This window comes from Leptinotarsa decemlineata, unplaced genomic scaffold (genome assembly GCF_025532065.1).
Source record: "Leptinotarsa decemlineata unplaced genomic scaffold, Ldec_3_MD MMD2_tig00000133_RagTag_RagTag, whole genome shotgun sequence".
NCBI classification, from domain to species: Eukaryota; Metazoa; Arthropoda; class Insecta; order Coleoptera; family Chrysomelidae; genus Leptinotarsa; species Leptinotarsa decemlineata.
In genome coordinates, this window is record NW_027412542.1 from 54,758 (window position 1) to 518,865 (window position 464,108).

Below are 464,108 nucleotides of genomic sequence, written 5' to 3' on the forward strand. Positions count from 1 at the left end.
AAATTCAACAAACGTTTCAATTCCGCATATAATTTTGACATTTGAATAAAATGTTAGTTATTTATATGACTGTTGAATTATAATGAAACTTCAAATTCACTTTCTGAAAGTAAGTTTGGGAATAAAATTTCAATGAATGAATTTGAATGACTGTGAAAGTTTTCCCATGAAACATTGTTGGTAATAAAAATAGACTTTCGTTTGTCTGAAAATATAGCAAATCAACTTTCCATACTAAATATTTTTCTATGAATAATAAAGATTGTTATATTTCAATTCCATTGGAAATATTGAATATTTCCAACATTCACTTTAATGCATTCAATTTGAAATTTGGTTACAACTTTTGTGCAAAACATTCTCAAGCAAGTATCAATTCATTTTAAAAAGCTAATTTCTGACGAAGAATCAAATTTTTTGATGATTTAAAAAGTTTGTTGTATTTGAAAGATACATTTAAAACGATTGTTGATGATTTTAATTCGGCGCTGGTATCGAGGGGATTTATCAAGAACTTCAAGTGTTACATATGGCAACATGCTAGTTCATTTATAGTACGACAAAACGCCGTTCAACCGTGGCGCCGAATAAAAATTATTAACAATCAATTTAATTAATGGATCACCAAATGCAACAATCAAAACATTTCATTTTTACAAAACACTAATAGAAAGTAAATCGGCGTTCCACGCCGTTTTACTTTTTATTAATATTCCTTTGAATTGAATTATTGTGTTTGTTGAATTTCAGTGATACATGAATTAAATTGTTTTACGGAACTTCTTCTTTGGTGTGAAAATTCAATTGTGTGCGCCCTACGACTTTGGTATATTTATAACTCGGTGCCAACAAGTCAGGAAGCTTCATATTCAATGTCTAGTTGCCATTTTGGAATGACTGACCCGATAGCATGCTCGTTTTTCTGCGACATTTTGTTGAATAGAGATGGAGATGATAAAGTTATACCGAGGTAAATGAACTCTGAGACGATGTCAGCATGTTTAGTTTTATACAAGAATTTGGTCTTTGTCGTTTTAGACACTGTATTCTCCAAGCATTTTTGTGTTTTTCCCGGTATCATTTACATTTAAAGAGATCTCAATGATGAGCTTAGAAAAAGAGCCCTCCTTGTATTCTCTGATATTCCTGAAATGAAATGGGTCATATTTCGAAATAATCTGCAAATTTCACGAGAAACACGGCTGTTAACGCGTCCTTCCGGGCCCATGTCGACTTAATAATTCACGAAACACCCTCGCCGAGAAGGAGAAGAAAACGAATTCGAATAGACAGTGTTTTTCCATCATCCCTGGCGAGCCGTAGCAACTTTTCGACAAATGTTACGTTCCCATCTGATACATGCGATTTTCGGATGTTGCCTCAGCAGAAAATCGGCTTTCACTGCCGGCCGTATTACCATACTCAATTTGAGCGAAAATAACCTGAAGGTGCACAAAACGAACATAAAGGTAGCCGGATGGTCGGCCATAAATTAGACTCCAGTCTGTTATTACGACTTTTTCAGCAAATTCAAAGCCACCGGTTCTGTACCCTCGTCAGGGGCGGACTGGGTTGGTTTGTGTTGGGCGGAGCCGTTGACAAATTGACCGAAAATTTGGTAGTTAATGTTTCGTGAATTTTCTGCGCTATTTTCTATTATTGTTGTTCAACACCAGGTGCGTGATTTCTGGATTTTACCCAGTACCTAGTACCATGAAAGTACTTTCAGATACTTTCTTGGTTTTGGAGGTCGCGTTTGATAGTTCTCCTAGTGAAAAATCATTCAAGTTTCATTCGTGAGAAGAGGGATCAATAATACAACCTGCACGTAGAAGTAATCATAGTTTTTCATAGCTTTTTTCGCCTTTCACAACTAACAGCATCAAAATTGTTAGTGTTAGTTAGCAAAGTAAAACAGTTATTCTCAACATATGGTCTAAATCAAGTTGTGTTTCTGAATACTAGATTTCAAAATAATAGAGGTAAATGTCTTGACAATATCTTTGCTAACTTCAATTATTCTGACGTCAATTTAATCGATATTGGCTTGTCGGATCACTACGGTCAGCAAATGAATTATGTGTGTGATTATGATAAATCCCTAACACAATATATTGAAAGTAAAAACTATAGCAAAGGCAACATTGAAATGCTAATAAATTACCTGAAAGCTGAAAAGTGGCGGGACTCCTATAATGCTGTCTCGAGCGAGAATAAATATAATGCGTTTTATGAAACATTTTTATATTACTATAATATTTGCTTCATTGGTCCAAATAAAAAACGTAAAAATATTTTTTTAAAATGGGTTACAGCTGAAGTGACTGCTGCAAAAAACGGATTGCTCTTTCTGCACTCTTACTGTAAAAAATATCCATCTGATAATAATAAACAAGCTTACAATGAGTACAAAAGACAATCTTCTATTAATATCAGCTAAACAAGCTCATAATCAAAAATTCTTGGATGAATCAAATAATTATAACAAAGCTGTATGGCAAGTTATAAATCGTGAAGCTGGCAGAACCTAAAATAAGGTTTATCCCAAGGACATATCTGTAGACAGGTTAAACTCTTTTTTTGTAGAAAATGCTGACAGAATGATACAGAAAATACCTAAATCCCCGATTGACTTTGAAACTTTACTCCCTAATATGAAACTTAATTCTGCACAGTCTCTATTCATTAAACCAGTCACTCCAGATGATGTGAGAGTAATAATAAACGGTCTGAAAAATAAAAAAACTGAAGATCTTGATGGTATAAATATTTTTATTATAAAAAAATGTGTATTATGGATTATTGGTCCCCTGGCTGATATAATAAACTGCTGTATATCACAAGGTCACTTTACTACTAAACTAAAAAAAGCGAAAATCATCCCTATTTATAAGGAAGGAGATCCATCTCAACCAATAAATTTCAAACAAATATCAATACTACCTTCGTTTTCCAAGATCTTTGAAATAGCAATCTATAGTAACCTAAACAATTATGTTAATATGTTCAATATAATAATACCTCAACAGTTTGGATTCAGAAAAGGTTTTCCAACTTCTGATGCTATTCTTTCTTTAACCAAATTTATTGAATATTGCTTTGAAAAGAATCAACATTGTATAGGATTATTCACTGACTTATCAGCAGCATTTGATTGTGTTGATCACTCAACTTTATTAAGTAAACTCAATTATTATGGTGTTCGGGGAAACACGCTTGACCTATTCTCCTCTTACTTATGCAACAGAACTCAGACTGTTGAATGTAAGAAGTAATCCCCTTGAAATAATGAGGGGTGTGCCTAAAGGGTCAGTTTTGGGACCATTACTCTTCCTAATTTATATCAACGATATGACGTCTTCTATTACCTACCATAATACAGCAACAGTTCTCTTTGCTGACGATACTAACAATCAGTGCCAGTATTGATAGACGGGAGGATCCCGAAATTGCCCTTGAGGCAATTATGAATCAAGCCAAAACATGGTTCTCTGCAAATGATCTCTTACTGAATGAAACAAAAACTGTAACTCTTAATTTTGATTCGAGAGCCTTAAATAACAGCTGTAATTATACTTCCACCAAATTTCTTGGTATTCTAATCGATAGTCACTTAAACTGGTCTGAACACATAAGTACTCTCTCTAACAACAAACTTGCTGAATGTGTATTTGCAATAAAAAAAATTCGAGAAGTAGTCAATCAAGATGCTGGTCTTACCACCTACTGTTTCATTCTCTTCTTCGCTATGGTATATTTGCCTGGGGAAACTCAGCTCAATCACATTTAATGAAAGTATTTATCTTACAAAAATCTGCTGTACGAAAAATTGTCAAAGCAAATTGGGACTCGAGCTGTGAATTAATATTCCCAGCTCTGAAGATCATGACTTTATATGCCGTCATTGTATATGAAAAATTACTATATGTCAGGAAACATATTAATGAGTATTCAGCTCATTCTGATGTTCACGCTCATGACACCAAGTCAAAGAACAATCTGATAAAACCACAATTGAGGTTGAAAAAGACGCAAAAAGTGGACACTCACCTTTTCAATGCCCTACCCATCCATTTTCGCAACTTATCGTTTAAAATATTTAAGTACAAATTGAAAAACATACTGACTGAGCATTGTCTTTATAGTATTGACGATTTTACTAAAATAGCAACTAATAAATGTATTTTCTTGTAACTTGAAATCGTTATATTTAATTGTAGTTTGTATTATTGTATGTAGTTTGTATTTTATTAACTGACTGGTCCATAAAATGTAAATTTTCTTAGCGACTCAAAATAAATATTATCATTATTATTATTAAATTTTGAAATTAGACGATGACCATCGAGTTGGATAGAATAAGATGTGAATGACTGCCGAAGAATCCCGGATAATATCAGGAAAAGACAATCACCAGATCAAAATTGTCAGAACACATTTTGAAATCAGATGGTAAATATCGATATCAATGGAACAAGACGTAAATGATTTTCAATGAGCGTTATGTCATAGAATCAGGTTTTTTCTCATATCTGAAGAAGAGTTCATTGCAAACAGCTCCTTAGAAATGGATCTTACTTGGCTACTTGTCTTGAAGAAAGATATGGATAGTAGCGAAATTGCAAAAGATTTATATCAGAGAACATCGATTGACATATTTCACATTTCAAAACTCCGTTGACAAATATATAGGATGTTTGAAAATAAAACGAAGCAGAGGAAAAGCTGCGAAATTGAATATTTTTTTTCAAATTCTGAAGATGGAAGATTTCAACTTCCGAAACGTTGAGATAAGTAATCATAACAAGTCTGGAGACCGTATCGAGGGGAGATACATATGTATAAAAAAAATATTGTTTCAAAATAAAATCCCCAAATATCCATCTCTCCCTACTCACCTACACCGTAGGTGCTGGTAAATGTCTACCGGAAAAAACTACTTTCCCGGCTAATACCACCTTGGCCATTTCATTATATCCGACAGATATTTATGCAAAATACCTAGTCAACAATCTTTTTTTTAGACGAAGGTTTCATACATGCAGTCGAGCCGTGTTGAAGTCAGTCGAGCCCAGGGACACTGCTGTCACACGGATTTTTCCTGCACTAATGAGAGTTAATACCTTGAAACCGGTCTGTAGGTTATACTGTCGAATATGGAAAATAATCATGAAATAATTCAAATTAATTTAAGTAAATACATGAATTGAAAGATGTTCCAACCTCAACTTCAATATTCTAAAACAAAAACACTCAGTTTTCAGAATTTCATCTTTCAATATTCCAAGTTCATAGACATCCAAATTGATACGATCAGAGTATATAGAAATATAAAACAATCTCCAAATACGCAAACTTTGCACATATTGTATGCTGAGAATTTTACCTCAGTACAGTGACCGGATCAAAGTTGCAATGTCAGCGTATGAATTTTTATAAATATTGAGGAAGGTCAAGATCAGAAAGAGTCAGTATTGGGAAATACATTCAGTATCTGAATGATCTTCAGATTATTATTATTATTGAATATGAATATTACTTGAATTTTATCCCAACATCAAACCGTTATTTCAACACCTCGACATGTGTTTGGATCACCAAATGTTCATCTTCAAGAGGAAGATCAAATTGTTTAATATTCCTCTTGAAGATGATCATTTCGTGATAGAAACACGTGTAGAGGTGTTGAAATAATGGTTTGTTGTTGGGATGGAACCGCAGTGTTATTCATTACTACACCAAAGGTTCCAAACAGTGCATCACAATTATTGAATATGTTCATGGACCTCATGATGTCCGTGACTCCCGACATAACACCAACTCCATAGTTGGAATCGAAACAAAATTAGTTCATCAAAATTATTATAGAAAGACAGGCTGATGCAGTTGGAATTGATAAATCGAAAAGTGAAATCGAGACTTGCCTGGTAATGCCACAAAAAACTTGAAACTGATAGATATATTGATCCTTCAGTGGATATCAGGACACTCAGGAGTCATTGGCAACGAAAAAGGGGATGAAGAATCATCAGAGTATAATTACCCTTAACTGGCTCCAAGGGTACCAAAATCTATGCTACGGAACATATCAGTGAATAAATCCATGACGAATAAGGAATATCTCATCTTGTATACGGGTACGAGACAAGATCAGAAATTGGAGCAATGACAAACATAACGAGTACTGGGAACAAACACAGGAAAATCTCCGTAAAAGAACCGTCTGTGAAAAGAACTAAAGCACTGCAAATTCTCCGGCAGAGCAGGGATCGGCTCACTGTACATTAGAGAATAACTGAACAAAAAAGAACTGTTGTTACCTGAGCTATGCTAGGAAGTGTAACAAACGGGCAGAAACAGCTCGTTTTATGCTAATTTTAGGGCTAGATCCAACAGTGGATCTGCAGAAATACTGGAAAAAGGATTGTGGAAATGGTGTCATAAAAAGGGGAGAATAAACGCAATGAGTCTTTGAGGCCCTAGTACTATTCGAAAACTTACACCAAACACCAAAAATTTTATATAACGTAATGGAAATATTTGAAAATCTTCAACATTCATTATAAATCAGCCTCGTCTTCGAATCAAATATCATCTACACAAAATCTTGATAAATCGTCCACTTGTCACTCGATATCGCTTATCATCTCGTTGTCCATGTTTATTGAAAGTAATTGTCAGAAGTAATTAAAATGATTTCTTGATATTACACAATGTAGAAATTTGTTTGGACTTTTTCAACAATTTCACTCGTGAGATCTCTATTTTAGGCTATGGATTTTATTGTACCTGTCCAGTTCCATCACATACCTCCAGTTTAGATAAATTTTATAATGACAAATTGACACTTTTTAAGCATTCTCTTTTCATTCTTTTTCATAAAGTATATATTTCTGCGGCAATATATTTAGTATTTCTATGCTCATCGAATTTATTCACCGAGACATTTAATATACTTGTTATAAATTCTTTCTGCTACATTTTCTCAGACCTGCCCTGGCACTCAGCATTTTGCGAACAAGCACCAAATCCGATTCAACTCGGACAGGATGTCACACAATAGGATTACTACACTATATCGCCAGAATGTTGTTATACAGTCCGCATTAAGGATTTAAAAGGTTACATGGAAAACCTACTTCAATCTGAGATATATGTTATTTCATAATTCATTGAGATGCACGAAAATTAAGCACGACAATTATGAATAGGTGCATTATCAAACTAGTAGAAAAAATTGTATCTTTTCTGTTAGGAATCACACGTTGGAAGATAAGACCTCGTCGATTTCGGCTCGCACAAGGTTGAATTTCAGAATGCTGTCAGTTACAAGTTTTAATAAATTATTTGTTTTTGAAAACTGAGGAATGAAATTCTTGAGACTGTATTTTTCCAAACGAATATAATACATAGCAAAAATGTTTTTCATTTTGAGGCGTAATTTTTGTTCTTTCGTATCTAAAAGGCTGAAAAACAAAATTACCGTTAAAAAATGAACAAGTTGAGTTAGATTTCATTAGTAGGTCCAAAGTGAGTGGGTCTATTCGACCATCCACCACAATCCGCAAGGGTTTATTCTGGCTCACACCTATTCACACTCGCCCAAATTAACGAAGCCGATTAGTTTGTATGGTGAGTAGTCTCTCAGGTCAGATGGTAAGAGTACGGATCTGCCGAACTCTAAAAACCTGATTCGGTCCCCAGCGGGGCGGCCACAAAGTATGTGCTCTGCTGTTTCATCTTTTTCCAAACAGAGGCGACACACTGTCTTTCGACAGTCCGAGTCTCTGCATATGATGATTCAAATGACAGTGACCTGTTAGACATTGTTGTTAATCCCTACTGTAGTCCAACAACTGTTTGGTATCAACCTTTGAAGGGTGAATAAACGCCTTGGAGTAAGTCAATCCTGGAAGATTCTGCCAGAAGTCCATAAATCTTTTCAATCATTGTTTGGCAAAACATAAGATTCCATCTAGCCCCTCTCCAGATAAATGTGAAGAAGAGGTAGATCTAGAAGGATCTCAATGGCCGCTGACGGTGTGGTACAAATGGCACCACTGATGGCCAGACAAGCCTGTCTTTGTAAGCCAGAGAGCTTCGCCTGGACAGTTTTCTGTAAAGCCTTCTGCCACGAGGCAATTCTACCATAGATAATCATCATATGAATCCAATGGATTTGTTTGGGATCAAAACCCCAAGTTCAACCACAAATCCTTCGACATGTCCATAGAGACAGTCTGGTTTTGTGTGAAACTTTTTCCAAGTGAGCGTTTCAGGTAAGTTTTTTTATCAAGGACAATGCCAAGATAGTTTACCTACGTTACAAATGGAATGACCTCACCATTGAGGGAAAGTGGCGTTAGATCGTCCAATATACTCCTCCTGGTGAAGGGAATTATCACAGTTTTGCTAAGGTTGATAGACATCTGCTCCATCAGGCACCAACTGTGAACAATGTACGTCGTGCTTTGAAAGACCTTTCCCGACGTGTGCCTTGCCAAGATGACAAAGTCTTTTGCATAAGCTTGTAGATCTACTTTTCTTCTGTCAAAAGCATCAAGCAGACTATCCAGCAGGATCGACCACAGAAGAGGAGATAGTACCCCATCTTGAGGGCAGTTTCTGGTGACTCTGAACGTAATGGCATCGCCTTGAAGAGTCGCAGTTGCAGTTCTGTTTACCAGCATGGCATAAATCCACCCAGTTATGGTCGATTCTATACCTTTCCTAGCCGGAGATGACCCTATAGATTTTGTAGTGCATTGTCATATGCTCCTTCAATATCGAGAAATGCACATCAACCACATAAAAATATTATGAGCGATTAGAAATAATTCTCAAACAATCAATTATAATGTCAGTAAGAAAGCATTCTGAGAAAGATTCTGCAACTGCTAATAATAATTATTATTATTCAACTAAATCTCTTACCTTGTAGATAGAAAACAAGTACAACTGTCAAACTTCAACCAAACACTACTACAAAGCAAATGCGATGTTTTAAAAACGCTTAATAGAGAAAATCGATGAACTCTATCAAAAAATCGGATTGAAACCAAAACAATTTCTTATTTTATTCAAATAGAAAATGGTTCAGCGAGAAAACTCAATCAAAATTTGAATATTTTTCTATTGAATCAGATTTTCAGATAATTTTAGTTTTAGTTGCTATCAAGGCGTGTTTTTATAGTTTTTCAAACTAATATTTATTTTCTACTTTTCAGTTTGGTTTGCTATTTCAAGCCATTTGTTAATATATACGCATGCGCAGACACTGTGGTTGTTTCACTTGCTCTCACACAGAGAATTTGTGAGAAAATTGTTCAATTCTGGCGATCCTGATCAGGATGATGAGATAAACTTATGGAATTATTGTGTTGTCACCGATTATTCATGAGTCTACAAATTTTAAAATAAATCTGTAAGTTTGAAGTTAGTCAAAATCGAGTCCAAAGTAGTCGGTTACATCAACAAGTAGAGCTAATAAATGCGTGTTAATGAACGTAGCATTTTCAATTAGTTCACTATGTATGTTTCCCAGTACTTTTAAGAAATAATATATATACAACGATTTTACAGATTAAAATGTCACATCGATAGAACCATAGTTGTTGATTCCCTTCGAACTTCTTCAACGTTCTCGTTGTACATCGTACAACCATCATGTGACGAACTCGGCGGGAAACATAAATTTATCAGTCATCTCAGTAAAAATTCAACCAATTGAAATTCAACTCGAATTCATCGCCTCTTTGAAGAAACAGTAGCAAAAACTGGGAAAAGAAAAACCCGATTCATCTTTTATAGCCTTATACTCTACCCAGCCTCCTGTTCTTCACCTGATTAAAAGTTCAGATGAGCTTATGCCATTTTTTTATGTTCGACCGAAGAAGTCGAACAAAGCATCATTTCAAGTTCGTTTCAGTACTACCAAATACGGAGGGCCATAAAGCAGTACCAGTCGTATATCTTGAAGACCAGTTCGAGTCTAATTATTATACAATTAGGATTAGAATCATTTACACCATTTTTTCCATTGCGTCACCTCGGAAGGGTATTCGATTAATGAGACTCCGAAGCTTTTTTTTGGAGCGGTTGAACAGCTGATGATACCCATTATTTGATATAACGAGGTACGTTGCTGTGTTTGGACAACAATGGTTGCATTTTTGGAATTGTATTCCAATTTATGCCAATCGTATGTGAGATCTGAAATCAGTAAATCGGAAGTTTCGAAATGAGTTTGTTGGTAATAGTCGTTGTTATTGTAATATAATGTTGTATTGTAATATGGATGAAAAAATGGTGATTGATGAATGATTCATAGATCGCCTACTTTGGAAAATATTGATGACGTAATTTCATATACCGTTGCGTTTTCAGTCTCACAGTACGAAGAAGACGAATCAAAATATCGGGAATAGATGCAAATCGTTCTTAATAGATTGTAACAATAACGTTAAAATAAATGTAATGTTCGAAAACATCCAATGAAAATATTAAAGTTATTAAAAAACATAATGGAAATAAACAGCACAATAGGACAAGTATTAGGACAAGGACAATAGAACAAGTTTTGTTAGTTTCACTATCATGCGTCTTTGTAGCTTTATATCTCAAAAAATATTTATTATACTGTGTCGTGGTAACACATGGGCAGAAAAGTCACAGCCGTAAGAAATAAAACACGTTTTTTTTGTTCGAAATTGGCTTTATTCATCAACGTAATCTCTATCAAAATAGGCCTCACCTTCAGCAATAGGCTCCCCATTCGAGCGAAATTTCTTCTTACCGGTGAGCATTTTTTGAGGTATGCGAAAAGACAGATGACGATCGTTTTGATTCAGGAGTGAAACGCTAGATCCACGTTTCATCCATTGTCACATGTCGACGAAAAAATTTTGGTTTGTTCTGATGAAACATTAACAAACACTGCTCAGAATCATCAAGAAGTTTTGGTTTTTTGGTCAACAGTGAACTACCGCGGCACCCACTCTGAACGAAGCTTTCTTATAGTGAAATGCTCATGTAATATGAAGCCAACACGTCTTTTTGATACCTCAACGATGTCAGCTAACCCATGCAACTTCAAATTCGATCATTCCGAACGAATTTTTTATGTTTTCTGGTGTTACTGCCTCATTTGGACGTCCACTGCTTTCATCGGTGTCACTACGACCACGTTTAAAGTCAGCAAAGCAACAGCTTTCTTTTGAAGGTTAGTACTAACTGAAAAAGCGGTTATTGCAAGACTAGCTCCATCTACGTCTTAGGTCCGAGTCTTGTCAATGCAAGTAGTATATACTGAATAATAGAGAATTTTGTACATTGATGCTATTCGGTTTTTCCTAATTTCAATTTTCTGCCTTCAGCCTATTCACTGTATGATATGGTTGAGCGATTTCCAGCCAGTTTTTCTCTACGAATTCAAATTGAACCAAAGCGCTGCCAAAATAGACATTTGGCAAAGATAGTGTTAATGAACGCACTATTCAACGTTGGTTTGGGAATTTTCAAAGATTTTAGTTTCGAAGATGAGTCCCAGGGTGATGGACCTACAGTAATTCAGTAATCCAGGAACCATGTGAAGACTGACCGATCATAAATGATGCGTTGCAAAGGTCAAAAAACTCTAGAAATGGGTGAACTATGATTTGAACCACCAACAGAAATTATCATGTTTCAAAGTCTGTTCTTCTTTGCTTTTGTGCAAACAATGATCTTTTATCGGATCGTCACATGTGGTGAAAAGTAAAACCTCTGCAACAGTATACGTCAAGTCACTGGTTGGGATCTATGAACCACCCAATTACTTGATAAAGGCGAAAACCCACCAAAAAAGACCATGGTTACTGTATCGTGGTCATCTGCTGGTGTGATTTACTATAACTTTCTGCAACCGGGCCAAACCATCACAACATAGTCCTGTTGTGAGGAAGCCACTAAATGTACTGGTCAACAAAAGAGGTCCGATCCTGCTCAACGACAGCGCCCGTTCACACGTTTCACAAATCACCACCTGAAAATCAAACGAATTGGGCGTCAAAGTTTTCCCTCACCCACCATATTGCTCAGACCACACGCCAATCGACTACCATCTCTTCAAGCACTTCGTTAACGTTCTCACCAGTAGAACCTTCGCCATTCAGGACCTGGCAGGAACGGCTTTCATCGACTTTGTCGAATCCGGAGCGCCCCATGTTTATGCTTACGGAATCAGTCGTGGCTGAATTTTCATCGAGTAGAAATAAGAGTACTTTCTTGCTACTATAATTTCATCTGGTTGACAAGTGTTTTCGATCAATCTGGAACTAGAAGATATCCTCAGTATAAATGGTCTATGGAGTAACATCATGAATTTCTATCGATTTATGAGCTTTATACAAGTTGATGAATCGACCATGGGAATGCATCAATATTTCCGAAATTTTCAATTCTGTTTATTAGCATTGTATTCCTAAATTTCTTGTCAGCACATGGTATCAAATTATTGAATATTTATTGTTTTGAGGAAATTAAACGGTTCGATCAGTTCAACAATCTATCAGTCATGAATTCTTGAAATTATTCCTGGAACCAACACGCGATCCCTTCGTTCATAACATTTCTTCGACAATGGCGACCGACTTAATTAAATGATTAACTAGAATCGTTGCAATTCCGACTCGGATTGTATAATTACTTACTTGAAGTAAAACAAGAGGTACTGAATACGATATTACAATAGGAGTAAAATGCTATTCGAATATCTTAATTAGAATCTCGCTTTTCTGAATAGTGTTTTACGGCCTCTGGCCTATACGTTGGATGTTGATGGTATCTAACAAATACTATTTATTGTATAGACATAAGAAGGGATTACTTTCGGGTTTTTTACAATATTGAAAAAAAAGTGATTGAGCTCACGTTCAGAAGATGAACATTGAAGCTGGAGTCGGGCGTGGAACAATTGAGTGAATTATGAGGCTAACCACAAAATTTTCATTTTGACGTATTTTCTTCAGCTTTTGCTTGTGAAATTGGTAGTGACACATCATAAAATGTTTTTTGCTGTTTTTATGTATCATCATTCGAATCTCGCATACTTGATGTAACAAATAATGCATCAAAGCTATATGGGGTATCGGTCAGGAGCTCTAGACAATGCAAGGCCGTTTTTTGTTTTTTTGGCATTCATATAGAACAATAATTCCCACAACTCGTGTAATTTTTTGCCAATTTATTCCACACTTTAAGTCATTTGCCAATAATTTGAGGGGTATTTGACCCGCAAACCCTGCCGACGCGACGGCCCTAGAATCAGTGTCACAAAAATCCAGAATAAGTTTCTTAGGTATTTGCATACCAAGTAAATAGGAATAACTATATCTTCGATATCTCACAATAATTCAACTGGGAATATAGTTCCTGACTACAGACGAAAATATTTTATATTTCTGATCAAAATTCTGCATACTGATATAGATGATATATGCCTTCTTTTGCAAATATATTGTAATACTCCTGCATATTCAACAAGATGTTAGTACTCATAGTGCAACCATACATTAGTAAAGCTATATCTTTGATGTTCCACAGTAATTCTACTACAAAAATACGAGATTCCTACTACAGATAAAAATATTCAAAATTCTTATTATATTAGAAAATGCTGCACATTGATATAAATAACACCTTTCGCAAATCAATTTTAATGTTCCTTCATATAAAACAAGATGATTGAACAAAGTGTAAATAGCCAAAACTACATCTCTGATGTCCCACAGTAATTCATCTAAGAAAATACGAGTTTCCTACTACAGATGAAAATATTCATTATTACCACACAATGCTGTGTAGAAAATGCTGCACTCTGGTATAGATAGCACCTGTCCCCTTTTGCAAATCAATTCCCCAATGTTCCTGCATACGAAACAAGATGGTTGCACAACGTGTAAATATCTAAAACTACATCTTTGATTTCTCACAGTAATTCTAGAAAAATACTAATTTTCTACTACAGAAGAACATATTCAGTATTCCTACACAATGATGTATAGAAAATCCTGCACTCTGATATAGATAGCACCTGCCCCCTTCTGCAAATTAATATCTCAATGTTCCTGCATATGAAACAAGATGGTTGCACAACGTGTAAATATCTAAAACTACATCTTTGATGTCCCACAGTAATTCAACTAGGAAAATACGACTTTTCTACTACAAAAGAACATATTCATTATTTCTACACAATGCTGTGTAGAAAATGCTGCACTCTGATATAGATAGCACCTGTCCCCTTTTGCAAATCAATTTCTCAATGTTTCTGCATATGAAATAAGATGGTTGCACAACGTGTAAATATCTAAAACTACATCTTTGATTTCTCACAGTAATTCTACTAGAAAAATACTAATTTTCTACTACAGAAGAACATATTCAGTATTCCTACACAATGATGTATAGAAAATCCTGCACTCTGATATAGATAGCACCTGCCCCCTTCTGCAAATCAATATCTCAATGTTCCTGCATATGAAACAAGATGGTTACACAACGTGTAATTATCTAAAACTACATCTTTGATGTCCCACAGTAATTCAACTAGAAAAATACGACTTTTTTACTACAAAAGAACATATTCATTATTTCTACACAATGATGTATAGAAAATCCTGCACTCTGATATAGATAGCACCTGCCCCCTTCTGCAAATTAATATCTCAATGTTCCTGCATATGAAACAAGATGGTTACACAACGTGTAATTATCTAAAACTACATCTTTGATGTCCCACAGTAATTCAACTAGAAAAATACGACTTTTTTACTACAAAAGAACATATTCATTATTTCTACACAATGCTGTGTAGAAAATCCTGCACTCTGATATAGATAGCACCTGCCCCCTTCTGCAAATTAATATCTCAATGTTCCTGCATATGAAACAAGATGGTTACACAACGTGTAATTATCTAAAACTATATCTTTGATGTCCCACAGTAATTCAACTAGAAAAATACGACTTTTTTACTACAAAAGAACATATTCATTATTTCTACACAATGCTGTGTAGAAAATCCTGCACTCTGATATAGATAGCACCTGCCCCCTTCTGCAAATTAATATCTCAATGTTCCTGCATATGAAACAAGATGGTTACACAACGTGTAATTATCTAAAACTACATCTTTGATGTCCCACAGTAATTCAACTAGAAAAATACGACTTTTTTACTACAAAAGAACATATTCATTATTTCTACACAATGCTGTGTAGAAAATCCTGCACTCTGATATAGATAGCACCTGCCCCCTTCTGCAAATTATTATCTCAATGTTCCTGCATATGAAACAAGATGGTTACACAACGTGTAATTATCTAAAACTACATCTTTGATGTCCCACAGTAATTCAACTAGAAAAATACGACTTTTTTACTACAAAAGAACATATTCATTATTTCTACACAATGCTGTGTAGAAAATCCTGCACTCTGATATAGATAGCACCTGCCCCCTTCTGCAAATTAATATCTCAATGTTCCTGCATATGAAACAAGATGGTTACACAACGTGTAATTATCTAAAACTATATCTTTGATGTCCCACAGTAATTCAACTAGAAAAATACGACTTTTTTACTACAAAAGAACATATTCATTATTTCTACACAATGCTGTGTAGAAAATCCTGCACTCTGATATAGATAGCACCTGCCCCCTTCTGCAAATTAATATCTCAATGTTCCTGCATATGAAATAAGATGGTTGCACAACGTGTAAATATCTAAAACTACATCTTTGATGTGCCACAGTAATTTAACTAGTAAAATACGACTTCTCTTCAACAGATGAAAATATTAATTATTCCTACACAGTGCTGTGTTGAAAGTGCTGCACACTGATATAAATAACACCTGAATCATGAAAAAAAAATTATCAATAATTTTTAGATATTTCATTTTGCGATAGTTATAAAAAATCATAATTAACAAATTAATAAATTTTTATGAACTTTTATCGCAGGATCGTATGAAGTATATATATCGAAAGGGCTCCACGAAGTTCAGAATTTATTGGCCAATCATTTATACCTTTTTTCCCATCATTTATGCCAACGGAGATTGGGAAAAAATTTGTTAGTTAACAATTGAATAACTTTTTGAAAAATGGTGATAGAACTTTTTTTTCTACGGGACTCGATTCATATAGCATAAAATGACATTTTATGCTATGAAGAAAATTATTTCTTTTGATAAACTCTCTTTAGCGGCAGTGCGCGCATGCCGTAACAGCCGCGCGGAACCCTATTTTCAACGTCAAATTAAAATTATAAATAATGGAGATAGAGTTTCGGGAGTCAGAACTTTTTGTCGAAAATTTCCTTCTCTTTAACGAGTTTTTTTCAAAATTGCTTAAATATTAATATTTTTTGAGTTATTAACGAAAAACTAAATACCATTTTTTTAAATCTTATTCTATTGATAACAATAGCAATTTTTACCTGCACCAAAATCCTTCAGAAACATTTTTCTAGAGGTGATTCCGATTCGAATGAGCTATCGCTAATATTTTTAGGATCTTGATCTCTATTTTTCATGTTTTTGAACTTGTTGATTAGACTACTTATACCTCTGAGGTTAGTAATACTTTAGAAAATGATCTATTCAAAAATAATTAAAAAAAATCAATTTTCATGGGAACTTTTTTTCCACTTTTTGATTGATAGATAGGATTCAAAACTATCCAAGAAAACCATGGAAAAAATCACCAAATGAATATGTAGATCTTTGGGGGCTTTTACCAAAATAGAATGTACAAATCTCTTTTTCACGGAATAACCCTAAACAACCCAATGAATATTCATCTCCGAACATCCCACCCCGGAATCATAACGAAAACGAAGAACACTAGACGACGTAATGGAGATGTAAAATATAACAAATTACAGAGTCATCCAGTAACTCTTAAAAAAAGGGTGTGCAACGACCCTATTAACTCCGCTCCACGGCGTCATACAGATTCTTATCAAAATATAACGAATGAATGTCGGCCTCAATTAATTATCCGTCGTGCCTTTTCGGTAATCGCTTACATGAGTCGAAAAACCGCGCAGGGAACTATAACACGAAGATTACAAAATGCGGTTTTGATTTTTTTTGCAGACGCAATCCCCCAAATACCGAATTGTATTTAAATTCCACGGTAATCTTAACTGCGTTAAGCTAACTTGATATAATATATGCACCCCGCGTTCCTTTTTAAATTATTCAAAATGGCTACGGATATACAAGTAACCAGGTATATTATATACTTCGTCATCAGCACCGGACTTGCATTGAAACACTATTTGAATTGGTGTCATTGTAACAATTTGGAATATTTGTGTACTAATTTTTGAAGACGTAACACATATTTTATCAAAAAATACATTGCGTTTTATCACTCGAACCATTCAGTAGATATTGGTTCACACAACCGTTTTTTTTTTTCATTCTCATCTCCATTTCATTCTTTTTCAATTATGATGTACTCTTGCTATTTTTTTATTTTAGCGAAAGAAATTGTAGTATTGCCCTGGTGGAAATGACTAGTTCTTGAGTTTGCTGAGGAAACTGGTCTCGTTTGGTCGCCATCTACAATAAATAACAAAAAAAATTGTATTACCTTTTCAATATTCGTTTTTATAGATTACCTAATTTGCACTTACACAGGAAGTACCCAACATAATAATGAAATGTAGCAATGAATGAGGTTTACCTGGTTCACCTAATATAATAAAACAATATTATAGAGTCAATAATTGAAAAAAATTACTGAAGGTTCTACACTTCTCATCCGTTATTCGATAGGAATATTCATCACTTTGATATGAAATTTAGGATGTGTTGGCGGACAAAATTCAAATGAAAGGAATATAATGAATTAATATATCATTTCATTCGTTCAATTATACAGTATATAATATACGATTCATATCGTATATAATATACTGCAAAGTTGAACTCCTTACAAACTGCTATTTGATTGCAGATCAAACACAGTGGTGCACCTTTTCATTCTATGAGAAAATATGTAATTTTCCATTCAGACTGGAAAACTCCGGACCCACTATCAACTTTACGTTTTCGTGACGTTATATCAAAATCGTAACAATTATGGAATTCGACGCAACAATTATGAATATCGCACGCGCACGACCAAACAAATATCCTATACCTTCACAATCAGTATACTTTACAATCACTACTTCACAGTAAAACTAGAATCCTTCTCCGACCGTATCGCTTCGATTACTCGACTCAACAGACTCACGTCGCGCCGACACACTCCTTTTATATAAGGAAGATTCTAGTCTAGACTCGAAGCATGTGAAAAATTATATTAATCAAGAGATGACGTCTATGACTGAGTTGTTTACTGGAACTGGTACCTAACTAACAGTCTCTTGCTTGTCTGCCTTTGAAATTACTTACAAAAATAGTGTGCGCATTTTGAAACATTCCAAGAGGAATCGAGTGAAGTCTAAAAGCCCTAAAAAACAAGATTATATTTTCTGTGAAACATTGTGCCACATCCGGCCCCCGGGCGGATGAAGCCCCTCAACCTAGAGATTCATTAATGCAAAATAAAGTATTCTTGGAAGGGACAGAGTCAATAGTTTGCTCATATATCTGAATCTCCCTAGTAAAGTTCTCAGAGTATTAGTGGCATTATCTATCTATATGACAATCCGAACGTATATGACTGTCAATTTTTATCCTTAAATATTCAATATCGTTAGTAGACTTAATTAACTGTCAAACTATTGCAATGATTCTAGATATTTATAGTTGGGTAAATAATATAACTTGTGATAGGCAGAACCACAGTTTTAACAAAAGTGGCAGTTAACAATTTATGGTTGAACCAGTCGATGATGCTATTTAGATCTTGTTCAATTTCAAATTTGAGGTCATTCCATGTCTCACCGATATAAAAAATGACAGCATACACACTATTTCATCTGATGTTTAGAATTCAATAAGTTACTGATGTAAATAATGAATAGTACCAGTCCCAAAATCATACCTTGTGAAATTCCACACTATAATAGACATTCCCACGAACTTCCACAGCTTGTAAGGCCTCCAACTGCCGAGTTTCATCCACAGTGTCGAAGGCAAGATGAAGGAAGATGGAGGAATACCCGTTGAATTTCAAAGTACAGTCAAATACTGACAACAGCATCGTAAAGTGTGTTTGTGGTTGCTACTCCATTCGACATAGTCATCTTACAAAATATATAAATCTTAGATTTCATATTTATCCCAAGAGTTAGTGATAATCCTGCAACCGAATTTTGCGTGAAAGTAGATTTCTCAGATGAATATAACTGATTACTTTCCGAGAAGATAATAGCATATTCAAAGATTAATCATATTTTTTATTTTCATCCACCTTTCTACGTGCTCACTTCTTGAACGTATCTACCACCAAGGCTTTCATTATACAGTGTGTCCAAGATAAGGATCCTAAGCATGGGAATCTCAGTACCTGTTGGAGATACAGCTTAGGTTAAATTAGGAAAAAGTTGTGTTCTTTAAAGCTTATTTACATGCCGTTTAGAAACTTGAAGAATTTTCATGGCCTGCTGAGATATTTGGGAAAAACGAGAATTTGACAATATCAATTTTATTTTTTTCTGACTTTATTTGAAAAGATATCAAAAAACGAATAACACTTTTTCATTGGCACTTTCAAGGTACTACATGATGGTATTTTTAGTTTTTATATCCGACGTTTCGTTTTCATAAAACCATCATCAACTTTATTTTTTTAAATAGCCCGAAAAAAAAGTACACCCTATATCTGATTCCATTTTTATTACGAATTCAACGATGTAACACATGCCATTGTTTTCTTTTTAGTTTAAGGGAAAATTGCATTTTTTCTATTTTTAAAATGTATTTTCAAGTAGGTTAATAATGATTTTTTTAAAGTAATGAAAACAACAAAGAAATTAACGCATTTTTTATTTAATTCAAAGGAGGTGTTCAAACAGGTTTCCGTTATTTTCCAAACATAAGTATGATCTTCTAACTGTAGAACTTAAAACATCACGTAACATCTCTGGTGTAATACTGTCAAATGCGACAGTTACACATTCTCGTAACTGCTGTTCAGTTTCAAAAGAATGTTGGTAAACCCGGTTTTTAACAAAACCCCATTTGAAGAAGTCCAGAGGAGTTAAGTCAGAGGATCACGCTGGCCAAGACACTTCACTAAAGGTTCCAATCCACCTTCCAGGAAATCGCTGCGAAAGATAATCTCGAACTTGTCTAGAATTATGTGCAGGAGCACCGTCTTGTTGAAACCAACAGTTATTGACCTGTGCCAGAGGTAAATTATCTAAACAGTCTTCTACAGAAGACTAAATTATCTAAACAGTTTTGCAATAAATGATGGTATCGTTCGGCGGTCAAAGAATTATAGTAAAAAAACGGACCTAGTATTTTAGTTCCTAAAATTGCACACCACATATTAAACCCAAAACGTTCTTGATGTCTTGATATTTTCTTAACACGCGGATTTTGCTGAGCCCAGTAATGCGTATTGCGGCGGTTGAAGATACCATTATTAGTGACCATACTTTCGTCGGACCATATTATTTTTGAAGGGAAATTATAATCTTCTTCACACGCGCGTGTATACCATTCGCAAAAATTTCGGCGCCGTTCGAAATCCCCTGGTTTAAGTCTTTGGCAAATCCTAAATTTATAGGGGTGATATCTATTTTTACGCAAAATAAATTGAGCTGTGGATTTGGCTACTCCTACATTATTTTTTATTTGCCTAGTTGATATTTCAGGGTTCTCAACAACTGCTTGTTAAACATTATTTTGGGCTTCTTCTGAAGATTCCTTTTTTCGAGATAAAACAGGCTTTTTAAATGAAATATTCTTTTAAGAAAATGGCTCTAAGAAAATGGACTTACATGGCTGCTTTCTTTCTGGATATGTATTAAGATACATTGCTGCTGTATTTACAGTATTTTTGTGGCACAAAATGTAGCACGTTAGCATGTCAAACTTTTCTTCATGGCTATAATGCTCACCCGGCATATTCGACGATAATAACACAATATTATCTATTCAACAATAAACAATAATAACGACAACAGTAACAATAACTCTAAAAACAACAACTCGACAAACAGGCTAACAACAACGACAATTACTATTTTATCGTGTAATTAAATAATATTTGACAGGCTCGGTGACAGGTATTTACGTCAAAGCATTTGTTTGCAACGCCTACTTAAAGATTTTTTTTTAAATAGAAAAAATGTAATTTTCCTTTAAACTAAAAACAAAACAGTGGCATGTGATACATCGTTGAATTCGTAATAAAAAATGGAATCAGATAAAGGGTGTACTTTTGTTTCGGTTCATATAAAAAAATAAAGTTGATGATGGTTTCTTGAAAACGAAACGTCGGATATAAAATCAAAAAATACCTTCGTGTAGTACCTTAAAAGTGCCAATGAAAAAGTGTTATTCGTTTTTTGATATCTCTTCAAATAAAGTCAGAAAAAAATAAAATTGATATTGTCAAATTCTCATTTTTCCCAAATATCTCAGCAGGCCATGAAAATTCTTCAAGTTTCTAAACGGCATGTAAATAAGCTTTAAAGAACACAACTTTTTCCTAATTTAACCTAAGCTGTATATCCAACAGGTACTGAGATTCCCATGCTTAGGATCCTTATCTTGGACACACTGTATATTAAAAAAGCAATTAAACTATTGACTTGATTACTGCACAGACGAATAACTTAACATGAATCGTTCGTGAGAAGTCCAGATTTTGTCGAAAATATATTTGAAGAATATTGCGGAAAATTTGAAGATGAATCAAAGCTATTAATTGAACATTGTCGCGTTCACCAAAAGTCAAGGTTATTTTAGAGAAAAAACAAAAATTCAACACTGAAGTGTGGCCAATTGAATGGAATATTGAAGTATCAAGTAATTATAGTTGATGAGTTGCATTTGTGTTCATTCGATGAGCATATTTTTCTATACAGAACCTCCAGATTCAGTAATTCGTCTTCCTACTGGTCAGTTCGACTCTGTATTGTAGAATCGATAAAATAATCGCCGTACAATCACTCCTGATCATTCTCAACAATGAAATATCAGGTTTTGTCTCAGTTAACAAGTTAATTAGTATTGTGTTATCTATATTTTGCATTACAAACATACGCCATCGGTTGTTTATAGTTTGGCAATTATTTATTAAGTAGATGGGGAAATTGCATCTGTAATGGGCATCTATTATGCACTCTGATAATAGGTAACGCATCTGGTCGTCAAAAATGGTAGTTACTCCATATGAATTTTAATCAAATAGGTGTGTATAAATGAATGTTGTTACTGTATCCACAATGCGTACTTCAGTAATTGAATTGGCATGGATAGTATGATCGATACTAGTTCGATTATGTTGCAGAACGAATATATTAAACTCAAATTGATCTATCTGTTTGTTGGAAACATTAATCAAAACTGCAGAGGATATGCTGTTTACGTCTTTGGGCGGTTATTGCATGGAAGTGGATGAAGGAAGCATTTCTATCGAGAGTATTGTGATGTATGGTAAGCGTGAAGTTATCAGATGAGAATAAATTACATAATAATATTGTTACGAATCTGGATACATATCTGAGAGTAGTGAGAAGGAAATAACTGATATGAATATGGGTGCAACACTTATAATTTTTCTTCCATCAGCAGGACGACGCTGAAATCAATCTTATAGATCACGTGCAGACCGGTTCCGAGGTGTTATCTCTTATCAGTGCAGGACACATTGGCTCTTGTAGGCAATGGCTAAAATATTTGTAGAATTCTTATGTTTATATCGATATCCGCCTCATCTCCCCTCTTTATTTAAATAAAATGTTGTTCCTGCTATCACAATAACAATTACAATTCATGTTTTTTTTTTATTTTTTATCTTTTTCAACTTTTGTTTTGTTTGTTTTTTGTAAGATGGAAGAGAAAGAATGAACTCTGTTCAATCTTGTATCCTATTGAAAAATTTGTATTTTTTCTCTGGATCGAATGCATTTTATTTCTGCTGTCAATGAATTGAATTTATTATTATTTATTATTATTTTCAACCGTAGTATGCGCTGGTCAAGGCCCTATCCCCCGAAGCCCCGATACATTCCGGAGGGCGCGCCAACCAACGATCACTCCCCATACCGTGGGGTAAGTGATCATTGGGTCCGAGAATTATATGCCCTGAGCAAGCACAGTGAACCATGAATTACGGCCTTCTGCAACTGTCCGGCTGAGATTTTCGCCTTAGCGCGGCAAGCCGGTATGATTTTAAGATTCGAGAGTAGAGAGGGCATCATTCCACCAAAGACTCCAATAATCAGAACAACCATTTTGACAGAGTGGTCTGGATAGAGTCTGTGGAGTTCGAGGAGAAAATCTCGATATCTCATCCGTTTTTCCTCCTCTTTTCGGACGATACTCGTCTCGCCAGGAGCTGAAAACTTTTCGACAAATATCGTCTTACTCTGGTGGTTGAGAAGGACTACGTCAGGCTTATTAGCTTGTATGAGCCTGAGGGTGGGGAACGAATAGTTCCAATAAAATCGACACTTCTCGTTCCCCACAACGGATTCAATATCCCCCAATATTATTATTATTATTTTTTTCCACCGAAGTATGCGCTGGTCAGGCCCTATCCCCTGAAGCCCCAATACATTCGGGGGCCCTATTATTGTTATTATTATTATTATTATAATTCAATGTTCACATGAAAGTACTCATTTTTGGAGGGCTTTTCCTCCAGAGTGATTTACACATATTTGCAAATGGTTTATTTTGAATTTGATTGTTTTCTTTCTTCCTTCGGAGGTTTCCCAAATTTTTTATATGAAGAAGGAGAAGTTGAAAGCCAAAATCCTTCAATTTGAACCATCAAAATTTTCCTGAATTGCTACCTTAATGTCAAAAATATTTACTAGGCTTTCTACTGTGCCAAATCAAAAGAGAGTATGCTGAAGTGTAATAAAGGGCAAACTGAAAAGTTCACCCCAAAAAGTTTCTTTTTCGTTTTCTAAACCTGGAATTTACTATAAAACGCTCGCCCCAAACATTGATAGCTCTAATTCTTTTGACACACGTCACATTGATGAAATATCTAGAGGTCACAGGCGACAGACTACATGAACAAACATACTGAGTATTTTTTGAGAATTCAGTTCAGTTAAGGTTCATATTTCCGCTTTCAACATCTCTTCTATGTAATGGTAACCAGGCACCATCTACAGATCTATTCGAATAACACTTACCTGCTAAAAGAATATGTGCGGATTCTTTAATTTTTCTCATTCCTTCATGTTTCACTCCATTCTATAGGTTTATCACCAGTTGATTTAGAATATGCTCCGCCATCCCCGATTCTGCCATATTACTACTAACTTGGCTATTTTTACGGGCTGACAAATTGGTTATCTACTAAGCAGACAGTTGAAAAAAAGAATTAATTTTTAGTTCAATCGAGATAGCGACGGTAGCACATGTTGTCAACATTATTCTGCAAAGTTCTGAAAATCATTATAATAATGATCGTTACCAGTGATATTTTCATAAGCAATTTTTTCTACAATGATCAAATTCCTGTGCTCTGAAGAAAACTAGTTGGGAAAATGATTCATATTGTTGATTAACTGAAGAGTGCAACGTAATAAAGAATAATTGAAATACTTGATTCATAAAAAAAATAAATTAATAAAATCAAAAATGTGCTTTTTTATTGCCTCTAAGGCGGAACGAAGTTCGCAGGGTCAACTAGTTTATTATAAAGAGGATATTTTCATGATAGTTTTATCTTTTATAAATAAACTATTTTTGGTTCCCAGCTTCTTCATCATTATCTCGAATTGACGTCAGCTTTTGTCTAACTTGTGATTCACAGCTTCTCACAGAAAACTTTTCCACTTTTTCGAGTGGATTCTATTCAATAATCGAATTAAAGATATCCATCAAGTCAAGTAAGTACACTTGAGGGTCTTTGACCAAAGCAACAAAAGTGATGTATCGGCGAAGACCGGAAATGAAAAGAAAAAAATCAATTCACTCGGCATTAGCTAAAGCACTTACTGGAACCCGAATCGTTCAGGCCTTCCAGCATTGACAATCCCCATTTATATATCCACTTTGGAATTGTTTTCCGAGCCATAAATGAAATGGCGGTCATCAGAGCCAACTACAAAAAGGTTGATCCTATTTATTAGCAGTTCAAGCGATTTCGAATACAGGGAACAGTGGCGGACCAAACTGGATACTTAGGTAGAATGACCCGTCGTAATGTGCGAGTACTTAGTTGGGATAAAATTTATAGTTGCACTAATGAAACGAGTAATATTAGTAGGATCGGTGTAAGTTGATAATAAGCATATATAAGGAGAGGGTTGCCTTAATTATATTTATTGAATCAGTAGAAGTTGGAAAATTTGATGTCCTCAGACATCAGTACCGCCCTTCACGGTGTACCCCTACCTGGCTCGGATGGGTTGGATGAAAAATTGTTTCTCCATTAACGGGGGACATGAGGGCTTCATTCGACAGAGTGTTGGGGCCTTCTATATCGGGAGGGGTCGTCTACAGTGTAATCAATAGCTTTCCTAACTAAAGGGTTTTCGTGAGTTTCAGCACAATCAAAAACTCGCCGATTCATCGACTGAATGAACTGCTTGATGGAAGGCAGCTGCAAATCTCTGCGGATGGCTTCATTCCGCATGAACCACGGAGCATTCACAATTATTCGTATTAGCTTAATTTGTAATCTCTCCAGAATGGAGATGTTAGACGGAGCCGCTTGTCCCCAGACGCCTGAAGCATACATGATGACAGCCTTGAATTTCGTTTTATAGATCGCAATTTTGTTCTTTAGGCTCAGTTTGGATCGTATATTGATCAAAGAGTACAGACTTTTGTGCCGACCCTCGATCTTTGGCTTAACGGTTGTGATGTGCGGGTTCCAGGTGAGCTTACGGTCTATTAGCAGACCGAGGTACTTTACCCAAGTTTGCCAGTCGATCTCCCTTCCAAAGATCCTCCCTTTGCTGGCCGAAGAAGATATCGTTCTTCCCATGGTTATCGCCTGAGTCTGTGGCACTCCAGCGAGGATCTCTTTGTTTCAGACAGGGTTCCTCTACTCTTACCTGAAATGTTCTGTCTTTCAGGAATCCACCGAATCAGGCCCCGAGGCAGGTCGAACGCGACTAGCTTATGCAGAAGACCTTTGTGCCATACACGGTCGAAGACCTTCGATATGTCTAAAAGGACGACATGAACTTTTCTATTATCATTTAGCTCTGCGATGGTGTTTTCGACCAGTCCCAGTGCCTGTAGCTCAGTATAGTATTCTCTCCTGAACCAAATTGTTCGTCAGGCAGAACATTTCCGTCTTCAACTTCTTCGTTGAGTCTTTGCAGAACGACTATTTCAGCCAGCTTAACCGTCGACGAGAGCAGACTGATGGGGCGATAGTTCTGTGGGAACAGCAGGTTCTGACTCTGTTTTGGTATCATGACAACGATCGCATGCTTCCACCTTCTGGGGAAGTATCTAAGGGCCAACGAGCTGTTTATAATCTGAATTAGACTTTCGACGCAGTTGTAATTCCATACTAATGGAAATTATCAAGAAACATTACCTCCAATTTTTCAGTTATCCTTTTTCTCTGATACATACCACACTGTATGGAGTTGTTAGTACCTAGATAGTACCGAAAATATAGCTCTGTAACACACCTATCTGCATAAAGTCGTATTGAAAACTCATATTAACAGAGTTTAAGAAGATATTATTGATACCTCTCAGCGCATAGCAAACTTGTCACATTTGAAAGCACCGTATTTTGAACACGAAGATACAAATGATACTGAAATATTGTTTCAACGAGAGGTGATTTAAACATGAAGATATCTGAAAGCAATCAAGAAATTTTTCAGTGTACCAAATCATTTTGAAATCGGGTATGTACATAATGAAAATGTGTATGAGAAAATTCAGATAATTTATTGTTTTTGTTGTTACTTTAACTTATTCTCCTGAATACATTATTTTTGAGGTCTCAGAAATGAATTTTATTTCACATGATTTGACAACTCAAAAACAATAATTTTTGTTTATGTTGATGTCAACATGCATGAGTCATTTATAATAAAAATGGAAAGGGTTCCAAGTCTGAAATTTGAAGCACCCCGCATTTTATCATTCATAGTTAATAATATGATCTGACATACCTTTTAATTCAAACGAAAGTAATGTCAATACCTAACATATTTTATTTGACAAGTGTTTCATGGTGAATGTTACTAGTTTGAACTTCCATTGTCCAATATGATTCTAGTATGATTTGAAAGAATAAATGAAATCAGAATGAAAAGCTAAAATTATCAGTTATATTGGGAAATAAAACGTGAAATGAAATTACAACTAAGAAAATTGAGGGAAAAAGTCGAAATTGAACAATTAAAAATGCAATTGAAAAATCAAAAAAGATCAAACCACGACTTACGACGTTTCGATTGTTAGTATCCATAATCGTCTTCGGGTGATGACTGGACTATTCCTTCAAGTGATGACTATTTATAGGAACGCTTTCACCTATAACCTCTCCCCTCTCTCCGCTTCACTGGTTTAGCGATAGATGACCGTTTTTTCGCTTGATAACCGGTTTCCATGTGTATTGTATCTCTACGCTAGCTTGGCTGAATGCGTCGTTGGACAACACATATACATCTTCTTTGAATTTCCTATTGAACCAGTGAGCATCCCTGTAGATGATCTCAGCTTGGGACCACTTGCTGATGTTGATGAGTCCAAACATGCTCTGCTATTCTCAATTTGTTTGTTTCTCTGCGCTGTGTGTGTTTATTGTGCTCTGCAATGTGGACTTTCAATGACCTCTTAGTTTCACCGACATATGATTTGCCGTACTCACAGAGTATCAGATAAATGCAATTCTTCTAATCGCAGTCCGCATTTGGTGGCTTGGTTTTCGTGAGACTTCGCTTTGGATGGTGTTTCCAGATTGAAGCAGATTCTGATGTTATACTTGGACCCAATTGTCCTTATCATTTCAGAAAATCCTCTGACGTAGGGAGATCAAGCACTGGTTATCACGGCTTATCTTCCTCTTGCTATCTTCTAGCTAAAATCTGTTCCACCATCATCTTGGAGTAACCATTGCATTGAAGATAATTTCTGATGATACCTAATTTTCTCTTGATACCTCTCTTTGTCTTACAGAGACCGAAAGCACGGTCTACTAGACTAGAGTCTTGATGATCCCTCTTTTGGTAGATTGATGGTAGTTGGAAACGTAATTCAGAAACTATCATATATGAGTTGATTTTCCATATGCGGATGTTTCCTACTTCGTGGCGGGCATCTTCACCAATACGTCTAAAAATGGAAATTCGTTGTGAAGTTGATGGATACTTCAACATAATTGCTTCTTCTAATGACTGGGATATCGGAATATCAGTACATAATTGTACTTGTTTTTTCACTCTCCTTTCCGTTTTATGTTCCAACACTGGACAGTTTCAGTTGCAATATACGTAGATGCGTTGCATAATAAAACTAACTTATGGTTGAAACTGGATCCGACACCGATAGAAACGTTACTCTATTACCAACACTATGCATTTAAATTGGATCAATTTTTCTGGAAAGAATTTAATGACATTTGAATAGGACACGACCAACACATTTTCCACTAGTCGGTTTTATCGTTGATGTACCTGGGTCGATGCATATATGAATACACAAGCGCCTATTCAATAAACGTTTTTTCGATAATGTCATACGAATGTTCACTCTGTTGAGATATTTTCTGCCAAGCGGTTGAATGCGATTTCGCACTGAATTATAAACGTTGCATTGGAACGTAAACATTCTGCAAAAATTCATTAAAAACTCATTCAGACTTCTTTCAGATGTGTAATTGAACAGTATGAGTCAATAGGTAGAATAACACAGAATCATATGATATCACTCAGTTGTTCACCTAAAAGAACCTTCTATTTGAATATTACTGGATTTGTATTCCAACACCAAACCGTTATTTTCAACACCTTGATACGTGTTTTAATCACCAAGTGATCATCTTCAAGGGAAAGATTAAACTGTCTCTTTAGAAACCAAATATTTGTTTTTATTAACCTAATTTTTGTTAAGTACTTACGATACAGATTCGATACAACCGTTGACCTGGTTGTCATTATGTACTTGTAATGCATGTTTGGAATCTTTGGTGTAGTAATCAATATTACTGGAATTTTATCCCAACACCATACCGTTATTTTAACATGTTGACACGTGTTTAGATCACCAAGTGATCATCTCCAAGAGGAAGATTAAACTGGCCTTTGAGAAACCAAATATCTGTTTGTGTTAGCCTAATTTTTGTTAAGTACTTACGATACAGATTCAGTTCCGTTGACCTGGTTGTCATTATGTACTTGTTATGCATGTTTGGAATCTTTGGTGTAGAAATGAATATAACTGGAATTTTATCCCAACACCATACCGTTGTTTTAACATGTCGACACGTGTTTAGATCACCAAGTGATCATCTCCAAGAGGAAGATTAAACTGGCCTTTGAGAAACCAAATATCTGTTTGTGTTAGCCTAATTTTTGTTAAGTACTTACGATACAGATTCAGTTCCGTTGACCTGGTTGTCATTATGTACTTGTTATGCATGTTTGGAATCTTTGGTGTAGAAATGAATATAACTGGAATTTTATCCCAACACCATACCGTTGTTTTAACATGTCGACACGTGTTTAGATCACCAAGTGATCATCTCCAAGAGGAAGATTAAACTGGCCTTTGAGAAACCAAATATCTGTTTGTGTTAGCCTAATTTTTGTTAAGTACTTACGATACAGATTCAGTTCCGTTGACCTGGTTGTCATTATGTACTTGTTATGCATGTTTGGAATCTTTGGTGTAGAAATGAATATAACTGGAATTTTATCCCAACACCATACCGTTGTTTTAACATGTCGACACGTGTTTAGATCACCAAGTGATCATCTCCAAGAGGAAGATTAAACTGGCCTTTGAGAAACCAAATATCTGTTTGTGTTAGCCTAATTTTTGTTAAGTACTTACGATACAGATTCAGTTCCGTTGACCTGGTTGTCATTATGTACTTGTTATGCATGTTTGGAATCTTTGGTGTAGAAATGAATATAACTGGAATTTTATCCCAACACCATACCGTTGTTTTAACATGTCGACACGTGTTTAGATCACCAAGTGATCATCTCCAAGAGGAAGATTAAACTGGCCTTTGAGAAACCAAATATCTGTTTGTGTTAGCCTAATTTTTGTTAAGTACTTACGATACAGATTCAGTTCCGTTGACCTGGTTGTCATTATGTACTTGTTATGCATGTTTGGAATCTTTGGTGTAGAAATGAATATAACTGGAATTTTATCCCAACACCATACCGTTGTTTTAACATGTCGACACGTGTTTAGATCACCAAGTGAACATCTCCAAGAGGAAGATTAAATAGTTTAATTTTCCTCTCGAAGATGATCACTTGGTGATTGAAACACATGACGAGGTGTTGGTTGAAAATAACGGCGTGGTGTTTGGAAAATTCAACAGTTCAACTGTCAAAAATGACAGTTTGGAATTTGGAAGATTAACCAGTTCGAAGTCAGATTCGTACCACATTATCACAGATAAACAAAATTCAGGCACTCAGTTGAGTTGAGGACCGTCTGTTATCACCTAATCTATATTCATGTAGCAAACAAAACAACCCAAACAATGATATATGCGTGATCAAAGCATGATCACCACGCACATTTGCATCTATTGGGTAGAATGTTTATTCTACCCAATAGATGGAAAGCTTGTTTAAGCTTTCCTACGCTGGTCAATCAGATTCAAGTGCAACCGGGAGGAATACCGTGTTACAGTGTCGTGTCGGAGTGGTCAGTTACGTTTTAACGCTTGTGGTGTGTACATGTAGCCACAATTTGTAAATGTCAAGTACTGATACGGCTGGAGAAACTGCTAATTTGTGTTCCTACACTCCACCTAAAAAAAATTCTTATACCCAGCCGCAAATATTAAAAAAAAATAGATTGTTCCTCAGTGCGACTGTGTACAAACAGCTTTGTTTAAGAGATCACGTGCTCTATGCATGATAATGTTTGGGAGTACTCTGTTGCTTGGATGGACAGAGTTTATACAGTGGTGTATAGATATATAAGGGTAAGCATTGTTGAATATTTCAGTTTAGTCGTTTCAAAATGTTATCATTGGACGCAACTGCAATAACGTTAGTTACAAATACACCATCTCGATACAAAAAAATGTGGGAATCTTCCAAAGAAAGAAAGGAAGTAATCAATTTGAAAATAAGTAACTCTATACATGGATGTGTAGATCATGCAAAGAAGTAACTTTCAGACACAAACTGGAAGAAAGCCCCTCTGAAACAGTTACTTTCATATAAACATTGAATTACACGAAAGAAAAAAATCTTTCGTTTGTATTCCAAACATTCGTTATGGAATAAAATCAGATATCATTCACAGGAGTTCTACTTTAAATGAATGGTAACAAATTGCACTTACATGGAACACTGCCATCCTCACTGGTAGACATCGATGTTTCGCCGTAAGACTCTTCAGTACCAAATTGAATAACATTATAGAAAATACACACAATTCATTCATGAATTATTCCATAACAAATGTTTGGAATACGAACTGAGTAGAGAAAAGTATCTTCTGTTTAATGCATTTGTTTCGAAAGATTTTTTTTCTTTCGTATAATTCAATGTTAATATGAAAGTAGCTGTTTCAGGAGGGCTTTCTTCCAGTTTGTGTCTAAAAATTACTTCTTTGCATGATCTACACATCCATGTATAGAGTTACTTATTTTCAAATTGATTACTTCCTTCCTTTCTTTGAAAGATTCCCACATTTTTTGTATCAAGATGGAGTAGTAAAACGCCAAAAATTTCCTTTCACAAAAATTAATCACTCCTAAAAAATATAACCGCTTCAATTCAAATAGGAAGTTTTGTTTTTCATTTCACATCAAATTCAATTAAACTGCAAGAACTGTGTTCATTGAATATTATCACAAATATAACTATCAGAACTGATTCTGGATTATATTCAAGGATTCAAAAAACGTTTTCATTTGGTAGTAATTTCTCACTATGTTTTGAGACAGGATCTTTTACTAAATATAACTGGAAATATTGACTTCTTTTCTTCATTTTTTGGAAACATTTCTTTTGCAACAGATTTTTTAGAGTCTTCATTATGTTGAAAAACTATTCGAATGTGTTCTAATGCTCTTCGTTATTGCAGAAGCTGAATGTGAAATTGACTGATGTTCCATTTGTTAAACAGATTTCAAATTTGTGGATAATGTAAGATTTCTATTGGTTTTCTTTACTGCCACCTCTAGGAACAACAGTTTATCTTGGATTTGTGTTGTAAATTTAATGGACTGTTGACTTTACTAGGAAGTTGAGAGAGACCTGAAAAACACCTAGAGTCACAGCGTCTTACCAACGTTTTGTTATTTAGAATCGGGACCTATGGTAGTGAGGTTCTTTAGCATCCAACAGAAATTCTTTTTGAGAAAATGTGATAATGAATGACTAATAACGGTGTTAGGAATTCTTCAATGAACATCAGTGAGCTGTCAGCTATGGTAATAAAAAACATGAAGAAAGATTTAAGTAATTATACGTTCTTTGTAAGTAGTAACATCCTTTTATTCGTTCACCTCAATATCTATGTGAGCTTTCACATGAATATTTTTATGAATCTAGGAAACAAATGACGTATACAGTCATTGAAACAACTGAAAGCTCACGGCCAAATGTTCAACGACTATAAATTTTCGACATGAAAGCTCAAAAAGCAAACTACTCGGATCCATCCACCTGTGTATTTGCTCTAAAATAAATCCATGTCAGTATATGCGGAATAAAACGGTTTGTTCAATTCATTTAATGGAAACGTCGAATATTTTTAACTATCATCCCGCTAGATTGAACGTACAAAGCTCGCAGCCTCATTGTGTAGCAATTCATGACGAATTAATCAAGTTTGTTTCATTTTGTTTGAAGCTCGGCTTTGCTGCTGGAAATGAGAACTCTGCGCAGTGAACAATGGATTCGCCGGAGAAGATTAAAACTAAATTAAAATCTTCTGCTCGTTTCATATCTTTCTGAAATATACGAGTATGGATACAGAGGCTTGGATGTGCATGAGAAGGATAATTGATTTTTCAGGAAGGGTTAAATTGTTTGGCATGCGAAAGTCAAATATGAATTCGATTGGTTCAATATTTTGCAGATCTGCTATTATGCATATTTTTTTCGAATGAATTATGGTAACTCTTATGCTTATTTTGGAACTATTATGACGTTTAAATAGATGTGATAATATCTCTCCTCACGAAGATGTCATCTATGAAATAGACAGAAGGCTCAAAGCAATCATTTGCAAAGCCATGTTTTGGTATCGCCTGCCGAACGAAATTCGCCCCTCTGTCCTTTTCTGTAGCTCTGACGAGAGGACAACTAGGTGAAACCAGAGCCCAAAAACAAAGCATATATGATCCAACATGAGACAGTGCCGCGTTTTGACCCACCATAGCTCATCAGTGGGGTTAAGCTGAATTACAAATGCGTTGTTACTAAAAGTAATCGAAAGACAACCTAAGAAAGTAGACACAATGACATATTTCCTCAAGAAGACATCATCTATCGACTTACGAAACATTAGATTCATCTATGCAGGACCCTTTCACCTCTGGTTTGGGTATATCATCGTTTGAGCGTAGGCCTGCTTAGGGGTTTTAGTTTTTTCTCCTCTTTCAGATTTTGCTTCTTCTGTTCAAGAATTGATGCTTGGCAAATTCATAGCTACTTTTGAGAAGGTGATACGTTGCTTTCTGGAAACACCACTTGCAAACTGCAAAGTTCTTGCTCTTGATCCAAAGTTACCGGAGGAACAATGAGAATCATAACGTCTACGCCAATGTTCTACGTAGACTCATGTGTGGATATTTTGCGTTCCTCGTGATTTATGAAAGATCCCACAGCTAAGGAAAGAAGGTCCATCACGAGAGAGACAAGGCCTTAGGTATTTGATGAGAGGGCGCCTGATATCTCGAAGGTCCACTGAGTGGGTCCAGAGTAATGAATTCTTCCGGTATGGAAACACACACTTTGGAATGAGGCGTCATTCAGTAGTGACACCTCACTCGGCAAGGGTATTCTTTGCCTCCCATCGGAGAGCAGCTGGTCAAGTGTACGTCAAGTGTTGACAACTACCAGTGGGAAATGGAAACCCCAATGCTCCCTTTTGTGCAGGTGGAAGATAAGCTGCTGCAGCTGGAAGATAATGAGTGATATATAATTGCAATTGATAGATACGTACATTTTCATTAGAAATAAATGAATTGAAAGGAAATGAATAACCTTACAACTGATAATTGAATGCATAGTTACTAGAATTGATTATACAACGAAGCTTGCACTGCTTGCAATATTGTTAATAACATACTAGTATATACATAGATACAATTCATATAATATAGGACAACATTATTCTTTGAAGATCCGCATTTTCTTCAAGAATTCTATCATAAGTATTGTGCTGTTATTTTTCACCTTTATACATCGCAATCCTGGTTTATGATTTTTTTTCCGCACAGACTCTCTACTACCCTGATAGTCAATATCTCCTCAAGTGTAGGCACTTTTTTCTCTTTGATATGGAAATTGATTATGTATCTGCGTAAAATTGCCAAATGATCCATCACAATTTCGAAAATTGTAATAAATCTCTTCTCATTTGAAGTTGAACAGGTTTTTCTCTACCGGTTTCAATTATTTTCATCTTTGATTTGATTTCAACCTTCAAAGTATAAAATATTGGTCAAAATTTCACTCATTGTTACTAATACGTCTTACCTTCGCAAGAGGATTCATTATTTCATCTGCCGTTACTTCTGCTTTTATAAATCTTGATTAGATCAGATCAGATTGTCGGGGAGCTAGCCCATGGCCTGATTCACTGCGACTTTTTCAGATCTATTGTGATGCTCCTTAGTTGTTAGAGCTCATTGTCTAGCTTGATTCCTTTGATGAGACTCTATAGCCTTATCACTGACCCCTTCATATAACTGGCAGCCTCTGGTTTCTCTTTCCCGCATCTTGCGTGTCTCAGCCTTGCAGTACGGTTTTTTCCTCTTCTTGACAGAACCTGCATTGCGTTTCTTCTGTCGGACCCATGTTGCAACCATGTTTCCTCAGTCGGCTATACCCAGTAAGTAGACCCACCACTACCCTTACAACCTTTCGGTTGTGGTTTAGCAGGTCTGGGCGACGGTTTCTTCATGAACTCTTTCGGCTGCCTCATTGCTGGGAGCTCATTCCACCAATATATCGATTCGGCCTGGCTGTCGAAGAAAATGGCAACGGTTCCATTTGTGACCTTCTGTCTGTTTATTTTCCTTATACAGTGTTTGAAGGCCTCTAATTCTGCGTGGAACACAGTTGCATTATGTCCGAGGCTGAGTGCGATTCTTGTCTTTGCTCTTCCTCCGTTAAAACCAACTCCCACTTCTTCTTGGGCCGTTTGATACATTGTTGACAATTTTTTTGCTTTGTCCACTAATAACCCTGTTTTTCAGTTTACTGTCAAGTCATTTTCAATGACAATAAATAGCTACAGTTCACCCCACAGACTTATTTCTCCACTTACTGTACTATGTTCACTACTCGAGTTCCTCGATGTTAATGAGCTCTCGCTTCACTCCACTAGCTGATCTATTCTGCTTCCAATATTCAAAGAAATGCCAAGCTGTAGAGTCAATTCACTGGGAGTTCTCCTTGAAGAACTAGACTGGACTGAACAACTATGTAACAATGACGTAATAAATGAAATGAACATACTACGAAACATGTCCAACGATAACTAAAAAATTAAAATAGAATCTGTCTGTTTAAAATCTGTTTTTCCGTTAATCAGCTGTCGCTCTCATACGAACGACAACTGTCAGAATTTGAGAAACTTGTGCGAGCTAAGGACTAACGAGGTCTTGCCTTTTAACGTGTGCTTCCTAACACTTGAAATTAAATTGAACCTATCAATTTATGACATTACATAATTTATATGATATATCTTGTCACGAAATTTACCTCAGTAGATCAACAACTTGGAAAAAATACATATTTTCTTATAAAATAAATAAATCTTGCGGCAAGCTGTCATGGCATATAATTCAAATTCAAATTTTATTGAGTCTTTTTCCTGTGCTATCATCTTCATGGCTCTACTCAAACCGAACGTTTTATCTTCTCGTTTGTTCTTTTATATGCTTAGAACGTCTTAGTGCAAGTATTTGTCCTCTCCTTTCATTCGGATGTCTCTTTAAATTCGCCTGTACTTGGGTTACATCAGGTAATATCCTGTGTTGGTGGTTCTCTAGGTTCATTGTGCATTTTGATTTGTTTAATATACTGAATGTAAGGTCTTGTTGTGTTTTGATTTGTATTTGTTCCTCGATAAGTGAATTATGACTTAAATTTACGGATGTTTATGTTTTCCAGGTGTCCATACGGTTTCCTTTATTGACTTGTTTTATGAGTTTTATGTTCTCTAGTGTGGGAAAGTTACGTTGTTTTGTATGGCGTGTGTTGCGAGGTTTGATTTATATGTTATTGAGTTTATGTAGGCTTTTTTGTGCTCCTGGTACCTATGGATCAGTTTTTTCTTGATTTTGCCAATATAGAATTTGTTGCATGAACATGAAAACAACTTAGAAACCGATTGTATAGAAAAATAACCAGCTCATTCACTCTTGGAAATAACCTACGAATTCATTCAAATCAAAGAAGCATTCTTTCATCAGAAGCTTCCTCAGCTTGTGTTTGAAAATCCTCTGGAATTTTATTTCCTTCAGTAACTTGGGTAATTTACTGTAGAAACAGCTTCCTGTCCCAATTGGTGATTTTTCATAAAATGAATGTTTAGATTTACTCATCCATAAATTATCTTCATTTCTGGTGTTACAATCATGCTTGTCGCTATGTTTGTTGAGGATTTCCCTGTTTGTGAAAGTATATGTAACACGTAGCCGTCAAAATATTTCCTTTTAAAGGTGTGTATTGTGATGAACTGATGGGTTTGATTTTATTCACAGTCTATTTTCTGTTTATAAAAGCTTGTAATTAAATTAAAAATGCTTTCTACTATCAATGTATTCGTATTATAATTGGAATTCATTAAATTCATGAACCAATTCGCTCTGTTTTTGTTCGGACCGACCGATTCGAATTTTCATTTCGTTTCCGCTTAATTGTCAACTAATTGGCTACCCATCAAAACGAGCCAAATTAGCATAAAGTCAACATGCATAGCGAGGGTAGAGCACGTCCGCGTTTATGTCCATACCGTGCAATTATGACATTACAAGATAGTACGTGATCTGCCTATCGCCGGGATGTTCATTTGCGGGGGTGTGAGTACGAGAGTGCGTGTGGAGATCCTGACTGAACTCACGAGATACGGGAGATGCAAAACAATTGAAGCGGTTTGAGAAAACAGAGATTCGCTTCATCTGAGATGCCGGACGTGAGTCGCATTTCCATCCTCGTTATATGGAGTGAGGGAGTTCCCCGGGGTGCAGATACTTCATAGTCCAAATGTGTGTTCTTTGCAGTGTTTGTGATTCGCATAAACTCTTAGTATACATCAAAATAATATTTCGTTTGTGAAACGAACACGATGAGAAAAATTACGATGTTCAGTAGAAGTTAAAAGAACGATATATGTATCAGCAATGAGTAATGACAACAATTGGAAAGAAACAAAAACCTTAGAAAATGTTCAACTAACCACTGTAATTCCTAATTCGAACATGAATATTAAACCTACCGACAATATCATCTCTATGGTCTAATATAAATAATGAAAAAATCTATATTGACTCCGCTGATTTAGTAAACGATCGAACAACACTTCGCCGCTGTCTGTGAAAATGTGCAGAATAATGCGAGGCAGTCGATTTCGCATCGCTCACAAGAACTCGGCCTGAACTGAAGGTAAACGACCATAGACAACGACGTGTTTTCACTGACTGACTGACTAATACTAATTTCCATCGAAAAATCATTTTCAGCAATGAGGCCCATTTGGAACGATAGCAATCTACATGAGATCCAAAAGCATCCAATGCATTTCGAAAAATTCACTGTTTGGTGAGGATTTTGGGTTGAAAGCGGTCCATATGTCTTCGAGAACGACGTTGGCTAAACCATCACTGCCAATGTCGAGCACTATAGGTCGATGATTACCAACTTTTTTTGACATGAATGGGGAATGAATATTACTGGAGTTTTTTCCCAACACCAAATCGTTATTTTTACACCTCGACACGTGTTTCGATCACCAAGTGATCATCTTCAACCTGAAAGTTTTATCTTCCTCTTGAAGATGATCACTTGGTGATCGAAACACGTGTCGAGGTGTAAAAATAACGATTTGGTGTTGGGAAAAAACTCCAGTAATATTCATTACTACACCAAAGGTTCCAAACAGTATATCACATGAATGGGGAATGTTCCTCAGATTGGGTTATTACAGCAAATGCAAGTTTGAACAAAATAAAGTTGAGTTTAATTCATGAGTTTTTCAAATTCACTTCGAAAAGTATTCAAATTGATGTTTCAAATGTTGGGTTTCAATTTTTAAAGGGATTTGTTTCTAATTCACATATTGGCAACAGCGCCTATATCAAGTTGAAATAATTTATACGTACCTAGATATTCTACTTTAAAAAAGGAAAAAGTATCTTTATAAATCAACAATCAAGGCAAAATATAAATTATAATTCAATACCACCTCCACAAGCCACATAAACAACAGTTGGTTTGTTATTTATATATATAGAGGAAGTTACTTATGATGTACTGTTTGGAACCTTTGGTGTAGTAATGAATATTACTGGAATTTTTTCCCAACACCAAATCGTTATTTGTATACCCTAATTTAGGGTGGTACACTTGTATGGGTGGTATTACTGATTACCTACCTGTATGATGTACCTGAATAGCATAAATAGCTTTAGTTTTGAGTAGTTTCTAATTTTATCGTCCTCTTGAAGATGATCACTTGGTGATCGAAACACGTGTGGAGGTATAAAAATAACGATTTGGTGTTGGGAAAAAACTCCAGTAATATTTATTTAGAGGAAGATAGATGAAAATGAATCAGCCACACTTTTGAATGAAATCGTCTAAAGTATAAAATGCTCCTTGGATTAAGAACTTTTCCATTGTATGTTAAAAGTTTTTATTTTTGTTGAATAAATATGCTCCTACATACAGAGGTAATTTTTTGTGATGTGCCATTTTTCTTTCTTGTATCGTATCTGTGGTACTCACTGTTTTTGTTTAGTTTTCCTGTATTTAAAAAGGTATACGTCAGTAATTTATACAAATAAATAGATGTGAATGTTAAAATATTGTTATTTGTGAAGGTGTTCCTACACGATTCTCTGTAGTCTAAATCATATATCATTCTGATGAACTTTTTTGTATTCCAAAGACTCTGGATGTTTCTGTGGACCTTCCCCATACTATGATGTTGCAGCTGATGGTGCTATATACCAGTGCATAATATAAATTAATTAAGTAAGGTCTATGAAAATTTGACTTGAGTGTATAGAAAGCATAATATAGTTTATTTAGTTTTTGCAAATATAATCTATTTGGTTGTTAAATGAGAACGTATAGTCTAGTTCCATACCTAAGTATCGTGCTGACTCTGATGTGTTTATTTCAATATCATCAATATTTATTGTAAGATTGTGTGTTCGCCTGAGGGGACTTGTAAACTCTATGAACACCATTTTGTCTGTATTGTTAATTAGATGATTCACCTCACACCTCTGTGACCAATTTAATTTTCTTTTGGAATTTAGTAGCGGTGTCAGCCACAACAATAACTGTGGTATCATCCGCATAGATAAAGGTTTGTCCATGCTCAATGTGAGTGGGTAAATCATTCACATAAAGCAAAAATAGCAAGGGGCCTAAGACACCACCTTGGGGAGTTCCAATTGTAATGTCAAAGTTATCAGAGAACTCGTCCTCAATCTGCACCATAAGCGTCCTCCCAGATATATATGATAGGATCCACTGCTGAACTGGGCCTCGTATACCTATTGCTTCTAATTTGATTGGTAAATACTCGTGCTTTATGGTGTCGAATGCACGCGACAGGTCAAAGAAAAGTCCTCCTACAACTTGGTTTCCGTTGATATTATCATATATATATTGTGTCAAATCAACAGATGCTGTCTCCACTGAGTGGTTAGGTCGAAATCCATGCTGAGATGAAGTAATAATATTATATTTGTTTAAATAGTTGATTATTTGGTTGTACACTGCTGTTTCCATTATTTTGGAAAAACAGCTGAGGAGGCAAATCATCCTATAATTTTCAACATACTGTATATCCCCTTTGTTGAATATAGGAATCGACTTTGTAATTTTCAGTGCAGTTGGGAATGTTCCACTCACTACAGAGTTGTTTACTATTAACGTTAAAGTGCTAGATATAATATCAACTGATTCTTTTAGGATTGTGATAAGTTTAAAATGCGTTGTTTCAGAGCTCTTTTATGAAAACTATTTGATTTTCGTCAAGAGGAACATTCCCCATTGCATGGGACACACAGCTGATGCCACATTGGATATTCTGCACGAGCAATTTGAAGGCATGGTAATCTCACGTGGATATGAACTGGCCACCGAGATCATGCGTATTTGATCCCATTAGACTTTTCTCTTGTGAGGTTTTCTTAAATCGCAGGTATATGTGTATAAGCCTCAAACCATAGCGGTCCTCAAAGCCAAAATAACCCATGCCATCTGTTAAATTCCGCCTGATTTATGCGCCAGAATCACGGAAAATGGAACTTTTCGGATGCGTGACGGATATTTGTACAATTTTTTATTTCACACATAATGGCATCAATGTCGATGATATCTCATACACACTTCGTTTTATTAAAATTATTTGAAAGCGTTTAACGAAAGCAAAATAATATGGACATAATAATAATTGATTATAAAGGATATTTTCATCGTAAGGTTTTTTTTATGAGAACATTGTTCTTCAGATAAATCATACCTTGATTGAAGATGATAAAAAAAATGTATTGATGCCATTAAAATGAATACGGCTTCTGTACTCGATGAAATGCTGCCTGGGAAGTGCCTGGATAGCTCATTGGTGTCTAATTACTGTTCTGAACGTCTACTCTTCTCATCACACGTGACATTCTGATACAAACACGGATAGTCTTGGTTGTGCCAATGCAATGAAGAAGAAATCTCAACAAACAATCAAAACCCGCATGGAAGTTTTATCGTCATACCACGCATCGTCTTCAAAACCTCGTCGCACACTTCTGTGCTCATCTTCGAGGCTCAAAATCTCCGGAACGAAATTCTACAAACCAACGTCGAACAATGCGTTCATTAACACTATCTTTACCAAATGCATGGTTGATTTTTCGGGCTGTTTCAGTAAAGTTTGATTCAATTAGAATTCTTAGAAAAAAATTGATCAAAAATCGCTTAACGACATTATGTGGTAAACTGAAAAAAGGCTAAAACTTGAAATTTGTAAAAAATGAATTGATGGATGTTCAGGTTTTCCATAATCCATTATCGTATTGCATTCATCATAAATGATTATTAAATTCAGGAAATCTTCATTGGAACACCCCAAACGAGACATTTTGCACACAAATTGAAAACTACGAAATACACGTCAATTATATTGCATCAAATTTTGACATATTTGTTGTAACTTGATTAGTTTTCAAAGCTTTTTGGTTTGGTATTGCTTCGAATGATTTACATTTCAATTATTTCCCAAAATCGGATTAATCTTGCCAGGGGTATATTTTAGGTATAGGACATTCTGCATGACTTTGTTATTTCCTTTTTCATAGTATCCAAAAATAATAGAATAGTGTACGGTTTCCATTTGAAAAAATCGTGTTTCATCAGTGTTCTCGATGTTATGTTTTAGGTGGAAATTTCGACCACACTGTAAATTATTTTAAAAAATTCGATGGACCTGTTCATGACTTGATGCTAAAAGTGTAATTTTGTGAAACTTCACATTTTCAACTGTTACTGTTACTGAGTTATGATTTTTTGAAGTGGTGCTGTAAATGTAAAATTTTTCATAAAAAAATTATTATTTCGAAAATTAACAAATTTGGGTATAGGCATTATTATACAAAGTGGGCCTAAAATGTGCTGAAAAATTCAAAAATGTAAATACAGGGTGTTCTATTTGAAATAAAGAAGTAGCCCCCAACTCCCGGTATAACGGAAAGAGACCGGAAGTTGAAAGTATTTTAGTTGAGAAAGCCATTTTGTAAAACCCACTACCGCAAAATTTCAAGTTTTTGGATACGTTGTCTAGTGACATACTAGACATTTCGAAAAAAACAACTTCGTCAATTAATGAAGTTTCATTTCTACATTTCAGTGCCAGTTTATACCCAATACCATAAAGAATTGGTGGCGCACTTGTGAATATTTTCAAAAATCATCCTTTCATTATATTATTTTCCAAAATTTTCACAATGTTCTTGAGAATTTGCCCAAAAAATTGAAGAAATAAATCCGTATGTAACAGAATATTCAGAAAATTCCTTTAAACTACTGTGAGAACTGTCTTGATGGTTATTATTAAAAAACATCTTGTCTTCTACGAGTATACAAAAATCGTGGTATTGAAAGGTGTTTGTCACTAAAGGAAAACACATGTATGGCATCTTGTATTTTTAAATTAAACTAACCACAAATCATAAATACTTAGAGCGGATGTTTAGTGACTATAACTAACGATCATTAGTTCTTTTTTGTCATACATAATTTAATTTGTGTCCTCCCAGACGATATGAAACATTATTTCTTTCGAAACGAGTACTCTGCTTTGGAAAAGCTCAAATTTGTTTAACTTTAGGTGGATTTATGAATTTCCGGTTATGAACAAGTAGTGCTTGTTTATATTTGCTAGCAATTTTTCGGTGAAGGTTCTCATAGCGATATATATATTGAATCACACCCTATTAACAATGGAAAATTGAATATTATACTGAGCTAGGGTAATAACCACATTTAATATAGAAAAGTTGTTCTGGATTATAGTAATGAGAGTATCATATAGTAATAAAATAATAATGAAACATCTTTCACATAATGTAACATGCATAAAGAGACAATATAGAAAAATATTGAGGTGAATGGGCAGAGTATCAACCAAAGCTGTTTTAAACTGAACCCTGGCTTTGTATTTAGGTTAGGTTCGGTTAGGTCCAACGAATACAAAAATGTATTCATTGCATATTTTGTGAATCACAATGTATGTTCATCCATTATTTTCAACAAGCAAACTTGCAATGGATGTGGATTTTTAAATTCTTGTGAAAATATTTTCATCTCATCATTTTCAGAAAATATTATTATTATTTCTGTAAATGATCCGGAGTAGGAAAACTAATTCATGCATATTGTATTTTCGTTTCTCCTCACGTTCAAAGTTATATCATCCATACCTCCGGTACCTCGCATTTTCTTGTGTTCTGGAGAATAATTCTATTTGACTTTCTTTCAAATTAAAATAAGTTTTCAAATCTAACTTTCCGTTACATATTATGAATGTATGTTAGCGATGAGACAGAGATATGCTTTCAACATAACCATGTGAATAATCAGACATAGGAGAATTAATTTTAATGAGTGCCATAGATAATCATTTTCATATTTTTTGAATTTTCTGCTTTTTATGCGAGAAACAATTCGAAACAATTTCAAATGAACATCGAATTGCCCGAAATTCATTTTTCAAAAGAGATAGGGAAGAAAATTGAAAATTAAATATAAATTATTTATGTTGAGCATTTAGTTTTCATTTTATATTTACAGCTGTAGTAATGATAAACTACTTATTACTGGATTAGTTTTTGGAAAATGAAAGAATAATTTCCAACTCTACCGTGTCTTAGTCTTTCATACTAATGTACAGCGAATTTATGATGCTGAAACACAGTACAGAATGACTGAAAAAATCAGACAAAGTTCAGTAATATGGAAAAATATTCGTTCTTGAATCATAATTTACTGCGAAATAAAAAATTCCAATATAATAATCACATAGTAATTATGTTCTTATGAAAAGTGGACTGTAGTAAAAGTAACTAATTTCTATACTTCTAATTCAGTTACCGAGTTGTGTTAGGTTGGGTTGCAAATATGACGTCATATACTCTGGTAATGAAAAACGGATATTGTTGATTGTTTTCACAGAATACATAATATTTGGGTTATCTATTCGAGACTACTATGTTGAGGTTGTCGCCATATAGGTACTCCGAACGTTAATAAAAATTTTAAAAAGTAGAGATATTCTTCAAAGTACTTTATTCCAGGAGATAATAACGGTTACAAGGTTACAGTGGTTGTATTAGTGATAACAGTTACAAACTACTTGATTATTTTTTGTGAAAATGTCACTAGAGAAAAACTAGTAGGGTGAAGTGCAAAAGTTCCATGAAACATGCCAATTTAACGAATGCTTTTCATTAAATTATATAATTTAATATATCAAAATGGCTGGAAGTGAAGAAATCAACATGAAATTCTAAAACCACAACTCATCTTATCAAAGGTAAAACAGGAACATCTGGCGTAGAATAAATCCATCATGAAGATGCGTTTTCTTCATCTCCTGAAGACAAAAAGTATTGCAGTTCTAGTGACTAGTTCTACTGCATACACTCTCCAAATTTGGAATCTTCACACTCTCAAATAATGGAAGCTGAAAGAACAAAATATCTTAGAATTTTGGTCGAAAAGGCATATGCAAACAAAACAAATAGTAAGAAAGATTAAGGATTTGTATCAAATCTCGGATATTTTAAAAATTTCCTGAATTTGAACCAATTGAAGGCTAATAAATTGATGAATGTAGCTACGTGCTATGTGGTAGCAGATCATCATGAAAAATGAGAATTAAAACTTTCTAGTAGTATAAAAGTGGTATATAACATAGGTAGTTTTATCTCTCATTTTTCACAATTTTTTTTTCGTTAGAAACTTCATTATCATACGGAATCCCAGTCTGGGAGAGGCAGGCAAGTACGTGTTCTTTAAGAATTTTTAGGAAAGATAGTTTTTGGCTTTCTACTACTCCATCTTGATTCAAAAAAAGTGGTAATTTCTCAAAGAAAGGAAGGAAGAAATCAGTTCCAAAAGAAGTAACTCTATACATAGATGTGCAGATCATACAAAGAAGTAACTATCAGGCACAAACCTTCATTTAGTATATTGTGTAGGAATCCTGTGAATGATATCTGATTCAATTCCATAACGAATGTTTGGAATACATACTGTGTAGAGAAAAGTGTTTTTGTATAAATCATTGTTCATATAAAAGTATATGTTTGGAAAGAAATTTTCTTTCGTGTAATTCAATGTTTATGTGAAAGTAGCTGTTTCGGAAGGACTTTTTCTTCCAGATTGTGTCTGAAAGTACTTCTTTGTATTCTCTAAACATCTATGTATAAAGTTACTTCTTTTGAAATTGATTGCGTTCTTTCTTTCTTTGAATGGTTCCCACATTTTTTTGTATCAAGATGGAGTAGTAGAAAGCCACAAACTTTTTTCCCAAAAATTAATCACTCCTAAAAATATAAATATATTGCCAAGATGATTCTTGAATGAATTTAACAAGCCTTGTCATCTCTCGCTTTCTTATTAAAGTGGCTAATTCGGACATTATGTACCTTGTAAATTTTTAAAAATACGCTAGAGGCAATTTTATGGATAATCCTGGTAATTCCCAATTTGTCCTTCCTAGAAGAAGCGTTTACGGGTCATCTTTAAGGGTGAACGATTGCCCGGCTTCAAGGCAGGTAGGGCTGGAGGTACACAAATATTGGCCGTAATGACTTCGAATGCGCGGAGTTGCTATTCTTGTAGTTGGATTTCCTGAATATCCGGCTCGAAGGACCATGTTTATCTTTGTTGTGTTATATGAGTGGTATAGGTGGACTGTATAAGTTTAACAGATTTAATTACAATAAAATACTATTAATACATATATTGATATTGAATGAGTTGAATGCCGTTGACCGATGGTCCTTATAGTTCGACACTCAATGCTAGACACTGCTTATGGACTAGTGAAACTCTTATTTTCGCTCCAGACACGGCGATCGGGGGGTAGATTCGTACCGGCGCAGACTGTAGGGTGGCGGGTACACTTCCAATTCTTTAAAAATATTGTATCACAAAAGAACTGACATTTTCCACTAATACACTTTACAAAATTGGAGATGTTACACAAATATAATGTTCATGAAGTCCTACTTTGTGTGAAAACCGGAAAGATCTAATAAAAGATTGAACTGGAACCCTCTGGCGTTGACTAGATCCAAAACCAAGCACTTTTCCAATCACTAGAACTGCAATATTCTTCTAGACGCGCGTTTCACCGACAAGGTAAACCAAGGAATGTAATTTTGTACTTCATTGACCGATAGATTTGTCATTTTTAAATATGTGAATATGTTTATGAACATATTCACAACACACGAACATATTCACAAAACAAAGATGCAATTTTCTTCCTAAAAATGACAAATATATCGGTCAACAAAGTACAATGTTACATTCCTCCTAGAATATAAGCTGTATTACCGAATGAGCTCCAAAATATATCATATTATAATAAGTTCAGACAAAGCATTAGTCAGAAAATAATGTGAAAAATATACCTTGTTTCGAGATTGAACCAGAATGCTCAGCCAATATTGATTGTATATTGATTAAACAAAATAATCTCAACTGTGACTTTCACACACTTTCATTTTGAGAAATGATTATCCTCAGTTTTGTACCTTATGCTACCGAAATTGTTGTCGAACACTTATTGATAAGCTGTTGCTGTTACCCTATTTATCTTAGTGATATTAGGTTATTTCAAAAGTTTTGTCCGTTTTTATAAGTCTTCTCTAAACTGTTATATTTCAGCGAATATTGATTCAATTCAATCGAAAAAAGCGCCATTTGAATCAGTGCACTTTTATCAACGTAACACAGGTCGATTAATTCTGTCAGCATGAAAATTGAATGCTCGGGATTCGATGAAGACGTCGATTGGCGAAGTTTCTACCGGTGAGAAAGTTATCGACGTGCTTGAAAAGATGGTAGTTGGTTGGCGAGAGGCCCAGCGCCGACCGCTGCTGATGCAATTTCTGGTAGATTTCGTCGATTCCTTCATAATAGGACTCTGCTGTGATGTTCTCGCCTTTGGGAAGTGCCTGGGTCGTTCATCGGTGCCCATTCTCTGTCCTGTCTCATCACATGTGATGATCCGATCCAGAAAAAGGAACGTTTTGGTTGCGCAAACAGACCTTGAAATACAATATTGAAATGGGCAGAACTTTTGCAATAACCCAATGTATATTTATACCTATAGCAATTATCTCATCTGAACATGCATGTCTTTTTCATGAGGTCTATCTATTTATTCTAACATATATTTATTTTTTCATTCATAGCTTCGTATACTGCTCATGAAACCATTATTCAATACGTTATTCACTTCCATTAATTTTTTGGAAGTGAGTGCACTTCGTAGTGATATTTCATATAAATGTAATTGTCCAATATATTCATAGTAGATGATCTTTTGTATTATCATCATCAATAATTAGCAAGGAAGGCGCCTTACAAATCAAATCAAATCAAATCAAATCAAACTTTATTCATCCATTCCATAATTGTCATTTTTTACAGATTGTTACAGATAATATAATAATATAATATAACATAACATTCACAATGGTGTCATTTTCTTTATGTGAACCACTGCAACTATTCGTGCATTTTTCCAATATTTGTGACTTGTTTCCAATGTCGAAATGACTATTTTTCCATATTTTTGAATAATGTCGGAGCCGATGACATTATGCGTCAACAAGTCTATCTGAGTTTAATGCTCAATATCCTATACTTCCCCACCATTTATCAAAAAGTGATAATTTTCAATAACTCGGGCTTCAATAAAATCTCGATAACAAACGTCAGCAAAAATTTGCCATCCTTTCCCGTCACTTTCCATAATTTATGGACGTTCATTCATCGAATTCTCGCCGATGAATCACTCCATAACTTCGAACACCCCATTCAAATGTTTCGAAACTTTTTTTTTTATTTTTCGACGTGAGTTATTAGCCTTCTGCTGCCCTGGAAAATCATTAACGTAACGTTTTTCTCCGTCAATAAATAAAATGCTCATGGTCGCAGCGAGCGAAGTCTAAACAAAAGAAAGAAATGCTATTTTTAAACATTTGACGACTGAAGTGTTGTATTACAAACAAAATGCATTTCTCAGATGTACGCGTAGGTCATAAAGTGCCAACTGCTTCTCGACCCTCATCAGTGAGCGACTATTAGCGGCATCGGTAGAAAAGGATTAATTTGAGCAGGGTCTGTCATTAGTTCCGAAAATTGATTATTTGGTTTTATTATGCCCAGACACTTTGGTCGTTGGTGTTCTTGTTGTCGGGAATTGGCAGGAAGATTTGAAGAATATTGCATAAAAAGAACGGGATAAACTCAGTATTAATTAATTTTCATTTAATCATCAGTTGAACTAAAAATTGTATTTAGAAGAATAACGCTGTAATGTATTGGGACTTGATACCAATGATTAAAATCACTCGTGGTTTTATTATAGGTGTTTATTGTTGAACGACTACACACATACTGCCCTGATACCTACTGTTTTTTTCCTCTAAAAAACTGACGTCATCAAATATAAACTGAAGTACCGAGTGGTCCACTAAATCAATATACTACAATACTTCCTCCCTAAAATTAAAAAAAAAACTAGACAAAAATCTCGACAAAAAAAATTACAATTTTCGATATTCTAACCGATCTATGGGTTTTTTTTCACGTCTTGGTCTTACATTGACCATTGTACTCTGAGGTGAATGGACCTCCCATTCACTTCCTCGTAACTACTCTTACTGCCTAAATTCTCTCTTGTTTCTTGTCTAAGTTGCATGGAAACGGCATTTGAATCACTTGTCTCATTATATACTTGCGTTGGTAGAGAAGCTTCCTTGAAAGTATATTTTTTTATTTGACTCAAATGTCTCTTCCACACATATCCAAGTTCTGGAATTTTCACTAAATACACTAATTTTCCTAATCTCTCTATCATGTCCCCTTTTATCCAAGTAGGATTCCTTACATTTTGATAGTTTTTCACAATAACTAAATCTCCTTCCTTGAGATCTATAAATCTTTTACCTTTATGATAATGTTTTTGTTTCTTAAACTCTCTAGCAACATGATTTCTCAAATCTTCCTTTTCATTACATTTTTTTTCTGGTAAAATGATATCGAATCGTGTACGTAATTTACGGCCAAACATTAAATCCGCTGGACTGTATCCAGTAGTACAGTGGACCGCGTTACGGTAATCGAAAAGAAAATTATTCAACACTTTGTTCAAATCTATTGATCTATTTTTTCCAAGAGAATTTGTTAAGGCGTTTTTAATGGTTCTTACCGAGTTTTCAGCCGCACCGTTCGACGAAGGTTTTACAACTAGTGCGTTATTACTTAGGAAATGGGTGAAAATAGATATCAATGTGTGAATCTAACAAAAGTAAGATCAGATTTGGGATGTATAATCCTTGATATTCCTCGACGTTCTGTCGGACAATTATTATTTATATAGATGACTAGTTGTTGCCTGCGGCTTCGCCCGTGTAGAATTTGGTTTGTCACATTCAGTTGCATAACTATTTTAAAAAAAATTGTTACAAAATTTTTTTATCAACCCAAATCTTCAAGTTTCCAACATCAAATCTGATGAAATTCAATACAATCTTAGAATTTCCATTCCCCTTGTGGGTGGACATTCCAGATTTCCTCTCTTGATGCTTATTTACGCTATACAAAGAACCTACCTGCATATTTCACGATTCAAGGTTCAGTGGCTTCGGCTGTACGTTAATATAAGAGCGGGCAACAGCTAGTAATTTATATTTCCACTTGAAAATACAATACAATACAATACTTTATTTTTCCTGAGACTTTTTTATAATCATGGAAATCGTCACATACACAGTAAAGATTGGAGTTGAAAAATGTCAAGTGATAAAATATGGAATATACATAAAAAAAAATAAATCAATAGCAGATGTAGGAGATAATTATATAAAACAATAAAAAAAACATAGTGTAAACAGTGGAATACTAAACACGAAAACAATCGTGATGTCAAGCAGCCAGATCACAGACGAATGTAGTTTTTCTCGGGATTAGATTATTAATTTTCATAATTACCACATATGGGCTGATGAAAACCCTCACGCTATTGCCGAAAGTAACCATCAAGAACAGTTTTCTCTTAACGTGTGGCTCGGAGTTATTGGGGATGATTTGATTGGGCCTCATTTCCTACCTCCTCGATTAAATGGTGCGGCATACGTTCAATTTTTAAGAGAAGTGCATCCAGTACTGCTGGAGGAAGTTCCTTTGGGAGTCAGAAGAGATATGTTTTTATACATGATGGGGCTGCCGCCCATTTTAGTCAAGTAGCACGTCAGCATTTAACTGAAACATATGCAAATCAGTGGATAGGTCGAGGAGGACCACAGAACTGGCCCGCTCGATCCTCGGATCTCAATCTACTCGATTTCTCTATTTGGGTTCATTTACAGCATTTGGTTTATCGTACTCCTGCGTCATCGATGCGTGCAGGGTAATCAGAGAGACTCCAGGAATATTTGAACGAATACGTGGCTCAATGCGCCGACGTCTAGACGCATGCGTCTAGACGTATGCATGCATGTCTGAAGGTAGACATATTGAACATTTACTATGATTTCTACATGTTGTGTGTTTTGTTATTAATGAATTAGTGTTGTTTATTACCCTTTAATCGTTTAATGCAGGTACTAACTACAAAATAACAATAAATCCAGTTCGCATTTATGACGATGTATCTCTGTAGTTGTTCGTAAAATTATTTTTTGCTGCGAACTGGTTTATTTTGGGCAAAAAACCAAAGAAACATTTTTTTTTAGAATGAAACAGGCTATCGGAAATAGATTTTCAAATGATAAACAAATAATAAGGCAAAAAGTTACATTGGAAATAAATTTTAGGGGTTGCGTTTTCCACCCCTTACAACCATGGGTTAAACCAAATAAATTACTGGTTAAGTGTCTTTTTGGTAGTACAAAACGTCAGGTTAATTTCAATATTGTAACTTTTTTAGTGCTTGTGAAAAAAATTGTTATACAAATTTTATGTACCCCCTTCAAGGAGCTGTATCTTAACAAGGGATGCTTCAATAAAGTTTCTTTATATGAAAGATCCTTTTTTTTTCGATGAGGAATCACCTCCTTAAATTTTTTACACTTATTCAGTTACACCCTGTACACCCTGTTTTCTCAAGTACTCACTACTCAACCAAAAGGTTCAAATCTGTGTCCTATCTATTGAATTTCTATATGAATAAGCCGTCGTCACTCATAATTTATCCTAAATATTATCTTTTTGAAGACGATTCGAAAATATTCTAACGAATACATACGATTCGTGATTGCATTTTTATGTGTCATTGGAAAGTTGGAAATAACAGAAATATTTTCGAGAATATGAGAACATAGGGTTTTACGCCCGGAGTCATGATCAAAGAAAACAAAATCCGGGCGACTAGGCCGTGATCGAATGGAACCTGAACTAACAAACGTTCTGTCTATTACTGCGGAAGGCAACAGAACTTCAGTCGTTTCTGAAAATAGCTTTTTTATAAATCAAAGGTAGTACTTTCCACTAATCTCGGAATTAGAGATGTTTTCAATTAAGTACCTGGTATAATAAAGATAACGATATGCAATCATTTGACAAAAAATGTGGTCGACTTGATGAAAATGCACTTTCTCAATACTTTATCATATTACATCTTTCAGGTTTGCTTTGATAACTGTAATGCGATTGTATTTTTTATTCCCTAATACCTAGAACTGAACATTTTTTCAATACGAACTTTTTGTATTCTCACAATCATCTCGAGTTTAGTAAAACGTGAGAAATGAATTTCTCTGTTTCTTCTTCCATTATAATTGTTGATGGTTTCATAATTCTTGTTGTTTAGGTGAGAAACCAAATGTGCCTCGTATATCAAACTCATTATTCCAACATGAAGATTAATTGTTCTTCATATACGGGATACTGTTAACGTACCATTATTCTTTTCCTTTCATTAACACTGACAGCCATAAAAACTAATAAAACAATAATTTATTCATTTAATAATTTCAAAGGAGTTCCCCACATCCGGAGTGTACGAGTATACAGAATGCTTCACGAATGTGATACGTGAGTTTGCCCAATTCCATGTTGACATGAAATTTGATGGAGACACAGGCAATATTATATATCGGAGTTTGAAAAATATGAATCGACGACTATTTGACCTATTTCAAAAGATTATTAATTGAACTTTATACTAGAGAGGTCGGTACATGTGAGACAAATTGTTATCAAAGCGAATAGTAGTGAAGGTGATAACATATACCCCCACGAAGATCTATGGGATCGACAGAAGACTCAATACTTGAATATCAAATATAAACGAGGTTTCCAAAGCTAGTTAGTTGCAAAGCTGAGCTTTGAGATCGACGCCGAACGAAACTCATCTACTGTCTATCACTGCAGCTTTCACTGCAAGGCAACTATATTAACGTGCAGGAATTTTCTTTGACTTTTCTAAAGCTTTCGACTGTATTGATAAAGTGTTTATGGCTTCCAAACTGGATAATATTGGCATTAGAGGAAATATTCTTGACTGGATCATTTCATTCCTATCAAATAGACAATTCTTTGTAGAAATAGATAGTGTTGAGTCAGAAAGATATTCAGTTGATGTTGGAGTAGCGCAAGGTTCAATTCTGGGACCATTGCTTTTCTTACTATTTCTCAATGACATCCCAATTAATGTCGATTGGCGCTTTTATCTAATCAATTTCGCTGATGACACAACATTTGGATTAGCTGAGTCATCTATGGAGGATATGATTTTATCGATCGAACTCTGTATTAGTGAACTGACAAAATATTGTCATTCCAATAAACTGATGCTAAATGCACAGAAAACAAAAATTATATATTTCAATAAGAACAATTTGATCGATAGTGAAGTCCTACAGACACATAAATATCATCAGAAAATAACATTTCGCACTGATGTTCATATTGTCAATATTAGACATCGAGGAATTTTGTCCCCGCCCCCATTCAGAACTGAACTCTTCACGAGATCGTTCAGTTACCAGATTTGCAAGATATATAGTCTCATCTCACCAAATTTCAAAACAGGAAGTATCCAAACTTTCAAAACCCAACTTAAAAATCTTTTGTTCAGGACTTATCAGTAGGTTTTATTTATTATTTTCACATAACAAGATTGAAAACTGCCGCTTTCACTAAAAACTGTATAGACATTTTTTAATATTTTTTTATACATTGTTCTTTTGTATCATTCAATAGGTACGCATAGATATTTTTCAGGGTTAAGTGGAAGAACAACAGAGTAGCACTCTCCGCTGTCGAGTTGAACTTCGCCCTTTATTTTCTTAAATATATTATGAAGGATTTTTTTTTATGTATTAAAAGAGGAAATAATAAAGACGTTATTATTTTTTTTTTTTTTTTTCACCGTAGTGTGCGCTGGTCAGGCCCTATCCCCCGAAGCCCCGATACATTCGGGAGGGCGCGCCAGCATAACCAATGACCACTCCCCACACCGTGGGGTAAGTGATCATTGGGTCCGAGAATCATGTGCCCTGAGCAAACGCAGTGAGCCAAGAATGACAGCCTTCTGCATCTGTGCGGCTAAGATTTCTGCCTTAGTGCGGCAAGCCGGTATGATTTTGAGATTCGAGAGTAGAGAAGACATCATTCCACCAAGGACTCCAATAATCAGAACGACCATCTTGACAGAGTGATCTGGATAGAGTCTGCGGAGTTCGAAGAGAAAATCTCGATATTTTATCCGTTTTTCCTTCTCTTTTCTGACGATATTCGTCTCGCCAGGAGCTGAAAACTCCACGACAAATATCGTTTTGGTCTGGTGGTCGAGAAGGACTACATCAGGCTTATTAGCTTGTATGAGCCTGAGGGTGGGGAACGAATAGTTCCAATAAATTCGGCACTTCTCGTTCCCCACAACGGATTCAATATCCCCCGGAGCGTAGGGCAACATCGGTGTCTCGTCAATACCGTAAGAGTGCCGTAGATGGTAATATAGCACTCTTAGGGCCGCGTTATGTCGATGGATATAGGCCGAGACCGCATATGCTGGACATGCTGATAGCAAGTGCATTAGGGTCTCGGGCGCCTCGCGGCAGGCCCTGCATCTTGTGTCAGGAACGTTATTATTATTATTATTATTATTATTATTATTATTATTATTATTATAACTCCACTAAGTTTCTGGGTGTAATGATTGATAAATCACTCTCATGGTCTGAGCATATTGAAAGTTTTTCTAAAAAACTCTAAAAATCATACTTCGCAATTCTGCAATTGAGGTATGAACTTCATGAGAATATACTTATCCAAGTTTATTATGCATTAGTATATTCTGCACTAACTTTTCACATCACGTTATGGGGAAATGCTACAGAAATAAACAGGATATTTGTTACACAAAAACGAATTGTTAGAATGATGTTCAACATGAAGACACGTGATTCTTGCAGGAAAATTTTTAAGAGTAAAAAGATTATGACAGTTTGCTGCATTTATATTTATAAAAGTTGCTTACACATTAAAAAGCATGGAAATGAGCTAATAAAAAACAATTACCACCATCAATATTGCACTAGAAATGCTTCAAATTTAATAACAATGACTCACAGAACATCCGCATTTGAAAAATCGCCAACTTATGTTGGGGTAAAAATATATAATAAACTCCCTAATCTAATGAAGGCCTGTAATACTATCGAATTAAAAAAATCGCTGAAAGATTTCTTATTGGCTAAATCTTATTATACGTTACAAGAATATTTCGCTGATTGAGTTTTTTGTGGATATCTGTGTGTAAATAATCTTTTTATTTCAATTTTACATTTTTACTCTTGTACATCTATACGTTTCTACATTTTTATTTATACATATATGTATATAAATCTGTATTTTACGGTCCTATGTTTATATGTATTGAATGTATATTCACATGTTTCTTTGTTTACATATTTATATAAGTTGACATGTTCGATACCATGTAGTTGGTCCATGAATGAATAAATTTCTTTCTTTCTTCTTTCTAACTTGTGATCCAACACCAGCCAGTACTGTTTCGACCCGTCACGGTCTCATCAGTGGAGCAGGCTGAACCACTAAACCGTCCTGAAAAGTGAAAGACAGAGGCTAATTCTTTTTCAGGTTCAGGGGAAAATGTCATCACATTTACTCTCAGGCTTGTTCTATTTTGTGTTCAGTTGAGTAGTTTAACCTAACAACACTGATGAGACTTCGGCGGGTCGAAACATGGAGGTTTTGAATTAGAAGTTCAAACTTCACAGCAAACAATACCCAAAAATGCTCATTTCTCTAGATAATCTGTCACAGATGTTCAATTTCTTCAATTAATTTCTGCTTTTTATTTGAAAATAGATATGAATGATCTACATATTTTCCTAAAGAGTTTTTACTGACCATCCTATTCGTTTTTTTTTTATATCATGCATCCTCCCGGTATTAATTAAAGTAGATAAACAACAAGGGCTTTTTTCCAAATGTTATTCTCTTCGGTTCCTTCACAAACTTTTTTCAGTGCTACAGTTAAACTTCAATTACTTGATGAATAACTTATAATCTCCTTCAACAAGTTCAACCTGTACTGTGTGTATAAAGTCACTCCACAATAATAAAAACCGACTGGATCCCTCGCTATAATTTTTTTCTAACACCTTGTACATTATCAGCTCCATCGCCCTTATCGAACGATCTAGAAAATATTGAATCCTGTAAGTGTACCCCGTCCAAAGAAACATAAATTTGTTTATCTATCGTTGTTCAGTAATTATAATCGACTAATTATGAATGAGTAATGACTTGTTTCAATGACAGCAACAACATAATCTTTAATATCATCTGCAGACGCTGTAGGTGCCAGACCGGGGTCTTTCTTCATTCTTGACAGGCAAAATGAGATCAAGAGTGGGTGTTTACAAGGCTTCTCTCCTTTATCCTGCATATTACTGAGAATTTCTCACGACAGGCGCGATGGGACAAGAAATATTACTACTCCATTTGGAAAAGTTGGTAACAATATTCATTATCTTATGTATATTTTGAATATTGTTGAGTGGTACAGACGTTGTGCTGTCTAAAAATTATTGGACTACATGAAGGAAATGTGTTGTCTGTTTGTATCCATGTTTTCCAGCTCAAATGGAAAACTTTGCTCAGTGAATAGGGTGTTGTCAACAAATGGTGTCGCATTTACAAATATGTACTTACATACCTACCGGAAATATAATTTGTGAATCTATATTAAAAAAAAAATTAAAACAGAAATGTCAGTTAGCTAAGAAATGTCTTTTGATTTGTATAATCTGGCAGTTGAATATATCTAGGACATGACTTACAGAATTAGAGGTATCGCACATTGTATAGATTGGAGATTTTTTCATTAGGTATATTATATAATTATATTTGTACGCGGAGTGTTGAGATAAAATGTGACACTATTCCTAGATGATATTGTTTATGACCTTGAATAAAAAAAGAAATGAATAATATTTACGCCCTACCTTGAGACTACAAAAATTGTGAGTTTCAAGCAATTTATAATAGGGTAATCCTGCAGTAAAATACGTGCCTTCAAGTTTAAAAGACATATATTTTAGGAAGCGCCTCTGTAGGGGTTCTAGTTAATTTATATGAACCTGATAGTAGGGACTCCACACGACAGATGCATATTCGAGCCTAGATCGAACAAAAGTGAAATAAAGTAATTTCAGGGAAAGAAAGTTTTTGGCTTTCTACTTTCAGGAGGACTTTCTTTCAGTTTGTGTCTGGAAGTTACTTCTTTACATGATCCACACATCCATGTATAGAGTTTCTTTTTTCCTTTCTTTGGAAGACTCCCTCATCCTTCTTTTTTTTTGCATCAAGATGGAGTAGTAGAAAGCCAAAAACTTTCTTTCCCAAAAATGAATCACTCCTAAAAAATATAACCCCTTCAATTCAAAGTAATTTCAATGTTAAAGCTTTTCCGAAGTATTTTGTATTTGTAACTAATAATCCATACATGCGATGAATAGCTGTTAGAGTAGTGTCAATATGTTTGTAGAAAGAGAGGGATGAATCAAAAATAACACCTAGATCAGTGAGTGTGTCAGGACGCTCCATAACATGATTGTTTATGACATAGTTGTGTAAATTCAAAATCGTTTTCAGTAAAACATTACATTACATTTGGATATGTTGAGAGATAGATTATTCTTTCGACACCATGTAGCAATGCGATTCAAATTCAGGGCGAGACGTTTGCAATCATTAGAACATGTTATATTGTGATAGAGTTTCAAGTCATCTGCGTATAAAAGGAAATTGACATCAATCTCAGCTCCGATATCATTAATGAACATATTGAACATATTGATATGGACCGAAGAGCTGGTGATAGAGCTAAATGATATGTTCAGAGCTGCTCCCACATTGTAAGACATTAAAATTTAGGAATGAGCAATCATCGTTCAGAAGTAAATACACCATTGAAGTGTTGCCATAGCTTGTCCCATTTGTTGAAATATGTCTCTTCCACCATCTTCAGTAGCAGCACTAGTCCAGCAGTATACAATTCCATTTTCACTTTGAAATTGAGTTTGGTTTAGACAAGCGAGTGGTTTTGGTTGCTGTTTTCAACAAATATTTTGTCGTGTTGGCCGGTCTGTATTTACCTCAACGCACACGAACTTACATCATGGATACATTTTTGAACGCATTTTCTAGAAACGACTTCAGTACTCGCTGTAAATTATCTATCGACTGAAAACGGGTGTTTCGAAGTGTTAATTTAAATTTTGTGAAAAACCGGCCGTAGCCATATCAGGTGAATATGATGGCGGATCGATAGGATTTATTGGTTTTTTGGCCAGAAATACGTTCACAATGATTGCCTTCTGAGTCAGGTGCATATTTATGGTTCAAAATAATGAGTTTTTTTTTCACATATCTGGTCTTTTTCTAAGAATTTGCTCTCTCAAACGCCGCATAACGCTCAGACAAAATTTTTTATTGACTATCTCCCTTCTGGCAAGAATTTCTAGGACAACACCGCGGTCATTGAGAATGTTAACTTTAAGTTGACTTTGTCGAGATTTTTTCGGTTTCGGCGGAGTTCAAGGCGCTAATCAAAAGCTTATTGACTAATCTGCATATTAAATTCGTAAACTCATTTCTCATCACCAATTACAATATAGGATCGGAATTGACTCGTTCTAACATGCTTTCAGCGACCTCTACGCGATTGAATTTTTGCAAAACACTTTTAGGTTGAAGAAAAGAGAAATGAGACTTTCTATGTTTTTGCCACTTTTATTTGTATCTAACGTTACTACAGTTTCGTCCTATATGGACATTTTCAAACTTTTACAAATAAAAGTGGTAAAAAACATAGAAAGTTTCATTTCTCTTTTCTTCATTAAGATTTTCTATCACGTAGTAATGGCTACATCCATCAATTCACTTTTAGGTTCATCAACAAATTCACTACTGTACGAATGACTGTTAAATAAAGCATGGCACTAAACTCCGCGTGAGTATAGAGGGCAGTAGTGCTAACCTAGCTACAAAAAAAAATTCGACGGTCTATTCACGCGCGCTTTTTAAATGATAGATTTTCGATTATTTGTTGATAGAATGTATTTCTGTTCAAAAACTACACTTCTGACCAATACGTTAGTATGTCCTGATGAATGTTCGAGTTTTTATGTTGCATGAATACATATAGTGCTGTGATCACATTTTTTCCATTTGTATCTTTTGTTGTCTTTTTCGTTTTCGATGATTGTAACTTCGACGTATTTAATTGACGTGCTACCAAAAGCCAGAAGTTTATCGAAAATAAAGTGAAACCTGAATCCAGTACTTCAACGTCTGCCTCTGGTGACATTGTTATTTTGTGTCTAGTTATGTAGACTTTATGTTATGTAACTTTGCTGTTACATTTTCTAGCAAAAGGCGAACACTTAATAAAATATCATCATGATACAAATATTCGTAGAACCTTTAATGGCTTGCTAAAATGAAAACCCCTTGTTTAATATGGAATTTAATTAATTTTGCTGAAGTAAGAACAGGTGTTTCACCTCTGGCATTTCACTGAGTTTCTAATTCCGCAAATTGCGAAATACTTCCGAAACTCATGCTTGAGGTTTGCTAATTGAGGTCTGTCAAATATCAAACAATAGTTTCAGGCTGTTTGTCAGGGGAAAATTGACAAATAATAACACATATTTTAATTGTGTATACGTCAAATTAAAATTTGCATATATTTCTTGATTTTTGGAAAAGAAAGTTTCTGGCTTTTTACTTCTTCATTTTTAAACAAAACAATGTGGGGAGCTTCCAAAGAAAGAAGAAAGCAATTGATTCTGGAATGAAACCTTAACGAATATGTGTAAATCATACATATGAAAGATGTAAAATTCCACTTCACGACTGGAATATTTTCTTCGAAAGATGACTATTTATAGGCATTCGAGTGCTTCCACCTGTCCCTTATTCCATCTCTCCGCTTCACAGTTCAACTGTACATAACCGTTTGGCGGGAGTTGGCCGTTTTCCGCTTGATTACGGGTTTCCATATGTTGCGTATCTCTACGCTACCTTGGCTGAATACGTTGTTGGCCAAGAATTTCCTTCTGAACCAGTGTTCCTCCTTGTGGATGATCTTAGCTTGGGACCACGTGATGTTATATTGATGAGTCCAAACATGCTGTGCTATTCTCGATTTGCTGGTTCCTCTACGCTGTGTGTGTGCTCCGCAATTCGAACTTTCAATGACTTCTTAGTTTCACCGATATAGAATTCTTCGTATTCACAGGATATCCGGTAAGGATAGTGTTACCAAATCTGAATCAGGTTCTGATATTGTACTTGGACTCATTATTTCCTATGCAAGCACTGGTTGTGATGGCTTCTCTTCCTTGTGAGGCTCTTGCTAACTTGAAGCCAAATTCTGTTCCACCATCTCTTTGGAGTAACCATTCCGTTGAAGATCACTTTTTGATAGTGCTTAGTTCCTGTTCGAGATCTTTTTTTGTATCACAGAGCTCGAAAGCATGGTCCACTAGAGTTTCGATGATTCCTCTTCTAGTCGATTGATATTCCCATGGTTTCATATTATGAAGGTATCGTCAACGTATCTAGACCAGATTCTGACCTTCTTGTGGGCCAGAGTTTCAAACCACTCCATATATATGTTGGCTATAACTGGTGAATGTGGCGATCCCATTGGTGGCCCCTCATCTTGCGAAAATAATTCGTGCATCAGTTGGAAATAGCAGTTTCGTACACAGCAGGTGTACAGCAGGAATTACTTGGTACTTTTTTGGGTATTTCCACCTTCCACTATCTAAAAAATATGAAAATTATAATGGAGAACTCCATACAAAATCCATACCTTCATTTGTGAACTCTCCTTTTCTTGTCAACTATAAAATTTACGATGTTTAGAGGTATTTTGGACGAAGAGACATATTTTTGTTCACGTTGGTCGTGAATACGTTTTACATAATTGTGAAAACATCGCACCATACTTGAGTGAAGAAAGGCATTAATTGGAATTGGAATATTGTAACTTGAAAATTCGTTTGCTGACGAAGTATTCCCGATCATTTCAATGGTTTGGTTTGAAGCTAGAAATTAACTTCAAGAGAGTTTTGAATTCATCAAAGATTGATCTAGTTGTCCAAAAATTCCCTATCACATTTTCAGTAGTTTTTAGTGAATACAGAAATACTATTCAAACTTACTTCCCGTACATCGTCGCTAGAGAAACACCTCGACAATATACGAGTACAATCAAAGTATCTACGCCTACATTAGTCACCCACAATTGGACGTAATTGCACAAAGAACCGCCGCGGATGCAGCTTTCAGAGATTGATCTCTTCAGAGAATTAGTAAAAGTACGTGCCGTATAAAACGAATTTCTGCAGTTGAATTATAGAGTGCATTTCCATTCCCCTTTCTGATGGGAACAATTTATTCTATTCGGTTTTCATCTACGATTTATAGCGGCACTCACTCAGCTGACCCAATTTCAGGATATTGGGAAAGTTTCCTGAGAGACTGAAAACGGTCCTGATGTATACCGGCCGTTTGGAATGTCAAATCGGGAATCATCGTTCATCATTTCTAGAGCTGAAGCTCTACATTTCTTCATTCATATTGGGTACAAGACTGTCAAATGCTAGATGACCCAATCTGGTGCTACGATGAATGTCTTCTGATTGATTTTCTACTGGTCATTTATTTCACCATTATGAACACGTTCTAAAATGTTGAAATAATTCCGAACAATTTATTTTCATGAAAGTCTGACTTTAAAAAACTCTTTTAATATTAGTAAAAATATGTTACATTTGTTTTCACCGTTTTCAAAATAGTCGACTTCAAGTCATATTAATTAGGCTGTGACAATTAGAAATAACTCATTAAGCATCAAAGCTGCTACAAAATAAGCTATAAGTAATTTTTTTGTTCAAAAAAGATTTTTTTTCCATGAGGTATCAGTTTAATTCATGATATACGTGAAGTGCTTTTCAGTTTGATTGATTCTTTTTCATCACCACTGGTCATATAATTATTCTACAGTGTATCCCGGTTATCATGAATCCACACCTTCATATTTTTGTTGTTTAGAATTCCGAACAAACTGAGAACGTTGTTATATATGCAAAATATATTCAAATTGATCGACGGAAAACTTCATTATACTCTTTATTTTTAAAGTCGTCCTGTTACTCTAGGGGTAATATAATATTCTGTGTCATAGATCAGTATATGAATTAGTTGTGGTCCTTGCAAAAAAAACTGTGTATTGGTCAAACGACAAGAAACTTCTTCCAAAGAATGAAAGAGATTAGGACATCTTACAATGAAGGAGAAATATTTGAAACTCAATACTCTGGAATGTTAGGGAATGCGTAGATTTAAGAATTAGATACATTTAACGAATAACCAAATAGAATTGAAGAATTCCCCTTCATTGAATATGTTTTCTAATGTTAAAACTTGTAGTTGATTCCAAAGCTAACCTAACCTAACCTAACCTCGGATAATTTCATTTTATTATATATCCATTCATATGAGCTTGTTCATAAATTGTCTTTCTTAATGTTAACATTGGTAATTACTTTATACGTAAACTCAGGTAAAATCATCAGTCATTAGGTTAGTAAAAAAGTCCTATAATGTGTCTGGAGTCATACTGTTGCCAGGAAAATCAATTCTGTGTTTTCAAAAATCATAATCAGTTTCCTGTTTTTTAAATCCATGTCATTTACGGAAATGAAAACTTGGCGGTGCCATAGTATATTTTTTGAGGTGAGAGTGTACAGACTTTTTTAAGGCCAGAACACAAGTAAATCAGTAAACACAGTAAAATCCTTAAGGCCGTGTGAGAGCAGTGCCTGTGCGAAAGTAGCGATAAACGTTGGATTTGAATCGCCGGTGATTAAAATAATTTGGAAAAACGTTCTCAAAAAGTTAATTCCACATAAGCGCAGTTCCCCAAAGGAAAGGGTTCTTGAGTTCGAGGTGTAGGTAGGTAGGTCTAAAGTGAGTGGGTCTATTCGACCCTCCACCGCAACCCACAAGGGTTTATTGTGGCTCACACCTATTCATACTCGGCCAAATAAACACAGCTTCTTAACGAAGCCGATTAGTTTGTATGGTGAGTGGTCTTTCAGGTCAAATGGTGAGAGTACGGATCTGCCGAACTCAAAGAACCGGATTCAGTCCCCAGCGGGGCAGGCACAAAGTATATGCTCTGCAGTTTCATCATTTTCCAGACAGAGGCGACACACACTGTCTTCCGACAGTCCAAGTCTCTGCATGTGATGATTCACATGACATTGACCTGTAAGAAAGCCTTTTACACATTGTAGTTCATTCCTACTGTAGTCGAACAACTGTTTGGAATCAAGCTTCCAAGGGTGGATAAACGCCTTGGAGTGAGCCAATCCTGGAAAATTCTGTTAGAAGTCCATGCCATCCAGGTGTTCAGTGTTTGTTTGGCAAAGCTCAAAGCGATGCCAATGACAGGTTCTGGTCCAATGAAGCCGCTTGCAACACCCTCCTTTGCAAGAGAGTCGCAGCTTCATTGCCTTCCAGGCCAGTATGGCCAGGAATCCAAACCAGAGACAATCTGATTAGTGTCCCTATCGAGTAGAGTCTTTTTTGGCAGTTTGCTATCAATTTAAACGTTGCTCGGTAGGAGCCAAGAGCTTCCAACGCCGCTTGACTGTCCGAGAATATTTTTATTGACTTGTGAGTGAAGTTGGATATGTCCAATCTCTTCGCCCACAATTCAATAGCGTAAATTTCTGCTTGAAATATAGTCGCATAAGTTCCTAGGCAAATAGATAACTCTGTCCTGCACCAGAAATACCTGCACCAGAACCGGAAGTTGTTTTTGATCAATCTGTGAAACAACAACTATCTGCTCTTAATATTTCCTTCTCCCGCAGGATCCAGTCCTTAATAATTGGGAATAGTACTTCATAAGGCAGTTCGTAGTTGACAATTGGAGGCATAAAGTCAGAGGTCATTTCCAGAATGCTGTGACTTCCAATGTCAACCAACAGTCTGTTGCACTCTGCATTGAATTGATTTGTGCAATTTGTAATGTGCACAAGTCTGTATGCAGTTCGAGGTGTACTGAGTTGAACCTCAAAACGATGAGCAGCCACAGTCCGTCGCATATTTCTGATATGTACCTATCAAATATGCTAATTCACTTGAACACCCCCGTGAAAGTATCTCTGAAAGAGGAAGAAATCTCCAACATTTCTTCGATGCTCCAGACTATCAAGGTTGCAAGTCATGTTCGTGTCTCCAATCATGTGGATGGCTTTTTTCTGGATGGAATCCAGCAGCTTCAGGATATACTTGAGGGCGAATCTCCGTACATGTGAACAATACTCTGAAGAAGGTCTGATCTGAGATTTATGAATCATCAAAATTTGCTGGAGTTTGTGCAGTTTTCTGGTTCGAAACAGTGTTACAATCTTTCGAGAAATAGTTTTTGCAATTTCAGCGACCGGTGAAGATATGCATCTGTAGCCGATGTCCTGGAATCCAAATGGAATGACGAGACGAGTGTGCTGTCACCAAATCAGTAAAGGTAGCTGAAGAGCCATACACAAAAATGATCCGACAAGCCATAGCATCGAAGTTTGGCCAGCAAACCACACATGATCAAGGATGTTAGAAATACCAAGCGCGACAGCACTTGACTCTTCATGTTTCTCCATTGCGTTATTCCAAATATGGGTGACATACAATAGAAGGTCATCTGTTGATTTTTGTTTTCTGAATCCATATTGCTTATTGCTCAAAATGCTAAATCCTACAAATATTGAAGGATATGGTAGTTTTCTCCATGATTTTTGATATCACTGATAGCAAAGCAACTGGTCTATATATTGGCAGTTACCATCATTATAGGCCATCGCTTTAATGAAATTATTAGAATTATTAGAGATAGAAGGGTTTTGAATAGAGGAACGTTTAATTCAAATAAGACTCCTCTTGGCTGGGATTGAATCAAATGGGTGAATTAATGTCATTACGATGTCATCGATGACATAAGCAGATCAACTTTTTTCGTGACATTAGAAATCGTAATTCATGAATGAATTGTGTGTATTATCTATAATGTTTTCCAATTTGGTACTGAACAGCCTTGGGGCAAGTGTCTTAAGACGAAACATTGATGTATACCAGTGAGGATGACAATGTTCCATGTAAGTGCAATTTGTTACCATTCATTTAAAGTAGAACTCATGTGAATGATATCTGATTTTTATTCCACAACGAACGTTTGAAATACAAACTGAGTAGAGAAAAGTATCTTCTGTATAATTCAGTGTTCATATAGAAGTATTTGTTTCGAAAGATTTTTTTTTCTTTCGTGTAATTCAATGTTCATATGAGAGTAGCTGTTTCAGGAGCACTTTCTTTCAGTTTGTGTCTGAAAGTTACTTCTTTGCATGATCTATACATATATGTATAGAGTTACTCATTTTCAAATTGATTACTTCCTTCCTTTCTTTGGAAGATTCCCTAATCTTTTTTTTGTATCAAGATGGAGTAGTAGAAAGCCAAAAACTTTCTTTCCCAAAAATATTTATTTATCTTTCGTGCTGTGATTACATAAGGATGTAGAAAGACTTTAATTTCACTGTTCTCTAACCAATTTTAAAACAACATTTCCAATTTATGCCCTCGACATGTGTGTTCCAATTGTTATCATTTTATCCACATTGGTGAATATGAAAAACACAAGTGTTCCAAACTAGTCAGTCTGTTCACATTAAAATCCGACATTGAAATTTAAAAAACCCTGACATAAATGGGTTCATGTCAATTAAACACAAGAGCCAATTGTATCAATTACTGAAATCCTTCCGCCCACTTGGTTGATTTCATTTGCAATTCGCGCATATGGGGGTTACTTAATTGTTTTATGCCAGTGGCTTCTTTGAAATAATCCTCGTTGTAGCTGGATTACGAGAAACGATTTGCCGAACCGAGCAAGTTTTACCAACCACATACTATTAATAAATGATTCCACATCCCCCTGAATATTTTAGTACCTCTGAGCTGCAGCGCGGTTTCGTAGGGATCAAGTTGTGATTGAATTAGTGTCAGATTGGAATAATTGTAATTTATTGCCACTCGAGTTACTTCATACGAACAATGTCACCGAGGGTATATAAGTATATGAGGCCTGGTAGAGTAACTTTATACTAGGGATTGCGGTACTGAAATAATTGGTTTGTTATTTTTGATGAATCAGTTGGCGCAGCGTTCAATTGAATGGCTATCAATGCTGATAGTCCATCCAAGGATTTGGTGAAAAATTAGAGAAGTTAAGACATATGTTTCTTGTCGATAACTTATGTTTTTGGGGTGCTGAGTCCAAATTTCAACTTTGTACCCTAGCCAAATGTCTACTTCGCAGCGATAATTGTAGAAAGCATTAAAACTGTTTGCATTATTCTCAATTTTGCAACTATAATCCAAAAACTGAACGCTTTTCGAAGAAACCCATTTTATACCAGATCAAACAAGATACATTTTTCTATAAAATGCATATTTGTCGCGAATGAAGGTCACTTTATATTGCTTAGCAAAAACAATGGAAAAACTGCCATCTGTTTGTGGTGGTGTTTCAATATCAATTTCATATACTTGAAATAACACTTTTCTGGATCACCTTTCTACTTGGAGTGTCATGGTCGATATACCCTCTAGTTTGAAAGAAATCTCCCAATTTATACCCTTGTTTCAACTGATACTCACTCTTTTTAGGTAAAATGACGATTTACAACAATAATCAAACTTATCTATAGACCATCAATGAGTTACCATGTCTGAAGGTGATTGCACTATTACTTATCAATTACTCATGCATCATTCATTGGTTAGTGGTAAAGGAAAGTTCTCTGGAATAATATTTCATTTACAAACTTCAACCATTTGGTGCAATACTGTTTGCCTCGACACCAATGCATTGGCAACATCCAAAATTTTTTTCAAGAAATAAAAACAGTAAGTTGAGGGCATTCAAGTCTCTTGAAATGGAAAGTATGTTGAAAAAGAAGGCGAGAAATGGTTTGTGCAAACAACCGGCACGATACTTAAAGATCGCCAGGATGAGCCAGGCAGAGGATTCTGACTTTCTTTTTGACTTCTTCTTTCTCCATCTTCCGCAGACCCCGTACTACTTACTTCGGGTGAAGTTGCTCTGGTTATTGGTTTCAGCGTAGCATGATAAATTGTAACTAAAACTCAACTGCATAAATTGTCATGGTTTTCCAGACCCATTTTCTAGGTTGCATGGCATTTTCAAGCCATTGTTGCACTTGGCGGAATACCTATAACTAAGTTGCTGCGCTAATATGGTGGGAGGAAGAGATGTGAAGTTCCCAGAAACCTTTAATGGTGACGTGAGATACACTATATCACCATGACAGAACGTACCAATGTAGTTTTTGAGGTCTCGAAATTTATAATGGGTTTTTTAGAAATTCAAAGTTTTACTCTTCACCGAAGTGGAATAACATCCAATTATTGCAAGAGAAGAGGATATATTCTACCACCTTACTTTCGAAGAGTCTGAGAGGTGATGAAATGCTGGAAGAACTACACTTCTTCTTGGTTTTAGGTCATATATAATAGAAGTCTGCAGGAATTCAATTATAATAACCACTAGATTCACCAAAGCAATGCAGATAGGTACTATTTATTTATATGTTAGATAAAGAGAAATTGAATGTATAAGAAAAGTATGCTTTACAAAAGGAAGTACATAAGAAGAGTGACATAACAGTCGATTTCATCTAGTTCCTTGGATTTGAAGACCTAGACGAACTCAAACCAGCACTATCAAATTCAAAGATGCATCCAACTTCAGTAAACCAATATACCACAACCAAAAATGTCCGATGACTATAATAACCACCCAAGAGCTTCTCTTCCTTGTAGTCATCGAGTTATTGACGAAGGAAGCCGAATTCTAAAGAGGCACGACATGAAAACTGTTTTCACAGCCAACAATCATTTTTTCACAAGAAATACCATTTCCCACCCGCTGCACCTGCTCCACAAAACAGTTGTTGAACTATAATATGGATGAAATACTATGTCTAACAGGCCTTCTCACAGGTCACTGTCATTTAAATAATTATATGCAGATACTCGGAGTATCAGAAGACACTGTGTGTCGCCTCTGTTTGTAAAATGATGAAACAGCAGAGCACATACTTTGTACATGCCCCGCTGGGGACCGAATCAGGTATTCAGAGTTTGGCAGAGCCATCTGAACTTAGAGACCACTCACCATACAAACCAATCGGCTTCGTTGAGAAGCTGGGTTTATTTGGTCGCGTGTGAATAGGTGTGAGCCACAATAAACCCTTGTGGGTTGCGGTGGAGGGTCGAATACGCCCACCCACTTTTGACCTAACCTCACCTAACCACCTGCCCTAAAACTTCTGATTTTGAAATTTGTTATTTTCCGGAGCAAATATTTCGAATTTCCTTCCTAGCATTTATACTGATTGACTAACAGTTTTTTTTATCAATGATACCGCATTTTGTCGAATCACTTTGGTGTTAAAATATTACTCAATTCAATACTCGTTAACAAATATCATCAGAAGAAAATCAAATTCACAACAATCGCATTCAAATAAACCTTATTTGAGCAACTTACTCGAAGTCCAAATTCTTGTTTTGAAACTCCAATAATGACTGGAGTTATCAAATCCAAATGATTTCGAGGGAATGGGATCTTAACTTCCATAACTCAATTCCAAAGTTTATTAAATTACACCAGGGAAGAGAGATATAACTCACTGAAATGTTTACAAGTTGCTTAAAACAACATCAAAATTACATGATATTAATTAATGTACTTCAGAAAGATTGAAAGTAATCGGATTAGTTACCTCGACTTCCATGACTGCAAATAAAGGAATCTACTTTTTCATGATTACGAATGAAACGACTTTTATAATCACATTTTGTGCTTTTGTTGTGATATACGTTTACATTCTTTATGTTCAGTAATAGAGAAACGTGTATCGAGACACCCTTACTATAAAATTACCAACTTGGTATAAGAATATCACTGAATCAATTCACAGAGTTAGACTCAGTTACTCAACAGATATTCGATATAGTGTATAAAAATAGTGAATTATAGTTTCAGTTGGAAATCAACTCACACGATCTGTCAAACATGATTTCAGAAACAAAAACGATTATAATAGGGCAATAATATGGTATTATTTATTCGTACATCAGAAGAATTCGATAGCAGAAAATCAGTTGAGATTATATTTCACTGTTAGAAAACAGAAAAGGAGAGTTTTGAATGAATTGAAGAATTTTTGTATAGAAGTGTATGTTTCATCAGTTCGGGCTTCCATTGTCTAATATAATATAAATTGATTTGAAATCCCTGAAAAAAGTTAAAATGATTAACAGAAAATAACAATTTTATTAAACAAAAAACTGAAATTACTCAGAAATAACATACAAGCAACAACCAAAAAAATAAAAAATTGAAATAATAATAAAAGCTGAAAAAAAAAAATAAAAAAAATATTAACAAATAATGAAAATTAAAATTAAAAGATTCCAAACCAAGTTATGTCACGACGTTTCGATTGTTAGTATCCACAATCGTCTTCGGGTGATAACTCTCCATTGTCTAATACAATATAAATTGATTTGAAATCCCTGAAAAAAATTAAAAAGGTTAACAGAAAATAACAATTTTATTCAACAAAAACTCAAATTACAAAGAAATAACATATAAGCAACAAGCAACGATTGTGGATACTAACAATCGGAACGTGCGTCGTTACATAACTTGGCTTGGAATCTTTTGATTTTCATTTTTCGTTAATATATTTTTTTTATTTTTTAAAATTTTCAGCTTTTATCAGTGTTTCAATTTTTTATTTTCGGTTAATCTTTTTAATTTTTTTCAGGAATTTCAAATCAATTTATATTATATTAGACCATGGAAGTCCGAACTGATGAAATACACCACGAAACATTGTCAATCACCTTGAAACAAATATAGAAGTGTATATTGTAAAATTTCATTGCAAAGTGTTTTCGACATCATCAGTATACTCACTCGCCAGGCAACAGGAAGTATGAATACCTATAGTACATTTGTAAAATTTGATTTGTATAATACTAATTTGCCCAATAACCAACAAAATACATGTTGGAAATTGAGGCCAGGTGGCCTATGATATGTGACGTATGAAGGACACAAGTTAGTTATTAGGCTAATTAGTTTTACTTGAATTAATTAGGAAGATTAAAACTTTTAAGTTTTAATCTTTCTCTTTGAAGATGATCACGTGGTGATTGAAACACGTGTCAAAGTGTTAAAAATAACGATTTGGTGTTGGGGAAAAAACTCCAGTAATATTTATTAATTAGTTTTATACAAATCAAATTTCACAAATGCACAATGTATAACGTCATAATAAGCTGACCTGTTCAATCATCTTCATTTTCAATGAAAACTTATGAGAAGTGTCCTTTCACTCTTCACTCTCCACTGGATTACAATGACGTTTTATGGCGTGTCTTCGAGGAAACACTGTATCAAATGCAATCTTTCTCATGTATACATATATTATAATTTATGAGCAACTCCCAGTAGTTTACCATTTACCTGAACACAAATAATCCTCTAGATTACACGCATTGTCTGAGTGGCTTTTCCAAGCAAACCCTCCACAGAAATTCCTTTCATGTTTCCTGTCCTTTGATTGTCACAAGATTTGTTTTATAACAGTCTAAGCAGCTCTGAAATAAACCGAGTGCCAGATATACTGCCAGAGCACGAGAGGATATAAGCAGAATAAATAAAGATTTATGCAAATGATCTGGTTTAAATATACTTTGTTCTGCATCGTTGAAGAGCGACAAATTCCCGCGTCAAATGGAACGCCAAATGTACGCGGTAGAATGTGTGGAGTTTTCGAGTCATAATTCTTCCAGTTATTTGTTCGGTACGACTTCGTTACGGAAAAAGAAACTTTTTAGTCTCTTTAGTGGTAGATATTTGTTTTCAACGGTCTGCGACCATAAAAATAAATTGGGAAATTCGCTGAGGTGGATTGTTTTGTTTGCAGTCGGTGAGATATTTACTCTTATGAAGATACTTGAAATAATGATAATTTCACTTCATGAATAAATAATAAATTGCCATCGGTGGTGCTAGGCCGAAGCACAAATGCATAGCTTGAGTGTCCTTAGAGGACAAGCCTGAGAATGTTGATGCACAATCATGTCGCTGGAATTGCAAAGGCTGCTTCTTAAAAGCTTGGAACACTGTTCCGAACCAGAAAACTGTACACACCTCAGCAACTTTTGATGCTTTATAAAGCTCAAATCAGACCTTCTTTGAAGTATTGTTAGCATGTATGGAGCTCTGCTCCCAAACATACCCTGAAGTTTCTGGATTCCATCCAGGAAAGAGCCATCCGCCTGATTGGAGACGCGAACATCACATGCCTTGATAGCCTGTAACATTGAAGAAAGGTTTGAGATACGTCTGTCTCTCTTCTTTAGATACTTTCACGAGAAGTGTTCGAGTGACTTGGCATATTTGAATCCACCAAGAGCGGTACATATAAGAAATACGCGACGGACTGTGGCTGCTCATCACCACGAACTTCACTGTTTGAGAACTCGTTCATCTAGAGCACTGCGTTTATTGTGAATGAAATTTGTGACAACGTTTTTCCAAATGGAGTTGATCTCCAGCTATTCAAATCCAATGTGATTCCCTTTTTTTGCACAGGAACCGCTCTGAGAGTGTTTTAAGAATTTTTCTGTAGTGCTTATATATCTCTCTTTACGAAGACGTGATTGATGAGATCAACAAAAGGCTCTAACCACGAAACTCAAAGATCAACGAAGTTTTTCAAGGAGATTCGCTGCAAAATCAAACTCCGCCATCGACTGCCGACCAGGCTAGTATTCTGCCTTTCAATGCAGAGGTCACTGCAAGTTGAAACCAGCACTCAGAAACAAAGCTTTCGTGTGGTACAACACTATAGAATGCAGTTTTGACCCGCCACAGGTCTCATTAGAGGGGCTTGGCTGAACCACGTTTATCTTTACCATTCTGTCGCTCCCACGGATGGCGTCTTAGTAGAGGAAGGTGTAACCGCTTTCACTTTTTCAGGCTTATTCTTCAAGACAGTTAAGTTCAGCAATACATTCGATGATAAGTTACAACAGGTCTGTCTAGTATTGGATAAAGAATTATTTTTTATGGGCTCTGTTTTGTCAAATCACCATCTAACAACACGTGTCATTTAGAGTAGGGTATTGTGCGCTTCGTCCATTTTACGGTCGCCATAACCGTTCCACCGAGAGGACCATTCGCAATGTGGTGGATAAATTTGAGTCCAATGGTTTGGTAAACGATCGACCACCACCCTTACGTTGACGAATCGGTGATCTGCCGAAAACATCGCCGTTGTTTGTGAGAGTGTGCAGGCGAATCCGAGGCAATCGATTTCGCGTCTCTCACAAAAACTCGGCCTATCGCAGACTACTACTAAGCGAATTTTGCATTTTGACTTGGGCCTGTACCCGTACAAAATCAATTTCACCCAGGAAATTAAGGTAAACGACCATAGATACCGATGTGGGTTTGCTGAATGAGCTTTGGATCAGTTGGCAACCGGCCCCAATTTCCATTGAAAAATCATCTTCAGCGATGAAGCCCATTTCAGGATGAATGGCTACGTGAACAAACTAAATTGTCGAATTTGGGACGACATCGATCCACCAATGAGATCTAAGAGCATCCGGTGCATCCCGAGTCATTGTTTGGTGTGAATTTTGGGCTGGCGGCGTTGTCGGTCCATATTTCTTTGAGAACGATGGGTTTTCTCAAGTTGGGTTTTCTCAAGGTGTTCTCGAATTAGATTGCTTCAACCAATAGAAACGCAATAACGTTTTCAGTAGACCAACAGATGAATTCATCGGATCAATTAATGGACTCATATGTGAGTTTAAGAACTCATCTTAGTAGCAAAATGCTAATATCACCAAAAACATTTCTTATTTTTGAAGAATCCTCAAATAACTTTCGTAAAAGTACAAAAAACAGTGAAACTGAAATTTCAGTAAATAAATCAGCTTAAAAAATTCAATGAATGAAAGTAAAGGAAGAACCATGTGATCTCCCGCAAAATAAGAGGAGGTAAACTCAGATCCCAGAAGTTTGAGTTGAACAATCGGATAAATCAGGTTATTTGAGGTTTTTCTGAAGTACGATTCATTGTTTATTTTTTATTTTTCTATAAAGTTTCAATTTTCTCTGAGATCTGAATTATTTTGATACACGAAATCGTATTATTCGTAAATTCATACAGAGAGTTTTCATTTTGTTACAATTTGGCATCAAAAACTATAATTTTGCTAATGATGCCCTTGTTTGTAAATGACCGCAAAAGTTAATCAAATAATATTTCAAGATTATATATTATTGAAATTGGAAATAACGATTTCTGACGGAATATGAGAAGGTTCCATAACATAAAAGCGATCAGTTGACGCCTACAAGCTGAAGGAAAATAAATTGGATTTCCCATGTTCCACAATTTTATTACGATAACAAACTAACACATAAATTTTAAGTGATATTTGTAGTTAATATTTCCTTGTGAATTCTGATCTGGATTCCGTATGCATTATAATTGAACTTGAATTGTTTTATCATTCATTCAATAAAAATCTCGTCTGCAGTAATGTTCATATTATATTTTTCAACATTCGAGTTCATTTTATTCGCTCCTTTTCAATTCTTATCTACAGCAATGAATTGGAAAAATTATAAGAATGGTGCATGGTTTAATAGTTCGAAACAAAAAACAGTCAGTTCAATTCAAAATAGCACTTCATTACAAACAATTCAAGAAGGCCTTCGATATAAACTTCAGATGGAAGTTAACTCGAGTAAGAAAGAAATTCCTCAATAGGCTAGAACTATTGTCTGATATAATTTTTTCAATTCACTTTTGGACCTTTCACAAGTAAGAGATCTCATTTCATCTGGCAGGTCATTGAAATGCTAGACATCGGCCGAGATATTGACTGTTTCATCCAAACAACGTTTATAATTTTTCCTGCTATTATATTTGCGAAACTATGAATTGGTGAAGTTTTTTTGTTTTCATGAATATGTGAACTATGAGTTATTGGCACTATACCATATCAGTGTGTACGTGGACAGTTCTACATGAATATATTCCAACCATATATTCGTTACACTAAGCTATTTCCTTACCTAACTAGTCGCCACGTTTTTTTCTTGTCACTTGCTTCTTTGTCAACTTGGTATCTTGATTTTGGCTACTTTCATTTCGATTCACAATAACTTTCACGTGCATCGGGTATCACTAGTTTCAATTTTTCAGACTGAAACAATGGTCTGTAGTCTAGGCTTTCAACTCCATCCTGCAGGAATATAGTTAAAAAAAAATTCACATCAGCATCAGAAAAAACAGCATTATTTCTGATGACTAGATTCTATACGTGTCAAGTTTTAACAAGTTATCACGAAGTTGCAAACGACGCAAATATTTTTTCAGCTGAACTTGTCCACACTTGTTGAAAAGTGTGTTACATTTCTGCATTACATTTCTGCTTGAACAAATTGTTTCGTAGAGAATTTAGCCTATTTTGTCATAATTACTTAGGCATTCAGTTTAGATATTAAACTTTTACACCTTTTGAGAAACAATTGCTCCAACTGCCTTTTATTATCCAGCAGCTACCTCTAATTAACGCTCAATTGTTGGACTTTACTCCTTAACGAGCTGCAAAAAGAATGGTAATTTAAAAATGCATTAATTGAATTCGTGAAGCAATTTCAACCGACTCCGAAATATGGAAAGGATGACAAACGACTGCCGTAACCATTAGCTACGTCTGCTACGCCTGCCGAGTCTGCCAGATTTCGAATAATTTTATTTTGTCTCTCCGCATAATTCGAATTAATAAACGTCAGCCATGTTCACACGTTCCACTGTGTATCTATGTTAGTGCGGAAAAATTCATCAAAATCATAAAAGAACCCCCAGCAATTAAAAACTTAAATAAACTCGTACATTCAATTTTGCCAGCGTTTCAATATTTTTGTACGAAATACATTCATTTTAGATAACAAATACTATCTATAGAATATCAGAAATGAATGTAGAATCCACAGAAAAAATTAATCATGAATTATAAAGGTGAAGGTATGAAGGAGTAAAAAAAATTATCTCATCTCAAAAACATACAGTGATAAAAAACAGAGAAAACTAAATTAAGAAAACTCAAAATATTGTGGAATATTCTCAGAGAAGTCAATACTACAAATAGATGTATAGTATCGAAGAAATACTAGAAATTACTAAAAAAATTCATGAACCTAATACTCCTACGCAAAAAAATAAGGCGTCTCCCGAACTCCTTTTTCCTGGCACCTGTGGGTGAAAAAGAAATTACTGATATCAAAATACATAAAAAAGTCACCAAGAATAGACGGTATTGAAGCGGAGATACTTACAGCAATAGAAAATAAGTTAAGTTCTCTTCTTGCTAGTCTCCCAACTCTGGTTAGGTTTTTCCTAACCGAACCTAATCCAAATCTGGTTGGGTTTCCCAGATTCTTTTGATTCTTTTGGTTTAATTTTGTGGAAAAACATACATACTCAGACCCATGTAACTAATTTCATCATTACTTTAATTTATCTGTTGTTGAAAACAATAAATATTATTATAAATATTATATTATGTGGATTTATTGTTTTCTAAACTGCATTTGTATTGTAGATCAATAAATATTTGTTGAGATTGTGTATGCTCGTATTTATTAACTTTAAGCAGCCAAACAATTTTATTAAATATAGGAAAAACTCTGAAGAACTGTGAAGGAGGGTCAACATTTTTTAATTTCCATCAAACCATAAGCTAATACCTATTCTCAGTTTTCTCAAAATTCAGTTTTACTAACAATTTGAGAAAGGTGAGATAATTTTCAATGCAATAGGTATGATTTTGGTTTGAGGTAGTAGACTGTGGGGAAATTGTTTTTGTTAGAAAGCCCAAGTAATATATGCAGTCGGCTTGCAAATATCAGAGAAATTGCCTTTGCAACTGGGCAGAAAGTATATTTTTGGCCATTCTTAGCCTTAGTCTGTTGTTATACAGCATACATATAGGCAGTTTGGCAACCATTACGTTTTTGTAAATCCAGACTTTGGGAAGCCGTTATTTGGCCTGCATTGCAATTGAAGGTATAGCAAATGAATATTTTTACCATTTCAGTTCGATAGATTTCTCATTTGATTTTAGAATATCGATGGGTCTAATTTGAACATAAAACAATTTTGAGGAGGCGAGCATACTCTATTGAAAACTCTGCTGGAGAATTAAGCGTTCACATTAACCCGTAATAGCAAAAAATGAGTAGGTGAGTATTTTTAATAAAATAAAGGTTAAAGGACGGGAAACAATGAGTTCAGTAAATTACAATGAGTAGGATTGGTTTAGGTTAGATCCTTATGACACATACAAAATGTATAGCTTACTTATAATCATTACATTATTGTAATGATATGAAAACATTGTTCTGAAATCGACGCCATTCAAAATATTTCCATATTTTTCAATACATTCAATAGCTTTTTCACAACATTTCTGAGAAAATAGATATTTCGATCATAAATATTATCATTCACTTTTCCCAACGTCACCACACAGAAGAATACGGCAAATACCTGCCTGAAAACAACTATTTTTCCTGGCTAATACCACGATGGATATTCAATTATATTCGACAGACATTTGTGCAAATTTCATCACAGAGGAAATCATTGTAGATGTTTTACTTTCGTCCACAAGCAGGACCTTGTTGAAATCAATTTAGTAATCAGTCACAGACAGGTTTCGAAATATCCCTTCTCAGCACTCACGTGTTTATTATATACTCTTTCAATTTTCATCTTGATTTCTTTCGAAACTTCGATTCCTGTTTTAACTTTTTTTGAAGCTATACACCTAGGTGTGGCTATGTAAAACAGAACAATCACTAATTATGTTCCATCCTGATAATCTTCTCAATATTCCTGTACTATAACTTGGTATACCTAATTTACAGCTTTCGCGTATCTGCATATGGCATTTTCGTGGTGTTCATAAAATCTGTCGTTGTGTGTGTGGAGAATGTGCGATAAGATGTCACTGAAACGTTATTTTACGATACAACAGGCGTCTGTCGTAAGTGGTTATAAGACCGTGAAAACATATGTTCTTATTAGTATTAATTAAAAGAGTTCATAAAGGATAACAAATCGGCTAGATTAAAGTTTTTATGGCTTCATCAAACCTGTTGGGGTTATTGAAGAAATTTTACGTTCACCGAGAAATTGAGTTCGTTGGTTTATTCTGGTGGATGAGCATAAAAATGAACTTGGGCGTTAATTGCCGAACTATTTTTTGTTGGAGATTTACTGTATTCTTTTATGGTTTGCCAAAGAGTTCTTTCGTAGACCACCAAGAATAATCAACAACTCTTTCAAAAACTCTTCAAAAATAGTCGAATATTGGAGTTTATTTAACGTGAGTTGTCCCTCAACATCCTCCAAAATATAGTATCAATGATAAAATAGATAATGTAATATTCATAATGAGAAGGCAAACTATTGGGTTTTGAATTGGTTTGATTTTCGAACAAGAGTCCTTTCGGAACATGATATTCCGTTGCATTCGTGTATTTATTAATTATCAGGCTATATTATCTTCAACAACCTGATGAATTTCAACGAAATATCTTGCATAATGTTCTACATAAATATTGCGAAAAGTAATCTATGCGAAATTCAACTCAAACATAATTTTTTCATACATAATCTCCAAACATCTAATACAGAGCCAAAAGTCAATAGCCATCTTCAAATCATTCAGTATTATTCTATATAATATGTCAATAAACCGTATTTTCTTTCACAAAAAAATTGAATCAATTGAAAAAATCAATATCAATAATCATCAAACGATATACCGTCCATTAGTTCTTTCAGTGCTTTCAAATATATTGAAAGGAGAAATTAGAACCTCTGGTATAGAATAAATCCAAGAACAGGCACTTTTCTCAATCCCCAGATCTTCAATACTTTTCTTGACGCGCGTTGATTGCATCAACTTGGTTGGTGAAACGCTCATCGAGAAGAGTGTTGATTGGAAAAAGTGTCTGTTTTTGAACTTTCACATATAATTACACACAGAGTGACATTTTAAAAACTATCTGTAGTTTATAAATGTCAAACAAAATTACAACGATTCAAATCGTGAATCATTATTCTGCAGTGATAAAAGTTATCACCCGAAGGCGATTGTGGATACTAACAATCGAAACGTCGTGACGTAACTTGGTTTGGAATCTTTTAATTTTTATTTTTCATTTTTGTTAATAATATTTTTTATTTTCAGCTTTTATCAATATTTCAATTTTTTATTTTCTGGTTGTAGCTTGTATGTTATTTCCTTGTAATTTCAGTTTTTTGTTTTTAAAGAAATTGTTATTTTCGGTTAATCTTTTCATTTTTTTCACAATTATCACTGATGAATTTCCTTTGGTTTACGAAACTGAGCGATATGACTAGGTCTTTTTCACGTAGCAAAGAGCAAAGAAAGATCATTTAATTCCTGAGGCAACATAAAGATAAACCAATGTATGGGGTTCCTCAATAAGTACTTGCCGGGAATGTCATTCTTGGTTTTCAGGAAGTAGAAATGTCAAGAGAAAGTAACAGAAATTGGAAGTGATTTCGCGAAGCCGTATTCTTGAATGATTTCTATCAGAAACTGCGAGAACTGAACTCTTTCATTAATTCTACTGGTCGTAAGTGAGAAAAAGTAAAAAAATCATAACCTAAAAATTGAAGTTTTGAACTCTCAAGACCGTAAATCAAATGCGAACTTTGTTTATCCAGGCTAGGTAGCCATGGTTCAATTTTGTATCTCTTGCGACTATTATGAAAAGCAACTGTTTTTTGTTGAGTTCGGCATCACTAACACTTGAGAATGATTTTTCATTCTAAAATGCTGAATTCTTTTGTTAGTTCACTCCACAAAGTTTTTGCATGACGACGAGTAAAACGTTATTTGCTAGTATATAATCCGTAAAGTCTAGTGACATTTTCTATTTCTATTGCATTATTCAATGCTTCATATTTATTTTGAATGAATGATGAACCGAAATTTCTCTTTCACCAAATAACCGAACGCCACTTATGTCAAGTACCTACTCCTTACAAGAAAGTAATGCTATCTATCAAATTTCAGAATAGCGGTCCTTGATGTTATCGTCAACAACCTAGTCTATAGTAATATGGACTGCAAACTTATGTGTGAAGCTTGCTTGAAAACGGCAGAGAAATTGCTTTATAAGGAGTATTCATTGTTCGAAGCATTCTGGCATGTTCACAAAATGTATCAGAGTTTTTGGGCAAAAAAAATGCCAATTTTTACTAATATCACATATCTGAGTGACGAACCTGAACACTGAATGTTCTTCAGTAGGATAGTAATAGTTTTTATTGGCTTATAAATGTGATTATCTAAAAAATCAAAGCTCAATTTTACAATTTGTCGAACCTACTATCATATGTTGCCGTATAACCAACCTGAATTGAGAGCAAACTATAAAACGTTTGTTGTATGTAATTACATTTTGCCATTTTACTTGTCTTAACATTGTTCACGTCTGCTCGATAAAATTAAATATTGATTTATGGCTTCGTTAAAATTGTAGAAATTATCGGTCGTGAAATACGAGTGTAGGGTTTCGTTTATATAACAAGCTTTGTCAGATTTGAACGATTCATTTCGCCAGTTTCTCTCCACCTACAATAGCTTCATAGCCTAGTGAAAAGGGGCTCATTTTGATTTCTTGTGAAAATGTTCGCTCAATTAGTTTCTACAGACAGATTATGATGGTTTTATAGTATCAATGTTCAAAATGTTCACTATTCACTCCCTGATAATAATGAAGTCTGTTTTCAATGCTGGTGTTTACGAGGGATCCATATTGTCTCCAACTCTTTATATTGTATATCAACGACTTAATGGAACAAAACCAAAAATCTAATATATTGCTTTGCTGACGACAACACATTGTCACGTCATTCCATTTGGATTTCAGGACATCGGCTGCGGATGCATATCTTCACCGGCAGCAGGAGGTTGCATATCATAATAAGGATCTATTGGTGATTTCGAATTGGGATAAAAGTAACCAGGTTCAGTTCAATGCCACGTAAACCCAGGCATCGGTTTTCTCCAAAAAGATGTATGTCTCCGAACCGGATATAATGTCAGGGCAGACAATTCTACTTCGATAAGTTTGTTGGGAGTTAAAATAGAAACCAATATGTCTTGGCACAATAATGTCGCTGTAATCACCAAGGCTGTTTCTCAAAAGCTTGGAACACTGTACCGAACCAAGAACTGTACACACCTCAGCAACTTTTAATGCTTCATAAAGCTCAGATTAGACTTTCTCATGTATAGAGCTCCACCCCTAAGCATACCCTGGAGCTGCTGGATTCCATTCAGAAAAGAACCATCCGCCTGATTGAAGACAAGAACGTCACTTGCAACCTTGATAGTCTGTAACATCGAGGAAGGTTGGAGATTTGTTTCTCTGTTAGAGATACTTTCACGTAAGGTGTTTAAATGACTTGGCACATTTGATTCTTCCACCAAGAGCGGTACATGTCAGAAATACGCGAAGAACTGTGACGTTAAGAGGTTCAGCTCAGTACACCTCAAACTTCACTGTTCAAGAACTCTTTCATTTTGAGAACTGCGTTTATGTGGAATAAACTTCCTCAGAACGTTTTACCAAACGAATTCAATCACCAGCGATTCAAATCCATCGTGAATCGCTACTTCCGCACAGGCACTGCTCTTAAGAGCGCCTTAAAGTGTTTTCTGTAGTGCTTGTGTTTTCTAAAGAAAAATAGTTTTGAAATGAACAGCAGTTGTGTATCATGCACTTCATCTATCATATTCTCTTAAAAACATTCAGAGGTGTCTTCCAATGGACTACAACTGTCTCACAACTGATTTAGATTATTGACAAATTGAAGTGGTTAGATGACAATCATTCAAACCCGTAGATAAACAGACATGGTTCCTCAGAATGAGCCGCTAGATTACCTGAAATGACGCACTTGTATTTTTTGCGGAGATTTGCGAAATTTAAATTATACGTTACATAGCTACAGTCCATTAGAGAATACGGGGTTAGAATAGTTGATGCTCCTAATGAAATTAATAATTGAATTAAATTAATAAAAATTACAAATTAATTTGTTAATAAACTTTATTATTGTCATAACGGTGAACATTCTAAACATTTATTGGGATGCATTGGAGTGAGTTTTGGATACATTATTCTTGAAATGATGATATTTATCGTTTGTTTTCGGATTCTTGGAATGAATAAAAGACTACTGATTATTCAGGAAGAGTTTATCCGATTTTCAAAGATGGAAAAATTGTTAATTTCACTTGGGAATAAAAATTGGTAGGACTCTCTCGGCGGGATTCTGGTGAAACTTGGGGTTAAGGTCCCAAACAAATCAATTAGATTTATGTGATGATTGTCGGGCCAATGATCACTCATGGAGCAATTGCCTGGTGGCCGAACGCTTTACAGAAAACGGCTCAAGCGAAGCTCTCTGGCTTACAGACAGAGGCTTGTCTGGCTATCAGTGGTACCATCAGTACCACACCGTCATCAGCCATGGACATCCTTCTAGATATAACTCCTCTCTGCAGTCTTCTGGAGATAGGCTAGATGTACTGCATACAGACTTGTGCACATTGCCAATTGCACAAATCAATTTAATGCAGAGGGCAACAGACTGTTGGTTGACACTGGAAGTCACAGCATTCCGGAACTGATCTCGGACTTTATGCCTCCAACTATCAACTACGAACTGCCTCATAAAGTACTATTTTCGAGTAGAGAGGACTGAATCCTCCGGGAGAAGAAAATATCAAGAGCAGATAGTTGTTGGTTCACAGATGGATCAAAAACACCTTCCGGTTCTGGTACAGGTGTTTTTAGTCGCAGACCCAGGACAGAGATATCTACCTGTCTAGGAACACATGCGAATGTATTTCAAGTGGACATTTACGCTATTGAATTGTATGCGGAGAGATTGGAAGAAGCCTATCTCATACACAAGTCAATAAAAAAATTCTCGGACAATCAAGCGGCGTTGGAAGCTCTTGACTCATACCGAACAACGTCGAAATTGGTAGCAAATTGACAAAAACGACTCTCCTCGATAGGAAGACTCAACAGATTCTGGTCATTATGGCCAGGTCAGTATGGCCAGGAATCCAGACCAGAGACATACTGGCCAGGAATCCAGACCAGAGACAATGAAACTGCTCACTTCCTTGTGAAGGAGATTTCTTCAGTGAGTCACGGCGCAGATTTCTTCAGTGAGTCACGGCGTGTCAAGTGAAATGGAGGAAAAATTAATAGAGGCAGTTAGAAATCGTCGCGTTTTGTACGACACTAGCCACGAGGACTATTTGCGAACAAAATTCAAAAGTTCAATATGGAAGGAATTGGCAAAGGAAAGCGATAAGTTAGCAGAAATGATCTATTCAACCTCCATTTTCTGACTCAGATTCGGAGCTGATATTAATTGAAAGTTCATAAACCAAATCCATTTGAAAATTGAAAGGCAAGATACACGTCACCTAAGAATTGTAGGCTCAAACTGCGTTTTAACTTGCGGGGGTCCACCCACCCGCAGTTTTTTCTCACCGTGACTCACCTTGCGTCACCTCACGACCTGCGTCTCAACTTGCGGCCGGCTTTACAGGTCACTGTCTCTTGAATCATCATATGCTGAGACTCGGACTGTCGGAAGACAGTGTGTGTCGCCTCTGTTTTGAAAATGGTGAAACAGCAGAGCATATACTTTGTGCCTGCCCCGCTGGAGACCGAATCAGGTTTTTAGATTCTGGTAAAGCCGTACTCTTACCTTCGTTACAAAGCTGGAGTGTGCATAGGTGTGAGGCACAATAAACCTTTGCGGGTTGCAGTGGAGGGTCGAATAGATCCACTCACTTTAGACATAACCTAACCTAATCCTCTCGGCGAGTGATGCAACACTATTATCTATCTTATCAAAAATTAGTAAGTTTTCTTTAGATTTCAGAGCGAAAAAGTACGTGAGTTTTACTAAAAAAATTTATTTTCACTATCCCGAGAAACAGAATTTCACCAAAAATATATATGGTCGTATTCGTTTTGTTCTTCGTATCAATCCCAATTTCCAGAAATAATATCCACAGACAGTAAGTATTCAACGCCACATTACAATATTCTCATTTAAAAAACTGGAAGGTCTGTTAACCTCACTTTTTACACATCGTAACGCGCCACCTGATATCGAGCACATTTCCGAGAAAATTTCTTTGATGATTCGGATGCGCCGTATTTCCAAATCGACTGTGTTATACGAGAACAGCGAGTCGTTTTTACCAAGATTTATTGGATTCGCCGGCTGCGTACCAACTAATAAAACCTTGGAGGACTACGAATATCTGCCGCCTGATTGTAGGAGCCCATTTCGAATGCACATTGCGTTATTGCCGGGGACCTCACAACTCGAATGCGACTCGTATCACTTGGTTTACTTCGTTATTTATGAACTATCTTGAAATAATAAAATGCTGATGGCGGAGGTGTAGTTGAGTCATATGGTTTTGCTACCGTTTGGTGAGATAGAAAAGTTAGTGAACAGCGGATGAGATAAAAGTCGTAGTCAGCACTATCACTGGTGCAGCGAGGCTACGCGACGATGTATCTTCTATGAAGGAGGATGAATACCACTTTGTTTTGAGAAAGTCCAAAAATTTTTTAAAATTTCTATACTTCAAGGTTGATGGAGTTTATCCGTCAAGAGGATCTGATTATATGAATGTACTACGCAGATTCGATTTCGTATTTTAAGAAAACGTGCAGAAATCAAGCATTCATGATAATTCTACATAAGCTATTGAATGATGAAGTTGGCTCCCCTGTACTACTATAGGTTTGTTCTGGTTCTACGAAATTCAGGTTCTAGGACGTCAGGATCATGCGCAGTTGATATAGAGCGTTTTGGTTTATTGAGGATAATTTCGGATTGATAAATCCTCTGTTCTGGTTTCGACTGCGAAATGATCCTAAACTGTCCTTGAACCGTCCCGAATCATTCTTGCTCTCGAGGAGAACTGTTGAGAACTGTTCCCGTTGCTCATGCGCATTCATATGGAAATTTGTTGAGGCTATTTGCTAGGATGTTTTTTTATTTATTTAATTTGCATAATTGATGATTGAGGGTAGATAACATTTAAACTGACTATAAGGATACGCTACATAACAAAATGGACATGATCAATAGTATTTTCTCATCTTCATCTCTCCATATATACTATAGGTGGTACAGTGGTCTCCTCAAAAGCGTTACGCTGTACGTAACCTCCTTGATATAATTCGAACTCACTTTACATGTACTTCTTCATTTGAAAAAAGTATTTTTTTTCTCATCAACACGCCTTTATTGTTTATTAAGCTTATTTAAAAAAAATATGTTCAATTCTTCAGTTCGATGTTCTTTAAAAGCGTGTTTTTTAGTTCTTTCAAACTATATTTATTGTCCTCATTCTGTGGTGTTCATGATTCGATGTTTGATTACGTTGTATACGAAAGAAAATGATTTATAAATCATCATAGAGAGGAGATATGGTTTTGATTAGTTAACGAAACGTTTTATTATGTTTGACCATATTTCTGTGAATTTTACACGTTTGAACTTCTGATGGGTGAAATGTGTTAACCGATTTGAAGAACTGGCTGGTGTCTCAATCGCCACAAAAGAAATAACCAAGAAAAGAATTTCTGGCAAAAACATAACAATCTGCACTGATAGCAGACAAGCACTATTAGCCTTGAACAGACACCGTGTTACTTCAGGGCTAGCACTAGAGTGCCACCAAGATTTAGCCAAAGCCTCGGTAGATAATAACATTATCCTGAGGTGGGTTAAAGGGCACGACAGGAGTAAAGGTAATCGCATTGCCGACTCTTTAGCCAAGGAAGCGGCTGGACTAAGAATTTTAGGACCAAGTGGCACCCACGGCCTGATGACTTCGACAATTGCGGAACTAGTCAAATGTTACACCCATGCTCAATCTTTAAAGAGATGGGATGAAATCAAAGGATGTAATCTTGCCAGGATCACCTTGGGCGACCCTGGGAAGCTGGCACCGAAGAAATATCTGGCGATGACCAGGAAAAATCTACGCCTCACAGTAGGATTTCTGACTGGCCACTGTCAGCTAAGGAAACACCTACATAATATGGGGCTAGTGGACACACCTCTATGCAGGATGTGTGAACAGGAAGATGAGACTGTCAGGCATGTCCCGTGCGAGTGCACGGAGTTATCGTCAATAAGAGAGTGTGTGTTCGGCGAGTCTTGGCCTACACCTGCCGATATAAAGGAGATGTCTCACAGCGACCTGTCCACCTTCCTGGAAAAGACAGGACGGACGACGACCTAGGAGGACACCTCCTCGGGAGGATGTACAATGGGTCACATGTGGCCTAAGTGCGTGGGCTTACACTCACCCTCCCTACTCTACAGATACAGATACAGATAACCGATTTGAAATATATGGAAGAATAAATATAGTTCATAAAACTATGTTTAAAGAACATCGAACTAGAAAGTTGAAAAGGATTTTTTTCAAAATAAGCTTGAAACAATAACGAACGGAAAATACTAGTATTATTTTGAAAAAAGTTATTGTTTTAAGCTTATTTGAAAAAAATATTTAGTTCTACGTGTTTTTTAGTAACTGTATTTATTTGTTAACGTTTTTTGAATGGCCCAATATTCAAACTATCACTCAGAGACAAGTAGCCCTTAGTTGACAGTGGCCAGTCAGAAATCGTACTGTTAAGCGTCCTGGTCATCGCCAGATATTTCTTAGGCGCCAGCTTCCCAGGTTCGCCCAAGATGATCCTGGCAAGATTGCATCCTTTGATTCCATCCCATCTTTTTAAGGAAATGGGTGTAATATTTGGCTAGTTCCCATATTGTCGAAGTCGTCAGGCCGTAAGTGCCATGTGGTCCTTAAATTCTTAGTCCTGCCGCTTCCTTGATTAAAGAGTTGGCAATGCGATTACCTTTACTCCCACCTCAGGATAATGTTATTATCTACCGAGGCTTTGGCTAAATCTTGGTGACACTCTAGTACTAGCCCTGATCAGGGCTAGTACTAGAGTACAACGTGTAACCTCGAGGTTACACGTTACCTGTTCAAGGCTAATAGTTACAAAGTCACGAGCCCCACAATGAAGACCTAATAACCATTAGAGTACAACTATACCATTAACAGCATAAATTTGGAACGCAACAATCAGACAAGAGTTTTTGGTATAGAATTTTACTGCAAACTAAACTTTGGTCTACACAACAATAACGGGTTACTCGCTGCCAAAAAAAAGTATCGGACTGAGGACCTCAATTGCAAAATGCGAAGAACGAAAGATGCCTTGAGTTCTATTCAGAACGATTTTATCAACGCGGCGAGTGATACTGACGTGATCGACGTGATCGAACCTCACTTGAAATTCGGTGAAAGTATGCCAAGTATATGTGTATAGTTGTTGATCGTTATTTAACAGTAGGAATAGATTATTTTTAAACAATCGTACATGGCGGCTCAATGGTCTAGGGGTATGATTCTCGCTTTGGGTGCGAGAGGTCCCGGGTTCAAATCCCGGTTGAGCCCAAATTTTTTGTCTTATCCACCATTACGAATATTCTGAATTTCTCATTACAACTTTCTTTGTTCTACTTATTTTCTGCAAATGAAATATTTTTTCAAGAAATACCAAAAGAAATATTTCGAAAAATATATACAGTATCCTAAACAAAAATTACTACATTTTTGCTCTTTTCATTCATCTATTATAAACATGATACAATTGACCTTTACTAGACTTCATTAAAGACAGAGAATCTATTGCATTGCATTTCTCTAATATACCTTTAGGATATTGAATCTATTGGAGCCTTTGGAGACACCCTACATTTTATTTTATGAGAGAGAGGACATTGGCAGATCAAGATCTTCAGACGATGTGGTGCTGCAGGTTTTTCCGGGTTTTTCTGCAGCTGAAAAAGCAAATGCACCACTGGAATCAATGAAGTCGCCCCGGAGCGCCAATTAATTTTTATTGTTGTTTTTATTTTTATAGTTGTTTTACAATAAAATTCATGTTTCATAAATAAAAAAAAACCTATGTTATCCAAAATATTTTTGAGTCTGCCGGTTCTGATTAAAATTAGCTGGACCTAGCTAACACTGAATTTGCAATCATTTTAAACTGAACAACATTGTGAATAAATAACTATAATATATAATGAAGACAGTTCAGGATGTTTGCTCTCAGATGGTTTAAAATATTTGTACGTTAAGCTCATGTGATTAAGTTTTTTGTAACTGTTTCAAAATTGTAACTCAAATCTTTAATTATGGATATCCTGGTTTGGTTTTGAGGTATTACCAATAGTATTGTGGTAATAAAAATATTTTATATTCATCGTGAATGAATATGTCATTCTTTGAATGACATTTTTTTGTGAATGTCATATATCACTGAATATTATTATTCATAGATATGCTCAAACACAAAGAAACTTTCTTTAAATGTTGCTCAGTTTCTACACAAAGCCATTGTGTTGCTTGACTTTGCATCAAAAAGAGCCGATAGGTCGTCTTTTTGTTTTTGTTGAATTTTCCACTTTTTCACTTTTGTTAATGAACAATTCCTTTCAATTATTGACATCGTTTTCTTCATTATTATCTCTCAAACTTGTGTTCCTGATCTCGTCTTTAATTCATTTGATACCTAACTCAGCTCATTATATTCGATATAACAAGTTGGCGCATTTTGAATTCAGCGATAGAGCTGAAAATTGAAAATCTACCTCAGCTATCGAACCCAAACGGTATGCTCTGATAGTCAATAGTCAAATACATTGCTGGTAACTCATGGAGTTCCTCAAGACTCCATATTTGGGCCTCTATCATTCTCACTATACATTTCAGACGTTCATCAAGTAATAAGTACAGCCCCTTGAAGGGGGTACATAAAATTTGTATAACAATTTTTTTCACTAGCACTAAAAAAGTTGCAATATTGAAATTAACTTGAAGTTTTGTACTACCTAAAAGACACTTAGCCAGAAATTTATTTGGTTTACCCCATGGTTTTAAGAGGTGGAAAACGCAACCCCTAAAATTTATTTCCAATGTAATTTTTTGTCTTATTATTTGTTTACCATTTAAACATTTATTTCCGATAGCGTGTTTCATTCTAAACAAAAAATGTCGCAGCAAAAAATTATTTTAGCAATAACTACAGAGATACATCGTCATAAATGCGAAAATACGAAACTAATCTATCGCTATTAGCGATAGTGACAATCAAATTGTTATGACGCTGTCAGTTTGTGAATTTTCGAAATTGAAATAATACTAATTGTGTGTTGTTCTGTTCTTAATTTGTTACTTCAATAATGCACTTGTTATTAAAATGGCATACACAAATGAGGAAATGGCTGATATGCATTACGTTTACGGTCTGTCGCAGGGAAATGGGTTAGAAGCTTCTAGAAGATATGCTGAAATGTATCCTCAACGGCAGCATTCTTGACATAGAATATTTGCTCGACTTCATCAACGATTACGAGAATATGGTTCATTCGACAAAAGAACGCAGGATTGTGGTCGCCATCGAGAAGTACGAACACCACAGCTTGAGGAAGCAGTACTTAATTTCATTGAAGAACAACCTATTACCAGTACTAGAAAGATTGATTTCCAGCTAAATGTTGATCATAAGACGGTATTCCGAATTTTAAAGGAACAACTCTTATACCCTTACCATCTGCAACGAGTACAGGCAATGTTACCGCGAGACTTTCCGAACCGTCTTGAATTTTGCAATTGGATGCTGGAAATGATTAGAAGAAATTGTGACTTTCTGAAGACGATAGAATTCACAGACGAATGTAGTTTATCTCGGGATTAGATTATTAATTTTCATAATTACCACATATGGGTTGATGAAAACCCTCACGCTATTGTCGAAACTAACCATCAAGAACAGTTTTCTCTTAACGTGTGGCTCGGAGTTATTGGGGATGATTTAATTGGGCCTCATTTTCTACCTCCTGGATTAAATGGTGAGGCATACGGTCAATTTTTAAGAGAAGTGCATCCAGTACTGCTGGAGGAAGTTTCTTTGGGCATCAGAAGGGATATGTTTTTATACATGATGGGGCTCCCGCCCATTTTAGTCAAGTAGCACGTCAGCATTTAACTAAAACATACGCAAATCAGTGGATAGGTCGAGGAGGACCACTGAACTGGCCCGCTCGATCCCCAGATCTCAATCCTCTCGATTTCTCTATTTGGGTCCATTTACAGCATTTGGTTTATCGTACTCCTGTTCGCGATGTAGAGGACTTAAGAAACCGCATCATCGATGCATGCACGGTAATCAGAGAGTCTCCAGGAATATTTGAGCGAATACGTGGCTCAATGCGCCGACGTCTAGACGCATGCGTAATGTCTGAAGGTAGACATATTGAACATTTACTATGATTTCTACATGTTGTGTGTTTTGTTATCAATAAATTAGTTTTGTTTATTACCCTTTAATCGTTCAATGCAGGTACTAACTACAAAATAACAATAAATCCAGTTCGCATTTATGATGATGTATCTCTGTAGTTGTTCGTAAAATAATTTTTTGCTGCGAACTGGTTCATTTTGGGGAAAAAACCCAAAAGACATTTTTTGGCTATCGGAAATGAAATAAATTTTCAAATGGTAAACAAATAATAAGACAAAAAGTTACATTGGAAATAAATTTTAGGGGTTGCGTTTTCCACCCCTCACAACCATGGGGTAAACCAAATAAATTACTGGCTAAGTGTCTTTTTGGTAGTACAAAACGTCAGGTTAATTTCAATATTGTAACTTTTTGTTACAAAAAGTTACAATAAAAAAAAAATTGAAAAAAATTGTTATACAAATTTTATGTACCCCCTTTAAGGGGCTGTATTTTAACAAGGGATGCTCCAATGACGTTTCTTTATATGTGTGTGTACATATATCTTCAGATATATGTACACACACAATTTCGAATTAAATATAAATAAATCTCAATCGATTTCTTTCGTTTCTAAAAGAAAACGACATGAAATCGAAGAGTCCTCAGTTATAAAATTAGTCGAAAATAAATTATCTGTAGTTTCAGAAAGCAAGAATCTGAGAATTTGGTCAAGCCAAAAAATATATCAAGTGAGTTTGAGCTCTATTTTTTATAGTAAGAATGAAGTGAAACAAAATTTTAGGTCTGTTAGGTGGGTTATTATTATCAATTGTGCCTTTTCGATAAACTAGTATTCATTAATATATTACACGATTTGAGAAATTTTAATTAATAATTATCTTTTTCCTAGCACTCCTAGATTCTATCTCAGTATATTCAATCGATAGCTGCATACTTTGAACTTATCTCATATTTTCCCATCGGTCATTCGCTATCGGAACAGACACAACCATATCAAAAGCAACAAATTCATTAAATCCCACCTTCATCTCAGCCGATCCATTACATGAGCTACTTTGCAACTCCTACTTCAATTCCACTAGCGATCAATTGAGCGTATCGGTATGAAATTAATTAATTTGTAAGGTGTAAGGAATACCGCATTCCATTACCGCGATCCATTGGCACTTACACAAAAACTGAAATACTCTTTGTTTTATTGCAGGTGAGTAGAGGATGCCTGGAAATGCTTTCTTGGACGTGTTCTGAACGGCTTTCAATTGTAGCGGTGAGTATTGGACGCTGGGGAGTAGTTACGACATTGGCGGAGGAAAAGTGGTGGAAAGGGAGTGATTGTGAATTCAGGACACCTGTAGGTTTTTGGTTCACATGATATATCGTGTTGATGGATGATAATTGCTTCCGAGTTTGAGATAGAAAAAATGTCTTGAATACAAGTTGTAGAGGTTAATGGAAGCTTTATTTTATAAATGATCACCAATATAAAAAATATTCTGTACAAAGTGACGATCTGACTATTGACCAGCTCTGAATGTAGTAATTTTTATGATGTTTTCTTCAAACATCTTCCTTTAAGAGTACTGCCCAGATAGCTCCCGAATGAAAGTATAAAATATAATGAGCTGTGTCTCTATGTTGTAGTCTACAGCTAAGGTTTCCAATGTTTTCTGTGTGTGTTCTCTGGTGTTCCGAATAGACCCACTTTCCAATCTGGCTCCGTATCAAAGATTTTGGTAACCACACATCTTATTAAGCACATATAAGTAGTTGATGATATGTGTTTGGCACTCTTATCAGCTCTTTCGTTGCCTATGATACTTGATTGTCCTGGCACTTAGTATAGAAAAACTATTTTCTTGTTTGCCAGATTCCTCAGTTCTATACGGAACCAGACCAGTCTAAATGCCATTTTTGGGTCCATCAGTGCACTAATTCCAGTCTGTCTGTCTGTGAAATTATTGATCCGTTGATTTTGTTGAGGCTTGTTATTAGTATTCCTTACACATTGCAAGATTACATGCACTACAGTCTGGAAGACTGCTGTTCCTCCACATATTCCAGAATTTTTGTTTTGCCTGATTCCATGTAACTCGATGAGTTTTCCACCGTGAGAGTTGTCTCACCTTTACTTTCTTCATTATTACATGATATAAAGGAGAAATATTCAAGTGTGTCTCCATTATAGCTGTTGGGGTGATTTTCATTCCTTCTGTTATTCACAAACATGCAAATATTTGCACCCTGATCGGTTTATTGATTACAAACAGTCGCTTCGTATTTGATCATCAGACCATAAATGCATATCTCAATTGGGTTCAACCACCAAAATATAGAGTCAATACATCATGTCCGGTTTCAAACCCGTCTTTCCATAGGCCTATTCCATAGGCAGCATTAGTGCCTTTTTTTTCACTCTTTCCAGATATTAGTTTCGGGCCACCCTGAAAGGTTGTATTACTCTTAGATATTTGACATCCCCCGATTGATGAACCTCAACACCCTAGACTTTAAGAGGTATCAGCTCTCAGTTTTGATCATTTTGGTGAACGCCACTATGGTCGATCTTTTTGGGCTTACGTTCAGCGATGCTTCATCAATCTATTCAGTTATAATAATGTAGTAGCTTGTATGTTACAAGATTTCATAACAGTGGGGACAAAATCGCCCCGAGATCAGCCCCTTGTTACCCGTGCCACTACTGTTTCATGCAAACAAATCTTCTTTTAGGCATGTAGATTATAAATCTGCAGCTTGTGTCGTCGATCTCTCTTCCTCTTGACGCCTGGATGATTGATTTTAGGGCCCTCTATATTCAAGAGAACAGCTGAAAGCACTTTCTTGTTTTTGGAAACATATTTTAATTTTTTCTGTCGGCATACCTGGTCTGTACGTTTATTGGTCCTGATGCAGTTGTCTAATAACCAGTGATATGTCCGTATTATGCATGTTAACTAGTTTTTCTAATATCTTCAATGTAAATGGCATGGTACTTATTTCCCAGGTTTCCTAACGAAGGTGGCCCTAATCAGTCTTAATGTTTTTGGTATTTTGCTATATATCCGAGAGCTGCAGCATTACCGGTTGAATGGTCCTTATAAAGTAGGTATGAGCCCATTTGATCTACCCAATTTTTTTCCCGCAGTCAGTCCTCCCTGGATGCTCTTCTAGGGGCCTTTAGTTTGGAGTTCGTCTGGGACTTCGGTGTTGTATTTGAATTTTTTGATCCAGAGAAGTGCACCTGAAGAAGCTTGCTTGTAGTCTCGCCTCCTGTTTTTTGTACTCCTCGTTATTTAGAATTCAGATCATTTATTGAGACCTGACGCCATTCGAGTATCTTATAGAGTATCTTATAGAGTCTTGCGCATACTTGGATTTGTTCGACCTGCTCGCATTGCCTTTTCAATGAATCTTTCTTACATTTCCTCAAGTCTCCGTTGTATTCAGCTAGGAATATTTTAAACTGAATTGAGATACCAGACTTTCTTGCCATTTAGAAGTTTTTCTAGTTTACTGTCTGATCCGTGTCAGATCTTCATTCCACCAGGAATTCCAACAAAACCCATCCAGTTTGAGCAAATTTTCAGAAGTTTTGATAATATATTATCGAAATATGAGACCATTCGACTTGAAAGTTGATATGCCTATGATCTAAACAACTTTCTTCAACAAATGCATTCCATTTATCAATATACTCATTCATGAATGTAGTACCTGAAGTTAGGTCTATCACCTCATTACTTATTGTGTTAACGTAGATAAAATTTCTTAAATGTTTAAAATTGTTTGCCATAATGAAATTTCGTAAACGCTTAACTTTTTTATTGGTGTCCGTGCTTCCCCACTTCATGTAGTGAGCATTGTCATCACAGCCAATTATTATCTGTGATATGTTTGCACAATAGGGACGTACTAGCTCGTCCACATCCACTGACGATTTCCTCGCGTACTCTCTCACCAACCGTCTTTAGTTTGATCGCCCGCCATCAAGTCTCTGCTACAAAAGCTAGTCAACAGCAGTATGTATAGGCAACAATTTTCGAATAACTATGTATGTTTTTGGTATTCCAAATAAACATAAACCTCCCCGCAGCTCTCCCAATCCCAAGTCCTTTCCTTTGTGGACCCAGGGAGCAACATCAAATGGAATAGCTTTCTATTGATGGAATACAAACAATTTGTTTTTAAAATATTAGTTCATATTAGAGCAGAGGTCGGGAAGTAGTTTTGGGTGGGGTCCGGATACTTTGGGAAAATTTTTTACGACGTCCAGAAAAAACAACGGATAATAATTAGGTGCTACCTATGTATTCTTTTGGTTTCAAATCAAATTCTGAATTATAAAATACAAGACCTAAATTAAAGTGATAAATTACACTAACAGTTTCGAGACAGTTTTTTATATTTTGGTTCTCGATAGGAACAGCAAATTTAAGTGTGTTTTCTATGTGTGCGTCCGTTAATCTCGAACGATATATGTTTTTCAAAAAATTCAATTTTGAGAAAGATATTTCACATACATATGTTGAGCCAAACATAGTGGCCAATTGTATAGCTAGTTTCATGCAATTTTCATGTTTGACCCGAAGTTCTTCGGTGAATACCGTTTTATACATTTGCAAAGACACATCTTGCAAATCAATTATCTCTATTTGAAGTGATGGCTTTGACAGATTCAACAATTTGGCACCACATCTGTCTATTCTGCCGCAACATCAACTAATTCGCACAATCACACACACAAGCTAGATAGGAAACTAATCAAACCATATTAGTTGTAGGTACTTGTAAAACAGGTCAAATAGGCAACTTTTTGAAGTAAAATAAGTACTGAGTTGAATTATATGTGACTCAAAAATATTATTTTAATTAGTAAAGGTTATAATTCCTTATCTGCGTATTAATTTACACTTGCTATACAACACATTACAATATTTGGCAGTATGAGGTTCGACCTTCCGTGGTCCGTTTGCGGACCGCTGTCCGCCTGTTGCTGACCGTTGTATTAGAGTATTGCGTTGAATGCAAGATTTTTGGTGTTTCGATCTTTGCCTGTACTCCATCGGAAAGCATTGGAAGTGAAGTAAGTTTTTTTTTCTATTTAGCTTCACGAAAGAACAACTCCGCCGACACTGTCCCACAGAGTGCACGTACTTCTTGTATTTCATGCCCCACCGACGACAGACGTGCTTGTTAATGGCGGTGGCTATTTTCGCCGAACGAACGAGAAGACGGCCGTCCACGTCGCATCTTTGAGTATTTGCTCTTACGACGAACATCAAGCTTAAACGCACTTCACTCGGCGTGATTCAGTGCACTTCATGTTTCTTTGTCATGTTTATACTTTTCCAAGCCGAGTCGGACTTATTTTGTCAAAATGAAAAATGCCCCGACAACAATAGAAGACGGGCGCGTTGCTTGCGATGAAAGGAGCCAGGAGGAGACAGCGGACAACAATCCGGTTGAAGGATTCTGTCGTCTTGGTTTTTGCGATTTCATTACATTTCGTGATTATTTATCACAAACTGTGCATGTGGTACTGCATCACGAGTCGTAAGTCGTCAAGGTTCGAAAATATTTTTTTCAGTGTTAGCTATCTTCCCCAATGATCTTACAGAATCGCTTTTCTTGATGCCGATATCTATCAGAATACTTTCTTTCTCTCGCTACTCCCTGTTTTACCTTCAAAAACCATTTTTTACGAGAGAGTAGGTAGGACATATTAATCAAATCGAATTTTGTTGTTTCCTGAGCTACTAGGACTATCTATGCAATCCAGAACCACTGTCAATTAAAGAAACACCTCCATAATATGGGGCTAGTGAACACACATTTATGCAGGATGTGTGAACAGGAAGATGAGACTGTCAGGCATGTCCTATGCGAGTGTCCGGAGTTATCGTCAATAAGAGAGTGTGTGTTCGGCGAGTCTTGGCCTACACCTGCCGATATAAAGGAGATGTCTCCCAGTGACCTGTCCACCTTCCTGGAAACGACATGATGGACGATAACCTCCTCGGAACTCCTCGGAAAGATGTACAATTTGTCACATATGGCCTAAGTGCTGTTGGCTTACACTTACACTACACTCTACAGGTACAGGAACCCACAATCGAATCATATTAGATGACAAGTGACAAGAAGCTCCAGAGCCCAGTCAGCGAACATACGTCGTTGTCCATGGCCGTTTACCTTCAGTTCCTGGGTCAGTTGTTCCGGAGCAGGCTCAATAGTAGGGGAGTCCACGATGCAAAATGGGGATTTACACCAGCGTCATAGAGACATATTAGGTTGCAAAGCTTAGATGATACGAAGAAAATAATGTTATATAATATATAACTTTTCATTGGGGGGGGGGGCGGCTATAGATTTTTAAATATGTAAAAAATACTGTTGCAAGGACATACTTGATCGCGTCAGATATTGATAGTATTTTTTCATATTTATTTTTAATAATGTTCGTATGTTAAAAGAAAAAAATTTAATCGAGCGCGTCAGATTTTTTAACGGGGTGTTAAATGCAACAAAAAAAAGCACTCATTCAACAGTCTGACGATTTCGATCTGACGCAAACTCGCGGCCATTATTATAATGTGCAAAAAAAATTTGCCATTTCGAAATACTCAAGCCCGTCAGATTAAGATATATATATATATATATATATATATATATATATATATATATATATATATATATATATATATATATATATATATATATATATAGTTCATCTTTATGTTCTAGACGTGCTGTCTTATAATCTGACAATTATCTAGAGGAATTCGCTAATTTGACAAAAAAAATTTTTTTTGAATTGTTTTTAAACCATTGAACTCAAATAATTGAGAAGCTCAGAAAATAGAATTCAAATAAATAAGTGTATGTTTTTTGAGTATAATACTTGTATTTATAAGAAAATATTTTTTTTAAATGCTCAAAAAAATTTAGTTTTTCATAATCAATTGATTAATTAATCTCCATCTTCATCACAAACGAGTCTCTGTGATCAGCTGTGATGGCGTCATGGCAACAGAATTCAGAGTGGGGACGGAGTGAGAGATTGATAGATAGAGAAAAAGTGAAAGGTAAATATAGGTATCACAGTTGCACGCATTAAATTTTATTGACGAATTTTTATTATTTCGGCTTGCGGAAATCGTCAGATTATATATTTTTCGTTATCCTTGCAATATTTCCTTCAAAATGAAAAAAAATTTGCTGCGCTCAAGAATGTCGAAATGACGTTATTTTTTTACAACTTTGCTGCCCTCCCCTTTCTTTACGTCACTCTCAAATTGTCAGATTACTGGAATATACACTTTTCAGCATGTAATTAACTCACACTACCTTAATCTGAAGCGCTCGATAATTTCTGATGATCAATTTTTTTTACTAATCTGATCCTTTATCCTTCACGGGCGGCCTTATATATGGGGCTCATATTTGATGGAGGTACTTAACCGAGTACAAGGTATCCCCCTGTATATTAATCTGCCGCGCTTTAGTGAATCCCGAAGTTCCCGCTTCGGCTCCCCTATCACAAGTCACGACGCAAAATTCGCTAATTAGGTGATTTGTGAAAGGCCGAGATCATGTGAGCGACGCGAAATCAACTGCCTCGGATTCTCCTGCATACTCTCACAGACAGCGGCAATATTTTCAACAGAGCTTGTGTTTCGTCGTTAATGAAATTATTGATTTCAAATATTAAACAGTTTGAGAACAATTCTCAACGACTTATTGATCATTTCAATATATCTTGGTGATTAATCAAGATATGCTTTTTAGATTATCGTGATGGATTTTTCCAATCTCTCCCCCTCCATATTGAAATTCCATTACTCAGTTCGGATGAAGGTTACGTTACTTCATCTCCTAATGAAAAATAGAAAATATTCAGATGTTTTATATTGAAATATTAATTCTTCAGTGAGTGTTCTGATCTTAAACGAGTTTCAATTATGATTCCAAATATTTTATGCAAATAGTTTCTATATAGTTTTAATTTTGAGAGTTTCAAAATATAGAACAGAAGAAAGAAAAGAAAAACCATATGTAATATAATAATGCAGTATATAAATGAAGGCTAGTTAAACTAAATATATAACAAAAGATTGACATATTAAGGATTTGACAAAATAAGAAATGAATTCAAATATATGATCAAATCAACAAAAAAAAGACAATCAGCTAGATTATGGTTAGTTCAATTTTGGATAATATGGTCTTCAGTGGATCAAAATTAATATCGCATTGACTGCAGTGGGTATTATAATTTTCACACATCAAATTTATAGGAAATAGGAGGCACTTTTCCAAGGTTAAATCTAGTAAAAGAGGTTTAGAAAGTGGTCTGTCTACGTGCATGAGTAGTAGCTTGAGGTACGTTGAAGTTAATTTGTTCTAGTAATGAGGGTACATCAACGGAACAATGCAAAATTTTGTATAACATAACAATACCTGATGAAATTCTACGTTGCTCCAAGGAAGGCAGACCAAAGATTTGAAGTAGTGTGGATTGTTCAGTTCCTTTAGCAGGTTATGCACCATCAGTTCTAAATGCAAGAAAGTTTACAAAACGCATTTGCGTTAATGTTAATGAATTTAAATGCAAGCTAAACGGATAGTATATATTTGTTTATTTTTCAATAATTATCATGTTTAACTCTTTCTCCAAAATTTTTCAATACAACCCATTTCATGATGTATCTGAATTATCGGCAAATCACAGTGTAAATCAGAGAAATCGTTTGAGACAAATATTGAACAAAATATGATATAAAACGGTGTTCAGAGGTACGTCATAAATAACTACTCTATATTTCATATATTTATTTCACTACTTTACATAAAAATGTTTTCAGCAAGTCAATAAAATCAACCTTATGAACCTGAAAAAAAATGACACTTTCAAATCCAACGCCATTTCAGAATCCCTTTCAAGCGGAACGTATATTCAAATATTCTGAATGGTAGAAACAGCTATCACTGCTACTGCATTCATCGCGAATATCAAAACCTCACAGATCCATAATGGTTTAATTTATTTTACAAGGGTTTCGCTATCTGCCCCTATAAATTATTCAGGATTTTTCCATTTAGCTTGGTTTTACACTTGGCAACACTCGTGCTTTCCATTATGAATGATACGGGTGGTATTGATTTTGATGTCAAATGAGACACGATATTTATTTTTAGAGAATCCGCGGGACTGTGAAAGCTTTTCATTTTCGAATAATGCTTCACACGAGAAGTTATATCATTTTAATGGATTCCGTGATATAAACACGTCTGGTTGTATCTTCGATTGTAACGTGAATTATTGAAATAGGGGAAATTTAATTTATTTATGAAGATACTGCTGTAAGACGAGACGTCCCTAAGAGCAGTTATCTGGGTATATTATGCAACCTTCGTCATAGATCGCCTCTTCCATCTCTCAGATAATCGATCAAGTATGATATGTGATGGAATCGGCCGTTACTTGATGAAAATCCATAACGTATTTAAGTACCATTTATTGCGAGATTTTCACTGAACAGTTTCACAAAAACGCAACACGTATTTTGCAATGCAATAGCTTCTTAGGGCCGGTATTTTACCGGCGACGAACACCGGTCGGCGTGTGTGCAAGGTCCCGTTCCCGCATGTGGTTCACTATTGGAATTTGGACGACCAGTACAAAGTCGGCCGTCCAAAATCGGTGTGTATGCAACTAGCGTAAGGCTCGTTGCACACACCCCAATTGTGGACGGCCGATTTTATACCGGTCGTCCAAATTCCAATAGTGAACCACATGTGGGAACGGCACACATGCCTACCGGTAATCGGCGTCGATTATGCTAGTTGCACACACACCGTTTTTGGACGGCCAGTATAAAATCGGCCAAACAATCAGTTGCTTTGTTGTCGTAATTAGCACACACTAGTGTGCAAGAGTTGGTTGTCCTGAAAATCTAGAGAAGAAAATTGAATTGGATAATTTAGGAAATACTTGCTACATGAATAGCATTTTACAAGTGTTGTTCGTGACGAAGAATTTCAAGAACGAGGTTTTAACGATGAACGAGAACGAGAATGTTTCCTACTTATTGCTTGCTTCTTGCTTCGTGCTAGATCGCTGCGTCCCCGCCGAAGCTCCTGTCAACCAACAGAAGGAGCATTGGTCATATGCACCTGAAGGTAGGAAGCAACGACCATCCAAAATAGAGAGAGAGTGAGACTTTCCTTTTTGCATGTTACAGTGATGCCATTGTACTGATTGTCTTCAGTTACAGTCAATTTGTGAACCTCGATTCGAACGATACACGAATCCTTCACTTTTTACCGTTCCTTTCATGATTTCCACAACAATGAAACATATAATCAACCAACTTATGCATGTCGAGAAAGTTCCAAGCCGGGAAAAAATTCTGGCACCGAATACGTCAGTAATATTATTACCGTCGTTATCATCCAGATCTAGGAATATAAACTTTATTGGCGTGTTTTCATGGCGACAATAACATGAAATTATCCACAAGCAATAACTAACTTTGTACAATATTAAAAAGTTGTTAGTCGCCACATATATCCGTCGATCGTAGTCCACGATAACCGCCATTAGAATATAATGGCCATTCATTAGAGATAATTCGAATTTGCATGCCTGCGGCGATATCTGAAACATTCTTTGTATTGTCTCCGCGCTGACATTCTCGAACTAAAAAGATAATGAATATATTAACACAACCTGCCTTTTAACGAGTCATGATTAAGAATTGGCAACACCGCACGGTATCTTCGACGGAAAACTTCAATATTCTGAGAGAATTTTTAGATTTTTCCAAGTGTTTTGTGATCCGGATCAACTCAATGTACAGTTTACGTTTCGTTCGTCAGATGCCACCATTAATTCTGCTATTACGATGCTGCATAATTTCAGTGGTTTGTCATGACAAACACAATCATGTTCAAAAAATAAAATGAATGTTCAATTTTTGCGGGCTACCTACAATCGATTAGCAGTTTACGAGATGCTCGAAATGACTGCCTTGAACTTCTTGACATATGAACAGCCTATCCAATATTTCACGCCGAACATTTTCGAACACAGTAACATAAATATCTCTTCAAATATTTATTATTCCCTGCCGTATATCCAATATTGAAGCAGGTTTAGTTTCGTACATCTTTCGCTGCAAATAGCCTTATAAAAAAGTCCAAAGTTGTCAAATCTGGCGAGCGAGCTGGCCATAGTTTCTCACTTGTCTGGAGTAATGTGGTGGTGCTACATCTTGTTGGAATACAATATCCATATCGAATGCATTAGGATTCGCTTCGACGATTTCAGTGATGAGAGGGTCAACAGTAGTTTTCAGCAAATGCAAATACAGTTCCCCTGTTAAATTTTGATCAATAAATAGAGGTCCTACAATATGGTTCCCAATATTCCTGCCCAAACGTAAATTTTTTCTGGATATTAGGTATGTGTTTCTTGGAAAACGTGAAGGTTAGTGTCTCTCCAATGGCGGTAATTTTGTCTGTGGACATTTCCGTTTAAAAAAATGTACATTCGTCACTAAAACAAATATTGTGGAGATAGGTAGGATGCCTTGCAATAGTTTCCGTCATGATTTGGCAGAATTCTGTTCTTCGATCAGAGTCAACTTCAGTTAATTCGTGTACCATTTTAATTTTATATGGATGATACATATTCCTCTTCAAAAGTCTCCACACAGTAGAAGGAGACACCTTTCAAACATTCGCGACGGAATAAGTAGAATGTTCAGGATTTACTACCATCTCACCAATTATTTGCACTTGCTGTTCTTCCGGAATGGAAGGATGATCTGGGGGCTTTTTGTTATGTACACTATCGGTAGCTTGGATATAAGTTCCCTCAAATATTTTCTACAGATAGGACGATTCGGAAAACGTTAATTGAAAATCCTTTCGGTCTCGTGAAAGTTACGCGTCGCACCGTAAATAAAAATCGCCTCAATTTTTTCTTCCAATGGACGAGAATTGACCATTTTAGAGATTGTTGACGTGGTACCTTTCTACGAGTGAAACCGAAAACTAAATGAGAATATTCTGACTGAATAATGATGTTCAGTTCATTGTCGTACTGCCATTTTTTGTCCTTATCATAATCAAAAAATAACTTAACAAACCTCATCGGGTTGTTGGAATTGCCATATGGCAGATAAAAAGGAATATTTCTGAAAATATCGATATTAATGTGTTTGTCTTCAGGAAATTATTGAATGTTCCACCATTTTGTAGTGGGTGAAGATATTCACTTCAAATTCTGGGGCTGTGAAGTATTCGTCAGTAGCTTCAAAATGATGTCACATTTAATTTTTTCCCAGATTGCGCCCAGTCGCCATCTTGAAAGTTTCATCTGTCAATTTCACTTTATCCCAAATTTCAATTTTTTTGAGGAGGTAATTTTTAAGAAATGCACTTTATATTCAGTTTCAGATATTTAACATGTTATTTATATATTTAACATGTTTGTTGGTGAGAGACATAAATGTTAAAAGGCTATTGCTATTGAAAAAAAAGTAATTAGAGAATTTGCATCAAAATTTTTGTTAAATTGAAATGAGTTCTCAAAAACATTCGAAATGTTGACAGTAACATACAGTGATTGTACTTTGAGTCAGAAAAATGTTTACATGTGGGTGTTTTGGAACAAACTGGAGATTATTTTGGAGAATTATTTTGAAAAAGAAAATCTCCAGAAAATCAATTTGTTTGTTCCGAAATATCAATTTTATTTTGATGTTTTGTGATTTGATATTTTAGTGTATCAAATTATTGTTACAATACAGTATAATTTTGAGTAATTTTCGGTGTTAGCAAAAAATAAAAATAACTTTGCACCAACAACTTATTTTACTCTTCAAAAAAATTGACCGTGGTTAACAGCATAGTTGTGTAATTCGTGATATAACAGACTTTCAAAATAAATGTTTTTTTCGTAGTCCCCGTTTAAAAAAATTGAGGACAAAAATAAAACTTTGCTTAGATGGCCATGACTTCAAATCTAGATGTATTTTCAATGCAGAACAACTTTTTTGAATGACATTTCCCAAAATTTTTTCAAAATAAGGGTACTTTACTCTTGTCTCAAAATCAAATATTTGAAGACTCCTCCTATATTACGTGTGTTTTACGGTATTTTGTTGGGGCATATTTAGTTTTAGGGGATGCACAAACTTTTACCAAGAATAACATTTCGTCGAAAAACCCTTAAATGAGTTTTCCATATGGTGCATACTTTGGGGATGACATTATATATCACATCATATTTCTATTCTCGATAATTCGTGTTTTTCGAAAATTCTATCCAAACCCAAATTCTATTTTTTTAGTAGAAAAAGAAAATTGGCATGATGTCCAACACAAGTTATATCTTCTTGTTCCTTTCAGTGATAACTCATTTTTCCCAAGCTTAGCTTTGTCACTTCGAGACGTAAGGACTTGTCGTTGAGCTTGTCCTGTTAAGGACATGACTCATGTCCCGTGGAGTATTTATATCAACTTGTCTTTCCAAATAAGTAAGTAGGCTAGCCCGTCGCGAATCGCGCTGGTCCGCGACTTCTAATTATACCATCAGAGGAGAGAAATTCATTAGACTTGCAAATCGAGAATTAAATACAATTAAAGGTGTATAAGGAAATGTAATTTAGAATAGGTATTCGAGCCGAACGAGAAACAAAACGCTCGATTCGACCATTATTTCCAACTTTACATGGATTGTTTGTGGTTCGAGTGGGAGGACTGAGTTAGGTGATACAGTAATTAGAATAGAGAGACTGGGAGATCAGAGTTAAATGGTGCATAAATAAACGGCGTCGATACAGGACCACATACCGTACCCAGCCTCTATTGTAGGACGATAAATATTTACATGAATGACAAGTTGGGGCATTCGAGAGCTTTAGAAGTGGGCTTATGGTATTTTATAGACGTTAAGGTACGTACACAGTTCAACTGGAATGGGCGCATCCCGGCATGCAGACTTAGATACTAGATTAGCGCTTAGCCTAAATGAGGAGGCACATGTCTTGTTGAAGTTACGAGCTTGGTCGCACGTTGTTCTAGGACTTGAAGAAGATGTAAAAAACCCAGGTATTTAAACAAATTCGCTTTAGTTTTGTCAGGCGAACAATCACATAGACCTAACAGGTGTTGATTAATGGAGCAAAAATCGAAATCTGAACCTCATATTTTATTCAGATCTTTGATTTATGAACCATAATATGAAAGTCTTTCAGAGGAAATTCATTTCTTCTCAAATGTAAACGACAGTGAAACCAATTTGTCACTTCAAAGTGTACTGAGCACCTCTAAGAATGGATGGCTGAAACTCATAGGATCTCTTTAGTGTCGTAGGTCGACAGTTTTTGATAAAATATTTCATATGGGGATGTTTTATGGAACTTTGGCCAGAGGAAGCGGTGTTACTTGGCAAAGTAGTTTTTGTTGTTTATCCATATCTGCCAAGATATTGGTTTGGTTCCATAGCAGTGCATTATTATTGAACACCTCCTTAGTAAGTCTTTTGTATACATTGATTCCATTTCGACAGAAAAATTGTTAACTGAGTGTGTACACAAGATATGTAGCACAAAAATTATAAATATCAACATATGAGAAAACACAGAGCTCAGGTTAGGTTAAGTCCGAAGTTCAACCCGCAAGGGTTTATTGTGGCTCACACCTATTCGCACTCGATCAAATAAACCCAGCTTCTTAACGAAGCCGATTAGTTTGTATAGTGAGTGGTCTTTCAGGTAGGATGGTAAGAGAACAGCTCTGCCGAACTCTAAAATCCTGATTCGGTTCCCAGCGGGGCAGGCACAAAGTACATGCTCTGCTGTATCATCGTTAATGAGGTAGTCGGATAGTCAAGGTGCAAGATTTCCACCTTGATACCCGCCCCAACCTTCCCATATGAGGGTTTTTGCACGTCAGCTACACCTGACGATGCCTTCGATTCAACCGTGCAGGGCTTTTTCGCCTCTGGTTTTGATGAATCATCACTTGCGTGCAAACGTTTGCTAAGTTGCTCATGGGGGGTTGTTCCTCCACCTGGGACAGTTCTGCGTACGTCGCTCAAGAATTTGATGCAAGCCGGTTTCATAAGGTACCCCGCTCTTGAGTCGTTTCCTGGCTGCACCACCAAACCGTTTTTATCAGGTTCAATTATTGGATCAGGAGTTGGAGAGTTGAGAAGCTCTCGCTCCTGATCTAAATTTACAGGGAGGTCAGTTGGAGTCGTAGGCTCGTCATCCATCTCCTCTGTAGACTCAGCGTCAGAAAGAATTTTTAAGTTTACTCTGTTCATAAAAGTCCCACAAGTAGCTAGGGAAGGAAGATCAATCACGGCAGAGCTCCGCATTACCGTGACAAGGCGATGCTACGACGAGAGGGCGCCCAGTATCCGAAGAGACAGCTGATAGGCTCAGGCCATTCATTATCTCGCCTCGGATACACACACTTTAGGATTAAGACATCGTTGGGATGCCATTCAGAACCCCGTATCCAGCGGGGCTACGTGGAAGCAGGCATCCGATGGCCGGTTTGCTTAACCCCCACATCCCAAGCTAATGCACTAGCCAAAAACAGCATGCAGTGAAAGATAAACAAGGGCAGCCAACCCGCCAAAAAAACACAGAGCTTACCTCGACAGTGAGTTGTGGCAGACAGTGATAGACGTAGTGGTGGATGCAAAATGCGCTTCCACGAGGTATTCCATCTAAATAAGAGCTATGTAATGAATCAGGATAGTATTTCTTTCAATTCACCTGTAGGCTCACAGTGCTCATATAAGTTACCTGCTAGGCTCTACTTTTACTGTATGTTATCAGTAAAGTGATTATGATAATTGTGCCTTGAATATTCATCAACAAATGAAATCACCATAGGAACACTGAATCGGAAGCAGAAACTTAACAAGTGAAACTTAACAGCAAATGGAGGTTAGGACTTCTTTATTCCTTTCGACAAGCTTGTTGTTACAGAAAAGTAAAAAATCGCCGAAAGCCTAGTTTTTCCGTTCTATACCAGACGGCACTAGTATCGTTAGTTTAATATGATTTCGAAACCTGGATGGCGCCACCATCGATAAGCCGTTATTTTGACTAAACTTTTCTATTTTTCGAAAACGTTAATCCATTTTTCATGTATTTCATCTACCTGGCACCTTTTTTTCCTTCCGGAAATGAAATTCCTAGAAAGTTTCGTTGCACATCTTCAAGCCATTATGTTTAAAATGATGTGGGAGTATGCGTTTGCAAAATAAACATTCAGCAAACCAAAAATATCCAAATGATCTTTCATTGAATAATTGACCAAATTAAATTTACTCTACACTTATTGTTAATTTGATGTCATACAAAGTGGATAAATCATATCTAGAACCCCTTTCAACAAATGACTTCATATTCGTACCTATGTGGGAGGATTGTTATGAGGCAAACGGGTAAGCAAACATCCAGGCTGGCAGCATCCATTCTGGATCCTTTGTCTACCAGCATATTTAAAACCTTTTTTTTTGTCCATTGAATTTCCTTCAGCATCCAACGTTTCCTTCCATACATCATGGTTAAACATAATATGGTTATATATAACATAGTTATACTGGCTCTAGTTTCGAATTTTGCCTAGTCGAATGACTTGACAATGTTAGACACACAGTGGACCTACACATTGTTCTAAACCGCGGAATTGTCTATAGTTCTAAAAAGACAAATTTTTTGACAACCATGTAACCCTGAAGACATGTAGTCTCTTATCATCTTCACAATATACACTTCTATGTGAATAATGGTAAAAACGCGTTTTTATCGGTTTTTGATCCTGGCACATTCACTACGAAAACTCGATATTCTATCTGCTCCGCGGATAAATAGAATGTTCACAATTTCTTGTCATTATCATATACCAAATACACCAAAGCGCCTTACCTTCGCTTTCCTCAGATCAAGTGAGCTGAAGTCGAAAACTGAGGGGTTCATCATGGCCTGCCAGGTTGGTGCCTTCAATACCTCAGTCTACCGCAGTCACGTGATGGGTATAGAGATTCCTGACACAAAGTGCAGGGCCTGCCTCGAGGTGCCTGAAACCCTAATACACTTGCTGTCAGCATGTTTAACATTAGCGGTCTCAGCCTATGTCCACCCACAAAACGCAGACCTAAGGGTGCTTCATTACCACCTATGGCACTGTTACGATATTGACGGGACACAGGTGTTCCCTACGCTCCGGGGGATATTGAATCCGTTGTGGGGAACGAAAAGTGCCGAATTCATTGGAATTATTCGTATCCCACCCTCTGGCTTATACAAGCTAATAAACTTAATGTAGTTTTTCCCGACCATCAGAGCAAGACAATATTTTTCGTGTAGTTTTCAGCTCCTCGCGAGACGAATATCATCTGTAAAGACTCTTTCCACAGACTCCATCCAGATCACTCTGTCACTCTTGGCCTCACGAATGCACAAGATTGTCATTCTTGCCTCACTGCGCTGGCTTTGTGCACATGATTCCCGGACCCAATGATCACTTACCCCATGGTGTGGAAAATGGTCATTACTTGGTAACGCTATCGGTAACGCTATCGGGGCTTCTGGGGATTGGGCTTTGATATTTCGGCGTAAGTTAGCTCAAGAGTTTCACTCATACAACTATAGTTATATAATTTTATAATAAACTATCATGATATTTGTAATAACCAATTTCTTATTCAAAAATGTTCCTACGAACTATTAGTGTTCAAGATTTTACAGTATTTCTTGTATGATTAAGTAGCTAGACAAATGAATAATTCAACAAAAAACAACGCCAGTAGCAAGTTGCTACATCCGAAGATATAATTCTTCAATTCTTCTTTCGACACCATAATAAAAAGACAATAAATTATATTCGTTCCAAATATTCCGATGACATTCATGTTCAGTCGCTTCCTGCTTCTTACGGTTTGTTAGATGACAAAGCGCGATTGTCATGCATGGCCGACGAAACCATGCCATCGATCAATCACTCATTGGGATCATATGGACATTTCGAACAAATGCTCGTATTAGGCCAGCTGTGGACGGTATAAGATTCTCAATGGATGAAAAGATCGATATGAAAGGAGGTAATGACAAGGGTGAGGCAATGTTTTTTTTACAAAAATAATTTTTGCTAATATTTTTAGGGGTTCTTGCCCTCAAATGGAATATATGGATAGTCTCAAAATGATTGGTTTCAGTGGAACCATAAAACCGTATCAGAAACTTGTCGCAAACTCAATAATATAATATTCGACTACAGTGAAAAAAAGTTAAGTTGAAATATTCATATTGGTCATCTTCCTCGATTATTCAAGAGAAGGCTGAAAGTGGTGAAATAAAAAAAATTCGTCTGGCAACTGTTCAAAAATTACAAAAATGTGGAATCTGAATACATCTCTCTGTTTGAAAGTGGTTGATAATGTTTTGTAATGCATTTCATTAGTTCGGATAAGCTTAAAAATAACAATTATATTGAGCAAAATAAAAGTGAAATTACAATGAAAAAAATACAATCAACAATTAAAAATTGAACTATCAACAAGAAATCAATATTAAAATTTATAAACAAAAAATTAAAATTAAAAGATTCCAAGCCACGTTACTTCATGATGTATCCGACGTATTCCCAATCGTCTTCGGGTGATGATTGGACTCATTCCTCGGATTGGACTCATTTATAGATCATTCGAGTGCTTTCACCTCTCCATCCTCTCTTCCCTCTTTCTGCTTCATCGGTTTTAGCAGGAGTTGACCGTTTGGCGGGAGTTGGTTGCGTTCCGCTTGATTATAGGTTTCCATATGTTGCGTATCTCTACGATAGCTTGGCATTATTGCAATGCGGTAAATGCAATTCTTGGAATATCCGTTCACGTTTGGTGGCCGTTTCGTGAGGCTGCTACGGATAGTATTGGACCTTATTCTTCTCATCCTTACCGACAATCCTCTGATATAGGGAAATACAAGTACTGGTTTTGGCTTGTAAAGCTCAGAAAGTTACTTCAAAGTGATGGTGGAACAGAGTCTGGCTAGAAGACAGCAAGAGCCTCACAAGAAAGAGAATCCGTCACAGTCAGTGCTTGTCCTTTCCTACGCCAGAGGATTATCGGAAAGGATGAGAAGAATTGGGTCCAAGTACAACATTAGAACCTGCTTCAGATTCGGAAACAACATCACGAAAGCCATGCCACCAAACGCGGACTGTGATTCCAAGAATTGCATTTACCTGATACCCTGCGAACGCGGAGGATCATACATCGGTGGAACTGAGAGGCCATTAAAAGTTTGCATTGCCGAGCTCAAGAAACACACACAGCGAGAAGAAACCAGCAAATCAGGAATAGCAGAGCATGTTTGGACTCATCAAACCGTGTTAGGAATCACACGTTAAAGGGTAAGACCTCGTTAGTCCTTAGCTCGCATAAGTTTCTCAACTTCTGAGAGTTGTCGTTCGTATGGGGCGACAGCTGATTAACGGAAAAACAGATTTTGAACAGATCAATCATAAGAGGTTTCAAGCTGAAATCATCCACAAGGAGAAACACTGGTTCAGGAGAAAATTCAAAGAAGCCGCATATATGTTGTCCGACAACGCATTTAGTCAACCTAGCATAGCGATACGCTTGGAATCTTTCTATTTTTATTCTTTGTTAAAAAAGTTTAATTTTCATTTCATGTTAATAGTGCAATTTTCAATTGTTGCTTGTATTTTATTTTATTGTAAGCTCAGTTTTTTTTGCTTGATATAATTGTTATTTTTCAGCTGAGCTTTCCAAATTTTTTATAGATTATTCCAGGGATTTCGAATCAATTTATATCATATTAGGTAATGGAAGTCCGAACTTATGGAATACATTTTTCTGAATAAACAGATTTCATTTGTGAATATCCTATTAAGGATAAATATACCTGGGATGCAGCTTTTCTAAGCTTCACCTAAACTGAAAGAGAAGTTAAATTTGGTAATTTGCTCACATTTCAAGCTTGAAACTTTTTTTTTTTATAAAATTCCTAGATTTTGAATGTATACATAAACCGTAAATGAGATGTGAATCATTAACAAGAAATACTATCCGACAAATATAATTGAGACAACATTGAAAATAATTTCTAAAAAAAGTGTTTATTGCAATAGACGAATCATTAGTGAAGGTATTCAAACCACAAGAACTCAATGTCAAAAAACTTCAAGATGGATCCCCTGCACAAAAATTTTTCTAACCCTGCTAATATAACTATTGTCTATGAACGCTAGACCGGCTAGACATTCTTTATAAGAAGAAAAGCGCATACACTGGAAAGCGTGAACGTTAATGGACCGTTTGAGATAGTTAGGAACAGTCATAAATATGAAACCAAGACACTAAACCCAGTCCGAGAAAAATGAAAACAGTTATAAACAGTGGCACTTTCATCTGACCACTCAGAGCAATACATTTCCGAAACAGTATAACCTGATAGGTAACCTCGTAGGTAACCAATGTAACGAATTATGAAACTCTGACAAAATTTACATAAAAGTGCATAATTTTCAGAAGGTACTGATGAGAAAGACGATGATGTTGCATTACTCGTCACTGAGAGGGTGCTGCTTACCACGGCTTATGTTATACTTCGTTCGATAAGCATTTCAATTCTTTATCTAACACCGATTTATTTTTCTTGAAAGAGAGAATAGGTCTTCGTTGCGAGTATCGCTGAAAAGTTTGTAGCGTTTAGTTTGTCTTACTTTAATGTTCTATAATTTTTGAAATAAATCCAAGAGAAGTCAGCTCATATATGTGTATGGTTAGTTGCTAGCTACCAATTAATACGGAATTTTAAATATCTCACCTTCCATTTGTCTGATAACTGAGGTGTATTCAATTCAATTTGTGAAACCAAGTACGATTATTTTCAAGGATAAGGCTTCAGTTCGATATTTTTTTCCTGTGAACGCAGATGTGCCAAGGTGGTTGTGAAGGGACACACTGTTTGGATTTGAATTCTTCTTCCTGTTGAAGTTGATAATTGCTTTTCCTGAATTGAGTAGAATGATATTCTGGCTATTTTGTAAACTAGCCCTGGAAATTCCAGTTTTTTGCTGAATCAAACCACGAGGCTTCCGGTTTTTGATAGATACACCATTGCCTACCCTCTTTAAAGGTAAGTCTTTGAGAAGTCCCAGAAATGGGAAAATACTCTGTATACCTTTTGTGTTAGGTTTGCTTTAACTAAAATTTAGGCGATTAAGTAGTTTATGTTGAAAAGAGTGAATCTAATCAATATGCTGTTGCATATGCTATTACGTCCAACTCGGCTAGAGGCTAGAAGTACAGGTCTTTCTGATCTTTTCCTTTCCTTCAATTGTGGGGGAAACGTCCTTGGTGGTGTCCAGCTAGATAGTGTACTACCTCCATTTTACTGTTATGTGAAGAGGACCAATAAGGCCAGAACTTACAATTTATTCCAACTTATAATGTTAGTCTGGACCTATTTTAAATTTTTATAAAAAAAACTATAGGGGAAGTGCTACATATAAATCTCTATAAAAATCATGATTATGGTGCTATAATGTTGTGAGCTGATGCATAGTACTATGGGAAGCATTTCTCAATTATGATGTGATATAATCTTGCAAAATTGATTTCTCAGTTTTCCCCAAAAATATCTTTGATCTCCATATCACAGAAACCTTTGGTTTCATTTAATATACTTGTATTTATTTCAGTTGTTTACTATTTATGCTATTACTTAACAACCAAACTCCACAAAAATAAGTTTCCATCAATTATCACCATTTAATTTCCCAGCTTTATAAATGGTTGCTACCTGTGATTTAACAAAGTTGGGTGGCGCCCACTTCAATGTTAATTTGAATTTGATGAAAATAATCTTTTAACGAACCCATAATGGTCTCCGGCCAAAAGCTGCCGTTCGCAAATAAATGAACAGCGGATTATTGACTTATCAATAATTTGCTGTTACAAGTTCACATTGACTCATTGTTGAAAAGACTACCATTTTTCCGATGATCGATTTATACACGATCCAAAAAGAAAAAACCTGTGGTCCAACTGAGCAAGCTAGTGTCGTACAACCAGCTGGAATTTAGAGGGTAACTCGTTTATTTGGCATTTGAGCTTGAAGCTCGCACCATTTTTCTCACAGAAAATCAATCCCGATATTTTTCAGTCGTACTTCAATTAAGAAAAGCTTAGGAAGCTTACAAATTTTCCAAGAAAATCCTAGGGTCAATATAAATAAAATATTGGTTGGGAACAGTAAAAGAGAGCTGACGGTGCTATAGAGCTGATCATATTTCCGGTGAAGACCAGCCTATTACGGAATTCCCAGAACTTTTCGAACAAATGTAAATATTCACTGGAGTCAGCGAAGCTAGATCGATGGGCAGTCAAACATAAAGCTCGCCACAATCATATTAGCCGGCTATCGTGTGTTATATATGTTTGCTATTACTACGTAGTGTGGTCGTATAGGTGGGTCTTCCCTTTTGCCGTTAGTGCATTTCGATGCCGTAAAGTTATTGGGGTTGGACAAACTCAATGAACCTAATCAATAATTCATCGAAATTAGCTATATTCTAGTTGATTTACTGCACTCAATAATGAATCATGTATAGCGTGTTCAGGCTGTTAATGCCAACACCCTTTCGTTTCAATAGCAACATATATTGTCCCAATCGTATATAAATCGTTGATTCACAAAAGGATAGCTTCACCCCACTATATTTCTATAAGTTAAGTCACTATACTTCATTAGTTATATTAGATTCCAATAAGGTAATAAGTTACGTGTGACTTTATTCAGTTCAATGTAATTGAAAAGTTTTCTTGTGTGCCTATTGAGAACAGTTTTCCCACACCAGAACAAAAATACTGTCTCTCGACGCGCGTTAAGTAAGCATCATCAAGAGATACCAAAACTGTAATCTTCAGATCGTCTCAGGTATTCTGCAAGCATCAATGCAACTCTGGAATCATATCTATGACCATATTCTAAAAAATCCTCTTATAATGAGTATAAGTGGTCGGTGATTATCCTCTTGTGATGGTTGGTTCAAATCCAATCTAGATTCTAGATTATTGGATTTTCACTGCGTACCGCCTGATCCCTGCTAAGAATCGCACGTTAAAAGATACTACCCCGTTAATCCCTAGCCAGTGCAAGTTTCGACTTCTGAGCTGGTCAGCAAAAACAATGGATATCAACAGGTAGCCGTTCTCAAAGTTTCTGAAATATAAAAGCTGCCACAATTTTGGATATTAACCTGAAACAGTTTTGGTAAGGATCAACGATATTACCGTAGGTAATCTCTATCCTGAAGACAATAAATAATACGTACAGGCGATGATTTTTCCATAAGATAATTTCGAAAGTAACCTCAGTACAAGGCATTTTGATATAAAGACAGGTACTTTCAATTCATCATTCTACAAGGTAAGTTCATTACATAAATGTGATTTCAAAAGCCACTTAGGGATTGAGGGTAATGATACAGATATCAATCTCTAGATTCTGCAAAAACCCCTTCCTATATCTTATATTCAACAGTTACAAATGAAGTTCTAGAATGCTAAAAATTCTTGGAGCCAATTTGTTGCTGAGAGAGACTTTCCATATTGAAAAATCATGTCACTGAATCATTTTGCTGACAAGAACTTGGTATCCACAAAACAAGTAATTTGCAGTTTCATCGGCAGATTCACAGCAGTAATAACTGACCAATCTGATACACGTTTTCATTATCCAACTTTGCAAGTTATAGCTGTTTTCGCTTGTTTTTGCCTATGACATCATTCCAACATCTTATTCAGTCAAATAAATTCCTATTGTTACAATCAGTCATTCTTACATTTTTTTTAAAGATTCACAGCCTAGAAAAGGGAAATGGATACTGACTTCTCAGCAAAAGCGTAGACTTTCTATTTTCCTTTGATTGCCTTCTTTGCTAGTTGCCTCACGAAGGCTTCCAACTCTTCTCTATTGGTGTTTCTTGTGTCACAGGTGTTTCTTTTGAAGCATCGTTTTGGGGCTGATTCCGCGCCTTCTTCCATCCATTTTGATATCAGATCAGACCTTCTTTGAAGTATTGTTCTCATGTATGGAGTTCCGCCCCCCATACATACCCTGAAGCTACTGGATTCAATCCAGAAAAGAGCAATCTGCCCGTTTGGAGATGCCAACATCACTTGCAACCTTGATAGTCTGGAACATCGAAGAATGGTCGGACATTTTTCTCTCTTCTATATATACTTTCACGGGAAGTGTTCAAGTGACTTGGCACATTTGATTCCACCAAGAGCGGTACATATCAGAAATACACGAGGGACTGTGGCTGCTTATCGTTTTGAGGTTCAACCTCGAACTTCACTGTTCATAAACTCTTTCATTTGTGAACTGCGTTTATGTGGAATACACTTCCTAAGAACGTTTTGAACTCCAGCAGTTCAAATCCAATTTGAATGACTACTTTCACACAAGCACCGCTCCAAGAACGCCTTGAAGATATTTCTATAGTACTTGTGTTTTGTCCTTAAAAAAACACAATATCATTGTATTACCTCTTCATGGCATAACTCTCGTAGTTTTGTGTTGATGTTTGTTCAAACAAAATAGCAACCACGATTCTTCAAGATGGGGTCATTAGGTTTGAGGTCAACAGATGTGACTTTGTGAAATCAGAAGGGGTCTTATGCCACTATATCTCAGGCGGAAATCTACGTCACTGATTCATGTGTGCCGTTTTGAAAGCACATGGTTCTTACCGAGCAAAGTACAACTTGGTGATGTAATTGGCATTGCTTTAAATTCTGAATACCAGGAATACTGCATTCTGAATACCAGGAATGCAAGAAGATGTTTAGTGGAACATAGACCAGACCCACTTATATTGAGCCAAAACTTATCTAACCACAACCTGAGGTAATATGTTCGGTTTGTCTGTTCTACATGGATAAGCAAGGTTTGAGTTCTCAAGAGTGGATACCATAGATGTCTTCTTCGAAAGAGGGTATGTTCATGCTTACTCATACTCAAGACTTTCATGAACCAATGAGTGCATCACTGCAAAGGATGCAATCTTGCCAGGATCACCTTGGGCGACCCTGAGAAGCTGGCGCCGAAGAAATATCTGGCGATGACCAGGAAAAATCTACGCCTTACAGTAGGATTTCTGACTAGCCACTGTCAACTAAGGAAACACCTCTATAATATGGGACTAGTGGACACACCTCTATGCAGGATGTGTGAACAGGAAGATGAGATTGTCGGGCATGTCCTATGCGAGTGCCCGGAGTTATCGTCAATAAGAGAGTGTGTGTTCGTCGAGTCTTGGTCTACACCTGCCGATATGAAGGAGATGTTTCCCAGTGACTTGTTCACCTTCCTGGAAAGGACAAGATGGACGATGACCTAGGAGGACAACTCCCCGGGAGAAGATGTACAATGGGTCACATGTGGCCCATTGGTGTGGTGTGGGCTTACACTCACCCTCCCTACTCTACAGATACAGAGATTGCATGAATTTTAAGGCAGGTCAAACCAGCACAGTATGGTGACGAATCACGAAACTTTTCTTTCTGGGCTCGGCTTCATCTAAGTACGAGCTGAGCAAGAGAACATACTCAAATTCTATTCAATAGGTATTTTTTTAAACTACTTGGTGTTCACTTTTATTGTTCTATGAAACAAATTTACCATTTTCATTTCAACCAGAGATACTGTTCAGTAAATATGTGTACGTTCTTGGATGCAGTTTTTCATTGTCTCTACCGGCTTATTTTTCTCTAACCCACCGAGTCATCACGATCTTAATACACGGTCACAGTACGGCAACTTAATCGTCGAAAATGATCCTATAATCCCGCAGTGATATTCGAAGGCGGGTTATTTGACACGAGCGAAGTCTGCACGAAATTGCTTCTGTTACAAATTTATTTCATTAAAAGACCACGTCCCGCATCCCTTTCCACCCTCTTCACCTTTGTATTAATTAATGGGGGAGGGGCGCGAGGATGTGCACCTTCTCCGTAATGACCGAACTTGTGACAACAGGATATTAATTCGATGAGGAATATCGGGCAAGGGTGGGAGGGAAATTGGATCGGATTAGTTTGGGTTTTGGGGTAGTAGAACAAAGTTGTGGGTGGGAGAGGATTAGAAACCCATATTCCGAGTGAATCCGGTCCTTCGAGCCGGATACATAAAAAGTAAATGGGCCAAATGCATATATTTTTTGTGAGTGAATATATGCAATTTTAGGAAGTAATAAAAACGATAGAATTTCACAGTGAATCGCATGCGCCAAAAACATATTCGACGTCATATTAGTTGATGACATCAACGTATTGCCAAGTGTGATTACTGTGTAAACATTCAAGTACCACTTCATTGTGAGATTTTCAATAAACAGGAACCGAAACACCTGTTTCGCTTTACAATAGTTTCTTCAGGCGTGTTCATACAGTATGAAGAAGCTTTTGTATAGTAAAACAAGTGTTGTGGTTTTGTGAATTGTTCAGTGAAAATGGCATCGTGAAGTGTTATTTAAATCCGTTATCGTGGATTTCATTCAAGTATCGGTCAGTTACATCATATTGCTTGTGTGTAGTTTTGAAGTGTTAACGAAGAGTGAGTTATATTATCTAGTAGTTTGGTAACCTGGGATTCTTGTCTAGGGTTATGTTCTTGAGTGTTGTTATTCTGCTTGTTTTGGAGAGCGTTTCAGTTTCAAGTTATTGATTATTGAATGAAATTAAAGTTGTTTATTTCTGTTTCTTTTGTGGAGAGATTTATTAAAGAAATATTGGTTTACAAAACTATTGTATGATGTCGTTTTGTAAAAGTAGTTTCGTCACTATGTGTATATGGAAAAACGCAACTGAGAAATTTATACTATGCACTTTTTTGTTCAGGAGATACAAAAAACATGTGTTTTAAGCTTCGTTTATATTTAATGAATTCTATGAATTATTCCTCTTAGTTACTATAAAGTGAACACTATTTGAAATTATTTGTCTTGTATTGAAAGCTACAGAGAGATACAGAGTTTTAGTCACCTACCAGCTGATGTTCAAGTTTTGTTTTGCAACAGGGGGTCATTGATCACTTCGATTATTGCGTTTATTGCATATGCGTTCAAAGAAGATAAAGACGTTTTTAAAATTTTCCATATTTTCGAATTAAATATTGTCTTACACAACCGTAGATTTGAATACGTTCATTTCAAAACCTTTCAATATTACTGAAAAGAAAAATAGTGTTGCAAATCATGCTCTAAAGAAAATAACGCCGGCCGCCACTGGTAGCCATTAAGCAATTGTGACGTAGCTAAGAGCGCGTGAGTGTATGATGTTCGATGCCGCTCTAGATGTAGTGAGAATAATGTTCCCGACTTCGAAGGAATTCCGGCTAATTTTTTACCGCATTGTATTACGATTATAAACGCTAGCCATGAGCTTATCGAGTCAAGTGGAAGTCACATTGCGGTACGCGAAGCGATCTAGTAAAGCGATAGACATTCAAATAATAGTTGAAGTTTAGTTGAAGTGTTCGTTGTATTCAAAGTGAAATAAAGTTGTGTTGGATTATTGTTCAGTGTAGTCTATTATTGGTCGGCCCATGGGAAAAAACGTAACATTGAAGAAATGAAATAACAAGATGCTTTCTTGATAACAAAATCCAAAAAGCTTTGATACAATTATTTATTTATCTTTTCACACACTTGTGCTGGAAAAGTGAATACATGAGGATCTTCCAATAGGGACCTCCGAACTTTGACAATCGATAACGGCCATCTTGTTGAAGCTACATCTGTCAAATTAAATGTCATTCATTAGTTTTTTATGCCAAATCACTATGGACGGATAAATCAACAACTAATGCAGTTAATATATTTGTTTTATCGAAATGGGTGTTCTGTTAGGGCAACGTACCGCGCGCTTCGCCCATTTTACGGTTGCCATAATCCTCCTACCGACAGGGCTATTCGTAGTGAGGGCAAAATTTGAGTCCGCTGGTTCAGTAAACGATTGGCCAACCCCCGTGCTTTGACGAAACGCAAGATTTGCCGAAAACATCGACGCTGTATGTGAGAGTGTGCGGGAGAATTCGAGATTTTGGACGTCATCGGTCCATTTTTCTTCGAGAACGACGTTGGCCAGCACTGAAGGTCGATGATTACCAACTTCTTCTGGCCTGAATTGGATGATCTTGACACCGACGACATGCGGTTTCAACAGGACGGTGCTACGTGCCACACAGCTCATGTCACTTTGGATATTCTGCACCAGCGATATGAGGGCATGGTCATCTCAGGTGGGGTTGATGTGAACTGGCCACCGGATCGTGCGATTTGACCCCGTTAGACTTTTTCTTGTAGGGTTTTCTCAATTCAGAGGTGTATGCGAATAAGCCACCCAGAGAAGCCATGGCGGACACTTGAACGATATTATTATAGTCTACGTCTAGCAATGACAGCAATAGGTCTTTCAAACGAATAACACTTTTCGATTATATCTCACATACACTTTGTTTTATTTGAATTTAAAGATAGAAAGCGCTTAATGAAAGACGCATGTGTACCTCCCAGTGAAAATATTGCTGATAACTTTTCTGTTCAACCACATAACTTCAACTTTTCTATCTCAAGCATGTTCACAAGACTTTATTGCCTTGGCCGAAACCGTAAAATCACTCATACATATTTACGATTAGGAGGAAATCCAGAAATAACGTCTGCGCCATATATTATGTAGCACGCTTTATGGGTACGAGCTAACTTTTCAAACTTATCACCAATATCAAAAAAGTTTACATTCATTTCTGGAGTATCTGCGAACATCTCTGAAGTATCTTTTCTGGAAGTTGAACTCAAATATTAAAGTTACACTTGGAGTAACAAATCATTACACATGTGTTATCGTTAAAATACGCGATAAATCCCATACGTTTATACACTATCATCCTTTGGCATCCAAGGTTAGGAAAACGAGTAAGAAATATAGATGAAAAAGTTAGTCTAGGAGGAATTAAAAATATTCCTTCAAACAAATAAGACATTTATCAACTGAAAATTTTACACCGATTTTACTTGGTGCTTTGTAGGTAACATTGATTTTGGATTTAGGTTAACGTGAATCTTTGTTACGATGGAAAATCGATGTGGAAAGTTTCATTTTTCATCAATGAAGATCTCAATATATAAGCCTAGGAATGTACTTATTGAATGGCTAATTCAGTATCTTTCGAGAAGATATTCATTTTCTCTAGTTTCATGTGAGCCAAGTTGAATATTTCGATGTTAGTTTTATCTGCATAAAAGTAGAGGTCAATATTCTTGAACCAACGAATTTATGAGTATATCTTCACATTTTACTTTCAGGCCAATTTATTATTTACTATAAACCAGAAATGAGTTATCATTTGCATACATGGTTAATTTGATTTTAGAAAAAATGTTATGTCTGTGGAAAGAATAAAAAGGAGCGGCCCCAAGACAGAGACCTGAGGAACTCTCATCTTTATTTTCAATCTACACGATTTCTTTTCTGGTATTTCATGGTGTTTTGTGACATATTGAAAGAGTATTTTGCGAAACGGTCCAATCCAATCTGAACCAATATCTTCGATTCCATAGTAGTATTATAGTGTTGATACTTTATTAAATTTTGTGACCACTGATGACGTTCCACTATCATGTTGTTGATTGAAAACTTTTTACGATTCCAATAATTCAATAATGCATAAATAGTTGTAGACAATGGAACTTTCATGTCTCACGGTAGAGTATATAAAGTGTTATGTACTTGCTAATTACACAATCTGTAATTTTTGCATAAAATTGACAAATGACATTTGGTCTCCTAGATAACAAATAGATTTCTGACGTTTATTGACGTATCATTGCCCAATCCATCAGATGGCTGTACAGTCCTCGATAACGAACCATTTGGCAACATTTCATTACCATTCAATTTGTCAATGAATAGATTATTTTTGATTGCATGATGTGCAATTAAAATGGCGTCATTTACGATGAATTTTTCCTCAACTAGTGTTTTTCTTTCTTCGGGTATAGGCATTTATAAACATATAATGAACGAACGAATGAATGAACCTATTATTTCACTTTGACGCTATTCCTATCAACACCTGTACCAAACTCATCAGCTACTTTTTCCAAGTACTGTTATTATTGGCATACAAACGTAGCCTATGTCATTGGTTCACCAACGAAATCACGAGTGGTTTTTCCAACTGTATACTACCCCATCATTTTACGCGACACTATCTTGTGTGTTTTCACTGGATAGCACACACAAGTTTTTCAAAATATCGTCTTCAATAATTGCTTCTTGCAAAAAGAGATGACAAAATCTCTCATGATATGTTGTGGGCCGAGTTCAAATAGTTTGATATTATGCTGAATTTGACGTTCAGAGGGATTACGAAATTGAAAGTGTGAGCACTGTAACATCCTTTTTCACCAAGCAGAACCCAGTTCCCACAATACCAAAATAAAATTTGAAAAATATTCAGCCCATGGCACCTTTGGTAACATCAATCCTGATACCCATTGTATGTCATGCGCTTTGTCAAATGAATCGACAGGTCCAAACAATTATTGGTCCTTCAGCAAATGTTGACGAACACTCAAACTTTTTGCAATTCAGTACTGACAAAAATATGCCAAACGATTGGCATCTATTTGAGAGTGTCACAGATTTTCTAATCATAAGTTTTGCCAATTTTGTAACAGACCACTGACGTCAAAATAACGTCAGAGTAACCATAAATTATAACCCCAAATTGGAAATGGCTCTCTCTAATTTTCCGCATACTGAAATATTAAAATTAATTCAAATCAACAAATAACAGATTTATAAAATAATTAGTAAAGGCAATTCTTTATTATTAGGATGCCAAATCGTTTTGTTTTAATTTTAATAGCCTTTTATCAGATACACAAATTGGTGATGCATCTGTGAAGATCTTTTGAACGTACTGTAACCAATTTGGATGTTCCTGTACTTTTCTAGAGAGAGTGAACGATTTCAAATCCGTGCAGTAAGGCGCACATACAAATCTGATATTTGACGTCGGTTTACATTCAACTAACGTCTAGCAGGGTTTCTTGAGAGACCGTAAGCGTTGTTTGTAAACTCTGTGAACTCGAATATGATTGGCATTGATTGGTTGGTGGTTTCTAAATTCCCTCGCAATCGCTGGATTTCCGTTTAAAATGCTCTAATCGACACATTTTGTATTCTTCGCCTGAAGACTGTACGAGAGGAAATCGACTGCGATTATATTCCTCTTCTTTGATGAAAAAATAATTTGAATACAGTCTCTGGCAGATTTTTGGATACGTATTAGAATAGTTTTAATTTGTATTTTCGATTGAATGTCAGTGAAAGTGTAGTTGGTATGTTTGCAAAACCACATTTAATGGGCATGTTTAACACTAATTAACAATTTTCACATAAGAGAAAAGAGGGAAATAATTCAATTCTATTTGGTCATCCGGTAAATTTTCGGATTCTCAAATCTCTTCCGAGTATTTCAAAATATTTTTCAAATGTAGTCCGTCATAGTGGCTGTTGAACACATCCAAGCAATGGGGAATGTTCTCCTGACGAAAATCAAGTAGTTTTCATAAAAAAGCTATAAAACAACGCATTTTAAACTTATCATTTCAACCTTTTTCTTTAAAAAATTATTTAAATACTTAAAAAAGAGGAATAAAATAATGCGTTCAACATTTAAAGGGATTCGTTTCTATTTCAGCATTTGGCAACATCGGTTATAGCTAATAAAGGACAATGAATCTGTTACCTGTATGAGACAATCAAAGATGACATATTTCAGAGGCGTGCTGTTCTGTTTACTTATGTTCCGAGTTCCGAGACAATCTGTGACATATGACATTTTGTGCTCCTAACCTATCTTCCTCCATATAAATAAATAACAAAACAACTGTTATTCATGTAGCTTGTGGAGGTGGTATTGAACTATAACTTTTATATTTTGCCTTAATTGTTGATTTATAAAGATAATTTTCCTTTTTAAAGTAGAATATCTAGGTACATATAAATTATTTCAACTTGATATAGGCGCTGTTGCCAATATGTGAATTAGAAACAAATCCCTTTATAAATTGAAACCCAACATTTGAAATATCAATTTGAATACTTTTCGAAGTGAATTTGAAAAACTCATGAATTAAACTCAACTTTATTTTGTTCAAACTTGCATTTGCTGTAATAACCCATACTTCTATGTTCCTTTATTTTTTGGGAAAAGGTTGTCCCTGTTTCCGAAAAATCAATATCTCCAAAAAACGTATCCCTTTCAATTTAAACATAATGATAGATCGATACTGCGCTAAACAAATTTGCATTTTTTTCTTCAACTATTGATATGTCTGAAATATTTTATGCAAAGGATTGTGAAATATCTTTCCCAATTCCCACCTTGGACAGTATAGGGTTGGAAGTTTTAACAATTGAAGACCACCAAAATGTAAATGAAAGAAAAAAAAACATTTTTATCGTATTTTCAACTTTGTATCAGATTACAAAGTGAATTGCAGAATACTATAATACTGTTTCAAAATTGAAACCAAAGGCATGCTATTTTCGCTCAAATGCCAATAAAACCCCCAAGACATTACTTTGTACATATTTACTAGTTCCTTGAAAAAAATGTATATGCTGTAAGAACTTGTAGTTCTGTCTAATTACTATAAATGAGATGATCTACAAATGTTTATAAATATGTGGATGAATAAAACACTTAAAACAAGTTGAAGCTATCCCGAATACTATTTCGAGGTCTCTGGATCAGACGAAGGAATACAATTGAGAGGCCTCTTTGGCTACCCGACTTGAGACCTTGAGTTTTTTCTGTGGGTATACAAAAATGTATCGCAATTCTCCTGAATTAATGGAAGACCTACGAATACGAATCATTAGTACAATGATTATGACATCGTATAGTGCTTCAAAATGTACGGTCAACGGTTTGGAGCATGGCCATGCTACTGAAGATGACTGCCGCAGTTTCAGTTGAAACGTTTGGAAATTATAACCAAAGAAGACCACGGCAAAACCCGGAAACCAACCAAAAAATCCTCTTCATTTTATGAGTTTAAGTGAACAGTTGTTTCCTTGGAAATTTTGCCTTACACTACTTTTTCATTTGTCCATTCTATATAAAAATTTGTCGAAATTATTAATTCCATTGACCCATCAAGGAAATTATCCACTGAAACTAGTGGAACTTTGTATTGGACAAACGCAGAGAGCCTTGTCTCAAAGAATAACAGAACATAGAAGTAGTTTCCACATTCGCGAACCATCTTTTGAAAAAGAGTTCAACGACGACTATGAAGTATTATATCTGAAAGAGGAATGTACATTTACATTTGATGAGTCGGTAAAATTTTCTCCTATATATTATATATATAAAAAATAATATCAAAACTAAACTCAGGTAAAATTAGAAACTGTCAAGTATCGGCCAATTTCAACATATTCTATAAAGAATATTACTAGAGTAGAATATACAAATCGTTATTTTTAACACTTCGACACGTGTTTCGATCACTGAGTGATCATCTTCGAGAGGAAAATTTAACTGGAAACCTTCCTAAGCTAACGCTATTTATGCTACACAGGTATACCATACAGGTAAACCATACAGGTATACCACACCAAAATTAATTTTACAATTTGCCTTATCTAGGAAATAACAGCCACTAACGGTTTCTCGAGGGGTATTGTAGATGACATAATAAGGAAGAAGAAGTTTAGGTTGAGAATGAACGGAATCTCGATTTTCAGAAAGGACAAAAACCAAGATAAATACATCTCAGATCCATACCACCAATATACGAAGAACTTTGGAAAGATTTTCAAGGAACTAGGTATGAAGGTGGTTTTTAAAACAAGTCATACACTACAGAGCCTTTTGGGAAGTCAAAAAGACAAAGTCGCGAATTCGGAAAAGTCTGAAGCTTACGAAATTGAATGTAAGGACTGCGATGCAAAATATTATGGACAGACAAAAATATCTATCAAAGTAAGATACAAGGAACACATAACACACTTAAAATATGGAAGACCTGATAAATCAGCAGTCGATGAATAACGATGACGGACCAATAACAAATAGCGTACTATATAGCTTGATGAACTAATATTATTAGATTTACTGATTACCACATAAGGACACATTGTAAAAATAAATTTATATAGGCAATATGTTGAATTAATTTTTATAAAGCTGAAAATTGTTTTATATAAAGCTATAACATTTAAACATTACCTAAGGACATATTGTAAAATAATAGATAAGGCAAATTGTATGTAGGTGTGGTATACCTGTATGGGTGGTATACCTGTATGGTATATCTGTGTAGCATAAATAGCGTTAGCTTAGGAGAGTTTCCAGTTGAATCTTCCTCTTGAAGATGATCACTTGGTGATCGAAACACGTGTCGAGGTGTTAAAAATAACGATTTGGTGTTGGGGAAAGAAACTCCAGTAATATTCATACTACACCAAAGGTTTCAAACAGTGCATCATAAGTATATTCTGTGAAAGTTATCGTTGAGAACTTACTTCAAAAAATAATAGACACGATAGACATTCAAGCAGACACCTGCTTGCATCGAGAATATAATTCTAAATTTTATGACGTCAGAAGTCTCTATGAGCCGTTTGTTGATACATTTGTGCCTTTTTGAATACATTTAAACTGAGTGGCTACCTGGCACGTAGTTGTTCAAAGAACATTTCCCGGCTCGACAAGCTCAACTTCGGGAAGCCACGTATTTTAAATCATATGGCAATATGGATTTAGAACTAGTCAAGTTAAGGTGGCAATTTCGCAGAAATGGCTAAACTTTCAAGATCGGCTTCGGTGCTACAAGAAGTTCAATTTGTGAAACGGTTTCTCGGCATCGGGTTAATGTCGGAAATAAGATAAGAATAGACACAGACGGCAATAAAACTGAAATGAAAAAAGTTTTACAAATTTTTCTTTTCACGGCGGATTGCGTCGAGAGGAGATAAGCATCGGCAGGAAATATATTGCGTTTTATAAATTATTGAGGAATTGTTAACATCTTGGCCTTTTCTTTTTTTTCTTTAGATGGAGAATGATAGTAAGCCCTATTCATAACGCCATACTTTTTCTTCTTGTCCAGTTTTTGTTTTATGAATAATTGAGAGACTGCGAATGCATGTTATTTAGTATTTGTAATAAACTAGTGCAATCAAAGTACTACAAAGGTACTACTTGTGGATCATTAGCTATCACTGAACGGCATGTAAAACTTAATTGATGAATTAACATGAATCGTTGAAATTCCGTTAACAATTTTTTGCTCTCCATGCAGCAACTTCAAAAATATTTTCTGAAGAAGAGACAAAAGAGGGGTTTGAAAAAAAATGCTTCATAAAAATACGTCTTTATTCGCGTATTTTATTGATTAGGCATGTGTATTCTTTCCATGACCCGACTGTATCATCCTAATTTCACTATAACAATACTTTTCGATGTACTTTTTTCTCATTCTCATTTTGAAAATGATATCCATCCTACAGAGATATGAAATAGCTTTGTCAATCTTAGAAGATTTCCGTTGCTCCTTTCTTGAAAATTTTTCATCACAGGATGGAAACGAATATATAATTGGAAAAGACTTTTTGATCATACCCGACTGCTGCTATCTGAATACAACTCATTTTGTTTCATTGTGAGGACTCTTTGAGTAAAAATGAAGTGGAATTGAAGTAGGGGCAGAATGGGAGGATGATTAAACGGCAAAAATGGGACTGGAAATGTCAGAAGAGATTTCAAACTTTCGGAAATGATGAATTAAAATTCTGAAATCAAGGAATAACATGAACTTCCTTGGAATTGCAGAATCTCTCTCTCTCTCTCGATAAAATGAAATGTTCTTTGTATGAGAGAAATATTTGAGAGAACAAGAACGAATTATTATGAGCTATTCAATATCATTCAGAGCGAGTAATGAAGACCATTTTGTCTAACTGCCATGAAAAATATAATAAACTGACTTCTTGTATGACAAGTAACAGTTCCTTGATATGAAGTATACACAAATTATTCGATGTCTATAGCGATAATTTATATCTAAGATATACTAAATGACAAAGATAAGATACTAATGACTTGACAGATCATAGCAAACAAACAAGTGAGTTTTCAGAGAAATTAGATGATCAAGAAACCAGTGAAGTTCAGTAGTGTGTTGCAGATCTTTCGTTGCCTTATACACTCGTATATACGTCTGGGCATTGTCGTGATAAGGTGGTCTATATTCTGTTGGGAAACATTCCACCCTACTTCTAACTCAAGTCTTAGTGCTGCCAAAATCTGTGGGGACTATTGTAAATTCAGCAATCTGCGACCAAGAATATCCCACACATGTTCGATTGGTGGAAGATCGGGCGTTCTAGGTGGCCATGGTAAGCGGTTAGTGTCATGCTGATCCATGAATTCTAGAGTTACTTTAGCCACATGCGGTCTAGCGTTCTCGGTGGTCTTGAGATATGGAATCTCGTCTTTCACCACGACGCCTTCTTGCTCTTTCTCGTCCATCGTGCATACCCAAATAAAAGCGACATTCATCTCTGAAGACTATGCGGTTGCAATGTTGATCCCAATTTATTCTGTCTCTGCACCAGTGCAATCGGTTGCATCTACGAAATGATAACATCCAATGGGAATGATAAGAAAAAAGTCCGAAACTTCTTATTCGCCTATATACTGTGTGCATTTCAACAACCCTTCCGTGTTCTTCAAACCACTGATTCGGAAAATTACCCTAGTAGAAATGAACCGATCTCTCTAAGAACCAAAAGTCTTCATCAGCGGTCTATTCACACTGTTGTTCCCCTGCGACGATCGGAGCCCCTAACTCTGTGTTCTTGGCCTTCTTGAGTCCATGCCTGATGACATTTTAGAATAGTATGCAATGAAACACTGTGGAGAGACGGTAAATGCTCATACAAAAAAACAGTTAAAAAACTGGTCAGAATAGCTTCCGATACGGCATAAATACACTTGTCAAACATTATTGAAATATTTTCAATAGAAACGGTGTTTACCTTTCTTTGTATATTTATTGTATATGGTTGTCAGACATCTCATACCTATTTATAGTCTAATCAATAAGTTCAAAAACATGAAAAAAAGAGATAAAGGTCCTAAAAATATGAGCTATAGCTCATTCGATTCGGAATCACCTCTAGAAAAATGTTTTTGAAGAATTCTGGTACAGGTAAAAAATTGCAATTGTTATTAATGAAATAAGATTTAAAAAAATTTAGTTTTTCGTTAATGACTCAAAAAATATTATTACTTAAGCAATTTTGAAAAAAGTTCGTTGAAGAGGAGGAAATTTCCGATAAAAAAATCCCGACTCCCGAAACTCTATCTCCATTATTTATAATTTTAATTTGACGTTAAAAATAGGATTCCGCGCGACTGTTACGACATAAGCGTGCTGCCGCTAAAGAGAGTTTATCAAAAGAAATAATTTTTTATAAAATAAAATGTCATTTTGAAAATTTGAAAAAAATCTAGTATCTTCTTAACACTTGAATGAATCGAGTCCCGTAGAAAAAAAAGTTTTATCACCATTTTTCAAAAAGTTATTCAATTGTTAACTGACAAATTTTTTTCCAATCTCCGTTGGCATAAATAATAGGATAAAAGATATGAATAATTGGCCTATACATTTTTAACTTCGTAGAGCCTTTTGATATATATATACTCCATACGATCCTGCGATGAAAGTTCATAAAAATTCATTTATTTGGTAATTATGAGTTTTTATAAATATTGCAAAATATTTAAAAAATTTTGATCAATTTTTTTTTCAATTGATATTTAGCTATGTCTGTTTTCACATTGAACAATGGCAGTTATTTCCATAAGATATGAATTTTTTAAGTAATTTGTTTATTGAATTGATTTAAACAAATGGAGAAATTCAATATTTTTGAAATTTTTTTCTGCTATTTTGTTTTCTAGAGATGATTAAAAAAATTTTATTTTTCCTAATTTTAATTTTTAATTGTTTAAAATCGATTTTTTTATATTTCGATTATTTAAATAATTAGTTAAGAAATAATTTTGCTTTTTAAAATCGTAATTCACACTTCTAAATAATTTTTGGTGAAAAAATATTTTTTATTCATTATTTAATTGTGTATGAGTTAACAATAAAAAAAATATATAAAAACAACTATATATTATGTATATATATATAGATATATATATATATATATATATATATATATATATATATATATATATATATATATATATATATATATTATAAGTTTTATAATAAATTAAAAAAAAATTATGGCACTTTTTTATATATATAGCTGTTTTTATGATTTTTTTCTGCTTGAGTTATAAAAAAATTATTTCTTTTGATAAACTCTCCTTAGCGGCAGCGCGCTTATGCTTTAACAGCCGCTCGGACCCCTATTTTCAACGTCAAATTAAAATTATAAATAATGGAGATAGAGTTTCGGGAGTCAGGATTTTTTCATCGTAAATTTCCTCCTCTTTAACGAGCTTTTTTCATAATTGCTTGAATATTAATATTTTTCGAGTTATTAACGAAAACCTAACTACCATTTTTTTAATCATATTTTGTTAATAACAATTGCAATTGCTTACCTGCACCAAAATCCTTTAAAAATCGCTCATATTTTTAGCACCTTCATCTCTATTTTTCATGTTTTTCAACTTGTTCATTAAACTATTAGCAGGACAATTATATCGAACAATTTGGAAATAATATTCGTCAAGAAACATTGTTAATCACATTATACAATTATACATTATTGAATTCACCACTTGTTGTCAATATCTAATGGACTACAAATGCCTCGTCGAATTTTGATCTTACAGATCTCGCGAATTCGAATTCTTATATCATTGAAGGTATAATTTGATATTCGAAATATGAATGCATCCTCATCCTCCACAGTATCATTATTTTTTCATGCAAATGTTCAGTAAAACGTATGAATAAGAGAATAACGCAAGACAGTTATTGGTACTTGAAAACATTTTTGAAGCACCATTGCATTACAGAGTATTTATTCAGTAGCAGTCATTTATTTTCTTCTTCTTTTTGTTTGTTTCTTCTTGCTGGTCATGAAGTGAGTTTATTGGTCATTTGAAGGTTTTCAATTTATTCTGAGACTGATATAATCGCCTTTTCTTTTAATTTTCAACTTGTTCATTGAAAACATATTTTATAAAAGCATTATTAATAAGGTGATGGTAATAATATTTACCAGAAAAAGCTTCAAACCGTATCTTGGCTTCATTGACTAGATCATTATTCAAAATTATTTTGAATTTTTGAAAAGGAATACTACATACATCATACATTGATTTCAAAATATTTAGAAAATATAGAGGGTGTACTTAGTCCCTGATTGTCAAATTCAGACAATATTTTCATCACTTTGTTAGTTTCATCTAATGAAAAATATAATTGGTGAAAATCTGTTTTCTATATTTCCCTTAATAGAATTTCTTGTCTGGTAGACATTAAAAATTTGGTAAAATTCGACCCAAAGCTTCCAAATTGTACATATTTCGCTTTGAAGTTATTCGATGATTATATGTAAAATTGGACTTTTTTCATTTATTTCTATCTCTTAAGCAACAAAGTTTGCAGTATCTCCCGTGCTAAGAGATGAAAAACCTGATTGCAGGGGAATTAACTGAACAGCTGGTACCGTTGTTGGGGATATCAAAAACGCTTTGGTTAACTTGATAAATCACACAGACAGAAACGTTGGTGTCCCTGTTCGATGAGTTCGATGTCCCTGTTCGATGAGGCCAGAAGTTGTCACGCCGTGAGGCCCTTCTTGGTCAGGAGTTCCTGGACCGTCTCCCCTACAGACATTTGGAAAATTGTTACCACAAGGCATTCCTTCTGATTGCTGGTTTTCTTGTCCTTCAATCCGCGGTGTCATTTGTTGAGAATTTAGATGATTCCAATCCAACTCGTCCTCCAGATTCCATTCACTTGATCTCAAATTGTAAGGTTGAGGGATATTTTCAATCACCATATTTTCAAACCAGCCCCACGTTGGGTGCCAGAAGTGGCCAAACGAAGAATCTCGAACTGATGCAGGAATTGTTTCTTTATTATTTATAACAGCTGTTGAAACAGCTCCATACTAAAAGAAGATCAGCAAAGGGAAAAAATACTAGAAACAATAGCCATAAGGCTCAACTTTTTTATGAAACTGGAATATGCTTTCTCCCTAACAAATTTTATTTTATAATTTTGTTTGTAATTCATCATTGTCCATCAATCAGTTTTCTCTAGAAACGGTTATTTGTACTCCGCAATTTACCAAGGAAATTCAATTTATATTCCACCCAGAGGTTTCATTATGATTATTATAGCAACCGATAAAATCGCGAAAAACCTGCCATCAAAAATAACGTCGCCGTTTAGCGGAAAATAAATTTCCATTCTGGTCGAACTCAAACTCCATTGTTTCAAACGAGTGGCGTCGTATAAGCGTCGGCGTCTCGAGCGTCGCGTGTGAAGCCTTTGCTTGTCCCCGGGAATAACATAAATCAGACTCTATCTGGCCATTATCTTTATACAAATAATAAACAGGTCTACAGTTATGCGCTATGAATTTTCTGCGAAAAATAGCTGATGTAGGAAAAAGGGAATAATAGGGTTATATCGTGTTTTGAATTGTATAATTATATTAAACATGGTTACTTAAGATATGAATTCCGTGACTTTCGGAACAATGAGATTATGATATCAAAGTAAATATTACCGGTTCGAGTTATGATATCGAAGAAGTTGAAATGCGGTTCTTTAAGATTAGAAGCAATTTGTTGGATTGATTGTTAATGGTGTAACAGCTCTTTATATTATGAAATATGAAGTGGTTGGCTTCTTTTTATTTTTGGAGTTGCACTACTTCAAGATCAAAATCGCTATAAGTTTGAGTACTGAAGTTATGATGATTGGGAAGTGTGCTTGTTTCTTGGATTCATTCTACGCCACAGGTTTCAGTTTTATAATAATAATAATAATAATGAGAGTGCTATATTACCATCTACGGCACTCTTACGGTATTGACGAGACACCAGTGTTGCCCTACGCTCCGGGGGATATTGAATCCGTTGTGGGGAACGAGAAGTGCCGAATTTATTGGAAGTATTCGTTCCCCACCCTCAGGCTCATACAAGCTAATAAGCCTGATGTAGTCCTTCTCGACCACCAGACCAAAACGATATTTGTCGTGGAGTTTTCAGTTTCTGGCGAGATGAATATCGTCAGAAAAGAAGAGGAAAAACGGATAAAATATCGAGATTTTCTCTTCGAACTCTGCAGACTATCCAGATCACTTTGTCAAGATGGTTGTTCTGAGTATTGGAGTCCTTGGTGGAATGATGTCCTCTCGAATCTTAAAATCATACTGGCTTGCCGTACTAAGGCAGAAATCTTAGCCGCACAGATGCAGCAGGCTGTCATTCTTGGCTCACTGCGCTTGCTCAGGGCACATGATTCTCGGACCCAATGATCACTTACCCCACGGTGTGGGGAGTGGTCACTGGTTGATAATGCTGGCGCGCCCTCCCGAATGTATCGGGGCTTCGGGGGATAGGGCCTGACCAGCGCACACTACGGTGAAAAAAAAAATTAATACGTCTTCATTATTTTCCACGTACAGTACATCTATACCAAAAAAATCTTTGTAGGAGAGTTGGAAACTGAAAAGCGAAGTTCATTTTCTCCAATATATATATATATATATATATATATATATATATATATGCCACTTTCATGAGTGCTATGTCCGATATTAACTTCTGTTTCTATATCAAGACACTCAATAACTTTCATATTTGTTTATATATATATATATATATATATATATATATATATATATATATATATATATATATATATATATATATATATATTGGAGTTCAATTCGTGAGGTTGCAGTCAATAGCTGGGTTGTTACAAAGAAAACTCTTTGTTATATGTCAAGCTTTCGGTTAAAATTCTGAGTCCTACCTAATACTGAGATTTTGCAAGGATTCAGGAACGGATTTTCGCAACTTATAAATTTGATATGTATGGGAACGTCTGAATGTTTCCGTTTTAAATGCCGGTGGAGATAACAAACCTTCGAATGTCAAATTTAAGTTGTGCACATCCGTTCTGAATGTTATTTTTCTATTGAGATATATAGGAATTTCATCCGATTTCAAGCAATTTGTGTGTGTGTCTTAAACAAGAGTTTTGTACTTTCTGGATTTTTTTACTGTAAACAGTTGGTCAGATTTGGACCATATAACAAATCCGCAAAATGAAAATTTGACAAAACTAATGTTTCACATAATATTATTTCAACACTTCTTGAAAAAATTTGCCGGTTCTCATGAATCAATTTTATTGTGCTATATGCACGTTGAATTAACATATTGATATTTTTTTCGAAGTTTATCGAGGAAGAACTTCAAGAAATTTCAAAATGAAAATCCCTGAACGTAAAAGAAATTTTGAGCTAGTAAAAACTAATTCTTCCTATGCTTGCCAAGTCTCCAACATACTCAGACGTCAGGTTAATCTTTTTCGGAAAGAATGAGCAGCCTCAGAATGTACTTAGAGACGTAGTTCTATATGAGAAATATTCTAAACTGACTAATACACAATGTTAGTTACAAGACTCGAAAATCGGTTATAATACAATTCTGGTTGGTCATCAATTTTTAGAAAAACCTACCTATTGAGAAATGGAACTTATAATAATGAATATTGCTGGGGTCTGTAAGACTCCCTATTGATAACATATTTTTGAACCTCAAAGATCTGGTAAAGAAAACATAACAAATTGATCAGTACTAACAGAAGTGTATAACTAGACCTTCTTCATTTGGGAAATTATTCAAGATCTTGTACTTGCTCAAATGATACAAATTGCCCGACGATGTTTAGTTGTGATAATGAGGAACTGAAAATATTGAATACATTCTTTTTTGGTCATAATTATCATCAGTGATAGTGCAACATTTCCAACTAAAGTATCCCAAATTTTATAAAAAGCTTGGTTCATTATCATGGCAGTGCTTCCAAGTACCAGGTCAGAAAAAAGACAGTGAAGACGATAAAGTTGTCATCATGTTTTGAATTTTGGGGTCAAAATCTTCCAGGAGTTCTATGAACTTCCTAAATAAGTCTTTCTATCGATTAGATGTCTTATGAGGTAGTTTCCCTAGGCAATACTATATAATTAACTATGATTCATTATACATCCAAGCCTTCACTGTAATATAAATGATATCATCAAGTTTCTCCTCTCTAATATAATTCGTAACTATTGCTGAATTCCTTCCACACTAGGAGCTCTTGTGATAAGTTATATCAATAATCCTTCAAATTTTTGAGACTAATTTCATAAACGAGAAAATCAAAACCTTTGAAAACAAAACCTTTGAAACTCTCAGATACCGTTAATTATATGATTCAACTATTTTCAGAAATTCGTGAGAATTTCAAAATAAATATATATGATCGTAATACATATGATGTAGTACATACATGTAGTATAGTATATGTAGTATATTTAAGTTTCCCAAATTTTTTGTTTGATGATAGAGTAGTAGAGAACCAAACGCTTTTTCTCTGAAATTTGATTTTTATTCCAAACAAAATAAAAATAATAGTTTATCATCTTTCCCTCCGTTCCATTTTCCCTCCGTTCCACTAGATACTCGTTAAGACAACAAGAGGATTGTTCTGAATTCTTAGGGTTCTTGTTGAATACTCTTCGTGAGCAAAAAAATAGCAGAATCAATGCTCCTGACCGCTCTGGATTAAGTGATTCCGTACAGTGTGTCTCGTCTTGTGCTGCTGGAAAAATCCTCACTTGTTTGCTTTGTAAATGTTCAAGAGGTAGCAAAAACGTATGTGAATTTCTAGAACTTCAACTAGCGTTTCCTAATATAACTAATAACCAGTCCATGCAAAGCTTATTATTAAATCATCTGAAAAGGGACCTTTTAACAGGTGATGATCGACTGTATTGCCAAACAAGCGCCAAACTAACTGACAGTTATAAGAAAACAAGTGTACCTGAGGCACCAGTCAATCTAATAATGACACTGACGATCTTCAAACATGACTCAACCTCTGACGGAAGCACCAAACTCTTGGGAAAGTTCCAAATAGATGAACACTATTTTAATCTTCATGCATTCATTATTCACTGTGGTTCTGGCATTGAAGCTGGTCATTATTTGAATAAATTGGAGCCTCTGGAGACACCCTACACTTTGTTTAATGAGAGAGAGGAGATTGGCAGATCAAGATCTTCAGATGATGTGGTACTGCAGATTTTTCCGGATTTTCCTGCAGCTGAAAAAGCAAATGCGCCACAGCGATCATTGAAGTCGCCCCGGTGCGCCAATTAATTTCTGTTATTGTTTTATAATTTCATGATTTGTATTTTGGAAGTGTTTTTCAAACAACTAGCTTTCTTTTCCGAAATTTAAATCGATCGATTTAATCGATGAAGTTAACTAACATTTATCAAAATGTTTCTATGAAAATTTCACATGGTGATTGGTAATGTTATTATTGGTTGCATTTTCTCATGAATTTCTGTGAATGAATGAAAATAATTTGCATTTTCTCTTCATTTGATCGACAGGCAACAATCTTATTTATGTATGTGAATCTGAGATCCCGCTCAGCTTTTCGCAATTACCATTACTGTTACTCATTCCATTGCAATTAATTTTTTTCAGACTAAATCAAAAGCCAGTTGTAGCGGAACTACACATATTAAATAATTCCTTATTAACAGTAGTGTCACTTGAGAACCCGTAAATCAATTGAATTCGTACAGAGGCGTAAAATTTATTGAATAATAACTATTAATGGGACAAACTATCTGATAAATAATCTAATTGAAACATTTATCATTGTAGAGGAATTTTTTTCGCGTAGGACTCATATTTTCTAGTGAACGAATGTCAACATAGATTATCTTGAGTACTTGAAGCTCTTGTTGATTATGACGTTACTTAATTTGTTAGAATTTCCCAATGAGAAATCGAAATAATTTTTTGAGAAAGAAGTCGAGGTATTTCACCACATTTTTTGGGGAATTTTACCTCTGACACTATGAAAAAAATATATAACATGGAACTTTACGTTAGTACGAATATACAAAATCGCAAGGGACAGTGTGAATTGTATACAGTTTCTCAAACATCTTTTGTTAATCAGTAACCTGATTCGGTAATTCGGGTGCGATGTTATCACTACGTCGAATTCTCACTACGTCGAAATCTCACTGCGTCGAATTCTCACTACGTCGGAAGTTGTTGAAATTCAAATTGATTTTACATGGCGGAAATTCGACGTGATGAGAATTCGACGTAGTGAGAATTCGACGTGAAAAAAATAATTCGTCTAGGAACTAAGACTATCACTACGTTGAATTCGCATTACGTCCAATTATTTTTGTATTCGACAACTATCGTATGTTTGTGACGTCAGTGGAAGGGACGTAGTGAGATTTCGACGTAGTAGTCTTTCGACGTAGTGAGAATTGGATAATTTGAGACGTTCCTCATCAATTTGCATCAAAAGCTGGAAATATATTAAATTCAAATAATGAAATAGTTTTTTTTTTCATTTCATTTTATTTTATTTTCAAACTTCCTCGACAGATGTCAAAGAAGTTTTGAATTATGAAATATATCGATGAACCACTTGAATTCTAGTTATTGATTGACTTTTAAAACATTCAATGTAGTACACGGTATTCTGTACCATTATTTCATTGTACTTTTTCCACTTTTCATATTTTTCTTCAAAACAGGTAGTCAGGTACGATCCATTTTCTGTAGAACTGTTAAAATGTATTTTTCCCTATACACAAGAAGGTTTAGTTTTTGAGTTTTGGCCTCCTAGCATGTGGTTCCTTGGCGATCATTCTCATCTCATTCAATTCCTCTCGATGATCGTCGTCGGTTTTTAACACATGTTTTGACAATTTCGTACCTATTAATTGTTTTTTCCTGGTGTCCTTTCTTATGCAATGTTAATGACCTTGAAGTTATAACAGACATTCAATTGGAATGAGACGAGAACCCAACCTAACATAACCTAACGTAACATAACATAACCTAACCCAACTCAACCTAATCCAACCATATCCTAAGAGTATTACTGGAGTTTATTTCCCAACACCAAATCGTTATTTTTAATACCTCGACACGTGTTTCGATCACCAAGTGATTATCTTCAAAAGAAAGATAAAACTGGAAATTTCGCGAAACTAAAGCTATTCATGCTATACAGATATATCATACAGGTAAACTATACAGATATACCACCCTAAATTAATGTTACAATTAGCCTTATCTATTATATTTATATAGGCAGTATTGTGAATTTAATTTTTATATAGCTGAAAATTGTTTTATATATAGCTATATCATTCAAATATTACATAAGGACATATTGTAAAATAATAGATAAGGCTAATTGTAAAATTAATTCAGGGTGGTATACCTGTATGGTTTACCTGTATGATATATCTGTGTAGCATAAATAGCTTTAGTTTCGCGAAGTTTCCAGTTTTATCTTCCTCTTGAAGAAGATCACTTGGTGATCGAAACACGTGTCGAGGTGTTAAAAATAACGATTTGGTGTTGGGAAAAAACTCCAGTAATATTCATTACTACACTAAAGATTTTAAACAGTACATCATAAGTATATTCTAAGAGGACTAAACTCAGAATCAGCCTACATTTATATCCGGACAACAACTTTGAAATATTTTATAATTAAACTTTGTTTGGTACCTGACGAGCAATTTTGAAAATTAAACGAATTAAAATATTTCTTCTTCTTTTCTATTTTTATGGCCTTTGCTTCCCTTCGGCGCATTAGACTATAATTGAAACATTTGAATATTCAAGACCATGGCAGAATTTTTGCCTTCAAATCGTTAACTATATTCATTCATAGTTCTTTTTGACAAAATATTTTTCTTTGGTGGACAAAATATTTAATTTACGCAGTAACTTATCCAGATAAATTTGTTTTTTCTATATACATCAATACAGAGTTAGAATTTTTTTCGGATTGTTCCAAACGAAATTCCTGAAAAGTTCAGTAAGAAACCAGTTATATCATAATGTGAACATGAATGAAAACGAATCTGTATATTTAATGTTTTCTAGTGAAAAATTTCTAATAGCATTGAGTCAACCCGCACATGAATTTTTTTAAACCTATTACCAGTTTATTAACTTAACAGTTTCGTGGTGAATTATAATAATGTTGTTCACATATGTGTCAACATATAAATCCCATTACACACGGTTTTGCTTCATTAATCCCAGAAACCATTCTCGCACGATGCCGCAATCTCACCATTTCATCAATTACACCAGAACGAAAGCAGCGAAAAATATATAGAAGTAAACTGTTCCAAAAAAGTTAGTTCTTTCTATATGATTTCAATGAAGGAACAAGCAAAAAGTTATTTCACACTCATTTTGATGATCAGCATATTTCGGACTGAGAGCCCAATATATTGTTTTATACGGCAACATGGAAATTTGCGGACATAAAGATTAAAATATAACATTTCAAAAATTAATTCAAAGAATCAGCATTTTTAGATAAAATTAGATAAAAATAGATATTGAATTACTGGAAACCTCAAAAAACTTTTGAGTTTTTTGCATAGCATTCATAAACTTTTTCAATTGTTTTAATTTAAAGTATTCATTACTATACTATACCCCCGTTTTTCGTCCACCAATCTAACTAAGTATGTGAAAACTTGTCTGCGAATGGAGGGATCAAACATGAGATTGTTTGAATAAATTAATTCATGAATCAAATTTGCCAAGTTAAAATTGTGCCTGTATCAAACTATAAATCTAAATACATGAGAAGATTTATTCATCATCTATACTGTCTAAAAAATACCTAACGTTTTGACTACAACTCACCACTTGAATACAAGTGGTAAATTTATTTTTTATTTTGTAATTATATTTAAAACTTGTGACCTATTGTAATATTAAATGGCAGATTATAGCTAATAAAAATCACCACCCACAGAGCAAATGAACTATAATTATTCGTTGTTGTCGTCCACCATTTATTGATTTCTAACAAATAACCATTGAAACGGGTTTTTTTTATTGTATCAAAATTTGGAATTCATACTGGAATACTATATCTTATCATTGTTTGTTCTATTTTCAGTATTCATTATGTTCTAGACTCTAGACCATAAAAAATGCGGAAGGTTTGACATTTGCTATTACCTGATTTTAAAATTTTTTCAAATTCGGTTTTTCCTCAATAAAAGGCTAAATTTCAAGATAGTATGAATATAGAATGAAGTTAAGCAAAGGTCAATAACTAACACATTATTAGGTAAATTGTATTTTACTCGTATTTCCATTTCATGGTATATATCATTCCTTAAGTTTTACTTCGATGTTATAACTCAAAATCCATTTTTTTTATAAATAATTATTAGGTTTGGTGGTATAGACTTTCGATTTCAGATGTCTCCACAGAAAAAAATCTAGAGATGTCGTATAGGGTGATTAGTTGACCACTATCCTGGACCCGCTTGTTGCAACGCAATGGAAAACGTTTGCCAAAGAGCTGCCTCACATGAACATAGAAATGTGATTTCGTTTTCTAATGATTGGTTATCAATTTCCAAAATACACATTCTTGCAATCGATTCAATTATGTGTCTCTAGTGAACTTACTTCAATGAAGAATGTTCCTAAATATGACATCCAAGAATTCCAATTCAAACTTCAATTCTTGTGGAGTTTGCGAGTGGAGTTGGAGTTATGTTGATACACAGTTGTATCAATGAAAAGTCACTCAATGAGTCATGATCCGCCCCATTTATGGGGTTCAATTACCAAATTCAGACCTTCATCTCAGATTCTGATGAAAGGTTACATGCTTCTAAAACTAGTATTTTAGTATGTTTTCTCCCTTAACTAGCTATCGCACCCCTACGAACGATAACCCTCAGAAGTCAAAACTTGTGCGAGCTAAGGACTAACGAGGTCTTACCTTTCAGCGTGTGATTCCTAACAACACGAGTTGGACGATAGCAAGTGAAAATCGATCGTTCAGCCTGCGACTTGAACCACCGACTCGCACAGCGGTCGATTGAATGAGTGAACATAGCACCCACGTCGAACCGACCGTCTATCAGAACTCTTGAATTCGTGCTAAAGACTTGTCACAGGCTCATGGAGACGTGAGCATGTATCTCAACTTGGAACAACTTGGGTGGCTGAACATAGATGCTAGGCGGACATTGCATTCTGCATTCCATTAGGTCATCTTTACTGACTTTACTGAAAAACATGCTTACTTACCTATTCACTAAATTATCCTTTAGAATTGCTATACAAAATCTTAATTTCAGATTCAAACATTTTTTGATTGCATCTGAACATAAAACCTCTCTTTCTCCAGGCTCTTTATCTTATAACGTTGCACGCTTATATGATCCGCTACCCGTTGTTAAAATCTGCCATTTATTAAGTTAGTGTCACCTTCCAAAATAATGTTTCATTATTATTATTTATATTATCATTATTATCATCATCATCATGATCATCATTATTATTCCGTGTTAGGAATCACACGTTGAAAGGTAAGACCTCGTTAATCCTTAGCTCCTGAGGGTTGTCGTTCGTAGTGGTGCGACAACTAGTTGATGGAAAAACAGATTTTAAACAGATTATTATTAAATGAGGTATCAATGAGTGGTAGCTGATATATGGGCTGTAGCTGTTGCTTGCAAAGTAGTAAAGTCTCAAATATAAAATTCATATCAAATTTGGATCCTTTAGAAACAAAAATGACGGTTTTTTTTAAACCTTTTCAACACATGTTCAGTGGCTTTTTGTTGGATCGTCCTCCAAAAAGGTTTATCAAATTTCATCCTCAATAAACATTTCATAATTCATTCGAGTAGTTGCTACTGATCCTAAAGTCTCCAATAAACACTGTTTACAAAAAATCTCTGACTTGTTGACTAGAGTTTATCATATTCACGCGGTAAAAAACGGCTGTTGACGATTCCAAACAGTGTATTTCCGTATTCACCAGAGGAGCCACATGTTTGCAATTCAATTAATTTGACTCGTCACGATCAAAGTTATGTTGAAACTAAACATTCTGTCTCACTTGGACCTACACACTAATTAGTGAGAGTTACAGTATGGTTGAGGTCGTTGAGGATATTATACGGGCCTAATTTTATGGGCCGCGCACAATTATATAAGATGTCTACAACATAGTTTGGGCTTACTGCATTGTGCACTAAAATGTGGACATACGAGTACAAGGAAGTAACTTTACGTTGTGTTTAGTTTTGTGTTCGCTATTTCAATTAATTTCATGTTTCTCATGTCTTGTTACAAAAAGAGAAACAATTGGCTGAAACTGTGAAATATTCAAATTTTCTCTTGGATGTGAATTATTCACAATACGAACAGATGGATCAAAAATAGTATGTTGCACTAATTGTCAGTCTGAGTGAAATTGACTAGGATGAACTCCAGATCCATTTAAAACCAGATGATCCGATTCTTCCTAATAAATAACATCTTTAATATATTGTCAAGTATGGAAAATGATCATGAAATAATTCAAATTTATTCAAGCGAATACATGAATTGAAAGATGTCCAACCTCAACTTCAATATTCTAAAACAAAAACACTCAGTATTCAGAATTCCATCTTTTAATATTCCAAGTTCATAGATATCGAAATTGATATGATCACAGGATATAGAAATATAAAACAACCTCCAAATACGCAAACTTTGCACGGATTCCATACGGAGCATTTTACCTTAGTACAGTGACTGGATCAAAGTTGCAATGTCAGCGTATAAATCTCCATAAATATTGAAGGAGGTCAAGATCAAAAAGAGACAGTATTGAGAAATTCATTCAGTACCTATTGATCTTCAGAAAAGGTTCCAGCAATGCAGCACATCTCCTTTTCTTCGATCCGGCTAGGTGGCAGTATAATGTAAGTTTTTGGTGATTTATTGTATTTTTGATTAACATTTTAGTGTAAGTTTATTCCCGAAGTATTTTTCCTATTTCATTACAATAAATATTTGATTAAATTTTTAAATGCGTTCTTTAATCATTTGGATGAATGATGAATGGGTTAAACAGCAAATAAAATCCTCTCGTTAATAAGCCAAGCGAGTAGTGAGTTGCGACAATATTTGGTTCATTTCATAGGAACTTATTGCTTTATGAAATTCAATCAAATTTCAAACAATGACATAGAGGTTCATCATCAACACTTAAGCGCTTTCTGTCTTTGAATTCAAGTGAAACAAGGTGTGTGTGTGTGATATCTTCGACATTTTCTTTCGTTTGGAAGACCTATTGATGCCATCTGTGGATTATAACATCGTTCAAATTTCCATGACTGGTGCATAAATCAGGCTGAAATTGACCGATGGCATAGGTTGTGTTGGCTTCGAGGACCGCTGTGGTTTGTGGCTCATTCGCATAGAGAGAGAAAACCGCACAAGGAAAAGCCATGCAATCAAATCGCTCGTGAAAAATATCCAGTGTGGCACGAGCTGTGTGGCGTAGCGACCTCATGCCGTTGTTATCAGATCATTCAATTCATGCCAAAACAAGTTGGTAATTATCGATCTATAGTACTCGCCGTTGACTGCGATGGCCTGGCCAACGGCAACGTGGATCTCAAAGAAATATGGATCGTTGAAGCCGCCAGCCCAAAATCCAAACCAGTGACTTTTTCTAGATGCATTGGACGCCCTTGAATCTCATTTGTATTTGTATCGTCCCAAATTCGACAATCTTGTTTGTTCACATACCCATTCTTCCAGAAATGGGCCTCATCGCTAAAGATTATTCTTCCATGGAAATTCTGCTCCATAGCCCATTCAGTAAACACAAGTCGTTGCATATGATCGTTTACTTTTAGTTTCTGGATCAGTTAAATTTTGTAAGGGTGCAAGTCACGACGCGAAATTCGCCAATTTGTGGTCTGGGAAAGGATGTGTTTTTGTTAGCGACGCGAAATCGACCGCCTCGGATTATCCTGCACACTCTAACAGACAGCGGCGATGTTTTCGACAGATCTTGCATTTCGTCGACATACGGGTGTTGGTCGATCGTTTATTGAACTAGTGAGCTGAAATTTTTCCACCATATTGCGAATAGTCACCGCGGAAGGACAATTATGGCGATCGTAAATGGGCGGTATGTTGCCCGAACAGAACACCCATTTCGATAAAACAACTTTATTATTTGCACGTGTTCTTGAATGCCATATCTGGTATTTTGGCAAAGCGTACCGAATAAATCACGGGGTGGATCACAATGGAAAATAGACGGGTATTAAATGCTGCTAATTTATATAACGGAGACGACGCCTTATATGTACAGGAAAATCACTTTTCGTACTGATGTTCACAATCTGAACATCAGGTTCACGGGTACTCTTACCCCACCTAGTTTTAAAACTGAATTTTTCAAGCGATCTTTCAGCTATAATATATGCCAAGTGATCAACCTGTCACGAAAAGAAATAAAAAATTCAGAACTTTCTGTTTTACGAAAAATATTCAAACTCCTGTTCGAACGCCAACTTCAAGTATAAACTGCTCAACTCTATACATTTTTTATCATCATGAGACCAGAATAAGTCTCAGTAATGGACGTCTTCTCCAGCATCTCAATAGATATTTGAACAATCTCCATTTTTTTTCATGTATTACTTTATTTTTGACTTAGCTTGGGTAAAAAAACTTTTTTGAGGTTAAGTGGAAGAACAACTCAGTAGCACTTGTGCTAATAGAGGCGATACTTCGCTACGCTCTGCCTGAACCTGTTTCTACATTCCATATAAATGCGGAATGTAGTATACATGTAAAGGCAAGCCTTTACATGTATACTAAAATGTTTCAGCTACGCCTTGCATAAAGCTGTTTCTGTTTTCCATCTAACTCCTCTCTTCACAAAAATATGGAGAGGAAGTTGGTCTAGGATAATTTTGATGGTCGCTGACGGCGTGGTGTTTCAGAAGATAACCAAGCAAGCTAAAGAGTTTCAACCAAGCTATTTTCTGTTAAGCTACCGACGCGACGACAAAACAATTGCTTCGCCCGTAATAATAATTAGCCAAAGGGTCTATTCGGGCCCTGAGATTATCCACAGTTCTTCGACATGTCCATAGAGATAGTTTGGCTTTGCTAGAATATTTCGCAAGTGAGCATTCAATTAAATTTTTTTGAGGTTTCATGGAGTTTAACCATCTAGGTTTTTTCGCCTGGTGAAGGGGACCATCACAGTTTTGCTGATATTTACCACCATCTGCTGCGTTTCCGACGTGGTCTTTGCCAATTTTATATCTGATAGTGAAAAATGTATAGAACTCATAAATATGTATCTGTAAAGACAAAAGAACCATCTATCTATTTACATTATTATAATCGATGTGCAGTGTTGAATTACTTCAGCATCAATTTCTACATCATGGAAACGTTCACCTGTATGTACTATTTAATACCCTGTAAATTCAAACTCGTACTAACACGAAGTTACAATACTGCATGGAGCAGGGCATTAACGGTAACGACTTGAATAACGAAGTTATCTGATGTCGGATAATCGAACACACGACGCAACAGAACACTTCGATGGTATGTGAGATTTCCTCGTTATATTGCTCGTTGGAGATTGCCCCAATAAAACGTTTCAGAAAGGATGGGCGTCGACGCCTTTGGGAATGCCATTCGAATGGCTGGAATAAAAAAGACTCTCGCGAAATATTGAGAGAAATGTTTCCAACTTTGGAGGTGCTCATTGAATATATACTTTTTGTATGAACCTAATACGCTGATACAAGTATTTCGATATAGAAAGATCCATTTTTCTTTTCTTTTATCCCATCTAAAGCAACTATACATACAATTTAAGGTAAACTTGCGGCTTTCTACGCCGAGGATTCAATTGAAACAACTGAAAAAGAATATTAGGATATGGTTAATTGAAAGTTGTTATAGTTCGATTAAGATTAAAAGAACTATTCAATTGAAGTGGCCGATACTTGATATTACTAAATGATAACCTATTCAATCAACACTCTATTGTTAGATTCCTTACTGAACATTCCACAAACTAGACAATAGTTTCTCCAGACTTGTTTATACTACATGAATCATATTATGATTTTTCTGTATATTGACCGACTAATGAAATCACCTAAGTTTACGTATCAAATAATAACAAAATTCAACATCGCAAAACAAATTCGATACATGGGAATTACTCAATTCTATCTGGTCATACAGTAAATGTTTCGAATTCTTGAGTGAATTGATTTCCAAGCATTCCAAAATATTCAGTTTCAAACCTTCCATTTTCAAAGTAACACGCCATAGCGTTTGACCCCATTCCCCTCTGTTAAAATCTAGTTTGCGAATATGCAATTGGTCTTCACATGCAAGAAACTACTCCTATGCTCTTTTATTCTTCAGAAAAGGTTTTGCTCGTTTGGCCGATATGAGGTTCAGAGCAATAATCACGAATCAACTCATATATTTTCGTGAAAGAAAGGTTTTGGCTTCCTACTTGTCCGTCTTGTTACAAAAATATTGTGGAAATCTTCTGATCTATCGGACATTGAAGTTCAGTTTATTGTGTTGTTTGTTTGTTCTGAATTGACTTGTACAAAGTTATTTCCAATTTAATGGCAGGTCTTATCCATGCAATGAAGTTCTAATTATAACATATTTAGACGATGGATAAATCATCATAATAACCGTTGGTACAATATACAAATGCAAACAAATTTACATTGACAAATGTATCTAATGTTGAATTGATAATGTACTTGTGAATGTCTTGATTCGACGAAAGAATATATCACAATCGCGGCACATACCGTTGTAATTTTGACACATAATTTGAATTGGCGATTTTCTCAACAAGTTTGTTCTACAACTATTGCGATAAAATGTTGATTTGGCACAACCAATCCTCACCATCGATACTACCATTCATTGGAAGAAACAATCTATTAAAATTAAATGAGAAAAATATAATAATCGGTTCCTCTTTCCGGATAATTTTCTGTCGTTTCGAAAGTAAGGTATTTCAAAATTGTTTTCTGAATGCGTTTGATATTGGCAATATGCTTACTTATTTGTGGCATGGCAGTAGAAGAGTAAAATCATTCTTTCAACTTGATGAAAATCTCTGTGTTACCAAAAAACCATACATCCTGTAGGCCGACGAGATAATTCTGTTCAAATGGTGTAAAGTAATGATCGAATGTAATGCTATGATATTTTCGTTCTAGATGGATTCTTTGAATGGTGTAAGCATATTCGGTGGTATTAGCCTGTTCTTTGGAGAAAGAAATCACGAAAATTTCAGTGATATTAAGTTGAAGATGATTAGCAAAACACTGGTTAACAGCTTCTGTGATATCATTCTGCAATTTTAAACAATCTTCTTTTCATTCAATAACATTATGAATCTTCAGGTCGTCAACACATAATAATTTCGGAGACTTTATGAGCCGTGGAACATCATTAAGAAACATCAGGAATAAAATTTGATCAAAATACAAAAAGCTGAAGCAAACTGTAATAAAAACCATATTCATCATATTACTGACGAGTATTTGCAAATCAATTTAATCAAATGCTTTCTGCTTATCAAAGTATATTACATGTACCTGGGAATATCTACCAATAGCATCAGAAATGAATCGTAAAATGCAGAAAAGGTTGATAACACGTGATTTTTTTCGATAAAGCCCTGTTGATCAGCCTATATGACGTTTGAAATTGAGCCATATACGAACTCATACAATATCATTTCGAACAGCTTTAAGAAATTGCACAAAATTGATATATGTTGATAATTCGATAGCAGCGCTAGGACCTCTTCTAGCTGTGTTTCAACGGTTAGGAAATATATTTGTTGATTGAGTGATATTTGTGAGATTGACTCTTCTGCTAGCTCACATTTTTATGAATAACCTAGTGAACAAAATTTGTAATAATCGATTTAATAACAGTTTCCTATACTGGTTCAGTAACGTTAATGATATCTGTTGTAAAACAGATAGTAGTAGTAGTAGTAATACTACAGATAGGAAGTGGGTCAAGTTTGTCCAGTTTGTCGATTCCATTTACCCGCCAATTGAATTTACCAATAAAATGGAGCGGTATATCTCAATAGAATTTCTAGACTTCATCTAGAAAATCACTAGAATTGATAATATCAGCATAAAGTACTATCATACTTTATACTTTATGCTCGTACTATCGAATATTCCATACACGGAAAGTAATTTTCAGAGAGTTTCAAATAAATTGCTGTCAACAACGGTTACAAAGTTGATGTTATCGAGTTCATTTTTCCAAAAATCTACAATAACAAGCCATAAAACCAGTCTATCCAACTTGAAAAAAATGGTAAACGGCGTAGGACATTAACATACTTTGGTAAGCATCAATAATATCGCTCGTTTTTTAAAAAAGAATGGCATTGACCTGGCTAACAGAACAAATAATGAATGAAAAAAAAAATTAAAACAATGAAGTCAAATTTACATAACTTGACAAGTGGTTTTTGCCCAAAACTCCACATTTGCAAAATATTTTACTAGAGAGGTACAAGTTTAATTTTAATTGCGACGTACTGCAATCTGAAGAAACATTTACACTATTTACCGAATGACCAAATATAATTGAATAGCTCTCCTCAATTAAATCTGTTTTCTAATCTGCACCTTACAATTACGTTTTTAATCCCTAATAATACCCAATATCATAACAACTTGCAAATGAATGAATTTTTATTTTTTTATACGAAAACCATATGTACGTCAGAACAAATCAGGAAGCTCCCTAAAAGGAATGAAGGACTCAAAAATAATTTAGAAAAAAGAGTGGGGTACAACTTTTCTCTTTGAAATGGTATAGTGCAATTCTGGCAAAAATAAAAATGTATGTTTCACAGCAAAAAATGATGTGTATTACTTAGAAACTCAGTGATACGTTACTTAAAACAACTAAGATTATAAAAAAGATCATATTTCTTTCCTCAAGTTTTAACACCATCCATTCAAAAGTTATTATGATCTCTAGTTGGATGCAAGAGCAATACCTTTCTTGATTTATCATGTGCTGATGTTGAATTCTGCCATCTGTTATGTTAGTATTTCTTGTACTGAGTAACCTTTCAATAAAAGCATTTATTATTATTATTATATATTGTTCTGAAGTTTTTTCTTCATAATGGATCTAATCCATCCTCAAATATTGTAAAATAATTATATCAAAATAATGTTAGAAATATCCAAAAGTACTTTCTACAAGTTGTTTCCTATTGACGTATTGATTGACATTTCCAACTCCAAATTAAACAAAGTCTATAACAAATGGTGCATTTCCATAAAAAGATTTTCTCCATTCATCACCAGTTGAAACGCAATCAGTCTTTTTGGGGGAAATTAAAGAAAATTTCAGGCGAACAGAAAGAACGTTCAGCGAAACAAAAAACGTATTTTAAGAGGTGCCAGCAGCATTAGGGAAGATAAATAATAGGTCGGGCTAATCTACTTTGTACGTGTTACAGAAGAGACTAGTGATTCACGAGACAGGGAATGTTATTTTTTCCAGGCGCTTTATTACGTTTGCGAGGAGTCTTCACTCCGATGGGATTATGATGACGTTTATTGTCACTTAGTTGGAACGCAATTTTCTGGAAATGTGACGGCAGTAATGGGTATTTTTCTCCAGTTCAGTTTTTCCACATTTTGAATTGAATTTTATTCACTTGCGGTCTATTGTTGATAGAGTGAAAATAAAAACAGAACTAGAAACCTATTTTGAAGTTATATTAAACTGGGTTCTTCAATTAGTGGCAGACCTAACAAATTAACGATAATTTACTGACTCTTATACGGTATAAGCTGGTATAAACTGGTTGAGCTGGTCGGACGCAGCGATCAGACTATTTATCACGTCATATCGTCATCATTTCAACGTATACCAAATTCTCTAATGGAAGAAGCTAGTTATTCTTATCTCAGAATTATCAGTATACTTCCAACCATGAGTAAAATTTTTGAAAGAGTTTTTTATTTACAAATTAAAGAATATTTCAATATCAATAATCTATTATCACCATCGCAATGTGGTTTTGGACAGGGTTTTAGCACGGCTACAGCTCTTGCTACTGTCACACAAGACATTGTTGAGGGATTTGATAAGGAAATGATTAGCACTTTGGTACTACTAGATTTTTCGAAAGCATTTGATACCATCAATCATGAGCTGATTTGCATGAAACTCAAATATTATGGTTTTGATAGTGCTGCCTTATTTCTCATCTGGTCTTATTTACTTGGTCGATCTCAAAAAGTTGTTGATGGTCATCACTCCTTACCTCTTGATATTCTATCAGGAGCACCACAGGGTTTCATTTTGGGACCTTTATTGTTCATCATTTATACTACTGACATTATCTCGTCCATCAAGAAATGTAAAATACAGGCGTATGCTGATGACATACAATTATACATGCACTTCAAAATCGATGAGTGTGCTGAGGCACAAAATCTCTTCAACACTGATCTTGATTTGATTAATGGGCTATCAAGTGAACATGATTTGAAAATTAATCCTAATAAAACAATGGTGATGCACTTTGGATCGCAGAAGAATCGTAAATTTGCAGAAAACAATTTCCGTTTAGAACTAGGTCATACTATCTTGACTCCTGTCAATACAGCTGAAGACTTAGGGGTCATGCTTGACACTGATCTTAGATTTACTAGTCATGTTAAAAATTTAATGAAAAAAAGCTTATATGTCATTGAAACTGTTATACTGTAATCGTTTTATTTTGAGCCAACCTCTAAAAATAATGCTCTGTGATAGTTTGGTGCTAAGCCATTTCAACTACTGTGACTTCATATATGGGCCATACTTATACGAATTCACATAAAAAAGAATACAAAAAGTGCAAAATTCTTGTTGCCGCCTAATTTATTGACTTCGTAAGAATGATTCAATTTCTGAAGCCTTTAGAAACTCCCGCTGGCTCAATATGAAAAACCGTATGATTCATCATTTGGGTTGTTTTGTCCATAAATTGATCACCCTTCCCCATTCTCCTCTTTTAATACAAAAACTAATTCTGCGTGAAAATATTCACTGAAGAAACATTAGACATAAAAACAAATTAACTATGCCACAACATCGCACTGCACAGTTTCAGAGATCATTTCTTTTTGGTGCTGTAACTCTATAATTCATTGCCTGAGCAATTGAAGAGATTCAATATCAGGAAATTCAAATACAAATATAAAAATTATATCTATGATAGTCAGTAATGTCAACTTTTGCTTTTTAGACAACAGATCAATTAAATTAAATTATTTATCAACTATCTTTAGAAGGTAATCACAAATTATTATTTCATTTACGGTTCTCATTTCGTGGTACCATCACTGTTAATTGCTTTTATTTTTGTATGTTTGCGTGCATTATGGAGTGGTGCTTGTTGGTTGAGTTAGAGTAGCTTTGAGCTAGACTTCGCCAAGGAGTACCAGAATCTCCTGTAAACTATTTTCATTTCCAAATATATCTTTGTATTGTTTTTTTTTGTATTATCAATGAAGCCGATTTATTATTATTATTATTAAGAGAAGGGTTCAAGAACTTTCCTGTAGCATTCAATTCGGGTATATGCAGGGGCATCTAGAGATATTGATCTGAAGACAGATGAGTTCCGAGATTAGTTCAAAGACTGATTTCGAGAGCAAAACCCGCTACTGGCTTTGAAGCGATAGAAACATATGAAGTAATGAAATAATCGCAAAGTCCAATTGATAAAAAATGATTACGCACATCTATTGTAGTAGAGTTGAAATCGAACCAATGTTACCACAAGTAGAACAAACCACCAGGTACCATCTAAAATATGAAGTGTTGAGTTATATTGTGAGTTATGGCATTAAATTTTTTGAACGTGAATGATTTAGCAGCGGGAAAGAAAGTGGTACCGAAGAAAAAGGTTGAGGAGGAGGCAGATGAATGGTGTGTGAACGACGTACTTGTTATAATAAAATGAATCAGAATGGAGACATTCATGTAGTAACTCTGTCGAAAATGAATGAAAAAATGAACAGAAAATATATGAGATGCAGCATGTCCTGAGATTCGGTCGACACTTGACGATAGATGTGTTTTCATAGCTACACTAGAGTTCAAGGTTATGTAAACAGATATTTGTGTTATTGAAATGCAGTTGAAGAGAGTAAGCTTGTCTGGAGATGGAACGTTGAATACAAATCGCGGATCAACTGAAAGAGTCTTACAGGAGAACAAAATTGTGCAAGAAGAGGTATTGCCTTAACTGAGGAAAACTAAGGCAAATGAGATATTGGAAACGGATAGGGTCTCACGTCATACGGAAAATGAGATATACAAATTGAAAAAGATGACCAGGATTCACCTGAAAAATGGCTGTGCAGCACGTTGAGTTGAGAGGAACGCGTTTTGAGGATAGACGCACATATCACTCTGGGCATAGGTCGTCAACATCATTGTAGTATTAGTAGCCACAGGTCAACACCAAAGCGATGTTAGCAGGTCAACTATCAACGAAGTTCAAAATGGATTATTGTCAGTGGGTCGTTGATTATTATGTAGGTTTCAAGGCGTATTGAACTTTGTTGAGGCCAGCAGAAGAACACTTCAGTGAGATCCTGGCGTTTGCTCGAAGAAGATACCATTGGGTCAACTGTCACCCCAACTTGGAAGAATCATGCAAATTATGCTACCTGATGGAGAAATCTGCTATAATGAGATTGTAAAAGAAACAGGTGAACTCTACGGATTCGAGGCAACCAGGCAAACCAACGATTAGACAGGAAAGCTACGGACATACAGGTCGAACGAGGATATGATATGTGGTTGTACTGACCCCAGAAAAAGGAAACAAAATAAAGAGTCACAACTTGGTCTATCACAACTAGCAACTACATGAAATGATATAGACATAAGAGAGCAAAAATAACTGTTGTATCATAAGTTGATAAATTAATGACCTGGTACTAACAAACTAGTCAAGGTGGAAATACTAGTGTGGGAATAACTGGAGCAAAAATGCAAATAATCCCAATAGCGGCACCCCTCGACTCTCTTGTGGGGAGTAAAAGTCATTTCAAACTACAAAATTCATATAGACACAAGGAATTGAGCATAATAGAATACGTGGAGGAACGAAAATCGAATCTATCACGTGATACCGAAATTATTTGAAACACACTTCCAATTTTCAATGACAAAATGAGTGGATGATCAACAGTAATTCCAAAAACATGCTTAGCAGTAGCACCTACTATACAGACAAGTCAAAAACTGAAGAAAGGATGGTAACTGAAGTATACTGTGCAGGATAGCTACATTCTCGATATAATAATGATAATGATGATAATGATTTGGAGCCTGAATGGAATGGGCGGATCAGTATGATATGCTCGTAGCATTCAAGAACCCAATAGAAATTTTGATATGGGTCTGCGAAAGCCGTGAGAATGAGTATAGATAAAACAATCATGTACTGACTACCGGGACACTCAGGAATTGCAGATAACAAAAAAACTGATGAGTGTGCTAGACATAAACCAGCTATAGAAGTACGAAAGTTTTTTATACAAGAGTAGATCAGGAAATGGTAAATAAGAAACAAAGTGTACTGTAAAAAGTACCTGGGGACTCATAACAGAACAGGAATCAGTACAGAATATTACATCGCTACTCATACTCCTTATTGTCTATCTATCTGTTTGTGGATACCTGAATTGAAACTGTATAACTTCAGTTACAACTGAAGTATATATACTAAGGTATTGCTGCAACTAAATGGACACTCGTTGATTGTAAGGCTTTAGCAATTAATGGACATTCAAATTATGTTCAGAAGAATATAGCAAACAACCAGCAGAAGACCTGTACAAACTAGTATAGGGATAGGGAACAAGATTATCGAAACAGTTCTCATGATTAACATATAGGAGGCTTTTTCCGGAGACTTGAAAGGAATGGACAAGTCATATTGTTTTAAAGCAATAAAAAAATTACGGTTTCTATCTTTGGAACAATGTACAAAGAACAAACAATACTAAGAAACTCAAACGTTCTTAGACTTTAGACTCGAATTATCCAGATCATCAGAGTAGCTTAAATCAAATTCTATACTAAAATGTTGTTTCTCATTCGTTAATATATTTATTTATTCGTTATTATATTCATTTCATCATTCACTGTACTCAATTCAATTCATTTGGAAGAAAATTTGATATGCATCTTCGAGTTCTGCACACATTTTTTGCATCTGGAAACAATTTTGAAGACTATGTTCGATAGGGTTTTCTAGAGAATGGAAAGTCTTCAAGATGAATCCAGTATATATCCATAATATAAAGAATAAAAGAAATATCAATTATTCGCTTTTCTGTTTCAGGACCTCGACTTTTGCATTGCAATGTAATTCAGTGAAATCACTGAAAGCATTTCTCTTCCCTCCAACGCAGTCCAACCTTTCAATTTCGAGTACATTTCGACTTTTCAAATAAATGAAGCTTTCAAACGAATCCAAGCGTAGAGCATTTTTATTAGTAAATGAAAATGAAGTACGGCGATATTAAATTAAAATGGCGCATTTCCGTCATATCATCACTCATTAAAACAAATTGAAAAGTTTTGCAGGCCATATTATTCTGGAAGCCAAATTACTTTCCGTCATTAGAGCTTAAAATATCAGTCAGCTTTTTTGAGTCGGTCCTAGTTAATTGTAATTAGTTTATCTCGAAAGGGCGGGGCTAGAAGGATGGTCCTCGTGATTCAGTTTGCTGTTCGGAATTTTCAGTCTTTGCTTAGTGTCAGTCATTATTACTCCTGGAAAACTAGTCTATTCGATGAAAATTACAAAAAGTGTAGTTAGAAAATCTTCCAGTCAATAATTCACTTTTTTCATTGAAAAATTTTGAATAATTGTGATACATTTTTTTACTAAGGTAGAGTTCTGTGATATTCGAAATGGACCAAATTTTTTTAACGATCTAGGCCTACGGTTACTTTGAAGGTAATGTCAAAAATCGAAGAACACCATCTTCTGAAGGAAACAAAACAACAATTTAAAATTTGAGAAGGAAGTAAAATTCAGTAGAAATTCTTCGTGTTGTAATGCAAAAAACTCCTGACAAGTTGCAACTTTACGTAAACATTTTTTGCATACGTGGAAAAAACTACTATCAAACGTTTGTTTGAAGGTGTTTGACAAATCAGGAATAGCAGAGCACGTTCGGATTCATCAACATAACATCAAGTGGGCTCAAGCTGAAATCATCCACAAGGAGGAACACTGGTTTAGGAGAAAATTAAAGTAGCCGCATATATGTTGTCCAACAACGCATTTAGCCAAGCTAGCGTAGAGATACGCAACCAATGGAAACCTCAAATCAAGCTTTATATAATTGTTACTTTTCATATTACGTGTTAGGAATCACACGTTAAAAGGTAAGACCTCGTTAGTCCTTAGCTCGCACAAGTTTCTCAACTTCTGAGAGTTGTCGTTCGTATGGAGGCGGCAGCTGATTAACGGAAAAACAGATTTTTTTAAACATATATAACCTTTTTTAATTCTTTACAGATTCGTTCAGGAATTTCAAATCATTTTATATCATATTAGACAATGGAAGTCCGAACTAATGAAATTCTGCTATTAGTTTCGAAAATGATGGGCATAATCTTACTAACGGTTCCATGGCAGACTTCTTTTGTGGCGATAATTCCCAATTTCCGGCGTTGTATAAACATTACATAACATGAATCCATATTTACGTTTCGAAACAGTTCTGGTATGCATTTTTTGGTATATCCTTGAGGTCTCTCAGTGATTCGATTTGTATCTCCTCAATCGTCGCAAAACGCCGTCCATTCATCGAGCTCTTTCATCTTAGGAATAGGAAAAAGTCGCAGGAAGCCAAATATGGCTGAGGTATAATTGCGGTAGTGTTTTCGTTGTATACCAAAAAAATTTTTAAAAAACACTAATCGAATGTATACAGCTCGTGAAATTTGAAAATTCAACCCATTTTTTGAACAGATCATTACTAATGAAATGTGATCACTATATACATGTTACATGTCATTATAAATCATTTCATCATTGCTAAGATCGTCTTCTTACAATCACCGATAATTTGCAAATAGAGTGTTGACAGGTTAGTTGCTTTGGATGGAATATTCAGCTTCAAAAGTTATTTTTTTAATACTTATTGTCTATCTATCTGTTTGTGCGCCTTGAGGCATATATACTTGAAATGTCAACCTTCAACAGACCTAGAAATAGCAGGTCGGAAAAAGTAAAGCTGTTTTCTCGGTGATTTCCCAATTTCTCTTTTGAATTCCGAGTGAATTTCCTGTAGCAAAATATACAAAAAAAATCTGCAGAAACAATTTCGTCTTTTTTTTTCCTTCTTTTCATGACACTAATTCTAACAACGTTGTTTCCTGTCTAGTTTGTTTGTCCATAAATGCTTCTTCTGATCCAATGTCTTACATTCGCGTTAGACATAAGAAATTATTTCTCAACTGTTTTTATTGAAAATCAAGAAATAGACAGAAATATTGAATTCTCCACAAAAATGTATTTCAAAGAATAAACTGGTTCAGTTCTCTCCTTATCTGCAGGGTAGGTCTTTTTTTTTCAAAACATAAGCACAATAGGAAAATTCTTAAGATGCTTTATGAGCGGTGCCTGTGCGAAAATAGTGATTTATGATAGGTTGGAATTGTTGGAGATTTAATGTTAGGTTAGGTTAGAGTTAGAAATCACACGTTAAAAGGTAAGACCTCATTAATCCTTAGCTCGCACAAGTTTCAACTTCTGAGGGTTGTCGTTCGTAGGGGTGCGACACCTGAATAACGGAAAAACAGATTTTAAACAGATAAACAGAATTCATTCGAAAACACGTTCTCAGGAAGTTTATTCCACATAAGCGCAGTTCTCCAAATGAAAGAGTTCTCAGACAGGGAAGATCGAGGTGTACTGAGATGAACCTCAAAACGACGAGCAGCCACGGTCCGTCGCGTATTTCTGATATGTACCGCTCTTGGTGGAATCAAATGTGAGAAGTCACTGGAACACCTACCGTGACAGTATCTAAAAAAGAGATAAATCTCCAACAGCTTCGATGTTCCAGACTATCAAGGTTGCAAGTGATGTTCGTGTTTCCAATCAGGTGGATGGCTTTTTTCTGGATGCTATCCAGCGGCTTTAGGGTATGCTCAGGGGCGGATCTCCATACACGTGAACAATTCTCCAAAGAAGGTCTGCTCTGAGCGTTATAAAGCATCAAAAGTTGCAGAGATGTGTACAGTATTCTGGTTCAGAACAGTGTTCTGAGCTTTTGTGGAGCAGCCTTTGCAATTCCAGGGTCATGATCGTCCCAAGACATATTGTGTCTCTAACAAACATTTTTCTTTTTGGAGAAAACCGATGCTTGGATTTTCGTGGCATTGAAATGAACCTGGTTACTTTCACCCCAAATCGAAATCACCTCTAGATTTCTATTAAGATATACAACCTCCTGCTGCCAGTGAAGATGTGCATCCGCAGCCGATGTCCTGGACTCCAAATGGAATCTCGAGACAAGGGTGTTGTCTTGGTTTTTTCCAATGAATCGTTGATTCACAATAAAAAAAAGGGTTGGAGACAATATGGATCCCTGGGGAACACCAAAGTTGATGGTAAAAGTATTCGAGAGATATCCATCGACGGGTACGGTCTCCGTTTTGTAAGCGTTTTTGTCCAGGTATCCTCCAGCTCAGAAACAGAAAAAATCAATTTGGGTCTTTGTTAATATTTGCAATAAACTCATCCGCTGTTATTTTTTATCCACTTTGTCAAAAAAAAAGTTATCATCCGCTTCAATGAATCAAAGAATGAAACAATTTCAGGAAACTAATTTCCCCGGAGTATAATCTGCAAGACCTAAATCCCTGCAACACTCATTACCACTCGTTTGTTGGAATCTTATCCTCTATTCGGAATCATAAATATTAATTAGCAATATTATTTGCATGGATTTTGGTAAATGAAGCGGAATTTGGATAAAAAGGAGACTTTTATGCTGATTTATGAATCGCAAATTACTGTTCAGATTGGTAGTACAAGATGAGACTAATGGAGGATTGAAATTTAGATAAAATTCCCTCGCAATAGCTCTATAGAATTATTCCCCGGAGAAGGCCGATGTCTTGAATGGGCTGATTACAATATATCGATTAATTTCAGAGACGTATTGTCAAATTTCGGTCCATAATTAAAATATCACCTCAAGAACTAGATTCAGACAATGATTCAATCGAATCTCTAATATATGTAATATTGAGGAAATGTTTTCTAGGAGAAAAGCAGTTTCATGTTTCATTATACCATAGTTTCCTCAAGCATATTCAGACTCAGTATATAGATGATTATGAACACGACTGAGGAAGCTATTGTGTAGTTAAACACATGTGGCGGGTTTTTAATAAAAATTCCATAATGATGTGTTACTTGCTTCTGATTTATTAGAAGGTTTCTAGGTATAGTTAGTGAAAATACATAATATTGTGAATATATATTCTGAAACTTTAAATAGATCAAATATGAGAAATAATAAAATCTGAATAAAAATGTTGAAATAACTGATACAGTGGTATTATCGAATGTTGGTGACGAAAATAATCATATTATTGAAAATAGATGGGAATATTAACATACATTTTTCTCAGAACATAATCAATTTCAATTTCATCTTTTATAACATTTGTATTATCATTATATTATATTATATTATATTATATTATATTATATTATATTATATTATATTATATTATATTATATTATATTATATTATATTATATTATATTATATTATATTATATTATATTATATTATATTATATTATATTATATTATATTATATTATATTATATTATATTATATTATATTATATTATATTATTTTATATTATATTATATTATATTATATTATATTATATTATATTATATTATATTATATTATATTATATTATATTATATTATATTATATTATATTATATTATAGCAAAGTTGGAATAATTAATTGAAAGGTAACTGAAATACCCAAGGATCATTCACTCACTATCAATCCTATCAAATCAACATCCATAATTGTTGGGAGTAATAAAGATCGTTAGAAGCCCATAGATAATATATAATAATAATGATAATAATAATGAACTTTATTTTCATCTTGGCGGAGATTAGCTTACGCTATTCTACCACTTTACAAGGTGGTGATCGAATTGTAATATATAGTAATTATAAAATGTTTGGGTTCGATAATTGGTCACAATTTGAAATTTATAAAACATATAATATTATCGAACGGTATCATGTAATACTAATGAAAGTATATTCCAGTAGGCATCACCTTACTAAAAAAAATTAAATCGAAGTATGCGAATCATTAATATTATTAATATTCAATTATTGCGATATTGTTTACGGCCTTTGTCTTGATTATCTAGCCCACTCTTGGATACAGAAAGTCCAAAATGCGTGAACTCGTTATATCTGTAGTATCAAACATTGGGAGAATGTGACACCTCATACTATTGACATCAGATGGTTGAAAATGCATAATAGGCGAGACATGCATCAAGATTTTTTTTTCAAACTATTTGGTGATGAAATAACAAAAGATTTTGCGAGAAAGCTCACTTCACGTCATCAAGTTCGTAACAGTTATGTGTGTAGATGTGTAGATTATGCTAACAAGTAACTTTCAGACACAATCTGAAAGAAAATGTCCTCCTGAAACAACTGCTTTCATACAAACATTGGATTACACGAAAGAAAAATTCTTCCGAAACAAACTTTTTTATATGAACACTGAATTATATAAAAAACACTTTCATTTCCTCAGTTTGTATTCCAAACATGCATGAAAGAATTGAATCAGATATCATTCACATGATTCCTACACAATATGTTTGATGAAAGGTAAAAATTTGACCTATATGGAACACTTTCATATTCACTGGTAGACATCGATGTTTCGCCGTAAGACCCTTTCAGAACTCTTCAGCACCCCTAAAAATATAAGCCTTTCAACGTTAACTTATCTATTATTAACTTTCTTTTATTTTTGTTTTATAAGAATACATATCACCATTTTTCGGGTTTGAAGGTCATCGATTTTTGCAATTTCTTTCTGACTCTCGCTGGTGCGAGTGGTTAGCTTTCTCAGAGGTTTATACATCTAGAGTTTATCTCCGATGACTGTATTACGATTTCGTGAAGCGTATTTATTTTGACTCAGGTAGTTCGGTGTGCTAATACCTGCACCTGGATTAGGTACCTTGTCAATAACATTCGTTGACTCTTTTCTACCTGTCGTCGTGATAATATTTTTGAACTTCTTGGAATGGTATTCCATATTCGGTTGAGGTTCACAGCCTCTTGTTTTCTGTTTAAACCGGCCTTATGGCTACATTACGTAAATGACACATTCGTCGTCTGGAAACATGAAACGGACGCTCTTAACCTCTTCCCAGATCACTTTAATGCTCAACACTCCAGCATCATTTTCACCATGGAGACTGAACAGGACCAACCGATAGAAGACCTAGATGTACTGATCGAACAAACTCATCGAACGAATGTGGTACTAGACTAATCCACGCACGCGCATAGATGATTGCATGCAGTATCAAACCACCATCCTAGTCAAAAAAAGAAGAGTACTCTCTACTCTAACTGAACAGTCTCGAATAATATGTGAACCAAAGCATCTAGAGGAAGAACTGGATCATTTTCAAGTGACCTTGAGATCGAATAGATACAGAGTACCCGGAGTTAACAATGCCATGAAACTGAAGAGATCCACGGTTCATACCATATATCCCTAAGGTCACAGACAAAATTGAAAAGCTCTTGAGGAAAAACAATATTGAAGCGTTTTTCAAACCCACCATGAAGATACAACAAAGTCTCAGGTCGGCTAAAGACAAAAAACCCACTATCAGCAGCAGGAGTATATCGCATACCGTGCACTGGCGGTAAGGTAGATATAGAAACACCAAATTATCCATGGGAAGCAGCAACTGCAGATTAGGCCAAACGGACAAGTCGGCTGTGGAACACGTACTCAGTAAAGGAAACCACAGGATTCTGTTTGAAAACGCGAAACTCATCGCCTCCAACTAGGGATACCAAAGCCGACTAGTACGGGAGGCAAAAGGTATCCACAAACACACCGATAATTTCAACAGAAAAGAAGAAGTTGTGAACCTCAACCGAATATGGAGTTCCATTCTGAGAAGTTCAAGAACATCAAACACCAAACTACCTGAGTCAACATGAATACGCTTTATGCAGTCGTAATACCCAGGTATCGGAGATAAACTCATGATAATTAGCCCCTGAAGAAGCTAGCGTCAAAAATCGACGGCCTTCAAACCCGAAAAATAGTGACAATGGAAACCTCGGCCTCAAAGGCCTTAACCATTTTGTCAAAGACATATATCTCATACCAATTGTAGAATGAACATAATACTGTAGAAAGAACACAAAACTGGTTGAGTGAGAAGTAGCATTAGCTTAACTCCGCCAGTATGAATAGAAACAACATCGTTTTATTATTATGAAATTGTTATATTATATAAAGCACAATTTATGTAGACTTCAATCAGTGTGAACACACCTTAGCGAAACACGTGTTGCGGTTTTGTAAACTGCTCTCACAATAAAGTGATAGGTACTTGAATACTGTATGGATTTTCATGAGCCAATTACACCAAATAATCAACTATCAGTTTACATTACTCTCCCATCCCGTAGCGGGAGCATTAGTATACCCCAGTAACAAATGTTGAGTATCAACAAACTCCTCTTTAATAATTCATCTCAATTATAGAAGTTACGGCAACGTATAAGATCCTCGGAAGTGAATTTCACTCGCTCTGTTTTTTGCAAGACTCTCATAGTATTACTCGTGTGAATCTGCGCAGTGTTTTTTACTCGAATGAAGTATAATAAATATCACGAGAGCCAAAATACCATTTTGGTGGTGTTTCATATTCTTCCCTTCCACAGCGACACTCATCCAATTCGTACCCAGCTACAGCGGAAATAAAATTGGAACAAGATCTGGAAAATATATCATTCCTAACGTGGCATTGTAACCATTTATTTCCTGTGGTGGAAAAGGAGAAAGAAGGTAGCGTTGAAAATATTATGAATCATGATGATATGCTGAAATTTGAATGTAAGACGGTTCACCTGTGAATGATATTCATTCTGTTTCTGTGAGGAAAGTTGTATATCATCTCGTATTGGGGGTTATATTTCAAATCGGTCGTTGCTGATATTTTTGTATAAGCCATCAGAATTCAGACGAATGTTCAAGGTGAATGTTTCCGATTTGCGAGTATTTTGAAAGTGAAAGAAATTTTATGTAAGCCTACACTCGCTGAAATTCATGAGGATAATCTCGTCGTTGAATTTTTACAAAGAAAGCTTTTTTCAACTAAAGCTTTTTGCAAAAGTAATCAAGGAATTGTGGTCAGAAGGTTCTTCTGATAGAGCAGTGAACACAGTCTTTTTAAAAAGTCAGATTCAGAGTTTTGTCCCTCGATTCATGGGTCATGCGCATCAAGACGCCCAGGAGTTCCTTCGTTATCTTTTAGAAGGTTTATATGATGACGTTAATAAAATTATTGAGAAACCTTATCATGGAGAATTATTGACAGATCTTAACGGAAATTAACGAAAAATTGAGCGACAGCGGAAAAACACAAGAGTAATGATGATTTAATTGAGTACATATAACTCTTAAGATTGTAGATAATTTCGTTGGTCAATTAAAATCCACGATGAAATGCACACATTGTGGACACTCATCTGTAACCTGCGATCCTTTCTGGGATTTGTCACTCCCCATACCACAAAGAACTAGTCAATTGAGCTTATCACAAGATTTCACAAGAGGAAACTTTGGATGGACATGAAAAACCGACGTATTCAAGTTACAAGGAAAGACAAAATGCAGAAAGTCTCTATCGATCCATAAGTTTCCCTGTATTTTAGTCATTCATTTTAAAATATTTTCTCTAACAGAAAGATTTAGAGGCAAGTTAAATGTTGCCATCGAATCTCCTGTAGATGGATTAGATATGAACAATTATGCAGCAGATAATGTGACTCATTGTCGCTATAATCTATATGCACTTTCGAATCACAGTTGGTCTACCTACAGCGGTCATTATACAGCATTCTGCAGACATTCTTATACTGGAACGTGACACGAATACAATGATTCACAACAGTCACCAATTTCATCAAAATCGCTTATGAGCGGAGATGCATACATCCTCTTTTATGAAAAGGAGGAGATGGGTTCGCACCTTTGAGCGTTTTGAAAAGTTATTTTCGAACTGTTGATTTTAATGTTACAATGAATTATATGTTATTGTACTGTCATCAGCTGAGAATATATCAGGTTCAATTTCTGATGTTTTAGATACGGCTACCTGAAACCATATTCAATAATTTCAGAGGTCAACATTGAAAAAAAAGGCTGAAATCGAAGTTTTCCTTATTGAATGTCCCATAAACTGGTGACAAACTGATGAGAATAGTGAATTTTAAAAATATTCAGATTGTTATCAAAATAAACTGGTACACTTGTATGTCAAAGATATCTCAGGTTTCAGATACACGGTACATGCCCTATTTCCATCAGGTTCATAGGTTTTTCTTTGTCCTTTTAGTTATTCTCAGTATATTTTCTACTCTGCCATACTATCCTGGCCTATTTCCATGGGTTTCGAAGTCATAACCATTTACCCTTTTGAGCAAATCTGGATCGCCGTTAACGTCATTCAATAATTTATGAGCGATGCTCATGGGACGGTATATTTTTGGTCAAAATTTAGCAATTCTGGAATAATGACAAAGGTGTTCCCCAAGGATCAGTTTTGGAACCAATCCTTTTTATCCTCTTTATCAATGAGTTGCCATCTGTTTTGCAAAAGTCACTCACTTATTTGTAAGCTGATGATTCTACCCTACTATTCAAAGGAAAAGATTTGCTTGAATTACAACAAAATATAAATTCTGATCTTGATGACTTGCAAAATTGAATCATTGAAAATTCATTATTTTTGAATGCCTTCAAAATAAAAGTAGTAGCTTTTCATACTGCCCAAAATATTAACACGGTAGACAATAATATTGGAATATCCAGTGTTGAAATAGAAAGGGATGACAGTATAAATTTTTTAGGGCTTTTTTTAGACAGCAATCTCAATTTCCATCAGCACTGCTATAATCTCCCTAAAATACTCAGTAAGCAGTGTTATGTGCTAAGAAACCTGATAAGAATTATACAACACTCTGGTTTACTTTTATATTACCATGGACAGATACAATCAAGAATTAACTATGGGATTATTGTTTGGGGAAATTCTCCACCTGCACACAATGTTTTTGTAACGCAAAAGAGAATTATTAAAACCATTGCTAATGCATCACGAACATCATCGTGTAGAACATCATATAAAAATTGAAAATTTTGCCTCTACCTGTTCTCTACATTCTGGAAGTTTTGTTGTACATCCATAAAAATAAAGAATATTTCAAACAAAACCAATCTTTCCATGAATGTAATACCCGCATCAAAACATATTTTCACATACCCAAAACACGTTTATATCTACGTCTCAACGCGTTTGAGATTTTAGGGCTGAGATTATATGATGCACTTCCGTAGTTTTTCAAAACTATAACCAAGGAACAATTATTCAAACATAAAATAAAATAACTACTTTTTGAAATGAGCCCCTATACAATCGATGAGTTTTTTCTTATCTACAATAGTGAAAAATGTTTTGTATTATTTTTCATTTCTGCTGCTTTATTCACTTGTTTCAATAACTCTTGTTATATGAATGTGTCTTTTTCATATTTGTATTTTATATATGTATTTGATATGTACTGACTTGTCCAATTGCTTCTTTTAGGCTCATTCTAATGGATCAATGAAATATTATTATTATTATATTATTATTATTATATTATTGTAATATTATCATTATTATGTTATTAACGGATATGCCGACATCCGTGTCTGATAGTGATTCGATGATTCTTCTTAACAATTTTCTTCACTTTCTCAACTTTTTCGTCGGTTTTCGATGTGCATCTTCACTAACATCTTTTCAATGTAAATATTTTTTTGACTCAGAGTACAATCAGCGTATGCCTCTGTCAACACTTCGAGTGTTTTTTGGGTACTTAATTCAATTTTTTTGCACAAAATTTTATGCAAATTTTTGGATTCATTATTTCAGATACCAAAAAATCGCCGAACACGTCATTTTAACTTTTATGTCTCTCACCAACAGACTAAACATTCTAAACAACTGAAACTGTAAACAATGAAAAAGTCGATAACCGAATATACGTAGCCCACAAAATTTGAACACTCAAGACATTTTTTGACGAATACAAGTAGTAGTAGTAACACGACTCCGTTTGCGTGTTTCAGGGGACTTTTGCTCAGTACTGATATGAATGCTATTAGTATATTCATTCTTCATTCATAATTCATTTATCACATCATATGGTATATCGTTGTTATCCAAGTTTCTGATTCGACTGAAAAAATAGAAGCTATTTTCCGATATACTCGTTAAATTTTAATATTTTCATTGCTTTCGAAATGTTTCTTTCCAACTGCGTCCCTGTTGATTGACATACATGAAAACAGTATTGATATTTTAATGGAGAATCGCTGCGTTGGTTGTTACATTCGCTAATTGCAAACGTGAAAATGCACAGCATGCTGAATTATTTTCTGTATGCTAGCTGACCCCGATAACAATTGTTTTGTTCTATCAATGTGTGCTAAAACATACCGATATTCATTATAGAAAGAGGACTGTTGAATGTTATCAGAACAATTGGTTGACTGGATTACTATTTTGTTCTGGTTCGGGTCGATTTGACGGTTTTCTGTAGATGTTTGTGTTTTGGTCATGTAGGGAATTATAGGGAACACCTATGATTATACTGATCATGAAAATGCTATGTCATGATTTGAAGTCAGAGTAAAATTTCATTTTGCTTGAAAGATTTTAGAAAATCTGTGTCGAAAAATCCTATCCGTATTTGTAGAGTAGGGAGGGTGAGTGTAGGCCCACAGCACTTAGGCCACATGTGAACCCATTGTACATTCTCCTGAGACGTTGTCCTCCTAGGTCATCGGTACATCCTTTCCAGGAAGATGGACAAGTCACTGGGAGACATCTTTATATCGGCAGGTGTAGGCCAAGTCTCGCCGAACACACACTCTCTTATTGACGATAACTCCGGACACTCGCATAGGACATGCCTGACAGTTTCATCTTCCTGTTCACACATCCTGCACAGAGGTGTGTCCACTAGCCCTATATCATCGAGGTGTTTCCTTAGTTGACAGTGGCCAGTTAGAAATCCTACTGTTAAACGTAGATTTTTCCTGGTCATCGCCAGATATTTCTTCGGCGCCAGCTTCTCAGAGTCTTCCCAGGGTGATCCCGGCAAGATTGCATCTTTTGATCCCATCTCTTTAGGGATGGATAGGTGTAACATTTGGCTAATTCCGCAATTGTCGAAGTCATCAGGCCATAGGTGCCACTGGATCGTAAAATTCTTAGTCCAGCCGCTTCCTTGGCTTAAGAATCGGCAATGCGATAACCTTTACTACTGTCGTGCCCTTCAATCCACATCAGGATAATATTATTATCTGCCGAGGTTCTGGTTAAATCTTGGTGGCACTCTAGTACTAGCCCGGAGGTAACCCGGTTGTCTGTTCAAGGCTAATAGGGCTTGTCTGCTATCAGTGCAGATTGTTCTGTTTTTGCCAAAAATTTATTTCCTGGTTATTTCTGGAGTACACTCCACATCCCGAGCCTTCTTTGGTTTTTGAGCCGTCTGTATATATGCATATTGCGCATCTGACTCTGCGTTCTGTTTTATTTGTATTTTGTAGGGTTTATCAAACACAGATCTGGGTTCAATTTAACTGGGTTCAACTGGTTGCCTGTAGCAGAACTTGAGAAGTGAGCGCTTCTCGCCATAGGCTCAGCCTCAATTGGCCTTTTCCTACTTCATGGTTTACACCAGCCGTGCGCCATGGCCATTAACGCAAACTCCTTAGTACTGATCCAGAGGGGTCAGACCAGTAATTAATTCCATTGCCGCGGTTGCTGTTGTTCTCATGGCTCCTGTAGTGTTTAAACAAACCAATCCCTGTATTTGATATAATTTTTGGATGGCCGTTTCTTGTAGAACTTTCGGTCCCCATGCAATAGCTCCGTACGTTAACATAGGTCTTATTATTGCACTGTAGATCCAGGTGACCACACGGGGTGAAAGACCCCATGCGCGTCCTACTGTCCTCCGAAATTGATCATAAACCACATATGCTCTTTGCTCTACTTTGTAGGTGAGAGTTCCATGTTAGCTTCCTGTTGAAAGCGGATATTGGCTCCAGAAAATACGCATACACGTTAGACTGTGGACTTGAGGTAACTTGTTGAGTTCGATTTTCGTGGACTCTGTCTGTTTTCTGTTTTCTCAGCCTATCTGAAGAAGTGATCGTGAAACACGTTGTAATCGAAGTTAAGTTCAATATTTTGTGGAAAAAACAAGGCTGGGAAATAATAACTTGATATTCCAATATAGTTACACCTCCACTGTTACACTCCACCTTACACTTTGATACGTATCAACTTCAGGGAATGAAAACCTCAGTTATTTATGTAACTTTAGTTATTTATGTAACTTGGGATGTATTAGTTGATTAAAACAACTGAAATGATCGGTTTTTCTGAAGTTTGACACATGTACTATTAAAGGTAATTCTTTAATTCACTTTTGTTGACAAAAGGTTTCAGAGACGATTACTGCTTGCATTTCTTTTCCAATAAACCACTTGTGATGCACTGTTTGGAACCTTTGGTGTGGAAAGATCAAACAGTTTGATCTTCCTCTTGAAGATGATCCCTTGGTGATCGAAACGCATGTCGAGGTGTTGAAACAACGGTTTGGTGTTGGGGAAAAACTCCAGTAATATTTAATGAACCACTTCTGAAAAATTCTCTACAACCTTATCCATATGCTATTAATATTGTCGGGTACAGAAATGAATTATCAAATCAATCAAATCACTATCATATTTGTTTTTATGTAATATTTTATCAGGTTGTCCATTTCAATGAATCTATTTCAAGTAAGAGAAAAATTGAAAATATGTTATGCTTTTTGTGCAAAACAGTGTTCGAAAATCAGAAGATTTTTTCTTTACTTCAAGAAAGTGCATAATCTTGCTTCTGATGGTGTAATGAAAAGTTGCAATAAAGCTTCTCAAAATTTATGGAGTTTCATTCAATGACAATATTTTAGTGATATTATCGAACTGAGAAAGAGGAAAAACGTTATTAGTGTGGAAACTGTTTTATCATCATGGATAATATTTGGACATATGAAATTTCAAAATTGATGTACCACAAGTGGTGCTATATGTTCTTTCCGTTAACCAGCTATCGCACCCATCGATCAACAACCCTCAGAAGTCGAAACTTGACGTCAGTGATGAGTTGGCCTATCTTTCGCAGTATAAAATTAATATAGGATTAATTTGATATTGAGTAGAAGTGTGGCATACGTATCCAACACCTCTTTATTCGGGAAAGGGATCCTCACATCGTCAAAATTAATAATCAAATGAAGTAAATAACACTTTGAATAACCCTGTAGCACAAACGTAATAATTTCTGCCTTGCGTCGAATTTTCCGATAAATATGCAGATACCACCTCTCCGATTTCCATTAAACATTATCGGATACTGTTCAATCATGGAAAATCCGATTATTTCCCACCCTGTCTGCAGATTCGAAATACACTATGCATGAAATTCGAATAAATGATATTTCGTTGCTGACTTCACATAAAATCTTATAAATAAAAAATTCATTTTCCATGTCGCCTCTCACATATATTCGCGCGGATATACATAATGCGATAGCCCTAAGACCCTGGAACGACTTAGGAAGCGGGAAAAAATATTGACACTTTATTGAATTTATGGAAAAGAAAAGTTATAATGGTGAGGGATACGAAATACCCGCTCATATCATTTATTTGATGGGAACTTCCATTTGGTTTCCTTATGTCGATGTCGATAGAAAACTTTTCAAGAAAAATGACCTTTCGGGAAGATTATTTTCCAGTAGGATTCGAAAGGGCAATCCATTTATTTGTGAATTCGAGTTTTTCTTGATTCGCATTTAGGGGGTGCACAAATGCGGATGTGAGGGGGTTTTAGAACCTATTTTCAATTGAAATAATGTGATGGGAAAAATCTCAGTCGGAAAAAAGGGAATATATTCAGATGGGAATAAATGCAGTTGATACAATCGATTATGAATTTTATTATCAATGCTGATACAACTAGGAATGAGTTAAAATGTAGTATCATTATTTAGAGTATACTTAACAGCAGCAATTGATACGTATTAATCAGAACTACTTTAACCACCTCTTTGAAATCAGGTTCTATATTTGGACCAGTTCTCTTCACTTTATATACAAGCCGAATTGTTAAATATATCAAGTTCTGTCGAATTCACCTATATACAGATGATGCTAAATTATACTACATATATTCATACATTCCGATGATATTGTAGGTGCATGTGAATGCGTCATTAATGATATCAATACATCTGTAGTATTTTCTTCGAACCACTTTTTTTTAAGGAAGAAACACAAGCACTAGTGGAAAATCCTTGGGGCGCTCTTAGAACGCTGAAGATTGAATCCATTTGGAAAAACGTTCTCAAGAAGTTTATTCCACATAAACGCAGTTCTCCAGATGAAAGAGTTGTTGAACAGTGAAGTTCGAGGTGTACTGAGGTGAAGCTCAAAACGATTAGCAACCACAGTCCGTTGCGTATTTCTGATATGTACCGCTCTTGGTGGAATCAAATGTGCCAAGTCACTTGAACACTTCCCGTGAAAGTATATATAAAAAAGAGACAAATATCCAACCTTTCTTCGATGTCCCAGACCATCAAGGTTGCAAGTGATGTTCGCGTCTGCAATCAGGTGGATGACTCTGTTCTGGGTGGAATCCAGCATCTTCAGGGTATGTTTGGGGGCAGAGCTCCATACATGAGAACAATACTCCAAAGAAAGTCTGATCTGAGCTTTATAAAGCATCAAAAGTTGCTGAGGTGTGTACAGTTTCCTAGTTCGGAACAGTATTTCAAGTTTTTGAGAAGCAGCCCTTGCAATTCCAGCGACATGATTGCACCAAGACGTATTGGTGTCCATTTTAACCCCCAACAAACTTATCGAAGCAGACTGCGGCATTGTCTAACCTAACATTATTATATCCGGTTCGGATATATTTATTTTCTTGGCATTTAATTGAACGCCATTAAGATATGCAACCTCCTGCTGCAATATATTGGATTCTCGTTTTTTTCCAATGAGTTGTTGATATACAATAAAAAGAGGGTTGGAGACAATATGGATCCTTGGGAAATACCAGCGTCGATGGTGAAAGTATTCGAGATATATCCATCGAGGCCTACAAATTAGTGCCAGTAAGTCTAATTTTATGATTTTTGGCCCTAAACATGATAGGAGCTTGGTCAAAAGTCTGACGGAAATCAAAATTTAACAAAGTAGTCAAAATAAATGATTTCCAAAAATCTAAGAATGTTTATCGATGAGAATCTTCGTTTTGATAATATTTGAATATTTTGTTTTGTAGAGCATACAAGTATGATTCTTTGAAACTAATTTATGTCGATAGACAAAGTTTATCTCTCAAAATTAAATCAGTGCTGTGTGAGACTCTTGTTTTGTCTAGTTTTGATTTCGCAGATTGTCTATATGGTTCCAATCCAAAGATTTCTTTCAAGGAAAAGATACAAAAATTGCATTATTCTTGTCTGAGGTTAATCATGATATTCTAAAATACGAAGGAATCACCATCTCCTGTAAGTTATCAGCTAGTTAAATATGGATAACCGGAGGTTGCTCCAGTCTGCAGGCTTATATTAGAATTTTTTTTTTCAAATCAAATCAAATCAAACTTTATTCATCCATTCCATATTTGTCATTTTTTACAGATTGTTACAGATAATATAGTAATATAATATAATATAATCCTGTACAGAGGTTACCTAAGCATAAATGCTTGTAGTGCATATCTCTGTACAAGGAAAACAAAAAAAAAAAAATTTATTGTATTTAATGTTGGGAGAGGTGCAAATTGATATATTAGGTTATTTGAGATATTTTGTCCATTTCAATGAGACTACTTTAAATTGTATTATCTCAGTGAATACTCATTCAATTCAATCGAAATAGGCGTCATTTGAATCAGTTCACTTTTGCCAACGTAACACAAGTCGAATAATTTCGCCACCATAAAAATAGGGTCCTCGGGATTCGATATTGTCGACGAATGCCGTTTTTGCATGGCCCTGATTGGCGAAGGTTCTGCCGGTGAGGAAGATATCGAAGTTCTTGAGAATATGGTAGTCGATTGGCGAAAGGTCTGGGAAATATGGTGGGTGAGGCATATCTTCGACGATCAATTCGTTTTTATTTTCGAAAGGTGATTTGTGAAACGTGCGGACGTGCATTATCATGGAGCAAGTTCGGACCTCTTCTGTTGACCAGTGCGAGCTGCTGCTGACGCAATTTTTGTTACATTTTGTCGCTTCCCTCACAATAGGACTCTACTGTGATGGTTTGGCTCGGTTCCAGAAAGTTAAAGTGAATCATACCAGTGATTAAAGTGAATCACACCACCATGCAGTAACCATGGTCTCTTTTTGGTGGATGTTCACCCTTAGATTCACCTGAACGTCCCCTGGTGTCGTTGATGATCCACTTTTCATTACACGTGACGATATGATCCAAAAAAGGGTCGTTTTGATTGAGCAAAAGCAACATACCTCGAAACGAGACCAGTTCTGTCGATCGGATCGTTCAAATCATGGGTCACCCACGTTTTGAGCTTTTTGAGATTTCCAATACGTTTCAAACAATCAAAAGCCGCATACGAGCTGACGCCCAATTCTCCGCCATCCCACGCACCATTTGTAGTGGGTCAGTATTCACCAGGGTCCCCAATTCCTTGCCCTGGATTGCTGAAGGTCGAGTACTTTGGGGCTCAACTTCGAGGCTAAAATCCCCGGAACGAAATTTCTCAAACCACCATCAAGCAGGGCGTTCATGAACACTATCATTACTTAATACCTGGTTGATTTTTTGGACTGCTTTAGCTGCGCTTTGGTTCAATTTGTAGTCGTAGAAAAAAATTTACCGAAAATCGCTTAACGACATCATATATAGTAGATAATAAGCTGAAAAGAGGTGAAAAATTAAAACGCATGACTATAAAATGGATAAAACTTTTGGAATAAGCTAATAATCAAAACTAAAACGCTAGAAATTCTTTACAATAAACTGAATAAACGTTCATACATTGAACTTGAGGTGAAGGGCTTCCAATGCCTCCTCTGCATAAAACTTACAATACGAAAGGTCTCACAGTTATCAGTTATATAATAAAATTATAAACAGTTTGAAGAGATAACTGTAGATACTTCTCTCTCTCTTTTCTTGTCTTCTTGGCCTTTCCATTTAGTCAAACTGTAGATACTTCAAAACTTCTTTAACTTATCTGATCTACTTTTGCTGACAGAACAGAAGCCCTCTCAATGATTGTATAGAGAACCCCTTGTTATAATTATATTTCTCACTTTTTCCATTATATTCCGCGTTATGAGGTAGGTGGAAGAGCAGCTTCATTAAATATATGTGTTTATAACTTGACAGTATTTCTTTAAAAGCTGAGTTAAGGCTGTCAAGCAAACAAATGCATATTCAATTTCTGTATCTAAACGATAAAATTGTACTATTACTCGAAATGTAAAATAAATACGCTACCATTATTATTATCATTGAAATGTTCAGTAACATGTGAAATACCATAAATAATTTTCAATTGAATAGAACTGGCCGATACTTGATGAAAATTTATATCAGAACTAATTAATACAGTTTATTGTAAGATTTTCACTATAAAGGGTTTTACAAAAACCGCGACACGTGTTTCGCTATCCTACAATAGCTTCCTCAAGCGCTTGAGGTTTCAAAGTTTTGAATAATAAATTAAAATTAAAAGTGACTTGTTCAATTGTTACCAGTTCACAAAAAATTAAAAATGTTATATAACTAATGAATTATTATTGGACCTTTTATGGATATGCATCGGATATCTGTATTTACTACGCTCTCAAAACGAAATGTAGAAGTTAAGAAGCAGTTTTGGCATTACGCTGGAAGCAAACCTAAACAAAGTTTCGCATTTCTCTTCATTCAATGTTCAATTATGAGTATTTGCGAAAATTGATCATTTTTCCAAATTTTATCAATGATATATAGCTTTATGACAGTTTATTTACAAACGCTCCCAAATATCAAGACATAACATCTGCCCTTTATCGCAATGTTGATTCAGGCCAAGTAGTAAAAATAATCTTGTTCCCGTCTCATTTTCTCCTAATAGCCCTATTCAATATTGACCGTATTCATGAAAGCAAAGACAGCCCGTGTATAATTTATTATCTATCAAAATAGGGGTCGAAGCTTGTTTCGGTCGCAACGCCCACTAACAAAATTGTCATTGTCAAAATAATTTGAGTGATTAATATTCCTCCAACACATATTTCTCTATGAGACTAGTTAATAAGGTAAAAAAGTAATGATTATTTCCACTGGTAAGTGAAATACATGCGAGATTCAATTGGATTGCAGAAAAATTTACAAAAATTACAAATTTCAAGTGACAAATCCTTAGATTTCTACATTTTCATTTTCATTGGTTAAAACATTGATAAAAAACTGGCGATCCGGCTCGTCTTCAAACAGGGCTTGAGCATAAATACTCTCATTAATGAATACATGATTTTTGTCTCATAGTTTCTAACTAATAATGAACTTTGTTAAAAAATATCACATCACGCGTGGTCACATTGGTTTGTGAGGTCTCTAGAATTCATGTTATCGCGCGATAGTTGTAATTTTACGATAACTCCTAAGGTATTAATTTAAATCACTTTGCGGACGTAAATAGTACTTTTTGATACACTTACTAATACATCTTGTATTAGTTTCTGCCACTTCGGTTGCGAAACTGAAAAAAAGTCCTTTTGAATCCTATAATCATAATTAGCCTTTGATGCCCTGTATGGAACCTTTGGTGTAGTAATGAATGTTACTGGAGTTTCAATCCCAACACCAAATCGTTATTTTTTAACACCTCGACACGTGTTTCAATCACCAAGTGATCATCTTCAATAGGAAGATCAAACTGGAAGATGATTGCTGTGTGAATGAAACACGTGTCGAGGTGTTAAAAATAATGGTTTGGTGCTGGAATTGAAACTCCAGTAACGTTTAAAATTGGTGAAGTAATGGATGAATCCGTTGTTACTACGTAGTAGAAAATCATTATGATGAAAAGGGAATTGAAACTTTCTATGTTTTTCACCACTTTCATTTGTAACTAACATAGTTATTCATTCATTATTTATAATTGGCCTATAGTTGGCCGACAGATTTGTGATAAGTTAGCAATAAGTCCCACAACATTAAACAACCACTATTGTTCATTTACCGCAAAATATGCAGTTGATACAGTCTCGAGCAACGACCCAATTAAACATTTGATTTAATCCCCATGGACCTAGATGAATTAAAAGAGGTTATTCGAGAAATTAGAAATGAAAGAACATCAGGTATTGATGAAATGTCTGTCAAAATCTTTGAGACACTGCCAGATTGTGTTTTGAACGTTCTTGTCACATTAATAAATGATTCCTTTGTGAGTGGCTCATTTCCTGAATTTTTAAAAACTTTTGTAGTGATTCCGCTCTCCAAAGGTGGTGCCAGGGATGATCCAATAAACTACAGACTTATATCACTTGTTTCGACCTTATCCAAAATTATTGAAAAAATTATAAAAAGGCGGCTAATTCACCTACTCTATAATAATAACATATTGAGTCCACAGCAGTATGGGTTTCAAAACAACAAAAATACAAGTGATGCAATTTTCAACTTTCTGCATAAGATTTATAGTGACATGAATTCTGGTGCCTATTCAGCAGCTGTATTCTGTGACTTTTCCAAGGCATTTGACCTCGTTCATCACGGAATCTTACTGCGGAAGCTGAAACATTATGGTTTTGAGCACAGAAGCATTAGATGGTTTGAATCGTACTTATTGCATCGAAAGCAAATTGTAAGACTATCAACCGACTCAAAGCAGGTGTCCCTCAAGGTTCCATCCTAGGACCCATCTTGTTTCTATTGTATATTGATGATATAACACAACTGGATCTAACTGCTAGCATCACACTATTTGCAGACGACACAATGTTGCTGTGGCAGGGAAAATATTCTACAAAACTAGCTCAAGATGCCACTGTAGACATGGAAAAAATTAAGAGCTGGTGCGACTCAAATAAGCTTTCTTTTAACTTTGATAAAACCCATCTCCTCATCTTCAAATGTGAACTCCCACCTCTTAGTTTGAATAACAACATTCTCGAGATGAAATTGTCCTCCAAATTCTTAGGACTTCACATTGATAATAAGCTTAAATTTAAGGATCATATTATCAAGTTGAATGAAAAACTTAACATCTGGCTGCTTTGTAGTGGAGTCAGTTTCGAAGGAACTGGGTAAAACCTTTGCAAGATCTCCGTACTTTTCCTTTGTAGATGCACATATAAGATATGGTATTGCCTTCTGGGGAGTATGCAGCAAAAACATGCTGCAGACTGTTTTCGTTTCACAGAAGCGAGCTGTCCGGTATGTGTGCGGGGCAAAGTTCCAAGATCACTGCAAATCATTATTCATTGAACAACGAATTCTAACAATAATATCTCTATTCATTCTTAAAACAGTAAGTCTGATTCATGAAAAAGTTTCTGCTCGTGATGATATAAACGAGCCACAGTATAATACACGTCAAGCTAACTGCCCACAACAACAATGGTGAAGGACTCATTGATATACAATGGAATAAAGATGTACACCAAAATTCCCATATATCTGAAGAGTTAGTCTTTGAATATTTTCAGGAAAAAATTAAACGACATTCTGATTGATGCAGCTTATTATAGTTTAGATGAATTTTACAATGACAATGCTTTTTATGAATTATAGTTTACTACTGTATGTCACTAAAGTAGGTATAGCATATTTTCTTTAAGGAAATTTTTTGAATTTTAAATTGTATAGCATTTATTTTGTTTCGTAAAAATGTGTTTGACACCCTATTTTATATGAATGGGCTTTTAGGAATTACTTTTATACTATTTTGACATAGTTCGTAATCATTTGTCAACAAGAATTCTTTCTTAGGACAATAAACGTATTTTTCTCTCTCTCTCTCTCATTGACTATGAAATAAATTTATTTCTGAACTGAAAATATCCAAATTAGCATTGATAGAATTTTTATTGAATAAAGTTTTTAATTCTGTAGTTAAATAAAGTTTTTAATTCTGTATTTTTGGATTGATTTCAGACTTTACAGATATATCTATGTTCCTTCTTTGTGATTATTTTGCCTTAAAGGAAATAAAGTCTTACTTACTCACTTACTTATAACCAGGGATGGCCAACTTCTTTTGCCCAAAGGGCCACTTCAATTCTTTTACTAAAAGCGGGGGCCGCACAAAAAATTCAAGGCTAATTCAAGCTATATAAATATATAAACATATTCTATGGAACACTCTTGAATTTTATTATAGCATTTTATAAAAAAAATTAGCAGAACAAAATCGAAATGACATATAAGTTATATTGAATAGCTACTCAGTTCTGGTTGAAATGAACATGGTATTGCGCCAAACATTCTTAAACGTCTTGACTTGAGTATGAATTTCTTTAAAGTTCTCCACAATTCAACTGCAAAAACTCCTTAATGAGAACACTGAGGGCGGGCACAATCGTTCACCAGTTCATGATGATCAATTCGTATTCAGGTGGTGGCCACCTTTAGCAGACCTTGAAGGTGGTTGTCTGTCAGTCTGTTTCGGTGAGTTGACTTTATAAATGTCATTGTGGAATAGTGCTCTCACAAATATATGTGCTTCCAAACATTGAAACAATTTTTCTACTGAAGTGACGTAGTTTGGGATACTTTTCCTCAGGCACCCTACTCCAGAATTCAACACCAGTTTCCGGTCTTTTCTGGGAAAGTGGGTCACTTTGCAAATCACAGAGCTCCAACTGTATGTCGTCATCTTGCTAGACCTATTTGAGAGCCAACCATAGCTTTGGCGCCATCTGTTTGCCTCATGCCCAAAATATGCTTCCTACTGATTCTCTTATACTCAGCATTAAACCTTAACTTTACTAGTTAAAACATTAAATTAGGTCGTAATAATGTACAATTTGTAAATGAAAATTGTATTTTTATGTTTTTGTTAAAAAATATCTAATACTTTTCAAAGTCGTTCAGGGGCCGCAAAGAACAAGGCCACGGGCCGCCAGTTGGCCATCCCTGCTTATAACGTAAAAGTGTTCGGAATTTGATGAGTCGACGAAGACTGTTTTTGCCTGGTCCTGAATGGCGATAGTTCTACCGGTGAGAAAAATATCAAAGTGCTTGAGAAGATGGTAGTCAGTTGGTGAGAGGTTTGGAGAGTATGAGGCAGAACTCAGTTTGTTTAATTTTTGGACAGTGATTTGTGAAACGTGCAGGCAGGCGTTGTCGTGAAGCAGGACAGGACCATTTCTGTTGACCAGTACCGGCTGCTGCTGACGCAATTCACGGTACATTTCCTCGATTTCCTGCTGTGATGGTTTGGCCCGGTTGCAGAAAGTTATAGTGAATCATACCAGCCGCTGACCACTATACAGTAACCATGGTTTCTTTTGGTGCATTTTCGCCTTCGAGAATTGCCTGGGTGCCTCATCGGTGTCTAACCACTGTCCTGAAGGTCTCCTTTTGTCGTAGAGGATAGGTAGGTATACTTTCTATCACACGTGACGATCCGATTGAAAAAAAAGATTTTTGCTTGCGCAAAAGCAAAGAACTACAGACTTTGAAACGTGACAATTTCTGTCGATAGTTCAAATCGTGGGGTACCCACTTTTCGAACATTCGGACCATTCAAATATGTTTTAAAGCATCAAAAACCGCATGGGAGGTGACTCTCATTCAGTCAGTCTCCACCAGGGTTTTAAAATATTCGTCCTGAATTACCTTAGGTCGACTTCTTCGGGGCTTATCTTCGAGGTTAAAATCCCCGGTACGAAATTTTACAAACCAACGTCGAACAGTGAGTTCATTAACATTATCATTGTCAAATGTCTGGTTGATGTTTTGAGCTGTTTAGACTAAAAATCTCTTAATGACATCACATAGTAATAAGCTGAAAATAGGCAAAAAATCAAAATTTGGAATGAAATGAACAGCATCAATGTATCTTCTTTTCCATCAATTCTTTATCTATCAGTATACAACCACGGCACAATAGAATAAACATTTATTGAGATATGATGCTACAAAAATATATGACATTGAAACGAGCAATACTTTTAGAACGACCTAATAATATACAGAACATTTTTTGATAACTTCGCTCTGTCTTGTCAAACTTTCAATGGAAGCTCGATGTTAGATTTCAATTTGTCAAAGTACAACATCATTTTCATCAACTTGTGTGAACTATGTTTCGATTAATTTGCTAATTTGCTAAAGTTTTCTAGCCCATTTTGTCCCCATACAAAGGAACGATAAATATGAATAATTACACCTTGACGTGTGTCTTAGCGGCAACATGCAATCCCAAGCATCGTTTAATGTGTTCCGTGTCAATCATCCTAATGATATTTCGGAGAACCCTTTTCATTTCGCAGCTCGTCTGGCTTTCGATGGCGCCGGCTGTTCCCATTCATACACGAAAACTTCCCCCGTTCTTTTTTTTTTTTTCGTCACAATGAAAACTCTGCTATGGAAAAACGTCGCGCTGGTAACACACTTTCGGTCTAGGCCGGGCGACAGGAATTGGCACGTTTTTTTTTGTCGCCTAATGGAAAAATTATATTGTGGAAGAGTTACGAGACTCAAATGTCGGAGGAATATTTCGAGTTTTCTTGTAGATGAGATCAGATACTCTGTTGTTTTTATAATCTGTGTCGAGATGGCAGCGAATTGAAGTGGAATGAAATCTTGTTAAAAATACATACATTTTCTTTCTATTGTTTGGAAAAATATGGTGTGAAACAACCAGAAGAAATAAGTTAATTATATCAGTCGATAGATAGATAGATAGATATATTTTATTTAACTACTTTACAATATGTTTGTTTGTAGCACGTCAAAAAAGAAAGTCCAATAAAAAAATTTACATAAAATTTGACAGCAAATACAGTAAAAACAGGAATTTTAGAATTGAGTCAAAATATGTTATTAAACTATCACAGCAGAGATGCGGCAATGCGGTTGGCTCGGCAATGCGCAATGTAATCCTCAACAGTGTAAAAACAGTATTCAAAGAGATACTTTCTTAAATATTTTTTAAAGACATTGAAATATTTTGTCGAAAACGGCTGCTTCGGATAAGGGGAGCATTGCGAGTGTTGTAGTGACTGTTGACAGTGATCTCTTAAACCAACTTGGGCAAGTACCCTTATTGCCTTCTTCTGCATTTTGAAAATTGTTATCACATGGGAGGAATTACCCCAGAGAGTAATGGCGTAGCTAATGTGAGAGTGAAACAGTGAAAAATACGTGGTTTTAAGAGTTGTAAAATTAGTTATTGTTTTCAATTGTCGTAAAATAAATAAGGAACTAGATAGTTTTTTGACTAATTGATCAATATGTGTCTGCCAGTTTAGTCTGTGGTCCAGCACTAATCTAAGCAGTTCAACGCTTTTTGTTTCTTGATTAACAGTTGATTGGTTATTTGCTGATATTTGCATCATTTGTGTTTAACAACTATTTAATTTTAATTTGTTTGCTGCAAACCATTCATTTGCCTTGTTAGTACCGCAATCCAGTGAAGCATCCAAGTTTACGTTGTCTTTCTCAGAAATAATAAACGTTGAGGCGTCTGCGAAGAGAACTGACTTATAAGGTGACATGAAGCAGCTGAGGTCATTAATATAAATGATAAAAAGGAGGGGGCCCAAAACCGAATCTTGGGGTACTTCATGACTAACAATCTGAAAGTCTGATGTTTTACCGTTCACTGAATCGCATTGTTTTCTATTGGTAAGATGAGAACTAATAAGTTTCAAGGGAATTCCTCTAACACCTTAATAGTTCAGTTATTCCAAGAGAATGTCATGTGACACTCAGTCAAAAGCTTTCGAAAGATCGCGCAGCATTATAGCTGTACGATTGCCTTGTTCAAGTGATTCTACAACGTCACCGACAACATTAAGAACTGCCTGTATTGTTGAGCGGGAGTTTCTGAAGCCAAATTGAGAGTTATTGAAGGATCCGTTTGAATCAAAATATTCATACAATTATTGTTTTTTGATTAATTTTTCAATGACTTTACTGAATATCGAAATAATACTGATGGGGCGATAATTGTCGATAACCGAGGTATCACCTTTTTTTAAAAGAGGTAATACTTTGGATAATTTAAAAATGTTAGGGTATATACCAGTTTAAACATAATATTTATGAGCTCAGTGAAAGCTTTTACAGCAATTAAATTGGTTTCGACTATTTAGTTCGTGAATATCAAGACAATTAGAATTTTTCAAAGACTTGTTGAAGAGACATCAAAATGAGTAACAGGGTTCAAATAGAAAGAACTGCACGGTGCAGAAAATTCTTGAAACTAAGGAGCTCGTCATTGGATATGTTCGGAAGAGGTTTAATAATATTAACAACTATTTCACAAAAAAAGTAATTTATCTCATGTGGTGAATTGTCGACTTCATCGAATCTCTCTGGATTTTATTTTTTATCTTTTTACTTTTCCAGTGAAATATAAGTATGTAGTGTGTAGTGTCACTATTTTTCGGGTTTGAAGACCGTGGATTTTTGGAATTTCTTCCTGATGTTTCGCTGGTTAGCAACTCGCGCCAGCGAAACGTCAGGAAAACATTTCAAAAATCGACGGCCTTCAAACCCTAAAAATAGTGACACTGAAAACCTCGGCTTTGGAAATTTTAACCATTTTGATGAGTATCTACGTAGTTTTAGGTGTGTGCAAATAAGGTCATTCACTTCAATGAGGCACTAAATATTATTTACAATATAAACTCACGAGGTTATACTAAGAGTTTACAATGAATACTATTAGTATTTAAATTTTATTTACACTTGAAAGGAAGCAGTTAAATGGAAGAACAATTCAGCAGTTATTTGCATAGCTGCGAAAATTGATCTTCGCCTTTTGCTATAACTTTTTATATGTAGTTAGTACTTAATACTGTGATTTTTTTTGTGGATGCATTAATGAAGACGTTTATTATTATTAGTTTTTCCCTGTAGTACGTGCTGGTCAGGCCCTATCCCACGAAGCCTCGATACATTCGGCAGGGTGCGCCAGCATTATCAACCAACGACGACTCCCCACACCGTGGGGTAAGTGATCATTGGATCCGAGAATCATGTACCCTGAGCAAGCGCAGTCAGCCAAGAATGACATACTTCTGCATCTGTCCGGCGAAGATTTCTGCCATAGTGCGACAAGCCGGTATGTTTTAAGATGTGAGAGTAGAGAGGACATCATTCCACCAAGTAATCAAATAGTAAGAACAACCATCTTGACAGAGTGGCCTGGATAGAATCTGCGGAGTTTGAAGAGAAAACCTCAATATTTTATCCATTTTTTCTTCTCTTTTTGAACAATATTCGTCTCGCCCGGAGTTGAAAACTCCACGACAAATAACGTCTTGCTCTGGTGTTCGAGAAGGACTACATCAGACTTATTCGCTTATATGAGCCTTAGGGTGGGGAACGAATAGTTCCAATAAATTCGGCACTTCTCTTTCCCCACAACGGATTCAATATCCCCTGGAGCGTAGGGCAACACCGGTGTCTCGTCAATACCGTAAGAGTGCCGTAGATGGTAATATAGCACTCTTAGGGCCGCGTTATATCGACGGATATGGGCCGAGACCGCATATGCTTGACATGCTGATAGCAAGTGCATTAGGGTCTCGGGTTTCGGGTCTCAGTTTCCGACTTCAGTCCACTCGACCTGAGGAAAGCGAAATTCAGGCACTTTCATAAGCCAAGGTCTTAAATGTTATTGAGAAAGACCCCAATCATGGCTTATCCTTGGGTTTCCGCAGAAGTAAGGTGACCTCTGCGGTTTTTATATGAGCTTTTTGCTAAACAGGTTCCAACTCGGTGACAGAGTTGTGGTCATCTCGTTCAGTGTCGAAAACTAAACCGAGTTCATCAGCTGCTCTGGCAGCTGCCCTAAAAAGAAATGCTTCAATTCCTACTCTCTCATAGATCCAAACTCCTAATGACTTATATAGTATCATTCTGTCATGTTGTTGGGGGAAGTACAACCGAGGAACGGACGATTTGGGATGCAAACTCCTATAGAGATGCATCATTTTTCGTGTTTTTACATCGAGTTGATACAGCTCCTCCCTCCTCACGTCACTATTATTATTATTATTATCATTATTACTTTCCATCATTTGAACCTCTTAATTGAGTTTAAGAAAAAGTTAACTGAAAAGATAAATCCAGTTCAGAACTGTTTCATGAACTACCATGTAGGTACTCTATCTAGTTTTTTTTATCATTATATCAGAGTAGTCAAGCGAGCATTGGATCAGGAATGACAATGTTATTCACAAGATTTGGCAGAAAGGCTATGCTCATAAGAACTAGGTACTAAATACTAAATCATTACCTGTCATTTTTGAATGAACGTGAATTCACACATTCAATGTTCAGATCCACAAATCAAAGTTGGGTCGTCGGTTTCACATCATTTATTTCATTCAATAAACTTTGAACTAAGCACATCTGTTTGGTGGGTTTGGTTGAAGAATTTATACTACCTAGTTGATGTCCACGAGGGATGTGTTGGATATCTTGAAACTCTAGAACTATCTTTAATTGTAATAAATATGAAAGTTAGTGAACTCGTTTGTTAAAATTATCACTTCATGAAAGAAATGAACTAGTCTCAATGATACGGAAAAAAATGGTCTGAGGAATGAATCGTATATAGTATTTTTGAAACAAAAAAATTGAAAAATAATTGGATAATTCAATTGAATTAGATTGTTTTCAATTTTATTTATTTAGATTTTCTCATGTCTCTCTTCTATAGATACTTTCACGGAAAATAGCTTGAGCTACCCTAGAACATTGAGTCGTAACTGAGTGTTGATTAAACCAATCCATATGATGCTAGTTTCAGGGTTTCAATTGATACAGTATTTTTCAATTGTCTTATTACAAAACATGTTTACTCATCTTGGTGGTTGTTTCGTTTATATGATTTTTTCATGTGATTTCATTATCCAATATAACTCTCAAAAAGCGAGCACCATCAATCTGCTCGATGCTTTTATGATTTACTCTTATTATCAAACTAGAAGAACTCTTATTCAAATTTTTCGTTAGAAACTGCATAAGACATGTTTTTTTTACAAATTCACCAATAGCCCATTGTTAAGTACACCAGTCATAGAATTCATTTGCTCTGTATTGGCTCTGAGTATCATATCACATATATTTTTTCTGAGATCAAAAATTTGATATCGTCGACACACATAATTACATTTTGCCCACTTGCACACGAATTAATCATATCATTCATAGAGATGATATGAGTACTGGGTCATATATATTATGAGTTACCCATTTTTTTTATCTATTATTATCCAATATATCTATCTGTTTTCTATCTTTTAAATATGCTGTAATTAAATCATTCCCAACACCTCAAACCCATATTCGATATCATTTTTTTATCAAAGTATATCATGATTCACAGTATCAAATTCTCTGCTGAAGTCGAAGTATGAAGCCATTGTATTTTGTTTGTTACAAATGTTATAAATAGTTATAAATATGTTAACGGAGTTCTTCTACTGCTGTTGATGTAGATTTATTTTGTCTAAGTCCGTGTTAATAGTTCAACAATAGATTATGGTGTTCTAGAAGTTTGTTGAGGAGGCAATTGAAAGAAAAGTCGAGAATTTTTAAAAGCTAACTTTCATTTTTTGTTAAATTGTTTTATTTTTCACTTGAATTTTATTCCACTGTAATTTCTTTTCAGGGTTTTTTTTGTTTCGTTTCTCAATATAATTGTTATATTGTAGTAACTTGGCTAAGAATCTCCTAATTTTCAATTTTTATTTTTAATTTTTGTTAAATTTTTCTATTTTTCACTTGTATTTTATTTCACTGTAATTTCTTTTCAGGGTTTTTTATTTTTGTGCTTGATATAATTTCAGCTATTCTTTTTAATTTTTATTTGTTTTGATTCTTTCAGGGATTTCAAAACATTTTATATAATAGTATACAATGGAAGTCCAAACTAATGAAATTCAAGTAATTAAGAAACATGCGATAGGTATCTCTTGAAAGATATACCACTTTTTAAATCAATTATTCTTCTGAATGATTTCAGTACTCTTATTAAATATAATATAATTCCTGAGAGACTAAGACAACAGAAAAGGTCCTCAGTTTTATTTGAAAACTTACAAGCAAATCTCTTAAAGATGACTATTCTCAAAACCACAATTTTTCACGAATATTTATATTTTTACAGATTATTAAAAATTTTTGTAAAATCGCCTTATCCAAGTGTGTACCTTTGCTTCTGCGCATTCCATAATAATCGTTCTCCCCCCTCTCTGACTTAGACGGCTGTTGGCCAGAATCGCCAGTTCGCTTTAAGCTTTTGTAGGGGACACATGTTATAAGGAGTGCGTGAGTGCGTGTGTGTGCGTGAATTATTATTGGATTATGGTGGTGAAACAATTCATTGTGAGTAAAAGAGTTCGTTTGTATGAGTTGATCATTATATGGAATCGATTAAAAACACTCCTAGAATAATTGTTTAGTTGATAAACGCAACTTTTAGCAGATCGTTGACCTATCCAAGTGCACAAATGCATGCATTAGATATTGTAATAAATAGAATCAGCCGAAAATATACATAAGAGAAGTTTATATAAGGTGAATATTAGCAAATATGTCATTAATATGTCTGGATAGGCTCAACTCCTAGAAAAAATACGGTGGATTCAAGAAAGTAACATTTATATGATTGCAAATACTTATTACTTTTTATTTGTTGTTTTGTTTTATAATTGGTTAGATAAAATTATTTCAGAATCTGAAAACAACTCTTTCAGCTTCAAATTTGTATCCCTTTTATGAAAGTTTGATAAATTTGAAACTGAAGATAAGCCATAACGAATTAGCAGCAGTTCTTGAGAGAAATACCACTTCATATGATCCAACTTCTCTTCAAGGTATAAAATTCATACCGATAATTTTCAATAATTACTGTCTAGTGTTATAAAAGAATCATGGCCCTGAATTTGCAAAATTTGGTTGTGGATTTTGTGAAAACATAGTAGGGCAATAATAGTATTCAACAAAAGCATTGATTAGACAAAACATAATTCGTGGTCGAATGCAAAAGTTTCGTCCGCTAGATACTGTGTCAGACATCTTTAGTGGTATATGCGTTGACTGCGAAGTCTCAGCAACGTCTGATTGGAGACTTGGAGAGAGGTGTTTGAGGTATCAGTTGCTATTCTGTATGTCATTCATTGATTAGATTCACTCTTGAGATATAGAATTTCCTTCTTGAATGCACATACTTTTGTGCTCATACTTTTCTAGATTCTGTTTTTGTTCTACAAAAAAGATTGAGATTCCTTTAAAAGGTCAGGTCCCAGTATTATTAAAACGCCTGTTTGTGACAAATAAAAGTTTATCGTTTTTAGCTTTTATCATATAAGAGACAATTTGTCTGAGTACCTAATAAACATACAAACAAGTGGGATTTTGTTAATTGCATCCGACATACTCGTCGATGATAACTTCAAATTAGGTCTTCTTACATATGTAAGTAGTTCTGTGAATACATGAACGAAGCATGCATGTACGAATATGTTTATTACATTCATTACATTGTTTGAAAATATATGATAAAAATTGCAGAAATTATAAAGAACATTTTAGTTTTCAATTATATATAAAGATATTTTATATCAACTATTTATTAATGTTTTTTGTGTGTAAAGGTTTGTATTTAGCTGATTTTTGTTTTCTTCTGCAAATTTGCTTTGTCAGTTAGTAAGTGCTCATCAAACTCATTCGATCATGGCCGAGGGTACCAGAGAAAATTATAAGCAAACCGCTAATACTTTATCTATCCCTAGAAAACACAACTTCAAAAGTATATATGGTTCTCCCCATGTGTGTTCCATCATTGGAAAAACCCGCGGAAAAATCATATAATGGTACCCAACTTTAACGGTGTTATTCAGTCAGTCATTTTGATGTTCTTATACTTGTATTTTCTTATATTCTTTGTTGTTGGATGTTCAACCGCAGTTTACAAACGACTTAAAAGAATCTAGACGGGTTGAATCTGGAGATCTTGCTGGCTGCTCGGCAGTTCTTTCCTGTCAAACTATTGCTATGAAACTATCATCTCAGTGGCTTGTATAAATGTATATTTCTATAGTATAAAACCCAGTTGTTGTATGGATCGAGTGGATTTTTAGGAAATCTTCAATTGAGGATTCCATTATAGTTACTAAATTCCACACTATTTGTTGAGAAAGTAAAGTATGAATTTGCCTTACAAAAGACAAAACTCTGTAAAGGGAATAAACTCAAAACAAAACTGTACTCTTTGAAAGTAAGTTGTGTGAGTATAATTTTTAATAAGATTTTATTGTTTTCTCTTCTTAGGCGGACTAGTGACGTAAAAAAATTCAAAATTAGCTCTGTTTTCTGTTGAGTGCCGTTGCTTCAGCTCATTGCAGTTTTTGGTGTCCATTACTCTACTTCTCCAAACTTGAACAAAAAATGTAGAAAACTTAAGAAGAAAGGCAGAATGAAACTAACTACAGATATGGTACTAATCCACAGATATGTAGATTTTTTGCATACAAACTGTGGGAAAAAACCCTTTTACAGTGAATAACACAACAGAACACTGAACCACACGAAAATCAGGTTTTCCATTATCTTCTCTAGTTTGTTTCCTGAATGAAAAATTATCTATATATTTGTAATACGATAATTGTTTTACAACTCAGTTTCTGAATTATGGTAATTTAGATTATATTTTTCATTTCAACAATACATTACATATTTCCTACAACTTTATGTTACTGAAAATGATTTCATAAAGTTTTTAATGATAAATCGTGAAATCATTTACCATAACAGGATTCTCTTGATGAGTGAATTCTGTGTGATAGAAAATTAAAACTCAAATGACATTTCGCCTTCCCGGACTATCAACAATATCAATTCATAATCTGTAGCACCATATGAGATATCAGTGCAATATTATTGTGAAAATAATATACGAGTATTCCCAGCTTGATAATACGAATTAATAATAGAATTGAATTACAATAAGTTACATTGACGGGTTCAGCTCACAGTAAAACTTGGATTATTTTATTATCATTTTTCTTATCATCAGAATGTTGTCATTGATTTTTTTTATTGTTTCAGGTATGGATTCTCATATTTTCTCTGAACTGGAGCGATAGCGGTGAGTGCTTTTTGTTTCCCATACTATCAATATCTTCGTTTTCTAATCAAATTTCCGATCCTCATAGTTATTTGTTCTCTCTTTTCGTCTCCCAACCACTCGGTTAGTGGCTGCAATATTTCTCTCTTGGTAATCCGAAACTGTCAGTATCAGTGTCCTGCAAAAGCACTTAAGATCCTACATAACTATACATTAAATGTGGTGTCTTATATGTTCTGACTTTATAGCTTTCTTCTAGGGCCCTTATAATGCTATTAATGGTTGTAAAAAATAACAAAATCCCGTTTATTGCCGTTTGAATAACGGTCGTTATTTTTATATTCAACAGCAAAATCAATTTTCCTTTGGAAATTATCAGTGCTAATGACGATTATAATAATAATGTTCATTCATATATCTGAACATCAATCAGGAGGAGTTATTCATAAGGAAATTTGTATAAACTAAACATCTGCCTATTCCAAGGAAATTAATCTGTCTTGGTTATCAGCAAGTTTCTACTACCAAATATCTCACATTGACTTTAATGTTCAATAATAGTTATAACAATTCACTAACCATAACATCATACTAGATTTCATATACATATTATATTACTTAAACAATTCATAATAAATATAATGGCAAAAATCGACGCATTCTATATTTTGGCGAATGACCTGTTACTGAAGTTCTGGCGAAGGTTACGAATGGAATCTATGCATGTAGTCTTCCTTCAAGTCTATAATGAAGAAAATGTAAGTAAAGTGAATTATACGAGTATTCAGTCGTTTTGTACGACTCAGTATTATGAGTTGATGAATAAAGTGTTCACTTCAAAAGGCCCTAATGGACATCACAGCACGAATAATGACTTTTAATGTTGATTGATTAACATTTATTAATGAATAATAATGACTTTTTCAGAATATTGCAATCCAACTCACACGTGTTATCGATCAAACAAGTGTTGGGTGAAAAAAGTCTCTATAATGAAAGTGAATAGCGATAGAAAAGAACCCCATAAAATAGCAAAGGGTAATTAGGGTAATCAGATTCCTTTTCGTTATTATACTTGTTTCATCTTGGGGTTATTTTATATACAGCAAAGTTGATTATACATCTTTAGGGTTCGATATTTGTGTGTGTAACGTATTGTTACGTTTTCCCCGAGGGTTTGACAATAATTGACTACATTGTACTATCAAACTCAACTTAACTTGACTGCTACACTGACAATCCAACACAAACACTTTAACTGAAACTTCAGACCAATACTCAAATGTCTATCGCCTTATTAGCTCACTTCGTACCACACTTTTCAACTAGACTTCCCCGAACTGCCTGTCGGTAGTGTTTATATATCGTGATGGGGAAGTCTCTGGAAGCTGATAGGGAAGTTTCTGGAAGCCTCCCAAAGCGACGCGACTCCTAGATCGATAGAGAAACGCAAGTCGAGTTGAGCGCGACCTTGGCCAAGACAAAATCGATTGACGAGAACCAGCGGCGGCCAGCGTTATTTTTTTTCAGGGGATTAATTCACAACAGTGTGAACCCATCTAGATAGTATTTGAATATCACCCTCTTGAATCATGAACACAGAGCTCGTCAGTCATTTGTTGCTGAGACTTCGAGATATGACCTTCGTCCGAGCAGTCGACGCACATGCCACTAATGATGCCATAGAAGCAGACGAAACATTGGGTACTTCAGGTTCCATTGGACCACGGCCTATCAGCCCGTATTTTGTTCTCGTTAATCCCTGTTATGTCCTTGTTTCCTGTCAGTCCGTTTGACTTTCAAATGTCTATCATATTAATGTCATCCATGACCTGATTTTCATATCTGAATTTTGTCTTTCTTCTGGCCTCTTATTCGTAGGTTTGGGTGAGGTTATTTTTCTCCTTTGGTTTTGGGAGTGGTTTAATGGTCGCCTGAATTCTGGCTCTTACATTTTCTTCCATCCCACTGTTCGTCTGAGAATCTTTTATCTAGAATCTTCAATGCATCTTTGTCTCAGGTGTTTCTACTGATGTTTCCGTTTTTTGGTATATTCTGATATATCCAGTACGTTCTTGCCTGCACTTATTGTGTCACATATTTCTGTTTATTTATTTAACTATACGGGTAAGGGGTTGTCCATTGATGACATGAGGCTTGAAAGGGGGGAAGGAGGTTTAGCAAAAATCACGAAATATCACAAGGGTGAAATGGGTTGTAGTAAGATATCACGTGTATTTATTTTTTCGTGAAACGCACCGAATACATGCATACATCGTCTAAACTAGGTGATCTGTATGAGAGACCTTTTTGCAGAGTATAAGAAAGAAAGGTACTAAAAATACATGTGATTTTGGGTGTGCAAGGGGGATTAGTCCCAAACCTCTCTGCGCATCACCAAGGGGAAGAAGGGGGTTAATAAATGCTAAAAAACATCACGTGATTATTGGACGGTCCCTAATTCTCATGAGGAAAAAAATACAAATACCTTTAAACTAACTCAACCTTATTGTACGTATAAATATAGAGATATATCAATGAAAATATATACAATTTAACTAATATAAACTTAAATTCAACATCCTAGTGTTTTTATTTCTTGGGTAACTTCACGTTATAGGTTATTAGAAATAATGTCACCTGATATAATTTTGAATAAGATAATGATATTGTTGTTTGTACGTCAAGAAAATGTGTAGAGATTCGTAATATCAAGTATATCCAAATAATCATATTCTCCAACTCTGAGGCCAGATTTGAAGGCAACAGATCTGAGGAATCTATTTTGCAGTTCTTCAATACTATTCATATATACTGATGATACTCCATACTCCAAAACTGATCTTCTATATGCTTGGCAAACAATTCTGGTGGCATCCACCGTTGAATCCTTACCATTTTGTGGGTCGATAGCCTGGTGTGTTGACGTTGGTGGTTTGCTCCACTCACTCAATCGACCGCTGTGTGAACCGGTAGTTCAAGCCGGAAGGCTGAACGATCTATTTTCACTTCCTATCGTCCAACCCGTGTTAAGAATCACACGTTAAGAGGTAAGACCTCGTTAGTCCTTAGCTCGCATAGGTTTCGACTTTTGACAGGTGTCGTTCATAGAGGGGCGACAGCTGCTTTAAAACAGACAAAACCAAGAAGTTTAAGAGCTTTATCGATGGTGGTATTGATGTGGTGGTGCATGAAAGGTTCACATCAAAGATTATACACAAATCTTTTGTTTCATTGAGCAGTTTTAGATTGACATCGTTAAAAACATAGTTGAAGGGGATTTTGTTATTTATTCTAGCAAACGTAATACACTGTTTTTAGGCCAAACATATAGAGAATTGATATTATCGTGTATCTTATGATAATCTTCAATACTTTCGATAGGCAAATATATCTTCAGGTTATCAGCAAACAGCAAGAATTTAAAATGAGGAAGTGAATTGCCAACATCATTTATATATAGGGTAAACAGCAGGGGTCCCAAATGAGAACCTCGAGGCACTCCAGAAGTTACCAAGATTCGTTATGATTCAAATCGCTTATCCTGTGAGTAATAAAACAATAAATTATGATTAACATGATCAAACGGTAGTATCAGGCCTGATTCTGAACTTTTGATTAGTTTATTTTGATATACTACATAGAAAGTTGGTAACTGAAGATCTCCTATCTGTGAAACTTTGTTGCTGATCAATGACTAAATCCTCACAATGCCAAGTAAGTATGAGTGTAAGTGACAATTCAAAAAGTTTGGTAATCACTGAGAGCATAGTCTTTGGTCTGTAATTTTGAATGTTTTCTTTTGCGCCAGTTCTGAACATAAGTACTACATAGCTGCTTTTCCAAATTTCAGGAAATTGCTCTGTTCTCAACGACAAGTTGAATAAAAGTTGTATAAGTGAGCTTAAAGTAAATTTACATCTTTTTCAAGAAGCATGATAGATTACCGTCAGGACCATGGCTCAACTTGTCCCTTATTTCAGATATTTTTTCGGAAACTTGATCAATAGAGAGAAGGTAATTGGGAAAATGTTCACTTCATCACCAGTGGGAGACAAATGGTCGTAAAACCTAATTGTGTGTAATTATGAGTGTTGGCAAAATGATCGGCTAAAATATTAGCAATAGATTCCCCTGACTCACCGGTTCTGTCTTCCAAGAACATAGAGTTGCCCTGAAGAGATTCAAGAGTAGCTGAAGTCTTAATATATGGAATTCTCTACATGAATCAAGTATAGAGTGTAGTAAGGAATATGTAGTGTTGTCTCAAGTCAAAAAAATTTGCATCATCAATAGGGTTTCTAATCAGTTCGTATTTATCGTGAGCTTTCTGCGTATTTATGATTGGGCTTATAAGTTATGGGAAGCGTAACTGTCTCACCTTCTCGATTGGAACAAAGCAACTGAGTGAATTAATTTCGGATGATTTCTCAAAATAAGCTGATTGCTTGGTCAACATCATGAGATTTGGATAATTTTATCCAATCGATAGCAGCAAAATTATTATTCAAGCTAGGATAGTCAGCATTTTTGAAGTCTAAGAGTCGTCATAAGTGAGAGGCTGTGTAGTTCGATAGTGAATGTGGTTGCGATACGGTGATGTTTGTTACTTAACAGCAGGTCGTCTGCTTCATTGGTAACTATAAATTCCCAATGTTCTGTGAAAATCAGATCTGAATGAATATTATTTTCATTCGGAATAAAGTTTTACTGTTCGAGATTGAGAAATACAAATGAATTTGAAATGATTCTAGCAGGGTTGCCTTCTGGGCAACGCAGTTGTCTTCCAAAATTTTCAGAATCTCTGTATCTGTAGAGTAGGGAGGGTGAGTGTAGGCCCACAGCATCAAGGCCACGTGTGACCCATTGTACATCCTCCCGAGGAGTTGTCCTCCTAGGGCATCGTCCTGTCCTTTCCAGGAAGGTGAACAGGTCACTGGGAGACATATCCTTTATATCGGCAGGAGTAGGCCAAGACGCGCCAAACACACACTCTCTTTGGTAACCTTGAGGTGTCTCACGGTGGTCTTCGCGAAGGTTTTGGACGGTGCAGCGACATTACTGTCGCTGTGCGGCTTCTTCTACCTTCTTGGGGTTCCCTCCGTGGACGTGCACCAGTGAGGGAGCTTTCCTGCAGGGGCAGCTGGTTCCTTGCCTTTATTCAAGACGGAGCACTTAGCGTCCGCCGCAGGACGTGTCCTTGCTGTTGAAGGTGGAGTGGGGGAGGAGGAGGGGGCATTTATAGTTGCTGCCACTTCTGCCTCCTTTGCTCTCTTTCTCCTTTTGGCCTCGGGGCCGCAAATGCGCTTACATCTCAGCCTTTGTATTACATCACGGGGTGATCTGCTACGTCCAGCCTTATTCCAAGCTGTAGATTGGGGTGGACATTTCTGATCATCCTCAGCCACCGCCTTAGATTGAGGTGAGCACTTCTGTCCAGCCTCGGGATTGGCTTTTGTTTTTGTTGTTTCTGTTTTTGTGTTCGTTTCATTCACCTGTGTTCCCACGAGTAGCTAGGCAGAGCTTTGGCAGAGTTTTGCATTACCAGAGGTAGGCTGATTACAATGAGGTTTCGCCCAGTTCCTCAAGGGGATCGTTCGTAACCCAATATGACCCTCCTGCCATTCAGCTGTCGGCACGATTCCAGATCTAAATGAATAATATTTTCATTGGGGATAGAGTTTTACTGTTCGAGATTAAGAAATACAAATGCATCTCAAATGATTCTAGCAGGATTGCCTTTTGGGCAACGCAGTAGTGTTCCAAAATTTTAAGAATCTCTATCAAAGTTCCTTTTGGCCAGTGTTAAGATGTAATCACGAAAAAAAAAGAGCAGGCATCTATTACAATGTCTCTTTCTGGAATGTGTAGTTTCGCAGGTTGTGGTTAATTTGATAATTAATTTGTGAATTACGTGAAGTATTCGTTACGTGATACATGCCTGATTTCTCACCCGAAATATTGATCACTTCCCTACACGCCCATCCCGCTTCCTACCCCGGCGAATTTTAATATCCCTGCGAACAATTCACTCCCGTCTAATTAGTCCCATCAATAACGCACGTCAGCCGGAATTGAATGGAATCGGTACGTATCAACGAGGTACATCGAGAGTTGCTAATGATAATACACGGGGTGTATGTTGGCGACACGTGCGCAGTTACCCACGACACATTCGACCCAATGAATATTTACAATCGTCGGACTCGAGGAATTCCACATTCGGCTTCATCGCCGGCACCGAAAATACAGGAAGCTCCGACGAGGAAACGGTCGTTTCTTCAATTGTTTCCGCCCCTTGCGTAATTACAATTTGCTCGTTAACGGGTACGAGTATTAGCCCGATACAGTGTGTAATATCTAACGTAAATAGTATTGGAAAAACTACCAAAGATAGTATTCAAACTACCATCTATGAAATTTTCAAAAATATTAAGTTCCCTACTGTAAAACTGAATCCAAAATAAGCACTTCAATCTCAATCGACACACATTTCATCAACCAAGTTGGCATCGTCAAGAAAAGGCAGTTTTCTTCCCAAAAAGGATTTTAGGCTTCAATAACTCCTAATTATTATATGCAAGCGCTTTCGATAGCATGCTCAAACTGAACATTTTATCTTCTTGTTTGTTCCTTTATACGGTTAGAACGCCTTAGTGCAGATATTTGTCCTCTCCTTTTATCCCGATGTCTCTTTAAATTTGCCTGTACTTGGCTTACATCAGGTAATGTCCTTTGTGTTGGCGATTCATTGTTTCTAGGAATGTGTTATTTTTTGTGAACTATATAGCATGTTGGGCCTTGTTGTGTTTTGATTTGTATTTGTTTCTCGATTATGGCTGTTTAGGTTTTCCCAGATGTTCATACGGTTTCCTTTATTGATTTATTTTATGAGCTTGTTGTTTTCTGGTGGGGAAACGTTATGTTTGTTTTCCATGGCGTGTGTTGCGAAGTTTGATTTATATGTTATTAGGTTTATGTATGCTTTTTTGTGCTCGTTGTACCTTTGAATCAGTTTTTTCTTGGTTTGGCCGATATAGTACTTGACATTTCTAAAATTTTAAACTTCAAAATACCGTATATGTACACAACACCGGCGTTAAAATGGAACTCACCACTCCAACTCTGTAGCAATACACCTGAATGAATTCACCAGCCGAATGCAGTTGAATCTAATTGGCCAACGTGAGGAGGCTTGCGTGGTGTGCATGCTTTAATCACGCATCTATCATTGTTTGGGTTACTTTGTTGGAAGGACAGAGCTCAGTTCAGTTGCTTCTATTTTTTGCTATTAGTAGAGATTTGTCTGTAGCTTTAATTTATGAGTAAATATGAAATATTTCCATTGAAGCCCTCTATTGCTATTATCTGTGAATACATTAGATTTTTCCACATAAGTTGTGCAGAGCCATATAATGATAATAATAATAAGACCTTGGCTTATCAAAGCGTCTGACGTTCCCTTTTCTCTGGTCGAGTGGGCTGTAGTCGGAAACTGAGGGGATGCCGGGATGGTGTCTTCAACACCTTAGTCTACCGCAGTCGCGTGATGGGTGTAGAGGCGCCCGAGTCCCTAATGCACTTGCCATCAGCATGTCCAGCATATGCAGTCTTGGCCTATATCCATCGATATAACACGGCCCTAAGACTACTATATTACCATATACGACACTCTTACGGTATTGACGAGACACCGGTGTTGCCCTACGCTCCGGAGAATATTGAATCCGTTGGGGAACGAGAAGTAAAGAATTTATTGGAACTATTCGTTCCTCACCCTCAGGCTCATATAAACTAATAAACCTGATGTGAGGAAAAACGGATAAAATATCGAGATTTTCTCTTCGAACTCCGCAGACTTTATCCAGATCAGTCTGTTAAGATGATTGTTCTGATTATTGGAGTCCTTGGTGAAATGACGCCTTCTCTACTCTCGAATCGTGAAATCATACCGGCTTGGCGCACTAAGGCAGAAATCTTAGCAGGACAGATGCAGAAGGCTGTCATTCTTGGCTCACTGCGCTTGCTCAGGGCACATTATTCTCGGACCCAATAATCACATACCCCACGGTGTGAGGAGTGGTCGTTGGTTGACAATGCTGGCGCGCCCTGCCGAATGTATCGGGGCTTCGGGGGATAGGGCCTGACCAGCGCATACTTCGGTAAAAAAAATATAATCGTCTTTATTGTTTCCCAGCTGTACTTACATACAATTACATAAATTACAGTTGCTGATATAACAAAAGGCCGAATCAACTCTGCACAAGTGCTGAGTTGTTCTTCCATATAACTTTTTAACTTTTGATGAATAATTTTTCACAAATTAATTCTCTCGTAAATTTCTAGTCCAGTCTAATAATTCCTATTTAAGTATCGTCTGCATATTTTTCTTAGTGTTCTTCCACTTTTTTCTGAAAGTACATCTTTTTTTGTCTCGTCTTATGTGAGGCGTTTGGCAGCAATGAAAATACATAATTTGCGTTCTAATATCATCTTATATGACCACAAGAGACTGGACTATTTGTATTTCAGAGTATAATGACACTCGACCCAACAACTAAATAGGACTTCTCTCTTAATTATTCGGAATGAAACCCATTGTTATATCCACCACATGATCATAATATAGGGATATCCTTTAATGAAAATTTCTCTCTCGTTTGATACGTGCTCCGTCAGAATGACCTCACTTGGCTCATTTGAAGCTTGAGGAATTTGAGTGTATAAACACAAGTATTTCTTACATTTGAATTTTTGTCTCTTTGTTCCGGCTGACAACGAAGTCATTGCATAAGCGGAATTTAGTTGTTTATGAGAAAAAAATTGAAATTTGATACAAAAGTATGGGTCATTGAAGCTGAAATTTCTGACAATAAAAAAATCGAAGAAGAATAGAGATCAAAATTTTTTCCTTGATAAACAATTTAGTTTTTGCCAACGTTTCGGAATTTATTGAATCCATTGTCAGTGCTCTATAATAGGTAAAATAATTTCATAAGGAAACAGTATACATGCCAATACCTACATATTGCTATTTAATAAAGTTTTTACCAATCTCGTATTTTGTAAAAACAAAACAAACAGGTGGACATACCAAACATTAATTTAAACATGTTTAAAAAAAATGTTTTAAATATATATCTAACAGACAACATAGGTACGATAACAAATGAAAATGAGGACTTACTACATGGAACCCATACAACTACATACACATTAAAAATTAATACGCTATCAAGGATGACACCTGATTAGAATTGGACGTTTTTGTTTATATTTTTTTTTTATTGTAAATGATAGAAAGTTGTCGGAGTACAAAGGATTTTGGAAACTTCTTTGTACTAAACTGTTAAGGAGTCCGATTTAACCAATTGAAAAAGCACTGTTCAGTCCTTTTATGTCTGTTCTAGTGTTAACACTTTTATATGTGGATCATCTCAATAAACAATCATTTATCTAAAAAAGGTTGAACATCTAAAATATTAGGTTCGCAAATTCAAAAGTGTGGTCGTTTTCTCTTGTATTTTCAACGAGGGCTGTTGGATTGGCAATATTTAACTTTTTTGTGTCTCTCTCATGTTCAGACAACCTGTTTTACAGATAACGTCCCGTTTACCCTACATAACATTTCGAACAATTCTTGCAATTGATATTATAAAAGAAGTTTGAATGCATATTTGTCGAAGTTCTTGTTTTTTGTGTCGAAAAAAATGCATAATTTCGAGTTCAAAGTCAAAACTTCGAAGTTGATGTCGGAACGGCTGTTGAAATAAAATCAATTCTTCTCTATGCAGATTTCTGTTGATTGTATGTAGTCTTCGATTACTGCTCCACTGAGATAGTTGTATATCAAGATCCCTTAAATATTCAATAATTTTAGATAAAGGGACACTGGGAAACACCGAGGATACATCAGATTTACTGAAATTTCTTCATCTCGCAACTTCACTTCCTTAACCTTCTTTATTGTATCATGTGAATTAACAACACTTCAGCGTATGAGCTATTTGGTTAGCCATTTTTTGCTTTTTATTGAGTTATCGTCAATTTGGTAAATTTTCGGAAACATGAGAGTCTTTCAATCTTTTTCTTTTTTATCACCTATTGCTGCCATTACGTGTGGAATATAACATCGTTCAAATGTACGCCATGTTTTCTCTAGGTGGAGCGCATCGAAAATGTCCGATTTTCCATGACTTTGGCGCATAAATCAGGCTGAATTTGACCGATGGCATAGGTTATGTTCGCTTTGAGAACCGCTGTGGTTTTTGGCTTATTCGCATATACCTGCGACTTGAGAAAAAACCCACAAGAAAAATTCTAACGGGGTCAAATGGCACGATCTTGGTGGCCAGTTCACATCACCTCTACGTGAGATGATCATGTCCTCAAACCGCTCGTGAAGAATATCAAATGTGGCATGAGCTGTGTGGCACGTTGAAACCATATGTCGTTGGTGTCCAATTCAGACCAAAAGATGGTGGTAATCATTGACCTATAGTGCTCGCTGGTGACAGTGATGGTCTGGCCAACGTTATTCTCAAAGAAAAGTAGACCAATCACGCCCTCAGCCCAAAATCCACACCAAGACAGCAACCAGGTTCAATTCAATGTCACAAACACTCAGACATCGGTTTTCTCCAAGAAGATAAATGTCTCCGTACCGAATATAATAATGTCTGACAATTCCGCTTTCTGCTACAATAAGTTTGTTGGGGGCTTAAATGGACACCAATATGTTTTGGCACATTCATGTCGCTGAAATTGCAAAGGCTACTTCTCAAAAGTTTGGAACACTGTTCCGAATCAGAAAACTGTACACACCACAACAACTTTTGATGCTTTATAAAGCTCAGATCAGACCTTCTTTGGAGTATTGTTCTCATGAATGGAGCTCCGCCACCAAACTTACCCTGGAACTGCTGGATTCAATTCAGAAAAGAGCCATGAGTCTGATTGCAGACGCGAACATCACTTGCAACCTTGATAGTCTGGGACATCGAAGAAAGGTTGGAGATTTGTCTCTTTTCTATAGATACTTTCACGGGAAGTGTTCAAGTGACTTGGTACATTTGATTCCACCAAGAGTGGTTCATATCAGATATACGCAACGGACTGTGGCTGCTCAACTTAGTACACCTCGAACTTTACTGTTTAAGAACTTTTTTATTTGGAGAACGTCGTTTATGTGGAGTAAGATGACATCAGGATAATGATAGAATTTTCAGCGATATCTATCTATCCATCCAAAATACTTGGGCTACTACTTCACTCTATTTTACGCATGCATACTGTTTTGTGGTGTGTATGAGCACTGCAGGAAAATCCTCAATGCGCTCTGGAAACAGTGCTTATGCGGAAGTGACGATTAATATAAACTTGAATTCGTTGTAGATTATATTGTTGTGAATTATCACCTGAAAAAAGAATAATGTCAGTCGTCGCTGGGCTTCTCCGATCAACTGCCCGCTATGTCTTTCTTGAAATTTTCATAAAGCTGCATCTGTTTGAGAATTGTTCCGCCAGCTTCCAACTATTTCTTCGGGTTTTCTAATACAAGCATTACCCCGACGTAGAAGAAACAGTCTAGTCCGGAAAGTGGAGTGCGAATTGACCCTATAACGTGATAGACATTTGAGCATTAGTCTGGAGTTCAGTTAGAGTTGTATTGTGATGAAATCAAATTTAGTTGAATGGTAGAGTCTATGATTGAAGAACCTACCAGGAAGATTGTAACAATATTAATTTATTAATTTGTAAAACCGTCTCAAAAATATCATCGTCTCCAAACGAAAGTGTTCTTGAAACGTATCTGACACATACTGCCCTATATAGGTGGAAATAAGTGAGATAAGTCAATCAAGTATAAAGAGGCGCAATCATGTCGCTGGAATTGCAAAGGCTGCTTCTCAAAAGCTTGGAACACTGTGCCGAGCCAGAAAACTGTACACACCACAGCAAATTTTGATGCTTTATGAAGCTCAGATCAGATCTTCTTTGGAGTAGTGTTCACGTGTATGGAGTTCTGCTCCCAAAAATACACTGATGTTGCTGGATTCCATCCAACAAAAAGCAATCCGCTTGGAGACGCGCAACACGTGCAACCTTGATAGCTTGGAACATGGAAGAGAGGTTGGAGATTTGTCTCTATTCTATGGATACTTTCATGGGAAGTGTTCTACACCACGAACTTCACTGTTTCAAGAACTGTTTCACCTGGAGAACTGCGTTTATATGGAATAAACTTCCTGAGAAAGTTTTTGCAAATGGATTTAATCTCCAGCGATTCAAATCCAATGTGAATCGCTACTTTCCCACGGGCACCGCACTGAGAGCGCCTTAAGGATTTTCCTGTAGCGCTTGTGTTTTTTCCTTGAAAAAAACAGTGACTTTTTCGGGATGCATTGGATGCTTTCGAATCTTATGTTGATTGGAATCGTTCCAAATTTGACCATTTTGCTTGTTCACGTACCCATTCATTCACAAACGGCGCTCATGAGCCACAGATGATTTTTCGATGAAAATTAGTGTCAGTTGCCAACTGCTTCAGAGCGAACACACGTCGTTGTTTATTATCATTTACTTTCAGTTCCTGTGTTAGCTTAACTTTGAACGTGGGCAAGTTGTGGTGAGTTAATTCTTGTGAGTGACGCGAAAACGAGTACCACGGATTCTCCTGCATACTCTCACAGACAGTGACGAAGTTTCCGACAGGTTCTGCGTTTCGTCGTTATATATGTGTTGGTCGATCATTTACTGAACCAGGGGAGCCAAATTCATTCACCACATTGCGTATACTCCTCTCAGTAGGACGATTATAGCGACCACAAAATGTGCGACGCGCGCAGTACGTTGCCCGAACAGAACGTCCATTTTCACAAAACAATTTCATTATTTGCACGTGTTGATTAATGCCATATCCGTTCAAGGTGATTTGGTAAACAGACTAAATAAATTACAAGTAATTTGACAGATGTAGCTTCAACAAGATGGACGTTATCAATTGTCAAAGTTCGGGAATCTCTATTGGAAGAGCCTATACTTGAATCATTCATTCATTGGTCACACCAATAAGTTGCAATATCTACCTGTAATACGCCAGAAATATATGCATTAGTAACCACCTAATCGAACTAACTTCGGCACTTACCGGACTTCCACTAATTGATTAATAGTTCTGATATTTAAACGATACTTCAACAAGAGATTATCTGTCATTACTATTGTATGGAGTTTATTGAACGTGCTACTTGGTAATTAATTTATGATCTAATGGCTTAATTAGTGCCGTGCAGGTCCACTGCTGTGTGCAGCTGCTAAATTTACATTATGAGATGTTAATATTCCGTTAACGGCTTCGAAGCATGCAAGTGTGAAATTAATTTTCGATTTTTCTGAAAATGTAGTTTCAGCGAAATGTAGTCTGCGAACGAAGGGTATTTCTTGTCCTTGTTCGAGTTCTGGTTAAACTCAGTGGTACTAAATTATTTGTGTTAACGTGTGGATTTGATATTTGCTTCAATGATTTATATAATAAACATAAAAGAAAACTTCAGTTATTCGAAGAGAATATTGAATATTTATAACATAAAATCAAAATTACAAGTATTGTGGATAATAAAACGTATTTTCAAACATTGACTTTATTGGCTCACGTCTTGTCATCAACAAAAGATAAACCATTATATGCAGTGTTTGCGCTTTTTTACAAGCTTTTATCAAATTTGGCCTGTATGTTAGTGTGGAACAAATCTCGTAACTTATTTTTCACTAGTTAACTTCGGCCGATTCAGACCCCTGTAAACTAGCAGAACCAATTTGAATTTTTCAATTTATGCCTGGACCATAATTTTAGTCTGATCTTGTTGTCTATTTCCAATTGTTTTTTTTCCTTATTTATCGGACATATCGTGGGTTCTGCTAGCAGAATCCAACCTCTCAAAATTAAACTCAAAATTGTTTTTTGTTCCAAAATCTTAAGAACATTTTGTTACGTGAACAATTATCCGTATTATATCATGCACAAGTAGCCTCCCGATTACGATATGGCATATGTTTCTGGGGTGTTAATTGCACAAAAACGCATTTTAAAGATTATTTGCGATGCAAAACATCCTGTAGACCGATTTTTAAAGAATCAGAAATTTTAACAATGACAAGTATTTTAGTATTAGAAATGTGTGTATACGTATACACAAATAAAAATAAGAATCCAACAATACGAGGTTATAATACGAGGAATTGCGTTGATTTTCACATTCCCTACTGTAAATATGTTGTATCTTCGAAGTCTTCTTAATATTTGAGTGTTAGGATTTTTAATAAACTGCCTAAAGAAATAATTAGTTCCGCCAATATTTCTATTTTTAAAACTCGCTTGAGAAAATATTTACTCGACAATGCTTTTTATACATTTGATGAATTTTCAATTCTTTACATCTTCAGATTATATGTGACTATTCCTATATATTTCATCATCTTTGGGAAAATAAATGTATTATTATCATTATCATTAACCACAGAAATGAAAAAAATTCACCACTCTGAAATTCAGTGCTATTTTTTCTATTAATGCCGAGCTAACATGTATTGGACATTTTCAAAAAATGCAAAAATTATTTTAAAAATTGTTTGAAAAAAAATAAAAATTATGTAATACCCTGTTTCTCATACACGAAGGCCTTACGGATCTATAAATATACCAATTTCTTGAACGAAAGTCATTTTACTTGTGAATGAGATCAGAGTTTTTTTATCGACATCTATAAAAGTTTTCTATGAATATTTTGATTTTTTCTGATAGTGGAATGGGAGAAAATCAAATAAAAATGTCGATCAATTCTTCATCTGAAAAAAACCTGAAAAAGGATGAAATATCAAAAATTTATTAACCCACATTCACCTCAATAAATTGGATTACAATGACGTTCATTAACTAACCTATCAATACTAATTCCAATTATTTCAGAAATAATGTAGAAATAATGGTAGATAATATTAATGACAATAATATAACATTTTTTATTCCTTGTTAACGAGTTAAAGTTAGCATTAGGATATTTTTATATGTACAGTAATAAGTAAAAAGTCTTGGGGTAGAAATAGTGATGAAATAAAATAATTGTTAGATAGATCGCAAAATTATTCAGCGAAAATTGACTTTGGCCTCAGTCTCCTGGGAATTTCATTTGAAAGACGAGTCCCGAATCATCAAAAATAATTTAATTACTTGACCACGCTAATCAGTTGCCAGAAATTATGATTTTGACTCCATATAACTTCAATTTTCTATTATAACAATATCTTTGTTTGTTTGAAGGTGGTTGACAATGTTTCAATAGTGAATTTCATCAGTTCAGACAAAACACAAGCACTACATGAAAATCCTCAAGGCGCTCTAAGAGCGGTGCCTGTGCGAAAGTAGTGAATGAGCACCGAGGACGATGCATGCAGTGGATGAGCCAAAGAGGCTGTTACCAACGAAAACCTCAAATAAGTCAACGCAAAAAGATTTTGGATGATCAGAAAGTGAAGTTAATCGAGATAGCTAAGATATCAAAAAATATTACTCGTTGGACATATCGTGCATGCACAGTAAAAATAAAAATCTCAAAGTGAAGAACATTATCTCGATTTAAAGAAATCTTGCTCTCCTATATTCATGAAGAAATATTTTTTTAAACCGAGATACATATTCTCTCAAGTTGAATTTGAATCATTATTTCAAATGGACTGAATAAACGATTCTTTTAAGTAATAAAAAATATTCCACCCAGAGTGTGCATACATTTCAATAAAAATAATCACATTAGCTCAAGAGAAGCAAGTGTGCATTATTTAGTCTGAGCAAAATTAATCTCGAAGCAAAACTGTTTTGGGTTTTGAAAGAATGTTTGTTTTTCTTTGAAGAGAAGCATTTTTCACTGGAACGCTTCTATTTGTATAAATCAAATAAACTCATTTACTTCATCAAAGATAAACTTATGATTCTGTTTATAAACTGTCTATCATTTGGATGTATTTAGTTACTTCAATCCAAAGTATCTTGTCTGTAATAACAATTGTTTATCCACAATTGCCGGAACATCACTTGGATTCTGAAACTAAAGAAGAAATCAGCACATCATCCTTAGCCACTATTTCAAATATATAGAAAGGTAAAAATATGAAAACAACAGCCGCTCAATCAAAAAAATATTTTTTTTTCAATAAAACACTGTTTTAGTGGGTTTATTCCGTTAACCAACCCAATTGTTGTTCGCATGCGAATGGGTCTTATTATTTAACATACGATTCCTAGCAAGTTAAAAGGTGCTTAAACATTATTTGATCAGAAATAAATAAGCAATTCAAAAGACGTACCTCAAATCCTTTTGAAGTGGACAGAAGTCAAAAATGGCCTTTCAAAATAATAATTTTGGAACCGTTAAAGGAATTCAAAGTGTCGTGTGAGTATTATTAGAGGATCAATGAAAAACATAAAATATTTCATTTAAAAAATGTAACTCATGATCATACAAACATACTTAAAGGAATATGATTCGCTATTTGAATAACAGCATTCACTGTTTTCACGTTTTTGGAAATTTATATTCCATCTCTAGTGAGTTTGGTAATATTTCTACCTATTTCTTACATTCCCAAAGGAAATCTATCAACTAATTTCATGCTGAGTAGGGTATATTCAATTTGTTCCCAATGAATAACATAAAAACATTTCTGAAGTGATTACAGAAAGCAAAGACGTTTCGGAATTCAACAAATATTTACATGTTGTAATCAGAAAGTGGCTGTCACATATAGAAGCTTTTTATACCTACTGGTGCCTATTTTGGTATTTTTTGTATTATAATTCATTGTAGAAACTATCTATCAATAAAAAATGCATTCGATCTAAGAGAAAATCAAATTTTATTCAGGGAAAAAGCTCTTATTTGAAACTAGATAAAATGTATGTTCAAAACAAGAGATTGGTAAATTTGAATCAACGTGGAGAATTTTTCAGTTTACATTAATATACACTTGCAGAGCTCGGCAAATGTAATAATTCATGTGTGAAAAATTACGAAGATTCGTTATAATTTTCGTAAAATGAAGGCACTCTTCAGCACTCTTCAGTGCTACGTGTACAACGCGGTACTTACTGATATAGCAGAGTTTTATCCAATTATAATTCTTACCCATGAAAATATCTTTCAACTGTGCCAGACCCCAGTCTTGTAAAATCTGTTCCATTATGGTTTTATGTGCCTACAGACACATAAAACACTTCCTCCTCAAAATCGCAACACACTAACATCACTTTCCAACACATACTGGCGCGTACGCGATGCTTACAACGGAATTCCCCGCTCCCCTCTCACTTGAGAGGGTCATAGAAAGACCAGAGCACCACAGGTTTTTTCAAACTGAAATGAATGAAATACTTCTTTAAAAGAAACCCTGTTCATTCTATACAAAATTTCTGTTATTTTCAGTCGATCAAAATATAGTTCCGTATATGTAGATTCACAAAACTCTTGTTACAAACGAATTAAGTTATTGCTCTCCATTTGAAATAGTTTATTTTTCCATTCAAATAGGTGGTGGATTTTGAGATGATATTATATTTTCCTGATTAAAAAAGTTCATCTTTGCAATGATATAATCAAACGAATGATGTCGTTGAAAGGCCAAGAAATTTGATTTCTTTGTTGAAAAAAGTATGATTTTCTGGGGGAACATGACGATGTTGGCATAAAGTAATAGTTTTTCCAATAGAGATAAAAATTTCAAAGCAACCTATGACCTTCTTTTAAAGAAATTCTTTTTACTGTGTGAATATTTGGATATGCGAAAGCTCTGTTCCAAGTGCGTAAGTGTATGACCGCTATAATCGTTGCATTGCCCTCGAAGGATTGTCGGTCTCATCAGTAGATATTCGATTCAGCATTTGACAAACCTTTATGTTGTTTTGTACTAAATATCTAGAGATTATCTGCACATCCGAAATTATGCAGGTGGTCATTCCATCGTAAAATATCACCAAAAATCATACAATTATAATAAAAAAATTCGTTTCGAGATGCTTTACAACAAGTTGAAGAAGAAGTAGGTCCCTGTTAGATCAAAAGTTGGAGAAAATTTGAAATGATCTCTAGATAGTATCAAACCTATTACTGGTTAAGGTTAAGTGGTAGAACAAACCTGTAGTGTTCTACACTGCAGTTTTGAACTTCGCCTTTTGGATGTTATATTGTATTGCACCCAATAAAGACCATTATTATTATTACTGAGCAGTGGCGATTCTATAAATTAAGGGCGGGGGGGCACATCATAACTAGGCGCAGTCACATGTAGTTGATGGAATTCTCTGTATTTTCCATCAAGAAAAGAAATAATATCACAAAACTATAATAAAAGAAATATTTCAATAATAAACAATTATTACCTCTTGGAGAGTAAACTAACCATTCGCGTACGATGCGCTATCCAAAAGTCGTTTTTTTAAGTTTGCACCAAAAAACGTAAAATTTTCTGTAATTGGAAATTGGAAAGTCTTGAAAGTCATCTAATTACCCAAGTTGGCAAGGTCCTTTTAGAATTAGTTAACGCACTATTTCTGAGATCAAAATAGTATTTTTGAATAAAAATGGGTCGACGGGATAAGCATCTACATCGACAGGAAAGTGAATACCTACAAAATTGAAATATCAATTCTCAGAAGACATCTTATCAGAATCGTCTTATTCTTGAGTACTATCACTATACAAATCCGAATTATAATATATTTCCGTAAATGTTAAATCAGCAAAATCTAATGAAAAATCGGATTTTGTTCTTACTATATCGGTTGATGTAGATGGAACATCAAGAAATGTTGACTCCATACTGACCATACTCTCCGTAGTGTCAGGTTTATTTGGAACCGATTCCTCTACACAACTTTAAGTTTGAATCAATTGTTCTTTTGTTTCTCTGTAAATGTATAAGTTTCCATTATGAATACGATATCGGATCTTCAACTGCAAATTAAGAACTTACGAATTGAAAATTTCACAAACATTTTATTTTGTTTGAGAATGTGATGTAGCTGCATATTTTAACTTCTTCTTTTCGCGTAACTTTCAATAATCCGCTCTGGACAATTTTATCTTTTTTTCCATAATCAATAAAATCGACAAACTGTTTATTCGTCAAAGTAACAATAACAAACCAGACTACGACTACTGCCACGAGTGTCACGCTGAGATACAATTAATTTCCAATCTCTCAGAAAATGATCACATTCGCATTGGATAGCGAGCGATATGGGATTCACAACTCATCGAGGTCGATGTATTGAAAGCAAATGTTGCCACGTTTATTGGTATTCCGTGTTATGTACCTAACAATATGTTTGTGAAATGTTTAAAATCGAAAAGGCACTAAAACAACATTTTGCAAAGGTCGGGGGGATACTGCTCCCCTTGCCCTCGTGGCGCCGTCACTGGTTGTGAGATAATCGCATCACCAGTGTCACTATGCCCCAGCCTTCTCAGACCTGTGTGATATATGTTTTTTGAATATTGAAGTGGATATTAAAAATGTATTTATAACCTTTTTCTCATTATAAATCAAATACTAAAATGAATGAAAGTATTATTATGAACATTTGGTATTTTAGCAATATTTTTATTGCAATAACATTCAATATGAAACTGTTCGATTTCGAGTCCTTATCAACGTCAATATTATCAATTAACAATCATTAGGTTCAGATGCAATCAACTCCTCTGACAATATACATGAACCTTTACCAAATATAACAAATATGTCTGTTTAAAATCTGTTTTTCGGTTAACCTGCTGTCGCGGAAAAACAGATTTTAAACAGAAAGATTCGATAGTAATCCATCCTTTTAAGTACGCCCCTGCAAATCTACCTTACTCCCATTCGCAGAATCAATATATTCATCTTCGGCTCAATATTTCTGCACCTATTTTTTGTATCCGTATCACTTTACATATGCGTGTGGTCGTACGATATGTTTTATTCAAAAGGAAATCCAAGTCGCATACCTAACCAAAAAAAAATATCCTCCAGATGTGTATAATGGAGGATTGAGCATGTCGCCGTTTGTTTAGGCTACAAAACGAACATGTGTTCAAGAAATAAGGCGGTAATATTTCTCAAAACGACGACTAAAAGCCCTTTTCCTTTAGATTCGGTTTACAAATATACAATCGCAGACACCGTATACAATGCGGTCAGATTTAACGATTGAAAGGAACCACATCAAAAGGCCTAATTTGCTACTCGTTTCTTTCTTTTGAGTGAATGATATACACATTAAATTTGGTACAGAATTATGATAAATATGGGTCTTTTTTATGTTGATTGTGATGAACAGAAATAGTAATGAAACAGAACTGAAACAGAAAAATGTTCCCAATGGAAGATAAACAATTATCAATACTTTGCTTTTCAAGAAAGGTTTTGGCTTTCTACTTCTCCATATTCATACAAAAAACGATTGTGAATCTTGCAATGAAAGGAAGAACGCAATTAATTTCGAAATAAACTATTACAAAAGAGAGCAAAATCAAAATTAGTATTGAAAAAAAGTAAAAAAGATCCCTGGAAACAATACGTATCTGAAATCAAGTCATCAACACCAATGGGAGATGTAGGTATGGAAAAAGTTAAGAAAGAAAACGGAAAAGGATCTCATATTGACATTACTTCACTTATTCATGAGGAAAATTTACTAGAGAATAATAATGATATAGCCGAAACACCAGCAAATAACTCCAAGAGTCATTCAAGCAGAATGAACTGTGATCCAGATTTCAACACGAAGAAAAAACAACCCCATTATTACAGATCAACATCATACATCATCTAATACGAATATCTTGATCTTTGATTATTGAATAGACACTGCACTATCATTTAATAGGCATATTGATGATGTCGTAACATCCTCCTGTCGTTTATATGGATTAATTGCACGTAACAGTAGTGATTTCAAAGAAACTTCGACTTTAAAAACTTTATTCTATGCTTTCATACAATCAAAGTTAATACGCGTCAGTTGTGTGGAGTCCTTTTTATCAATATCACATTGATAGAATAGAAGCAATTCAACGACGATTTTTTAAACTGCTAAGCCTAAAAACCGAGGGCGTTTATCCTCCAATTGAAACAACCCACTTTGAATTGCTACAAAAGCATAACTTTTGCAGTCTCGAAAAAAGGCGTGAATATTATAGTGTTGCACTAACCTATAAAATTATCAAAAGCATCGTTGACTGCCCAACATTACTGGAAAAGTTTAATATTTGCATTCCTAGAATCTGTTCCAGACACCCGAGTACTTTCTATATGAAAACATCTCGCACAAATGTTCCTGGAGAATTGTCCGATCCATACCATGTGTAAAGTGACAAATTCTGTTAGCGATAATTTAGATATATTCAGTTGAAAATTGTCAAATATAAAATCCCACTTCCTAAAATAATTGTTTTGTCACCTATATATGATAAACATAAAATGTGTAGTCTTTATAGTCACTTGTTTGTATTGCTTGCAGTGTTTGTAGACTTTACAGTCACTTGTTTGTGATGTATTTATAATACTCTGTTATTTCCTGCTCTGTAATTGGGCTATGTCCTGTAGAGTATTGTATTACAAATAAATAAATAAATAAACTTCAAAATATCAAACATCAATCTGAAAACGCATACAAAACTTACCTTAAACTTCTGAAGCATCTCTCCTCGAATTCATAAATGACTTATGGAGACAACAGAAATGTACCCACCAGTGGCAAGAGGCTACTGTAATACCAATCTCAAAACCAAATGAAACTAAACACAATCCTGAATCATACAGAACTACATCTCTAACTAATAGCATTTGTAAGTTAATGGAAACAATCATGAATTGTAGACTGGTATGGCACATAGAATCTCATCATCTACTTCGTCAGGAACAAAACGGCTTCAAAAAGCACAGATCTACCATAGACAATATTATAGACCTAGAGTCAGAAATACATGAGGCATTCTCAAACAAAAAAAGTATAGCATTATTTTTCGACCTAGAGAAAGCTTTTGACAAAGCTTGGACGTATTATATTTTAAAAAGCACAGATCTACCATAGACAATATTATAGACCTGGAGTCAGAAATACATGAGGCATTCTCAAACAAAAAAAGTATAGCATTATTTTTCGGCCTAGAGAAAGCTTTTGACAAAGCTTGGACGTATTATATTTTGAAAAGCACAGATCTACCATAGACAATATTATAGACCTGGAGTCAGAAATACATGAGGCATTCTCAAACAAAAAAAGTATAGCATTATTTTTCGACCTAGAGAAAGCTTTTGACAAAGCTTGGACGTATTATATTTTAAAAAGCACAGATCTACCATAGACAATATTATAGACCTGGAGTCAGAAATACATGAGGCATTCTCAAACAAAAAAAGTATAGCATTATTTTTCGGCCTAGAGAAAGCTTTTGACAAAGCTTGGACGTATTATATTTTGAAAAGCACAGATCTACCATAGACAATATTATAGACCTGGAGTCAGAAATACATGAGGCATTCTCAAACAAACAAAAATGTATAGCAATATTTTTCGACGTAGAGAAAGCTTTTGACAAAGCTTGGACGTATTATATTTTGAAAACTTCACAATTTAACAACCAAGGCAATATGTTAGCATTCGTCAAACATTTTTTTGAAAATAAGTTATTTCGAGTTAGAGTCAATAAAGATATATCGAATCTGAAAACTCAAGAAAATTGTACACCACACGGTTCCATTATTAGTCTAACATTTCTTACGGCAATCAACCAGTGAAAGCACGACTTTACGCTGATGATCTACTTCCATTCATCAAAGGCAATAATATTGAAACGATGAGATCAATATTCCAGCATCACCTACAACAATTAGAGCTGTGGTCTAAATTAACAGGTCTCACTTTCTCTTGAGAAAAAAACAATATTGATACTCTTTTCGAAAACACACATCAAAGACTGACCAACGCTGCAACTCTACGGCAAAAATCTGGACTATGTTGACGAAATAAAATTTCTTGGAATATTGAATTGAAAATCTCACATACACCATCTCATTAGAAAGTGCCAGGGAGGTTTAAATTTGCTGCATTGAAGAGAATGAAGACGAAACTTCAGTGTAGGATATACCATGGTTATGAGTTGTTCTCCTAAATTTTATGTTGGCCAAACGGAAGAACATTCCGTAAAAGTATGAAAGAGGAAAGAAATAGAGTTGGCATAGGAGTGTGTTAAGTCATAACTTTGATATTTGAAACGGTTCAACGACCAGTTTTTTTTTATTTGTTTTCTAACAATGCAATTGATAATTATACCGGGTGTCCCACATTTTATGTGACAGGCAATATCTGGTTTGTTGAAGGAGATACACAAAAATGTTTCATACAAAAGTTTTAGGAGTTCATGAGAGCTATATTTTGATATAATTTTTAAATATACAGGGTGTTTGGTGTAGGTGCTACAGACCAAAATTCCATTTTTTAAAATAGAACGCCCTGTATATCATTACATATTCAGATGCTACGTTAAATTCTGATATCATTTCATGTTTGGTTTTTGAAATTCGGTTACGGCATTGTTGAGTTATTGCTTAAAATGTAAAGTCTTGAGAACGACTATTATTTTTAAAAATATCTCATACAATTATTCACTCTGCATCAGATCACATGAAAATTAGTCAAAATTTTGGGTGTTCGAAGTAATGATTTCAATTTTGAGTTGTGGAATTCAGTCAGGAATCATTTTGAATATGAAACAATTGCGAAATTGAAAGAGGTGTATTCGAAAACAAATCTTTAATTAATAACAATGTAAATAATTTAACTTGATAAATCATTTCATAAGAATGGTAGGTACCTAGAAATAAGTCATAAAAATTGTTCAAAGTGATGCCCATTAGATATTATACAGGCTTCGAAACGTCGAATCACTTCTCTCGTACAAGTCGCTCTTATAATATCAGGCGTAATATCACTGCACGCTAGTCGAATTTTCATTTTCAGATCATCCACATTCAAAGGGGGAGTAGTGAAAACAATATCTTTTAAATAACCCCATAGGAAAAAATCAAGCGGTGATAAATCTGGGGAACGAGCCGGCCACCGAATTGGACCCTTATTACCAATCCATCTTTTTGGGTACGTTCTATCCAGATATTCAGTAACAACCTGTGAATTGTGAGGAGGAGCACCATCTTGTTGCCACCAAATTCCTTGTCGTTCTGCTATGGGAATATCTTCCATCAACTGGATCAAATCATTTTCTAGAAAATGTAAATATCGCAATCCATTGAGATTTTCTTTGTAAAAGTAAGGTCCTATGATGCGGCCATTGAATAATCCACACCATACATTAATACCCCAAGTAGTTTGAAAATTACTTTCGCGGACCCAGTGGGGATTTTCTTGAGACCAATAGTGACTGTTATGTCGATTCAGAACTCCATTATTGTGGAATCGCGATTCATCGCTCCACAAAATTTGACTGAATATGTTAGGACTTTCATGTAATATTACCTGAATACAAGCAATGAATTCAAGTCGTCGTTCGAAGTCCGTGGGTTTCAAACCTTGTACCAACTGAATTTTGAATGGGTGGTATTTATTTTCTTTCAGAATTCTTTGTACATTAGATTTACTCACACCGACTTCTTCTGCAAGAGTACGGATAGAAACATGTGGATGAATAATAATATAAGCCAACACATTGATCTCTAAATCTTCAGTTCTAACAGATCTCGTATGATGACGATGCTTTATAGTAGAAGGAAATGACCCAGTTCGCAATTTTTCTACAACTCTCGAAAAAGTCATTCTTGACGGAATGGGTCTGTCTGGAAAACGTTCTTGGTATAGACGTTGTGCTTGACGGAAGTTTTTCTGACATTCCCCAAAAATTAATAACATATCAATGCAATCACTTGGACTAAACGCGAAAGGCATACTGGAGTTTTCGCACAAAGAACACAGTTACTGTTTTGCAAAGAATCACTGAATCGAACTGACAAGTAGATACAATTCAACAACTTTTGTTACTATGGCATCAGCAAGCATAAGCTACTTGATGAAATTGTGCAATATAAAGCAATTCACCCTCAAGTTAGTCACATTCTCAAGAATTTCAATATTATATTCAACTGATATCGATATCGTATCGTAGAGGTGAGAATAATGGTTTGTATTCAGTAGTAGTCTAGTTCAATTTAATAAAAGATATAGACTGGATTCGTGTACGAGTAAATAAGTTTTTTTGAATTTTTATATTTAAGGAAAAGTGCAATAACTCAACAACGCCGTAACCGAATTTCAAAAACCAAACATGAAATGATATCAGAATTTAACGTAGCACCTGAATATGTAATGATATACAAGGCGTTCTATTTTAAAAAATGGAATTTTGGTCTGTAGCACCTACACCAAACACCCTGTATATTTAAAAATTATATCAAAATATAGCTCTCATGAACTCCTAATACTTTTGTATGAAATATTTTTGTGTATCTCCTTCAACAAACCAGATATTGCCTGTCACATAAAATGTGGGACACCCAGTATAGTGATAGATTTTCACTATGTGATTTATGTAAGTGAGTAAAACCTGAAGACGCTTTTAGTTTTGTTTCTGAAAATCTCACTGTAAAGTGATATTAAAAAATTAATTAGGGACTTTCATCAAATGACGGCTATATCTCATTTCAACTGTTATATAAATAACTGCTTTATACTATATGAATACAATAAGGCCAAGAGAGATCCTTTATTTCCTTATTGTTCATTTTCTTTGGACTCGAATAACTGTCAGAAAATTTATTACCGTGTTTTTCCAGCCTTGGAAAAAAGGCCAAGAATATTATCTTCTGCTTGATGAACTCTCCACCATATTTATCACACCACTTTCCATGAATCAAACGGGTATAATACAGCGGAACTTCCTATCTGAAAAACAATAAATCCTTGGCTGCCACCGATAAACTAATAAAAAAACGCTGTTAATCAATAAACCATAAGGCATAAATCGTGCTGAACAACAAAGTGATGGCTTGTTTACCAGTAAAAAATCAAAATGATTATGAACACATAAGAGAAACGAATGTAACAATAAGAAAAATGGACCACAATTAATTTAACGCAGCTGTCGTATCGCTGTATTCAGTGAATTTAATCTTTCGTGTTTTGATAAATGTAATTCAGAACATCAGCTCACATTTAGTTCATTAATTGTGTTACAAAAGGTTATTCGTTATCGACACTTTGTTTTATTTTAGATCGAATACAATATTTTCATAGCAAATGATTAAATAATTACATTCTTTTACAGGTTGGTCGCCCAGATATACAGTGTGTCCAAGATAAGGATCCTAAGCATGGGAATCTCAGTACATGTTGGAGATAAAGCTTAGGTTAAATCAGGAAAAAGTTGTGTTCTTTAAAGCTTATTTATATGCCGTTTAGAAACTTGAAGAATTTTCATGGCCTGCTGAGATATTTGGGAAAAACGAGAATTTGACAATATCAATTTTATTTTTTTCTGACTTTATTTGAAAAGATATCAAAAAACGAATAACACTTTTTCTTTGGCACTTTCAAGGTACTACACGATGGTATTTTTAGTTTTTATATCCGACGTTTCGTTTTCAAAAAACCATCACCAACTTTATTTTTTTAAATAGCCCGAAAAAAGTACACCTTGTATCTGATTCCATTTTTTATTACGAATTCAACGATTTAACACATGCCATTGTTTTCGTTTTAGTTTAAGGGAAAATTGCATTTTTTCTATTTTTAAAATATATTTTTATGTAGGTTAATAATGATTTTTTTAAAGTAATGAAACAACAAATTCAAAGGAGGTGTTCAAACAGGTTTCCGTTATTTTCCAAACATAAGTATGATCTTCTAACTGTAGAACTTAAAACATCACGTAACATCTCTGGTGTAATACTGTTAAATGCGACAGTTACACATTCTCGTAACTGCTGTTCAGTTTCAAAAGAATGTTGGTAAACCCGGTTTTTAACAAAACCCCATATGAAGAAGTCCAGAGGAGTTAAGTCAGGGGATCGCGCTGGCCAAGACACTTCACTAAAGGTTCCAATCCACCTTCCAGGAAATCGCTGCGAGAGATACTCTCGAACTTGTCTAGAATTATGTGCAGGAGCACCGTCTTGTTGAAACCAACAGTTATTGACCTGTGCCAGAGGTAAATCATCTAAACAGTCTTCTACATAGTTTTGCAATAAATGATGGTATCGTTCGGCGGTCAAAGAATTATAGTAAAAAAACGGACCTAGTATTTTAGTTCCTAAAATTGCACACCACATATTAAACCCAAAACGTTCTTGATGTCTTGATATTTTCTTAACACGCGGATTTTGCTGATCCCAGTAATGCGTATTGCGGCGGTTGAAGATACCATTATTAGTGACCATACTTTCGTCGGACCATATTATTTTTGAAGGGAAATTATAATCTTCTTCACACGCGCGTGTATACCATTCGCAAAAATTTCGGCGCCGTTCGAAATCCCCTGGTTTAAGTCCTTGGCAAATCCTAAATTTATAGGGGTGATATCTATTTTTACGCAAAATAAATTGAGCTGTGGATTTGGCTACTCCTACATTATTTTCGATTTGCCTAGTTGATATTTCAGGGTTCTCAACAACTGCTTGTAAAACATTATTTTGGGCTTCTTCTGAAGATTCCTTTTTTCGAGATAAAACAGGCTTTTTAAATGAACCATATTCTTTTAAATTTCGAGCCAGCTCTAAGAAAATGGACTTACATGGCTGGTTTCTTTCTGGATATGTATTAAGATACATTGCTGCTGTATTTACAGTATTTTTGTGGCACAAAATGTAGCACGTTAGCATGTCAAACTTTTCTTCATGGCTATAATGCTCACCCGGCATATTCGACGATAATAACACAATATTATCTATTCAACAATAAACAATAATAACGACAACAGTAACAATAACTCTAAAAACAACAACTCGACAAACAGGGTAACAACAACGACAATTACTATTTTATCGTGTAATTAAATAATATTTGACAGGCTCGGTGACAGGTATTTACGTCAAAGCATTTGTTTGCAACGCCTACTTAAAGATTTTTTTTTAAAATAGAAAAAATGTAATTTTCCTTTAAACTAAAAAGAAAACAATGGCATGTGATACATCGTTGAATTCGTAATAAAAAATGGAATCAGATACAGGGTGTACTTTTGTTTCGGGTCATATAAAAAAATAAAGTTGATGATGGTTTCTTGAAAACGAAACGTCGGATATAAAATCTAAAAATACCATCGTGTAGTACCTTAAAAGTGCCAATGAAAAAGTGTTATTCGTTTTTTGATATCTTTTCAAATGAAGTCAGAAAAAAATAAAATTGATATTGTCAAATTCTCGTTTTTCCCAAATATCTCAACAGGCCATGAAAATTCTTCAAGTTTCTAAACGGCATATAAATAAGCTTTAAAGAACACAACTTTTTCCTAATTTAACCTAAGCTGTAAGTAGGGTGCTAATGCCGACTGAACGCCTCCCCCCACCCCTTTTGACCTTGAGACGTCACACGACCTTGAATGACGTCGCCTAACCTTGAACGTCGTACACGTAGTATGAGCTTGAATGCGGTGTTTGACCTTGAGTGTGGGGGGTGACCTTGACGTTCGACACTTCGACTACCTCGAGCTTGCTCCATGGCATTGAATGTTGACCTTGAATGAAATCGTGACGTGCACAGAATATAACCTTGAACAGTGGGGTTCGGCGTTGCCCCCTCCCTTGTTGGTAATTCCTATATAAGTTCAGAATATCATGCTTCCACATTCAGTTAAGACACTCTAAAATACCCAAATAGGTAAACAGAAGTACTTGTCGAATTCCAAAGTGAAGACAACGAGTATCAACCCATCCGAGAGGGCGTTTTCGTCAGTGAGGTGAATATATATTTTATTTTAATTAACCGTAATTTCACTATATTTATGAATATGGATAATTTGAAATTTGACATTGAAAAAATTAATTTTTCTATAATTCAACAAAGTGAAGCTTTAGAGCAGAAACCTATAAACGCTCTGGTTATTGATAAAGAATATAAAATTGAAAAAATGTCAATGTATTCCACACGATATGGTAAATCAATTCAAGTAGTTTTATTGGATGAGGAAAGTGATACTCCTTTTAAAGCATGGCTTCCAAAACGTGTCACAGAGCAATTACCAGAAGACTTCATTCGTGAAGTGAATTCATCCAAAGCCAAATTCACACTTACTTATATGGGTCAAAGTTCGCAGGATTATCCTGGTGCTAAAACCCGATCATTGATGAAATTCAATGTTTTAGATTGAACATTTTGAAATTATGATTTTTTTTTGTAAATAGTGAAAATATGGTAGATTAATATAAAATATGTATCAACTTGGTCACTTCATAGACATAGTCAGATTTCAAGTGAGTATTTTTTTTATATTATTTGCAAACTAATGAATGCCATTTATGAATTTCCAGAACTCACCATTCTATAAATATGTGGATGCAATATTCAGCCCAAGAGTGGCCGGAAGCAGTGGATTTGGATTCCGCCATAAGAAAAATGGCTTGGGAGATGGCTGATCTGAGTTTTGATGCTCTACATTCATCAAATTATGATTTGAGTGTATGTTACGATGCTGAAGAGGTGCGAAAACTTTTGGAGCTTAGTGAGAAGTATGAACTCGGTGTGGCATTGTGTCATAAATATTCATATGGGAGTAGAAATTTGGATGAGTTCTGTGAGTTAATAATTGAAGCAGACTTGAAACATTTTCTTCAAGACATATGCACCTACCTACCGCAAAATATCATAGAGAAATATCAATTGGAACCACAGAGTCCCAACCCGCAACTGGAAGAAGCGATAAATGATGGTGTTGTAAATATTTGAAATCTGTTGTATATGTTTGTGAATAAAATAATGTTTCAATCCATATTTGTTTGTATCTAATTGTTTGGTGAATAAAAGATATAACATAATTATTGAGTGTTTTATTATTCATCAATATCGAATATTTCATAGCATATTACATGTCAATCTTATTACAATCCAGTTTGAACAGAGCCATTAAGAGCATTATATGATAGAACAGCATCGTGGAGGATGAGTGCATATACTTTGGTGTTTGCTGGAAACTTCACCTTGCGTGTTTCGAATTCTATTTTGATGTCGACAGTGGATGACTTCATAGCTTCGGGTTGATGGGAGCAGTCGATAATGAATAGTGGGTTGTTGCGAAAGCTACCAATATCCATCATCGGTTCACTCATAGTTTTATAATAGTAGCTACGTTGGAAGTTTTCATATGCATAGTAAGCTGATGAGTCTAACTTCTTGTCGAAATCCAAATTCCAACGCTCATATGGGTATACTTCAGAGTTCAGAGATAGTCGAATATTATTAATATTCACATGTGTGAATTTCGTTACATCTTTTGACATATTTTCGGATTGGTCGGTGTTTTGAAAGCCGATGATGATATATCGTGGTCTTTCGAGGCTGCTGGTTGTCTTCACCGCCCATATATCCGAGGATGTATCACGAAGTGTGGGTAATTCATAAAGGTCCCACATACGATAAGCCACCTTCACTTTAGCATTATTACCATTTTTATTTATGCGATTCAATAGTTTCAGTTTCTGTCGATCTTCCGGCACAATGTGCCTGATTCTCCATTCTATTTTATTGATTTCCAAATCTGCATCGACTTCCCCAATGAATGAATTTTTGAATGAGCGAGCTATAATCAAAATGAGCTCCTGCTTCACATTCATTATCCCCTTATTGTAATCTTCAGCAAAACCCATGAGATACTTCAAGGGTAATTTACCACTAAATACATTGCTAACGGGATCGAATATATCTTGTTTATTCACATCGAGTCCCCATCCTATCGGTAGTAGCGAATTTGCATGCGTTTTTCCGAATGATATCATCGTTTTCATTGTGGTAGTTATGCCGGGTTTTCGAACAACAACCACTTGCTCACCACCCATTTCATAGCGAATTTCGTCGAAGAGAAAGGCGAGAGCATTATTGGATAGGTAGCACCGCTTTGTGGCATCAGATGGTGTGAACTTCCCCTCGATATAAATGTAACTATCTGCAATATCGAGTATGAGATCTTGATAATTGATTGGAATTCGTATTTCATCTGAATTTTTGTAATATGGTGAACCATACGGCTTATATGTATGCTCATGAAGGCTGATGAGGGAATGGTCGAACATGGGCTCCTCGAACACTTCCAATTTATCACTTGTGGTGATTGTCGCCATGTTATTACTATTTTTTATATCGCACCTTCAAGCCAATAGATTTGAGAAAGTTCAGGCTACTAGCACTTATTCTATATCTTGACCGTTTGGCAGATATACGTGGAATGAATCGACTGCTGGATTTTCGCTTCTTTAAATGCACATGATCATAGCCTCCACCAAATACATTATGCTGACTCAACTGCTGCCGCTGCGGCAATCGCTGACTATTGAAGCACAACCCCATTTTTAGAAACGATAATCGCAGAATTTATAGTTCCATCAATGAATATCACCTGCTCAGCGTTAGGAAGTAACAAATACTGAGTAACAATTTGATCAACTTCAGCTTTATATTGACTTTTTTCACAGATGATCATCGCTCACCATCGTTTTTGCTCGATCGTTTGAATGCTTATCGAGGGTTGTTTTTTCAAATCAGATTGCAGCGATTTGATATCCTTATCCATATGCTCATACTTTTTTACAAATTCTACTAATTTCAGTCCAAGCGTAATGAGATCTTCCCTCACTGATACGGAATATTTTTCTACTCCATCTAATTTCAAATTAATTTTGTCAATATCAGTATCTAATTCTCCTCTCATCTTTGAGATGTAAAAACCGACATATCCTCGATTAACACAATCCGTACTCTCTTCAGGCTCTGCTATATTTTTCAAACGTTTATTTTCCATATCAAAGTTTCCATCGGTTGTTAATTTGAAACCAACTCCAGGCTGCCCACGCAAAACAGTATTTGAAACTGCCTTACTTCTGCGACCAAACTTATCGATGCTTCCTTTACTCATTTTCTTTATGATACACTAATGACAGTCATCGATGTTCTGAATCAACGTATGAGGAACGATGATTGTTACTAATGACTGTTGTCGATGTTGTGAATAAATATATGAGAAATGATGATTATTATAGCTTTATCAATTCCAATTTGACTATTATTTTTTCACCATTGAAATTGATCAGATTACCATTATCATCCAATATGCGAAGAGTGATATTGTCGAGGTACTGACGACCACCAGGTCGGATTGGCATATAAATAATATTTTGTGGCTCCTTGGTGAGTTTGTAACCGGGCTCTACATCAATATCAAATTCAAAGATGCTATGGATTTCATCGCCATTCGAATATGCTCCAGCTGTGACATTACAATCCACACGAATAATCCTCACCTTATTGATATTCACGGGCAATGTTGATTCATGTATTTCACCACAATTGAAAACATTGTCATCGAACCCTAGAAGTTCAGCAATGCTGTTTTCATGTTTGAGATGAATGTAATATTTCGATCGCATTTCACATTTCAGAGTGTTGTTGTTTGCACGTAGGAGAAATACTTCGTCGATATTTTCTTCAATTCCATTTTCTAGTTGCACTTCTTTGGATTTCATGAATCTTTGAATCACCTTATTAATTTCATCAATTTCATATGCCCCAGGTGGAATTTTTATAATAGTGGGGGGTGAGATAATTGTCTTCGAATAGCCGATAACATTATTCTTAGCATCTACATTGAATATGGAATTGTAGGAGTAGAAACCATGTAATCCCAGACCATAATTACTATTGGTATCCAATTCGATGGGTGGGTAGAAGTTGGCACTCAACTCGCTAGAGAATCCCGACAATGAAAACGTGCGTGACATGACTGACGAATTTTCGATGATTCATGTCTTTTTATTGCTGACAGCAGAAATTGTGGACCAATCGTCGCTTTTTCGGTGGTCTATCCATATCATTATGTGTGACTACATTCACATCATTCACTTTACAATAACAACAAAAAATTTTTCTTGTAGGTGGACCATCATTCATATCGGAATTACTACTGCTACCGCTGGAATCATTGTAATGCTCTTGACAGTACTGATACTTCAAGACATCAATATCATTTTGTAGGTTTTGTGGTAACTTATCCCATACAGATGCAATTTCATGTGATGCACACCCAATCAACACCTCTTTCGGCATATCAGCGAGTTGTTCTTTACTCATTTTTTGTAAAGTGCGTACTCTGGAATATGCGATCAATGAATGACTCATCCTCTTGATACTCTCCCTATCCTGTACTGGTGTTAACTCCATGTCTTGTTCTGAAGAAACTTCAAACACAAATGGCCACACCATACTGTGTTGAATCGTTGTTCACGCTTATAGTTATATGTGATAGTATTGATAGGATTCGAACCCATATAAAAATAGTGAATCAGTTCTTTGGGAGGGGGTAAATCGCCAAAACTATCAAAATATTTTATCGAAGTTCCCCTTTTTCTATATGCTACCCAATGTGTCCCTTGACCATGTCGACTATCCAAATTTACTATGGCAGATTCATATCGGAGTGGTCCTGATTTTGGTAAATCGTCACGCATATATACCCCCCGAAAATATGGAATCGTCATTTTCTTAGCGTAATAGTTGAGGTCGATATTGGAGAGAGCTCTTTCAGGTAGCAAATTTATGAGTTTTTTGAATTTTGAGGTTTCAAATAGACTCCTAATCCTTTGCGGTAAGGCTTCAAGTAGATACCACTTCCTTGTTTACCTATAGCAATTGCCTCCATGTGTTTATTATGGCGATTTGTCTCACTCAACTGCTCCCTACTCGCTTTTGCTGCTTGAACTGCTTTCGTTATACCAGCAGTAGCACCGGCTAAACTACCTAGTGCTGATAAACCAGCAAAAATTGGAATGAGTGGTAGTATTCCACCAATTTTAGGAATCGGTATGATTCGCGGTGTGCGAATTTTCTTTTTCCCACCTGCAGCCCTCATATATTTGCGTGCTGCTTTGAGTGCAATTTCAGCTGCTCTTTTAGAATTTTTGACAACAAATTCACTTCCACCCGCTTTGTGTAGAACATCACGCACTTTCTGAACAATCCCAGAACCAAAAGCTATCACCTTAGAAGCTTTCAATATTTTTTTAACTTTTTTTTTCTTAATAGAACGCTTTTTCTTCGGAATGTGTGACTGCTTGGGAGATGAGTCACAACCCATACCAAATCGGCGTTTCCCTTTCATTATATTCGTAACTAGCCAAGCAGCTCCTTTTTCTCCAATAGTAGCGTCTTTTGCTTTGACACGATTCCAAGCACTTTCTGCAAGCTCCTTATCCGCTATGTGTCTAGCTGCAAGATTATCAGGGTTCTGTGAATATGCAATATCGTGTTTTTTGCATGCAAAATCCAGCTGATTGACACCCGAATCACCTCTCAACAATCTTTTCTGCAATTTGGTGCCCGGACCGCAATACTGATAGCCAGGTAAGTGTAATTCAAATGGTAGATTATTGATGAGGGAATTGATCAATCCTCTACCAGTTTTATTTGAATGCAATTCAGTAGATCTGCATCGACTCATAACCCCTATTTAAATAAAGGAATCGATGTGGAACCCTGCTTATATAGTCTCCAACTGTCATACAATGCGCATATTGAAGCAGAAGCAGCAATTTTCCATCGATAATTTCGATGAAAAAGTGGGTGGTGGATCGGGAAGCGGTGTCAAACAACGTCACGGATCTTTACTTCCACTTTCTATTCGCGGCCTGATTATTGGACCTTCTAACTGTGGCAAGACAAATGTTATGATTTCTTTGCTAACGCATCCTCTAGGATTACGATTCGCAAATGTTTATCTTTATTCAAAGTCTCTTTATCAACCTAAATACGAGTATTTACGTGAAGTATTATCTCCAATCGAAGGGTTGGGTTTTTACACTTTTGCCAATAATGCAGGTGAAATAGTAGAGCCTTCAGACGCCAAACCTGATTCGATATTCATTTTTGATGATGTTATGTGCGAGAAACAGGATGTTATACGATCATATTTCAGTATGGGTCGTCATAAAAATGTGGATTGTTTCTATTTAGCCCAAACATATTCACGAGTTCCGAAACAATTGATACGAGATAATGCAAATTTTATCGTAATGTTCAAACAAGATGATATGAATCTCAATCATATTTTTTCCGACCATGTATCACCAGATGTAACATATAAGCAATTTCAAGATATGTGTGCGAGATGTTGGGAAGATAAATATGGATTTTTAGTAATTGATAAGGATCGAGAAGTGGTAAATGGACGTTATCGAAAAGGATTCGACGCTTTCATATATCCTTGACGTTCTTGAAGAATTGAATCACTTGAGTGCTAGATAGTGGAGATAACACTTCATTATACAAATTCTTGGAGTGAATTATGGAGGGAAAAAATGATGATGAAATATGTTTAAAAAGAAAGTTAATTGATGCAACGGATGCCGTTCGGAAGAAATTCAATTATATCAAAAGTAGTCGTCTAGGTGATCAATCAGCACTCGAGAGGATCTATGAGCCAATAATAACACCTTTGAAAGTAATATCTGCCAATACTGAAGGAGCATCTCAAATGAATCAAGTGATGCAGAAAACAAAGCCTGCTACACCATTAACAGCCAAAACTATAATTGAAAGTGAGTGGAAACCGAAATTTGAAGGGGCTTCCTCGAAGGATCTTCAAACCTCTCAATTGACAACTTTAGATTCACAATCACCTAATGTATTCGATGATGGTGATGAAGTACAAAAGCATATAAAAAAGTTACTATCAGGAAATCCCTCTTACGATACAGTCTTTGGAGTACACATGAACACTGAAACGGGAAATTTACAAATGGGAGTAGCTGATGTGGAATTTATCGATGAGAAAATTGTGTTTATGAAAAATGGTAAAACTATTGGCTCTTATCAGGGCACTCCAAAACTATATAACTTGATATTCATGAAAGTACCATCGAGAAATATCCCCTCTTCCGATATGACCACATATGGTGATATACTCAAATTAACAAAGGCTGCATATAAATACAATGAGAGAAAACAAGGTCTTCTATCGAATAATTGGAAGAAATATAGAGAAATAATCCTACCATTATTATCCAATGGAAACCCTAGTAGAGAAGGTGCTGGCATGATCAAAATACCCACCCAGAAAAAATATATCAGAAATAAGCATACAGATTATGTTTATTGGAATGAACTCGAAGAATTGATTGATCGCCTTCGACTACTTTGGAGTTCACGACTGGCTGGACATACCGGACATGATAATGAAATATTAGCCATAATTGAGGAATTACGTGAAGAAGGATTAGTCTATTGACCGCAATATCATGAACATGATGTGTGAAACTGGCTCAGTCGATCACAAACGATCTAACTATGCATACCACAATTGATAAATTTGGTCGTAGAAGAGGTGGTGTTAGTAAACCAATAGTTGGAAGATCTGGTGTTGGATTCATTCTCACACCAAATGGTGATTATGATATTCAGAATAAGCGGTTTCAAAATGTTGGTGAACCTGTAGACAGTAAAGATTCTGTTACTAAAGGATATGTTGACGATCACATTAGAAAAGTCAATGAGACAACTCTGAAGTATTTCCAAGAATTCATTGCATCAACGCTACGTAACATCGGAAAACATATTGATTCAAAACATAATGAGGTGCAAATAATCATTGACAAAAATGCACTCATCACTTCTGCATTAGCTGATCAATTGAGTAATGTGGAAAAGCGAACTGACGTAATAGCTAAGTTGGTTGATACTTTTACTGAGCGAGTCATTGAAGTTTAATAGTCAATCTTTACACTTGCACCTGAACAGTAGAAAAGTGATTCCTCAATTTTATCATCTTGAAGAAGTCTTAGAGCAGTAATATGAGTAATGCAAAATGGCAGGTTGTGAAAGAAATACACAAGCCGGCGCGTCGAAATTTCCCCCGTCGGAAGACAATAATAAAGGGTTTTTCTGACTTGTGGCAGATGGATTTGATGGAAATGCAACCATATTCTAAAGAAAATGAGGGATGTAGGTACATCCTTATAGTTATCAACTGTTATTCAAAGTTTGTATGGTCAAGGCCGTTGAAGAATAAAACTGGTGATTCAGTTACTGCAGCTATGGCAAGCGTGTTGAAAGATGCTAAATATACTCCAAAAAATTTACAATCTGATCATGGTACTGAGTTCTATAATTCGAAATTCTCATCGTTAATGAAGAAACACAGCATCAATCATTACTCAACATTCAGCACAAAAAAAGCTGCAATTGCAGAACGAGTAATCAGAACATTGAAGAGTTGGCTTTATAAGGAGTTTTCACTTCAAGGTCATTACAAGTGGTTGAACATTCTTCCTAGAATTACTCGTCAGTATAACAACAAAGTTCATCGTACGATTGGTATGAAACCTGCAGATGTGAAACAGTCTACTAAATTGTCAATGTATGCCGAATCTAAGAGTCCACATGTGAAACGTAAAAAAAATACGTTTAAGATTGGGGATAGTGTTCGAATCAGCAAATATAAAAATGCATTCGATAAAGGTTATACAGCAAATTTTACAGCTGAAATATTCAAAGTTGTGAAAGTTAATAATACAGAACCTATAACTTATGCATTAGAAGATGTGAATGGGCAACCAATCAAAGGCTGTTTTTATGGGCTGGAGTTGAATAAAACGAAAGATCCCAATACGTATTTGGTGGAGCGAGTTTTAAAAAGAAAAGGACATCGCCTCTATGTAAAGTGGCTGGGGTTCTCTGAAGATCACAACTCATGGATCGATGAAAATTCTTTAGTGTAATGACATTATCATGATTGTACTCAATATTAGATAAAAAATAAAAAATAGTGTATTAAAATTGTTTTATTTATTAAAAACTAAATAGAATAATAACCTTAGAAATGATGCAAGTAATATGTAAACTATTGGTTTTATTTTTCATAAATTCAACATATTGAAATCACTTCAAGATGTGTATGTTAGCATAAGATTTCCATGAATCCTCCGTCTCTCTATCCGCTCTTCATGGGTTAGACACCAGCACTCTCGAAAGTGGACATCTCTGTTGGGGTGAAATTGGCCGACATTCTCACACAATTGCCAATCATTTCTACAAGCACTGCATAAATTGTTCCAACAATCCACACTATATTCACCACATTGTAGACATCGCTGGACTAATGTATCGCAAGTCGCTACACAATTTATGCATATATTCCTTGAAATGCCCATATTATTACACATAATCTCTTTCGAACATTCTCTGCACTGCTGGCGGTAGTCACTTACTTCTAGAGTTGAACCATTTATCCTCTTCCGAAGTGGGTCTGGATTCCTTGCCACAACACATCTACGACACAGGCCGGTACATGGGTTGATATATGTTTCAGGCCAATACCCATGGCAGTTGTAACACACTATATGTTTGCCAATTTTGATTGGAAAGCCGCGTATTGTCGGTTTTGTATCCCACTCTTTAGGGAAAGACATATTCACTGATAGATGTACAAATATTCAATCGATGAATTTAACTACACTCTCACGCTCCCATGTTTCCCTCTTATAAACAGGTACCGTGAAGAGTGGGGTAGAGTGGAGGGAGCTACCACCACCACTGTCAAAAATCATATAAAAATCGGTGAGTGATTGTAAACTTCAGTCAGTATTCAAGTATCACCACAAGAATACATTAATATGTCTGCCCAGAGAGCTGCTGTGTTAGCATTATTATCTCAGAGAGATATTAATAATCATGAGCTGGTGGAAGAGTTTGAAGACGTTGGACAGATAGTGGGTGTTGACGAAGAAAATGATGGTGGAGATATGCAGTATGAGGTGAATGAGCAAGGTGCAGAAGGTGGCTTAAATATCGAAGACGATGAGGAAATTGAGCAAGGTGTTGGAGATTTAGACATTGATGATGATGAAGAAGGTCTTGTTGAAGAAGAAGATGAAGGTATCGCAACAGATTCGACTCACGAGACTGACGACAGCGGAGTAGTTATTGGCAATGTTGAGTGGTTGAATATCACTGAGACATTGGATGATCCGTTAGATTTGTATTGTGTAACGGATAGCCATGTCAGGATCAAAACGATTGACGGTGAAATAGAGAAGTTGTGTTGGTGTTGCTTCCGCTTTTATTCTGTGCGGAATAACAATGGAGGGTATTATGAGCACGTCGACATTCATTACACCGCCCGCTTCATGGAGATGGGGCAAACATGGTGTAAAGCATGTGATAGGCCTTTGACCAACTTTAGGAGAATAGCCGTCTGTATCATATGTAACAACACCCCACCTCTGGAGATGTAACCGTGGACCTTCGGGTCAACAAAAAAAAACAGCCCTTTTCAGGGCTACATTATTTAAACAAAGAGTAGATATCTCATAATGAGATTGCAACAACACCCCATCTACGGAGCAGTTACCGTGGACTTTCGGGTCAACAAAAATACAGCTCTTTTCAGAGCTACAAACAAAGTGTAGATATCTAATAATAAGATTGATCACTCAGTCAAAGAAATAGAATATTTTGAGTGTCACATAATCATACGAAGAGTAGTTTGTAATATATGGATATACCTCTAAAATGTACATCCATATACATATGAGGTATGCACAAATGTGTTATAGAATATGTAAGTTCTCTGAATATCTTATCTTTGTAAAATAAATCACATTGAAAAATGATTGTTTAAGCGTCCGAGTGGATTTGAATCTGTTTGATAACATACTAGCTCTCTCTTATCTGAACAATTGCAGAATTCATGTCAAGATTTGGAAATATAATTTTCATAAGACAATATTTCAAATTCGAGGGGTGTTTATTCAGAGTAGTCAATAAGAGTAATTGGTATTGTAATTCAGAATATTTATTTCAAAGGTGGAAAGGAGAGAGGGAGGTAGACACTGCCCCAACCACGCAGTGTCTCGTGTACACCAACCAAACAAAATGTGTACTCCGAGGAAGGATAAAGGATGGGTGAAATAGGGAAAAAAATAGGGAAAAAAAAGGAAAGGATTACAAGTCGTCGTCGTCGTCGCTGTCATCGGGTCGGGGGAAGTACTGCCACATCACCGAACCCTCAGAAAACGCCATTTCCTCCGCAAATGCGTCGTCGTCCCAGAGATCGTCATCATCATCATCCGAGCTGCAAGAGTCTTCGGAGTGGTCTTCGGTACTGGTCACATGCAGTACCTGGACCGAAGATGTGGAAGGGTGATGAGGCGTGGTGGTTGAATCGGCCTCCATATCTGGATTCTCCATATCGGAATCCTCCAACTGAAGATCCGGGAGTGGCGCTGTAGGTTCTTCCGCCTGGGGTCCGGTCGTGGAATCGGCTTCCTGGTATGTTGACATGCTGACGATAGCTACTCAACTGAAGATTACATTGAGGAACTCCTACATTTATACTCTTGCACAGGAGGGGGTATAGTGGGAGGCGGAGTGGGGGGGAGGTGGGGGTCGCAAAAAACGCGCCCCGGATGCAAGTGGTGGATGTTGAGCGCCCCAGGCCGCGAAGCGGCCTGCTGAGCGATCGCTTCACGATCGCGAAGCGATCGCTTCGCGATCGCCTATACAACCTTTCCCTTCGTTACTTATCCGAATATACATTGCTTGAAATTTCTTTATGATACGAATTTTTATCAACATTATTGAAATAATGTTCCAAAGATATTCAAAGATAATGATTAACTGTTTCCATTTTCTAATTAGTTCATTTTATAGCGAAACAACTAACGTTTCACCGCAAGGGTGTACCGATATAGCCCTATTTTTTTCACTACTACCAAATAGAGTGGTTAGGTTGAATGCTGCCCCATCCACGCAGCATTCCGTGTGCACCAACCAGGTACTATGTGCACTCCGAGGAAAACCTAACCTAACCTACCTGATCATCATCATCATCATCTATAATGATGATGTCAGGTTCGGGAGAATCAACCACCACGATGATATTTGGTGGAGCGATTTGATGATCTTCGAGCCACAGTTGATCCACAAGTTCTGGGCTGGCAAATTCATCATGTTCAAATTCATCTTCGTCTGAGGTTACATCTTGTTCTTCATTCAGCTCTATTGTTGTATCTGAATACCCATCGAATTCATCATCGGGAGATGTTGAATCAACTACAGCAACTTGAATGTCACCATAGGACCAATTCTCTGGTGGGGCAAAATGAGGTTCACTGGTGGAATCAGCTTCCCGAATAATTGGTGTTGCTTGATTCATGATGAACGAACAAGTTGAAGAATATTGAGAATACAATCTTATTTATATGATTTGAAGAAAGTGGGGTAGAGTAAGGGAGGGGGAATATGTGAAAAATAAAGACCCACTAGGTTATTTATTCAAGTATTGATGTGAGAATTGGGGAATAAATCCAATATAATATTCATTAGATTCATGATTTCATTTTTACACATTCACATAAATGAAATTTGTTTGAATAATGTTGAGAGAAGTAATGATGAGAGAAGTGTCAAAAGTTTTGGAATTATACTCAGAGCATTACTAGAATCACTTTTATTTATTCTCTAGAAAAAATAACTATTTTACAATTCACACACTTTCAAATGATTGAAATTCTATACAATTATTCTATTTAACTAATTTTATTCTATATACTACATGTGACTAGAAAATGACTAGAATGAAGGAATAAATACTGCCCCAACCACGCAGTATTTTGTGTGCAACAACCAAAATAGATATGCACTCCAATATTCCTTATTTTATTTTTTCATTCATAACATTCATAACCTTAAAATTAACATGCAAGTTTTCATTATATTCCTAAAATTACAATTTTTTTATTCTAAACATACATCTAACTTAAACTAAACAAAAATATATTTACAAAAGGGGTTAGGTATTAAGGAACCCCTGGCACATGGCATCCCATTCCTGAACAAGAGGTCCATATTTTTGGATGTAAGCCAAACTCTTTCCTTGTTGCGAATCTTCTTCTTGAAGTTTCGCCCTAAGCATAGAGAGTCGCTTCTCTAATTCCAGTTTCTGGGCCTCGATGGTGGAAATATCCGCCATCAAGGCCCTTTTTCTGGAATCAGAACCATCCACAACCTTCTTTTCCCTCAAATATCTCTTTTTCACAGACTGTGCATAGGTAATAGACTCTTTGAGTTTATTACCCTCTACCACAGTCTGTGAAAGGACATTTTCCGGGCCAACCTCTTGTTCGGAATGCTCAACACGTACCTGGGGGGTGACTGGAGGGGGTGACGCATTCCGATGGACCTGGGGGGTGACTGGAGGGGGTGACGCATCCCGATGGACCTGGGCGACGACTTCCACCAAGTTCTGCACCTCCATCACTGGAAGGGGTGCTGTAGGCCAACCACCGTAAGGTGAGTTCTTTTCACACTTTTTGCGAAAAGCACTCAACTTACCACCCCTCCCACCTTTGGCTTTGGATACCTTCACAGGTGCGGACTTCTTCACAGGTGCGGACTTCTTCACAGGTGCGGACTTCTTCATCTTCTTGGCCCTCTTCACCGGTTTCTCGAACTCATCCCCTGAATCGATGGGGGATAATGGTTCGATGGGCGATAAGAAGCTTTGAAGATGCGATAAATCCGCCAGAGACTCGTCCAGGTCCGGGTTGTAGACATTCAGTAAATCTTCAATTTGGGGTGCTGACGAAGAAGTTGGTCCACTGAATGTCGACAAAGTTGGTGGGGGGTCAATCTCCTCCTCCTCGGGGGTTGGTTTGAAGTCCTCGAAAAAGAACTTCAAGTCAGGAGCCGCCACTTCCTGGGTGGAAGTCATCCCCGGTGGTGGAATGGGAGCCGCCACTTCCTGGGTGGAAGTCATCCCCGGTGGTGGAATGGGAGCTGCAGCTGGTGTTGCAGCTGGTGGTTGTACCATGATGTCCTGTAGGACAACCACCCTCCTCCGCTCTACATCCTCCAACTGTCTCTCACTGAGAGTGGTAATCGGGGTCATCAGAGCATTCCTCAGAAAAGACATGATTCTAGAAAGAGAAAATGAAAATATTAGACAATATAATATAAATAGTATGGAAGTGTGTACTTACATCAAGCTGCTTGGAATTTTCAACTAAGTTGGCTGGCAGGTATCTCAGGTTGGCTGCTTCTTTCGAAGGAAGACTGCAATCGAATGATGAACTGTGGCCTCCTCCTCATGTTTTATAGCCGTATGCTCCCTACCACTTCGGGTGGGAATGGGAGTGGGGGTGGAAGTGGGGTAGGATAATTCGTTTGAAATATTCGACAAGTATGAATTTTACAATTTGTTGAACAAACCAGGTAATGAGTGAAAAAATTCAATTACTCGATTGCTCTTCCAATAAGGCAATGAGTAAATTTAATTTCTTGTCACTTATACTGTTTTCATCTTTCAGTACATTCAAAAGAATTCTTAAATTTTGTTCGGAACTTGTCTGATAGAATTCAATATCGTTGTGGCCCCAAGGTAATGTCTTGGTGGTATTAGGAATGATGAATCGCTTATCATCATTATGTGATAGCGCGACTTTATTGCACATCAACGTGTAAATATCATGTAAATCACTCCTGAATACATTCATCTTTCTAAATATTATACCGCCTGTTTCAACAATCCTAATGTAATCTTCAATTGAAATTTGATTTTTTATAACGGATTTTTTAATACCTTTTGCTTTCTTTATTTCATCAGACACACTTTGTACATGATATGCTTTCGCACCGGTGCCATGGAAACTGATGATGGGATCACTCGGAAGTTCATCCTTCATATTTCCAATCACCGATTTGCTAACTGGCACATTGAATTTATTACCCAACCTATAGTTAGAAGTGTCAAATTTGTCAACATTTGCAATCATAAAATTATAAAAATTATCCGTCATTATTTTCAGTATCAAAGAATCCGTATCGGTATAGAGAAGAGAAGCTTGTGGTCCGTAATGTTTTTTGATGACATCATAGAAAAAATCATAAATGACTGTTTTCGACATATCCAATATACTGAACCCCAAATACAATGGTTTATTATAACAAACCTTAACTTTATCCATATGTATGACGACAAAGTCTTCCGAAAATATGGATAATGTTTTGAAATTGGGACGAGCTATCAAAGCATTGGCACCCATACCTCTTCTTATGGATTCCCAATGTGTGACAATTCGAATGTCTCTTCTATTGTTTACATTTTCCATCGTTTTGCCAAATATGGAATTTATATTCAATTTGAAGTAACCCTTCTCAAACTTATTGGTAGCCTTATTTCTCAAATTTGTATTTAAATCGATATATTTTTTCAGCCACGGTGACTGATTGAATCTGAGAATTCTATGAGTTTTCATCACCATCAAACCATTACGGACCGCTTGTTTCAAATTCCTATAATGAACGATATATTTCTTTTTATCATTCAAATTAGGAATAAGTTTGGGTATTTTGGACTTTGAACCAGGTGGTATAATACTTTCAACCAAAAATGGTAAATCCGAATGTAGATCGTGTAACTCGACAGGATAATGCACATCTACTTCAAGTATGTATCCTTGGGGGCTATCATCTGGAATACTATTGATATCCAACTGACATATTTCACTGGCGGTCAACCAAGTGAACCCACCAAAAGGTAATGATTGAGACATGCTATGACCATACAGATTTGTTGCATCCAAATACATTATGAAAGATGAAGGTTCTTCGGGATTATAATTTGGAAGAAACTGATTGTTTGCAATATGCTTTCTCTCCGAACACTGGCTTACACCACCACGTATACCGTTTTGGAGAAAATGCACCATATCGATATCAGTTAATAATTCCAAGTTGACACCCGTATACTTCAACATAGCATCCCAAGAAAGACCTGGAGAAGTGAAATAGTGAGCAGGATCCAATTTATATGTATCTAAACTCATATTTCTAAAATTTTCAAAAATATCGCACAACAGTAGAACATCAGATTTTAGGTATATGTCAGAATATTCACCCAAATCTTGACAATTGAATGTGTTCCATACCTGCTTTACTCTATCATAATCCTCATCAGAAACATGTTTTTCATTTAATTTATCATAAAAGTCCACCTTTGATGGTATACTAGAATAATTTAATTTATTTAAAGAATCGATAAAACTGTACGGAAAAACACCTTTCTGCCTCATAAGTTTGAATTTATCCTGTTCCGGAAAATATTTTCTTGTTTCCACAAAATGTTTTTCATCTAAATTGTCACCTAACTCTTGAAGGGAAGCAGCCATAAATTTAAAACTATCGATGAACCTTAATTTCAAAAACTTATTTTTCGTCACTCCATTGTGATCTACTATTCTCTCCATAATTATATGTTTCGTGAAGGAAACATACTTTTCTTTAGTTTGAGCAATGACATCAACTTTTGTTTTGTTTGTGCATAACTCTTTTATGAACAAATGACAGTCATACCCACTGAGATTATGAAAAATTATGGGTATAAAGTTGGGCAATTTGAAATTGAGGTTACAAATACTATGTGCAGCTCCGTTTCTTTTTTTCCCCGTTAGATGGCAGTGGTCACGCACCTTAATATCACCATCACCCAATGGTTCTCCACATATACCACATGTGGCGGCAATATTGAAATCATGCTCTTCCTCATCAGTCAATGGACTCATTGGAATGACTTTCTTCAAATATTTGTGATAAATATTGGTGACATCAGCCTCCAAGTTTGACACAAACACTTTAGCTGCATCAGCACCTCTATATAGTACAAATTTAGATATAGAATCATCAAAAGAGCACTTTATGAGGTAAGAAAAAGCATATGGTTCATGAAGATATGTTCGATTTGTATAAGAGTTAGCAGGATTTGGCTCATTAGTATGCACTGGTTTCAGAATAGATTCGAAATCAGCATATACAACGAATGGAACCCTCAACTGTTTCTCGATATTTTCAAATTTCAAAATATTCTCAGGTACCCTTTTACCAAATTTATCAACCCTGAAATTTGTGGATGGTGTCGTTGTCGATATGTGATTACAATCATTCAACTGATGTCGCAATAAAGTTCGTTCATTATCAAAGTACAATAAACAACCATCACAAAAATACTTTTTATGACCACGGGCAGATATTTGTGATGATACTAGTCTCGATAAATCCTTAATCCAACAATAATGACTATTACCAGAATCATCTGTAATAATCAACAGATTAACATGACTATTTAATCTACGTTTAGAATAGTGTAACGGACCCACAACTTCATATTCAATTCTACCATTTTTAAAAACATTTTCCAACCCATAAACATTGATAGAGCAATCGTTCATAACCTCAAACTTAGGAATATCTTTCAACTTAACTGGAAATTCCATACCTGCTACATTCAAGACGGTTGAGAAGTGGGGATATGATGAAATTTCATTAAGTTTCTGACTGGCAGGGTATAAAGCTGAAGTCACAGCCCACGCAAAGCAGCACTGATCTTGATTAAGAACATTCACCACACTTTTCTTCAATTCGATGAACCTTGGCAATTTGATGTATGAAGACCCTCCGAAGGGGCTATACTTGTTGATATTCACCTCCAAGTACAAAATTTTCTCAATGGTCCAACCTGAAAATATAGGTTTTCTCTATAAGTCCATCATCATCAACATTTTGACTAGATCACATACCTGAATCCCGATCTTGAAATTCCGCTGCTTTAACAGTTAAACTATCTGCAAAACTGCTATAAACCACATCCAAATCATTCGATTGATCAATTACTTCATTGGGACTATTAAATGATTTGATGTCTGAAAGATCCTTAGTTTGCAGACTGTACCGCCCAAACACTTCCATGTTCACTTTCATGCATTTATGGATATCCAACACTTCTTCGAGTAGTTTCACTACTTTCTGCTTAATTTCATTGAAGAATGTTGGGTAATCCATGTGGTGGTTTTCACTGTCCACTCGGTAGCTCACAATTCGACACTTGAAAGCTGTATTGACAATTTTCACACCTTCCCCATATTGAACACATGCATTTGTTCTGTGCTGCAACGTCCTCCGATGTACATTCATCTGATCGCTTGCAATAGTCAAATTGCAGCAAACGCATGTTTGCAGTGTTGGAAGTGCTGGGGGTGTCAACCGTTGCCTCTTCGATGTTGGAGGTCCATCACCATTTGCGGGTGTGCAGGAATCCCGCTGATGACGACGTAGGTTGTCACTACGAGTGAAACTTTTTTTACAATCAACGCACGAATACATCTTGTATATAGAAATATATACCGTACGATAAGGAGAATTTGAAATGAGTGAAACGTTCACACCACACTCCTTATAAAAGCCCAACTCCTCCCCCCCCACCATAACCCAAATGAGAGCTACAAGGTCAACATTCAATGCCACAGAGCAAGCTCAAGGTAGTCGAAGTGACGAACGTCAATGTCAAACCCCACACTCAAGGTCAAACACCGCAACGCCTAATCCCACTGTATATAATGTACACGTCACGATTTCATTCAAGGTCAACATTCAATGCCATGGAGCAAGCTCAAGGTAGTCGAAGTGTCGAACGTCAAGGTCAAACCCCACACTCAAGGTCAAACACCGCATTCAATCTCATACTATGTGTACGACGTTCAAGGTTAGGTGACGTCATACGATATTCTGAACTTATATAGGAATTACCAACAAGGGAGTGGACAACGCCGAACGCCCACTGTTCAAGGTTATATTCTGTACACGTCACGATTTCATTCAAGGTCAACATTCAATGCCATGGAGCAAGCTCAAGGTAGTCGAAGTGTCGAACGTCAAGGTCAAACCCCACACTCAAGGTCAAACACCGCATTCAAGCTCATACTACGTGTACGACGTTCAAGGTTAGGTGACGTCATTCAAGGTCGTGTGACGTCTCAAGGTCAAAAGGGGTGGGGGGAGGCGTTCAGTCGGCATTAGCACCCTACTGCTGTATCTCCAACAGGTACTGAGATTCCCATGCTTAGGATCCTTATCTTGGACACACTGTATTTCCTTAGTTCAAGATAAATATATATCATATCAAAACAGTATGCACAGAAAAATATTCATCCAGTATCAGCTCTGTTTTATATATATTTTTCAATTTTGTTCTGTCTGAAATATATATTTTTAAATACTATAATCTTTCTTTTCGTCTAACTTGTGAGGTTTTGCTTCTCAAGATGATCATTTCTTCTGCTGTACATATTTTTTCCATGAGTGTTTCTCAAAAATGGTTTAAAAATTACGGAAAAATAAGTAAAAGAGTATAAATATGAGGAAGCACCTGTTCTCAGTTACTCATTAGTAGAGAGCTAATTTTCTTGTTGTGAAACATAGTATCTTTATTTCTCTTACCAGTCATATATCTGTTAAAAAAATCCGTTAAAAAAATCTGTTGAAATATGTATTCCCCTTAACCAGCTGTTGCCCCCTACGAACGACATCTCTCAAAAGTCGAAACCTGAGTGAGCTAAGGACTGACGAGGTCTTACCTTTTAACGTGTGATTCTTAACACGGGTTGGACAATAAGAAGTGAAAATCGATCGTCCGGCCTTGCGGTTCGAACCACCGGTGCACACAGTGGTCCATTGAGTGAGTGGAGCAAAACACCCACGTCAACCCATCAGGCTACCGTCCCACATATGGCTATGCAAGACACCTTCGTCCGATGAAGACAGGGGAAGAGATTGATACCTAAAAATCACGTAAGAGTGTGAACAACCCTATAACAGCCTCTCGTTGACGCTGTTACGTAAGTACAGGTAGAACATATGTCCTATGTTTTTAGACGAACTGATTTTTTTCAACATTCAGTTGCTATTCATTTGAATTAGTTTATTACCAGAAAAAACAAAAGAGGGTGAGACGTTCCCTAGAAAAGCACAATTATGTTGAGAAATCTGATAATAAAGAAATAGATCTGGAAAGTAGTTGATCAGAGAAAAGTATTCAGAAATCAAGATGGTTATTCTGAAAACAAACGCGCATACTGAGATTAGAATATGAAAATGGGCAAAATTTAGCTAAGGTGAAGTGGGGTAAGTGCGTAAATGGGACAAGTGAATTTATCGACTATATTTTTTATTATATAAATCAAATTACAGTTATTTGTATGTAGAAAGAGAGAAACGGTTGCTGTTACCTCTTTAATATAGATAACGTATTGAAATGTGAAGAACCCGCCTGGTAAACCAACCGACAGAAACAGGTGTCAGTTTATGGTAAACAATCAAGTTGTGCGTGGAATCTTAGGAACAGAAAAAAATCGCAAGGGGTTGAATCTGGTGGCTGAGGTATGAGTAAGGTATTGTTTTTGGTCACAAGCAGCGATAGCGTCATGACAGTACTCCTTATTGACCATACGACTATGTGGCAACAACTCTGATGCACTACGCCACGATAATCGAACAAACAGTGATCAAAACCTTGACATTCGATCGAACTTGGCGTGCATTTTTGGTACTGGCTCTCCTGGACTCTTTCATTGGGACGATTGAACTTTGGTTTCGATATTATAAGCATATACCCCTGATTTATCATCAGTTATGACTCTTTTGAGCAAATGTAGATTGTCGTTGAAGTCATTCAATAATCATGAAAAATGTGAATTGAAACTTTCTATGTTTAATCACTCTTATGTGTAACTGTCATTACTGCAGTGATCTTTCACCACGTAGTAACAGCTACATCAAACAATTTATTCATTCAAATATCCCTGAGCGATGGTCATGCGACGGTTTTTTTGGTAAAAATTCAGCAATTTTGGAACGAACTTCTTGGTCACACGAATCATGCCCAAAATTTTCGAAAAAATTACATGGCATGAGCCAACCGATATGCCAATATTTTCAGCAACTTCTCTAATAGTGATTCGGTGATTCTACATAAAACTTTTTCCAATTTCTCAATGTTTTAATCGATTTTTGATGTACTGGGGCTTCCGGGGCGAGCGGCGTCATTCACATCTTCTCGAGTTTCTGTGAAAAGAATGTGCCACTTGTAAGCATTTTTAGGCTCAGAGTACAATCATAGTATGCCACTGTCAACATTTCAAATATTTTTTGAGCAGTCAATTCCATATTTTACACAGGCACCAGTCAATCTAATAATAACACTGATGATCTTGAAATAAGACTCAACCTCTGACGGAAGCAAGAAACTCTTTTGAAGGTTCGAAATAGATGAACATTTCAATCTAGAAGACCACTGTTATAATATTCATGTAGTCATGTTCACTGTGGTTCTGGCATTGAATTTGGTCATTATTACGCCTTGGTCAAAGACGAAACGGACTGGTTTAAGTTTGACGATAGTCGTGTCACAAAGTGTTCTGACGATGTATTGAATCTATTGGAGCTTCTGGAGACACCCTAGATTTTAATTATGAGAGAGGACACTGGCAGATCAAGATCTTCAGATGATGTGGTGCTGCAGGTTTTTCCGGGTTTTCATGCAGCTGAAAAAGCAAATGCGCCAATGGAATCAAAGAAGACGCCCTGAAGCGCAAATTAATTTTCATTGTTGTTTTTAATTTTTATCGTTGTTTTATAATTTCATTAATGACACATTTTTTTAAGAAATGATTTTGTTTTTGAAAATCCCTAAAAAATTTCAAATATCTTATAAACGATACATTTGTTTATAACAATTTTTGAAACCAATAGAGCTTAAAATTATGAAACTTCAAATAATAAGAATAGGAATAAATTTGAATATTATTTTTTTTCTCATTGCTTCAATTGAATTTTTCACTTTTTAGCGTCTTTGATTATCAATAACAGAGTGAAAAATCAAATTTTTTTAATTTTTATAACGGGAATCTTTTTTGAAGGCTTTAAAAAATAGCCCCAAGAAGTGAAATTTTTTTTAGAATTTTAGTTTAAAAATTATCAGAGTTTTTATGTAAATTTAAAACTTGTAAAAATTAGTTAATTGACTAAAGTATATCTAACAAAATAATCATGGGATTTTTTTTTTCTAATAATTATATTTTACGGGTTTAAATAAATTTTATTGTTCAAAGGTACCTATCGATCAGGGTGTGCAGGACGCGCATTGCTCGCTTTTAGCGCTATTTTCGCCTCTTTATTAAAATTATAAATATTGGTGATAGAATTCCAGGAGGTAGGACTTTTTTCAGTAAATTTTCTCGTCTTCAAGGATCTTTTTTCAAATTTCGGATACCTTTAATATTTTCCGAGATATTTGTTAAAATCCAAACATCCCTTTTTTTACAAAATCGTTTATAACTTTAGCAATTTTTCAAAGCCCCTCTTGAAATTTTTCAAAAAGTTGCCAGTAGTCATTCTGAATCAAATGAGCCCTGGATCATAATTTTCGGTACCCTTGGACAGAAGTTCCAAAAAAAAAAATTCTTGTGACTAGGAAGATTATTTCAAATATCAAAAAAATTGCATACATTCTTTCTGGGGTTTATAGAGCCGAACATTTCACATTGCATACCATGTTCCACTATACACCACTTTTTTTCACCTTATCAGTCTCTCAATCCAAATATTTCTCCCGAATCAAACCGAATCTCGAGAGAAAAATTAACCTTTTTCGTTCCAATACCTCTTTAATCCCTTCTCTGTATGTAAGACGGAACCGTTCCTTTCCTTATCTCAGTCGTCCCAATTCCCGATAACATAAACTTCTTCACTGCTCCCTCGAATTCATATATAGAACAAAGGGGGAAAAAGACTTATAAGTGTCCCCTGAGCCCTATAAGGCCCTGTGTGTGTACCTGCGCGCGGGCGTCACCATTTCGATGAAAATAAATTAAAAGTCACCCCTGCCGCCGAGGCCCATTCTTCCTGCGAACGAGAAAGAAGGCTCATTTTAAATACGCCCCTGGATACGATATTTCTTGCACTTAATACCGCTTTCATGGAGATGAAGTGCAAAAGCAAAAACGAATGTTGCAATCTACGACGACGGTGGGTGTACGTAATATTTTATGCACACTCGTAACGTAGATCATTTCTGAGGAAACTGAGCGGTTGTATATTTAGCTCAGGAGACGGGAAAATTTATTCGTTTTGCGGCGAGATTATAGTGTGTAACTGTATAATTGTTGGAACTCGGTTTCAAACTGCAAATTGAGAGACGAATTTTCATTGGCTCTGTTTAGAACTTTCCATAATCAGATATAATTTTGGATTATTTTTTTATTGTAATAACATAGCATGCCCCAGAGGCACTTTTATGTATTGGTATTAGAAATGACATCATTTGACAATAATGTTTTTGTTCACTGATGTCGTATTGAAATCAGAATGAGCAGTCTTCAACCCGACAAGTCTAAGTACATGGCCAACGGCTTCAGCAGCTTAGGTCATTTTTACCTCCTATGACAGTTGTGGCAGTGTTCGTTGTACAAGATATTTAGCAGAAATCCGTCACAGCATTGACAGAGATACTAATTGATACACTGAGGAAAATAGCACAAGTAGTGCAAATTTGTACACTACGCACTACACTAAAAAAAAATTACATTGTTGATTAACATCCGTTTTTGTTATGATACTTAATATATTTTTGATGGACTGAATTGTTGACAAACTTTGACTATTCAATTTTGTAGGTGTAATTTTTATTCAAATTCACTAATATTTCATCAGGAAACTTTCACTTTGATACAAAATCTTGATGTTTCTATTTAAAGGATTCAAGTCTCTTAATTAAAACACGAAGAAAGTAGATTCAGACAAAACTATTCTTTTAATATTATTAATTAATTGTTTTGATCAGTTTTCCTGAAATTACATCAGAAATGATATGAAGTTGGTTAAAAGGGTTACAATTAATTGGTTAACAAAATATCAAACAACTAATGAAATTGAATTGAATTGAACCAGTATTATATGAAGTTTGATGAAATTTAATATCTTTAATTTTGATTAGTGATACTATAGCCATTCGTCTAGTGTATTCATTGCCAAGTAGTCTAGCCCCATTGTTGATAGGCTGAAAAACACCTAAATGAAGCTTCACCATTTCATTAGTTACGATTAATAAAGTAGCTTATTATTTATAATATACTTATAAGGTGATTGTCGACCAACACTAAAGAATGAAGCTGAACTTCATTAAAAGTCGGCCGATGGTCTAGCGGTCTACGGCGTTGTCATATATCCGATTGCTGGTTCGTACCGCGAAACGAAATGAATTAAGTGAATATAAATGTATTATTATAGTAAGAGTGCAGAAAAAAATATTAAAAACCTGTAAATTCGTTGAATGATTGAAAAAAGGCAACATATTTCTTGTATGATTTGTTTATTCATTAATTTGTAACAAGGCCATCCAACAGATAGGAATCCAACGGCAAGACGGCAATTTCTGAGATCACGTTGACAATATTATTTTGGCATGAACCTGTTGCATATACAATTTTTATTTCAAAAATTCTGGCTCAGATAATATCCAGTAGTATGATCAATTCACGGTAAATGTCAGAAATCAATCAAGAATTAGAATTGGCAACCCTGCTATACATTCTTAAAACAGAAGTATAGATTGACATTAACAGAAGTACTAAATGTTTCGCGCATACGCGTTGAAAATTTATATTCCGAAAAATGCTCTTTTTCGCATCTTGGTAGTTGTGTACTCTTTGATCATGACAACGAATTCAAGAGGATTACTATCACAAGCTGGCGGACACAAATTCCAATAACAGCAAAGAAGTGTTGAAGTGACAATTTGGATGGATACCTGATCAAAATATCAAATTTAATAATTTTACAAAATTCCTTTCAAAATGTCTGTAGTGAAATACGGTTGTGAAATGAACTCTATAGTTAAGTACTGATCGAAATTATTCAAGATAGATGTCCTACAAACTTTTTCTTTGAAATCCACTCCTCAGGAGTTAGTCTGTTGAGATAAAGCTGTGAGGAGCTGGATAAGCATTTCGTTGCAAGTTTCGATTCTTAGAAGAAGCTGTGCGTGTTCATATTTTCAGATACACAGTTATCTCAGTAGCTTACTAAACAATGTATTCTGGATTGAATAGTCATAATGAAGTGGTTTCTTTTCATTTATATGACAAAATATTACAATAATTATAACAGATATACAACGAATAATTGAATGTTTGTGACTACGGTACTTTATGGTTAACGTTTTTCTTACGTGTAACGTTCGAATTACAGATCTAGATGTCGCCTACTCCACGGTCCTCACCAATGATGAGGTCACTTTCCTGTCAGCTCACATTTAACTATATCCTTCAAATTGTAAGCGTTGTATTAATGAAAGTAAGCAAAATAAGTCCTAAAATATATTTCTCTGGAAATTAAAACCTTCTGTTTTACATCACAACACAATACATATTGTTGTAAATCATGACCGAAAGGAAATAACGCTGGCCGCCACTGGTAACCATGAACCAAATGTGACGTAGCTGAGAGCGTGGGACTATCTAATGTTACCTGCCGCTCGAGAAAGAGAAAGAAACATGCTACCGATTTCCATAGAACTTCGGCAAAATTCTACGCCGTTCCATTGCGATATTTAAACGCTGGCTGCAAGCGTATTCGGACAGTCAAGTACACAGTGAAGTGGACGTAACAGTGCGCAAGTAATCTAGTAAGGCGATAGACAATAAAATAATAGTTGAAATTTTATATGTTTGTTGTTTTTAAAGTGAAATAAAGTCAAGTTTGATTATTCAGTATAGTCAATTATTGGTGAACGCACGGGGAGAAAAAGTAACAATCTATTTGATTCCTTCATCAGTTTTCACAAAAAATTATGAATGAAGAATCGGTTTGTGGTGCTTGGAAAATCCATCTTGGGGAAAACAATTCTTTTCACCTAATAAAGTAATGATATTATACTCCTGTTGAATGTTTTTCAAATTCTCGACAAATCAGAGCCATCATCGGTGAAACTGTTAGAGGGCGCTGGAGGGCGGAAGATCAAAACGACAGTTAAATATTTAAACATCTACATAAGTGCATGGAAGATAGATGTTTGATCATGGTTTGTTTTAGGAATTATAAGTTAGTTTCGTGTGGTTTTGGCATACGGTATGACCAGAGAATCTAAAAGAAAAACAATTCAATAAAAAAATAATTAACGAAATATAAAAATATTATGAGGTGGAAAAAGACTTGATATTTTGAAATCTTGACAAAAAATGTACAATTGGTATGTTCATGCTGTCAATACAGTCAAATGTTTGAGGAAGCTATTATATAGCGAAACATATGTTGTAATTTTGTAAACTAACAAGTGAAAATCTTGTCACTTGAATAAATTACGGATTTTCATCAAGTATCGAGCAATTCCATCACATATCTATTCTTTGAAAGATTTCTCAAATCCTCGTAGGATAATACAATAAAATTCATTTTATCCATATGTGAATAACGGAAGAACCGCGCCCTCACGCGGTACGAATTTTCGTGGTTGCCCTCATTGTCGTATTTCGTATTTGTTTAGATTATCGTTTATGAATGAAAATCAACTGCCAGCTTTTAGTTTTTGAATCGATATTTCGAAATAAAATTTCAAAATATTTCCCTCTCCGAAATACCTACACCGTAGGTTTCGGTAAATGCCTGCCTGAAGACAATTATTTCTCTGGCTGATGCCACGCTGGATATTGAATTATATCCGACAGATATTCACCTCACAGAGGTTAGCCTCGCAGACGTTTCTCGTTCATCCAGCAGCAGGACTATGCTGAAATAATTCGATAAGATCACCTACACATCGGTTCCGAAGTATTGCCCCTCATCAGTGCAGAAAAGAATCTACCCAAGCCTAAAAGTGTCTGAGACTAGATTAATTTCAACGCGGCTCGATTGCATGTATGAAACCTTCGTCTAAGAGAAAGATTGTTAACTAGTAACAGCTCCATCTCCTCAACAAAGCCCCAAGCCCCAGCGTGGCATTAGCCGGGGAAATAGTTTTCCGGCAGACATTTACAAGAACCAATGACATAAAGAGTTGAGAGTCTTGAATATTTCGAGATTTTATTTCGAAATATTTATTTTCTTTTATGTATGTATCTCTCGATACACTATTGAAACTTATTTTTATCAAAGTTTTTATATAAAGGGCTCAAACTGAGAAACTAGGAAATTGAACCTAATTCGATAAATATATATTACCATTATGACTATTATTTTACCCTCTTAGAATCCGAAGGAAAAAAAAACAAACTCAACAACTTTCCAAGGTTTTTCCTGAAATATCGTCTTCCCAACCACGAATTCAGCTATATTTCACAAAGGCATATCCTATGCAACTTTAGAGGTGCAGCAAGAAGCAGAAACGGCATTACTTTTCACCAAAGTAATGATACCTTGAAACAAACAAAAAGTATTTGGACAAGAAGGAGAAAACTCACCGTGGAATGCTTTTAAGAACAAACATAAAGCAACGTGCGATCCCGCTGAAAGCCATTCCAGCAGGAAAAATGTGGAATTACTTTTATTTATTGTTGTTTAGATGTATCATTAAAGTTGCTCAACACTCATATGACATAAATTTATCCCGTGTTTAAAAATAAAGTGGAGAAAGGCCGTGCATCTTTTATTTGTGGAGGAATCCGAATTCGTGAAAAAGACGAAAGTGAAATACCAGCCTATAGATTTATGTGGTAATAATAAAGACAAAACGACTGCAAGGAAAGACAAACTTGTGGAACTATTAGGCTGAAATGTAACGACTCAGCTGTGTTTATGTCGAGTATTGTTGACACAGACTAATAGAAAGCTAGGAGACGTGACGTTTTGTATTTATGTTAAGAGGGGAGTTCAGCTGGTCAAACAGGCTGGAATTGCTTGCGTATTTTCCGAATAAATTTGATTACTGCCCTTATAATTCCTTCTAATCTTGGAGAATAATTAATATTTTCTTCAACTGCCTACAGACGTGTGGATTTTCTGTTTGTCGAACATATAGGTGCACTATAATATTCAAAAATTACTTTGAATTCCACTTTTTTCCTTTCAGTGGCATCGACTGATGAGGCCATTAGCCATAATTATAAACTATAATAACTTGTAGCTTGTGATGGTACAGTACAGCTGACTTAACTGTGGTTTGTTTCAAATTCCAATTTCTATGAATTGTTTCAAATTCCAATTTTTTGGCAAAACTCTGCTCTTAGGTTTTTCCTTTTAGTAACCTGAGCACCTTGCTCTTTCTGTCTGTTTCTAACCTAAGAATATTCGGGAAAATCAGTTAGAATATGATTCATAGTTAACACGCTCGTGTTCGTTCATTTCGCCTCATTTTGGAAAGACAGATTTCTCAAATACATTTCAATGTCCTGACAAGAATATTGTCAAGTTTAAATTACAATCAAACATGTTGGTTTGAAAGTACTCCCAATTCCTGCATTGGTTTTGAATCCCCCTGTATATTAAATATAGTTACCAGAGTATTCAGAAAAAAGTCGATAATAATTCGAGAAACGATACCTAAGTATCTGACTTTCGTTTCAGGATCAGTTACTCATCGCTACATAAACTCAAAAGTTCTTTTTGACTATAATTTTTTTCAACAATAATACATTATTCAGATTGAAATATCTTCTCTTGAAGAACAAATCGCTGAACTCTAATTTTTTCTTCGATTTATTGAATCATTCTTCTACATGTCTGTTGAATTATATTTCATATTTCACAATACTCATTATTACATAAAAACTGAATCTCGCCACAACTGCATGAATGAAAGGTGATTTATTTTTTATTGATTGGTAATAAAGACATTCATTATTATTATTGTATGTTGGCCAACATTCATTTTCAAGAATGATGGTTTCAATCAATCAATCAATATATGCTTTAATATCAAAGAATAACATCTTGTTGACAAAGTGTGTATATATAAATGTACATGTAATTAAATTAATAACATTTGATAAATGTATAAAAGTAGTCACTACTATATGAAAATGAATCAAATAAAAACAATCAGTCACCTATTTGAAATTCAAAATATAACTAACAATAGAAGGTATATAGTGTATAAAACATGGATATAAGTGTATAGAAAGTGTATAGTTTTGGTCTACTTATCATTCTATTCTATCCAAATAATATTCTTCCAAACTATAATGGTTCTATCGGAAAGAACTCTTTGGCGTTGGACGGTATTATTTTCAATACTATTTGGAAGGTGATTGTTCATTTTGCAGCCGTTAAATATAATTGGATCCTTAACGAGAGTGGAAGATGGTAATGGTAGTTTGAGATGGTTACTTTCACGGGTGCAATGAAATTCTGTTTCTGCTTATTTATGAGACACACTGTTTCAAGTATAAATATAGACACTACCGTGAGTATTGTGTTACTTGAAGTGAAATCTGCACGAATCGTGAAATTTCATTCACAGAGGTACCTCAGGGCCCTTTTTTGCAAGACAAAAACACTTTGAAGAACATTACCACTGCACACTCCACAGAATGGAATACCATATCGCAAATGTGACTTTATCAAGGAGTAGTATACTGTCTTTGAGGTTGGGTATCCTAGTTCGTTTGCAGCAATTTTTACAGCATAACAACCAGAGGACAATTTTTTATTCAAGTTTTTGACATGTTCATTGAATTTGACACCGTTGTCGATGTGTCCTAGAAATTTAGAAAAAGCACTGTTTTCAATAATCTGGTGGTTTAAAGAAATATCAGCAACTGCACATTAGAAGTACACTAGGTATTCAATATGTCAAAGGTTGAAAAGAAAAGAAAAGGTTGAACCATGAATGTTCTTTATTTCGAAATCCGTAACGGTGAAGCTTCCGCAGCAGTATCTCATGATTCATACAGTCAAAATCATGCGATAAATCACAAAATACAGCCGCGGCAACTCCTTCATCGTTGATCCCAGTATATACTTCATGTAACAGTGAAATTATTGCATCATTTGTGTTCTTATTGCACTGAAATTCAAATTGTTTGATGCTCAAAATATCACACGCCTGTAAAAAGTCAAAGATTCTTGACGAGTGTCGATGATTTTTACTAACATTGGAATGAGGGGAATGGCCCTAAAATTCATGGGAGAGCTCACTTCACCACCTTCATAGATCGGTATGACAATTGATGTTTTGAGAAAAGGTGGAAATATGCCTGCTTTGAAGGATTCATTTATCAGAGATACTAGTTGGTTCAGGGCATCTGGAAGATTTTCAATAATTCTAACAGAAATGTCATCAAATCCAGTTGCCGTTTTTATTTTTAATATCATGTAACATTTCTTTCAATTCATCAATATCAGTGTCATACAAGATCAAGTTTGCTCTCTCGTTTGCTAGATTTTTTAGTGGATCGTAGGCTACGGTTATAGTTTTTGTCAATTCATCTGCAAGTATTGCGATCTCTTTCGAATAAATGACAAGCCATGTTTTTTCCACGTTTATTACCTTGTACTCGTATCAATTTCTAATTGATTGAATATCATTTTCAACCATTTTCTTGAGTTCTGACCAGTTGCTGGCTTTATAAAAAATAAATGTGCTATTTGCGAACATTCAAGTACTTTCCAGTGAAAAAATTCCATTAAGTAACATAAATATTGAACAAAATTGGTCCCAAAACTGTACATTGTGGAACAACACTGTTCTCAATATTTTGTAGGTTACTTGGAACGTCATCAAAAGAAAGGAAGGAAGAAATCGAATTCTAAAAGGTTACTCTATACAGTCAATACAAAGATGTATAGATTATGCACAGAAGTAACTTTCTGACACAGACTGGAAGGAAAGCCCTTTCGAAACAACTATTTTCATATAAACCTTGAATTACACAAATGAAAAATAGTGTCAAGCCAACTACTTTTATACGAACATTGACTTATACAAAAAACACTTTTTCTTATACAGTTTGTATTCCAAACATTCAGATATCATTCACAGCATTTCTACACCTGTGAGTGAAATTTTCCTTTTTTTTTTATTGATTATATTGTGTAGGAATCCTGTAAATGATATCTGTTTCGATTCCATTACGAATGTTTGGCATATAAACGGAATGGAAAAGAGTGTTTTACGTATATTCAGAGTTCATATAAAAGTTTATATGAAAATGACTGTTTCAAAAGGTCTTTTTTCTTCCAGTGTGTCTGAAAGTTACATGATCTACATATCTTTGTATAGAATTATTTTTTTGAAGTTGATTGTTTTCTTTCTTTCTTTGAAAGTAGAGAGGCAAAACCTTTCTTTCCCAAAAATCAATCTCACCTTTTCAGGCTTTTTGAATTATAACATACATTTATTCTCTTGAGGTTTGGCTAAGTCATACAAATATGTAGTGATAGGAACTTATCCAGTGAAATAAATCAACTGCTTATAAGGCTCATTGAACAAGTTATTATCTTCATGTGAGACATCAATTAATATTGTTTCTCTGCATTAAAGAACCACTAGATAAGATTCCGCAGAAAATGTATATGCACGTTATTGAAATAAATATGGGTAATAACATTATTCCAATAAAACGACCAACAGCTGATACAAAATATATATTAACGTATCATTTCAGGACGCAAAACAAAAGAGTTATGAGCGATTGCAAGCGACTGTATTTCGAGCAAGAACGATATAGAATTGCAAATGACATTAACAACAGTTACAATTCTCGTTTAATTAATGGGAATACACATTTTTCATTACGGTTGTCATAATCAATCACTTCTACAATCGGTTATTAACGATTTCTGAACGTCTTGGAGAGCGGAATATAAAAAGTTGGAGAGTTGTTTCGAGAACTGCAGCTGACAGCGGTTGGAGAAGATTCGTGTTCAGGGTCTTCTGAGTGGAAATGGGCAACAGTATGAGAATGTTGGTGACATTATGGTTATAAGTGAAAGATTGATGGCGGGTATAAATGAATAGATAGTCGACATTGTTGGTAAAAGTCGCCTCTCATAAATTCTTGAGAGATACAAAGACAAGGCAAAAATCGATTGCTAACTATGTTTGCAGATGTTTGAAGATGCGTTATAGCTTTTTTTCAGTGTACGAAAATATATATTGAATTTTTTGTGAAATGTTTTAAATCTCTACATGCTGAAGGCATGAGCAACGGAGTAATGAATCATTTTCTGGTCGCTGTTTCATAGGTGTACATAATTGAGTCCGTTAAAGTGTGAAAAATATAGTATTTATTTCAACCATTCAAAGCTCTTTTATGATTTGATATAGAAATATAATTCTGAAAGACTTTTTGTAGTTCTATATTTACGGTGAGTAACAAAATTAAAAAATATTCTCATTAATAATTGGTAGATTTTTCTAAATTGAACACCTAAATTTGTTTTCACTTTTGAATTTTGATTGAAGTATTCAATACTTTCTTGTAAAGCACTTTTCAATATATCACATACCTGCACATCAGTTATATCCGAGATATTCTCAATTTTCGCTGGAATAGAGAATGCCGTCATGAGTCAATCCGATCTAAAAGAGCTTTAATATTTTATTACCTTAAGAATATTAATAAATGATACAACCCTTGCGTCTTAATCACTGTTAATTGAAATGGTTATTTCAGTTTTCTCTAGAGTGAATTTAAAAGATCATTAGGTATTCCTAATATAAATAATGCTCACATATACACCAAAATCCCTTGTATACCGTTGATACTTTGGCAAAATGGCAAAATTGTGTTCGCGAATGACAGGAGTTTTGAAAATCATCGATATATAAATCCGAAAGTTATAGAAAAAATGGGTTAGTGAAATCACCAAAACCATCTTTAGGAATAAAAACTGTGTCTGTTGATAGAAACGAGAAACTTGCAATCAGAAGACCTGTATATTCATTTTATTTTGAGAAACAAATACTGACTTTCGACAAAATGACCACAAACCATAGAATAAGTAGTTTGTGCTCACCATTCATTTTGAAATTATATTAACAAAAAAGTGAAGTTTGTGGAAACCATTGATATTAGAAAGAGCACATTGTTGTACTACAGAAGGCGCTGGCTGATTGGATGACAATATGGCTAATATATCAGTAACGTTGAATTTCTTATTTTTGGTGGGTAGCATGAATGGATAATTGATTTATTTTATTAGGGTTCATGAGCATTCGAAAACCATTTGAAAATACAGCTCGTTTAATTCTATTTAGAACCATATTTAGATATAATTTGTATTATATCAGTTATCAAGGCAAATATTACTGTCCATTTTTATGCCTAATTCGTGGATTTGAGCGATTTTATTATTGTATATTTATTTGTTTGCTGGCTTCATTCTTAAAAAAAATTAAAAAAATTAATGAGTAATTACAGAAAATTTTAATTGATCGTTCATTTACTCAGGAAAATGGAGTACCTATATCACAATTTATTGGTTTATTCGGATCCATTCTGCTTATTTTTGCAACATTGAGTTTCAACTTTTTCTTAGCTTACAGCTCGCGTAGGAAAAATTGTTTTTTTTCGTCGAGTTCAGTTTGTGTGTGTTTTAAAAGTGTTTTAGAGATATATTTTATAATTAATATGGTACATTCTTGTGCTGATTTCAATTGTGCGGAAAGGCACAAGAAATCAGAAAGCGCTTTGGTTTATAGATAAGTTATTTCATGTAATGAGTTTAGGTTCCCAAAAGATAAAATGATGAGAAAAAAAATAAGTGAAAGTATTGAAAATAAAGAACTACACTCCTTCTACTCTTCCAAGACTTTATAGAAATTATTTAAAAAGTAATTACAAATGAAAGGGAGACGAAAATATTGAATTTGATGACAACATTTTTCATTTCAACTTCAAGTATTCTCCACAGAAAGTATTATCCGGAGTTAATACTGTCGCTGAAAGTATGATACACTTTACTTCATTAAGTTTTATCATATGGTATTACCTCAGAAGCTTTTGTTGGATCAGTTCGGGTACAATCAATTCTGTCTATACTTAACCTCATTCAACCCTCCTCTCAAGTTTTGGAAGATTCAACAGATTACCCAAGCGAGCCTATAACGCTTGAATTCAGTAGCTATATTAGAAAGAGGTATGTATGTATGAAACGTTTTTTTTTTGTAATAAATTGCAGTTGTACAGATTGAGGATTGTAGAATGAATTGAATATTTGAAATGATTCTTCAATCCAGTTTGCTATATTTTTTGATTTTCATAACTGTATATTATTAAATAACGCATAAAATCATAGTTTAGATATGAAACTTATTTCCAAACATGATTTATCGTGTACATTTTATTTCATGTTAAGAATTTTTCATTAATTGAAACGTTAACGGGTTCATATACACTTCCATAATTAAATTGATAATTATAGTCTCCGTAAATTTTACGATTTGGCAATGTTGATTATTTCTATTGTTTCCATTGGTCAATCGAACAAGAAGCGGTAATAGGGTCGTGACGTCAACACCCCATCACAATCGATTTTTAATAATCAATTACGAAAAAACTACGGTATTTAGAGAGATGAAACAAAGTGCACCGTTTTTCAATTTAAAATTTCTAGCAAGTAAACTATAAACCAAAAATCATGAAACAAGCCCATTCCTCTTTTTGCTTAGATAAAGCTTGGAATACTGTTCCAAACCAGAAAAGTGTACACACCTCAGCTTATCATTGATGTTTTGTAAGTTCAGATCAGACCATCTTTGGAGTATTGTTCTCATGTATGGAGCTCCGCTTCTGAGCATACCCTGAAGCTACTGGATTCCATCCAGAAGAGCCATTCGTCTGATAGGAGACACGAATATCACTTGCAATCTTGATAGTCTGGAACATCGAAGAATGCTTGAAGATTTGTCTCTCTTCTATACATACTTTCACGGGAGGTGTTTAAGTGACTTGACACATTCGATTCCACCAAGAGCGGTACATATCAGAGTTACGCGACAGACTGTGGCTGATCATCGTTTTGAGATTCAACTCAGTACACCTCGAACTTCACTGTTTAAGAACTCTCTCATCTGGGGAACTGCGTTTATGTGGAATAAACTTCCTGATAACGTTTTTCCGAATGAATTTATTCTCCACAGATTCAGATCCAACGTAAATCGCTACTTTGGCATAGGCACCGATCTTAAAGCGCCTGAAGGACTTCCCTGTACTGCTTGTGTTTTGTCCTCAAAATGAAATCTTCTGGAGGTTTATTAAAACGAACCTTTTCACAAATCTTTGAGGTAGCGATTTTGAGACCGTAACATATGTCTCCAATGAAGGGTAGACAAAAATGTGGAAGACTCCAATGAAATTCAATTTCAGCTGGGAAGAACAAAACCGGATATATCTCATACTCGAAAATGATGAAATTATGGAGGAGACATTACCTAAGGCGGTATCGACGTGAAAATAGAAAGAATGTGGAAGTGAAATTGGTAGTGTTGGTGGTTTTGATGATGGTGGATTATTGATGTTTGAGTCAAAGCATTCTGGCGATAAATGTTAGATCACAATTCACCTAACTCTGTGGTTGTGATAGATAAAGCAAGTCATTATTCCTGAAAAGCGGAAAGACTATCAACTAGTGCATGAAAAAAAGCGAATATCATTGAGTAGCTTCGACGAAAAAACATACCATTGAATGAAACTGGTTTAACAAAACTATTGTCCATGGCATGTTCAAATGAAGCATATTTTGATAGTCGACAATATGGCACTGAAACGAAATATTATTATTCTGCATCTGCCTCTTGTCCTTGCGAACTTTATGTAATGTAACTCGTTTGGGCTCAAATGAAGGATTTCTTTGCAAGAAGAAACACAGGACATTTGAAACAAACGATGTCAGAATAATCTTTGGGGAGTCCTCAAAAAATGTCGATTCTGAAAAATGGCGAAAATATATTAAATTTTATAAAACAAGAGGACGACAACATGTCATAATGAGCATTTATCACTTTTTACTATTAACAAACAGATTATAGCGACTCTCCCAGGCTTTGCACAGCCATGGATGCCTAAATCTTCACCTGCCATATATTGTGTCGCATCAGCCCGTAACTAGTAACAATAACCTTGAATAAAATCACTCAAACCAAATAATGGTAACCATTATCAAAAAGACAACACAAAACAAATTTGGGACCTTACGTCAAGTGATTTCCTACATAAAACGAAACCAACGCAATTGAAATCTTTCTTCATCACTCGTGATACATCGAGATGTATGCACCATACTTTCAGTTTTGCGATAAATTTTAACATATTGATTTATAAGTGCAAGAAATTCTTCAGGTAAATGCTTATGTATTTGATTTGAAAATTTTTTGCCAAAAAAATTATCCTATCAAATTTGTCTATTTCTAGTCGTGTGTGTCGAAATAACCAATGAAACCATCATTACACTGATAACTACCCATGGATAGTTTTCACGGGTAGTTATCACTTATGTCATGACATTGCTAAGCAACCAACACAATAAAGTTGTTTGACATTTCAGTAATTCAATTTATTTCGAAAATGTCACTTCCTCGCTTTGGTGTTCATATTTGAATATTGATCAGGAACATTATAACCAAATAATCAATAGTATGCGTGGAAACACCTATGCAGTAACCGAGGCAAATACAGCAAGATCAACGGAATATCATCATACGAATTGTTCTTTTAATAACTGTGTGTTCAATAAATAATTTTGTTCGAATTGCAAAAAATTTTCTCACCGAATATCCCTCGAACATTGATAAATAACTCACAATTTTATCACAACTTCCTCAAGCACGTTATTTTAGGTAACATCCCTCCGCCTTCGGCGTCGGGATGTTACCAAATAACGTGCTTTCGAAAACTGTGATAAAATTATTTCGTTAGTTATCAATGTCCTTGGGATATTATAGCTGATAAGAATCCGTATCAAATCCGTGTATATCGCTTTCCAATTATTACATAATGTGACCATTTTTTCAAACATCAAAATGGTTATTGTGAGCATCCTTGAAAAGTAGTCATATGCTATCGCCAACTTTTTTGTAGACCTATAGAAGAAGAACAATATGTAGTAAATTGCTTTATAGGAATTTGGTAGCGTTTCTATTGAAAGCTCCACAGTATCGCATAAATAGCATGGATATCATCATCATATTTCAACCAATTTACATAAAATTCATTGATCAATGAGTCATAGACCTAAACCTTCCTTTTGAATCTCTTCGTCAATTGGTGAAAACTGTATGATAATCCGGTCGGTAGTTTTCTTAAGTTTATCGCATTTTGACAGACAGACAGATACAATGGAGTTTTATAATATTATGATTGTCATTGAATGGAGAAAAACATTTTAGTCGTTGTTGGGAATCGGCGAAAATAGAGAGATATTTCTTGCAATATTTTATAGACGTTGTGCTTCGTCTCGAGTCGCCTAAATGTAATAGTTCAGTTTTGTATATCTCGCTTTTCACGAATTTTCGTAAGGATAAATTCAATTTCAATTCATTATCAAATGAAATTTTGAGGTAGTCAGTGAAGATATTTGAAATGATGTCACATCATTTCAAATATCATCACAAATCTCTACTTTCTTTCAAAGTCAGGAGGTTCAATCCCGATTCCAAGACTTTCATTGATGAATTTTTCATACAAAACAATGAATTTTTATGATCTAGAATAATCGAAGTTTCGGGAAATTTTTAGGAATATGCTCTAAAATTGAAATAATGAAATTACTCAATTTGACTCATCCACTGCGTAGTCTAATCAACAAGTTCAAAAACATGAAAAATAGAGATAAAGGTCCTAAAAATATGAGCGATAGCTCATTGGATTCGGAATCACCACTAGAAAAATGTTTTTGAAGGATTTTGGTGCAGGTAAAAAATTGCAATTGTTATTAAGAAAATAAGATTTTAAAAAAATGGTATTTAGTTTTCTGTTAATAAGTCAAAAAAATTTTTTTTTAGGCAATTTTGAAAAAAACTTTTTAAAGAGGAGGAAATTTCCGATAAAAAAGTCCCGACTCCCGAAACTCCATCTCCATTATTTATAATTTGAATTTGACGTTGAAAATAGGGTTCCGCGCGGCTGATTGATTAGACTACTGCATATTTATAGGAATAGGTACATCTGATTCAGAGATTTTTCCACTTGAATCGAATCGTCTGTATTGAGGAGAGAATTTAATGACATACAACTACTTATAGAACATTTTCTTCTCGAGAATCATCGTCTACCAATATAATTCACTTGCTGCAAGGATCAGTTAGTTGTCAAATTCCTATAATTTCTTCCAACAACGAATACATACCTCCGTTTATAAATAGATGTTGGCTAGATCATTTACAGAAAGCATATTCCCATAATGACAAGCACGAGGCGAAGAACTGTCATAAAAAGTGGTGGTTTTCAGGGACGGACTTGGATGAGAAACACGATACTGTCTACATTTTAAACTCATTTCATAGTTTGTTCTACAAACTGAAGTGGTGAAATCAGAACGACAATATAAATTTACCTGAATTGAAAGGGGGGTAATTTCAGAAAAAATTAGTGTCTTATTCGGAAACTTCGAATTCCGCCATTGCGGATGATGGTTCTCCATGTAAACAAATAAAGTATATTGTGCAACGTTCTTATGAATGAATGAAAGCTTCTTGCCCAGAAATCCTGCAAATTACCCAAAAGAAATATCTTCGAATTAATCAGGCGAAAAAAAAATGCACATTGAGAATAACAAAGATGAAAGTTTAGTTTCAGAAAAATCGGGAGTGTATAAATTATCCGATATAATTATGTCCGATGTTGTATATAGGTCAAACTGGAAGAACAGTCAAAGCCCGCATAAAGGATCACAAAAAATAGTTCCCAGAATGGAAAAATAAATTCCACAGAAGTTCAACCATGAATTGAAACCCCTCCACTTCCAGAAGAAAGGTTTGAAACTTAACCTACTGGAGAGTATGGAAATAAACGAATTCAAAAACTCTCAATATCTCATGAACGATCAAACTGAACTGAATAATTCGCCATTATGTAATCTGTTTATTTCCAGGTAAGAATAATTAGGTATATTTACAGTGCTTTCGAAAAATTTATTCATATTGTTAATGAATTCATACCTGAGCTTCACAGGTAGATTCATTCATTTAGAAAGTAAGCATACAAATATGTAATATGTTAAGAGTATGAAATAGTTGTAACTCAGAAGTAACTTTTAATTTACGCTTGAGACGCATAACACGTCTAATTTATATGCCTCTCACCAACGAACTAAACTAAACATTCTAAACAGCTGAAACTGTGAACATATGTTCGAGACGAGTGTACCAACATGAAAATTTAAAACAATTGCCAATCGAACTTACGTAGCCCGCGAAATTTGCACATTCACCTCATTTTTTAACAATCCACGTATTTTTCAGGACATTTATTTATTTATAATTTTCAAAATTCTATCACCGAATTCACTGTTTTATTTTACACCTCAAATTCAATTAGGTTGATATGGCAATAACAAATACGGTAAATTCGTGCATTAAAAAAAAGAGTATAAACTTTCTCAAGTCCGTCTCTGGCAATTTCACTGTCTTTGACGATGCATTCTCCAGACACTTTTTAGGAATCGTGAGACTTACTCTTGACGTTTTCGACACTCCCACAAGCGCTGCGGTTTTTACACTCCGGAAACTTGTTTCGGAAATGGGTCTTTAACAACTAATGATATTTCTTTGAAGGTATTTTTACATTTCATTTTGTACAAGGTGCGAGTCTAAATATACAATGGATGATCGGTAGGGTGTGTTTTTCTTATTGAAGATGGGGCATTGTTGGATTAGTCCCCACGATAGGGGTTCATGACTATGTGACAAGACTTATGTATACTCGCAGGGGTAGGTATAAGAGAAGGGATTTATTTTGGAACTTATATCATGGAAAGAAATGTTTATACATTGAAAACCTGAAAAATAGTTACATGAAAGAAATGAACGAAGAAGAATGTTGGACATTTTTGAGCTATACTTACTCAGAACGTTTTGACATACGCGCGCTATTTGTGTTGTTTACAATAACTTTAAAGATTCATCTCGACTCAAAAATGGAATTAAATCGTGAACATTGTCGTGCGATTATTTTTTACAACTTTCGACGTAGTTTAACTCAACAACAGTGCATGGATGAAGTTAATTCAATTTTTGTCGATGATGCTTCATTAAGGACCAGTGTTTATCGATGGTATGGTGAATTCAATCGTGGTCGTAGTTCAGTCCAAGACGACATTCGTGAAGGTTGTCCAAAATCAGTTGTTGTTCCGAAAACCATTGATGCTGTGCGCGAACTGATATTGTAAGATGGTCATGTTACCTATCGTGAGATTGAGACAACCTTAAGGCCGCCATACACTGCAATGTTGCCCGACAATTTTAACCTTGGCGAGTAAAATTGTGGACAGCGACACAATGAAACGAGCACATAAACTGGCAGTGGCAGCGGCATTAGTGATAAACAGGCAAAATGAAAAAAAAAGGTCGCAGATGGTCCAAAGATAGACTGCTAAAAAGACAGCAATTTTCACACATTAATTTGTTAACTGAATTGAAGTTACAAAAAGATGTACTTTAGTTATTCTATTTTCAACATATTGTTTAATCATTTCAGCAGTTTTCATTTTCAGCATTTCATAATTTCACAGTAATTTAATTTTATCTGTTCTAGCATAGAATTCATGCCAGTAGGGTGCTAATGCCGACTGAACGCCTCCCCCCACTCCTTTTGACCTTGAGACGTCACACGACCTTGAATGACGTCACCTAACCTTGAACGTCGTACACGTAGTATGAGCTTGAATGCGGTGTTTGACCTTGAGTGTGGGGTTTGACCTTGACGTTCGACACTTCGACTACCTTGAGCTTGCTCCATGGCATTGAATGTTGACCTTGAATGAAATCGTGACGTGTACAGAATATAACCTTGAACAGTGGGCGTTCGGCGTTGTCCCCTCCCTTGTTGGTAATTCCTATATAAGCTCAGAATATCGTATGACGTCACCTAACCTTGAACGTCGTACACATAGTATGAGATTGAATGCGGTGTTTTACCTTGAGTGTGGGGTTTGACCTTGACGTTCGACACTTCGACTACCTTGAGCTTGCTCTGTGGCATTGCATGTTGACCTTGAATGAAATCGTGACGTGCACAGAATATAACCTTGAACAGTGGGGTTCGGCGTTGCCCCCTCCCTTGTTGGTAATTCCTATATAAGTTCAGAATATCATGCTTCCACATTCAGTTTAGACACTCTAAAATACCCAAATAGGTAAACAGAAGTATTTGTCGAATTCCAAAGTTAAGACAACGAGTATCAACCCATTCGAGAGGGCGTTTTCGTCAGTGAGGTGAATATATATTTTATTTTAATTAACCGTAATTTCACTATATTTATGAATATGGATAATTTGAAATTTGACATTGAAAAAATTAATTTTTCTATAATTCAACAAAGTGAAGCTTTAGAGCAGAAACCTATAAACGCTCTGGTTATTGATAAAGAATATAAAATTGAAAAAATGTCAATGTATTCCACACGATATGGTAAATCAATTCAAGTAGTTTTATTGGATGAGGAAAGTGATACTCCTTTTAAAGCATGGCTTCCAAAACGTGTCACAGAGCAATTACCAGAAGACTTCATTCGTGAAGTGAATTCATCCAAAGCCAAATTCACACTTACTTATATGGGTCAAAGTTCGCAGGATTATCCTGGTGCTAAAACCCGATCATTGATGAAATTCAATGTTTTAGATTGAACATTTTGAAATTATGATTTTTTTTTTGTAAATAGTGAAAATATGGTAGATTAATATAAAATATGTATCAACTTGGTCACTTCATAGACATAGTCAGATTTCAAGTGAGTATTTTTTTTATATTATTTGCAAACTAATGAATGCCATTTATGAATTTTCAGAACTCACCATTCTATAAATATGTGGATGCAATATTCAGCCCAAGAGTGGCCGGAAGCAGTGGATTTGGATTCCGCCATAAGAAAAATGGCTTGGGAGATGGCTGATCTGAGTTTTGATGCTCTACATTCATCAAATTATGATTTGAGTGTATGTTACGATGCTGAAGAGGTGCGAAAACTTTTGGAGCTTAGTGAGAAGTATGAACTCGGTGTGGCATTGTGTCATAAATATTCATATGGGAGTAGAAATTTGGATGAGTTCTGTGAGTTAATAATTGAAGCAGACTTGAAACATTTTCTTCAAGACATATGCACCTACCTACCGCAAAATATCATAGAGAAATATCAATTGGAACCACAGAGTCCCAACCCGCAACTGGAAGAAGTGATAAATGATGGTGTTGTAAATATTTGAAATCTGTTGTATATGTTTGTGAATAAAATAATGTTTCAATCCATATTTGTTTGTATCTAATTGTTTGGTGAATAAAAGATATAACATAATTATTGAGTGTTTTATTATTCATCAATATCGAATATTTCATAGCATATTACATGTCAATCTTATTACAATCCAGTTTGAACAGAGCCATTAAGAGCATTATATGATAGAACAGCATCGTGGAGGATGAGTGCATATACTTTGGTGTTTGCTGGAAACTTCACCTTGCGTGTTTCGAATTCTATTTTGATGTCGACAGTGGATGACTTCATAGCTTCGGGTTGATGGGAGCAGTCGATAATGAATAGTGGGTTGTTGCGAAAGCTACCAATATCCATCATCGGTTCACTCATAGTTTTATAATAGTAGCTACGTTGGAAGTTTTCATATGCATAGTAAGCTGATGAGTCTAACTTCTTGTCGAAATCCAGATTCCAACGCTCATATGGGTATACTTCAGAGTTCAGAGATAGTCGAATATTATTAATATTCACATGTGTGAATTTCGTTACATCTTTTGACATATTTTCGGATTGGTCGGTGTTTTGAAAGCCGATGATGATATATCGTGGTCTTTCGAGGCTGCTGGTTGTCTTCACCGCCCATATATCCGAGGATGTATCACGAAGTGTGGGTAATTCATAAAGGTCCCACATACGATAAGCCACCTTCACTTTAGCATTATTACCATTTTTATTTATGCGATTCAATAGTTTCAGTTTCTGTCGATCTTCCGGCACAATGTGCCTGATTCTCCATTCTATTTTATTGATTTCCAAATCTGCATCGACTTCCCCAATGAATGAATTTTTGAATGAGCGAGCTATAATCAAAATGAGCTCCTGCTTCACATTCATTATCCCCTTATTGTAATCTTCAGCAAAACCCATGAGATACTTCAAGGGTAATTTACCACTAAATACATTGCTAACGGGATCGAATATATCTTGTTTATTCACATCGAGTCCCCATCCTATCGGTAGTAGCGAATTTGTATGCGTTTTTCCGAATGATATCATCGTTTTCATTGTGGTAGTTATGCCGGGTTTTCGAACAACAACCACTTGCTCACCACCCATTTCATAGCGAATTTCGTCGAAGAGAAAGGCGAGAGCATTATTGGATAGGTAGCACCGCTTTGTGGCATCAGATGGTGTGAACTTCCCCTCGATATAAATGTAACTATCTGCAATATCGAGTATGAGATCTTGATAATTGATTGGAATTCGTATTTCATCTGAATTTTTGTAATATGGTGAACCATACGGCTTATATGTATGCTCATGAAGGCTGATGAGGGAATGGTCGAACATGGGCTCCTCGAACACTTCCAATTTATCACTTGTGGTGATTGTCGCCATGTTATTACTATTTTTTATATCGCACCTTCAAGCCAATAGATTTGAGAAAGTTCAGGCTACTAGCACTTATTCTATATCTTGACCGTTTGGCAGATATACGTGGAATGAATCGACTGCTGGATTTTCGCTTCTTTAAATGCACATGATCATAGCCTCCACCAAATACATTATGCTGACTCAACTGCTGCCGCTGCGGCAATCGCTGACTATTGAAGCACAACCCCATTTTTAGAAACGATAATCGCAGAATTTATAGTTCCATCAATGAATATCACCTGCTCAGCGTTAGGAAGTAACAAATACTGAGTAACAATTTGATCAACTTCAGCTTTATATTGACTTTTTTCACAGATGATCATCGCTCACCATCGTTTTTGCTCGATCGTTTGAATGCTTATCGAGGGTTGTTTTTTCAAATCAGATTGCAGCGATTTGATATCCTTATCCATATGCTCATACTTTTTTACAAATTCTACTAATTTCAGTCCAAGCGTAATGAGATCTTCCCTCACTGATACGGAATATTTTCCTACTCCATCTAATTTCAAATTAATTTTGTCAATATCAGTATCTAATTCTCCTCTCATCTTTGAGATGTAAAAACCGACATATCCTCGATTAACACAATCCGTACTCTCTTCAGGCTCTGCTATATTTTTCAAACGTTTATTTTCCATATCAAAGTTTCCATCGGTTGTTAATTTGAAACCAACTCCAGGCTGCCCACGCAAAACAGTATTTGAAACTGCCTTACTTCTGCGACCAAACTTATCGATGCTTCCTTTACTCATTTTCTTTATGATACACTAATGACAGTCATCGATGTTCTGAATCAACGTATGAGAAACGATGATTGTTACTAATGACTGTCGTCGATGTTGTGAATAAATATATGAGAAATGATGATTATTATAGCTTTATCAATTCCAATTTGACTATTATTTTTTCACCATTGAAATTGATCAGATTACCATTATCATCCAATATGCGAAGAGTGATATTGTCGAGGTACTGACGACCACCAGGTCGGATTGGCATATAAATAATATTTTGTGGCTCCTTGGTGAGTTTGTAACCGGGCTCTACATCAATATCAAATTCAAAGATGCTATGGATTTCATCGCCATTCGAATATGCTCCAGCTGTGACATTACAATCCACACGAATAATCCTCACCTTATTGATATTCACGGGCAATGTTGATTCATGTATTTCACCACAATTGAAAACATTGTCATCGAACCCTAGAAGTTCAGCAATGCTGTTTTCATGTTTGAGATGAATGTAATATTTCGATCGCATTTCACATTTCAGAGTGTTGTTGTTTGCACGTAGGAGAAATACTTCGTCGATATTTTCTTCAATTCCATTTTCTAGTTGCACTTCTTTGGATTTCATGAATCTTTGAATCACCTTATTAATTTCATCAATTTCATATGCCCCAGGTGGAATTTTTATAATAGTGGGGGGTGAGATAATTGTCTTCGAATAGCCGATAACATTATTCTTAGCATCTACATTGAATATGGAATTGTAGGAGTAGAAACCATGTAATCCCAGACCATAATTACTATTGGTATCCAATTCGATGGGTGGGTAGAAGTTGGCACTCAACTCGCTAGAGAATCCCGACAATGAAAACGTGCGTGACATGACTGACGAATTTTCGATGATTCATGTCTTTTTATTGCTGACAGCAGAAATTGTGGACCAATCGTCGCTTTTTCGGTGGTCTATCCATATCATTATGTGTGACTACATTCACATCATTCACTTTACAATAACAACAAAAAATTTTTCTTGTAGGTGGACCATCATTCATATCGGAATTACTACTGCTACCGCTGGAATCATTGTAATGCTCTTGACAGTACTGATACTTCAAGACATCAATATCATTTTGTAGGTTTTGTGGTAACTTATCCCATACAGATGCAATTTCATGTGATGCACACCCAATCAACACCTCTTTCGGCATATCAGCGAGTTGTTCTTTACTCATTTTTTGTAAAGTGCGTACTCTGGAATATGCGATCAATGAATGACTCATCCTCTTGATACTCTCCCTATCCTGTACTGGTGTTAACTCCATGTCTTGTTCTGAAGAAACTTCAAACACAAATGGCCACACCATACTGTGTTGAATCGTTGTTCACGCTTATAGTTATATGTGATAGTATTGATAGGATTCGAACCCATATAAAAATAGTGAATCAGTTCTTTGGGAGGGGGTAAATCGCCAAAACTATCAAAATATTTTATCGAAGTTCCCCTTTTTCTATATGCTACCCAATGTGTCCCTTGACCATGTCGACTATCCAAATTTACTATGGCAGATTCATATCGGAGTGGTCCTGATTTTGGTAAATCGTCACGCATATATACCCCCCGAAAATATGGAATCGTCATTTTCTTAGCGTAATAGTTGAGGTCGATATTGGAGAGAGCTCTTTTAGGTAGCAAATTTATGAGTTTTTTGAATTTTGAGGTTTCAAATAGACTCCTAATCCTTTGCGGTAAGGCTTCAAGTAGATACCACTTCCTTGTTTACCTATAGCAATTGCCTCCATGTGTTTATTATGGCGATTTGTCTCACTCAACTGCTCCCTACTCGCTTTTGCTGCTTGAACTGCTTTCGTTATACCAGCAGTAGCACCGGCTAAACTACCTAGTGCTGATAAACCAGCAAAAATTGGAATGAGTGGTAGTATTCCACCAATTTTAGGAATCGGTATGATTCGCGGTGTGCGAATTTTCTTTTTCCCACCTGCAGCCCTCATATATTTGCGTGCTGCTTTGAGTGCAATTTCAGCTGCTCTTTTAGAATTTTTGACAACAAATTCACTTCCACCCGCTTTGTGTAGAACATCACGCACTTTCTGAACGATCCCAGAACCAAAAGCTATCACCTTAGAAGCTTTCAATATTTTTTTAACTTTTTTTTTCTTAATAGAACGCTTTTTCTTCGGAATGTGTGACTGCTTGGGAGATGAGTCACAACCCATACCAAATCGGCGTTTCCCTTTCATTATATTCGTAACTAGCCAAGCAGCTCCTTTTTCTCCAATAGTAGCGTCTTTTGCTTTGACACGATTCCAAGCACTTTCTGCAAGCTCCTTATCCGCTATGTGTCTAGCTGCAAGATTATCGGGGTTCTGTGAATATGCAATATCGTGTTTTTTGCATGCAAAATCCAGCTGATTGACACCCGAATCACCTCTCAACAATCTTTTCTGCAATTTGGTGCCCGGACCGCAATACTGATAGCCAGGTAAGTGTAATTCAAATGGTAGATTATTGATGAGGGAATTGATCAATCCTCTACCAGTTTTATTTGAATGCAATTCAGTAGATCTGCATCGACTCATAACCCCTATTTAAATAAAGGAATCGATGTGGAACCCTGCTTATATAGTCTCCAACTGTCATACAATGCGCATATTGAAGCAGAAGCAGCAATTTTCCATCGATAATTTCGATGAAAAAGTGGGTGGTGGATCGGGAAGCGGTGTCAAACAACGTCACGGATCTTTACTTCCACTTTCTATTCGCGGCCTGATTATTGGACCTTCTAACTGTGGCAAGACAAATGTTATGATTTCTTTGCTAACGCATCCTCTAGGATTACGATTCGCAAATGTTTATCTTTATTCAAAGTCTCTTTATCAACCTAAATACGAGTATTTACGTGAAGTATTATCTCCAATCGAAGGGTTGGGTTTTTACACTTTTGCCAATAATGCAGGTGAAATAGTAGAGCCTTCAGACGCCAAACCTGATTCGATATTCATTTTTGATGATGTTATGTGCGAGAAACAGGATGTTATACGATCATATTTCAGTATGGGTCGTCATAAAAATGTGGATTGTTTCTATTTAGCCCAAACATATTCACGAGTTCCGAAACAATTGATACGAGATAATGCAAATTTTATCGTAATGTTCAAACAAGATGATATGAATCTTAATCATATTTTTTCCGACCATGTATCACCAGATGTAACATATAAGCAATTTCAAGATATGTGTGCGAGATGTTGGGAAGATAAATATGGATTTTTAGTAATTGATAAGGATCGAGAAGTGGTAAATGGACGTTATCGAAAAGGATTCGACGCTTTCATATATCCTTGACGTTCTTGAAGAATTGAATCACTTGAGTGCTAGATAGTGGAGATAACACTTCATTATACAAATTCTTGGAGTGAATTATGGAGGGAAAAAATGATGATGAAATATGTTTAAAAAGAAAGTTAATTGAAGCAACGGATGCCGTTCGGAAGAAATTCAATTATATCAAAAGTAGTCGTCTAGGTGATCAATCAGCACTCGAGAGGATCTATGAGCCAATAATAACACCTTTGAAAGTAATATCTGCCAATACTGAAGGAGCATCTCAAATGAATCAAGTGATGCAGAAAACAAAGCCTGCTACACCATTAACAGCCAAAACTATAATTGAAAGTGAGTGGAAACCGAAATTTGAAGGGGCTTCCTCGAAGGATCTTCAAACCTCTCAATTGACAACTTTAGATTCACAATCACCTAATGTATTCGATGATGGTGATGAAGTACAAAAGCATATAAAAAAGTTACTCTCAGGAAATCCCTCTTACGATACAGTCTTTGGAGTACACATGAACACTGAAACGGAAAATTTACAAATGGGAGTAGCTGATGTGGAATTTATCGATGAGAAAATTGTGTTTATGAAAAATGGTAAAACTATTGGCTCTTATCAGGGCACTCCAAAACTATATAACTTGATATTCATGAAAGTACCATCGAGAAATATCCCCTCTTCCGATATGACCACATATGGTGATATACTCAAATTAACAAAGGCTGCATATAAATACAATGAGAGAAAACAAGGTCTTCTATCGAATAATTGGAAGAAATATAGAGAAATAATCCTACCATTATTATCCAATGGAAACCCTAGTAGAGAAGGTGCTGGCATGATCAAAATACCCACCCAGAAAAAATATATCAGAAATAAGCATACAGATTATGTTTATTGGAATGAACTCGAAGAATTGATTGATCGCCTTCGACTACTTTGGAGTTCACGACTGGCTGGACATACCGGACATGATAATGAAATATTAGCCATAATTGAGGAATTACGTGAAGAAGGATTAGTCTATTGACCGCAATATCATGAACATGATGTGTGAAACTGGCTCAGTCGATCACAAACGATCTAACTATGCATACCACAATTGATAAATTTGGTCGTAGAAGAGGTGGTGTTAGTAAACCAATAGTTGGAAGATCTGGTGTTGGATTCATTCTCACACCAAATGGTGATTATGATATTCAGAATAAGCGGTTTCAAAATGTTGGTGAACCTGTAGACAGTAAAGATTCTGTTACTAAAGGATATGTTGACGATCACATTAGAAAAGTCAATGAGACAACTCTGAAGTATTTCCAAGAATTCATTGCATCAACGCTACGTAACATCGGAAAACATATTGATTCAAAACATAATGAGGTGCAAATAATCATTGACAAAAATGCACTCATCACTTCTGCATTAGCTGATCAATTGAGTAATGTGGAAAAGCGAACTGACGTAATAGCTAAGTTGGTTGATACTTTTACTGAGCGAGTCATTGAAGTTTAATAGTCAATCGTTACACTTGCACCTGAACAGTAGAAAAGTGATTCCTCAATTTTATCATCTTGAAGAAGTCTTAGAGCAGTAATATGAGTAATGCAAAATGGCAGGTTGTGAAAGAAATACACAAGCCGGCGCGTCGAAATTTCCCCCGTCGGAAGACAATAATAAAGGGTTTTTCTGACTTGTGGCAGATGGATTTGATGGAAATGCAACCATATTCTAAAGAAAATGAGGGATGTAGGTACATCCTTATAGTTATCAACTGTTATTCAAAGTTTGTATGGTCAAGGCCGTTGAAGAATAAAACTGGTGATTCAGTTACTGCAGCTATGGCAAGCGTGTTGAAAGATGCTAAATATACTCCAAAAAATTTACAATCTGATCATGGTACTGAGTTCTATAATTCGAAATTCTCATCGTTAATGAAGAAACACAACATCAATCATTACTCAACATTCAGCACAAAAAAAGCTGCAATTGCAGAACGAGTAATCAGAACATTGAAGAGTTGGCTTTATAAGGAGTTTTCACTTCAAGGTCATTACAAGTGGTTGAACATTCTTCCTAGAATTACTCGTCAGTATAACAACAAAGTTCATCGTACGATTGGTATGAAACCTGCAGATGTGAAACAGTCTACTAAATTGTCAATGTATGCCGAATCTAAGAGTCAACATGTGAAACGTAAAAAAAGTACGTTTAAAATTGGGGATAGTGTTCGAATCAGCAAATATAAAAATGCATTCGATAAAGGTTATACAGCAAATTTTACAGCTGAAATATTCAAAGTTGTGAAAGTTAATAATACAGAACCTATAACTTATGCATTAGAAGATGTGAATGGGCAACCAATCAAAGGCTGTTTTTATGGGCTGGAGTTGAATAAAACGAAAGATCCCAATACGTATTTGGTGGAGCGAGTTTTAAAAAGAAAAGGACATCGCCTCTATGTAAAGTGGCTGGGGTTCTCTGAAGATCACAACTCATGGATCGATGAAAATTCTTTAGTGTAATGACATTATCATGATTGTACTCAATATTAGATAAAAAATAAAAAAATAGTGTATTAAAATTGTTTTATTTATTAAAAACTAAATAGAATAATAACCTTAGAAATGATGCAAGTAATATGTAAACTATTGGTTTTATTTTTCATAAATTCAACATATTGAAATCACTTCAAGATGTGTATGTTAGCATAAGATTTCCATGAATCCTCCGTCTCTCTATCCGCTCTTCATGGGTCAGACACCAGCACTCTCGAAAGTGGACATCTCTGTTGGGGTGAAATTGGCCGACATTCTCACACAATTGCCAATTATTTCTACAAGCACTGCATAAATTGTTCCAACAATCCACACTATATTCACCACATTGTAGACATCGCTGGACTAATGTATCGCAAGTCGCTACACAATTTATGCATATATTCCTTGAAATGCCCATATTATTACACATAATCTCTTTCGAACATTCTCTGCACTGCTGGCGGTAGTCACTTACTTCTAGAGTTGAACCATTTATCCTCTTCCGAAGTGGGTCTGGATTCCTTGCCACAACACATCTACGACACAGGCCGGTACATGGGTTGATATATGTTTCAGGCCAATACCCATGGCAGTTGTAACACACTATATGTTTGCCAATTTTGATTGGAAAGCCGCGTATTGTCGGTTTTGTATCCCACTCTTTAGGGAAAGACATATTCACTGATAGATGTACAAATATTCAATCGATGAATTTAACTACACTCTCACGCTCCCATGTTTCCCTCTTATAAACAGGTACCGTGAAGAGTGGGGTAGAGTGGAGGGAGCTACCACCACCACTGTCAAAAATCATATAAAAATCGGTGAGTGATTGTAAACTTCAGTCAGTATTCAAGTATCACCACAAGAATACATTAATATGTCTGCCCAGAGAGCTACTGTGTTAGCATTATTATCTCAGAGAGATATTAATAACCATGAGCTGGTGGAAGAGTTTGAAGACGTTGGACAGATAGTGGGTGTTGACGAAGAAAATGATGGTGGAGATATGCAGTATGAGGTGAATGAGCAAGGTGCAGAAGGTGGCTTAAATATCGAAGACGATGAGGCAATTGAGCAAGGTGTTGGGGATTTAGATATTGATGATGATGAAGAAGGTCTTGTTGAAGAAGAAGATGAAGGTATCGCAACAGATTCGACTCACGAGACTGACGACAGCGGAGTAGTTATTGGCAATGTTGAGTGGTTGAATATCACTGAGACATTGGATGATCCGTTAGATTTGTATTGTGTAACGGATAGCCATGTCAGGATCAAAACGATTGACGGTGAAATAGAGAAGTTGTGTTGGTGTTGCTTCCGCTTTTATTCTGTGCGGAATAACAATGGAGGGTATTATGAGCACGTCGACATTCATTACACCGCCCGCTTCATGGAGATGGGGCAAACATGGTGTAAAGCATGTGATAGGCCTTTGACCAACTTTAGGAGAATAGCCGTCTGTATCATATGTAACAACACCCCACCTCTGGAGATGTAACCGTGGACCTTCGGGTCAACAAAAAAAAACAGCCCTTTTCAGGGCTACATTATTTAAACAAAGAGTAGATATCTCATAATGAGATTGCAACAACACCCCATCTGCGGAGCAGTTACCGTGGACTTTCGGGTCAACAAAAATACAGCTCTTTTCAGAGCTACAAACAAAGTGTAGATATCTAATAATAAGATTGATCACTCAATCAAAGAAATAGAATATTTTGAGTGTCACATAATCATACGAAGAGTAGTTTGTAATATATGGATATACCTCTAAAATGTACATCCATATACATATGAGGTATGCACAAATGTGTTATAGAATATGTAAGTTCTCTGAATATCTTATCTTTGTAAAATAAATCACATTGAAAAATGATTGTTCAAGCGTCCGAGTGGATTTGAATCTGTTTGATAACATACTAGCTCTCTCTTATCTGAACAATTGCAGAATTCATGTCAAGATTTGGAAATATAATTTTCATAAGACAATATTGAAAATTCGAGGGGTGTTTATTCAGAGTAGTCAATAAGAGTAATTGGTATTGTAATTCAGAATATTTATTTCAAAGGTGGAAAGGAGAGAGGGAGGTAGACACTGCCCCAACCACGCAGTGTCTCGTGTACACCAACCAAACAAAATGTGTACTCCGAGGAAGGATAAAGGATGGGTGAAATAGGGAAAAAAATAGGGAAAAAAAAGGAAAGGATTACAAGTCGTCGTCGTCGTCGCTGTCATCGGGTCGGGGGAAGTACTGCCACATCACCGAACCCTCAGAAAACGCCATTTCCTCCGCAAATGCGTCGTCGTCCCAGAGATCGTCATCATCATCCGAGCTGCTCGAGTCTTCGGAGTGGTCTTCGGTACTGGTCACATGCAGTACCTGGACCGAAGATGTGGAAGGGTGATGAGGCGTGGTGGTTGAATCGGCCTCCATATCTGGATTCTCCATATCGGAATCCTCCAACTGAAGATCCGGGAGTGGCGCTGTAGGTTCTTCCGCCTGGGGTCCGGTCGTGGAATCGGCTTCCTGGTATGTTGACATGCTGACGATAGCTACTCAACTGAAGATTACATTGAGGAACTCCTACATTTATACTCTTGCACAGGAGGGGGTATAGTGGGAGGCGGAGTGGGGGGGAGGTGGGGGTCGCAAAAAACGCGCCCCGGATGCAAGTGGTGGATGTTGAGCGCCCCAGGCCGCGAAGCGGCCTGCTGAGCGATCGCCTATACAACCTTTCCCTTCGTTACTTATCCGAATATACATTACTTGAAATTTCTTTATGATACGAATTTTTATCAACATTATTAAAATAATGTTCCAAAGATATTCAAAGATAATGATTAACTGTTTCCATTTTCTAATTAGTTCGTTTTATAGCGAAACAACTAACGTTTCACCGCAAGGGTGTACCGATATAGGCCCATTTTTTTCACTACTACCAAATAGAGTGGTTAGGTTGAATGCTGCCCCATCCACGCAGCATTCCGTGTGCACCAACCAGGTACTATGTGCACTCCGAGGAAAACCTAACCTAACCTACCTGATCATCATCATCATCATCTATAATGATGATGTCAGGTTCGGGAGAATCAACCACCACGATGATATTTGGTGGAGCGATTTGATGATCTTCAAGCCACAGTTGATCCACAAGTTCTGGGCTGGCAAATTCATCATGTTCAAACTCATCTTCGTCTGAGGTTACATCTTGTTCTTCATTCAGCTCTATTGTTGTATCTGAAAACCCATCGAATTCATCATCGGGAGATGTTGAATCAACTACAGCAACTTGAATGTCACCATAGGACCAATTATCTGGTGGGGCAAAATGAGGTTCACTGGTGGAATCAGCTTCCCGAATAATTGGTGTTGCTTGATTCATGATGAACGAACAAGTTGAAGAATATTGAGAATACAATCTTATTTATATGATTTGAAGAAAGTGGGGTAGAGTAAGGGAGGGGGAATATGTGAAAAATAAAGACCCACTAGGTTATTTATTCAAGTATTGATGTGAGAATTGGGGAATAAATCCAATATAATATTCATTAGATTCATGATTTTATTTTTACACATTCACATAAATGAAATTTGTTTGAATAATGTTGAGAGAAGTAATGATGAGAGAAGTGTCAAAAGTTTTGGAATTATACTCAGAGCATTACTAGAATCACTTTTATTTATTCTCTAGAAAAAATAACTATTTTACAATTCACACACTTTCAAATGATGGAAATTCTATACAATTATTCTATTTAACTAATTTTATTCTATATACTACATGTGACTAGAAAATGACTAGAATGAAGGAATAAATACTGCCCCAACCACGCAGTATTTTGTGTGCAACAACCAAAATAGATATGCACTCCAATATTCCTTATTTTATTTTTTCATTCATAACATTCATAACCTTAAAATTAACATGCAAGTTTTTATTATATTCCTAAAATTACAATTTTTTTATTCTAAACATACATCTAACTTAAACTAAACAAAAATATATTTACAAAAGGGGTTAGGTATTAAGGAACCCCTGGCACATGGCATCCCATTCCTGAACAAGAGGTCCATATTTTTGGATGTAAGCCAAACTCTTTCCTTGTTGCGAATCTTCTTCTTGAAGTTTCGCCCTAAGCAAAGAGAGTCGCTTCTCTAATTCCAGTTTCTGGGCCTCGATGGTGGAAATATCCGCCATCAAGGCCCTTTTTCTGGAATCAGAACCATCCACAACCTTCTTTTCCCTCAAATATCTCTTTTTCACAGACTGTGCATAGGTAATAGACTCTTTGAGTTTATTACCCTCTACCACAGTCTGTGAAAGGACATTTTCCGGGCCAACCTCTTGTTCGGAATGCTCAACACGTACCTGGGGGGTGACTGGAGGGGGCGACGCATCCCGATGGACCTGGGGGGTGACTGGAGGGGGTGACGCATCCCGATGGACCTGGGCGACGACTTCCACCAAGTTCTGCACCTCCATCACTGGAAGGGGTGCTGTAGGCCAACCAACGTAAGGTGAGTTCTTTTCACACTTTTTGCGAAAAGCACTCAACTTACCACCCCTCCCACCTTTGGCTTTGGATGCCTTCACAGGTGCGGACTTCTTCACAGGTGCGGACTTCTTCACAGGTGCGGACTTCTTCATCTTCTTGGCCCTCTTCACCGGTTTCTCGAACTCATCCCCTGAATCGATGGGCGATAATAGTTCGATGGGCGATAAGAGACTTTGAAGATGCGATAAATCCGCCAGAGACTCGTCCAGGTCCGGGTTGTACACATTCAGTAAATCTTCGATTTGGGGTGCTGACGGAGAAGTTGGTCCACTGAATGTCGACAAAGTTGGTGGGGGGTCAATCTCCTCCTCGGGGGTTGGTTTGAAGTCCTCGAAAAAGAACTTCAAGTCAGGAGCCGCCACTTCCTGGGTGGAAGTCATCCCCGGTGGTGGAATGGGAGCCGCCACTTCCTGGGTGGAAGTCATCCCCGGTGGTGGAATGGGAGCTGCAGCTGGTGGTGCAGCTGGTGGTTGTACCATGATGTCCTGTAGGACAACCACCCTCCTCCGCTCTACATCCTCCAACTGTCTCTCACTGAGAGTGGTAATCGGGGTCATCAGAGCATTCCTTAGAAAAGACATGATTCTAGAAAGAGAAAATGAAAATATTAGACAATATAATATAAATAGTATGGAAGTGTGTACTTACATCAAGCTGCTTGGAATTTTCAACTTCAACTAAGTTGGCTGGCAGGTATCTCAGGTTGGCTGCTTCTTTCGAAGGAAGACTGCAATCGAATGATGAACTGTGGCCTCCTCCTCATGTTTTATAGCCGTATGCTCCCTACCACTTCGGGTGGGAATGGGAGTGGGGGTGGAAGTGGGGTAGGATAATTCGTTTGAAATATTCGACAAGTATGAATTTTACAATTTGTTGAACAAACCAGATAATGAGTGAAAAAATTCAATTACTCGATTGCTCTTCCAATAAGGCAATGAGTAAATTTAATTTCTTGTCACTTATACTGTTTTCATCTTTCAGTACATTCAAAAGAATTCTTAAATTTTGTTCGGAACTTGTCTGATAGAATTCAATATCGTTGTGGCCCCAAGGTAATGTCTTGGTGGTATTAGGAATGATGAATCGCTTATCATCATTATGTGATAGCGCGACTTTATTGCACATCAACGTGTAAATATCATGTAAATCACTCCTGAATACATTCATCTTTCTAAATATTATACCGCCTGTTTCAACAATCCTAATGTAATCTTCAATTGAAATTTGATTTTTTATAACGGATTTTTTAATACCTTTTGCTTTCTTTATTTCATCAGACACACTTTGTACATGATATGCTTTCGCACCGGTGCCATGGAAACTGATGATGGGATCACTCGGAAGTTCATCCTTCATATTTCCAATCACCGATTTGCTAACTGGCACATTGAATTTATTACCCAACCTATAGTTAGAAGTGTCAAATTTATCAACATTTGCAATCATAAAATTATAAAAATTATCCGTCATTATTTTCAGTATCAAAGAATCCGTATCGGTATAGAGAAGAGAAGCTTGTGGTCCGTAATGTTTTTTGATGACATCATAGAAAAAATCATAAATGACTGTTTTCGACATATCCAATATACTGAACCCCAAATACAATGGTTTATTATAACAAACCTTAACTTTATCCATATGTATGACGACAAAGTCTTCCGAAAATATGGATAATGTTTTGAAATTGGGACGAGCTATCAAAGCATTGGCACCCATACCTCTTCTTATGGATTCCCAATGTGTGACAATTCGAATGTCTCTTCTATTGTTTACATTTTCCATCGTTTTGCCAAATATGGAATTTATATTCAATTTGAAGTAACCCTTCTCAAACTTATTGGTAGCCTTATTTCTCAAATTTGTATTTAAATCGATATATTTTTTCAGCCACGGTGACTGATTGAATCTGAGAATTCTATGAGTTTTCATCACCATCAAACCATTACGGACCGCTTGTTTCAAATTCCTATAATGAACGATATATTTCTTTTTATCATTCAAATTAGGAATAAGTTTGGGTATTTTGGACTTTGAACCAGGTGGTATAATACTTTCAACCAAAAATGGTAAATCCGAATGTAGATCGTGTAACTCGACAGGGTAATGCACATCTACTTCAAGTATGTATCCTTGGGGGCTATCATCTGGAATACTATTGATATCCAACTGACATATTTCACTGGCGGTCAACCAAGTGAACCCACCAAAAGGTAATGATTGAGACATGCTATGACCATACAGATTTGTTGCATCCAAATACATTATGAAAGATGAAGGTTCTTCGGGATTATAATTTGGAAGAAACTGATTGTTTGCAATATGCTTTCTCTCCGAATACTGGCTTACACCACCACGTATACCGTTTTGGAGAAAATGCACCATATCGATATCAGTTAATAATTCCAAGTTGACACCCGTATACTTCAACATAGCATCCCAAGAAAGACCTGGAGAAGTGAAATAGTGAGCAGGATCCAATTTATATGTATCTAAACTCATATTTCTAAAATTTTCAAAAATATCGCACAACAGTAGAACATCAGATTTTAGGTATATGTCAGAATATTCACCCAAATCTTGACAATTGAATGTGTTCCATACCTGCTTTACTCTATCATGATCCTCATCAGAAACATGTTTTTCATTTAATTTATCATAAAAGTCCACCTTTGATGGTATACTAGAATAATTTAATTTATCTAAAGAATCGATAAAACTGTACGGAAAAACACCTTTCTGCCTCATAAGTTTGAATGTATCCTGTTCCGGAAAATATTTTCTTGTTTCCACAAAATGTTTTTCATCTAAATTGTCACCTAACTCTTGAAGGGAAGCAGCCATAAATTTAAAACTATCGATGAACCTTAATTTCAAAAACTTATTTTTCATCACTCCATTGTGATCTACTATTCTCTCCATAATTATATGTTTCGTGAAGGAAACATACTTTTCTTTAGTTTGAGCAATGACATCAACTTTTGTTTTGTTTGTGCATAACTCTTTTATGAACAAATGACAGTCATACCCACTGAGATTATGAAAAATTATGGGTATAAAGTTGGGCAATTTGAAATTGAGGTTACAAATACTATGTGCAGCTCCATTTCTTTTTTTTCCCGTTAGATGGCAGTGGTCACGCACCTTAATATCACCATCACCAAATGGTTCTCCACATATACCACATGTGGCGGCAATATTGAAATCATGCTCTTCCTCATCAGTCAATGGACTCATTGGAATGACTTTCTTCAAATATTTGTGATAAATATTGGTGACATCAGCCTCCAAGTTTGACACAAACACTTTAGCTGCATCAGCACCTCTATATAGTACAAATTTAGATATAGAATCATCAAAAGAGCACTTTATGTGGTAAGAAAAAGCATATGGTTCATGAAGATATGTTCGATTTGTATAAGAGTTAGCAGGATTTGGCTCATTAGTATGAACTGCTTTCAGAATAGATTCGAAATCAGCATATACAACGAATGGAACCCTCAACTGTTTCTCGATATTTTCAAATTTCAAAATATTCTCAGGTACCCTTTTACCAAATTTATCAACCCTGAAATTTGTGGATGGTGTCGTTGTCGATATGTGATTACAATCATTCAACTGATGTCGCAATAAAGTTCGTTCATTATCAAAGTACAATAAACAACCATCACAAAAATACTTTTTATGACCACGGGCAGATATTTGTGATGATACTAGTCTCGATAAATCCTTAATCCAACAATTATGACTATTACCAGAATCATCTGTAATAATCAACAGATTAACATGACTATTTAATCTACGTTTAGAATAGTGTAACGGACCCACAACTTCATATTCAATTCTACCATTTTTAAAAACATTTTCCAACCCATAAACATTGATAGAGCAATCGTTCATAACCTCAAACTTAGGAATATCTTTCAACTTAACTGGAAATTCCATACCTGCTTTATTCAAGACGGTTGAGAAGTGGGGATATGATGAAATTTCATTAAGTTTCTGACTGGCAGGGTATAAAGCTGAAGTCACAGCCCACGCAAAGCAGCACTGATCTTGATTAAGAACATTCACCACACTTTTCTTCAATTCGATGAACCTTGGCAATTTGATGTATGAAGACCCTCCGAAGGGGCTATACTTGTTGATATTCACCTCCAAGTACAAAATTTTCTCAATGGTCCAACCTGAAAATATGGGTTTTCTCTATAAGTCCATCATCATCAACATTTTGACTAGATCACATACCTGAATCCCGATCTTGAAATTCCGCTGCTTTAACAGTTAAACTATCTGCAAAACTGCTATAAACCACATCCAAATCATTCGATTGATCAATTACTTCATTGGGACTATTAAATGATTTGATGTCTGAAAGATCCTTAGTTTGCAGACTGTACCGCCCAAACACTTCCATGTTCACTTTCATGCATTTATGGATATCCAACACTTCTTCGAGTAGTTTCACTACTTTCTGCTTAATTTCATTGAAGAATGTTGGGTAATCCATGTGGTGGTTTTCACTGTCCACTCGGTAGCTCACAATTCGACACTTGAAAGCTGTATTGACAATTTTCACACCTTCCCCATATTGAACACATGCATTTGTTCTGTGCTGCAACGTCCTCCGATGTACATTCATCTGATCGCTTGCAATAGTCAAATTGCAGCAAACGCATGTTTGCAGTGTTGGAAGTGCTGGGGGTGTCAACCGTTGCCTCTTCGATGTTGGAGGTCCATCACCATTTGCGGGTGTGCAGGAATCCCGCTGATGACGACGTAGGTTGTCACTACGAGTGAAACTTTTTTTACAATCAACGCACGAATACATCTTGTATATAGAAATATCTACCGTACGATAAGGAGAATTTGAAATGAGTGAAACGTTCACACCACACTCCTTATAAAAGCCCAACTCCTCCCCCCCCACCATAACCCAAATGAGAGCTACAAGGTCAACATTCAATGCCACAGAGCAAGCTCAAGGTAGTCGAAGTGACGAACGTCAATGTCAAACCCCACACTCAAGGTCAAACACCGCATTCAATCTCATACTATGTGTACGACGTTCAAGGTTAGGTGACGTCATACGATATTCTGAACTTATATAGGAATTACCAACAAGGGAGTGGACAACGCCGAACGCCCACTGTTCAAGGTTATATTCTGTACACGTCACGATTTCATTCAAGGTCAACATTCAATGCCATGGAGCAAGCTCAAGGTAGTCGAAGTGTCGAACGTCAAGGTCAAACCCCACACTCAAGGTCAAACACCGCATTCAAGCTCATACTACGTGTACGACGTTCAAGGTTAGGTGACGTCATTCAAGGTCGTGTGACGTCTCAAGGTCAAAAGGGGTGGGGGGAGGCGTTCAGTCGGCATTAGCACCCTACTCATGCCTTTCCATTTTTGACAATGGTAGTCCTGAATATTTCTTCTTATACAGAAACATTGTCAAGCACCTTCAAACAAACTTAGTTTCAACGTTACCACATTGTTCAGCTTCGCTCTTTGTCTTTAAAAACAATTTTGTTATTATACTTCTTTGAAATCACCTTATTTTCAGTTTAACCATTTCAAATGTGCAACAATTTTACCGAGTTCGGGTTGAAAATCTGAAAAAAGAAGTTAACACAGGTAACTTCTCCTTAGTGTTATTTTATAACATAAATATTAACATATTTTCTTTTTATCTCCAACATGTTCAAACTGTGAAAATTTACAATTAACAAATGAATATTTGATTTCTTTCCAAAAAAATGAACAATTCCTTACATAAACATAGAAAATTCACCATATATTTTTATTATCACCTGTTGTAAATGTTCCTGTTCTGCTAGTTCCTGATCACTTTCAATATTGGATTGGCTGTGACGCGGAACTTCTTGGTCCTCTAAAAACTGGAAATATGTAAAATACCATAAATGTGGCTCATATACTGCGTCACTTCCTATGCCGGATATTTTGATATCTATTACTTTCTCCGTTTCTTTTCTTACTGATCCTCTCATGGAATCTATTTTCTTTTTAACAGTCTCCTTCGTCGCATCTGGGTCTACCTGCCGTACCTACTTTTGTCACCAATTCCTAGTACGCTTTGTTTTTCATTATTTTGTTGCTATATTCTTTGCAGTTTACATTCCACAAACAAGGGTGACTTCTATGTAACTCAATAAACTCTATTACAAAATCTTTGCTTCAAGTTCTTGTATCCATGTTTGAATTATTTATGCCTGAAACACACCCTTTTTTAAAGAGTTTTCGATGTCGATGAATGACGGTTAAGATTGCTATGCCCACACACACGTCGACTTGCACGAACCTGTTGGCACGTACGTGTAAAATTATGGTGGCGACCGTAATTCAAATTGCCGAGTAAGATTGTCAGTACTTACGCCACACACTGCAATTTTGCACGCACAATTTTACTCGCCAAGGTTGAAATTGTCGGGCAATATTGCAGTGTATGGCGGCCTTTAGGCATTAGTGGGACCAGCATACATTCAATATTGCATAAACATTTGACTGTCAAAAAAATTTGTTCGCGTTGGATCCCACACAATTTGTCAATCGCCCAAAAAAAGGCTGGTATCGATTGGTCGAAGAAAATGCTCAAAAAATACGACAGCGGTACTTCGAAACACGTCTATGACATCGTGACAGTCAATTCTGAGTATTTCACCATCATTTGTGTTTGCCAGTTGTCTTCCAAGAAATTAGGAAAACCAACCACTGAAGACGGATCACTCTACACCACGACAATGCGAGCTCTCACACATCGGCTCAAACAACTGCATTTTTGAGCACCCAAAGCATCGATTTGATGAGTCATCCGCCGTATAGTCCTGACTTGGCACCGAATGAATTCTTTTTATTCCCGCACGTAAAAAACAAACTGAGAGGTGAACGTTTTTCGACACCTGAAGAAGCGGTTGCTTCATTCAGAATGCATGTTTTGAAAATACCTCAATCAGAGTGACAAAAGTGCTTCGACAATTGGTTCAAATGCATGCAAAAGTGTATAAATCTTCATGGGGAATATTTTGAAAAACAGTAAAGTGATTTTCGATGATTAATGTTTGCTTTTGTTCTCTAATCTCGAAATATAAAAGGCAACCCTCGATAGGATCCGTTTTCAAAATGTTCCCGTTGAAATATATCAATTTTTTTGCTATTTTTTTTTAATTAAGATACATTTACGATTCAGCAAAGAAATAAATAAAAAATATTCCTTCACCTTTTTAAAAAATTGACAAAGAGGGTAAAGCTAGTCCATCTTTTCTTGAATGAAATCGCAAGCGAGTTGGGGAAAAACGAAATTGCGGAAGCGGTATTTGTGGTGTCTCGATATTATTTGTTCGTCAGTATTTCATGAATGGACCTGCTTGATGTCCGATCACAAATGATGGATGATTGATAGTCCTGTACAGGATTCAATCAAAGCACACACGATAAAAACGCAATCATGTTTATCGAAATTTTCGAGACGAATAAGCTTTATAAATGGAACGTAATAAATCTTATGACCGACTCGGCTGTGAGAAAAAAATCCCTTCTTATTTGTACAGATGATAACGAGGAAGAAAGGCTTTTGTTGGGATATCGTTAGCAATAGTGAGAGTTGGAGATTTTTTGATATTATAAATGTCGCTGAAGATTTAACGTTTTGTAATTCAGCGATATGATTTACTTGATGAGCAACTTTTACTGGATCGACTGAAAGTTTGCTAGTTGTGAGCTATATAACAAAAAATTATAAAATGTGTTTTTTATCAGAAAACGTATAAAAAATTTTTGCAACATTTGTTGTGAATAATAACTTTTAAGAGTGGTCCTTCGAAATTAACATTTTTCGCAAAATTATTGGTAAAAGTAAAATGTCTGCAAACCCATAATTTGCGAAATTTCGAGCCACTGACATAGAATCCTTTTTCATTCGTGGATAATATGTTGGGAACAGATGATATGAAATAGAATAAATTTATAAACGAGGAATATGTGTTGAGATTAGTTCCAGAAAAGGAAAAAAGGTATAAAATCAAAAATCTCGGTTGTGAACTTCAATTCGGATCTCTTCCTGATGTTACATATTCAACCTGGGGCAAAAAAAAACACAAATTTTTGGTGCTCAAATTCATTTGTTAATACTGAAAATGAGCAGTTTCACTTCATTATGCTTGAAAAAGAAATGAACAATTTTACTCTGATATACATTTGGTTGAAAACAAAAATTGATGGGCTTTAATAACGAGTGTTTTCTCCTCTTACTGTGGTAACACCTTGCAAACAACGAGGCATGCTTTGGATCAGATTTTGGATTACATTCTGCGGAAGACTTTCCCATTCTTATACCAATATGTCGCGTAGCTATCTAGAATTTCTAGGTGCCGGCACATGTTTCCGTAAAGGTTTTTCAAGCTCATCACAAACATGTTCAATGAGATTTAAATCCGCACTGTGCGCAGGACAAACACATCGCATGAGTTGAACCTTGTCAAGATACTGAGCAATGATCCGATCAGTGTGAGGCCGTGCATTATCATTCATAAATGTTTTGTCGTCCCAAGAAAAGGCATGTATGGTGAAACATGGTCTTGTGGAATCTCCATCAGGTACCTATGCATGTCCCATTCTCGATGAAGACTAACTCCGTGCGAGCGTCAAACGATATACTTTCCCATCCCATAACTGATCCGATACCAAATGGAAGCCGCTTGAGCACATCTCTTGTCTCGTCGTTTCCACATGGGTACACGTCTATCTGAGCCCGTACACCAGTAATCAAGACACGCCTCCAATCCGCTACTGTCCAAGCCAAGTGTTTTCGTGAAAAATTCAATCTTGCAATCTGGTGTTCACGGAAAACCTGCGGTCCAGTAGCTCTAGTTCGAGGAGATAATCCATCATTACGGAGTCGCCTCCCAACTGTCCATTCACCTAGGTTTACATTTCTGGCTGCCGTAACTCGGTGTCTCAAAGCACTAGAAAGCGGCCATCCTTAGCTCTTGTAGTTCTTTCTCGCCCTGAACCAGGTCTTCGAGTTAGTAGACCAGTTTCGTGGTACCGCTGCCACACTAGTTGCACACTCATGAGACTAACCAACGTTTCTTGCAATTTGGCGCTGACCAAGAACGTTTGCTAAAGCAGCCATAATTCTTGTCGCAACAACAGGATTTATGTTCAATTCGATACACCAATATGGACAACAATACCCAAAAGGCAATTGACAGGTAAAATTATAGAAAAAAAGAAGAATACTAATAGTGGTTTTTAGGAATTCGGGCAAGTGCTCGTTATTTGTCAAACGCCTATCGCAGAAACAATAACACAACACAACAAAGTTTTTGTTTCGGGGTTGAAATTAGATAATTTTAATGTATTTCCACGTGTTGAAACCGAAAGTGACCATAAAAATTATATATTAGCTCTTGTTTTCAAGATATAGTATCATTATATTATATATATGTATATTGAGTTTTCAACAAATGAAATATTTCATCACCAACAGTTGGTACACATGAAATTATCGTGTGAAGCTGATTTTTAAATTAATTTAAGTGCTGATCTGAAATGCTTCGAAAGTGTGTGAATTCTGTCGATAGCTTTTGCTATATATGTGGTGAAATAACATTTAAGGCTCAGAAACGTAAAATGACACCTATCGTTAAGACAGCCTATGAACATTATTTTGGTGTGAAAGTTGGGGACCAAAATAAATCATGGGCTCCTCATATATGTTGTAATTCTTGTTCCGTCATATTGCGAGAGTGGCTGAAAAATAAAAACCGGGCAATGGCTTTTGCAGTACCTATGGTTTGGCGTGAGCCTACCAATCATACAGACGACTGTTATTTCTGCTTAACTCCTCCCATTAAGCAAGGTTTATCTATGAAGAAAAGAGGAACGGTTAAATACCCTAATCTCCCATCTGCTCTTCGGCCTGTACCACACTCAGACAATTTGCTAGTCCCTTCTCCACCCCAAAACTATGAAATTTTACAGGAAGGTGATGAAGACTGTTTAGAAGGAGCAACCCATTCTTCTACATCCTATGACCCTGATTTTGAGGTAAGCGATAGGTCTAGTGATGCGCACAGAATTAGTCAAGCAGAGTACATTTAGCTAGAAAGCAATCTTTTTAGTACTGGTAGTAGGTTGTTCTTCAATCAAATTAAGTTCTGCTTGCTCAAGCTGTGTTCCACAATCCTGTGTTCTTTTGTCGAATGAACCATATTCTCGTAATCGTTGATGAAGTCGAGCAAATATTCTTCGTGAAGGATGCTGCCGTTGAGGATACATTTCAGCATATCTTCTAAAAGCTTCTAACCCATTCCCCTGCGACAGACCGTAAACGTAATGCATATGAGCCATTTCCTCATTTGTGTATGCCATTTTAATAACAAGTGAATTATTAAAGTAACAAATTAAGAACAGAACAACACACAATTAGTATTAACTCAATTTCGAAAATTCACAAACTGACAGCGTCATACCAATTTAATTGTCACTATTACTAATAGCGACCTACTAGATAGATTAGTTTTGTATTTTCGCGTTTATGATGATGTATCTCTGTAGTGGAAGGGCAAGTTTTTACCGATACGCCTAGACCTTTCAAACTTTTATTTATGTTTGTGAAGTAATCAGACAGTCTCTAGAATGAATATTTCAAATATTTTTAATATTTTATTTTTGCAGAGAAGTGGCCTCCACGAGTCACGCTTCTTCGATTTGAATATTATTTCCAAAGCTCTTTTCTGGATAACGAATATACTCTGCATCAAAATCTGGCTGCTTGAGCCCCAGGAAGGAATTTCATACCGGAGATGACTCTCCATAAGTGAATAGTATGCATTATTTGCTGCGAGATATGACATTTATGGAAAAGCAACCAAAAGATAATTTCTTTTTTGAAACAATTCATTAATATAGTATGGTACATCCAAAATTATTCAAATAAAAACATAAATTTCCAATATAACTTCAACTCATGGTGTACATTCATGAAAAACATATTGATCGTCGTAAAAACTGATTCATATTACATATAGGTGTCCATTCTTTTCGTAATTCAAGACAAATTTCAATTCAGCCTTGAGTAATTGGTATCAGGTATTGCTTGCGGTTCTGGTAGAAAAATCAGTTAAATTTCCAAAAAACGACATAAATCATTTTTAATCACTGCCTCTTCTCCTAGCTTAAAGTTCAGCGTAAATTAAACCACAGATTTAATTTACGAGGAAACTCGAAGACGAACTGATACGCCACTCTGCTGACACTCACCTAAATCTGAGCTGTCAAATAAAATCAGGAAGTTCCCTTTGAGAAGTGAACGCGCTACGGCCGTTTTCACTTCAGCAGGGCCAAGATATATTTACTCAGATAAGAACGGTCGAAGGCATTTATATATTCGAATCCTGGCGATAAAGCATTCATCGAATTACTGGCATCGGTTCCCGACGCTATCCAGACGCCTATGAACCTCTATAAAAATACTCAGGCGAAGAGTTTAAAATAGATAAGTGTTTTGCCATGACGGCTTTATCTATCTGTTGGGCAATGATTGCGTATCGGCTTTTCGAGATTGATGTTGTGCAGAAAATGTGTGATAGTGAATTCTTAAAAGTATCTAGAGACCACAGCTACCTCGCAGAATCACAGAAATACAGTCCATTATCATATGAAATAAGGGCAGGCTGTAAACTCGATATTGACGGCGTAAAACAATAATATATGTGCATAATAGCTTGGGGAGGTGCCTACAATAATCAAATGAACGGACTCAACGTACTCTAGAAATAAATTCTAAAGATAATATACTCAAAAGATCGATCCAGTGGTGGAATTTATCAACTAGCAAAAGTTTTAGATACTAAACGATTGTTTTTGAACGCCTTGATAGTGAAGCAGAAAAAAGAAGGATCTAAGCATTACTATGTGCACGAATATAACACTAGGAAAGGAGATAACCACCTCGCAGTGACTTTCGTCTCTAAAACAATATCCCATCGTTCATCATATTTCATCAAACCCAGAGTATACAATGCAGATCCCAGTGACCTGAAAACAATCGACTCGCTAAGCCTATTCAAGAAAGAACTGAAAAATTGAATTTCAAACCTTCCTAGATCATTCACCCATCATTTGATCAATATAAAGAATAGTTTCTGAAATAATACAATAGGACTAAAAGACTGTTCTACAGAGGTCTTCGTTTTCATTGTAGACTAAGTTTTCTTCAATAAAAAAGTATCGATACTATAAATCTCAAATAGCTTCATTTATATATGTGTATGTATATGTATACGGTAATTGATCTTTCGTCCACACGTATACACCTTTATCCTTTATTATTTACTATCATTTTTTCTTTCATTATTCCACAACAAGCATATGTTTCTGTAGATTATCACTCATATTTATTCATTTATATTTCATTTCATGATATAATACTATGTAAATTTGTTAATTTTATTAAAACAATGATAAAAATAAAATAAAAACAACAATAAAAATTAATTGACGCTCCGGGGCGACTTCATTGATTCCAGTGGCGCATTTGCTTTTTCAGCTGCAGGAAAACCCGGAAAAAGCTGCAGCACCACATCATCTAAAGATCTTGATCTAACAATGTCCTCTCTCTTATAAAACAAAATGCAGGGTGTCTCCAGAGGCTCCAATGAATGCAATGCATCGCCAGAACACTTCGTGATACGACTATCGTCAAACTTAAACCAGTCCGTTTCTTCTTTGACCAAGGCGTAATAATGACCAAATTCAACGCCAGAACCATAGTGAACAATGATATGTAAATTATGTACAAAAATATCATCAAAACCATTTTCCTACCTCCCTAAATTATTATGTATTATATAATTAACTCTGTCCTTTGTTCTAGTGAATAAATATATTATTATTATTATTTTTCATCACAGAATAGTATTATCCATTTCTTTCTACCATAAACAACTTTTTATGAAACAAAAAAGGATATATAGGAATACATTTGTGTCATATTGTAAGTTCTATTGGCTCTCCCATCTACAGGCTTTCAAAATAGATTAGTGGAATATTGACACATGGTTTCTATAAGGATGAAGACCATGCCAAAGATTCTTTGGAATTTTCAAATTTTATCAGGAATAAAATAATACGTGAAAATTATATTTCAATTTTTCTCTATATGATTTCTCTTTCTCATCACTAATTGTCCAATTCCTTGATTAATATAATTGAAAAGAAGTGGGAAATCCTTTCAAATTCAATTACATTACCTATAGAACTTTTCATAGTTTTGACTTAAATTACTTTTGGTACTATGGTTTTGTTTAACAAATTTCTGTTTTTCATTCATTTGTCTATTTGTATCAATAGTTTATCATTTCTATTGCCATTTCTAACATTCTCTGAGAGATTTTTGAATTATTACTCTAAACACAATTTTCATAATGAAATCTATATCGTATGAAACTTGAAATCAAGACAACAAAAACAACAAGGAATAAAAAAAATCAGGAATCAAATGGTAAAAAATTATTTTCCAAAATCTCATTTTCCAAAAATAATCGAAGGAAAAAATTACTCTCTTCTCGAAATACCAGGACAAACACAAAATGTCATGAAATACCATACTTAAGTGAAAAATTTGTATGAAAAGCTTGGCCTATTAGGTGTTAACGAACAAATTAGAGTGACTTTTTTAAATGAAGAAAGTACATTTGGAAAACATTTTTTTTTTTTCAAACAAATAACTGAAAAATCGCTAGGCATATCTAATACAGTTCGAGTTGAACTGTGAAAACTATCCAAAATGCCATGTTGGTCAAACAGGACAGTATCTTGAATACTTATGTCAGAACACATGATATATTCTAAGAAACTGAATATCGAGAACCCCACAGTCTTTGTTGAACATTATAGAGAGTATAGACGTATTTTCTGAATAAAAACTATTCCACGCATATTCATCCAAAAAAATGAGCGAAATGATACATATCATCAAATAAGATAGCATCAACACTAGAAGGAAAACAATTTCTTTTTTCATCCTCATCCTTTCTCATATCAATAAAAACAGTTACCACTTTATCAAAATTATAGATAGAGCCATTCGTTTGTTGCATGTCATTTTATAGTGTTTGTATAGTTTTCAAATTAAGTTCATTTTCAAACCAGAAAATCCTCTTTGGTAAGTATGAGTAATTTCAGTGAAAATTTATTTCTATTTCTTGTAACATAAAAAATTTAGGGGAGATATGTTATGAAAACTCATTTGTTACAAATTTCTGATGAATAAGAGAATAATTGTTTTCCTACCAACATACCTTTGTGAATTAAAGAGAAAGTTTGAAATATGGCTTTAAACAACACGTAATCTCATATGTTGCTATCAAAAAATTTACTTTTTTAAATTAAAAGGGATATATTTATAGGAGAGATCAAATTTGGACAAGAAAGGTTTCAGGTTTCTCCATCTTTATACAAAAAAATTGTGGGAATCTTCTGGATGAAGGAAGGAGGCAATCAATTTCAAAAAATTACCTCTATACAAAGATGTGTAGATCATGCAAAGAAGTACCTTTCAGACACAAACTGGAAGAAGAGCTTTTTCGAAACAGCTACTCTCATATCAACATTGACATTCACGAAAGAAAAAATAGTTTCAAAACAAACACTTCTATATAAACACTGAATTACAGAAAAAAAATTGATTCAGCTCGTATTCCAAACATTCGTTGTAATATTGCATCAGATATCATTCACAGGATTGCTACACAATATAGTAAATGAAAGAGGTGACCTTTCACTTTCATGGAACAGTGGTCATCCTCACTGGTGGATATCCGATGTTTCGATGTAGGACACTTGCCTTATCGCCTCTTCAGCACCAAATCTGCAGAACATTATAAGAATAAGCTCTCAAATCATTCATAAAACGTATGACTTTGAGTTAAATCTACTCATGTAATCGCTGAATGTATGTATAATAACATTCATCCGCTTATTTGATTCAATCCCAGCCATAGGAATCTTGTTTAAATTGAAAGGGGTATTTTGTTAGAAGAAATGAATTTTTGGTAAAGAGACAAACTGGAAGATTCCCATAGTTTTTTGTATAAAGATCAATAATCTGTTTCCGAAGTAAGTTGAGGTATACATTGCATTGGTCCGTGTGAATAGTGTCAACCCCATATTAAATATTTGAGTGGAATCGTTTTTAAACGAAAATTGTTCCAGTCGTGTTCAGCAAAGAGATCTAGTGGGGGGTAACTAGCTATATCCCCTAATCTACCATAGATACATTTCGTTTTTGGAAACCTAATGTAGAAAGTTTCCACTACCATTTCTACAAAGAGCTGCAATATATAATTTTCATGGAAGGTGATTGCTGACCGCGAACCACTTCAATAATGTAAAAAAAAGTTTAGAAAGTCGGGCATATCATTGTAAGTTTCAGTGAAAGTCGTTGTTTGTTTAAGTACATTTTTAAACAGAAAATTTCCCGTCAATGAAACAATTCTGACAACATTTTCAAAGTTAGTAAGTAGAAGGACTAGAGGCTTTTTGAATGATGTATTACTCGATTCCGCGTAACGCTTATTCAAAATAACAGGAATGGAAAAATCAGCAATCCTCTCTCAAGGTCTTTTTTTGAAGTCATTTATCTCCATTTGCTCTTCATTTTTGTCAGTGGATACACATTTCAATATTTCAATAAACGCCTGCATCATTAAATAAAAAATATCATCGGTATCAAAAACAAAATGAAAATTCTCAGTGAAATTAAATAACAGTCTTTTCTTCTTAAAGTTTTCCATTCACCAGCTCAGAATATCTACAGGTATAATACCCGGTAGGTTCAGTATAAATCCGCTAAAGCCTCGCAGACGGGGATCTACTGATTCAGTTATAAGGAGTTACAAAATCCCTTATATAAAAGCTGAAAATGGCTGGAGACGTACTTTCGGTATACACGCAAGTAGACAGTGGCGCTGAATGTTTTTATTCACTTTGCAATTTCAAGCATTGGTTTGAAAGTCCTTATATGTACTGGTGTTCGTTTGAATACATAGTTACAGTTTGTCAAGAATAGGAAAAAGGGTGAAATTTTTGCGGCCTGCACGTAACGAAAGCATTCGGAGAAACAAAGATGCACACTATTAGTCCATCTCATTATTGAATTCAAAATAATTTCGGTCAAGACAGGAAGTGAGAGCTAAAAAGATAACTTGTTTAATTTTATGGGATTGGTATTTTTTTGAGTTGGAAAATTATGAATAGTGGTTATGCCATTAATCGGAGAAATGTTTGGAATAAATAAATAAAACTTGCTTTGAATTAGAAGGTTGTTTTTATTTTACTTTTAAATATGTACATGTTTTATACTTGAATCAAACGCAAAATACGGCGAAAAATTTCTAAGAACTTAACCATTACAAATAAAACAATTTATAGCAAAAAATTATAAAAGGCAAAAAACGCAAAAGTTTAAATAAAAAAATCTTTTAACCTAATCTTCGGAGGATGAATCTTCGCTAAGGTCTGGACTGATGTAATCTGGTTCAGTGTCACTATCTTCTTGCAAGTTGATTATTATGTCGTCTACCATGAAATCTAATGTTGGTTCCTTTTCCATGAAAAACTGTTCAAAACTTTGAGCATGCTCACATCGTTTTTTTTTACTCAGTTTTAGAAAACGTACTAAAACATTCATCGCATAATCTTTCCACGGTCTTTAAGCTAAAATCTACATTTCTTTGTGCAACATATTGCTTTAAAGACGCCCACACTTACTCTGTAGGATTCAAGTCGAGCTTTCGTAGGAACCAGCATAGTTATTTTCGAATTTGAATTTATGATGTATACGCCGGAGAGTTGTAACCTTTTTATCGACAGTATAATAATTGATAACAAATCTTCGAAGCAATCCCATATCAAAACCATCTAAGTTAGTTTTAGCTGCGGCTTTCTTTCTTTTTATATTTGGTGTCAAAAAAGCAGCGGCTTCTCCATTCCCAATTGATTTCTTCATTTCCTTTGAAATTTTTTGTATACTGCTTTAACGTAACGCCAGTTGCCATAGCAGTTCTTTATTGAACTTTTTTAAAGTCCTTCATAGGTTTATTTTCTGCCGCTTCTCGTTGCATAAAAAAATTACATTGGCTATAACTTCCCTCGTTTGACATGTCAGCACTTTACATTTCAGGTTTGATTTGAACTCCATCCTGGTTAAGAATACTCAAATTGTACCGTTTACGCTTTATTTCTGCTCGGACTGTACACTTGGTTAACCCGCGATGCTCATTTCACAACAGACAAATTTGACTGACTGGGCTGTGGGCGTTTTCACTGCTGTCTTCTGCGCACAGCTAAGGCGGTCTCAAATTAATATTTTGAAACTTTTTCCTATTCTTGACAAACTGTAGTTAATCATAGCTGTACTTTGGGATGCCACTAGCCAGGCACAGTACTTTCTGATGGTTTTTCTAAACTGTAATCCATGACACGAGACTTCGTATACATAACAGTTGGGCTGAAAGGTTCATAGACGAGCATAGATTTTATTATTCAATATGCCTAGTTTCCTTAGAATGTGAGGCAACGATTCATACAATTTTTCGATGTCATTTCTATAGTATGATTCGTCTTTAGACCCAAAATAGGCCTCAGTTCCGACGATGACCTCTTCATCATCGGCACTAAATTTCTTTCTAGAGAGCATTCTCTTGAGATCTGAGATCTAAGGGCTAGATCTGGATGATGATATTTTCAACTGGTAATCCAACTCGTAATTTTTTGACCAGCAGTTTTTGAAAAGTTACAGCAACAAATAAATTGTGGCCACAACGAGTGTTACGGTTTTCAAGTAATTATTTGAATTTGAATAAATATATATATGATAATATGTATTGAGTCTTCTTTCATAGAGTTACCTCCAAATAATTTACATAAAAATAACGTTTAAGTGAATCATTTCATTTTTGTTCATTTTCGATTAATAAAAATTCACAGTTTTTTGGGTTACTTTCAGTAATTTTTTTATAGTATCTATTTTTATAAGGAAAACGTTATTTACCAAACTTCAACAAGAATATTTTTACCTGCTTATTAATAAGTGAATGACCTACGAAAATGCTTCACATGCTTCACACAATATACAGAGAGGTTGGATTGCTGAACTAGTGTAGCATTTTTTTATAAAAGACTTTCATTATGATGTAAGTCACGGCTATGTTCTTTGATTTGGTGGCAAATTTTTCCTAAACTGGTTCAGAAATCACACGAGCGTTAAATGAAGAATTTTGAATTTTGGATTGAATTTACGAGATAATTTGATGCAGACCCCATAAATTCCGAATCAATAGAGGCAGAACAAACGAAAATGCAACAAAGGCAAATAAATAGGTACTTCATGAGTTAAATAAAAATGATTACGTGAGAAAAATATATGATTGTGAAATCAAGAAACACACCACACTTGAGAAACACTGTTTCACTGCTTTGAATTATTCGTTTGATGGCCTTATTTATTTTAAGAGTTTACAAGTATGCCTAATGAGTCGGTACATTTGGTTATAGTTGTTGAGACAGGTTAAAAGTACTAGTTTCATCGATAATATGCAAATCAAGCAGTGTCTTTTTTCAAAATTTCGAACAAAGTTAAAAAAAAGATGACAATTCTGATTTATCAGAGAGATGAAACACATTTTCGGTAAGTCATCATACTAGTACTAGCTAAGGTCTTTCAGTTTTATTTCATTTTGTAGCCACCAATTCCCTATTTAAAATCTTCATTGACGCCCCTGTTCGACACCATCACGCACCCCTTCAGTCGTCGCACAAAAGTTCAATGTTTTCTGCATCGAACAAAACGTTCAACGTGATACGACTTGTCACGAGCTTAATGGAGGGGTTGATATTTTCTTCGTATTTCTAATGACCCGATTAGGCCTAATAGTGTATTATTCAATTTTCATTTGGCTTAGAACTGTCTTTCATTTTTCTGAAATGTTCCTGGTGGAATGAGAAAATACTGGAAAGTTGAGCTCTCCAGTATGTTTCCATTTCGGAAAAAAAATTCAGTTTTTTCAGTCTACGTTTGTCAGCTTGAGAAGTTTGGCTTTTGATGATGTTTCAGCTCTCTTTCATATGAACACGATCATTGATTTTTCTCGTTTTCAAACAGCAAAGAGGTTAACTGATGAATGATCATAGTAGGCTTCTTTACAGAACATCAATGAAAGCACAAACAAAGAAGAATATTGAACGAAAATCATTTTTATGGACGAGATCATAGTTTTTATTGAACTTCTTTGACTATTTTCGTCTTCTACAGTAAAAAAATAGAAAATTGTAATCAAAAACTTTATACAGGTGTAGGTAAGTAATAGTTAATTCCAATAAGTTACTGCGTGAATTCAAATTATTATTCACAAAGAAAAGAAATTATACAGGTAGTTTTGCGGACTAAAATCTGCCTCCGTCTACAGAATTGAAAAAATCTAATGACATTCGCAAGTGTTTTTTCAACTAGTTCGCTGCATTTTCAAACGTCCTCGGCAGATGTTTTAAACAAGTTATCATCTCAAGATATTCATAATTGCGTTACGAAACCAATTTCTTTTTCCCAGTGAGACTTCTTTTGGTACTTTTTCGTTTGTAGGAAGCATCTGAAAGATCTCTCCGAAGCGTCCAACAGTAGTCCACCATTATTGAGATGCTCCATCTCCCTGGTATCTTTTTTCCATCTCCTTAATATCTTGGTGGAATCGTTCATCTTGCTCTTCACTCACATCACCTAAATTTTCTGGAAAGTAGTCGAGGTGGGAATGAAGAAAGGATACTTTCGAACTTACTAGGCAACCTAAAGCTTGAAATGCTTTTAACATTCATTTGACGATTTGTTTGTAGTTAGGGTATTTTTTATTACCTAAAAGTTTCTCTATGACCTCTCTGAAGGCCCTTTTCTTCGAGGATCTGTCGTAGTTGTGAGGAAATGTGAATCAGGCATATGCCATCTAAAATCTGGTTCAATGAAAACATCTTCCTCCAAGTTTGCCTCTCAGAGGACTGGAAACTTTGAAGCAATTTCCATTTCTTAGAAGCGGTGGTAGATAAACTTCATGAGGAGGCAGCAAAGTTTCTTGCAGGACGGTTTTTGACCAGCAACTCACTGGACCAAAAAATGTTGGCCTCGAAGGCCAACATTTTTTGGTCCAGTGAGTTGCTCGATCTCTACTATCCCACATACACAAAAAGAAAGGGAATTTGGTAAATCCAGATAGTTGTGCAAGAAATATGTCTAAGATTTTTGAATCACCTCACACTTATCAACCGTGGTCTTTATATTTCAATTCGCAAAGAATAAATTCCAGCTTTTTGTAGGTTTCCTTGAGGTGTACGTAATGACCGACAGAATGGAGGCATAGAAACTACCAATATGAAGCAGAACTGCTTCAAGGCTTCTTTTGTAGCATTCATTTATGGCTTCAAGTTAGCTCAAAACCCTTTTTCAAAACAATTTTGCGTTTTGCAAAATAATGTAACGTTCTGGAATTTTTTGAATACTTTTTTAGTTTTCAGAACACCTATATACATAGAAATCAGTTGAAAACATCCAGACAACTTTTTTGTTGCAGACTTGTGTTGTCAGAAAACACAAAAAAAATAGCGTACTGTCTTAATCAAAAACAAAGTTTGTATACCCACAGTCTTGACAAATTTCTGATAATTTTCTTTAGAAATAGGGAATGTAAGAGATATTCTACGGGAATGTAACCTTTCACACAACTGCCATCAATGTTTTGGTTGATTTCTGGGTTTTGCCGTGGTCTTATTTGGTTATGATTTCTAAACGTTTCGACGGCAACTCGGCAGTCATCTTCAGTGGCGACCTAATAGTCTATCGAATCGTCAAAAACACCCAGCAACCTCGGTAGATGATAACATTATCCTGAGGTGGGTTAAAGGGCACGACATAAGTAAAGGTAATCGCTCTTGCCGACTCTTTAGCCAAGGAAGCGGCTGGACTAAGAATTTTAGGACCTAGTGGCACCCAGTGGCAGTGGACTTCGACAATTGCGGAAATAGCCAAATGTTACACCCATGCTCAATCCCTAAAGGAATGGGATGGAATCAAAGGATGCAATCTTGCCTGGATCACCCTGGGCGACCCTGGAAAGCTGGCACCGAAGAAATATTTGGTGATGACCAGGAAAAATCTACGCTTAACAGTAAGATTTCTGACTGGCCACTGTCAACTAAGGAAACACCTCTATAATATGGGGCTAGTGGACACACCTCTATGCAGGATGTGTGAACAGGAAGATAAGACTGTCTAGCATGTCCTATGCGAGTGCTCGGAGTTATCATCAATAAGAGAGTGTGTGTTAGGCGAGTCTTGGCCTACACCTGCCGATATAAAGGAGATGTCTCCCAGTGACCTGTCCACCTTCCTGGAAAGGATAGGATGGAGGATGTCCCCCCAAAGAGGACAACTCCTCGGGAGGATGTACAATGGGTCACATGTGGCCTGAGTGCTGTGGGTCTACACTCACCCTCCCTACTCTACAGATACAAAACACCCAGTATTACATGAAGGTGCAAAATGAACTTGATGTATTTGTCAAAATCTGAAACAACGAAAGACACTTATCAAATAAATATAAATGCCTTAAAATAAATTTTACTAGAAATGGAAAACTATCAATTTTCAATAACAAATTGCAAAGGATGCCTTAAAAAAAATTGTGTGATTATTTGGGGTTCTGTACTATTTAGCATCGTTCAAAAGTTGCATTCAATGTTTGGAGATCACAATATATAACAACTCAGTTATCCAGTAGACAGTTAGAAGTGTTCCAAAATGAATTTGTCAAATAGTTGGCCATTAACACGAAAATTCCAATTATTAATGATAATTTGATTGAAAGTAGTTGACAATGTTTCATGTTGAATTTTACTAGTTCAGACTTCCGCATTGCCGAGAACAAGAGAAACACACAATGAGGACAAATAAGCAAATCGGGAGTAATAGAGCATGTTTGGACTCATCAACATAACATCAAGTGCTCCCAAGATGAGATTATCCACAGGGAGGAACACTGGGTCAAGAGGAATTTCAAAGAAGCTGCATAGGTTCTCAATAGCTGTGTTGTTTTTTCTGTTATCGATTCGTGATGAATTCTTTTGTAGATTTTCTGATGTATAGATGTCTTGTTTGTAGTGTATTTCTGATATCTACTTTCTAACACAATTATTTTTCGAAAACAGTCTTACCTCATTATTTCAATGGGAAATGTAGACTACTTGATCACATCTTGGAGTGAGAATATATTTCATTGGTGTTTTATAACTTTTACCTTCCCATAAAACTAATTCCTCCAAACAGGTGTGGGGTCGAAACGTCCATTTAGTAATTTGAACGGGCTCACGGAGCAAAATGTAAATGTCCAAGAAGGCGTTATTGTATTAGTTCTGTGAGGCGTAAGCTGTGGGTTTCACTACCATTATTATCTGTTAAATGTTCCACAACTATTACTTCTCTGGGTGTTATTCCCTTGTATACCAGTGATAAATGATGCGGTTATTAAAAAGTCACAATGCCGGAGATACACCGATGAAAATGTGTTATTCGCTTTTTATTAGCGAGTTTACACGAGAACACACATGTAGAGGAGTTCCAAGAACACAAAAGGGACGTCATGCTTAGGAATTGTTGAAAATTGTGTGGGTGATGCATCTGATAAGTTGCTCATCAATTATTTTTCAAGGATTGAGTGGAGGAATATTTTATATCGTGTTCACATAACAGATAATAAAATTTGCCTTCTTAGTCTGGGTCACGAGATCCTTTTTTTTAACTTCTGTCTAAGGGCACCGAAAATTATGATCCAGGGCTCATTCGATTCGGAATGACCTCTAGCAAATTTTTGAAAAATTTCAAGAGGGGCTTCTCAAAAAAAAGTCTCACCTCCTGGAATTCTATCACCAACATTTATAATTTTAATTTGTAGGCGAGAATAGCGCTAAACGATAGTTATCACCAAGTTTATAGAAGAACTTCTAGCGTTTACATAAAGTCTACTCGAACGTGACGACACAAGCAGCGCCATGGCACTTTGAAGTGTTTTGGAGCGACTCTTCAAACTCATAAATCAAAGTAATCAAAGTGTATTTTATACTAAACTTTCCGGTAATATGATATACGTTGCAATTATAATATATTCCCCAACGTTATAGAACATCGTTTCAAAATCTGTCATCATGTCTATTGTCACATATAATGCTGATAATTAGACGCATACGATATTAGTCGTCATCAAATGAATATGTTAGATATCTTAGGCATTTCATATCGACAAAATAAACTTCAACGGCTTCACACACCAATGCGATACGACACGCGTGATGAAGAAAGGTTGCAATAAATGTTCTACGCAGGGTTTCATTTTTATTGTTGGAATACATTCTTGTGTGTCTTCGCGATTGATTAATAAATGCATCAGTAAAATAAATATAATGTTGGAAAAAGTTGAAAAAACTGTCTATATTTTCTATGGTTATTGACGTATTCCAAACTAGTCGGTAAAAATGGTTCCCTGACAGTATGTTGATAATAACAAAGTATAATTCACTACGACGAAAACCCTAGCGTCAGTTTTCTCTAAGGAGAGAAAAAGCTGTGTCGCCTAATTATTTTGGTGTCAAATGGAATAAAGAAAATTAGAACACCAATTCGAACTGGAAACTTTTACAAACCTCAGAATCTTCTAACACTTCATGAAGTTCTAATGAGACTTTCTTTTGAAAATTGCTAACATTGAAGCTGTTGGATTTAAGAAAGTTTAGAAAAGAACCATCCGCCTAATTGAAGACTCAGTCATAATAAGCAACCTTGATAATCTGAATATCAGAAGATACTCATGAGAAATTGCTGTTCTAATCAATTGTTCCATATATTTGATTACTTGGAATTTTATATACTCAGTTATCCAGTTGATTGTGTTATTGATAAATATATAATTGAGAGTTAATATATATTTGGAAAACTTTCTTCACTTTCTGTCTCTTCATCAAAATATAGAAAATGAGAACGAAAGAACAAAAAATTTAATATATTGATATAAATTAAAAACATATCATCATCAAATAATAATTTTCGATTATGAACTTTGAATTTAAACAAATTATGTATAGGCACGCTACACAAGGTAGTATATGACAAGAGTATTGATATAAAATTCAACTTACCCGAAACATTTTCAATCTCCAGATAGACTTTCACCTTCAAACAAACGAGAAGAAAATAGTTTTCTTTTCAAGAACCATTCAAGTTTCAACATGCAAATCTGTCACAATGATTTTAGTATTTTTAACATAAGTATTAAATTATGATCTCTAAAAAAATGTCTGTAATTGCTTTTATATATGCCTCAAAATGTTACCGTTTATAAATACTAGAGATCCTAAAATTAGATTTCATTATTGAAGTCGGCATTTGAATTGCAAACCCATCATTATAACTCAATCAAATCAAATTGAAAAATCGATAATATTTGTTCTCTTTTCATGCCTCAGTACTTTGTTTGATAGTATATTGCGTCATCTCCAGCAAAATTCAGTACATAGCAAAATCAATTGTTAAACCTGATAACAATCAGTGCTCCTTTCATTCTACAGAAACAATTGTGTCTGTTGCAAATTTCAATACAACCGGTAGGAATTTTTGTAGTCCAGAAAGTTTAGACAATCAGTAAATAAGAATGGAAAGTATTTTGTTTTTTAGATTGATTTCAAAATCAATGTATTCGTGTATATAAAGGGTTCCATTTGAAGAATTGTTGTCTAAATAAATTTTGGTATGTTCAAAAATTCCTCGCACTTCAGGAAAACTTTATTTAGCTTCTCACTTCTATGTAAATAAAGTAAGAGCATCTTCTGAAAAGTTGTTGTACATTAAAATGTACATGCTTTCATTTAACCAATAAGAAACTTCTTTCGTAGTGTTTTACTTCACGGAAAGTAGTGTGATTAATTTTTTGCGAAAAATAAATTAAAGGTCATTAAAAATTAAAAATTCTTTTCAAATTCATATTCAGCATCTCCAAATAATTATTTGCAAAACATGTTGAAAAATTCCACATATTGAAGTTGTAAACTACAAATTTGAAACTGATACCTTATTTTTCTCCCGATTGATGGTGGAGAAAAAACTTTAATACAAAAATAAAATTCATTTTTCATTGATGTACGCGTTACCTTCATTAAATTTTATTAAAAAACATTCGAACACATGATTTATAATTTTTACGCATTTTTTATAACTCTTTAGAGAATGGACTTTTCTTATATGAATAATTTTGTAACAGGCGGCTCAAAATTGCTCCAGCCAGGAGCAATTTTACACATAATACACAAAATGTATGCTGCATAATTGCAGGAGCATAATACACAAAATTTATGTTGATTTTTCACATAATAAAATCGTGAGAATTTATGAGCGTTTGTAAACTCTTATATTGGAAAAGTTTATCAACTCTCCAAATCTGTTCGTATGAAAAACAGGACACATTTATATAAATTGTATATTGTCAGGGCTCAAACCGACAAACTTAACGCTAACAGGAATATCTGCGTTTTACGTGATATACGATGATATTGACCGATATTTGGTAAAACACCATAACGTGTTCAAAGTATATTCATAAATTTTGTTGTGTTTTTTATATGAATTTTAGACGAGCTTTGTATAAGTTTTTGCATGAATATGCTGTACCATTACAAAATACCCACAAACGCTCTCCAGAATACCAGGGTGGTCCAAGAATTACCCGGCCTGACCTAGAAATGGCGGTAATTGGTTGAAAAATTTCAGGGCATCAGAAAGTACACAATCTACAAAGCATGTGTTTCAAGTTTGAAGACACTGCGTTGTTTAGTATTTGTTTGGCAGCCATCAATAGTGATCTGGATTCTACTTTGGGTGAGTCTGCTCCCTCGTTTACAACACTAAAATATTGGGTAGCAGGCCGTATGAGCAGCAGGTTTTAACAAGGCCGTACGAGCTGCCAAGACGAGCATCGCAGTGGTCGACTAAATGAGGTGACAACTCTAGAAACGCTGGAGAAAGTTCACCAAACTGTTCTGAATGATCGTCGACTGGAAGTGCGCAAGCTAGCAGACTTAGTAGGCATTTCAAAAAGTGCGATACATCTTCTATTATCAGAAAATTTAGACATGAGAAAGCTATGTGCAAGATGGGTGCAGCGTTTGCTCACGCTCGAGCAAAAATAGTGTCGTGAAGATGCTTCAATTGAGTGTTTAGCGGAGTTTCACAGCAACAAAGCAGAATTTTTGCGTGGTTTCATAATTGTGGAGGAAACATGGGTCCATCACCAAGACAAGAAAACAATCAAAACAGTGAAGTCAAAAGGGAGAACCAAAGAAGACGAAGACCGTTTCATGATCATGACATCGGTTTTTTGGGATGCGCGTGGGATAATTTTCATTGACTGATAAAATATCAACGGCGAGTATTATGCGAACATATTGCAACGTTTGAGTGTAGAAGTCAAGCAAAAACGGCCGCATTTGACTAAGAAAAAAGTGTTGTTTCATCTAGACAATGCATCAGCTCACAAATCCATTATCACAATGACCAAAATTAACGAATTAAAGTTTGAGTTGCCACCTCATGCACCCTATTCGCCAGATTTAGCCCTCTCGGATTATTTTCTGTTCCAATACTTGAGAAAATGGTTCAGTGGTCAAAGATTTTCCAACGATGAAGAAGTGATGTCGCTGGGAAGAGAGATTATGTCGAAAAATAAATAGAATTTTTCGAAATTTTTGTGTTTCCTGTGTTGGGCCGGGTACCTTCTTCTGGGATCACCCTCTTATTGATATTGGACTCTATCGTATCGATGTAGTGGGTTTTCTTTTCATTTCAATATCCTTCCATATAAAATCTGTCGGCAACAAACAGTCTTCTGAACTCATGTACTAAGCACATAGGTTTAACTTTGATATTAGTTAAGAAAACAGGCACCTACACGCTTTTATCAAACAATATAAATTCAAATCGTTATAGCTATCGTAGTCACAATACATTACCATTCCTAATCAATATATCTCATTCCGTCTGTCGCATGATTGATTAAAGCGGTTTCCCTCCAAACAAAATCTCATAAAATAAAAAGATTCTATGGGAGCAAATTGAATGATCCCTAAAGATAAGGTTCCCTATAGATCAGTTGTAATTTATGGTCCATAAACAAAAATATGGCGTAATTTCGATCCATGTCGCTGGAATTTCTTGTCGTTATCGCTTGTGGTGTGAGATATTTCACTTTTGACGATTCAATTAACGATTGGGAGTGTTGCAATAGGGCCGGTTCTGCAAGATTTGGGCCCGGGGGCTGGGATTTCTCCAAATCACTATAGAACGTTGTTATGTGGTGGAAAATAATCGACGCTTTGAAGCCTCTGGAGACACCCTACATTTTGTTTTATGAGAGAGGATATTGACAGATCAAGATCTTCAAATGATGTGGTGCTGCAGGTTTTTCCGGGTTTTTCTGCAACTGAAAAAGCAAATGCACCACTGGGGTGCCAATTAATTTTTGTTGTTTCATAATTTCATGATTTGCCTTTCTTCTTTATTCCGAACTTATTTGTGATCAAGTTATATTTTCCAATTTTCAAGGAAGCATCCAATAATAATAGAAATGACTACTCATCAAGTGTTGGCAATTAAGTAGTTATAATACAAGAATTTTTCATTTCTAGAACTTAAAAAAAGGAATGAATGTTTTTTCAGTAAGATTTATTGACAATCTGAATTAGCTCTTTCCGAACAAATATGATTAAGCAATGTTGAAATTTTTAGGAATTCCTTTTGAATAAATTATAATCAGTATATCTGATAATTTAATAAAAACCATAAGAGAAGTAATAAAAGCAAGATCAGTTTCGAAGAATAACAATAAGATACAGATTAGTTTTTGATCTGTTATCGATATTGTTTTTTTTTAATTTCAACCTGTGCATGATATAATGAAATAACTGACTCGTATTGAAAAAAGTAATACTTTTAGGGTAAGTGTGTCTAATCAAAACATGACATAAAAAATTCACAAAAAAGATTTTTGAAAGAGAAACTTTGTATTTTTGGTTTTCTACAATTATTTTTTGAACCACTGAGTTCAAAAACAAAATTTAGTACTTGAAAAAGCTAGTATTGTACGAATATTTTTCGAGAGAATGAAAAAAAAACAAGTATAATTGAAATAATAGCTAATAGTAGATAAAAAATATTATATTTGATCATGTTGAAGTTGTCGAATGACTAATTGAAAAGTATCAATTATTTCACCGTTTCTTGTTGAGTGAGTAGACAAAATCATCCATTACTCAAACCTTCTTACCAATAGCACTTTGCTAGATTCATAACAAACTACCTCATGGCCAATCATAGAGCAAAATTATAACTTGCGATTATTTATAATCGCAGGTAAGTCTTGAAGATATGTTCTCAAAATTAAACCTTATCATTGAATTGACCATTCGTTTAAAAATATATAATTCCTAGATATTTTCAATTACTCATTTGTTTTTCCACAGTGTGGTAAATTTCTAGGTGGACTATTAATATATTTTCGTAGATTCGTTCAGATTTTTCAGTAAACGTCCGTGTTTCCGTTAACCAACTGTCGCACCCCTATGAACGAGAACCCTCAGAAGTCGAAACTTGTGCGAGCTAAGGATTAACGAGGTCTTACCTTTTAACGTGCGATTCCTAACATTTCCAACATTCCCAACATATATTAACATTCCTAACATTGTAAATAGTTTATAAAATTCATAATAGTAAAATACTTTTGGGTCATGAAAAGATTCCTGAAAACCCGCCCTGGTTGCTGATAGTATTAATCGACCATACTTCACATTGAGGAATAAGTTGAATTTATTGCTTCAACACCAACAATGTATGTATTTGTGTTGATTTTGTCCTAATTGCGATTAATTTTCTCGTTCTTGCTTTCCAACACCTGCAGATGAAAACAGCATTCTCCCGCTGTAATTGGATGAAATGAAATGAATGACGCCAATTTATCGCTATTGACGAAAAAATCCGATCCGCTTTTCTTAATTAAGTTTTCGTGCCGACGTGCTGTCGTCCCATCTCAGATGCAATTGACAGACGTATTATTTTGCGACACTAATAAACAGGATGCGTTTAAGTTTTCTCTTCTTTTTTGATGATGTGTAGTTGCAGTTATTGAATGCAATACTCGCAGCTCGTTGAAAAACGTGACATATAAATAGTCCAATCATTGAGGGTAATATAAAACGATACTTACTGTGTAGCACCGATTTGCACAAAAATTTTATTCCAAGTTCTCATTAACCTCTACTCCATAGTAGACCTTGTATCTGGGGTTGTTTTTATAATGTTTTTATCATAAGTCCGGTAATAGGTAGACTAACTAACTTTGAGCAACTTTTGTTCAATACATGTTTTTCTGAAAGTTGATAGTTTTCGACTTATTCGAAAGTGAGAGTGTCAATTTTTCAATCAACATATCGAAGTTTTCTAGCAATTTTTCGCGAAAAACTCAAAAATTTGATATTTTGTGGAGAATTAATTGAAAGTAAAAACTTAGCTTACACAAAATTTAAAAAATGGTGGGCCTGTAGTAAATAAGCTTGGTTCTTATTAGTCAAACGCCAAAATTTCAAGTTTCAATGAAAAGCAACCAAAAAACAATGCATTTTTCGGGAGAAATTTCAAAGAGCTTCAAAGAACCTTTAGTGTTTTTGAAAAATTTCCCAGCCTGAAATTAATCTGGAAATCTATTATTTTCGGCGACAAAAAATGTGACAATCACCCCTTATTTACACCCCAATTGAAAATAATCGTTACCACAATACAATTCTCTTCATTCATGTACTTATAATATCCTTAGAAGTTTGACTGATTCATAGTACTCAGTTTCAAATGAATTCGAGCTTGAAGTAGAAATAGCATTTTTATAATTTTGCAAAAAATTGTATTTTCTTCTAAATAACTCAAAAACTACTATTGATACGTATATTGTAACATTGACGGATAGTTTGTAGAAAAAGCAATTTTTGCAAGATTACAAAAATGCTATTTTCACTTCAAGCACTTTTTTTTAAAAACTAATTTTCGTAAACAGGTCAAACTTCAACAAGTTATTACCCCGTTTGTATTGGTTCGCTAGACATCATTAGTCCACCATTCTTTTTGTTTTTCAAAAGCGATATTTTCACTAGAAATTATTTTGTTGATGGAATACCTACTTACTGAGTGTTTCGCGAAAAACTGCCTGAAAGTGAGGATTTATTGGTTCAAAAATTCACACATTCATTCAGAAAAAACTCAAAAAGTATTAACTTTAAGGAAATATAGAATAGAAGTTGTTTATATTTGGTCAATCCATGGCATATTCATGAATTCAGGCAATTTTTTTTTCTAATTTTTATTAATAGTTATTTAGTCAATTATAAATTTTGAGCTATTGAGTTGTAATATAATATAGCTATAATATTCGGGATATCTTGCTCATATGATTTAACATCTTTTTCGAAATTTTGACAAAACTTTTTCAGTGTTTCACTTTTCCTTGTATAAAGAACGAAAAACAATATTTCTATATTACTCCAAAGGATGGGATTATGCGGACATCTTTGTCATTTCCGTTCGATTCGATTCAATTCAATTTATAGAAAAGTAGTTTATATTATCTATAAATTTTTATTTTTCGAAAGAGTTTTTATCGATATTTCTAAATTCTTTCTTATTTTTCTTTAGAAATTTCGAATTCTTCGTGTAGATATCAATAAAAAACAGACAATGAATTAAAATATCTTTGCAGAACTCTTTGAAAAAGAACGACTCTCTTTCTGAAAATCCTTATGAGAAAAGTTTTCTATGTGCTTACTGAAACATACGAGTACTTACCATGATATATCACATAGACTGAAAAGTCCTAGGCATAAGAAAGAAAATGTGGTTTTTTGGTTCAAAATTGGCTTTATTCGTCAACGTAGTCAAGAGCCGTACAATCATTCCAGTGCCGCTCTAACATTTCAATACCATTTTTGTGGAACGATTTATCTTTTGCCTCGGTATAGACGTCAGTTTCAGCCATATACCCTTGATTCGAGCGAAATTTATTACCAGTAAGCTTTTTTGAGGTTTGCAAAGAGCCAATAGTCTCTGGGAGCCAAATCTGGCGAATACGGTGGATGTGGAAGAAATTCGTATAGTTTTACCACTGATTTGATTGACTTGTGGCACGATACGTTGTCTTGATGAAACATTTTTTTTTACTTTTCCTTATGCGGTCGTTCATCAAATGATCATGTATTATAAAGCCAACACGTTCTTTTGACATCTTTACAATGTCAGCTAACTCACATAACTTCACTTATCGATCATTCAAAACGATCTTGTTTTCGTGGATTTTTTGTTTTCTCATGTTACTGCCTCATTTGGACGTCCACTGCATTCTGCATCATCGGTGTCTCTACGAACACGTCTGAAGTCTGCAAACCAACGTTCCATTGTTGTTTCTGACCGAAACTTTTCAGGCTTTGTAGTATAAGTTCGAAAATAGTGTCAAATTCAGTGGTTGAAAATGTATTTTCTCTTTATTTTTGAATGGTAGATTTCGCCACTAAAAAATCATTTGTTTAAGACTATTTTAGACCAATTCACACATATCCATAATTTATTCATTTATCTATTCATTCATTTATTTCATCATGTTTTGTACAGAATACATTTATGATAAGTCAAATGGTATATAGTTTTCAGTAAAATACAAAATAATAGTGTCAGATAAGTAGATGTGTGCGTAAGAAAATATCGTATATATAAAATATATAAAGATAAAAATATAATATGTAGATAAAATGCATAACGATAAAAGCTAAAAAATGGTAACAATGTATTATATGGAATGTCTAGTAGAAACTGCATGAGGTTAATCTGGAAGAATATCGAACGCTCGTCGAAGAGTAAAGATAAATAATTTTAATTCATTTTTGGTAAGAAACTACATACTTATCAATAAGAAATTGCTTACCCTAAGTACTCTTTCACCAAACAAAAATTGAAATTTACTAAGAATTGTTTCATTTATCTTTCAAAAGGGATGAGATCGAGATTTCTCCATTTACGTGGTAGCTTATTGTACAGATGCAAGTTCAGGGAATTGCGTTGTGAGATTGCAAGTTTATATCTGGTGTTCCCCATAAAAAATGACTATCATGAAAGGTTTCAAACCCCAAAACAAACAAATTTCCTAAAAAAATAAGCAATCAAGTTCCAGTTTCTACCAGTTAGTGTGAATTAAATAGATAACCCAAACATATACACAAACTTTTCAAGGAACCGTCTTCAATTTATTCCAAAAGATACAGACATTTACTACCCAAGAAGTGTATAATTGATGGCCCCGTAACAGGAAAATGTCACTATATATTCCCGGTGTGTGGTATTCAAATTTGAATAGATAAATAACAAAGCTGGTTAATTCGGATCCGGAAACTAGTCAGGACATCCATCGAGTCTCGTAAAGTGACAAATTATCGTAGTATCATCTCAATTGAGATACTGTATTAACTGGCCTGTTTCAGACGCATCAGATTTCAAAACTTGCATCTGATTAAGGGCTATCATTAGTCATCATCTACAATGCATTTACCTGCTGTGGGTAGAGTACCTTATGGAGATCGGATAAGAAATCCAATTTTATCACTTGGGCAGGTGCAGCTTCAAACTTTTTGAGAAATAGTTTTTGTAACTGACTGCCTACTCATTTTAAGTAACTTAAATTTTTCTGATTCAGAAATTTATTCATCTGATTCATAAATTTATCTAGGTGTTGCAACAAGTGTTGTGAATTATTTGATAATTTGAAGATGATTGGTTGATGGATGATTACTTTTCTTGAAATTCAACCACACTAAAATACAGCTGCCGGTGAGAAGCCCCTTCCCCAAGATGTGCAGTAGATGTGTAGAAATCTGTCATTAGTCTGTTAGATTATTCGAGCTGTAAACATCCAAATTCAGGGCCGTATTTAGTTAGTGATGGAGTTTAATATTTTTTTGTCATACACCAACCCAAACTTTACGCAGATACGATTTCTCCCACCGGTCATGACTCAGTCCGGCAGCTGTATGATAGGTAGGATTAGATTTTTTGGCGTGTAATGAATCTACACCATCATTGTCTCTTGAGAAACAGTGCTTCAATTCTGAAGTGGAGAAGTTATTTTCATAAAATTTCATACCAAAATGTGACTTTTTTGTTTATAATATAGTTATCAAATTGGATTTGTGTTTTCATTCTGAATGGATACCTCAACCTGCAGCCACTGTAAAGGCGCATCTATGTAAGCCCCATAACGTAACACCACACATATTATGTTCATTGCTAGGTGACACTCGTCACAATTTATTATCATGCATAACGTTACAATCCTTTGACGGCTCAAACCGATAAATAACGGTTCAGTATGTAATGGTTACACGTGTCAAAATGGGCGGATAGTATGCAAAACTATTCCGATTCCACTAGCCTCACATGTTCGCAGTTTCTTTACGATTCGATTGTTACAAATAGATACGCACCATAACAGAAATCTATCTCGACTAGCCGTAACGTACATGTTTGCGGTTACCTTACGGGTCATCTGTTAAAAATTGAGAGGCCCTTTGAAAACCGACAAATGGTTGTCTTCTCTAGCATGTTAACAGGTCCGTTATGAATAAATTGTTAGAAATAGGTGAGCATTTTAGTATGTTCGCGGTTATGGTATGGGTCATTCGTTAAGAATGGATAATCGTCTTCAAACTGACAATGGTGGTTCGTCTTCTAACGCTGTGTCAAGGCGGTTACAGATACCGTGCAACACTACTCTCGTCTCCATAAGCTGTAACCCGACATTTTCACGGTTACTTCATTTGTTACAAACGGATAATTGAATGAAATTAACATATCGATCTTCATATCATGTTCATAATGAAAATGAAAATGTTTTCCACCCTATAAACACTTAAACAAATCACAGTATTTAATTTTGATGAAACTCATAACCAGACAGAGTTAGCAACTAGACCTCTGGGCCAATTGGGTAAACAAGTGCAACAAATCATTTCATTTTTCTTTGCGATGTTATGATTGTATAGGCAGATAAAGGCAGGCGATTTTTGTTCTTATCTTCACTTTAACACGTCTAGTTTAAAAAGTGACCTTCCGCGTCTCGTTTTTTTTGTAACCATAGCTGTTCTCAATGCTTATTTAAAATTCGTAACATATGAATCGCTGCTCCTGTTTTACAATCATATGTCACTCGTTTAGAGTAGTGTGTAATTTGGTCAAACTACCATTAATCTGACAGTGGACCTAAATTAATGGAAAAACTCTTGAAACAAGAAAAAAATCGTAGCTGTTCCTAGATCCTTCAGTAAAATAAAATCATAAACTAGATAATCGAAATCAGCGCTGGCACCACTGTGGGACGCTATCTAGTATAACACATAAGTTCACTCTTGTTCTTTCACAATAAACATGTTTTTGGCATTCAAGAGAGTTCGATGGCGATATGATGCCAAGATAGTTTGTCGGTTATTTGCCAGTGGCATACGGCCACAGCGTGACAATAATTCTCTGAAATATTTATATGAATATATGAATATATATCGAATATAAGACAGTTATCCAAACGTAACCTTTTCAATAATTAATTTTTTCAGGTTACGATGTCCGGCTATTAGATAACGAGACTGCATATCTATAGAGGGCGCTCTAAAGGGGTGGGAAAAAAACGAATAGTTCGTTGGGTATCTAGAAATCTTCTCTATTCACGTACCAAAACACGTTTCCGTCACTATTTAGCGGTTTAAAACGAACGTGTTTTTTCTCGTGCCGAAAACCATGTGTGACGAAAAGCAGGAGCAACGTATCAATCTCAAATTTCTCGTTGAATTGAAAAAACTACGTCTGAGTGCTATAAATTGTTGCAAGAGACCTATGGGGACAGTTCTCTATCTCGTGCGCGTGTTTTTGAGCGGTGTAAGCGCTTCAGTGAGGGCCGATAAAGCAAGGATGTCCAAATCAAAATTCAAGGCAATGATCGTTTTTTTTTTCGACATTAACGACTTACGACGTACTACAAGTACAACTGTTTCCGAAGATAAAGTCTGCTTTGAAAGGGACCCGATATAAGTCGAAGCGGTAAGGCAAAAAAACGGCAGAACTTCTGAAGGCCTTCACCAAAGAAGACCTCCAGTACTGCTTCGATCAATGGAAAAAAGTATGGGGAGTATGTGGCATGGAAAGGGAGTATATTGAAGGGGCGTAGAATGATTGTAGAATGTAGAATAACTTTTATAATAAAACCCTTTTTCGTAACCAGTGTCGTTATTTAATATCTGGACCTCGTATTTATAGAGGTGCATTCAAACTAACTGATATATAAAGGAAGGTTATTTGTCTTCTTGGAATTATATGCAATCATAAAGAACGTTTCCACTCCCAAATTACCGAAAACCATCCTTCAGAAAACGAAGAGGCCGCTTTAGGCCCCAAAGTTTTTTTTTGTTTTTTCATCGTCATGGTTGATTTGCCTATCCAGAACGAATGTTCCCGTTAGAGAGAATTGTAGCTGCGGGGTGCAAGCCATTAAAAATCAGAGCGTGCTCCAAGATTTAATCGTCGTGAACGCTGCAGAGGTACACCAATAAACAACGGCATTGTCTTACTATCTTATTTATAATATAAATCAGTGAGTTACAATAATGTTGTTGTCTAGCGACGGGAACATACGCTGCGGCAATTAATTATTCCATGTGCGGTTACCGGTAGTACATGACAATGGAATGCAGCAGAAGAATAACAAACACATCACCGGGACCGGGCAGTTGAGGTTTTGCTGAGTCAGTAGGCCGTGATTCGGATTCGAGCTGCATTAAATAAGACCAAATTATTCATAGTTTCAATCATAGCTTTATTATCATTATAATATTGAGGATTTACGGAGAAAAACATTATGCTGTCTGTATATAATCCAGTTTCCAAATTTTACATAATTTCAGTTCGCCTTCATCAAAAATTACAGTAGTCTGCACCAAAAAAGCTGTCTGAATGTTTTCAACTGATTATTTATGTGTTGAGTAGGGAGGGTGAGTGTAGGACGGCACTTAGGCCACCTATGACCCATTATACATCCTCCCGAGGAATTGTCCTCCTAGGTCATCGTCCATCCTCTCCGTTCCAGGAAGGTGGATAGGTCACCAAGAGACCCAGGATCACCCTGGGTCGCCCCAAAACTACATCCTTTGATTCCATTCCATCTCTTTAGGGATTGAGCATGAGTGTCACGTTTGGCTAGTTCCGCAATTGTCGAAGTCATCATGCCGTAGGTGTCAACTGATCATTCTGCAAAACGCAATATTGTATTATAAAAAAGGGTTCCTGCGTTAACTTGAAGTCATAAATAAATGCTTCTAAAGGAGCCTTGAAGCAGTTCTTCTTCAGAATGACGGTTTCTATACCTCCATTCCTGTCGGTCATTTCGTACACCTTAAGGAAACCTACAAGAAACTGGATTTTTTTTGCAAATTAAATTATAAGGACCCCGGTTGGCAAGTGTTCGTTGATTTCAAAATTTTAGGCATGTTGCTCAGACAACTATCTGGGCTTACCAAATTCCCTTACTTTTTGTGTATGTGGAATAGTAGATACCCAGCAAATTACTTGACCAAAAAGTGTTGGCCTCCACTGGAGTTCAACGTCCTGCATGAAACTTTGGTGCCTCCTAATAAAGTTCCTCTGCCGCCGCATCACATAAAGCTGGGATTGATGGAGCAATTTGTAAAGTCACTTACAAGGGATGGAAATTGCTTCGAATACTCATTATCAAAGTTGCCAGGCCTTTCAGAGGCAAAGTTGAAGGAAGGTGTTTTCGTTGGACCAGATATAAGACGGCTCATGGCTGATCCAAAATTCATCACAAAGAGAAAGGTGGATTGCCTCAAAGAGATTATAGAGAATATTTTTGGGTAATTAAAAAGTTTGAAAGTACATATTCTTCATTTAACCTCGACTACTTTCCAGAAAATTCAGGAACATGAAGAACGATTTCACCATGATATTAAGGAGATGGAAACAAGATAACTGGGAAGATGGAGCGTCTCAGTGATGGCGGACTACTGTTGAACGCTTCAGAGAGATCTTCCAGATGCTTCCTACAAACGAAAATGTACCAAAAGAAGTCTCACTGGGAAAAAATGTGTTGAGTGCTTATTACTGAATGTTTTAAAAAAAAAAGAGTTTTGTTACGCAATTATATACATATAAAAAAATTGTTTAGTCTTTTATCTTTTATTTTAAGATGATAACTTGTTCAACATGGATACCTGCATTGTCAGAAAAATGCCGTTCTATGACAAAATGAAAGTAATTTCGGATTCAGCACACCCAAAAACTTAAAATTACCCCCAAAAAAATTGAACAGCTCTGAATATTTTTTTGCGGTTTTGTGTTATGATTGAGTTTAATTTAATTTAATTCGTAATTTCACAAAGAGTAATTCATGATTTGATCCAATTTATGTAGCAAATAGTTCAATACCATTAAGTTGAACAAAAATGAGGTATTCGTTTTTCGCAAATACCTTAAAAACTATTGCAGCTATTCAAATTAAAAAAAAAAGATCCTTCGAGAGCAGAAAAATTATTAAAAATATATTAGAGTGTCCTGAACTGCAGTACCAATATTTATAATTCCAATTGAGAAGTGAGAATACATGTAAAAAAACAGGGGTTTAAGAAAAAAAATTCAGCCCATTCATTCATGAACAATCAAAAATACTGAAAAATGAAAAAATAAATGAATCAATGAAAAATGTTTTTTTTTTTAATTTTTCAATTGTTTTGTTTTCTCAATGATAAAAGCTGAACCAATATAATTTTTTCAAATTTTTCATTGTCACTGTTTGAAAAATTTATAAAAAATGCATTGTTCATGGGATAATTGATTTTTTTTGAGAATCCATTAATCGCAATTTGAATCAATGCACTTTTTCCAAAGTAACACACGTCGATAAATTCCGTCAGCATGAAAATTGTGTGCTCGGATTTCGAAGAAGTCGACGAAAGCTGTTTCTGTCTGGTCCTGATTGGCAAAGGTTCTACCGGTGAGAAATTTATCGAAGTGCTTGAACAGACGGTAGTCGATTAGGAGAGGTATCAAGGGTATGGTGGATGTGGAAGAAATTCAATGCTCAATTCGTTTAATTTTCGAACGGTGAAACGTGCAGACAGGCGTTGTCGTGGAGCAGTATAGGACCTCTTCTATTGACCAGTGCTGGCTGCTGCTGACGCAATTTTCGGTGCATTTCGTCGATTTCCTCACTATGGGAATTTGCTGAGATGGTTTGGCCCGGTTCTAGAAGGTTATAGTGAATCACACCAGCCGCTGGCCAACATACAGTAACGATGTTTTTTTGTGGGTTCTTGCTTTTGGGAAGTGCCTAGGTAACTCATCGGTGTCCTGTCTTGAACGTCTCCTGATATCGTCGAAGATCCACTTTTCATCGCACTTGACGATCCCATCCAAAACATGATCGTTTTGGTTACGCAAAAGCAAAGAAGAACAGACATTGAAACGATCTTCAAATCGTAGGGCACCTACTTTTGGAACCTTTTGACCTTTCCAATACGATTCAAACCATCAAAAATCGCATGGGTTAGGTTAGGCTAGGTCCAAAGTGAGTGGGTCTATTCAACACTCCGTCGCAACCCGCAAGGGTTTATTGTGGCTCACACCTATTCACACTCGACCCAATAAACCCAGCTTCTTAACAAAGCCGAATAGTGTGTATGGTGAGTGGTCTTTCAGGTCAGAGGGTGAGAGTACGGCTCTGCCGAACTCTAAAAACCTGATTCGGTCCCCAGCGGGGCAGGCACAAAGTATGTGCTCTGCTGTTCCATCATTTTCCAATCAGAGGCGTCACACACTATCTTCCGACAGTCCGAGTCTCTGCATATGATGATTCAAATGACAGTGACCTGTAGGAAGGCCTGTTAGACATCGTGTTCACCTCTACTGTTTGGTATCAAGCTTCGGTATTCTGCCCTAGAAGTCCATAAATATTCTTGCCATCGAGGTGTTCAATCTTTGTTTGACAAAGCCTAAAGTGATGCCAATGACAGGTTCTGGTCCGATGAAGCTGCTTGCAGCACCCTCCTTTGCGTATGAGTTAACAGCCTCATTGCCTCTTCCAGGCCAGTATGGCCAGGACCAGACCGCATGGTTGCTGACACTCAGTTCTTTCGCCATCCCTCGCACCATTTTGTGATGGGTCAGTCTCCACCAAAGTATTACAATTCTCGTTTTGTATCATTGTAGGTCTAGCATTTCCGAGCTCATCTTCGAGCCTAAAATCTCCGAGAAAAAATTTCGCTAACCAATGTCGAACAATGCGTTCATCAACGCTTTCATTGCCAGGTGCCTGGTTAATTTTTTGGGCTGTTTTGGCAGCGCTTGGAACTTGAAATGGCAGTCATCTTGCTCACTACAATTTTGAAATTGTTTCCTCTTGAATCCTTCATTCGATATCTATATAGTCCACAATATTCTGGAGTACGCCATATTGGGTTCAGAGTGTCACGATTGGCAACTTTGTTGCAAAATTAATAAAACCGTACCATAATTTGTATAAATACTACTTTTCAAAGTAACCCTTTTGACAAAATACAAAAGCAACCCCTCCCACCTGATTCCAGTGAATAACTAAATTGGCATTGATATTCAATTAAAATTTCCTGTATCATCAGCGAATGCAGCTATTAGAGCTTTTTTCAGTGCAATTATACTGCGCAAACATTTTCGATAATTAAAACAGTGTGCTGCAAGTTATGCGTTTCAAAAGTGATTCGTTACATGAAATCGAAACGACAAAATGGTAATTCGCAAACGAATCAATAAGCGAATCCAGCCATGGATACTAGATTAAAATTTATCTGCAGGGCCTGTCATAATTTTTAATCGGTCGTAGTTGTAGTTTATGTTTTAATTTTGTCCATTCCGTGGATATCGGGACGTGATGGATATTTTTGCGAATGGTTATCGTCAATGTCTGCATGTGCCAACAGAAGTAAATGTTTTTTTTTGATATCGAATGGTTTGACATTTCGATATGGGGGTATATGGGAACTTTGATTTGGAATGCAGATTTGTTGCAATGGATATTTCATGTTGTTGAGGCAGAAGTTGAAAGCATTTTGAAAGAAAAATAATCTGTGGTAGTTGATTATTTTCTGTTGACAATAGGCAATGCGAATTAAGAAATGTTTGATTACCAACCTAATTTGAACTGGTCGTAATAGTATAATTATTTCTAATGTATTTTCTTCAAACACAACTGTATGACTAAATGTCGTAACAGACAGGTTATGGTTGCTATTTGTAATATAACATTTTGTATTTTCATTTTGGAAACTGTCTACCTGATTTGCAAAGAACATAATATTTTTGGAACTCCGCAACATATAAACTACATAACCCGGCAAGTAGCAGAAAATAAAATACATCTTCCTGTTCTAGAAACAAGTCAGACAATATATCCTTTAATTTATGAAAGAAAAAAGCTTTATAATCACATACCTTAAGGAAGGAGAAAAGCTATAAAAAGTTCAGAAATCTTGTTAAAGATGCCCTTGCAACAAAAGCCTACTACAATCTTGATGAATATTACAATTGAACTTTGCTATGATTTAATATATATGTGTTTTTTTTGTTATTGTTTATTTTGACAAATCATCTTCTTCAAATCATATTTTATACTGTGATATATCTCATTTTATTGGCATGTGAACTTATATTCAAATTGTGTGTATTTGTTTTTTTAGAAGGGACCATACAAACTATTCTTTCGACAAACGATGCATTGTTATATATTTCATCTATTTGATATGTGAACTCAAATTGGGTTTCTGGGTTTTGAATTATTTCTTTTCTTTTATTCTTCGAAGTGCTATAGGTACATACCAGATTTTTCAACAAGTTTTGTTCATAAGATTTTATTTTCTTGGGCAATAAAGTATATGTCTATCTATCTATATATCTAAAGCAGTGGATATCTTATTACTGCATCACCTAAAATTGCTCATTTGAGCGGGAATCTGTGTAGTTTCAACTTTGATAACACTTGTAAATGAATACAAAAAAACAGTGTTCATTCGCAAAGTAATTTTATTATTTTTTTTTTCAATAACTGATACATCTATATCGATATCATTCATTTTGAAACTATATGCAGTTAGTTTACATTTTCATGATCTTTTTCCAGTACACTCAGTGATAAAGCTTCGAAATATCAATCCTTTTGTCTTGGACTTTTTGGTGAATGCTACTATGTGAAGTTCATATTCTTATATCAAGCCCTATGATCTCGGTTCGTTTTGTTTCAATATTCAGGGTCTACATTTGGCTCTCATTTTGCTCAGCCTAGTGATTTATATCCATTATGATCTAGAAGACGTTGTCCATTGAAAGATTACCTGACAGTGGTCACCAGAGGGGGAAACCAAAAAAAACTGCTGAAAATATTTTATGGCTTTTGCAAAACATTTTCTGTTTTATCCATGAAGCCATTTCTATTGACATTGTTGAACTCATAGTATTTCACTATGGTCTCTGGACAGTCAATTAGTGATGTTTTCAATTCAAATCACTAAGATTGACTGGTCTCAAAAGGTGTTGCCTAATCTCGTTCGATATTACAGAGCTCGAAAATAAATGTTGATTAGTTTTCACGTTTCAAGTATGTATCCAAAAGCCAGACACACAGTTTCTGAAGTAGTGGTTCCAGCTTTTTTGCAGCATTACTGGAAAAATGCCCTTTCAGAGATCTTCAGTTCAATTTGAAAATCTTAATTTTGTTTTAAAGGATATAATGCTAGTGAGATGCATTCCGCGATTTTATTTTCATATACTGATAAACCGAACAACTTACCTTCAACTTGTAATGAATCCCGAGTCAGATAGTGTGCTACATTGATGTCACATCCAATCATGAGCTGTGATATGTTTGCTGAATAAGCTCTCACTAGCTCTTCCACATCCCTAGCTAGTGGTTAGGTTATTTTAGGTTAGGTCAAAAGTGAGTGGGTCTATTTGGATCTCCACCGCAACCCGCAAGGGTTTATTGTAGATCACCTATTTAAACTCGACCAAATGAACCCAGCTCCTTGACGAAGCCGACAAGTTTATATGGTCAGTGATCTTTCAAGTCAGATGGTAAGAGTGTGGTTCTACCAAACTCTGAAAATCTTATTCGGTCCGCAGCGGGGCAGCCACAAAGTATATGCTCTTGTGGCCAGAAGAGGAAGACCATCGACTGTATACAGCGACAATGGCACAAATTTTGTTGGTGCTGAAAATGCATTTTCACAATTGGATTGAAAAATGATAACTGCTTACAGTACCATCGAGGGGATAGCTTGGAAATTCAATCCTCCAACAGGTACCTAGTGGGGTGATTGGTGGGAGAGGTTAATCGGAATCATGAAGGATCTACTGAGAAAAGTTTAGGGAGGAAACTCTTCTTGTAGAATTCTACCTGCGTGAGTTGTTGAATTGAACAATTTGTCGACTCAAAATAGCCTTAGCATCCTTTACGACAGAATGGAATCCCAATTACGTACTTAAGAGACCCTCGATGTAACTTCAGATACTTGTGCAGCCATATTATATCCTTTAGTGGAGTTTTGTCTCCCGGAAGACCTCATAAGAGTATGGCAACGAAGCAGTCTTTACGACAGTGACTCTACTTTCAAAGATCGCCTAGCTAAAGTTATTCTTCTCTCAGGGTAGATTGGTTTTCCAGATGATCCATCGACGATACCTGATGAAGCCCCAATACCAACCATTCAAGCTGCTTCCTACAAGAGGCAATGGAAAGATGAATTTGTCACCTATTTTTCGTGCTTTTTTTTCACATTTCGAATATGTTTACGGTATCTCTGGGCGAGTTACCTGAACGACCAACGTAAAAGTGAACCACTTTATCAAACATAAATTATGATGTGTTTCTTTTGTTCAAAATCATATAGTTTTCAACAAATTATTGCTCTATACTATCTTGTTCTGCGTACCAAACACTTTGCTCTCAATGTTAACATTTTGGTTGCACTAGTACGTTTTTTAGATAACAATCAGACCTTTTAAAATTCATTAAATCTTCAATGAAAACCAATACTGTCGTAATGCGTTCGACTTACGAATTCCTTCAATAAACTTCTCCAGAAAAACTTGATTAAAACTTTTCGTGTGCCACTACACTTGAAAGAAACTAATTTAGCCCAGTAATGTATTGGACGCTAGATCCTATACTGCTATTCGCCGTTCAATAGAATTTACTCTCGGTCTTTTTCATAGCGATTCCGTTCACAATACAAATCTATCAAGTGCAATCTGAAGAGAGAATGGGCAGTTGCCAGTCGGCGATTGGCATATGAAAAGTTTCGATAAGCTCTAGAATGTTGTAATGAATGATGTTGAAAGTTATTTCTATTTAATCACGTCGAAGTCGGTTCTGTGGGAGATCGAATGTGTTGTTATTGGAACGTGTTATTAATCGGATTTTTGATATAGTACAGGAAAGGAAACCGATGATCAACTGAAATAATTTCGATGAAGGAAGCATTGCAAGCATTTTACTGGTAATTTGTTGATCTAGAAAAATTGTGATAGTTTCATCTCTCGGCAAATCACTGGATTTCATCTGATAATAATAATGATAATTTACGGAAGCTGAAAAGCATTATTCTGGTTAACCGTTAGTTCGAAAAAAGTTGATAATGATCGAATAATTTCAAGAGTTTTCAAATCTCCATCACTTTTTGAATAGGGGGAATTATTGTTTCTATTCGTTTTTTATTAAAAATCCAGTTGCATTCCTTTACGGCAGGGTTTTAGATACATTAGGTGCTTTGAGAGTGATTAATATTTCAGACACATATTTTTGGCTTTCTAATTCTCTATTACTATTTTTTATTTGTTTCATGTTATTTTGGAAAATCCAATTCGATAAAACGAACACCAGTAAATATTAGTACCTTATAATAACAAATACCAATTATAACAGTATTATAATTATTTTAAACAATTAGTTTGGCAGAATGTAATTCTAAAAATACCACTCTCATCCTGAGCGAACTATCCTGAGCGTCTTCAGATCATCATTGATCACCAATGAAGCATTTTTGCTAAGATCTTGAATAGGCCCACTTTCAAAAATATTGAATGGGCTTATGAGAGATCCCTGAGGTACATCTGATGATATACGTTTTTTACGTATTGGATTCTACCGACAAATAACTGTTAATGAATCTCAATCTAGTTTGTCCAAGTGCTTCAATCTTAGAAACTTCTAACAAATAATTGTTGTCACCTATTTCAAATGCGCTCCAAAAGTATCTATTTACAGGGTGTATCTGGAGCTGTTGGGTGAAACAAATTTTTCAAATGTTCATGTTATTTTCGTGTAGAAATCGATCATCTTTCGAATCCATTTTCAATAAAAATCGCAATGATTTGAAAGCAATAAACTTGGATCATCGATTCAAAACAGGTTTTGCATAATCAAGAAAAAGTCAGACGCTGTACCGACAATCTCATATATCTCGTGACGTCACACTGGCTTTCGAAAAATTTCAGGAAACGCGCCGCAGTTTTGAAATCTCGTATCTTGATAACGGTAAATGCTATTGATTTGAAATTTTCAAGGTTGTATTCTGGATGCAAAGCATTATCAAATATATAAACAAGCACAAAATCAGATATGACCGAAAGACCTTATTGACGTTTTCCTCTCCAGTTTACTAAACGCATTAATTTATGATAAATGCTGTTGAAACTCAAGTTTACTGAATGTGTATACTTCGTATCAATTATATTACTTAACTTTTTCTTCCTTTCTATCAGAGTTTAGACTCAATGCGAATTCCCGGAGCCATCAAAACCAGGAAACATAAATCTTCCATTGATATATTTCTATCAATTGCGTGAGCTTAACGAAATTTATCCTATTTCCTTTTCGTATCAAAGGACTCGATCTTCTTCCGCTTTCCGGTCAATACGGATCAAAGAAACGTCCAGCAAACGATAGATATATCTCTCGATGACGATCAAGTTACAAAAGTGCCTTGAAAAAGGTCCAAGGAAACAGATTGTATTTATCTCAGTTTGATGTACCTACAAATTTTGATGCTTATTTTCATTATATGATTATTTTTTGATAGTGAATCTAGTCTCACATATTTGTATAAATAGATGAAAATATATCAATTCTCAAGAATTCAGAAAATATTTTCACCAGGTTCAGCAAGGACTAATATCCAAGAAATGCTTCAAAACTCATCTTTGTGTTTTTTTGAATATTTTCCACATTTCGATGTTAGTTTTTCTGAGTATATTTACATCAGTTGAGTGAGCAAATAGTAAAAGTCGAGTAAAAGGTAGAATTATGTTGACGTGTTCAATTATTACGTTTTCTTAAGTGAATAATTTTTGAAGATTCGAAACATCTATCTGAACTGCAACATTTTAAAATAATAGTTCAACAAATTTATTATTTCGAAACTAGGTGGGATTTTTTTTTCTGTATGCGATATGTCCTTACCAAATGAATAATGAACACGTTTTGAGACAGTACAGTATCTCGTGTTTCATTCAATATTTAGATTCCAAAACCGCATAACACATATATAAAAAATATTTTTTTGGCCATCAATATATGTTGGATTGATGAAACATATGAAAAGACATACTTTGTCTCAGCAGTTGTCAATGTTCGACAGATATTCATTTTCGCCAGCTGACCCAAAAGATCACTCGCCAAAAGTAATCAGCTTCGAATAGAGCCATTCATTTCAAACCTAACCTAACCTCAGCTACGTAAATAAAGGAATAATTAAAAATACTAGAAAAGATACTGCCAAGTCAACACAACTAACTACAAAACGCACGTGTAGTTAGTATTAATAAAATAAAAACCACTCCTTGGTCATCAAATGATAGTCTATGAACAATTTCCTCATCTATGAATGTATCATGATTTTCAATTAAATATCACAAAAAGCAAATGATAAAATAGTATGTGTCGCAGGAGCCATGAGAACGACTCCAACTGCAGCACTTGAGGTCCTACTCGGACTTCCACCATTGCACATCTACATACAAAGAGAACTGGTGACTGGTGACACACAGGTTAATGCAGGGGCAATCAACCAGTCACACGGTGCAGAATACTTGAAACTGTACAATGAACTGAAGGCAGATCCAATACTAGGAATGCCCGAACACAATTCCGCACTATCGGTAAAAGCGGAATAAATTTAGTATGCAGATGGCTCAATGACCTAAGAAGGAGTGGGAGCCGGTATATATTGAGCCAGAGCAAAGACGAGAATCGCACTCACCTTTGGACATAATGCAACTGTTCCAGGCAGAAGTAGCGCCCATCGAACACTGTATAGGGGAAATAAACAGGCATAAGGTCACAAATAAAACCATTGCCATTTTCTCCGACAGCCAGGCGGCATTTCCATTCTTCTCAAGACTAGTGGGAAGCTGTCTGAGCGCACGTAAGGAGCTAAGTACGCAAAATAGGGTCACTCTAGCTTGGGTACTCGGACATGAGGGTCACAAGGCAATGAGGAGGCCGGGGTTCTAGCCCTTGAAGGCGCACCCAAGGCTATGGTCGGCCCAGAACTCTTCTGGGGGGTAGCAGAAGCATGTATAAAGACATCCATAAAATCATGTATGCAAGTCGAATCGATAGATTGGTGGAATAAGCTCCCAGGAATGAGGAAAGCAAAAGAGTTCATAAAGAAACCCTTGCCCAGATTCACGGAAGACCTGCTAACCCACATCTGTAAGGTTGTAAGGGTAATGGTGGGTCTATTAACGGGGCATAGCCCCGTTAGAGGCAGAGGAAGAGAAGAGGAAGAAACCACACTGCATGTGCTTTGTGAATGCGAAGCGATATCCAGGCTGAGACACGTAATATGCAGGGAAGAGAAACCAGAGGCTGCCAGCTATATGAAGAAGTCAGTATCAAGGCTATGGAGTCTCATCAAAGAAAGCAAGCTAGACAACGAGCTCTAACAACCAAGGAGCATCACAGTGAATCAGGCCATGGGCTAGATATCCGACAATATAATCCAATCTAACATGCTTTATGTATCTTGTTTCTCTTTTTAGTGTTTCCCATACTATTCTTGCATTTTAAGGCATGATTTATTTCATCTAATTTATTTCCTCTTGTTCTCTCTATTGAACCTCATTATCTTCACTTTTCAACCATAACTTCAGAAAACTGATTTTGTTAAGACAGAGGTTTCAATGGAATGTTTATCTCCTCTTCAATATTTTATACTAAACCAATATGTTTGAACGTCGTGGTCAAGAAGGCACAGAAAGTAAAGGCCGGCTATGGACGTCGAAAATCGAAGGTTTAGCTCTTACACAATAGCGAAGAAGTCAAAGGACGTTGCTGCAAAATATTTGTTATATTTTTCAATTATTTCTTTTATCTTGAGGGAAGTTGTGAAGAATGAATGATTAATTTCAAAAGTCAATGACGTAATGAATGAATAAGAAAAGTGCTTTTGATTATAATTCACCAATAAATCGCTCCTGTTTCTCTTCTGCTACTTCGTAGCCATCTGACTGTCATGATTTAGTTATAATATTCATGCGTCCCTTCACTATACAATAAAAATAATAATAATCATTATTATATTTCCCCTAGACTAGGATGACAGGTGACAGATGACTAGGTGACAGGCACAAAGTATGTGCTCTGGTATTCAATTATTTTCCAAACAGAGGCGACACACACTGTCTTCCGACAGTCCGAGTCTCTGCATATGATGATTCAAATGACAGTGGCCTGTAAGAAGACCTGGTAGACATTGTAGTTCATCCCTACTGTGATCCAACAACTGTTTGGTATCAAGCTTCGAAGGGTGAATAAACGCCTTAGAGTGAGCCAATCCTGGAAGATTCTGCCAGAAGTCCATAAATCTTCTTGCCATCCAGGTGTTCAATGCTTGTTTGGCAAAGCCTAAAGCGATGCCAATGGCACGTTCCGATCCGATATAGCTGTTTGCAGCACCCTCTTTTGCGATGGTTTTGTATATCAATCTTCTTTCAAACATGTGTCTATCCCCCTGCACACCTTGGTTCGTCGATTCTTCTCCTCGACGCCTGGATGATTGATTCTAAGATGATTATTAAATACACCCTTCATATCGAAGAAAGCAGCATTATTGCGAAGGTATTTGAAGGGTGCCTTTGTAATGAAATGTTCTTATTGTCATCCAAATCCCAAATACTGTCAAAATATCAGCATGGTTTCGGTCAAAGTAAGTCAACTGAAAGTGCTTCATACGCTAGATAAAAAAAAAAATATGTGGGAGCCTTTTTTTTTCGACCCATCGAAATCATTCGATATTATTAACCTGAAGACAATTGAAAGTGAATTGTATTTCCTTGGTATTCGTGAAAATTTCTTGCCATGGCTGATGTCATTCATGTACTTCAGAAAAGTTAAAATCGAAGAGAACAAATCTGTATATTATGAGATGGATCTGGGAGTTCCTCAGGGATCGATTCTGGGCCCCCTTATGATTTTGTTATGCACAAACGATCTGCCTGACTATATCAGTTCAGATTCTCTAGTTCTCTATGCAATCAAAAAAAGCACTTACGTCTTCTTGTGAGCATATTCGGCTTATTCCGGGACTCGACATAAATCCGTTTCTTTCGAGATACCTGATCTACAGGCATATTGGTCTCGAAGCATTGGTCTGGTAGCCAGTGCCATGTTCCTGGTGTTCCTGTCGGTAGTTTTTCTGATGCCTTCAATTCCTGTTACACTATTTGACCAATTTTCAACTCCAAGACTCACTTATTTCCTCTTTTCCAGGTCAATATCGATCACCTCGTATCACAGAGCACCCATCAGACATAATCGTAGCGAAAAATGAGCCCGTGACGCTCAATTGCAAAGCAGAGGGACGTCCAGAGCCTGCCATAGAATGGTACAAGGATGGTGAACTTGTGAGAACGTCTCCCACCGACAACAAATCCCACCGAGTGCTCCTGCCGGCAGGATCTCTCTTCTTCCTGAGGACGATGAACAGCAAAAAGGAGCAGGATGCAGGAGTGTACTGGTGCGTCGCCAGGAACGTGGCAGGAACGGCTACCAGCAGGAATGCGACGTTGCAAGTTGCTGGTGAGTTTTTGAAATTTAGCTATTTATAGACTAGGGCAAAAGCCTGCTAGGAAGGCAAAAAATTGAAAAAATTACTAATAGCATAGACCACGCCACGTTAGACTGGATTGAGAATATTGTGATTATATTTGGAGGAATAAATTAAAATTTATTTAAAGTAGAGGGATGAATAACTTTTTTTGAGATCAATTGCCCTTACACCAAACTGATATTTTTGCACTCGACGCGCGTTTCGCCAACAAAGGTAGAATCCTCAGGAGAAGAAAATTGATACCTAGTCTAGTCTGGTTAATCCTTATATACCAAAATTTGTTACCTGAGGTTGTATACCTGAAGTACAATATGGAATTTCTCGGTAATGGTAAATGATCTCGAAAAAAGTTATTCAACTTTCACAACATTAAAAATCGTAATTCATGAATGAATTGTGTGTATTTTCTATAATGTTATCCAATTTGGTACTGACGAGCCCTAAGGCAAGTGTCTTATGGCGAAACATCGATGTATACCAGTGAGGATGATAGTGTTTCATGTAAGTGCAATTTATTACCATTCATTTAAAGTAGAACTCCTGTGAATGATATCTGAATTTCATTCCATAACGAATGTTTGAAATACAAACTGAGTAGAGAAAAGTATATTCTGTATAATTCAGTGTTCATGTAAAAGTATTTGTTTCGAAATAATTTTTTTCTTTCGTCTAATTCAATGTTTATATGAAAGTAGCTGTTTCAGGAGGACTTTCTTTCAGTTTGTGTCTGAAAGTTGCTTCTTTGCATGATCTACAGAGTTACTTATTTTCAAATTGATTACTTTCTTACTTTCTTTGGAAGATTCCCACATTTTTTGTATCAAGATGGAGTAGTAGAAAGCCAAAAACTTTCTTTCCCAAAAAATTATTCACTCCTAAAAATATAACCCCTTCAATTCAAATTATTTTGTTGTTCACATCTTATAGCAAATTTTTCCATGTTGGATAATGTAACTTCTTCTAGACCACATGAAAGAAGTTTTAATAAAAAAGACCACTGTTGATTTTGAAAAAACTGTTAATAGCACTGATATTTTGATAATTCTTTTTTTAATTCGAATGTCAAAGGAAAATCTCAAATACTGTAAATAAAAAATGTTATTTTTTCAAGGACACAAAAGAACGTTCATCAAATTCCTTGAGAAATGAATAATTTCATGAAAAAAAATTTGAAATTTCACAAATTTCATGTTGTGTGACAAATTATCCCCATCAAAGTTGTGGATCTTTTTATCAACTACAAATTTTATTTTTCAGTTTTTCAGATACAAGGTGGAAATTTTTCACTTGTGAAAATTCACACCATTCTAGTCTTCCCAATTGATATCAATTTTTTTCCGTAACGAGGACAATATTTTTTTGACCCATTAGTGATGGTGAATGATACACAGGTTTTTGAAATGAGAAGAATGTTTTTTTTTTAATTTTATAAGGGGTAAGATTGGGATAAATTTCCCAAAGAAGAAAACAACCAAGTTCAAAAATGAACTCTCCCATACATAGATCATACATAGAAGTTACTTCCAGATACAAACTGGAAGAAAAAAGCCTTTCCGAAACTACTTTCACATGAACATTGAATTATATTTAAAAAAAAGTACTTTGAAAACTTCTTTCAGTTCGTATCAGCTCCATGAGTGCCCCATCTTGTAATATTACCTAGGAAGGTGCTGATGTCCACCAGTGAAAATGACGGTGTTCCATGAAACTGAAATTTTATATCTTCACTCTTTCATGCATTACAGTGTAGCATTCCTATGAATTATATCTGGATTCAATTCCATAAGAAATATTTGTTGTACGAACAGAAACTGAATGAATAAAAATATATTTTCGTACAATCCGATATTCATGGGAAATTAGCTGATTTTTTTCGTGTAATTCAATTTCCTTATAAAAGTAATTGTTTCAGGGGAGATGTTTTCCTCAGTTTGTATCTGAAAGTAACTCCATGTATGATCTTTGTGAAGAGTTTATTTTGACCCTAATTGCGTTCTTTCTTCCTTTCAAAGTTTTCCACAATTTTTGTACAAATATCAAGAAGAAAGGTACCAATGAAATGGTACCTTTCTTAACAAATATCATGAGTATTAGAAACGCCCCATTACAAAACTTCAAATTTGTCTTATTTTTCGAATATACTCATTTTTGTGTAAAAAAAATTATTGTAGTGGTACTTAGGAAAGGAATATATCGAACATAAATGAAATTATGATTCGAGGACTTTGCTTGCACCGACCTCAAAAAAATTGTAGGCTCCTAATTTGTTTCCTACCTCCTTTTTATTCTATTTTGTTGATCTATTTCGTTTGATTTCATACTTTCAGTTTGAAATGATTTTTTCTAAAATATATTTCAGTTTTTATCGATGATAAAAATGAAATCACCACCTTTCTGCAGTGCATGTTCAATAGGGATTTGGATTTTTTTTTATAAAATATCTGGCCAATATCGCATCCTTTCACAATTGCATTGTGTGGAACACGACTCACACATGCACCAGAGGTCACACTGTATGAGATACGAACACACATTATCACTGTAAGAGATGATTTAACGACTTTGAAGTGGTACTCAAGTGTGCGGAGGTATGGCTGATGCATTGATAGGGACTAATCGATAAAATACCTCACATTTATCACTATCTGTCAGAACATGATCGAGGAGTTTGCCAGCACAATCCATGTTTATCGGCCATTGTAGGACTGTTATAATGATGAATATGGAGGAGCGGAAAGATTGAAAATAACAATTTTCGTTTCCATTCGAATGCAGTCACGCAAGAAAAGTTTGTTTGATGTATTGTTGGTGGATCGATAGACTATTACAGTAAAAATAAGAAACCGGAAAATTTCACGAAAAATAAACTGATAATTGTACTATGTTTATACAATATCTAATATACAGCGGGAAGCAGATATACAGGGTGTTTCCTAACTACGATATGAAACTTTAGAGGGTGATTCGTTAGGTCGTTTCAAGAAAAACATTCCTATGAACATGTCTACAGTTTTTTATATAGAATTATTTTTCAGCAGCTTGACTGCATTAACCCTTCTCGATTTCATATAATTTCTAGAAACATGTGGATTCGTTTTCCGATGGCATTTCAGGTTAGCTTCCCAAATTTCTGCTCCGGCAGTTGTCGGTAGATTGGTCAAACCACCAACACTGACATAAAAACTTTGCAAGTTGATTTGGGTGTCACACCAATAGGTGGTTCCACTTATGTCTCGCTTGCGTTTGCGCAGTTATTTCTATCCAGTACTTTTCTTGGTTATACACATTTTGTCTTCAATCGAGGACCGCCTGCCCGGTACTGACGATGCCCAACAGGCTGAAACAGCTGTCTACCGGTGGCTCTTAGATTGAAATCAATATGGGAATGATCAGAAAAGTACTCATCTATTTATGTTATAATTTTTATGGAATAACTAGCTTTTACTCGCGGCTTCGGTCGCATTCATGCCATTAAATAAGTGTCAGCACAATAGAAATGAATCAATATGAGAACTATATTTTAATGCTTGGCTGGGATTATCAATTTTTTTAAATTATTACATACGATGAAGTTTTGAAAATTTAAAATATGCTTCATTGAATTGCAACAACAAATGTTAAAATATATTTCACTGTAACAAAAACAACCTAACCTAACCTAAAAATAAAAATGACAGAAGAAAATAACAATAAATATAGAAAAATTCCAAACAGCTGAAACTATAGTTAATTTTTGACAAACATTTTTTTTATATTGAATAAAAAATATTTTTTTAATACAAAGTATCCTGTTACTTCTAATACATCCAAGAACATGTGTACAAAAGTTCATAATGATCGGTTAAGTAGTTTTCGCGTGAAACCGTAACAAACAAACTTACATTCGCATTTATAATATCAGTAGGAAAGTAGGGATAGCGATTTTCCAGCAGATTGACTGCATTAACCTTTCTCCACTTCATATCATTTCTAGAAACGTGTGGATTCATTTTCCGATGGCATTCCAGGATAGCTTCCCAAATTTCTGCTTCCGCGGTTGTTGGTTGATTGGTCAAACCACCAACACTGACATAAAAACTTAGCAAGTTGATTTGGGTGTCACACCAATAGGTGGTTCCACTTATGTCTCGCTTGCGTTTGCGCAGTTATTTCTATCCAGTACTTTTCTTGGTTATACACATTTTGTCTTCAATCGAGGACCGCCTGCCCGGTACTGACGATGCCCAACAGGCTGAAACAGCTGTCTACCGGTGGCTCTTAGATTGAAATCAATATGGGAATGATCAGAAAAGTACTCATCTATTTATGTTATAATTTTTATGGAATAACTAGCTTTTACTCGCGGCTTCGGTCGCATTCATGCCATTAAATAAGTGTCAGCACAATAGAAATGAATCAATATGAGAACTATATTTTAATGCTTGGCTGGGATTATCAATTTTTTTAAATTATTACATACGATGAAGTTTTGAAAATTTAAAATATGCTTCATTGAATTGCAACAACAAATGTTAAAATATATTTCACTGTAACAAAAACAACCTAACCTAACCTAAAAATAAAAATGACAGAAGAAAATAACAATAAATATAGAAAAATTCCAAACAGCTGAAACTATAGTTAATTTTTGACAAACATTTTTTTATATTGAATAAAAAATATTTTTTTAATACAAAGTATCCTGTTACTTCTAATACATCCAAGAACATGTGTACAAAAGTTCATAATGATCGGTTAAGTAGTTTTCGCGTGAAACCGTAACAAACAAACTTACATTCGCATTTATAATATTAGTAGGAAAGTAGGGATAGCGATTTTCCAGCAGATTGACTGCATTAACCTTTCTCCACTTCATATCATTTCTAGAAACGTGTGGATTCATTTTCCGATGGCATTCCAGGATAGCTTCCCAAATTTCTGCTACCGCGGTTGTTGGTTGATTGGTCAAACCACCAACACTGACATAAAAACTTAGCAAGTTGATTTGGGTGTCACACCAATAGGTGGTTCCACTTATGTCTCGCTTGCGTTTGCGCAGTTATTTCTATCCAGTACTTTTCTTGGTTATACACATTTTGTCTTCAATCGAGGACCGCCTGCCCGGTACTGACGATGCCCAACAGACTGAAACAGCTGTCTACCGGTGGCTCTTAGATTGAAATCAATATGGGAATGATCAGAAAAGTACTCATCTATTTATGTTATAATTTTTATGGAATAACTAGCTTTTACTCGCGGCTTCGGTCGCATTCATGCCATTAAATAAGTGTCAGCACAATAGAAATGAATCAATATGAGAACTATATTTTAATGCTTGGCTGGGATTATCAATTTTTTTAAATTATTACATACGATGAAGTTTTGAAAATTTAAAATATGCTTCATTGAATTGCAACAACAAATGTTAAAATATATTTCACTGTAACAAAAACAACCTAACCTAACCTAAAAATAAAAATGACAGAAGAAAATAACAATAAATATAGAAAAATTCCAAACAGCTGAAACTATAGTCAATTTTTGACAAACATTTTTTTTATATTGAATAAAAAATATTTTTTTAATACAAAGTATCCTGTTACTTCTAATACATTCAAGAACATGTGTACAAAAGTTCATAATGATCGGTTAAGTAGTTTTCGCGTGAAACCGTAACAAACAAACTTACATTCGCATTTATAATATTAGTAGGAAAGTAGGGATAGCGATTTTCCAGCAGATTGACTGCATTAACCTTTCTCCACTTCATATCATTTCTAGAAACGTGTGGATTCATTTTCCGATGGCATTCCAGGATAGCTTCCCAAATTTCTGCTACCGCAGTTGTCGATTGATTTATCAAACCACCAACACTCACAAGTTGATGTCACACCAATAGGTGGTTCCACTTATGTCTCACTTGCTTTTAGCCGAACAGATACAGAAGGCTGTCATTTTTAGTTCACTGAGCTTGCTCAAGGCACATGATTCTCGGACCCAATGATCACTTGCCCCACGGTGTGGGGGAGTCGTCGTTGGTTAATAATGCTGGCGCGCCCTCCCGATTGTATCAGGGCTTCGGAGGATAGGACCTAACCAGCGCATACTACGGTATGCCAGTTAAAAAACTACCCATATAAATGATTTTTTGTTCGTTATTTGCGCAAACATGGAAACACAACATTATCGAATACAATTTCCCAGAATACTTCAGATGCGACAGTTTCAGGAATTGAAAAAAAAATCATTTAGAAGTTATTCTATCAACCTGCCACAATATCAGATTCATAAAGAAAATTATTTTTATCGAGTGACTAAAAGAATATTTTCTAATAAAACAAAGATCAAGGAATAATGTATTCACTCATAAAATCGAATATTCCATCGTCGTTTTTGAATTATTGGTCCTTGTTTAGTATTCACAGTGGAAACCTTTGAAATTTCCATTCAAAGTGCATACTGGTAATTGAACGAAACTTGTAGATTCTATCTTTATTACACTTGTATATTAATGAATTGAGCTTTGGGAGGAATTTATTAAAGATGATATATCGTTTGGAACTCTAAAACGAGCTTTGTTTTCTTAGATGATATCTGAACGTTATGAATAATTCCAGTTAATTTGAAAATTCATTATAACGTATTCAACTGTGCTTTCTAAATCTTGTTCGATTGATAACCTATTTATTCCGTAGAAATTCATATAGAATATAGGATGAAGAAAATTAATTTTGCCCAATTTCTACTCAGATTTTTATTTGTTACAACCAGTTTCGGTTTGTTAAACCCAAAAATTGTTCAACAAACCGAAACCGGTCCTAACAAATGAAAATTTCTGTAGAAATTTGACAGAAGTTATTTGCTTTATCATATATACCTGTTTTATCTAATAAGTGTTGTCATTACCTGCTGTTATATTAAGGACATTGTATAATAGTTTGATGCATATATAAAATATAGGATGAAGAAAATTAATTTTGCCCAATTTCTACTCAGATTTTTATTTGTTCCGACCGGTGTCGGTTTGTTAAACCCAAAAATTGTTCAACAAACCGAAACCGGTCGTAACAAATAAAAATCTTTGTAGATATTGGACAAAAGTTATTTGCTTTATGCTATAAACCTGTTTTATCTAATAAGTGTTGTCATTACCTGCTGTTATATTAAGGACATTGTATAATAGTTTGATGCATATATAAAATATAGGATGAAGAAAATGAATTTTGCCCAATTTCTACTCAGATTTTTATTTGCTACGACCCAAAAATTGTTCAACATACCGAAACCGGTCGTAACAAATAAAAATCTCTGTAGAAATTGAACAAAAGTTATTTGCTTTATCCTATATACCGGTTTTATCTAATAAGTGTTGTCATTACCTGCTGTTATATTAAGGACATTGTATAATAGTTTGATGCATATATAAAATATAGGATGAAGAAAATTAATTTTGCACAATTTCTACTCAGATTTTTATTTGTTACGACCGGTGTCGGTTTGTTAAACCCAAAAATTGTTCAACAAACCGAAACCGGTCGTAACAAATAAAAATCTTTGTAGATATTGGACAAAAGTTATTTGCTTTATCCTATATACCTGTTTTATCTAATAAGTGTTGTCATTACCTGCTGTTATATTAAGGACATTGTATAATAGTTTGATGCATATATAAAATATAGGATGAAGAAAATTAATTTTGCCCAATTTCTACTCAGATTTTTATTTGTTACGACCCAAAAATTGTTCAACATACCGAAACCGGTCGTAACAAATAAAAATCTCTGTAGAAATTTAACAAAAGTTATTTGCTTTATCCTATATACCGGTTTTATCTAATATAAGTGTTGTCATTACCTGCTGTTATATTAAGGACATTGTATAATAGTTTGATGCACCAGTTACTGATGAAGCTACACTATAATTATTATTATTAATACAGTTGTGGAATTGGCCGCCGTAGTAGTGCCCCCGACTCACGATCGGAAGGCCGTTCGATTCCCGCCTCGACCAGAAAATTTTCTGGAAAGAATTTATCTGGTTGGAGCTGGAATGATTCTGCAACCGTGTTAGGAATCACACGTTAAAAGACCACGTTAGTCCTTAGCTCGCACAAGTTTCTCAACTTCTGAGAGTTGTCGTTCGTATGGGAGCGACAGCTGATTAACGGAAAAACAGATTTTAAATAGATGTAAGATTAAATTTGCTCTAACACTATACGAGGGTGGTCCCAGAAGTACCCGGCACAACAAAGAAAACAAAAATTCTGGAAAAAATATTTATTTTTCAACATAATTTTCTTGCAGCCCTATACACTTTTCCCTGCGACGTACATCAAGTTCGATCCCAGTTTTATTTTAACACGGTTTTATTAGCTTCACCTGTATGTATGTATGTTCGTTTGTTTGTAACTCTCAAGCTCGGAATATGTATTTGACAGAATTATCGACATTATTGCTTGATCTATTCGCATGCAGATGGCGCTGTACATAACCTCCTTGGTATATCGACATTATTGCTTGATCTATTCGCGGGCAGATGGCGCTGTACGGAACCTCCTTGTTACAATTCGATTTTTTTCATTTGAAAAAAAAATCTTTTTTTATTAACACGCGCGCCTGCTGCCTCATTCGTAACCCTCCTTTGCGCGCCTTCTGCGCTGAATTTTCAGGCTCCCTCTCCGGAATCGGAAAATATCAATGGTCGTTTTTCTAAACAATATACGGCTGATTGATCTCAAAGTTCAGATGAAATAAATATAGTTCAAAAAGACTTAAAAACACGCTTTTATAGCATACGAAACTAAAAAATGAAAAATAAATATAGTTAAGAAAATTAAAAAACACGCTTTTCAGGAGCATCACTAAAAAGATAAAAATATTTTTTTTTATAAACTTAAAACAATAGTGAACGAAAAATATTAGTATTATTGTGATCGCTTTGTGCCATATTTTTTGTATATCAAGCGCCCGTCGCTTTTTCAACAATAATTCTAGCATTTTTCGTTCGTTATTGTTTCATGCTTTTTAAAAAAAATATTTTCAACTTTTCAGTTCGATGTTCTTCAAAAGCGTGTTTTTTAAACTATATTTGTTATAGTGAGAACTGTCTTGCTCCTCAAAATAACCATTATCTGCCGACATCACTTCATCGTTGGAAAATCTTTGACCACTGAACCATTTTTTCGAGTTTAGGAACAGAGAATAATTGGAAGGGAGATACATCTGGCGAATAGGGTGAATAAGGTAGCAATTCAAAATTTAATTCGTTAATATTGGTCATTGGTCATTCGATAATGGATTTGTGAGCTGGTGCATTATCTTGATGAAACAACACTTTTTTCTTAGCCAAATGCGGTCGTTTTAGCTCGATACTTCAACAAGCGTTTCAATAAGTTCACATAATACTCGCCGTTGATAATTTTACCTTTTTAAGATAAATGGACTTTATTCATTGACATACATTGTTTATAAAGAAGAAGTGGATACAAAAATCAATGAAAGAGAGAAGTTCAGCCGAGGCTGTTTTACAACTTAACCTGGGGGATAGCATGTATTATATAGAAATATAATAATAATTACCTAGTATACATTGGTAAGTGAGTAGTTCATGAATCTTTCTGAAAGTAAGAAAAAAACAAAGGTTATAAATTCCAAAGTAAATATTAAAAACCTGTTTATCTAAAATATATAGCAAAACATACGCAAAAGTGAGACAAAGGGAAAACCATATGAGCAAAGTATAACATGAATATACATATTATCTATCCAGGAAACTTCAGATGTCTTTTCTACTTTTTCTTGAAATTATATATGGAGTAGTGTCTAAATTAACTGGGCAGAGCGTTATATTGTTTGATAGAGTTGTAAATAAAACTACGAGAAAAGCAAGCTGTCGAGTGTTTTGTAGTAATAAAAGAGTGACGGTTTCGTGTCCTCGAATTATTCTGAGATTTGAAAGTTTTATATTTTTCATAAATATAATTTGGCTTTTTGTAAATGCGGAATTTATGTGTATTGACGAGTAGGTGGAACTGCCAGGTTTTAACAATCGGTAACCAACCTGACTCCTCGAACTTGGGGGATATATGGTCGAATTTTCTGACACCATAAGAAAGACGAACACAATTGTTTTGTATTTTTTGTAAGCGATTCACATCAGTTTGTATCAAAGCAGGCCCGTAGATTATATCGCAATATGCTAATCTAGACAATATGAGGGTTTCGCAAAGTTTCAACTTCAATTTGGAAGTCATAATATCTCTACTTTGATAGAGTTGACGTAAGATACTGTACGAGCTACGACAAAGTGAATTTATATGTTTGTAAAATCTCAGATCAGCATCTAGCCACAAACCCAAGTTCTTGTTTTCTGTAATTATTTGTAGTAAGTCTTGTCCAAGTTGAATTTCAATTCTTTCTTCAATTTCCCACCTTTTGTGTTTCGGGCCAAAAAGTATCAGCTGAGATTTTTTAGAATTTGATTTCAGGTTATGGGCTATCAAAAAATCAAGTAACTTTTGTAGGTCGCTGTTAATTTTTTCCATTGCCACCTGCCAGTTACTTGGAGGAAATCGATAATATAACTGAGTGTCATCTGCATAATGATGAACTGTGCAATGATCAATTAGTTTATGGAAGTCAGATATCTATAGAGAGAAAAGAAGGGCCAAGGATAGAGCCCTAGGGTACTCCATTGGTCAACTGGTAAAGCATAGAAAACTTTCCATCCAGACACACTGACTGAGTCCGATTTCTGAGGTAACTTTTCAATAGATCTACAGTCCCTTCACTAAATCCAAGAAATGACATTTTCCTTCACAGAATATCTTGGTCTAATGTATCGAATGCTTTACTGTAGTCCAAGAGTACCATCTCAGTTACTTCATTATTATCAGTTACTTTGAATAAATCTTGGGTGATGTTAACAAGAGCGGTGGTGGTGCTATAGAATGTACGAATCCAGATTGAACATTTGATATTAAATTATTATTGTATTCAAAAGTATCAATTTGATTTTCAGATTCCGGTCGAACACCTCAAATAGGATAGGCAGTTTGCTAATTGGCCTCAAATGAGATAATTCAGTTGGATTTTCACATTTTGGCAAAGGGAGTACAATTGCATGTTTCGATGCAGAAGGAAAATGATTTGTTTCTATAGAGGAATTGAATATGTGTGTTATGTGATTGATAAGTTAATATTCAATATACTTCAGCATAATGAGTGAAATGCTGTCAGATCCAGTACAGTTACTTTTCTTACCACTGATGTATTGTTAAATCTGGAATGGTGTCACTCTGCGACCATCATAGGTCTGAGTATATCTTTCAATGAGTGTTTCATGATGATCAGATTTTGCAGGATGAATAATATTTGTGAAGTAAGAGTTTATTTGACTCAGATCTGATGCATCCGCGGGAAGGTTAGGGCTGTGTTCATTTGTCAAAATTTCAAGTTTCCTCAGAGTACGCCAGATCAAACTGGAATTTCCGTTTTTCGAAACGAATTCTAAATAGTCTTTTTTTTCACGTCGGATTGCTCCGGTGGTATAATTACGGAGTTCCTTATAGTTCGTCTAGTCTCTATGAGATTTGGTTACTTTGAACTTTCCAAGAGCTTTATCTCTTAGTTTAATAATTTCCTTGATGTTGAAGGTGGGGGAGCGGGAGGTTTTGTTGTTCTTATAGACCTAACTGATATTCTATGAAAATTAGCCCACGCGCTTCCCGAAAAAACGATGTCTTGACTCTGCCTGCAGATGAAACGGTCTTTGCTTTCATTGGAGGCGGTTCTCCCATTTTTGTCCACTGTTTTGATTGTTCTTTTGTCTCGGTTGTTTCATCCATGCTTATGAAACTACGCAAGAATTCTACTTTGTTGCTGTGAAACTTCGCTAAACACTCAATTGAGACATTTTGACGACACTGTTTTTGCTCGAGTGTGAGCAAACGCGGCACCCGTCACCTCATTTGGTCGACTACTACGATGCTTGTCTTGGCGTACAGCCTCGTTTAAACTCTGCTACCCAATATTGTACTATTGTAAACGAAGGATCAGACTTACTTAGAGTAGAATCCAGTTAAGCTTTTGTATTGGCTGGACTTTCTCCATTTTCACAAATTCATCGAAAAAATTCACTATTGATGGCTACCAATCAAATACTGAACAACGCAGCGGCTTTATAGATTGTGTACTTTTTAATACAGTGTCGCCATCTCTAGGTCAGGATGGGTACTTCTTGGACCACCCTGGTATGTATATCTTCAATTCACATTATCACCATTGATTATTCCGTCCTTGATCATCTCGACCAATTTATAAAGGGAATTGTAAAACTGGAATGATTAATGAGAATAATGAATTGTTCGCTAATAAGATAAGCCCTCGAAGGGATGACAAAATACCTTCATTAATTTCGTATGCGGTGTATTCGAACCGCATCTATCTCAACGTTCGTTACATAGGGAAAATTGGAATAGCAGAATTCCGATTAGTTCTAGGTCGGTAGTCATTGAAGTTTCCGAAGCATTAGGCCAAAGTTCTGATCGTTATCAGAAGTGAAATTCAATGTAGGAGAAGTGAGTTAAATGGAGGTATTTTGAGGTTAACAAAAAGTTGAGTCGAGTATTTTTTTTTATAATTGCTTTATGTTGATATTTTTTCGAAAAATTTACCATTATCTATGATATCAAACGCAGAGAGAGAGAGAGATTCAAAACTACTCAATTTCAATATAACTTTTTAATTTTTTATAAATTTTCATACATGTCTCCAGAACAATCAATGTAATATCATTGATGGTCGATTATAAATGTAAAACACTGGTAAATTTTCACGTATAGTCAGTGGGCATACTTGAAGACTGGCTATAAATCAAATCATCTAAAAGAACAATTCGTTCAGGCCAGTCTCAACACCCTACACAGTAGGTTAATGTTGTCAATGTTGAGACGGGCCTCAACGAATTGTTCTTTTAGATGATTTGATTTATAGCCAGTCTTCAAGTATGCCCACTGACTATACGTGAAAGTTTTCTTTCCTTATACGAGGAATTGGGCAAATTTCGGATATGCAGTTGGTTACCTCGTTCACAGGCAGATGGGGCGACGACAAACCTGTTGTTTATTGTATGCTTCAGCTTAGTTCGAGGGATGATACTCTGACGGAATTCGATTTTCAATTGTCGGAAATCATCTACATACATTATCGGATATGCAGTTGGTTACCTCGTTCACAGGCAGATGGGGCGACGACAAACCTGTTATTTGTTGTATGCTTCAGCTTAGTTCGAGGAATGATACTCTGACGGAATTCGATTTTCAATTATCGGAAATCATCTACTTTATGTTGATGATATACACTACCTTGCACTGACGAGTGACCAAACAGCCCGAAACCGGTCTGCAAGTGTGTTCCAATAATTGAAAATCTATTGCGTCAGTTGTATCGCCAACAGCATATGCAGGAATAACTTCTGTGAAGAATCCTGCCCTGACACCTGTCGGATATAATCCAACGCCCTTCGTGATATTGGCCAGGGGAGTAGTTGTTTTCGGATAGGTGCCAGTCTATTAACCTACTGTGTAGGGTGTTGTGACTGGCCTGAACGAATTGTTCTTCTAGATGATTTGACAATGGTAAATGAAAGCATGTTAACAAGATTTACGTAAAAAATGAAATTGTTGTTGCACTGAAACTTTTGCAATGAAATTGACCTCAAAACGATTTGGTTTCTGTCATAAAAATAATGTTCCAAATTGGAAAACGACTATTTGGGTACGTAGGGTTCCAATTGTGGAAATTACAAAGAAAATTGAGGTTTGCTCCATTTTAAATGATGATTCGTTATTTTAGAGAGGTATGCGCACAATTTAAAAAAAAAAAGGAGTTTTCTGAGTTTTTATAATGTTTTCAAATTAAATCATTTCAAGTATTGAAAATATTGTATTAGTCCATAATACTTGACGTCACTGACTAGACTATAAATCCGTGAACCTCATTTCCTGTGCTATATTTCAATTATGAGCAAAAACGTAATTACTCTTATCAAAATCCTGGATAAGAAGTAATCATGACACGATGCTCCTTCGATTTCATTCTCCAGACGAATAATTCCCTTTTTGATAGAAATAATGAAAAACTGCAGACAGAAAGGATAATTCCAGCGCTATGCTAGCAGGGTAACTGACATGAATTCGATTAGTTGGCAGGAAATTATATTATCCTTTTACGACTGGGGATATAATGCATGGGTCTGGAACCCCTATCATGTTTTAATATCCCCAGAAAATTTCACCGCAAACTGTTTTTAATCTGGAGCGGTGCAAAATTTATGAAATGGTCATATGCGCAGATTATGCTGTAATGGATAGATCCTTTGAAATAAGCATTTTCTTATGGGAAAAATAAGTACTTTGTTTCGGAAAAGAAGGAGTCTTTTTTGAAATTGATAACTTGCGGTAGCTTCAAGGGTGAGGCAAAATTATAATATTTTTAGGATGGTGTTAATGGCATTCTGTTCAACGTAAACCACATTCAAATAGTGATTATATAGTGTTTATTACCCATTTCAACCCAAAGCTGTGATATACAAATTCAATTCATTTAACATAATGAATTTTACCCCTGAAATGTCGATTTGGTGTAGATTTATGTATGTATGTATGTTTTCTATTTTTTTCTTAACTTACATGTACGACTTTGGAAACAGAAAGCAGATTTGCTTTGATTCAACCCTCATTTCTGGGTTTGTTGATAGTGATTAATGAATACGATTCTAGCTTTCAACGCATCCATTGTGTATGTATTCTTCTGAGTAACATATTATATCGTGAGTATTCTCTAGTCCTTCCCTGGAATACCCTGGAACTTTAACCTGAATAGTTTATGGATTATCGTCAAGTATTGGTCAATTCCATCACATATATTAACTTGCCATTGTCAAAGTTTTTCCCATTCTGTGAGAATCGGTGGTCGCCCTTTGTTTGTATGTTCGAGGGACTGATGGAACAGGTGGTAACATTACCTGGGTTCTAAACTGAAATATGTGTGAAGGATTGAATTTTGAAAGGGTTTTTTATGTGCCTTTCTTCACATGCAGAACAAACACATAATGGTGAATGAATTAGAAATTCCGATAATTACCAACCAGGAAATGTTCAGGCAACAAATTCAGGATTATTACAAAAAGTAAAGATGATATACAATTTGTGTCCGGCGTTGAAATTTGTCTCGAATCAAAATCAAGCTTGTAGTAGACGTTCTAACATAAATCGTATTAGTATCTAGATTGTAATTGAAGTTATTAGTTGCGCTTGATATTTCTTATGCCTTTAACCGTGTGGGGCATCAGGATTTATTGGCCAAACTCCGATGCTATGGCTTCTCGGATCATTTGTGTTTATGGCTCTTCAGTTTCCCAAAAGAGCGGTCTCTGCAAGTGGCCGTCGATGGATATCTCTAAAAACTTTCACCATCAACGCTGGTGTTTCCCAGGGATCCATATTATCTCCAACCCTCATTTTATTGTATATCAATGACTTATTGGAAAAAATCAATAATCCAATATATTGCTTTGCTGACGACAGCACGTTTGTCGCGTCATTCCATTTAGATTCCAGGACATCGGCTACGGAGGCACATCTTCACCGGCAACAGGAGGTTGCATATCTCAATGAGGATCTAGAAGAGATTTCGAATTCGGGTGAAATTAATCAGGTTCAATTCAATGCCACAAAAACCCAGACATCTGTTTTCTTCAAGAAGATAAATATCTCCGAATCGGATATGATGCCAGGTCAGACAATTCCGCTTTTTGCTCCGCTGAGTTTGTTGAGGGTTAAAATGGATACCAATATGTCTTGGTACAATTATATCGCTGGAGTTGCAAAGACTGCTTCTCAAAAGCTTGCAACACTGTACCGAACCAGAAAACTCCACACACCTCAGCAACGTTTGATGCTCTGTAAAGCTTATATCAGACCTCCTTTGGAGTATTGTTCTCATGTATGGAGCTCCGTCCCTGAGCATACCCTGAAGCTGCTGGATTCCATCCAGAAAAGAGCCATCCGCCTGATTGGAGACGCGAACATTACGTGCAACCTTGATAGCCTGGAATATCGAAGAAAGGTTGGAGAATCGTCTTTCTTCTATGTATATACTTTCACGAGAAGTGTTCAAGTGACTTGGCACGGTTGATTCCACCAAGAGCGATACACATCAGAAATTAGCGACGGGCTGTGGCTGCCCATCGTTTGGAGATTCAACTCAGTACACCTCGAACTTCACTGTTTGAAAATTCTTTCATCTGGAGATGTGCGTTTATGTGAAATAAACGTCCTGAGAACGTTTTTTCAAATAGATTCAAATCCAAAATATGGATCGCTACTTTCACACAGTCACCGCTCTGAAAGCGCCTTAAGGATTTGTCCTGTAGTGCTTGTACTTTGTCTTTGAAAGTCAGATCCCAAAAGTGAAGAGAGTCTTTAAATACTACTAGTACTAGTAGGTATTTTTTAGTTACAGAAAGTTACATGTTTTTTCGGGTATCAACATGGTATCAACTCTAAAATAGTAACTTACAAGCTTTGAGAGAGCTAACCTCAAAAATAAACAATGACAAGTTTATTGTAAAAATAACCTATGAAAGTAAAATAAACTCGCATGTGAGTTTGATTATATCTCAATTGGTTGTATCTAGGGTAAAAATAAATACAAAATTACTCACGAGGAAGTTGTCACGTTTCTAAACTCAGACGAGCAGACGAGGAAATCGCCCAACATTAATAAGTCAACCCTGAGCAATTTTAACCTCTTTGCCTCAACAAAGCTTGGTTCAATTGTTATAGTAAAGTGGAGTCGATAAATCGCACGTAAATTTATAAAAAATCAATCCAAATGCATAATCAGTAGTATGCGCAACAACAAAACAAACTGACGCGGAGTCAACCTAACCGTGACCTCATGCGCTGTGATTGGTGTTTTAGTCAAAATGGCCGATTTCAGTATTTATAATAATAATAATAATAATATCGTTTATCATGCATAAAAAATACATTTATACATAAAAGGAAAAGGGTTAGCCAAAGGCTATTTTCCACCCCTCCCAAAAATTATACAGTGAGTGTAAGAAAATATTTATAAAAATACTTATTTACTGTCATAACAATGATAGAGAAGAGAAAAATACTAGATCATATAGTTGCCAATAACTCTTAATATTCTGAACATTATTTTGGTCAATTTAACAATTTCATTGCACTACCATAGGTACATTGAATTTTAAATTTTTTGAATTAACACTGATCACTCAGCATCTGTTATTTTATTTCTTTCTTGAATTCATGAATATTATGATTTAAAATGGGTAAACTTTCATTTAGATGAAAAGGGGCTATATAAGAAAAACATCCTTGAAATTCTCAAATTGACCATATGTATGTCAGAATGCATGCTTAATAAACTATATAAATAACTAGGTATTTTAGTTTGGAGTAACTTAAACAAAAAAAAATTTATCAAATATTGGACTCTGTACCTCACATTCAGCTCCTTCATTTTTAACAAAAATTATGTGACATGCTCACCATATGGTATACACATACGAATCGCATGCAAGCATTTTGTATACGTTGTAACTTCTGCTTGTTAAACCTATTACGGCAAAAAATTGTAATACACCGAACAATAATACTCGATATGGGGGTAAATAAGAGTTTTAACTAACCTGAGTTTCATTTCTTCTGAAAATAAAACTGATACTTGAATTTGTATAGCGATTTGAGTTTGAATAATGATACTTTGAAAATGTTTGTCACATGTTCATGGAAAGACAAAGAGCTATCTATGGATTTTTAGCACTGTCTACCCAGTCAATATCGAGAGTGAGCCTAAAGTTGCACTGAAGGCCACATTTTTATTTGGATTGATTTTCAGTCCATGATTCTCCGAGTATAGGAATGTTTTTGTGCTAATCTGTGTTTATATTGGCAACGCCACTTTCTGTATCGTTGTTATGAGAAGACAAATATAACTGTATATCAACTGCGTATAGATATACTTGACAATGTAATAAGAAAGTGGGGTAATAAAAAATGAACACTGAAAACATCAAGGATCCTAAAATACTTCCCTGCGGTACACCTGAGATTGTTTCTTTTAGGGATGACCATGAGTAATCATCCAGTTTGACCCTCTGTGATCGGCCTGTGAGATAGCTGGTCATCCATTTAGGAGAAATGTTATCGAATCCAATGAACTTGAGCTTGCTGATGAGTAAATCGAAAGCTTCACTTTGATCAAGCAGTATTTCAATGTTTTATTTAATTGAAAATCTTAATAATTTAAATTTTGTAAATAAAATTGAAGCAGTGTTTTAGTTTTTTTTTCAATATGAATTTTTCCCTAAAACCATTGAATTGACAATTTTTTGTCGTCATGCCTATTGTTAATTTTCGAAATCGAGGCGGTAGAGCCAAAAAAGGAGATTCGACAGTTTTAGTTTTTGGCGAATATTCCTAAAACAACCAATGATATTCTTGATCTGAGGAAAGATTATTCTACTTCTCCAAAATAGACCTTTGGTCTTTCCGTTTCCGAGATAGCAATAGTAACATCAGCGGAAAAACGCCCTCTATAGTAAAACACGTGTTGTGGTTTTGTGAACTGTTCAGTGTTGATTGAATACATTTACGGATTTTCATGAAATAATTATCATGAAAATAATGATTATTTTCATGCTAGGTAAGTGCTATCCCCAAATGTGCCGATATTACAGTTATTATTACTTTTTCTATCTTGTCTGAATGTGTCTTTTTAGGACATTTTCATCCATATCACTAAAATAATGTGTTCATGTTGATAATCGACTTCCAAGGAATCAACAGAAAAATTTAATTTTTTGATTTAATTTTCAATGTCTTTCTATATCTCTATGAATTTCAAAGGCCTGGTTTCTGTAAACTCCAAAAATGAAACAGTAGCTTGATCTGTAATAATGCCATTCACCATCGTATGAAAGATTTTCTATATGAAGCTTCACACCCCCCGTATAACCCTTAAACACCATTGAGAGACCAGATGATCCGGGGATTACGATGTACCGCAAAAAAACCGTTCAAACAATCCATCATACGAAGTTACCGTTCTCGAGGCACTTTATATCCCTTAAGGAGAAGAGAAAAATAAAAATTCGTCTTGGAAACAGATTCTATATCCTCGCTGAAATGTCCGGCCCGTAATCCCTTATTGCCGTTTCTTCTACCCTCGATCGCCGGGAAGGAAGTCTCAAATCCGTCCTAGCGCGAACATCTTGAGTTTAATCCCGACGTAATCCTCCTTTTCACCACCTGGACGAAAATAACACTTGACAGTTTGTTCTAAAATACACGAAGAAAATAGAATTGGCAACGTCGCAGGCATCGCTTTCGCAGGATATTAATAGGTTGGGTCAATGGTATCCGCCATGAAGGATCAACAAATGGATGTGGTTAGTACTATTCAGAGCCGCTATAAATTACTAATGATGCTGAACTCTGCGAGAATTTGTCATTCAGATGGCATTCGGAATATTAGTCACTTCGAAAGTGGAAATACACTTCATAGCATTGGATGAAAATGGAAGTGTCATTATTGGAATGAATGGGCTTATTTCATGATTTTTGGTTTACAGTTCATTTGATAGTAATTTCAAATTGAAAAACAGTGCCCTTTGTTTCAGCTCTCTGAGTACCGTTGTTTTCCCGTAATTAATTATTAAAAATCGAATTTTTAGGCCCGTGACGTCACGGCCCTAGTCCCGCTTCTTGTTCGATTGACCCCTAGGAACAATACATATAATGAACATTGCCAAATCGTGAAATTCACGAAGCATATAAACAGTTTCTGATTCATTCGTGATTCAAAGTGAAATCACAGTCACTTTCGACAACTAAATCTTAGAAACGAGTGCAAGGAGTGCATTGAAAGGGAGAACCAATTATACATGGGATACAAACAACACAAAACGCAATAAAAATGTAATTTTTGAAATATCTCCTGCAGTAGTCATTTTCATGTTGATATAACAGAAATTTCAATAATGGAAGTGTATATGAACCCGTTAACGTTTAAATTAATGAAAAAATTCTCCACATGAAATGAAATTCGAATATGCTAAATGGACTGACTCGTTGCTTGATGAAAATTATTAATACATGATAATAACTGAACGCGTCTAGAATTGAAAAAATGTTTGTGACAATTGTTTAATAATTGTGTGAAAGATTTTTTCCGGGTTTTTGCCGTGGTCTGCAGGTTTCACACAGTTATCTCCGACCGTGAAAGTTTACATTCTTTGTTCAATTATAATCATAGATAATTTGAATATTGATTACAGAAAATACTCATTTTATCAGAAAAAATACGACACGAAACGACACGTTTCTGAGGTAAAACTTCAAATTCTATTTCTAATTAAAAAAAAATATATTATATATACAGGGTGTTTCAAATTCGATCCTCACCATTGGGATCTCGGAAACTATGAGAGATACCAAGATGGTTAAATTGGGGCAAAGTTGCGCATTTACGTGACTAACAATATGCCGTTGAGAAAGTTCTGAAATTACGAGTATATCCAGATATCCGGACAAACAGGAATTTCGAATTTTTTTTTGTTTTTTCGGGCTTTATTCTTCGAAAGATTCGAAAATAAATTGTACTTCCTTATTGCCACTTTTTCCCTGCTGCATAATGGTGTTTTCAAATTTGCTATCCGACACTATCATCAACTTTATTTTTTCTTATGGGCGCTACATTGGATTTTTTCTGTTTTGATTAGAACCAGATTTTACCTTTTCTATAATGTATCATAAGTTATCATTTTTTTTTTCGAAAAATTGGAGATATTGAAAAAATCAATTCTTATCATAATAGGCTTTGACTTTGATGTTTCTAAATTTGATTTTCAATTTGTTACACTCAATGACATTTTCTTATTGAACAAGTCATTGATATTTTGTCGAAAAATGGCTTTCACGAATGAAGAAAAAAGAGATATGATACAAATTTATTACAAATACGATAGATACAGTGTTAGAACATTTTTTCCTTGGCTCTTCAAATGAACCAAACTCGGTGAGATTTTGATCCAATAACTTGAACATAGTTCGATGCGGTTGTCGTCTTTCGGTATACAAGTTTAAATACATTTCTGATGTCCTAACACTGTTTCTATCATATTTATAATAAATTTGTATTATATCTCTTTTTTCTTCATTCGTGAAAGCCATTTTTCTAAAAAAAAATTCAATGACTTGTATAATAACAAACTGTCATTGGATGTAACAAATTGAAAGTCAAATTTAGAAACATCAAAGTCAAAGCCTATTATGATAAGATTTAATTTTTTTCAATATCTTCAATTTTTTTAAAAGTATGATAACGTATGATACATCATTGAAAAAGTAAAATATGGTTCCATTCAGAACAGAATGAGTCCAATGTAGCGCCCATAAGAAAAAATAAAGATACCATTTTGTAGCAGGGAAAAAAGTAAATGCGCTACTTTGCCTCAATTTAACCATCTTCGTAACTCTCATAGTTTCCGACATCTCAAAGGTGAGGATCGAATTTGAAACACCCTGTAATAACACATGTGAAGTATACGTCAAAAACGATCCGTCAAAAACGAAAAAAGATGTGAGTGAAAAAGAGCTTATTGATATTCAACCAATTTAATGAATCTTAGTATAAACTCCCTCGTAGGATAATGATATCTTACCTTATTTTTGTTATGAAAGCTTCTGAAATTGTTATCTTCCAGGCCATAATAATGAATACCGCACCTTTTTAAATTGTTTTGAAAGTTTTATGATAGCAGAAATTGTTAACTTGAATTATATCACTTATTTCTGTATCTCCTATCAGTCGATCGAAAACGTGGGAATCAATGACTGTGGGGTGTGTTTACTTTCGTGACTGTAGATTTTGCACTGATAAAATGACAAATTATTGGTTGGAATTGAGAAAATGGCAACAGTTTTACCGTAGCGCCCGTAATGTAGTCGCCAACATCTGAATTACAGTCCCAATTCAACAGTTTTTTCAGTCGAAATGTATGTCTTGAGATAAGCGATAAGCGGTAAGTGACAGATATGTGTGAAACAAGTACTGGTAGTATTCATTACGACTGTCTCAAAGCCGTACTGTTAACATATTTGTTGATACTTCGTCAGCTGTTTATTATTCTACTCACTGAAATTGCTCTTCATTGAATTTCATTATTATTGTTTATTCAAGAATATTTACATCACGTTATTTTTGTAGTGAAATCAAGTATTTGTGTGTGATTATATTCTTCAAAAAGATGCTTCTTGGTACACATTCAATAATAATAATAAAAATAATAATAAGTCACTAGTGAGGTGAGCGAGAAGTATCGCGGAAAACCTTAGATTCCGCGAGAAACCTTCTCGCTTATTCCAAGAGCATCCATGTGTTGTGGATAATCCGCCGACCGCTGATTAGGTGAATTCTTCTGAAAGGATATCTATGAACACCCGCAGCCACTCAACTCAGACACTCCAGCCCTAGCGCAGTTCTAAGCTTTCAACAGAGAGCTTCGACAGCCTGAGCTCAATGAACTGCGCAACTCGATAACCCCGTATGACGTTCGAAAAGCCCTTGTGGGTTCCAAGAACTTTGCTGCTCCAGGCCAGATGGGCTGAACACTTATTGGTGGAAAAAACTATCAAGCACCCACCGCCATCTGGCCAGAGTTTTCAACTCATGGCTGGACGGAGAGCAGCCGATTCAGGATTGGTTTGTCAAGGAGCGGACCGTTCTTATCCCCAAAAGCGGAGATTTGTCGACTCCTTAGAATTACAGACCGATAACATGCTTGAATTCGTGTTATAAGTTGTTTACAAGCATCTTATACATACGGATACTCACCGCAGTTAACCGAGTGTTCGAACGGATATATGAGCAGAAAGGGTCAGAGAGAGGCGTCGCTGGATGTAAAGAGAACCTGCTCATCGATAGATGTGTAACGCAGGACTCGATATAATATAAGCGTAACCTCTCTATGGCCTGGATCGATTACCGTAAAGCACTCGATACAATTTCGCATGAGCTCATCTTGCATTTGCTCAGATGCCTTGCGGTACCCGACAAAATAGTTAGATGCATTGAACAACTTATACCACTTTGGCGAACTCGCTTCACCATAACATCTGGTCAAGCAAGAGTCCAAACAGGGTGGGTCACTTTCAGAAGGTGTGTATTTCAGGGTAATTCCCTCAGTTCCCTTCTCTTCTGCATCTCACTATTGCTATTATCCGTTACGCTCAGAAATACTCGAGGATATAAATGTGGCACCCCCGGAAACCGGAAGCACAAGGTCACCTATTTGTTTTATATCGATGATCTTAAACTTTATGCCTCTGGAGAGAAAGATCTCCAACAGTCCTTGAAGATGGTGGAAGAGTACACGCAAGCTATCGGTATGAAATTCGGGATAGACAAATGTGCAATGGTCCATATCAAAAAAGGGCGATGCGGGGACTACGAAGAGGTTGATTTTGATTTTGATTTGCAGCTCGTAGATGAAAGCATCCTACACCAGTTGGATGCCGGAGAGACGTATACTTACCTCGGGGTGGAACAACGCCACTCACCAGAGATAACAACAGTGAAGAACTCTCTCCGCGGAAAGTATCAGCACAAACTTTGACAGATCTGGTCATCGAAACTGTCGAGGAAGAACAAAGTTGTATAAGATCAATAAGATTTAATAAATAATCAATAAGATTTAATAAATTCCAAGTCTTCAATGGGATTTGGGGTATCCCCACAAAAAAAAGTCTAGTGACGTTAAATCCGGAGAACGTGCAGACCGGTGTATGGGACCACACCTACCTATCATGGAATTTTTCATCAAGAAATTGACGAATGACAATAGGATACTTCTTCAAGTAGCTCGGATATAACATGTTCAAGAAAAACACGGTAGTTCTGTTTATTCAAACGGGGAGGAAGATAATAAGATTTTCGATAATTCCTACCCAAATATTGATTGAAAACTTCTGTTAGTAGCCTTTTCGAAACATTCAATGTCGGGGAAAACCTGCATTTACCACACAATAATGCAATATATAGGATATTTGATAGTTCCCATAGGTGAATGGTGTTCAACGGAAAGGGATTCGAAGACACCAGCATTTAGAGTAAAAGTATTTGAAAGAAAACCATTGAACTATTATTGAGAAAAAAATCCCGGTAAAAGTCACCCTTTGAAATGATTTCACTGTCCGGTGGCAAACTGGCTTTGGGGTGTTTCTTCTTTTGATTCGGTGCCATTTTTCCCCTCTATGTACAACTTTCATCGGAGAAGAAGCAGTCCAACTATACCTATACTAAGAAAATCTGAATACGGAAACGTAATGCTATCTTGTGTGGACAATGGATCAATAGAGGTTTGAGTATATTGAGTATCTTCCCAGACATGAGCATGGTTTGAAAACTACAAATGCAAAGTAACAATGCCGACATTTTTTCGACACAATATTTTTGTAATCAAAAGCAAACTCGGGTTATATTGGGTTCTGCAGATGAAAGTGGATATCTCACCTCTTCCTCACACTTATCCTTTTTTTTATTCACCCTGAGCCTACCAGTTTTTCTTTCGATTATATGTTATTTTTCGGACACATCTCAGGTTTGCTAACCAACTCAAATGAAAAATTAACGATCCAGATTGTTTCATTTTCATTTTCGTTTCAATCCGAAATACGGCGTCCGTAATTGGTTTTCTCTTCAAAAGACAATGGCTCAACTGAACCATTCTTTCATTTGCAACGGCGGAAGTATGTAAATGTGAAGTTTACTCTCGAATACAAATTAAACAATTTTGCGTATCAAATAGGAACGCCGACTGCCTGGGCATGTGAATATATCTTCAACGTTAACGTAGGTGTCAAAGGTTTTGGAAAATAGCTCGGGATTTATGGAGAAAGAAATCTAAATTCTTAAAAGCGCATTATAATCCTTACAAGTTTTTTTTGGCTTCGACTCAGCGAAACTTTTTTGCATGAGTATCTACTTTATATTTTTTATAAAAAAAAACTTTCTAATTAGATATTTTCCATGTGAATCAATTATAAAGTGAAAGTATGTGCGATGGGCAGTTTTGGTAGTTTGGAATCTTTAGACTTATCTTTTCCAACATTCGATATTTTCACAATATTCTACCTTTTATCAATAATGCATCGTTTTATTGAAAGAAACACCAACAATTTACTTTGCTACAACTTGATTGTGAAAGTATAACTAAATTTACTTTCATCATTCCACAAGAGTTTGAATAGGGGCTGATACGGGTTTGAAAAGTTTCCAATACTCGTAATTGCAAACAATGCTTAATACAGTCCATAGTGGTTGCTCTTTTGGAAACTTACATTTTGCTTGGAAAAATAACGTGAGCAAAGTAAACTGGAACACTGCAATGGGAGTACTTTTCATATAGTCTAACTATCAGGCCCAATTCACAGAACGAACGACTAGCAGAGACGGGGCGCAGACCTTTGTCTCTTCCACGTCTCTCCTATATAAAAAAATGGTCCAATGTTCACAGAAGTAACGTGACAATTTTGCGAAGAGTTCCCATATATCCTTGTTTATTTGGTTCTATTCGTGCCGATTGATATAATAGGTGTGCCCAAGACCAAGCCTGGCAGAAATTGCTGATGAAATACACCACATCCAACATATCTTCGTCACTGCTTGAAGAAGTAATGTTGTAGTCCACGAAACCAACAGGTTACTAACGTCCTTTCTTGCCACTGACCCGCCCCTCTGCATTGCATACGCCACGCTTCCGCCACGTTCGTGCAATGCCTCGCCGTGCAGACGTCCGTTCTGTTTGAATTGGGCCTTATGGTTTCCTAAAAAATTCTCTTGAAATTTGGTCTGGCGCCAGAGAAGGTGGTTCTCACGTAGAATTATTGGCAAATTTCAGACAGGAGTAAAAATATCTGAAAAAAATTAAAAATAAAAACAATAAGTAATATTAAGTTCAACAGGATTTGTACGATGGGGAGTATTTATATTTTGGGAACTGGCAACACTAATGTCAATAGGTAAAATGTAACAACACCATAATAAAATTTAACATTTTTCAGCATAAACGTACTCGCAACTTTATGATGAACAGCTGTTATTTTTTTGTTTACAGTTTAAATCTGTTTAAAATCTGTTTTTCTGTTAATCAGCTGTCGCCTCCATACGAACGACAACTCTCAGAAGTTGAGAAATTTGTGCGAGCTAAGGGCGAACGAAGTCTTACTTTTTAACATGTGATTCCTAACACGGTTGTAGAATCATCCCAGCTACCACCAGATAAATTATCTCGAGAAAAATATCTGGTCGAGGCAGGAATCGAACCCACGGTCTTCCGATCGTGAGTCGGAAGCACTACCACCGCGGCCAATTGCCACTCCACAGTGAGTTAGGAGAATCAATTTGACCAAAAAATGGAAATTTCTTTGTATTATTTTTCACAACTTTCGACGTGGATCATCTCAACAATAATGTGCCGACGAACTCGGTTCTTCGTATGTCGATGAAGCATCATCAAAAACCACAGTATGTCACTGGTATAGTAATTTCAATCGTGGTCGTAGTTCGGTCGCCGACGAATTCCGTGAAGGTCGTCCAAAATCGGAAAAACTGCTCTGACAAATGATTTGAACGAATGCAAAAGTATATCGATCATCAAGGGGAATATTTTAAAAAACAGTAAAGCCATTTTTATTAAAAAATGTTCGTTATTATTTGCTATTTCCGAAATATAAATAGTGCCCCTCGTTATACATTCTATAAAATTATCTGTAGAAAACTATATAATGCCGTTCTACTTGCATTCTTTGTTTTCTATTGTTTCAAATAATCATTCAACAATTCATTAACTCGACAATTTATATGTTTCAGTTCAATTGATTCGTGAATTGTTCACAAAATCTGTTCTATTGTGAATGATAGTTGTTTATCAGTGTTACGTGAATCAATCTGTTTGATGAAAAATTGTGAACAGTTATAACATTGATACATTGTAATAAATTTTTAACGGTAAATGATTTTAGTCATATACTTTTTTAACAGTCAAAATATTTACTATAATATCTGCGAAACACAAAGAAAATGGAACCGATACATGATGAAAATCCGTTATAACGTATTCAAAAAAACACACGTTGGTGGAAGATTTACACTTGAAAGTTTACAAAATCTCACATCAAAATGTGTTTTTTGAATACGATTGTTGATATTTTTATTCCAGCGATGGCATCGAGCGGATTGTTGCAGAAGAGGAAGTTTAAGATTTGTAAAAATGTTTAACCGATATAGTACGATAATATTATGTCCAAATGCAGCGCGATATTAAAATCATCAATCAATTTAAGTTATCGGTATACGATAAATAATTCACTATCACAGAAAATGAAAATAATTAATAATACGTCGTGTACACCGTTATGAGTTGAGTTATTTTGATTACTGAATTTTGGTGATATTTATTTGTTAATTGATAGTTTCAATTTGGTGGTGACATCAGACGGATTTTTCGAAACTACATCATTGCATTGTTAGTATTTTCAATTTGGCGCTGCGGTTCAACGGGATTTTATCTTACTATGAATAATCAAACATGTTGCCAGACGTAACACTTTGAGTTCTTGATGAATCCGCTCGACGCCAGCGTCAAAACAATAGTCTCAAAAGTATCTTCAAAATACAAGAAACTCCATCATTCATCACATAATTTGAAACCATTTCTAAAATTAGCTCACTAAAAATACTTGAATACAGATTTGTTTATGAAATTCAAATATCTTCTCAATATATTGAAATCAGTCTCTGAAATACTCAGTGTTCACTGAATAGACATAAAAACCTTATGGAACTCATTCATTAAATTTTCAATATCACCGAATCCGTCTGATGGTATTCCTATTAATAATTCACTAGTCCGATGTCTGATCCCCAATCTGTAAATCTCGTCTCGGCCGACATTAAGTCTCTTATAAATATAGAACATCTGGAATTACCCGAAATCCGTCTTTGACTTTTTATTTCTTCGCTATCAAAATTCCAAAGCATTGTTTCAACGCATCAAATGTCAAAAGCGGCCGCTTTGGTCTTGTTTTTGATGCGACGAAAATACTTGTTTTTATAACAGTGTGCCTTCATCTTGATTTGTTTTGTTATGGATATATCGTGAGAGTTCTGGTAGATTTTTTAAGGCGCCCCAATTTTTGTTTCCTCGATAGACTATTTTTAAATGGTTTTATTATGATACAGAAAAAATAAAATTTTAATTTTGTTATGAGATATTAGATCTTATTTCAAGCATATTTGTCGCGATGATTTCGGAGCAGATGTTTTTTTAAGAATTTTCAAGCGTATTTTAGAAAAAACAATTCCACTGAAAAATGGCTTCATTTCAGTCATATCCACAATGGAAATCACCTTTTCAGAATTCATTCAAGAAGTTTCATGTGACAATTCATTTGTAAATTTTTCGAATTGAATAATCTTGAAATTATTTTTGAGGTAGTATACTTGAAACTTAACAGGTTTTCATTGATATTTGTGGTTTCTACCTCTTGTTTATAGGAAAGTATTCCTGACAAAATTAATGAACATCAACCTTAAAATATCTGAAAGCTAATTTGAAAACATCTTATAGGTAAAAATTCATTAAAGAATAAATAACGGGTTTTAGAGAATCAAACTTTTTTTTATTAATAAATATGCTTTATTGTCCAAAGAGAAATTCTTATTGGCAAAGCTTAGGTAAAAATTTCTCCTCTACTACTCAATTCACTCTACAAACACTAGAATAGAGGGAAGGGATTGAAATAATATCAAGAGCAGCTTCTTCAAACTTCATCATAGGCTGGTTCAGCTCCCGCAAGTTTACAGTGAGCTATCTTCCAGAACTATCTCCAGTTATGAGTAGCTCTTCACACATCAGTTGTTTCATCATTTCTTTTCTCCATTTTTGGCCAGGGCCACATCATGTAGTCTACCATTCCGGGCCTCTCCCCTCAAAGAACGTAGTTCTTTTTTTTGCAAGTTCATCCTCAAACTCCTGTAGGGGTTCCAAGAGAAGTTTCAACCTTTCTCAGGATGATCTTTTCTCAATGGTGAAGCAACATTTGGCAAGAACTGAAGTCACCGATCCAATTTTTCCGATAATAGTCTGGTTCACATGTACTCGATTTAGCTCTTTTTGGTGACATTTTTCAGTCCTGTCCAAAAATTACGACCAAGGTGTCATTCGATTCGTATTTTTGCCTAGAAAGTTTAAGGATAGGTCCGAAAACGAGACGATAAAAATTACAAAAGTTATAAACAATTAAGTGGAAAAAAATGGGGCTTTAATTTTTTCTTAATATCTCGGAAAATTTTGGAAATTTGAAAAAATCAATGAATTTGCGTAAAAAAAGTCCCGACTCCCGAAACTGTATCTCAATTATTTATAATTTTTACAGAGCCCTGAAAATAGAGCCAAAAGCGGGTAGTCTGGCTTCTGCGCGCCTTTCGTCACTGATATAAAAACAAAAAAATTATTTAAACATATTAAATGTAAATATTAAGGAATGAAAAAATTCATGTAATGTTGGGATACATCAATACACAATAATCCGCAGTCAAAAAATTTTTATCCCAATTTCAAAGTTAATTATAAATTTGTTAATTTTTCTGAATTGAAAGTTAATATAAAAATACCTATAATTATTAAACTGAAACCCTGGCATTTTTTCCAGGTTATCCTTAATAGGCAGAAAAATAGATTACCGTTGCCAAAATAAACAATTGAAAAAAATAATTTTATAAAAAATATATGACAAAATTTTTTTTTCTAATTTTTTATTGTTTCAATGTCTCATGGCTGAAAACTAATTAATATTTTTTTTTAATTTTTTACAACTATTATTGATAAATTTATTATAAACAATTACATTGTTTATAAGCAATTCGAAATTTTTTTTCATTATGTTCATTGAAAAAAAATCATGATTCTTAAAAAAAAAATTAAAATAGAAAAATATTTTTTTTTGTTTTTATGTCAGAGTGACGAAAGGCGCGCGGAAGCTAGACTACCCGCTTTTGGCTCTATTTTCAGGGCTCTGTAAAAATTATAAATAATCGAGATACATTTTCGGGAGTCGGGACTATTTTTACGCATATTCATTGATCTTTTCAAATCTTTTTTCAAATTTCCAAAATTTTGGAAATTTTCCGAGATATTAAGAAAAAACTAAAGCTTAATTTTTTTTCACTTAATTGTTTATTGTAATTTTTATCGGCGCGTTTTTGTACCTTTCCTTAAACTTTCCAGGCAAAAATACGAATCGTATGACACCTTGGTCGTAATTTTTGGACAGGGCTGTACAAGTACATGTGAACTAGACTATAAGTTCTTTATCCCGATTCTTGGCTTCAGGTTCGGCAGGATCTAGAGGATCCTGCTGTACCATTCAGGCTTTTTGAACAAACTGAAATAAACCACTTCGTGGGGAATCTCTTTGGCTTTCACTTCATCGAAATGGTTTATATATTTCCATTTTAATATAATAATGATACATTTCATTAGTTCTGACTTCTATTGTCCAATATGACTTGAATTTTTTTATTTAAAATCCCTGAAAGTATCTATAAAAATTAAAAAGATTAGCTAAAAATAACAATTATATCAAGCAAAAAAACTAAAATTACAGTTAAATGAAAATACAAGCAACAATTAAAAATTTGAACAATTATCAAGAATTGAAAATTAAAAATTATCTAAAAAAATTAAAATTAACAGATTCCAAGCCAAATTACTTCACGACGTTTCGATTTTCAGTATCCACGATTGTCTTCGAGTTTTCAAGTCAATTTATTTCATATTAGACAACGGAAATTCGAAATAATGAAATGCACCACAAAACATTGTCAAACACCTTCAAACAAACGATAATAATGATGTCAATTGTCAGTGAATTTACATTTATTCCACAAAAGTTTGTACGATACACTGAACCAAGGAAAATATAGTGGAATTTTTTCACAAAATTCTCATTGATATTTGTGTTTTTTCTTGTTAACATTTTTTTTATCTACCTATCAATTAAGAAGTAGAATGATCAAAAGAGATACAATAAATTGTTGTTGACTATTTAACATCGAGTTATCTGATATAACATCGAAACCAGAATGAAAATCCACTTCGTTTTCACTCTAGTGATATATGCTATTTTCCTGAAACGAGTCTTATTCTCGACAACTCTGAGAATTAATTGGCTTTCTCATATAGTGACGGCAAAAAAGCAAAAGCATTAAGCTATGTTTAGTTTGTTACAAATCTAACGGAGATCCGTAAGTCTTCTCAAAACACAGGTGTTCAAGTTCATTCTGCATTCCAGAACAGGATGAGATCGTTGACGATGCCAAAATCGTGTCCATTTTCTCTTTGCTCTGCTGAAAGACAGACTGAAATATTAGCACGATTGGGTAATAACATTTGCGAAACGAATTCATTTAGCAGAATGTATATCACACGCAAGAATACTTCCGTTTGAGTTTTTCTGTCTATAAAGCTATTGCTAAGTTCATTTTCAAAGGTAAACAGTTCTGTTTTTCATCAGTTTGGACTTCCATTGTCTAATTATAATATAAATTGATTTGAAATCCCTGAAAAAAAATTAAACCGAAAATAACAATTTTATTAAACAAAAAACTGAGATTACAAAGACATAATATACAAGCAACTAACAAAAAAAATTCAAATATTAATAAAAGCTGAAAATTGAAAAATTAAAAAATATTAACTATTAACAGAAAATGAAAAATTATAATTAAAAGATTCCGAACCCAGTTACGTCACGACGTTTCGATTGTTAGTATCCATGATCGGCTTGGGGTGATAACTGAACTTATTCCTCCGAGATCTGACTATTTATAGGTCATTCGAGTGCTTTCACCTATCCCCTCTTCCCTCTCTCCGCTTCATTGGTTTTAGCGGGAGATGACCGGCAGTTGGTAGGTTTTCTCTTGATTAGAGGTTTTCATATGTTACGTATCTCTAAGCTAGCTTGGCTAAATGAGTTGTTGGACAACATATACGCGACTTATTTGAATTTTCTCCTAAACCAATGTTCTTTCTTGTGAATGATTTCAGCTTGAGACCACTTGATGTTATGTTGATGAGTCCAAACATGCTTTGCTATTCCGGATTTGCTGGTTTCTCTTCGCTGTATGTGTTTCTTGTGCTCAGCAATGCGAACTTTCAATGGCCTCTTAGTTTCACCGATGTATGATTCTCCGCACTCGCAGGGTATCCGGTAAATGCAATTCTTGGAATCGCAATCCGCGTTTGGTGGCCTGAATAGAGTTCCCCGATCTGAAATAGATCGTGATGTTATACTTGGACCCAATCCTTCTTATGCTTTCCGATAATCCTCTGATGTAGGGAAGTACAAGAAGCCGACACAACCAGTACAGTATAACATCAGGACCTGTTTCAGATCTGGGAACACTATCCTTACATAATATTTATTATTTAATTTCCCATTTTCTAACTTTTCTACAAGCCGTTCTCGAGTTTTAGAGACTAACAAACTTAATTCATTTTCAAATATAAGATGAATAGTTCATTTCGGAATTATTTTCTTTCTAAATTCTCATTAGGAAACCATGAGAATTGCTCCAAATTCTTGGGGTTTTTGTTGAATACTCTTCGTGAGCAAAAACCTAGCAGAATCAATACTCCTGACCGCTCTGGATTGAATGATGCCGTACAGACCACCTCGGCTTGTGTTTGTAGATCTTTTGTTGTAAAAATCCTGACTTGTTTACTTCATAGTAAATGTTCAAGAGGTAGCAAAAACGTATGTGACTTTTTGGAACTTCAACTAGCGTTTCCTAATATGACTGATAACCAGTCCGTGCAAAGCTCATTGTTAAATCATCTGAAACTGGAACTTTTAACAGGTGACGATCAACTGCATTGCCAATTATGCGTCAAACTAACTGACTATTAATGACACGACGATAGACGTGTCATTACCCTAGATTTTGTTTTATGAAAAAGAGTAGATTGGCAGATCTTGATCTTCGAATGATGTGGTGGTACAGATTTTTTCGGGTTTTCCTGCAGCTGAAAAAGCAAATGCGCCACTGGAATCAATGAAGTCGCATCGGAGCGCCAATTAATTTTTGTTGTTTCATAATTTCATGATTGGTATTACTTTCTTTGGAAGATTTCCAAATTTTTGTATAGTATAGAGAAGTATAGAAAACCAAAAGCTTTCTTTCCCAAACTTAATCTCTCCTCACAATTTACCCTTTTCAATTTGAGTTGTAACTATTCAAACAAATTCATCTCAATTCGACTAGTATCTCAAAATTTTTAAAGCTGCAAAGATTGTGGCACATTTTGACTCATGTTTATTAACCGGTATAATTTTGCACATTTCGAAACACAATACCTTCATTAAGTACAGCAAAGCAGTAGATAACCCTTCTCACGTAATTATGCTCAAGTACCTTGGAAAATTCGCTGAGCGTGTTCCAAGTCTATTAGGAAAAGATATCAAATCCACAACGATTGAAATAACTTCTCCTAACGAGGCCATATGATATTCCCATGAATGTCTGGTTGTGGATTATATGCATTTAAATACTGCTTATCTCTGCTATATGAATTCGGAGTTATTATAAAGTGACTATTATTAGACTAGACAAATTCTTCCTGGAAATAGTCTCCTTAATGACCCAGAAGATTTTTTTAGAAAGTTAATGAATTCGCGGAATAGATGCTTTTCGACTATATCTATTACAAACAGGCCACATACGATAGGGGAAGAAAGTCGTTTTATTCTAGCAAATATTCTAATCTAATTAATTGACTTACCTACCATCCAATTGATGTGACTTGTTTCTGGTAGAAAAGGAAGTAAGAAACTTTTCGAGTATTCTTTACGTATATATTGAACTTCAATGATTATTTTTTTCTTAATTCATTCAGCCATTGATGGATAATCTTTTTAGGTCATTGTGGGATACCACACATGTAATGAGTCACGAAGATGCGGCGAAGGGAAAAATTTCGGTCATTCATTTTTTGAATAGGTTGCTTAAACTTTTCTTCTTCTGACATAATCGTTCATTTATTCATTATCATTATTTTATCATTATAATTCTATAATAACGAATATAGTGTCATAAACAGAAAATGATTTTAGTAACTTTAAAAATTGTTACCATTTTAATTATGGTCTTCCCATATCGATATGAATTTTGCCTAATCTAAATCTCAACAGTCTGAAGGAGTATTTCATGAAACATCTCAAGCTAAAATAAATTAATTACTACGTGCATCAAGCATTTGACAAATGATCATTTCTGGAATATTTCAAAATATGTACTCTTTTTTTTCACTTCAGATATTTCAAAAGTTGTAGACAGTATTTCTGTATTGGAAGGTTTTCAACTTCATGGAGCTGTTTTGAATCAATAAAATGATTCCACTCAGCTCTCTAGCAATGATCTGTACTTACCTTTTCAGGGTAATTTGAAGGTCAATTAGACTTTCATGCAATGAAACCTATGATTTCCTTCGAGTTTTGGGAAAGATATGATTCAACTTACAGAAGACTATTCATTTTACAGGATACGCCGCATAACCGAAAGTTATTAACCGAATTAGTTTACGATTCAAAGAAAACCTACTCAAGAGAAGTCGTATAGTGTAGAATAAATTATTTCAAAGTAAAAATCTACCAATTTTGGTATTGGCAAGGTGTTTATAGATGATATTGTTATCGTAGTAAGAATTATTATATATTATTAACAATAACCAGAGTCAACAACGTAATGGTTTTTTTCGTTTATTTTAATTTCTGAATAAAAAAGTGTGCGTTTCGAGATGCCCGACAGAAGTGATAACTTAAACAAACTAATCTATTGTAGTAAATTATTGAAGTAACTGTCTCAAACAAATTTATTTCCAACAATATTTCAATAATGACAAACTAATTTATTTATTACTAAGACGGGCTTATATCGGTAAATATCCTTTCGAGAATATTGTAGATGGTTTGGTTCTGGACTAGAATTTTACCGGCGGTTCCGGACTGCATTCTTTCGCGGTGAGGTCATGTGTTTGTTCGATGAGTCGGCTGGCGTATCGGTCAGGGGCAGCTTTAGATTCGTTACGCTATGTTGAACTATTTAATATTGAAATTGTTTAACTTGAGAAAAGCTTAGGTTTTTACCTAAATTTTATGTATATCAGCATGATAATGTAAGGAAAAATTTTGTATTATTAAAATCTTTTAATGATTATTTCGTGTATGTACATGTATTATAACTACCATGAGCCAATTGTTACTTTTGAAGGATTAAATAATGATACTAATAATGTACATACACAAAATTAGTATAATTTTCATGACTAAAGGAATATTACGTGCTTGATTGTCAGATTTTTATAATACTGTCAACAATATATGCCTATCGCAGAGTGCACACTGAACACTGAGCGTCTGTCTGACGAGAGAGGAGTAGCCTGCCTTCCACTGACGTATGCCTGAGAGAAAAGGATAGCGACGTAACGCGTTAGGTAACGAAGCGGTTTACCCTCCTATAAGATGTTGTCACTTCAAACACAAAATATTGTTACCTGTTATGAAAACGAATTTAGTTTCTCCCATCGGTCAAGAAGCATACAGTTATTATTATTTTATCAATTTTGTGAGATGTGATTTCATATCCCCAACAACGACAAGATTCTCGTGATCAAGAATATACAAACATGAAGCCTTTTGGTATTGACATTCATCAAATATATAAGTCTCCCGCTTTCTGGCGTCTGAGATCTTGACATACGGAAAGTGCTTGCTCAATGATACGACGAAATGATTCCCCCAACAAATTGATAACTTCCCTGCCAGTTTGTTGTGATGTTGAGCATTTCCACTCGGTCGATACCTGTAACGGAGGGGGGTTTAAAGTGCGTAATACTTGGGGAGATCTCGAATATCAGACGGAGTAAGAACGTTATGAACTGGTTCAACGATTTCTGCAAGTACATAGTTTGAAATAAATGTCAAATGAAAAAAAACAATGAGTACGTGAATGCTTTTGTATTTGAGAAAAGAATGGAAATCGCTGAATGAACATACAAGTTCAAATGTTATGAGAAAACTGTTTCGAATGAATACCATCCTTTATAACCTGGCTCCTTCACCACAATATCGATTTATCGTGCGATTTACCTGAATTCAGGTAAAAACTGATTGAACATTTTTGAGATATCATAAAAGAAAATTCTCACCAACTCATTAAATGCATTAAATGAACATGTACTGAACTAATTAAAATGTATGCTTCATATAAAAATTCGAATAATATAACCTTGAATATAACCTACTTGATGACCAATAATTTTACCTGAGTTAAATAATAAACTAATTAATAATTTCCACATTAAAAAATAGATTCAGAACAGGTGAAGGATTCAATTCTATTTGGTCATTTAGAAAATTCTCAGAATTCTTGAATGTATTATTTTCTGAACACTCCAAAATGTAATACTTCACAGTCGTGGTTAAACTCATACCCCTCTATCAAAAGATGGTTTGCAAATGTGGAATTCACTCAACTACTCCTATGTTCTTTTATTCTTTAGGAAAAGCTTTTCCCCGTATGGCCAATATGAAGTTTCAGGCAATAACCACAAGTTATTTCCACCACTGATGTTTTGTCTTTATTGTTCTCAATAAATAAATGTTTGTCCGGTAAGCCACGCCCAGGTCTATCCTCAATATACAAGCAATGTTATTGGTGGGTTCACCAAAGTATGTCCTATGTTTGTCTAGTACGTGACTTCTAGTACATGATTTGTACTAGAAGTCAAAAAGATCCAGCAAAAAAATAACTCATTACTTGCTCATCACTCATGAGAAAAAACTGCTCATGTCCTTGAGCCTGCAGTATTTTCCAGATATTCGAAATATATTGACAAGTTAGACGACTTTCAATTGTCTAACCTAACCTAGTTGGATAGTTTACGTTAGGTTCAAAGACAACGCGTCTATTCAATGAGTCGTATTGAAGTATAGGAAATCAACGGGTAAACTCATAATAACAGAATAGTCCAATTTCTACAGGAAACAAATCAGCAAAAATTAAAGTACTTCAAAAACTTCGTGAAATACTCATCAGTGAAGCAGTAACTCTGAAAAGAAAAGAGGACATTGCCGAAGCGTTTAACGAATTTAACTCGAAAGTAGGTGAAACGCATGCTAGAAAAGTCCATAAACCTATCTCAAACTCCTTTTTCCTGGCACCTGTGGATGAGAAAGAAATCATTGATTAGGAAATAAGCCAAGTTCTCTTCTTACCGGTCTCATATATTACATCTTCAAAAACGGAGCCCAAAGAACTTTAAAAAATCAGTTGTAACACCTATTCATAAAAAAAAATATAAAAAACTATCGAATTGGAAACCGATCTCATTAATTACGACGTTCGCGAAATTTTTTGAGAAAGTTGGCCCAAAGGGTTTGTTGTGGGTCTAGCTTTGGTCGCTACCCAAGTTGAACTTTTTTTGTTGTTTTCTGAAACACATTCATTGAAAAGCTCATCCGGTAATACTAATTTTATTATATGTTATCCACTCATGGAAAACCTTTCCACAAAAAATTATTGATATCGACCCCGTTACCATGGCACCATGAAATGTTCCTTACTCCGTAATATTTCTCTTCAAACTCTCAGAGATCAACCTGCCTGAATTTTGCGTAGGTTATGAAAGTGAAATAAAATATTTACCGGAAAAAATTATCGTCGTGTTCCTTTTGATCCTCGGGATCATATTTTCATGAAAGTGCGGCCTGCCCGGAATAACAATCACGATCAAGAGAAAACAGTATAAAGTGGATGGGAAACTTTATCGATTTTGTCATCATGTAAATGGAATTGAAACGTGAAATGATTCATCAAACATGTTTATGATGTATTTTAGTTGAATACCCACATAAATATTTTTGTCGGCGTCTTTCATTTCACGTCGGACTTAATTCGGTAGAGTGTATGTCATTGCTCTGAAATCGATATAGAAAATAAGAGTATTTTTCTCTTGTCAACGGTAATTGAATACTGGACGTGAATATTATATGTAGGAAACTGTAAAATTTTGATAAAATTCAAATGGAACTGGCTGATACATTATAAAAATTAATTTCAAAACTAACTAATAAGATTTATTTTAATTTTCACTGTAAGAAGTTTACAAAACCGCTATTTTTTCAGCTGATCCCACAAGGTCGGTTAACTTGGACAAAAAAATTACCATTTTGGGCAACTAAAATAATCTCTTAGAGTGAGAATATTTGCCAAAAACTAGAATTATCGAATTTCGTTTTTTGACTCTACTGCCCCCATTTCGAATTATATAAAAAAAGAATGAACTTTCAATACTGTTTCATATTTGCTATAGTCTGAAATAAACCAATTTGTAACGTTTCGTTTATTATATTTCATTATCAACAATGTTTTAATACAGCCTCTAGTTTTTCCTTCGATTTGATTTTTCATTACAATGGCTACAAAAAATCGATGAGAAAAACAAGGGGTCCCTATTTGAAAAAAATAAAGTTGATGACGAAATCAAATGAACGAAACGTTGCATTGCAAATTGGTTCATGTTGGATTATAGCAAATTTGAAACAGTACTGAATGTTCTTTTTTTTAAATTTCAAAACCAGCTCCTGATATTCCTAATCTAAAAATAGATTTTTCTAGTTCCCCAAAATAGGAAACTTATCTAGTTCAACGAACCGTGTAGGTGTTACAGTTTCGATGATAGCAATAGCTGGAATCAGGTTAAAAAGATCTGCATAATAATTTACTCAAGCAAGATATGATCAACTACATTTGAGATGTCATATTCTAAAAACATTACTCTTTGACCCTACTGGATGTAATCCGGACAACCTTCAATGATTATTGGGTCAGCCAGTTCAAGTAACATTCCTCTCAGTCGTATGGGGTTGTGAGAGAACTGATGGTCATACATTGAGATGATTTAGAACGAAGTTTTGAAATATACAATTATGAAATACAAAATTTCCTGGGTACTTCTTCAAATCACAAAATAATATCCAGCTCGAAAGACCAAAAACATGTATCTTCATTAGATAAGTGGACTGTAGTACTTCTGCTTCCTCAAACGTAAACTAAACTTCCTCACGTTGACGCTTGAGGAAGCTATTGTATAGCGAAACACGTGTCGCGGTTTTTGTAAAACCCTTCATAGTGAAAATCATACAATAAACTATTAACTTATTTTAAAAATATCATTGATTTCCAGATTTTTCAAGTTCGCTTCTGTTCTACTGAAAACCATTAATTTTTCACACTGTGTTGTATTCGATACAACGAGCAATCCAATGAAACGACCAACAATTCATTTGAGCTTCCAATTAACTAACTTCCTAATGAGATCAATAGTCCCCGATGTTAACGATAAACAAACGATCTCCACTAAGCATCCAGCTGGGCGAGAGCCTAAATTAAATTTTGATATATAAATTAGGATATAAACGAGACCTGAATGAATGATTTGGTTAAGGGTTGATTTATCAGAGTATTGCCTGTACACCACCGTCATTATTTCAGTCGATACAACTGTGCTGGTATATTTGTTAACTGGAATTTGTTAAAATGTGTAATTTGTTAATGTGAGGAAGATGAAGCAGCGGAAAAATCAAAATAATGATCTGTGGAAGTTTGTCCCGCATGAACATTCGTTAGTTATTAAAATTATGTGCCATTCAGAATATATAACAATATCTGAATCAATAATATAATGGATGAACTCGAAAACTACTTAACCTGTCTTGGAAGATGGTTCAATTATCATGGATTACCATGGGCTACCTGCTTTCAAAAAAAGATAGAGTAACTATGGAAATTGTAATAAGGTAAGGGATTGAGGGGATTGAAAAATGTCCTTATGAAAGTCAATTATTTGGAATATGCGCCTGGGCCAGTCAGTAGGTTTCAAATTATCAGATAATCACAAGTAATACCACTAGAGGTATTACTAGGAGATTTTTTCGAGCTCATGAATATTTTGAAAATTTCACGAGTCGCAAACGAGGGTTATGCGCGCTTTAATGGTATGGAAGTTATAACCAGCGTCAGAACAAAATTCTTTGTTCCAAATAATATGAATCGATTTTGAAAATCATACTATATGCAAAATTCGCGTGAAATTGTCTGATGTAATGATCAATCATCGAACCATGACTTATTTACTCGCATTAATAGAGGATTGTGGCTCCAACTTGAAGAAAGAAAAATTGTTCCGAATTGTCCACGAATATTTACTTCTAAACTACGCAAAATTGAATGTACTGAATGGGAAAAAGCTGAATAAAGCTGAAAATATTTTATTAGGCATAGACACCTAATTGAAAACATTCAAAGTCCTGCATTTTCGCAAATAAGAAGAGGGGGGTCTCCGAAAAATATAGAAAACATCTTAGCTTCGTAATTAAAATGTATCAAAACTAAATGGTAAGAGAACAAACAAAAACCAATTTGTCAAAAATGGTATGATATTTTAAACGTTAAAAAATTTCCAGAGGAAAAAAATCCACTAAAATACCTCCTTTGCCATGGAGTATTTGTCAAAATAACGTATTTTGATTGATTCAAAATTACAGGTGTGGAATTTCCACAGAAATATGTTCATTTTGAGGAAATCGTTTCAATATTTACTATTAATATCAATTCAAATGTAAACAGTCAACTATGGTTATATTCATATTTTCCAAGATTTTCAGACAAACAACACACGTATTGATAGTACTTTGATGATAATGGTGTTTCTTAAAGGTCTCAAAATAGAAGAACAGTGAGCTCATGAATTACATACGCTGTTTGGTCATAAAAAATGAGGTGAATTTTAATTTTTCTCAAAAAATATTTATTGGCTCATCAATCTTTATTTTATTCCCTTCAAAGTAGTCCCCCTCAGATATAATTTACTAGTGCCAGCATTTTTTTCAATCCTCAAATCAGTTCTTATATGTACTTTTTGATATGTCCTTGATCTCTCTTAACTATTCGATTTTTATCTCCTCAATCGTCGCAAAACGCCGGCCTTTCATGGGTCTCTTCAGTCTTGGAAGACGAAAAAGTCATAGGGGGGCAAATCTGGTGAATACGGTGGCCAAGGAAAGAAAACGGTATTGTTTTTGGCCAAAAAATTACAAACAAGCAATGACGAGTGCATTATCGTGATCCAGGAGCCATGAATTGTTTTTTCACAATACCGGACGTTTTCTTCATGTTGCTTGCGCAAGCGGTGCAAAAATTCAAAAGAAAATTCCTTATCCTTGAGCTTTCTCAGTGATTCGGTCTTTATCTCCTCAATCGTTGCAAAACACTGTCCTTTCATGGGTCTCTTCAGTCTTGGGAAGATGAAAAAGTCACAGGAAGTCAAATCTGGTTAATACAGCGGCTGAGGCAGGATTTCGGTGATAACGGTGTTGGTTTCCTTTTTTCCGTCTTGGCTCTCCTGGGATCTTCCATCGGAACGATTAGATTTGGTTTCGATGTCATAACCACATTATATACCCATGATTCGTCACCATTTATGACCCTTTTACGCAAATCTGGATCACTGGTCGGTCGGTAGCCAAGCGGTTCGGCGTGGGTGATTTGTTCACTCACTCGAATTGACTGCCGTGTTGGTCGGTGGTTCAAGCCCTAGTCTGAACGATCGATCTTCACTTGCCATCGTCCAACCCGTGTTAGGAATCACACGTTGAAAAGGTAAGACCTCGTTAATCCTTAGCTCGCACAAGTTTCGACTTCTGAGGGTTGTCGTTCATAGGGGTGCGACAGCTGGTTAACGGAAAAACAGATTTTAAACAGATTTTTTTTTAAACCATTGACGTCATTCAACAATTCCCGAGCGATGCTCAGGCAACGGTTTTTTTTTGAAAAATTTAGCAATTTTGAAACGAAGTTTGCTGCCACACGTTCCATGCCCAAAACTTCACGGCATGAGCCAACCTATATGCCGACATCCTCTCTAATATGGATTCGACAATTCTGCATAACAAAGTTCTTCAATTTCTCAACATTTTCATGGGTTGTTGATGTGCTGGGGCATCCAGGGCGAGCGTCGCCATTCACATCTTCTCGACCTTCTGTAAAGAGCTTGTACCGCTTGAAAAAATGTTTTTGACTCAGAGTATAATCACCGTTCGCCACTATCAACATTTCAAGTCTTAGAAATTACACGTTAAAAGGTAAAACCTCGTTAGTCTTTAGCTCGCACAAGTTTCTCAACTTCTGAGAGTTGTCGTTCGTATGGGGGCGAGAGCTGATTGAGGGAAAAACAGATTTCAAACTTTTTTTTTTCAACTCAATTCTGTTTCTTTTCAGAAGGAATGGGAAATAATCGTTATTAGCAGTCCAATCAATAAGTTGAAAAACATGAAAAATATAGATGAAAGTCCTAAAATATGAGCGATAGCTCATTCGATTCAGAATCAGATTCAGATTCATGAAAAAAGTCTTGAAAAGTAGCATGGCAAACTGGAAAATGACCCAGATTTCAGCAAAGTCATCTGAGAAAGAGTTAAATGAAAAACAAATGATCTCAATATCTTGACGACGAAAGGGTAGAATGAATATCGAAGAAACCTGAAATAAAAAAATTTTTATACAAATGCGCTGTCTGTTTAAAATATAATGTGAATTTTCATTTTTCCAAAAAATATCTATTCATCAATTTCTATTCGGTCAACTCCAAAGTAGTTCCACTGAAATACAATACACTTGTGCCAGCGTTTTTCTCAATTCTCGAAACAGCTCTGATATGCACCATGGTATGTTTTTGAGTTCTTTCGACGATTTGGTTTTATCTGCTTAATCGTTGCAAAACACCGGCCTTTCATAGGTCTCTTCAATCTTGGAAAGTCGCAAGACGAATCGGGTGAATACGGTGGCGAAGGCGTGACTACGGTGTTGTTTCTGGCCAAAAAATTACGAACAATGACGAGTGCATTATCGTGATTCAGGAGCCACGAATTGTTTTTCAACAATACCGGACCGTTTTCTTCGTATTGCTTCTCGCAAGCGGTGCATAACTTTAAGAGATGATTCCCTTTATTGTACATCCAATTGTCATTATAATTTGTACCATCTCTTTGAAAATCATTGTATCTATTTATATTGATTATCATTATTATTATTTTCATCATCAAAATTTTCTCTAAAGGAATTAGAAATCTAGCTTAACAAAAAAATCAGAGTCCGCTCTGATAATTGTTAAATAATGCTCCTGAAGTTCCTCGCATAAAAACTCGAAAATTGCCAGAAAACGATGTACGATCAAGATCAAATTATCCACCTCGACGAAAACCGTTTCGACTGAATCAGGTGCCATCTCAGAGCGAAGACTCGGGTCTCTAACCTGATTAGTTCGCGGTTGTGGTCTGCCTTCTTTCACTCAATTTGGTTTCTGCTGGGCCGAGACCACACAAGTTAATCGTGATTAAGCCAACCACACTTTATTAATGAGTATTAATACAATTAGACCTTTGAGTAGCGGATTTCGTGATTGATATATTCCAGTTGAACCGTTGCTTTTCTCTTCGGTAATTGAATCGAATCATTAGGCGTCGCATTTCCATATGTGCCGTAACTTTCCAAGTAGAGGAATGTATTGTAAAAAACTAATGAACTTGCAATGATTGTCTTTCAGATACAAATTGATTCTACACTAGTTAGACTTCTTAGACTTGTTTGGAAAAGTTCAGCGATATGAGATCAGAAAATTTTGCAAAAAAGCAGTTGATTATGATATATGCATTCAAAATACGTATATTCAATCATCTATATCATATTTCGGAGAGGTGAAAAACACCTTACCCCTTACCTTTCATATAAACCTCCGACTTTGTAGGTACGTGTGGCAGATACCCGATGAAAAAACAAGTAACCAAGCTAATGCCGCACACAAAACTGAAGTAGAACCATCAGGCACCTAATCAAAGTCTTCCATTTAGACGATCTGTCGTAACTTCCTTTATATGAAAAGCAGAAATTAATTTCGTAAGCGATGAGACCTGGGGAGTAGGCAGATTGAAACCCTGGCGTCAAGTCACAAAACTCTCACAGCGTCTAACTACCAGAGAAGAGAGCAGATTGAGACCTCAGTGTGTGTGATAGCTCCTTGAAAATGGCTTCGATGTCGATGTCGAATGATATCCTCGATTGAATATATTTGCTGAAGGTCTCTTTGTATGTAAAAAATAGTTGATTTGTTAGTGATTTGTATTGTAAATTCATAGCAATTGTCGACCGGTAACAAGTTTTCCCTACAATTTCACCAAATTTGAAATAGTGCTACATAACAGTTTTACCTTATATACTGTGTAAGAAACAAGCAACTGAGGAAAGTTAGTTATTTGGAAAATATTGTATCAGTTAGGTCTGAAGTATATTGAAGCATGAGAGTACGTACTGGAAGTTCAGTTTTTGAGAAAAATAATAAAGTATAACAATTTTTTAATGTTTCTATCCTCTTTCATTCCGGAGGTGAGTAAAAAAAATTGTAATAAAAATATAACACCATGAAGTATAATTAATGACCTCTGGAAATGATCTCTGACTTTATGCCTCCAAATGTAAACTACGAACCGACTTACTTATAAAGTACTGTTCCCGAATAGAGAAGACTGGATCCTCCGGGAGAAGGAAATATTGAGAGCAGATAGTTGTTAGTACACAGATGGATCAAAAACACCTTCCGGTTCTGGTGCAGGTGTTTTCAGTCGCAGACCCAGAACAGAGATATCAACCTGCCTAGTAACCTATGCGACTGCATTTCAAGCGGAAATTGTATGCTGAGAGATTGGAAGAATCCAACCTCATACACAAGTCAGTAAAAATATTCTCGGACAGTGAAGCGGCGTTGGAAGCTCTTGGCTCCTATCAAGCAACGTCTAAATTGGTAGCAAATTGCCATAAACGACTCTCCTCGATAGGAGGATTCCTGCCCATACTGGCCTGGAAAGAAATGAGGCTGCCGACTCCGTTGCAAAGAAGGGTGCTGCAAGCAGCTTTATGGGACCAGAACCTGTCATTGGCATCGCTTTAGCCAAACAAAGATTGAACACCTGGATGGCAAGAAGATCTATGGACTTCTGGCAGAATCTTCCAGGATTGGCTCACTCCATGGCATTTATTCGCCCTTCCAAGCTTGATGCCAAACAGTTGTTGAACTAGAGTAGGGATGAACTACGATATCTAACAGGCCTTCTTACAGGTCACTGTCATTTGAATCATCATATACAGAGACTCAGAGTGTCGAAAGACAGTGTGTGTCGCCTCTCTTTGAAAAATGATGAAACAACATAGCACATTCTTTGTGCATGCCCCGCTGGGGACCGAATCAGATTTTTAGAGTTTGGCAGTGCCGTAATCTTACCATGTGACCTGAAAGACCACTCACCATACAAATTAATCAGCTTCGTTAAAAAGCTGGGTTCATTTGGTCGAGTGTGAATAGGTGTGAGCCACAATAAACCTTTGCGGGTTGCGGTAAAATGTAAAATGGGCCCACTCACTTTGGACCTAACCTAACATAATCATCAAGATTTGCCTTAATAACAACGAAGAGATCACGACTGATATCATTATAGGTGTGTTTAAAAGACAGAAAAAACATATAAAAGAGGAAAAAACAGAAAAGCGAGATGAGAAAAAATTAGAATTGATGATTTATGGCTTCAGAATTAAAAAAAAAACATCAATGAATCTTGCAGTTTTTCCTTCGGTTCGTTTAATTTTTGTGACGTCCTCGATAGATGTCGAAGAATTTTTGACATCAATGTAGAAGGTAAAAAAAACAAAACAAAGTCGATAGAAAAATGTTCACTCTCTGATACTGTCAAAACACTTAGGAAACCTTAATACAATGAAACATTCAATTTCAACTCATTTTGAATGGTCTGTGCATACGGTATTGGAAACCAGTAGTTCATAAGTGACTCGTGATACTACATATTCGATTTTCTTTACCAAAGACCGTTAAACATGTTGTCTGCAACTCTTTTCGCGAACAGTTATTATCGCGAAAAGGAAATTTAACAACATAGTCGGTTGAAAGCGTAACTCCTTAATGGCCTATTAGGAACGTTGCCAATCGAAAACCAGCAGACTATTCACTTTATTTACAGTTTTACACTATTAACAATAATAAATTTTTCCGCTGCATGTAGTGCATTAGAGCTCTGCTATTGATACTGAGTTAATGGAAATTTAAAAGTTCATTGAGAGAGTAAGCCGATTAATGTTCATGTACTTACAAGTGAAATTTAAGCAGTTGAATACTCTTCCCATTTATTGATAATTCCACTGGAAAAATTACTCTGTAGAACTGAAATGGAAGAGCAGAAAAACATTGAAGAAAATACAAAATCAACTGCATTGGTCGACTTATGAAGAAAAAGTATTCAATGGTCGGAAACCACTAAATGAAAACAAGGAATGAAAAGGGTCTAAATGTAAAGTAGTCATTTGCAAACGATTCAGGTAACAAAACTACAGTCATGGAAAGGAAAGCATCTAAGGAAGTATCAACGAAAACATCTGCGGATAAAAACAAATATGAAAAAGATACAAAAAGATGAAGGAAATCGAATCATGAAATAATCCTGAGTGAGTTATACTCGCTGGAAGTCATACTTGACTCTCAGAAAGATGTACGTGAAATATGGTAACTGTCAATCACAACTATACGGAAACAACTATGGAGTACCTCAGGGATCCATCTTGGGACCTCTAATGTTCCTGCTTTTCATCAATAATATGGCAGAACAAATACAAAACGAATAATTATATATGCAAACGACACAACACTTGCTGTGGATGCCGATAGCTCGGAGGAGCTCCAAGTTAAGCTCAATGAGATGTCTGTCAAATTTACAGATTGGTGTCGCAAAAACTACTTAGTTGAAAATCCCAATAAGAATGTTTTAATTAGGTTCAATTACATCAGAAAAATTAACGATTTTCGAGTCATGATGTGATTTTGTCAGACAGTATTAAATTCCTTGGTACCTATGTTGATACCAACATGACTTAAGAGTCGGGTGTGAATCTGGTCAGGAACAAAGTGAACTGTGGTTATTATGTTAACTCATCTTCAGTACTGATCAGCCACCGCTACCGATACAAAAATAATTTCTTCTATCATAATCGCCTTCCATGAGCTCCTGAGTAGGTATCATTTTATAGGGATGCATTTTATTTTCTTTCAATATGTTTATTATCGATGTATGGCTAACACTGAATGTAGTGGATGCCTGTCCCCTCGATGTATGTGGAAGTTCTTCAAACTCAAGCATAACATCTAATTTGAGTTCATCACTCATTGCATTGTCAGCTCCTTTTTTTATTTGCCCCACATAACCAAGCTCGCGAAACTGCTACTCTATTTTGCTCATTGTTCCTTGAGATATTTGTGGTAAATTAGGAAATTCCCCATGAAATAGGCGAGCTACTTCCTGGTGTGTTCGAGTTTTATCATCGCAACCAAAGATTTGTAAAACTGATATTTTATGCATTTCCAGTAATCTAACCATTTGTCAGACTCGAAGTTAACGAACTTTAAACTCAAATTAAAATACTGACAACTAATGTAATGTATTCCATTTGGCTTTTACACACTGTATAGTCCCTATAGAGGTCAGTTTACCAGGTGCAGTGTATACTGAATTGTGCTGAAACTACCCTAAAAATTCCATAATATAAATTCATTACGTTATTTCCACATGCTGCCAATGATATATCGAATATCATGCAATATCTGTGACCCGATAATATAATATCCAGATGTTACCGCCATCTATTTCGTACCATCAGGCCAGTGATTTTTTTTCTGTGAACCCTTCGCCCTCACGTGAACAATATACGTGACACACCCTCGGTTCATTTGTTAAAGTATGAGCTGTTGTTTGTGTACAAAAAGTAAGCAGTGAGATCCGGGATCCCGTGCCCTTTTTAGGGATTCCTCATCAGATAATGAATGTCACAAAGGCTCAATGGTAGACGCCCTATTGAATTGTCGTTCATATTAATCGAAAAGTTTTGATGCGGAAACATGTGGGTCGAGTGTGAATGATAGTTATTGTTTTGTCCATCAGATAAATTATGGTATGTTATCGATTCCAATGAGCACCATTTTGCGCCGCAGTTGCGTTGAAATATTGCGTTTTGGAATGTATTACAAAATACTTTGTTGGAACGGTTTTTCTTTTCTCTTAAAATGTGCTTATGGGGGTTTGAATGGGAGTTTGAATACACATGAATATTAAGAACTCTGATCCCGATCTCACACAAAATATCAATCATAAACAAACAAAAAACTAGCATGAGTGCAAGAATAAATATAGTAAAAGGTATACCTATAAAAAAAGAAAAATGAGAACGGTAGTAACAGTCTAAAATAATCTGTCCTCTGTTCAATAAATTGATAAAGAGGTTAGAGTTCCATTCTTTCAACCATCGAACTAACCAAAACCTACACATTCCTTGTCATTCGTCAGCAATGTTCGGAAAATCATTCTCCTTCCTTGCTGTATTTTTTCACTACACGATTATTAAAGACCTCCAAAGGAAACTAAAGGCAAAATTCAATATGTGATTAGAAGAATTGAATTTTAATTCAAACTATGTTGTTTCGTGTTCCATCACACGATCTATTTTTTTTAATCCATTTACTCTCTTTTCTAATAAAGCATATTAGCATATTAGGTTGAATATAAGAGTAGCCTCTATAGCTAAACTTCACGATTATGTAATATTAAATACTAAATAAAGACGATTATTATCATTATTATTGATCAAGAAGAGATAATACAATTCTTGTTGAATGGAAATTTTAGTGAACAAAAATTAAAATGAAATGAAAATGTTATGATGTCTAGAGAACTGTGAAAATCAACTTCATTTATTTCACAGGTAATATAGTTTTTGAAAATTGTGGGTATTTTTTCATTCCATAATTTGAAAAAATCAATTATTCAGGAAAACAAACACATGACCTTCAATGAATTATTTTTTAAACTTTTTGAATATTTTAAACTGAGTAAATTCATTGATAATCCGCCCATATGAGATCATTGAATTTTCTAGGGTTTTTAATAAGACATCGCAATATTGGCATTAGAAAACATTTCTACCGTAGATTAAGAATGTATATCTTTGGAGTGATTGTGGCTCTTTTTAACCCTCCCTAAGTTATTTCCGGAGTAACTCAGTGTTCTGTTCTGGGACTCATCTTGTTTTCAATATACGCCTCATATCCGCCTTCAGTCCACAAATTCCGACATGTTTTCTATGCTTAAAATATTAAATTATTCGTAAATCCATTGTTTTGGTTTGCTGTCACGGTCCTGTCTCAACTCAGTTGAACATTTCATTTTATCTGTGAATTGTTCTGGCTTCCAGTCATGTTTATTCAGATCATCTTCAAGTTGTTAGTAGGGTAAAGTAAACCAGGTTTTTTTGAAGGGGGCTGTGCCAGTACAACGATTTCTAGATTCCATCAAGTGATGTCGGTTATAACAGTTGATTTTGCTACCTCCATATTTTTTAAAGCATCGAAAGTCCAGTGTCATGTACCGGTCTGAACAATTTTGAACAACGTTCATTCATTCAATGGCCGTTCTTCAACGTGTGTTTCGAGCAACCAGACTTTTCTGGTCTTCAAAATCGCAAATGTATCATCTGTTCTTCAAAACGATTTTCAAAAGTTTGTTTAGTCTGACCAAAGCATTTTCTAATGTATCAGTTTATCTTGGTTCATACAGAACAACAATGAACTTCAATACGACTGTTCCTGATATCATTTTTGCCAATATCAAATCTTTCTTAACTCTATTGGAACGTAACAACGCCAGTTTTTGTTGTGGAAAATTGTGGAATCCCCAAAACGGTAGCCCCACATTACTTTTTCGATTCCATATGTGAACTCAATACTTGAGGATCTGTTAACAAATATATGTACTACTCTCCCCAAATTATCGGATAATTCTTTAATTGGTCAATGACTGAAAATGAAAGTCCATCCTGTTAGGTACAAATATGTCAAGTTCAAATGGAGTAGTCAGTTTATTTTATTTCCTGATGATGCCAACTGGGTTGATAAAACACGCGTTAACGCATCGAGCAGTATTTGTTTGGAATTTCCTCCTGAAATGCCAAAACTCAAAGTGTAACGCTGTTAGCATGTTTGCTTTCTTCTAGTTTGTTTCTGTTTATCTTCCAAGGAATCGACTGAAACCTTGTGGGAAAGGAACTGAAAGAAGAACTAAATAAATGAATTTTTTCGTTTAGCGTCGGTGAGGAATATTCCTGTATTCAACAGTTGTAAGCTGATTTTACTCTTGCCTTTATAGGTACAATTCATGGCCTGTATTTTTGGTTTTATTAGGTTTCAACAACTTCCATATATTTGTAAAACAAGGTGACGTTATGTTTCATGTATCATTTGTTTTACGAGTCTTACATCTTGTTTCTCTCAAATCCACGGCTTGGTAAAGTACTCAACATAAAACGTGAAAGCAACTATTCAGATGCTTTTTATGAACTCTCTTTATCAGATCGTTCAGTAAAAGGTACAGTTACGTATTACTGAATAATCTCCAAATCGCAAAAGAATCTGCATTTCAGAGTTTAGTCCAGGAAGAGAATGCGAATTTGAATTAAAACACAAACAAAAGTTAACCAATATTAGAGACTATTCCGTTCTTTTTTCAAACGTGGTATCACCTTTCCCCAAAAAATTTTTTGGGAGATTTTCGTAAGATGAAGCATACAATAATAATTTCCTAAAGACGCCAATTTGGACGGTTGAACAGCTTCTAGAAAAGTGTTTCATTTCTGGTGTTTGGAAGCAGTCTTTGTTTTGGGTTTATTTCAGACCACACGTTTGCGTCAAATTACTCCTGCTTACGGTATTTCAAGATTGTATGTGGGCTTTCCTCAGCCCGAACATGTTTACTATGAAAGTTTCGAATGGCATTTCTAAAAAAATTGGCTTCATTGGAGATTGAAATTCAATAATATTTGATGAATGTTCATTAACTTTCTGAAAAGACTGTACCAAACATCCACATGTGAGATATTCAAATTGTTCAAAACTTCTGCACATACGGAAAAATTTCATTTTCAAACCGCCCACACAGTAAGACCATTCATCTAGTCCGATCTGCAAATTTGGACATAGCCAATGTTTTTCTAATGATATCTCAATTATTCATCAACAACCATACGACAATTTAAAAACATAGACCAGATTTGTTCAGAAAGGAATTAGTCTAGTTCACATGTACAATTTTTTTTTGAAAATATGAAATTTTTCATATAGTCTCCGAAAATTACGATCAAGGTGTCAAATTAAATAGTTAATAAAAAAAATCCCACTCCTTTTCAGCCTATAATGAAAGATAAAAATAAATCAAAAATAGTTGTGCATTGAAAATACTTTGATATTTTTTTAAACACTAATTAAATAAATAATACAGCTGGAACTTAAATGAAAAGCTAAAATTGTTAATGAATCAATAATAAACAAAAAAATTTGAAACATTATTTTTATATCTGCAATAGTTTAAGAGTTATTATAATTTTAAAAACAAAAGAGCGGATAAAAAAGATAAGTTTCAAGGCACAATAATATAAAAAGCTATATTAAAAATAGAAAAAATGGAAAAAATTAATTTATTTATAACAAATTGTTTCTTAAATGAACAAATAAAAAAACAAAAAATTAATCTCAAAGAACAAAAGAATTTAAGATTTTAAGAAAAAAATTGAACCGTAATTTTAATATTTGGTCGCAAAAAACGATTGTTAATAATTAAAAGCACTTTTAGCAAAAAATATTTTTTATGGAACCGTTTTTTCTCTAAAAATCATAATTTTCATCAGTAAATATATTACGAATAAAAATGTAGATTCACTCACAAGCAGCAATATCTTGAATAATAACGGTAAAAAATTTTAAAAAATATGTTCAAGTAGCTTTTAACCGTAAGACATCGAAACAATCAAAATTTAGGGAAAAAAATTGATCATTTTTTTCATTTTTTTTATTTTCAATTGTTGATAAAAAAGTGCAAAATCAAAATTTTGTAATATTTGCAATTCTCTTATTGAGAATAACTTCACGAAGTAAAAAATTCTAGGGTTTTAGTTTTTTAATCATCAGCGTTTTTATGTTAACTCTCTGTTCATGAATAATTATTAATTAACAGATGCATAATTAATGGAATGGATATAATGGAATGGAATGGATATAACCTTTTTAAGGGCGAGTTATTGTTCATTGATGTATTCCAAAACTACATGATTTTTTTCACCCCTTAATTTGCATATTTAATATATTCAAATAGTTTTTTTTGTTGCTGTGTCAGATTGACGCACCGCGCGCGAAAGCCAGACTTCCAGTTTTTGGTTCTAGTTTCAGGGCTCTCTAAAAATTATAAATAATAGAGGTAGAGCTCCGGGAGTCGGAACTTTTTTTAGCGAACTTGATGGATTTTTTTTTGGAAATTCGAAAATTTTGGATATTTGATATTCAAAAAAAAACAAACCTCAGTTTTTCTCAACTTTTGTAATTTGTTTCAGCGCCTTTTCGAACTTTTCCTTAAAGTTTCTACGTGACATTACAAATAGAGTGACACCTTGATCGTAATTTTTACAGAAGAAAATGCCAATTGATATACAGAAGCTTCCTATGTTTCACAAAATTTCTCAAGATCATATTAAAATGGTGAAAAAATGTTTACACAAAATCGAAAACCATTGTGATTTCTATGATAGAAAATCAAAAAAGTGTGTGGACATGTGTGGAAAAATGTGTCCACCATCTTTGTACGAAAATACTTCAAAATGGTGTAGTCTACATCATGTGGAGAATGTAACCACATCTACATCGGACAGGCCGATAGATATCTAAAAACCCGTATATCTGAACATCAAAGAAGTCAATTTGTAGAGAACCGTATAGATGGTAAACATACAAAAACAAAAATGCAATTAATAAAAGGCAAGACGCAAACGCTTCAAATAATGGCTTATCATAATTCGATCATTCGCCTGATACGTTCATATGCTACAATCCAATTTCAAAATTTGTTTTCATCGTATTACATACGTGTTGGAATTCTTCATTTTACTTATTACATATACTTAAGGGTACTGAAGATGATCTAAGATCAAAACGTATACATTGGCAGAATTGTAAATTTTTATTACTAGCCTCTTCCAACCATTACCGTCAGTACATTCAAACATATAAGTTTGACAAAATTTTTTTTTTAATTTTCCATTCATCAACACAACAATTTCAATCCTTCAAAATTTGGCGGATTCCAAGTAGTTTCATATAATCTCCATAACCACTCTCTTCCTGAAAATTTCCGTTTATCTCCGGACTAACGACAGCAAAGGCGACAATAAACTCGAAATTGGAATGTCCCGACCGCAGGGCCGTGATGGGCCGTAAAATTTAATTGCATTTCAGAAATTTGATATACTTAAATATTATGTGTTTGTTATCTCAGCAAGACTGGGGGAACGTAAATACTCGACAAGTTCAAATTATTATTGCTCTTTGTTAACGATGAAGTCGTCGAATGCGGTTTTAGGAATTATGATGGTTGTTTCGTTGGGAATTAGGATTATGGCTGTTTCTTTCCTTGCGAATATGTCTTGGACGAGACTCTGAGTCTGGTGAAGGCGCCGGTAAGTAAATAATGAAAACTTAGAATGCGTTTGGTTGAAGTGGAGCTCAGTAATGGAGATCAAAAATATCTTTTTGACTTCTCTACAAAAAAGCTACAACCGGGCGAAATGTTTTTGTAAGATTTTCACTGCATAGTTTACAAAACCGCAACTGTACAATAACATTCTCAGGCGCTTATGATGCACTGTATGGAACCTTTGGTGTAGTAATGAATATTACTGGAGTTTTTTTTCCCAACACCAAATAGTTATATTTAACACCTCGACACGTGTTTCGATCACCAAGTGATCATCTTCAAAGAGGAAGATCACTTGTCCCTAGTTTTAATCTAAGGATAAAGATCACTTGTCGTTAGTTTTAATCTTCCTCTTTGAAGATGATCACTTGGTGATCGAAACACGTGTCGAGGTGTTGAAAATAACTCCAGTAATATTCATTCTCAGGCGCGTTCATTATTGATTTGAATAATATGGCTTTCTATTGTACCTACCTACTTATAGACTAATAATTTTACCTGAGATTATTACCTGAACTTATTACCAATTTAAACATTAGGAAAGTAATTTTATGGACTCATTTAAATGAACACTTAATAAATGAAAATTATCTGATTTTTCATACCAAATAATAACCAGTTTCTATACTGACAATAGATTACAAGTCACGAAATTTAACGATATTTCATAAAAACATGGTGTTTCACAAGGGTCTGTTTTGAGACTCCTGTTATTCATTCTGATCATAAATTTCAATTTCAAAATCAAATTCAAATTATTCATTAACCATTGATCAAGAAATTTATATAAAAATCATCACGTATATACTATGAATACAAATACAGTACATATACAATATTGAAATACATTTCAAACATAAGATATACAAATTCACATATATGTACAGTGTATTCATATTACACGTACACATTCATACTCGTACACGACCACTAAATAAATTCAGAAACATAACACCTACCACTTCTTCTCTGAATATTCTGAGACTGAATAAAAACTGTTCTGAACTAAAAATAATTTTACTATTTAATGGTGCTACATTATGCTGATAGGGATGTGTTAAAGAATTGTGTATGACCAGCTCCAGTTGTTTTGATTTACTACTCCTTTATTTTCAACTTTACAAAAGGAATGCCATATTTTTATTGCACATAACTTTTTTTTAGAAAAAAAGGCATTTTGCTTTACTCGGTTTTTTTTTATACCGTGCATTTCGAATCGAATTGGCAATTTAGATAATTTCGTAACCAAAGTAATAATGAAATGCATTCTATTAGGATTTATAAGCATGCTGAGACTTCAAAATATAACCTTTGTTCTCGCAGTCAACGCACATATCACTGATGATATCTGTCATAGTAGCAGTCGAAACGTTTGATACTTCCAATCGACGACGGTCTACCAGCCCGGATTCTATTCTCGTTAACCAAAATTTCATCTCCTATGACTTTAACTTTGGATAATAGGAAAAAAATATAATTTTCCTAACTTTTTCATTCCTCTTCAAAATATTCACTTCTAACAGTTTTTTTACTCTAATACTTCGAGAACATGATTATGGATAGTTCCACGCTTTTTTTATATATAGGATATAATATAACAAAAAAGTATTCAGGCGAGATGTCAGCAAAATACCAGCAATATGTCATGATGCATAATGATGCGATTTTTTACGCTATTTTTTCTATTAACGTCGAAGACTTTTGGCAACTGTAAATTGGAGTACCTATTATTTCTGTTGCACAAGGATATGTCTAAGCATTGTTTTATATGGATTTTTCTGTTCCAAGTTGAGTTTTTCAGGAATTTTTTCACACCAATTCACATAAGATTTTTTTGATGTCATAAATACCTCTCCGTATTCACACTTTGATACAAACTCGAATATTTTGCAGTCTATGCCAATTTTTTTTTTATCTCACGGTATGTTACACGCCGGTCTTCTTCAAACATCTTGCTTGTAGCATCGATGTTTCTGGCCGCCATTCACGAAATTCATTACTGACGGACGCACACTCATGACGAAATCCTGCGAACCAATTGCAAAATCTTTCCTTTCCTGATAGTACGTCATTATCAAAAGTTGAACGAGAACTTTCAAATTTTCCCCTCTTTCTTTCTTCAAACACCGACGGTCAACTACGCTGATTCTATGGTAATTATAGATGAATTCATTCGAATATAATAATGCCACACCTCCATAATGCAATCTAACAATCGTTTGTAAAAACATAGAAAGTAACCCTCGTACACCAACCATGACATTCTTTTCCAGCCAGCACAAATTCCTTTGGGTCAACACCTTCCATAATTCTTCATAATCCCATACAACAGTATTTTTTCGAAAGCCCGAGACGAGAGTATAAAACATAAATTAGCACCGCTAGATAATTTTGATTTATCGACCAGATACTTTTTAGAGAGTAATTAATTTCAGTTTACGACCATCTTCCGAAAACGGTTATAAAGCCGAACGTGCCTCAAATAAGATCACCGAAACTGCGAAATATTTCTTATAACATGAATGGGGTGGATGCGGATATGGTTATAAATTTGGCAGTAAACGTTTTATGGCACCGGAGATCAAGAGAGTGTCTGCAGAAAATACTGTTTGGAATTTCTTTGCGATTCTGCTGGGTTCAGGGTTTAGGGAAAGTTCATAACAAGATTCAGTAATCTCCGGCAATGATTGTTGAGACTATAGCTTCTTTGAAAGTTGATAATATTTCAATTATTTCACTAGGATTTGTTTCATTACTCGCTCTTATCACTCCTCTGTCTGATACTCGCTCTTATCACTTCTGTGTCTGGAACTTAACTTTTTAATCCTGATGAATTCACCTTTTTAAACAAGAGACTGCGTCAACAAATATTGCCAAAGGAATTGATAGAAATATCATGGATGAGAGAAACCTCTGAACTAGCTATGGCGGTGCCAAAATCTTTGGTACGAAACCAGGTTGGGAAAAAGGTCTATAAAAAATTCAACACACTAAACTAAACTACTAGGAGGACATTGAATGAATTAGGGGTGTATAACGGAGACCTTAGCTGCAGGCAATGCAACAGAGGGACAGGGACACCTCCAGAAGAATATGAGATACTTCCAAAAGGACACCTGTACAAACCATAACAGGGAACAAGATTGTTAGAATGGGTGTAATGAGAAAATGGGGGAAGACTCAATGAGCCCTTGAGGCTGCAGTGGAAGATTGGACAAGTCAGACAGCTTCCAGGAAGCTTCCATGTCGCAGAAAAAATAGTAATGTTTCTACTATTCCTTCCATAATGGTCATTAATATCAATCTTCCTCTATCAACCTTCAGTTCATATAGACGATTCCTTTCCTCCACGACGCCGGAATAATGTCATTCTAACGACCTATACGTGCTTGATATACAAGAAAGCAAGTAAAAGTTCTTTCTAGAAGTATATTGCGCTTTTTTCGTGATCAGAAGTCGGTTCCGTTGACATACCTGACCCATACGTAAATTGATCCAGATACAGAAGTATGTAGTAATATTGTCGCAACTTGAAATTTTACGACTTTCAAATAAAAGCAAAATTAACTACAGCTTCCTGAGGGGTATACAGAAATCTAGTACGAAGATAGAAAAATAAACATTTATCAAATAATAAACACTATACTCAAATTAAAATAGCAAACATTTTGATTCGCAGGGAAAGTGCAATTTTTCGATGTTACTACGCCGACTTATCGTGATCAACTTTTTCATTTTACTTTACCTGAGCTCAACAGTAAATTAATTGAACAACGCTCTTCCTGGTTCATCGATATATGCTGGATGATCTTCGTCACCACTATTCATTATTACTGATGAGTTCTACATTAATTATTGATATTCTACGCCTTAGTTCTTGTCAGACTTCCAGCACGTTTTGAATTCAGGATGTGCATTTACGAAACGCCATGATTGAAGAACTGACAAGAAATAAACGATTTAGACAACATTGAAAGAGAGTTGTATATATCTTACTCATTTCTTCATGTCAATATGCCTGTAAAGTTGCTTTCATTCCATCAAGAAACTTTTTTTTTGTTCTGGGTAACTGTGGAATAATTTACATTTTGCTAAAGGATAATCGCTCCCTACAGGGAGTCTATAGATTCCATCATTTCAAAATCCTTTCGGTCTAAGTGAGTTTTTCCCAAATTTTTTTAAGTTTCAGTTGAATATAATTGAGATATGATAAACTTTGATTTCCAAGTTTATTTTTCGATGATTCGAATAAATTTTGACTTCAGGAATATTCCATTCTAATACCAGGTAAGTTAGACCTCAGGCTACCGATCATATATAGTTTTGGTGCCCAAAACTCTACAAATCCCATGATTTTTCTCCTATTGAGCCAAGGATCTTGTATATAAAATTTTACCGTAAGGAAAGTCGCTTACTGTATGGTAAATTGCCCTGTACTACTCTCATTCCTCCTCTTTATATTCATGCTTGTGGTCCATTCGGCACCCACAAGTGTGAGTTAGTGGATTGTCCCCATCCATGGTGCCCCTACATGGATGCAAGGCTGTATTATTCACTCATATACAGTGCATTCCATTTGAAATCAGCCACCCTGAGTAACTTTTGGTACAATTTATAAAAAACACGTCAACAATACTATACACATACTCGTATTCACATTTGATGTTACTTCCCCTATCGGACCCCTAGAACATGTCACCATGTTCATGGGGTCACCCTATATTCTTTCGCATTATTAGATGCTCCATGATGAGCAGATTTCAACAAAGTATAAAACATATGGTCTGAAGCTCATGGTTCGGGAGCTACAAATTATTTGAGTTGAAAACGAGCCACCCTGAATAACTTCTGAAACAATGATATGCAAGAAAAATAAAAAAACAGGTCAACAATTGTACAGAATACCACATTTTTAAGTATTCGTCTTAGAGACAAATATGGAAGCAATAAATCAGAAAGAGAGATTTTTTATTATTTCTTGAATCAAAATCTGATGACTGGACAATATGATACATCGTCAATTTTGCCGATTCACCTCTCCATTCATTCCAACTAAACGTACATTCATCCGAAAATCAAATTTTATATAAGAAAATCTGATGCATGTTGATCCGTTCAGTGAGACTTTCACAAAACTCTATACATCTATCGAAATCATCTTCGTTCAATTCATGATCTAGTATAATCTTATATAGATGAAATTTGTACTCATGAAGGATCATGAAAACAATTGCACGACTGATTCCTGAATCTCGAGATAACTCAGTGAGAGATTTCGAATTTTCCATTATTCCAAAGTGCCCTAAAACTGCAGTACAAATAGCTTCATTGTTGACAACTCCTGAACGGTTATGCTTTTTATTATTAACAGATCCAGGTTCCATAAATTTGTTCAATAATTCCGAAACGTATTCGTGTCGTATATTTCTTCCTGGATGATTATCATTGAACATACGGGCACCAGCTCTAGCTTCATTTCAATTCTGGTAGTACAAACTCACCATTTCAATCCGTTCTAGAAGCGTATAAACCATTGCTTCTCAAGAATTCACAAAAACAGGAACACCAATTGTAACTTCACCTGGTAGGTAATCGTTAGTGTAGAATGAGACCAATACTTACATAATGAAGAGAATATCGAATTCAAACTTAACTAGGCAAAATAAGACTTTTTTGAACTGTACTTCACAAAAACACCCATGAACCCAAGGTAATAGATTGTACAGATTGTACAGACTGTTACCCCACAAGAGGTAACAGCATTAAAAGACTCTCTCCGCGGCAAGTATCAGCACAAACTTCGACAGATCTGGTCATCGGAACTGTCGTGGAAGAACAAAGTTGCTGCAACAAATATGTTTGCCGTTTCAATCTAACTCTATTCGTTTGGAGTAGTGAAGTAGACTCGGGAGGAACTATCAACTCGACGTAAAGACCCAAAAAATGAAGCATCTCTATAGAAGTTTGTATCTCAAATCGTCCGTTCCACGGTTGTACTTTCCCCGACAACAGGGAGGCCGTGGACTCTTGAGTTTGGAATGTCTACATGACAGATCTCCTTCTCTGCATGGTCATGAAAGAGCAAGAATTGGAGCATTTTTCTTTAGAGCAGTTGCCCGAGCAGCTGATGAACTCGGTATAGTTTTCGACTCTGAACGAGGTGACCACAACTCTGTCACCAAGTTGGAACCCGTTCAGCAAAAAGCTCAGATAAAAGCCGCAGAGATCATCTTACTTCTGCGGAGACACAAGGATAAGCCAATGCATGGGGTCTCTTTGAATAACATTGGAGACCTTAGCTTATCAAAGCGCCTGACGTTCGCTTTTCTCAGGTCGAGTGGGCTGAAGTCGGAAACTGAGGGGTTCATTATGGCTTGCCATGATTGTGTCTTCAACACCTTAGTCTACCGCAGTCGCGTGATGGCTATAGAGGTTCCTGACACAAGGTGCAGGGCCTGCCGCGAGGCGCCCGAGACCCTAATGCACTTGCTATCAGCATGTCCGGTCCGGTCTCGGTCTATATCCATCGACATAACGCGGCCGTGAAAGTGCTATATTACCATCTACGGCACTCTTACGGTATTGCGGGGAACGAGAAGTGCCGAATTTATTGGAACTATTCGTTCCCCACCCTCAGGCTCATACAAGCTAATAAGCCTGATGTAGTCCTACTCGACCACCAGACCAAAACGATATATGTCGTGGAGTTTTCAACTCCTGGCAAGACGAATATCGACAGAATAGGAAAGAAAAACGGATAAAATATCGAGATCCAGATCACGCTGTCAAGACGGTTGTTCTGATTATTGGAGTGCTTGGTGGAATGATGTCCTCTCGAATCTTAAAATCATACCGGCTTGCCGTACTAAGGAAGAAATCTTAGCCGCACACATGATTCTCGGATCCAATGATCACTTATCCCACGGTGTGAGGCGTGGTTATTGGTTGATAATGCTGGCGCGCCCTCCCGAATGTATCGGGGCTTCGGGGGATAGAGCCTGACCAGCACACACTGCGGTGAAAAAAAAAATAATAATATCCATCCATTCAGGGTGGCTCGTTTTCAATTCAAATAATTTTTAGCTTCCAAACTATGAGCTTCAGACCATAATGTTTTCTACTTTGTTGAAATCTGTTCATCACAGAACATCCCATAATGCATTTGATCCATTGATCCATTAAAAAAAATGGTGATATGCCCTGGAAATGTGATAGAAAAAGTTAGATCAAATGTGAATATGTCAAAATATGTCTAGATGTTTTTTAATTTTTTCTGAAAATCATTGTTCCAAAGGTTATTCAGAGTGGCTCGTTTTAGATAAAATTCACTGTATATGAAATAAGTAGCCCAGTTCTAAAAAATGTCTTCGGCACTTTTTCAAACTGGTCTTTGGCATAACACCATGAAGAAAATATTTAAATTCTAGATAGAATGATGCATAGAACTCAATTTATATTGTTTTTGGAAAATACTCCTTTTGAAACTGAGCCACCCAATATATACAGAAAACACTAATAAAGAAATACCTATACGTAATGAACACTTTGAAAATTCAATACAATTTAATTTTTGGAATGCGTACTCATTTGAAAATTTTGAGTTATGGACTGTCAAATGTTCGACATTTCGTGAAAACCGTCGAACGATTCATACGTCACTGAAATAGATTGATAGATGCTATCAATTGATTGTAAACTTTTTCTGGCTGTGCTCTACGTTCGCTGTGAAAGTCAGTAAACTTCCTGAGTTACCAAACGAAAACACCCTGTACAACGCAGGAAACCGCTCAGTCATCCGAGATAACTCTTGTACCAAGTTGTTGAAGCACCAGACTTTCGATAACGATCTAGCATTTTTCGCAGGCCTTATCACAGAGTGGCTTTCGCCCGGGCATAACTTCACGTGCTTGCCACGTGCACATAAACCGTTCGCAAAACGCGGTCTTTAGATATCGATAAATGATGACTCCCTAGGCTACTATTCTAGGAGTATTAGAGCCGTGTAACCGCACGACAGCTATCAATTACCCTGACAAATGTCGGGCTCTGGTGGGTGGAATTAATTCGCGATCGCACTGGGGGGAATTTGCTGGGAGTTATTATGTATGCGCATTGCCAGCGATGCAGTTTTCCGTTTTCTGTGCTATTACCGCAGGGGTGTGCATTTAGAATAGATGTAGAATAATGTGATATTAGGACCACTATACGGAAATACTGTCGCATAATAATTCTAGTCGATTTCATTTCCAAATGTCTTTCTAACTATTAGTGGTTGGATAATTTTTAAATGTTTCTTTCACAATTATTTTAACCTACTTTCGAGGCGAATCTTTAGTTTTTAAGTGCGATATCATTCGAGATTCTAAAGAAAAGTTAAAGAAATTCATGAACAAAAACACAAATTCAATAGAGCAGATAAAACTATAGAGAAAAAATAACCTTAGCTACTTACAAGAATCAACACAAAAATTATAAAACAATATCAAATTACAGGAAACTAAATTACTTGATGGGATATAAATAAGTGTAATCTCAGGAAAATAAAATTCCTATTATTCTATTCAGTGACGGAGAGCACATCCAAAAAAAAACATGTATCACTTTCCCAAAACCAAAACAAAATTATAGGTTTTTTTTGGGTTTTTAAGTTATTATTATTTCTGTTTTTTTTCAGAACAATTGGAATCACCTCTTAATGTGCTTATGCAAATTATTTATAACGCCACTATGCGTAATAAGCGGTGAATTTGTGCAGTGAGAGGGTGGCCAATCTGAAGGTCATGAGTTCCAATATGTCTTCGACCAGATATTTTTCGCGAGAAACCATCTATTTGGAAGTGAATTGATACTAAAACGTTACATGGATGATGGGAAATAGCTATAATTTTCTCTACTTCCTTATCAGTCGTTCTAAGACATAAAAACTAGAAAATTTCTAAGAACATTCCCAAGCCATTATGGTCAACCTGATGTAGGAATATGCATTCGCAAAATTAACATTCAGTAAACCAAACCTATCCAAACAATGTTAGAACTGTTTGATTGAAAAATGAGTCAAATTGAGTTTACTGCACACTTTTTGTATATCGAGTGGTCCAACGAAAAGTATGCACCTTGCTTTTCTCCTTTTTTTGTAACTTAACGCAAAAATGCTCAGACAGGTCAATTTTGCTTTTAAGGGGGACACATTTTAGATGTATTTTTCTAACTGTGCCTTCAACCCCCTAGCGAGGGTGAGTAACAACCCTAAAATTTCAAATGGAAAGTGGGGTCGAGTGATATATCATTTGAAAGGGCACAAAATTCTCTTTTCATTGATACCTAATTTGTTGTATTTACTTGAATAATTATAAAAAAGCAAGAACATTTACTCGATATTTTTGGTGTTAATGAAAATGCGGAAAAAACGGCATTTTTATCACTACTACATTCCTCAATTTCTCTCGTGCATTTTTTGGTTCAAATAACAACAGCAGATAAGTTTACAAAAAGAATTTATGCAAACGTTCATTGATTCAGTTCGGTTGCTTTTGAAATTATTCCAACTTTACTGTAAAAATGGTTTATTCCATTCCTGAACGAGTTGAAATTGTTAAACTTTATTATCAACATAATAGTTGTGCTAGACTTACTGCTCGCCTCTTTAATAACAGTCATCCCGGGAAAAATGTGAATGATTCGTACGTTGCCAAGTTAGTCCAAAAGTTTGTCGGCATATTAGGTAGTCATATCGTAGGGCCACTTTTTATTTCTGGGAATTTAACTGGTGAGGTCTACCTGAACATGCTTGAAGATACAATTGATCCTCTCATAACAGAAATAATTGAAAATGATCAAAATCATAATGATGATCGACTTCATTTCCGTCAAGATGGAGCACCTCCTCACTATGTTGCTCCGGTAAGAGAGTTTTTAGATGACCGGTTTCCTGGATGGTGGATTGGAAGGAGAGGCCCCATCGAATGGCCTGCCAGGTCACCTGATTTATCGCCTTTAGACTTTTTCCTTTGGAGACACTCGAAAAATAAATGTTTTGCTACGCAGCCCGAGTCCATCGAAGATCTTCGCCAACGAATTACAGCAGAGTGCAGAAGTATAACACCTGATATGCTACAGAATGTTAGGAATATATTTGAACAAAATCTGTATTATTGTATGGAAGCAAATGGGTCACATTTTCAGCACTTGCTGAAGTAGGATTCTACTAAGTCAATTACACATTTCAAAGTACAACAAATTAGGTATCATTGGAAAGATAATGTTGTGCCCTTTCAAATGATATATCACTCGACCCCACTTTCCAATTAAAATTTTAGGGCTGTTACTCACCCTCGCTAGGGAGTTGAAGGCACAGGTAGAAAAATACATCTAAAATGTGTCCCCCTCAAAAGCAAAATTTACCTGTCTGAGCATTTTTGCGTTAAGTTACAAAAAAAGGAGAAAAGCAAGGTGCATACTTTTCGTTAGACCACTCTGTATGACTGACTTGGATTTACTACAACCAGTAAATTCGCCAGAAACTAAATTTATTTTCATTGTCCTTTTTTTTAGAAGCAGTGATTGTAGTATCGTCAGCGTACACAGTTACGTGACAACCTGATACGAATTCGGGCAATTTGTTGATGAAAATCAAGTATCATTGGGGAATTACTCACGGCACTTTTTCATAAAAAAAAGTTGTTGTCGGTGCATTTCAAAGTATTTCATTCTCAGCGAGAAGTAATACACGAAAAACGGAAATTTTTGCTGCTGATATTAAAAACACTCTTCTTGAACTTCTCTAAAAGGCACCTTGCTACGCCATAGCATTTGATAAATCATATGACATTGTTGATGATGAACAAATATCCATTTTTGTAAGATTTATTGATATTGAGTGTCAGATTTTTAGAGATGAGTTGCCGTTAAACACTCGAGGAGAAAATTTATTCAAGGTCATTGATGAATTTATTACTAATCTCAAATTAGTTAAGATAAAATGGTGTCGCTTTCAACTGACGGGACCCCAGCAATGATTGGCAAAGAAAAAGGTATAGTCTAATATCGTATCAGTATCACCAGGCAGCCGTTTGTGGAAAACTTAGTGCTACACTGAAAGAAGTGATGGAGAGCTTGGTCAACTTGAAAATTTTTATGAGATCTCATTTTGCTCTTCAGCACCGACATTTCAAAGATTTTCTTTCTGACAACGTATTCTGGCTTAACTGAACCGACAAAATGTTCGTTGGCTAAGTGAAGGTCGAGTTTTCGAAAGTTTCTGGCTGATAAAAGAAGAATTTGCTACAAGATTCCAAGACTTTGCAGAGATGGGAAACCTATCTCCTTTTCTTAAATCGTCATTTGAAGTTGATGTAGCAGCAGAATGGGCAGATGTGGCTTCAAATAGAGATAATTGATTTGCAAGAAGATGTGTCTTTGCAAATATATAAAATGGTATCCACTGAAGAATTTTGGACCAAACGTGTTCCAAAAAAATATGAAAATTGCAAGAAACTAGCTATAAATTTGGCCGCTATGTTTGGCCCGACATATGTATGTCAAACATCTTTCTCAAAGATTAGTTTTTTGAAAAAGAAATATCGTTCGAGATTAACGGGCCCCCACTTAGAAGACACATTTTGAATTTGCTGTTCCTCTCGAGAACTAAACTGGCTCAAGACCGTCGGTGTAATTTCTTCATTAATTTCTTTCATTAATTTGATTTGAAACCAAAATAATACATAGGTGGCACTTAATTTTTGTTGTTGTTTTTTTCTTGACCTCGTCAAAATTTTCCCACAGTTACCGAACCCCACCTAAAACTACTTGCTGACTCCTGGCTTAGATGGACAGAGTATAGCTTGCATTGAAAACGAATTATAGTGTAGACGACAAACTTTTGAGGATACAAAAGTTTCCGAAACCGGCCCTGGCAGCTAAGCCGAATCATATTGCTCCTATGCTTTTCAGAATGGGAGCTAAGCTAGGATAATCACCGACCGAAGATAATGCATAATACAGCAAAGGCTCTCCGAAACCACTCGTATCGTCGTCGAAAAGGATTATTCCTGAGGTATGTTTGTTCTCCAAATAAAATGTTGCGGAATGGCGATTGCTTTCCGCAACGTCGATTTAAAATAGGGCGGGTGGCTTCGGGAAGATAAGGGAAATTGAAAGGAGCACAATAAATCACTCCGGTCGCTCCATTCTGCGTATGAAACGTATTTTCAGATTTTCTTTGTATGTATATTTTAATTAAAATCCGGACGCAATTTATATTCACGGAAGTGAATGGAATGAACTTGATGTGGGGTGGAATTGAGTAACAAAAGTTACTTTTGCTTGGAATAGTAGAAAAGAGCCACCTAAAGGACTTGTGTTGAATACATGCATTCTGGCAGGAAATAATTTATGTTTTGTATGACATTATCAAAACTGCACATTCGTTAAGTAAGTCATCAGTAGGAAGCAGTGGCGGATCCAGAGAATCATTTTGGAGGGGGGCAGTTTACAACTCAAGAATATGGGGTATATAACCCCTCCATAAAGCACTGAGTCTTTGGAGGTTTCTTATTGATGTTCAGTAGTATGCATTCAAGAACAAACATTCAAAAAGAATTAAAGCAATGCTTAATTTTGAATATTGTATGAAAACTAACAATAAGAAAAATATGTATATTGAAAATAACCCTTACCATCATTACCATCGAGTGAAAATCTGTTCAGATACAAGCATAATGAATTAGGAAGTAGAAAGTTATCCGCTAGGACTATACACATCCGTCTCTCAGGCGAAAGTGTATGCTATCTTGCAATGTGCAAGACTTATCAAATTGAGACCTTAAACAAATGAGCGGATCAATATTTTAACAGACAGCAAGAGCGCTCTAGGGGCTCTGACGAACCTGAAGGTGACATCAAAACTGGTTTGGGATGATAAAGCTGATGAAAGCTGATGAAGCCGATGAATGCGCTAGACACGGATCATCAACTTCATATATAGGTCTTGAACCAGCTCTGGGGGTACCAAAATCATTGATACGAAACCAGATTAGGGAATGGTTCAATACGAAGCACACAGAGTACTGGACAAAAGTACCTGGCAACAAACACAGTAGAACCTTCATTAGAGAACCGTCCGAGAAAAGACCCGAAGAACTACTTCAATATAGTAGGGATAAGCTCAGAATAACTACAGGGTTACTAACCGGTCATTGTCCTCCTGCCTCAGCTGCAGATGTTGCACCGAAGAGATATAAACAGCTCTACACATCTTATGCGAATGTGAGGCACTGAATCACAGGAGGCAGGCAATATATGGACGTATGAAACTACGTCCAAAAGAATATGACATCCAACACATCCAACACGGAACCTGTGCAAACTATGAACAGGGAACGAGACTGATGGAATGGGTGTCACGAGAAGATGGGAGAATAAACGCAATAATCCCAAGACGCTGCCGCTTTTTCTGGAGACTTGAACTAAATGCACAAGTCGAACAGCTTCCAAGGTACCAAAAAAAAAGTAGACTATAATAAGTTTCTGTTAATCAAATCTATTAATGGTCGAACATATTAATACTTTTATGATATAAACATAATACTTTTGATATGTTAATTTTGTATAACACGTTCAGATCGTGCTTTTTTATGTATACGTCCGAGACTTCTTCAGCCTTCATTTTATTGGAAATATCCTGGTGTACGAGCAGTAAAGCTTAACCATTCAGTCTCTTTTGAGTCGTTGTAAGCTGATACACTTCTCTGTGCTCTACTGGTAGTCACAGGGAGAGTGTATAACAACTGCAGTAATATCCTGATGTTTGGGAAAGATTCGGCAAACTTTTGAGCTTGCGTTGGGTGTTTGGGCAACTTATTTTCGGGATTCAATTTCAACATTTCTTTCTCTCTCACCTTTCAAGGCCGAAAAGCATCACCAATCTTCTTTGTATTAGATTACCCCATGAAGAATGTCACTAACGTAGGCATCATTTATATCGGGTGTTAACAGGTTTTGCAGATTGCCTACACTTACTTGCCTCTTTCTTGGGGAACCTTGCAGTTAGTTCATTTATAATGAAATCAAGAAACGAGATACTTGTGATGCACTGTTTGGAACCTTTGGTGTAGTAATGAATATTACTGGAGTTTTTTCCAAACACCAAACCATTATTTCAACACCACGACACGTGTTTCGATCATCAAGTGATCATCTTCACGAGAAAGATCACTTGGTGATCAAAACACGTATCTAGGTGTTAAAATAACGATTTGATGTTGAGAAAAAACTTCAGTAATATTATTTAAGAAACGAGCTGTACACTGACATGTGGTAATAGGCTTCAGGTGAGTATGTACATTAGATCGATTTTTTGTCGAGCTAGGCAATTGAAGTACTGTGCCCATTTATTTCGCCAAATCAGCCGGCTGGTCATACAGCTCTCTTGAAATTGTCAGAGCTGTTGTCTCGTTTTTCCTGTATGCTCTGTATTGTAGCTTCTACAAGCTGCGAAGCTTGCAGCACATCCATGTATTCTGGAGATCCACCTTTGATCGTGATCTTTTCAAATGGTGTCAAGTGTAATAATTCATTATGTTCAATTACAGAGAAAGTCAAATAATTCCATACACGATATTCTTTGATAATTAACATTACATTCAATTGTGTTATGGAATTGTGGTCCAACACAAGACAGCGATGTTTCGACCCACCAGGTCTCATCAGTAGTGCTAGGCTGAACCACTAACTCCTAAAACAAGCCTCAAAGTAAATGTGTTCAAATCACACCCTACGAAGACCCCATCTATGGGATCAACAGACGATTGAATCATCGAATATCCAAAACAGAACGGGACTCGTTCGGCGGTCCATGTTGAAGTTTGGCTTTGCAAGTGACTGCCTTGGAGAGCCACGTTTATCTTTGATATCGGACTGAGTCTTCTGTCGATGTCATAGATATCGTCGTCGTTGCGGGAGATGTCATCACTTTCTATCTGAAGTCTGGAATTTTTCCCAGATACGAAATTTCCATTTTCAACTTCGGATCTAATGAAAGTTTGAATAATAAAATTTAGTTTCAACCACTGATATTCTCTCAATGGGAATTTCAAAATTTCGTGTACTCACTTACTTGCCCGGCTTTTTTGTGAATTAAATTTCAGTTTCTTTGATCAATTTTTTCGACACCAGTCAGATTTTCCCCTAGATATATGGAACCAACAATATAGTTTTGCCAATATTTTTTCAAAAACAGTTTTTAATGAGTTTGAATGTGACTTTCTCAAAAAATATATGGGTTTATGTCTGATCAACATCGAACATTTTGGCGGTTGATATTTCCGTTTAGGTAGTTCCTATTTGTCATTTAACGTTCGGACATCAATTAATAAAAATGCATTCTTCAGCATTCTAACCAAACTGCATTTCCATTCAATTCATGTGATACCTTCAGTTTATAGGGGTGAAACATACATTGACTGTTCAAAAAATTAAGTAAATATTCAAATTTCGCGGGATACATACGTTTGATTAGGGTTTTTTTATTTTTGCATGTTGGTACATTCGTCTTAAGCATATGTTCACAGTTTTAGCTGTTCAGCATGTTTAGTTTGTTGGTGAGAGGCATACACGTTCAGAGTGTTTTACGTGTTCGGCGACTTTCTGCTATCAAAAAAATTGGATAAAAGAATTTGCATCAAATTTTTTGTAAAAATATAATCAAGGACTCGAAAACATTCGAAATATTAACAGTGGCGAACGGTGATTGTACTTTGAGTCAGGAGAATGGTTCTTTTCTGGATGGAATCCAGCAGCTTCAGGGTATGCTTATGAAAAAATTATTATAAAGAGTCGAATCCCTAATAGAGAAGTTGCTGTGGATGTCAGCATATCGGTTGGCTCATGCCATTCAATTTTTTTCCTAAATTTTGGGCATGAAGCGTCTGGCAGCAGAGTCCATTCCAAAATTGCTGAATTTTGACCAAAAAATCTGCCTCATGAGCATCGCTCAGGATTGGTTAAATGACGTCAACAGTTATCCAGATTTACTCAAAATGGTCATAACTCGTAACAAATTATGGTTATATGGTTATAACATCGAAACCGAAGTTCAATTGCCCTGATGGAAGAGCCCGGGAGACGCTAAGTTCGATCAAATGTCAAGGTTTTGCTCACTGTTTTCTTTAATTATTGTGGCGTAGTGCATAAGGGGTTATTTCTACATGATCGTAGGGTCAATAAGGAGTATTATCTTGAAGTTATGCACTCGTCATTGCTTGTCCGAAAGCATTTGGCCAAAACACAATTTCGTAATCATACCTCAGCCACCGTATTCACCAGATTTGGTTCCGTGCGACTTTTTCCTATTACCAAGATTGAAGAGACCCATGAAAGGACGGCGTTTTGCAACGATTGAGGAGAATGCTCAAGGACATACCAAAAATTACAAATCAGAACTGCTGCGAGGATTGGAAAAAATACTGGCACAAACGTATTATATATGTTTTTTTGAAAATAAAATAAAATTCATCTCATGTTTTGAACAGACAGCGTATGTATTCTGAGGTATTTCTTGCCGGTGATTATTCAGACATCATTCTTACAAACAACTTGTGTTTCTCGTGTAGTCTTTCTTCCAGCTCATCTAGTTCTAGCTACACTTCCAGTTGTATGAAAATTTTCAACTAATTTTCTAAAATATTTCGGCACGTATCAGTGAAAATCGTACCAAATCTCTTGAGCCGTTTTTCGTATTAATGCCCGCAAACGCACTAACAAATCGACAAACAGACTGTAGTCAGTCACACTTTTATTATTTGTAGTATTACCTTCCCAATAATATGCTCGTTCATGAATGTTTCAACAGAAACTTAATTATCCAACTGCTTGCAAAAAAACTAAGAATAATTGTTCGAATATGGGTCAGAACCTAAAGCAACTGTTGATACTGACAAAATCTACACGAGTAACAGCTTTCGAAGGCAACACATCTCAAGCAAAACCTACGTCATCAAGACATCGACGATTCGTCATCTCAACCGAGTCTTAAAAGAAAAAGAATCCAATCACCTAATTAGTCTCGTGCTAACCCGATGGCTCCTAATAGGGTATTAAATATCCTCGCCCGTTGAAACATGGTATAGATGTCAATTACAGTGCTCTGCTCGCAACATAATGACCATTGCATCTGGCATTTGCCGTAATTGGAGTGACTGTTCGACCAGATATGTCTAATAGCGCTAATACTCGGCTTACGTAGAGGGTGTTCCACCCCACGGCCACCCTCAAGGCATGTAAGCTTTATTTGTTAATGCTGCATGCCCTAATATTGTCCTTCGGGATAAGGGGAGCAGTTTATCTAATACCGGCACAAACAAACTGTAACATAAATAATTTTCGAACTGTATATATTTGGGGGACGACACTGTGGGGTGGCTGATGCCCCGCAGGTATCCAATGAAAATGCTGTTTGCGGGATAAGTCAATTACTTCGGGTGAGAAAAGAATGTTTCTATTTATTCGGGACTGTTTCAATCCAACATCGTTGAAAAATTACTCATTTACTTCGATCGCATTTTTATTTTTCGTGTAATTGAGGTTGGCGACAATGCAGCTAGACATGTCCAAAACGATCTCTTACCGTGTCCAATTTATTCAATTTATTTCTGTGTTTATTCTATTAGTAATTCTTGTACTTTTATTGGCTCTTATGCAATTTATGATCGTATGCTAGTACTATCCACAGCTTCAAAATTACACTTATCTTTCCTACCAGAGGAAAACTATTACTTCCTTCAGGTAATGATTGAATAATGAAATAAAAATTTCAATGAATATGTTACTGTTAGTAAGTTGTCTACTTATTTTCAGATTTAATTTTTAAGCTCTTTTCTGACTAAGCCTACACAATGTACCTTTTTGATTGTCTTACAGGATAATAAAAATTACTACTATTATTTTTATTATGATTTTGTTTTTTTATGATTTTGTCTGCAGAACTGTAATATAAAAAAACTGCTCTGAAAAATATCCTGATAACTCTACGATTAGTTCAAGTCAACAATTTCAAAATATGATTTTATATAATCCATTTGTAAATCAATATCTATAAATACCTGAAAAAATCGTAATTCATTCTTATGGATGGTTCCTAAAAACTTTACCGAAATCACCACTACCTGTTCTCTATACCAAGCAAGGCACTGAAAAGACCTATTCAAAATTTCATCCTTCACACATATAATCAGTATTGGTTAAAAGTTCAGACAATTCTACCAACTACAGTAAAAATATTCTCCGACAGTCAAGCGGCGCCGGCGTTGGCAGATCTTGCCTCCTACCGTGCAACGTCTAAATTGGTAGCAAACTGCCAAAAACGACTCTCCTCGATCGAAAGATTTAACAGATTGTCTCTGGTCTGGATTCCTGGCCATAATGGCCTGGAAGGCAATGAGGCTGCTGACTCCTTTGTAAAGGAGGGTGCTGCAAGCAGCTTCATCGAACCAGAACCTGTCATTGACATCGCTTTAGGCTTTGGACTTCTTCCAGGATTGGCTTACTCTAAAGCGTCAATTCACCTTCAAAGATTGATACCAAACAGTTGTTGGACTACAGTTCAACTGTCATTTGAATAATCATGTGCAGAGACTCGGATTGTCGGAAGAAAGTGTGTGTCGCCTCTGTTTGGTAAATGAGGAAACAGCAGAGCACATGCTTTGTGAGTGCCCCACTATGGCCCAAATCAGGTTTGTAGAGTTCGGCAGAGCAGTACTCTTATCATCTGACCTGAAAGACCACTCAGCATACAAACTAATCGGCTTCGTTAAGAAGCTGGGTTTAGTTGGTCGCGTGTGAATATGTGTGAGCCACAATAAACCCTTGCGGGTTGCGGTGGAGTGTCGAATTGACCCACTCACTTTGGACCTAACCTAACCCAACCACCTCAGACATATACCCAAAGCCCATCAATTCTAAGTATGACATTACTAAAAGAAGATATATCTCCCTGTATTTCACTTCTCGCTCTACGTTACACTACATTACACTACACTATGAAAATAGACTCTATGACTGAACAAAAGAAGAAGAGTACTAATTGGCGACTATTTGTATACTTAGCCGTAACATGAATTAAAATAAGCAATATGTGTCAGCATTCTGATTTTTATTTGTTTGAATTACTACTGTAGACTGCTTAGAAGAATCCCAGATCTGTGAAAATAGAAATGTTAAATGTTTAGTATATTCAAACTACAATTCAGAATTGGCAAAAAGGGGTTTCTTTATGTTTATAATGTCTCGCAAACAGTATAAAATGGAAAGTGGAAAAATGGAATGGTACACTGCCAAAAGTACCTATAGTTATGATTTCCTGAAGTACCCATTTGTTTGTGGAATACGAAATATAATAGATCATTGAATCGATGGGTATCCAATGTTTTCTCTGTGTAAACTTATGTTTTAGAAGCAACAAATATCTATGTATATCTATGATATACAATATTATCATGACTGCGATTTTCTCAATTTATTCGCATTGACACGTTACTGTCAATCTCGGGCAATTTTCTGTATGGTACTATCAACAAGATGAACGATTCCCTATCAAAACTACAAATATATTTACATATTAATTCAATATATTAACAAAATAAAACTCAATGTGACAAAATGTAAGGCAATGATCCTAACCACACCATTTAAATACAAAAACATAAACTCAAACTAACTCAATCTGGAAATAGATAACAATAAAATTGAATTCATGAACCCGTTTAAATATCTTGGATTCATACTTGATAATAGCCTATTATTGCATGAACATTTATCCTACATAAGTAAAAAAATTTGAAAAAAACTTTACTTCTCTAGAGTTTCCTCATGTCCTTCAACATACTCCAAAATTACAGTATATAACACCATTATCTAGCCCCACTTTGATTATTGTGGTAGCTTACTATACTCCCTTGATTCTGATAAAATTTCACAACTACAAAAGTTGCAAAATCGCGGTATGAGAATAATACTGAAGTGCAATCGTTTTACCATCATTGCAGCGATGTTAGATTGTTTGCAGTGGGTATCGGTGAAAAATAGATTTCATAAATTAACAATGATTTTTATTTATAAGATATTACATAAGCTACTTCCAGTTTATCTAAGTAAATTTACTACGATTAACTCTCAAATACATAACTATACTACTAGAGGAAATAATATGTTTCATCTCTCTAATATGAAAATGGCAAACTCAATGAAATCGCTATTCTATAAAGGACTCGATGAGTTTAATAAGCTATCACAAGACATCAAGCAATCTAATACCATTTATGTGTTTAAAACAAGGGTCAGTAAACATATCCAGTCACTATAAATCACTAGAATGTATTACAACATGATCAATCTTGTTCACATGAATTTATATTTGTATGAATTATTTTATTTTTTAGTATTTGTTTTTTTCTTTTTATTACATAACTATTAGTCTAGAAACATATGTGTATAGATATTTCTTTATTTTTATATAAGAACATGTCCTACTAAATAAATAAAGTTCTTCTTCTTCTTGTATCTGTAGGGTCGATAAATGAAGGAAGAATCGAATATTCGACGAACAAATTCCCTTATAAAATTTCGGACGAGTCGCCACTGGACTAATACTATGTCCATCGTTAGTGGTCCGTTAATTACCGAGAAGCGAGGAGAAATTCATAATGGGGCAATTTCGCCATTATAAATTCATAAAAGAGCAACGAATATCAGAAATGTGCACAGAATGGATAATGATTCTAGTGGTGATTGGGGATTCATCGAACATTCCTTTTCGACGATGATTTGTGAGAAAATGGTGGTCATTATAATGTGAATTTGAAATTTAAATTTATTGTTAACAGCAACTTCCATTTATGTTGGAAATATGTATCATTATGTTTATTTCTGGTCGTAACGCAGCGCCACATGATGTGATTTATTTCAGAATTCAATTAAAAGTTTTTATCACTTCTGATTGAAGTGGTGCTGACAACCCACACATCGGTAGTTGGAAAAAGTTCAGTATTAGTTAAAATACTTCGAATTGAACTTTTATTCAAAATATTTTCGTCAATATTCATGCATATATGTTGTATGTGTGTTTAAAATATGTTTAAAATATGTTTTTCCGTTAACCAGCTGTCGCACCCCTACGAACAACCAACCCTCAGAAGTCGAAACTTGTGCGAGCTAAGGATTAACGAGGTCTTACCTTTTAACGTGTGATTCCTAACACGGGTTGGACGGTAGCAAGTGAAGATCGATCGTTCAGACTAGGGCTTGAACCACCGACCAACACGGCAGTCAATTCGAGTGAGTGAACAAAGCACCCACGCCGAACCGCTTGGCTACCGACTGATGGTATATTGATGGTATATAAAATAAATTGATGGATGTTGCCGTTATTACATAAAAAATGAGAATTGAATTGACATATGTTTTTATAAAACTTTCATTTGTTTATTCATTTCTTTATTCATTTACGGCAATGCCTATTTTTTACAAAATAATTAACAAGTTCACACATATGTATTCAACAGTAATCTAAGCTAGGTTTGAGGGAAAAATATATAAAATAAAATTAAAAAAATTCGTAATAATAATTTAATGAATTACAATTTTTTCACAATCTGTTTAAATGTTTCCAAAGAAGACTTAAAAAAATCAAATCTTCATTGTATGTATCAGCAAGTCTCAAAATTCTACCTACAGATTCATTCCGGCCATAGTTGGTGCGACAAAAGGGTAGTTTGAACATTTCCGAAGGGCACCAAATTGTGAAATTGTATTCGATTATTGATCTAACAATCGAACAATATATGATTTTTATTCAAGTGAGAGATAATTCATTTGCAGATCTAAGTGTTTTAGAAGTAATATTTGCAATATGGGGTTTAAATGACATTTTTGGGTCGAGAGTGATTCCTCAATTTCTGATTGTGTTTGTTGTTTTCAGTTCTGATTGATTTATTTTATATGGCCGGTTAATGGGATTTTTGTTTCGGAAAAAAGTAAATTTTTGACATTTGTCTATATTTAACTACAACATGTACATAATTGTGAATATATTGCTAAATAAGTTTGAGTACATAGGAAATATGAACTATATCAATTAATAACAACAAAAATCTTGCATATACAATATATTTACATTACAAATTTTGAATGAAATTAACATTTTTTGTTTGCTTGTTAACAAAGTAGTCTACCTAAATGAATATTTTCTACATTTCACTCTATTGCTACTCTATTGTTACTGAAGAATAAGAGTCTTTCTAGAGAAGAAGTTCCTTAAATCTGTCTTCGGTAATTCCAAACGAAAAATCTATTTTCGGCACTTGTGACAGTAATTGAAACAGTCAATAGAATATTGATTTATTACTTACTCACAACGGATGGTTCAATTGCAACAACAGCCATAGACAAAGCAAATCTACTAGCAGAACAATTTGCTTGCGAATCCACAGTCGATATTCTGGGAAAGGCACCACCCACTTTTCCCACACCAGAATCCACAATGCCGAAAATTACTTTTTCGACAGCGTCTAGCAAAGCGTCTGGTCCTCATAAAGTGCCCGTCATCGTACCCAAAAAGTGCGCAAATGAACTCGCACCAGTATTTTGCAGACTTTTAAACCTGTCTTACAAGAAATGGGTTTTCCCTTCGTGTTGGAAGATTGCCCTCCTTCATCCTATTCCCAAACAGGGCAAATAACTATAGACCAGTCGCTTTGCTATCAGTGATATCAAAAATCATGGAGAAAGCCGTAAACCATCATATCCTCAAATATTTGGAAGGCTTCAACGTTTTGAGCGATCATCAATATAGCTTTCAGAAACAGAGATCAACAGGCCACCTTCTATCGTATGTCACCCATATCGAGAAACATGGAGAGTCAAGAGCTGTTGCACTTGACCGTGTGTGGCATAAGGGTTTGCTATGGCTTGTTGAATCATTTTTGTGAATGGTTCCTCAGCTTCCTGATAGAACGTTATCTGCAAGTGGCCGTCGATGGATATATCTCGAATACTTTCACCATCAACGCTGGTGTTCCTAGGAATCCATATTGTCTCGAACCCTCTTTTTATTGTATATCAACGACTTATTGAAAAAAACCAAGTGTGCAATATTTGCTAACGACACACTTATCTCATCATTACAGTTGGAATCCAGAACATCGGCTGCGGATGCACATCTTCACCGGCAGCAGGAGGTTCAACATCTTAATGAGGAGCTAGAAGTGATTTCGAATTGGGGTGGAAGTAACCAGGTTCAATTCAATGCCACAAAAACTCAGGCATCGGTTTTTCCAAAAAGATAAATGTTTCCGAACCGGATATAGTAATGTCAGATCAGACAATTCCACTTTTTGCTTCGATAAGTTTGTTGGGAGTTAAAATGAACACCAATATGTCTTAGCACGATCATGTCGCTGGAATTGCAAATGCTGCTTCTTAAAAGCTTGGAACACTGTTCCGAACCAGAAAATTGTACACACCTCAGCAACTCTTGATCCCTTCTTTGGAGTATTGTATGGAGCTCCGCCCCCAAACATACCCTGAAGCTGCTGGATTCCATCCAGAAGAAAGTCATCCGCCTGATCGGAGACGCGAACATCACTTGCAACGTTGATAGTTTGGAACATCGAAGAAAGGTTGGAGATTTGTCTCTCTTCTATGGATACTTTCACGGGAAGTGTTCAAGTGACTTGGCAAATTTGATTCCACCAAGAGCGATACATATCAGAAATACCGACGGACTGTGGCTGCTCATCGTTTCGAGATTCAACTCAGGATACCTCGAACTTCACTATTTAAGAAAAAAAAATAACTACAATTTCACGATTTGTTGTTACGAAAAAAATGTCGTTTAATTATAAAATGTTTCCTTGTATCGCAGGCCCTGGTACGATTGCCCCGCTCGCCCATGTCTAAAGCCGACCATGAATATATTTATTACTAGATTTCCAATGCACAAATTAATACGGAGATGATATCATTGGTATTAGAACACAAAAAACAGAGTTTGAAGCAATGGATCCGTTAAAGGAGCAAATAAGCTGAAAATATTGAAGCTGAAATGATAATTGACACACAACAAGAGAAACAAATCTCTAAAGTTCCTTTTTAACAGATACTGATTGTACAAAACTTTTTCAATTCGGAAATGAATTGAAAAAGCAGAATAATTAATTGAAATATCACAGAAAATTTTTATCCTTATTACAAAAGAAAGGAAAATTGTAAATTATGGAGATTGAAACTTTACTGCCCTGTTCAATTTGAAAGAGATGTTCAAACTATCGATTCTCGCGAATTCAAGAAAAACAGAAACCCCTTCAAGAAATGTTCTGTGTTTCGACTTCAAATCGAGTGCAAAAGTTGGGAACGGTTTCGTTCGCACCGGCAAACCCATCGCGAGGAAAACTTTTTATTTAACGGACAGCTGAAATCTTGTCAGAGTCGACTATCAGATCCACGAACTTCGAAAAGGCGCTTGAGATCACGCACCGAATGTCACTCGGAGATGATGATGGGCGGACGTGATTTGCTGAAACGCCTCCAAAGGGACAGATAGATGAGGTCATTCGTGACATTCACACGAATATTTTTGCAGTGAGATGCTGACTGTTTCGTTTATTATCATGAAAGCACCAGATATGTCAATAGTATAACAAGGTATCTTCTTCAATCGACTATACATACAGGGTGGTTCAAACCGTGACGTCAACAATTGGATTCCACTCGTCTATCAGGGGTACCCATATAGTGCATTCCATTTACAACTGGCCACCATGAATAACTTCTGGTACAATGATTTGCAGGAAAAATAAAAAAACAGGTCAACAGTAGTATACAGGGGGACACATTTTGACATATTCACAGTTGATATAACTTTCCCTATCGCACCCCCAGAACATGTCACCATTTTTTAAAAATGGATCAATTGTTTTGCATTATCAGGTGTTCCATGATGAACTGATTTCAACAAAGTAGAATACATTATGGTCTGAAGCTCATAGTTTGGAAGCTAAAAATTAATTGAGTTGAAAACGAGCCGCCTGAAACAATCCTTTACCTATGTTTCATAGGTGTTTTTGTGAAGTGTACTTCAAAAAAATTGAATTCGATATTCTCTCCATTTTGTATTTGTCTCATTCTACAATAACAATTACCTACCAGGTGAAGTTACAACTGGTATTTTTATTTTTGTGAATTCTTTAGAAGCAATGGTTTATACGCTTCGAGAACGGATTGAAATAGTGGGTTTGTACTACCAGAATGGAAATAGTGCTAGTGCTTCTGCATGTATGTTCAATGATAATCATCCAGGAAGAAATATACGACACGAATGCGTTTCGGAATTATTGAACAAATTTATGGAAACTGGATCTGTTAACAATAAAAAGCATAACTGTTCAGGAGTTGTCAACTACAGTTTTAGAACACGTTGGACCAATGTAAAATTCAGGAATCAGAAATAAGTCGTATAAATGTTTTCAGGATCCTTTATGAGTACAAATTTCATCCATATAAGATAAGACTAGTTCATGAATTGAACGAAGATGATTTCGATTGACGTATCGAGTTTTGTGAAAGTCTCACTGAACGGATCAACTTGCATCAGAATTTCTTGTGTAAAACTTGTATTTCGGATGAATGTACGTTTAGTTTAAACGGAGAGGTGAATTGGCAAAATTTTCGATATTGGAGTGATACGAATCCTCATTTATACAGTCAAATTCATACCCAACGACCTCCAAACATTGAATGATTGGGCAGGAATTTTAGGTGACCTCATCCTAGGACCTTTCTTTATCGATGATAATTTGACTAGTGACACATATTTGGATATTTTGGAGAATGGAATGATACCGTGCATCAATAGGACAATTGAGGAGCTTATAAATTTATACGAAAACGAAATAATTTTTCAGCAGGATGGTGCACCTCCTCATTATGCAGCTCCAGTGCGACAATTTTTTGATGATCATTTTCCTGATCGCTGGATTGGCAGAAGAGGTCCAACAGAATGGCCACCAAGGTCTCCGGATCTTACTCCTGTAGATTTCTTTCTATGGGGTCATTTGAAGTCTGAAGTGTATGAGATAGAATCAACAACATTAGAAGATTTGAGAGAGAATAACATGAGGCATTGCAGAGAAATAATTTCCAAAATTCTCAACCATGTGAGGGCGGCAAAGGAAGCTCGTTTGTACCATTATTTGGAAGTTGGTGGAAACGTTTTTGAACATTTACTAGAGAATTTGTTTTTCTCATTGTCAAGTCATCAGATTTTGATTCAAGAATTAATAAAACATCTCTTTTTCTGTTTTGTTGCTTCCATATTTGTCTCTAGAACGAATATTTCAAAATGCGTCCCCTGTATACTATTGTTGAAGTGTTTTATATTTTTCCTAAAAATCATTGTACCAAAAGTTATTCAAGGTGGCTTGTTTTAAATGGAATGCACTGTATATACCCAGTGTATATTATGTAGGAATTTCCAAATTTTAAGAAACACATAATCTATTAGAATCTTGTTTGAATTGAGAGGTGTATATTTTTTTAGGAGAGGGAACTTTTTTGGGAAAGAAAGGTTTTGGCTATCTTCTTCTCCATCTTGACACAAGAAACATGTGGCAATCTTCCGAAGAAAGGAAGGAAGCAATCAATTTCAAAAAAGGAATTCTATACCAAGATGTGTAGATCATGCAAAGCAGTAACTTCCAGACACAAACTGGAAGAAAAAACTTTCTGAAAGTAACTTTTTTGCATAATCTACATACTTTTGTATAGAATTACTGTTTTGAAATTGAATGTTTCCTTCCTTTCTTTGAAAGATTCCCACATGTTTTTTTTGTATCAAGATGAAGAACTATAAGAATCATTGTACAACGGAGTAGAATTTTCAAATTCAAACTGTAAAATCACACAGTTCTTCGGTAACTTTGAAACCTAGTGAAACCCTAAGCTTCCATACATCCTTGATTTTTTTTGTAGAGATTGCTAAAAACTGAAATCGATAGAACACAACCGACATTTTTGAAGATATACGTCAATGAATTTTCGACTTCTGGAAATATTATATACGTTGTTATCACCAGTTTCAACATTTAATTAGCTGAGTAATAAGTGAACACTTGAAAAATTTCAAAGTTTCAAATGTAAAATAAAACTGAATATCAATTCTGCAATTAGGTATACAACTTTTAGGAATTAGGAACAGAGCTGGCTCTGAGAGATGATTCAAATAAACATGTGGCTGTGAATATATTGAAGTCTGAACCTGTTGATCGAATCCACTTCACTAAGGGATAGAAAATTGAAGAATCCATTGAAGACAAAGAAATAGGAAAAATATATTGTAACTCTAACAAAACCCTTTGTCTCATTTTCCAGCCTGTGGTGTCGATTGAACCGGCTTCATCCATAAAAATACCAAAAATGCCCATACATAATCAGCACACAAAATAATTTTTAAACCGCGATTTAGTTTAAATAATGCATATCAATAATTCTCATAACGGTTAATTAATATCATTTGATGTCCAAAACTTATCTCGCAGTATTCCACCAATTGAAACAATTGAACTGGTCGCTCGTCTCTTAAACAGTAACCATGATACTGTTACGTTTTTTCCTGTGGGTTGACCAATAACTGGTCAAACTTAACTTTTTTCACTTCAAATACAATAAGCACTTCAACTAAAACTTCAACTATTATTCGAATGTCTATCGCCTTACTAGATTGCTTTGCGTACCACACTGTAACTTCCACTTGCTGTGGCTCGTGCTCGTGCTCGTGGCTAACATTTATATATCATAATCGAATGAAGTAAAAATTTCGCCGAAGTTCCATCGAAATCGGTAGAATCATTCTCGCTGCTTCTAGAGCGACAGGGAACATCGTACACGCGCGCGCTCTTGGCTATGTCACGATTGGTTTATGGCTATCAGTGGCAGCCGGCGTTATTATCTTTAGGGCATGATTTACAACAATAGTTTCGTAGCAAAACAGGAAATTCTAGATCTGCTTATCATTTGCCTATCTCAAAATTATTTCCAATTAAATTTCATTCGTGCTGTGAAAAACTGATAATGGAAAACCCGTTTAGCCCTTTCCCAACTGAAATTCAGGCAATCAAAAGTTTCTTATACCGATACGGATTTGCAAATGATATCTTAGTTTGTTTCACTGATACGGATAGGCGATTGGGTGAGTCTGTTGAATTTGTCAATTCCACTCACCACTGAAATGGAGGTAATTAATTCAATGAATTTCCTAGACATGACTTTGGCTAAATTTATTAGTAAACATTATTTTGCCATTCTTCAAAAACCATCTTATATGGACATTGCCATATATAATTCGTTGACAGCATAAATTAGCACCATTCAATAGTATACTTCACAGACTATTGAATATTGCACTAAAAGAAAGTAATTTTCCAAGTTTTATCTTTCAAAAAACTACAAAAACCAGCTACTTACGGATCTATACCACTTCAAACAAGGACATTAAGCGTCGGAGGACAATGACATATTGTGGTTGACCCACCACTATAAACGCTTGTTTTTTGATAAAGAAAAACTTGAACATACCGATCAGTACAAATAATAATTTGAGCAAATCTTTCAAAAACAGTGAAGAGGAAACTAGAAAATTTCAGTGTCGGATAGGTCAGTAGTATATAAATTCACGTGTGGTTTTTGCCCAAAAACAGGAAAAAACTCTTCCCAAAGAATGAAAGAACATAGGTGTAGTTTCTTGAATGTGAAAGCAAATTCCAGGCAAGACATGAAATCGTCCACTTTACTCCTATTTCTATCGTGAATTGTAAATACATCATCTATGAAACATAAACCTTCCTAATCATTCCGTTCATCAGTGAAATCCGTATGAAAATCTGTTCGAAGTTTTTTATTTAATTGCGTTCAGGCAAACATACAGACAGATGTGGCGGGAACATTCTTTTATAATTTGTAGTTACAATAACAATGGGCTTGTTTAATAATAATAATAATAATAATAATAATAATATGTCTTTATTAGAACAGCATGAAATATAATTTTTGTTTTATAGTTCACTTGATAGAAATTATAAATTGAAAAACAGTGCACTTTGTTTCAGCTCTCTAACGGCCCGACTCCCGCTTCTTGTTCGATTGACCAATAGGAACAATAGAAATATCTATCAATTCAATTATGGAAGTGTATATGAACCCATTAACGTTTCAATTAATGAAAAATTTTCCACGTGGAATAAAATGTACACGAAAAATCATGTTTGGAAATAAGTTCTATATCTAAAATCAGTACACAAAGTCGAAAGATCACAAAATATTTATCTTAACTATGATTTTATGCATTATTTAATAATATACAGTTATGACAATCACAAAATATAACAAACTGGATTGAAGAATCATTTCAAATATTCAAGTCATGCTACAATCCTCAATCTGTACAACTACAATTTATTATTAAAAAAAAAGATTCCTATATACATACCTATTTCTAATATTGCTACTAAATTCAAGCATCATAGGCTCGCTTGGGTAATCCTTTGAATCTCCGAAAACTTGAGAGGAAGGTTGAATAAGGTCAACTGATTCAACAAAAGCTTTTGAGGTAATACCATTATTCATATAATAAAATTTAATGAAGTAAAATGCATCATACTTTCAGCAACAATATTAACTCCAGATGATACTTTCTGTGGAGAATACTTGAAGTTGAAATAAAAAACTGTGTCATCAAATTCAATATTTTCGTCCCCCTTTCATTTATAGTCGTTTTTAAATGATTTCTATAAAGTCTTGAAAGAGTAGAAGGATTGTAGTTCTTTTTTTTCAATACTTTCATCCATTTTTTTCTCATCATTTAATCCTTTGGGAACCTAAACTCATTATATAAAATAACTCGTCTATAAACCAATTCGCTTTCTGTTGTCTTGTGCCTTTCCGCACAATTAAAATCAGCAAAGAATGCACTATATTAATATTCAAATATGTCTATAAAACACTTTCAAAATACACACAAACTAAACTCGATGAAAAAACGAATTGTTCCTACGCGAGCTGTCAGCTAAGAAAAAGTTGAAACTTAATGTTGCAAAAACAAGCAGAATGGATCCGATATGACATACATTTTTAATGCCGAATAAACCAATAAATTGTGATATGGGTACTCCATTTTCCTGAAAAAATGAACGATCAATTAAAATTTTCTGTAATTATTCATTTATTTTTGTTGGAAATGAAGCCAGCAAATAAATAAATATACAATAAGATCGCTCGAATCCACGAATTAATGTGAAAATGGACAATAATATTTGCCTTGATAACTGATATAGTACAAGTTATAACTAAATATGATTCTAAATAGAATTCAACGAGCTGTATTTTCAAATGTTTCGAATGTTCATGAACCCTAATAAAATAAATCAATTATGCCTTCATGCTACCTACCAAAAATAAGAAATTCAACGTTACTGGTATGTTAGCCATATTGTCATCCAGTCAGCCATCGCCCTCTGTAGTGTATGCGAAAATGTACTCTTTCTAATGTCAATGGTTTCTACACATAATTTCGTATTTTTGTCAAAATAATTTCAAAATGAATGTCGAGCCTAGTTTTGTTAAAGCTGACTCCGACAACTTACCAAGAATCGACTTTGAAGTGATCGAAGAATTTTACTTGAAAAATTTGCAATACTTTGGTACCGAAATGAAGAATGAAAAATTGAAACGATAGGTGATATATTTAGTAGGTCAATTTTATTTATATGACAGTCATTTCAGACTTTGTATTTTATCGAAGGAATGATTCAATTTTTATTTTAGCTCGGCCAAGGTAGTAATGGTAAAATTCAATCAAAAAATAACCTGAAAAAATATTTTTCGAAATGTAAACTAATGACACGGAATATGCAGCAATATAAGCACCTGTCGAGACCTACCTTTCACAAAAAAAACGTTCTTTAATTAGATAATTGTAACAGTTTTCACACGAAGTTAACAACAATAACAACAAAAATGGCGTCTGTGGCGTACCAGATCTGTGATTGGATATTAAAAACCAATACACTTGACAGAAACGATCAATTTTATTGGTCAACAGACAAGCGGCCAATTTAAATTCTTGCTTTTCGGATTATTCTTTTTTTCTGCAAATATAAAAAGATCATGGGACCGATTAGGCTTGATAAATATAATATACCCCTAACTCGATCAGTCTATAAGCAAACCAGTATCATTTTCCATAGCATGAAGCCCATTGATTCCATTAAGAAATGGAATATTGAGCCAGGAATTTTTTCATTTTGATTTTTGTGGAATTATCTGTGTTATTTCAATACAAAGTCTAATGATATGACAGGAACCGACTGACAATTTTTTCAAAGCCTAATAATGTAATAAAAATGAAAACAGTGATATTCGAGCAGAAACATATTGTGTGCTTACATTGAAAACAAGCAATCAATCACTCTCATGTGTTTATTATCCTATTTTAAATATCGCTCTGGACGAAATCGATTGTTTATTATTCTCCCGATATGGAGTTATTTTCCTAAGACGTCAACATGAGCTTTAACGACTGTTAGAAACATTAAGATTATTTTTATAGAGATCACGATACAGAAATCAATTCACAGCCATTCAATACCGAAAATTATTATTCCAATAGACCATTAACAGTAAAAATGCACTCGAGGGCGCGATAATAGTGGAGTTGAACATAATAATAGAAATTTAATATGGCTTCGCCCTAAATCTATTTCGATGAAATGAAATTCGGTGATTTGAGAGCATAATGGCATAATGCCACCCCATACATCAATGGTGTATTACAGCCCCATTGTGTTATATCGGAAAATAATGCTGAAATTAGCCATGCAAGTACTGGGTGAGTCAGCTTAAACACCTCGGCTAGTCGAGGGGTAAATAAAATAGATGCACTGTTGTCATCATCAAAACAGATGCGTTAATCATTAGATATGAAAAAATTGTGTCTGGATCTTTAAAATAGTATTGTGGATATCTCGATATCTACAAATATTCTCGAATTGTCACTTCAAAACATTGTGTATTTTATACAGTTTCAATGATCGCTTTGGTATTTAAATTGATCGAAAAGTTGTTCAAGCAAAAGTAACGAAAAGCAATTATAACTGTAATCCATTCTATTTATTCATTTTTTGTGGTGAACTATCCACTTGTCTCATTTTGTTATATTAAAAAAATAGCGATACAGCATTCAAACGGTGATTGTTTTGGTGACATTATATCAGAAGTTAAGTTTGTATATTTCCATTTCAATTGTTTCATTCGATAATATAAGAACGTAGGCTTTTAGGGCCGGAGTCACGATTAAATAGAAGAAAAACAAATTAAATGTAAGAATTCTATTATGAAAAGCTATATTGTTCTCTTGGAAAAGTTTTGAAATGACAGCATTACTATTCACTATCAGATTTTCATACACACATAAACACATTTGTTTAGAACCAGAATTGATGAATGTAATTCAAAGAACTCAAAATACTCACCGTATTTATACGGTGACGGGTATTTATATTTATGAATTATGCATATACATGTACAAGAATGGTCATAATTTTATATCTAATCAGCATAAATACCCTACCCGCTCTAAAAACTTATTAATACCCCAAATGCATCAAACTACCATATACCAAAAAAGCCACCTTTTTCTTGAACCAAAATTTCACAATAAGCTTGATGATTCGGTAAAGAATGCGCCAAATGTCAATATTTTCAAATCAAGACTGAAAGCTGCTCTCATAGAAAAAAATTGCTACACCCTTGAGGAATTTTAGGTTAGGTGTTTTTTTTGTTTTTGTTTTCTTCAACGTTCTTGTCACTATTTGACATTACCATTATTTTAAACTTTTTAATTATAACCATGACCCTCAATTTTACTGTTGTAGCATTTCGCTACTTTTATGTGTCTACATATATTTTTCATCTTTTTATCTCAATTCTTTTAAAATATTTAGATAAATTCTTGAGTTTGAATATATGTATATGAAATGCACAAAATCTTATGACGTTTTCCTTGTTATTGTACTGACAGAATTATCCACTGTTATGTACTTTTTAACAAGCAAAATAAATGAATTATTATTATTATTAATTTTATACTTCATAAATTGAGAACGCACTTCATCAGCGATAAGAATGTTATTCTTTTCTTTTCTTCTATTAGTAGATCAGAAAATTGTTGATGAAATTCAGTTTTCATGACGGAGATGGCTTTGCCTAAGATCCACCATTTGTTTTCATCACTAAATGGCGTTTGATGGTGAATTTGTCACCAAAATTTTATAAAAACTTACAAAAGCAGTTTTTGTAAGTGAATCCAGATACAGTTCTTCAACATTTTTGTTTTGATATGATGACATAAGTTGAATTTTAGTTACATATGTTACATATATTTTGATTTATCAATTGATGGGCGATAATAATTCTGATTTCAAAAATGTAAATTGAGTTGCCTAAAAATATTATAGCGTATTCAACTTTCAGCTCCTTTCATCCTTATTTTTTCATTCTTATCGGTCGGTAGCCAAGCGGTTCGACGTGGGTGCTTTGTTAGGAATCACATGTCAAAAGGTAAGACCTTGTTAGTCCTTAGCTCGCACAAGTTTCGACTCCTGAGGGTTGTCATTCGTAGGGTAGCGATAGCTGGTTAACGGAAAAACATATTTTAAACATACTTTTTTCAACACATATTTGAAGAATGAAAATTATTTTTAGTTTAAGGCCACCTTCTGGTTCATATTGAAACCAAACGAAGAAGTAAGCTTTTCTTATTATTACTTTACCTTTTTTATATTTCGTTCGCGTATTCCATCTTTCCAGCATTTACAGGTTGCTGTCGAGTGAAGGAATCCTTTTTTATTTTGTTACAACTACCCAACTCAAGAAAGTTATAAAAGGCAGAGAAGCCGCACTTAGGAATTGGTCTAGACATATAAAAACTCAAATAGGTTATGTTCATCTTGAGAGTTTTTCAAAATACCTTCCATCGTACACATTTAATAAAACGGGAAAACTTAAACATCGAGGGGTAGAACTTTCTTTGTTTTCTCTGAAAAGTTAATTAAGGAAATAAATAGGCCACTTTCAGCGTGGAAAAGAAACCAAGAATGTACCTCATGCTTCAATATAAACGATACTTTATCGTGAAAAGGTGGCTTATTCATTACAAAAGAAAAAGTTTTATTGTTTCTGTTCCAGCTAATTAATTTTACCATCGAATTCACTGGATATTTAAGAGAATGGTTCACTCAACAGACAAGGGTAAAATAAATATTCTTCGTCGAGATTATCCCCCGATATTTTAAAATTTTGGAATACATCATCAGGGGCCTATTACATGAAAGTAACTAATATTGTTAACTGGTATTATTAATTCAATAAAATAATGAAATGAGTTGTTATTTTCCCGTTCCATAAACATCATCGAGTCAATAATAAAACTGCACGCTGATATTATTTTTACTCAGACAGCTGACTGAATATGCGGTTGGACTATTCGATCCTCCACCGCAACCCGCAAGAGTTCATTGTGGCCAACACCTATTCACACTCGACCAAATAAACCCAGCTTCCTAACGAAGCCGATTAGTTTATATAGTGAGTGGTCTTTCAGGTTCTCTGCTATTTCATCATTTTCCAAACACAGGTGATACACACTGTCTTCCGACAGTCCGAGTCTCTGCATATGATGATTCAGACGACAGTTACCGGTGAGAAGCCCTGTTATACAACGTACTTCATCCCTACTGTAGTCCAACAACTGTTTGGTATCAAGCTTCGAAGGGTCAATAAACGCCTTGGAGTTAGCCAATCCCGGAAGATTCTGCCAGAAGTCCATCTTCTTGCTATCCAGGTGTTCAATCTCTGTTTGGCAAAGCCTAAAGCGATGTCAATGACAGGTTCTGGTCCCATTAAGGTGCTTGCACCACCCTCCTTTGCAAGAGCGTCAGCAGCCTCATTGCTCTCCAAGTCAGTATAGCCAGGATACAGATACAATCTGTTGTGTTCCTATCGAGGAGAGTCGTTTTTGGCAATTTGCTACCAATTCAGACGTTGCTCGGTAGGTGACAAGCCCTTCCAACGCCGCTTGACTGACTCTCTGAGAATATTTTTATTGGCTTGTAATTTGCAAATTGGGAATCGATATGCCAAAAGTTTCCAAAAAATGGACAAAACAGTAAAACAGCTAATCAATCAATTGATGATTTTATTTTTGCTGTAAAATTCACGATATAAATTGAATGCATATCTGACTTTCATTTATAGTCCAGGAAACATTTTAATTCAGAAAAGGAAATAGCAATAATCAGATTACTACGATGACTATTAAAAACTTGATATTTCAAGAAAGACATCTAGGAGAGTGTGAATCGTCAGAGGTCAGTATCAAGAGTGAAGTGAATAAATTTGTGACCGTTCACAGTTTGCCTTCAACTCGGAGTTCCAAACTGTGGCCTTTTTCCACATTTTGGACCTTCTGTGTTTGTTCATTTATATTAGTCCACATAAATCAGTATGATGTAAACTGTAGAGCATACGAATCGTTCTCTTATGAGTTTCAAGATGATATTAATATTTGTTTCGTCTTCCTTTGAGACCACGTTTTAAGAGAAAACAGAAATTGCAAAAGCTCATCGCTAAGAATTTTTTTAGTTTGCGCAAAACATGCATGGCGGATATGGACTTCTGAAAATATCGAGGTTTGGGATATATCGTCTTGTTATCGATAAAATGTTTGAAACTTTCGGAAAAATAATTCATCCATGATAGTTTTTTCTTCCATCTGACGATGGGTCTATTTTTTGACAGGAAGTTTTGAATTTGTAATGTATTACATTCAGTTTGGTTAGCAACAAGTATTCGAATTCGTAATATACTATATTCGAACGTAAATCTTTGAAAATTTCATGTATAAGCTACAAGATATAAATTAAGAATAGAAGAAATAAAGAGAGAACTATTTAATGTAATGTCTCTTGAAGATCCCAACTGAATGTGAGTAATACATTTTCTCTTGTTTTGTGTACATATTTTTCAAGATGATAAAATGGCACTGTTCACTATATTCAAAATTTCCATCATATTTTTGATATACTTTCTTAGAGGTAAATACGGCTTATCACCCCAAAACAAGTACATTTCCCATTAACCAGAACACAAATTTCTCCATCGAAGTTGATATGTGTTGTAATACATTTTTTTTCAATTTTTGTATGTCTATTTCAAGATATTCAAGTGGGACTGGCGCCTCTACTGCGCTCCCCCACTCCTCCACTTTTCGTCGAGCAATCAGAAGCTACCGCGCGTTGAGGAAAAAAACATACGTCAGCGTGAAAAATAATGGTATAATAATAATTATGATGAATGAAAAATCGGATTAAAGAAAAAAAACATGACGTCAATGTGTACGGGATGTCTCAAAATGCGTCATTAAAAAAACATGACATTTTAACGGGGCTCTATCGTTTTGACGTGTGATTCTCTAATGTGTACAGGGTGACTCATCGTTTAGGAAAAAAACATGTACAGGGTGTCTCAAAATACGTTGGCGTGAAAAATAATGGTTTAATAATAATAATGAATGAAAAATCGGATTGAAGAAAAAAACCATGACGTCAATGTGTACAAGGTGTCTCAAAATGCGTCATTAAAAAACATGACAGTTTAACGGGGCTCTATCGTTTTGGCGTGTGATTCTTCAATGTGTACAGGGTGTCTCGTCGTTTGAGAAAAAAATATGTACGAGGTGTATCAAATTCGTCAGCCCCTGCCCAAACATTTACCTTTTGAGGGTATTGCGTGTGTCCTTCTCTCATCCAGTGTGGGTTTTCCGTTGACCGGTGCGGCAATTTTGCCGATTAGCATGACCGTTAAGAGACAAAATACACTCATCAGAAAAGACAACGTCTTCTAATTGGATGATATTGTTATCCAATATGCCCATCAATTGCTCACAAAAATAAGTTCTTCTATTAAAATCGTCTTCCATGAGCTCCTGAGTAGTTATAATTTTATAGGGATGCATTTAATTGTCTTTTAATTTGTTTTCTATCGATGTATGGCTAACACTGAATATAGTGGATGTCTGTCTACTCGTTGTATGTGGGTTTTCCTCAAACTCAAGCATCACGTCTAATTTGAGATCATCACTCATTGCATTGGCAGCTGCTTTTTTTATCTGCCCCACACGACCAAGCTCGTGAAACTGCTTCTATATTTTGCTTATTGTTCCTTGAGGTATGTGCAGTAAATTAGGAAATATCTCATGAAGTAGGCAAGCTACTTCCTGTTGTGTTTGGGTTTTATCTCCGTAACCGATCATTTTCAAAAATTGTTATTTCATGCATTTTTGTTAATCTAACAATTTGTCAGACTTGAAGTTAACGAACTTTGAACTCAAATTAAAATACTGACAACTAATATTGTAACATACAAAACAAGTTGACAAGGCGTTTTAAACTAACGTTGTAACAGAAATTATTTACATTTTCTCAAAGGATACCATCTACAAAGAACATTGCTATGGTTTTTGCTTACTTTCTTATTATCAATACCTCAACATGAAATGAGTTTTGAGTATATTGCAGGATTTTAATTTATTTTATCCCAATTGTTGCAATAAACTTTAAAGCGATAACATTTTTGTATAGAGAATGAAGATAACTTTCAAACGATATATCACAAGCCTATACTTCTCATTAAAAAATAAGGGGTTGTACCTGTCATTCGACGGGGGTTGAAGGTAGGGGTAGCATTTTTCCGTTGAAGTATATCAAATTATAATTCAAATTTGACATGTTTCGGGATTTTGTTAAAATTTTTACTTCAACCGAAATAAATAATTTATTCCATTTGACTTTTACACACTGTATGAAATAATGTTTTATGAGGTGGTGTTTTTCGTTTACAAAAGTTTGTCTCATTGTTAATAAAGTGTGTTACTATCGGTTTGCATCTAAATATGTCAGATTTTATTATTCATTGACCAGAGGGTAATTTTCAACCTTCAATTAAGGAAATTCGCGAAGAATGTATCAGTTGCGGAACGCAGCCGTTTTACGACTGAGCGAAATTTCAAGTCATCTTCGAAATGGTGTCATAAAATATCTGCAATTTGTCTGAATTCCATTATCAACGCCATCCGGAAGGAATTCGACTTTTGCTTCTTTACAAGTCACGGTTATAAAAGTTTAAATCTTCCAGGGAAAGCACCTCGGAATCTTCTCTCATCATCATTAATTTATCTGCGAATATAATGATAAAAAATATACCACAAATTGCAACTTTTGATCGTAATTCAACGTTTTTGTGTGCATTACACTCACGTTCCACATGAGAAGTGAACGAATGAAAGTAGTATATCATACAGGGTGAGCAGAATTTAAGGATCTCAAGGATCGCAAGAGGATTTCGAAAACGATATTAAATCGGTTTAAAATCTGTTTTTCCGTTAACCAGCTGTCGCACCCCTACGAACGACAATCTTCAGAAGTGGAAACTTGTGCGAGCTGAGGACTAACCAGGTCTTACCTTTTAACGTGTCATTCCTAACATGGGTTGGACGATAGCAAGTGAATATCGATCGTTCAGCCTAGGGCTAGAGTTACAAGAAATTTGAAGGCAAATTTGTTCATGATATAGATCCAATATGATGATATTGAAAACTTTTGTACAGCTCTCTTCGTTAACTTCCACGACTTTCAGGAAAAATTAGATTTTTTTAAGGAATTAGTGGAGCTTTTGGATCAAAATAATACAATTTTGGAGACACATCTGGAACACCCAAGATTCTATGGTAGAGTTAACTTGTATGATATACAAAGCTTTTAATAACAAAAAAAAGTTAAGGAGTTCTTATCGATCTAGCAAAAACTTTCAACATAATTATGTAGTCATAAACTTTTGTTGAAGAATCTGGAACACCTTAGTAAAATAGAGGTAGTGTTTAAAGATTTTCATGGAAAATGGGGAATAAAAAGTTCTATGTCTTTTTACCACTTTCATTTATAACTAATGTTACTGCAGTTTCATCTTATATGGTCCTTAAATATCTACTCTAGGTAATAATACGGGTGCTTAACTCAATTGAGTACCTGAAATTTCTTTACCTGAACAAAGTGGATAAGCTAATTCGAAAACTGATGAATAAACTAGATCGATTTGATCAATTAGCAGATTACATCGGCAACACTTATGCTTATGACTTTCCAAGGATTCCAGATGGCTGAATTTCCAACCTTTGCTTGCATAGCGCAAAATTTAGATCGTTTAGATTCGGGAACTTGTGGTCGCATTCCAAGGAATGGTTTGAAAATGTCGAATCATTATTACCTAGTCTTGAGGACTTTTCATGAATAGCATACCGTTTTGAGAAATTTCGACCACACTATCTCACATAAACACTATTACACTTCGGACACTTAAGCTCATAAACTCCAGATTTCTCCATCTTCTCCACTTTATCTTTGGCATTAAAAAGGAAATTAGATGACCTACGTGTGGTCTGAATGCCACTTCCACGTTATTTTTTCTAAAAAAATCCGCAATTGTCTCTGTTCTTTTACCAAAATATGTTAGAGTTACAAATTTCTTGATTTCTGGTTGTTTGATCTGTAAGGAAAACCCGGAAAATCCTGCAGCACCACATCATCTGAAGATTTCGATCTGCCAATGTCCTCTCTCTCATAGAAAAAATTGTAGTGTGTCTCCAGAGGCTCCAATAAATTCAAGACATTGCCAGAATATTCAGTTGCACGACTATCTTCAAACTTGAACCAGTCCGTTTCATCTTTGACCAATGCGTAATAATGACCAGATTCAACGCCAGAACCGCAGTAAACAATGACTGCATGAAGATTTTAATAGTGGTATCCTAGATTGAAGTGTTTATCTATTTGGAACATGTTATTATCAGATTGACTGGTGCCCCAGATATACTTGTTGTCATATAATAGTCAGTTAGTTTGGCGCATATTTGACAATACAGTTTCAGGTGATTTAACAATAAGCTTTGCACGAATTGGTTATCAGTCGTATTAAGAAACGCTAGTTGAATTTTTCGAAAGTTACATACGTTTTTGCTAGCTCTTGAACATGTACTACAAAGTAAACTAGTGAGGATTTTTCCAGCAAAAGATCTACAAACACACGATTAGATAGACTGTACGGAATCATTCAATCCAGAGCGGTCAGGAGTAATGATCCTGGTATTCTTTTGCTTACGAAGAGTATTTAAGAAGAACCCCAAGAATTCGGAACAATCCTCTTGTTGTCCTATCGAGTATCTAGTATACTTCAAAGAATCTAGGAAATCGATTGGTGGGAATGATGATACATTCTTACGAAACTGTAGCTGCATGAACAGGTGTTTGAGTTTGTTGAATAAGTAGGAAACCTTCTCGTTCTTGTTCATCGTTGAAACCGTACTTGAAAGTTGATAAAATAAGAGTATCACATAGATGAATTTCTGAATGTTCAGTCTCTGTGTCATCTATATGCTATATTAGACCATATGCTCTCGGAATCAGAGAGTTGATATGGCAAATGAACCTCAAATTGTAATATTTTTTCAACTCCAATCATATTATTTTTTCGCTATGTTCCAATTTGTGATTATTGGCAAAAAATTTCAGTCTTTCTGGAATAAAATAATAATGAAAATGATGTCTTTCGAAAAACATACATGATCGATTTTGGAAAGGACTGAAAATCATGCATTTTAGAGAATTTTTTGCCAAATATATGTTGAATTTCATAGTGAATTGACCTTTCATTTCATAGTGAATTAACCGGTGTATCACCAGAAAACTGTAGGGCATCTACTAGATTTTTTTAAGAATGAGACACTTCCAAAAAGAAAAAAATTAAATATCAACTAAAAATTATCAGAATGATATGTAGATCATGCCCAGTAGTTTCTTTCAGATGCAATCCGAAAAAAAGCTATTCAAAATAACCGAAAGGTTAAAAACATTGTATAATAACTTTTTCTAGCTAATTTTCTATCCCTGATATTCATGATCAAGGGGATGAAAGCCGCCACTAACAAAGCAATAAAATAACTTTGGTAACCCACTTTTCTTTCTTCATAAAATTTCAAATCTCAATTTAGTTAAAGCCAACAAAATAATCCTCTTCTGGATAATGAAAAATTATATTCGCCATGGTTTACCATAAATATTTTCAAGATTCTTCATTAAATCGTGCTAATCTCGTGAATTGAAATGTTAACTCCACAAGATACACAAGTTTATTATTTGAGTTTCCTCTTTTAATTACTTCTTATGAAGTGATTCGAGAGCAATTTCAGACTTCCCAGACAACCGCAGAATTCACCGGCGTCGAATTTTATTTCAGAAAGGGGCTTTCTAATATGATCCCTTCATAAATTGAAATTAGATTCCTTTTTTATTTCAAGGGTTTGCTTGTCGAATTTTAACACATTCAAAAGTGGGGTGACATGATTTGTGTGCTTGTTTATTACTAATAGTCTAGTTCATAAGTCAAAAGAAATAAACTTTGAATGTTCAAGCCAGTCTCGGATATACATTCTGTATTTATCTGCCTGCAAGTGTGTCCGTTCCAAAATTGAAGGTCGACTCTTTCAGTTGTATTGCCAATTGCATATGCAGAAAATTTTTCGTGAAGATTCCTTCACTGACGCCTGTCGAATATAATCCAACGCCATTCGTGGTATTAGCCAGTGGGGTAGTTGTTTTCTGATGGGCGTCACTCCATTCAACCTACTGTGTAGGTATATCTGAGACTGGTTTGAACATTTAAAGTTCATTTCTTTCGATTTGTTTACTGCCAGGCTTTAAGCATAGCCCACTGACTAATAAGATAGTTCATAAGTGTCATTTCAGTTCACCTTTATCGTAAATTATGATTGAGTTGTCATTCGATTAGTAATTCCCCATAGAGTAATTTACGATTTGAACCAAGTTGCACTAACAAATAATTTTGAAGATTAGTGTCGAAAACTTCGGGCTAGTAGGCCGAGGTCCAATGGAACCTGAAGTACCAAACGTTTCGTCTACCATTGCTGCAGACATCATCAGTATATGCGTTGACGAAGTTTATAAATCGAAGTCTTAGCAAGTCCCAGTCTTTTCTTGTTTGTCCAGCACGAAGTAGGCGAGTGTCTGAAGAAATATAAGCTCAAATCAAATACGCTCTAATTGAAAAAAATATATGCAGAGGTAATTTGATTGTGACTACTAAATTCTAGTACTTCAAAATATCGAAACGGGTCGAAAAATTTCTGCAATAAATCATTTTCATTAGGTTCGATCACATTTTTTGCACATTGAATGAATCATACCGTGAAAATTTCTATTTTGTTTCCATTCAATTTCGTCTTGTTTTGATAATTCGAGTAACTTCAGTAGTTGCTCCCTCTTTTCTCTATTGTACGTTGTATATTTGAAGTTTCCGGAAAATCTTCAGACTAGGAGCAATAAAACCAGCCCAAATCCCACCTTAGCTGGCGCTTATGAAATCCCAACTGGCTCTCCAGTCTTGCAATTTTCCTTCTAATCGTGGTTATTTGATATCCTTTCACTTTGTACTTCCTGACTCTCGAGTTTTATCAATAGTAAAATATACGCATCCCAAGTGGATATACCGCCGAAGTCGAGTATCCTGATGGGGATAGAAGGAATACGAAATGATACATCTTTGCCGAGCACATATTATGTCTGGAAAATCAACTCGGAAGATGATTGGCGAAGAGAATGTGGAAACCTCTCGAGAATGCAATTTGGAAACGAATTAGCAGGAACGCTATTTCTGGAAAGACGAAAAAACAGGAGAGTTCACAAGCAGCATAATTTGTATAGGGTAATTAATTAACAAGGATTATATTAAGCACATCTTCTTGATTGTGTTTGTTGTTTCGTGATCTTCCATTATCTGACAAAAAAAAAATGGTTATTAAAAAGTCGACACCAGTGTGCAAAAAGCTAACTAATGAATATGCTGAAAAAGTTGATCTGCTTCAGTAGAGTAAAAAACGAATGGCCAATGAACTTGATTTATTTTTCTATAGTGACAAGGAGACACTTCTCTCTCGGAATAGCAGTCCGCGTTTGGTGGCCTGGTTTTCATGACACTGCTACGGATGGTTTTTTCAGATTTGAAGCAGGTTCTAATGTTGTATTTGGAACCAATTCTTTTTATCCTTTCTGACGATCCTCTGACATAGAGGAAGGGCAAGCACTGGTAATGACAACGTCTACCACGCCGACGACCTGGATTCAGATCTCATACCAATCGCTTTTTCAATTGAATTTCCCTCAGCTGCCGATGACCACTAGGACCACGTGATGAGGGTGCTCAGGAGTGATGGCCTGAGGGGTGAGGCGTAGTCCCGAGGGGCCCACGCTCTTTGAATCTCTTCCATACTCATTCCATCCTTCTCTGCATCGATAACGTCACACTTTTCTCTTTTCCACTCACTAAAGTCTCTCTCTGAAATACTCACCGACGACGCGCGACCTTGAAGTGAGCCAGAACCCGTGTTGTTTGTCTACTCTTCTCTTCCTTTGAGGTTCTTGCTGTCTTCTAACCAAAATCTGTTCCATCATCACTTCGGTGTAACCATTCCATTGAAGATCTTTTTTGATGATGCCTAGTTCCTTCTCGAGATTTTTCATCGTAATATAGAACATGAAAGCATGATCCACTAGAGTCTTCATGATTCCTCTTCTGGTAGATTGATTGTGATTGGATTCATGATTCAAATACTGTCCCGTGTGAGTGGGTTTTCGATATGTAGATGTTTCTCACTTGGTGTTGGTCCTTTTCACCGATAAGTCTAAGAATGGCAATTCGTTTTGGATTTCCTTCCCCATGGTGGAGGTGATGAAAGATTTCACGCTGTTAATACACAGTTTGCGTTTCATTAACCAATTCCCGATACTTTTTTGACATAGTAGTATGTTACACATGTCATCAGATTTTATAACTTGAGATTTGTGGAATTTGTCGTTATTCACCTCCTACTCCATAATTTTCATTTGATATTTAATATTTCTTTAGATCGGTTTTGTTACCAGATGGTTCAATATGTAGAGTATTGGTCTATGGAATCGTTTGGCGGATTAGGAAAATGAATTAAGTAATTGGAAAAGTAATTGAATTGAGCTGGAAGAAGTTGCATTACTAAAGGATTTACTATAAACATTGTACTATTATAGTGAATTTTTCATAATTTCACTTCAAGACCAACATAGCTACCTCCCAAACGATGACGGGTAATTAGTTAAGAAAATGACAAGTGAAGTGAAATGAAATTGTGATTATTGTTATTAACGTCATTTCTGAATGAATTTGGAGCCGACGGTCGATTATATGTAAAATATTACCAGGATAAATCTATTATTCACCACCAGGCACTTTCTGCTCATTCTCACTTCCGCTCTCTTTGTTTCAGTCCTCCGCGAAGAGTTCAAGATAATGCCATCCGACACCAGGGTGGCCGCAGGAGAAACCGCCCTTCTACAATGCGGAGCACCGAGAGGCCATCCGGAGCCTAATTTGGTATGGAAAAAGGACGGCAAGGAAATGGACCTGGACGGACGCAGAATACGCACAGTCGACGGGGGTAATTTGATGATTTCCGACGTCAGACAGCATGACGAAGGCCGCTATCAATGTGTGGCACACAATTTGGTGGGGTCAAGGGAGACACCACCCGCCACTTTGACGGTGCACGGTAAGGAAATTGATTTTTTCTTTTGCCCTCGCCGATTTTCTTTCGCTTGTCGCTTTGCCTCTTCTACTTTATGGGCGATTTACAGTCGCTGAACTGTGAATGGGTTTTTGGATCAGTGTCGTCAGTCGTTGCAAGGAAAGCTCTGTTTATTTTCTTGGGCGCCAGAATTGGCGCAGTGAAATACATTTTCATTCGTTACTATACAGGGTGTAACTAAGTAAGTGTAAAACATTCAAGAAGGTGATTCCTCATCGAAAAAAAGATAGGATCTTTCATATAAAGATATTTCATTGGAGCATCCCTTGTACATAAAATTTGTATAATAATGTTTTTCACGAGCACTAAAAAAGTTACAATATTGAAATTAACCTGACGTTTTGTACTACAAAAAAGACACTTAGCCAGAAATTTATTTGGTTTATCCCATGTTTGTAAGGGGTGGAAAACGCAACCTCTAAAATTTATTTCCGATGTAACTTTTTGTCTTATTATATTTGTTTACCTTTCAAAAATGTATTTCCGATAGCCTGTTTCATTCTAAACAGAAAAATGTCTCTTGGGTTTTTTGCCCAAAATAAACCAGTTCACAGCAAAAAATTATTTTAGGAACAACTACAGAGATACATCGCCATAAATGCGAAAATACGAAACTAATCTATCTAGTAGGTCGCTATTAGCGATAGTGACAATTAAATTCGTATGACGCTGTCAGTTTGTGAATTTTCGAAATTGAATTAATACTAATTGTGTATTGTTGTTCTGTTTTTAATTTGTTACTTTAATAATTCACTTGTTATTAAAATGGCATACACAAATGAGGAAATGTCTGATATGCATTACGTTTACGGTCTGTCGCAGGGGTATGGGTTAGAAGCTTCTAGAAGATATGCTAAAATGTATCCTCAACGGCAGTATCCTTCACATAGAATATTTGCTCGACTTCATCAACGATTACGAGAATATAGTTCATTCGACAAAAGAACGCAGAATGAAATTGTGCCTTTCTGAAGACGATAGAATTCACAGACGAATGTAGTTTTTCTCGGGACAAGATTATTAATTTTCATAATTACCACATATGAGCTGATGAAAACCCTCACGCTATTGTCGAAACTAACCATCAAGAACAGTTTTCTCTTAACGTGTGGCTCGGAGTTATTGGGGATGATTTAATTGAGCCTCATTTTCTACCTCCTCGATTGAATGGTGAGGCATACGTTCAATTTTTGAGAGAAGTGCATCCAGTATTGTTGGAGGAAGTTCCTTTGGGCGTCAGAAGGGATATGATTTTTATGCATGATGGGTCTCCCGCCTATTTTAGTCAAGTAGCACGTCAGCATTTAACTGAAACATATGCAAATCAGTGGATAGGTCGAGGAGGACCACAGAACTGGCCCGCTCGATCCCTGGATCTCAATCCTCTCGATTTCTTTATTTGGGGCCATTTACAGCATTTGGTTTATCGTACTCCTGTTCGCGATGTAGAAACCGCATCGTCGATGCGTGCAGAGTAATCAGAGAGACTCCAGGAATATTTGACCGAATACGTGGCCCAATGCGCCGACGTCTAGACGCATGCGTAATGTCTGAAGGTAGACATATCGAACATTTACTATAATTTCTACATGTTGTGTGTTTTGTTATTAATAAATTAGTTTTGTTTAGTACCCTTTAATCGTTTAATGCAGGTACTAACTACAAAATAACAATAAATCCAGTTCGCATTTATGACGATGTATCTCTGTAGTTGTTTGTAAAATAATTTTTTGCTGCGAACTGGTTCATTTTGGGCAAAAAACCCAAGAAACATTTTTTGTTTAGAATGAAACAGGCTATCGGAAGTGAATTTTTAAATGGTAAACAAATAATAAGACAAAAAATTACATTGGAAATCAATTTTAGGGGTTGCGTTTTCCACCCCTTACAACCATGAGGTAAACCAAATAAATTACTGGCTAAGTGTCTTTTTGGTAGTACAAAACGTCAGGTAAATTTCAATATTGTAACCTTTTTCAGTGCTTGTGAAAAAAATTGTTATACAAATTTTATGTACCCCCTTTAAGGGGCTGTATCTTAACAAGGGATGCTCCAATGAAATTTCTTTATAAGAAAGATCCTATCTTTTTTTCGATGAGGAATCACCTCCTTAAATGTTTCACACTCAATCAGTTACACCCTGTATATCAGGTTTGAATAAATATATGAAAAAATCAGCTTTTTTATTGTGTTGTTTCAAAAGTTTGGTCCGATTCATTTCATCAGCATCAAAATTGTGAGTTCAGGATCCGATAAGAAAGTTATCGATGTGCTTGAGAAAATGGTAGTCGATTGGCGAGAGATCTGAGAAGTATGGTGGGTGAGTAGGGTCGAACCACGGGCATTCCTAGTATTGGATCTGCCTTCTGTTCATTGTACAGTTTCAAGTATTCTGCACCGCTTGACTGATTGATTGGGGTTTGCCCCTGCATTAGCTTGTATGTCACCAGTCGAGCTTCTTTTTGTATGTAGATGTGCAATGGTGGACGTCCGAGTAGGACCCCAAGTGCTGCAATTAGGGTCGTTTTCATGGCTTCCGCAACACTTAGACACGCCAGCCTTTGTATGCCGCATAATAGCCTAGCCATATCCGATTGTTTTGTTCTTCTCCATCAAGTCGCAACACCGAATGTAATCATGGGTCTCATTACCCTTGCATATAACAAGATTGTCGTTTTTGGGTTCAGCCCCTAGTTTTTCCCGCACATTATTCTGCAAATTCCCAGGCCATCCTGGCCTTATGTGATGTTTATTGGATGGGGAGGTAAACAAAAAATCACAAGCTTAATTTGATATTATTATATTATGACTGTAACTAGATCCTAACTTCACTTGAGGATTTTCATTAAATCAAACTTTCAAAGGTATTGTAGGTATTGAAACATTCAGTAAAACTGTCAAGTTAGAGAACCATGAAGAATATATTTTTAACTTGATTTGATCTATTTACAAAATGGAGCTTTGAATATTTCACAATGAGCAATGCATTTTTCAATCCATTGTGATTCATCGAGACCATTCATTAAACCAGCCTATTTGTTAACGTAGTTTTCTGGATAGCAATTAATCTGCAAAATTCCTCACGAGTCACCGAAACTTCAGAGAGATATTGATCAAACAACTAATAAACGTCTGTTAAGGTAAGTATATCTCTGTCAACAATCCGCTCAACAGCCGCCATTCCGAGAAAATCATAAAAAAAATCACCGCCGCCTTCTAACATCTGAACCTGACTTATATTCTACATAAAAGACGTTTTGTTCGAAATCGTCGAATCATGAATGGAAGAATCCAAAAATAAAAGCGCTCCTTAGTGACTACGAAAGCCGAGCGGTTTTGTACAGGGCGAGCATCGAAAAAATATTAATCAAGTCAGTTAGACTTTGAGGATTTTTAAAATTTTTATTTTTTTATAAGAATTACTAGTTGTGGCTCTCGGCTTCACCCGCGTAGAATTTGGTTTGTCATATTAAGTTTCGTGACAGACCATTTTTAACAAATAGTTACAATTTTTTATTAACCCAAAACTTCAGGTTTCCAACTTCAAAACTGACGAAATTCAATACAATCTTTGAAAACATATTTTTCCCCCTTGGAGGTGGAAATTCCAGCTTCCCTCTCGTGGATGCTTATTTACGCTATACAAAGAACCTACCTACATATTTCAAGATTCTACGTTCAGTAGCTTCGGTTGTACGTTTATATAAGAATGTCAGTCATTCACCCACACAATATTGAAAAGCATCAACAAAAAAAACTGAAAGGATCAAAATGGTAATCCTGCTCCTACTAATATTATAAATGCGTAAGGTTTATGAGGATGGATGAATGTATTTACGTTTTTTACTCTTTCACACTTGAACAGCTCAACGGATTCGAATGTAAATTGGTATATAGATAGATCATGACCTGGAATAACACATAGGTTCTTACGGTAATGCGGTTAAAACAGCGGGTAACAGCTAGTTTTGTTTTTGTGTTTTTACTGACAGTTGCTGCGAAATATAGTTCAGATCTAAATTATTATTTTATTACGGAGACAGAGATTACAAAATGTCAGCTTGGAGATTTTTTCCAATATCATTCAATTCTTGTTAGAGCCAGTTTTTTGTGGCAAGTTGTACTCTGGTGTTTGCCTCTTCATCACATACGTCACCATCTCTTTTCATTTGCACGAAAATTTTCATTATCGAAAATAAATTCATAAGACCTCAAAATAATATCGATCCATTTCGATATATATTTGGTTATACCATGGGAGGAACCAGCATGTTAAATAACAGTTTGAATTTGAAAAAATGGACATTTATTTGAGAATGATTTTGGATCGAGTGGTACTCGTAAATATTATATCCAAAAATTTCCTCAGATGAATGCAAACCATCAATTCTCAAATCAATTTCACAACCTAAATATCCAGCGGTTTTAAAAAGAAAATGTATTTATTTTATACGACTAAAGTCGTATTTTTGACAGTAGAATTTTATTGTTGAAATCTATCAAGTCTTGACATGAAACCGCAGAGCCGGCACCCGAGTTACTAGACTGATTTGACGCGTCTTGTTGCGTTACATGTACGTCGCATATTCTTTTCGATTTCAATGAAATTGCCACTATTCAGAACGCTGTTGGGATACAATTCTCGTTTCAATCTGAAAAATTTCATATTTGAAATCAAGTAATCGTTCATGACAGTGATGAGGCGTAAATTAATCGAAAGAAATTACATTTTCCAGATATATTTCTCAGATGTAAATCTAGGATTTGATGAGTAATAACTATCCATCAAACTATCTCAGTAAATTTTCTGATTGTCCCGATCATTTTGACAAATGTAAAAAATTATCTATTTTCCACAAAACGAACTTTTATGTGCCCTGCCCTGTAACAAATTAATGAATTAACTGTCGTAAACAAACTTATTTCCAACAATATTTCACTAATCACAAACTAATTTATTTATTTCTGACCGGGATATTATAAGCTTATATCGTCATAGTTACGATATCAATAAAGAGGGTCATAACTCCCTTGGGACATTATAGATTTTATAATTCCCTCTACCTTTCACAAGTAAAAATAAATAGAAATGAAAACTAAACCATATTTTATTTATTCACGTCATTACAAATAATAAATGTACAATTCTGAAATGTTCCCTGAAAATTACTTCCGCCACTTGAAACAATTTCTTCTTTTGTATGGCTGGAGCTTCTGTTCACTACAGTCGAGGTACCTGCCTCTTCTGATGACAAAGTAGACAACATACGCGCCGTTTTATTTCTCAATTCGATGCTATCCTCCAAATACCCTTCCGCCACCGTGGAACTTTTCCAACCTCCGTGTCTTTTTAAGTTAGTCATAGTTGCTCCTGCATTGGCTAGAGCAGTAGCAGAAGTGCGACGAAGGCAATGTCCCATATAGGAAGATGAGTTTGGCAATCCTAAATACATTGCGATTTTGCTGGGGATTTTCCCAAACATGTTTTTTCCAATTGGCTGAGATGTACATTTATTTTGTCGGAAGCTCAAAAAAAATCGTTCAATACCTTTAGGACGCAAAGACATATAAAGTCTTGATAAAGGAAAGCGGAGAACTCTTTTTCATCCACAACTGTATATTTCTTCGATACACCAGTTTTACTTTCCGGTACGTTCACTACCATAACGGAATCCCGGTCCTCTATATCCGATATCTTCATATTCAAAAGTTCCTGACTTCTGCATCCTCCAAAATAACCCATAATCAGAACAACCTATAACAAAAAAATGGAAATAAATACACACAAAAAGGAAAATAAGAAAAAAATTACCTTATGCAATAAATGAATATCATTAGGAGCGTCCTTTAGGAATCTGATAACATCTTTAGGAGATAAAACAGCAGACTTTTTCGGCTTATAACTCTTACTCTTCCGTTTCAAAAAAGCCTGTAGTTCATTGAACTTGGTGATATCTCGTTTCTCATGTATATTCACCATCGATTTTAGCATTGACCATTTAGTCAATGAATTTCGGACTATACGTTTCTGACTGAAACGCATAAACACAATTACTACCAAATCTACCGAAAAACATAGAAAATTCCTTACCAGTTCTTGAAAATATGCCAGAAATACAGTTTCAGTGACATCTTTTGGCATAACATTTTTCCGTGTCAGCCAGTCCAGATATATCTTGTATTCTTTTTGGTATACGGCTTCACTTTTAGATGGAATTAATGATTCTCTTGCTTGTTCAGCTTTTTTCAAAATATCCTCCATTATATTTGGGGTAGAAAACACGTTTTCACCGCAAACACAGTTTGATAACAAAGTTCTGTTTACAAACAAGTAACATAGCAACAACCTAGCAACAAGAAAACTCTACTATAATCAACGGTACCTGATTCAAATATACCGGGAAGGTAATGAATTGGTACATTTTTCCGTTTCAAAAATGAACAAAATTTTATTGAAATCGGTCAGAAATAAAATTATCTATGTACCACGGGAATTAATGAGCCTTAATAACCTCAGGCAATTGCTGTCCCTCGGGCCAGAGGCCCTCGGGACGCAAACTTTGCCATCGGTAATTAAGGCCCTCCTAATTCCCTTGATACATAAATAACTATCACAACACCTAGCAACTAACGCTTAATTTATGTCCACTATTCGAATTTCTTTTTTAACCGCTCGATTCACTTTCTGAACTGCCCTCTTGGGTCGGGAAGACGTTCTTATGTAATTTAACGGTCCCTTCTAGAAATCTGTAGTTGGTCCGGTAGTCTGCAAGAGTTTTACCGGCGGTTGCATTTTTTCGCGGTGATGTCATGTATTTGTTTCATGATTCGGCCGGCGTACTGGTCAGGGGCGGCTTTAGATTCGTTACAATACTGATCGATAAAGAACTTTATACTCAATAGAGAATTTTGTACACTATATATTGATGCTGATGAATTTTTTTCAAATTCCAATTTGTTACCATTTTTAGCTTATTACTATATGATTTCGTTGAGCGATTTTTGGCCAATGTTTCTCTACGATTCCAAATTGAATCAAAGTGCGTTGGATGGAGGAAAAACGGGGCTACTGCTCCCACGCGGTTTTTAATTATTTAAATCGTATTGGAAAGGTCAAAAAGCCTGAAAAGTAAGTGCCCCAGAATTTGAACGATCGACAGAAATTTTCAAGTTTTGAAGTCTGTTTTTCTTTGCTTTTGTACAACCAAAACGACCGGATCTTCACGTGGGATAAAAAGTGGATTCTCTACAACAACAAGAGATGTTCAGGAGAGTGGTTGGACACTGATGAGCCACCCGGGCACTTCTCGAAGGCGAAAACCCACCAAAAGAAGATCATGGTTACTGTATGGTGGTCAGCGTCTGGTGACATTCACTATAACTTTTTGCAACCGGATCAAACAATAAATTCTATGGAATGTACCGAATGTACGGAAAAATGCATCAGCAACAGCCCGCCTGCACATTTCACAAATCATCCTCCGAAAATTGAACGAATTGAGCGTCAAAGTTCTGCCCCACCCACCATACTTCCCAGATTTCTCGCCAATCGACTATCATCTTTTCAAGCACTTCGATAACTTTCTCGCCGGTAGAACCTTCGCCAATAAAGACCAGGCAAGAACGACTTCATCGAATCCCAAGCACATAATTTCATAATTAATCGACTCATGCTACGTTGGAAAAAGTATACTCAAATGCTGCCCATGTTGAATAAATTGAATGAGTATTCACTGAGATATTACAGCTCAAACTAGGCTCATTGAAACGGATATTTTTTATACTAATATCAATAAATAAAAAATTGGTATAATAAAAGTCATGCCAAACAAAATTTTTCATATAAAGATGGTTACATATTGTTAAGAAAATATAAAGAATTCAGCCCCTTTCCAAAAGTTCAAATAATGTCCAAAAACAAAAGTCAAAGCTGGTTTTGAGGTCTTCTGAGGAGAAGACTTCAACAAGGCGACTATTATAAACTGCGAAAGACAGGCGGTTGTCTACCGGGCTAGCATCGAGAAAATATTAGTACTTGTTAAAAATTGTGACATCTGCATATCATCAAAATGCTTTTGATGGTGCGTCGCTAAAAGCGTACTTTGTTTTACGACAAGTCAAAGCCACCTATGTGTGCGGAGACTGCGATGAGTCGTCTGGTTCGGAGGCGAGAAAGTCCTCTAATTCTAATTAGTTTCTCGTTGAATGACACTAATTTTCAGTAGAATGTCTATTGGATTCTATATGTTGGAAGTTGGTGGTATTTGACGACGTGTAAGAGCACTTACAATTCGTGGAGCCATTCAGACTTCAAGATGAATCGTTTGGTCTAAAACAAAATGTCTGGCACCTGCAATGAGAGATTGGAGCTAAATTTGAATACATTCATTGATTATTTCCATTTTGTTAAAAAAAATAATTGTCCAATTCCAATTTCACAAAAAATTAACTACTAGTCCCATAGAAAATACAACAGAATGAAGTTGAAAAATACATTGTTAATTGGGTTATGATGAACCCAACTATCACTGTACTAGAACCAAAACACATAGACATATCTATAATCTGTCCATCTAAGCTACGGAGTGCTCCAAAACATTATCATGCATAGTGCCCGTGATCTCCCAGACACGGCTGCTTGTACAGCGTCGCAGCCTTTACACAGAGTCGACATTTTATTTTATTTTATTTTTAGTTTGCGGCTGGGTATAGGAACATTTTTAGGTGTAGTGTAAGAACACAAATTAGCAGTTTCTTCAGCCGATTGAAATTAAATCTGATTGGCCAGCGTAAGGAGGCTTGTTTATTTTACACAATAGATGCAAATGTGCGTGATCATGCTTCGATCAAGCCGCTATCTTTGTTTAGGTTGCTTTTTTTTTGTTGTATGGATATAGTTTATGTTGTTCATACTCAAACTGTAAATTTTTTCAACAAAATCATTGTACACAGCGCCATTCAATTGTTTGAGGTAAGAAATTTGAAATTCAAAATGAATGATTCCGATATTTTTAATCATGAAACACTTGTGAACTTATACAGAAGATGCACCAAAATCAAAAGTTTTAAAAAGAACTCTGTATATTTTTTGACCATTTCATCGCCTATACAATTCTTTTTTAAGGATATGTGGTCATTTCCATTCAAAATGGTGATCGATTTCGTAATTTTTCTTAATTTATTTTGGACGTCATATGATTTTGACTTCAAAGTGTAACTCTTTTAATACAAAAAATGTCAAGGATAGCATGCTGTTCATTTTTCTGTGCCAGTGACCGAGTAGTTATTTATTAACTCATAATGATGTAGAGCAGCTTTGGCTCTTTCACTTTTTCACAATTCTTCAAATTAAATAATTTTATAACCTAAATACTGTTACGTTTTTACCGTGAGTTCACCAATAATTGACCACACTGAATAATCAAACTTAACTTTATTTCACTTTAGTTACAACAAACACTCGCCAAAGTTCCATCGACATCGGTAGCATGACTCTCACTGCTTCTCGAGCGGCAGGGAACATTGGGTATTCCCACGCTCTCAGCTACGTCACGTTTGGTTTATGGTTACCAGTGGCGGCCGGCGTTACTTTCTTTATTTCTACAACAATACCGAGAGATTAAAAAAAATGTTTGAAAGTACAATTATGAAAGACACAGTGTTCGAATATATGAACAGAGAACATACATGACTAAACTCGTATTTTTTTGACAGTAGGATTTCATTGTTGAAATCTATCGGGTCTGGAAGTGTGACCGCAGAGCCGACATTTTTTCACACAAAAATCAATAGCACAGTACCTTAGACATTTTTTTGTACTGGAAGAGGAATACTTCAATATCAAAGTTTAAAAATATATCACGTCCTATTAAGATTTTCGATATCAATGAAGTAGAATATGGCATTTTAAAAAATTTTTGAAGATTAGTGAAAAATTTCAAATATTGAATTTTCATTCAGAAATCGAGCAGCTTTTTTTTCTTTCTTCCTACATCGAGTTGTTCGACAATATTTCTATAGATGACGTCATAGTGCCTCCATATTGAGTCACACTCAAGCCTTCAGGACATTTCAGAAGAATTGACAATATAAAAGGTCTCAAATAGAATTGTCCTCACAATCAACTTACTTTTTTCAAACGTTAGAGATGAAGTTCCAACAAAATTTCTATATCTATAGTATCTATATCTATAGTATTCCTTGGTCGTTGCAGTGCTGAATATATAGGTCAGACTGCCGGAGTATTGAAAGATCGTATATCTTCACATAAAAGCGATTGCATATTACATCCGGAGAGATATATTTTTAGTGAGTATGTCTTCAGGCATTGATTATTGCGGATGCGGATATAGAAATATATGCAGAAGCTCCGCATTTGCGGAAATTTTGACCGATGTCATGTTTTGGATACCAGATAACAAAACCAAAAGCAAATTATTTTTAGGATTCAAAATATAGGTCATTTTATTACAGACCTACAAGGTCGGTTGAATTGGATAAAAGTGTCCTATTTTGGGAAACTAGTATAATATCTTTTCAAATCGAGAATATCAGTGGTTGTTTTTGAGATGATCCCCTAAAACTAGAATTGTCGAATTTCGTTTTTTGGCTCCATGCCTCCATTTCGAATGAATCATGCAATGGACTAATTCGAAGAACAGTTACGAAACCTGGGGAGTGAGCAGATTGAGACCCGGCGTCAAGTCACAAAACCCCAAAAGTGTGTTACTACCTGAGGAATAGACAGATTGAGACCCCGGCGTCAAGTCACAAAACCCTAAAAGTGTTTCACTTCCCGAGGAGTAGGCAAATTGAGATGTCAATGTGAGCATACTTTCCAATTATTGAAAATGACTTCAAAGCCGCAGCCGAAACGTCGAACAACGCAAAACTCAAGACGAGATTCAACTAATATGTGTTTGGGAAACTTCTGTATTACATGTTTGCTATAATACTCGATCTAACTTGATTGAAAAACACATTTCTGCATATATGACTTCAATTTTAACATTTTCTTTTTTTTTTCAGTGAAACCGATATTCAATAAAGAACCCCAAGACGTAGTGGCTCTCTCCGGCCAGAAAGTCGTCTTCGAATGTTCCGTCGATGGGGATCCAACTCCCAACGTGCTGTGGCGACGAGAGGACGGAAAGATGCCTATAGGACGTGCCAAAATTCTCGATGATAAATCATTGATGATAGAAAATGTCCAAACAAAGGACGAGGGCCTTTACATCTGTGACGCTGAAAATTTGGTCGGGTCGATTTCGGCCAGGTCGTCGCTGGTTGTCAATTGTGAGTATATAAAGAAAGAAACCTGGTTGAAATGGGCCATAACTGAATGAATGTATCACATGGAATGTATGACAATGGTGGGGATCATAAATATAGTCAAGAAGAGTCAACCACTTGTACCTGAAATCCTTGTCTCAATCCATAAGAGTGTTAACAATGAGTACCTACTCGAAACATCCCAAGTGGTATCGTTCTAAATATTCGTCTGTTTTTTGGCAATTACCTTTCGTTTCGAGATAAGAGAGTATGTCAATGATATGCCATGAGAAAATACGAAAATTATCGGTGAAAATAAAAATAAAAGAATTAACATAAAAAAATGGATGATTTTTGGACGACTGCTTGATAATAGAGTTATGAAAAGTTAATTTCCTAACTAAAATTTATAATACAAAAAAAAAGAAATAAAATATTTCTGAACTAAGTAGTTGTAGGAAAAACCCTACAAATTTATTTATTTTTCAACATAATCTCCATGCATATGTATATACTTTTCCCAGCAATGGTCAATAAATTCGATACCGTTTTATAATGAGAACTGTCTTGCTCCTCAAAATAGCCAATAACTGCCGACACTTCTTTCGACCACTGCGATAATGGGTTTGTGAGCTGGTGTCTTGATAAAACAACACTTTTTTCTCATCCGAATACGTCCGTTTTTGCTTGATTTCTTCACTGAAATGTTGCAATAACTTGGCATAATACTCGCCATTTATAGTTTCACTTTTTTTTAAGATAGTCTATGAAAATTTATCCCTCGCGCATCCCAAAAAAACGATGCCATGGCCTTGCCTGCCGATGAAACGGTCTTCGCCTTCTTTGGAGCCGTTTCTTCTTCGTGAGTCCATTGTTTTGATTGTTCTTTTGTCTCGGGTGTAAAGTGATGGACCCATGTGTCATCCATGGTTATGAAACGATGCAAGAATTCTGCTTTGTTACTGTGAAACTTAACCAAACACTCGATTGATCATCATCACGACACTGTTTTTGATGAGCAAACGCGGCACCCATCTTGCACACAGCTTGCTCATGTCCAAATTTTCAGGTAATATACGATGTACCACACTTTTTGAAATGCCTAGTAAGTCTGCTAGCTCGCGCACTTCCAGTCGATGATCATTCAGTACCACTTTGTGGATTTTCTTCACCGTTTCTGGAGTCGTCACCTCATTTGGTCGACCACTGTGATGCCCGTCTTGGCAGCTCGTACGGCCTCGTACTACCTATTATTTTACTGTTGTAAATGAAGGAGCAGACTCATCCAGAGTAGAATCCTGTTCAGCTTTTATATTGGTTGGGCTGAGGCCTTTCAAATAAAAGTATTGTACCACATAATGATAACCAATTTTCTCCATTTTCACAAATTTACCGAAAACATTTGCTATTGATGGCTCACAAACAAATACTAAACAACGCAGCGTCTTCAAACTTAAAACATATACTTTATAGATTGTGTACTTTCTAGTACAGTGATATTTTTCAAACATCTACCGCCATCTCTAGGTCAGGCGGGGTACTTCTCGGACTACCTTGGTATTTCAGAACGAATTAAAACCTAATGGTTAGGAAAAAAAGTTGTTTCTCTCTAAAAGAATGATAAAAAACACTGGAGATCACATATTTTTTATAAAATATTGTTTTCAACAGTCATACTTTCAGATTTCGTAAAAGGTCTTTTTCCCAGAAAGCCATTTCGAAAAAGCCAATAATTAAAATTTTAATTCATCAAAAAGAACAAAATCCGGGCTGGTGGACCGTGGTAGAATGAAACTTGAAATGCCAAACGTTTTGATTGTTACTACGGCAGAAACCAACAGTGGTATAGGCGTTGACTGCGAGGACGACGATTGTATCTCGAAGTATCAGCAAGGACTGACACTCTTATATTTTATTTTTTCAATCATTCGTTTCATTTATAGGCCAAGGAATTGCACGTTTCAAGGTAAAACCTCGTATATTCTTAGCTCGTACAAGTTTCGAATTTTGAGGGTTGTCGTTCGTAGTAGAACTGGTTAACGGAGGAACAGATTTTAACATATTTAACCAAATTCATGAATACGACAAGTTACTGACTGATTCGTCTCTCCAAAGATTTATATTATGCAGTAACTTTTAGGGGTTAACTTTTTAGTTTGCCCTTTATTACACTCGTGCAGAATCTCTACCGATCTATATTTATATATTTTTCAAATTATGGGAGATCAAAAACCCAGAAAATATTGAGGAACAGAATAACCCTAATTTATCGTCTAGTCTAGTCATTGAAGAAACAGTAAAGCTTATCGCTCAATTGTCCGGCACAGCACAGCATGGCGCTGTCCGTCGCCTGATGGCAACGGGTAGTAGCATCACCTACTTGTCCAACTACAACCAGCATACTGAAGGTGCTGTTTGTTCGATTTCAAGGGAATTTCACTTGAAATTTTTCCTCGTCCATTTTCATAGGTACCGTCTGACACTGTATTGTCAACTGATGGAATAGCAAAACAGAAAGACTGAAACTTCCCAGGCACTTTTGGACAAGATGATGCTGGCCGGCGCTGGCCGGCGACGGACGCTCTTGGCTGTGCCGTGCCGGGCTATTGGGAGCTGGTCCATTCATTTTCATTGTTCCAATCCTATCCGTATTTTGACGGGACGTGCTGTGCGGTGTCGTGCTGTGCTGTGCTGGACAAGTGGGTGATAAGCTTAAGAGTTTGTTCTGTGAACCAGACAAAACAATTTGTTGCAACCACAGACCTGCTTTGAATTATCTTTCTCTCTTACTGTCAATCTCCGATATCATCTGTTCACACACATATTTTTTCGGTATTCGACAAGGAAATTGTTTTCAGCACCTCCAACATTTATCGAACGTCCCCGCGACCAAAAAGTTAGCCTAAATGGAGTCGTCGAGTTCCACTGTTCTGCCACTGGAAATCCGCAGCCTTCCGTTTTCTGGAGCAAAGAGGGCTCGCAGATCTTGATGTTCTCCGACAACTCTAACGGCCACATGCACGTCAACGCCCATGGAACACTGAGGATACAGGGCGTGCAGAGGGAAGATGCCGGATTCCTAGTTTGTAATGCTCTTAGCGTGGCGGGATCCAGTAGTGTTAGAGCTTTTCTCCAGGTGAGTGATTTTTGGCGAATATCTTATTTGACAGGTAGTATATAAAGAAAGCTGTTTTCCGTAAATTGAAATGTAATGAGTCCCCAGATATCAATCGGAGATTTTTCAAATCATGTAACAGTTGCTTCGATAACTATCTATGAATATCTCCAGGCTGCTGTTTAATTTCCTTTTGAAGTTGGCCATATTTTGCTTGATTAATGGTTTCCATATGTTGCGTATCTCTATGCTAGCTTGGCTGAATACATTGTTGGACAACATGTATGCAGCTTCTTGGAGTTTCCGCCTAAACCAATGTTTGTCTCTGTGTATGATCTCAGCTTAGGACGACTCGATGTTATGTTGATTGGTCCAAACATGCTCTGCTATTCCTGATTTACTGGTTTCCTCTCGCCGTGTGTGTTTCTTGTGCTCGGCAATTCGAACATTCGATAGCTTCTTAGTTTCACCGATATAGGATTTTCCGCACTCACAGGGTATTCGGTAAATGCAATTCTTGGAATCGCAGTCTGCGTTTGGTGGCCTGGTATTTGTGAGGCTGCTACGGATAGTGTTTTCGGATCTGAAGCAGGTTCTGATGTTGTACTTGGAACTAATTCTTCTTATCTTTTCCGATAATTCTCTGATGTAGGAAAGTGCAAGTACTGGTTGTGACGGCTTCTCTTCCTTGCGAGGCTCCTGCTGTCTTTTGGCCAAAGTCTATTCTACCATCGCTTTGGAGTAGCCATTCCGTTGAAGATCATTTTTGATGATGTCTAGTTCCTTCTCGTATTGGTGAAGAGGACCGACACTAAGTGGGAAATATCTGTATACCGAAAACCCACTCACACGGGACCCACTCACACGGGATGAATCCAACCACCATCAATCGACTGAAAGAGGAATCATCAAGACTCTATTAGACGGTGCTTTCGGGCTTTGTAATAGTTGGCGTAGAGATACGCAACATATGGAAACCTATAATCAAGCGAAAGATGGCCAACTCCCGGCAAACGGTCATCTCCCACTAATTCCTTCTGGATATATCTTTGTGTGTGGTGGTTGACGAAGTTCAGTAGCACCAACCCTATTTCAGCTTCGCATAAACTAACTTCCCAAAACAACGTCCGGCCCAACATAGCTTCGCAGACGACAGTGTTCGAATTTTAATCAGGGAAAGAACAGGAAGGAATAAGGATCCATTAATATCGTGGAGCTCAGCACTACTGTAATGCAGGATCTCCATTATCAATGCTGTTAGTTACTGTCATCAATATCTTCTTATGGTATTGAATGGGGATGTTATAAATAACACTAAAGCTGTATCGCAAAATCTCAGCAGCTTCTACACGTTCTAGAGTACAGCTCGCCTGAGTTCTTTTAAGCAGTACACCTGCAATGAACCTGAAAATTATTCTGTTTTCTTCGGTGATTTCTAACATTCGTAGTAGCAAGTGGAGAGAAACCTGTAATAACTGAGATAAATAAATCATAATTATACAACAATATATATATATATATATATATATATATATATATATATATATATATATATATATATATATATATGATGAGCTGTTTTCATATACAAAAATTGTTAAAGGCAATTTATAGCATCATATTTTTTTTGTTTAACACTTGAATTGCTGAATTTTTCTGATAAAAATTCATTAAATAAACTTGAATATAGTGTGCAGATGACAGTTCATTTTATTTATATTCTTCTCAAATTAGTTTGACTTTATTTTTTATTATCTCAATCTTCAACCCAAAGGAATCTCCGTTCTTTTTTTGAAAACTTTATATTGCTACTGGTTCTGGACAGTATCTTGAATTATATCGTTTCATTATAGGTAACTTCAGTTGCTGACCTTCCTCCTCCCATAATTCAAATTGGTCCAGCTAATCAGACTCTACCGCTGCACAGCATGGTGACCCTTCATTGCAAAGCTTCGAGTCCTGAAGGTGAACCCCCAAAAATCCGCTGGTTGAAGGATGGAGAGACATTACATAGTAGCAACTTACCTGAGAGATATACACTGACTGCTGGAGGGACTTTAGATATTGATGGTGAGTACTAAATGAGTTAATGTGACAAATGGTTCAATTTACGTGGATTCAGTGAAAATATAGAAAATGGAGCTGTGAAAAGCATTTTTCCCAAACACCAACAGTCGGAGATTTATGACAATGACACCAGTCAGGACCGTCGCCATGGGGGGATGGGGGGGAGCCTCATCTGCTTTTTCGACTGGAGGAAAAGTTGGGAAATTTTGGGCCGTGAAGATAATAGTAAATAATAGTAAAAAAATGAATGAAAATTAAAAAAATGAAAATGAGAGAAAAGAAAGGGAGAGATAATTAGAAAAGAACCGGGAGAAGGTTGGGATTTCCCAACATGCATAACTTGGAGATCCCATACTTTCAAATTCTGAGTTGTTTGAAAACTTCAAAAAAGTTTAATTTCTCTCAAATAAGAGAACAGTCCTGAACAGTCCACAAATTTTGAAGTGACAATTTTACAAAATTCCCAACTTTTCGCTGTTTTTTCGACTTGGAAAAGTTGTGAAATTTCTGGCGGTGAAAATAGAAAAAATAATAGTAAAAGCAATAAGCACAATATTATTCAAGTGTCCTTTCATTTGTATTGAATATTCCTATACATGGTGGATATGGTGAAAGAACAAGGACCTTGGTCCAAAGTAGAATATTACCCATTATTATTTTTATAATTACCAAAATTTATTTTTGTTTGTGCATACCCGAACGGGCATAAGCATTCAGCCAATCTTTAGATAGCTAAGTAAGAAAATCAATATATTATAGTAGTAACTAATCCCTTGGCTTTCATTTTTTCGAAAGTTGGGAAATTTTGCTGGTGGGGTTGGGAAAATTTGGATTCCCTTTCCCCCTGGTATTTCTTTTCGCTACGGCCCTGACACCAGTGTTACCTACATCTGGATACTACATTAGTTTTCTTTTTTTTTGATAGATATTATTGCAACATAGAAAATTACATGAATCAATTACTAAATTTGAGGTACTCTTTCACATAATAACAATAGATTCGGTCAATAACGTAATCCGTATTCTATAGCAAAGTGTTTATTCTTCCTCTTTCTTTGGTTATTGTATCCCTACCTCTTATTTCTCTATCATCTAGCACCAATTCCTATTTAAACACATCTGCTAACTCAGAACGAAAAGAATGTCTCAACATGAGGTCTCTGGTGGTGCTTTTGTAACAATGTGGGGTCTACTTGAATAATGAAATAAAAAACTGTGGTAGTCTGTATCTTTATAAAACGTTTGCAACCAAAGTTTAGAACGCACCTTTCCTTCATGCCAGACAGCTTCAAACTTTGTTTCAGTTAGGGTGGTGGCATTAATTTCTGATAACATTGGTGTCTATAGAAATTCAAAATATAGACTCTGGGGGGTAGACTTATTGAATGTTTGCTATTGATAAATCGCATTATATTATATGTATATTAAAGTAACCTTTCATCAAATTTTTCATAATCACTTTCAAAAGCGTTATATGCTCACTGTCAACAGTATATGTTCACCGCACACTGAACACTGAACCATGCGAATAGAGGCGAGAGATACGGCTAGCGGAGAAAGGGAAGCCAGAGATACTGGCGCTGTTATGCGTTATGTTACCAAGCGGTTTACCCTCCCATAAGAAGTTATCACTTCAAAAACGGAATTTCGAAATTTTTAGTTTTTCCGGAAGAAGAAGAGCTACAGTCGGTTTTTCGGTTCATTTAATACTACTCAAAATATGTAAATATGCCACAATTTAGCCTTTGTTCCATATCTTAACGTTTACGAGTTACCCGTGTGTAGAATTTGAATAGCCTCTGTTTTTGGATATTTAAGAAAAAAAACTTGTTCAGAAAATTTGTTTTGATTTGTTGGGTTAGTCTAACTCAAAATTGATATTCACTTCCAGAAAGCCAGAGGTAGATTCGTATCATAGTGTTTCTCTAATTTTTCCCTCCATCTAACAACGGTATACTAAGTCTATTCAAACATTCAATTTTCACTCATGCAGACTATTTACATTCACCTCTCTGGGAATATCCTTTGTTCTCGCGTCGGAAAATTTCTCGTTAACTTGCAAATTTTTCAACCTACGTATTTGTTCAAGTTTTTTCGGGCATATGCATATAATGCAGGATGAAAGAGGTAAATTGCATATCCTCAGGCGTCAGTGCACCTTTCAAAAAGCTTAAATTATAGACCTTTTGTCGTGTCACAAAACTACACTAGTAGTTGTTTACAGCTGATTCTCGGCCTCCCCCCACCACTATGACGTATTAATTGCTTTTTTTATTGGTTGTTGTTTGGTGAAGTTTTTTTTGTTGTGCAGTGAAGTCAAGGCGTTGTGACCTTGAAGTGTCTGGTGCATGGATCGTTCAGATTTTTTTTTCATATGAGATTTTGTGTGTTTATGTGTGTGTGTAGGAGAATGCACGGTACAGGGTTTCATCATGTGCTTGTTTGTCTATGTACAAACATACGTCTGCATACTTCGAAGATCCTCCAAGTAATAAATGCTCCATCGGTGTTAGGGCACCAAGTTAGTAGTGGAGTGACGTCACAGCAATAACCGTTCAACGGCTAGAGAGCGACATGTTCACTCCACGACGTGTGGCAGAGTAATGCGTATTCATCGGTCTGCCCTCACCTCTCCCGAAGCGATGAAGGTTCGCTCTAGCCCCGCTATCGATGGTGACACAACGGCAGCCGAGGACCGTTTGCCTAGCGTCTACCCTCTCCGAGACCGCAACGACCATTGCTTGCTCGTACCGGCAACTGTTATCGCATCAAGTTGGGAGATGGGCTTGGCTGTGACGTCAGGCATCTCTAGTGGATAGCAACTAGCAATGTGAATCTTTCACGGTTTCATGGTGGGGGTGACTCACACTGTTTAATATAAAAGAAATGCCTGGCACACTATGAAATCAGTAGACGAATATATCTGCAGCAGTTAGCAATTGGTAGAGTGTTATTCAGTTCGTAATAGAAGGAAGACGGTGAGTGTATTTGTCTGTTGGAAATTGTTTATATTTTCATATATATTTTCATCATGTCCGTTTCAAAAGTAGACTTGAATAAAATTAATAATTTGATTGTACAGGAGGTTGAAATACTAGAGCAAAAGGCCTTATCATCATTGCCAATTGATGAAGTGTACATAATTAAAAATATGTCAACTTATTCTACACGATTTGGTAAATCAATTTTATTAACTTTGCAAGATGTGAGCAATGATAAATTATTTAAAACATGGCTACCAAAACGTATTTCGTTGCAATTCAGTGATGACGATATATCTTGTATCAACTCATCAGGTGGTAAATATACGATGATGTATTTAGGACAGAGCCAACAAAGTTTTGCTGGCATGAAAACGCGATCTCTAGTCAAATTCAATATGATTGAATAATAGTAATAATTTATAGTGAATTTTTTTAGGTCATAGCTTACAAAGTTTTTTTTGGTGTGAAAACGATAACTCTAGTCAAATTCAATATGATTGAATAATAATAGTAATTATAATGAATTTCTTATTGTTTTATTAATATTCATATATTAGATGATAATTATATGGAAATATAAACATTACTAACTTAGTTGAATACACTCACTTTGTAACTACAAGTAAAATGGGAATGTGAGTATTATATCACTGAAAAATTGGAGGTTGCTTATTGTTTTTTTTATTCGATTTCAGTTCCACCATTTAAAGATGTGGATGCAGTACGCAAGTCAAGATAGGGTCGATATTGTAGATCTCAAATCATCGGTTCAACATTTGTCGTCTAAATTGAAGGTGTTGGGTGATGGAGCCGAACATGCAAGCGTTTATGATATGAGTGTATGCTATGATGAAAAACAAATCGAATTATGCCTTCGTGATGCTGAGAACTATTGGAGTGGTGCAGAAGTTTGCAACAAATTTTTGGATAATGAATTGGAATTGTGGCAACTTTGTGAGGTTATGATTGAACTGAACCTAAGAAGATTCCTGTATAGCCTCCAACCATACTTGCCAGAATGGATTATTCATCACTTTGAATTGAATGATGAAAATCGAGAGGAAATTGAAGATGGTCGCGAAAATGATGATTATGAGGAAGAAGTTATTTTAGATAGTCTGTATGTTCCTGTAAATCATAAATAATGTCAAATAAAAAACTTTGTATTATTTTCATGTTTTATTTATTTAAATCTTATGAAATACAATAGAAAATGATTACAAAACAATAAATATGATATAAAATACAATACATGATATAAGTCAGTTACAAATAAAAAAAAAAAAGATCATAAAACAGTACATGATAGAGTGAAAAAAAAAGTGTCAATATCTGCTATGAACTGAACCATCCAATGCATTGTATGTTAAAACTGTATCATGCAAAATCAATGCATATACTTTAGTGTTGTCTGGAAACTTGGTCTTCCTCGTCTCAAACTCAATCTTTATATCAATAGTTGATGATTTTGTTGCATTCGGTTGATGGGAACAATCGATGACGAATAGTGGATTCTCTCTAAATTGTCCAATGTCCATCAGAGGTTCACTCATATCTTTATCATAATAACTTCGCTGGAAACTCTCAAAAGCATAATAAGCAGGAGCATCAAGTTTTTTATCGAAATTCAAATTCCAACGCTCATATGGATAAACTTCAGAATTCAAGTATACTCGAATACTATTGATATCAGCAGTTGTGAATTTTGTAATATCTTGTGTTCTATCTTCAGATGTGGTAGTACTTTGGAATGCGATGATGACAAAACGAGGAGTTTCCAATGCGTTAGTTGTTTTGATGGCCCATATGTCTGAAGAAGTCCCACGTAATGATGGTAGTTCATAGAGGTCCCACATACGATACGCCAACTTGATTTTGGCATTCAGACCGCTTTTGTTTATTCTACTCAAAAGTTTGAGCTTGTGTTTATCATCTGGTACAATATGCCTTATTTTCCATTCGATTTTATTTATTTCCAAATCAGCATCAACCTCACCTATATATGAGTTTTTGAATGATCGAGCGATAATCAAAATCAATTCCTGTTTGGCATTCAAGATACTTTTGTTGTAATCTTCAGCAAAACCCATCAAATATTTCAGTGGTAGTTTTCCACTAAAAACATGACTGTTTGTATCCAAGATATCTTGCTTCAATTGTGAAAGTCCCCAACCAGATGTCAATAATGTGTTAGCATGAGATTGTCCAAATGATATCATGGTTTTCATTGTAGATGTTATCCCAGGTTTTCTAACAACAGCCACTTGTTCACCACCCATTTCATAACGAATTTCGTCAAAGAGAAATGCAATTGCATTATTCGAGAGATAGCATGTTTTCGCTACATCTTTGGGGGTGAATTTACCTTCTATGTAAATGAAGCTCTCGGCAATATCTAGTATAACATCTTGATTATTGATTGCAATTCTGATTTCATCCGAATTCCTGAATAGCGGTGATCCATAGGGCTTATATGTGTGCTCATGTAAACTTATGAGAGAATGATCGAGCACTGGTTCATTGAATATATTCAACTTTTCATTGTTTGTTTCGAGCACCATTGTTATTTTCTCACTTTCAATCCAATCGATTTCAAAAATTTAAGATCACTCACAGACAGAGCGTTATGTGCTAACTGTTTAGCATACACTTGTGGAATGAGCTTCTTTTTATGCACACCTTTCTTTTTGATAGTGCAACTCGTTTGGGATTGTTCAATGCGATTTTGTCTATTATAAATGAAACCCATAACAACAGTTATTCGATTTTCTTCAATTCCAAAATAATGAAAATCTCTTCTTCACTTCCAAAATCGATAAGGTTATTTTTTTCATCCAAAATACGCACTGTAATGTTGTGAATCAATTGACGACCTTCTGGACTGACAGGCATATATATAATACTGTGTGGTTCTTTAGTGAGATTGTAGCCAGGTTCAACATCAATATCGAATGAGAAAAGAATGTGGGATTCTTCACCATTTATATATGAACCAGATATTATATTGCAATCTAAGCGGATAAGTCTCACAGTTGTAATGTTTATTGGTAATGATGATTCATGTATCTGATTTGGTGGAAATATTTCATGAGCGAACCCCATCATTTCTGCTATTGAATTTGGATGTGTCAGATCAATTTCATATTTGGATCGCATTTCACATTTGAATGTATTATTATTGGCGTGTAGATAGAAAATATCATCTGCAACGACATCATTTGGTTTTTTATCATGAAACAATCTGAACATGATATGTTTCTGTATGACGGCATTGATCTCTTCTATTTCATAAGCACCACATGGAATTTCAATTGTCAACTTTTGGGGTATCGATGAGTTGTCATTACTGATTCTAAAACTAACTAAGTTATTAGCTTCAGTTATATTATTGATTGTATTGCACCCATAGAATCCCAAAAGTCCTAATCCATAACGACTGTTCCTATCCAATTCAATTGGTGGAAAAAAATCCGCACTCAAGACACTTGTCCCGACAGCTTGTAGCTCGAACTTTCGTGACATGACTGATGAATATTTTGAAACACATTTCAATTTATTATTGTACACAGCAACAGCACATTTGAGACAATTTACACTTTTTGGAAGGTGTTGTATTGTAATAAGTATCATTTTTATTGATACCAATATTCACATCCTCTATATTACAAATACAACACATAGATTTCCGAGGTATAGGACCGTCATTAACATCCGATTCTGAATTTTGATCGTGGTGGTGGTGCTCATAACAATATCTATGTTTCATTATATCGATGTCATCTTGCAGATGCTTAGGCAACTTTTCCCAAACATATGCAATCTCATGTGCAACACATGCAAGTATCACTTCCTTAGGCATATTTGCAAGCATCACTTTATCCATTTTTTTCAAGGTACCATATTTTGAAAACATTCTAAGTGAAAACCCCATTCCCTTGATAGCCTCCCGATCCAGTTTTGGTGTTGAATCCATTTTTATTTGGAAAATTATTTAGAGAGAAACTGCAAGCACAAGTGACCACAGAGAACTGTATTAAATTTCTGTTGTCGATCATAGTTATATTTGATTTTTACATTCGAACATTTTCGAAAGAATCGAGTCAATTCCAATGGTGGGGGTAGATCTCCAAAACTATCGAAATATGTGACTTCTTTCCCACATTTTTTATATGCCACCCAATGTGTTCCTGGTCCACTTATTCCATCTAAATTAACAATAGCTGTCTCGTTTTGTTTTGGACCTGAAGATGGTAATCTATCACGCATAAAAACACCACGAAAATGTGGAATTTTCATTTTTTGTGCATAATAACTGAGATCGAGATCAGTAAGAGGCCTCTGAGGTAGGGGTTCAATTAGTTTTTTGTTTTGTTCGTGGCTTTGTATGGTTTTAAATATAGTCCTAAACCTTTACGGTATGGTTTGAGATATATTCCACTTCCGCGTTTGCCTAATGCTACAGCCTCCATGGTTTTATTGTGACGATTGGCTTCCATTAAAGCCGCTCTGCTGGCTTTTGCCGAATTCACGGCCTTGGTAATACCAGCAGCGGCTCCCGCCAAACTTCCTAGTGCGGATAGTCCAGCAAAAATTGGTATCAATGGTAAAAGTCCACCGATCTTGGGAACAGGAATTATGCGTGGTGTGCGGATTTTCTTCTTTCCACCGGCAGCTTTAAGGTATTTACGTGCCGCCTGCAATGCCACAGTGATAGCTTTTTTGCTATTATTCGTCACAAATTGATTCCCACCAGCTTTCTTCAATACATTTCGCACTTTATGGACTATCCCAGCACCAAATGCAACTTTTTTAATTTTATTTTTCTTCGTTTGTTTCCTCTTACATTTTTTCTTATTGGTACTACAACCCATGCCCATATGTCTTTTCGCTTTCATAATGTTGGTGACAAGTAATGCAGCTGCTCTTTCCCCAATACTCGCGTCCTTCGATTTAACCCTATCCCAAGCGCTGTATTCAAGTTCTTTGTCGGCTAAATGTCTTGATGCAAGATCGGATGGATGCTTAGAATATTGAATATCGTGTTTTTTGCATTCAATATCTAATTTATTGATTCCAGGGTCGTTACGAGCTAAACGTTGTTTCAATTTTGTACCCGGTCCACAGTATTGATAACCTCCGGGTAGATGTAATTCGAAAGGAAGTTTGTTTATTAAATCATTAACAAAACCACAACCTCTTTTAATTTTACGATCACTTTCAATACGTCCGTATCGTTTGATGGTACACATTGAAATGAATAAGCTAATAACATTTATATAGTCTCCAACCACGGCACGATGCGCATTGTAAAACAGAAAGAAAAGTTTGCTGTAGATAATCTAGATGAGAAATTTGGTTGTGGATTGAATGGACAAAGGGTATTCAGACATGGTCCACTACTTCCATCATCAGTTCGAGGACTCATTATAGGACCTTCAAATTGTGGAAAGACGAATGCAATGATATCACTATTAACACATCCACAAGGACTGAGATTTAGAAATGTGTATCTCTATTCGAAATCACTCAATCAACCTAAATATCAGTACTTGCGAAGTGTTTTGGAACCTATAAAAGGATTAGGTTTTTATACATTCAGCAATAATGCAGAAATAGTGGAACCCTCCGACGCTAAGCCTAATTCTGTTTTCATTTTCGATGATGTGATATGTGAAAAGCAAGATATTATTAGATCATATTTCTGTATGGGACGTCATAAGGATGTTGATTGTTTTTATCTAGCACAGACATATTCACGGGTACCCAAACAGTTAGTGCGTGACAATACCAATTTCATTATAATGTTCAAACAAGATGAGACGAATTTACATCACATTTATTCAGATCATGTTTCACCCGATGTAACATTCAAACAATTCCAATTGATGTGTGTTAAATGCTGGGAGGACCAATATGGATTTCTAGTCATTGATAAGGATAGAAAAATAGATGAAGGTAGATATCGCAAAGGATTCGATAGTTTTATATACCCATGATCTTGTTTTTGGAACTTATTCGATCACTGAATATTGTAGTGGTCACTTCACCAACGAATTAAGCTTTAATTCAAAAAAAGGGCATTATGAATACAAAAAAAGATCCTGAAAATAAAAACAATGAAATAAATTTGAAACGTCAACTAGTAGAGACAACAGAAGCTGTCAGGCAGAAATTCAACTCTATCAAGAATGATAATATTGAAAATCGTACGACACTTGAAAGATTGTATGAGCCCATAATGAAACCATTGAATGTTTTATCATCAAACGCTACTTCTAAATCACCAGTGTTATCACCAAATCATGGAACTGTTCAATCTACTTCAAATTATCCCATGAGTACTCCAATAGGAAGAAAACAATCTTTTGGTAGTGTATCATCTGTGAATAGTGACACGAGCACACTTCAAGACGATATGAGAACAACTCTATTCGAAACACCATCATCGTCCCACATCGATTCCTCGGATCCTGACATCTCACCTGTTATGAATGAAAGTGGTGAAGATGTTTTGATGAAACATTTGAATAATATAAAATCTAGAAATCCAGCATATGATGGAACATTTGGCGTACGTATGGATCCAATTACACAAAAGCTGAAAATGGGAAGTCTAGTGGTAAATTTCAAAGATGGAAACATTTCATTTTGGGATGCTAATAAAGTGAAAAAATATGAATGCGCAGGTAGTCCAGAATTGTATGATATGATTTTTTTGAAGAATCCACAAGATGTTGATAATGAAGAAACTCGTCAAGTATATTCCAAAATATTGAAAATAACGAATGCTCCATATAAACAATATCATCTGAAGAATGGTTTTAAAAATACAAATTCTAAAAAATTTCGTGAAGTTATCAAACCTCTATTAGACTCACGACAATATCCAATAAGAAGTAGAAGTAAAATTGGTGGAGCACTCAAACGAGTGAAAATGGAGAAAATATATAATTCTAAACCTGTGAATTATGTGTACTGGAATTCACCGAAAGAGTTAGTTGCTCGCCTACGACTATTGGTAGCTTCAAAGTCAGCCGGACATACCGGACATGATAATGAAATAATTTCAATAATTGAAGAATTACGTGAAGAAGGTATAATATATTAACATATTCACATGTAATGATCACTGTCACATCATCATTCAATGCAGTAACATTATCACTTTTTCTCTTTAATCATATTGAAATAGAATGACTAATGAAATAAGTGATGTCAAACGACAAGTTGTTAATGAATTACATAAACCTGCAAGACGTAATTTTCGTAGAAGAATAACCACCATCAAAGGTTTTGCAGATCTATGGCAAATAGATTTAGCTGAACTGCAACCTTATGCAAAAAGTAATGAAGGATACCGATATATACTTGTAGTGATAGATTGTTACTCCAAATATCTGTGGACTGTAGCAGTTAAAGATAAAACAGGTAGTACAGTAACTAATGCAATGAAACATGTACTGAAAGAAGCCAAATACTCCCCCAAACACATACAAAGCGATCAAGGGAAAGAATTTTTCAATAAAAGCTTCTCATCTCTCATGCGAGAATATAATATCAATCATTATTCAACATTTAGCACAAAGAAGGCAGCTATAGCAGAAAGAGTGATTCGTACAATAAAGGCATGGCTCTACAAGGAATTTTCGATGAGAGGTCACCACAAATGGCTTGATATTCTTCCAATTATAACTAGTAGATATAATAATAAAGTTCATCGTACAATAGGTATGGCACCCATCAATGTTGATTCAACAACAAAATTAAAATTCAAGGGTATCAATGGAATTGGAGGAAGACAAAGTAAACCCAAATTCCAATTAAATGATATTGTACGTATAAGTAAATACAAACATATTTTTGAAAAGTCTTACACTGCGAATTTTACCACGGAGCTATTCAAGATTGTTAAAATTAATAAAACCATCCCAATGACTTATAATCTTGAAGATATGAATGAACAGCCGATTAGAGGATGTTTTTACGAAGAAGAGTTATTACGAACCGAGAATCCTGACGTATATCTGATTGAGAAGGTGTTGAAGAGAAGAAAAAATAAAGTATATGTAAAGTGGTTAGGCCTTCCTAGCGAACAAAATTCTTGGATTGATGAATCAAATATGGTTTAAATGTATATAATAGTGACTTTTATGAATAAAGTAATATTAAAGTTCATTATTGTTTTCATTTCAATTATAAGTATGTGAACTGAAAAATATTGCAGCGGTAAACATTGCCCCAGCCATTCGCAATGTTCTGTGTATACCAAACCAAATTAATTGTATACTCCATTCCCGCTTATATTTTTCAACTCACGATATTGAAAACACATTATCATTCCCAAAACTAATCGCCGTCACTTTGAAATGCAGTATCCAACTCTTTTTGCCAATTATCTCTCACTGATAATGCTGTCTCATAAAGCTTAGTCGACTCCTCAAGCTCAGCCTGAGCTTGCATTCTCGAACGTTGATGGAATTGCTTATCTTTACCAATTTTTGAACGGAGTTCATCAGCATCTTTAGACATTCTAGCCAATTCAACCTTCGCTAATGCAATCTTGGCATCTAATGCTTCAAGAGTTTCATTATTAGCATTAATAGCTCGCTCACTCTTTTCAAGTTCAGCAATAGTCATCTGTGCCTTTACAAGACGGCATTTTGCTTTCCTTTTCATTTCCCCAAACCGATGGAGGGGGCTGAAAGAAGATAGCGGTTCAGCTTTCAAATCACTCTTCATTTCTTTAGGAGTACCTTTTGGCTTCCTCTTCGATCTGTCACTTTTCGTTGCGGGTTTTTTCTGTCGCACAACACTTTTGGATTCTTTCTTTTCTTTAAAGTCAGTGACAATCGATGAAGATGCCTTAGTAACCTTCCTCTTGATTGTTCTAGATTTCTTATCAACACCAAGAGGAAGGGTAGATGAAGAGTGTTTGAGTGATGATAATTGCGAAACGATCGGATTTTCAATAATAATTTGCTCATTTGGTTCTGGCACATCTGCAAAGTTAACGAAGTCGTTAATATCAAAATCATTTATCGAATCTTGACTCGATAAATGTAATACTGGAATATTTTCAAAATCAGTCTGATCGATATCAACAAGTGGTGAACCATCTTCAGCAATCAATAGCGGCATAGAGCTCATGATTATTAAGGTCTGAGGAATGATATGTGATAGCAATAGAATGTGGATAGGAAAGGTGATGATGTTACTGAGACCTCACCATTTATAGAAGAAAATAAACTAGCGCATGCGCTCTTTCATCAACTGACACATGCGCTCTCTCACTAAACTATTCACGCATGTAACAATCTTTGTCATTTAAGAGGAAAACTTTGTGTTGCATGCATGTATTTTTAAATGTTAGAAAATAATACAAATAAATTCAAAATATATATATTTATTAATAATAGAGGACAATAACGATAATAAAAAATGAAAAATTTTAATATGTCTCTGTGGATGTGGAACTTTCTTTGACTCTATTCCTCAATAGTTGTTGCTCGTGCGTCAAACACCAACATTGAAAAAAATGGATTCTCCTATTGGGGTAGAGTTGACCAACCTTCTCACACAGATCCCAAGTACTTCTACATGCATTGCATACATGATTCCAACAATTCATGGAATATGTATCACAACGCAAACAACGTTGCAGTGGAGTTGGAACGGCAGCACAGGTACCACAAATATTTCTACAGATACCTATATTGTTAAATATTATAGGTTCGGAACACTTCAGACACTGTAACTGTTGTTGACGATAATCCGATTTTGTTCGCTTCGGTGGATGAGAAGGAGGCGATAGTTGAATCCGCAACACGCAATCACTACACATACCAGTACATGGATTGATTGAATCCTTAGGTCTACTTATTTGACAAAAGTAGCACACAATAGCCCCTGCAATCATCATTGGGTAGACACACACTTTTGGTTTTTCATTCCACTCTTTTGGAAACGGCATTTTACTAATTCGATTAGAAATATTAGGAGATGACTTACAGAAACTCTGAATGCTCTCTCCTATACCTACGATCTCTATTTATACAAATCAACATCATGTGGAAGTATAGTGGGATAACTTCTCCTACTATTCCACTCTAAACGAGTCAAGTGGGAGTCGCATCACCTCCTATATAAGTTGACTTGCAAACCTAGAGTTCATTCATTCACTCTCTACAACTGTGAGCAAACAACAACAAGATGAATTCTGCAAAAATAAATGCTGCATTAAATAGAATAGCTGCTGTTGATGAAAACAATTGGATAGACGAATCAGATGATGAGGATGTCAATGTTCCGCTAGAGGAAGTAATAGTTGAAGCAGAAGATGTTGGAGTCGATGAAGATGAGATAGACGAAGTTGAAAACGAGGCCAACCAAAGCGACGAAGATGATGACGTGATGGAGTTTGAGAGGGTCATGGATGAAGAAGGAGATGATGAAGGGATAGAAGCTGACACAACTGAAGGTGATGGTGCTATGAGGATCGGTATGCGAACACTCAATGTCAGTGAGACACTGGAAGATCCCTTGGATTTGTATTGTGCATTGGATGCATACGTATTGATCAGCACAATAGATGGAGAGAACAAAAAACTATGTTGGTGCTGCTTTCGGTTTTATTCGCATAGAAACAATAATGGAGGGTGGTATGCCCATGTCAACACCCACAACACTGTCTCAATTATGGAAATGGGACAGAATTGGTGTGAAGCTTGCGAGAGGCCACTAACAAACTTCACCCGAGTATCTACATGTATTATATGTAATAATGTCCAACCTGTGGCACAATAACCGTGGACCAACTGGTCAAAAAAAAACAACAGCCCTTTTCAGGGCTACATTATTCACACAAACAGTAGTTAGTTGTATTAGTATTCATAGATTATGTGACAAATGAATACTTTGACTAATAAAAGTCTAAGTTGGAAATTTGTTAGTCTTTGAATATCTATACATTATATGACAAATAAATTACTATTTGTTAGTCTTTGAATATCTATACATTATATGACAAATAAATTACTACTTTGACTGAAAAGTCGAAATTTGGAATTTGATAGTCATTGAATATCTATGCATATGATGAGTACTACTTTAAATGAAAGTTGAAGTTGGCATTTGTCAATCATTCATATGCATATAATGATGAATACTTTCACATACATATATTTCGTTTGAGATTATAATGTTAACATAATGTTAACAATGGTATGAATCTGTTTCTGTTTGAAAGTATAATGGTAGCTCTGAAAAGAGCTATTTTTTTATTGTTTCAGTCTTTAATTGTAGCCCTGAAAAGGGCTGTTATTTTTTATTAATCCATGCAATGATATGGACTAACGCTCCTCATCTTCAGAAACAATAATTATGGTATCGTCATCTGAATCAGATGATATACTAATGATATCATCCTCATAGTAGTCATCTGAATCAGATGATATACTCATGATGTCGTCGTCGTCATAATCATCTGAATCAGATGATATACTAATCACATCATCCGCATTATTATCGTCAACAGCATCTATGTCGTCCTGAATACCTTGTTCCACTCGTTCTGCGAAATCATCAGGAAGATCATAGATTCGCTGCAGAAATTGAGCGAAGGTTGTACTCAAATGATCAGACGTTGAATCTATTTCATGTACTTGGATGGGTCCTGTACTCGACATTGTGGAAGAATGATATAGAACTGGGATTGTTGCTATATTTATATTGGAAGAAATGAAATGGAGGGGGTGAAATGTAGAACAGTGTTTGAGATTCGAAAACATCAAGAATGAAACTCTGAGCGATTATTAGGAGAAATTCTTAGTGATTATTATGGAAAAAAAACTAATAAGAGGGGGAGGAAGGGAGAGGAAGGGAGGAAGACACTGCCCCAGCCTCGCAGTGCCTCGTGTACACCAACCAAAAAGTGTGTACTCCGTGGAAGGAAAGGAAAGGAAATGATGGACGAGTAGATGATTATATGTCATCATCGGAATTGAGGACATCATCATCGATCAGGATTGGGGATGGCGGAGGACTATCCTCGATGAGGATAGGGGATGGTGGAGGACGTCTAACGTCAAGCTCGTCATCAGCATCATCGCCAGAGTCGTCGTCGTCATCATCGTCGTCGTCGCTGCTCATTGGGACAATGTCATCATAAGCAGGGTCCCACCATCCGTCAGGATCTGGATATTCCGAATCGTCCAAGTGTCCTTCGTCACTGCCAGTGACATGTTGAACTTGCATCCTGATGTCGTGATCCTGGTATTCATATGGCGGACTGTGGGGTTCCGTGGTGGAAGAGACTACCTGTACCTGGCTGTTATCCCAGTAATTGAAGTTGTACCCCTGATCCGGGCAGCTATAGGGTTCGGAGGTTGAATCGGGTTCCATCTCGATGCTAGCTGATCAACTGAATGTTTCATCAGATGATTTCTACTTTTATACTTTCGAGAGGGAGTGGGAGAGGAGTGGGACATTGAGTAGGGGTAAATTGCAGTGAGACATAAGACATATTCAATGAGTAGGGGTAAATTGCAAAGTGACATAAGACATATTCAATGAAAGAGATACTTGAATGGATAAAATACAAATGAAATATACTTGTCGATTTCACTATGAAACATGTCTATTTTTTTATTTTTTAAATTTTCTTCACATGGAATTATTTACAAGTGATTAGAGAACACAAAAATTGATGTGAGGTATTTGTCTAGAAGAACTTGGAATTGAAATAAAAAAATAATAATAATAAGAGGAAGTGAAGAAAAATGCTCCAACCATCGCATTGTTCAATGTGTACCAAACCAAAAAACAGTGTACACCCTTCATTTCACTTCCTTTTCCTTTATTCAATATAAACTTAACAAATATAAACTTAAAACTACCATAATTAAATATTCCTAACTAACCTAAAACTAATCTTATATTTATACTTAATCTACAAAAAAGGGTCCATAGCTGTCCATAACCTTTTGTGTAGCTCTATCGAAGAGGTTGCCGCTTCACACCTTTCCTCCAGAGATGCAATGTCACGATCTAGTTCGGCCATTTCTTTCTCTATTTCCCTACGTCGCTTAACCTTTTCACCCTTTAGGCGGTTCATGTTAGTCAACGCGGCCTCACTAGATCGGGCAGCATGTTCTATTTCTTTGCATCTCTGTAGAAAAGTATTCATCTTTTCACTCACCTCTCCGATAGGCTGTCGCACTTGTGGCACCAACACCTCAGGATCCGCCGGTGTCGCTGGCAGCGGTGGTAGTCGCGTCACCAACGGCGACAATATCACCAACTCCGGAGAAGGACTCCTCGGAATTTCCACTGCTGCTGGTGCTGCTGCTGGTATGGAGGCCCTCTTACGAGAGGTCGAAAAACTACCTGCATAAGGATTAGTCCTATTGCAAGTAGCTCGGTACTTTGAAATAGGACCAACCCTTGCTGCAGGTCGTTGGCAAACCTTCTTCACAGCCCTGACTTCCTCCTCCTCCTCGAATAAGTCAGGGCTAGAAGATCTACACCTAACTCGCGAACGCGAAGTGGTTGCCTGGTCACCCGTCACCGCTCTCGAAGATGCTGCCTCCTCCTGGTCAGCGGACACCGGCAGAATAGACGCCACAGCATTATTCACCTCCTGTGTATTGGTTGCCATTCTGAAAAAGAAGAAATAATACAAAGTTAGTTGATATAAAAAAAATAACATTCTTAATTTACTTACTCAAATGTCAAGTTAGTCGTCGGAAGCTACTGCCTTGAAGTGGAGTGGACTGCTCTCGATGAGATGACTTCTCGAACTGAATGTTGTGTAGTGCTCTCCGGAGGGTATCGACTTCGATGCGTGAGTGGTGGGAAAATGGTGGGAGCGCACATGCGCGTTGAGGGTAGGGGTGTACATGCGCAAATGTTGGGAGTCGTGGGGGGCGGGGCTTCGGGGAGGGGAGGGGCGGGGCTTCGGAAAGGGGGCGGGGCTTCGAGAAGGGGCAAAAAACGCGCCCCGGATGCAAGTGGTGGATGTTGAGCGCTAAAATTCGGCCGCTCCGCGGCCGAGCGACCGCAAGCGACCGCTCGACCGCGGAGCGGCCGAATTTCAGCGCTCAACATCCACCACTTACATCCGGGCCGGATGCAAGTGGCGGATGTTGAGCGCCCCAGGCCGCGAAGCGGCCTGCTGAGCGATCGCTTCATGATCGCGAAGCGATCGCTTCGCGATCGCCTATTAACCTAATGTAAGTATGCAGCTAACCTAACGTAACTGTTAACCTAACCTAACGAGGGAATACTAACCTAACACCTAACCTAACGTAACTATGCAGCTAACCTAACGTAACTATTAACCTAACATAACGAGGGAATACATTCACCATGTTGGTTCCATTAATACATCATCAGTTGGTTTTGGTTTTGGTTGTATTATTCTATGATTTGGATTAATGTTCAGTCCTGGATATCCCAGTCCACCTGATGATGATGGCTTGACTTTATAGTTTCTCTCCAAAACTTCTTTATGGTTTTTCTCCAATACTTCAACTCTCTGTTCCAGTACATCATACTTTTTCATTGTAGTCCCTGTTATGTTTGACATAGCATCAAATTTTTTATTTGTAGACGCTGTTATGTCAGACATTTTTATGTCTACATCACTTGTAAGTTTGTCAAATTTACGAGTGAAAGTTATCCGAGCCTCTGCAATTTTATCGTCAAATGCTTGCCGGGCGTCCCGAGCAATATTGCCTATTGTGGATTGTATTGCAGCTTGTAGGGCTAGAAGTATAACTTCCTTTGCTCCATTAATTTCCCCCTCAAGATATGATACAGTTACACAATCACTCTTGTCAATTGGTTCACTTGTATTTTTCAATATTTTCCTTTGCATGTCATAATGACCATCTTTTGTTAATTTAAAACCATTCCCAGGAGGACCTCGAATGACATTACCACCCCATTTTCTTTTTCTACCAAACTTATCGATTGTTTTAGACATTGTGCACTCTACGATGATTCTCTTCAAACTGATATTTCTGTCATTTACATTATACTATATATTGCAGTAATTGATTAGGGAAATAGAAATAATACAAATAAAATTTTAATCATTTTATATTCATTACAGTAATACATATACATACATACATAATACATTAATATCACATTACTTCTATCATATATTATTAATTATAAATGGCTACATAAATATCAATATTGAATTTTCCGGTTTTGAAGATATTGAATGATATTTCAATCATTGATCTCGGCAGATAATAAATTAATCAATTGATCCAATGGAGTCTCCTGAGATTGTGATTGTTGAATAATATTACTTATCCAACGAATGTTCTCATTTGGATCGTTTTCATAAAATTCAATATCATTATGACCCCAAGGAAGAGTGTGGGTAGTATTCGGAATGATAAATCGTTTATCGTCGTGATATGATAATGCAACTTTATTTTTCAATTCAGTATACATATCATGTAACACGCTTCTAAATGAATTCATCTTTCTGAATATCATACCACCTTGTTCGACGATTTTTTGATAATCTTCGCATGTCAATTCATTCTTTATTACAGATCGTTTAACCCCTTTGGCTTTCTTAAATTCACCATCAACAGATTTCACATAATATGCTTTAGCACCTGTACCATAAAAACTCATGATTGGATCATTTGGAAATTCATCTTTGAAGTTACCCAAGACTGAACTTGTTACTGGAATATTGAATTGGTTAACTATACTGTAATTGGATGTATCAAATCTACTTATGTTAGTTTTTATGAATTCATAAAAATTTTCTGTGTTTACTTTAAGAATGAGCGAGTCGGTATCTGTGTAAAGTAAAGAGACATTTTCATCAAAGTGTTGTTTGATGCATCCATAGAAAAAGTCATACATGACTGTTTTAGATAATTCTAATATGGAAAATCCCAAATATAATGGTTTATCGTAATGAACCTTCACTCTACCCAATTGAATGGCAACGAAATTATCAGTGAAAATTGAACAATTTTTGAAATTTGGTTTGGCTATGAGAGTGCTGGCACCTATATTTTTCTTTATATTTTCCCAATGTGTAACGAGTCTAACATCAATTCGATTATCTACATTCTCCATTGTCTTTCCATACACCGCATTATTCATTAGTTTATAGAAATCTTTAACAGATTTGTTGTTAGACCTATTACGCATTTCAGTATTAAGATCTATATAGGGTTTCATCCAGCATGATTGTTTGAATTTCAATACTCTATGTGTATTCATTACAATCAATCCATTTTTGACAGCTTGCTGTAGATTCCTATAATGAACAATATATTTTCTTTTATCATTCAAATTTGGAATTAATTTGGGAATTTTCGATTGTGTACGAGGTGGTATTATTTTTTCGACTAAAAATGGAAGGTCAGAATGTTTATCATGCAACTCTTGTGGATAATGAATGTCCACTTCAAATACATACCCATACGGACTATCAGTACTCACATCCATCACATCAAGATTAAGAATTTCATTTGGTGTCAACCATGTAAATTCACTTGTTGGTAGAGGTTGTGACATACTGTGACCGTATAGATTTGTTGCATCTAAATATGTAATGAATGTGGAAGGTTCATTGGGATTATAATTGGGTAAAAATCTATTATTTGCTATATGTTTCCTCTCGCTACATTGACTAATTCCACCTCGTATACCTTTTTGAAAAAAGTGAATCATATCAATGTCAGTTAGTAATTCCAATTCAACATTAGTGAACTTCAACATGGCATCCCATGATAATCCAGGTGCAGTGTAATATTGTGCCGGATCTAAGTTATATATCTCTAAACTTGTGGTGCGGAAATTTTCAAAAATATCACATAGTAGCAATACATCCGACTTCAAATACAAATCAGAGTATTCCCCCAAATTCTGACACTCGAATAAATTCCAAACATTTCTAGCCCTATCATAATCAGTTTCCGATATATGTTCACAATTGAGTGTGTCATAAAACTGATTTTTTGTCGGAAGTAATGGATAATTCAATTTGTCAATGTCATCAACAAAACTATATGGAAATACACCTTTCTGTCTCATCAAATTGAATTTCTCAATTTGTGGGAAATGTTTGTGCATCTCCAAACATTGATCGGAGGTCAAGTTTGCACCCAACTTCTCCAACGAATTAGTCATAAATTTATAACTATCGATAAATCTCATTTTGAGATAATTCTTCCTAACCACACCATCTTTATCGGTATAGCTGTGTGTAAAGAGATGCTTCGTGAAAGATATATATTTCTCTTTAGTTTGCGGGATAACATCAACTTTCTCTTTATTCCTATACAATTCTTTTATGAATAAATGACAATCATAACCACTTAAATTATGAAAAATGATAGGTATGAAGTTTGGTATTTTGAAATTTAAATTACATTTCGAGTGAGCGGCATGTGATCTTTTCTTTCCTGTGACATGACAATGATCTCTTACTTTGACGTCACCATCAGTAAATGCTTTATTACATATACCACAAGTTCTGGCTGCAGCAAACTGTTCTTCTTCTTCGACAGTTTGTGTATCCATTGGTTTAGGGTTTCTGAGATGATTTTCATGTATCTCTTTCAAATCATCTTCAATGCTACTCACAAATTTCTGAGCTGCATCTACACCCCTATATGTAACAAATTTTGTCAAATCATCATTATATGAACACTTTATCAAATAAGCAAATGAATATGGGGCATGTTTGAATGTTTTAATCGTGTATGAACTTCCAGGATTTGGCTCATTCACATGAATCGGTTTAAGCACTGATTCAAAATCAGCATACACTACAAATGGCACCCTCATTTGCCTCTCAAAGTTTTCAAACATTAGTTTATTTTCCGCAACCATTCTACCATATTTATTGATCTTTAAATTAGTAGTTGGTGTTGTGGTACTAATGTGATTACAATCATACATATTATGACGTAAAAGCAATCTCTCATCAGAAAAATATATCAAACATCCGTCACAAAAATATTTTTTCTGTCTATGAGCTGATAGTTGATTAGAAACTAATCTTGAAAGATCTTTGATCCAACAATAGTGACCATTACCGGAGTCATCAGTTATAAACAACAAATTGACATGTCTCCGGAGTCTTCTCTGTGAGTATCGCAATGGACCAATCACTTCATACTTCATTTTACCCTTCTCAAATGTACTCTCTAAACCGTAAACATTAATTGAAATATCATTCCTATCTTCGAATATTTCGATACTCTTATTATTAACTTTAACCGGAAAATCCATACCTGTGACATCTAAAACAGTGGAAAAATGTGGATATGACGTAAGTTCGGACACTCGACTATCTGCAGGATATAATGCTGATGTTATAGCCCAAGCAAAACAATATTGATCTTCATTACGAACATTCACAACAGCTTTCTTCCATTGAATACATTGAGGCAGCTTCACATATGAACGTCCTTCCAGTGGACTGTATTTATTAATGTTGACCTCGAGAAACAATATTTTTTCACAAGTCCAACCTGAATTATAAAAAAAAAAAATATTACTATTCAATCTTATTGAAATTTTTAAAAAATAAATACCTGAGTCACGATCCTGGAACTCAGTCGTTTGAGCCACAATTACATCACGGAATCCATCAAAAACAGCATTCAAATCTGATGATTGGTCCACTATTTTATTTTGGGAATTAAATGACTTCGTGTCCCTCGAATCATCAGTCTGAAGAATATAATTCCCAAAAACTTCCATATTCACCTTGATGCTTTTATGGATCCTGATGGCTGATTCCAGTAATTCAATGACCTTCTGCCTAATCTTATTGAAAAATGACATGTAGTCACTGGTTACAATCGAACTCTCCACCCTGTATGTAGCAATGCGGCAATTGAATGCATTCGTTATAATTTGAACACCGTCAGACAATTGAACACATGCATTATTTTTATGACTCATGGTTCTTCGGTGAGAATTCACTTGGCTCATAGGAATTGTCACATTACAACAATTGCACGTATACATAGGTGTTGCATTATCCACTCTCACCCGTTTCACTGCAGGCCCTCCTTGGCAACTCTGGAGCTGATGCCGACGAAGATTATCACTACGAGTGAAAGATTTACCACAGTCACAGGAATACATTTTATATAATAGTTCTCACTAACTCACTTGATGTAAACTGACATAGCCAACACTCGTACGCTTCTTAAATACACTCTGATAGGACCCGTCAAGACGTCATAGCCAACCCCACTTCTCAACTACATGCGCCAAGATTACCTCCCAACTGAATGCGATAACAGATGTCGATATACGAGCAAGCAGTGGTCGTTGCGGTCTCGGAGAGGGTAGACGCTAGGCAAACGGTCCTCGGCTGCCGTTGTGTCACCATCGATAGCGGGGCTAGAGCGAACCTTCATCGCTTCGGGAGAGGTGAGGGCAGACCGATGAATACGCATTACTCTGCCACACGTCGTGGAGTGAACATGTCGCTCTCTAGCCGTTGAACGGTTATTGCTGTGACGTCACTCCACTACTAACTTGGTGCCCTAACACCGATGGAGCATTTATTACTTGGAGGATCTTCGAAGTATGCAGACGTATGTTTGTACATAGACAAACAAGCACATGATGAAACCCTGTACCGTGCATTCTCCTACACACACACACACACACACACATAAACACACAAAATCTCATATGAAAAAAAAATCTGAACGATCCATGCACCAGACACTTCAAGGTCACAACGCCTTGACTTCACTGCACAACAAAAAAACTTCACCAAACAACAACCAATAAAAAAAGCAATTAATACGTCATAGTGGTGGGGGGAGGCCGAGAATCAGCTGTAAACAACTACTCAGATTCCCAGTGGGGCCATTCACGTGTATTCGATAATAAATGAAAAAAACAGAACAAATATTTTCCACGGTTGTGATTGGTTGATTCGAAATAGCTTTTGAATGTCTATGTACTATGGAAATAATTTTACAAGGAAAACGTCGCAACTACCCGTACACATGCTATATACCTCGCATATGATGTTGTATGTCTGCCACATTTTGTCTGCAAATTGAAAAACAGGTTGATTCTAATGTGATGTTCACAGATTTATGTTATTGAAATATCTCTATGTCCCATGCCCAAAACCCCCATGCCTTGGACAGGTCCAGAGTTGTCGTGAACCTAACAGATCAGGTCCTCACGGAAGATGAAATGGCAGTGCTAGCAAGAGGTGGTAACTTCTCGGTAATTCCGCCGCGGGTACCTGATGAAGAAATTATAGCTAATACGGAAGCTGCAATCAGAACTCTACCGGATGATGAAGCGGAAGAAATTCGGATTGAGACAGCGAATATTCTACGTAAGCTCCTGAACACCAAAATGCAATATACCAAATAAAGAAATTGTGGCTTTCAAAAAACCTGAACTCTAATGAGGAGATCATCGTTCTACCAGCTGACAAGAGAAATGTCACGGTGCTTTTGAAAACAGAAGAATACATCGGAAAAATTGACCCGTCCAGCTACCGCAAGCTGAAAATAGACCCAACACAATCAAGGTTGCGGAAGACGAACCGTTTCATAAAATCATCGTCATCATTGTCCGAAACTACTCAGAAGACAGGGTTGGAAAAAAAAGTGTTTTTTTTAAAGAACAAAACATAATGTTTCATTTGAAAAACAAAAAAAACACGTTTTTTATTAATGTATCAACTGTTTTAATTGCGTTGTTTTAAACATGTTTTAATAATGTTTTAAACACGTACATTGGTATAAAATGAAACAAAATAATCAAAAATCAAAAAATACTTCATATATATAATTATTATTTATTTATAATAACAGTTTCCAAGTTGAGGTGCAATCAAGTTCAATCAACTTCCCTTCTCCTATCTTCTACTCAACCCTCAACTTCCATGACCTGAAGTTTCTCAAGAGCTCTTAATCAAGCAAGCTTGATTGAGAGCCCTCATAATTGCAACCAATTTAGCAGATTTCTCTGTCCCGAGCTTGTTTCTTAATTTTGTATGAACCAGTCCGAATGTCGAGAAAAACCTTTCAATTCCTGCAGAAGAAGCAGTTGCAGTAAATAACTGACAAGTAATTTCGAGCATCCTTGGATCCACTTCATTACTCAGTGATTTCCACCACACAGACACATGCGTTTTCTTTAAAATATATTTTTTAAACATGTATTCCAAAAAAGGATAACTCCTCGCACGGTACATCAGGACATCTTTCATGGCATGCGGACAGCTCGAATCTAAAAAATCCATGCCTATTGTGTCCTCCTCTTCTGCATTATAATTGGTGTCTAATATATAAGCAGAGAAATGTGCAGGCGTCATTGCGGCTTTAAATCTTGCTTTAAGTTTGTCTGCTTCTTCTGGCAACCAGTCCGATGATAGTAAATCTTTCCATATATGTGTACAATCACTTAGGACGCACATGTCTTTCTGAATGAGATCGAGAGCTCTGGCTACCTTTTTTCAGTTTTTTGAGATAGTACTCAACATTTTCTTTGAACTCAACATCTTGGACGTTCCTTACGATTGTTGAATCTCATACAGTCCTGTGTTCGCTGCATACTTTCACTAGACAGTGCCAGTTGTTGACGTAGGATTCGAGACAATCTGCTAATGTATTCCAGCGTACATCTTGAGGTAGTACAAGTTTTTTTCCACCAGCCTCCTTGTACTTTGCTTATGGAAAATGATGATACTTGAAATACTTTACAATCTTTTTTGCATTGCTTTTTATCTCCGCCTCGTCAATATCCTTGGCAAATAAATTGATTGAATGAGTAGAACACCCATATGTTCAAAACATGAATTGATCGATTTCGTTCGGCTTTCATTCTATCTAGCTGAACAAAAGCAAGCCGGGAAATACCCGCATTTTACGAACATTCGCCGCATTACCGCTTGTCAATCAGGGAGTCCCATCTAGTAATACCGAAGTTGCCAACTCTTTGGTAAAAAACATACTACTATAAAATGAGTTTCTTAGCTTCTTCTTACTAAAAGTATTTTTATGTGTTTTAAACGTATGTTTAAAACAAATGTTTTCAACATTGCCAACCCTGTCAGAAAACCATTTTAGGAACAGAAGCTGTCCCGTCCCGCCAAGGATCTATGGTCTTCCGAAGTACACAAAATAGAAGGTCCGTTGAGACACATAGTGAGTGCACCGGGTTCGCCTACTTATTACTTGTCTAAACACCTATCTTCGCTAGTCCAGCCTCATGTTAGAAAAATCTTAAGGAAACATAACATAAAACAGTGTTCAAACTCACCAGGAAAATACAACAAAGCCTGAGATCTGCGAAAGACAAAAGAGATCCACTGTCAGCTGCGGGGGTGTATTGTATACCATGCACCCGCGGAAAAGTTTATATCGGTACCACCAAAAGATTCATGGGTACAAGGCTGAATTAACATCGGAGAAACTGTGGATTAGGTCAAATAGAAAAATCGGCAGTAGTCGAACACGCGCTCAGTGGAGATCAGACGATACTGTTTGACGATGTGAAACTACTTGCCCCCGATCATGGATACCACAGTCGGCTTGTATGGGAAGCCATTGAAATCCATGATCATACGGGAAATTACAACAGAAAAGAAGAGGCAGTAACGCGGATTTGGAATCCCTTATTAAAAGATGTTGAGGTGGCAACAGTGCAATGCAATGTTACGTCATCAACAGGTAATAGCCAATAGCGACGCATCAACAAAGGCGGGCTACCGTCAACATAGATACAACCTACGAACTAGAAATCACCAGTCATCCGTGAATCATCAAGATAAATAAACCTCTGAAGAAGCCAGCCAATCATGCTGGCGAAACATTAGGATACAGTTCCAAACTATCTCTGTAGTCGCTTTGAAATATACAATAAAAAGTGATTTTTACACTTCCTTATTGCAATAAATCATGTAGGTGTCTTGATTAGAGTTCCAAAATAGTTCTCCCATAGAGATTCAATTTTTTATTGAATCAGATGTTAGTTTATGTTCTGTTTGAAATCAAGACATTTTTGTCTCATTGAATACTGTATCCATTTCTATAATATATCTTAAACTATGATATATAAGTAATACTATATTTGGAATATTAGAGTTTAGCGTCGCGGAAGTTAATACAGTATTATCATCAGAAATGAAAAATAATTCGTGAATTTCGAAAAACAATTTTTTTTAATATATTATCTAAACTGGTACTAGATATGTAATGAAATCGGCAGCTACTTGATGAAAATCCAGGCCTTAGGGCCTGAAGGAGGTATTGTATAGCGAAACATGTGTTGCGTTTTAAGGTGTACCTATATACCTTATACATATTTATTCCGAATCTGAAACAAATTATTTCATACCACTGAAAATGATTTGCATAATTCACAATATTTCGAATAATTTCAACTGATTAAGTTTGTAAAGCTGAACCTAGCAATTTTAACCATTGTCATTTTTTTGAAGTGATGTTTGATACAACATATATAAAGTCCAATATATTTTTTGATCTTTTCAATACCAACAAACATCAAAATTCCATGTCACGATGCATCATATTGACCGAAAGACTGTACCTGGCATCCAAGATAAGCATATAGATGTAGATAATTATTCAACGGCACCTTGAAACATGAAAAATTACAAATGAAATTTACTATTGGAAGATAATTTTCAAGTTTCTCATTTGTTTCTTCTTCAGATCTACGTCTGGAAGATTCCGGCCTCTACACATGCTCCGCCATATCTGAAAGCGGAGAGAGTTCCTGGTCCGCTTCATTGAACGTCGTAGAAGGTTCATCTGTACCACTCCATCGCAGTCCAGACCCATCGACTTTTCCACAAGCCCCCTCCGCTCCTCAAATCCTGAACGCCACTGAATCCAGCATCAGCCTTTCCTGGGAAAGCGAAGACAGCAAAGACACAGGCCTGGTAGGATACACAGTTGAATACTGGAGTCCAGATCTACAAACTGGTTGGGTGATAGCAGCACATCGAGTTCAAAATCCGTACATGGTCGTTCACGAGTTGAAACCCGATAGTTCCTATGTTTTCATCGTCAGAGCAGAGAATGCTCATGGTTTATCTTCTGCCAGTCCGGTTTCAGCTAATGCAAGGACGTTGGCGAACTCAAGGTCTTTACCAAGTTCAGAACTGGATACTGCAAGGTCGATATTGAGTACAAAGCTTATCGATCTGAAGGACACCAGACCTCAATCATCTAGCTCAGTCAAGTTGATTTGGAGTTTTTCGGACAGCGACTACGTTGAAGGGTTCTACATACGGTTTAGAGAGCTTTCTGGTGGTTCCCATAACTACAATATTCTAACAGTTCTTGACGTTGAGGCCAAGAGTTACGTCGTCACAAATTTGAAGAAGTTCACGAAGTACGAGTTCTTTTTGTCACCATTCTACAAATCTGTGGAGGGACAGCCATCCAATTCCAAAATCGCTCAAACCTTAGAAGATGTTCCTTCAGCTCCTCCAGACAGCATAACTGCAGGGGTGTTCAATGACACTGCTGGTTGGGTGAGATGGTCACCTCCACCACCCCAACACTGCAACGGCATTATCATTGGGTATAAAATTCAAATCAAAGGAAATGTGATCAGATCCATGACCATGAACGCGTCGACAACTTCGATATTGATCAGCAACCTGACGGCAGGTGGCATGTACAATGCTAAAGTAGCAGCTTTGACTATCGCAGGCCAAGGACCTTACTCAAATCCTGTACCGTTGCTGACTTCTCCAAGAGCTCAGAGCCCTAGGACTCTCGGTCCACTGGTTCCTCTTGTGCGTCAAACCTGGTTCGTTATTCTATTGGCAGCTCTTCTGCTTCTTTTATTGGCTGGAACAGGTGGCTTACTCTATCTGAAGAGGAGGCAGTCGTTAAGCAAGCAGCTAGGGCATCTAAATGTTCCAGTCGTCAACGCATCCCAACTCAATGCTAAAGAAAGCTTATGGATAGATAGAGGATGGAAAGCCAATGACTGCGACAAAGACGCCTCTATACCACTGTCACAGCCTGCCGACTATGCTGAAGTGGACACCAAGAACCTCTCCACTTTCTATAACTGCAAAAAAAGCCTAGAAAATCCCACACCTTATGCTACTACAATGATCCTACCTCCTCCAAACTGGTCGGAGATTATTCCTCCTCCACCAGACCATCCTCCTCCAGACTGTCCGCGAGAGAATCCTCCTGTGCCTCCACCAAGGGGTGGTGGAAGTAGCTGCGGCAGTGGAGGATACGGGTGTTACGCCGTCCATGTTCCTGTTCAATGTAGCAAAATTCAGTACCCCAGAACACGTTCTTGCAATAACTGTGATGCCCACTGCTCACTAGCTAGTGGCAGTTCGGGACATAGATCTAGTAATCGAGGCGGCCACTGTAGTAACATGCCACATAGTTGTGATACTAAAATTTGGTTCAACCAACACAATTGGGAGGATGGTGATGCTGACTGTGAGACTGATCGACACTCCTGTACCAGCAGTCATGATACTACTTGCTCTTGTAGTGAATCGTCGTGTCTGTATGCCGAGGCTGGTCCTTCCAGTAACCCCCGCTCCATTGCACACTGCCCACAAATTAGTAAAAGGGTGAAGTGAGACTTAATGGACGTTAGTGTTTATTTTTAAGCCAACAAGCATATCCTACGTGTATGTGGACAAGTGGACTCTTATTGTATTAATGCATCAAGAAGCCTGGAAACAATGGAGTGAATGTTTGATTTCCTAGTCCTAGTTTTAGTTACCGGTTGGACAACTTTTGTCTTCCTGTTGATGATTTTAAATATTCTCACATAGTTCAGATGGTTCTGAAGTGGACATTGACTCAGATTTTTGTTTACTGGCTGACATTTTGATGGCAAGGTTGAATATGTGTCAGTTGTAGATGACATGGTAGAAACTGTAGTACTGTAGGAGGGCATCTTCTGCCAAATGTATAAATTTCAAGCAAAACAGTAACATGGATAGTCTATAAAAGGCAACTGTACAATCAACTAATACGTAAAGTGAAACTCACTCAAGTTTTTTTGATAATGTTTAGCTGTGAATATTACATGATTTACATGAATTGATGAACTGACTCTACTTTGAAACCTGTTCTTACAGGTTACAGTGTTTATTACTGAAACTTTTTTCTCAAGAAGATATAAATTCAAATTATGTATATTGTATATTGATAAAAATAAACTTGAAACTGAGTGGAAGTTTTTCAACTAACTGTATTCAAAACTGCTCATAATTTTTTCACTGTCTAATGAGAAATTAAGTGCATGATGAAAAAAGATATTTTGAGTTTTATGGTAAAGTGGTCATTTTTGAACACTTTGATTACTTTTTTATACTATTTTTCTGAATTTCATGAAAAAATACCAAACTGCTGTACTTATGTTTATTGGTTCAAAAAACTTATTTTCTCCAGTTGCAGGTTTTTAAAATTTATCATTTAATATAAAATATTCATTGATTGTCCTGATATTGACTGAATTGACTGAATCCTACCCTATTAGCAATATTATTCATCAGTAAGTTTTTATAAATTGTGATTTATTGAAGATTTTAACG

General features: G+C 35.6%; 5 protein-coding genes, 1 non-coding gene and 1 pseudogene across 7 annotated transcripts; 2 read left to right on the forward strand and 5 right to left on the reverse strand.

Annotated features, from left to right (window-relative positions):
• Window positions 1-86,853: 86,853 nt before the first annotated feature.
• TRNAP-UGG (transfer RNA proline (anticodon UGG)) lies at window positions 86,854-86,925 on the forward strand. The gene has a single exon. It is a non-coding gene; the product is annotated as a tRNA-Pro (tRNA).
• Window positions 86,926-183,091: 96,166 nt separating this feature from the next.
• Window positions 183,092-463,487, forward strand: robo1 (roundabout guidance receptor 1). 2 transcript variants are annotated; one of them, XM_074172448.1, is made up of 8 exons: window positions 183,092-183,176; window positions 185,901-185,940; window positions 319,034-319,342; window positions 417,761-418,042; window positions 429,107-429,373; window positions 432,208-432,485; window positions 434,318-434,534; window positions 461,233-463,487. In XM_074172448.1, the coding sequence occupies exons 1-8, from the start codon at window positions 183,156-183,158 to the stop codon at window positions 463,143-463,145; spliced, it is 3,327 nt and encodes a 1,108-aa protein (XP_074028549.1). In that variant the 5' UTR covers window positions 183,092-183,155; the 3' UTR covers window positions 463,146-463,487. The 2 variants fall into 2 exon arrangements, with proteins under 2 accessions (XP_074028549.1, XP_074028550.1); XM_074172449.1 differs by lacking the exon at window positions 417,761-418,042.
• LOC141481235 (uncharacterized) lies at window positions 227,831-230,168 on the reverse strand. The gene is made up of 2 exons (XM_074172445.1): window positions 229,192-230,168; window positions 227,831-229,128 (listed from the first exon to the last, which is right to left on the reverse strand). Exon 2 carries the CDS (start codon window positions 229,122-229,124, stop codon window positions 228,003-228,005), a length of 1,122 nt encoding a protein of 373 aa, XP_074028546.1. The 5' UTR covers window positions 229,125-229,128; window positions 229,192-230,168; the 3' UTR covers window positions 227,831-228,002.
• On the reverse strand, window positions 269,370-270,777 carry LOC141481236 (uncharacterized). Its single transcript, XM_074172446.1, has 2 exons — window positions 270,642-270,777; window positions 269,370-270,578 (listed from the first exon to the last, which is right to left on the reverse strand). The coding sequence occupies exon 2, from the start codon at window positions 270,572-270,574 to the stop codon at window positions 269,456-269,458; it is 1,119 nt and encodes a 372-aa protein (XP_074028547.1). The 5' UTR covers window positions 270,575-270,578; window positions 270,642-270,777; the 3' UTR covers window positions 269,370-269,455.
• Window positions 348,355-349,988, reverse strand: LOC141481299 (uncharacterized; annotated as a pseudogene).
• On the reverse strand, window positions 423,117-424,654 carry LOC141481239 (uncharacterized). Its single transcript, XM_074172452.1, has 3 exons — window positions 424,170-424,654; window positions 423,891-424,110; window positions 423,117-423,833 (listed from the first exon to the last, which is right to left on the reverse strand). Exons 1-3 carry the CDS (start codon window positions 424,223-424,225, stop codon window positions 423,606-423,608), a joined length of 504 nt encoding a protein of 167 aa, XP_074028553.1. The 5' UTR covers window positions 424,226-424,654; the 3' UTR covers window positions 423,117-423,605.
• LOC141481238 (uncharacterized) lies at window positions 450,462-451,413 on the reverse strand. Its single transcript, XM_074172451.1, has 2 exons — window positions 451,236-451,413; window positions 450,462-451,170 (listed from the first exon to the last, which is right to left on the reverse strand). Exon 2 carries the CDS (start codon window positions 451,167-451,169, stop codon window positions 450,462-450,464), a length of 708 nt encoding a protein of 235 aa, XP_074028552.1. The 5' UTR covers window position 451,170; window positions 451,236-451,413.
• Window positions 463,488-464,108: the final 621 nt, after the last annotated feature.

Excerpts from the sequence above, each read along its gene's own strand:
- robo1 (XM_074172448.1), top strand. The coding sequence starts at position 183,156 with ATGGTGGTGAAACAATTCATT. Across the intron at positions 418,043-429,106 it reads CGCCACTTTGACGGTGCACG|TGAAACCGATATTCAATAAA; the intron begins GTAAGGAAATTG and ends TTTTTTTTTCAG. Across the intron at positions 429,374-432,207 it reads GTCGTCGCTGGTTGTCAATT|CACCTCCAACATTTATCGAA; the intron begins GTGAGTATATAA and ends AATTGTTTTCAG.
- LOC141481235 (XM_074172445.1), bottom strand. The coding sequence starts at position 229,124 with ATGTCTTTTCTGAGGAATGCTCTGATGACCCCGATTACCACTCTCAGT.
- LOC141481236 (XM_074172446.1), bottom strand. The coding sequence starts at position 270,574 with ATGTCTTTTCTAAGGAATGCTCTGATGACCCCGATTACCACTCTCAGT.
- LOC141481239 (XM_074172452.1), bottom strand. The coding sequence starts at position 424,225 with ATGTTATGCCAAAAGATGTCACTGAAACTGTATTTCTGGCATATTTTC. Across the intron at positions 424,111-424,169 it reads TGGCATATTTTCAAGAACTG|TCAGAAACGTATAGTCCGAA; the intron begins GTAAGGAATTTT and ends TATGCGTTTCAG. Across the intron at positions 423,834-423,890 it reads ATATTCATTTATTGCATAAG|GTTGTTCTGATTATGGGTTA; the intron begins GTAATTTTTTTC and ends TTTTTGTTATAG.
- LOC141481238 (XM_074172451.1), bottom strand. The coding sequence starts at position 451,169 with ATGGCAACCAATACACAGGAGGTGAATAATGCTGTGGCGTCTATTCTG.